Source organism: Lissotriton vulgaris, chromosome 3_1, assembly GCF_964263255.1.
Source record: "Lissotriton vulgaris chromosome 3_1, aLisVul1.2, whole genome shotgun sequence".
Taxonomy (NCBI): Eukaryota; Metazoa; Chordata; class Amphibia; order Caudata; family Salamandridae; genus Lissotriton; species Lissotriton vulgaris.
The window spans coordinates 1,638,846,136-1,639,422,851 of record NC_141689.1 but is presented as its reverse complement, the minus strand read 5'-3'; the positions used below and the strand labels follow the sequence as shown (position 1 = coordinate 1,639,422,851).

The following is a 576,716-nucleotide window of genomic DNA, read 5'->3' as shown; positions in this document are numbered from 1 at the left end:
TGCGCTGGATTTTCAAAAATCGCGGGTTACGTGACAAAGTCAGCTCGTCATGCGCGTAGCGCAGGTAACACCCATGACGAGCTGGCTTTGTCACCTGCGCTGAAGGGGTTAAAGAATATCCAGGCTGTGTACTAGCCAGAGGTCTGGTGGGAGTCTTTTCCAGAAGAGTGGTCCCAGATAGGAAAAGGATCTCCCACCTATTCTGAGGCGATTAATGCAGGGCACTCTTGCCAGGGACGTCGAGGAAGAGCAAAGTGTGCGTGCAGTGGTGTAGGCACTGATCCTCTTGTTGAGATAGGTACGCGACTGTCCCGTGCAAGGCCTTGTGCATGAGAACCATGGCCTTCAACACCGCTCTCTTTTTTACCAGGAGCCAATGGAGGGCCTTCAAATGGGGAGTCATATGGGACCTAGGTGGGAGTCTGAGAAGCAGTCTGCTGGCGAGTTCTGAACCACCTGCACTCTATTATGGCGATAGTCAGGGAGACCAAGGGATAGAGCGTTTCCATAGTCAAGTATCAACGTAATCAGGGCCTGCACTACCTTTCTGCCAGCAGACCCTGATAACAGAGGTAGACATTTTTTAGCATGCAAAGCATGTTGAAATATGACCAAACTAGGGCTTGAATCCGTGGCTGGTAGGAGAGGGAGCTGTCTATTTTGATCCCTAGATTTATATGCAGTTTTGTGGGAGGCAAGGGTGCTGCAGGTTGCTTGGCCAGCAGGCTTCCACAAAGTTGTGGGGGACATCTCTGAAGGTCACAATCGGTCTTCTCTGGGTTGCATCTGAGATGGTGCAAATTCAACCAATGAAACACCTTGGTGAGACAACATAAGATCAGCTTCCCATCTAAGTCTTGCCCTTCTCGCAAGCAAACAGAAGCTGCATGTCATCTGCATAATAGATTACTTTTGTGCCAAGGGACTCCACGAGGATTGCAGGATCATCAGATATACATTGAACATTGTAACATAACATAACATAACATGGGTATTTGTAAAGCGCACGTTCACCACTACGGGCCTCTTGGCGCTGAAATAACAGATGTTTGTTGTTACCCAACTCAATGGTACTCATTTTATCGACCCAAATGGATGAAAGGCTGAGTGGACCCGCCGGGATTTGAACCTGTGACCATGAGGTCGAACACAGGCCCCTGCAGTAGACGCATTAGTCCACTGAGCCACCAGACCCGGCTTTTGGGGGACTGAGAGGTGAGCCATGCGGAACGCCCACCATCAGGGGTCTGGCTTGGGCGGTGTAAGGTGGGAGCCAGCCTTCTTGAGTCCTTCTGTCCTAATATGAAGATAGCGACCCTTGACCCTGACGCTAGCAGGTCGCTCCCCACGCCGCACAGCCCCACCTGTTTTGCCTGTGTACCTTGCTCCCTCGCTGTTGCTGCGAGTTCAAGACCCTCCTCCACCCGCAGGCTACCACCTGCACCTCATCCCTGGTGGCCAGTGGGGAACCTTAAGTCTCTGTGTGCTCCCTATGCCTCCTTATGATTAACTGTCTGCCTTCTGCTTTTTCTTCTGAACCTTCGATGCCAGTGTCATTTTGTTTTGTCCCCTGTGCCCCTTTTTAGGTCGAAGCCTGGCGTTCACTGCGCAAGCAGTGTCGCGCAGGCGAGAAATTTTGATCTCCAGTATGGGGCTTTAACCCGACTCTCTCTACCATTGGCTAGCTCAATAAATGGAGGCTAGCCATTGGAAGAGAGATGTGGCAATCATTCTCGGAGCAGATTTGTGGGCGTTCCTGTGTTTTTTTAAGCTCCGCCCCCTTTGCCGTCTTTGTTAGGTCGAAGCCTGGCGTTCAGTACGCAAGCAGTGTCGCGCAGGCGAGAAATTTTGATCTCCAGTATGGGGCTTTAACCCGCCTCTCTTTTCCATTGGCTAGCTCCATAAATGGAGGCTAGCCATTAGAAGAGAGATGTGGCAATCATTCTCGGAGCAGATTCGTGGGCGTTCCTGTGTTTTTTTTAAGTTCCGCCCCCTTTGCCGTCTTTGTTTCGTCATGAAGAGATAGGTGTTTCCTTTTTTTTTCTTTTCCATGATGTTTGCGGATGGCATTTTTTTCATGGAGCTGGGGCGGGCGGGTCGCGAGTTGGAAGCTCGCCGCGGCATCAGTAGGTAAAGTCACCCGTGTTTTGAAAACAGCCTTGCGCTACCCTCAGACAAGCTCAGCAAGATCCAGACCCTCAAGCTGGCTGCGCGCTACATCGACTTCCTCTACCAGGTGCTGCAGAGCGACGAGCTCGACTCCAAGATGGCCAGCTGCAGCTATGTGGCACATGAGCGGCTCAGCTATGCCTTCTCGGTCTGGAGGATGGAGGGTGCCTGGTCCCTCTCCATGCTCGTAAACTGTGTATCTTTTTCAACTTTAGATTTCTTTGTTTTGGTTTTATGTTATGTAATAATTTACTTTGGTTTCTAAAATACGTGACATTTCCATAGTTACACTGTCTACTCGGGCGTGACATTCTACAGCCAAATGTGTGACACTTCGAGTTTATGGTGACAGAGAGTGGCACATGGTGTGCGTGCTCAGGCTGGCATATGGGTAATTAATATGAGTCCTTTACCGTGTGGCACCAGAGTTCGTTTGATCATTTTATGAGACTGTGAAGACCCCTGCACAGTGCAACTACACACAGTGCTATTGAAACTAAAGAGTACTTAGTAACCGCAAACAACCAAATCGCTTCACACATTATTAAACAATGGTCTCTGTAGTTCTGCACGAATGATGCAGTGAAGTGAAGTGAAGTGCTCTGGTGTCAATGGCTGAACGTGCTGTACAAATACCAGTAATATAAAGTGACGTCAAACAATTGAAACACAATCTTCATAGCTTCCACGTTTCCCAGCTCCATATGTGATGTGCTATCCCAATCTAAGGCTTTTGTTAGAATTCTGGGACTTGTAGTCCTGTTTTATAAGGGAGGGAGTAAGACTACAAGCCCCAGAATTTAAAGAAAAAACGCAGATTTTAGCACCACATCACACGTGGATTCATAGTCATTCAGCACCCTATTAATTATTTGCTCCTTTGCTGTACATGACTTTTCATTCCTCTGCATTTGTCAATGTGAATTAATACTGTAATTTTCAAAAATTTAGGGGTTTCTGACTTGATTCTTCCTGAAACATTGCTTAATATTCATGAGTGTGTGAATGTAGCTGTTGCGCATTTGGAAACGGTAATTAGACGGTCCCGCCTGTCACTGCAGAGTCGGCATTGGATGGAGTAGACCTATGAACAGCAGCTTTCAAAAATAGAGGTGGGCAGATGGGCAAATTCATAGAGAACCAAGCCAGTATGGAGCCAGAGCTGTGTGTGTGGGGGGCTCTGCGTGTGTGTGGGGGGGGGGAAGGGGGGGCTCTGTGTGTGTATGTGTGGGGCTCTGTGTGTGTGTGGCTCTGTGTGTGTGTGTGAGTCTGTGTGTTTGTGTGTGACATTTGCGAGAGATTAAGTTATTGATATTGTAAATGACAATGCCATTTATTTATCTGTTTTCAAAACCAACACATAAATAAACATTTTGTAATTTACAATGCCAATAGCTCTAACTTTTGCGAAGGTGAGACCGTTGCATTGTAAATGCTTGTTACTGTCTGCCTTCTGGTTTTCTTCTGTACCTTCGTTGCCAGTGTAACTTTGTTTTGCCCCAGGGGTGTGGCTTCAATGTGCAGAGATTGGCCGCTCCTTAGAGCGGCTCCGCCGGCCGAGTGTAATTAATCCATAATAATCCCCTAATACTAGTATAGGAGACTGTGGTCCATTAATAGAGGAACGACTTTGTAAAGTGCCAGCAATACTGGGAATTGCATATTGGCTGCGGCGGAGCAACTGGCTAGCAGACAAAACGAAACTGAAGAAGGCCTGCCCACCCAGCCGCCAAGCAAAGCCGGGGCCTCGAGTTGGCGCCACCCCTGAACAAGGAGTGTGGACGCTGAGGAGCCGGAGTCGGAGTTAGCTGTATCTGCGACGTGATTACGAGGCAAGTTGGTGAACAGTCCCCGACCGCAACATCATGTGAAAGTAGATGGGGTTGAAGTGCCCTGGGCTTGTGCGACGTGGGTGTTTTTGCCGATGGTGAAAGGTGCCTGCGAGCGTGGAGAGTGGCCAAGCGCCATCGGACGCAAAGTGAGGAGGCGAGGCTCTGATTTCTGACTGGGGCTGATAGAGCGAGGGTTTGCCTGCCCAGAATTTTTCACCAAACTCACCTGGGCCCATAAACACTTACACACTTTGAACAGGTAAACCTACACTTAAAACCAGTAAATATTACTTTTTTAGGACCTATACCTTGTCTTACCAATCCTTGTCACTGGTACCTAGAGTCCTAAGGGATCAAGGGAGTTACAATAATAGGCAGAATGTAATCATTTTCACTCATAAAATAACCACAGGCTCAGGAAAGATTTAAATGCTTTATCTAAATAATGTTTTAAATGTCAATGTCCATACTAAATTTGTTAAGGCTTGATCAATCAAAAATAATATCAAAGCAAGATGATCTGACATTATCATGAAACGTTCTTTAAGCATTGAAATATAGGAAGGGTAAGAAAAGGGAAACCGCACAATGACATACCCTTACGACTTTTATATTTACCTAGAATGGTGTGAAGACCAACCCTGGCCACGGGCTGGGATAAAGGATAGGACCCCCGATAATGCAGGTGCCAACAGGATCGAACAGGTGCAGACCAGAATCAGGATAAGTACTGACCAAGTTGGATCAGGACAGGGCCACTGCAGGTCAGGACTGGCACCCACAGCTAAAGTGCAACGCCTGCATCACACCCCTCTCTGCAGCTAACAGTCGGACCCGATTGGGTTAGCGAATCTTCTCCCTCAGGAACCCCGGTTGGGTTATCGAATTCCTTCCCAGAACCCCGATTGGGTTATTGAATCTTCTGAGTGAGTGCTCTGCCAGCACCTCTGCTCTCGATCGCCTTTTGAGTGCGTTGGGTCAGTGAGAGGTCAGCTATTTGTACAAGTCGGACAATCTAACTAGCTAAGCCTACCTTAGATATACCATTTTCCAGGGCAGTGTACCACCCCCCAATGTTGCAAATGTGTGAATTCCCTTAATTTGATTGGTCAAAAGACGAGGAGAGGTCATCACACCATACCAGTTATGAGGTCATGCTCTTCAATATTCAGATGTATGTATGTTCCCGCCCAATATTTTATTTTCCCATGCACTTTTATTGCACCCGGCAGTGAATGTATGAATAAGAACTACAATGTAATATAACATTTTGATTCAGCTTCCTCTCCAAGGGTCAAGAGGTAAGGCCGGGTTTCAATGTCAGTGCTTCAGGAATTCGAGCTTCTCCAAAGATGGAGTTCAGAAGTACAGGACAGGCCAAAAATACAATACATGCAAAAGTAGAAGAGAAACAGTTTTAGAAGAAGAAATAAATGAATGCACTGTATACCACTTATCTCTACTCTATTCCCATTACTTTATTTTAACTACAGCATTAAGAATTAAGCAGAACGAACAACTTAGTAAAAGCAATAGTGCAAGCGTTACCACGTTAACAGACAGAGCAGCCATCTTAGTTCTAGTGCACAGAAGCAAGAAATTCCCACCAAGCAGAGAGAATACGTCATGTTATGTGAGTGTGACAGACGCATGCGCAGAAAAGTCCCCACGTTGCGGCGGCAATTTTGGGTTAATTGAGTTACGGTTAGTAAAACCACATAGAAAAGCTTTAGCATTGTTAATAAGACGAAACATGTTTATTAGTTTATTAGTATATTACAGTTTATTTTATTTTGAGAAGGCTTAGTCCATGCAAGGCGCTTTAAGTGCAAAACCTTGCTCCATCAGGGTGCAGCGCAGGACAAGGAAGGTGCTGTGTAGGAAGATGAGCGCTGCCCCGCGACCTTAGATGGAAGAATACTGCTGGCTGCCACCTGGCTGTATCCCGGCACGGAGAATAGAGCGCCAGCGGGGCCGCCATTTTGTGGGACGCTTTTGAGAATTGCACGGACGGTCAGTGTGGGACCTAGGCCCACTGCTACCCCTACGGGAGGGCACTCTCTGCGAGAGTTAGACCCACACAACTGGTAATAACGGCTGGGGCAAACAATACATGGTCGGCATTGGACTGCTGCAAAGTAGAGGCGACCGCTTCAAAGACTCAGAAGGGCTCCGGACTAATGCAGAGCAAATGGCTTGCAGGTACAGATGTGATTGACGCTCCGAAATACGGATTATTGTGAAAGTTGTCAGCATTTTAGAGCGCACTGGCGTAATCCTGGCTTTGGCGATTGAGTCCCGTTCAGGCCCTAACAGATGGGGAAAGAGGCGGTCAAAATGCGCTTGGGGGCTCCGGCCTAATTGCGCATGCCGACACGGACACAGGGGATCGAAGTTGATGCATTACTCTGGGGTTCGGATGTTGGGCTAACATTAGGAGCAGTGGACGGCAGACAGCCCTGTGTGTGAGGTGTTGCTGCTCTCTGGCTTCCTGAGCTATAGAGATAAGGTGGGTATGGTGCTCTTGTATAGAAGGAAGGGAGGATACACCAGGATGTTCAAAAGGCAGGAAATTGGGATGATAGCCATGAAGACAATAAAAGGGCGAACATCCCAGGGATGAATGGGTAGCGCTATTGTAGGCCAATTCGGCCATCCACAACAACGTTCTCCATTCCTCACTGTGTTGCAGTGTAAAACACCGTAGGTACTGTTCCAGTGTTTGGTTAAGCCTTTCTGTTTTCCCGTCTGTCTGAGGATGATAACTCGTCGACAGACGGGCATCAATATCCAGGATGTCACACAATGCCTTCCAAAACTTAGAGGTGAACTGTGTTCCTCTATCTGTGATGAGAACAGAAGGCACCCCATGTAATCTAACCACGTTCTGTAGGAAGACTAGGGCCAACTCCCCAGAGGTAGGCAATTTGGTTAGAGCTATGAAATGACCCATTTTAGTTAAATGGTCAATAACCACTAAGATGGTGTTGTTGCCGTGACTGAGAGGCATTTCCACTATAAAATCCATAGAAACAGTGTGCCATGGCGCAGGGGGTATTGGTATAGGACTTAACAAACCACTGCTTCGTTGATGTAGAGCCTTCGCTTGAGTACATACAGGACACTTAGCCACATAGTCCACAATGTCCTTTTTCATGGATTCCCACCAAAAATACCTGACGACAGTTTGCATGGTTTTCTGAACGCCCATATGACCTCCTAGTGTAGAATTATGAGTCCATCTCAAAACCTGCTCTTGTAGTTCCGTCGTAAGGACATACAGCTGTTTGTCCCTGAAAAGAAATCCTTTTCGCATTGTTCTCTTCTGTGGTTCTACAGCGATCCAAGTTTGAGCATCCATCGATTTGACTTCCTCTTCCACTTGTTTCAAGAAGTCAAGGGAACCTGATATAGCGGAAGCCAACGGAGAGAAGGAAGCCTCCGAGATAATGGCTGGAGGATTCTCAGAATCAGGGGAAAGGTCTCTCCCAGCTGCTTCAGGTCTTGACAGCGCATCTGCCTTGCCATTCTGGGGACCCGGACGATATTTGATTACAAAATCGAAATCCGAGAAGAACAACGACCACCGTAATTGGCGTGGTGTTAATGCTCGTGCGCTTTTCAAAAAGAGGAGGTTCCGATGATCGGTGAAAATTTCCACAGTATGTCTAGCCCCCATGAGATGATGTCTCCATTCCTCACAAGCCCTCTTGATGGCTAGCAATTCCTTGTCGGTAATACTGTAGTTGACTTCACAGGAGGACAACTTACGAGAGTAATATGCCACCGGATGCAGTTGTCCAGTATCCGGATTTCTCTGGGAAAGAATACCTCCTATGGCGTAGTATGATGCATCCGTCTCCATGATATAAGGTTGACTCGCATCTGGATGACGGAGAATGGGCGCAGTCACAAAGCATGTCTTTAGAGTTCGAAAAGCATCTTCCGCTGGATCAGTCCACTTGAAGGTAGCTCCTTTCTTCAGCAAAAAGGTCAAAGGTTGTATGATCCTAGAGAAGTCTTTTATAAACCTCCTGTAAAAGTTCGCAAAACCTAAAAAGCTCTGCAAAGCTTTTACAGTTGAAGGTGATTCCAACTGGATAATAGCTTGTGTTTTCTTTTTATCCATTTGAATACCATTAGGGCCGATGACGTAACCCAGGAACTCCACTTCTCTGGTATGGAACAAGCACTTCTCCAGCTTAGCATACAACTCATGTTGTTGTAATCGTTCTAAAACTTCCATCACATGCTGGACATGTTCTTCTCCCGTAGATGAATATATCAATATATCGTCTATGTAGACTATACAGGACACATCCAATAAACCTCGCAAAACTTCATCCATGAAGAATTGAAACGCCGCAGGGGCATTGCAGAGGCCAAACGGCATCACTTGGTATTCATACAACCCGTAACGGGTGCGGAAAGCTGTCTTCCACTCGTCTCCACTGCGGACACGCACCAAATGATAGGCTCCCCGCAGATCCAACTTGGTGAAGATTCTAGCATCTTTTAACTGGTCCAACAAGACTGGAATCCAAGGCAACGGGTACCTGTTCTTTCTGGTAACTCTGTTAATTGCTCTATAGTCGATACAGGTTCTTAGGCCCCCTTCCTTTTTAGGAATAAAAAACAGAGGTGACGATGCTGGAGACGTAGATGGACGGATAAATCCGGATTCCAACATTTTCTTCAGGTATTGCTGTAAATAAACGTTTTCAGCTTCAGTAAGAGCATATACTCTACTACACGGGATATTAGCTCCGGGTTCCAATTCGATGACACAGTCATAATCCCGGTGTATGGGTAGTTTACTAGCTTCTCTTTCACTGAAGACTTCTTGGTATTTCTGATAGACCTCCGGAAGAGTGGTAATTGCGTTGACTCCCAACTCTCTACTTCCAGAAGCCAACGCACTAGCAGGTGTTTCCAGTTTGATTTCCTCTCAAGGATGCGTTGGTATACAATGTTCAGCGCAATATGCTGAGCTCAAGGTAATGGAACGAGCAGCCCACTTGACCAGTGGGTCATGTTGTGTTAACCAAGGCATACCCAAGATCAATCTAAACTGAGGAGCGTCAATCAAATCAAAGAATATGCGTTCATAATGTTCATGTCCTACTTGCATCACCAATGGACAGGTATGATAACACACTGGTCCTGATGTCAAATCTGATCCATCTACAGCTTTCACCGCTTCCGGTACTTCTTTTTCAATGCAAGGGATTCTCAACCTCTTGGCATATTGTACATCAATGAAGTTACCCGTTGCTCCGGAATCAAGCATGCCATGCACCATTACCGGTATTTCTCCAAGCCAGGTAAGGGTAACACATAAATTCATGTGGGGCACAGAAGGTTGCATAGTGTTAGCTATTGCATGAGAGACCTCTTTTACTCCATCATAGCTCAAACCAAGGGCCTCTGATTTGTTTGAGCTTTCTCGTTTCCCGAATCCGAAGAAGGGTATTCAACCGCAGGTATATTTCGTATACTCTTTGTTTTAGCCTTACAGTCTCTGATGAAGTGTCCAGGTTTTCCACAATACATGCAAAGCTTTTGGTTGCGTCGACGCATTCTTTCTTCTGTACTCAATGGACCTCTGACTCCCCCTATTTGCATAGGTTCCAAGGTATCAGCAGTGGATGCCCCCTCCGTAGTCACTCTCGGTTTAGACACTGGAAAACGCCAGTCATAGCGATGTTTATCGCCCTTTTGTTCTTGTAACCGGTGATCCAGTTGTATAGTGAGGTCTATCAGTTCTTCACAACAAGTGGGCATGTTCACCACCTGGGCAAGTACATCCTTAAATTCCCCTCTCAGTCCTTGATAAAACAAGGGTACACGTTTAGCAGGAGGCCAATCAGTCTCGACAACAAGGCGGTTGAAATGGGTAATGTATGTTAACAAATCTAAAGACCCTTGTTTGAGAGTTATAAGTTCCCGATCCAAAGATAACATATGGGCCTTGCGATCAAACAACTTGCGCATTTCATCGCAAAAATCGTCAAATCTAGCTAGCACAGGATCGTTTTTCTCAATCAAGGGAAAAGACCAACTTGCAGCGTTGCCCCCCAAGTAAGACAGCATGAAGGCGGTCTTCGAATGATCATCAGGAAAAACAGAGGGCTTGCACATAAAGTGCAACTTACACTGCCCTAAAAAGGTACTAAATTTCCGGGGATCTCCCAAAAACCTTTCAGGCGGTGCCAATGGTAATCAAACAGGTTGTATAACCTGTATGGTAGACGGAGCCTGTGCTCCTGGAGCTAAATGAGAAGATGCTTGGACAGGGGGGGGTAATGTGGCCTCTCTAATGTACTGTTTTCCTGCAGTTCTAACTTGGGCCAATCCTTCCACATCACGTCTAAGAGCCCCCATCTTGTTCCGCATATCATGATTCTCCCTTCTCACTGCGTCTACCTCTACACGTAAGGCAGTTAAAGACTCCAACACAGTCTGCAATACAGTGTTGGTATCCATCGCTCGGGAAGCTAGAGAACCTGGGCTTGTCACTCTGTCACAAGTAAGGCAGGATGACTAACCTTGATAGTCAGATGCAGCAGGAGCGATGTCGTAGCCTGTTTCCTTCCTCCCTAGGAACGGTCCCCCAGACGAGCCATAAATATAACTCTCTTCTAGGACAATCCCTCCCAGGGAAGGGGAAAAAAGGGAGAAAATAAATAAAACAGGCGGGCAGCCTGAAACCATCTACAGCTGGTGAGGACAGGATAGTTGTTCCTTCTTCCTTCGTTTGCTGCAGTAGTGGTCTGCAGGGATACACAAGAAGACACATATAAATGCACACCCCCTCTCTATACAAACTACTAGACTGAGAGTACAAAGATACACACAGATACTCACTAGTCTAAACTGCCACACCAATCCAAGATATGTAAATAATGAATCAGAATTAGAAAAAGAAATGAAAACAATTCCAAAGGGAGTTGTGCTCCAGAGAGAAAGCAGTATCCTTAGTCCCCAATGCACATCCAAGAAACTAATGTGCTCTTCTCTTCTGAAGTCTGTATTTCTTTAGCCTGTAATTATTTCTCTGTGCACTGAAAGTTATTTTATGTCTTAAATCCACAGGCACAAACTTCCAACTCAATTACTGATTACTCGTTGCAAGGATTCAGCCAGAGTTCGAGTAACCTCAAAGAAAGGGCTCCGAACAGGAAATGAAGCAGAAGCAGCCGCTTCTACTTCTACACGATTTAGTTCTGAACCCTCAGCGTTCCTAACGCTATTCAAGGTCAAAAAGGCTCCGTGTTCACATACCCGATAAAACAGCAGCCGCCGTCTCGGGTTAGTTACACGGCTTCAGGAAACTCCAGAGCGGCTCCTTCTGAATCACCAGCGCGGCTCCGGGTCAAAGGGTAAACAAAGCGCCGTGCAGCGGAGCAGGTTTCCGCACGGCTTCTCTCAGTCTCCACCGCTCCGACAATTACAAATCCATAGCAATGACACGGGGCACCGAAGATGAACACTGGTTTCAAGTACGAGTAATCACTGGTCAGGCTCCACAAGTGACAAGCACCGGCAAAAGGGAAAGGAAGAAAAGATATAGACACAAGGTACAACAAACACAAACAACAGACTAGACTGCAGGCATTCTGGGAGATGCAGTCCAGTCCTCGCTCGCCTAAAACGTGACATGAACTAAGGATACAAGGACATGGTAAGCCCACCTTTTTCACGGACGCGAAAGCTGCCCTGGCATATGCGAAACAAATAGCAAAGGAGCAAAAACAACGGGCAACGACTAGTAACTCACAGATTGAGGACAATCTGAGCGAAAACGATTGATGGAACTGGGCCCGGACGCTGGATGCACAGATAAGTGTTATATATGGATAGTTGTAGTAATGTAAATCGATGGTCAGTTGTTGAAGTTGATATATTGGGCCAGCATGTGTGAGCATGTAGCTCAGTTGATTGTAACTTACAGTATCATGTCTGGCACATGTGGCTGTGCAAAAAAGGCTGGTTCCATGGTTCCAGGTAGTGTGTTGTGTGCTCGGCCACCCTGCCATAAGGGCAGGGGTGTCTTTCCAGTGGCCCCACGAACCCCCATGAGATGATTCCCTTGTGTTCACTACTGTGTACAGTTTGTTTCCAGTTAACTTGGAAGGGGGAGGGAATGTCACAACCTGATTGGGGGTTGATGTGGGTGGGAGGGGGGACAGGTTTTGTTTTATAGACCTGCTGTATCATGTACTCAGACGCACGAAACACAAGAGATTGATAAGCACCTGTTTATTTCCACCGGGCTACCTTATCACAGGGGTCGGTGCTCTGTACACAACCATCACTTTGCAAACTTTCACCCTCACCTCGGGCGAATGTAGTCGACCAGTGGACCACACATACATACATCACATGCACTGCTCATGAAAGCCCTCACATGTATCTCATGGAATGTTAGAGGCTTAAATGATCGTGGAAAGACCAGGCTGATCCACTCTTATCTCTTGAGGCATGGAGTAGATATCTGTTTGCTACAAGAGACACATCTAACGACCACAACAACGGGTACTCTCAGGCATACCAGATGGGGGGAGGTGCTGGAGGCAGGCTACTCAAACTATTCCAGGGGCCTAGCAATTCTAACACGTAAAGGACTACAGTGGAAAACATGTCACACGATAACAGACAGGGAAGAACGGTATATTTTGCTACAAGGCACACTGTACAATACCCCCATGATGATATTCAATACTTATGGTCCGAACACGGATAGCCCAGAATTCTTTCAGCACATATGGCAGAACATTCAGGCACTGGGTAACGTGTCAATACTGTGGAGGTGGGGGTGACCTTAATGTTGTTCTCTCTGCCACGGTGGACAGACAGGGAAAGTCTTGTGAACACCACCCGAAAGCAGCCGAGATGTTGTCAGGCATTATAGAGGATCTTCAGTTGGTAAACTCCTGGAGAGAGCGACATCCGAAAGTCAGGGAAGGAACGTGTGTGACACATCACCGTAACATATGATCCAGGCTGGATGGCTGGATTACTGGCTGGTCTCCAGGGACATACACACCTGGATCATAGAAGCCACACACTATCCACGCACAATTTGTGATCATGCGCCCACTCATAAAATTGCAAATACCAGCACCATACATACAACCATTTACTTGGAGATTCCCATCACATGCGTTATTAGATCAGGTCTTTCGAGAAGAACTATGTGAAAAAATTGTTGTATACTTTGCGTTGAATGAGGGAACAGTGAATTCACCGGGAACGCTGTGGAAAGCATTCAAAGTGGTCACTAGGGGCAACTGCATAGCACTCAAAATAGGGGTTCTCAAGGACATACACAATACACTAGTCAAATTAGAGCGCTAAATTAGAGAGCTAGCACAATCGTTTCTACTACATCCCTCCCCTGCAACAACAGCCCAAATTGGAACAAAATTATTGGCAGAATTCCAGAAGGAGGCCGAAAGGGAAACGACATACATGCATAAATACACACAGGCTAGAGGCTATGGTGAGGGCAATCGTACTGGGAAAACGCTGGCGGGTCTGCTCAGGTCTCCCGGGGGATCTGGTTACGTCACCGAATTGCAAACAGCTAGTGGAGAGGCAGCAAGAATGCCACAGGACATTCTGCACACAATGGCCTAATTCTACCAACACTTATATACCTCCCAAACCAACCCATCTCAGTCAGACATAACCGAATACCTAGATACAGTGTCTTTGGCATGGTTTAACAGGGGTGCCCGAGAATATATGGAACTGCCAATTACAGTGGACGATGTTAGGCAAGTGATAAACAGTATGCTGGCCGACAAGGCCCCTGGGGCAGACGGGCTCACAGCTGCCTTTTATAAGGAATATGCAGATATCCTGGCTCCCCGTTTGTTGCAGATATATCTGGTGGCGATGGACACTGGTGTCCCCCCCACTTTAAGAGAGGACATTATAATCACCTTACTGAAGCCTGATAAAGACCCCACTAAACCAGATTCTTATAGGTTGCTGTCGCTAATTAATCTGGATGCTAAGATTTACGCCAAACTACTTGCAAATAGATTGCAGCCGAAGCTCCCGCAGACAGCATTGCCAGATCAATCCGGGTTTATACCAGGTCAATCGACCACGCATAATTTTAGGACAATATATGGACTACTGCATTACCTGGCCCCTCATGTCCAAGCAGTGGCTGAATTACTGGACGCCACAGAAGCGTTTGATTCTTTGGAATGGAAATTCCTTTTCAGCCTACTGACCCGAATGGGACTCAGCCCCATATTCATTAAACAAATACAAATCATTTATACGAACCCGATGGCGAGAGTAAGGGTGAACGGGCAGGTATCGTAACCATTTATCATCACAAGAGGGACAAGACAGAACTGCCCTTTATCCCCATCACTGTTCTCCATCGCCACCGAACCCTTGGCAGCCAGGCTCTGCCAACATCACACGCAAAGAAGTATAGGTTTTACATCTAGAGGCCTACTGATATCCATGTATGCAGATGATATGACAATATACTTAGTGAATCCTAGAGATAACTTTGACGTAGTTATGAGGGAATTAATTCGATATGGAGGTCTAACAGGAATACAGATTAACTGGGCAAAATCCATGATGTTACCACTCATGGATAACACTGTACCATGCGACACGGAATTTCCAATACAGTGGGCGGTTGGTGAAACACGCTATCTGGGTATCTGGATCAGCAGGTCCATAAAAGAAATATGGTTAGCCAATTATGGGAAAGATGGAAGCAGCTGCCGCTATCCCTAACAGGGCGTATAGAAATCACAAAAATGGTGCTTTTACCCAAACTCCTTTACTTATTTGTAAACAAACCTATGCCATTGAACACCCACTTTTTCAAACGACTAAGCACTACCATTCTTGAGTTGGTCTGGACGGGCAGACTGCCTCGGGTCTCATGGAACTTATTGACTCTACCATTTTCTCAGGGAGGTCTGGGAGCGCCAGACTTTGAGCTCTAAGCATATAGTGCACAGGCGCAATATCTTCACTTCTGGCAGCACCCAACACCTTTCCAACCTTATGTGGTGATAGAAATAGATAGAGTTGCACCTATCCCACTTAATGCAGTGGTATATCAACCCTATAAGCGACCTCACAACAACATGGTGGGCATGGAGAGGAATAGCAAAGAGGGCAGGGCATAAGGTACTATATGCACCATCTATGCCAATAGGGGGAAATCCGCTTCTAGCTCCACTAACTGATAAGGCTATCGCAATGAGGGCTCTATGAGTGGCTACAGGAAGCTTTTGATATCCTGATACCACTCAAAACCACACAATAGAACAAAAGAAAAAAGGCCTTGGAGAAGCATAGAAATAAAAGACATAAAACAACAAATTAGAAAGCTGCAACGTACCTGGCTCAAAACAAACGCCAAACAAGACAAACTTCACCTACAGAAAATTAACAGATTATATAAATCGGCTCTGGGCCATGTGCCAACTTTTCTGTTTCGCTAGTGGAAGCGCTGGCCCCCATATCAATGCAGACAATGATTTCCTACTTCTGGGGGATTTCAATGTTCATAGTGAACTAAAGGAGTGTAAAGAGGTACAGTCCTTATTGACTGATCTGTCTTTACTGGACCTAACACAAGCGAATAGTGGTCCAACACATCAGGCAGGGCATACCTTGGACTTGATCTTGTCCAATTCCCCCATGATTAACTGTCTACCTACAACACAGGTAAACTGGACGGACCATTTTATTGTGGAATTTTATACTCCTGATATCAGCACACTACCTTCACGACCAGTGGCCCTGCCTATTAAACGGAGACAATGGCATAAAATAACCCAAGAAGCCTTCAATGAGAGGTTCGTTGAACCCATCATCACTCCTACAGAGGGCATTGAGGTCGCTCTAACTCAATTTGAAGGGGTAATTACGACTGCGGTGGATATTATTGCCCCTTTGAAATTGTTCAAACCACGTCCGGCCCACAAGCAGGAAGTTTGGTTTTCAGAACATTTAAGGTCCTTGAAACAAGTCGTCAGAAAACTTGAAAAGATATGGAGATCTTCCCATTTGGCTGAGGACAAGAACCATTATTGGAAGGCTCTCACTACATATCATAAAGCTATTCGCGTGGCGCGCAAGAATCATATTGCGTCCCAACTCACAGTTGCTGGTAATGCTCTGAGAGTCTTATACCAAATTCTACAGTCCTTTGTTAAGCCTGTGGCTTGTGAGAGCTCTGAGTTAGCATCACAGCAATTGTGTGATGAAATCTCTCAGTTCTTTACTAATAAAATAGATGGGATATATGAAAAAATCATTAGCGCGAACCGGTCCTTTAGTGGTGATACAATACGACCACAAATCATGGAAGAATCCTATCCCACCACTCATACCCTCGACATATTCCCTCCCATTTCTCTAGAAGAGGTAAAATCTTTAATGATTCAGATCAAGAGTGGCTGTCCAGCTGATATCATCCCAGCTAGAATAATGCCTGTGGTTGGCAATGAGCTGGGTCCTGGGATCCAGCGACTTGTGAATCTTTCTTTGGCTGAAGGCGAGGTTCCCAGGGGGTGGAAAAAGGCTCTGGTAAGACTCATTAGGAAAAACTCTACAACCCCGTGGACTGACCTGTCAAATCTCAGACCAATATCGCTGCTTCCGTTCCTGAGCAAACTCACAGAAAAACATGTTCTCTTTAGGCCGAAGCACAGTACAGAGTCAGCTTTACTGTCAGTTATGGACGATCTGCATATGTATCAGGACAAGGGCTACTCCATTATCCTGATAATGTTAGACCTATCTGCAGCGTTTGATACTGTGTCCCATAACATCTTGATTGAACGGCTCGCAAACATCGGTCTTGAGAATAAGGCACTAGCCAGGTTAAGGAGCTTTTTATCCAACCGCACCCAATGCGTTACCATGGGCGCGTATCGCTCGGTGGAGGTAGAGATTACCAAGGGGTTGCCACAGGGCTCCTGTTTGAGCCCAACTCTTTTTAACATCTATGTGGCCCCCCTGGCTGGAATTATGAGAGCTTTCGGTTTCATCCCAGTGTCATACGCGGATGACACACAGCTCCTTTTCCCTTTTAAATCTCTCACCACCGAGGTTAAAACCTCCTTCTCTCGGGGCATGAAGGCTGTGGCCCAGTGGATGTCATCTAATTGCCTACAGTGTAATGTAGGGAAGACCGAAGTCATGCTCTTCGGGGAGGCTAAAATCCTATGGACTCCAGACTGGTGGCCACAAGATCTCGGGCAGTCCCTGACCCTAAACAAGTCGTAAAGAACTTAGGAGTACGATTAGACCAGGAGCTCTCGCTGAAGCAACATGGTAACAACATTGTGGGCTCATGTTTCCACGTGATAGGCCTTCTACGTAAAGTGTTTCATAGATCTGTTGAGAGGGTTTGAGGTATTCCAGATTAAAGAAGGCGCACAGCCGAGTAACCGGAGGGTATTGTGGTGTAGTAGGGTATTATTTTCCAGGCAATGGGGCGGGCGGTAATCCCTCGTAACCGCTCAAGGGTGGATCAGAAATCACACACATTGCACAAAAACAACAGAAGCCCCTGCTCTAGGATATAGGACCGTCTTCGACAAACGGCGCCGGGAACCACAAGAGGGAGAACGAGCTTAACCAGGTGCACCCGCCTGATTTTCGTTTCTGAGCGTAACAGCTGTAATCCAATTCTCCTCCCGGTTATGGCCCCCTTATGAGCCCAATAAGGTATGAACTAAACCACGCGCCTAAAGCGCTTTCTCCATACTCTCGCCCTCCTGGGCGTTTGGCCACAACACTTAAATCCCGTCTTTTCTCGCAAAAGGCCCTGAAGATTCGCAGTTTGTTTCCCTGCGATGAAACACGTGTTGGCCACAACAAGAGGAACAATAAAGTGTTTTCATTAAGAAGAATTCTACTCCATTGCAAATTTCTTTCTGGGCACATCGTATTGACTTTGTAACATGGTTAATGTGCTTTAGTCACTATTGATACACCAAACAGAAACCATTGAGTTCTAATTACTTATATCCTAGAGCAGGGGCTTCTGTTGTTTTTGTACGTAAAGTGTTTCCCCTGCTCCCTGACTCCATCAGGAAAACATTGGTACAGGCTCTCGTCCTTAGTCGTATCGACTACTGTAATGGGCTGTTGTTATCGGCAAATGAGAGAGTAATAGCTAAACTCCAAGTTGTGCAGAATACTGCTGCCCGGTTGGTCCTGAACGCTTCTCCTAGATCTGCGTCCAGGCCTCTTTTGGACAAACTACATTGGCTGTCGGTCCGCCAAAGGATTAAGTTTAAGACATGTTGCCTAATTCACAAGAGCCTAAACGGACTAGGTCCCTCATATCTAACAGACAAATTTGTACCCTATACTCCTGCTCGTTCCCTTAGGTCTAGCAACCAGCTTCTATTGTGTGTGCCCCGTGCAAAAAAGGCCAGACACGGAGGCAAAGCTCTGTCAGTAGTCGGGCCCACACTATGGAATAAACTCCCCTTAGCTCTCAGACAATGTCCGGAACATCTGTTGTTTAGGAAGCGGCTTAAAACATTCCTGTTTCAAAACCAAATCTTGTAAGTGTCCTCTCTGATTGTGCTTGTGGGGTTCTCAGGGCGCAGAGATACTCCTCCGGGAGTCGATTCAAGCACGATATAAACCCGCAAATAAATAAATAAATATCAAAAAATCTAAGAAAAGGTACTAATCAGACAGAATTCAAAACGCTAAATGTGCAAACAAAGAATTCTATAAAATACTCAATGAATTTCGCAAACCAAATTGCCTAGAAGGTACTCATCCTGTTACTCAAGATTTCACAGACAAACTGGCAAATCATTACACGGACAAAGCAGACATGTTGGACTCGTACTTAAAACAGAAACAAAGCACCAGCACTAACCCTTGTACAAAACAACTATCCAAGAATGCTCTAATCAAGCCTCTCCGTTCCTTCCAACACATCTCACACAATGAATTTATGGACCTGGCCAAAGCAAGCAGGCCAGCCGGCAGACCTTCTGACCCCTGTCCGCCACAAACTTTCAAGACAATTCTTTTAACAACTTCTGCTGCCATTCCAGTAAGAAGAATCATCAACAATTCCTTAACTACTGGAATATTTCCAGAAGAATTCAAAAATTCATACATACGCCCTTTACTGAAGAAAACAAACTTGGACCCGCTGAACCCTGACAACTACAGACCCATTACAAATGGACCTTTCCTGGGCAAACTGATAGAAAGAGCAGCGTTCGCCCAGATGTCACAATTCATTGAAGAGAATGACATACTTTCAGATTTCCAAACAGGATTCCTTCCGGGAAGAGGCAATGAATCTGCCCTCCTTGCCATCTGGGATGACCTGAAGAATACAGTTGACCACACCGGGGTTGCTGTGCTACTCCTCTTGGACCTCTCAGCTGCCTTTGACACGGTTGACCATGACACTCTGAAACAAAGACTTTATGAAGCCGGCAAAGAGGGAACTGCTCTAGACTGGATCTCATCCCACCTTCGAAGCAGAACTAATGTCATCCATACCCCACCTTTCGCGTCCAAACCGTACTCCACAAAGCAGGGTTCCCTCAAGGTTCTATCACCTCGCCCATGCTTTTCAACATCTACATGAAGTCTTTACCAGTACTGGTCAATAAATTTCACCTCACGTGCTATAACTATGCAGATGACACGCACATACTACTTCGAATGGAATGCCCCAAAGACATTGAAAATCAACATTTTCCGCTGTCTCAGAGCCGGAGATCAGTGGATGACTTGGAGCCATCTCAAAATGAATGCTTCAAAATCTGAAATACTCATGTGTGCCAATTGGAAAAATTACAACCTGCTTGCCACATGGCCTGATGAACTGGGATCACTGCCTAAAGTATCGAAGGATGTAAGAAACCTCGGAATGACCATGGACTCCAAGCTGTCGATGAATTCCCAAGTGGATAAACTAGCAAGATCAAGATTTGCTATCTATAAAAACGCTGCAACAAATTTTCTCTCATTTAGGATTTCTACACAAGGTCCAAGCTACCATCTCCCTTGTTCTATCCAAAATCAATTACGGCAATAGCCTCTACCTCGGATCACCTTTAATGACCATGAAAAGACTACAACGATTCAGAACTCGGCTGCCAGACTACTCTTGCATATCAAACCGCGAGACCACATCTCCCCTGCCTTGAAAGCCCTGCATTGGTTATCGGTTGCCAGAAGATCCACGTTCAAGCTGCTTTGTATTACCCACAAAGCAATACATGGAATAGGACCACTCTTCATCAGGAATAAAATCACCAAACACATTCAACAAAGGAACGCCGCTCTAAAGGAGCATCTTACCTCAAAATCCCACCATACAAGAAAAAAACCATGGGTGGCACATCCTTCCCTGTTCAAACAGCCAAACTATGGAACTCTTTACCCCCAACATAAGATCCACCAACAACCACCTTATCTTCAGAAAACTACTCAAGATGTGGCTCTTCCCCACATAAGCACCATACGGAAACAGAAATTTACAGCATATCCCTCTGTATATAAGCATTTGTTTTCACTATAGATATGTACCTATCTTTGTGTATTACTTTATAAAACATGTAAAAGAATTATGTTGTTAAGAGAAAAGAAAAAAAAGAAAATAATAATAATAATAATATTAATCAATAAATAAAAATCATCTTTGGTCTACATGTACATACTTCCATTGTGCATCTATGTACCTTCCATGTACTTGGATCTGTGTGTCTGTTACTTTCCTCCTGAAAAAACATATCCAGTGCACTACTCTATTTCTCATCCTGTGCCTCTATCAATATATTTAATGTAAATATACTTACTTCCTTTATGTATCTATATACTTTCATTGTACTTATGGATCTATACATTTAGCACTTTCTTCTAATTTAGCATTTCCAATGCACTAGCTTATTTCTCAGCCTATACTTCGCTCAATATATCTTCTAGCCCAACCTTCTGACTCATCTCAAACTTCTTTCTACTACTCCTTCCAATGCACTACCCTATCTCTTATCCTATACATCTATCAATATATCCTCTACATCCACTCTCTCATTTATCCCAAACCCCATACCACTACTATGATCGCCACAATAACCTTTTCTAGACTCTCTCCTTCTCTACCCCTCCTTTTATCATCTGACACCTCTTATTACTACACCGCTCCCCTAAAACAAACCTTTCTAAACTCTCCCCTCTGACTCCTCCCCTCCAAAACTCCTTTTTACTCATCCAAAAGCCTCTTCCTACTGCTAAGACCTAAAAAAAATAATAATTAAATCCTTCACTCTTTTTATCCCTCCACTATCCTTTTCAACCAAAATTAACAGACTAACATGTTCACTTCTCAAATTCCATATTCAACTATACTAATATACTGCCCAAATAACTGAATAACATATCTACTACTCAAATTACTTCATATTTATACTATACGAATTTTCAACAATAATCCGTTATGGGTTCCGGAGTGGTGTGCTACTCACCAGAAAAGCACTTCAACACCCATCAGGGGTAACAAGTGCTATATGAATGCTAATCTTTCTTACCCTTTTATCCCTGCGCTATCCTTCTCACTCCAAGTAACAGACTAATATCCACCAATGAAATAACCTCATATTTCACAATATTAATTCACCACTAATCCATTATAGTCTTCCTGAATATCGTGCGTCAACAAGCACTAAATAAATATAAACCTTTGTCGTCCTCTATCCTTCTGCTACCATTCCATATCCAAATAACTGACTAACCTATCCACCACTTAAAAAGTACTTGCATGTTTCACTATACTAATTAAACATTAATCCTCTATGGGTCCCGGAGTAACGTGCAACCCGCTGAAAAAGCCCTTCAACGCCTCATCAGGGGTAGTAAGCGCTATATAAATGCAATTGCAATACAATACAACACATGCACCTTCAGCTTCAGACACGCTATTGTATTATCAACTTAGGGCGGCATGTAAGGCATATTATCAAGGAACAGCGTTAAAAATTATCGCCGCTTTAGCAGCAGAAAACTGCTGCTAAAGCGGCGATAATGGGCTTGATAATATGGCCTTGTGAATTCCAATAGAAACCCATGTTCTGGTGTGAACTGCGATAATTTTAACGCCCTGCTTGATAATATGCCCATAGGTTTCTAAAAAAAAGCATGTAGCTGTTTTAGACTTTCTCAGAATTGTATTTTAATTGCGTGAATCGTCCGTGCTTTCTTCATTTATATCTGCAAGCTCCCCATCAAAAAGAGGCATATTTTCAGGTTCTCCGTATTTTCTTTTCAAAGGCGTATCGGAAATCTAATTTCATGTTTTAAAAAAAACTATTTTGGTTTTACTCAGTAGGTGGCAGTGTAGGCCTAAACTTTACAGAGCCAATACACCGCTATGGTCATTTTATGATATAGATATATTTTAAATGATGTGTATAAGAACTAATTTTTCACAACTTTTCCCTCACATTTGTTACCAAATATGTTTCTATATAAACTTTATAGCTGTATTTGATTTATGCCCTACTACTTGAGCGTCGGTAATTTACCAAATTTATGTATGTTTTTCAAATTATATATTTTCTCGGCAACCAATCTTAGTCAAATAAAATTAATAACTACAGTGTTTCATGTTTATTGCCTCTTCAATTATGCGGCAATGGAATATACATTTTTGCAGCAGGGTTAACTTCATTATATAGCAAATAAAGGCAACTAACGCAGCTTAGAATCAATAAGAGAACATTGTAGGCCTGCGATGAGTCCTAAATTACGAGCGTTCTGGCTCACAATTCACCAGTAATAAGAAAATAGAGTCATTAATCACTTGTTAACAACTCATTAAAAGCAACTCATTAAATGCTACGAGTGGAGTTCATCCAACGGAATTTCCTCTTGTGTCCTGAAAGTGGCGGTAGCCACCAATTTATATCAGAGGTTTGAACAGCATACGGTTTGAAGTAATAATAAAATCAGGTACAACATGTTTGGATACTTCCAGCAATAGACGATGCAACGTATCTGAAATTCTTCTAAACCCACAGTTCCCATTTGAAATGATTGCTGCTTTCAGAATAATGTTTATAGTATAACTATTACTGCATTTGTATGAATAGTGAAACAAACCCAATAATTCGTTCTACCCAATTTGAATTACATGTAAGAATGTAAGTTTTGTATTTCCGCCTCCAGACGATAAAAAAGCTTTTTGCTCAGTCCGTCCATTAACTAGTGAAGTTGGCACTATGGGGCATATTTACAAGCCCCTATCTCCACAGAAACGTCACTTTTAGTGATATGGGCTTTACCTTATTTACAAAGCAGTGTTAAGCCACTTAACATGGCCTAACTCCGCCTTGTGAATAAGGCCCTCCTTCACTCTATACTTAGCGTGAAAGGGGCAGGCATTGGGTGTTCCACCGCAACACCCATTGATTTTTGACGGTGCCCCCCATTTACAAGGCTGGCATAAATATGGGGTAGCGCCAAAATTAAGACCAGGGTAAACCTGGTCTCACCCTGGCGAAACAGGATAAATGCTTTATTTCTCCCTGTTTTTGCTGTTTCTGTGTGCTGCATTATGCAGCACACATAGAAACAGCAAAACACCATTGATTTTTTATTTGTAGGAAGGTGTCCCTTCCTGCACATAAACAATCATTAAAAAAAATGACGAGTTGCAACTTCTATGTGTGTTACACAAAGCAGCATACATAGAAGTTACAAATCGCCATTTCAGATGGTTAATGTGCAGGAAGGGATGCCTTCCTGCACATACCCAATCCTTCCCCTCAACGGAGGCACCCGCAAGGGTGCCTGTGTTGGCGCTATGCAGTTGTAATTCGCACCAGTGCAGGGGGAAATGCGGGGCTGCACTATATTCTTGTGAATGCGGTAAAACCCTGCGTTTCAGAAGTGGTGGAGCGCAGCATTAAGCCAACAAGGCTAACACCGCGCTCCGCCATTTCACTCGTAAATATACCCTTAAGTATGAAGCCGCGCAAGGAGACGTCATGAATTGTCAATCTCAAAAATGAGAAACGTTACATCATAATGAAGGGACACTGAAACCTTGTAATGCACTGAGATTTTATTATGGCACAAGCCGTATCCCTGCAGATTGATTAACAGCTTTTGCCCATTACTGGCCCTCATAGACCAGGCACAAGCAAATCAGCCTTGATCCTGCTCTAATACCAAGGGTCCAGCTTGACCTACCAGGCCATGGACCATCTAAGCAGGAACATAAGCAACCAGCTACAGTAATTACCAGACCCTAAGATTAATTCAAGCATTTCACTCATTGACTTTTTTTTGTTTTTCTGGGAATGCAAAAGTGGGCATCCGAAAGGTGACCTGTTAAGTTTTGATATGTCCCAGATGCCGGAAGTGCAGCATTTTTAAACACTTTTTATTTCTTTGAGCTAGTAGCCATTTCCTTTTAGATTAAATGTGAAAATTAAGAAGCAGATAGTGGATTGTGTTATAAGTGCGACAAATCCACACTTATGTGGAAATGGCCACCAAATTGTAATTCAAGTGGCCCTCCCTGTATTTTAAGCTGCTGTTTTCTATTCTGTATTTATTTATTTCTGAGGCTTTATGTGGGAGATTCTCATTCTTCACCTTGCATTCACTGGTCTTGGCTTCTTTCCAATATATGTTCGTGCTAATATGCATTAATAGAGACATACAATAGTGATCATAGAGACTTGTTGTGTACATGTGGATAAATGTTTTCACACATTTCTTATTTGATTAAGCGCTGATGAATATTACAGTTAATGTGATAATTTCTAATCAGTGCCGGCTTTAGCGATGGTGGCACCTAGGGTCACAATCTTTTGTGACACCACCAATGACCTCCTCTTCGGATTCTCTCACTATCACTGGTCAAAAGTACCCCTCATCACTCCATAGCCCCTCTCTCACATACATTTCATTTGTTTGAAAGCCCTGGTAAAGGCTGGCTTTACTAATCCACCCAGCTATCTACATAAAATACAGATATGTTCTTTGCAGCAGGTATATTAACCCTCGGAGCTACTTTATGGCGTGTTACAACTGCAACTAGGCAAAACTCTGATCCCTCTGACGTACAACCCTTATGAGAGGTGGGGGCCGCTGTTAAAGTGAAGAGGCAGCAGTTAAATGAGATAAAATAACATTTTTAAATATAACAAACAGAGAAAATAAATTGGAGTTGTTGTGAGCAGCTTGTGTAATCAGAAGCCAAATGTTGTTTGTCAGAATACCGAGCACAGAAATATTGTGCTGCAAAAATAGGCAGAACAAAGCAAAACCAAAAGGGATGATGGACGGAGTGTTGAACATTGTTCAACATCCCCCAGTTCAGATATGCAAATCAGTCTGACCCTGTGCCTCCTGGGAACAGTCCAGCCTGAACTGCCAAGCCATGTCTTCCCTGGACCGGGCCGGAAACAAGCATCCTGGGACTGGTTTCTGTCTAATCAGCCGTCATCAGCCAGGCTAGCTTGAATCCAGCGGCAAAGTGAGAAATGGACCCACTTCTGGGCATACCCTCCAACTTAGGGCGAACAAAGCAAAACCAAAAGGGATGATGGACGGAGTGTTGAACATTGCAAGCACTCACCCCCAGTAAACAGATCTGGTTTTAATCCATCATCATTCTTTTGCTCACTCCGCCGCCCCAGTTCAGACATGGCCATATGCAAATCAGTCAGACCCTGTGTCTCATGGGAAAAGTCCAGCCTGAACTGCCAAGCCATGTCTTCCCTGGACCAGAAACAAGTTTCCTAGGACCGTTTTCTGGCTAATCACCCGTCATCCACCAGGCTAGCTTGAATCCAGTGGCAAAGTGAGCAAGGGACCCACGTCTGGGCATACCCTGCCAACTTAGGGCGAACAAAGCAAAACCAAAAGGGATGATGGATGGAGTGTTGAACATTGCAAGCACTCAACCCCAGTCAACAGATCTGGGTTTAATCCATCATCATTCTTATGCTCACTCCACCACCCCAGTTCAGACATGGCCATATGCTAATCAGTCTGACCCTGTGTCTCATGGGAACAGTCCAGCCCGAACTGCCGAGCCATGTTTTCCCTGGACCGGAAACAAGCATCCTGGGACCGGTTTCTGGCTAATCAGCTGTCATCAGCCAGGCTAGCTTGAATCCAGTGGCAAAGTGAGCAAAAGACCCACGTCTGGGCCTACCCTGCCAACTTAGGGTAAACAAAGCAAAACCAAAAGGGATGATGGACGGAGTGTTGAACATTGCAAGCGCTCACCCCCAGTCAACAGATCTGGGTTTAATCCATCATCATTCTTTTGCTCACTCCGCCACCCCAGTTCAGACATGGCCATATGCAAATCAGTCTGACCCTGTGTCTCATGAGAACAGTCCATCCTGAACTGCCAAGCCATGTCTTCCCTGGACCGGAAACTAGCATCCTGGGACCGGTTTCTGGCTAATCAGCCGTCATCAGCCAAGCTAGCTTGAATCCAGTGGCAAAGTGTGCAAGGGACCCATGTCTGGGCATACCCTGCCAACTTAGGGCGAACAAAGTAAAACCAAAAGGTATGACGGATGGAGTGTTGAACATTGCAAGCACTCAACAGGCAGATTAACTACAAAACATCTTAAATGAAAGTGGGTACAGGTAGGTAGGAATAGGTAAGTATAGATTCACTAATATTAATTCTACATGTATGTACCTTAAGGAAACATGTAGCATCAAAGCAGGGGTTTGAGTAGGTTGCAAAGAAGTGAAAAGTGTCTAAAAGAGGTGTGGCCTATGTAATTAAGGGCACGCCTTAAACATGTAAACTACAAGTCCATGATTTCCTTAGTCTGCCATTTGACTGGTATTTTGATTCCTCCCTGAACTTTCTGTTATTGCATCTTGGTGTATATTACAACAACTAATATACACCTAAGCCACGACTATTGGCTTTGTTAGTGGTTGTTAGCTATTTATGATAAATGAGTAAGAATGATTTTTTGCAAATAATACAAATTAAAAATGCTGCTATTATGAAATTTATTGAGGCTCTGAATTAAACACTTCTGATGCCTGTGCACAGCGTAAAGGCCTGCAGAGTGTCTCAAATACTCCAATTATTTTCACTCTATGTTAGAGTGAAAATAATTGGAGTATTTGAGACACTCTGCAGGCCTTTACGCTGTGCACAGGCATCAGAAGTGTTTAATTCACAGCCTCAATAAATTTCATAATAGCAGCATTTTTAATTTGTATTATCCATGTTTCTCTCCTCTTCTGGTCTATCTGCATATCTTACACCTCATCTCTTACCTCTTAAGCGACCTCATTTCACTCTCTCCTGAATGCACTTCTTTGCATCCGCTTCACAACGACCACTACCCAAAACACACAACGCAACCACTCACCTGTAGGAATTGTATTTTCTTTAAATTCTGCTTTGTCTGGGCATACCCTGCCAACTTAGGGTGAACAAAGCAAAACCAAAAGGGATGATGGACAGAGTGTTGAACATTGCAAGCGCTCACCCCCAGTCAACAGATCTGGGTTTAATCCATCACCATTCTTTTGCTCACTCCGCCACCCCAGTTCAGACATGGCCATATGCAAATCAGTCTGACCCTGTGCCTCATGGGAACAGTCCAGCCTGAACTACCAAGCCATGTCTTCCCTGGACCGGAAACGAGCATCCTGGGACCGGTTTCTGGCTAATCAGCCGTCATCAGCCAAGCTAGCTTGAATCCAGTGGCAAAGTGTGCAATGTCTGGGCATACCCTGCCAATTTAGGGCGAACAAAGTAAAACCAAAAGGGATGACGGATGGAGTGTTGAACATTGCAAGCACTCAACAGGCAGAACATTAACTACAAAACATCTTAAATTAAAGTGTGGTACAGGTAGGTAGGAATAGGTAAGTATAGATTCACTAATATTAATTCTACATGTATGTACCTTAAGGAAACATGTAGCATCAAAGCAGGGGTTTGAGTAGGTTGCAAAGAAGTGAAAAGTGTCTAAAAGAGGTGTGGCCTATGTAATTAAGGGCACACCTTAAACATGTAAACTACAAGTCCATGATTTCCTTAGTCTGCCATTTGACTGGTATTTTGATTCCTCCCTGAACTTTCTGTTATTGCATCTTGGTGTATAATACAACAACTAATATACACTTAAAACTAGCCACGACTATTGGCTTTGTTACTGGTTGTTAGCTATTTATGATAAATGAATAAGAATTATATTTTGTAAATAATACAAATTAAAAATGCTGCTATTATGAAATTTATTGAGGCTGTGAATTAAACACTTCTGATGCCTGTGCACAGCGTAAAGGCCTGAAGAGTGTCTCAAATACTCCAATTATTTTCACTCTATGTTAGACATGGATACCATGTTTCTCTCCTCATCTGGTCTATCTGCATATCTAACACCTCATCTCTTACCTCTTCAGCGACCTCATTTCACTCTCTCCTGAATGCACTTCTTTGCATCCGCTTCACTACCACCACTCCTACCACCACTCCCCAAAACACACAACGCAACCACTCACCTGTAGGAACGATATTTTCTTTAAATTCTGCTTTTTCAATATTTTGACAACTGTGTACCTCCTACTTCACACATTTATACAGAATTGCAACTGTAAGTGCAATGGGTGAACATTTCTCAGTGCACTCTGCAGAGGTGCCAAGGATCGGATGGCAGGCACTGTGAGAAACTCACAGTCTTTAGCCTCAACTCCAGAGCTCTCAATCGCGCCCCGTTATACCTGGAGAAGACTCAGTTCAAATGATGCACTACAAAAGAGTAATATATTACACAGACAAAAATAAAGAAACACAACATCTTGAGAATAACAAAAACCCTTAGAGAATGCAAGGTTAACTAAAACATGTGCAATGTCAAACAGGAATTAAATTGCTGGAACAGATTGATCATCCTAACGCTTCGTTGTTCGGAAATCGATGATCGTTTTTGCCAGTACGGTTAAGGAAATGAATATAGGGCCCGATAGGGACCAATTTCAATGTCCGTTTTAAATTTCTACTGGTTCTGGTTACCATCAAGCATGGTCTGAATGCAGACAGTGGCGTATCAAGGGCAGGTGGTACTCGGTGCGGAAAATGATGTGGCAAAAATATGTGTTTAAAACACATATTTTTTTCCATTTTGTCACCCCCCTCAGTGATGACACCCGGGGTGGCCTCCACCCACCACACCCCCCTTCCTACACCACTGAATGCAGAGCTGCAACCAGGGCCGGACCGGGAACGAAAACCGGCCCTGGCAAAGTGCTCGGCCGCCCCCTCACCACCCTCCCCCGGGGGTGGGGGCCGTTGGGGGTGCGACCGAGCTCTTTGCCGGGGCCGGTTTTCGGCCGATTTTGTTACAGGGCCGATTTTGCAGCTATGCTGGAAAAACAGTCCTGTAACAAAAAAACAGCCCCCACCCTTGCGGCGCACCAGGGGATTGCCCGGTGCCCGCAACAGCCAGTCCCGCCCTGGCTGCAACACCTTGACGCCATCTTTGCTGAGTGCTTTTCTCTGAAGTTAAGGCCAGCAGTGCTGAGAGTTACAGAGTGGGGTGCTGACTGGATTCAGGTTGCGCATGTGCAGAGAATGAATACTTCAGAAGCTTTCAGGAGCCATTACATTGGAGCAAGTACACCACAAGTACCTTTATATCATGATATTTTACTTCAGGAGTGCCTTTATTTCACAAGTAAGTTGGTAAGTAGCATCTCACGCACAACACATGCAAACACTCTCGCTAACTTTTTATTGTATTGTATTGTAATTGTGTTGGTGTCATGTGTACCTTCTTCAAACTTAGCATATCATTCATATTCCGCAGATTTCACCTCACTTTTGAGAGGTTCAGGAGAGGAAAGAATTACAAGTATACTTTGACTTGGACATGCTTGTTAAGTGGGTTAGGGGGGAGCACAGGGTGGTGAACATTGGCCGTGTGTCTGAGCAGTAAAATTCCATGCATGGGTGAAATGGCAGGAGGCCTAGTAGCCAAAGCAGCAAAATATGGGGACTACACGCTAAATGTGATCACCACGTATATGCCACAGATTCCTCCATAATCCATTAATTTAGACATGAAGCAGCAAGATAATCAATCAATATATCTGGAATGGGTGCCTGGATAGGCAAGTTCATTTTTGTTAGGGAAACACTTTGGCTTCCCTGACAAATAACATTGCATAACCTCCGTGTTCGTGAAGAGGATGGTTCTAAAACGAAGAGTGATCCCAGAGCACCTGGAGGTAGGGATATACAACCCGCGGATGAGACCTCTATGGCAGTGTGTTTCTAAACAAAGATGATGGGTTCCTATCAGTGTAGCAACGATAGGCCAGATTCCAGCTGCTGAGCAGCAAAAGGCATGGACTGGGTGGGCATATTCAACCTCTCAGATGGCTGCTCAGTGACTCCTGTGATGAGTGGGAGAAGCACTTCATACTTCAAGGAGGAATATAGGCGTTTATATCGCTTGCGTTTACAACGCATGCGATTACATCGCAGTCATTACAACAACTGAGTTGTTACATTGCAGTACCATTACAACGAAAGTCGTTACAACGACTTGCTGTAGGGGGCACGCTGGATTTAAGAATAGTATAATTTACTCTTCCAACTCCAGTGTGTGCAACAGTATGGAAGGTGTAGGAATAGTAAATTATTCTATACCTTAGTTTAGAGCACCCCCTACAGCAAGTTGTTGTAACAACTTGCGTTGTAATGGTACTGCACTGTAACAATGCGGTCAATGTAACGACTGCGTTGTAATCACATGCGTTGTAGCGCATGCGATGTGATGGCTGTTTCCCTCCAAGGAATGGCAATAGGTGGGGAAAAGCAACCAGCTTCTGGGGAGGATGTGTGTGTGTGAGCTGCATATGGGAGTGTGGGGGTGCTTCTATTGGGGTTCACTTATGTGCTAGCCTCTGAAAGGTGGAAACTAACAGATGCTACAGGAAAGTGAGTGAAAAATGGCTCAGCTTTATTTTTTTAAATATATTTTTATTATTTTTAATGTTTCAAGAGATACAGTAACATTAAAATCACAATAAACACCCTCCATCCTCTCATTCCAGGCAGGGGCGTAACACAGGCCCCCGCAGCCCCTGCGTTGCGGGGGGGGCCGCCCCCCTCCAGGGGCCCCCTCCCTTTATTTATTATCATGATACGATTTTAATGGCGCGCAGTTCAGACGGCACAGCACACCCGGCCTGAAATTAAAGGGTGCACACGCCTCGGCAAGGGCAGCGCATAACACAGGGTTGCGGGGTGGGGGGGGAGGGAGGTTGCGCTCTTGGGGCCCCCTCACTCCTAACTCTGGGCCCCAGCCGGGCCTCAGAGGTTCAATGGTGTGCAACTACTGAACTGCTGTGAAGTGCGCACGCGCGGGCCCCGGGCTAGCCTCTTCAATTAAAAGTGCGCATTTGCCGAGATCCGATCCCAGGTCAGAGTCGACCCAGCTGCTACGCTTAGAAGAACCATCCGAGGTTCGTCGCCTGCCATAATTTACATTATTACCAGCCCTGGGCCCTGCCTGACTAGCCATGCCCAGTTGCCCTGCCAGTGTGCTAAGGTAGGAAAGAAAGAAGGCAAGTTTCTTGCTGTACGTAAGCCCACCCACAGAGGGAAACCCCTTTTAAAAGAGGCTGATGTAAATAAATACAGCAAAGTCGATGCTGTGTCCCTCGGTTTCAGCCATTTGTGCCATCAGATAGGAACGTCATTCGTCGCAGTGTACGTGTTAGAAATATATCTGAATTCTTGAGGCTGGTGCAGTGAGAACATTCCATGCATGTTACCAGGAATCGTTTTTATTGTCGAGTGCTATGTGCTGGTTTATTTTCCACCTTTCTATGATTTTTCGCTTCTTGAACCCAAGTTTACACTGTTACCCCCTCACCCTTACACGCATACACTTGTTTAGAGTATATTTATTGGTATTTCATATTTTGTTTGCACGCCCCCAGTTCCCCGCATTTGTTTATAGGGAAAGCTTTGTATATTTTGGAGTCCCTTTTATGTATTAAGATCTGGCTTATCTGTGCACATGTTCGTGCGTTGTAACTTTGACACCCTTGCAAACGCCTATCCTTGGGAATGCAGCAGTGGCGTGGGTGAGTGTTTTAACTTAAGCGTTGTTCGCCAACTTGTGACCAAGCTTAGGGAACAGGAGCAAAAACCGTCCAAAGAATACATACGCACGTTTTGAGACACATACTTGCTCCTTTCCAGGTTGATTTTTTAGTAACGAGGGTGTGTTTGTGTGCCTTGTTCAAGGCCTTCTATTGTAAGTCGCATTTGTGTGTCTAGCTGCATTAAACGATGCATACATCTCATATTTTGCTTACTGAGTGTAAGGGGAGCGTGGAGTAAGGCAAGTAATGCACCTGCAAACGTTGATTAAGACAGGTGGCAAGGAAAAACTTTGAAAAGAGCCCCTTGGATTTCAAAGCTCTTCGAAAAGGCGGCCTCTTTTCTGATTGGCTGGGCGGGCGCTATTTTGTGGGATTTCCCGTGCTAATGATGAGCTGTCTTTGATGTCAAGAATGTACAATGTGCGTGACTCTTCACTCTGTGTCTGATGGCACTTTGAGAATTACATTTACTCATATTATCAAAAATTAAACAATCAATGTACACAAAGTGTCACCACAGATGAATAGTACTGCGTTTCTATTTTTAACAATTGCTTAAGCCTTTATTAGGCTAATGTCTGATTTAAATGTGAAAGCCACACACAAAAATAAAGAAACTAGTATACAAAAATACAGAGACCAGTGCAAGAAACACAAAATGTGAAATATTTTGTTTTATTCACAAAATATATAAAAAACAAATTACAAAAGTCAATTTTATAGTCAAGTTTGAGCTTTTCAAAATGGATTTTATTTGCAAAAGGAGAAGTGGTATGCTAGACTGTAGAATATCACCTTGTTGTTTTTGCTCCTTGTGCATAGTCTCTTTTTTTGTCGTCGCATACCAGTGCTTCCATCAGGCCACCAATCACCCATACTAGATTCTCCTTCCTGTACTCGCTGTGCTCCCATGAATCAAGTTGAGGATATAAACTTCAAATTTAGCCTCCTGTTTTAAATTCCCTCACATTTACAGACTCTTACATTTTTAATTTTGCTTGTTAGAGCATAAATGATTCATTAATTTGTCTAATAATACTTAATTTTCTAAACAGTTGTTGGCCTCCTGCATAGTTGTGTCAGGCTCCCAGGAATTGTCAGGCTTCAGGATATCTGCAGTAGTGTAAATGCTGTTCCAAAGAGTAGGTAGTGGTGGGAGAACAGACTGCCTGAGCAAGAAGAGACTCTCCTGAAGGCCTTATGTGAAAGTGAGTGGGTTCTACAGGGGGTGGGTGGGTCCTATGTAGATGTGACCGGGCCTGATGGAGGAAACATAGATCCTGCTGGAGGACTAAGGCACCCTGCAGGAGAGTAAAATGACCTCACCGTGGGGTGGCTGCCACCTACTATAGCAAGAAGTGATTGCAGACAAAATGAGACATTGTGGGGAGAATATCTCCTGAAGAAGGGGATACGTGTGAGGTATGGACGAAATAGAATGCATTTTAATGGCAAGTGATTGAGCCGGTGAGACAAGTGACATTTTGCAGGAATATGACTCATACAGGGCGATATATAAAGAACCCTTACAGAGAAATCAGTAACAGGGGGCTATTGTACAGAATAAAGTCCCTCCTACCTGAATCTAAAGAGTAAACTGTAGATTTCATATCTAATTTTGCATGCGTCAGCTTATAAATCGTGGAATGACTTAGCTAATTTTTAGTGCCTGACATTTCGTAATTTTATTTCCGTTTTAGCTTTACATATAAAGCTCACTGTCTCATAATAGTTCTTTCAGACACTTCATATTTGATTGACTGACTGTCTAATATGATATATGGGATGCATTATGTTATGTAACACAGTATTGTTGTATCCGGATACATCGGCATTCCTTTTTATATTCCAATATTTTATAGTTTTCAATCACACAAATAGAAATTCATTTAAGTTCCCATCTGGCCATTTTCTTCTCATCCTTGCAAACATAAGTTCAAATCCTGACATTATATGAAAGCTGGGTTTTTGACTTTTTTGGATCAACATTTTTCCATGTAGCGTCTTGTAGGATATATGCACTGACACCCCTTTTAGCCCTTCTCTTTCTGAAAGCCTTTTACTTGTAGAGTGGCAGAGACGGGGTGGGGGAGTAAAGGTCAGTGCAAACTGTTGTGTGCAAGAGAGAGGAACAACCTGCTGGGGAGACCTGCCTCTCACTGAACCCACCCAAGTCCTGCTCCCAGGTCCTCCATGAGTTTATCTTCTTCACCGTCATACAAAGGCATTACAGCCCATGGTCTTGTATGGAAGAAAATGTATGCAGAAGCAAAGAACGGTTGTACTAGCAGAAGAGTGCCCCCATTACTCAAATAGTTTTACTGAACATGGTGTCTGGTAAGGCACTGTGACTGAAATAGAGTAAGGGGTCTATGTGCAGCATTATTCTAGGGGCTAGTTGTGGTGCATCCTTGGTAACTTAAGGAGAGCTTTAGGTTTCAGTGCTTCACAATGAATAATGTTTGTCTAACACAAAGTTGCCAGACATGTTACATATCTATCAAGTGCAAAGAAAAGGTAAAACCAAAGGGGATGATGGACAGAGAGTTTGAGCATTGCAAACACTCACCCCCAGTCAACTGATCTGGGTTTATTCCATCACCATTCTTTAGCTCACTCCGCCACCCCAGTTCAGACATGGCCATATGTAAATCAGTCTGACCCTGTGCCTCATGAGAACAGTCCAGCCCGAATTGCCAAGCCATGCCTTCCCTGGACCGGAAACAAGCAACCTTGGACCAGTTTCGGGTTCATAACCCTCTTCAGCCAGGCTATCTTGAATCCAGTGGCAAAGTGAGCAAGGGACCCACGTCTGGGCATACCCTGCCAACTTAGGGCGAACAAAGAAAAACCAAAGGGGATGATGGACGAGCGTTTGAGCAATGCAAACACTCAACCCCAGTCAACTGATCTGGGTTTAATCCATCATCGTTCTTTAGCTCACTCCGCCACCCCAGTTCAGACATGGCCATATGTAAATCAGTCTGACCCTGTGCCTCATGAGAACAGTCCAGCCCGAATTGCCAAGCCATGCCTTCCCTGGACCGGAAACAAGCTTCCTAGGACCGGTTTCGGGTTCATAACCCTCCTCAGCCAGGCTATCAAGTGCACCATGGTATGTCATCCCTTTGTTGGAGTTTCCCAGTTTTCTTGCTGTTCAAGTGCCACAAGTCAGAGTATGTAAAAAAACTCAGACTCAAGAGGCCACCACCCAAATGTAAGCTGGCATGCCCAGCCCACAAGTGAGGTTTCAGTACAGAAAAAGAAAGGGGTCCCAAAGTCAGACTTCCAGTGGTGCTTGCCAGATGACAGGAGCACTTGACACTTTTCAGATAGATCAGTTACAATTCTATCCAATCCAAAAAGTCAGTGTGCCACTGATGCTGGGAATAGATTGGCATCAAAAGTAGCTCATCGAAGTACCACATTTTAAGGATTGCACCCCTTAAGTGGCTGGTCAGTATTTTTCTTAAAAAGACAGACATCCCATGGAATCCCCTGAAACTGGAAGAACACAGTTTCAGTTTCGATTGCACCTTTGTACTATAACATCTCCGTCCCGCTACATTTTAGACGGCTTGCTCCAGCGGTTCTGGAATCAGGGAGATCAACTTCAGCCAACAAGACCCACTCCATGGACCTAACAGGAAAAGTAAAACACCAGGGAGAAGGGTAACCAATAGTTCAACTTGGTAAGATGGGTCAAGGGTGTAGAGCAGGCTCTCCAACAGGCATTCTCCTTTGATGATTGAAGCATGTCCTCGACCATCAGGTGGTGGCAGGGGCGTAACAAAGGCCCCCATAGTCCCCGCGGGGGGGAAGAGGGGGGCGAGCTCCAGGGGGCTTCTTCAGCCAGTACCCTGTCAGAAGAGTTCCTGAGTGTGGTCGGAGGGGGCCCCCTTTGTGCACTTTGCAGGGGGGCCCCCTCAAGTTTTGTTACGCCACTGATTCCAGGTCCAGGCTCCGTGACCCATAGAGGTAGAGTCAATCGAAATGTACCCAATACCTGCAACCACAACAACCTTTCCGATTCCCTGAAGCCTATGTGTGACAACCATTAGTTACGGTTGATTCCTCATTCTACTTGTGTTACAATTATGTATCGTCCGCATCTTCGCTCTTAGCCTACATTCGTGTCCCAACCTCCCCATATCTATCTTTATCTATACTACTATTATAAAGAGAGAATGGAAGCCTTTGAGGAGGGTGAACTGAAGAACTACAGCACCAATCACAACACCCAATACACCATTGGAAAGGGTAGTTTCAGCAGAAGGATAGGCTATACAGCACCATACCATATACATTAGGGGGGGGAAAGAACGTTAGGGGAAAAGTAGTCCGTTGGGGCAAGGGCGTATGCATACAGTGATATGAACGCGGCGTTCGGCGTCATGGGCTCATACAACGCTTGCGAGAGGCGCAATGGCGTGTGGGTGTGGCGTTAGGTAAACACAGCGTTCGGCATCATGGGTGTCTGTATACAATGCTTGCGAGAGGCAAGATGGCGTGTGGGCTATGGCGTCAGGGCGTCTACATACAAGGAGAGGCAACATGGCGTGTGGGCGATGGCGTCAGGTGCGGGTGATGAGGCGTGTGGCCGATGGCATCAGGGCGTCTGCATACAATGCTTGCGAGAGGCTACATGGGACCTTCCCAGAGGTAAGAGCGGCCAGGAGCGCGGGGAGGAGCGGACAGGAGAGCGGAACCGACACCCGACATCAACATGCCCAGGGGTGCAAGAATGCTGCTGGAGTGCCCGTGTCCAGGGTGCGCGATGCTGGTGAGTACCTTTCCCCTCGCAAAGCCTACCCAGACAACGTCGGGAAGGGCTGCTAGTCTTATCATATTTCCTTGGGCATCCTCTCCCTTTGTAAACTTCCTTTTCCATGATTCTACAATTTTCCATGCCAAGTTCCCAATCACGATGTGTAAGGGGAAATCTTGAGCCCCACTTTTGAGCAATGTCCCGCTGGGCCACCATGCAGCCCAAATTCACGATTTTGGTACCAGGAGTGATCCGACGGGCCCCATATACCCAGTAATGCCTGTTTTGGTTGTAGCTCCAGGGGCAGCCCTGTTGCCTCTGCCAAGGGATTTTCAACAGCTGCCCAGAAGGCCCGCATCGGGGGCAGCCCCAGGGCATGTGTAAGAATGTACCTTCCAGTGCCAACCCCTAATGCAGTCTGCACTCCCTAAGGTACTGATATAGTGTGTCTGGTGTATTATGTTCAGCTGAATCAGTCAGAAACTCGCCTTTATTGCCACTGTCACAGGGAATTTCAGGGCCTCCCTCCAGTCATCCTCATCTAGTCCCCCCAGGCCCCACGCCCATGTACCCTGGACTTCCAATAAAGGGGGATGTGTATTTCTCATCACCGTCCCCTATGTCAATGAGATCAATTTCTTTTCAACACACTCAGCCAGTAGTCTACTTTACAATGAGGAATCCTCTTGTGTCTCTACATCTAGAGACACGCATTCCCTGAGGGCATGTCTCAGTTGACCATATCCTAGCCATTGCATCTCCGACATCTTGTTTTCCCGTGGCTCAGCTTTCTTAATGGCACCTTGGCAATTGGTTAGCCCACCTTGACTTGCTCTCTGAACTGGATATTAAACCAAGGGAACACTTTCTAATTACCACGTAGAGAACACCACAGAATAGACCAGTAGAGGGTACCACCAAGTGTGGACTGCGATGGGGGATGCTGACTGTTGGAGAGAGAGAGAAATATGTACTGAGAACTAGGAACTTTTGTCAAGAGGCCCATATGGCACCAGTTGTGGTATCATCAGGAGTGCAGGCCAAAATTGCAAAGTGATGGGAGCCTGCATACATGATTAAACTCAACTTGCAAAATCACCCTGCATGAAACACAAGCAAAACACCCCCAAAAAAGTGGAAGATGATGAAATATGTGACAGTGGCTTGACGAAGACAGCAACAACTGAACCCTGTACTCCTGAATAGAGTAGATGACATTGCTGGGAAATAACTTGCCATTCGCCTCACCAGTAAGGACCCAACACATTTCCTGACCACATTTTGAAGAATGGAGAAAGAACTTTGAAGTTGAGTTGATGGTGGAGAGGAAATGTCTATTAGGAGCATTCACCGACTTGAGGAATGTCCTCAGCCACCTGGGGTGATGTGTAATATGACGAGTCTCTGGTATACTTTGGCTCGTGCTATGAAGGAGAGTTGACTTCAATAGAATTACAAGTCAGTAGAGATGTATGCTGTAATTTCGGAATTGATGCATGCCCAGATTTTAGGTCTTAAAGAAGCCGAACTGGTGGAAATTGAGAGGGCTCAAGAAGAAAATGGAGAAATCACACACCAAGAGACGTTCGTGTGAAAATACAATTTTCCCTGTACACAGGGACTAGAGGCAAGGCAACTGTCTCCATTGAAATATTCAAATCATCTTCCTTCAGGATGTAGCCCAATCAAAATTAATCAATATTAAGGTCTTGAGGAACACTACATAGGTCTTGAAGAAAAAGAATATAAAGTAAAAATGGCTGTGGGTGAATTTTTTCTATACATAATGTCCATAATATAAGAGGCACATTGATGGAACCCATTCTCCCTCTTCTACCTACGGAGGAGCTGTGCCAGAAGGGAACCACCTGGACCCATCACAGACCCCCAGCAGTCTAGTCCAGGGATCCAATCCAGGTTGGTCCCAGGGCCCTCTTGAACCGAGAGTGACAGAGTGCAGTAGCAGAAGTGGCCGAAGAATGACAGCCACAAAGGCAAGTTGAGGTGCGCCAAAGACTTACCTTGAGGGGAAGAAAGTGGTATGAAGGTGAATGTCTTGGATGCCAGTCCTTGGGTCAGGAACAAGGATGAACCCAGACCAGTACTGACTTGAGAGGACTGGGAGAGGTGGCTGGAAGAATTATCACAGCTAATTTAAGGTAACCTCTACAGCCAGAGGGCTCCACCGTGCTCGTGGCGAGTACCTGTCTGATGAACTGGGACTGCTGTGCCACATGGTATGCAGTGACAAGAACATCAGACTGGTAAAGGTCAGTATCTCTTACTCGCCACAGAACAGTATTATTGAAGAGCTGGCCAGAGAAACAGGGGGTAAAGGTCCCAGGATGTAGGATATGGATTCCTTTGCTGCTGTTGCTTTCTTCAAATATCCTGATGCTGGTTGCAGCAGCGGGGGACTGAAAGAATAGAGAGCATGGATAGATGGAAGGTCGCACTTCCCAATAAACTGAGTAGGAGTTGACAAAGCTGGAGGCAAAGGCAGAAGTACACATGGTTCTGAGTGAGGTACATTTGACTGGGGAGTAGTTGATAGCTAGCAGAGCCTAGCCTGTACTTGGAAGGATGCAAAAGATTCATTGGATGGTCGGGGTCCCAGATGAAAGGTGAGAGGCGTGGCAAGTTTTGCTTGTCAATATGTACCCATGTCTGGAAACAGAAACTACTGGGGGCTACAAAAAAATGATATGTCCATTAAAGATATATTTCTTCAGCCCATCCTCAGACAGAGGGGTCTGGTTTTCCCACCATAGAGTCTGGAAGTATGTCTTCAATGCCATGCCTAATAAAAATATAGGCGCATATTTACAAGGGCTTTATCTCCGCTTTTTTGGATTTGTAAATCAAAAAAGCAGAGATAAAACCAGCGCCCTATTCACAAGAGGGTGGTAACATGTATAATCGCATGTTAGCTCCCTTTCTCCCAACGCCTAACTTTGCATCTCCAATGAGATGCAAATTGGGCGTTACTGGGCGTACCCAAGATGGACTACCTTGCAAATTTTGCTGATGTTTACATCGTAATATTTACAAGGCAGCCTACTTAATTTTAGCACACATTAGATTTTGGCAAAAACTGCCATTTTCGCCAAAATCTAACATCTGCTAACGCCATCCCTAACATAGGGGGTGGATTATGCTGACACGACCCTGTGGGTCATATCAGCAAGGTTATCGCCCTTTTGCAGGGAACATCGCTGGAAAACAAGCGATACCAGGGCGATAAATACCAGAGATAACCTGCGATAATATAGTTATCGCTAAGCACGGCCAGCGATAATTATCGCTGGCCGTTGTTAATATGCCCCATAGCCACTAACAGCTCTTCATTAACTTCATAACCACTGGAGGTTAACTTAGTTTGCTTTCTTCTTTTTGCAGTAAAATGTGTGCACTATCTTTATACTTGGTTTAAATGCTCCCTGAACTGATGTATTGTGAATGCAATGTCCAACAAAAAGAGAGAAAGGGTTATAACAACAAGGGATACTTCCATTCCCCTTGAGAAAGACTGCATAAACACTAGAAGGAGTATTACCCCGAAGAGATCAGCGATGAAATCCGCGAGATACGAGAGTGAAAAAAAAGGAAAACATTCCTTTTTTAAAAAGACCCCTCACTCACCAAACTAGTTGAGGACATGCTTCATCATAGGGGTCCCACCCGAGTAACCGAATGTTACCCGGGTGTGCTTCAACACCTGATTTACAGTGGAGCTGGTTCTTCGCAAAGGTAGTGCAGGTGAGTGAAAAAGTGAGTTTAAAAATTTCTTTATTGTACTCCTAAAATGTAATATGGAGCAATAAGACAAGATTAAAACTAGTGTGTGATACCTAAGTAGGCTTCAATGGCCTGCGGTATCTACATAGAAAAGAGATCATGATGGTCTACGTGTTTCAACCTGTAGGTGGTAGTACTAGGTTTTCTTCAGGACCTTTGTAGTGACCCGAGCGGTATGCACACACTAAGGTGCACCATGTCTCTGAGTCACTTGTGAACCATGCCGTGTACTCACAGTATGGTAAACTCTCAGCCTTCTGTGAAGGGGAACAATCTGAAAAATAAACAAACAGTCACACATAGCTCAAGTTCATACTGTTTGATGATCAGGACAACTCTTTCGTATCATATTCGTGAACCTCTCCAACGTGGTACATGCAGTGTCACACACATGCCATCCACGACAGACAGTTAGTGTATTTTCGAGTCCACGTGCTATTGGTGAGTGGTATACCATTATTAAATAGGAGTGAGAACACCCCTATTAGTGCAAACATACCCACAGTTTACATTCTTAAGTGGGTGTCTTCATGCTCAACCTGAAGTGAGCGTGTTTTAAATTTAGGAGCTATTTGAAAACTTGTATGCACTGCTAGTGCAAAACGAGAATAGAGTATGTGACACATGGGGAAAGAACGAGAATCAAGGCTAAGGCTTACTGAGGACTAGTAACTGCCTCGCCTCATGGAGACCGCGGTGGAGGGCGTAATGCAAGGGCCTAATAAATCTGGGCCCCAGTGTCTGTTTCAAAGATCTATAGAAAGAGCTTATATTACCCAGAAAGAATGCCAGTGAGAAAAAAGAAAAAATATGCTAGAGTTAAAATAAAGTTTACAAATAGCGCAGTTTCAAAAAACTTGGTAGAATGTGATGGTAGGGTATATTATTGTTATTGAAGTTTTATAGAGCACATAGCTACCCAAACGGGGTTTCCCAGTGCTTGACATGAGTGATAAGATGAGAAAATGGAGCCAGAGAGAAAATTTTGAAAAGCCAAGGAGCATATTATCAAGAACGGCGTTAAAAATGATTGCCGCTTTAGCGGCAGAAAACTGCAGCTAAAGCGACGATAATGGGCTTGATAATATGCCCTTGAAAATTCCAATAGAAGTCCATGTTCCTGGGGAGAACATGGGCTTCTATTTGAATTCTCCAGGACATATTATCAAGCCCATTATCACCACTTTAGCAGCAGTTTTCTGCTGCGAAAGGGGCAATAATTTTATCGCCATTCTCGATAATATGCCCCCAAGTTTTATGAGATTTTCGAAAAACCCTAAGAGATGGTATATCAAATAACTGCTATTGGATAAGGCGGAATTCACACTTGTGTCTTAAAGAGAAGCACGTTCAGGGGGTGTGGAGACTTCTAGATAGCAGGATGTCTTCCCAGAAACACAAAATAGTGTCACAAAATGACATTGACGTATGTGAACGTGTAGGTTTCTCTTACCTTCGTGAAATTGGCACTGAGTGGTAAACTTGCACTATGCCAAGAAGCGGCCAGGTTAAATGTCAATTTATCTAAGCTGGAGGGCTGGTCCTCACCTTCCCAGTCCTCCAGAAAAAGCCTCCATTTTTAATGTTTTATTTATTTTTACTCACAGTCAAATAACAGAAACCAGATACAGTTAGAATGCATACCGATTACATGGCAGTCTCATTGGCAGTGTCTCATGCTACCAGTCATCCCAGCTTAGCTTTTATGTATTACGAGAATATATTGAGTTGCATCTCTCATGACATCTACATGCACTACCCATTTGTATCCTTCCCTCATCCTACTGTACCAGCACGGAGGGTATGCAGTATCCATTTACATGTTTCATATCACATGAATACAGATCAATAAACTATTAGTATATGTTATTGCTCAGACATTATTGTCTCTGAAAAGTCCGACGAGAAAAATGGCAACTGACCTCAAATATCTTTGGGTCTTGCTGAGTGAGGGAGATATCAGCATATCATTCCAGCAGTTTATTGCAGTATGTAAAGTCTGACAGTAATTCCTTAGGGGTAGGAGCTTTCCCTTTGTCCCAGTGTCTGGCCACTCTTGTCTTATGCATAAGCAGCACCAAAGCTGCACACATTCTATTTATGCAAGGAATTATTTTAAACCAGCTTAGCAATACTACTTATGGCGTCTTGTTGACATATTCATTAATTATATTGGATATGGACTTGGTCACCTCCTGACAAAATGCATATATCCTGGCACAAGAACCCGGTACAGTTAAGAAATCGGAGTCCAATTTGCTGCATCTCTCACATCGCGAATCCGGACGCGCGCCACATTTCCACATGTACAGCGATGTGTGATATTGTCTGTGGCGTAGCGGAAGGGTCTTAGGCACAGTCTACTGAGCGAAGAAAGGACTCCAGTTTGTGAACAACTGAGCAAGCAAGGAGGCTCCTAGGGAAATTCAGTAGTGACTGTTCTCTCTAGTTTATAGTACAGAAATAGATCTAGGGAAGTGTGGTTGTCAAGAGATGTGATGAGGTCCAATGTGATAACCGAATCCTTCCTAAAAATATCTCCGTATTTATTGATTCCCATTTTGTGCAGGTGGGATATCACTTTCTCTTTGCTGGAAATGGTGAACTTTAGACTGCATATTAGCGGAAATTTGGTGAGTACAGTATTTCCAATTTTGCGCAGGCACTGCGTTAATCTCTACTGTTTGTCTAGTAGAGTGTTTACATAGCAGCATCAGCAGCGAGATAGGGTCCATAATGCAGCTCTCCAGCACCAAATGAACCATGTGATATTGTGGAGAGAACCAAAAAATGGACAAAGTGGGTTTATGCACACAAAAAATTTAGCTCCACTCCAGGAGCATCAAATCCACCCTGATGATAGGGTGAGGTAAGTGTTTCCCAAGCTAATCTGGGTTGTTTACCCATCCAAGTCAAATTCACTAGTGATAGCGCAAGGTTTTCGCGAAATAAAAACTGCTCGTATTGAGCCCTCAGTAACATACATTAAGAGTGTGCGGTGAAAACTTATACGGAAAAGAGAGTCTAACATGAGGGAAAATGCTACTGCACAAGCGCGTACTAAAAGCACTGGAGTAGGCCGCAAATGATTCTTGACTAACGAAAATAAAAGGACATATTCTGATATTGTGCATTCTATTAACGTGTGCTAGGAAAATAATATTACTTCAGATTGTGCATGGATAAATGCAGCACTGGGTGGGTGCGTAATGGAATGGATTATAAGTGATTAATAATGCCTGTGTTTCTTTTCTGTAGAAGCATGGTTTTCTGCTTTGCAGGAAACTTTTGGGTTAATGAAATGAAAATAAATTGTGAAAATAATGTTGATAGAGATGCGGAAGGTGGAAGACGAGTGTCCTTCACAAGTGCCTGCCAAAAGTTAGCATGAACAAACAATTATTCGTCGAGTGGAGGAACATTTCTTCTGAATGCGGCACAAGCGGACAAATGTGACACATACTTTGCTACATGACTGGTATGGAGGAGATGGATATTATGACAGTGGCTCGAATTTGTATTTCCTGGGATGGAAGTAGATATACAGAATAAATGGACAATAAGACACTGAGTGTAATGAGTATGACGAGAGTGGTGTGACGGTACACCCCCTTCCTTAACCAATCATTTGTAGATACATTTTCCATTCTGATACAAGTGTGGTTTGGACTTTTGGGTTATTAGGGTATAATTGAGGTTCCTAGTGGGAGTGGTTTAGGTTAGTCGGTGGGTTTGCTTTCCTGTGTGAGGAGAGGCCTCGTTTTGCTGTCTCCTATTCTTGAGCTGGTTGTTCCTGTCTGCTGATTCCTGACTTAGTCTTTTCCTCTTTAACTCTTCTTGAGGGACCTTTCTGCTTTCATGGCCAGAGAGTAGTTTACCTAATTCAATTGGGTTATCATAGATAGAGAACTGAATTTGCATAATCATTTTCAAATGTACTTTGTCTCTGAACCTTTGGTCTTTTTGCCTTTCCACTCCTTTATGCACTGTCAATGAGAAAAGAGTTTGTCATTATCTTTACTGATATTGTTGCCTTGTGATGATTTATGATTCGTACTGTATGTTGGTATTGATCAGCATTTATTTCACATTATTTAGATAAACATTATAAATATACAAATTAGTCTTTATTAGAGGTGTTTATTTTGGGTTTATGAGTATCTTAGAATCAAGTATTAGTTTGCCAAATCCTGTTAACTATATAAAGATTGCATCGCCATATTTTTTATACTAGAAATGAAGATACAATTTGGACTTTGGTAAATTTGGCATTTAGTTTGGTAATTCACTAACCCAGCGTGAAGGGGCTTATTGGGTAATGAAATTGGGCCTTGACTGTGGAAATGTATTAGTCCCAGATTGCTGGATCACTGGCAAGGATTGCAGTGTGTGAAAAAACAATTTGGTGAGCGGGAATAGATATATTGGCAAGGTAGTATAAGAGTTTCGAATGTTTCACTATTTTCAGCAGCATTATGCTGCTCGCCATCTATATTTGCAGCCTGATCCATCTTCGTATCTGATCTTCCAGTTGATGGAGGTGTGACAAAGACTTGCCTGATTCCTTCACCGTCGGCATCCCATCCTCTCTTCCATGTCGTTACCTGGTGGGAAAAAAGAAGACAGACTATTACAAAGGGAGTAAAAACTATTGATAGGAAAAGATTGAGAAAGTGTGTGATCCAGCGCAGGGCCGACCCTCTTATCACTTGCTATAAGGTAGACATTTTTGCCGACTGAGAGGTAAAGGATGTTAGCATTTAATCAAACAATCTCACTGATAGTGCAGCCCATTTGGCCACACAATAAGGACCAGGAATCACGGACTATAGTTAAGAAGGTTTATTGCAGGTTAACAGTCAAATTACGGTAAATGAATCTCAATGACATGCTGTAAAGATGTAGAATAACAACTGGATAACCCAACCTCCTAAAGACGTTCAGACATACCAGAATAAGGCACAATAGAAGTTCAGTTACCAGTAATACAGAAAATTAATAACAGAATCTGATGCTCAAAGAAGAATTTCTGAATCTCTCTTCTATGCATGAGTATAGTCTAAAATCATCTGATTTAAAGTCCAAACTAAGAGGACGGTCTAAACCTAAAAGGATCTAAAAAATCAGGGACATGCAGGAAATTAAGAAGATGCAGGGAAGTGTGGGAAGGTGTCAGCAGTTTAAAAGCTCAGCCAAGAATCTTCTTGGGATTGGAGTATAAGTGTTAGCCTTAGCCACACTTAGCATAGAGTCCAAGGGGTGGCATGGAGGTTTAACCGCATCGCTGCTGCGGTTATTTTTGCGCTGTGCGGCTGTTTTCGAATAACCGCGTTACATGACGAGCTCAGCTCGTCATCCGCACACGCCACCCGTGGCTGATGACGAGCTGAGCTCGTCATCAGCATCAAAGGGGTTAAACCTCCCAAAATCCAAAGGAAAAGTGGCCAACAACAACCGGTGAGAACACCAAGTATTACCACACAAATCTTCTGAGTAACAACCCTTATTCACGCCATCAGGAACTCCATTGTCCCATCCTTTCTCACATTATGAGCTGAAACATTAACACATTTTCCAAAGCCAGTCCTGAGACTGACATCATCCTTTTTTACCTGCAACTCCTTGCAACATTACTAAAAGGAAGCTGTCAGTTAACACTCTGGCTCTCCATGTTCTTTGTCAAGGTGTTCTTCTCAGGCTCTCTCTCTTCTATCATTAGTACAGTTTTGTATCTATTTTCAAACTAACAAGCCATGTGAATATACCTGTAAGGAAAAGACATGCAAGCAGAAAGTAGAAAACAGTATTTTTTTATGCAGAAATAAATAGGGGCAGAGTCATGGCAGTTTAATGTATTAAATGAATGGTGCACATTCAATACGTGTGTACATTCAACCACACATGAATGGAAAATGTAAGTACATTAGATTCATGTTACATGCTGCATACAGATAAAATATTGAGTACATGTGTATAAATGTGACTAAGAACTACATTATAAATGCTTATTTTAAACATTAGTGCACACATTACATAAGTCTCTCATTTCTAAAGTAAATACAATTCAATAGTGTGAGGGTGGTTTTCATAAGAGTGCTAAGCAATATATTATTTAAACCGGTTAAGGCAAAGAGTGTATATATGAGTCTCTCATCATACATTGAATGCACTTCAATAGTGTTGTCAAGTTCAACACTTTACATTAATATCATTAGGACACACAAAGTGCATGTGCTAAGTGCACGTATACATTGCATAATTTTGACGTGCAAGGATGGAGCCAAAATGACGCTGCTCCAAGTGAAAGGACAAAGGAGGGAGTACAGAAACACAAAGTTCTTGGCCGCACACAGGAGCAGGAACTGAGGAGACTGCCACCTGGACACTGGACATCAACCCCTACGCAACAACCCCAGAGAGGATGCTATCTGACATCCAAAGCAGACACAGACCAGAAGAAGGATCCAACTCCACAAGTAAGGATGAGCAGAAGGAATCCCGTGCCACAGATGAGCACTGGAGGAGGGAACCCAACAAAATAGATGTTCTTAACCAAAACGAGAGGGAAGAGGATGGAGCTGCAGACCATGAATTGTGGGAGAGTCATGGCTACCTAGGCTTCTACTGGGGGACCCTGGAGTCATAAATAGAAGAGGAGGTGGGTCTGGACTAAAAAGCTAAAGCAAAGAAGGGGGGGGGGGGTCCCTAAAATTAATTATGGGTGGGGGGCTAAGAAAACCCTACAGCACACTTAGAAAGAGGAAACCGTCTCTAAGGATTGTTTTGAGGAGTGAGGTGTCCTGCACTAAAGCAATCCTGCCTGCAATGTACGCTCCCTTGCACCATGATGCAAGCATGTCTGCATTGGCGACAGGCTGCACTGAGTGCGCCAGCACAAGCAGAGAGCAGGAATGTGCCATATATTGATAGATATTGGGCATTGCTGCCCTCTCTGTTTGACACAGTGCTGAAAATGGTCTTAGTGCTGCATCAAATTTAGATAAATGTGGGTCAGAGTACCAACAGTAGATGCTTGGGTGCACGAAGACCCGCTTCTACTTTCAATAAAGAAGTCTGCCATCCGGTGGGCACCTCTTTTGGCATTCATTGCTCAACATGACTCCCTCCCCATTGAAAGGCACACAAGGTTCTTTAAAATACATCACGCCCTTGTTTTTGTGCATTTTAAATATGATGGTGTACATTTTGTGAGGTTGTTGTTACTGGGTGAATGAATGTGAACCATAAAAATGTGTGACTGGCATTGCCTTTTGTAAGTGTCAAGTGGCCGCTACAAAAAGCCACGCTCGCCTTTAACTCGCAACTGAAAAGTCATTTTGCTCCCTTTCTTTCCAAAAGCAAAAGTGGGCAAGGATAACATGACGATCTTCAGAATCCGCAAAACCCCCTATCTTTCTGTGTTTGTAATCTCTAAAGATTCCTCTTAAGCCGTGATCCATCTGTGAAAACAACATCAAGAGCGGGTGCACAAGTTGTTCTTAGCAGCACGCTGCTGATGCTGCTGAGTGACAGGATTGCTGAGTACTAGTTTTGAGCACAATCCATGCCTCCTCCTTGCACTTCCTGGCTGTTCTTTTTTACTGATTTATCTCTTTATTGCCGTTTTCCTATTTTTCACCGCCTGAGCATTCTCGCGTTTCTGACTTTCTGTTTTATTTGCTCTGAATCAAAGTCTGGTGATAAAAATGCACCCGGTCCCCAAAAAGGAGTGCCAGGGCCCATCAACTATAAGCACCTGCACAAAATAAGTGCTCCCTATGTTCACCAGCTGTCCTGCTTCCTCCTTGTAGCAAAGACTCTAGCTAGACACCACAGGAGAACAAAATGTTCATCAGTATACACACTGTTCTGTGTTATGTTTCTAATAGTTCTCTCCAAATTGAAAACATGTTTCAAACTGTATGTGTGCCGCCTTCTCCCCCATGCATATTTGGTTGTTCTGAACTCTCTGCACTTCGGAAAAATTAACAGACAGTACCACACATTTTTGCAACAGCTTGATGTAACTGTGTACTCTCTCAGTAGCACGACGTGCCTCCTGTTCTTTGCTATTTCAAGCCCAGTACCACTCTTTTTAGGTCTTGGCTATTGACAGTTTTAGCTGCTTGTTGTCCGGGCCAGTTATTTCCAATACTTTGCATAAACATAGAGCAGGCTTTCAGTCAGGCCTTTGCTTATGACTAGATGGCTTTGTTGTCTATAACTCTTCCCTGATCCTGAATCAATGGCTTTACTCCCTATTCTTGTGTTTGTCCTCCCAGGAGCATTTCAGTCTCACAGTGTTTTGTTTGATTGATGTGTCCTTCCACTGCTGATGTCAGGCCTTGCAATACAGTGCATGTGTGGGACTATTCTGTATCATTTGCTCTTTCTCCCTGTCGTCCCTCTTTCATTGACTCATCTGCTTTTCCCACCTCAAGCAATCTCTTGCCCTGCAGTCCACCTGCCCCTAGTATCCTCGCTGACTTGTGTCTTCCTGCTGTGCAAATGACCACCGCTTGCAAAAAAGTGTGATTTACATTTTGCATCACGGCAGATGAGTTTTTCAGTCTCACCATTTAGCCACTGGCTACAAGGTGTGTTAGTCTATCTGCCTAAAGAGTGCATTGCACGAACAGTGACGCAAAGGAACCATATACTGTAATAGAGTTGTATTTTTGCTCCTAAAAGTGTTTCCACACTCCTCTTGATGTTGAACTACTTGTGATTTTGCACCAATGGAGTAGCCAGAAAAATAAAATATCCCCCACTTTGAATGTTATGACTCCCACTAAGTAAGCGAGTGAGCAAAGCGTTCGATTGATTCCCCAGCCTTGCAAGGAAGGTCTTCTGGAATCATTTCCCAAAAGAACGTTTCCTTCCTTCCTTCTTCCTTTCCTTCCTTTTTTTTCTCCTTTCCTTCTTTCCATGTTTGCTTCAGTGCTTACAACCTTCTTTTCCATCTGCTCTCTTTTTATCTTCTATCATTCTTTGCTTCTGTGCATTCTTTTTTCTCTCAGCTTTCCACACTCTGACCCAGTCTGCCTATCACTTGTGTTTTTCATCACTTCTCTCTCTGTAACCATATTTGGTTGTGTTCCCCTCCACACCTTTGAGATCTACTGTGACATCATAATACAACATGTTTCTCTATGGTGAGTTGTTTTGAACCTTAATGTGATAGCACACTCCTGCTCACTTTGTGATTTTGCACCTAAATGTGGTTTTTGCGCATCTATAATATTTTGGACTTTAAATGGTCTCCGCACACCTGTTAATGTTGCACTAAGGGTGATTTTGCACCTGAATGTGTTTTTGACTTAAATATTTGTTGTTCCAAAAAGTATGGTCACCCTCCTGTTGGTGCTGTAACAGTGGTGATTTTGCATATAAATTTATTTTTTTCCAATATGTAATTTATTGTCCTAAACGTGCTTCCCACATTGCTATTGATGTTGCAGCAAGGGCAATTATAGTAATTTAGTTTACATTTAAATGTGATATTGTTCCTGACACTGCAACCTGAAAGGGTATGATTTTTGTGGCATTGCCCATCTTGGAACAGTCTTACACAGTGAGCAATTATCGGGTCCTCGAGGGGTGATGGATCTGAATGATTGTCTACTGCCTCCGCGTCACCTATCAACAGGCTAATAGGGAGAAACTCTAGCTCTTGCTTCACCCACAACTAGTTCAGTAATTTCAGTGTTCCATGACTTCTGGACTCAGCTAACCACATCTGGATGTAATACTAGATATATGTTGTTGAATTCAAACATATTAGCAGATGATGATGTAAACAGAAAAAGGAGAAGCATCCACATATGGGAATAACACAAGGCACATATCTACTAATGCTTTGGGCTGAGTTTACGTTACTTTTGTAACACAAACCAAATGCAAAGTGTTATGCTGGGATTTACTATGCAATGCAAATCAGGTTTTATGTCGGATAGTTTCCCAAAGCAACACAAAGTGGTGCTATGTGCTGTTTTGCATTACTTTGTACCAAGGGGGTATGTCATGGGTAGTAGATGATAGATCCCAAGCAACCGCCCATGGGCTTTGATGCAAATCCCTGTCTAAAAAAGATGTGTTGACAGGGATTTACGTCAACATCTTATGCATCCTAGAGACTAGCTTTTTTTCCTACTTTGCATGCAAGCTGCATTGTACAGCACATTTTAAAGCAAGAAGAGTGTTAAATTATAGTTTTTGTACTGGAAGGTGCCCTTTCCAGTAAAAAAACGATTCCTTGTAGAACGCACGCACACTTGCACTATAGTGCAAAGGTGTTGGCGCATGGCAGCCTAAAGTGTGCCACTGCAGGGAAAGAGGAAAACAGGGCCATTTGTCATGATGCAGTTCTTCTCTCTCCATTTCACGCAACACAGTGCAGTAACTCTGTTGTGATTTTTTTTGTAAATCTGGCTTCAGGCTTCAGGCAGAGGATGCACAATATCTAGGCAGCAGACTGCAAGTGACTACATCTTGGAATGGGTTAAATGCCCAGACACTTCTATTGCTGCATTGTCTCTTTTGCCACACCGATTCAATGCTGCATCCTGTTGTTAATTGAGCTATGTACCTTCTCATAACCAGGATGCAAGCCTCTCTTTGCAGACCTTTGTGTGAGCCAATCCACCAGTCTACATGTGAGACAACCTGTATTCCACTAGATCTTATGGTTGGATAAGTCCTAAGAAAATTCAGACACACTCTACCAAAAAACATAATGATCCACCCACCTAGAATTCTGAAGAGCAAATCCGGACTGCAGTGGCCCTCAGACCACGACTCTGGCCAGCTTGTATATGCAGCATGCAAAATTGTATTTGCATCCCTTTGCTAACCACCTTATGTGCAAGACTTTTTATATGCCTCCGCAACACGTCTGTAACACTCTCTCCAGGCTTCAAGCTAGACATCAAACCCTAACACTAACAGATGACACTTCAACCAATACCCTTCCCCCATCAATTCACTACTGTTCACTTAACCTTCTGGAAAGTGCTTGGTATGTTGGAAGTAGTAGTAGAGTGCAACAGAAATGCTTCAATACAATGTAATACTAGCATCCTCTCTGCAGTTGATGTAGGGAATAGCACATTGGTTTCTGATGTATTCTGTAAGGTTCATAGGGACAGATGTACATACAATGCATTCAGTAAATGTGGTTGGAATTTGTGCACTGACTTTTACCAAATGCCTTGTTTTTTTGCGAACTGACATATGTACTAATAGATGGGTTCACAAAATACTTAATCGGAGTGGGTCTCAATTGACTTACCTCATTACTATTAATGAGGTAACTCACAAAATTGTAACCCAATACGATTCTTTGGCAACACAGAGATGGTAATCTACCGGGGTCAGCAGACCACTGTGCATGCCTGTGACTGCTTTTAATAAAGGCAATCATTTTTAAGTCTGCCGTTAGCCAAGACTTTTTGATGTTACTAAAATTATATATGTAATTTATGCATAATATACTTACTTAAAAGGATTTTCAGCCACCTCTCTTCATATATTGTTGCGTCATTCACATTTTGCTTCCTCCCATTACAGAATACAGCACAGACAATGGGTTAGCCTACTTCAGCGACTGGTTAACTTCACTTTGAGTGACTGCATTTTGCTCTCCACAATGACCATATCTGCCCACAAGGTTCCCGTCAGTGCCAGTGTTTTTTGTCTTTACTTCATAATTACTTTAGTGTTGCTCTTCTGTTTAGAGCCTGAGGTGATGGCTGGATGCTTTCTACCAGATTGGAGCACAGTCCGCATTCCAGGTTTATCAGTTCAGGTCTCTTGTTAATGCTGTTGTAAGTTCCTTTTGAAGTGTCCTTTGTTTATCTTACTCGCTAGTATTTCACAGCATAACAGATTGTGTCCATTTGAAGCTGTTCTGTATTAACTTCTTATTTGTTTACTATGCTTGCAGTACACAAACCAAAAGCTTCAGTATTATACGTGTGAATTAATAACACATTTATTCTGGAGTCAATTTCATCATTAGATATTTATTAAACTTTGCTCAGGAAAAAAATTAAGTTCAATTTGCAGCACTTGTTACACTTTTTTTTTTATATGTGTCCTTTGTTCTTTGTTTCTTTGTTTCTTTCCGTCTGCCTTTCTTCTTTGTTTCTTTCTATCTTTCTTGCTTTTTTCTCTCTTGCCGTCTTTTATTTCTTTATTTCTTTTCTTGCTTTAATTTCTTTGTTTCTTTCCATCTATTCTTGGTTCTCTCTTTCCATCTTTCTTTATTTTTTCTTTCCATCGTTCTTGCATTCTTTCCATCTCTCTTTCTCGCTTTCTTTCCCTCTTTCTCTACATGTTACCTGATTTCTTTCCTTTTTCTCTCTTCTATCCTTCCTTTCTTCTTTGTTTCCTTACTTTTTCTTTCTCTTTTCTTTCTTTCCTTTTTTCATTCCTTCCTTCCTTCTTTCCATCTTTCTTTTCATATTCCCTTCTTTTTTTCATTCTTTCCTTCCTTCTTTCTTTCTTTCCTTCTTCCCTTCTTTCCGCCTATCTTTTTGCCTGCCTTTCTTTCTTTTCACTTCTTCTTTCTTTCCCCCCTTCCTTCCATATTTCTATCCTTTCATTCTTTCTTGTTTTCCTTCTTTCTTTCTTTTCTTATTTCTTGCTTTCTTTCCTTCTTTCTTTCCTTGCACCATGTTTCTTTCATTTCTTTTTTCTTTCCGTCCTTTTTCTTTCTCTACTTCATTCCACTTCTCCAATTTCTTTCTTTACTTCCTAAATGTGGTTGGAATTTGTGCACTGACTTTTACCAAATGCCTTGTTTTTTTGCGAACTGACATATGTACTAATAGATGGGTTCACAAAATACTTTATCGGAGTGGGTCTCAATTGACTTACCTCATTACTATTAATGAGGTAACTCACAAAATTGTAACCCAATACGATTCTTTGGCAACACAGAGATGGTAATCTACCGGGGTCAGCAGACCACTGTGCATGCCTGTGACTGCTTTTAATAAAGGCAATCATTTTTAAGTCTGCCGTTAGCCAAGACTTTTTGATGTTACTAAAATTATATATGTAATTTATGCATAATATACTTACTTAAAAGGATTTTCAGCCACCTCTCTTCATATATTGTTGCGTCATTCACATTTTGCTTCCTCCCATTACAGAATACAGCACAGACAATGGGTTAGCCTACTTCAGCGACTGGTTAACTTCACTTTGAGTGACTGCATTTTGCTCTCCACAATGACCATATCTGCCCACAAGGTTCCCGTCAGTGCCAGTGTTTTTTGTCTTTACTTCATAATTACTTTAGTGTTGCTCTTCTGTTTAGAGCCTGAGGTGATGGCTGGATGCTTTCTACCAGATTGGAGCACAGTCCGCATTCCAGGTTTATCAGTTCAGGTCTCTTGTTAATGCTGTTGTAAGTTCCTTTTGAAGTGTCCTTTGTTTATCTTACTCGCTAGTATTTCACAGCATAACAGATTGTGTCCATTTGAAGCTGTTCTGTATTAACTTCTTATTTGTTTACTATGCTTGCAGTACACAAACCAAAAGCTTCAGTATTATACGTGTGAATTAATAACACATTTATTCTGGAGTCAATTTCATCATTAGATATTTATTAAACTTTGCTCAGGAAAAAAATTAAGTTCAATTTGCAGCACTTGTTACACTTTTTTTTTTATATGTGTCCTTTGTTCTTTGTTTCTTTGTTTCTTTCCGTCTGCCTTTCTTCTTTGTTTCTTTCTATCTTTCTTGCTTTTTTCTCTCTTGCCGTCTTTTATTTCTTTATTTCTTTTCTTGCTTTAATTTCTTTGTTTCTTTCCATCTATTCTTGGTTCTTTCTTTCCATCTTTCTTTATTTTTTCTTTCCATCGTTCTTGCATTCTTTCCATCTCTCTTTCTCGCTTTCTTTCCCTCTTTCTCTACATGTTACCTGATTTCTTTCCTTTTTCTCTCTTCTATCCTTCCTTTCTTCTTTGTTTCCTTACTTTTTCTTTCTCTTTTCTTTCTTTCCTTTTTTCATTCCTTCCTTCCTTCTTTCCATCTTTCTTTTCATATTCCCTTCTTTTTTTCATTCTTTCCTTCCTTCTTTCTTTCTTTCCTTCTTCCCTTCTTTCCGCCTATCTTTTTGCCTGCCTTTCTTTCTTTTCACTTCTTCTTTCTTTCCCCCCTTCCTTCCATATTTCTATCCTTTCATTCTTTCTTGTTTTCCTTCTTTCTTTCTTTTCTTATTTCTTGCTTTCTTTCCTTCTTTCTTTCCTTGCACCATGTTTCTTTCATTTCTTTTTTCTTTCCGTCCTTTTTCTTTCTCTACTTCATTCCACTTCTCCAATTTCTTTCTTTACTTCCTTCGCTTCATCCTTTACCCTTTCTATAATTTTTTCATTCTTTCTTACTTTACTTCTTTCTTTCTTTCTTTCTTTCTTTCTTTCTTTCTTTCTTTCTTTCTTTCTTTCTTTCTTTCTTTCTTTCTGTCTTTCTTTCTGTCTTTCTTTCTGTCTTGCTTTCTTTCCTTTTTTCTGCTTTCTTTCCTTTTTTCCTTCGTTCTTTCTTGCCTTCCTTCTTGCCTTCTTTGTCAAAGGCAAGAGGCTGGCTTCCAATGGCAGAATAATTGTCTTCTTTAGGTCTGTGTTAGCCAAGGCAGTTTGATTTTACTAAAAGTATGTTTATTACATAGTTACTTATGGTTTTCCAGCCACACTTCAGCCATTTGTCTGTGGTTGTGTCATTCACATTTGTCTCTAACCCACTGAAGCAGGCATGAAAGTGCAATGCATCAGCACTTCAGCCATTGACTGACTTGACTATGAGTTACAGCAAGCTGCCCTTTGACAATGAGCACATCCACACACAAAGCAGTTCACTTCTGTGCGAGGGAGTACTATATTAATGTGTGATTTCTGAGACCCAAAAACATGTTTCCCTTTAGTCAATGTTTTTTTTTAGATTGACAAACACGTGGCAGCTTCCCAAACAAGAACTTTTTGCAAAAAGTGTGACCAAACAAGAATTACTAAAAGGCTGAAGGACGACATCAGACATATTAGCTTTGCCAATAGGTGTTAAATTAAATGCAGCTCGTTTTCCTACAAGGAAAACAGGATGTATTTTTAAGAAAGTTTCACAAACTTTTTTTCAGAGTAAGCGGTCATCTGACGGGCAACTGCCTACTTTTAAAAAATGTGCTTTTCCAACATTCCTTAAGGGGTAGGGGTCCCTTGGTGACCCCTTCTTGTTTACCACAGGTTACCATCTCCTTTGAGGTGTTGGTGAAATATTAATGTTTTACAACCGGATTTCACTTGCAAAACATTAATAAATGCCATAGTGAATCTGTGTTTGGAAGCCATGTTCTAAACATGCCCCTTTCAGATACTGCTTTGGTATGGTTTCCTAAGCCCATTTATTGATCTATAAAACCTTTCCCGAATAGTTAAATGGGCTTAGTACAAATGAAAAACGATTTTAGTATTCACAAACCCTCTGTTTTACAGAATCTGAGGGTTTGCGGATGCTAAAACCCTTTGTACTTCCGGTCTAAAGTGGCTTTATGAACAGGTGATTTGTTGTTCACTGTTCATTTTGTGTACAACACAGTTTATAAAATATACAGGTTAGTTACATGCATAAGGATTTTGTTCTTCTGGACATCAAGAAAGGGTTTCAGACTATGAGTATGGATTATAGTTTGGTGCCACACTTCAAAATCTCTAAGGTAGTACATTAAGGTACCCATTTACTAAAATGACTGAGGGACAAGAAGTTCCCGTGGTATTCTTGTCCGGAACCCCGCCACAGGGCGAGGCGCTTACTGGCGGACTCGACCTCCCCCCCCCACGCTCGAGAGCTTCGGAGATGGCTCCTAAGACTGTTTCAATAAATATCTCAGTGCCCGCCTCTGAAAGGTGCACTCCATCCTCCGCATATAAGTCCGGCCTGGACGTTTGTATCAACTTGTGACGAATAGTTCTAATGCTGGATTTCTGCAGGATTTCTGCCACCGACTGATTTAACCTCTTTATCGATTTATTCACTGCTTTAATGGGTGCGCCCCGCGACCATACCAACCTCGGGATGACTTCAGACCATATTAATATAGCCTCAGGCAAAATATTTTTGACCGCTGCTAAAGTAGAAAACAAGAACTCTTTCACTCCTCTCCTTCCTGCCGGAATCATATCGTTGCCTCCACAGTGCAACACGAATACATCTGGATAAGGCATGCCCCTGGCCAAAGCCGCCTTTAAATCCTTCGGGACGTCAGCTAGGAGCTGCCCGCCTATCCCCAACCAATGCTGATCACATCCTTGCACCATGTGCACCCTTTTTTCGAGCGTCTCTTTGAAGATCACCCCCGCCCTGCGAATGAAGGAGTGGCCGCACCAACATATTTGGATTCTCTTAGGGGATGTACCTATAGTAAACATTAAGAGACACGGTAAGAACGGTCTTAGGCAGAAGGGGCGGAAAAAGTAATGATAAAACTGTTAAACTAATTGCGGGCGGACATAACGTTCGTAACATGCGGATTTCCAACGACCCAATCTCTTAATCGCCTGCTCGGGCAGCCCCAGGCCAGCAGCTGTTGTTGCTGCACCAATCCGAAAAGAATGGGATGTAAAGTCGGTCGGGTCAACCCCGATCTTTGCCAAGGTCATTTTTACCACCCTTGTAAACTGGAACCTGGTGAGGGGCAGACCATTCCTGTGAACCAGTACTCTATCATCAGCCCCTTGAGGCCTGGCTTGCATGAACTCTCTCATCAAGTTAACTGGACAGAAAGACTCCCCCTCTACCCTACCCAATTGTAACCAAGTCCCTCTACCTAAAGGGTCCGTTTTTGACCTTCGAACTCTGAGTCTCAGGACATCTACTGACTCTATTATGTCTGAACACCTTAGGCCTCCCTCCCTATCTGTTTTTGATGCCGGGAGTAATTCTGAGATTCGTAGAGCTCCGCAAAAGGCTAACACGTAGGCCACCCTAAATAATTGGGTCTCATATGAGGAAAAACAAACGAGCAGCAACGTGTCCAAGATTTTTACCAACTTCCCTACATCTATAGGCCTTCTGGAGTCCTTTGCCCCAGGCGTCAAGCGCTCCCAACCCTTCACCGCTCTTCTTACCCTCTGGTCCTTCGTTGGGTCTGTAACTCCCTGCAACCCTGCATATAATGCCAGTGCTGATAATTGCCTCTTCATAAATGCCACCGATTTCCCCTTCTCTTTCTGCTGTACTATGAATCCTAACACGCTCTGAGGCACAAAAGCATCCCCTAGGCCCGCTCCCTTTAAGTATGACATATAACATTCCCAAGACTTTGATACATACACTTAGTCTTGGGGGCCAAGGATGCTGCTATCAACTCGGAGGCAGTGGGGCACCAAACTTCCATAGCTCCGCTGGGAAAGCTGTCATTGTCGTCTCTGCTTGCGGCCAAAGTGCATGGAATTCTGTCAACTTAAAACGAGATAATGCATCAGCCGCTTTATTCTCAACACCAGGAACATGCCTAGCAGTGAAATGGACATTGTGGCTCAGGCATTGCAGTATTAAATCTTTTAAGAGACGGAGCACCCATGTGCAGGTTGCTCTCTGGTTATTGATCACCATCACTACTGACATGCTGTCTGACCAAAATACAATGTGCCTGTTTGAGAGCATATCCCCCCACAAGTGCAACGCCACCACTATGGGGAACAACTCTAGGAAAGAAACGTTACGGGTCAGACCTCGTTCTACCCATTCATCTGGCCAGTGCTGCATGCACCACTTAGGGCCCAAAATCGCTCCAAAACCAATACTTCCTGCAGCATCAGTGAACAGCTCAAGATCGGCATTTGAGGTGCTGGCGGACCGCCACAACACTGTGCCATTGAATTCCTGCAAGAAACACTTCCAAATCAATAAGTCCTCTCTCGCATCGGCTGATAACCTCACTCTGTGGTGCTTTGCACGCAGCCCAGACATTGCCCTTGCTATACTCCTGGAGAAAGCCCTGCCCATTGGTATGACCCGCAAGGCAAAGTTCAGTTGGCCCAAGAGGACTTGTAACTGGTGTAACGTTACTTTCTTTGCTCCCAGGCAGCTATCTATTGCGGCTTTGAAGGCATCTACTTTTGTCTTTGGCAACCTGCACACACCTGTTCTGGTATCAATTTCAATGCCCAAAAATGTCAGACATGTAGTTGGGCCTTCTGTTTTTTCCGCCGCCAATGGCACCCCCAGAGCTCCAGCCAGGTGCTGGAAGCCCAGCAGGGCCTTCCTGCATGACTGGGAACACTTAGGGCCCATGAATAAAAAATCATCCAAGTAGTGTACCACTGCATGGGATTTGTCTGAGGTCAGGAATTGCTCCAACGCCCATTCCAAGAACCTGGCAAAGGTCTCAAAAACTGCACAAGCAATAGAACATCCCATGGGCATGCACAAGTCTATGAAGTAGTTATCATCAAGAGTGAAACCCAACAACCTGGTATCTTCTGGGTGAACAGGAAGTAACCTAAATGCTGACTCAATATCGGCTTTGGCCATTAAGGCTCCCTCACCCAGCGCCTGCAATTTTTCAATGGCTGTGTCGAATGTTGTATAGCGCACCGTGCACAGTTCAGGGTCTAACTTATCATTGACAGATAACCCCGGGGGGCTTGATGGATTATGTATCAGGCGGAATTTACCCACCTCTTTTTTAGGAACTAATCCTAACGGTGAGCAGAGCAGATCAGGGTTCGGTAGATCTTTGAAAGGACCCGCGACCCGCCCCAAGGAGACTTCTTTCATGATCTTGTTCCGCGCTGCTTCCATGTTCTGAAGCACTGAGCTTTGATTGCGAGGCGGGGCATTAGTAGGGGATGCTGAAGACGGGATACGGAAACCAACTGTAAAGCCATGAAGCAGGAATTGAGCCTCCTCGAGTTTGTCATACTTACTAAGGAGGTGTGTCAGGACATGACGTTTAATGGGAGTTGGGAGCCTTGTCGGATGTTTTAGGTGGCTTTCCTTTTGGAGTAGTATGGGTGGACTGTTCTTTGGGATTTCCCGTTTTCTTGAAACATCTGATTTCTGGATGGGATGTACCCCCGCAGTACGAACAGCAGTGTTTGAACCTGCACGAGGTCCCCCTAGTACACTCATTTCTGTTAAACTGCCAGCAGGCCTGTTTTTTATCACCGACTCCTTTGTCACTCCGAAAAGACTGACTCTGAGCAGGAGAACTAGTCTTAGACGTTGAGGGTGAAGAATAAAAAACTGTGTGCCATAGATTGATCTCCCGTTGGTCCCATGATATACCTGGGTGGACTGCTTTCATTTGTCTGAACATTTTATCATATTTTAAACACCCCAGGCCTGGAAACTCAGCTGCAGCACCATGTATCAGGGATATATAACTCATCATTTGAGGACCCAACACGGGATATTTTTCAAGTATAACTGCGGCATAAATGGCAAATCCTGTGATCCAATTTTTCATGGACCACTCTACCCATGACTTCTTTTGATTATATTCGCCCTCTTTCCCACCTCTGGACTTCCCTGACGCCACCCCTGCATTAATGAGGTCAAACACGTCCACATATTCACCTCTGAGTATCTTTTCTTTTATATCTGCAGGCACGTGCCAGGTGATCCCCGTAGATGGCGATAGGGTCATTGAGGATGAACCAAACATTAACGGGCTGAATGCCAACATTGGGTGACCTGTTGGTTGCCCCCCAGCCCCCCCTTGCATCTGACTATTAGGAGACACAGACAAATCAGCAGCGGTGTTAGCTATCGGTGCCTGTGGTGGACACCCCAAATTCGAGTAAGCATTCATCATTACAGGTCTCCCACTTGTCGGGTATGTCATGGTGGGGATCATCGAGCTTATAGGGCCATTACCAATTGCTTGCCCATGAGAACCATATAATTGCATCCCTGGTAACTGTGCGACCCCTCCGGGTTGCACCCACACTTGCGACACTCCGCTACCTGGTTGCACCACTACTGGCGGTAACGTACCCTGTGAACAGGGCACCCCCACATGAGTGACAGGGATACCTCCTATTTCTGTAGACTTAGCAGTAACATGCTGTCCCTCCATGCCGTCCTTGTCCTTATCTGCGACTGGATTCAAATCAATTGTCTCTAGCACCTCCTCCTCACCTGGTGATGCTGGTTGGGGCTCTGTCGCCCTGGGCCGCTTGTCTTTTGTTGCCTCTTTAAATCTCTCTGGCGTACGCCTCACTCTCTTGCCTCTCCCCCTTTCTTCCTGAGGGTTCGCGTCTGCTCTAGCCCCCTCTCGCATGTTCTTTAGCACCCAATCCATGCCTTTTTCTCTCGTGAACTCCAGCAGCTCCGTAAAAGCGAGGTACTCATCATTTTTGGCTGAGGGCTCTTTGCCCTTCCGTGACCTTTTTGGCGGCATCCTGCACTTAAAGAAAACAAGCGTTAATTTCTTTAACTACCATTACAAACATTTGGATAAACCGTGCTCTCCTTTACCCGGACCCTATTCTCTCGGGCGTAGGCCACCGTGGCTTGAGCTTGCTCCAAATGAGTACGGTTGTGTTACATGCGCATGCGCTTGCCCCCTGGGTATGGTGACAAAAGAAACATGACTGCTCGTTTACTGCCCTTCTCTCCATAGCCCCATATGCTAAATGCAATCCTTCTTATAGATTCATTCCCCCAGCCTTACCATAAATAGAATGGGTTTGTGCCTGATATTTGATAACAGCCCATGCATAAATATAATGCCGTTATCCCCTACGAAAAAAGCCCCCCCAAGTAATAATTACCTAACATTATTATAAACATGACCTTCTTCAACAAGAGTGTCCCAATACCTCATTAAGGAGCCTCAACCTTTAAAGCCCATAAATATGCTGCAGGCCCACTTGCGATCGCCATCCCTGAAATTCTTTGAAGGTGGAGGGGGGGATGCATCTCATCCACTTCGTGCCGAAAACGCTTCACCCAGGGACCTCCGCTGATACTGATTACTAAGGCGGGTATTACCGGAGTCCTCATTGTATTTTTACCTATCACCGCGCCGGATCCCAGATCACAACGCTCCATTATTATTCATTCAATTCAAAAAGTTTTTCAGTAAGGAGCTGAGAGCGCTAAGGGAATCCTATTCGCCGCGTCAGCCACACACTCGTTCCGCTGCCTCCCCGTGTGCGCGCGACTCACAATGCTTACAACCCGCTCCTCTCGTCAGATTTCAACGCGCCCCCGAGCGATATGCTTCCCGCCTCCGTTCGCTCTCTCAAATAAAATCACTCGCACGCTTTAAAAATACGCATGCATGCCACTTCCAACAACCACGCAACACACTGCACGGCCCGCTAACCTGAAACACGAGTCGGATTGACCCTCGCTTGCTCACTTCCACGCGACGGTCCCGCGATGCCTTCTTCACGCGACGTCCGACTCCTGGGCGGTCAGCGAACAAAAGAGGGAGCCCTAAGATGGACGCAGGCTTTTAAGCCTCGCGCCCTATTACTACTTCCGGGGCGTCAATAATCCACGATTTCATTGGCCTTAGCCTACTTTTCACTTCCGGGTCAGCTGACCCGGAAGTGAACCTCTGCTGGGTCGGCCCTTTGGCTGCCACTAACGACGCTACTCCCCGAAGGGGGGTGGCGCCTTGCATTTGCCTTAACTGCATCGCTGCCCGCGAAATTTTGAAATGATCACCAAGTTGGTGGACATTTCTTAAAGTATTGACAGGAACAGCAGTAACAGCGGTTCCTTTTAATGCTTTTTGCCATGTGATGCATGGCTCCGTCAAGCATTCTGGAGCTGTAGGGCAAGCTGTTTTATTTTTTATTTTCAGATGAAAAGCAGGATTTTCTTTTTGAAAATAATAAACACAAAGCTCTCCTTGCCATGGGAGTCCTCTCCCATGGCAAAGGGAGCTTTTTGCAGTTTTCATTGCTCCTTACTGCCAGGGTTTTCCTGAAAGTTACTGGCAGCGAAAACTAACCTCTAATTATGCCCATCTAAATTAGGAGGGCGGAATTTGAGGTCAACTTCCAATGGGCCTACTCCGCTGGAAGATTTTGATCATGGTAGAGACAAAGTGGGCTCCACCGTGATTAAACCAAAGTTATGCCCACATTTAGATCAAGGGGGTTGACTACATTCTTGGCAGTATGGATGCTCTGTCGCCGTTGCGATGGATTATCCATACTGCCAAGATATAAATCAGGACCGAATATGGGCCCCAATAATCTAATATAGAGTATTAGATGGAAAGCCACCAACATGCTACTCCCATACCCGTAATATGACTTCAAACCAACCACTAAACTATGCATGAATCCTCAAATCTCATAATGGATTTGCCACAAGATCGCAAATCTGAGTGTGGTCTTCCACCATATCACTCAAAGTGACACTACACTGAGTACACTTAATTATCGAAGAGGCAGTGCTGTCAAGTTCTGACGTTAGAAACAATGCTAAAGGAAAGCTGGAAATGGAGTGATGTGAGCCTGTGAGTGAGCGAGTGGATGAGTGTTTGCTTATTCCCGTCTAAAGCACACTCTAAAAACTAACTGAAACCAAAAGATACTGGAGTGCCTGAATATCAGTGGACTGTGTCTAACATTGAGGTAATTGTTTGAACAATTAGTCAGGTGTTTTCCAACAATCCTGGCGTGACTTCTTAGCAGTGTTTATCACCTAACCTGCAGGTGACCCTCATGTGGTGACTCATACCTGCAGGCTGAAGGTTGTGTCACGGGGATAAGCTTAGTACACAGGCGGTGGGGCAGAGATAGAGCTGGTCATTCATTAACAGAGAGGAGGACCTGTTTCACTTAAAGTGTGCACTGGAAGTTTCCATTTAAGCCATGGTCTTTGCCACAGTTTTGGATTCACTTGCGTCTTTGATAGTTAAAGGGCTGGAGCAGTTCCAACACAGACAGCCCTAAATTGTTTTTGTTGGTGATAGATAATCTTCAAGGAATGTGCTGATTTTGCTGCAAATGTAGCAGCATTTGTTAACATCTGTTACAACAGTGCAAAAAGAACAAAAACATACAAAATAACAGGGAACACACACAACACAAAACATTCACATTAAAATGCAAGTCAGCAGCCATAGTAAAACACTACCGCAACACAACACAATAAAGCAATACAAAAATAAAAAAGTTGAAAAAACATAAATGCCACCAAAATGAAATACAATGCAGTAACACAGAACAACACACCAAAACACTTTGCCAGTTCCGGTTTTGGTTCCCAGTCTGGCCCTGAACACGGGACAACACAACAGAACCAAAAGACAGCACAACCCAACTCACCAAAACTGCTTATAAGTGCTGTTGTTTTGTATTGGTGTATTATTGAGTTGGTGTGTTATAAAGGTATAGGTTGCTACATTGGTGTGTTGTTGCATTGCTGACTAGCGTTGTTGTGTTGTCTTTGCATTGTCATTATCTTTTTGTTGCATAAGTAGATAGCTCGTACTGTGGTGTTGTGCTGTATATTTTTTGTTGTCTTCTTGTTGCCTCATTGTGTTTTATTGTGACGTTGTATTTCTGTGATTGTGGAGCGTTATTCTAATAAGGTGGAATGGTGTTGCTGTGCCTCAACTATATGCTTAAATATGCACAAATAATCTTGTCACACAATACCACCCCCACAAATTTGCTTTCATAATAATGTGTTTCAGCAACACTGACTTACTTAAGAGCGAAAATATATAACCATGCTAGTCAACAATGTTTGGTGGGGGGGGCGGAGCTAGCCAGCGTCGATGGCGGACGCGTAAGAGCGAGGCTCCTCAGCATCACCCCATAAGATCCTTAAATCTATCCTTCCTTCGACGTGGCCCTGACCCAAAACAGCGGGGATCCCCTCCGTTCCCCTCGCTTTAGCTCCGGTGTGATTTGCGGCGTGGGACGCACCCGGAGACTGCCGGAGACGGGCCTCTCCCGCGGACGCCGGACCAGGCCGAAACCACCGGTCTCCCCTGGTTGGGGACCCGCACTGCGTCACCCGACGTGCGGCTGCGGTCGGACCCGGCTCCCGGGGACTGCCGGAGGTCCGGAGAGTGACTTCTCGATTTGGCTCCTGGAGGCTGGAGCGGAGACCGGGGGCTTGGCGGAAGGGTCGGAAGCCGACGGAGACCCTGGCAGCGACGGTGAGCATTACCTGGGTGCCTGAGGGGAGGCCGTAGCTGGGGTGTCTCCATTCCCCTGGTGCTCTGTGGTGGCGGAGGCCTCCCCCCGCTGCGCGACAAGCTCCGACCGGGAAGACAGATCCCAGACGGTGAGGAGGGCAGTATTGAGCGGCAGGCAGGGGGGTGGAACCTGCTGTGCCCCCCGACTCGGAGGCACCACCCTGAACACGACAACTGCTGCAGCAGTACAACGAGCGGAGGACATCTTGGCCTGCCTGGCTGTAGGGCATGAAGCACTAGGTCCAGGAGTGGAACGGGCGCTTCGAAGTCACGGCCCCTTCCCGCCGATCCCCTGAGGTGCTGTCTTTGGGGGCAAGTAAGAGTGGCTACTGCACTGCGTGACCGGAGGGAGCATATTCACATAACACTGGGTCCCTGCCGAGCTTGTTGGGCAGCGCAACGCATTGAAGACTCACGAGGCAGGGGTGGCCTACATAACTGCAAGCCCTCCATAGGCAGCCATGGGGAAGGGGGATAGAACACAGACAAAACTATCCTTCGACCAGCGCCGACAGAAGGAGCCGGAGCCGCGAGCGGAACCCACGCCACCTCGTAGTGGGGAGCCGGGGGGCTCACTCTGCGCGGAGATCAAGGAGATGCTGACGACCATGGAAAAAGGCTTACAAGAAGGCATGTCGGCCATTGGCACCAAAATTGATGCGCTCTCCTACTGCATGGATCGCATGTCCGAGAGAATAGACAAACACGCGGAAAGGCTGGACATGACGGAGCGGCGCTTGACCGAGGCCGAGGAAGCGCAGACGGAATGGGACGGCGACCGCAAACAATTCAGTAGACTGCTACAGGTCATTCAGGACAAGTCCGAGGATTTGGAGGCGCGCTCTCGGTGCTCCAACATCCGCATCACAGGAGTGGCTGAAACGACCCAAACGGGTAGAATGGAGCTGTTCGTAGAAAAACTACTGGTGACGCTCCTGGGGGAAGGCGTCTTCTCGCCAATGTTTATCGTGGAACGCGCTCACCGCACACTTGGTCCGCGTCCCCCCCCCCGGGTGCCAATCCCAGGCCAATCATTGCGAAATTGCTTAATTATAGAGACAGAGACGCGGCACTCAGAACAGCCCGGGAGAAGGGAAAACTGAAGTACGAGGGAATGGACATATCACTGTATCCTAATTTCACGGCAAAAGTCCAAGAGGAGAGAAGACACTTTGCCCCGTACAAACAGCAGCTCCGAGAGCTTGGCCTGGATTATGCCATGTTATACCCGGCGAAGCTGCGTATCAACAGACAAGGGCGCTTGCATTTTTTTACTGACCCTAAAGAATTGCAGAAATCTCTGAAGGTATGGGCTAAGGAACGGCGAGGCAGCCCGGGGAGCCAGACGGCGGAGCCAGGTGGCAACAACGACCTTGAGGAGCAGGACTGAGTCTAGAGTGGAGATCGGAGGATCGATGACAACCGTCAAATTGTTGTGCTACACTGCAGGCCCTCCAGTGCGCTGGCGACACTTCCAGCGCCCTGTCGGAATTCGGTGGGGGACCTGACAGGACTCACTCTGGGTGAGAACTTTGCATGCTGGGGCTGCGCAGCTGTGTGGGCGCACTGTTTTGACACTTATGTTATAAGGGCCAACATGAGGTGTGGTGTCTTGGCGTTGGGGGGGACAACCGTGGGGCATTCTTGCGATGCGGGGGCGGGGGGAGATTCCGACACTTGGTTGCTAAAAGTACTTATTAGCCATTGTCGACACACATAAGGAGGGAGATGGTGGTGGGGCAGACTTGTGATTCTTGGCGACCTCTGCCCCCGCGCTGTCAGCAGTTCTGGCCCACAATGGGCCCAGTTTGGGGATTCAATGCTGGTATGTTACGGTGAGGGAGGGGGGGGGGAGGCAGGGGACTCGGTCAGACCAGGTTGGGGTCGGTTGGCTGTGGGAGGGGGGGTGGTACGGGAGTTATGTTGTGGTTCGTTCTTAGCGGGCGGGCTCCAGGTGGATTGCAAACTGTTACTTCAATGGTGGTTGTGTTGCTCTTGCTGCATGCTCTGAGTGTTTGGTGTACTACTGTGCAGCTCCCTGGCCACTGGGCCAGGTCCCTCATGTTTCCTGGTACACACATAGACAGATGCTATACAAATTTTCACGAGGTGCAAGTGTTATTATACGTCTATACCTCCTCTGTTAGAACTCCGTGTATGATGAGGGTTCAGAGTGTGATTCTTGGAGCCCATAAGAAGCATCACTACATTGATTATGGCTGACGTGCAACCTGGGAATTCGGTAGGGGAAACCGAGTCCCTCACAGCAATGACCTGGAATATTAGAGGGCTCAATGATTACCGCAAGCTGCGCAAAGTCCTACACTACCTGCAAAGGCACCAGATAGACCTGGCCTTATTGCAGGAGACGCACCTACCCAACACCAGTAAGATGCTCTATCATAGGGGGCTCCTAGGGAACACTGCACACGCGGGCTTCACCACTCACGCACGGGGGATCCTCACATGGGTGAACCCTAGGTCCAAATTGCACCTCACGCTACTAAGCGCTGACCCGCAGGAAAGGTTTGTGTTGTGCAGATGTGTGGGTAAAGGACACGATTTAGTGGTCATGAATGTGTACGGCCCCAACTATGACTCTCCCGACTTTTGTGCAGCAGTGGCCAAACATTGTGCAGAGTTGCACTCCTCTAGAATGCTGTGGGGGGGGGGGGTTTAACTTGATTTTCGACACCGAGCTGGATAGATCCGCAGGTCCCCCTAGACGTCCGGCTGCCGCAGCTTTGCAAATGCAGGCCGAGATGGTACGATTGGACCTAGTGGACGTGTGGAGGGAAAGACACCGGGACAGGAGGGGTTACACTCATTACTCTGCTTACCACGATATACACACCAGAATAGATTACTGGATGGCCACGCATTCCCTACTAGAGACAGTGCGGAACTGTAAGATATTGCCGCGCACGCTGTCAGACCACTCCCCTTTACTGTTGATTCTCAATTCCCCCAGTCGTAGAATCCCTCCATTCACATGGCGTTTCCCCCCGTACTCACTGCTGGACGAGGCGTTCAGGGGCGAGCTGGGTGAGGAGATAGACACGTTTTTTGCAATAAATATAGGGTCTGTAGACAGTTTTCGGACTGTATGGGAAACATTTAAAGTCTGCATTAGGGGAGTGGCGATGGCCAAGCACTCTAGTGTGTTGAAAGCTATCATACAGAGACTGACACACTTAGAGGGACAAATAGCAGAATTAGAGAGGCAACACATAGCGGGCATAGCAGCGGAAGGGACGGGGAAACTGCAGGAGCTCCTTAAAGAGTTTAATGAGGAGGCAGACAGGGAAGTCCGTCACCTGGGCAAATACGCGACGGCACGCGTGTATGGAGAGGGGGAGCGCCCTGGCTCTCTCCTGGCTAAGATAATGAAAGGCACCAGGAGACGGCAAGTAATCACAGAGCTGGAATCGGAAACGGGGGGACTGCTTACGGAGGAGAGAGAGATTCTGTCTGAGATTAGAAACTTCTACTCAGAGTTGTACACTACTAAGATATCCGGAGTTGAGGACCAAATAGATAACTACCTCAGTTACATCAAAATGCCGTTTCTCGAGAACTGGCAAAGAGACTTCCTGATCCAACAGGAGGAGAACTCTGACGCGCTGGATGGTATGAGGTCCGACAGTGCCCCCGGGGCAGATGAACTAACTGTCAGCTTTTACAAAGCATTTAAAGACAAGCTCCTCCCGCACCTACCATCCCTATTTGACGATATTTGCGAGGAAGGCACCATGCCGCCCTCCATGAGAGAGGCGATGATAGTTACGATCCTTAAACCGGGTAAGCCTCACACCCAGGCAGGTTCGTACCGCCCGCTGTCCCTATTGAATGTGGACGCCAAACTGTACGCTAAGGTGCTGGCAGCTCGGTTAGCGATGGTTGCCCCTGAACTAGTAGCCCCCGAACAGGCGGGATTTATTCCGTCACGCAACCTCACCTATAACATACGTACAGTGATGGGGACTATCCAGCACACGGGACAGGACACCGAAGCTATAGCGGTGTTCCTGGATATGGAGAAAGCGTTTGATTCCGTAGAGTGGCCATTCCTGAGTAGAGTTCTTAAGAAACTGGGACTGGGAGACCTGTTCCTCCAAATGCTGGGTGCGCTATACCACAGGCCCACGGCGCGTGTCCGGCTGGGCGATAACGTCTCGGAGCCGTTTGACCATAGCAGGGGCACTAGGCGGGGATGTCCCCTCTCGCCGCTACTCTACGCTCTGATGGCGGAACTTTTAGCCTATGCAATCAGAGAATACCACTCCTATGAGGCCATCAGCTATCCCACGTACAAGATAGGAATATCTACCTATGCCGATGATACCTTGCTTTACGTCAGAGACCCGGCTAATAACCTCTCCTCACTGCTGAGGGAAGTGGTGCACTTTGGGGCACTCTCAGGACTAAAGGTGAACTGGTCCAAGTCAGTTGCGTTCCCCCTTACTCCCGTAACTGAGCCCTTCGACATGGAATATCCGCTCCAATGGTCTACTGAGCCGATTCGATACTTAGGTATCATGTTACATACTGACCCCGAAGTCATGATTAGAGAGAACTACGGAGTGGCCTATAGCAAACTGGCGGACAACGTGGAGATCTGGTGCAAACTACCACTCTCCCTAATGGGCCGTATCGCCATAATGAAAATGGTGGTACTCCCGAGGTTCCTAGTCCTCTTCAACAACATCCCGATTGTGCTGTCAAAGGCCTTTTTTGCTACGCTAACCACACTCCTCATCCGCTTGGCCTGGGGTGGTAAACAACCTAGAGGGAAATGGGAGGTCCTTAAGCTACCGTACGAGCAGGGGGGTCTGGGTGCGCCGGATATGGAAAGGTATTACAGAATCGCGCAGGCTACCCATCTCCATACATGGATCCACCGCAATCGGGATATTCCACACGTGATTCTGGGAAAGCTGTTCGCGGACCCTATTCCCCTCCCGGCCACTATATGTGGCCCTATGGACCGCAGAGTAGGGACACTGGACTCCCTTATGACCACCAACCATGCATGGCACTCCATACTGCGGAGACAGGATAAAGTGTTGCTGTACGCGACGCACATGCCTATCCACTGGGCGCTATGGCTCCCCACTTTGGTAGAGACAGGAGTCTGCAGCGCGCTCCGTGGGCTGGGTGTCCAAACGATGGGGGACCTGTTTGAACAAGGAAAGGTTAAGACGTGGGAGCAGCTCTCGCGGGGAGGGACGCAGCCGTCGTTGCTGCAGCGTTTTCAATTCCATAGAGTAAGGAGTGCATTCCTGGAACTGCTGGGTCCCGACCTGGAGGAACCACCCGAAGTTCCGGAGCTGACGTACGTCATCGACTCGGCGGCGCCCCAAAAACTCATAACGAAGCTCTACAAAATAGGTCATGAACATACTGCGTTGCACTATACTAAGGCGCGTTTAGCCTGGCAAAACGACTTAAATGTCCAGATAGACGACAGCATGTGGACATACTGTTGCGCGACCTCTAGGAAAATATCACTGAATGGACGGCATCGCCTGGTCCACTTCAAATACTTGCAGCGTGTCTATTACACGCCGGAGAGGCTGCACAGATATGGGCTGCGCGATACTCCGGAGTGCGAGAGGTGTCACGCCCCAGTGGCTGACTTTCTACATATGGCCTGGGCTTGCCCGGGAGTGCAGAAATTCTGGCGCAGGGTGTTTGCTGAAATGGGCGCTATAGTTGAGCTGGAGTTGGCCATGGACCCTGCTCTTGCTCTGCTGGGATTTATCGAAAGGGGTTCCTGTGGCAGTGAGAAAATTGGTAGGCATGGGCATGCTAATCGCAAAAAGGGTGGTGGCAATGTGCTGGATGAGGGGCCCTCTGCCTACACTGAAAAGATGGTCCAGTGATATGTTGTTTTGTGACACGCAATCCGAGATACATGGCGAACTACTCCCACCCAGGAGCCGGCCCAAGAACTTCTGGGGCCTGTACCAGACCTACTTAAACGATAAAGACACAGACGGGGAGCCCACAGTACAGGAAAGGGAGGGGCGGTCGGTGCCGCTTGATACAGATCCGGACGTAGGGCAGGAGTAGTGGGGCGAGGCTGAGACACACCATAGTCCCCAAGTCCGGTGGAAGCAGACAGCGGAGCGGTTCATCCGCCTCTGGACACTAGCCGGGGAGGATAGGAAATGTTAGGCGGTGGTGGGCCACGGGGTGGGCCCCAAAGGCAACCTTGGGGCTTTTGCGGCAGGGGTCCGCACTACACTCACCATACCCACACAACTATACACATGGAGTCACAGCGGGGGAGTTGGGGGGTTGGGACAGGGTGTTCGGAGGGGGGGTGGGGGGCGAAAATGTTAAAATGTATTGTCATATGCTAGCATGCACAAAGCGGAGTTCTATTTGTCTACAGAGTCGACTTTTGAGTACATGTCTTGTATACTGTTCGCCCTTTTTGTTATTTGTTTTGTACACCAGTTTCAAGGAATGCCGGCCTGAGATGGGTTGTAGGCGGACACCTCTGTATGTATTGCATTCTGCTATTCAAAATAAATAAAATAAAAAAAACAATGTTTGGTGACCTAGCCTAAGGCCCTACAGAGTTAAACAGCCCCAGGAAAACTCTCCAGCGGCTTGAATAAAACAACCCTGCTAAAAAAGCCTGCTTGAAGTATGGTAGTTTGCAGTTTGGAACTATCTCCTTCTGACTTCGAGAGTACGCAGTATACACATTTTCCATGCCATCAAGTCTAAAGCCTTCTGACAATCGTAAATGAGCACTATTTCCTTCTCCAGGCTGTTATCTCCAAGACATACTCAGCATACCTGACCAGACTACACAAGCCCCTACGGCCGCACTCCTCGCGGTGATGTAAACGAGTATAGTTCATGCCTGCGGTTGTATGACGGTACAAAGCTAGTGAAAACATTGCATACCTTTAAAGCGCATTTGTTACCCCGCATTTGTTTAGCATGTAAATGCTTTTACCTCGCATGCCATTACCACGCATTACTAAGGTAAGTTTAAATATATATATATATATATGTGTGTATATATATTTATTTTTTATCTTTTTGGGGTGGGGAGACCCCTCCAACCCCCACATAGTTACTGTGAATGCGTGGCAAAGGCATGCGTGGAAAAAGGCCTACACGTGGTATACAATTGCGGGGCAACACGTGTGGTAAATGCACTGCAATATAAAAATCTCGCTGCAAAGACTGTTTCCCGTGCCTGCATGCTCCAGTAATTGTAGGAATGTAACTATTCTAGATGTGCCCATGTCTTAACCGGCACCATTAATCCGTACCTTATCTGTGGCTTTTCTGAGTTTATGTTAGCCACCTCGTTCTCACGGGTTCTATGTACCAAAAGTGTTAACAATATAAAAAGCTTCTGATAGAAATAGTACTGTTGCCCAATACATAAATGCTACTATAGAAAAAAAATCAACTCTGCAACATATACGGGGGCCAAGCGCCCAATATCAATTTATGAGAGCATGAAACTGTAGGTGAGGAAGATCTTTGTGGGTCAGTTTTGTGCATATGGATGTATGGATTATATGTTCAATCAGCTATGTTCACAGTTGTATACAGCGTGTACTCTGCCAGAGGGGATTGGGGCACTTTGCAAGAGAACTAGAAAGATGCACATTTTCTTTTGGGTAGACGCTCGGAGATTGGTGGGTAGATTTATAGTTTAGCAAACAGGGTACTCTGATGCAAATGAGAGAGAATGCACTGTCCAACAAAATGATGGTCTATCCACCCTATTTAGCGCTGGGAGGATATTCAGCTTTTTGTTGAGCGAGCCCCTGTTTGCGCCATCAATGGAAAGCTTCCTCCAACAGCCCAGCAGAGTAGAGTCCATCAAAGGAAAAGCATTAACAGTACAGTGGTTCAGCACCCCACACAATGTACAGTTGACAATGACAGTCAAAACAGTAATCCGGAAGAAAACAATTCAGTAGGACTTAAAATTTTCTTTCTTGCTTTTATTGAAAGTCTTCAAGTAAAAAACCGTAGCCAACGCGTTTCGTCCGTAGGACTTCTTCAGGGCTACAACAAACAGATATACAAAATACATATATTATACAAACCGATTATGAAATACCTTGTTTCATCTTTAGACCCTATTTAGAGATAACGCTGTATAACAGGGCGTTAGGGTCTCGTTTTTTAAAACTACGACCATGTTTATAATAAATGAGCTAATTAACTAAGTAACTAACAAGTAAATAAGCCAAAACCAGGATCATTTTTTATCTTAGAACTGATGGGTTGTGGACAGTGAAAAAACGTCTTTGATGGCCCTTTGATCATGATGCATAGAAGGATTTGACTGCTATCCTTCATAATAAGGTATGTGATATACATGCATGGTGTAAATATAAATTAACACACTCACATTGGTGTGATTGATAATGATACAATATTGTACCCCCCTTTTAAATTAGGCCATTTATGCCTTGCACATCTGAAGTTCTGACTACAAAGTTTTGAAAAAAATGATTTGACTACAGCTCTACGCAATAAGGTTTGTGGCATACATGCCCATTGTATTTGTGAAATACTCGTGCTTATGTGGTACATAATTATAAAATACTATATTTCTCTTAAAATAGGCCGTTAATGCCATTCACAGCTGAAACTTTGAAAATATATGATATAAAAAGTCCTGAGTGAAAACCTTTGAAAAAAACGTATGAATACCTTTCGGTAAGATCCAGTACTGGTTTGTTATTAGTTTACTCCAATCTGAAGTGAAGCTCAGACTTCATCTTAATGAATGAAATGATTCTCCCCTCTTTTCACCTTACCCTGCAGTGAAGTTGACACTGTATCTAAAAAACGAAATGATTCTTCCATCCTCCCTAGATGATCACAAACTGCTAACAGCCAATAAACTTTTGTGTAAAAAATTTAAAAAATTAAACATTTAGTTGTGTGTTTTAGAGTATGTTTCTCTCACTCCTCAATGAGCAATATATGTTTCAGAGTAAACCTTCTCAGTAGGACATCCATGTCAAATGATTTAGTGATATGTATTTGTTTCCTTATAATCAAGACGTATCACAAACTTGTGTTTTAATTGTAAATAGCTGTTTGTATAATATATGTATTTTGTATATCTGTTTGTTGTAGCCCTGAAGAAGTCCTACAGACTAAACGCGTTGGCTACGTTTTTTTACTTGAAGACTTTCAATAAAAGTAAGAAAGAAAATGTTAAGTCCTACTGAATTGTTTTCTTCCGGATTACTGTTTTGACTGTCATTGTCAACTGTACATTGTGTGGGGTGCTGAACCACTGTGCTGTTTTTGAATTATGTTGGGAGTCTAGGGGTATATGACTTCCGGTTCTTAGCACCCACAATAAATCTATCATACCATAATACATTGGATAAAGTGCAGCTTCCTTGACCCGATACCCCTGTTCTAGTGTCCTGTAAAGGAAAAGCATTACACTGCCGATCCTATTTAGAGTGGACAGTGTGATGTCTTCTCTTTCCGTCCCTCATAGCCAGGCAGAATCCGGCAGTGAGGGACAGACAAAATAAAAAGTATCAGCCTCCACATCTAGGGAAAATTTCCTCGGGCGTGGGTGTCATTAATTTTTGTTTTCTAACAAAAAAAATCCTGTTTGGGAGTTTGTTTTTGAGAAACAAACAGTTTGTTAAAGTTTGGTGGGCGGGCATCAAAACTGACAGCAGCCAACCACCATATTTTTTGTACCTTGACAGGAACCACCACAGCACCAGCTCTAAATGTGGCAGATATTAATTTGTCCTCTGCCACCATGACCAATAGAGTGCTGTCCATCTAACTCTAAATCTGGCCCTAAGTAATTTGGTCAGAATCAAAAGATGTTGAGTCGAGGTCGAGATTCTAACCTGGTTCTTCAGTACCAAGGTCAGTAGCAGTTGCAGCTAGGCCCCATCTCCTCCCTGGTTACCACATTTAGGCCTGAGAGTGCCAGCTCTGTGCCAGATGTTAAGGATATGCAGGGGCATATTTAACAAATATCATGCAACGCAGCACGCAACACGCCTTGCAGTGCTGCATTGCGTGACAGGGAGAGGGAAGTATTGCGTCATATTTAACATTCTATGGCACATTCCTGTTCTCTTCTTGCGCTGGCGCATTATGTGCTACATAGCACCAACCATGGTGCAAGGGTGCCTGAGTTGCAGGCAGGAGGCATTCCTGCACAAAAACAATCCTTTGAGGCTTTTTCCTTTTTCTATGTGTGCTACAGAAGGCAACACACATAGAAAGAGGAAAAAAACGAGAAGAAATAAATATATTTTTTCTCGTTATGCCTCACCTGGGTAGGCATAGCATTTTGACGCATTCCCAGGTGCACCAAAATCCATGGATAGATACATGAGAACACCCACACTCCACCCATGGCACATCTCCTTGGGACAGAGTAAAGCAAGGAAGTGACTTGCGCTTCCTTGCGTTACTCAAGATTTACCAAGCACCGCAGGGCCACTCAAGGTGGCCTTGCGTAGCTTGGTAAATCTGACTTTAGTGTTGCGTTGCCCTTGCTTTATCTTGTGTAACACAGAGGCAATGCAACACTTTCATAAATCTTCCACCAGTAAGTAAATGAGAAGCATTGGCATTAAATTTGTCTTATGTCAACATCTTCCAAATCTGTCATGAATCCAGCCTTCCTGGCCCTATTGTGGACACTCCTGATGTAGAAGGTAGTGTCATGTTGCACAGTATTCACAACCAAATAATCCATGAATACATCAATTAACAAATGCCTAGGTTGTATAATTATTGGAGCCGTTTAATTAATATAATGATTTCATGATCTGTAGCAATAAACATGGAGAGAGAGAAAGAGAGAGAGCGAGAGAGAGAGGAGTATGTATATTTACATACATAAATCGAAATGTATGTCCACAATGCATGAAATCAAAGGCAATTCATTGTGATAAATTAGAAGACATGTGACAAAGTGTATGGGTGTAGTTTAAAACCAAGGGGCATATTATCAAGGGGATTTATCTCCGTTTTTTTGGCTTTAAAAGCCAAGAAAGCTGAGATAAAATTATCTCCCTATTACCTAGCTGTCACTAACACCAGTTAGCGACAGCTAGTAGGAGATAGCGACCATCTTGGGCCCCACTTTGCATGTCAGTGATATTTATCACTAATGATATGCAAAGGGGGCGTGCCAAGATGTTGGCGACTGGAAACAGTCGCTAACATCGCTATCTCCTATTACCAACTTTTGGAGATATTCGCGCTAAGCGCGAATATCTCCAAAAGCTAACACCTGCCCTGAGCAGTTCTTAGCCATGTTATCCAATGGGAGGTGGATAACATGGCTAAGAGCATTAGCTCAGTAATGCATGAATATCGCTGACTTTTCAGCGATATTCATGCATTGCGGCCGATTTTTATCGCATTTGCGATAAACCTTGGTAATACCAAGGTTTATTTGCGATAAAAATCGCCGCAGCTCTGCGGTAAATTTTTGTCTCTAACCAAGCGATAGCGATAATTATCGCTATTGCTTGGTAATATGCCCCCAAGAGTTTTCAAGATTTGTCATTATAAACATACAACATGAAACGTGGAAAAAATATTTGGAAATAGAAATTAACTCAGGGAAATCACTGCTTAGAAATCCGACTAAATAGAGTTTATGGCTTGATCTAAAAGGGAGAGGACACATAATCAGTAGACCCCAATGATCTAATAAACATCCTACCCACACTTTAGCTTTTTTGCTTTTTTATTGATGGTGAAACAGAAAGAACTAGGGACCAATACTTTCTGGTAGCAAATACTAGTCCAATTTGCAAGCAGCATTTTTGCAACCAGAAAGTTATTTTGCAAACTGACCTTTGTATGAATACGTCAGTTCCCAAAAAAGGATTTGGAGTGTGTCACAATAAACTACCTCAGGAATATTATTTTGGTAGGTCTAAAACTGCTGCTCATGCCAATAGAAGAGCATCACAAGGATGATGGCGTTATATTGTAAGCAGGCCTCCATGCCTGTCATTGCCTCAAAATAAAAAAATGCTTTTTTTTTTTTTAAATAGCTGGTTTTACTTAAAGGAAACACAGCTTCAATAGGAAAAATATTTATCTACGTTTTTTAAGAACTGCTAGTGGTCCCCTGAACCACTGCCTACTCCCAAACAACCTTTAAGATTCACTTTTGCGAATGCATTACTGTAGTGAGCGGGTGGTCACTGTTCTAGTGTCCCGAATTGTATGGTTGTACCAGCCACTCCCCGAGGGCTGGCTTATACTATCACCCCACACCCATCCATCACAGGTATCACAAGACATGTGACCCTGCCAATAAAAGGGGCCGGGCGCCCGTGCCCTGGGCCAGTTCCAGATACTACACAACTGAGTCTGTGTCTTTACTTCAAGTGTATGGGGGCCTAGAGCTCCAACCCATTACAATTACCACTCCAACTCAGGAATCAATAATGGACAGCGATTGCAAAACATTGCTACATCACAGGCGCGCAAAGCCCATGGACTCAAAGGGCTTCAGCCCCACCCCCCCCCCCACCCCGTCGTGTGTGGCAGCCCAGGCTGAGGCAGCCTCCGGGCGCACACACAGCCGCACCCGAGAACTTCACAGGTCTTTTAACCACATGGCTGCTGGGCGTTTTCCCCCCCCTGTGCTGGAAAATGCCATTTTAGTGGCACTATGACGAGCTGAGCTCGTCATCAGCACACGACACCCGTGGGTGATGACGAGCTCAGCTCGTCATCAGCATCGAAAGGGTTAAAGACCTTTTGTTTGTAAATGAGGCGTTGAAGCCCCCCCTTAGAGCCCCTGCAGCTCCACTCTGCCTTTTGCCTGAAGAATCAGCCCCCCCCTGAAATTTTTTCCTAGCCCCTCCCCCGAAATTTGACTCTGGTTGCGCCTCTGCTGCATCACATACTTATTCACTATTTGGAAGGGATTCCCACAACACGCCCTTTCCCAATTGCAAATCGGAATCCAGTCGCAAAGCTGGTTTTAGGGTGTTTCTAAAAGTTTACAGACTCCTAAAATGGCTTTGGGGGCATATTTACATGTTCTGGCGCATCTCTGCAAATCAGCAGGGATGCGCCAGAACAGATGCGTCATACAATCCCCTCCTTGCGCCAACACAGATGCGCCGCATTTACAATGCGGCGCACCATGGTGCAAGGAAGGGAAGATGCGTGACGCATCTTGTGGCGTATGGGCGGCGCATTGCTGGAGTGGCGTCGCAAGCACAACGCAACTCCTGCAATGCACAGGGGCCACCCATACATAACATGGTGCGTCACTCCTTTACGCCTGCTTCAAGCAGGCGTAAGGATTTGACGCAGTAGCGTCGTAAAACTGGCTCAGTGAAATCTTGTAGATTTCACTGCGTCAGTTTTACGGAGCTTTGATACGAGGGAACGCCCACCCTGCGACAGAGCGCCCACATGAAACCTGACGCAGGTTTCATGTGGCGCAGGGCTTTACAACGTGACGCATCTGCCTAGATGCATCACGTTGTAAATAAGTCGCAACGTGGCGCGTTGTTTACGCCGCCGCTGCGTCACAAAAGTGACGCAACAGCGGCGTAAAAGTGTTGCAAGGGGCTTGTAAATCTGCCCCATAGTCTATTCATGAAAAACAATTTAACGGTCGCAAACATTATACTGAAATTTTGCAACTGTTAAGATGCAAAGCCCCTAATACCTGAAGTCAATCTGGACCCAGAACTTCCACTCCACTAAAATGTATAATTTTATGGCAGCACCTTTAGTTGCCTAAAAACATCGATGCTGTTAAGCACATAACAATACACAGACTTGCCTGCCTTATCGAAAAGCACACCAAAACGAGGCAGAGTTTAATGTAGAAGGTAGCACATGCCAATCCATCAGCCCTGATGGAGCTGAGCTGACCCAGAGGGTACCACTGCAATGAAAACAATAGTCAGTCGAGAACACTGCCCTTTCAAAATCACTGGACCAGAAAACAGGCTTTCTATCGGATAACGGCAGACAAAAACTGGGTCAACAATGGCAGATGCACAAGGGGAAAATCTCCAGTTTGTTGTCTGCTCCAGAATTTATATACTTAGTATGCTCTTTTGTCTCTTACTAAATCCCGGCTCTGCACCTATTTATCAACTTCTTTTGCAAAACGTTTTTTTTCCGCCTGTACTTAAGTTGCCTCTTTCTGAAACATGCATTCGCGCGATTATCTCTTTGAGTTTTAGGGGAAACGGTGGTGTCCTATTTGCTGTAGAATGTTTTCGCTCAGTAACCCTTCGTCAGCGCGAGATCCCCCGGGCACATCAATGGATGCCCTTGAATGCTTCTCAATGCAAGGGTTGCTGGTGGGTTAACAAGTTACATCAAGTTATATATCCCGGGCGGTCGCGTGTTACTTTCTGCCACTGGGGTGAGGCCGTAAAGGCGGGGGTGGGGGTTCCTTTGATTATAAACAGCATGGTATAGCGTAAAATCATTAAATCCGACGAAGAATGCGTTCCCTGAGACTCCCATATCCGACAAATATTCTCAGGACTTAAAATCAACGGGGGGGGGGGGGGGGGGGGAGGGGCTTAAAGGGTGCGATCCCTTGCACCGCAGGAGCTGCGCACGCCTGTTTTATTATGACCCTGTTACAGCGGACTCCCAAGCATTTTGAGCAGCACCTGCCACTGCGCATTCTTCCGGTTGAGCAGGCCCTTTCTACCGGATGTCTGGGTAGATTACCTGTCTCATTCAGCTGAATTAGACACAGTGGCCGGCAGTCCAAATGATATACCAAGTAAACAAACCGAGGAAAAACGACGCATTATGTAGAGTTAATCAGAACAAATGCTGACAATTGTTTTTATTTTTAGTATTAATGAAGACATTCAGTGGGGGGGAAAAGGACAACAGGCACTACTTTCAGATCATCATGTGTAACTGTTCGGCAGATAGGCGCAGCCTTTCTTTGACTCGGATTCCGTGACATGGGATCACCGGTCTACTGGGATGAAAATTATCAGGATCTTTAAACTTAACAAACACAAGGCCAAGCTCTCTCTCACCACTGCTTATCCCTTTACTGTTTAACTGGCGAACACAGCCAAAACCTGGGAGAACTGAGGAATTTAAACAGAGATTTACAAGGATCTTGGAAGCGCGGTAACAATCTTCTCTTCTTCTCAACATAATTGTTGATAAAAGAGAAGCAGCTCCGAGACACATTAAGGGGCCACTACTAGGGACCAATGGGTCATTTTAGCGCCACGGACTCCAAAGAGAAATGTAACACTTGTCTGTCTTTTTTGTTTATGATATTCGCACGTCACAGGGGCACCTAACCTCATGTTACTGAAACCCAAACAAGTAGATTAGGGTATCTTCAACCCGGCCCTGTAGAATTGCCGTAGACTCATTAACAGAACCAAGGGCCATCATTATGTACATTCAGTTCATCCATATTTTTAGGTCTTGCCTAACGAACGCAGCGCATGAGCTACTTCGCCTTGGCGAGACTATTGTTGTTGGTTTGGTGGCGAAGGGAGACAAAACATGTGCGCGCAAGAACAGCTGAAGTGCACCCGCATGGCGTCTCCTCTCTGCCTCACACGCTCCCACCGCGCGCTTGATTTAGCTTTTAGTATATGTGCGCGCCCGCATTGCGGCTCCTCTCTGGCTCTCACACTCCCACCGCGCGCTCACACGCTCCCATCCCGTGCTTGATTTAGCTTTTAGTTCCACTGTTTCTCTAGCTTTCTTTAACACATTCAGAGTTCTGTTCACCTGAGCCCAGTGCACAAAATACGCCTAAGGAACCTCTCAGAATCGCAGAGGGATGCAGACTTCAACAAACAGACTGGCACTCGGTCCCATTACTTAAGCATTGACATACTGCAAACACTCAGTGCAGGTTCATACTGAACTTTCGGTGCACGTGTGCCTTGCTAAACGGCAAGCTTCTTGTGCACTAAAGAATGCGTATAAACCTTTGCATAAGCATCAGCAAGTGTGTTATGTGCAAAGTGCAGCACTGTATGGTGTCACTCAATGTGCAGTGATTGCGTACAAGGTTCATTGCACTGTTGATTGCTACTCTGTGTACTGGGCAGACTATGGTCCTGTGCGCAAGGGCGCCAATGTATGAGAAGAGATGTGATGAACTTGGAGTGCATTACTGGTGCGTTAATATGCAGTTCTGGATGTGCAGTATTCTATTTCTTCATACAGGCTGGCTCTGTTCCTTTCTGTATAGGAAGAGATTAGTGTGTGCTTTTGAATGCACCACTTAAATACCTAATGTTACTATCAGATTCTAATTCTGATTCATGTTACTACAGATATGATGTGTATTGGGTTCCATTTTCCACTGCTGCATGGAAACGCAACGTGTGTGTATTCAGTACTCAAATGGACATTACCAATTTTGTTGCACGAAGTGTGCAGGGCTTAGCAAAAGATAGATGTGACAAAATCTGTGACGTGTTAACAGACTTCATTTTCCAAACATGGGCATTCTCTATTCTCATCTTAAAAAGCCCACAGCCACACATGCATTATATGTATTATTTTAAAGCCCCTCCACCCTGGGGTCTCTAGGGGAAGGAGCGTGGTGAGCCGCAAACGAGGAGGAAAGCAGCGTTTTTAGGTCACGCCTGGCGAATACTTTTCGAGTTTCTTTGTGGGTCTCTTCTCCCAGCTGACTGTTTCAATCTAGTTTTACCCCAATGACCTTAGTGTTCAGTAAGATGTGGCTGACTAAAGAGTTGCGGATCCCTGTTCAAGTCTCTGCGTGGGCGCGTCATCCTGTGATTGTGGGCAAATCACTTAATCACTCCGTGCCTACCAAAACAAGCATTTGCAATGCAATAGGTGTCTCATATACGCAAGCTTAAGCTATTGGCATTATAAATGGCAATGCCTTTTATTTATGTTTTAAAAACAAAAACAAAAAATAAAAGGCATTTTTATTTGCAATGTCAATAGCTCAAACTCACGTAAATGCGAGACCTATTGCATTGCAAATGCTTGTTTAATCTTGGCACAGACAAACGCACTTGGAGAATAAAGAATGCTTAACAGGATTGCCTGGCTGTATCCAATGTTACTGACTTTTCAATCTATCACCCCTTTTCAAATCTCAGGCAAGGGCCCAATCCCTTGTCGTAGCAAAAACCAGGCGGGTAGACCAATAAGAGCTCCAGGAAAGAGCCCACCTGTGGCGTCCGCCGGGAATTGCAGCACCTAACAAGCAAGGAGCATAGCCCAATGATGAAGCATGCCACCTTGGTGGGCGAGGGCTTTTGCAACCTAAAAAGAATAACCAAAATGACCATACAATATTGATTCCATTGTATAAAGTTAAGAGTCAGTGGTCCTGCGGAAAGCCACACCCATTTGAATTTTTGTATTTGATTATGTCGGGGAAGGACTGATGCTGGGCCCCGTAATAAAATTCCTCTCCATCCCCTCTGATTTTGATGAGGAATTATCAGGGGAATCAGACTAGGAATTACAGATTTGCCTAGTAGTTTCTCATTTCCTAGTGGACCATCTGGGTTCAACTTGTAATGAACTGGATTTTCTCCACTACCGAAGTTACCAGATACCACCAGTATCAGTAACTCCGGGAGCGGGCAAAATCCAACCCATTAACTTGGCCAGTCATATTGAAGGCTTCAGTGTGTTGATAGATTGAAGCGCTAACGTTGGCACTGGATTGTAATTATCTAAGTAATTATCTTTGTACACAAACAGAGACGCAACCTCTACACGAGAACCAACACAGTGCAGCTGAAGCAGGAATGTGATTATCCATCCGTAGCTTATAGCATAATTAACGACAATGTGGTAAAATTGGGCAACAATGCGAGATGAGTAAACATATATGCTGAAAATGTCGGGTGGAGCTCGGTGTGAGCAGGTTTCTTCTGAAATCACCTTATATGTCTTTAGATCCATGACTGTCAACTCACACAGTGTGTCCGTGTGACACACAGTTTTACACCTCAACACATGGCGTCCTGGTGAATAGGCAGAATCACAAGGTGCGCTAGAAACCCTTTCAAAGAATAGGTTTCCAGCTCGCATGTGAATGCCATGCACTGCAAGGATCTATTTAGATCATCACCAAGACATTGGTGGTGGTTCCAGATGAGTTCATTCTTGCTTGAGGGCAGTGGGAGAGGGAGATAGGACTGTTTAGGCAGAGCAGGGTGTCTAAATCCCCATTCACATTTTTCCATTCCCCTTAACAAGGCCAGCCCCCTTCTCTATACGATCACACAATGAAAATGATCTTTACATTGGAAGGTCTGTTAGGTCTACACCGAGGTCTATGCCAGTTGAGGTATTCATCAAACTTGGTTATATTTATTAAGTCTCTGAGTTCTATACCATGATCCGGGTCTGACACCCGTTAGCAGGTCAGCTGATCCACCAAATTTGATAAATACACACCTTTGATTGCAGAAACATAGAACCAGCATTCAAATTGTTACTTGATTAACCTGTATCCACTGCTACACATGATAGGCATTACCCTCTATAATACACAGCAATCCTTTAGGGAGTCACTTGAACCTAACATCAATGGGTTCCGGAGTAGTATGCTACTTGCCGGAAAGCTCTTCAACACCTCACCAAGGGTAGCAGGCGCTATATAAATGCAAACCCTTTCCTCTTTTATAACTCCACTATCTTTTCAATCTAAATAACAAACTAACATGTCCACTGCTCAAATTAATTTCATATTTCACTATACTAATTCACCACTAATCCTTTTTGGGTTCCGGAGTAGCATGCTGCTTGCTGAAAAAGCGATTTGACGCCTTGTCAGGGGGAGTAAGCTCTATATAAATGCAACTACAATACGATACAATTACAAAGCATGCTGCTGTTGCTTCAGTGATTCGATGCAACATCTCATACTAAAGTTGTATTCTAAATGTAAAGTCACTTTAACTGAGCCTTAATTTACCAATGTTGCATATCTCTCAAACATGTAATGCAAAGGCGGACACATTTCACTATCTCTGGGACTCATCAGTGTGGTGAAGTTGATATCAGAGGATGTGGCAGACACCAAACAAACTCAAAAAAATGAGAAAACATTTGGAAAAATCATCCATTTAAATTAGCGGCACAAAATATATATTCACTGTTATAACCTACTAATTAAGGGATTTTCATTTTCTACGTGCCAGTAGGTGCAATAAGAATGGACATTTTCACCAAGTTATACCAATTTATTGAAATGTTTTAGTATTTACAATCAAGGGTACCGTACGATACAATTGCAAAATGTAAAAATTCCTTTCAACATGCCAGTCAAAGACAGACATTCCTCAAATTGTTCAACAGTCCCTTTTGAATGCCCTATTGTTTGTGGATCCTTGGTGTGATACAATGGACTACACTGGGCGGAAAGTTCGAAAAACTAAGTGAAAATAAATTAAGGAAAAACTAATGTAAGTCACTTTGAGTAGGAAATATAAGCTCTAAATTGAAAATGCAAAAATGTTTAAAACTTTGTATGAATTGTTCTACTCATTTACACATTCGCAATATTTTCTTCATTAGATTGTAAAACAAAACACCTCCTTTCCTAACTGCAACTACACTGCTTTCCCAACCCCTAAATGTAAGCTCCTAGGGGTATATTCACAAAAACGTGTGCTAAACATCACCAAAAAATGCTAACGCACCTTTACACATCACAGCTGATCGTGGGAAAATAACCCTGTGTCAACGTGGAATTCACAACAAGGCGGTAGCTTGCGATAGTCTGCAGAAACCGTGGCCAATGTCCGCGATACAACCACCTCAACGGCGATATAAACACAAACCTAAACACGAAAAATCATGCTATGGGCCAAGGTGTGATGAGGAAATCAGCGATAAGCAGCGCCAGGCCTGCAACACACACATGGCAGGTGGGAAAAATCACTATAAAAGTAGAAAAAACACCCAAACACAAACTGACCAACACCCAATCATCATGGAGGCAGCCGGAGCAGGCGCAGAGGACGAGCACAACCCCACAAGCACCCCGGATGACCAGCCCGGGACTTCAGGGACAGGGAAGGGCAAGGACAAGAAGAAGACGAAGTTCAGTCCGCAGGAAAACAGGATCCTGATTAGGGAGATGATGGAACACCGTCAACAACTGTTTGTCACCTCCAACGTGTCATTGGGAACCAAAAATGGGATATGGCGGAACATCGTGGACAAGGTGAATGCCGTCGGAGAGCACAGGAGGTCAATGGACGAAGCCAAGCGGCGATGAATTGAATGTAAGGATGGAAGTGGGGAAAGTGATTTTCCTTACATCAATGATGCTTATGAAGTGGGATGCCAGTCACAGTGTGCTACATTGCCTATTGTGTCCCGGGTGCTGTGGACACTACAACAGGGACACATGCATTAGTCACGTCCTTATCCGAACATGGACTGAACCAGGCCCAGAGCCCCCGAGTCATTTGTGCAAGCCCTGCGCTGGTCTGGCGTATGTCAGGCCAGACCACTCCACTGACGCTCCGAGGGGGGCCCACATAGCTGCCTGGTGCAGGCGTACTCGCTGGTGGTGTGCAGGTCACTGGTCCAGTTGTTAGCATGTCACGGCCACTCCCTGAGGGCAGGTCTGCACACACACACTACACCCATCTGGCACAGGCATCACAGGCCATGTGACTCTGCAAATATAAGGAGCCGACTCTGGCTGGCACTCCACTGGCCCATATTGTGTGGTGTGCTTTGCATGGCCCTGTACCACTCCAGCTGCTAAACTCCACTGGATGTGCAATAAACATCCAGTAATGCACTGCTGTGTCATGTCTTTCATCATTCCTGCATGAATGTGTGGATGGAAGTGGGGATAGTGATTTTCCCTACGTCAATGATGCTCATGAAGTGGGATGCCAGTTACCGTGTGCTACATTGCCTATTGTGTCCCAGGTGCTGTGGGCACTACCACAGGGACACATGCATTAGTCACACACACACACTACACCCTTCGGGCACAGGCATCACAGGCCATGTGACTCTGAAAATATAAGAGCAGACAACGTCACATTCCCCTCTGCCGGTGGTGACTGGATGACGGACGCTCCACGGTGCTCAATCATAAAGGGTCCATGATTTGCTGCGCACAGGGTTAGTGGCACCCGAGGCCTTGAGACCGACACAGGCCTACCACTATGTGGCGCTGACTTTCATTGCACAGGGTTAGTGGCACCCGAGGCCTTGCGGCCAACACGGGCCTACCACCACGTGGCGCTGACTGGCGTTGCACAGGGTTAGTGACACCTGAGGGCTTGCGGCTGACAAGGGCCTACCACCACGTAGCTCTGACTGGCATTGCACAGGGTTGGTGGCACACGTAATTGCTGAGCGGGTGTGCAGCCTGCGATGATGATGTGTGCACTGATGTGGTCTCCGCCATTGACGACTCAGGACTCCGCGTCATGTGTGGGACCTGCTGGGCCACGGGGCTGGCCCGCATGATGTGGACCGTACCATGGTGGCATGACCGGGGCCTCTAGCTCGCAGGAGCATGCGGTGTGCCTGCTGATGGACACACCAGTGGCAGCAGGTGATCAGTGGGGCATGTGTGCGCAGGGGCAGTGGTGTCTCTCTCTCACTTCATTTCTTTCTCTCTCCCTTCCCTCTCTCTCTCACTCTCTCTCCCTTCCCTCTCTCTCTCCCTTCGTTTCCTTTCCTTTCTTTCTCTCTCTGGCTCACCTTCCTTCTCTGTTTCTCTGTGCCTCGCTCCTTTGATGTGTGCATGACACACGTCCTGATTTTGTGCTTTCTTTTCCAGGCTGTGACGTCGACATTGTCCCTGGCGGACCCAACAGAAGTCTTCCGTAATGCTGTTTTGTGTTGTGTTTCAATAATGTTTTTGGTTGTTACTTCAGTGCTTTGTGACTGTTTCTTGTTATTCTGGCCACACATGTGTGTATTTATTTTGGCACTGTGCGTCATTGTGCGTTTATTGTGGCTCTTGTGTCGTGCATGGTATTTGTATGTCCGGGGGAGGGGGGGTAAGGGGCTGGAGGTGGTGGCGGGGGATGTTGTGGCCCTCATGGGTATCGGAGCTGCATGATCATTGTCTCCATGGCATCTGTGGGCCTTCGGGTGTGGCTCTTGGCTGGGCTCACTTTCATGCTGTGGGTAGTCATCCTGCTTAGCACCAGCAAAAGGCAAATGTTAATTCCCTGCTGCTACCGCTGCTTATCGCCTGTTTTTGGTTTGCTTCGCAGATCTGGCAGTTCGTTGTGAAAGTGGTGTTGTGGTTTTTTCGTGTGTTTTTGCACGGAAACGCCCACTCTGCATCTCATTAGGGTTGGTTGGTGGTGTCCACCGTTGAGTTAAATTTTGGGGCACTTATCGCAGGAATTCAGGTGATGTCTGCAGTTTGCACCAGCTTGTGAATGGGGTGTTAAATCTATCTCCACATTTGTTGCCTTACGGTGGGGATAATTCAGAGTTGTGTCCTTGTGAATATCCCTCCTTGTCAGACCGACCCTGACTTTACCTCCAACCCAAATAGCCACCTTTGAATACGAGCACTCCTTTATCTTAACTTTTGTCCAGATTCAGTGTGAGTAACCCGACTGAATTCTAATATTTATCCCACATATTCCCTACAAAGATGATTCAGTAGTTGGGAGTTAATAAACTACTAGGAGGGGTATCATTCTGGGAAAAATGTGGGTAAAAAAAACAACAGAGAGAGAGACAGTTGTTTTTCTGTAGAGAGAAACAGGGTAAGGAGGACTTGTTCTAATCGCTTGAAATCTGGGAATAGCAAAGAAAGCACATAAGCATATGCAACAGGTCAGGAAATAATATACAAAGACAGATTAGCAACTCTTACCTGATTCCTGTAGTCTTCTGACAGCGATGAGCAACACAGCAAAAGCAAGAGAAAATACCAAAGCAACCAGGCAGGGGAAAGCCATTCCAAACAGATAAAATAATTAGGCTTTCAAGACTTGGTGCACCAAAGGAGAGAATAACTAATGAACTAAACCAGGAAGGGAGGGGGAGAGAAATGACTGTATAGAGTGAGAGGCTGGTGTTGGGCTAGACTCTGAAGCACATGTGCTCATGCTGCCTGTCCTAACCTAGAAGTGACTAATACTGCTTCCTAAGTTAGGAGTGCTCCATCCACCAAGAGCCCTTTTTAGGTTGAAGCCAGTCTTGTTAGATAAGGGGACAGTCAGAAAACTTCCATAGGAAGCCATTCCTCCTATAGCTTACCATTTGCTTTGTGATTTGTAAATCACATTTACTTGCTATCTATTTGCTGGCTTTATTTGTTTTAGGCTATCCAGCTTGAGTTCATACCTTCTCTTGCCCAAACCCTATTTATTGTATTCTTCCACTGTAATCGGTTGGACTGGTATAGGGAGGAGTCGAGTCTTAGTAGTTCTCAAACTAGGCTTTATTGAGTGATATAAACGGTCAGTACAAGTAGGGCGGGTGGTAGGTCGCCGCGGAGATCTACTTCTCTCTCTCCGGCTCTTCCCTATCACTCCTTCTTGCCGCTTTAGATTGATCCCTCGTCGTCCGCTTCTGTCGGTCTCCGTCGTCCCAGCCTCCACCGAAGGAGAGAAGCAAGACAGAGGAAAGTATCAGTACAGGGTTGTGCTTTTTAACCTAGCAGGGTAGGGGGGTGAGGAATCACACGGTGCAACTGTTTATCAAACTTGGCAGTGAGTGAAGTGCACAGGGGATTTACTCAAAGGGACCGGGGCTCCCACGGCGTCTATTCCACACCCACCCCGCAACCTTGTTACGCACCTCTGTGAGCCACGCCCCTCCGGGGGAGTGGCTGGGCGAAGCGTGGGGTCGTTGGCCTCCTGGCTCTGCTGATCCCGCCGGTCGCCTTCGGAACCACCGGTGTCTTGTTCCGTCCGTCGCCGGCCCTCTCGTTCTTGAAATCCCTGTCGAAGATACCTCGGGTCCTGTCTCGGCTCCCGCCTCTTTAGCTCCTCCCGTGCTGTCTCCGTCTTCGTCCTCGGATGCTGATTGACCTCGTCCTGAACCAGTCGCCTCAGCCGTCCTTGGCTCGTCTTCTCCTTGACCCCCGCTGTCCTCACGATACCTCGCCTTCTCTTCACGCTCGCCTCTCGATTCTCCACTGCTCCACGCCTCACCGCCTCTCCAATCCACTCTGACCGCTCCTCCGGTGTATAGACACACCTGGTCCTGGGGCAGGGAGTCTTTTATGTCCGGTATAGGCTCCTCCTTCTCCTTCAGCATACCTGTCCAGTTAAAGGGACCATGTTCCCATTCCTCCTCGTCGCAGCTGTATGTTTCCTCCACTCTGTGCCACGTAGGTTCGTTCGCTGCCTGGGGAGATAAGAGGGGGGGGTCACACGTTATGAGTTCACTCCCGCAGTCCGGGGTCAAGGGCCCCGTGTCCCTGCTACATCCACCAAAACTGGATTTCTGTAATGAGGCCTTTAAATCTTGTTCTTATCTTGTCACATCTGCTGTCCATTCAACTACAGAGATCAAATGTCAGGCTTTGTCTTCCAGGGAGATTGGTGTTTACTTTACTTTCTCTGACTTCAAAGTGAGAGGTTTATGTGACAATCATGATTGCTACTCAGGGCGTGCTGTACGGCGTCATTTTATTTTATTTTTTTTAATATATTTTTTTTATTTTTTCCTTACATTACACACATTGTATTACATATATTATACATTTGCCAAATAATTTTAAATTTATGATTCATCATATCTGGTTTGATGACACTACTCATACTATACATAGCCACAACAAATTGAGCCTAAGGACAAAGTACTAAAAAAAAAACAAAAAAAAAAAAAAAAGCACATTATAAAATACATTTTCACAATACATACCTAAACATATGGTTTACTGATATCTATAATTCCTATTACATTTCACATACACATATGTTCCTATATTGCCATAATCTCTTTCCATTTCGCAATTGGCTCCCATATTTTTAATCCTAACTTTCTTCCCCTTTTTCCCTTACGTGCGTAAATTGCCTTCTCAAGATTATACATGCCTAGTAAATTTGAGAGCCAAGTTTGCATAACCGGGGGGGTCTTGTCCAACCATGCTCTTGCTATTGTCAGCCTCAGTACTGCGGTGGCAATAAACATAAATTCCTTATAGATATGATCTCCCCCGTGTCCCTCCCCAACAAAATTAAGAGGTGTCAGTTGTACTCGTAATCTTAAAGTACTACCCATAAAATCTTCTACATTTTTGATCAAAGTGTGAAGCTGGGGACAGGTAGAAAACATATGTACGATATCTGCATCTACTGCATTACAACGAGGGCAGGTGGTACCGGTAGAACCTCCCCATTTAGCTATTCTGGCTGGAGTGTGGTACAATGAGAACAGAGTCTTATAATGCTGTGATTGCAGGGGACCCGAGCATAAGATGGTACGACCCAGGTCTGGTGATTCCTTGAAGGTTTCAGGCTCCCCCCCCCCCCAATTTTTTAGCCCATTTGTTAGTAAATTTATTCATATCATCAATATTCCCTTTTGCAAGACTTGCATAAAAGGATCTAATCGTACAATCCCCTCCTAATTTTATCTTCTCAAGTATTTCATTACGGCCGAAGCCCGCGGCTCCCCCAGCTTATTGCTGAGAAAGCTCCTTATCTGCAAAAATTTAAAGAAATCCCTTGTTTCAATGCCATATTTAAGGGTAAGATCTTCAAACTGGACAATCCCCTCATCATCCATCAGGTCCCCAATCTGTATTATCCCTTTTTGTGCCCACCCAGCCATTGTTAAATCAGCAAAGACTTCCGCCGGGAAGGATTTGTTCTTATAGAGCCGGATGTACCTATTGTATCTTCCTAGGTCTGCCTTTTTTTAAAAAGCATTCCATATCTTAACTGCTGCCTCTACAGTCTTGAATCTAGTCCTTTTGTAGTACCCAAAACAGTTTTCTGTCTCCACCCCCAGCACTGCAGAATAGACTTCCGTGGACATAGTCGTAACTCTTTGCTCGAGTCCCCCGCCCCCAATTAGTCCCTGCATATACTGTAGTGCTGCTGCCATTTGATACATCCTAAAATCAGGGGCCCCCCAACCCCCTCTCTCTCTCGGAAGAGACATATATCGATATGCTCGCAGGGTCTTCCTGTGTGCCCAAATAAATCTGTTCAATACATTCTCCAATAAATTAAACCATTTAACTTCAAAAACCAAGGGAATAGTTCTAAAATAATAAAGAAATTTGTCCAGAACCAGCATTTTTATCACCTTAGTGCAGCCCATCAGGGAGAGATGAAGATTGTTCATCCTCTCCAAATCGCTGTTTATCTTAGAAATTAATGGAGTCATATTGCTCTCAACCACTGCTCCCAGGTCCGCCGATAATAAGACCCCTAAGTATACTGCGGAGCTGACCACTCTGTTATCATCGCACCTAGCGTGTATGTTCTTTATGATCTGCGTTTTGGCTCTATTCAAACTATACCCGGATATCTGTCCAAACACCAGGGCCTCTGCTTCTACCTCTTTTATAGCTAAGGTAGGGTTCGAAGTTAAGATTGCTACGTCGTCTGCGTAAGCTAGGGTCTTCACAATACAGTTATTTACTCTCATTGGTGGTATGTCAACATTAGTTCCAAATCGCCGCAATAATGGCTCAAGATATAGCGCAAAAAGAAGGGGCACCCCTGCCTGGTCCCCCTAGCAATTTTTACTGCAGCTGACAGCCCTCCATTAACTCTAATTCTGGCAGTTGGGGTGTTATATAGGGCCTGTATAGCTTTTATAAACTTTTCCCCTATCCCACACCACCTCATAACATACCAGAGATAGCCCCAGGAGACCCTGTTATACGCATTCTCAGCGTCTAGGAAAACTGCTGCAACAGGGTCTCCTAAGACACCTGCAGAGTCAAAGATGGTAACTACAGTCCTAACATGTTGTGTTGTCCCTTTACCGGGTGTTGGACAGGCCACGTGAGGGGCTTGCCTCCTCCCCACATGACAGGACCCGGGCCCCGGTCCTCCAGTTGTTACCCACAAAGGCAACCCGCACCCCGTCCCATGCGGGACTCCTGCCGCGGACATCTCTGTATCATGGGGCCGAATTCCTTCCCGCTCCCTCGGCCGGCCCGGCCGCCATCTTGGACACTGCACCACGAGGCCGCGTGGCCTCAGATCGACCCTAACCCTGGGCCTAGCCAGGCCCCGACATCCCGGCACCACCATCCACCCAGGAGGTGAACGGCCCACTTGGCAGGTTGATGGGAGAAAGAAGTATCGATGGCTCTCCCCCGCCAGGTGCCGATCGCACCCAGCTCCCCCGGGCGCTGGCTCCACCCCCCTGCTGGGTGTCTGGACTCCCTCATCCCGGACCTCCCGACCTCCAAGTGCGAGGGTCCGGACATCAAAGGGCACCAGACCTATAACTGGGGCAGCTCCAGAGCAGGAAGGCAGTTGTATCCTGGAGTCGAGAGACGCAGTGAAGAACTCATCCTTGACGGACTACTGGCGCTGCCGTAGCCCTACCTTGCGAACTATTGTCCTACCTGCTGGCGCTGCCGCAACCTTCTGAAACCTTCATCGTCGTCGGGACCTGCTGGCGTGGCCGCGGACCGTTTGTAACCACCACCTTCATCGGGACCTGCTGGCTCCGCCGCGGACCGTCGCTACCTTCAACCATCCCAGGACCTGCTGGCTCCGCCGCGGCCCGATCATCTAGAACACCGAGCTCGAGGATTGTGAGCTATTTCATCTACCAGATTGGTAACAAGACTGTCCCACTACCCTTTTCCCAATCAAGAGACTAGAACCGAGGGGACCCCGGAGTCCAGACCTCCTTGTACCAATTCACCGTACTTAAAGAATTGCTTATAAAGAACGTTAAACCTTATCCTTGTGTGGTGTACATCTGTGGGGGGGAAGTTACTCGTCTGTACGATCGCTGGAGACGGCTCTCCCCGGAGACCTCTCCCCTTATTCTCGGCCGACCCTCCCGGTCCGTCTAACATTGGTGGCCAGCGGCGCGATCCGAATCAACGCGTAATCGTACAGAGAGTAGCTCACCCCACGACAAAACCACAATGACAACCAAAGAGAGCGGATCCACCGAGAAATTCCAGATGGAGAAATTGGAAGAGTACAGCCATCGTGAGTTGAAGCAATTCTGCATGGAACTAGGTATCGCTACCACCGGTCTGAGTACTAAGGACGATTTCAAGCACGCCATTGAGTCATGGGCAGAAACCGGGGCCGACAGAACCCCGGACCAAAATATCACAGCAGCCGAGAAAAACGCCACGGCTCCCGAGGAGCGAAGAACGGGTCTTTCGCAAAACGAAATCCAAGAGCGAGAGAAAAGCAGACTACATGAACTAGAAATGGCCCGGCTCAAAATGGAGGGCGAACTCAAATTAGCCGAACAAAAACTGAACCTAGAACATCTACGGCTCCGAGAAGAAAGGGAAGAAAAACAGAGACAAAGAGAGCTCGAAGAGAAGAGACTGGCGTATGAACACGAACGCAACCTAGCAGAGATCGAATTACGTAAGCAGAACAAAGAATTAGGAGTGCCCGAGCAACCGCGCACCCCGGGAGCAACAGAAAAGAAAGTACACATCCCCAAGGATGTCGTGCGAGAATATTTCCGAGAAGACGACATACAGCAGTGGTTCAAGGCCTACGAGATCGCTATGACCTCCCACCGGATCGACCGAAGCGACTGGGGAGCCGGCCTATGGGGGAGGTTCGTCAATGAGGGCCGCGATGCCCTGTTACAGCTCCCCGACCATCTAATGACCTCCTATGACCACATGAAAGCTACCCTCCTCACCCGCTATGGGCTCACACCCGAAATGTACCGCCAGAGGTTCCGAGACTGCACCCGGATCCCGGGTACAACTTGGGTGGAGTACGTGAACTATTTCAGCCGAGCCTTTGAGGGTTGGATCAAGGGGAGAAATGTAACGACCTATGAGCAACTCTTCAATCTCATGGTATGGGAGCATCTATCTAACAACTGCTTCGTCGAGCTCAGGCAGCACCTCCTCGACAGTAAATTAACTGATCCACGGCAGCTCGCCGCCGAGGCTGACCGGTGGGAAATCACCCGAGTGGGCCGAAATGGGTCACAGGAACAGCACCGGAACCACCCAGGTCAGCACCGTCCCCGAGGGGGAGGAGGAGGCCAGGGACGAGGAAGAGACAACGCCCCGGCCGCTCCCGCTGCCAACACTCCACCCCCGGCCAACCGGGGCAGCACCCCGGCGCGCCCGGGGTACAGAGCCAATGTCACGTGTCACCGATGCCAGCGAGTCAGCCACTACGCCAATGACCCGAACTGTCCACAGAACCAGAGCCCGAGACCCCGCCAGATGGCTGCCGCCGCCCTGGGGGAAGAACAAATCTCCGAAGAACACGAGGAACATGAGCAAAAACACCCAGAATGGGAACCGGCCGCCATGGTTCTAGCATGCCTAGGGGGAAAAGACATGGTCCCGCGGGCCCCCCTACCCGCCAACACCCGGAAGTACAGTCAGTGGGTGAGCATTAATGGGCGCCGGGCCGAAGCCCTACGTGACACCGGGGCCAGTGTGACAGCCGTCCGCTGTCACCTGGTGACCCCAGAACAGATCCTGCCGAACGTTCTCTGCCCTGTCCGCTCAGCCGACAACTCGAAGAGTCTCTGTCGAATGGCCTGCGTCCCCTTCGAGTGGGGAGGAGTCTCCGGCATGTTGAAGGTGACGGTCCGAGACGATGCCCCCGTAGACTGCCTCCTGGGAAATGATCTGGAGAGTTCCCCGTGGGCCGCCGTAGAGAGAAGAGAGCACCTGGGGATGTTGGGTCTCCCGGACTGGGCGTGCGTAACCACCCGGTCCATGGCCGCCCGTGCCATCCCCAGACCCGAAGAACCCGAATGGCCGGCACCTCCTCCTCCGGTCGCTCCAGTCGAAGACACCGTCCGGGCCGACCTTCCAGAGCAAACCCCCGAAGGGCTCGCCCAGCTCCAGGACCTTCCCGACCTGGCTCAGTGGCGTCAGGAAGGGGGGCCCACCCAAGAACAGTTTCGTCAAGAGCAGAAGACCTGTCCCTCCCTCGAGGGACTCCGCCAACAAGCCCTCGCCCAAAGCGCCGGGGATACCGCCGGAACCCATTGGGTCTATTGGGACAATGACCTGCTGTACAGTGAACAGAGAATCGCGGAGTTAGGGGCCAGTCGAGTACTAGTGGTGCCCCTCCGCTTTAGAGACTTTTTGCTAAACCTGGCCCACGATGTCCCCCTGGCTGGTCACCTGGGTCAGGACAAAACCTACAGTCGCCTGGTGACCCACTTTTTTTGGCCAAAGATGAGGAACGACGTACTCCAGCACTGCCGTTCTTGCCCCACGTGCCAGGCCAGCGGGAAGAGCGGCCGCAAGCTGAAAGCCCCTCTGCAACCTTTTCCAGTGGTCACCACCCCGTTCGAGAGGGTGGGAATAGACATTGTGGGGCCCCTGGACCCCCGTACAGCACAAGGACATCGGTTCATCCTGGTACTGGTGGACCACGCCACCCGCTACCCCGAGGCTGTTCCCCTGCGAACTGTGACAGCCCCGGTGGTTGGTCGGGCCTTGATGGGAATCTTCTCCCGGGTGGGCTTCCCCCGAGAAGTCGTCAGCGACAGAGGCACAAACTTTATCTCAAAATACATGAAATCCCTCTGGCAACAGTGTGGGGTCACCTACCGATTCACGACCCCCTATCACCCTCAAGGAAACGGCCTAGTTGAGCGGTTCAACCGCACGCTAAAAGGGATGATTGGGGGGTTGGAAGAGCCCCTCCATCGCCAGTGGGATGTGCTACTGCCGTGCCTCCTCTTTGCCTGTCGAGAAGTTCCCCAGAAGTCCCTCGGCTTCAGCCCGTTCGAACTCTTATATGGACACCCGGTGCGAGGGCCGCTCAGCCTAGTCAAAGAAGGTTGGGAAATGCCCCCTCTGAAGAACCCTCCAGATGTTTTCAAGTACCTCCTGACCCTACGCAACCAGACCAGAAGGTTCAGAGAAATGGCTAAAGCGAACTTGGAGGCCAGCCAGGAAGACATGAAAAGGTGGTACGATCAAAATGCCTCCTCCATCGAATTTGAACCCGGCCAACAGGTATGGGTGATGTCTCCCACCGAACCATGCGCCCTGCAAGACAAATGGACAGGGCCCTTCAAAGTGGTCGAGCGCAAGAGCCCTGTCACCTATCTCATCGATATGGAATCTTCACGGAACCCCCTCCGGGTCCTCCACGCCAATAGACTAAAACCCCACTTTGTGCGCTCGGAGCTCAGCCTCCTGATGGCAACAGACAGCGGAACCGAAGAGGATTCCGAGCCACTCCCTGATCTCCTACGGACTCGAGAGAAGGACGGCTCTGTGGATGGGGTCCGACTCTCGGAGGCCCTCACCCAGGAGCAACGTCAAGGCTGCCGAGACCTCCTACTGCAGTTTGCCGCTCTGTTCTCCCTCACCCCGGGGTCACCCCCTGGTGCTCCCACGATGTAGACACGGGAGACAGTCCCCCTGTCCGACATCGGGCCTACCGCGTACCAGATCGGGTACGGGCCTGCATCCAAGAGGAGGTATCCAAGATGCTCACGCTCAGGGTCATCGAGCCCTCAGACAGCCCTTGGGCCAGCCCAGTGGTACTGGTCCCCAAAGCCGCCGCCCCCGGCACCACTCCGGAGCTCCGGTTCTGCGTTGACTACCGGGGCCTCAATGCGGTCACCAGAACCGACGCACATCCCATTCCCCGAGCAGATGAACTCATCGACCGTATGGGAGCTGCCCGCTACCTCAGCATCTTCGACCTGACAGCGGGCTACTGGCAGATCGGTCTCACACCCGAGCCCAAGAACGATCTGCCTTCTCCACCCCTGATGGCCACTACCACTTCAAGGTCATGCCATTCGGCATGAAGAATGCTCCAGCAACATTCCAGCGGCTAGTAAATCAGGTCCTGGCGGGACTCGAAGAATTCAGCGCCGCATATCTGGACGATATCGCTGTGTACAGCCGCCACTGGTCCGACAACCTCAACCACCTCCGAGAGGTCCTGTAGGCCCTCCAACGCGCCGGCCTCACGATCAAGGCCAGCAAGTGTCAGATTGGCCAAGGGTCCGTGACCTACCTCGGGCACCAGGTGGGAAGCGGTCTGGTGGCCCCGCTGCAACTCAAAATCGCTGCCATCCAGTCTTGGCAGCCCCCCATCACCCAGACCGAGGTCCGCGCCTTCTTGGGGCTCACAGGCTACTACAGGCGGTTCGTGAGGGACTATGGCAGCATTGTGGGGCCCCTCACGGAGCTCACCTCCAAAAACCACCCAAAGAAGGTCAACTGGACCCCAGACTGTCAAGCGGCCTTCGAGAAACTGAAGGCCGCCATGTGCACTGCCCCTGTGCTCCAGGCCCCCGACTACAGTCGGGAATTCATCGTCCAAACGGATGCCTCAGACCATGGCATTGGGGCAGTCCTCTCCCAGTTGAACCCCGAAGGACTTGACCAACCAGTGGCCTTCATCAGCAGACGTCTCCTGGCCCGAGAACAACGCTGGAGCACCATCGAGAGGGAGGCCTTCGCAGTGGTGTGGGCTCTCAAAAAGCTCCGACCCTATCTCTTCGGCACCCACTTCCGGGTGCAAACAGATCATCGGCCCCTGCAGTGGCTAATGCAGATGCGGGGGGAAAACCCAAAACTGTTGCGTTGGTCCATCTCCCTGCAGGGGATGGACTTCACCTTGGAACATCGACCCGGCCAAGACCACGCCAACGCAGATGGCTTGTCAAGATTTTTCCGCCTCGACGAGGAGAGTCCCCAAGAGGATGGGTGACTCTCCCCGCCTTCAGCTGGGGGGGACGCATGTTGGACAGGCCACGTGAGGGGCTTGCCTCCTCCCCACATGACAGGACCCGGGCCCTGGTTCTCCAGTTGTTACCCACAAAGGCAACCCGCACCCCGTCCCATGCGGGACTCCTGCCGCGGACATCTCTGTATCATGGGGCCGAATTCCTTCCCGCTCCCTCGTCCGGCCCGGCCGCCATCTTGGACACTGCACCACGAGGCCGCGTGGCCTCAGATCGACCCTAACCCTGGGCCTAGCCAGGCCCCGACATCCCGGCACCACCATCCACCCAGGAGGTGAACGGCCCACTTGGCAGGTTGATGGGAGAAAGAAGTATCCCCCGCCAGGTGCCGATCGCACCCAGCTCCCCCGGGCGCTGGCTCCACCCCCCTGCTGGGTGTCTGGACTCCCTCATCCCGGACCTCCCGACCTCCAAGTGCGAGGGTCCGGACATCAAAGGGCACCAGACCTATAACTGGGGCAGCTCCAGAGCAGGAAGGCAGTTGTATCCTGGAGTCGAGAGACGCAGTGAAGAACTCATCCTTGACGGACTACTGGCGCTGCCGTAGCCCTACCTTGCGAACTATTGTCCTACCTGCTGGCGCTGCCGCAACCTTCTGAAACCTTCATCGTCGTCGGGACCTGCTGGCGTGGCCGCGGACCGTTTGTAACCACCACCTTCATCGGGACCTGCTGGCTCCGCCGCGGACCGTCGCTACCTTCAACCATCCCGGGACCTGCTGGCTCCGCCGCGGCCCGATCATCTAGAACACCGAGCTCGAGGATTGTGAGCTATTTCATCTACCAGATTGGTAACAAGACTGTCCCGCTACCCTTTTCCCAATCAAGAGACTAGAACCGAGGGGACCCCGGAGTCCAGACCTCCTTGTACCAATTCACCGTACTTAAAGAATTGCTTATAAAGAACGTTAAACCTTATCCTTGTGTGGTGTACATCTGTGGGGGGGAAGTTACTCGTCTGTATGATCGCTGGAGACGGCTCTCCCCGGAGACCTCTCCCCTTATTCTCGGCCGACCCTCCCGGTCCGTCTAACACCGGGTATAAACCCGTGCTGTGTGTGGGTTACCAATTGCTCAATGATTTTTGCCAGTCTATTTGCCAGAATTTTAGAGTATATTTTTACATCTAAGTTCATCAGTGTTATGGGTCTATAGGATCCTGGTACTTCTGGTGGTTTCCCTTTTTTTAAAATTACGATAATGTCAGCTTCGCCCCAGGAATCCGGAGTGGATTCCCCTAATTGCGCTTGCATCCTTGTGTAAAACATATCTGCAAGTAGCACATCCCTAAATACTTGGTAGAATTCGAGCGGTATTTGATCCGGTCCTGCTGCTTTCCCTGCTGGTAAGCTTCCAAGGGCATCCTTTAGTTCTTCCAACTGAAAAGGTCCCTCCATTATCTCCCTATCTTCTTCAGGCAGTGTCGGTGGTAAAATATTCATGAAATAGTTTTCAATATTTACCGGGCTTCCTATATCCTCCGGGGTGTATAAGTCTGAATAAAACCTCCTAAAGATTTCCCTTATTAAATTGGGATCTACAACCAAATTCCCTTGTCCATCCCTTATTTCTTTTATTGCCGCTGCAGCTGTTCTCTGCCTAGTTCTTATTGCTAGTACTTGCCCTACTCTCTCACTATATTCATATGTCCTTTCCTTTTTCGTTAAATAATTATCTGCTGCCTTCATGGCCAGATCTTCAACAGCTTCGGCTTTCAATGCTATCATTTTAAATAAATATTCTTCTAGGGGTAGATTCCGTACAATTGCCCTACTCAAATTATCTTCCTCTCTTAATAATTCTTGTGCTATCTGTTCTCTCTTATCCCTTTCCCTCTTCTGCCTTGCTAAAACAAAACTCAATGTTTCTCCCCTTACTCCGGCCTTAAAGGTGTCCCAGACCACCCCTGGAGATGCTGGTCCCTCTATTGATATCCCAAAAGTATTGGATCCATTGTGTCATATGCTCCCTATATGCAGCATCTTTTAACAATCCTCTTTCGAAAGACCATTGCGAGGGTGTTCTTTGTGCTTGAGTGATTTTAAACGTAAGAATGAGCGGGCTATGGTCTGAGATAACCCGCGGAAGTTTCTCCATATGTAAGCCAGGAAGCAAGGTGGTAGAGGTTAAAAAATAATCCAGTCTAACCATTACTTTGTGTGGGGCTGAGTAGAAAGTACTCCCATCCAGATATGGGTGTATCTTTATCCATGGATCAACCAAGGCATTGTGAGAGACCATAGCAGCTAATGCCTTGTACACCTTCTTCCTTCCCCGATATGTCCCCCCTGGCTGTGTGAATGAACTCTCTGGGTCATGTATATTAAAATCTCCACAGCACACTATAGGCTCGGGCCATTGAGCTAACTCAATATCAAGGAATTGGAACACGTCTGGGTCATCTTCTGTGGATCCATAGACTGTGGCAAGAGTTATTGTCTGGCCCCTAAAATTTATTTCCAATATCACCCACCTACCCCATTTATCTTCCTTCTTCCTCCCTATAGTCACGTCCCTACACTTTCCCAGTATTGCTACCCCTCTAGTCCTGGTACCCTGTTTAGTACTTGCTAGGACAGTAAACCCTAATTGCTCCAAGAGGTACACCTTGCTCCCTTCTATATGGGTCTCTTGGAGACAAATTAAATCCAAACGCAGGGTTTTTAGGTATGCCGCCACTTTCATCCTCTTGTTTATGTCATTGAGACTACATACATTAATTGTTGCTATCCTACACGCCAGCTGTTCTACGTGCCGAGCCACGTCGGTGTGTGGGATTAGGTGTAGAGAGGTAACGTCCTCGCGCTACTAAGATACTTACCTTACAGCGCAGGTCCCACGAGAACAGTCTGTGGGGACCAGCACCAGGTACTGAGGGGTGGATTCCTACGCAGGAACCCCTCCTGTTCCGGTCTCCGACCCCCCAGGTTGTATATTCCACACCCCTCAGCCCACATTGGGCTCACCATAAGTTTATGAGCACAACCTAGGTCCTGAAGAATTGCCGATAGGGCAAGAGACATGTTGACTTGATCACAGACGAGGGTTGAACGGGACCAATCCCTATAGCTTGTTTGAGTCCCGGTACCCCTCCCTTCACCTATTTTAACAAGGTGGTTAGCTACATAAATAAATTGATCGGAGTAGACTATACTGACCTTTTTTAACACGCATCCCCTCACGCTCACTACTTCACTACTTGGGCCCCTCACACGCACTCGATCAACGGCCAGGAACAAAAGAACTCCACAAAAGTGTAGCACTGTGTGCTACCCGTCAGGCATTGCAGCGCCGGCTTGACGTTGGAGCAGGAAGCCGATGATGAAACGAGACAACTAGCTGGCAAAATGACAACAGCCGTTAAGCCAGCAAGTTGTGTGAGGCATCCCTAGTTCCGATAAGGGATACCTTTCCCTGACCCTTGTATATACCTTTATTTAGAGAGAGGAAGAGAGACCACCCCATCATACTAACACTACCTCCTTGGGGAACTTTGTGCATCATTTTGGTTATAGATCCTACACGCCATAGCAATATTGTTGAAGAATGTGACAAATTAGACAAATGCTTTTTTAAAGTCATCAACCAGTATATAGCCATACCGTATATTCTAAATGAATGACAATGTGTTAAATCATATAGTGACAAAGAAAACATTAGTGCCGTTTTTCCCTTCCCCCCTCCCCTGAGCCCTTCCCCCCTCCCTATTTCTCCCCCCCCTCCCTCTTACAGGCAAATAGGTCAGAAGACCTATGTGTGCCCGCATCAGGTTGCGCTAGTCGCATCCCTCTCTCGCTTTTACTTTATATGTGTGTTATGCTGTCCAATTACCCTTTTAACCTTATACCTGAATTCTATTAATAGTGTCTAGTGTAAACACCCATGCCATTCACAATTAACAGACCTTCTGCTTTTTCATCTCTTCCAAGAAGAACAGTGCTTTAATTTCGGAAGAGAACATCCAGGGTTTTCCCCTCACGACCACTTTGAGCCTGGCAGGGAATAAAAGATATGCCTCCATGCCTAGGGCCTGGAAAGGAGAGATCATCTGCCTTAACTTCCATCTCCTCTCTATGGTGACGTGACAAAAGTCAGGCCTGGCAAAGAAAGTAACACCTTCAGATGTCCTCCTATTATCTGACCTTGCCTTGCTGATGATTTCTTCTCTAAGCAGAAAGTTCCCTACATTTACTAATATCGCCCTTGGGTGATTCCCCTGTCCATCACTCCCCGTACCCCCCGTGCCACGGGCTTTCTTCATTATGAATGGGAACCTATGTGCTCTCTGTATCTCCCTTTCCCACTGCCACTGAGACTCTGGGAAGGCCCCCTTCAATAAGTTAATCACGAATTGCCTGATGTCCTGCCCTTCTGTCCCTTCTGCCACACCCAGTAGCCTGACATTATTCCTCCTCTGTCTGTTTTCAAAATCCTCCATTTTCCAACACATCTCCTCCACCAGTTTCTCCTGCTCTGTTTTAAATGTTTGCCAGCTCCCGACGTCATCCTCCAGTCTTCCAGTACGCTCCTCCACCTCTGTACTCGGTCCACAATACCATCATATAGCTTATTAACTTGCCTCAAAGTGTTCTGTATTTTCTTTGTGGCCTGTCTTGCTCTTCGACTTTCTGCCCTGGCCTCCCCTTGCATCTGTTTGAGAGTGCTAAATAAAATTTCAAAGGGGTCCCGTTTTGAGGGTGGAGGTCCATCTATGGCGCCCCCACTACCCCCAGTTACACTAGAGTTATCATCCTCCTGGTATGCCTGTGAAGTTGCCGAATAATCCCATAGTAATCGATTCTCAGTGTGCTCGGGAAATCCAGATGACTGTCTCCTTGACTTCCTGGGTCTTTTCTTCATCGTAGATTCTTTCCCTGAAGTGCCGGAGCCTGACCCAGTTACTCCCTCGCCGTCCTCCTCTGAGCTGGCATCGGTAGATAATGCTGATTCTGAATCCTCATTTACCGAGTAGAATTCTGCTTCCACAGAGGCATAGTCTCCTCCACCAATGGTCTGTCTGCTCGTGCTTGCTTCCAGATTATCCTTATCAACTAGGCTGGCCCTACTACCCCAGGTACCGTCCAGCTGTCTTGAGGCATTCATTTCTTCCTCGACTACCAGTAAGGCCCCCAGCATGTCAGCTGTCGTATCTCCCATTCCTGTGCCTGTGGTTAGAGGCCTCCCGAGTCCCCCTCTGCTTCCCTCTTTAGCCCCATTCAATGGCTCACCTCCCTCGTGTGCTTCACCAGCTGCTTGAGCCTCCGTGGTGGTGCTTTGATCTTTGTTCCATGCCCGAGCCGGTCGTTGCTTAGCAACCAGGCTCTCAGCGTTTCCAGCGTCTATTGCATCCTCGAGGACGTTACCTGGAGTCGGAGCCGCTGGGTCGCTTGTTTCCTGTGGAGGATCGGGTTGCTCGGGGATTGTTGCTGCAAGTACCTCTACGAGGGTAGGTTGCCTCATAGCAGCGTCTCGATTCTTGTTGTTGCTCTCCCCTTTCCTGGGGTTAGTCCTGGTTAGATTACGATCCTCCGCTGATTGCCCATTCAAACTTTTTACCGCTGTGCTTGGTTTCCCCCGCGTCTCTCCTTTTTTCCCTCCTTTCTCCATCGGAGGGGGGGGGTGTTTTCCTTATCGCCCCGGTGCTCTTTCCAGCGGGGGTATCCACTTTAGCGCTCGCAGCCGGTACTGTTTTCGCTGCTGTGGAATCTGGCGCCTTTTTACCTTTCTCGCCCCCCTTCTCCTAGTTTGCGGTCCGGGAGGGTACCTTCGGTGCCATGTTCCGCCTGACAAATAATTTTGCGGCCCTGCCCTTGACCCAGACCCAGGCCAGTCCAATCCAATATATTTGTTTTTTAAGATATTTATAATCAGAGGTTCCTCTGAGCCACCAGCGCTCCAACTCCATCAAGGGTAGATTCTGGGCAGCACAACGTCCTTCTCATTCATCAAAGCATTTGTGCGGGAGAGGGATTGAATGCGACCTCTCAGCACAACGCTGCAGCGGCCATCTTGCCCCCACCGTCCACGTCATTTTATTTTATAGCACAAAACAAAATGTAAATGTCTGTAAATTAACTGTGTAGATATTTCTGAACATGGAAAGGACAAATGAAGCAACTTTTTTGTATTCTGAACTGGTGGAAAACAAATATTTTAATATGATCTAAACAAATTAATTCGCTAGTTGATGACATTTCCACACATTATCGTTTGTGCACTGCATACTTTTATCAGTAAAACTGTATGCCTGAGCAAATGTAATGGTGATTTCAATTGAAGATGTTTTGCTTGTAATGACTATGCGCTACCACACCATGCATACTCCACTTTGACCCATTCCACTGCACTCTGCGAAACTCCACATTAGCCACTGCACTCTAGCCCCATTATGTACCATAACATGTGCATTTGTAAAGTGCATGCTCACCCAAAGGTATCTCGGCAGTGAATAAGAGATGTTTATTGTTACCTAATTCAATGGTATCAACAAATTGGGGAACCCGATGGGGCTTTTTTAACAGGGTCCAGTGTACAAGCCCTGATAAACTATTAAACAAAGAGAGGTACAAAGTTCCCCAGCAAGATAGGAAGGGTAAGGAATAGGAATACCTAGCGTGAAAATAGAGGGGGAGGAGGAAGGGGAAAGGGGATTCCCCTTTTCGGAACTAAAACCCTCACACACCCAGCAAGCTAGGTGTCATGCTTCATCATATGGGTTTTGCTCCTCGTCAGACTGGCGCTGCAATGTCTGATGGGCACCCATGCAGAGGCTCTTTATCGGAGATCTTTTGTTCCTGCCATTTTTTGCATGTGGGTATGAGGGTTTTATTAAAATGTGGTGGTGTAGTCGTGATAAGTATGTGAAGATTAAAAAAAGAAGGTTAGGTAATCCACTGAGTACTTTAATAGAGTGGGAGGAGAAAGGGGAAAGGGGATTCCCCTTTTCGGAACTAAAACCCTCACACACCCAGCAAGCTAGGTGTCATGCTTCATAATATGGGTTTTGCTCCTCGTCAGACTGGCGCTGCAATGTCTGACGGGCACCCACGCAGAGGCTCTTTATCGAAGATCTTTTGTTCGTGCCATTTTTTGCATGTGGGTATGAGGGTTTTATTAAAATGTAGTGGTGTAGTCGTGATAAGTGTGTGAAGATTAAAAAAGGTTAGGTAATCCACTGAGTACTTTAATATTGTGGTTAACTAGAGCTCCGGTCGCTCTTCGTCCTCGACCCAACTACGTGTGGGTAGGTGTTGCAGGCTGAGTTCGCACATCGGACAGGTGCCTACGCCAAGGTGCAATTTACATGGGAGCAGACTCTCGAAAAACCCTAGAGACAACATTAGGGTCGAACCATAGAGGGCAGGACCGAGTGGTCTGCGCACGTACTTACTTCCAACATAAGGTTGTATAGCTCTATCCTCTGTGTGTAGTACAGTTTTTCACCTTCTAGGTCCGGACGAATTGTAACATATGCATGAAACATGTCGACCTCTGGGAGGACCTGGCCTAGCAGTACGGGCTGGACTGTTCCCACTGGGTGCAGGGTCAAAACTGATTTGCATATGGCTGGGTCCAAACTGAAATGGCATGGTGAGCAAAAAAACGATGGATTTAGGCCCAGATCTCTGTACTGGGGTGAATGTATGACAGTGTTCTGCATTCTGTCCATCAATTGTTGTTTTTGCATTTGTCACCCTGAGTGGGACAGGTATACTCAGACGTGGGTCCTGTGTTCTGAATGCCACTGAGTCAAGCTATCCTGGCTGATGAGGGCTGAAAGTCCAAAACCAGTCCTAGGATGCTTGTTTCCAGTCCAGGGAGGACCTGGCCTAGCAGTTCAGGCTAGGCTGTTCCCATTGGGTGCAGGGTCAAGACTGATTTGCATGTGGCTGGGTCCAAACTGGAACAGCATGGTGAGCAAAAAAACGATGGATTTAGGCCCAGATCTCTGTACTGGAGTGAATGTATGATATTGTTCTGCATTCTGTCCATCAACTGTTGTTTTTGCATCAGAAGAATGAAAGGCTGACTGGACCCACCAGGTTTTGAGCCTCTGACCACGAGGCCGAACACAGGCCCCTAGAGTGGATGCATTAGTCCACTAAGCCACCAGACCCACTGCACTCTTCACCAATCCACTCTAAGCCACTCTAATCTATTCTGCACCACTGCACTCTACAACACTGTACGTTATGCCACTGCACTCTACACTACTCTATTCCACTCTGCGCCATTCCACTCTATGCCACTCCACTCTATGACACTGCAATCTTCCCTGTGTTACTCCACTCCACTCTACGCTGCTGCACTCTACGCCAATGCACTCTATACCAATGCATTCTACACCAATGCACTCAACAACAATTTACTCAACCCAATACACTCCACGCTACTGCACTCAACGCTAATCTACTCTGCACGACTGCACTGTACGCCACTATACTCTACTCTGCAACACTCTATTCTACGCTATTGCACTCTTCTCTACACCATTGCACACTACTTCACTTTACTCTGCACGCTCTATGCCACTGCACTCTACACTAATCATTCTATGCCACTGGTCTCTACACCACTGCACTCTTTGACACTCTGCTCTACAAGACTGTACTCTCTGCAACTGAACTCTTCTCCACTCTACTCTGCGTCACTGCACTCTATGCCCCTTCACTCTACTCTATTCCACTCTACTCCACTCTATGCCAATGCACACTAGGCCACTACACTCCAGGCCACCACCCTCTACTCCAATACACTCTGCGCCACTATAATATCCTATGCACCACTGCACTCTTTGCAACTACATCACTGTGCAATACACCACTCTACTCTACACCAATACACTCTAAGACAATGTGCTGTATCCCGCTGCACTGTACGATACTGCACTCAATGACACTGTACTCTACTCTGCAAGACTGTACTCTCTGCCACTGAACTCAACACCACGCTACTCTGCACCATGACACTCTATGTCAGTGTTTCCCAAACTGTGGTCCGTGGACCCCCAGGGGTCCGTGACACATTCCCAGGGGGTCCATAGGCAACAGTTTTAAAAGCACAGAAACTTTCTTGTATAATTAGCAGCTTTCCAGCAACAATAAAAGTGTCAAGAGAATGCCAGTGATTAATGTACCTGCTGGAGAGGAGGAGAGTTTTGTTCAGTGGCAGCTTTGATTTAACTAATGTAGCACAGAGAGTTAATGTGCCTACTGCAAAGAACGTGTAAAATGCATCTTAAAAAGCAGTTTTGTATGTGCTTAGGTTTGTGGTTACTGCTTTTGTCACAGAGATTCTTTTGTCACTGTGCACTTCATAAGTGACAATCGTAATCTAGCAGAGGGACCTATAAACTGTCATCAAAGAGCTGCTTGCAAACTGCATGGTACCAGTTAGTAACTTATATTTTGTCCCAGTTATTAATTATCCTGATGCTGCTAAAAAGATATATTTGGGTGGAAATACATTTTTAATGTTAAAGTCAATGCTAGCCACTGTGTTATGTTCTGAATCCTGAGTGTGTGCTTTTCCAGACCAAGCACTCTTTAAACATTTTATATACACACTGATTTACATGTATGATTCAATGTCTCTATATGTGTGTGATGTAAAGTGCTCTGACATCCTACAATGGTATGAGAGAGGCTATAAGACAAATGGAATACATGTGACAGAGGGGCTATTACTTCAATATAAAATACTAAGGGCCAGATGTACGATCTGTTTTTATATGCGCGAACAGGTTCGCGAACCCGTTTGTGCATGCAAAAACCTATTGGGCCATGTACATAGCCTTTTTCGTGAGTCACAATTTGTTTGCGACTCTCTAAATAGGGTTTGCAACTTGCTATTTGGAAGGGGCATTCCCTTCCAAATAGCGAGTCTCAAAACCATGTACAAATGTTTGCGGTCGCAAAACAGTCACAATTACCACCTACTTCAAGTAGATGGTAATGCATTCGCAAATGGGAAGATGTCCCCAGGGGACCCCTTCCCCTTCGCAAATGCATGCAAAATTATTTTTTAAGGGCAGGCAGTGGTCTCAGGGGCCTCTGCCTGCCCTTAGAAAATGTAAAGAAAACGTTTCATTTTCTTTTTTTTTTTTTAAATGCATGGTAAACAGGCTGCATTTTTTTTAACTGCTTTATTTAAAAGCAGTCCGAGACATGGTGGCCTGCAGAGCCCAGCAGGCCACCATCGCTGGGAGGGCTGGCATTCCCAATGGACTTGCAAATTGCGAGAGGCTCAATAATATTAATGAACCTCACAATTTGCGACCCTATTGGGAATCCCAAACAGTGTTAAACACACTGTTGAACATTTCATTTAGCGACTCGCAATTTGCCACTCGCAATGTGTCGCCAATTGCGAGGCACTATATGAAATGGTCGTACATCTGGCCCCAAAATCCTTAGTACTTTGAGTATTTGTTTTGTGTGCACACGTGTGTATTTTTTTTCGAATGACTGTTTTAATGTTTGAAATTTAACTCATACAAATTGCTTGGGGGTCCCCGGCTTCCAGTGGTAACTCAATGGGGGTCCTCAGGAGTCAAAAGTTTGGGGACCACTGCTCTATGTCACTGGACTCTACACCACTGCAATCTAATCTGCACCACTCAATTCTACGCCACTCTACTACACTCTACGACAATGCACTCTACGCCACTACACTTTAGGCCACTCTAATCTGTTCTGTACCACTGCACTTCATTCCACTGCAATCAACACCACTCTACTCTATGCCACTGCACTCTACATCACTCTACTCTACAATAACCCCCTCTACACCACTCCACACTGATCAACCCCACTCCATGAAACTCTATGCCACTCCACTCTACAACACTCTACTCCACTCTGACATTGTACTCCACTCTACGCCACTCAACTCTATTACCCTCTGCACCTTCCACTCTAGGACACTCAATGAACTCCACACTATGCCACACCTCAACACTCCACTTCACTCGACTCCATGTCACTCAACTCTACTCTACACCACTCTAAGCCACTCCATACCACTCTACATCACTTCACGACTCTCTACGCCACTCCTGAAAACTTTACTCACTCTCCTTTACCCCACTAACTTTTAGCCATGCTGAACAGCAAGACACTTTTGTAAAACAGGGCTAAGCCTTATTGGTAAAGCCAATAGCTCTTGCATTGGTTAGACCTATTGGCTTTGCCAAAGCTTGTTTATTGTTGTCAGCCTGCTCTATCCACCTACTGCCTACATGAGCCTGAATGCTCTTTAAGATGTTAGGCCTGTTGTTTTCCTGTGTGCTTGATCCTGACAGCATTATCTTAAGGGGTTTCCTTTACCAATGACCAAAACTGGCCAATCTGTAACCCTAACCGGCTTCCGTACCGTCACACTATTACCCTCACTATATCATTATATCTAACTCTAATCATAATCTTAAACATGATCATAACCTTAACCGTTACCCTAACCCTACCCTTGCCTATAAACTAACTCTTAACCTATCCCTAACCCTAGCTCTTTCCCTAGCCCCATCCTTCTTTTCCGCGAATCATAATCCTTTACTCTTTCAAATTTTTTCAAACTTTTTTTACTTTGTTTTTCTCACTTTTTTCGTTACAAACTTTTGTCGCTTTTTGCTTTGATTCTCACATTTCACCTAAAAGGGAATGCTTTGAGAGTAACATGCTTTATTTAGTAATGTATTTATTTATTCATCGAGTTTCTGTACCATTCCTACAATAAAGCACTCAACAAAAAAGATGGCATCAAGAACTATGTATGGTTTACAAAAATTAAAACGTATAAGAATAGAGAGACATTAGAACCAGAATTAAAACCAAGGTGACAGAAGAAAAAGACAAATATTTACATATATCAGTGGCAAAATTATAATAAATGAATGAAACATTCCTGACTCGTTCAACTCTATATATAACAAAATGAAGGAAGGGTGAGAAATGCTGGAGATTAGGAAAGTCTGCATGGGAAAAACAGTCAGGATGTTTAAAGCAATTATATTGCAGTCACTGTCAAAATTTGCAAGAAAATAATCACGCTGCAACACTTCTGCTTGCAGCAGAAGACTAAACACAGGACGATTGAGGTTCCGTGACAATTGTAAGTGGTGCATTCGACTCGCACAAATATAGTCGAGTCTGGTATCTATGAACCGCAAGTGACGAGTTTAGTGAGTGTGCGCAGTTTCGCTGTGCTAACCTAAACCGTTCGTCTGTTACGTGGGTATTTTTATCTGTACCCACGGGTTCCATCTTAGATACGGCATCCATTTTGTCTCTTGCCCTCAAGTAGCCAGCGAACGGACGTTGTCCGCTTCGCGACCCTGGGACTCCCAAGATATTTACGGAAGACACATGTTCTTCGTAAGTGTCTTTATGATGAGGGAGATGCTACTGTAAAGCAGATGGCGCCGCTCAAGGCTCATCTTGCTGCACGGACTTATTGTCTTAGCCGTGCATCTCATTAAGCACGTCCCTTTGATGCCTGTATCTCGTGTTTCCCGATACCTCCCCTTTTTACACCCTTTCTGATTCCCCACTGTCTCCGTCTTCCTCTACACCTGTTCTTGTTCCTATTTCGTTCTGTTTATTACCGATTGGAATGCACTAATGTTGGGAAGATGGGTTTTTACAGTTGGGAACCGCCAAATGTTTCCGTACTTATGATCCGGACCTTGTGTGTTTCAAAGTGACCAAAACGACCCCTCTGGGGGATGATTGTGGGAACCGGGTCATAAACTTTTGTGTTCAATGTAACCCTATGGGGAAATTGTGTATAAAAGGAGCGATCTACAGAACCAATTTGAAGCAGTCTCCCCAAGTTGCACTAGTTGTACTTGTCGTGATATCTGTGTTCCCTGCAGCAAATAAACCTTGAATCTTTGACGCCGAAGGAAGTGTCCCGTGTCTCTGTCATTCGTACGCCGGAGCAGGTTACCCACGAAGGTTTCAGGTGTTGTGCCCTGGCACCGCTGGGTCCTACAGAACCCAGTCCTTCAGTTGGCGCCCAACGTGGGGCTGCATCAGTGGTACCGGTCCAAGCCCGACGATCGTGAGGAACTTCGTGTGAAATCTCCGAGGGAAGGTGCACCCCGCTTCATCGATCCTGTTGTCGAAATAAGTGGCCCGAAGATTTTTCCCGCGAAGATTCCCGCCTCCTGACGGCTGCGACGGACTGCTGCCCTGACTGTAGACCTGTTTTGGCGCCTGGCGTAGACCTTGGTAGAGCGAGACGATTGACGGGCCTTCCTGGTGACGCCATTGATCTTTGAGTTAAGTATTTGTGGGTCGCTCCCAGAGTCCTTGGTTGTTGACACTTTAGCGAGTGTTTTTGTTGTTGACGCTGTGAGAGTGTTTTTGTCGATGACACTTTGCTAAGCGTATTTTGTTGTGTTGTTTGACGACTGCAGCCGCCAAAAACCGAGGGTTTTGTTCTTTGCTGGGACTTGGCAAATCCCGTAACCCTTGAAGTCTGTGAAACTCGGCTAGTGTGCAAGATGCCTGGTCGTAGTACTTTGTTTAGTTGTTTCAGACCTTGTGGTACGGATTCCCGACTGGAGGACTCGTGTCCGATACCTCCGGTTGGAACTCCCACTTATGAACTATATAGTAAACATGGGCTAGGCCCCATTACTTTTAATGATTATTGGGTTAAATACACGAAGAAGGATGGTGACCTTCGTTGGCCACCTCATGGTAGCTTCGAGGCCCCGATCTTAGATAATTTAGAAATTAAATTGTTCGAAAGAAAGTCAAGGCCGGCCATGTTTGATGCCTTTCGGTTGTGGCGTAAAGAAGCCAAACAGAAAGAAATCAGACAGACTAAACGAAATCAGAGAGATAATGTTGCTACCATAGTGAAGAAAGCAGAGCAATTTCAGCGCGACAAGGAGGTTAAGGATAAGGAAGTGTTCGATAGACTACAGCGTATGACCGTTGATAAATGTTATCCCGCTTTGCCTACGGAGTCGGAAAAGAAGGAAGAGCCAGTTGAGGATCCTTTAATGTCTTATCTTCTGAAGTCGCCACCTCCGTACGTACAGGGTACCGCAACTCCTGTGGTTCCTGCCGTACCTATTCTCCCGCCTATTATTCCCCCGCCTGTTCCTCAACCTGCACCCGCTCTTCCGACTGTTCCTGCCCCTTTGCCTGTTGCTATCCCTACTGCTCCACCGCTTCCACATACTCCTGCTCCCGCTGCTGCTCCTGTTCTGTTAACTCCTGCTGTCGCTACTGTTTCTACCCCTTCACTTGTTAGTCCTGTGTCCTATACTTCTCCCTCGACTCGTTCTCGTACTACTCCTCTTGCGGCTAGTTTCTTTCATTCGCTCGGACCTGTTCATGGGTCCGCTGGTTCCGATGGTCCTCAGAGACGTAGTCAGCTTCCTGGAAACAGAGAACGCGTTGCGCTATATAATATGGCGATGGGTTGGATGGTGAACCCTCTTAGAAGTCCGCCCCGTGTTGTACTCGAAACGTTTTGTCAATTCAATATACCAACCCAGAGATACGTGTTCGATGAAATGTGTAAAATCCTTCGCGATCAGATATCGGCTGATGCGCCTGACGAGGTGCTGGCCGCTTTGTCTGATCTTCAGCTTCAGTTCTCAAATGGACTGATAGTGGATACCAATGTTCGACGTGCTGTTGAGCGGTTGCTATCTTTTCGTCCCACTCCGATACCTCATGCATTATTTGTTGAGGATATTGAAAGACAGCCAGATGAGTCTGGTCAGTTTCCCATGCGTGAAGTTCCACCAGTGTGGATGCCAGGTGATGCTACAGCTAATCCTATTATTCTGCCGCATTTCCAGAGAGTATGGATACATCTCCCATGGAAACGCTCAGAAGTGTTGCAGGTGAAGCAATCTTTCCCTGACCCTCGCAAAAATCCTACAGGGTATTACAAAGAACTATCGCAGCTTGTGGACGCTACAATAATGAATCTTGCCGATATTGATATGTTGTTCGGCAATGTCGTACCGCAACCTGTATGGGCTAAGATCCGGCAGGAAAATCATCCGAATGAATTAGGTGGTGATTGGGCTGCCATTGTGGCGGCGGATGGGTTACAAACTGGTGGGGCTAAACCTGAGCAGATGATTACTGCTCTTCCTCAACGAATAATAGCGTTAATGAAAACTCTTATGCCGGCTATGAGGGTGAACTGGGACAAATTGTCAGCTTGTAAGCAAAAGAAGGACGAGAGTGTTTCCGACTTCTTTACGAGGTTCGAGGAAGCATTCATTGACCACAGTGGACAGGATATGGGTACCGAGGGTGGTCAGCGATTGTTTGTGGATAAATTCGTTTCAAACTTATTGCCCGATTTGAGCAATAAATTAAAGAATTCGGAAAGTGCATGGGCCGTTTCTACCTCAGCTCAGATATTGGCTACAGCACAATATTATGAGAATAGAGAGAAAGAGGAGAACGACCGTGCTGATAAAAAGACGAAAGAACTAAAAACTAAAGTGTTGCTGCAACAAGCGTATCCTCCGCGTTCAAACCAGAATGCATCCCAACAGAATAGAACGCAGTCGCAATCGAATCGATCGCAGCCGCGTAATGATTCCTCCTCCCAAAGATCATCGTTAGGGTACAACCAATGTGCTTATTGTAGACAGGAGGGACACATTAAATTCAATTGCCCTGTTTTGAACGATCGAAATAGTGGTAATTCGTCCAAAGGAGGTCGTGGTGGTTCTCATCAGGTGTCACGCGGTAGGGGTCGTGGTGCTCAGAATGATCGTTCCGATAACCCCTCTAATTCTACTAATTGTTTCGATCAACGTGGATCATCGCAAGGACGATCTGCGCAGTACAATGTAGACGATTATTACGTCGATCAGGGTACTGACGACAGTAATTACTAGGACAGCCAAAGACAAGGAGAGGGAGTGGTATCAGTTCTGGTTGATCAGAGAGGGCCTTACGTCGCAGTTGCTACATCGGGCGTCGTTGAGCCTTTTCTGTTGGACACTGGTGCAGCGAAAAGTTCCATCAAGCATTCGAAACTCCCTGGCGCACCTTTGTCTGGCTTAACAAATGTTTCCGTTGGATTCTCTGGCGCCCCCGTTAGCAATCCAGTTTCGTGCCCATTGCCCCTTATAATAGGGCCACGTGAGCTTCAAGCTCCGTTAATGTTGACTACTGGCTGTGGTGAAAACCTTTTGGGCCTGGATTTGCTTAAACGTTTGTATGCAACTTTGTATTGTTCTCCTGCGGGTGTAAAGCTTACGTTAGGAGAGAGGGTTGTCTCTCCTATGTATTTGTCTCTCGATAAGCTTCCACCGGAATTGAGTTCTCTTCCTGTGTCTTTGTGGGCAACAGGTCCCAATGATGTGGGCCTGCTTGACATCTCCCCTTATGTTGTTCAGTTGAAATGTAATGTGCGATTGCCACGTATTCCCCAGTACCGTATCTCTCTTGATGGTGAACGAGCATTGTTAGCGATCATTTACGACCTGATCGAGAAGGACGTTATTGAAGAGACACGGGGAAACGTGTGCAACAGCCCTGTACTGCCTATTCTTAAACGTACTGATCCTTCAAAACCGCCTGTTTATCGCTTTGTTATCGATTTACGGGAGGTGAATAAAATTGTGGTTCCTCAATTCCCTGTTGTGCCTGACATCACGGCGCTACTGACTCTAATTCCAGCTTCTGCATCGTGGTTTTCGGTGATTGACTTAAAGAATGCGTTCTTCAGCATCCCGATTGCCGAGGAGAGCAGAGACCTTTTCGGTTTCTCTCTCGGTGGACGCAGCTTCCGGTTCAAACGCGCTCCTCAGGGCTACTGTGAAAGTCCATCGATTTACAGTCAAGCCTTGAAGGGTCAACTGGATGCGTTTAGGTTGCCGGTTGGTGCGGCTTTAATCCAATATGTCGACGACTTATTGGTGGCTGCTGATACTCAGGACATTTGCAAAATTGCTACGGTGTTATTGCTGCAACATCTCTGTGAGTTGAATCATAAGGTGTCCCCTTCTAAACTCCAATATTGTTGTCAAGAAGTCACCTACTTAGGTCACTTATTGTCAAAGGAGGGAAGGAGGCTGACCCCAGAGAGGATTGCAGCGATTGCGCGAATGGCTGTGCCAAAAACCCAAAGAGATGTGCGTGCCTTTCTAGGTATCACGTCGTACTGCAGGCAATGGATTCCTAATTTTTCCTTGCTAGCGAAACCATTGGTGGCTCTTACGTGCAAGGATGTTTCAACTCCTTTACCATGGACGGAAGAATGTCAGAAAAGTTTTTCTGAACTGCGTGATTCATTGTGTTCGGCTCCTGTGTTGGGTACTCCCGACTACAGTAAGCCGTTTACATTATATGTTCACGAGAGGGAAGGTTGTGCTTTAAGTGTCTTGACGCAACCTTTTGGTGGTAAACAGCGTCCATGTGCATATTTTTCCTCGACCTTGGACCCAGTAGCTAGAGCATTGCCGAGTTGTTTGAGAGCAACTGCGGCAGCTGCGGTCTCCATCCGACAATCAGCAGGACTGGTCATGGATAATATGCTTACGGTGATGGTTCTGCATGCAGTCGATACTCTTTTGAATCGTACGAAAACGCAGCACTTAACGAGTGCGAGGTTGTCTGGGTACGAGCTGACGTTGCTGGCAAGTCATATTCAGATAAAACGTTGTAATGTTCTGAACCCGGCAACTTTGTTACCAATTAGCGCAGAGGCAGATGAAGTAGCAGAACATGATTGCTACTTGAGGACAGAGGAAGAAACAAAAGGTCGAGTGGACCTTAAAAACACCCCATTGGAAGACCCGGACGGTACATTGTATGTGGATGGGTCATGTTTTAAGTTGCCGAATGGCGATGTGACTACTGCTTACGCTGTTGTAACGTTGAATACTGTTGTTGAGACTGCAAGGTTGAATCAGAATTCTGCCCAAGCTGCAGAGTTGATCGCTCTCACTAGAGCGTGCGTGTTAGCAAAAGGGAAACGTGTGAATGTGTTTACCGACAGCCAATATGCATTTGGCGTCGCACATAGTTTTGGACGATTGTGGAGAGAGAGAGGTTTCTTGACGTCGCACGGTATGAAGATTCAGCATGGCCAGCTTGTGAATGATCTTTTGGATGCACTGACGTTGCCTAAGCAAGTAGCGATTGTTAAATGTAGTGCGCATCGTAAGGTGACGGATGATGTTGGTCGTGGTAATGCGTTTGCAGACGAGATCGCTAAGGAGACTGCCCGGAACCTTAGCACTCGGATGTATGTGACGAGTTCGGTTAGGTGGCCTACAGAATCGAGCATGTGTGAGGACACTATCGAAAGTGTGAAAGAAATCCAGAATGAGGCCACCGAGACTGAAAAGATGAAGTGGAAAGAGAGCACGGGAAAATTGGATGCGAATGGTTGTTGGATTGATTTGTCAGATCAGAAAAGATGGTTGTTGCCCGATGCGTATGTGCTGGCCGTTGTGACAATGGCACATGGGTTAGCACATATTAGTGCGAAAGGTATTTGTAAGTTGTTGTCTCCTGTATGGAAGAATGATGGTATCACGAAATGTGCTGAACGTCTGGTGAAGAATTGTATGGTGTGTATGATGTACAATCCTGGCAAAGGAACCCCAACTCCTCCTGGCAGTTTTGCTCCCCCTTCATGTCCCTTTGAGGTGATCCAATTGGACTTCATCCATATGGAGCGATGCAATAACCTGAAATACGTTTTAGTTGTGGTTTGCGCATTCTCCCGATGGATCGAGGCCTATCCTCTCAAAGACAATACTGCTTTGTCTACTGCGAAAATCCTACTGAAGGAATATTTTCCTCGGTACGGAATGCCTAGAGTCGTGTGGTCAGATAACGGAAGTGAGTTTGTGGGTAGTGTGATGAAGAGTGTGTGTAAGGGCCTTGGAATTAATCAGAAATTCCACAGCGCCAATCATCCCCAGTCAGCTGGTTTGGTTGAAGGGTATAACGGCACCCTTAAATTAAAGCTAGCGAAGATTCAGGCTACGACTGGTCTTTCGTGGCCTGACGCTTTACCTTTAGCATTACTGTCAACTAGGGCGACTGTACACTCCCGAGTAGGGCTTAGTCCCTATGAAATAGTGTTCGGTCGTCCTGCGAATGTGTGGGGGGTTCCTAGGCCAGGTATTTTTTGTGATCTCGAGTACCCAATGTTGATCGATTACCTTCATGACTTGACTGCTAAACTGAGGTTAATTCACCAACAGGTTCACGAAGCATTGCCGACGCAGACGGAGGGTCCAGGTCACCAGCTCCAGCCCGGAGACTGGGTGGTGACGCGGAACTTTTCGCGCAAGAATAACTTGGACCCGAGGTTCACCGGACCCTACCAGGTCCTCCTTGCCACGAGAACTGCGGTTCGCCTTGAGGGGCGGAAGAATTGGGTGCACGCCACCCACACGAAGAAAGTCCCCATCCCGTTGCCAGCAGACTCGTGGGTGAGGAAAGGCATTGTATCAACTGAAACCGAAGGATTGCCGGCGTTTGTCCCTTTCAGCAACGCACAGCCTGTTGGAGAGTCCTCAGAGCAGCAGACAGACTCTGTTGAACAATTGTCATCAAAGGACTCGAGACCAGAACACTCAACTGATCAGCAGGACGCTGTCTCTTCAACGGATCCTTTGTTCGAAGAGCAGACACGTCCTGGGAAAATGCGATACTTTCTACGATCCCACACTAAAGACTAATAAAAGATCCTGTTCTGTTCTTCGATAATTGCATTATCCCGTTTTCCACGATCAGTTTGAACATTCATATTACTGTGATTATTCTTGTATATACACACTGAGCTTCATTCCTTATACTTTTTGCTTCCACAGCCGAGAGACTTTGTTTTTGTATATATATATATATATATATATATTGTGCATTAAAGGCCGTAGGGCCGCGCGCGTACTTCCTTCTGGATAGTAGGTCTTGACGCTAGGTTAAAGGCCGTCGGTTCCTGGGAATTCCCAGGGATTGACTATTGCTACACAGAACGAAGTGCGTCAAGAAACGTTGCGGACGGTCGTAGGGAATGGCATTCTCGAAGCTGAACGATTTGGAAGGAGCACAGGCTCATAGATTCAAGCTGCAGCAACTTAGTCGTACCAAATGTTTTATATTCCAAATATTTGTATTGTTTTTGACTGCTTCTGCATTATTGGCGGGTGGGGTGTATTACACGATGTCTTACTTCTTACCTTCTGCTACACCTACCCCTGACCCTAAACTTATCTCCACTGCATCCCCCCATTCTTTCCACATCCTACCTGAACACGAGCAGGCTAGACGTGCAGAATTCCGTAATAATTCCTTTATTCAGCTCCTTCATCAGCATCAGTTAGTGGTTAACACTACTAACTGTTGGGTGTGTGGGTTGATGCCGCATACTACGGATAAGGGAATTCCATATCTGGTGTTACCATATAGTTCCCAAGGGTCAGCTCGAGCATTTCAAACAATGTTTCGAAGCGCACTGGGTTTCCACCCCATTCGAGAACCACGTTCCCCCTACTCTGGTCCTACCTCGTATCAGAAACCTTTGTCAATAGCAATAGAGGACTTAGACAGCGATATCTATGATCCCTCGCTTATTCCCGAAGAAGAGGTACAAGCTTACAGGGTCCTGAGTAGAGGTGAGTATAGTGTGTTCATGAGTGAAAAGCAGCTTAAAAGCTCACCTCCGATATGGGTCATACCCCACATTGGTAGTTATTGTCTTATGGGTCGTGGCCGAAGATCGCAAGCCCGACTTGGAGCGAGTGCTTGCATTGAAAATTACATTCTGCCGATGTTCTCGTCCCCTGTGTTTCTGGCTGCCAAGGGTACATACTTCATCTGTCATGATCGTGCATATGCATGGTTGCCCGCTGACTTCATGGGCTCATGTTTTATTGCAAATCTGTTGCCTCCGACGTTCACTGTAGATGCCGATTATCACAAGACTAGAGTTGTGAGAGGCGTAATTAGCGAAGAGGACACTGCCGGTCAAGAGGCAGGAGACTTTTTCAAGGGTTTCCTCCCGTTTTGGGGACCTATGGTTAATAGTAGGAACCTGAGACAGTTGACTCGAGTGGTAGAATCGACAGCTAATATTACTGCCAGTGCCCTTGGTAATATCACCACAGAACTTCAGGCGGATAGACTTATGACGTTACAAAACCGTATGGTTTTAGATGTCATCTTAGCAGATCGAGGTGGGGTATGTAAGGTGATCCATTCGAGCTGCTGCATTTTCATTCCAGATAATGCTCCAACTGTCTATCAAGCCATCTCTAAGTTGCATAAGATCTCTGAATCCATACACGTGGATGTAGGGGATTGGACGCTACTTGGGTGGTTTTGGGGCCTAATGTCGACTTGGGGTTGGAAAATTCTGATGATCATCGGAGTCGTTGTGGTGTTCCTGTTCACGTGTTGCCTTTGCGTGCAGTGTGGTCCTGCCTTATGTGGCCTCTGTGCTACAACGTGTATGAGACAGCCGCCTGTTACCAATGGGACTCGATTGGACAGAGCTATGCTACAGCAACATCTAGATGGTCTGATGAATATTGAGTATGATTCCGACTAGTGCTTGCCTACATGAGGGCAAAAGGAGCGTCTGAGGTTCCGTGACAATTGTAAGTGGTGCATTCGACTCGCACAAATATAGTCGAGTCTGGTATCTATGAACCGCAAGTGACGAGTTTAGTGAGTGTGCGCAGTTTCGCTGTGCTAACCTAAACCGTTCGTCTGTTACGTGGGTATTTTTATCTGTACCCACGGGTTCCATCTTAGATACGGCATCCATTTTGTCTCTTGCCCTCAAGTAGCCAGCGAACGGACGTTGTCCGCTTCGCGACCCTGGGACTCCCAAGATATTTACGGAAGACACATGTTCTTCGTAAGTGTCTTTATGATGAGGGAGATGCTACTGTAAAGCAGATGGCGCCGCTCGAGGCTCATCTTGCTGCACGGACTTATTGTCTTAGCCGTGCATCTCATTAAGCACGTCCCTTTGATGCCTGTATCTCGTGTTTCCCGATACCTCCCCTTTTTACACCCTTTCCGATTCCCCACTGTCTCCGTCTTCCTCTACACCTGTTCTTGTTCCTATTTCGTTCTGTTTATTACCGATTGGAATGCACTAATGTTGGGAAGATGGGTTTTTACAGTTGGGAACCGCCAAATGTTTCCGTACTTATGATCCGGACCTTGTGTGTTTCAAAGTGACCAAAACAACCCCTCTGGGGGATGATTGTGGGAACCGGGTCATAAACTTTTGTGTTCAATGTAACCCTATGGGGAAATTGTGTATAAAAGGAGCGATCTACAGAACCAATTTGAAGCAGTCTCCCCAAGTTGCACTAGTTGTACTTGTCGTGATATCTGTGTTCCCTGCAGCAAATAAACCTTGAATCTTTGACGCCGAAGGAAGTGTCCCGTGTCTCTGTCATTCATACGCCAGAGCAGGTTACCCACGAAGGTTTCAGGTGTTGTGCCCTGGCACCGCTGGGTCCTACAGAACCCAGTCCTTCACAATGGTAAACTCAGAGGCATATTTACAACAAAATGTCAGTGTGGAGCTGAGCCAAATTTAGCAATGCCGAGCTCTAGTATTTCCACAACACAGGGATGTGCCTTATTTACAACAATACACTGCACCCCCATGTTTTCACTAGCACTGGTGCTAAAATTAGCTACCTATCGCCAACGCAGGCACCCTTCCAAAATAGTGCAAGGGTACCTGGGTTTTTAGGGAATGATTGTTTATGTGGAGGAAGGTGTCCCTTCCTGCACATATTCAAACCATAATGGTGATTAGTTACTTCTTATATGTGCTGCAGAATGCTGTACACATAGAAGTAGTAAATTGTCATTTTTAGGTTTCGGCTACCGTCCCACTGCGTAAGCAGTGGGTGGGCGGAGCCGAAATCTTTTGTTAGTAGTAAGGGGGCCTGAACACGCCCCCCTTCTCCATTGGCTGGCCTTGTAAATGCTGGCCAGCCATTGGAGGAGAGGAGCGTCACTGAGTTCAGGGCCCGCCTTGACGCGATTCGGGGGCGTTTCCGTGTCTTTTTTTAAGTCACGCCCTCTCCTCTTCCCATTGGCTGGAATTTTACCTTCCAGCCAATGGGAAGGGGAGAGCACGCAAACACGCCCCTGAATCGCGAAATGACCTGTTGCTCTGTTCCAGACTTGCCTCCCGCTGTCTGTGTCCGCCCCCCTCCCGCTGTTGAGGACTGTACCGTGAGTTATGTTGAATTTGGGTCTGAGCAAGTAACCAGTACACCAAGCTTATGCACAGTAATAGTGAAAATGGTTCTGGGTCCATTTTGAAAACAGTAGTAACGGTAACAAATTTCAGGCGTGCACAATGAAGTGGAGCAGGTGGGCGTGTTTTCTCGTAGTCGCCGTTCCATCAAATTGCCGTTGCTGTTATGTACTTTGGCTTGTGAGCTCTGTTTCCCGCCCCCCCGTCCCCTCCCGCTGTCCGTTCCGCCCCCCTCCCCGTGTGCCCGTTCCCACCCCCCCTCCCCTTTCACTCTCCGTTGCTTGTTTTTCTTCTTACTACTTTACTCTCTTAGTAGTAGGTGTGATTGTGTATTTACTTTTGTCACGAGTTGTTCATAAGACCGTATGTGTCAACGTCTGCGCTGTTGGGAAACATGGTGCAAGTACGGAGATACATTAATATGTATTTATTTATCTCTGTAGTACCTAATCTATGTGAAATAGGTGCGGCTTCTAAGCAGTTCAGAAGTTCGAATGGAAAGCGCGCAGATAGGTGCTTACCTAAAAGTAGGTTGAAAGCGATCGCGGGGAAACGCTGATCGTTTTTCCTATCTGGTGGATGGACGGAGAATAGGACTGTGGTTGTCAGACTGGGCACTGCATAGAAGACATGGTGCAAAAAACGGGGATAAATTAATATGTAATTAGTTATCTCCGTAATACCTAATCTATGTCAAATACGGGCGACTTCTAAGCAATTCAGAGAGTCGAATGGAAAGTGCGCAGATAGGTGCTTACCTAGAGATAGGTTGAAAGCGATGGCTGGAAAACGCTGGTCGGATAAATTTAACAGGCGGGAAGGAGCTCTGGGTGTACAAGTTTGCAGAGACGCATTATCTTTATAGTCTCAAACTATGGTTTATTTCCTCGTCCTGTGAGTGCTGGCCGTTCCCGCCCTCCCCCAGGTAGAACTTGTTTGTGTCACACTGGTCTCCTCAGCCTTTAGATTCACATTAAACATTCAGTTAAGATTCGCACATTTGTCTGATAAAAAAAATTTGTCATAAAGAATGGGATGAATTTGTTGCCCCTTGACGCAGGTTGAGTCAAAAACCGAGAGACCCTCGGTCTTTGTTCAATAATTACCAGACACCTTTGTTCCATTTGTTTACAGCTCGGACTTTCATCATCCTCAAAACAGCATTCTGGGAGTTGTAGTCTAGCCACGCTGAAAGAATCAAGTGGATTGACTGAAAGCAAGGATTTGTAAAAACACATGGCTTAAGTGGGTTTGGTTTAATGATATAGATTTTCCTTGTATCATTGAAGACTAACGAGTAGTTTTGAGTAGATTTTAGTTCCAGGGTTTTGCGCTGCAGAAAAATGTACAATGTACACCTCGAGTACTTTATTTGGGCATCAGCAGAAAATGTGAAGAAGTCTCTGGTGATTCTGAATATTTAAGGTCCGTGGCTTAAAACTTATGTATTCCATGTACATTTTTTTTGCTATCCTTAATAGTTAATAATCTGCTGAACGTAGAGCAGTCTTTGATTCAGCCCCTTGCTCCTGACTGAATATTTTTCTGGCCATATGCCACTTCACTGCTTCTGATTATTTGCATTTCCCCTCTATTGTGTTTGTCCTGCCCAAGGAGTATTTTAATGGGATGGCATGCACTTTCCCACTAATGATGTCAGTGACAGACTAATGATGTCAGAGCTTGCATTGCAGACCAGGTCCTACTTTCTAACCGACTCTCTGAACGGCACACACAGCTGCTTCTGCCAGACTAATTTTAAAAAGATTTGGTTTATTATTCCAAGATGGCTGCCTGCAAGTGTGCATGCATGGCAGCAGGCATTATTGCTTTTCACAGTACTTATGTTACGAGTACCATCATAAATATATAACAAAAAACGCCCGAACTTACAGTGAAAAAATAAGCTGAACTCAATAAGTTAATCACACTGGGTCCAATGTCTGTGGCAGCATGTCTATTTTTGTTCAGCTCGCTTTTTACTTGCCTCTGATAAATTGCTTTTGTGGATTTGTTTATCTGCGTGAGGTGTATTTTTTTCTTTCACAGATTATTTCCGAAGGGTCGGTGCACTTCTTTGCAGCATGGCATGTGTTTGAGATAATTACATTGGTGTCGCTATCACTAGTACACTAGTATGCAAATGCAGTGTAATAAGAATGAGGTCACAGGTGAGTGAGAGTTCCATTGCCCCCCCCCCACAATGGAGTCTTTTAAATACTCCACTGAGTCCTACTGGGTTACGTTACCTTGCTTAGGGCTCTTGCACTATTATTATGCCTCTGGATGGCTGTATGTGTGTGAATATGCATGGCTATGCATCCAGCAAGGAGACTAATCATGCTGGGAGCTCAGGCAGTATATAGGGTATTTCTCTGAATGCATGTGTGTGTTGTGCAAGATGAATGTGTGGCTGTTGTGGGTATGTTTGCGCCTGAAGAATTTGTGCAATAAACTCCAGAACACACCGGCACGGAAGGTTACACACCAGGAGGACACAGGGGAAACGCTGGAATCCAGACCACGGAGTAAACGCTAGAATCCATAATCCGGAACATACACCAGAGCACACTATATATATATATATATATATATATATATATATATATATATATATATATATATATATATATATATATATATATATATATATATATATATATACACACCTGAACAGAGAGGTGCAGACTCCGGAAGAAACTAAGCACTGAGTTTTTTTTATTTAGTGCATTTTTATATAGCGCGGACATTACCCAAAGGTGTCAGAGCGCTGTACTATAGGACCAGTTACTTTAAATGAGAAACGGGTTACTCAATAGAACGTTTCAAAAAATAAACAGGAGACTAAAAAAGGTAGGGTACTCGCAGTGTGTGGGGGGCTCGCAGTGTGTGGGGGAGGCTCGCAGTGTCTGGGGGGGCTCTGTGTGGGCGTGGAGGGGCTCTGTGTGGGTGTGTGTGTGGGGGGCTCTGTGTGTGTGTGGGGGGGCTCTGTGTGGGGGGCTCTCTGTGTGTGTGTGGCATTTGTGAGAGATTAAGCTATTGACATTGTAAATGACTGCCATTTATTTATCTGTTTTCAAAACCAACACATAAATAAAAATTTTGTCATTTACAATGCCAATAGCTCTAACTTTTGCAAAGTCGAAACCGTTGCATTGTAAATGCTTGTTTTTATTGATGGGACCCCTTCCTGCACGTAAACAATCATTAATTGCGTTTTGCTCTTTCTATGTGTGCTGAAGAATGCAGCACAAATAGAAAAGAGCAAAACGCCATTAATGATTGTTTATGTGCAGGAAGGTGTCCCTACCTGCACATTAGCAATCACTAAATAAAGCACATATAGAATTAACAAATAATGACGATTTGCTACTTTTACGTGTGCAGCAGAATGTAGCAAATCGCCATTATCGATTGTTTATGTACAGGAACGGGACACCTTCCTGCGCATAAACAATCATTCCCAGCAACAACTATTCCCTGCAACGCAGGCACCCTTGCACTAATGTGCAAGAGTGCCTGTGTTGGCGCTAGGAATCTAATTTCAGCACCAGCACTAGGGAAAACAAAGGGGCGCTCCGTATTGTAAACATGGTGCATCCTTACATTTTGGATATGTCGGAGCGCGGCTCTGCCTAATTTGGTGCAGCTCTGCGCTTCGACATTTCCTTGTAAATAAGCACCTAAGTCTTGCTTTCTGATGGCAGGCGGTATGGAGGATATGTTACAGCAGGTAAATGGGGTTGCACAGCAAAGCCTCGCCGAAGTGCGTTGGCCATCTTGACTGTGAAAGCAACGCTTCACTTTTTAACCACCCATCATCTCATTATGCCATATTTACCCATCAATGGGGAGGTCAATCTCTTTGCAAGGTTTGGACTTCACAGTGGAGAACAAGGCAGGATTACAGAACGAGAAGGCAGATTAACTTTCACTCCATTTTTGACAACCTCATGATCAGGTTTTAGCAATGGCGGATTAATGGGCATTCAGATTTGGGATGGGGAAGTGGGTGTGTCTCTTTGGACCAAACAGTTCCCTTTTATGGCCCAGAGGAGCATGCACCACTTCCTCAAGGTCCCTGTGTAGTGAGTCTTTGGATATTTTTCGAAGCTTGAGAGCGCACAATTATCACCTGTATGCTGAAGGCCCGCCCACTGTGCTACTGAATACACAAAGGTAGGCACTACAGTCTGGAGGGGTGCACCATGTACACACAGGCTTTCTGAGCAGGATTGCAGACAGCTCACAAGATTTTACAGGATCCATAGTGGTGGCAGTGAGTGATTATACAGGCAGGGCAGGCCATTGTGGACATGGGTGTTGCATGTATGTTAGCTCTTTTTAGGTGCAGTAGGATGGGTGTGATCATATCAGCAGTGGTTGGCTGTTGCAGCCCAGGAATCCATTTTGGGTCGGCAGTGTATGACTAGTACCTACGACAGAGATGGAGAGACAGCAATGTGAAATACAAAGCACCCCCAAAGCATTCCTGTGGTTCCTTTAAATGAATGAGGTGTGAGTAATAAGACAGATGACCACTTTAAAATGTAGGAGCAGACCTTGAACCCTTCCTGTGCCAGTCTTATGCAAGAGGTGGTATCCCCAACTGGTGAAAGGCAACTGGGTGAGGACGGTTCTGGCTCTTGTTTGCCTTTGTTTTGGGTTCATCAGTCAAACAGCGCCCATCACCACCATCCTGTACTGTTGACAGTGGAGGACTAAGACTGTGGCTTCGCCAATCCAGGAGGGACGTGCAAAAGTGAGGAATTGGCTGAAACCGGTCCCATAGCTAGACCTCTGGAAACCATCCTCTCTGTTGGCAGACTGTTATACGTATGTGGCAGGAACACCCCGTCTTTGTGCCAGACCTTCTTATCAACCAGTGCCAAGGGTGCTGCATGAGTAGAGACTAAGAAAGACATCTGAGCTGTGGGGTTGGGATCCATGACAGGCAACAGCCCTTTGCCAGGTTCAAGAATAGTTTCCTGGAAGTTCTACAACCTGCCAGGAAAGCTGCATTGAACAATCTTGAAGAAAGGAGCCTGCTGATCTCTTGCAATGGGCACATGAAGTATCTCTGCACAAAGAAGGCTGACCACTAGAGAGGGTCTTTGAAGGGCAATTCAGGAAGTACAGCCTGTTGTAACGCAAGGATGGATCTGCACCGCATGATCGTGTGGCGAGACCTTGTGATCCTGGATCTCCCTGAAGATGGCCCACTTGCTTCCCAGATCTACCCTTCAATCCCCATAGTTGGTCTGTGGAGAGTGGTGCAAGAGCCACCAGAGAAAGGGGAGTGACTCTGAAGGACACATCTCAAAATGTGAGCAGGATGCTAGAGAAGTTCTCAACCATGATGGACGGTTTCATCACTGAACGACAAAGCCCCTGTGATAACTTGCCGCTAAAGAAATTTGTAACTGCGATTGCCAGTTTTATCACCAGAACAGAAAGTGCCTTTAACCACATCCGCGCTAGTTGAATTCTCCTTCTGTGCTGAGATTTTTAAAAACCCATGCTCCATGACGAGCTGGGCTCGTCATCAGCGTGCGAGGAGGCTACACCATGACGAGCCCAGCTCGTCATGAGCCTGGAAGGGGTTAAATGCTTGGCTCTAACGAAGCATGGTGTCTGTGCTCCAGCAGTTCCAGCCTCAATACAATCATCAATGCTACCTGGAGTGAGCTCTACATTTGTTTGGGTGGCGAGTTTGTAAATGTGGGTGTACTTGTAAAGCGCACTGCAACTCCATGGAGTATCCTGGCGCTGAAGACCGCTGGGGAACCCGTCCTGGTTTTCCCTGTGAGATGGTCCCTTTCTGGGTGAAACCAGGCATCCCCGGCATCTGTGGGGGGCCATTGTAGAGATGAGGCAAGCTTAATGCCCAGAGTTGCCGAGTGTGTTCCATGGTTAGAGTAGGCACCGAGGCGAGAATTATCGAGTCCGTTTTGACCCTGATCCATGACCCTGCCGCATCGGGAATTGAACCCTGGTCCCGGGCCGTTCTCTGCTTACGGGTCTGCCGCCTCTAACCAGTGAGCCACACCACTCCACTTGTGACTGGGGCCTGAGGAAGACACAACAAGGGAGAAATCCTTGTCCACAACCAACTTGAGCAAGTGAGACTTCTGCCCACGGGTGTCCTATAGCCCATCCTGGATGTGCTTTGCGCACCTGCGCACAACCTCATTACTCAAGGAAAATGTTGAGAGACTAGCGGGCTGGGACATATCCAGGCGCTGCTACACCATAAGCAAGTGTAAGCATTCACAGCAGCCGTGTGGTGTCCCACCCAGCCAACAGCACAACCTTTGGGGCCACCGACTGTGCTCTTCCATCAATTATGTGATGATACCTGAAAGAACCTGGGAGTAAAATCAAATTAATACTGAATCTCCAGACAAACTATGTTTGTATTTTCTTGCCTTCCGCAATTTTGATATATGTAGTATTTTACTATTTGCTTGAATAAAGTATTTTTCTTTTTTTGGATAAAGATGCTGACTGGACAATGAATTATTACATGCTGTTGCTTGCTGAATTGAGCTCGGAGTCTGTGCCACACACCATTTCCCTGAGCAAGCCTCAGAGTTCTTGACCTCACATCACTGAAGGTCACAGCTAAAGGGGTGCACTTGGTAATTAGTTGTTGGTACAGCATTTAGGTAAACCCTGGGGCACGACAGAGAATATGTTCTGATTGTAACAACCTAAACTCAGTAATGCCTAATTTCCCTTGGGCTCTGGAAAGAGTTCCTATCCCATGCTGCCACCACCCAAGTGCTCTATTATTCAGGAGATTGTCAGATCTGATTGGGACAACATATTCCAGAATGGGAGGTAATGAGTTAGTGAAGCCAAGTCCAGTGATGCTGAGGTGGTGAGGGGAAAGGCCTCTCATAATTGCATGCATGTTAGTAGTATGATTGAGTGCTTGCCTGACCTTAAGGTATTTTCTCATGAAGGTGGTTGGCATTCAGTGCTTAATTTGAGCAGGTGGCTTGTGGCGATGGTTACTGCTACTCAGTTTTGGGGACCACAACTTATTTGTTAAGATCAGATTGTGATCCGTAGAGAAAGAAAGAAAAGACCAGAAAAGGAAGAAAGGAGAAAGAGTGAAATTGTGACAAAGGCAGAAAGCAGGAATAAAAAAAGAACATGCAAGAGTGGTGTAACACAACAAAAAAGAAGTAGGGTGTTGACCTACGAGGAATGATGTGAAAGAGCCAGGTGAGGGTCCTTTCACAATAAGTTATGATGTTGGGATGCTTGGGAGAGAGCTCACTCTCTCTGTCTCGCTATCTCTCACAAACACAGGCGCACACACACAAACATACACAACAATACCAGAATCAGGCACCTCTGCTGTTGTAGGATATATTGGTTAGCACCAATTAACACTACCATGTGTGAGGAACACTACATCAGAGTGGGCACTAGGCAAAGAGGGCTTGCTTATGAAGAGCGAACAAGTGACAACAGATAGACTACTGTGTTGCCAACATTTGTGTAGTGTGCTTCTGTTATATCTGTAGTTTTGTAGGACTTTCAAACTGTGTGCGCTCTTTCTGTATCAGTCTTGGATTTCTCAACAACAAAAGTTGTATTGGTGTTTTGCTCCTCCGTATTTTATAGTTAGTTATGGCCCCTTGAAGCTGACATACCTGCATTCACATACCAGCCTCTGACAAGGCTATGTTTGTAGATGGGGAGTTAGAGCGGCAGGTTCATGCAGCTGCAGTGTGAGCTTTCTATGTTTGCCTTTTGCTGTCCGATCCAGGCTGGGCTATAGGGCAATCTGGCAGTGCCATTTATTTATTTAGAAGCTTATAAAGCACAGCTACCCCCAAAGGGGGTGTCCCGGCGCTACATATTACAGATCAATCAATCAATCAATCAATCATCGCATTTATATAGCGCACTACTCACCCAGAGGGTCTCAAGGCGCTGGGGGAGGGGGGTCCGCTACTGCTCGAACAGCCAGGTCTTGAGTTGCTTCCTGAAGGCGAGGTGGTCCTGGGTCAGGCGGAGGTGGGTGGGGAGGGAGTTCCATGTCTTGGCGGCGAGGTAGGAGAAGGACCGTCCCCCTGTGGTGGCTCTTCGGATGCGGGGGACGGCGGCGAGGGCGTGGCTGGTCGATCGAAGCTGGCGTTTGGGAGCGTAGAAGTTGAGGCGGCTGTTGAGGTATCCTGGGCCTTGGTTGTGTAGGACTTTGTGTGTGTGGGTGAGGAGACGGAAGGTGATTCTCTTGTTGACCGGGAGCCAGTGCAGGTCTCTCAGGTGTCCGGAGATGTGGCTGCGACGGGGGATGTCCAGGATGAGTCGTGCTGAGGCGTTCTGGATCCGCTGGAGTCTCTTCTGGAGTTTGGCGGTGGTTCCTGCGTAGAGGGAGTTGCCGTAGTCCAGACGGCTGGTGACGAGGGCCTGGGTGACCGTCTTCCTGGTCTCGGTGGGGATCCACCGGAAGATCTTACGTAGCATGCGCAGGATGTTGCAGCACGACGAGGAGACGGCGTTGACTTGTGTGGTCATGGAGAGGGAGGAGTCCAGGATGAAGCCCAGGTTGCGTGCGTGGTCTGTTGGTTTGGGTGCGCTGCCTAGGGCGGGGGGCCACCAGTAGTCCTCCCAAGCGGCGAGTGAGGATCCCAGGATGACGACTTCCGTCTTGTCCGAGTTCAGTTTCAGGCGGCTGTTCTTCATCCATTCGGCTACCTCTTTCATCCCTTCATGAAGGTTGGCTCTGACGGTGGCGGGGTCGAGAGGATCAGCTGGGTGTCATCAGCGTAGGAGATGAGGTTGAGGTTGTGCTGCCGTGCGATGTCTGCGAGGGGGCTCATGTAGACGTTGAAGAGGGTTGGACTGAGCGAGGAGCCTTGAGGAACGCCGCAGATGACTTCGGTGGCTTCAGATCTGAACGGAGGGAGGCGGACTCTCTGTGTTCTTCCGGCGAGGAAGGAGATGATCCACTCCAGTGCCTTCTCCTGGAATCCGACGTTGCTGAGGCGTTGTACTAGGGTACGGTGGCAGACAGTGTCAAAGGCCGCGTAGAGGTCGAAGAGGATGAGGGCCGCTGCTTCTCCGTTGTCAAGCAGCGCTCGGATGTCATCGGTGGCTGCGATCAGGGCGGTCTCGGTGCTGTGGTTGGCCCGGAAGCCAGACTGCGAGGGGTCGAGGGATCTGTTCGTCTCGAGGAAGGCGGCCAGCTGCTTGTTGACGGTCTTCTCGATGACTTTTGGAGGAAACGGGAGCAGCGAGATGGGGCGGAGTTCTTGAGGTCGGTGGGGTCAGCCGATGGCTTCTTGAGTAGGGTGCTGAGTTCGGCGTGCTTCCAGCTCTCCGGGAAGGTAGCGGTGTCGAAGGAGGTGTTGATGATGTCCCGCAGGTGGGGTGCGATGACAGCGTCGGCCTTGTTGAAGACGTGGTGAGGGCAGGGGTCGGTCGGAGATCCGGAGTGGATGGAGTTCATCGTGCGGACGGTGTCTTCGGTGCTGATCGGAGTCCAGGCGCGGAGGGTGGTGGTGGGGGTCGGTGGTTCGGTCGTGGCGTTCGTCGGTTGAGTGCTGAAGCTGTTGTGTATGTCCGCGGTCTTGTTGTGGAAGTAGGAGGCGAGGGAGTTGCAGAGGTCTTGCGAAGGGGTGATGTTGTTGTTTCCGGCGTTGGGGTTGGAGAGCTCTTTGACGATGTTGAAGAGTTCCTTGCTGTTGTGTGCGTTGTTGTCCAGTCGTTCCTTGAATGCAGTTGCCTTGGTGGCGTGGATGAGTTGGTGGTGTTTTCGGGTGGCTAGCTTGAGGGCAGTCATGTTGTCCGGTGTTGGGTCTCTGCGCCAGGTTCTCTCGAGGGCTCGGCTGTTCTTCTTGGAGCTCTTGAGTTCGTCGGTGAACCATGGGGCTTTCTTGCTACCGGGTCTGCTAGGCGGGGTCCTCAGGGGGGCGAGCTCGCCTGCGCAGTCGCTGATCCACTTCGTGAGGTTGGTGGCCGCCTGGCTAGGGTTCGTTGTGCTGGTGGGGGGGTTCATGCTCAGGGAGGTCGCGAGCTGGTCGGCTGTGATCTTGTTCCAGCTCCTACGTGCAACCTGTTGCTGGTGGTGGTGGATCGTGGTCCTTCCGAAGCTGAAGTGGACGCAGCTGTGGTCCGTCCAGTGGAGTCCGGTGGCGTGGCTGAAGGCGATGTCCTTGCTGGATGAGAAGACGGGGTCGAGTGTGTGTCCGGCGTAGTGGGTGGGGGTGGTGACCAGCTGCTTGAGTCCCAGGTTGGCGAGGTTGGCCAGCAGGGTGGTGGTGTTGCGGTCGTTGCTGTTCTCCAGGTGGAAGTTGAGGTCCCCTAGGAGGATGTAGTCAGCGGAGCAGAGGGCGTGCGGGCTGATGAAGTCGGCGATGTCTTCCCTGAATTGTGTGCGTTGTCCCGGGGGTCTGTAGATGAGGGTGCCTCTGAGGGTGGTCTTGGGGTTGATGTGGACCTGAAAGTGCAGGTGCTCGGCGGTTGCGAGGGTGTCGTCGGTGTTGGTCGTGATGCGGATGGTGCTCCTGTGGACGATGGCGATGCCTCCTCCGGTGTGGTTGATGCGGTCCCTTCGGATGATCTTGTAGCCGTCTGGGATGGCGATGGCGATGTCGGGCGCTGAGGAGGCGTTCATCCAGGTTTCCGTGAAGAAGGCGACGTCTGGGGCTGTGGTGTCGAGTAGGTTCCAGATCTCGATGGCGTGCCTGTGGACGGAGCGGGTGTTGAGCAGGATGCATTTCAGGTGGCTGCTGTTGTTGCTTGTCTTGGTCTTGGTTGGTGCTGGAGTAGTGCAGGTCCAGATGCAGGTGAACTTGCAGGAGTTGCAGCAGAAGGGTCCGTGGGTGCGTCTCGGGGTGGCTCGGTAGCAGCCCGGGACTCGGCCGGCGTTGAGGGCGTTGAGGGTGGCGGCGTCGTATGTCCGGCGGGCGGGCTGGGGTCTGCGGGGGCCAGGGGTCCTGGCACTGGGCGCGGTCCATGCACGGACAGGCGCAGACGGGCTTACCTTTGGCGCACCTTCGGCGCTCAGTCGGCGCTCCCGCTGCGCGCGTCCGCTGCACGGTCGCTCTGGGGGCGTCATAAATCTGGAGCCGGGAGGGCGGGTCAGCTGGGAGGCGGGAGTGGGGCGGCCAATGGGCTGGTGGTGGGCGGGGCCACAGGGAGGCAGCGGCGGGAATCGGCGAAGACGGGCGGCTCAGCGGCGGCTGGGTCGCTCGGTACCGGCAGGCAGACAGGAAGGCGTTGGCAGCAGGAGGGATGACCCGGCCTAGTAAAAGGCACAGTGGTCACTCCTGAATCGCCAGCAGCACTTCCCTTAAATCTGGAGCCGGGAGGGCGGGTCAGCTGGGAGGCGGGAGCGGGCGGCCAATGGGCTGGTGGTGGGCGGGGCCGCAGGGAGGCAGCGGCGGTAATCGGCGAAGACGGGCGGCTCAGCGGCGGCTGGGTCGCTCGGTACAGGCAGGCAGACAGGAAGGCATTGGCAGCAGGAGGGGTGACCCGGCCTAGTAAAAGGCACAGTGATCACTCCTGAATCGCCAGCAGCACTTCCCTTAAATCTGGAGCCGGGAGGGCGGGTCAGCTGGGAGGCGGGAGCGAGGCGGCCAATGGGCTGGTGGTGGGCGGGGCCGCAGGGAGGCAGCGGCGGGAATCGGCGAAGACGGGCGGCTCAGCGGCGGCTGGGTCGCTCGGTACAGGCAGGCAGACAGGAAGGCGTTGGCAGCAGGAGGGGTGACCTGGCCTAGTAAAATGACAGATCGCTGTGTGGGTCGTTTATTTGGCTATTTTGGGGGCTGTTTATGGTCTGTTTATGGTCTGGGAGGACGGTTTTTATTCCTGATTTTCCTAATTTCACCACAAACATTGTCTGCAGCAAACACAAACGCTTGAAGTCTCCCATACTTTGCAGCAGGGGTGTAACACAGGCTCCTACAGCCCCAGACTCAGGGGCCCCTCTTCACATTCTGCAGTGGGACCCCATCATTATGTATGACGCCACTGCCTTGCAAAACACCTATACAGCATGTCTCTACTAGTTCAAACCTGCCACAGCTTGCAAATGTGGGACACCTTTTAAGCTATCTGATTTGCTAATTGGGACACTTTCATTATTAGTGCTGAAATGGAAATTCAAAAGTACAGGTATTCCTTTTACCATAGTACATGGTTGCTGCTGAGAAGTGCCAGTACCCTCCCATTAAAAGCATTGAGGAAATACCAAGAATGCAGTAACTGTCAGTTCCAAATTAAAGTAGTGCAAGAACTGGGGACCTGGCGCATCTGCCCATTTAAAGCACCTTTTCTGGCCCATTCCGACTCTGTTTGCCGTTTGTGTGCTGCTGGGGAGCACGAGTTTGCCACTTTTCAAACTTAAAGTATATCCGGTGGAAAATGAATATGTTAATGTAGCAGGCAAATGCGAACTTGGTCAATACATCTTAATGGATATCTCAAGTTTGCAGAGCATCAGTCATAGTCAGAAAGCCCCATCGCACCACTGACAGTCTCAGGTCCAAGAATGGAGGCGGAAATGGTACGGAATGGAGTCCTGCTAAACGTTTTTATTCAGAATGTCATCTCTCGTCTGAAATAGTAGAATGAGATCTTATAGAATACGCTGTTATCAAAGTGCAATGTTTTCTTGTGATGAAACATCTCCACTTCAGGTGAGCTGATCGCCCCCCCCCCCCCCCCCCCCCCTCTTAACATATAGATGGCTCGCTGTTGCTTGAGCCTGTAGGTGCTGTAGTACCACAGCCTGCCGCTGGGTGTCTCTTCCCACCCACTCGCTGGGCTGCGCTCTGTTTCCGAACGAAGTTAAGTGTCGCCGCCGAGGTTGGTCGCTGCTTTCCCTGCATGCGGCTGTCCGGGGAGCGGTGTCAGCCTCCGCCGGGATCTGTGCTGCAGCCAGGGACCCTGTGCCCTTTGTCCGCTTTGGATTCGCCGCGGGCTCGAGCTGCGTTCTTTTCTGGGCAGGAAGAGGGGACAGAGCCGCCCTGCCTGGGCAGGAGGAGCCGCTGCACAGCCAAGACCAGTAGCCAGGTAAGGAGGAGCACCTAGAGGGGCGTGAGGATTCCTTCTCACCGCAGAGTCTGGAAAGGGAGCAGGGACCAAGCACTGCTGCGCACGTGTGCAAGTGTCCAGCGCCTGGAGGCTATGTATGCACAGGGCGCCTCCCTCGTGATACTGCCGACAGTAGCGGGCGGAGCGTTTCACAACTCGCTTATTTACATTTGTATAGCGCTTCCTACCTCTGACGAGGCGCCGAAGAGCATTCCACTTCCTAGTGCCACTGACTCTTCCCTGTGGATCCTGCTTAGCAAGTTTCCCGATTTCAACAGCTAGAATGGCTTAAGTACTCTTTATTTTCTGTAGTTGCCCGAACGTCGCTTGTCCTGTTTCTCTCATATCTCCACTTTCCTTCTTCAGCAGCAGACGCGCCTGGTGCGTGTGGAGACTGCACGTGCAGGCGGGGCCGGCAGAGCTGTGGTCGGGACATGCCCGAGTGCCTTCTGATTGCAGGCTGTGCCCGGGTGCCGGGTCCGGTGCTGCTGTGGGGAGAGATGCTCTGCTCTCCTCCCCCACACCCCCTTGGGCGCGGGCTCTGCATTCCGCGGGTTTCCATCACAGCCAGGTGTTCCTAGGGCTGCCCCCACCCCACCCCTGCCACAGAACTGACATTTGCTGCTAACTAAAGTGCTATGGGGTTACCTTCGGACGGGGCGCATTACTGACAACCCCTTGTCATGTCCCGTAGCAAGGTCGCCATGGGCCCTGGTGTAAGCATGGAAAATTGATCCCTTGACAGCTCTTGGGGGCAGTAAGATACAGCAATTTTCAGGGTTCAATGGGCTCCCCATGGCTGTTTGCCCCGGTGCTGCTGCACCCGTTGCACCAATTGTGGCTACTGCCCTGCCCCTTCTGTCCCAATCCTCAACAATGACTTGTTTTCCCACTGTCCTTTCTCAGAGTTCCAGCATGGCACATCCTTTGTAAATAAGGGAGCAAAGATAAAGAATATTAGGTTGCAATAATTAAGTAAGTTTACTGAACTTTGCTGCATCGTCCCACGGTAACTTTACGGGGTTTCTAAAAAGTTCCTCGGACATAACGCTCTTGAAAGTGCCTTGAATGCGCCATCAGCGCTCACCGGGGCCTCTGAGCCCTGGGGGTTGGCTGGCAGCCAGGCACCCGCCCGTCCATGACACCTCAGCTGAGTTCTTCCACACCCTTCCACACTCTCCAGGCCCCTTCGCAAATGTGCCCCACTGCCGGGCCAGCGCTGTCACAAAAGCTGCTGCTCAGAAAAAAACACTTAAGTTGGGCTTTTTTAATTACAATATTATCATTTCTTTCAGTGGTTCACATATACCCCTATAATCTCTTGCTATATTTGGCATTCTTTCATGTTATGGACCAATAAAAAAGAAACAAACTGCTGCCACATTCAGCTGCCCCAGCTGGCATGGGCACCGGTTCTTTTAAAGACGGCCTAAGAAAAGTGCAGGCTGAACCCTGGGCAGATGGTGCGCGAAGCAGCGCCACAGATGCGACAGGGGCTCGAGATCAGGAAATACCCAATCGCAGCGAAGAATCACATTCGAGCAAGACACATGCTTGGGGTTGTTGTTTTCCTGAGCGACACTTAACTGGTGTCTTGTGCCAACTGTAACACACATGACTCCCTAGTGAAGCACCCAAAACAACTGCTAGTCAGGCCCTTACCTAATGCTCCTGAGCACAGCTAACGAACTGATAGGAAACCATTAAACATGTGGGGGTGGAAACACGAGGGTTATTGTTGTGTCTCGTGTCTGTGCAGGGATACATTGCTATAATGCGGGCTGTGTCCCATGCAGGGTTTTCATATCGAGTTTCGTTTTCATATTACTTACTCAGTCGCATTGACAGTGTCTCTAGCCCTTGTGCAAGGATGACAACGAGCCCCTCCCTGCTGATTGAATGATAAAATACAGCAACAATCAGGGCTCAGTGGCCGGAGAGATGCAAACAACAGTGACGAGGGACTGAGTGGGTTCCAGACAGGCGCATACAGCATTGGTGGAGAAATGAGTGGGGTTCAGAGGAAATTTAGAAGGACAGTGATGGGAGAGTGAACGAGGTTCATTAGAAGTCTATACACCAGTGATAGCTAATGTGGGGTCTCCTTTGAAGAGTAAATGGCCAGCGGTGGGGGAATGAATAGGGTTCAATAGAATTAGATGTGACCTCTGAGCCCCTGTGGCACTGCACCTGCTGCACCAATGGAAGCTATGCCCCTGAATTTACTGCGGGGTCATTAGAATTCTGTAATGCTGTGGTATTTTTCACACAATTTTGGATTTAAGCCATCATCTACTACAAAATGTGCAGATTCTAATAAAAAAATCTAGGTCAAACGGTTCAAAAGTTACCAAAACGCAGCGGCACATGTTGCTGTGCAATGGAAGACCCTTTACAAAGGTTGGCTGGTCACCTTTCTGATGCTTTTGCTACATTTGGGTGTTAAAGTGGTACTAAAGAGGTGCAACTGATGCCCAGACAGTGCCAACAAGTGTGCAAACGAGAAAATAATAGAGTAATTCTATCCCAAAATTTGACTCATGACACAGCATATTTTGCCTTTGCTTGCCACATAATTTAGTCAACCCTGCCGCATAATTGCAATGGCCCTGACTTGCTCGCAGTCTCTGGTGGGGTCCTGCATTGTGAGGCGGCATATCCATAAAGTGAAAATAACACACTTTCAGTGGTTCGTCACAAGTTAAAGGGGAACTTTCTAGGTTCAATGTTTTTGTCATGTTTTATATATTTCTCTTTTGTTTTTTCTACGTAATTTTTTTGGGTGGTGAGGGTGGGCGGGTCTTTGATGTCTTGTTTCTTCTCTTTCATATTGTATTTTGTCTTGTCCCAACTCAGGGATTTTGGGAGCTGTATTGCCTTTGTGGTGTGCATTTTGTGCAGTGTTTGTCTGTATTCCCTGAGTAACGGAGACGCCTTATACTCAGTGTCTGTGCAGCGAGGGGGTACTATGATGCGCGCCGTCTCCCGTTTGGAATGTGAATTTTTACTTTTCATATTACTGCCAGTTGCACGTGAAGTCCTGCGTTCTGAGCAGGTTCTTGCTGCACCTGCTGCGGCCTCGGTGTGCGTGAGACTATAAAGTGGATATAATCTTCCTCCAGCCCCCTTTGGGCACATAATAGGCACTGTGATGACAAGAAAATGCATACAAACCAGAAAAAACAGGCGTTGGAAGTGAAATACAGCTTAAATGGAATGTAACATTGCCAGAACGGCAACACTGCAGTAGCAAAATAGACACTCTTGTTTTTTCCTGCTTCCCAGTAGCTGAGCTCTGTTTTGTTACTGCTCTCTGTTGACTTCTGACAACTTAGTCGGTTTCGATTTGGCCCAGTTTTAAACTTCCCTTTACTGCTTCTGTTAAGTGCCACCTCCCAGTGTTTTTACATATGGTCCTGGTGAGTGCAAAAATAGGAGTATTACACACAGTACTGGTCAATAACACTAGTATCGGGCTACACCCCACTCATGGGCTCAGATCTTTATCAAGGGCTCATAAATTGGGTAAGGGACAATAAATAACGTTACTGACCAACTCAGAAGTCATTAATGCTATTGCAACATAAATGTGTTAACTGTGCCTGGCACACTGATTTCCTCTCCCCACGTCCAGGCTTTCCACCTCTGTTCTTTGACAGATCTTAAAATGAACAGTGGAAGGTGAGATCCCAAATCAGCCCAATGATAGCAGTTATTGACTGATTTCTGAAAAATCTAATTGGCTGGCTTGCTCTCAACATTTGAGTCCCGGTGCTAGCATGGGGTTTTCTAGTCGTGTGCGCCTTATGCTCATAACTGGGCTTCTCCCCACCGCTTCAGATTGCAACACTGTGGCTTCATGTTTCAGCAGCATACTGTGTCTGTTTTGTTTTATGGATGCCTGTGATGTTTTGTTTTTCCTGCAGCCTTTGCTTTCGCTCTTTGAAACTTGCTTGGCAGGTTGTGTTTGCTCGGATGTCATCACTGCTGGCTAGCTTTGAAGCTACCAAAGCTAAGGTCTTCCACTGAGCGGACATTCCAGACACTGATATTACAGCACTGATGGAATATTGATTTTGGACTGAATACTTTACTAAATAAATCGTAGGGGGCTGTTACACGGGGAAAGCAACCTGGAATCGAACCATAGTGTTTCGTATTTACAAGTCATCTTAAATTATCCATTCTCACTTTAATAGAATGAATGTATGGCTGTTTCTTCAATGTTTACATGCATCATAAGCATGACAGAAGCTGATAGAATTGAGTGCAGTCAATGCAATGTCTGCAAATGTTTTCCCCCACAGTGTTAATGTGCATCCACACCTCATTTGGGCCGGACTGGGAACAGAAACCGGCCCTGGCAAACTACTCAGCTGCCCCCCCACTGGGTTTGAGGGGGAGTGCAGCCGAGCAGTTTGCGAGGGCCGGTTTTGGCCGATTTTGTTACGGGGGCCGATATTGCCGACCCCCGGTAGCAAAACCGGCCCCACAGGGGCCCAAAAATGGCCCCCACCCTAGCGGCCTACCGGGGAAACGCCCGGTGCCCGCTATGGCCAGTCCGGCCCTGGATCAGCATCTTTTGATACACACCTGTATACATTTTCACAATGACATACAGCCATACCAGAAGCAAGCAGATGTGCACCTAAGGGTGATTCAGGCATACCCCTTTATTTATTTATTTATTTATTTATTGCTATTTGTAAAGCGCAGCATATACCCGTAGGCGTCTTGGCGCTGGTTGTTTGCAGAAGTCTAGATGATATTAAAGTTCTCTGAATTTACCCTTGTAAAGTTATTGAGTAAACAGCCACGTTTTGAGTCTCCTGCGAAATTGGAGCAGCGTTGGACAAGTTCTAATGTCCAACGGGAGAGTGTTCCACAGTTTTGGTGCAGCGACCGTAAAACGACGGTCGCCCCAAGATACTGTTTTGACACGGGGAATCACTAAGAGATTGCTGTTGGAGGACCTGAGTTGACGGGAAGGCTGATATGGTATCAGTTGCTCACTCAGTGAGTGTGGGCCCTGTCCGTTAAGTGTCTTATAGACAATGCATAGTGACTTGAATTTGATCCGGTTCTGGATCGTCAGCCAGTGAAGTCGCGAAATGGCATCTGAAGTGGACACATATTTAGGAATTCCGAAAACCAGGCGAGCCGCGGCATTTTGCACTGACTGTAATTTTCTCAAGACTCTGGTTTGTGTGTTCAGAAATAGGCCGTTACAGTAATCCAGTGACGATAAAACCAGGGAGCTAACTAGGGTTTTGATAGCCGTCACTGGAAGGTAGGGACTGATTTTTTTGATCATGCAAAGTTTATAGTGGGCTGTGGAAGCCACTTTGTTTGCATGGTCCATGAAATTGAGGCCATCATCAAAGATGACACCCAAATTTCTTACCTTGGGGACTGGTTTGGGGATAGCTCCAAAACTAGCTGGCCACCATTGGGCTGACCAGTTCGGCGAGAGAGGGCCAAATATCACAACTTCAGTTTTTTCTGAATTAAGTTTCAGGCAATTAGTTGCCATCCAATCTCCTATCTCCGTCATTCCCCTCTGAAAGCGTTGGGCCACTTCTAGTCCGTCTCCTTTTATGGCCAGAACCAATTGTGTGTTGTCCGCATATGAGGTAAGGCCCATCCCATGTGCTTTGATGACATTAGCAAGGTCCGACACATAAATGTTAAATAGTGTCGGACTCAGGGATGAGCCTTGAGGTACCCCACATGGCAGCGTCAGTCCCAAAGGCCGGTTTGACCCTAACAAAGTTCATTTTATGGCCCGCGACCACAAAGCGTCAAGACCGAAGTTTGAGGAAGTGGCTGGGCCTCTCCTTATAACAGGCATTGACAAAGCCAATAGGTCTCGCCTATGCAGGAGCTATTGCCTTTGCCAATGTGTTTTAGAGATTTAAACACCAGCGTGGCTGCTGTTCGGTTGGGCTAAAAGTTAGTGGGGTAGAGAAGAGTGGCATGGAATGTCATACAGTGGAGTGGCATAGAGTGCTGTGTATTGGAGTGTCATAGAGTATCGTGTATTGGAGTGACATAGAGTGTTGTGTATTGGAGTGGCATGGAGTGTCGTCTATTGGAGTGGCATGGAATGTCATGTATTGGAGTGGCATAGAGTGTTGTGTATTGGAGTGTCATAGAGTGTCGTGTATTGGAGTGGCATAGAGGTCGTGTATTTGAGTGACATAGAGTGTTGTGTATTGGAGTGTCATAGAGTGTCGTGTATTGGAGTGGCATAGAGGTCGTGTATTGGAGTGACATAGAGTGTGGTGTATTGGAGTGGCATGGAGTGGCATGTATTGGAGTGGCATAGAGTGTTGTGTATTGGAGTGTCATAGAGTGTCGTGTATTGGAGTGACATAGAGTGTTGTGTAATGGAGTGTCATAGAGTGTCGTGTATTGGAGTGTCATAGAGTGTCGTGTATTGGAGTGGCATGGAATGTCATGTATTGGAGTGGCATAGAGTGTTGTGTATTGGAGTGTCATAGAGTGTCGTGTATTGGAGTGACATAGAGTGTTGTGTATTGGAGTGTCATAGAGTGTCGTGTATTGGAGTGGCATAGAGGTCGTGTATTGGAGTGGCATAGAGTGTTGTGTATTGGAGTGGCATGGAGTGTCGTGTATTGGAGTGTCATAGAGTGTTGTGTATTGGAGTGCCATAGAGTGTAGTCACATAGAGTGGTGTACAGTGGATTGGAGCAGAGTAGAGTGGACTGGTGTAGAATGCATTGGCGTAGAGTGTTGCAGAGTATAGTGGCATAGAGTGCAGTGGGTTATAGAGCAGTGGCATATAATTCAGCAGTGTACAATGTAAAGTTGTGGAACAATGTGGCGTAGATTAGAATGGTGCATAGTAGAGTGCAGTGGCGTAGAGTACAGTGGCATAGAGCACAGTGGCGTAAAGTGCAGTGGTGCAGAGTGGAATAGAGTAGAGTGGTATAGAGTACAGTGGCATACATTGCAGTGGTACAAAGTGGAGTGGTGCAGAGTAGAGTGGTTTAGAGTGCAGTGGCGTAGAGTGGTGCAGAGTGGAGTGGTTTAGAGTGCAGTGGCGTAGAGTGGTGCAGAGTGGAGTGGTGTAGAGCAGGGTGCAGTGGCGTAGAGTAACAGTGGTGTAGAGTGCAGTAGTGCAGAGTGGAGTGGCATAGGGTGCAGTGGCCGAGAGCAGTTCAGATTAGAATGCAATGGCATAGACTAGGGAGCTGTAGAATGCAGTGGCACTGAGTGGAGTGATGCAGAGTAAAGTAATGCATAGTAGAGTGACGTGGTGTGCATTTGCATAGAATGCAGTGGTGTTGAATACAGTGGCATAGATTTTAGTGGCATAGAGTGCAGTGTTGCAGAGTAGAGTGTAAAAGAGTTCAGTGGTGTGTAGTGGCATAGAGTGCTTTTGACATAAAGTGCAGTGGCGTAGAGTAGAATGGATTAAAGTAGAGTGTTGTTGAGTAGAGTGCAGTGGGGTAGAGTGCAGTGGTGTAACGTGCAGTGGCATAGAGTAAAGTGGTGCAGAGTAGAGTGCTGTGGTGTACAGTGACACACAGTGGAGTGGTGTAGAGTAGAGTGGATTGGTGTAGAGTACACTGGCATAGAGTGTTGCAGAGTATAGTGGGGTAGAACACAGTGGCGTAGAGTGCAACAGCATAGAATCCAGTGGCATACAATTCAGCAGCATAGAATGCAGTGGCATAGATTAGAATGGTGCATAGTAGAGTGCAGAGGTGCAGAGGTGCAGAGTGCCGTGGCGTAGAATATATCGGCGTAGAATACAGTGGAGCAGAGTAGAGTGGCGTAAAGTGGTGAAACGTAGAGTGGCATAGTGTGCAGTGGCGTAGAGTGGTGCAGAGTAGAGTATAATGGCATAGAGTGCAGTGCTGTAGAGTGAAGTGGTGTAGAGTAGAGTGGCATAGAGAGCAGTGGTGTAGACTACAATGGAGTCTCTAGTTGGCAGTAGTTTGCACCCTGTGCAAGTAGGGACCCTCACTCTATTCAGGGTAAGGGAGTCACACAGATAAGATAACCCTGCTCACCTCTTTGGCAGCTTGGCACGAGCAGTCAGGCTTATCTCAGAGGCAATATGTAAAGGACTTGTACGCACGCACACAGTAACGCAGTGAAAACACTACAAAAGGAGTCCACACCAGTTTTGAAAAATAGCTAACATTTATCTGAATAAAACAAGCCAAAATGACAAAAATCCAACATACACACGTCAAAATATCACTTTTAAAAGAATAAGTAAGCTTAGGCCATTGAAATCATTGGATACGTTTGTTTAGCACAAAGTACGTGTGAGGGACAGGGGAGGTGAGGCACTGTAAATCCAAAATGGTGCGTCGTTTCCTTACTACACAGGGTAGGTGATGCATCAATTCCTTTCTGGCAGGGGTGGTGATGTGGCAGTTCCTTACTGCTAGGCAGGGGAGAGGATGCGTCCGTTCCTTACTGCTAGGGGAGGTGATGCCTCAGTTTCTGGACACGCTGCCTCGGTTCCTTACTGCGATACAGTGTCTGAAGAATCGGCACCCAGGGCGTTGAAAATCCAGACGTGCTGCGTCGATGTGACGGTGGCGAAACAGGAGCTGACTCAATTCCACAGACGCTGCATCGGAGTCGGCGTGGGTGTCACAGACGTCGGTGACATGGTGCTCAAAACTCACACTGCAGCAATTTTTCTGGTGCGCTGCGATGGCAAGCTGGGGCCTGCAGTGAAAGCCATGGATGATTCACTTCCAAGGCCCAGGACCGGGATTTAGCACTACTTGGCGAGTCAGAACTCTCAGCAGTGGAGCCCAGGCACTGGCAGTTGAAGTCTTTGATGGCCCTGGGACTACTTAGCAGGATTCAAGCTCAACTCAAGCCCTTATAGAACTTTGGAAGCAGGATTTAAAAAGCCAAGTCCAGTACTTTCACTCCCAGGACAGAAGCAGCAAAGCAGGAGGCCAACACAGTAAAGCAAGCAGCAAAGTGTCAGTCTCTTCTGACAGCTTCTCCAGCTCTTCTTCCTGGCAGAATTTTCTCCGTCCAAAAGTGTTCTGATTTTGAGGTATCAGAGGTCCAGTACAGATACCCCTTTCTGCCTTTGAAGTAGGCACATTTCAAAGGAAAGTCTTTGTAGTGCACAAGACCCTGCCTTTCCCTGACCTGCCTCCATTCACACTCCAGAGGGATGGAGACTGCTTTGTGTGAGGACGAGCACATCCCTATTCAGGTGTCAGTTACAACTCCTCCCACCACTCTCGCTCAGGAAAACCCAACAGCCTGGTGATGGGCCATCAGGATATGCAGGGCACACCTCAGCTCCCTTTGTGTGACTGTCTAGAGTGAATGCACAAACAGCCCAACTGTTATCCTGACCCAGACGTGTATTCTATAGACAGGGAAAGGCGTAGAATGTGTAAGCAAGAAAATGCCCACTTTCTAAAAGTGGCGTTTTCAAACCTACAATCCAAAAACCAACTTCACCATAAGATGTATTTTTAAATTTTGCGTTCAGAGACCCCAAACTCAAAATCTCTATCTTTTCCCAATGGGAGACGACACTTAAAATACTTTTTAAGGCAATTCTCATGTTATCCTATGGGAGAGATAGGCCCTGCAAATTGCAATAGTGAAAAACAGTATTTTACTATTAGGACATGTAAAACACACTAATGCATGGCCTACGTTTTAAATACACTGCACCCTGCACACAGGGCTGCCTTAGCTCTACCTTAGGGGTGACTTACATGTGGTAAAAGGGAAGGTATGGATTGCCAGGTCGAAATGGCAGTTTAAAACTGCACTTACAGACAACGCAGTGGCAGGCCTGAAACTTGGTTGCAGGGCTACTCATGTGGGTCGCACAATCAGTGCTGAAGTCCTACTAATAGCATTTGATTTACAGGCCACGGCCACACCTAATAAAGCTAGGGACTTACTAGTATATCAAATATGCCAATCATGGATAAATCAGTCAGCAAAACATTTTACCCAGGGAGCACAAGCACTTTAGCACTGGTCAGCAGTGGTAAAGTACCCAGAGTCTTAAAACCAGCAAAAATCAAATGCAGGACACAGTCAAAAACAGGAGGTCAGAAGCAAAAATACAGGAGAAATCACGTCAAAAGATGTCAGGTCTAACAGATTGGAAATGGCATCACCTAGTGTATTGATTTGTTTTGATCAAATTAAAGTATTTGTTTCCAACACACGTCAGAATTTAAAAAAATGTGCTTCATTTGTGCTTTGCTAATTCTAATCTATTCAGAAATACTTCCACAGTTCATTTAAATGTTGTTGTGTGCTAGAACAAAACCCTTTCTTAACCCTAGTATCCAGCGAGATTTTCACATAAATCCCCTCATTTTGAAATCAAAGAAAAGGAAACACCAAGCTCCCTGGAAGACAGAGTCTGACATTTGACCTCTGTCTTAGAATGCACCACAAATGCGGCAAGATAAGAACAAGATTTACAGGCCTGTTTACAAAAAGGAGCACTCGTGGAAGAATACAAGGAGAGGTAGTGTGAAAAGGCTTTGCTCCTTGGGAGGGACGAACTGAACCTGGACAGCCTAAAACAATTAAAGCCAGCAAATAGTAAGACAGAAAACGTTGAGTTACAAACCACAAAGCCAATGGAAAGCAACGGGGGTAAGGCATTTCCAGGGAGGCTTTCTGAATATTCCCAAGATGTTAGCAAATCAGACAACTGGTAGGCTTCGACATAGAATGGTGCTAGTGCCTTCTTGCAGATGTATCTGGGATTGGTCCATGGTCGCAGACGAATGTTGCCGGTGTGACCGGTGCTCCTACAGTGGCATCTGCTCTTAGTGGCCGAGGAGGGCCCAAGAAGTCACCAGTGGCCTGGTGACTTCCTGTAAACTGACCAGATAGATGTTTTGGGCCTTTCTGCAGCAGGATCAGAATCTTGAAGTATACCCTGTTTAGCAGTGGGTGCTAGTGCAGTGGGTTGTCATGTTCTCGTTTGCTGTACTATGAAGTGTATTCTGCTACACTTAAGGGTAATTGATGGTTTTGAAATGCAGAGCTTACTTGGTATCATTGACAGCATTAAGCCATCCTTGCAGACTGCCTCGTATTTTGTACTAACCCATTGGAAAAATGTATTGGCCTTTTCAGTCGAAGTCTATTAGATGCAGTTAATATTTTACTCGCTTTAGAAAAGTTTTACTAGCCTTGATCTAGTGGGTGAGACGATTTTTCAAAGGTTGTTGTAAGTACAGTTGTGCTAAGATCGAATGGTATGGAAGCAGCTCCTTGAGACTGATGTCTAAGGGGTGCAATGTGGGAAAGGTCACTTGTCTTCAGCTTTACTCTACGGCTCCACGTTTATGAGACTGATCCTACTCTGGTTTCTAGGTTCCAACAAGTAACATCTTGTCCCCCATGATGGAAATGTTGCCGCCCTGGGAGACCTCAAACAGCACTGTCTTTCAAAACAGTCTTTGAAAACCGACCCTCGACTAGAAAAAACGCTGATTTTGCAGAAGTGTGAAGGCACTCGACTAGAATTAGAGATTTTGTCAGATAAATTATGTCTTCTAAGTGTAAGACTTCACTAACTGTGGGGCGGTTGACACTGGCCAGGGCGAAGACTGTATACCAAAGTGTGAGATCTGCAGCAAATGAAGGAGTGTGGCCCTAGTGACTGTTAGAGCTGGATGGACTACTTGTTTGTGTTTTTATAGCACTTCATGCTGCAATTCTGTTTGTTCTATGTGATTTAACCCCTTCGCTGCAGATGACAAAGCCAGCTCGTCATGGGCGTTACCTGCGCTACGCGGATGACGAGCTGGCTTTGTCACAAACCGCGCGATTTTCAAATCTTAGCGCACAGCGGGAAAACCCGCTAGCGCGCATGCGGTTAAAGAACAGGTGTTACTATTATCCAGTTTCTGGGTTCTTAATTTACGGATCTAGGAGGGATGAAAAGCTAAGTTAGCCTGCGAATTCAAACTCATGATTTATAGATTAGTGCAGAAAGTGTGTAACTCACTGAGCCATCCTGCCAGATACTGGTAAGAAGGATCAACAAATATTCAGAGCTTTCTATACACGTGCTCTTCGAACTGGAAAATCTGATAGGCTCGGGGTCTGTTGTTAAGAAACTCTGCGGTGCGCTGTAAGATAATGAGTAGGGTTCCAGAGAGGTGTATACACTAGTGATGTGGGGGTCTTCCTTGAAGTGTATAGGACCAGTGATGGGGGAATTAGTTGGGTTCTATTGATTTGAATGAGGCCTGTGTGAGGGATGAGTGGGGTTCCATATATACGGCCACTGATAGGGGAATGAGTAGTCCTCCATAAAAGCGTATACGGTCACTGATGGGGGAATGAGTAGGCCTCCAAGAAAGCGTATACGGTCACTGATGGGGGAATGAGTAGATCTCCTTAGAAGTGTATACGGTCACTGATGGGAGAATGAGTGGGCCTCCATAGAAGTGTGTACGGCCACTCATGTGGGAATGAGCGGGCCTCTATAGGAGTGTGTACGGCCACTGATGGGGGAATGAATTAAACTCATTGAAGTGTGTGCGGCCACTGATGGGGGGGGGATGAGTGGGTCTCCATATAAGTGTGTACGACCACTGATGGGGGAATGAGTGGGCCTCGTTGAAGCGTTTACGGTCACTGATGAGGGAATGAGTGGGTCTCCATATAAGTGTATACGGTCACTGATGTGGGAATGAGTGGGTGTCCATAGAAGTGTGTACGGCCACTGATAGGGGAATGAGTGGGCCTCCATAGAAGTGTATACGGTCACTGATAGGGGAATGAGTGGGCCTCCATAAAAGTGTATATGTTCACTGATGGGGGAATTAGTGGATCTCTATAGAAGTGTATAAGGCCACTGATAGGGGAATGAGTGGGCCTCCATAGAAGTGTATACGGTCACTGATAGGGGAATGAGTGGGCCTCCATAAAAGTGTATACGGCCACTGATGGGGAAATGAGTGGGTCTCCATAGAAGTGTGTACGGCCACTCATTGGGGAATGAGTGGGCCTCTATAGGAGTGTGTACGACCACTGATGGCGGAATGAATGAACCTTGTTGAAGTGTATACGGTCAATGATGGGGGAATGAGTGGGCCTCCATAGAAGTGTGTACGGCCATTGATGGGGAATGAGTGGATCTCCATATAAGTGTGTACGACCACTGATGGGGGAATGAGTGGGCCTCGTTGAAGCGTATACGGTCACTAATGGGGGAATGAGTGGGCCTCCATAGAAGTGTATACAGCCACTGATAGGGGAATGAGTGGGACTCCATAGAAGTGTATACGGTCACTGATGGGGGAATTAGTGGGTCTCCATATAAGTGTGTACGGCCACTGATGGGGAATGAGTGGATCTCCATGTAAGTGTGTACGAACACTGATGGCGGAATGAGTGGGCCTCGTTGAAGCTTATACGGTCACTAATGGGGGAATGAGTGGGCCTCTATAGAAGTGTATAAAGCCACTGATAGGGGAATGAGTGGGCCTCAATAGAAGTTTATATGGTCACTGATGGGGGAATGAGTGGGTCTCCATATAAGTGTATACGGTTACTGATGTGGGAATGAGTGGGTGTCCATAGAAGTGTATATGGCCATTAATGGGTGACTGAGTGGGCCTCCATAGAAGAGTATAAGGCCACTGATGGGGGAATGAGCGGGCCTCTATAGGATTGTGTACGGCCACTGATGGGGGAATGAGCGGACCTCGTTGAAGTGTGTACGGTCACTGATGGGGGAAAGAGTGGGCCTCCATAGAAGTGTATACAGCCACTGATGGGGGAATGAGTGGGTCTCCATAGAAGTGTATACGGCCACTGATGGGGGGAATGAGTGAGTCTCATTGAATTGTATACGGTCACTGATGGAGGAATGAGTGAGTCTCCATAGAAGTGTATGCGGCCTCTGAAGGGGGAATGAGTGAGCCTCAATGAAGTGTGTAGGGCCACTGATGGGTGAATGAGTGTGCCTCTATAGAAGAGTATACGGTCTGTGATGGGGGAATGAGTAGGTCTCCACAGAAATGTATGTGGCCACTGATGGGTGAATGAGGAGGTCTTATAGAATTGTATACAGCCACTGGTGGGAGAATGAGTGGGCCTCGTTGAAGTGTGTACGGCCACTGATGGGGAATGAGTGGGTCTTATTGAATTGTATACGACCACTGATGGGGGTAATGAGTGGGCCTCTTTGAAGTGTGTACGGCGACTGATGGGGGAATGAGTGAGCCTCATTGAAGTGTGTATGGCCACTGATGGGTGAATGAGTGTGCCTCCATAGAAGAGTATACGGTCTGTGATGGGGGAATGAGTAGTTCTCCACAGAAATGTATGTGGCTACTGATGGGTGAATGAGGAGGTCTTATAGAATTGTATACGGCCACTGATGGGTGGAATGAGTGGTCTTCGTTGAAGTGTATACGGCCACTGATGGGGGAATGAGTGGGCCTTGTTGAAGTGTTTACAGCCTCCGATGGAGGAATTAGTGAGTCTCTATAGAAGTGCGTGCTCCATGTGAATTGAAATGAACAAGACGTGCTGTTGTGATAGGCACGATGGGGGGAATAGGTGCTATTCCTGAAGTGTACATCACCAGTGACGTCTGATTTGGGATGGGTTCCATTGAAGTGTTTGATATGTTTGTGAGGGGCATTGCGTGAGGCTTTTCAAGTGTAAGAAGCTAGCGACTTGTTGAATGAGTAATGAATTGGGGCCACTAGTTGCCCAAGGGGTGTGTTTCTGATATATAAATGTAAATGACACAATGTAAGTTTGTTACCACAAATGGGCGTTTAGAAAGTCGAATATTCTTCACTGGCTCAGAATGTACATTTCCATTTTGAACCCTTTAGCTCCCGGTTTCGCTTTTCCCCGACAGAGCCTGCATTCCCAGCCCTTCCCCTGCTCCAGCCTGAGGCCCTTTGACCTCTGACCCCTCCCCGGGCGTTGCCTCTTCTCAGCAGCCCAGACGCGGCAGCTCGTTATAACATGACAAATTACACAATAGTCCCCGGCAGGGGCTGGAGGCCTCGGCCTCTCGAGGCTTTACAGAAAGTGCATGGTGGCACTTCCGAGATTATTCTGATGGCAAAGGATTATGGGTGACCCAGTTCTCAATCCTTTCTCACGCATTTGTCCAATATTCAACAGAGGCATAATGGGGCAAAGCAATTTTGTGGAGCGATGATGATGTCACGCGGACAAGAAAGAACTGAGTGAGCGGGGGCCCTGGGAGGGGGTGGTGGGGACACAATGTTAGGAATGTGAAAACAGGGACTGCCTGTAAACAACAGTTCTCAGGGTAGGGAAAACACTAATGTATAGACAACCCTGAGCAACCATGAATACATGTACAGTAAATGTATACTATATATATGGGTCAATAGACTTAGGCATACAACTTCAATATATTTTACTATGGACTAAATATCCTATTTTAAATCCTAATATACAAAATACAATGATTAATTTACAATTGACAAAGCAGTGGATAAATATCCACACAGTCACCCATCCATACGTCTCTACATCAATAGTGTAGAGAGATTGTCGGCATTTTCATATACCTAATTGTTCCACATGGAGTTCAGTTCAATCCAAATACATAATTAATTATACATCTCTCAAATTCTAATAATGTAACAGAAACATGATCATTATAGGACTGAGATATGGGGCTTTAGGTTATTGATGAATCTTCTTGAGAGCTATGCGCGTTTCGGCACCAGGCGCCTTCATCTGGAAAGCCACAATTGGAACTGATGGACACCTTATTCCTAACTCGACATAAGGCTGCAATACGCTCAGAAAATGCTAATAAAATGAGGAATATCCTACGGTGAATGTCCAGGATAGCTGCACCAAATAATGCTAGCTCGCTACGCGCACTTATGGAAGCAAACGCATGCCTGAGGTACCACAAAAGTGTGGCATCGAGTGAAGCACGTGACGGGTTATATGTGGTAAGGTATCTAAATATTGAATTCCATCTTGTGTGTCCGTTACTCGGTCAGGTCATTGGACTAAAAGGCAGCCACTGTCTTTTCAATTGATATTACATTGTAAATTAATCTTTGTATTTTGTATATTAGGATTTAAAAAATATATTTAGTCTATGATCAAATATATTGAAATGTCATGCCTCAGTCTATCTATCCATATTTATAGTAAACATTTACTGTACATGGATTCATAGCTGCTTAGTGTTGTCTATACATGAGGGGACAGAATGTTATGTCACCTTGGGGTCTGTGAAGCAATGAGACACAGCCATCTTCGACCTCCATGAATGACGTCTGCCACTAAATGAGTCTTTTTCAAGCGCTTGAATAATGGTAACATCGTTTATTAGTTCCATAGTACGCATTTTCTTAAAATTTGGGGGGCAAATAGCAGACCATGCCGCGTTTTACCCCAGGACATGTAAGACGCCTCCTTTGTTCACCTCTGGTAGTGTGGGAGATAAGCCAGAAGCCAAGAACAAAAAGATAGATTTAACAATAGGGAGAGTAGCCCTTTTGGGACAGGATAGGATTTGAAGTGAAATGCTGAGATCAAATAAGGGTTTAGTATTAGTCCAGGGAACACATGTAAACTTCTGGGACTGAAATAAGTGTTCTAAAGGTTTTTGAAAGAAAGTTATAGGTTATGGCAAAGTTGGAAAACTCTTGGTAGACCCTACAAATAGCTTTAGCTGTACGTTGTCAATAAAGGTTTTGTGTACAATGGCAATAGTTGGAGTCAGCTTTGGGTCAGCCCATTGCTTATTATTGGTTGGCTTTCTTGTTAGTCTCATTTGCTTGCTTCTTATTAGATTACTTTCTCCAGTTTGTCCTTAGAGCATAGCTTCTATACCATCCTTTTGATTGGATGAGTTATATCCATTCACTGCTTATATTATGGTAACTACTTTTTAGGTCTCGCCTGAGCCAGCGTGTATGCGCTGCTCTGCAAGGCTTCTTGTAAGGACTTTCAACTCGGATCACACGCTCGTGTGTGTGCTTTTTTTTTGTTGCTCACGCGCTATTGGCCTTTGCGTGCGTCTTTCTAAGAAAGACAGCAAGCAATTGGCTGAAGGCTGGTGCATGTCCCACCTTCTCTCTCCCCATACCTAGAAAGATAGGGACCGAACATCAGTGCCATCTGTTTCCAATTATCGCGCCCACGTCTCGCGTTCGCGTTAATTGGAAACAGATGGCGCTCACGCTGGCCCTGGCTTTTTTCGCCGTTTAAGGCGGCTCGTGCTACACAAATACCATATACATACATTGACATGGCATGCGTTTGGAATTTTTTTATTTATGAACTCCCTGTCTTTCCAGCTCTTACCTCGGGCGAGCCGTCTGGGGTTGGACAATTGTAATGTTTCCTGATTCCTGATTCGTGTCTGACAGGTGCAGCGTCAGTAAGTGGGGGAGGCGGAGCGAGGACACTGTGCAAGTGTCAGAGCGCACACACACACACATTCACTAGAGACGGTGTGACAAGAGCCTGCTTTGTGGCAGTGCCCCAGCTGTGTGCGCAGATTGGTAAAAAGCCAACCCAAGTGCCGCTGTAAGAGGAAGGCTAAGAGCGCGACTGCTAATCAGTTCACAGAGGGCTCCCGGGGTCTCCGCCTCTAGGCAGCTAATCTAAAGCAGAGGGGCTGAAGAAGGAAGGAGCCCCCTCTCCCGCCCCATTGATTGGCCTCACAGTTCATTAGAGAAGCCTGAAGTGGATGTAAAAGCCACCAAGCCCCTGCAGTGGATACTGGGTCCTGTGTGCATTGAGCAGAAGGGCTAGCTTTTCATGTGGCTCTTTGGCCCCTGGGACTGTCGGTGCAACAGTACGACACGTGTTCCAGGGCCCAGCCTCGCTTTCGCTGCTCTTCGTCCATTCGATGAGACAGGATGCTGCTTTCTGCAATCAGCCGCAATGCATTGCTTTTCTTTATTGAAGTGGACTGTGATTATATTTTGGCGTCTACAGTTTATTAAAGTCTGCCATAAGTCTGCGTGGGCCGCACCGGGGTTCTGTAAGCTGTGTTGATTTATTGAGGTTTTTGTAGAGCCTTGTGTGTCATCTTTCGGTTACTTTGTAGCGCTATGAGAAGCTACACTCAGCTTAGCCCTCATTTGATAAGGTGACGTTTGGAGCAAGCAACAAGTCAGGATGTAAAATTAGGGCGAGGGCCTACACGGTTTGTGTGCCGATTCTCTGAGAAGTTTTGGAGACATTGGTCCATGAGCTGTCAAGCCAGACATACAAAGGGTGTCGTACTACTTGTCATAGTCCCATCTATGCACCACTTCCTTTTGAATAGCACCACCAGTCAATTAGTCATGGTTTACGACCAATGCAGCATTTCGACTTCAAAAACACAAAATAAAGTTCTGAGATCCTCATTATTTTTTTACAGATGAAAAAATACAGACCCTGCGCAGCAGACTTTTTTCTTTCTTTGCAACTGAAATCTTATCATCGAAATCGTAAGCAATGATCCTGCAACTGAGTTCTGTCACAAAGGTGATGTACCAGAAATGACAGGGCCAGTGCCGGCTAAGGCCGCACTAGGTCGCTGCTGGGAGTACCTAATACAAACAAGCATTTGCAATGCAATAGGTCTCACAATCACTCGAGTTTGAGCTATTAACATTGCAAATAACAATGCCTTTTATTTTTGTTTTTGAAAAATAAGTAAAAGGCAGTGTCATTTACAATGCTAATAGCTTAAACTTGCGTAAATGCGAGACCTATTGCATTGCAAATGCTTGTTTTCTTTTTCTATCAGCACACCATGGGAGTGCATGTGTTTTTTCGCTCTCTTTTTTGTGGGCTTTTTTCCCCTCAAATTCGTACCACCACACTTTCCATGTTGCTTTGTGGCTTCCTCAAATCCCCAGCACATTTGTTTTTTCCCCGCCTCTGCCTGCTCAGCTTTTTTTCTGTTATTTTTAAACCTCCCTAGCTCCACTGTTGCTTCCCTTCCCCTTGTTGTTTACCACCACTCGGGGGCACTGACTTGCTTCCTCAGACCACTTTTTCTTTCATTGCTCACTAACCCTCCCCATTCCGCTTGTTTTAAATTCAGTTTGGTTTTACATTTTTCAGAGGACGCGGCAGCTGCACTTCGATACCAAACTACTTGTTTTTCAGAGTAGCTCTTTTGCACACTTTCAATATTCTGCTTCTAGCTAGGTGGAACAATAAATTAAAGAAATAAAAGGCCATGGCAGCCCCATAACTCACAATTACACATGCATGGTGACTCATATGGGTATATTCAGTATCATAGGGGGGAGAGGGGGTCTGCGGCTCTAAAGTTCTCAAGCAAGAACTTTAGAACCGTTCTTTTTATAAATGATTGTGCTAAACTCAGGTTGTAAAGATACAGAGGGCCCTGCCCTGTCATTATTGTGTGTATATGCCATCACCCTGGAGCTAGCTATAAAGTAATCAAAAATAGTCACTACAGGGTCATGGCACATATGTGCGCATGCATGATGACATATGTATGTACACATCATGACAGTGGGGCAGCCATTCTCTTTTTGTGCTTTCGCTAATGCTGTACAACATTGACAGTAGCTTTGTGCTTTTTTGGAGTTTTTATTTGGCATTGGCAACAGGCCTCCATTGTTTCTTCCTCGGTGTAAAAATTACACCTAGGAAGATGTTTGAATTGTTGGATTTGCTTGTTTCATTTACGCCAATCAAAATGTTTAGATCTTATTCCAAAGTGGGCAGGTTAGGCTGAGAGGCCGGGGAGGCGGTAGGCTCTGGTGATCCGGTAGATCCTAAAGGGGAGTAGGAGGATCGGTAGGAAAGCAAAGGAGGACTGGTAGGTCAAACATGTGGAAGGACCGGCGGAGAGGACAATGAAGCGTGATTGCTCAGCCAAACGGTAAGAAAGGTTGAAAGTCAATTGGCCTTTGTGGCGAGGAACAATAAGCTTTAAGGCAGTGGAGGAACTGTGGGACTAGGAGGGTGGAGAATATAGGGTAAGTGGGAGGATAGGATAGATGTTTGAAATATTTACTCTGTGAGTGAGTTTGAACCTGCCTCACTTTGCCCTCATGTCTGTTGTCAACTGATAACTCATCCAAGGGTACCCAAGCAGAGAGAAAGCTGTTTCATCTTTCTCATGTGGGCGTTCGGGATATGGCAAGTGTTGACTGGTCCAGTTGGCTGCAAAAGTCGAGTTAATGTGGGGAACCGCAAGGGGAAGTTCATTCTTCTATTCTTGGAATGAACATGAAGACCATCCTCCCACACTGGTTTGCTGGGAGATGCATTTGGCGCATGTTCAAGCAAGAACGATTCCAAAGGTCTGCAGTGATGTAATGAGCTAGATCATAGCTAATGACCATATAACGTTGTTTTGCTGCTGGTGTGATGGGTCAACTGCGAATGCTGCCTAAAGAGGTGTTCAACATTTCATTGGTTAGTTCTGGTTATTTTAGCGAGAGAAGATACAGGAGGGTTGGCCTTGCACTAGACAGCCTGGGAGATGGTGAGCTAGTGCATAGGTAGGCGTTAGGTAACCAGTAGACTTGGATAGTGTCCAAAGTGGATGTTGCAAGCCCGATGGGTAGTTTCAAGAATTTTAACCAGTAGGGCCAAGGCAGATCGGTGGGGCTGTGGGCTAGGCTCAATATGGTGGAGATATAGGGGAGCCCAGTGAATAAAAAGCTTGGTATTTTTATTATAATTTTTGGTAGGCGATGCAACCAGGAGAACCTGTTTATGAGCTGAGTTTCAGCACATAAAAGCAAACTTCAACATGTTGTTCATATGCTCGTCATCAATTGTGCAGTCTGTATTGAAATCCTTCTTGCCCTTGGCATGAGAATTATACTAACTGGCAAACTCCTTTATGAAAATCAACCATCCCACCAGAAGATTGTGTCAATATTTGTCTTGCCAGGTTTCAGCATTAGTTTTGTAAAACAAGATGGCTTCTTATCTTAGTTTCGGGACAGTTTGTTATCTTGGACAACACATATTTCTGCTATTGTGTCTGATTTATTCAAGTTTGAGGAGTACAAAGGAGCGGTTTTTATTCAATTGTGGTGTTGTTCATGCCTAGAAACAGATAGAGGAATTTCTTCTAACTCAGAGAATGAGTTTGTGTGTGGTCGTGTGTTTATAAGCATGCAATTTCTTTAGCGAACCAAACAAAAGTTTAAAACTAGGTGTTAATGAGCCTTTTCGATGATAGCAGCGAAAGAAATCTAAAATAGAAACCCTTGTTTGAATTTTTACTCTTTCCCTGCGCGACAGGTAGAGAAGGTGTTGCGCCAGTCGTTCAAATGTGAAGACCTGCCCTGATTTAAGCATTTTTTGCTTTTGGATTAACAGTAAATGGTAACTGGGGAGTTGGTGGCTGACACAATGTAAGCTGTTATGAACATGCTTAGAATTATTCATTGAGCTATAGGCACTCCAACAGGTTTAATAAGTTTGGTGCGGGAGATGTGGTTACTTTAGTGCTGAAGTTATTGATAAAAAAAGAATCTGGACATGATTCTACACCAGGTTGTGTGATTGGGGAAATCACTTTACCCCATGTTTCTGTTGCTCGGATATGAATGTACCTTAAAATAATGAACAGACAAGAGGCGTTTGGAAAAAACAGGAACCAGTTGATTTAATTAAATGCAGCTGGCAGGAGAGTATTGACCGAGTAGCATCTAAACAAATTCTCTTGTTGTACAGAAGTTTTGTCCCACCATTTATACCGTTAGTGAGGTACAATAAATCGGTCTGACATTCTTGGCCCAGTCATAAATAACAAGAACCATTTAATAGGGGGACACAGGTGGCTCTCGACCTCAGGGAGAGCTAGTATGGGCCAGTGTTTGTGTGTCCAGATGTCCGTCGAGGGGGGCGCATGATCATTACGTGTGGTGTGTATGCTGTGTCCTGATTGGCTGAGTGTTCCTAACTGTTTGTGGTATCTATCTTTGTGGTATTTTGGGAATGTGCGCCTTTGGCCAAACGTGTTTTATTGGGGCCAATTTCCTTGGACCTGTTTGTGGTGGAACTACCTATCTGTGAGATCGATCAGGGTTTTGCCTGGGTGTGCGATTGTTTTTGGGCTAAGTGTAACTTCATCTGTGACCTGTCAGTCACAGGGTGTGTTTTACCACATATCTCTGACTCAGGGTTGAGGAGGAGGTCACCTTGGGTGAACCCAACAGCAATGAGATGATTTCGTTAACATGGGTACAATTAACATAATAATCCTTGATATCATTTTTACCGACATCCGCATTATTGTGCATACATTTGTCATAGGGTACATTAATATTGTTTTCTCCGATATTCACAATGGTATGCATGCATACATTTTTGCATCAATTGACATTATTTCTACTGGTATAGACATTGTTATACGTGCATAGATTATGGCATACATTGACAGTGTTTCTACTTGTATCAACATTGTTATGTGAGCACATTTTATGGCGTGCATCAGCATTGCATTTATTGGTATTGGCGTGGTCGACCTAAATATATCATATTGTGTAATGGCATTGTATTCACCGATATTAACATTTCTTATTGCCATCATCTGCCGAGCGATCACGAGTATTAAACAACAGGTTAATCAGTACAATGCAGATCTGTATAAAAACTGGACAGGTATGAAACTGCCAGACCAGTGTCTCCCATTAGGTGTTTAACTGTTTATCTCGAAGGCAACTTGATCACGTTAAACTGAATAAAAATATTGACATCATTAGGGATGTGCAAAATTCCCAGTTTTTTTCCTCAGTCTTTTCGAAGTTCTGTGGAAACTTTGCATTTTCAAGACGTTGCGGAAATGTATACTTTCCTCAGACTTGTGGGAAAGCAATGGTTTTGCCACATTTATGTAATGGCGAAAGATTCCTCATTGCGTTTTCCCCTGTGCACTGTTTAGTTTGAGGTAGCAGGTGGGCCCATGGGCACTGTTTTTTGGAGATATGGTGCTTATACTCCTTCAACAGACTTGATCCATAGCACTGAAGAGAGAAAACTATAAAAAAAAGGAAAGGGATGAAAAACGGCAAAAACATTGACAAAGGGAGAAAGCTGGGATGAAAAGGAACCTGCAAGAGAGATAAAGAGGTAGGGAGTGTGTGGTGGTGGGTTAAAGAGGCAAGAGGTTGAAATCAAGGCAACGCAGCTTTGGTATTCGGTGCCCCAACTGTCGATAGAACCCTCAGCGGGCTTCAGACTAATACTTTGGGGCCTTGGCACTTATTCTTTTACAAGCTAAGATCTTCCCTTGTTTCTGTACAGAAATACCCTACAAAAGGTAACCATGTGGATAAAATAGTTCAACAATTTTGCACTGGCATAGGCAACTTAACCCAGTATGCTACTCAACGTTTGTGAATGCAGAAAATGTATAACTTTGCAAAACTTTGCAGATGTAAAAAATAAACAATGCACAACCGCTTACCTTAATGGCCAATGAGCTTGTTTTACTTGTTTGAGCGCATGTGGTTACAGGCCAAGCTATTTTCATGTCTCCTAATGTTCTCAGCCCTGGGGGACTGAACACTTAGCCGCCGCAGAGAATTTGTTCCCATATCTGACTGCGGATCAGGGAAAAAGTGAACATCAGCTCCCGAGCTACCACTGAATCCCAAAGGGGAGGATTTGCTTCAGTTTATGAAAACTTTCCAGTATCCACACTTTTTTTTTGTTGTGCGATATTCCTGTTAGGCATGCATGGGAAAAGATTATATCTGACACAGTGTGTGAGAATTATGTTCCAGTTTTACAAAAGGATAAATAAAAACGCCATTTAAGTGCCACGTTCTACAGATACCTTATACAGTGGGATTTCTAATGTCTGGGAGCGAGGGTGAGCCCTTAGTGGGCCCATAATCTCAGTAGAAGCATATGCTGTGAAGCTGTTGAAGTGTATTTGTAAGAAGTAGCTGCCAGCAAACATTAGCCAGTGCAGAAAAGCCAGAAGAAATATGAATACTGCAGGTCTCACAGCACTGGTAAATATTACTAGGCACTTTCATCATGCAGCGTGGCTCCAGTCCAGATAGATTCCCCAAACAAAACTTTATTCAAACACTCATTATTCAAGTGTGGGAACTTTACATTTCGAGGGTGACATGTTATTTTTTAGTGACAAAAGTTTATTTTATACTTTTCCCGGAAATTCAATAGACTTCTTTCCCACTTTATGCAAAATGCAGCCCAATATGTTATCGTCCCCTTTCTAGTCTCAAAGTCTGCCTTCGGGAGTGCATACGTTTTGGATCTGTGGTACTCTTCGCTTCGAACGGGTGCACCTGAAGATAGGCTCGCCCTGAAAGAAACCTACCCAGGCTGCGGAAAGTCCACACAGGGACCAAGAGGGACAAGTCAGGCCTGTCTGACCACACAGTCAGTGTGTTGACCAAGAGCTGGACACATCACTGCCACTCCGCCACCCACCAGCTGCACAGGGGTTAGTTCCCGCAGGAGAGTGGTAAATTAACGAGGGCCATTAAAAAAATACATGAGCACTCCTGTGATTCATGAATGAGGCTACTGTACGACTTACTTTACCCTCTTCTGGTGAGCTAATGAATCCTCCAGTGATAAGGAATTTAATGCTTCCCTAAGTGAAATAGTCTTAAGGATGATGTTAGAAATTCGCCTGCCATGTGCTTTCATTTCTCTAAAACCTTTAATGTAAGTTTTGGACTCCAGAGAGGGCACCTCTGTTTGGACTGGGATGCAGAAATCCTTTTTTATTAGGTTAGGCTTGACTGCGTAGCGTCTGCCAGACATATTATTTAGTTTTTTATATATATTTAAAATAGAGTGGTCTTTGGATCCACCCAGAGGAGCATTACTGTCTCAGATTGTACTATTGGATATTTGGTTTATCATTTCACGGTGCAGGAAGTGCTTCCATTGGGAGGCAGGAAGGACTATTTAATATCTGTAAAGAACACTCACTGATCACACTGTTTGTCACATTCAGTTCTGTATCTCCTACATACTTCATATCAACTAAACAATCTTGTTTGCTACTTTTTACTCTTATTTGTGCAAAACCAAAAGAACAGACTTTGAAGTAATAAATTGTATTTCTGCTTGAAGCACATATAAACAGCATTTGTAAAGGCCTGTTGTTGGACAGGCCACATGAAGGACCACTCTCCCCCGGCTCAACCAGGCCCGAGCCCGGTCACGCAAGTACCACACACCACCATTGCACGTCCTCCGTCCCCTCAGGGACCCCTGCCCTCGAGCATGTTAACCTCGTGGGTCCGATCCACTGCCGGCCCACGCGCCCAGCCTGGGCCGCCATCTTGGACACTTCACCACGAGGCTGCCTGGCCCCCGATCGACCTCAACCCTGGGCCTAGCCCGGCCTCAGACATTCCGGCACCACCCTCCACCCAGGAGGTGAGCGGGCTACTTGGCAAGTCAATGGGAGAAAGAGGTGCCGATGGCTCTCCCCCGCCAAGTGCCGCTCGCCCATCGCCTCCCCGGGCGCTGGCTCCACCCCCCTGCTGGGTGTCTGGACTCCCTCATCCCGGACCTCCCGACCTCCAAGTGCGAGGGTCCGGACATCAAAGCACGCCAGCCCTATAACTGGGGCAGCTCCAGAGCAGGAAGGCAGTTGTATCTTGGAGTCGAGAGACGTAAAGAGGAACTCATCCTGGACAGACTACTGGCGCTGCCGTAGCTCTATCCTGTGCACCATCGTCCTGCCTGTTGGCGCTGCCACAGCCGTCGTAACCTTCATCCTTCATCGTCGTCCGGATCTGCTGGCGTGGCCGCGGACCGTTATAACCTTAACCTTCACCGGGACCTGCAGGCTCTGCCGTGGACCGTCGTCTTTCATCCGTCCATCTCGGGACCTGCTTGGCTCCTCCACGGCCCGACCATCTAAAAACACCGAGCTCGAGGATTGAGAGCTATTTTTTTACTCATTGGTAACTAAAGACTGTCCCGCTACCCCTTTCCTCAACCAAAGACTAAACTCGAGGGGACCCCTGAGTCCAGACCTCCTTGTATCATACCATCGTAATCTAAGAATTGCATATAAAGTCTCGTTAATCTTCCATCCTGTGTGGTGTCCGTCTGTGGGGGGGGAAGTTACCTGTCTGTACAGTCGTTGGAGACGGCTCTCCCTGGAGACCTCTCCCCGTGATCTCGGCCGACCCTCCCGGTCCGTCTAACATTGGTGGCCAGCGGCGCGATCCGAATCACCGCATAACGTACAGAGAGTAGCTCACCCCACAACGAACCACAATGACAACTAAAGAAAGCGGATCAACTGAGAAGTTCCAAATGGAAAAACTAGAGGAGTACAGCCATCGTGAACTAAAGCAGTTCTGCATCGAACTAGGTATCGCTACCACCGGACTAAGCACCAAGGACGATTTTAAGCATGCCCTAGAATCTTGGGCAGAAACCGGGGATACCGAAGCCCCTGAGCAAAGCACCGCGAAAAAAACCAACACGGTCCCTGAAGGGCAAAGAACCGGTCTCTCGCAAGACGAGATCCAAGAAAGAGAAAAAACCCGACTACACGAGCTAGAAATGGCCCGACTCAAGATGGACGTAGAACTCAAGTTGGCCGAACAAAAAATCAACTTAGAGCACCTACGTCTCCGAGAAGAAAGAGAGGAGAAACAGAGACAAAGGGAGCTCGAGGAAAAGAAACTGGCGTACGAGCACGAACGGAACCTAGCCGAGATCAACCTGCGCAAACAGAATAAAGAGTTAGGGGTGCCCGAGAGACCACACACCCCAGGAACCACGGAGAAAAAAGTACACATCCCCAAGGATGTGGTCCGAGAATATTTCCGAGAGGACGACATCCAGCAATGGTTTAAAGCCTATGAAATCGCTATGACTGCGCACCGGATCGATAGAAACGACTGGGGTGCCGGCCTATGGGGCAGATTCCTCAATGAAGGCCGCGATACCCTGTTACAGCTCCCAGACCACCAGATGACCTCCTACGACCATATGAAAGCGGCCCTCCTCACCCGCTATGGCCTCACGCCCGAGATGTACCGTCAGAGGTTCCGAGACTGCACACGCATCCCGGGTACAACTTGGGTGGACTATGTAACGTACTTTAGCCGAGCTTTCGAAGGCTGGATCAGAGGAAACAACGTCACGACCTACGAGCAGCTGTTCAATCTGATGGTATGGGAGCATCTGTCCAACAATTGCTTCATTGAACTACGCCAACACCTCCTCGACAGCAAGTTAACCGATCCCCGGCAGCTCGCAGCCGAAGCTGACCGGTGGGAGATCACCAGAGTGGGCCGGAATGGGTCCTACGAGCAGAACAGGAACAACAATGGTCACTACCGACCCAGAGGAGGAGGAGGGGGCCAAGGACGAGGAAGAGACAACACTCCGGCCGTCCCCGCTACCAGCACCACCCCCCCGGCCAACCGGGGCAGCACCCCGGCGCGACCGGGGTACAGAGCCAATGTCACATGTCACCGATGCCAACGAGTCGGCCACTATGCAAATGACCCAAGCTGCCCGCAGTATCAGAGTCCAAAACCCCGCCAAGTGGCCGCCGCGGCACTAGGGGAAGAACAGATCTCCGAGGAGCAAGAAACAAACGAGCAAGAGTATCAAGAGTGGGAGCCAGCCGCCATGACTCTCGCGTGCTTAGGGGGAAGAGACATGGTCCCGCGGGTCCCCCTACCCGCTAACACCCAGAAGTACAGCCAATGGGTGAGCATCAATGGACGACGGGCCGAAGCCCTTCGGGACACCGGGGCCAGTGTGACAGCCGTCCGCTGTCACCTGGTGACCCCAGAACAATATCTACCGAACATTCTCTGCCCTGTGCGATCAGCCGACAACTCGGAAAGTCTGTGTCGGATGGCCTGCGTCCCCTTTGAGTGGGGAGGGGTCTCCGGCATGTTGAAGGTGACGGTCCGGGACGACTCCCCCGTGGACTGCCTCCTCGGAAATGACCTAGAGAGCTCCCCGTGGGCAGCCGTGGAGCGAAAAGAACACTTGGGGATGTTAGGCGTCCCGGACTGGGCGTGCGTCACCACCCGGTCCATGGCCGCCCGTGCCAACCATCACCCGGAAGAACCAGAATGGCCGGCGCCACCGCCTCTGGTCGCCCCAGCCGAGACCACTGACCATGACACCCCCCTCGAACCTGCTCAACCTTCCGACCTCGCTAACCTTGACCAGTGGGCCCAAGAGGGGGGGCCCACACAAGAACAATTCCGCCAGGAACAAAAGACCTGTCCCTCCCTAGAGGGACTCCGCCAACAAGCGCTCGCCCAAAGCGCAGGGGATACGTCCGGAACTCATTGGGTCTACTGGGACAATGATCTGTTGTACAGCGAGCAAAGAATCGCCGAGCTGGGGGCCAACCGAGTACTAGTAGTGCCCCTCCGCTTTAGAACCTTCCTGCTAAACCTGGCCCACGATGTCCCCCTGGCAGGGCACCTGGGACAAGATAAAACCTACAGTCGCCTAGTGACCCACTTCTTCTGGCCCAAAATGAGAAACGATGTGCACCAGCATTGCCGATCTTGCCCCACATGCCAAGCCAGTGGGAAGAGCGGCCGCAAACTAAAGGCCCCCTTGCAACCTTTTCCAGTAGTCACGACCCCATTTGAGAGGGTCGGAATAGACATTGTGGGACCCCTGGACCCGCGTACAAAACAAGGCCATCGCTTTATTCTGGTGCTAGTGGACCACGCCACCCGCTACCCTGAGGCTGTTCCTCTCCGGACCGTGACAGCCCCAGTGGTCGGCCGGGCCCTGATGGGGATCTTCTCCCGTGTGGGGTTCCCCCGAGAAGTCGTCAGCGACAGAGGCACGAACTTTATCTCTAAATACATGAAGTCCCTCTGGCAACAGTGTGGGGTCACCTACCGATTCACGACTCCCTATCACCCCCAAGGGAACGGACTTGTTGAGCGGTTCAACCGCACGCTAAAAGGGATGATCGGGGGATTGTAAGAGCCCCTCCGTCGCCAGTGGGATGTGCTGCTGCCGTGCCTCCTCTTCGCCTACCGAGAGGTCCCACAAAAATCCCTAGGCTTCAGCCCATTTGAACTGCTATACGGGCACCCAGTGCGGGGGCCGCTCAGCCTGATCAAAGAAGGCTGGGAGATGCCTCCGGCCAAGAACCCTCCAGATGTCTTCCGGTACCTCCTCACCCTCCGCAACCAGTCCCAGCGGTTCAGAGACCTAGCAAAAGCCAACCTAGAGGCCAGTCAAGAGGATATGAAAAAATGGTATGACCAGAACGCCTCATCCATTGAATTCGAACCGGGGCAACAGGTATGGGTAATGTCCCCCACAGAGCCATGCGCTCTCCAAGACAAATGGACAGGGCCCTTCAAGGTAATCGAGCGCAAGGGTCCTGCCACCTATCTGATCGATATGGAGTCCTCCCGGAACCCACTCCGAGTCCTCCACACCAACAGGCTGAAACCCCACTTTGCACGAACAGAACTCAGCCTACTGATGGCCACAGACAATGGGGTTGAAGACGACTCCGAGCCTCTCCCTGACCTCCTACGGACCCAGGAGCAAGACGGCTCCGTAGATGGGGTCCGACTCTCGGAGACCCTCACCAGAGAACAACGCCAAGAGTGCCAAGCCCTCCTGTCCCAGTTCGCCAGCCTATTCTCCCTCACCCCAGGTGTCACTTCCTGGTGTGTACACGATGTGGACACCGGAGATAGCCCTCCTATCCGCCACCGGGCCTACCGCGTACCTGATCGGGTACGGGCCTGCATCCAGGCGGAAGTGGCCAAGATGCTCACGCTCGGGGTCATCGAGCCCTCAGACAGTCCATGGGCCAGCCCGGTCGTACTGGTCCCCAAAGCAGCCGCCCCCGGAACCACACCAGAACTCCGGTTCTGCGTCGACTACCGGGGCCTGAATGAAGTCACCAGAACAGACGCACATCCCATCCCCCGGGCAGATGAACTGGTCGACCGAATGGGAGCTGCCCGCTACCTCAGCATCTTCGACCTGACAGCAGGTTATTGGCAGATCGGCCTCACACCCCGAGCACAAGAACGTTCTGCCTTCTCCACCCCCGATGGCCACTACCATTTTACGGTCATGCCCTTCGGCATGAAGAATGCCCCAGCAACTTTCCAACGGCTCGTCAATCAGGTCCTGGCGGGGCTCGAAGGGTTCAGCGCCGCCTACCTGGACGACATCGCTGTGTACAGCCACCATTGGACCGAGCACCTCCACCACCTCCGAGCAGTGCTACAAGCCCTCCAGCGAGCTGGCCTCACGATCAAGGCCAGCAAGTGTCAAATTGGACAAGGGTCTGTGACCTACCTCGGGCACCAGGTGGGAAGCGGCCTAGTGGCCCCTCTACAGCTGAAAATTGCCGCCATCCAGGACTGGCAGCCCCCTATCACCCAAACTGAGGTACGAGCCTTCCTGGGCCTCACGGGCTATTACCGAAGGTTCGTGAAAGACTATGGTACCATAGTGGGGCCCCTCACAGAACTCACATCAAAAAATCAGCCCAAGAAAGTGAACTGGACCCCAGAGTGTCAAACGGCATTCGAACAGTTGAAGGCCGCCATGTGTTCCGCTCCTGTGCTCCAGGCCCCAGACTACAGCCGGGAGTTCGTCGTCCAGACGGACGCCTCCGACCAGGGCATTGGGGCGGTCCTGTCTCAAGTGAACACCGAAGGCCTTGATCACCCGGTGGCCTTCATCAGCCGGAGACTCCTACCCCGGGAGCAACGCTGGAGCACCATAGAGAGGGAAGCCTTCGCTGTGGTATGGGCCCTCAAGAAGCTCCGGCCCTACCTTTTTGGCACCCACTTTCGGGTGCAGACCGACCACCGACCCTTGCAGTGGCTGATGCATATGCGGGGGGAAAACCCAAAGTTGCTACGCTGGTCCATCTCCTTGCAAGGTATGGACTTCACAGTCGAACACCGGCCTGGGCCCGATCACGCCAACGCGGATGGCCTGTCCCGGTTTTTCCGCCTCGACGAAGAGAGTCCCCAAGGGAATGGGTAACTCTCCCCGCCTTCAGCTGGGGGGGACGCATGTTGGACAGGCCACATGAAGGACCACTCTCCCCCGGCTCAACCAGGCCCGAGCCCGGTCACGCAAGTACCACACACCACCATTGCACGTCCTCCGTCCCCTCAGGGACCCCTGCCCTCGAGCATGTTAACCTCGTGGGTCCGATCCACTGCCGGCCCACGCGCCCAGCCTGGGCCGCCATCTTGGACACTTCACCACGAGGCCGCCTGGCCCCCGATCGACCTCAACCCTGGGCCTAGCCCGGCCTCAGACATTCCGGCACCACCCTCCACCCAGGAGGTGAGCGGGCTACTTGGCAAGTCAATGGGAGAAAGAGGTGCCGATGGCTCTCCCCCGCCAAGTGCCGCTCGCCCATCGCCTCCCCGGGCGCTGGCTCCACCCCCCTGCTGGGTGTCTGGACTCCCTCATCCCGGACCTCCCGACCTCCAAGTGCGAGGGTCCGGACATCAAAGCACGCCAGCCCTATAACTGGGGCAGCTCCAGAGCAGGAAGGCAGTTGTATCTTGGAGTCGAGAGACGTAAAGAGGAACTCATCCTGGACAGACTACTGGCGCTGCCGTAGCTCTATCCTGTGCACCATCGTCCTGCCTGTTGGCGCTGCCACAGCCGTCGTAACCTTCATCCTTCATCGTCGTCCGGATCTGCTGGCGTGGCCGCGGACCGTTATAACCTTAACCTTCACCGGGACCTGCAGGCTCTGCCGCGGACCGTCGTCTTTCATCCGTCCATCTCGGGACCTGCTTGGCTCCTCCACGGCCCGACCATCTAAAAACACCGAGCTCGAGGATTGAGAGCTATTTTTTTACTCATTGGTAACTAAAGACTGTCCCGCTACCCCTTTCCTCAACCAAAGACTAAACTCGAGGGGACCCCTGAGTCCAGACCTCCTTGTATCATACCATCGTAATCTAAGAATTGCATATAAAGTCTCGTTAATCTTCCATCCTGTGTGGTGTCCGTCTGTGGGGGGGGAAGTTACCTGTCTGTACAGTCGTTGGAGACGGCTCTCCCTGGAGACCTCTCCCCGTGATCTCGGCCGACCCTCCCGGTCCGTCTAACACCTGTGTTTACATGCGTTGGCATAGTCCGGTTGGTTTTGCCAGTGCTTGTTTTAATTAGTGTCCTAGAGACTGACTGATTGACTGAGATGGTGATAGTTTACGAGTATTTGCATAATTTTGTACAGTCACCACAATCCCCATTGTGGCGCCCCCTCCTCTCTTTTGACCAGTGTATTTTGAATTGTTCCAAAGCCAGTTGCTCTGGGATAGGAGGTTTGTGGTCGCATTGCACCCAGTACCTTCCTAAAGTTGTCCCAGTTCACGAGTTCCATACGTGAAGGGCCAGTTGGTAGATTTTAAGATTAAGAAGATTGGGTTACACAGTATTTTAGCTGTCATGGAGAAAGAACTCTTTATTTTCATATCTACCTAAGATGCTTTTTACATGGAGAACAAGGGCTGCTTCCTCGGCTGGGTGGACTGAATGGTCTTTAACCCTTTCGCTGCGGTGGCTATTCCGCCGCAGCGCTAAGGGGGAGGCGGGGCCGCGTGGCGGTCCCGCGCTGGTGACGGAACCGCTCCGTCACGGCCCGCGGGTGAGCTGTGCTTGTGACGGAACGGTTCCGTCACGGCCCCGCCCGCTCTTTAGAACGTCAACGCAGGCGCGGAATTCGCACCGCACAGGCGCGGCGTGCGGGCCGTGACGGAACCGTTCCGTCACCAGCACAGCCCACCTGAGGCTCGTGACGGATCGGTTCCGTCACTAGCATGGGAGGGGTTAACCAAACGAGCCCTGAAAGCTTCACACAATTGTCAAAGAGGCACAAACATGAATTTTCTGTTGCACGAATTTGCTGTGTGCTGTTTTTGGTTTTGCCGCTTGACCTGAAAAAAAATGAAATATTTACTAAAACAATCTTTAGAACGGGCTCTAAAACGTAATGTGATTTGTTCAAAATATTTGGCAAATTGTGCGGTAAAAGAAAATATTTGATCTCATTTTGAAAACTAATATTGAAATAGTTCCTGAAGCATTTTTTAGTACTGGCTATAAAAAGTATGGGGACATATTAGCAAGAATTTGCGATATTTATCGCGAAACGTGCTTAGCGCGTTTATTTTTATCGCTGCCTATCGCTGGATATTTTAGCAGAGAAACCATGCTATTAGCAACATTTATCTCCACTGTGATAAAATATCCAGCGATAGCGGCGAAATGCCTGAATATCGCTGGAAATCCAGCGATATTCACGCATTAACGCCATGGTGGACTTAGCCTGAAAATCCACCTCCCATTGAGGAAAACAGGTAAGTCAGGTTTTCAGCAGGTGTTAAATACTAGCGATAATCGCGCTTAGCGTGACTTTTTTTATCGCTTCGCCTGCGTTGGTAATAGGGGGAAGTAGTGTTTGCGACTGTTTTCAGTCGCTTCTAGTTGGGAACGCCCACCTTGCATGTCATTAGCGATAATCATCACTGGCATGCAAGGCGATAGGAAAACCGCCTGCTATCTATCGCCAGAAAGCTGTCGCTAACGCCTGTTAGCGACAGCTTGCTGATAGGGCGATAAAAAAATTGCCACTTTAGCGGCAAAAAGTGCTGCTAAAGCGGCGATAAAGCCCTTGCTAATATGCCCCAGGGTGTTTTGTTCAATGTATTCGATAAACTGTGCTGCAAGAAAAAGTATTTGACCTAAAAAAAAAAAATCTTGTAAGGAGGACCACACAAAACCTTTTGGAAATACCCAGACTCACTATCAGTACCTGACCGGTGCAGTGTGAGACTGGTAAATAGCATTTTTAGGGTGCTTTCAGCCGCCTGTCTACCCATTGAGTACACCCCTGAATAGACCACGGTGAAGGGGAAACAGCAGTTACACCGCAAGCGGTACAACGCATGCCATTACCCTGCATGCTGTTGCAAAGCAAAAGGTGTGTAGCAGTGGGTAGAAGGTGTTTGATTTAACTCCAAACCCATTCCCTACTATTGCACACACTGGAGTTGGAATAGTAAATTTAACTGTTCCAACTTCCAGCGCCCCCCCCCCCCCCCGCCCCTCCGACAGAAAGTCGGGGTAAAGTTTTGCATTGCAACGGCATTCCGGTGAAGTTATTTAAGTGATACAGGCCTAGCTTTTCGTAGTCCATAAAACATTCTGGGAGTAAAAACTCTCTTATTTGGAACACCTTTAAGCCGCGTAAGACTTACAACACTTCCAGTCAAGATAATATGCCGGACAGGCCTGTTCCCAGGAGTACTGACTCAGACGTCCAGAGTCACTTGCAACATCTTTAAAAGTGGGGCAGCTGTTCACTTACTCCTAAACTCCACAGTTTTTGAAAAGGGGAGGTAGCTCGCTTAATTCCAGGACGACCATCTCTATAAGAGATCCCCACAGATCTGGAAGAAGGTTGAAGGGTGGCTGCCAGATCAAAGACACACACCATGGGATGTGACCTTTCCTGATGTTGCCAAGCTCTTGGCAACAGCAGACATGCAGAATCCAGGTGTGATGAGAATGTCCCTCAACAAATTCAGCTTTGTTCAAGGCAGCTCTAGTGGTGTAGAGAAGGTAGCCCAAAAAGAGACTGTTACGGAATCTGTGCAGAAGGCTGCACGGGCTGGATAGAGCTGCTTCCCCAGCGAGGTGTTCTTGCCATAGGTAACTACTTCTAATAATGTCGACTTTATGTCCAAAACCCTTAGAAAAATGATGACCGCTTCTATGTCTGCAAAACTTAAAAATGAATTGGAAAAAAGCAAACGTAATGCTAAGTATGACAGAGTCTTCAAGTGCCCAGCAATTTAGGATCATCTTAGTTGCTATATTTTGGAGGCACTGCTCCGTTCTGGTGACATCACCCCATTAGCAGTAACGACCAATAGTATCTTATGTGAGATAGGGCAACACTGTGTTAAGGTGCCGCATAAGGAGATTCCAGCGTCGATGTGTGGGTGAATTAGCAGTCTTATATTCAAAATCCGTTCCAGACAGATGAACTTTCAGCATGGGTTATTATGGGTGATTATGTTATCATTCTAACAGTAGATGGAATTTCATCTGCCTAAAAGATAACGAGAGGCTGTACTAGTTCCAGTCAAGTATCATTCTCAGTAAATACTGCATTCCAGAGTTTGGAATTTTTTGTGTTTATTCAAGTCCGTTTTTAATCATATCACAATGTATCATTCTCTCTTCTATTAGTACGTTTTTCTAACATGTGGGGTAATTGACAAAACATCAGCAACGGTTGTGCGTCATTATGTCTTACAAAGCTTGGGTTAACCATATGAGTTCACCAGCTCACAAAACGTCCATTCTTCATCCCAAGATGGCATTACCAAAATTCCCTGGTGAAAGAAAGTTTTTACCACTTTATAGTCACATGCTCATTCAGCAACAGGACCCATGATACATGAGAACTGGAGGCACCTGTGGCGAATGGATCACTGAAATAATATCTACTACCAAAATATCGAGTTCCCAAAATATCGATGACAAAATATCGAGGGACATAATATCGACTTTCTATCTTCACTAAGGTAAGTACAAAAATATCGACTTTAAAATATCGAGTGTTAAAAATATAGACTGTCAAAATATCGATTTTTTTATGTCTTTAAAATAAGTTTAAACTATTATAATATTACATATATTTAATATAAACATTGTTAAAATTATTAAATAAATGTAACATTATTACATAATTAATGTAAATTTAAAAATTAATAATAATAATACATATATATATATAAATACATGTTATTAATAAAACATATAGAATATATTTACCGTGGCATAGCAAAAGGTTTACATTTAATGTAACCACTCCAGTGGATGCTACATTACAGAGATCGTTGGATAGCGTAGGGGTAAAAATTACTATTCCCATTTCAGTGGGTGCTACAGTAGAGAAAGCGTACGCCTGTACCCCAAAAACCCAAAACTGACCCTGAACCCTAAAAATATCCCTGTACCCCAAAAACCCAAAACTGACCCTGAACCCTAAAAATACCCCTTTACCAAAAAACCCAAAACTGACCCTGAACCCTAAAAATACCCCTTTACCCAAAAACACAAAACTGACCCTGAACCCTAAAAATACCCCTTTACCCAAAAATTGAAAACTGACCCTGAACCCAAAAAATACCCCTTTACCCAAGAACTGAAACTGACCCTGAACCCTAAAAATACCCCTTTACCCAAAAACTGAAAACTGACCCTGAACCATAAAAATACCCCTTTACCCAAAAACTGAAAACTGACCCTGAACCCTAAAAATACCCCTTTACCCAAAAACTGAAAACTGACTCTGAACCCTAAAAATACCCCTTTACCCAAGAACTGAAAACTGACCCTGAACCCTAAATATACCCCTTTACCCAAAAACTGAAAACTGACCCTGAACCCTATAAACACACAACCCGCTACAGAAAATAAATTTAAAAAATGTTATTATTTATCAATTATTTATTTTAAATTAATTACCAATTATATTTTAATTATTTACCAATTATTATTTAATTAACAATTAGATTAAATTTACATAATTAATTAATTATAATTAAATTACTTCCCACCCTATTCCCCTATAAACACACAACCCGCTACAGAAAATAAATTACTAAAAATTAATTATTTATCAATTAATCATTTTTAATTAATTAACTATTATATTTTAATTAATTACCAATTATTATTTAATTAACAATTAGATTAAATTTACATAATTAATTATTTATAATTAAATTACTTCCCACCCTATTCCCCTATAAACCCACAACCTGCTACAGATTTATATTACTCAAATATTATTAAATATTAATAACTTACCTTATTTTCGATATTTTTGTTGTCTATATTTTTTCTAGTCTATATTATGTCTAGTCTATATTTTTTATTCGATATTTTGGCTATTCTAGTCGATATTAGTCGATATTTTTGTTGTCTATATTTTGTCTAGTCTATATTTTGTCCAGTCTATATTTTTTACTCGATATTTTGTCCAATCGATATTTTGGACTCGATATTATGTCTGTTTACCGTGGCGAATCAGTGATAATGCCGAATTTTCAGTGAGAACAGAGGAGTGATACATTCCCCACCAGGGAATCCTTAACATTGCCTACAACTATAAGGCATGGGAGAATTGATGATCTTGTTCCCTCCATGACCAGCTTGGTCATGTTTATTGTTGAAGTCCTTTTCTTTCCCTTATTACAGGCGTATCCTCTTATCCATCTTATCTGGCTTTGTCTGATTTGATGTCGGGTCTGGTGGCTCAGTGGACTAATGGACTTGTGGACTAATGCATCCACTGCAGGGGCTTGTGTTCGACCTCATGGTCACAGGTTCAAATCCCGGCGGGTCCACTCTGCCTATCATCCATCTGAGGTCGATAAAATAAGTACCATTGAGTTGGGTAACAATAAACATCTGCTATTCAGAGCCAAGATGCCCCGTTCGGGGTGAACATGTGCTTTACAAATACATATGTTATGTACGAACCTGCCAGCAGCTCCTCTCAGTACCTTGACGCCTCTCAACATTAGCTCCCACGAAAGACAGACAGACAAACACACACACCAACACACTTATCTGCCTTTCTTTGCAGTCAACTCACTAAACTAATCAGAAGTGGTATCAGAACAGTCATACTGTAGACAATCTGCAGGCCACTTACACAGCCTTTTGGAAAGTGCTATGGTAATGCGTGGCCAACAATTTCAACACCAGGACCTCTAGCTTTATAGTGAGCCATACTTGTTTGCAGGAATAACTTTTCTCACAGCGTTTTCTTGTGATGCTTTAAGGTGATAACAATCATGTTGAGGTCAATTTTACAGAAAATACGTTTGTGGCCCTCTTATTTTTACCATTAGTTTATACTTCAGTGTATACTTCTGCTTGTGATTGTAGCAGTGTATACATCTGCTTGTGATTGTAGCAGTGTATACGTCTGCTTGTGATTGTAGCAGTGTATACTTCTGCTTGTGATTGTAGCAGTGTATACTTCTGCTTGTGATTGTAGCAGTGTATACGTCTGCTTGTGATTGTAGCAGTGTATACTTCTGCTTGTGATTGTAGCAGTGTATACGTCTGCTTGTGATTGTAGCAGTGTATACTTCTGCTTGTGATTGTAGCAGTGTATACGTCTGCTTGTGATTGTAGCAGTGTATACTTCTGCTTGTGATTGTAGCAGTGTATACGTCTGCTTGTGATTGTAGCAGTGTATACTTCTGCTTGTGATTGTAGCAGTGTATACTTCTGCTTGTGATTGTAGCAGTGTATACTTCTGCTTGTGATTGTAGCACTGTATACTTCTGCCTGTGATTGTAGCAGTGTATACGTCTGCTTGTGTTTGTAGCAGTGTATACTTCTGCTTGTGATTGTTACAGTGTATACTTCTGCTTGTGATTGTAGCAGTGTATACTTCTGCTTGTGATTGTAGCAGTGTATACTTCTGCTTGTGATTGTTACAGTGTATACTTCTGCTTAGGCTATGTTTGGTCCTTAGTAGGCAGAATAACCTGGGAAGCAACAGATAGCACTAATAGTCTCAGAACACATATCTTAATTGTAAAGTAATATGATTGTAGTACAGATGAGCAGGAGTCGAAGTCTAAATTTCAATTATAATTTTTACTCCTCACTGGAGTAATTTCATTTTTGTATACAGCATTGCAGTTTGTTTCGACCCCGATATGTGTTTCACTGTCTGGGGCATTTCATGCTATGGGCTTTCTCAAGGCTGGCATATCACTTTGTACTGTTCTGTATGGTCAACTTTGTAAAACACGTGTTATAGAGCTGGTCTGTGCTGTGGTCTGTGCACATCGTCCATATTTGTCAGAAGTGATCTTGTATTATAATTGTTGATTTAACCCTGTCCTTACCCTATTCCTAACACTATCCCTATACATCACCAGAAACATTAATGTTGCTCCCACAACACCCTGCAGCAAAACAACAGGAGTATTACAATATTATACTTGGCGCTGGGTGGATTTCCACAGATCTCTTTTGTGCCTATCACTGGAGGTTTATTTTTCAGAATTTAGCTTCTTTGCTGCCACACACTTCATTAAAAAAATGCATTTTCACATCAAACATCTGTATTTCTCCTATTATACCTTGCTTTAAATGGGCAACTCCAAGCATGGATTTCCACGTCATATATGTTTCAAAAGTGTTTTATATAGAATGAATGAATAGGGGGATTTATATAGCATGTAGCTACTCCGAGGAGTATCCTGGCTCTAACGGAAGGAGCCCATAGTACATGACCAGAAAACAAGACCTTCATGTCCCACAGAGAAGAGTCACGTTTTCCATGGAAAGTAGTCTCAAGAGGGATCTCAAGGGGGATCAGACACAATTTACGTGGGAGCTTTGGCAGCAGGAAAAGAGAAAAGATGACCACCCTTTTGGACCCGCTTGAAGCGAGGGATCGACAGAAAAGTGGCAGAGGCAGAACGCAGCACACTGCAGGGAGGGTACAGGACACATCTTTCCGCCAGATAACCAGGACTAGAGAGATACACTGCCCTGTGAACCAAAACCAAAGCTTTAAGTAGGATCTGTTTCCTAACGGGCAGCCAGTGGACAGCTTTCAGCGCCAACTAGATCGAAGAACGCCTGGGTAAATGCAACAAAACCCAGCCGCCGCATTTTGGACCACCTGCAGGTGATTCACCAGGTCCTCCGCAACTCTAGATAGATGGTGTTAGCGTAGTCCAAGTGCGAGGTGATCAGCGTATGGATCACCGCTCTCCTAGCCTCCATATGTCTAGATGAGGAGGCTCATCTATAGATGAGCTCTCACTTGCGTTATCCCTATGACGCTGTCTGGCTGGTTTCCAATGAGATGCCAAGCTGATAAACAGGCTCAGCCAACCCATTTCCGACGTTTGTATGTACTGTTATTTCTTAGAGCTCTTTGCATACCCCTTGCAAGGCTTACAGCGCTGTCTCCGTTGCTGAGTGTCTATCTGCTCAGTATGGGTAATTTATATAGTGTCTCTACACTCTTGGCAAAGGCATGGGACATTTTATATTTCACCGGGACACTCTGTGTCCCTCGAGTGCGTGATTGATTTAACAGTAGAGCTGATTTTTGCACAGCACCTTAGTTCATTTTAGCGAGAGAGAAAATCAAATACTGGAAAGATGCAGTCTAAGGTGGCCGCAAGTGTCTCATACTTTTTATAGAAGTCCTTTTTGATGTCTACTCGCAGCCGTACAGTGAGATCCATATTTTCTAAGTGTCAACTGAACTGATTGCTAGTAAATTGCATTCAGAGCAGTTGTGCGATTTAAACTTCACTTAAAAGTTTTGGTTTACAAGTCGACATCTGCCTGTGACCCTGTCTCTGCCTTTTAGGAAGAGGAATTTCAGCTCACAGTGAAGGGTCCCTGACTGTACTGAAGAGTTTCAGTTTGGGGATATAACATGTTACCCTCCCTCAGCTGAAACGTATGCGTCTGTTTTTGGAGCTGTTTGGACGGTGTTAGCGGTGTTCCTATGTGCACAGACTGAATCAACACTGTGTTCACAGTTTGGTAAGAAGTTAAACAGTATCTCCACTCTTGCTAGGCCAGCACTTCTCTCTCAGTTGTTAAGTCATGATGTCATGGCAAGCTACTATAGATGTTCATGCGAAGAAGTTTCTTTGTGCATTTATGTTTTGTGAATCATTGTGCAGAATGTAGTATTACTTGCTATCTTTTTTAAATAAATTTCCTATGACATGTAGAAGTGTGTTTTCCTGACCCTTGTTTCATGTTTTTTTTCAAAATGGATATGTTCCCCTGCACATTTTACTATTTGTTATTTCTGCAGTATACATTTATATTCTGTTAGCCAAATCTTTTGTATTGGATCCAGTATTTTGTCTTAGAGACTTTCATGATTCGCTTTTATGTAAAATTGGTCCTCTGGCAGACTGAGCGTTGGAAAATTGAATTTGTTCCCATGTGCTGTAAACTGCAGTTTGGCTCACATCTACCTCCGTGGGGAGGGGGGATATAGGGAGACCACTCACATCCCCATACACTCATCCTATAAGTTAGTAGAGGTTCTAGAAGCAAAGTGGCGCTGCTATAAACATTCCAAGTCTGGTCCTGATGCGGAGAGGAAGAAGCAGTGCTTAATTTGAGCCGGTGGTTTCAGCATTGTGAATCGGGACAGGCTGTCACAGGTTGGCGCTGCCTGGCTAATTTAGAGAGGACCAAAACAACAATTAATTATTAACTCAATATACATTAAAAATTATTATTACCTTCCTCCCAAGCCATTCTAATAGCTTTGGGGGCCTGAAATAGTCTGAATTGTCACACTTGTAGGAGTGTGAATGTTAGTACTTGTGTTGTTACTATCATTGGCAGCATGGCAGGGGCAAATGTGGTACAAGCTGCTGTGGCCTACTGACGAGAGCCCTGGTGCTTATGTTTTTGGCAAATTAAGCACTGGAAGGAAGGGCATAAGGAGAGCTGAGAGGAAGCAGGAAGAGGTTCAAGAAGATATGGGGAGTGGAGAACTGCAGGTGGAGAAGTGAGAGGGGCAGAAAGTTGGAAGATCAGAGTTGAGGTGGAAGTGAGAGAAGTAAAATGAGAGGTGATGGGGGTAAAGAGAAGCTAATGGGGAGGAGTCTTGGAAGGGAAAGCTGTACAATGGGAGTACGAGCAGCAGCAGGAGAGGCGGCTGGGAAGGAGAACTGTTGGAAGAGAGGGAAGGAAGAGGAGACAACTGCAGGATCACAGAAGGCAAGATCTGTCGAAGGAGTGGTGACAAGGATCTGCAGGAGGAAAGATGAGAAACATACAATCCTTCAAACCATTGGAGAAGGAAGAGCTGTAGGTTGGATAGGAACAAGAGAAATGGGAACCTAGTAAGATGAGATGGGGAAGGAAAGCTGCAGGAAGAGCGGTGAGAAGAGAGCGGCAAGACGGAAAGTGCAAGCGAAAAAGTTAAACGAGAGGGAGAGCTGCAGGATGAGAGGTGAGCGGCTGAGAGGATGGAAGGGGGAAGTAAAAGATGCAGGTGGAGAGGTGGGTAGGACAGAAAATCTGCTTGTGTTTAAGTTGATAATTGTGTCCATACTGAAGTACAAGGTAAATATAATGGAAACAGAGGGGGACAGAGTAATAGGATGGGGGAGGAAAGCATACATAACAGACAACGTGTTGCATTTAAAAATAATTAAAGATATTGCTGTGCCATATATGGAGGTGTTTCTGTGAGGTCTATGGAGGAACTTATTACTGTGAGGGGTGTTGTCGCTCTGTTATTGTAAATGGGAGATGCATTCTTGCATGACCACGTCTATTCTCACACACTTCTTAAAAGGTGCGCGCGCACAGCCTCATGCTGAGCTTTCTTGGCCATCATGCACGACATGATAACATTTCCAACATAGGCCACAATGCACTTGTGCACCCTTCCCCCACACACTCACTAGCTTTAATGCTTAAGTGTCCTGTTCTTCACTCTCTATCGCTCCAGTCTTATGTCCAATGGCAGCAACAAATCAGGATAAAGGCCCAGCTCTCGTCCTCACGCACAATACCTGACTGACTGACTGAAATGTTTATAAAGCGCTCGAATGCCGCGGCGTCTTGGCGCTATTGTACAGAAGAGCAGATGGGAGCAAGTTAGGGCAGGGTAAACACCAAAACACTAGCCGTATAGCATACAAGACAAACACTCACAAAAGGCTCCACCCTCGTGGCAGTCATTGCGGAGATTCTACTTCGAGTGCAGAGACACCCCCACGACTGTGGGACCTCTGCCACGAGAAGGGAGGCCCTTTGTGAATCAGGCCCTCTGTCTTCCAACCAGAGCGACAGACACAGTAGTGTGCTACATGTCTGTTAATACACTTTTGCACCTGTAGGAATCACTATACAAGTGCAGCTACTCTACAATGCCATCACCGTCTTTCCACTATACCTCAAAAGCCCCTGGCAGTGTGTAATTCAGTGTCGACTGGCAAATATGGAGAGTTGTGTGGTGGGCAAATGGGTGCATGCACGCGTGCTAAATCTAAGGCTTCTATGTTAAAAATAAATAAAATTAAAATTCACCTTGCTCTTACTTGCTGCCCGACACGTCCTCCTCGCTCCTCACTCCAGTGTTCTTCTTCTCTCTTCTCCAGGCTCCAGCAGGGGGACCCAGTCAAGTCAACCAATCCGAGTACTGTTTTCATGCTGTTAACCAGCATGAGAGAAGCGCCAGGATTGGAGGGAGCGTCCTCCCTCAGCGCTCTCAAGGGCACTGAGGCCTGGGCTTGCTCTCAACCCAGCTGTCTAAGACAGCTGAGTTGAGAGGGTTAGAGTGTGCATGTCTGGCTGGCCTTCGCAAGACAGCTGGCCAAAGTGAAAGTACACAGGCAGCTCACCACTCCTCCCTGCTGCTGCCGCCACTCAGCTGGCCCCGCCCCGTTCGGGATGGATTGATGAAAATTAAAATGGTAATAAATTAACTTAATTAGCATTTTATTTTTCATCTCTCTCCTGCCAGGCGCATGGAAAAAAGAGCCCGAGAGGTCACAAGCATCCGGGGTGTTAAAGCCCCCACGCTAATCCCAGCCCAGGAGAGGCCTGTCAGGCTATCAAGGCATGTTGTCAGACCTTAGCATGCTGCTTATTAAATCATTATATTTGGGTGTTTCATTGGAAAAACGCAGTCTCCAGAAGTGTTTGAAGATAGTGATTTGTAGGCGACGCTATTTATTGGCAGTACCGGGGCCAGGGCCGGACCGGAAACGAAAACCGGTCATGGCAAAGTGCTCCCCACCCCCCGGGGTTTTGGAGTGCGACTGCGCTCTTTGCCGGGGCCGGTTTTCGGCTCTGTAACAAAAACGGTTCCCAGGGGCCCAAAACCGGCCCCCCACCCATGCGGCGCACCGGGGGATTGCCCGGTGCCCGCAACGGCCAGTCCGGGCCTGACCGGGGCTCTCAGATGCGCAATGGTCCTTACGTGCGGCGCCATATGCATACACAAAAAATGCTGGGCTCTCCCTTTGGGCCAAGGCTTCTGCTATTTCTCTGCTGGTTTTGTTTGAGTTGCAGAAAGATGATGTTGAGTGTTTGCTGGAAGGGAAATTGGTAAAAAAGTTAGATGGTGTGTGAAAAATACATGTGTGTAATATCAGAACCATATTCGTTGAGTGCTAGTTGCAGACGCCCCTCTTACTCGGCGTATTTTAGTTTTTGTGACGCTAAGATTGTTTTGCTTTGTCTTCCACATGACATTCGCTGGAAGCTGTCCCAGGCACCGAGCTTGTTCACAGATGTTAACACTCTTTACATATGTCTGATGGGACTGTGTCTTTGTGGAGAACCCTCGGAACTATTTTATATGTTAAATGCTCTTCATATGGGGACTAATGTCGAAATGTTTGGAGGTTTTCAAACCAAACTGGATATTTTAACAGCTAAATAATGTTAAGCTATAAATTAGGCTACGTTATGTTGTACTATGGTAAGCTGTTCTTTTAAGAGCTTTCTTAGGATATATATATATATATATATATGTATATATATATATATATATTTATATATATATACATACATATGTGTGTATGCCCTAAGAAAGTTTAAAATATATGCAGATAGATAGATGTAGAGCAAGAAGGAGAAATATGATATAAATATAATTTCATATACATATACACACACAAATGGAAAGGGAAATGTATGAGTCCAGTTATCAAAATAAAAATAAAAGTGAATGTATTAATCACTGCTGATATAGGATAGCATGATGCAGTTCAGTCTAATGGGGTGCACACTCAGACAACCCTAAGAGAGACGCATGTGAAAACTACTCACAGTGAGTGAAACTGAATGACTGGTGTAGTAATGCAGAGAGTTAAGCCTTTGCGTCATTAACACACAAAAAGTCAAGGGGGGTGGAAATAATAATAATAAACATCAAGTCTTAGCCAGGAAGGAGGTAAAGTAGGCTGAGCAACCCCACCGAACCTTGCAGATCAATGGTTTGAAAACAGGTTGGCTAACTCATGTTCATCTGGGGCCATGTTACATATACAACACACTTTCCCTGTTTGCGTCACAGCGCACCTTTAAATAGGTGCGCCAAACGCAAACAGGTAAAGTGCTCCATATCACTGGGAATGCACTGCCCCCAGGGCAGCCAGGATCTCACGCTGCCCAGGGGGCAGCCCATTCAAGTAAAATACGAAGCAGCTGCTTCAAAAACACTTCATGTTTCACTGTGCAGGTGCCAACCCGGCTGCACTTTCAAGGGGGATTAGAGATCTCCTTGCAGGTGAGTGCAGTGAATGACTGCCCCTGCCGCCAAGGGGATGTCTGGGTAGTCCATGGAACCCCCTTTCACACCTCCAGGCGGCTCCCTTTAGGGGGTGCACTGAAAGTGCCCCACCTTTTTGTGGCGCACTTTCAGTGTGCTTCTTAAAGGCTTGTTTGCCTTTGTTCTTGCAGCCATAATACGGGGTAGGGCGCAGAGGCGAAGTGATGCCCTCATTTGCATGGACCTTCTAATATACCAAAGTGCCCCGGGGGCACACAACGTAGGCACACATGCTTATTGGAACCCTGGCACACTTTCTATAGTACAGTCCCAGGTGATCCAAAGTTGTTCTTGGAAGCTCCCGCTGGCTTTGTTTCTTCCACATGGCAGCACGTCCTACCGCTCTCACAGGTTCTTTTTCATCCCTGATTTCTCCCTCTGTCACTGCTTTGTGGTTATCTTCCTCCTTCTTTTTCCCTTTTCTGATGAAAAATAAGTATCAGTGCTCAAAAAGCACTGGCAAAGCCAATACAGTCAGTATTTTAATGGCATTAGCCAAACATTGGCTTTCCCAGTGTTCTTTGGTGATGCTCTTTGGCAATGGCACAAAGAAAAAAATCTTATCTCCTGATGTAGAACAGCATCAGCAAAAAAACAAAAAGCAGCCAAAAAATAATTGCTTAGGTATGCACATGCGTCTTGGCAAAGCAGCCATTTTTTAAAGCTTTTAATTTACAATTCCAAGACAGCAGGCACCAAACTTGGAGCAGTGAATTAAACAAAATGGACAAAAATACATCAGAGATAAAGCTGGCTCCGTTTGGGATATTGTGGTATGTTAACTAAATGCATGAGTTCATGCTGTGTTTACTGGGCATGTTGTGTGCCTATCAAATATCTGAGGTTGGCCATATCCTCTGATGTTTACGGCTAGAATGACACCAGTCATCCTTTAATATTTGTATCAGTGGCAATCCGATTTGTAAAAGAAATTCTAGATGTATAGAGCCTGTCATTAATAAGTCAATAACCCTAAAATAAGATATTGAAAGAGGTTACACCTTCTTGTGGTCCCTCCACAGAAATGCTAACATCCAATTGCATTGAAGGGGTCTTTTGGTCTTCTGGGTCTGACAATACTGCCTCTCTTCTCCTGTGTTTTTACAGGCCTTCATCTAGTGTGTTTTTAGTGTATATACAGAGCATTGTGAAGTGATCCCACTTTCAGATGTGTTGAGCAGGTCCGGACTGGGAACCACAACCGGCCCTGGCAAAGTGCTCGGCCGGCCCCCCCTCCCCACTCGGGAGTTGGAGGTGCCGCTGAGCTCTTTGCCGGGGCCGGTTTTCAGCCGATTTTGGTACAGGGCCGATTTTGCAGCTCTGCTGCAAAAACAGCCCTATAACAAAAACTGCCCCCACGGGCCCAAAACCGGCCCCCACCCGTGAGGCGCACCGGGGGATTGCCCGGTGCCCGCTATGGCCAGTCCGGGTCTGGTGTTGAGTTGTTCTGAGAAATGGTGACCCTAAAGCAGATGCCTCCTCTATTGTCCAATGTCCCATGAACTCCATTTCCTGAGTTCTCTTGCTCACTTATTCGTGTAGAACACATTGCCTGTAGAATTGCCTATAGCAAATCACAGTTTTAAGTCACAATCTCCACCATGGTGCCTTGCATACAAATCTGTAAGAGTACTCACATTTATACTTGAAAATAAAAGGCAGAAATGTAAAAGCATAGAAGTTCAAACATTTGCAAAGCAAGTGGGTCTCGCCTTTGGGACCTATTGGCTGTCCCAATTGTTTTAAGCATGCTGCAAAGCATTCACAATGCTGCAATGCTGTACATTATGGCTAAAGAATAAAAAAAAAAACCTTTGCACAGCTGCCTGTGTGACTTTGTAAGCATGTGCACCACATATGCGCACCTGCAAAATGAGGCAAGTGTTTTTTTCTGTTTAAGTACCGGCCCAAGTTGGATCGGGAACTAAATAGGTAAAAAGCACTTGAAAGTGTTTTCTTTTTTTTAAGTGGGATAAGCAACAGGGGGGGTGAAACCAACAAGGGTGAGGGAAGCAACACAGGGAGCCAGGGGAAAGGGGGTAGAAGCAAAAGGGGGAGAGCAGCGTGGAGCTGGCGAGGGAGAAGCACACAAGCGTGCAGACAACAGGGGAGTACGGCAGTGGGGAGGAGAAGCAACAGGTGAAAGAGCAACATGGAGCTAAGCATGAGCGTGAAATCCGTTACGCTCGCGGATTTTGCGGATTTTCGGGAAATCCGCAATCCGCGAATTTTGCGGATTTTCCGCAAAATCCGCAAAAAAAAATCCGCGAACGTAACGGGTTCAAAAGTTGAACCCACACTCATTTAACTATTTTACAATGGCGCCAGCAAGCTGCCAGCGCCGTTGTAAAATAGTTACAAAGTTAGCTTGCACAGGAACCACTAGATAAAACGAAGGAGGTGCTTCCTGTGCAAGCTAACTTTGTAACTATTTTACAACGGCGCTGGCAGCTTGCTGGCGCCATTGTAAAATAGTTACAGGGCAGCACAGCCTTACAGGTCACTCAAGGGACCCCTGCGCCCTTCAGGGCGATTGCATAGTAACACACACATGGTCGCTCGAACTAGTTAATGCTCAAATTCAGTGACTCATTCATTAGCCCAAAAACAATCATGTGCCTCTTCCCAAATGTACCGCGGAAAATCAGCTGTGATGCTGGATAGAGGCCTTTGCATCCTTGACTTTCACGAGCGCAATACCCGTGCTGTTCCTGTGACCAGGAGCTTCTTTTTCTTCATCTGCTGAACCGATCTTTCTCTGACCTTTTATACATACAAGAGGCATGTGAACTCGCATGGAAGCACACCCCCCCCCACCACAAAATCCGCAAATCATGGTCGCTCGAACTAGTTAATGCTCAAATTCAGTGACTCATTCATTAGCCCAAAAACAATCATGAGCGTCTTCGAGGCTGGACAGGTGTGCCTCTTCCCAAATCTACCGTGGAAAATCAGCTGTGATGCTGGGTAGAGGCCTTTGCATCCTTGACTTTCATGAGTGCAATCCCCGTGCTGTTCCTGTGACCAGGAGCTTCTTTCTCTTCGTGTTCGCACGGGTTGCTGCAAGTTCGCACGCGTTTTGTACAATTTCGCAATTTGCGAAATTGTACAAAACCCTCGCGAACTTGCAGAAACCCGTGCGAACATAAAAAAAAAATCCGCAAATTTGCGAGAATTCGCGGATTTTGCGGATTGCGAGTTCGCAAATCCGCAAAATCCGCGAACGCGAGATCCGCAAAATTCGCCCATGCTTACATGGAGCAGATGAGGGAAAGGCACATGGGCAAGAAAGCAATGGGGGGTGTACACGAGGGCACTAGGCAGGGGTGTGGGAAGAAGCACATGGACTACAGAGTGCAATGCAAATTGCAAAGGGAGAGAAGTACCCTAAGTAGACAGCTTGAAAAAATGTGCTACCTTATGGAGTGCTTAACCTAAAAGCAAAAAAGAAGTGCTTGGAAAACAAGCAGCGGGAGCATAGAAGCCAGACAGTCAAATATTATGTAAATGTGCACTACAAACACAAGATTTGCATGCTAGGCCACAAATAAGAAGCAGGCAAACGAGAGTGACAGGAATACTAATCAATGGTAAGCAATGGGCGGGCTGCAATCTGCTGTACATAGTTATTAAGCCCACAATATTTCTCACAAGAGACAGCGCATGCACTGCCAAGTAGGTGAGACCTAAAAAAGCCAACATACTAAAGGACTGAGCAAAATCAGACTAAGAGAGTAGTGAAGGTATTGGGGCCTGGGTGCAGCAGCCGGAGGTGTGAAGTTAAGGACCATTGTGGCTAGGGGCGTAGCTCTGGGGGTTGTTTGGGATGTTACACCCCCCAAATAAATTATTTATTTGATAGTTGGGCACAGGAGTTTCATTTGGGTATTATAAGGTGTCTTTTGGATTTCACTGAGAGAGAGGTGTCGCGCAGCGACCAAAGCAGCTGACTCCAGAGCACAGGGCTCACTGTTTGATCCCCGGCGCTGGCGGCAGCTCAGCTCATAATAAAAACAAAGAATATCCCAACTGGTATGATTCATAGGCAATTAATAAGGATATGTATGCAACATTATCCACAAGGAAGAACAAGGAGACTCTATTTGGTTATAGTATGTGCTCTTGGCATCATTTATATAAACAACATTGGTAAAGAAACAGGATGGCTAATACAGTTGTAACAGCACAGTCTGAACCCCCCATAGCCACCGCGCCAACTTCCCCTGAAGGCCCAGGATCACTACCACAAGATCCAGGGTTGAGAATTCTCTCCTGGAATGTGGCAGGGATCGCAAATAAGGAAGGCACACCGGAGTGGGATCTCCTGTTAAGTGCTAGCGATATCCTCCTTTTTCAGGAGACATGGGCGAGGGAACCACAAACTAGGAGAGGGTTCGAAATTTTTGAAATCCCAGCAAAATGGAGCGGGAGGGGGAGGCCGTCGGGAGGCCTGGCAATCTGGATAGCGAGTCACATTGGGTGCCAGGCGGAAAAGATGCACACGTTTTCGCAGGACATCCAGTGCGTGCTGCTTACATGGCCTGGCAAATCATCTTGGGCCATTGTTAACGTTTACTCGCGACCAGTTGCCGCGCCAAACGAATCCCCCACCCTAAACGAGCTGTCCTCCTTCCTAGGCCAACTGTCAGGTGACCATAAGATAGTGTTGGGAGGGGACTTTAATTGCCACTTCGAACCCCTAGAAGGTCTAAAGGAGGGTGCCCTCACTGCTGAGGATGATTACTGGGGGGTCCCACCCTCGTCTTCGCCCCACCCTAAAGCCTGGTCCCCACTAGCAGTGCAACTCACGTCCCTTACCTTGAACTTTGCACTGAGGGCATGTAATGGTCGTACTCCTTCCGATACCCCCTCAGTGTGTACTTTCAACAGAAAGGGCCATGAGTCGAGGCTGGATTATATAATGTTAGACATCACATTGTGGCCAAAAGTCCTTAACTTTAGGGTGTTACCAAGGTCGGATAGCGACCACAATGCTCTCCGTTTAGAGATCCAGCATCCTCTGCCCCCAGCAGGCTCGCCCGCCAACACCGGCGGAGAGGATCAGGGGGATATGCTCCTCACCACAAACAGGCGTCGGGTTAAATGGGGAAAGCTTCTAAGCTCAGAAGATGCCATAAATAAGCTATACGGCCTAGCACTCCCCAGGTTCAAGGAGGTGGATGCGCTCATAAACGAACCAAGATCCCCGGACTATAACGAGAAATTAGCTAACATTCACCAGGAACTAGTGAGGGATCTTGCAGAGGTGTTCCATGCGGTGGTACCAACCCGAAGGAAAAAGACTCGTGCCCCCACCTGGTACACCTCCTCCTGCAGGGCAATCAAATCTGAGCTTATTGCCACAATCAAGGAGGGGTCAAATAAGGGTAAGGTTCGAGACCTTAGGAGGGAGTACAAAGCTGCAATGGCCAATGCAAGGGCAGAGTGGGACTGGAATTACTGGCATGACCTGTCTGAAGCCCTAAAAGCTAGAGATTCTAGGAAATTCTGGGCCCTGGTAAATAATGGGATGGGGGAACTTAAAACAGCAATCGAACCTAACATCGCCCCCTCGCTTTGGGAGGCTCACTTCGGGGCACTTTACCAAGACACTACTTCTTGGCCAGACGGAGTGCTGGCAGTGTCCACAAGTACCCCGGACACGGCCCTGGAATTTTCTCTAGGGGAGGTGGTGTCTGCTCTGGAGCGCCTAACGCTGGGGAAGGCGCCGGGGCTGGATAAGCTACCGGGGGATCTTTTTAGGCATCACCCAGACATCTGGGGTCCGTACCTCCTCATTCTTTTTAATGCCATCTTAGGAGGTATGGCGGGCCCCGGCTCTTGGCTGGGGGCAGAGATTGTACCGATTCATAAGAAGGGGTCTCCTCTGCTCCCGGCCAATTACAGGCCGATTAGCCTGATAGATGTACCCCAAAAGCTCTTTGCGCGCCTCATTCTCAACCATCTGCTGGATTGGGTGGAGGACAACGACATTATGAGCCCCCTCCAGGCTGGCTTTAGGAAGAACACGTCGACCATGGACCAGATTTTCCGCCTCCTCCTCCTCTATTGGAAGACGGTGACGTTAGAGGGGGGAAGGCTGTACATGGTCTTCGTGGATCTGAGGTCAGCCTTTGACCTAGTCCCGCGTAGGAAATTGTGGGAGGCCTTGGAAAAGTTAGGAGTACCCCCTCAACTACTCAGCATTATAACCAGGCTGCATGAGAACAACTATGCACAGGTGAGGTGTGGGAGGGATGGCAAGCTTTCGTCCAGGTTTCCAGTCCACCGAGGAGTCAGGCAGGGCTGTGTCCTGGCACCGACCCTGTTTTGTCTTTTCATTAACAGCGTTATATTGCACCTAGATAACGTCAAGGACAATGATGCCCCACTTCTGGCAGGCAGGAGGGTCCCGGCAATAATGTTTGCTGATGATACCCTCCTGCTTTCCAAATCCCCCATGGGGATCCAGAGGATCGTGAACGGATTTGGTCTTTTCTGTCGCCAACACGGGTTGGAGGTGAACACAGAAAAGACCAAGTTTATGATTTTCAATCCTCCCAACAAAGCCAGACCCAACCCCACCTTGGGAACCGTTAGCCTTGAGAGGGTTTCTACCTTCATATATTTGGGGGGAACACTCCAGGAAAACCTCTCATGGGACTGCCAGATAGCCAGATCAAGGGTAAAACTGTCCCAGCTATCGGGTGCAATTCTGAAGGTGGCAAATACTTCCACTTTTAAGCCTTTAAGCCCGGCCCTGGAAACATATAGGACTCAAGCTAAGGCAGCAGCCATGTACGGCAGTGAGTTATGGGGCTATAAAGCAGGGAAAGTCTTGGCAGGAGTAGAAAACAGCTTCCTAAGACGCCTACTTGGTCTCCCGCAAGGCACGCCACTTTTGCCCCTAAGACTAGACATGGGTCTTCCCTCCATTGCTGAAGAGCTTGTGTCAAAGCCCGTGAAGTTCTGGCACCGGCTATGGTCCACTGACGAACTACACCATTACAGACAGGACCTTATCCATGTCATGAGCCTGAACCGCAACAGCAAAATCCCCTGGCTCGCTTTCGTCAAGAACGAACTGCTCAGTATGAACTTGTCAGAGCTATGGGACGATCCTGCTCGAGGTTGCCAAAGGATTTCCCGCAAAGCCCTGACCCAAATGTACAAGGACAAGAGCCTTTCACTTATGGTAAATGCTCATAATAGCGGCACCCTGACTGCGCGTTTTATGGAATCCAAAAATTCATATGTTTTTGAACCCTTCATGGATTTTATTTTTCCTGTACTGGCGAGGAAATTGTTTGTGCAATGGAGGTTCGGCACACTCCCTACTAAAACCTTCACTTGCAAATGGACTAAAGGGGGTGACAAACTGTGCCCATGCTGCAACACCCATGAGGAAGATGACCTTCATATAATGTTTGTATGCCCTGCCTATCACAGACCCAGGAAATACTGGATAGCACCGCTCTGCAGAAACCTGGGGTTCAGGAAGTATTTACAGGCATACAGGGTTATGAAAACTAGCACTCTGGGCCACATTGTGTTTGCCATATCTAAATTTCTAATGGCAGCATGGATAATCAGAAAGAAAATAGCCCTCTGAACCATGGAACTGTCTTGCATCCTCTATTCCTCGCTGGTCGAGAAGAGACTCTTCTATATGTATTTAATATTGTATTTTAAATGTATGTATTGTATTTTTATTGCATCTTTTATGGTCTATATGGCCGAAATAAAGAATTTTTGGATTGGATTGGATTGGCACTGTAATACATAAATGAACAAAATGGTTTTACCCAATTGGCACAGGGTGCTCGTGGTATGTGGGTGAAAACCAAGGTAGCAGCTCAAGTGACAGTGTGAGCAGCGTGGACGGCGCAAGGTGACTTAGTGTAGAGAAATATACAGTAAATAGTAATCACTGTGTGGTTCCGAGTGACTGAGCGAGTCCGTTTCAACTTCAATTCTATTTCATTGTTCGTGAACCACTTTGTGAAGAAGCGCCTATGGTTGCGCTGTTGTGTCGACGGCGTTTCGATCCACAAAATTCGGGATCATCTTCAGGACAAGGATGGGTTGAAGACAGTGCTGTGCATGGGAGTAAAAGTAAAGGGGTGAGGCTGGGGCGAATGGGTCAAGAGAACGCACGTGCTACTAAATGGGAGCTGGCGGAGGGGGAAAGGGGCGCAATGACCGGGGGAGTGGGGAGGGAAAGTAGACAATTGGCTAGGTTGCTGGCTGGAAGAATGGTTGGGTGCTGCCAATAGCCGTGTGACCCGTGTTGTCAGACAGATACGGTGTCTGGAGTAGGACGGAGAAGGTCCGAGAAAAGAAGCACACGGTGTCGTTAAGAGGAGCGGAGGGGGAGTGGGGGGGAAATCAGCAACATGTGACTCTAGCCAATCTTAATCTCCTTGACAGCCCCCTAGCGTCTTGATAACTTTAGGGGTGATAAGTTTGCGCTTTACAAATGTGGAATTATTATTATCAAATACTCACTCAGAAAAAAAAACACACACACACCTTAACACTCTCGTCTCTATTTGGAAGGTCTTAAAACATTGTTATTTTCCCAAATACAGTGTTTAAAGTATGCTTTGCAATATACACTCTTTTCCCTTTCAACAGGTCCTTAAGCCCCCTCATGCGCAGCTTCTCATATAATGATTAACATGATATGCCAGCGTGATTGTCTGAAAATCTGAAGCTCCCCTCCCCCACCCCAGTCTTGCCAAACAAGCTACGCCCCTGATTGTGGCTGGTAAAGGAAGCGAAAGTTACTCAGCAGAGGCAACAGGATGGCAGCCATGACAGCTAGCTCGACTGGCACATGACAACCAACCCTGTGAAAGGAAGGGTATGCATTGACCATCAGAGAGCGCACTGGCTTTGAGAAGTAGGAAGTATAAAACATTTCTGAAATGATTTGTAATAGTTTAGCAAGTTGCACTGTCCACATTTCAAGTCAGTCATAATGTGAGACTTGATTAGTACAATTACTACAATTGATAATAGTGGTTATTCACGTGTCAGCCTTTGTCACATACTTTTTACCCAAGTAAAAAAGGTAAATTATTTTAGTTTATGACAGTTAGTAAACTGTTGTTCTCTTGAAATTCAGTTTGTTTTTTTGTGCCAAGCCATTTTGCCGGCTTTTAAAAATAATTTAGTAACTTGGTAGCAGAAAAAAATACACTGGACGAGACATTACCTCCTACTGCAGAATAAACCATTCTGAGGACAAGCTGAGCAGAAAGAATAAAGCTACTTTCTTATCAGCAGAGTAAGGCGCCTGATTGTGGAAGCCTTCCATAAAAGTTTACAGTCTTCGTGTGTCTAATAAGTAAGAACCTATAGAGCCTCCAACCTAAGGGGCTGAGCACTGCTCGTGTTTATTGCTTCCTGGTTCCTGCACTTAGATGGATCCTAACATGGAGTTCACTCTGAGGTCATAACCCTCCCTTCAGCCACTTTCTTGTACTTCCTGGTGCAGATATACACACCCACGTGCTATTCCAATCATCGCCGAACAATGCACAGGTGTATCAAATAAATCCAAACTGTGGATCTAATAACTGGTTATACGGTGGGTGGTGACATTATCTACTGTTGCATGAACAATTGGAATTATTTTTTTAATGAAAACACAATCTTTTTATTGTTGGATCTGAACGTCAGCAAGACTCCTTCTGCACTTAGGTGATGTACAGTTGTGCTAAGGGCGGCCTACAGCTGGCTCAAAGGAAGTCTTTGTTAAGCTAGAATAATGACTGACCGCATGGTGTACCCTTTTGGCGTAAGAGCAGTTGAAGATGTCTCACCAGCCTCAAGTAATAAAAAACAAGCATTTGCAATGCAATAGGTCAAGCATTTGTGAGAGTTTGAGGTGTTGGCATTGTAAATGACAATGCCTTTAATTTACGTGTTGGTTTTCAAAACATAAATAAAAAGCATTGTCGTTTACAATGCCAATAGCTTAAACTCTCGCCAATGCGAGACTTATTGCATTGCAAATGCTTGTTGTATAAGTGCATTGAGTTATCTTCTACGGATGTTCACAGCATTAAAACTTGGCAGGCATTCAAGCATAAGTGCATATTTATCGGTTAAATAAATGTGGAAATATACTAATTTCAGCTTCATTTCTTCAGAAAACCCAAATAAATATGGATAAATAGAGGTAAAATAAGGGCTAAAAAAATATGGATAAATACAGACGGAAATGTAAATAAAAAAAATACCATAAAACCGGAAGCCCTAGTCATAATGATGTTCAGACAACATGTTCATCCAGTCCTTGGCCTCTCTGCAGAGAGCACCGGGTACGGGTAATTAAGATTCTGTCCAGAAGTGTATGAAGGAGGAAAACAGCTCACAAAATATTAACAGGGCCAAAGGAAAAGACTGTGCAGCTTTTGTGGATATGTGTGAGAAGGAATGAGAGCGGATGGTGAAGTGGAGTAGATAAAAGAAAGTATATCCAGAAAAGTGAGCGAAAATACTGTGATAGAGGAAGAGGTGAAGGATGAGCCGTGTAGATAGGAGAAATGCAGGAAAAGATTTGTAAAACAGTAGCATAATAGATGCCCTTGCATATGGGGGTGGGGTGCCTTGGAGTACGCGCCCAGGGCCCTCATTCAGGCCATGGCCAATGGATATCTGTGAGGTAAGGAAAACTCGGGGATCCCATCACATTCTACGGGGTCTGGGGGCGCAACTGTTTGTTTTACACCATTGTGGTGGACAAAAAAGGGCGTAGGTGACAAACATAGAGAGACTAGCAGAAGGAAATGAAGGGAAAGACCACGATATTGAACACAATTCAGTGCTAACAAGAATTGGTAAAGCCAACAGTGGCATGATATCCTTGTGTGCTATATATTTGGAAGGATTAACGAAAACACATATGCATCAAACGTGTTTTTAGTTCATATTTTACACCTACTTGTAAAAGACACGCTTTTTGGCCACAGCTCTCTAGAGAACCCTAACACCCACATTTTCATTGTACGTAAAACCCTGCCCTCTGTATTACTTTTTCTGTCATTGTTACTTTGTGACACTCCCTGCACGAAATTCTTATTGGAAAAAATAACCATTCAGAGTAGTTCTTTGTTACATATGTCCAAAGTTAAAGGTACTGGTGGGTGTGGTGAAGGGGCAGTTAATCTGATCTTTGTACATGTAGTTCCGAAACTGTCTGGGTGCCCTATACTATTGCAGAGGCGATGGAGGGTTGCGGGGCTCAGGCCACTAACATGTTACAATTTGTGACAGATTAGGTGCACGACAGTAATGTTCAATGGACAGCAGGTGGGGTGTAGGGACGTCTGGGTACAAAAGGCTTGGGTGCAGGGATAACGCTTGTGAAGGGGAACGGTTGCTTGGGCTGCTGGATGCTCGGTTTGGCAGATTAGTAAATGGGGGTTAGGAGCACAAGGTTATTAAGGGAGTCAACAGTAGGCAATATTGAGCACCAAGGGGGACGGAACAGGGCCTTGTGCTCAAAGTTGCCGATTTTGAAGCGGGGGAGGGGGGTATGAATAAGGGTCGGATTTCGCCATGATCAACCTTCTGTGATCTAGGGCAGATTGTTTAAACTTCTCGGAGTACCAAAGAAAAATGTAAAAAATTGACTTTGTCCTGGTGTGAAGCAATGGGGCTCATGTAAAAACCCACAATGCCAGAGTCGGGTTAGAGTGAGACAAAAGTGGGGGCAAGAGGGTGGGAGCCAGGGGGTGGGGGGAGGGTAGGGGCAAGGGGCCCTCCTTTCAGAAACTTAAAGAAGAGACAGTAAAGTGTCTAATTACAAGGTTAAGGGGGGAGCGAGGCTGCCCAGGAGGAGGATTTTAAGATAAGGAGAAAGGGGTGGGGCCTTCTATGCTGAGTGGGCTCCCTCACATCTGGTGGGGTAGGGGGGAGTTGTGACGCCAGGCGCTACAGGGTGCGGCACCCAGTAATTATGGATTAGCACCATCTCTACAATAGCAGGAGTGTAACACACAAGGGTGGCACGCCGGAGATAGATGTACCAGTCTGGCGGTGTGGAACGAACAGTGGGTGACCCGCTTGTGGGCACACACGGCTGGTGGAGTGTGAATAGATGTGAGTGTCTGGCAGTGCAGCAAGGAGAAGTTTACAGGAGGCTAATTGCACCGTGAATAGTGGAAAGGAGGCTATCCCCTTCCCCCCATTCATGGCAGGGAGCAAAGAAGATTGCATGTAGGGTGCCTGGCACCTGGCAGTGCTACAATGGGGTGGGAGGGGGAGTAATGTTGGGCCGCAGGAGAGCCTACTTTGGCTAATGACTGCACCATTCGTTGGGGGGTACTCTTACGAGGAGAGGAGACAGGCAGTTAGGTCAGGGTCCGTAATAATGTAGTCAGTTCTCCTCCTCAAAGCAGTCACAGGTTGCAAGCGCGGAGCTGCTTTTGCCAGTTGTTCTGGCAATATTAAATATACAACCATATGGCTCTGGGTCACACGCAGAACAGAGAGACACGGTTATTGTGGAAGAAACAGTAATAAACGGATGGATTGGTCATGCAAAAATCTCTCTTCTAAAAGAACAGCTATTTCAAGATGATTTGAGTTTTACTAATTGAAGGGCAATCGCCCACATCAGAAAAGGAGCCGCGGTAGGCCCCTTGGCCTATTCCCCACACCGCCTGGCTTCCCAAGTCTTTGGGGCCGCTCCACGTACTCACTAGCTGCCCCGCACCCCCTACCTGGGCCTTGTCAGAGCCCGCACTGCGCACTCAGTGCGGGAAGCACGGAAATATGGCAGCGCCTTGTCAGCCGAACATCACAGGCACTGATATACCTGATACTTCGCAGCATCACCCCAAATATTAAAAAAAACAAGCATGTTCATGTTTACCTGCTTATGCATCATGATCCTGGAGACCACAACGTGATGTGTATGCGGACATGCATCAACACACATGCATATTTATCATCCCATGATGATGCACACACATATTGGAGTGGTAACGTAAAAAAACAAAAATTACAGATCGGAGTGGCCAAAAGTAAATTACAACAGCTGAGACCTCCTAAAAAAAAGTGAGGAAAAAATGAAATAATAAAAAAATGCGACAGGCAGAGGATGAAAGGGAGTATTGGGAGGCTGCAAAGGGGAAATAAAGTGTCAGCGGTCAGCTAGCGTCCGCGGCGAGAAGGAAGGGCCGGATAATCAATAGGGGAGGAGGCGATATGGGAAGGGGTGGGGGAAAGCTGCGGGTGAGATAGAAATGCACAGTACGTACGGTGTGGAAAAGTCCAGGAAAAACAGCATACAGGGGATATAGCAAGGATGCATGTCATTCCATGGAGTACTAAAAGAAACAAGTGGCGCGCACGTCACGCCTGTGTGGGCACGCGCATAGCTCCTCCCACAGCCTAGTGGTGTCTATTACGCGCTTGGTGCGCGTAATAGACACCAATAGGCCATGGGACGAGCTTTGCGCGTGCTTCAGGCCAATTGTGTGCAGTCTTTTACAATAAGAGGCAAGCAAAGGCCAATGAGGGAGCTGAAAAGGAAACGCACACGCACAAGCGTGTGCGATTCCTAGCTCAGTTTGGATTTCCCCGTTTTTAACTACAATAGCTCACGCGACTTGCGTGAGCACTGCTTCGCAGTGCACCGCAGATCGCGAGATCTACAAATGATTAAAAATACATGCATACCTATCGAGAAAGGCTTTGGGTCATCCCTCTTCCTTCATTGTTCTGTTCAGCTTTCATTCACATCCCGCTTCGGTCCATCACGGCTTACGGCATGGGGCAAGAGTCCAATCCACCTGATTCTCTTTCGCTATCAGTGATGGAATATTACAGTTCACATGTGTGCATCTGCCTAAAAAGAAGTGCTATTCAGTTCCAGGTTTGCTAGACCATTATATTACTTTACAAATGCTTTTCTATTTATCATTATCTTTCCTTTTGTATCTTTTATTTATCCTTGTATGTTTTCCAAACGTCCTCAGGTTACAATAATTGAATGCCAATAATAATTTTTCATGGTGCCAATATGATTCACATTTTCTCGTGATGTGCATTAAACTAGAAAAAATACTTTCTACATAAGTTCTAAGTACACCGTACTATGATCTGATAAAATAATGAGTGGGTTCCATATTTAAATATTATTGTGTTATAGTTCCAGTGTAGTCAGCTGACTACGGGCAGTCACTAATTGTCCAACTCACGGATGTGACATAGATAGGGTGTGATTGAGTAGAGGAGCTCTCTCGGAGCTAAAATCTGGACATCACCACTTTCACCATGGCCACTAACCTAGGATTGGCTTTTGACGAGGATGAAATTCAGACCTTACTTGCAGATAATCCAAGCATGCTTGACATGCTTACTTCAACACCCACTACCTCAACTAGTTCTGAAGATGGCTGGGCAAAGGTCTTGACTTTAAAAAAGAATCACGCTAGAGTATGTGTACACGGGATCATTATGGCAGATTACCTAAGGAACAACTGTGCACCCATCGGCCTCATAGTAGGTAACGTTCCTCGTCTGTTTTTAGACGATAAAACCTTCCTCCATGATTGGTACCTCATAGCGTGGAAATGCACGCGCGATTGGTTGTGCCTAATCATAAAAACGGCCAAAAAAACTGCCGACAGAATATTGATAGAGATCCAGACCTTGGAAGGCCATATAAAGACAACAATCTCTTCAAGTAAAATATTCACTAAACACCAGGAGGACGGCAATAAGTCCAGCAAAGAATTTAGAGACACGATATTGTTTACTAAATTAGAAAAATTCAAAAAGGATCTGGCTAAGTTTTCTGTTGAAAAGATATACCCATATACAAGTGACAATTTTTGCTCCACCAACCAGAAATCTGGAAACAAGAGCGGTTCCAGTTATGGGAGCTCCAGCTCGGACGGAGCCTCAAGTGATTCCGACACCAGTCAATCCTCCTTTAGACAACAAAGGGGTAGAGGAGGTAACAGGAGAGGGTGGAGAGGATTTAATCCCGCTTTCCCACAACCACAATTTCCACCTTGGTGGCAACCGTCGCCATGGGGACAAGCCCCTTTCCAACCCATGATGAATCCATACGGCCCACCTCCATTCTATGGTGATCAAAATCAACAACCTTTTTTAGGAGGGGGCCGGAGGAGCCGGGGTCATCAAAGAACCCCCAGAGTAGGACAGGTCCGCTGGAATATACCACCCCAGACCATGGATCTGAGGAGTGGGAAGAAGATCCCCCAGGAACAAATGACAACCGCAGCGGAACAAGTCTAGTGATCAATCTTAGCTCCCAACAACTCTCTGTAACCCAAGAGCAAGTGCTAAACAAAGGTCTGGGCTTTGTGGCAACAAACCACACGGATCCCTTTCAGGCCCAAATCGAACTCAGCAAACTTTATCGTAAGATCAGGCTGCACTTTTTGTTTGCGAATAAAAATAGTGGAATTTCCCAAGAACCCACTAATAGCAATACCGGTCTGAAGAAACCCTCGTCATTCAATCCTACAACGCTGGGCCAACCACCCAAGGTGTTAACGTTTGAGGAAGCGGTTAACCATGATGTCAAAGAACTCTTCTCTCACAAACAGAAGATTTTCTCTAATTTGTCCAAAGTGGAAAAACTTGCAATTAAAGAACTCACTGAGAACCCCCTTATTGTAATCAAACCAGCAGATAAGGGGGGTGGAGTGGTCATTCTGGATGCAGATGCATATCGGAATGAGTGCCTTCGCCAACTTAATGATGTACGTTCCTACAAAAAACTCAAGGAGGACCCTACGGCTAGATTAACTAACATTATAGCTAACATTGTAGAAGAAGCATTAGCCGAAGGTTGGCTAACCCCCAAAGAGGGTCAATATCTGCAGGTATTACACCCGGTTATTCCATACTTCTATCAGCTGCCTAAAATACATAAGGCCCAACGTCCACCTCCTGGCCGACCCATAATTTCTGGGATAGGTTCGATATTAGAACCGTTATCAACCTTTGTAGATGTATTTTTACAGCCAATGGTACGGGAGATGCCATCATATTTAAAAGACACCAAAGACGTATTAAGACTGTTGCCCGAGATGGAGTATGACATCAAAACAGATCTATTGGTGTCATTTGATGTGGAAAGCCTATACACCTCTATACCGCAGACTGAGACACTCCAAGTAATAGAAGATCTGTTACTGTCTCGAGAACTCGACTCCATCACCCCTGCCAGACTCATCATGAATCTTGCTACCGTGGCCATGACGGAGAACTTCTTCGCCTTCGAAGACTCCTTGTATTTACAGATTAGCGGGACCAGCATGGGCAGCGTTTTTGCCCCGAGTCTCGCTAATCTGTATGTGCATCATTTTGAGCAACAGCATATTCTTGTAGACACCAACCCCTATCTTCAGTGTCTGCGTGCGTGGAAACGCTACATAGATGATATTTTGGTGGTGTGGCGAGGCACAGAAATTGAATTAAAAGAGTTTCATGAGTGGCTGAACCTCAGAAACCAGTTCTTGAAATTCACCATGGAATTTGACAAAGAAAGACTGGCATTTCTGGATCTGATGTTAATGGGCACTGCGGAGGGTTTGAAGTCCGAACTGTATCAAAAACCCATGGCCCGCAATTCCCTTTTGAACTATCATAGCTGTCACCCGAAGGCCCTTCGAGACAATCTGCCATATGGGCAGTTTCTCCGCATACACAGAAATTGCTCAGACAAAGGTTCTTTCGAAAACCATGCTAACAATTTAAAAAAAGACCTCCTCGAGAAAGACTACCCCAAACAATTAATAAATCGCTCCAAGAAAAGAGCACAAAATAACAATCGAGCGAGCCTCCTTGAGAACTCAACACCAAAAGGCAAAACCGAAAGAATGACGTGTGTAACAACATTTGGCACCATGTCCAATCAAATAACTAGCGTCATTAAAAAACACTGGGGCATTTTGAACACGGGGAATGACACAATACCAGTTCCCCTGTTTGCCTTTAAACGGGGACCCAGCCTTAGGGACAAATTGGTCCATACAAGACCCAAAACTGAAATCCCCAGAAACACAGGCACCCTATGGGATATGCCAGCTGTGACTGGACACCACCCTTGTGGACAATGTGCAGCGTGTCCTCAAACCCGCAAATCCACAACACTCGATATTGGCACAGAACATCCCTGGGAACAGCGGAGGTTTACGAACTGTAACAGTTCGAACCTCATCTATTTAATAAACTGTCCCTGTGGAAAAAAGTACGTGGGGATGACCACGAGAAAGGTAAAGATAAGGATCTCTGAGCACAAGAGCTCAATACGGTGTAACAAACAAGCAACCCGTATGACTAAACACTTTTTGGAGGCACATCATGCACCAACAGACCTCCAATGGACTGTGCTTGAACAGCCGATGATCCCTAAACATGTTACTGATGTCAGCACATTTTTACACCGCAAAGAACAGAGGTGGGTGTACAAACTCCAAACGGACATCACGGGTTTAAATGAAGATATCCCGTGGATGTCCCTATAAATTATGACACCGAGAGTATAGTGCCTACTGATTTCAGTCCTAAAATACCAGGTTGTCACTAGCCATCATCCTGATTCCAGTCAGAATATAAGGATAAAATATTGGTCTGACAAAAAACCACACTATGGACAGGTTAAATCAAGATACAGAGCTGTAAAGTTACAGTCTAAATCCTTGACCGTTTTTAATTAAAATCATTCTAAAAATCAATACCACTTCCAGCAAACTAGACATCCTTTGGGTCAATTAAATTACATAGTGATCGAACACCATAATTGAACTACATATCCCATCAGCTTTGTAGTCCCAGCACTGATTATGCTTTGTTCAAATACACGAAGGATGCCAGAACTACAATTCCCAGCAAATTTGTAGTCCTAGCGCTAAGTACATATTACGTGACTCACACAGTGACAAGGAACGGAGCTTGCGTGTTACCGCGAGGTTCCGTGTAGCCAATCAGCGGATAGTCAATACTTAGATCACCTCGCCGGTAGACGCGCCAGATGACGCGGAGCACACGTGCAGTGCACCGGACCAACCAGCGCACAGATAAGTAGTCCGCTTCCTGTCCTGTCGGTACCTCCCACAAGTCAGCCTAGAGGAAGGCGAGGAGTACCGACGGACAGGTAAGCGCTATGGGGTGCAAGGGAGGAATCTTTTGTTTAGTCCAGTCTTCCCTGGGTGGAACCGCCTTTAGGCGATTGATTTCTAATGCGCGTTAATTAGAACGAGGAGCACGCCAAGGCACGGGGGCAGATATTAAAGAGCGCACATAGAGCGAATTGCTGTCTCTCGGTTTCTGAAGTGTCGGCAACAAAGACACAGAAGCCGTTTGCTTGGGCAAATAGAATTTATTCTTTCTGAACACAACATAAATAGTTCAATACAGAACTGTGGCGATAGTATGGCATTCCAGGAAACACATGGTACACCATGTCAGGGCTGGGTTGCTCGTTGCATATATAGAGCTAGATGTTGTTCTGAGTCACGCTTTTTCAGCAGCATTAAACGGGCAGCTCTAGACTCAACAGAGCAAACAGTGCAAAACCGAAATGTGAGTTTGTTTCTACTTAAATTACCAAGTGGAAATTCTCAGGGTGGTGTAAATACCAACAATAAATCACGTCTACTTGTGTAAAGAAATACCCAATAATGGAGTGAATGGGGTGTCGGATGGAGTTCTGGCGATCTCTTCCTCTTTCATGTTTTCCTCTTTCTGTCTCACATCTAATAGAGCGGTGCTCCATTTGTACCTGAGCTGTTGCCGGGTGAGGTGGAGAACGCATTCCCCAGAACTTGGGTGAGTGAAATAATTAGATTCAAGCCCAGGATGTATGCACCTGGCCCATACATTTGATTGATATTACAAATACTGACCATGAATTGCTTGGCATACAAATACTTCACAAGCATATCTTTGTGTTTTGCAGCAACCGTTAATAACTGTGTGTGTTTTTTTCTATGTGTGTTTTTCTATTGCCTATTTGTTTGGACCATATCCAATGGCGCTTGCAGGTGATATGATTCTTTTTACACACTTATAATTTTTGATAAATAGCAGTTGCACTTTAACAACAAGAAGGTCCTGATGAAGCAGACTGGTATCTCTTGAACCTACTCACTGCAGAAACATGTCGACCTAGTTACAATCTGAGTAGTTATTTGTTACCACTACTTGCACTGTTTTTTAACCTTGGGTGTGGGTAGGACTCTATTAAACTCTACTTTCCACTCCCACAACCCAATATTAACTTTTTCACTCCTAGTTGCCACTTTGAGCACTTTATGCACTGCTTTATGTTAATTCTTTGTACCCCCTGATACCTACACTAAGTTCAAACCCACACACTTCACATTCCTTCAAACTCTGATTAGGCTACACTCTACCTAATCCCAAGTGGTTCTTTCCACTTCCTTCGGGTGAAGGATCCCAAGTGATGTAGGGCGGTACAGGACGGGTATCTGATGGGAACACTTTTTCACCAAGGATACTTGGGATCCGGGAATTGTGCCCCCTTTTCCACACATAGTTACATAGTTTGCTGCACTCTTGCGTTGACCCATTGTTGCACATTGTTTGTAATGTATATATATAACCATGGTGGTCATATGCTTGATATATATATATATTATATGTAATTAATTAATTAATAATTAATTAATTAATGAAATTAATTAATTAATTGCAGGTTTATATAGCGCTAGGATCGACTCCCGGAGGAGTATCTCCGCGCTTCGACCGCTGCGAAACTCTTCCTGGCTTCCCTGAGAGATGGTCCCTTAATGGGTATCTCCAGGGTGAGACCAGGCATCCCCGGCGGTCTGGTGGGGCCGTTAGTGAAGATGAGGCAAGCTAGTGCCCAGAGTTGCCGAGTGTGATCGCTGATCAGAGTGGGCACCGAGGCGAGAGAATTATCGAGTCCGCTGACCCTGGTCCAGAAACCTGCCGCGTCGGGAATCGAACCCTGGTCCCGGGCCGTCCTCTGCTCTCGGGTCTGCCGCCTCTTGGTCATGTGATCAAGCCTCCCTGGAGGCGAAACGCGTCATGGCGGCAGCGCTGGCTTCCACGAAATAAAACACCGTTCACCAGCACCTTTTGGATCGGCTCTTTGTTGCAAAGTATTCGGACATCTGTTGTTCTGTGTGACAAGATTTGCCATATATATATATATATATATATATATATATATATATATATATATATATATATATATATATATATAACAAGCATATGACCACCACGGTTAAGTGGTGGTATATTTTGTTTTTCTTAATTTTGTGGCATACACTAGCAGTAAATAAAAAAAGAAATGTAACTACAACAGCTTGCCAAGGCAAGATCTATTGACTTTTCCAATGCTTGCTGTTTGTGGGGTGTTTTCCACAGTGCCAAACACTCCAATTGTCAGGTTTCTGCATATTCAGAATAACTGGCATTAACTTTTTCATCTTTGAAGTCAATCGGAATAGCTGACCTTTGCCATTTTGCCGATTTTGGCTTAAGAATTGGGCAGCTTGGTTGAATTTTCACGCACGAATAACACGAGGGTATGGACACGCTGCCCAATTTGAGTTCCTTTTTAGTGTACCACTAAAAAGCAATAAACTGCTCGTAGATTCCAGGCACACTGGTAAAATGGAAATGAACGAAAAGAAAGACTAGAATTTCAGGTGTACATGGCCGACAGCAGTTATCCTTTCCCTATAGAAAACATGTTTAAGGAGCCTTTGAGAAAAGCAGGCTCATCTGGACATTCAAAGTTTGGGCCCCCTCTATGGAACCAAGGCTTGCAAGAAAATGGGTGCACTACCAGAGGCTTAGCACAGGTGCTGTGGTATCTTATGCAGGCAGTGAAATGAATGTGTTCTCTCTAACTGGATCAAAACAATCACAACATGGATATCCCTGGGGCGAGTGTTTTAGCTGACCCGAACAAATCAGCCCAACTCAGCATAATCCTGGACAAGTTGGTGTCTTCCAGCCCAATGTCACCCTGTTTTTTCAGCCAACAGTGCTAAGCATGCTGGGACTTGCAGACCTATCTGTTCAATGGGAGGCGTGAAAGTACACAGTGATAACCGCAGCAAATTTTCTGATCCTAGCTAAAAATTCCAACACTGTATCTGTTCCCTCATGACATGGAGACATTTGACCACTATGTGGGTAGGAGAAAACTGTATATTTCTCAGTTGCTTTCATCTTACGCATGGGCTTGGGAGCTCCTGTCCCTGCCTGTCCGCATTGTCTGCGCCATCTCACTAACCATCACAACATTTGCTTATCCGATTACTTATTTATTGTTCAGCCCTGACGTTCTTCGCTTTCACATTTGTTTTTTAAGCTTTATCCCTCTTTTTGAGAGGACATCTTTCTCTTCTACCTCCTTTGATTTCAACTGAGGGACTTTAACAGATGGCCGAGCATGAACCCAAAGCCCCTTGGAGTTCAAAAAGCTATTTGAAGGGAGGATTGTGCTCCGGATACTGCTAATCCTCCACTATCGCCTTAATTGAGCACGCAGTCCTGCAGAGTGCCGTGGTACGTACAGTGCGTGCTACGGAAGACGCTGAGCATGACGTGGAGCTGTTATTAGCATCTCGAACTAAACGGTCTTGACTAGAGAGGATTGTGAAGCCCAACTTGAGAGCCATACATACAATAAAGAAGCAGCAGTCGTTTTGCTTGGTAATCCTGTTTTTTAATCGGTTTAAGAAAAAAACACACCAAAGCAGTTCCATATTACGACTCGAAAACACAGAAAGCTATAAAAGAATGTAAATATGAACGTAAAGGTTCCTAAACTGTTGCACTTCCAAGAATATGTTGTAGTGTGTTATAAGGAGACTTTTCACAGCTGTTTATCTGTGCCAGATTGTAGCAAACCTATTTGCTTGGTTGAGTTCTAAGGGCCAGATCCATCAAAGGATTTGCCCATTCTGTGTCTAGGAGAAAATGTGTTCATGCATATGGCCCTATGGTAGCACAATCTACAGAAGTAATCGCCTCTATGTGCTTTCCAAGCTATTAAGAGACATTCCGGGGTAGTTGTGTCCCAGCCGTGGTCGGTAATGGGTGTACCTGCAGGGCGGTGACGGGGGAGGGGCAGGGTGAGGGGTAGTAATCTATAGATGGAGCTTTACAGGTAAGTAAACATAAAAATAAATAAAACAAATTTCGTTGCGTGCACTGCATTTCTAAATGCGATGCAGTGCGCGCAACAAAATTCGTTTTATTTATTTATATGTTTACTTACCTGTAAAGCTCTGTAATCCATAGATTACTACCCCCCACCCTGCCCCTCCCCATCCCCACGTCACCGCCCTGCAGGTACAACCATTACCGACCGCAGCTGCTGTGTCCCCAGGGGTTCAGGTGTAGTAGTAAGGATCTCTTGTGTATAGATTCAGGTGCTCCAGTCCAAACTGAAACGTCCAGGTGGACAGGCGGGATCGACATCGGCGGCAAGAAACTGAAATATTACTGTAATAAAGGTTCACGATTGTGCGCAGCGCGAAATGCCTGGCTTGTATTATGTGTCCTGATTTTGTGAATACATTGGTGCACCGACAAGAAAAGTTGTAAAACAAAGCTGTGCACCACAGGGAGCCAATAAAATGTTATGAGTGATAGCTCAAATTAAATTGCAAGGTTTTTCTGCTTAGACTAGAGTGAGGCTGAATGTTCTGAACGCTTTGCATGTGTAAACAGAAGGCCGGCTAGATTTGCAGTCCAGGGCAGCCATCCATTCCTGTTGGGCAACCAAGCATTTTCAAGGGCCTTCCTTGAGATATTCTGCAGTGCTACTGTGGGGTGTGCAGGGAAGAGCAGTGAGTCCGACTGATTACCATAGACCGCATTTAGAAAACTAGGAATTTTAAAGTCACAAATCTGCACACGTCAGGGTATTTCTACGTTTGGACCATATTCACAACTTTTTAGAAAATCGTAAAGTATCCCAGCAGTACTCCAGGAACACTACAACAGTCATACCTATCCCGTAGAAAGTACTCTTGTGCTAAAAATGTAAGCATGCAGAATTTCCACCATTTGGAACATTCCAAATTAAAAAATGATGCTCATATGTATATTAGTACATGTAACTTTTCTTCACTGGGGAAACGTTTCTCCCCCATGAAAAGTTCTTCCCAGGCAGCTCCATTAAATATGAGGTTGTGCCTTTGCCATTCTCCCCAGAATAGGACTTACTCTTGCTTTTGACAGGAGCAAATGTAGGTGCATTTCCAGAAGGGGAAGCTTACTGCATGAGGTATGCGAAGGCCCACCTATATAGAACATTGTGGGTGTTCACTGTTGCAGGATGCTCCACCCAGAATTGGCCACTTTCCTTCCCTTTCTCCTGCATTTACAAAACCAGAAAATCTACACCACTGGCAGATATCCAGCAGCATTAGATGCAGTTAGCCGCTTTACATTTCCATCTATGCTGATTATGTGATCCATCATGTGGAATTTACTCCTGCAAATTGCCGAAGAGTGCACAAATCTTTGTGAATTGGGCCCAAAAGGAGCAAACATTTTGTCCACTCTCCCCTTTACACTGTCATGAATAGAGGATTAATAGTGATGCTGGCTTGATAGAGAGTTCTCCAAGCAAGGATTTGGATTATTCAGGCAGGTGCCTCTAAGGAGACAGAGCCAAACTGATGAGTGTGAGACTTAAACCCTCTTCATCAACCTACAGCCCTAAATAAACTGTTGGCTGGATAGGTACCTAGAAAAGGGTGAACAAAGCAAATAACTGACATTATTGGTACAAGATGAAAAAGCTTAGGTGTGAGTGGATGCAAAATGTTTGCAAACAGAGTGGGTGGTGGTGGATCCAAAGAGATGCACATTCCATGCCATGAAGCAGCCCTTCGATGCTGGGCATGCTGCTTTTAGTGCCAGTTACCAAGGAGTCAGAGACACTCATTGAATCTTGTTGTAAAAGATTTAGGAGTTTGTCCTCACTCCCAAGTCAAACCAGGCCAGTGGCAGAAGGTGTTCTTGGAGGACTAACAGCCACATGCATCAAGCTAAAAACCGGTCGCAAACGGGCAGATTCTCAGAATCTTCCCCTTTGCGACCGGTATTTTTGTATTTGGGATGCATCATCCCAAATGCAAAAATCTCAATTTAAGGAATCTCTAAATTGAGATTCCTCAAATTGCGATTGCATTTAAGGAATCCCAAATTGAGATTCCTTAAATGCAATGCATCAAAGTAAAAAAATTAGCGATTTCGCTAATAGGAGTAGCAAATTACCATTAAGTTGAACTTCATGGTAATTTGCAAAAACTTTGAAAAATACACTTTTGTGCATTTTTCAAAGTTTTATGTTGCGCACACACATGCCCTTAGGGCATGTGTGTGCGCAACATATGTGCACAGATCAATTTCAGGGGTGCAACAGGGTGTCCTTTTGACACCCTGGCACCCTTGAAATTGCATTCTCAATTTGCGATTCGCTAATTGAGAATTGCAAATTGAGAATGTCTTCCCATTCATTCCTTTGGGCCTCTAGGCCCATAGGAATGAATGGGGAGGTATTCCTTAATTGCGATTCGCAATTTGCGAGTCGCAATTAAGGAATGTTTAGAAATCACAATTTTTAAAGCGATTTCTACATGCATAGGCTTATGCGATTCCTTAATTGCGATTCCTTAAATATCGCAATTAAGGAATCGCAAAAGCCAACATTGATGCATGTGCCTTTAAGTTATTTGGATTCCTGTGATAAGACAAGAAGGCAACAGATGCGGAGAGGACCTCATGCTCAGAGGGTGGTTTAAGAAGACTGTGAGGTCTATGAGTGTATAACTAGGACCAGGTGAATCAGACCATGTCAAATGTGAGCCATGACTCATTGGAAGAGTTTCCCATCTGAGAAAAATGCATGTGTTTCCTGGGTTTCGTGGTCTAGGCACTAGCTCTAAAAATAGGGAAGCTAATGCTGTAGACATGAGGCACTTCTATGGGACCTTGGAGGCAGATAATCACCTGTAAGTCTCAAGGATGTAGCATGAAGTCCCTGGGGTCCCTGGAATGTCTAGAGCACAAGTGTAGGAGAGACCTGGAAGGATCTGTGTTTGAACAGTGAAGTGGGTCGCAGACAGTAAGTCCAAAGATCCTTTGATAGAGCTGCTAGGTTCTTTGAGCCGCTGCTACCTAGCTTGTGGATGTACAGAGCTGTGAGTTGTCCTCCAGCCAAAAAAATAATGGTGCAGTTGGAGCAGTTTCGGACTAATTTCTATATAGAGAAGAAGCTGGTTACAAGCTCTGGGTAACTGATGTGAAGGGAAAACTCTTTAGGTTCACCCAGATGTGAAACACTTAAGGTTGGCATCGAAGCATAGCGTCTTAATCCGGGGCTACATCTGGACGAGGCCTCAAATTGACTTCTCCATTCCAAGCTTCTCATTGGTCAACCCCCAGCATAACTCCGTCGTGCATTTATGGGCTAGAGGGATTACATCCAAATAAAGGAAGCTCTTTCTCAACTGAAAGATCTTCCACCACTTGGAAGGTCCTGTAGTGAAGGAGCCACTGAAATATCACTTGGATGGATGACATGAGACTTATGACTCGCACAAGGTACCTTAAAGATAGCTGTTTCCAGTCTAACTCCAGACGAAGATCCCTTTTCAGGCAAACACGTTTCTCTCTGGGATATTTCAGCAGACAAACCGTGATATCCACGATGAAGCTGAGGAACTATGTTTACTAGGAAGTAGCACTGGCTGACTTCTCGAAGTTTACCAGAAATTCTAGAGTGCACAGAACACTTATAGTGCATATAATCTGTTATTGACGCAGGAGATGGCACTGAGCTGTAAGGAGTATGTCATCTTCTAGGTAGTTCATGTTCGAAGGACCACCGGTGCAGAGGTAGCCTACAATGACGAGTGAGTTGGTGAAGCACCAAGGGGCTCAAGACATTCTGAAGGTACTTGATGAACATCTGGTGGTGTGTGTGATCAGCCTAAAAAATTAAGCATCCTTTAACCCATTAGCTGCGGCCGCCGCCAACACTACCTCGGTAGTGCTGCGCACGTCCGTTGGCTGGCGCGGCCCCGCCCCCGCGCAATAGAACGCCCGCAGCGCGGCGGATTTTGCGTTGCGCTACACAGGTTAAATATAGATGGACTATCCAATTCTTGAGACAGTGAGTGCCCTCCTGCATGAATTTTTTACAGAAGACCCTTCTATTTTCTAAATGTTAGATTTATCATGGGGTGCAAGTCTTTGAGTGTCTGGCACACCAACAGATCTGAACTGATAAAACCCAATAAGGTAAAAGCAGAAATAATCTCTCCTGGTTTTTTTTACCAGTTCTGCCATCTCCTCTTTGACTGATTAGTTTTGTTTGGAATAAAAAAGATAGCATAGGAGCGTCTTGATGAACAGGAAGATGTAAAGAAATCTATTTGATAACCCCTTACAGTATGAAGGACATTGCGGTTCACAACTTTATAAGCCTGCCAAATGTTACTTGCGGTAAGGCGAACATGAGTGAGTTCCTTAGGATTCAGGAATATTGGCACCTCTGTTACTTCCACCTTTGCTTCTGCCGAAGAACCTCTTTTTAGGTTGGCGGCTAAAAATGCCACCACTGCCAGGAGGACATCAGAAGAAGTGAACATGGCCGGAAAGCCCTCTTCTGAAAGCAAAGCACCCACATCTGTTGCCAGCAGAACCAAAGCCACATCTCTTCTAAAAGTTGTGGTAACTGGAGGATTGAGCCTTGAGGAATTTGTCCCCAGCAATGAGGGGTCCAGGTGAGTCAAGTTGTATTGGTGATCCTTATTTGCAATTTCACTATACATACCTTGAACTATGGCTTTATGATGTTTAGCGGTAATTGTGACATCATTATCACTCAAAAAACACTACTCTCTTCACCCAGCCCCTAACTGCAGAGGTACCAAGAGTGTCAGAGAGGAAAGGAGGTCACACCAACTCATCCAGGAGCTTTATGAGAGGCTCAAGGACAAACTACAGTTATTCTGGCAGCACTTTCAGACTAAATACGTGTTCTGCCTAGGGTCTCTACCAAACCTCAGGAGAAAGAAGACCACATTGAGGTTAATTTTTGGGGTAAGGCAAGGTTTATCTTCAATTACGGGTTTAAGCACTCAACCTGGACAGCAGAACTTGGGACCATATTATCAAGGAAGAGCGATACATTATCGCCGCTTTTATCGGCAGGAAACTGCCGATAAAGCGGCGATAATGGGCTTGATAATATGCCTTTGTGAATTCCTATAGAAGCCCAGGTTATGGTGTTAACCTGGGCCTCTATGGGAATTCACAAGGGCATATTATCAAGTCCAGTATCGCCGCTTTATCGGCAGTTTCCTGCCGATAAAAGCGGCAATAATGTATCTCCCTTTCTTGATAATATGGCCCCTGGAACCTTGGCTAGAGGGTGAGCTAACTATCAGTTAGTAAACTGGGCACATGTTGTAAAGGGGATCACTTCCTAGACTTAAGAGTGTCATAGTTTATCTGGTCAGAGAGGCATTTGGCACAGAGTTCCAGAAAGGCAGGGGATGAAAGAGTGAGTGAACTTCATTGGAGCTGGAGCCTGATCATACCATGAGTGGTTTCTCATCAGATCTAAACTTGTATTCCGCCTCCTGGCTGGTTGAGCTGAGGAGGTTACGCCTTTGTATGTATCGTCTGAGGTCCTCACAGAGGAGGTAGTATGCCTTCACCTATCTTGCTAGGGGGCAAGTTCCAAAGCCCTTTAGCTACAGAAAATAAGGATTTATTCATCGATGCTGGCTTAAAGTACAGCACAGTTGTAACCTCTGAATGCCAACTTTGTAAAATATTTGTTCTATTATAAACAGATAAGCTTAGCAATATTTCTGAAGGCCTCAATGAGGAGAAGGCATTCTCATTGTCCATTTGAGAAACAGCAAATGTACATCTTTCATTATTGCAACAAATGGCATTTCATATCTATTCAAAATGTAAAAAATTAGGCTAACAAAAAATATAATTAAAAAGTGGTTTAAGAAGTTGCCAAAAAACTTACTTTTTATAAAAATACATCTGAGCTATACCACAAAGTCGGGCATCCTGTACTTTGGCAACAAGTTTGAGCACTGCAGATATGTGGTGCAACACAATGCACGGTCAGAGATTGAGTACTGGGGAGGCAGGGCTAGCGCTAAGAGCTGAAGATTTACTTCGGGAAAAGTCGTAAGCAGTGGAGGAGTTGCCAGCCATTTTTTTTAAAGTTTAAATACACTTTACATAAAAATAAAAATCCATTCAAAACAGGTTTGAAGACTTGTATTATAAGCTATAAACCCCATGATGCAGTTGTGCATGATGAAGCATGGTGAAAAATGTAGCCTAATAAGGCCTAAAATAACACCGACTAAAAAGAAGGTAATAACACTTTATATCACGGCAATCGCAGGTTTACTGACCACCCAGTGAGAAAATATCAAAAAGTTAGTAAGAAGTGTGCACTGAGCTCATGGGTAGCAGGGATAGGGCGAGGCTCTAAAGTGGGAGGGGCACACATGCCTGGTGCATTTTCATTACCCAATTTATGAGCAATAGCTTCTGCCTCTTCCTCAAGGTCATTAACACAGCAAAAATTGTTCCTTAAAGAATTACTTCACGAAATTTTAAATTTCAAATTTGTCACAACAGTGAACAAAATTCCAAGACGCTCAAGAGATTATTATCAAAAAACCCAATTTTTTTTATAGTTTTTTCTCATAAGATACATAAAAACATATCCTATTCATATTGCATAGGTATAAATCCATATATCCATTCATGTATGGCAACTCAAATACCCACTGCTACCCGGTTTTTTGACATGTGCAGTGGTTTCTGACACTTTTTCACACAGTATATGGACAATATTTTCAAATTTGCCATATATACATTATTCAACACTTATATACATAATTACAATACAATGATATTATACATAAAAAAGTGTCATATCGTCAAGGTGGCAGCAATTTCCACATGTTGAGAGTAGGATGGTGCCGCTAGATGGATATTATAGGAGTTACTATGCAAGTAACTATCCATATCTGGAAAATCATTGGCTATCATTGTCGCTTTAGTTGTGGGCAGTACTGGAAAATAGCAAAATATAAGAAACATCCATGGAGGCTGGAACCCTTGTTACAAAGAGTAAACACTGATGACGAATGTAGCTTAAGAGAGATTTTTTCAGAGAGTTGTGGTCTGTGTTTGAACTAGGTTTGAGGCTTGACTGTTTTAAATATAAATATAGGTTTGGGTTGAAAAATTACTCTGTAATTATAATATTTTTTCTTTCTATTTTTTCAAAAGAAAGTGAAATTAGAGGGCTTGAAATGAAAAACTCTGAATAAACAATTCTTGGTTAAGGACGCCATGCGTAGCACCATCAAAGGACAGTAACTGAATGTTGTGCACAATGCGAACCGTTCGTTATAGAAAGAGGCATATTTTGTACTCCCCACTTGTCCTTCTGGGTTGCCGTATCGTCAGAAAATTGCATCAGATTAATCAAGAATAATTGTTTGCAGAAAGATGTAACAACACAGGTGTTTTCTGGTTTTTCTGCTTCCTTTAAAGACTAAACGCACACTAGTACAGTGCTTAATTTGTGCCGGTGGATGCAGGGGTTGGGCACCAGCACTCAACTTTGGGGACCGGTACTTATTTTTTATCATTAGGTCACATCATTAGGTCAGGACCTAGAGCAAGGAGGTGGGGGTTTTCCAGGAAAGAACTGGGGGGCATATTAACAAGCTGAAGTATCGCCGCTTTCTTGGCACAATTCGCCGAGGAAGCGGCGATTCTTCCAGCGCCCTATTAATAAGGGCATTGCAAAGCCTGCCTCAAGCCCACTTTGCATGTCAGCGAGAAACATCGCTAACGACATGCAAAGTGGGCGTTCCCATGTCCAACCACATGTAAAATGTGGTTGGAGGTGAGAACATCCTATCACCAAGGCAGGCGTTGGGAGGAAAAAACCTGCGATAAACTTGTTTATCGTAGGTCTCCCAACGCATGCTCTGACCAGGCGTTAGGCATTGATAACATGGGGGTGTGTATCATAAAGCTGAATCCACCCCCCATATTATCAAGGCGCACACTAGCGCATGAAAACAACGCTTGTTTACACGCGCTAATGTTCACTATCGCCGGCTATCGCAGTAATTACTATCGCCTATGTGTTGCACGTTGATAATAACGTGCTAACACGGCAAAAAAATCCAGCGATAGCCGGCGATAGTGAAATGTGCGATGTGCGTTTTTTAACGCACATCTTGTTAATATGCCCCTGTGTGCCTTGCTGCCCCTCAGAGACAGCCTTAGTTCTACAGCATGCAGAAGCAGAGCTGAACTTGTAAAAAAATGAGCAAAATACAATAAAATAAATACGTTCCTGGGCTCAAAGTTTTAGTAGCCTGCCATTGACGATGACTAGATCACGTGGTTGAAGAATCCAATAACTGCCTACACCTCGTGCCTCTTTCTTCTGCCACCACACACTTCTGGTCTCTTATTCTCACTCTCACAGTTACCATTCTCTTCCTTTTTCTTTCTTGTCTTTTTTCTTGCCCCAATGAGGAAAAATATGCCCGGTCTCGAGAAATGGCCTCCTCCTGAATGCACCAAAACAGGACAAGGCCTAGAGGTTTGTGAAGAGCTTGTGGTATAAAGAAGGGGGTTCCTTCCATGAATGTTGTCACGTCACTTCCTGTATAAAAACATTTCAGGTCTCAAGAGAAGTGTTTCTCAAGATATTTCCCTATCAGCCTTCTTGCACTATCCAGTTCACACCAGGCCATACCATGGAGGTGAGGGTACACGAGGCAGCTATAATATTATTATTGACCCCCCGAAATGCAACGGTGAGCAGGCGCGGCAGGGGGTACAAATATTGCTTGCAAAATAAAGGATTAGCTATTGTTAACACTTCCTTCACCTTGAAAAATTTCAGCTTCCAAAGTAAAATTAACGATCTGCACTAGATGGTGAAACCAACTTAATTTTTTATTAAATTCCAAATGATCAGTGAACCTGCTCCTACATGGCCATCTACAAAAAATACTCTGATATAATATATGTTTCATAAATCCCTGTAATATATGCATTAGTGAAAAGCATGTTTTACTCGTCAACTCTCCTTTATTTGAATAATATTGAGTTGTTTTTATGTAGTGCTTTCTACCATGATTCTGAGCACTGTAAATTACAGACACTATTATTACTCATATTATGGGACTCAGTTTGCCAATTTTCAAGAGGTTGGATGCTTAGTCAGCCTTGCTGGGATTTGAAACGGTAATCTGAGGATCACTGTTTGGTTCAAACAGCAAACATTCAGCTCACTGAGCTATCTTTCTGACTAATAAAAATGTTATGTCTAAACTTTTTAAAGTTATCCTTCCTAAAAAAAAGTAGGATTGCATAGGTAGTTTATAGGTATGGCCACTGGAATTACCAGTGCTTCATTTGACCTGGAGGTTTACGGCGCTCGGCACCTGCTACTTAATTGGCGGAACCTGCACTTATGACAGCTGCCCAATGGTGGCTCTGTTTGTGTAATTTAAAGATGAGGAGATAAACAGTTGTTTGTTAATTCAATATACACGAAAAACAATCAATAACTGCAAGTCACATGTGCATCACCACCACGGGCACCGTACTGGACTAGGTTGTATTTTACGAACCCTGGCTGTAAAACTAGAGCCAGCTTCTCCTTTAGGTTCTTTGAACGCTGGTAAGCAAGCAAAGATTTTTCAGCAAAAAAGTCCATTTGTAATATCTCCCAACACTTGTTGGTGCTTTTTTGATAGCTGTACTCGTTATAGAATATCTAGACAAAAACATTCAGGCTCTGTGTTTTTTCTTTTTTTTTACTGTTTTACCAAAACACTTTTTCCAAATGATTCTCTGATTTTTCCAATTTAGCTTCTTGATGTTCTTGAAGCCGAAATCTCTCCTTTTGATCTTGTAAGGTCTCTTCTTACAGTTCATTGCTTGAGGGAACTCTTTTTAACCTCATGAATTGTGAGTAAGAAGTGATTTTTTAGAGACTCTGGATGGAAGCTGCAGAAATGAAGCCCATTATTTCTTACAGATGTAAGTGTGCTACACGGCGTAGGGTGGGGTAGTGTCCCCAATCCTTAATATAGTCGCAGGAAGTGCAAAATATCAATGGAAACTACAGTATCTTCATAAGTAACCCTGCCTTCAAATTTTAAAAATGTCCACAAGTTCCTGTCACTCACTGGACGTTTGCACCACAAAAAGAGATGCAACACAAAAAAATGATGGACGGAATGTTGAACATTGTCAAACATTCACCCCCAGTCACAGATCTGGGTTTAATCCATCGTTATTTTGCTCACCATGCCACCCCAGTTCAGACATAGCCATATGCAAATCAGTCTTAACCCTGTGCCTCATGGGAATAGTCCAGACCAAACTGCCAAGCCATGTCTTCCTTGGACAGGAATCAAGCATTCTAGGATCTGGTTTCGGGCTTTCAGCCCTCATCAGCCAAGATAGCTTGACTCCAGTGGCGTAGTGAGCACGGGACCCACGTCTGGGCTTACCCTTCCCACTTAGGGTGAAAATGCAACGCAAAAAGATTATGGACGGAATGTTGGAACATTGTCAAACATTCACCCCAGTCACAGATCTGGGTTTAATCCATTGTTATTTTGCTCACCACGCCACCCCAGTTCAGACATAGCCATATGCAAATCAGTCTTAACCCTGTGCCTCATGGGAACAGTCCAGTCCAAGCTGCCAGGCCATGTCTTCCCTGGACAGGAATCAGGCATCCTAGGACCGGTTTCGGGCTTTCAGCCTTCATCAGCCAAGATAGCTTGACTCCAGTGGTGTAGTGAGCACGGGACCCACGTCTGGGCTTACCCTTCCCACTTAGGGTGAAAATGCAACACAAAAAGATGATGACGGAATATTGGAACATTGTCAAACATTCACCCCCAGTCACGGATCTGGGTTTAATCCATCGCCACCCCAGTTCAGACATAGCCATATGCAAATCAGTCTTCACCCTGTGCCTCTTGGGAACAGTCCAGTCCAAACTGCCAGGCCATGTCTTCCCTGGACAGGAATCAGGCATCCTAGGACCGGTTTCGGGCTTTTAGCCTTTATCAGTCAGAATAGCTTGACTCCAGTGGCGTAGTGAGCACGGGACCCATGTCTGGGCATACCCTTCCCACTTAGGGTGAAAATGCAACACAAAAAGATGATGGACGTTTCACTGCCCTTTGAACATCATTAGCTTTATATTGTTCAACACATGCCAGAAAATATTTGATGAATGGAAAGTGAATATGGCAACTCCATGCTTTAAGGTTCAGTTTGCCTATCTGATCCAGGGCCAATAGGAAGATGCCGTACTCTGTACTCGCCACCAGAGAGGGAAAGAGATACAACTTATTATCCTAATGGTGGGAAATGGGTCTATTGTTTTTTATGGATGCCTCCACCAGCGTCGAATGTACTGCCTTATTGTGTCTTGAATTGTTCTATCTTAAAAAAAAACATATTTAAAAAAAGGAAGATGCTTCAAATCACATGTAGAGTGACCTCATGTAAATTCTGCACTACAGCCCTTATAACCAGTGGTCTGCTAACCCATATTGGTTGAAAGAGCCAATAAGGTATTATAGTTGATGCTGGGTACCGGGTGCAGTAAACCTGCATTCCCACCATGGACAAACGCTGTAGGTCACACCTTTAGGACCTCCATGCTAAAAAGCCAGGATTACGGATTATGTTGGAATGGGTGATCAATTGGTATTGTACCTGAATATTATGGACAACATATCATCTGACAAAAATATTGTGTCTTAAATAATGTTTACAGAAATATCACCCCACTGGAATTAATATTAGAACATTTAGAACCAATGGAATATTTTATAAAAATTATATTTGAGCGACATACAGACTCTAAAACAAAGATTCCCACACGTTAATTACACAAGGGACAGGGGACTGTATTGGTTCATGATTCCCCAATAAAGTTGAGGAAACGGTTTTAAAGGTGCCATTGGTATCGGTAATACCAGGTGTGGTTCTCCCCCCATGTAGCACTGGCCCTCTCATTATGAGCAGGGCCACTGGAATTGTGCAGCAGGGTAGCACCGAATTATGTTACAGGGTTGACTAATATATGTGTCAAGAAAAGGCAAATTATGTGGCATAATGCAACACATTTTGTGATAGTATTATTTGAAAAGTTTGTCATTTTTATACTTCTTAATGCTGTTAGGGCATAGGTTTAGCCTCATTAGTACCAGTTTAACACCCAAATATAGCAATGTGTAGCAGAAAGGTGACACATCAACCGTTGCAAAGAATTCTACTAAGCAGCAGGATGTGTTGCTGCATTTTTAGTAACTTTTGATCCATTTGCCCTAGAAACAATTTTTTTGCTTAGAATCCGCACATTAAGCAGAAAATGATGGCTCATGTGTCAAATGCAGCAAATCCTTAATTATACATATTTCTGGATGGTGGATTTTCCCAACTGTTCAATCATTAATTGTTTCATCTCAATGAATTCCATAGATAAGAGTACTGATACAATGAGCAAGATGAGCAAATAGCAAGATCCCCAACTTTATTGAACAATATTGCGTTATTTTGAAGCTCACTGCAGCATAAGTGAAGAACGTCATGTTTTATTCGGGTTCATTTGGTACTGGTCCTTGCCCCCGCATTCCGTGGGCCCTCATTGCTTTCCCCTCTCTTCCCCCCCTTGGGGCCCCCGACCCGATAGAAGAACCAGTGGAGCTGCTTCAGACATACCTATTGACAAAGGACCCATGGTAAAGTTAAATAAATTTTAGGTGAGTTCCTAAATTTTGTTTTGGATGAACTGAGTTGGTTTTTTCTTTCTCTTTCTTTTTTGAGCTATTGTAAGGCAGATATACAAGCATTTTTAAGAGCATGTAAATACGTGAAAATCAATGCTGACAATGGACCCCATTACTCCATACAAGGCAACCCTCTGCAGCAGGAAATTATTAAGCATTATTGTAACCTGAAGGATGACTGGCACCATAGGAGAGAGAATCACAGGGAAGCATGATGTTGAAATAAGTCTAGTGTTTAATTTGTACATATACAATGTGTCACTGAGATTGATGTCTGACATTGCCCCTTCCTTGCATCGGACAGCCCCCTACCGCCCGACGTCACAGTGGGCGTGTGCGGAGGACGGCCGGGGGCCGTCCGAACCCCGCCCACTCATTATTTCGCCCGCACCGCGGCGGAATTCGCACCGCAGTCAATGGGTTAAGGATTGTACTCCTATTGTGGTTTTCAAACTGCACTGATTATATCAAAGTTAATTTCATAAATACCAATAAAACAAATATATATATGTTCGAGGCATGTGGGCTGCTGAATTCATATCTGTGCATAGATCGCCGCCTAGTGTTGGGTCCGGATGATTGCACATTGTTGTCCTGGAAGAGTCTTCGAAGTATCACGAGATAGGTGGCTCCTCCCCTGGACTACAGTGCGCATGGGCATCGACTCCATCCCCAGATTGTTTTTTTCCGCCATTGGGTTCGGATGTGTTTCGGTTCCCTCTGTCGGAATCGATAGTTGTTTAACTTTCTTTACTTGAGACCAAAAGGTCTTTAGGACTCGCGTCGGTATTGTCTATCATTCAGGTTTGTTTTGTTCATCGGCTCCGAACCATTGCTGCCTTTCCGCGTGCTTTCGGCGCGGACGGGCCTACACGACGCTCCAGACTACTTCATCATGGAACGAAGTCCATTTAAGAGGTGCCCAGTGTGTGCCTCAAAGTACCCGCACATCGACGTGCACCCAGTGTGCAATAAGTGCTTGTCACCGGACCAAGACGAGGCCAAGTGTATGGCCTGCTCCAAGTTCCGGTCGAAGAAGACTCTCAAGCTACGCCGGGCCGCAAGACTGCAGGCCCAGAGTTCGGCACCCCCTCCGGCGAACATCTTCGAGGAGGATGTTGACGACGACACCATCCAAAATGTCTCGGACTCTAACCCGGCGTCGGAGGGCGAGGAACACTACGACGCGGAAGACGAGAAGTTCGAAGAAGTCGTCGAGGAGGTAGGGGACGACGACGGGACCATTGCCACCGTAGAGGATAGCTCGGAGGAGGAGCTTCCTCATACTGACTCCGGGGCCATCGGCCATTATGAGGCCCAGGTCGAGGGATCGTCTTCGGGCCTTACCCAAGACCTCGATACCCGTCCCACGGCTCCGCCTTCCGGCCCGGCCACGGACATTGGTGGGGCACCACTCCCGGTGCAGAAACCGAAAGTGAAACCATCGGTGTCGACGACACCCGTATCAAAACCGAAAGCGCAAGTCTCACTGGTTGGATCGAAGACTTCGGAGGCCTCGGCGCCGAAGAAATCCAAGATGGCCGTCGAGCTCAAGAGTCACGCCAAAATGGCCGATCCGAAGACTACGGTGTCGAAGCCGAAGGCGAAGACGCCCGACGCGGCTGCGTCGGCACCGAAGTTGGTCGACGCTCTGAAGAGTCGCGTCGACACCAAGAAGGTCGATGACCATAAGAAGGCCCCAAAGAAGCGGCAGGACGACCCCAAGTCTCTGGCTGCACTGCTTCCACTTGACAAGGCAAAGGGGGGAGCTGCGTCGGCTCCGAAGACTGCGGCCTTGGTTGCCGACCCGAACCCGGCTTCGGAAGACTCTCTCGAGCCGGTCCGTCCCTCCGCCTCGTTCACCAAGAAGGTCACGGAGTCCCTTCAGCGTATTCGGGAGGGGGCCGCGGCGGTCGAGCCAAAGAACACTGTGCCGCCCAAGCCTATACAGAAACCGGCGAAGGCGCAGACGCCGATTCTCTTCACGTTGCCGCCGAAGACGGTGCCGAAGGCTTTCGCTGCGAAACACGGGGACGGAGTGCCCTTAAAGTTGACTTCGACGCCGAAAGCATCGTTGGTGGTTCCAAGCCCGCGCCACCAACCACTGGCGGAGGAGGAGCGTTGAGAGGTGGTCATCAACGCCAACACAGGCAAGCTCTCTCTCCTTAAACGGAAGATCACCCCGGAGCCGGCGTTGGAGCATTTCCACATCCCACTTAAAAAGAAGTTGGACTCTGCGGGTGCATCTGCCCCTATGGAGCCTGCTTCTCCACAAAGTCAGGAACTCTCACCCACTCATTCTAATGTTGGGGAGGGTGATGGAGACGATGAGGATGAGTATGCTTATCCAGTTTACTCAGACCCGGAGGATGTCACTGAGCCATGGTCTGCCGGGGGCGACCCTGGGGACCCTCATTCGGGACAGGAGCCGCAGCTTTTTGCTGCAAAGACTTCCCCAACAGAGGACTCTGCGGCCTTCAACGCTCTAATTGAAAGAGCTGCAGCCAATCATGACGTCGACCTCCATGCAGACCCAGTGGACGTCGATTTTCTTTTTGATACCTTTTCAGTGGCTGAAAAGACTGTTAAGACATTGCCAATGCTCAAAGGAGTGTTAAAACATGCGCCAGAGGTTTTCAAGGAGCCCACCCGGGCAAGAGTCATTAATCCTCGTATTGACAAGAAATACAAGGCAGCGCCCACTGATCCAACGTATATCAAAGGACAGTTGCCACTAGACTCTTTGGTTGTCTCCAACGCACGCAAACGTGCCAACTCACAGACTACGGGTGATGCTCCTCCCCCAGACAAGGAATCAAAAGTGTTTGAGGCTTCTGGGAAACGTATTGCTGCGCAGGCAGCCAATATATGGCGCATATCCAATACGCAGGCGCTACTTGCACGCTACGACAGGGCACACTATGACACTCTAGAAACCCTTCTACAGCACTTACCAGATCAGTATAAGGAGGCAGCTGAAATGTTGATTCAGGAGGGGAAACTTATCACCAATGCCTCAATTAAGTGTGCTCTAGATGTGGCTGATACCGCCTCACGAGCAATAAACACTAGCGTTCTACTGCGCCGACATGCATGGCTCAGAATATCGGGCTTTAAACATTCAAACTACCATCCTAAACCAAACTGTCAATCCAGACCACCTGTTTGGCCCAGAAGTGGATGCCACCCTCGAAAAAATGAAAAAAGACACTGACACTGCTAAATCTATGGGTGCCCTGCAGTCCCAGCAGTTTCGGGGTGGTTCCTTTCGCCGCTCCAATAACAGAGGCACCTCAAGGGGTCAAGCGTCACAATCCACGCAATTCTATAAAAGTAACACCCAATCCTCATATACCAACAAGGGTCAGGGTGGATACCGTGGCAACAACGTCAAAGGCAGAGGACGTGGAAATAACAGCTCCAGGTCCTCCACCGCCAGCAAACAGTGACGCCTTGTCACTGCCCCCTGACCACGCAACACCGGTCGGGGGGAGACTCCAGCAGTTCCTGCCCGTGTGGAAGTCCATCACCACGGACAGGTGGGTCATATCTCTTATCCAATACGGTTATTGTCTGGAGCTCACATCCACTCCACCCAACATACCACCAAAAAGCCGTCCTATGTCCGGCGAGCACTTGCACTTGTTGCAGCAGGAAGTCAACGTCATGCTGCAAAAAGGGGCAATAGAGCTCGTTCCACTGCAAGAAAGGGGTACAGGGGTTTACTCCCTGTACTTTCTAATTCCAAAGAAGGACGGATCCCTCAGGCCCATCCTAGACCTCAGACCTCTCAACTCGTACATTCTGTCAGAACATTTCCATATGCTCACACTGCAGCAGGTTCTCCCACTGCTTCAGCAAGGGGATTTCCTGGCAACTCTGGATCTCAAGGATGCATACTTTCACATTCCCCTGCATCCTTCACACAGAAAATACCTAAGGTTCACCATTCAAAACCAGCACTACCAGTTCAAGGTTCTGCCTTTTGGGGTCACCACAGCGCCCAGGGTCTTCACGAAGTGCTTAGCGACGGTGGCGGCGCATCTAAGACGTCAGAGGATCCACGTCTACCCCTATCTGGACGACTGGCTCATTCAAGCAAAGTCGGACCAGCAGTGCGCCGACCACGTGTCCCACACCATTCACCTTCTGCACGATCTGGGGTTCTCACTGAATTACCCAAAATCCCATCTCCAGCCCGCCCACATACGGCAGTATCTGGGTGCGACCTTAAACACTCTGGCGGCCACTGCGCAGCCAAATTCAGTGAGAGTCGCCAGCATTCAGTCGCTGATCCAAAGATTCAGACCTCAGCACTCGCTTCAAGCAAGAGTGTTCATGCAGTTGATAGGCATGATGGCCTCCTGCATCTCCATTGTCCCGCACGCGAGACTACATATGCGTCCGCTTCAGGAGTGCTTAGCACGTCAGTGGACTCAGGCTCACGGGCATTTGAAAGACCTAGTGTTGGTGAGCGGTCGGGCATACAACTCTCTGCATTGGTGGAATCCACAAAACCTTTGCAAGGGCCGACCGTTCCAGGAGCCTGTGCCACAGATTATCCTGACGACGGACGCTTCTCTCCAGGGGTGGGGAGCGCATGTACTCCATTACACAGTGCAGGGACTATGGACACTACAGCAGAGGAAGATGCACATCAATGTGCTAGAACTGATGGCGATCTTCATGGCCTTAAAGGCGTTCAAAGTACATCTGTGTAACAAGGTCGTGTTGATCCGGACGGACAACATGACGGCCATGTACTACATTCAGAAACAGGGAGGAACACACTCTCCGCAGCTGTCTCATCTGGCTCAGAGCATGTGGAAGTGGGCCATTCAGAGGAACATCTTCCTCATGGCAGAACACCTCCCAGGCAAAGACAATCAGATGGCGGACCTGCTCAGCAGGCACAGCCACCAAATGCACGAGTGGGAGATACATCCATCAGTACTCCAGCCGTACTTTCAAAGATGGGGTCATCCAGAGATAGACCTGTTCGCCACAAGGGAGAACGCAAAATGCCAAAGCTTCGCCGCCAGGTTCCCACACCCGCAATCGCAGGGCAATGCGATTTGGATGAACTGGTCAGGCAAATTTGCGTACGCTTTTCCCCCAGTACCCCTGATACCGCTGGTGGCACGCAAGCTCAGGCAACACTCGATGACTCTCATCCTGGTTGCTCCGACGTGGGCTCGCTAACCATGGTACACCACGTTTCTGGAACTGTCCGTGGTACCGCATCAAAGGCTTCATCTCACACCCAGTCTTCTGACGCAGAGCCATGGCGACATTCAGCACCCGGATCTGCAACAGCTCAACCTGGCGATCTGGCTCCTGAAGTCCTAGAGTTTGGCTACCTTAACCTTCCTCCCAATTGCATGGGCATCATTCGGGAGGCAAGAAAGCCCACTACTAGAGCATGTTATGCGGCCAAATGGAAGCGGTTTGTCATTTATTGCGCAAACCACAACATTAATCCACTAGATGCTTCCATTCAGAACATCATTTGTTACCTGTTCCACCTGTACCAGTGTAATTTGGCATATACTTCCATCCGCATTCACCTGTCTGCGATGGCCGCATACCTCCAGAATAGACAGCACCTTTCACTTTTCAAAGTGCCTGCTATCAAAGCTTTTCTGGAAGGACTCAAAAGGGTCATTCCACCACGGACCCCACCAGCTCCAGAATGGAACCTCAATGTGGTTCTTACAAGACTGATGGGTCCTCCCTTTGAGCCACTACATTCTTGCGAACTTCAGTTCTTGACTTGGAAAGTGGCTTTCTTAGTAGCACTTACATCGCTGCGGAGGGTTAGTGAGCTGCAGGCCCTCACAATCCAAGAGCCATTCTTCCAGGTTCATGCTAACAGGGTAGTGCTCCGCACTAACCCTACATTTCTACCCAAGGTTGTGTCTCAGTTCCACATGAACCAAACTATTGAGTTGCCAGTGTTTTTTCAAAATCCTGAGTCACTGGCGGAGCGGATGCTCCACACCCTTGACGTTAAAAGGGCCCTAATGTATTACATTGATAGGACCAAGGATTTTAGAAAGACTAAGCAGCTTTTCGTTGTCTTTGCGTCACACCACAAAGGTAACGCTATTTCCAAGGCAGGTATTGCTAGGTGGATCGTGAAATGTATTCAGATCTGTTATGTGAAAGCTAAACGCACTCTTACAATTCCACCAAAAGCCCACTCCACCAGAAAGTTGGGGGCCTCTATGGCCTTCCTTGGAAACATTCCCTTAGAGGACATATGTAGAGCCACATGGTCTACCACACATACATTTACTAAACATTACTGTGTAGACGTGCATTCCAAACAGCAGGCAGCTGTAGGGCAGGCTGTTCTCAAGACACTTTTCCAAACTGCTGCAGCTGGCACGGGCGGCCGTCGTTAATGGAGGGACTGCTATGTATTCTATGCACAGATATGAATTCAGCAGCCCACATGCCTCGAACTGCAAATGCTACTTACCAGTATGCATCTGTTCTTGGCATGTAGGGCTGCTGACATTCATATCGCCCACCCTCCTCCCCGGCGCCTATAGCAGCTGCAGTGTTTACATATTATTTGATAGCATGGTCATCATTCACAAAGTTCACTCCATCTCGGCCACAATGGCTAAAAACAATCTGGGGATGGAGTCGATGCCCATGCGTAATGTAGTCCAGGGGAGGAGCCACCTATCTCGTGATACTTCGAAGACTCTTCCAGGACAACAATGTGCAATCATTCGGACCCAACACTAGGCGGCGATCTATGCACAGATATGAATGTCAGCAGCCCTACATGCCAAGAACAGATGCATACTGGTAAGTAGCATTTGCATTTTTTAAAGTGAAGCACTTCATATAGGTAACAAGTTCCAAAAGCGTTTCAGTTTGCATCAGTTTCCTGCCCCTTCAAAGTTTGTAGTTGGAAGACAGTTGGATGGATAATGCTCTAACAGGCACCTGCATCAAAGGAAATACCGGTCGCAAACGGGCAGATTCTCAGAATCTGCCCCTTTGCGACCGGTATTTTTGTATTTGGGATGCATCATCGCAAAGGCAAAAATCGCAATTTAAGGAATCTCTAAATTGTGATTCCTTGAATTGCAATTGCATTTAAGGAATCCCAAATTGAGATTCCTTAAATGCAAAGCATTAAAGTAAAAAAATTAGCGGTTTTGTTGATAGGAGTAGCAAATTACCATGAAGTTGAACTTCATGTTAATTTGCAAAAACTTTGACAAATGCACTTTTGTGCATGTTTCAAAGTTTCATGTTGCGCGCAAACATGCCCTTAGGGCATGTGTGTGCAACATATGTACACAGATCAATTTTCAGGGGTGCAACAGGGTGTCATTTTGACACCCTTGTACCCCATGCAATCTCCAATTCATTCCTATGGGCCTGGAGGCCCATAGGAATGAATGGGACAGCATTCCTTAATTAATTAATTAATTAATTAATTGCGACTAGCAATTTGCGAGTAGCAATTAAGGAATGTGTAGAAATCGCTATTTATATAGCGATTCCTACATGCATAGGCTTTTGCGATTCCTAAATAGGGATTTCTTAAAAATCGCTATTTAGGAATCACAATTCCTATGTATAATGTCCTACATGGGTGAGGTCCAAGGACATGCTTCAAACACAGTGCAGTGTATGTCACTGTGCATAAGCAAGAAATGGTGCAGAGAGTGTGAGAAAAGAGTAATTTCTTTGCATACCTATTTTCAAATTTGATAAATCATTCTTGCATTTTATATAGATGGGAGGGCCGGTTTTTATTGCTCTCTGGAATTCTATGTGATTGTCAATTCTTGTTTGCTGTGAAAAGTTCCAATGTTTTTCTGTCTGCACGGAGAAGGAACTAAGGCCGAGGAAGTCCATTATGTACTGCTCTTCCAGCCATGGGTTGTGGTCTACTGTGACGCAATACCAAAAGAAGATTTAAGTGCCTGCTGATTCTATTGCACTTACACAAGTCAGTTGATGAAAATGATGCTTTAACCAGAGTCCATGCTGGATTTATAGTGCATGCTTTGGGTCGTTGGCGGGCTTTTATACAGTTCAGTTCAGCCGCCATTTTTGTGACTTTTGTAGCTGTGAAAACTGAAATTGATTAAATATCTGGGTAGCTGTTATGGAGCAAGCTCCATAGAATAAGAATCCCTAAGGGCCTTCAAAGGTTACTTAATATCATGATATGTAGGTACCTGGAGCCATTTGGAGGTCACGCTGGACTGTTTACGGATTCAGCTTTGACCAGATTGGGCCAGCGCTTATGCTATTTCATATGCAGCCTCTCTTAAATCGAGATGCGGGGGAGCTTCATCAAATGTTTGTAAAAATGCTTCGCACAGCCTCCAAGACCAACTGCTTGGAGATATAGTTGCGGGAACAGTATATCTGCTGACACTTTGGTCAGCGCTGAATTTAGACATTTCTGGAGAGCAGTAGTATCAACTTTTTATTAGGATGAGGACGAAGCTGAACTGCAGAAGTTAGGTTTGCTCCTCTCAGCTAGTTTTACCCCTCGGAAATTCCTTTAAAATCGTAAAAAAGAAGGTGCAATGTGTTTAGAGTGTATAACTGTCATTTGCTTTAAATTTAATAATGATTTTAGGATCGATGTTGCTTTAAGTGCTTTAATCACAGTCCAATATTCTGTTACATATCTGAAGCTTCTCAGTTGGCCTTGATACAGGCGTCCTGTAATGGAGTCACAGACCCAGGGGGTTTGCAGCAGAGTGCGGCCACCCGATACACTACTCGCGTAACATCCCATAAATCAAACTTATAATAAGCCCAAATATAACAGCTAACATCCTATAGCTCAAGCGCATAAGAAGCCCAAATAGAACAGCTCGTAATGAGGAATCAAGGTTTGGTTGGAAGGCAGACCATAGCAAAGTGTCAGACAGCAGTCAATTTGTTTTTGTTATTTGATTTTTTGAAAGTCGCCATAGGTTTCTATGAATATATAGGTTCCTCCCTCCTGGTTATGCGATAGTTCAGGTTCAAGGTTTATTATAACACCTTTTGGCAACGATTTTCAGTGCATCAGGAGTAAAAAGCTAAATTCAAACAAATGATATGAGTATTTTTTTTTTTTAATCTGTCACAAAACATCAAAAATAAACGACTATAAAAGTCAAAAGCAAAGTTCTTTTTCCCCACATTTGAGTTCAGCTTTGATTGAAGGTACTGATTCTTGTGGTGCGGTAACGGGCCACATGTCATAACATAAAATCATCTAAGGAATTCAGGGGGAAATTTCTAAATCCAGTAGGCTGAACATGTTTATGAAAGGCATTCCTGCTTCCCACCTGATAGATGGAGCTGTTCTTGGAAAAATGACATGCCCTGGGGTGACAGCATGTGGGGCAGACGTTTTTTGGGATTAATTCCCGGGGTCCGGTAAAATGACAATGTGATCCCTTTGGATAGAGAATTGTTTAAAGAGATCTGTAGTTAGGTATTTTTCTATTTTATTGCTGTGTCAACAAATATATAAAGTCTTTTCTGCCTGCCCATTCCTTGATCGGCATTCCTCATGCCACACATTGGTATGTCCGCAAATGTTGAGGACTTATATTACCTGAAGCTTTTTTCCCCGGCAGCCATGCCACAAATGTCTTCTGGTTTTCTTCTGCGTGGCTGGTCCACATAGGCAATATTTCCTTTTCTATTATCCTCATGTGGGCTTTGTCTTGGCATCTTTAACGTGCAGCATCGACTTTGTGGTCTTCTACTCATCTTCGATTCAATAGCTCCTGTGGCCTTTGCTATTGATGTATCAGAGTTTCAGATGGCAGTCAAAGACTCACTAACTGAAGGTTGAAATGTTTTCCTCAGATGCAACCTTAACCTTTTGATTTGTTTCTGTTCTAGCACTGCACAGGTACTGTTTGAGTACATTTTGAATCTTTTATGGACGTGGACCGGTCTTTCCCCTCAGATCATGGTGTAATCTTCATTAAGGGAGAAATATGGAAAGGGGCGACCAATCGGTCCCCCCGAACGTATGGCAGAGTACCACGATCCCCCCGGGAAGCCATCTTGGGCGGGAGGCGAGTCTCGGCTGGTATGCCCGAAGCGGCGTAGCCGGGGCGCGCCTTTTCCCGCCCTCGAGTGGGTTGGCCTAGACACTAACGCGGCTGGCCACGCCCTTGGGGCAGGCAGGGGCGGGTTTACGCCCGCCCTGAAGACGGATAAAAGGAGAAACAAGACCAGAAGGCATCCTCTTGTTCCTGTGCTCTGAAGCTGCACCTCCTCGCTGCACGTGAGCTCGAGACGGAACGAAGAGCCAATTTTGAGCGTTGTAATCCTCTTGTTTGTTTTCTAGATACTCTGCTGGAGAATGCCGGAGAAGGCGGGAAAGCGGATGACTACCGACCAGATGCTCCGTGTTCTCATGAAAGAGGTGACCGACCAAAAGAGGCGAATGGATAAAGGCGAGGAAGGGGGGCCGAAACGTCCTTTGGAGGGAACAGCCCCGGGAGGAAAAGGCAAGAGGCCCAGGAGGGGAGCAGCTGGGGGAGATATCCCGGGTCCCAGTATCCCGCTCGAAGCACCCACTCCCGTGCCGGAGGAAGGGAATCCGATTCCCGTTGTGGTCACCCCCGTGTCCGGGGAAGATATGCCGCCCGAGCTGGCAGCCCAATTAGCAGCGTGGTTGGGTAAAGGTAGCGAGGGCGCCACGGCTGTCGACACGCAGGTGTTGATGAAGCAACTGCGTGAAACTCGGGAAGCAGCGAGGGTATCCACGCCGGCTGCGGCCGTAGAGAAGCCACAGGGGACGGTTGTAGTCGCTGAGACGGCGTCCAGTTCAGGTAAGCGGCCATTGCCGATTGCGAGGGAAGAATCGGCACCCTCTCGAAGGGAGAAGTTGGGTCAGCATGTCCCTTTAGCGATTAAAGAAAAGATATGGGCAGGGGAATATGTAAACATCTTCTCGTTGCTTACTGATCATTATGAGATGGAGCATGTTAAAAGTCAGAAGGACCTCATGCACCCGAGTGTTTGGCGCGCAAAGATGGCCGCCTTTAAGGTAAATGAAAACATTGGCAATTGGGGCAAGGCGTGGGGGGTTTTCACATCGATCTTGGGAGAACGAAGGCCCGAATTGCTACCCGAATTGCCGATTTATCAGTCACGGATCATGGGGTACTCGGTATCACACGAGGGTAATCATTGGTTCTGCTATGATAACCTGTTCAGAAAAGCAAAAGAGCATGATAAAAACTTAACTTGGGATTGTTATGATTCTGTGTCCTGGTCCAAAATGAAGGATACTGGTATGTTGAAATTGCCATTAGTAGGGAGTAACGTGGGCGAGCCCTCCCGTCAGTATGCGGGGACGCCCTTTCGATCAGGTACGGGTACCGACAATCACTCGAGGCCTGCCGGTAATGCAGGTAAAAAGGGGGTTTGTTGGAACTTTAACAGGGGTAAATGTACTAGGCCCCAGGGGTCGTGCAAATTTAGACACGAATGTAGTGGGTGTGGGCAATCATCCCATCCTGAGTCCACGTGCAGAGCCAAAACGGGTGATAACGGGGGTAAAGGAGGTGCCAAACAGGTCTAACATAGTCCGAGGGGCGCCTTTACCTACCCCGATTGATACCTTGGCAATGATTCCCTGGCTCAGTGAATACCCGGATCGTGCTTCCGCTGGGGTGCTGCGGAACGGGTTTTCGTATGGTTTCCGCATCCCAGTGGGGGACTTTCAGGGTGTGGAAAAATGCAAAAATCAGATATCGGTCTTGCAGCATACGGCCGTGGTACAGGAAAAGATCCGGAAGGAGGTTACTCGAGGTCGAGTCGCCGGTCCGTTTAGTGTGCCCCCGGTTGCTAACTTTGTTTGTTCGCCTTTAGGAGTGGTCCCCAAGAAGGACCCGGGTGAGTTTCGGCTGATACATAATTTGTCAGCCCCACGTGGTCTTTCCGTAAACGAAGCGATAGACCCGGAAATGTGTTCGGTGCGGTACGCATCCTTCGATGAGGCCGTAGCCATTTTGAATCGCCTGGGGCCCGGTGCGCTGATGGCAAAATCTGATATCGAGTCAGCGTTCCGGTTGCTCCCGGTACATCCAGACGATCAGCGTCTCCTGGGTTTCATGTTTCAGGGTCAGTACTACATGGATAGGTGTATGCCGATGGGATGCTCTATTTCTTGTGCCTATTTTGAGAAATTCAGTAGTTTCCTACAATGGGTCTTCACTAAGAAGACGGGTTTCCAACATGTGATGCATTATCTCGATGATTTTTTGTTCCTGGGGGTAGCCGGGGATCCGGAATGTGGGCAAGCTTTGGCTGCATTTTGTGTTTTAATGAATCAGTTTGGCGTGCCATTGGCACCAGGTAAGACGGTGGGTCCCTCGACTTGCCTCGAGTTTCTGGGGATCGAGTTAGACTCCGGAGAAGGTTGTTTCCGTTTACCAAGTGGTAAAGTGTTAAAGTTCAGGGCATGCCTGCAAATGTGTATGAGTGAATCTAAGGTTAAGCTGCATCAATTACAGCAGTTAGTGGGACAGTTGAATTTTGCCCTAAGAGTTATACCAATGGCCCGCCCTTTTTCCCGTTCGATCGCTCAAGCCATGGTCGGACTGAAGGAAGGCCATCATCGCACAAGGCTCTCGGCAGAGGTCCGCCAGGACATGCGCATTTGGTTGGCATTTCTGGCGGAAATGTATCAATAGCCAGGCAGCACGATGCAAATGGATTTTGAGACTGCTCAAAGAAATCGTATTACTGTGTGTGCAATTGAATGTGCTATTCAAAGCAAGACATGTCCCGGGGATACTGAACCAGGCGGCTGATGCCCTTTCTCGTTTCCGTATGCAGGCCTTCTGGGGTTTTCTTCCCACAGCGGACCCGGAGCCAGCACCCTTTCCCGAAGCTCTCTGGTCTCTCGGTGCCCCGAACTTCGTAACCTCGTGGGAGAGAGTTTAGCACCCAGGACGAGGAAGGCATACGAAGGGGCGTTCCAGTCCTATTTAACCTTTTTGGGGGCTGCTAGAGAGGAGCTTTGGGGTCAGGAGGAATGGGTGGTGAACTTTCTGATGTCTTTACATCTGGCAGGGAAATCGGTGGCCACGGCCCAGAGGCATCGGGCTGCCATTTCCTTCGTTGCTAGGGCTCATGGGATCCAGGACCCGACAGCGTCTTTCGTTGTGCAGAAAGCGCTACGTGGGTGGCAACGCCTTGAGGGTCGCAGAGTAGATGACAGGCGCCCGATAGGTTTGGATAGGTTGGCCCAGTTATTATCCAGACTCCCTACAACATGTTCATCTCAGTTTGAGACAGTGCTGTTCCGAGCCGCTTTTACGCTGGCATTTCACGGGGCTATGCGGGTAAGCGAATTAGTGGCGAGGAACAAGCAGGATGTGACGGGAGGGCTGTGCGCAGAGCACGTTCAGATCAGAGGGGAGACAATGACTGTCTCGTTTGTGAGGTCCAAGACCGATCAATGTGGGATGGGTGACTGCATAATTATACGCAGGATTCCCGGGTCATCCATGTGCCCAGTGAAGTGTTTAGAGGATTATTTAACACGAAGGATGGCATCATGGGGGGGGACCTTGTTGAGACACGCTGACGCCACCCCACTGACAAGGTTTCAGTTTCAGCGGGTGCTTGCGATGTCAATTACAGCTGCGGGCTTGAACCCGGGCGAGTTCGGGACCCATTCCTTTCGGATAGGGGCTGCTACAGAGGCTACAGCCAGGGGTCTGAATGTAGAACAGGTTAAACGTGTGGGGCGTTGGTCCTCCAATTGTTATAAAAGGTATGTGCGTTTGCACATGTTGTGAAGCTGTAATGATGTACTCACGCTTCTTGTTTTGTTTGGTTTTCAGTTACGCAAGCCTACGAGGCGGGGCGGACTATGCAGTCGATCCAACACCGGGACAGCGGTCAGACATCACCGGCTGTGAAAAAGGAGGTGTGGGTCGTGGGCCACTCATACGTGAGGCGTGCGCGGACGTATTCAAGGCAGGTGACATGGTGCACGTGGCTGGGGAATACGGGTACAGTGTGTCCTTCTACGGAATGGGCGGTCTCTGTATTGACCAGTTTCGATCATTTTTCGAGGGTTTGCTAGGGCGGACGAGGTCACCGCCGTCTGTAGTCATAGTACATCTTGGGGGCAATGATTTGGTCACCACTGGTAGACGACTTCTCCTGGAGGCGATGCTTTCCACTGTAAGTTGGTTAGCGAGGAGAGTTCCAGGGTGCACAATTGCGTGGTCCCATATGATCCCACGAAAAGTGTGGCGGGGGGCTATTTCTGTTTCTGCTTTAAATCACTCTGTGAGAAAAATTAATAACAAAGTGAGTAGGTTGTTCCGTTCCAATGCACTGCATTCTATCTCGCATGGGTGTATTAATGATGACAGTATGTACTTGGGGGATGGTGTTCATTTGTCTCGGATGGGGAATGAGTTACTCATAGGAGACTTCGTAGCTTGGCTGAAGACGTTAAAACATGACCTTTAGGTAGGAGTGTGGTGGGGGGGTCCGGATAGCCGGTCAACTATCCGGACCTGTGGCGGTAAGGTCATGATCGGTGAGCACTAATTGGAAGATCCCTATGAGTGGGCGTTACCCATTACGGATGGGGGCGCTCGGGGGAGGTGGCCATTGGCCCCTCAACGGGGAGGCGGTCCCTTCTAAGGATGGGTCGCCGAAAGGAAAGGGAAGGCGGTCAAGGCCCCTTCATGGGTAGGAGGGGTTACAGCCCCCTCCTGGTGAATTTCCCGGGGCCAGGACGTCTGCGACGGCAGATGTGGTAAGTTGTGTGGGGTGTGGGGGGGGGTCTACGCTACCTTCTAGATACCTCACACGAGCCTCGTACGACCTTTAAGTGGCGTCGAGTTTTACTGGGGCCCCCGTCAAGTCAAGGGAAATTGGTAGTTGCACTTGAGTATGCCTCCGTGCCGCCCCTCACAAGGGAGGGGGATATGTCTGGGTTAGGGATCTTGACACCGGTTACGACCTTGCCGTTGGCCCTTAAACGTTAGGATGTACAATTTCAAAATTTAAAGTAAATGTTTTGTAGGATGTTAGTTCGGCTAGGAGAACCTTTGTATTAGAGGATATGTTAAGGTTAGCCAAACATCGCAATGTGGTAATGAAATTGTACATAATATGAAACTGTTAATTTTAATGTTTTAATTTTGTTTCATATTTTAATAAATACGGCCGGGAAGGGTAACTCCCTTCCCGACTTCCAAAAGTTCAAGAACGGTTTCCGGTTTCCCATCCTTGGGGAGTGTGTTGAGAGGGGGTGGCGGGTATCTCAGCCATATGGAAAGGGGCGACCAATCGGTCCCCCCGAACGTATGGCAGAGTACCACGATCCCCCCGGGAAGCCATCTTGGGCGGGAGGCGAGTCTCGGCTGGTATGCCCGAAGCGGCGTAGCCGGAGCGCGCCTTTTCCCGCCCTCGAGTGGGTTGGCCTAGACACTAACGCGGCTGGCCACGCCCTTGGGGCAGGCAGGGGCGGGTTTACGCCCGCCCTGAAGACGGATAAAAGGAGAAACAAGACCAGAAGGCATCCTCTTGTTCCTGTGCTCTGAAGCTGCACCTCCTCGCTGCACGTGAGCTCGAGACGGAACGAAGAGCCAATTTTGACCCACCCACCAGCCCCTGAAGACAGCGAGTGGTTTTAATAAAGTTTGATGGATAACTGTGATTTTCGTTTACAGGTTGTGGTATTATCGTGAAGATTTTGAGTATGCAATAAAGAATGGTCGATTTGTGTTATGTTTTGCAAATAAAGTAATTCTGTTTTAGTGTTCATCAGTACGCATGCGTTTGAATAAAGTTGTTGTTGCTACTGTTGGTTAGATGTAGTCATTTAGTATTTAGTTAGCATTGTCGTATTTATTTTGGTCGGGCGGTAAGGTCATGATCGGTGAGCACTAATTGGAAGATCCCTATGAGTGGGCGTTACCCATTACGGATGGGGGCGCTCGGGGGAGGTGGCCATTGGCCCCTCAACGGGGAGGCGGTCCCTTCTAAGGATGGGTCGCCGAAAGGAAAGGGAAGGCGGTCAAGGCCCCTTCATGGGTAGGAGGGGTTACAGCCCCCTCCTGGTGAATTTCCCGGGGCCAGGACGTCTGCGACGGCAGATGTGGTAAGTTGTGTGGGGTGTGGGGGGGGGTCTACGCTACCTTCTAGATACCTCACACGAGCCTCGTACGACCTTTAAGTGGCGTCGAGTTTTACTGGGGCCCCCGTCAAGTCAAGGGAAATTGGTAGTTGCACTTGAGGTATGCCTCCGTGCCGCTCCTCACAAGGGAGGGGGATATGTCTGGGTTAGGGATCTTGACACCGGTTACGACCTTGTCGTTGGCCCTTAAACGTTAGGATGTACAATTTCAAAATTTCAAGTAAATGTTTTGTAGGATGTTAGTTCGGCTAGGAGAACCTTTGTATTAGAGGATATGTTAAGGTTAGCCAAACATCGCAATGTGGTAATGAAATTGTACATAATATGAAACTGTTAATTTTAATGTTTTAATTTTGTTTCATATTTTAATAAATACGGCCGGGAAGGGTAACTCCCTTCCCGACTTCCAAAAGTTCAAGAACGGTTTCCGGTTTCCCATCCTTGGGGAGTGTGTTGAGAGGGGGTGGCGGGTATCTCAGACATTTTAGTGATTTGCTAAGTTTTAGTTCTTTCATTATAACTTCTTTCTGAGTTGGCCATTCATTTGGGACATTTTCTAGATTATCTGTCAGTTATCTTGTAGGAAAATTAATTTCCTTAACCCCTTGATTGCCAGCTCGAAACTCTTTCTACTTTATAAAGCTTCTAGATTTTCTTTGGTTCTCTGGTTTTATACCCCCTCCCTTTCCTACAGCTTATGTTGTAAGGGGAATCTCTTATCACCAGTTTTGTCTTAAACATATCGCTTACCTGCAGAGGGGGCCTGGATAACTCCGCTAGTGGTGTCCTCTGTGAATGGGCAGGGGTCTAAAATAGAAATGAACCATTATACATCTAGGTAACAGCATCTCCCCTGATCCATCCAGATTCCGCATGAGCCCGGTGAAAGATGTGGTGGAGGAATGACACTTTCACCCGCTGCACATAGGAGGTATGGCAGTGGTCTATCTCAAAGAAATTGGCAAAGATAATTTCAACAGTGTGCTCCGATGGGTGTCAATCAGTTACAAAGGCCTGCATGCCTCCCTTGCAGAGGATCTATTGACCATGGCAGTGCAAAGTTCTTTACCCTTTACTATTGACTGACCCAATAAACCCATCAGCGGTGGCCTGCCTGTGCCAGACTGCTGATGGGACCCTTAGCACTGCAGCTGGAGCTTTGCAGTGACGCCAAGAAATCCTGCACTTCACTCTTCGGCTATACTGACTTTAGGGTGTGTGAGACATCCCTCTTGGCAAAGCCCTAATGCGAAATCTGGCAAAGCACAAAAAGGCTACCTCTAGCGGAGCATATGGTTAATTCACAACATTGCATTTAGCCCTTGTTCCCCAAAATAAATTTAAAAAAACAGAAACCCCAGTTCAGCGTAAATCAGCGAAAGCTCTCAAGCGGGTGCCTTTAATTTGACTTTGAAGCAACAGATGGCTCTGTGGCTCTGTCTCTCTGTCGTGGGATGGAAACATTGACCTATGGACTCAGCCTACATGTATATGGGCAGTAAGGGGACCCGTGGAGCTGAGCAGGTCAATAAGAGCATGTTTCGCCTCATAAACCGATGCTCGTAGTGTTATTTAGCCCGTTTTTTGCTTGAAATGTGTTGCCTTCAACTTGGGTGCTACCATTTTCCTAGGGATGCATTTCTTCTGGTTGGTTAAATGTGTTTCCAGCTTTACCTGTTATAATCCGCTGTTGTTTGCTCTTCTTTTTCTGTTGCACAAGTTGGACCCGGTTCACTTAGTTGTGGCTGTCACAGTCTAATGTTTTAGAAAGAAAAGACATCCACATTATGGTCAGCATTTGTCCAGTCTGCTCCTTAACTTCTGGTCAGCAGGTACAGGGTGGTGTGTATGTTTACGTCTAACAATGGCTGGACAGTATACCCTGCTGCAGGGCATACTCTGCCACTGGATAGTGCAGTCACTGAGTGACAATCACTGTAAAGGGACCTTGAGCCCTCAGCTCTTGCATCAGTTGTAAACCCAAGACTGGGGGGAATCACAGCATGATTGTATGATGGAACAACGCATGCCTGAACGATTCAGTCTTAACCATGAGAGCGCCTTTATCACGCAATTTCATGGTAAAAACATGATTAGTAAGGGGACATGCGTTCTAAAGGTCATACCCTTGCCCTCAGCCCTGAAAACTGTCCCTTTTCCCTCAACCCTCCCTGACCCCTAAAATGTAACACCACGCCCTAAAAAGGACCCTGACCCCAACACCCCCACCCTGAGCCCTAAAAACTGTCCCCTGCATCCGAAAAGTACCCCGACCTGGCGCCCGCACTGAGGTGTAAAACTGCCCCCAGCCCTTATAACTGCTCTTTTTCCCTCGCCCTGCCCTGAGCCCTAAAAACTGTCCCCATGCACTAAAAACGACCCCGACCTCAGCCCCTTTGCCCTGACCCCTAAAAACGGACCCCTACCCTTATAAACTAACCCCACCCAGCCTCCCTGCCCTGAGGCTTAAAACTGCCCACCTCTGAAAACTGTTCCTTTCCCCCACCCCGCCCTGATCCCTACAAACTGACCCCAAGCCCTAAAAAATACCCTAACCCCAGGCCCCCCCACCCTGAGCCCTGAAAACTGTCCCCTACACCTGTAAAGTAGCCCAGCACCCTGCCCTGAGTCTTGAAACTGTTCCCTGCCCTGTAAACAACCCTGATCCCTAAAAACTACCCACACCCTGAAAACTACCCCACCACTCCTAAAGACCTGGCCCCTTCCCCTCTTACCTCACCGCATACTCTCCGAATCCTTCCTCTTCCTTTAACCGCCCATACGCTCTGTATCTAGACCTCGCATTGCCTTAACCAGGCATATACGTTGTAAAGCCATATGCGTGGTTAAGGCAAGCGTGGTTCAGCTTGCGAGGAAGCGGCACATGTGGCTAAACCCGCGTTGTTAAGGCCATTTCCCTCATAGCACAGAATAGGCCTGATGAACAATCACCAGCCTCAGGCTTGGGAAAGAATAGTTCCACTTTCCATGAGTTTCAGGTCCATTAACTCCTGGCTACGGTTCTTGTCGCCCTCTATATATCATCAAGCGGCAACAAGAAAAACTTTGAGATCAGAAAGCACATGGCTCATGTATATATTACGCGGTTATCCATCAACAGAGGCTTCTGATGGACACATCAACATACCTTTAGGAGGCTGGAGGCATGAGCAACAAAAACACCTGAGCCATAGCAGCAGAGGTACTGTGAAATGCTGGCTACAGGGGAGCTCAGTGGGGATCTGTTGCATTCTCCTGCAGCCTAGTTCTAAGAGGCACTCGAGTCACTGGTGGGGACGACCTTCGAGTTGCTCTTCAGCATTTTAAAGATCTGCCGAAATACTTGCAGGTAATCTTCGTAACTCCAGTTCTCCCCTCCTTGTGCCAGCGCACTATAATACGAATGACAGACCTTCTCCTAAGGTCTATGACCCTTACTAAACTTGCATCAGTTAAAAGTATAAGAGAAAACACACAATATCTGTGGTTTGCTTCAAGGAAATTACATTATCATGCCAGATTTACTCAAAAGCTCACACTATTGTCCATAATTCACTCCAAAAGAAAATAAGTATTTTCAGTTACAAAATTCCTCATATTTGCTATAAACTTCTTAAAATCCCAAAATAGAAACATGGCATTCTTCCTCAGGCTGTAGAAACCATAAAGCCTGGTTCATTTAGAACACATTTTACTTCTTTCTCCAAGGTTTAAAAGTATGCCTAATTTTTCTCATCCCGCCACTGGCCCCATTTCCAGGGACACTCATGTAAAGGGCGTTCCTGCCTGTTGTTCTTTGGTGCACTGTCTGTTTTTTTGGGGGGGTAATGACACTTGGAGTCCCCAAAAGTCTTTCTTCATAGTCTAACAACTGACCATCTGATGATGAGATCAGTGACCAATCTAGTTAAGCGGAACACGGAGCAGCAGTCACTGCCCGCATGATAGCCTAATTAAACAACCAAATTGTACTGAATGTTCCCATCCGATTCCTTAAGGAAGTCTTAAGACTAACAATAAAGAAGCAACGGTCTGTCAGCAAATAGTAGAAAGACTCAGTCAGGCCACATGTCAACAAACTAGTCACATGTGATTGCCTCAGCAACTGAGTAGCTTAAAATGACTTCTATACACTCCTTGTCAGGGAGCCATGTGCTAAAATGGTGGCAGTGGGCAGGGCCGGACTGGCTACCGGGCGTTTTGGCATGCTGCCGAGCTGGGGGCTAATTTCGTTGATGGGAGACCTGCGTGTGCTGAACGAAATTCGTTTTGCTTTGTTTATTTCGAAGCACATGCAGGTCTCCCATCAACGAAATTAGCCCCCACCGCGGTGACATCAGCCCCCAGCTCGGCAGCATGCCAGAACGCCCAGTAGCCAGTCTAGTCCGGCAGTGGGACAAAGAGAGTTTAGGTTATATCACTCCAGAGCTCTCCAGGGACAACTGCTCACACTAGCTTCGTGTCACGGTGGCAGTGCTGTGGGGAGCAATGTAGTATGGTTGTGGGCTTATTGGCCGTGTATACGAATCACCCGAACAAGAATTAAGGATTGATAATGACCATGCAAGACACCTAGAAATGTATAATGTATATACGATTTGGTCCTGCAATAAAAACGGTTTTACAAAAAAAAAAAATGTAGTATGCTCAAGGTGGAGTCTGGGCCACCATATGCAGATACCTTAAGTCTCACTCATTGAGAGTGGGCCTCACACAATTAGCGGTAAGGTTGAGGTATCTACTACAACAAGTTACATTGTTACAGAAGGCTAAGGGCCTAATTATGACTACGGCGGTCCGATGGAAAGTCGACCAGACTGGCGGTAGGGACACCAGTGGTCCAACTGCCCTATTACAAGTTAGGCGGTCGTACCGCCATGGGACCGCCACAACCACCAGGCATCAGACTTTGGCTGTGTTGCGGCGGTCTTGAGGCCGTTATGTGCCCGTCTTGCCTGAGGGCCATTGGGTGCATGCAGGGTGGGGGGCACATTTGTGCCCCCATCTGTGCATGCACCCCAATTCCTGCATGGCATGGACTGCATCAGTCCATGCCGTGCAGGAACTTTCTTTGATGCTCCCAAGGTGGTGCCTTTTTCATAGGCACCGCCATGAAACCCCGAAGAACTGTCTGCCAGAGACAAAAAAAGTTGTAATCTGGCGGGTGGTGTCAGTACAGCTTTGGCGGTCTTGGAGCGTGGCGGCAGCGTGCCGGCTCCTCTCCAAGACCGCCAAAGTTGTAATTAGGCCCATAATCTGAATTCTAAATGCACACCCCTGTTCAGAACTTTGCATTATACAGGGTAGTTAATGAGAGTTGTAGAATATTTTTAGTGATATTACCACAGGGGTTCCTCCTGTATGTGCCTTCAGTTGAAGATGCTGCTTGACTAATTTTTTAAGTCTTGACCCTACTTTAGCGAGATTTTAGTATCATTCTATTAGTGTTACCTGCATTTTGATTCTTTTCAACATTTCACTAACTTTGGCATCATTGATGTTAAAGGATGTGTGACGTCACTTCCTCTGATGTTGTCGAACATGCTAATTCGTTCTCAATCATGAGAATTTTGAGAACTGGAGAGCTGTGCAGAGTTACACTTCAGACACATGTCATTAAGGTACCTAACCTCATAGGAGCGTCGAACGTTCCGCGCCCAGTGCTGAACGTTCGAATAACGAATGCTGGCCCCTCGGCCAACGGTCGTGCGCAGTACTGGCAAGGTAGTGCTCGCGACGACCGTTGGCCGACTGCAGCACTTAAGGGGCTAATGTATGTGCTTTCCACCCTGCAGAGTAGGGGGAGGATTCTTTCAGAAAACTGCCATTGCAACTCTCACCTGCAGGAGGCTATCGGTCCGAGGCAGCTATAGGTCAAGAAGATTGGGGTGTGGTCGAAGTTTCAATTATTGTCAGACCTTCAAATTCTGTCGCTACTTTGAAACAGAAGGGCATGAGGTTCTTAGCGAAGCTGTGACCAATGATCCTACAAGAGTTTTTAAAGACCCACTTTACCAGCACATTCAGTTTCCAGATGTTAACCAGGTGCAACTGATTTAGACGCTGTACCAAGAGAAACAGCAATGTGTGCCTTATCACAAGGAGTGTCAGTGGTGAAAGGGTAGAGTAATGTGGTGTACAGACAAAATATCGACTCCAAAATATCGACTGGACATAATATCGAGTTTTAAATATAGACTGGACAAAATATCGACTGGACATAATATCGACTACAAAAATATCGTTTTTCAGGTAAGTGAAGTAATATCGACTGTATAAAATATAGATAGCAAAAATATCGAATTTTTAATAATATATAATATTTTATAGTGTATTTTTATGTAATATTATGTGTGAAAAGTGTGTATTAATGTTATAAAATATTTTATTAAATGAATTTTGTTTTTATAATAATTGCGTAATGTAATTCTGTAGCGGGTTGTGGGTTTATAGGGGAATAGGGTGGGAAGTAATTTAATAATAATTAATTAATTAATATATGTTTGTTAATATTTTTAATTAATAATTATTTGATAATTAATTAATATTAATTAGTTAATTAATTAATATAATTTTGTACATATTTTGTATTAGTAATTAATTGGTAATTAATTAATTGTAATTAGTTAATTACATTAATTAGAGTACATTTTTAATATATATAATTTTGTGTTATTTTTAAGTAATTAATTGGGAAAAAATAATATTAATTATTAAAATAATTACAGCTAATGTGCTAATATATTAACTTTATTTTTATTGTTAATTAATAATTAATTGGTAATTAAATAATATTGATAAATTTTGGGTAAAGGAGCATTTTTAGGGTTCAGGGTCAGTTTTCAGTTTTTGGGTAAAGGGGCATTTTTAGGGTTTTGGGTCAGTTTTCAGTTTTAGGGTAAAGGGGTATTTTTAGGGTTCAGGGTCAGTTTTCAGTTTTTGGGTAAAGGGGCATTTTTAGGGTTCAGGGTCAGTTTTCAGTTTTAGGGTAAAGGGGTATTTTTAGGGTTCAGGGTCAGATTTCAGTTCATGGGTAAAGGGGCATTTTTAGGGTTCAGGGTCAGTTTTCAGTTTTTGGGTAAATGGGTATTTTTAGGGTTCAGGGTCAGTTTTGGGTTTTTGGGTAAAGGGGTATTTTTAGGGTTCAGGGTCAGTTTTCAGTTTTAGGGTAAAGGGGCATTTTTAGGGTTCAGGGTCAGTTTTCAGTTTTTGGGTAAAGGGGTATTTTTAGGGTTCAGGGTCAGTTTTGGGTTTTTGGGTAAAGGGGTATTTTTAGGGTTCAGGGTCAGTTTTCAGTTTTTAAACAATATTTTTGCAAGTCGATAATTTGACCGTCGTTACTCTTTGGAGTGGGAATAGTATTTTTTACACTTCTGGTATTGTACGCTAATATAATAGTATCCTATTTAATTATAGTATGTTATTATATATATATGTTTTTCCAAATATGATTATAAAAAATTATTTTTATTAAGTTTATTTATTATTTAATTATTATAATTTAATTTAAGTATTTTTAAGTATATTTTAGTAATTACATTTTAATATTAATTTAATTAAACACTGTTTTTAACAAAGTCGATATTTTTTATAACTATATTATTGTAAACGATATTTTGTACTCGATATTTTTGTACTTACCTGTTTGTAGATACAAACTCGATATTTTGACTGTCGATATTTTGTCCACGATATTTTTGCCAGTCGATATTTTGACCCTCGATATTTTTTCAGTGATCCGAGTAATGTATCTCCATTCCTCTGTTGTGTAGCTCCAGTTCCTAACATGGACTATACCATCCCATCCACCCCCCTTCCACCTGTCTCCCTCCCCCCAAGATCAACGTCTCAGAATAATTTCACATGGCCAGTTCTGATTTGCATACAAACTATAGATGCTGAGAGAGCATGGGGGCGGAAATGCCTACTTGCTCTTTGGCTGAAAGTACTTTGTGGAAGCCCTGAAGCAGGCTGGTCACCATCTTTAACCAAGTGCAGGTTGGCTGTAAGGTGAGACCATACTGGGGGGAGCAAGTGATTGCTAGCACATCAGTGTTATATCTATGCTCTATGGGGAGAGGATGTCTCCTAGCGGCTAGGGCGGTCGACCTCGAAGCTGGGGAACCGCGTTCGAGTCTCGGCAGGGGCGCTCAACATCCTGTGATTCAGGGCAAATCACTTACTCTCCCCGTGCCTAACAAAAAATGGATGTGTTGGTTTGTAAAGCAACCGGTGCTCATGTAAAGCGCCCTTATGCCTTCAGGTCTAGTTTGCGCTATATAAAGACCCTCCCCCCAATATATATATATATATATATATATATATATATATATATATATATATATATATATATATATATATATATATATCCATGTATCTTCTCTTTAGCTTGGCCTCATGAGGGATCTGATATGTTAATGTGATGCTTCTGAAAACAAATGTTGGACTTGTTTTTGTGCAGGGGAATATGTGGATGGGGTCCCAGGCAGTGCTTCAAATAGAACTATAGAAGTGCAGGTACTCACTATATAAAGTACCAGTTTGCCCCTGAGAAGGGCCAGTAATCTCCTAATAAATGTATGTATTGCAGGAGTGCAGAAAGGTGCAGGTACTCCGACTTTCGAATTAAAGATGGGCAGGGTCTCAGTACCGGACAGTACCTGCCCTTTTAAAGCACTGGTCCCAAGTGCTTTCCTCCCCAGGAGACAGACTCCAGCTGGGCGTGCAATCTCTTGGGAAGGAGATTGTTGGCGGCTGAAGCAAAGGGGTGAAAACATGGGCTAGAGTGTGTCTGATTATGTGGAATCCTCCCAGACTCTGGGCTTGGAACTTCTTGCACCTGCACAAAGAAAGCAAACGCTGAAAAAAACGGTCTAATAAAGGTAGCGTTATGGAATGCATTTTAAAATAAGTCATGAATGTGGTTTACTAAGGAATATAGCCAAGACCAGAGGAAGCATGCAGTTTTATAGGTGTGTATGTGGAACATTGATAATTGTGTAAATGAAAAACCAGTGTTCAGTACGAAAAGGCTTGGTGGATGAAAATGGTTCAGGTTAGGCCACGAAAGCTATATGGTGGTGTAAGAAATATTTTTCACTGAAGAGATATACATTCGAGTAAGAAGCAAAAGGTGGAGCTGTTCCAAATGCAACGTAGTAAGGAAGACATACACTAAGAAACATATTGGAGGTTGTGGAACTAAATGGGGCCGTAGAAATCATTGGTTTTAAATAAGGCACACATTCAAAGAATAACAAAAATAGGTACTAACAAGGTCAATAATGTAAGGAAAATCATCCTTTTGCCTCATGCCCTCCACGTTCCTGCACAGGACATGTGGTATTTGTGGCCTATTACGCAGACACGTAGTCTATTTAACTAGATATGCATATTTATTTCCAAATTTCCATGAATGGCACACCGGGAAGGCAACTTCTGTGTGCAGTAGGCCTGACCAGTTGGGCAAAGTTCATGTATGGGAAGGAAGAGCAAAGGATTTATGTTTTCTTGCTCCCACTAAAACAAAACCCGGTTTTAGCAGTCCCTGTTGCCAGACCGATTATTGCTATATAAAATGTGATAGTTATATACATATTAGTCCTGTTATTTTTGATAGGAACGTGCTATAAAAATTATATATCCAACATATAGTTAACGAGGGCTGAAAATACAAGTGGTAAAGTTACAGACGTTGCGTTTAAAGCAGTTGTAGACTATAAAATATAATCTGCATAAGTGCAGCTACAATTCATTCCAAAAGGCGAACCTCTGTTATGTTATGTTATATTAAAATTAATTTATCAAGCGCACTTACACCATAGGTTTCTTGGCGCTGTTCATACACTAGCAGCTACGGGGATCCAAATTAACTGGATAGCACAAAAAGCCAGGTTTTCCAGGCCTTTCTGATTCCCAGGAGGCTGTCGCAGTTTCTGACTGAGAGTGGAAATGAATTCCAAAGCCTAGGGGCCAAGTAGGAAAACCTACTCCCGCCTTGTCGTTTTAGTTTGATTGATGGAGTAGACAAAAGGTGAAGATGGGCAGAACGGAGATAACGTGTGGGGCGTGTCTTGTGATTAAGCTTTTGAGAAATTTGGGACTAGTGCAGTGCAAAGCCTTAAAGATTATACATCCCGACTTGAAAGCGGTACGCTATAGGTAACCAATGTAGGGTGCGCAATAACAGCCTGCCAGACTGGCATCTCGGCTGCCTGTGAATCAATCTCGCCGCCTGGTTTTGAATTCTTTGAAGACAATTGACCAGGCCCAGAGGGAGGCCGGTATACAAGGAGTTGGAAAAATCAAGACGGGAAAGCACTAGCGCTATCACCACCTGGATCAAAGCTTGATGAGACAGCAGGTAAGCGATCTTTCTTATTTTACGTAATTGGAACAGAGAAGAGGAGACCACGGTGCCCACATGGCCCCTCAGAGAAAGATCAGAATCTATGGTCACTCCAAGACTTTTCACCGATGAGGACGGGACGGGAGGAGGGCCTAAATCGCCCACCTGTGAGTGCTAGTTGTCACTTCAATGGACTGGTCGTGCACTGGCCAGGATGGCAGGCGTGAACACTTGAGGTACTCTGAGGGCATCTTTGTTTGAATAGATGTTGGTTGTACCTTGTCCACGCAGAGAAGGGGTCCTAGCAGACTCAGTGAGTCTAGGCTTTGCGGGAGGGCACGACCAGGTGTTAACTCGAGGAAGGAGATTTGCTTATAGTTCAGTAGTCTGAGCTGGGAGGATTAAGGGGATAATTTCGGGGAATATGAGACAGAGGCTCGCCATTTTTGATTTTAGTTGCATAGAACCCTGGTATTGTTTTGCTGGCATTAGGCAAGTTCCAAAGAAAATAAGTGCATAATTTTACTACAAAATTCAGAGAGGAAAACTTGGGAATTCTAACAGACTAGACAAGGACTTCTCGACATTGACCGGCTGCTTCATCCACAATAAAAAGAAAATATGCTTGGAACTGACGTGAAGAGAAAGCCTCTCTGGTTGCCAGCCTGAAGATTTCCTCCCATTTGCCTGAGTGTTGGAAACAATTGTTTCCTGTCCTGTCTTGAATCTCTGGTCCAGCATTTTGCTCCAGAATTGACAGCATCAGTTTTCTGTTGACCCATAGAGCTAAAGGACCATGTTTATGTTTCTGGAACTCTCCTTTTGTTACAGAAGGGTGCAGGAGGTCCCAAGGAAAGGAAAACTGTGGAGAGGATTTAGCCTAACGGCTAGGGCGGTGGTCCTCAAATCTGGGGAACCGGGTTCGAGTCTCTGCAACGATGCTCGACATCACTTTTGAATTGAACAAGCATTTACAATGCAATAGGTCTCCCATTTAGAGAGTTTGAGCCATTAGCATTGTAAATGACAATGCCTTTTATTTATGTGCTGTTTTTAAAACTAATAAATAAAAGGCATTGTCCTTTACAATGCCAATAGCTTAAACTCTTGCAAATGCAAGACCTATTACATTGCAAATACATGCTATAAAAAATTTTTTAAACGTTAGAGAGTGTGTCCTGCAGCAGGACAAAGCTATTTGAGAAAATAGTGTTCGGAGGATGTAATTAAAGCCTACCAAGCACCAACACACAGAACAGGGGGTGCACCATGGAAGGTTACAAAATGAGACAAGGCGGTACTAAGAAGGAACTATAAGCCTTCTGACCAATGAACAGCCACAGCTTACAGTGGACAATGACACAAGCCAATGAAAAATATGGGCAGAGAGTGGTTGGAAGTTTCAAGTTCCTACCTAAATACAGCATGCCTTGCAGAGCAGCGCATGCACTGCCCAGGCTCGACCTAAACAGGGCATACCAAGGAGGTCGAGAGGAAGCACAGACTTTCTTCCATCTTTACAGCAGCGTACAAATCATTTGGCACCCGAGTCGTTCCTTCCTGGATAGCTCCTGGTGTTCTAGGATTGTGCAATTCTCACCTGCTTCAGCCAAGGCCTAAATACCTGTCTGCGGGAGGGTTAGAAGAAGAAGAGGGCAGATGGAGACCGGGAGGCAGGGTTGGTTACGGTAGTATGTCGGTGATAGTGCTTGTAATTATAAGACAGTTTCACTACAGTCAGTCGGCTCATACTTGCGCAGTGTGGACTCTGGCCTAACAGTGATGTAGATCATACTTGGGTAATACAGAAACTGGCATCATTGGCAATCATGCTTTACAAACCATGAAGGTGCTATAGTGTCACTGGCGTTTTAAATACAATGGCAATTTAGATGCTGACTTCATGGAGGTGTTGTAAATACCTGGGCAATGTGGTCTCAGGAATGTCAATAGTGCGCTTTACAACCTAGCAGTGTGCTTCATGGCACGAAAGTAGGATTATCATGCAAACACAATGGGGCAGTCATGTTTTAAAGTCTGTAGAATGTAAAAATGTTCATGCCAATGGGTGTTGTTCTTATTGAGTCAATTTAGGGACAGACGTCAGGGCAACTCTGAAAGCTACTAGATGAATCTAATGTCTGAGGCCTACGCATGTGCAATAACTAACGGGCCCAGTCCAAGCACACTGAAGAACAGCCGCAGCAGCTGTCTGATAGACTGAGCTTTCTCCTTTCATATTGAACACCACTGACCTTGTTCTCCATCCACGATCCCTTATGACCCGCTGCTGTATTGAGACATACTCTGGAATATCTGAGCATCAACCCCAGCAGGTTGGCATACAGTGCTTAATTTGAGCCGGAGGTTTCTCTGCTCAGCACCGCACTTAATTCTCACACTGGGGCTTGCACCAGTCTGTCACATGGTGGCACTGTTAAAAAATTAATATGGCAGCTTATAGCTTTGGGGGCCTGGAGCAGGCTGAATTGTCACACTTTTAAGAGTGTGATGATCAGTAATTGTGTTGGTACTGCCACTGGCAGAGCTGGCAGGGCCTATGTGTGGTGCAAGCTGCAGGGACCTCCTAACGAGGGCTCTGGCTCTTCCTTTTTTTTTTTTTACAAATCAAGCACTGTATATTAAGCGTCATATTAGCAGTGCACAAAGTTTTAATGGACTCTTAACTAACACAGGATCGGTGATAGGAATTATGTGCTGGCACAGGGTTTAAAACTGGTATGGGTTTTATAACAGTATTTTTTTTAGTGTGCCACACTGAATCAAGTAGGCACTGTATCTACTGCGGCAGAAACATGTGTCCACTGTGTGTTCTGTCTGTGGTGGATGGAGTTGCTTCATAAGCACGAACAACCAATGGTTTCTTCTTTGGGGAAATATTGCTCCTACTAAGAAATATTTGGATATTTCATTAGTTCCTCTTCATAACTGACTTGGTTGGATCCTTGTTTTTTTAAGCAAGAATTTGAAACAGGGCTCGAAAATTAAGGAGATAATTTAAAAGAGGTATTTTGGGGAAAGAACTTTCACCCTGAAACAAGTGGAGTTTGAGCCATTTACTCACTCCTCACTGTGCAGTCTGGCGCTGGGTTGACACCATTTTACTAGGGCCGATTATTGTTTGCAGGCGTATAAAGCCATGAAGCCAGGTTGTTTAAGGATTGTCAACCTATGCCCCTCTATTAATATATGATTTTGAGTTGGTTGCACCCTCTAGGCCTAGGGTGTGCTTAACTTGTGCAGGTGGTGGCAATTGGCCATTATTCTGGGGGGGCAAGAGGTTTTTTTGTTCTCAGACTTTGCTGCAGACAGAGCACAATCGAAAGAAATGCAGAACAGGTAGATAGAAGTAGGAATAGAGACATATTAGAACAGTGACCAAGGGAGAAAGTAGAGATAAAACAAGCATTGGCAAGCCAAAAAGTATATCCTATTTAACGTGAGTGCCTAGGTGTTGGCTTTGCCAATGTTTGTCTGTGAAGTAGTGATTAACAAAGAAAAATAAAAGAATTCTAAATACTGGAGGAAAAGTAAACAAGTATCATATTTGTCTCAAAACTGAACATTAAATTCAATGTTTTCAATCCTTATAAATGATTCGGTTTACATTTCAAATACTGCTCACTCAGGGAACAGAACTTGATAGGAATAAGGTAGAGTCCGAATGTAAAGAGAACCCCTTGCCAAGGATTCAGCCATTGCTCTTCAGCAGTAGCCTAGGGAGCAGATTTATGAGTTTCCGTGAGAAGTGTCATGCGAAATACAATTTCTGCTGTATAGTACCACTGAATGCATGCAGGAGAGGGCTTCTCCCAGTGCCATAAAAGCTTTCGTGTGCCAAAGGGTGTGCTTTCATGCAATATTTGGAATACAGGAGGGGATCTGATGTTTGAGGGGGAAGTCGCACAAGAGGGAGACAGCTACGAAGCATGTGTGCTCTTATAGCAAGCTAAATTAAACAGAAAAAAGTAGTCCTGTAAATGTGAGCGCTGGAAAAATACAAGTCAGACAGTCAAAAGTATCTTAAAGAGGCTATGCTGCAGGAGAGGGACAAACGCAGAAAGAGGAAGGCAAGCCATCCAATAAGACACAAGCAAATGAGAATGACAATCAAGCCAACCAATGGTAAACAATCGACAGGCTCTAAGCCCATGGTAAGTTCACAATAGGTATTTGCATACCAGACAGATTGGTTTGTCTGGTAAGCTAGAGCTAAAAAGATCCTGCAAGAGTGAGATAAAGAGACAGGAAGCGTTGGGTGGCATAAGAAAGGGACAAGAGATGTATTCACTTCTACAAGCCTTATTAGGCAAGCTCAGCACTGTGCACTAGCAGAAGAGGGATTCTAAGAAAAACCCTGGCCCCTACAGTTCATTCAGGTTTTTTTTTTTTTTACAAATTAGGCCCTACAGCCACTTTCCCTCATGCTGCCAAAGGGAACAATTTCCAAAGTTATTTTAACTTCGATTATTGCTACTACCACACTCACAATTGAACTTTATTTTTACTCGAACTTCCATGATTGTTTAAAAGAGCTGTTTCTATTCAGGATCTCCCACCTCGAACATTTGGATGTTATTAAATGTTTCTTTCTGTCATGGGAAGATGAAGGAAACTGCTGGAAGAGGGATAAGGGCACTGCGCGTGAGTTACTGTAATCCTGCGATGAAAAAAGGGACTTTTCCCCCCTGCAGCAATTATGTGGCTTTTTAAATTAGAGTTATTGTTTCAATGTTTCACTGCCTCTCTGCAGGTCCTTTCATGCCTTTTAATTTAATGCTAAAAAGTGGTTTAAGAGGAGGCCGCGTTTAACACCCATCTATTTAAAGGCATTCACTGAGTCGTGGAAACGTATAATTTTGTGTGCTCCATGACATAAGCACTGCAGTGCTGGAGCGTATATTTCTGCCAAAATAATTTAATAGCAACCAGAATTTAACGCTCATTTGTAGTCAAAACATGATCATGTGAGTTAAAAAAGTATTCCTGCAGTCTGACGTTTTGAATGGAAGCTTCAAGGTGGACCAGCAATTTAAACCATCAATGGACCATAATTGAAAATGTGAAAGTTTGGTAACTTTGTCGTACCAGATCCTGTCACAGCAATGCTGGGTGTAGCCTTGTGCAGTTGCATTGACTTTCTTCCGGATTGTGCCACCTCAGTGTGTTGATCCTGACCTCACGTGCGGTCATGATTTGCCCCAACCACCTGAGCAGTGCTTGAACAGGGGCCGGTCTGTGCAAAACAGACACATAGGTGAATCATATTTGGTGCCCCCCCTTCTCATGTCATCCACAACTCCAACTTTGAGGACCTCAGTGAATGTCAACCAGTGAATGTGAGCTTGCTCTGTCTGGTAAGCTGGGCCTAATAAAAAAAGACAAAGAATTGAAAGAAAAAAAAATGGGCAAAGTGCAGTATTGTCCTACTAGCCATAGCACTGAGTGGACTCCTTCTCATGTAATCATGCAAAACACAGTAATTCATAGTGCAAAAGGGCCTGCAGCTGAAGTGGGCTGACACGCTTCCCATTGCTGTAGGCAGAAGCAAAATGTGAATAACAGTTGACCAGAGTAATGGCTGAGGTGGGCTAGGCCTTTGCCCCTCTGCATATGTATTTATTTTTATTTATGTATTTTTAGTTACATAAGGTATGTGATACAGCTAAAGCTGCCCCTAGGCCAAACCTACAAAGCTGAGCCTGGTTTATGAAACCTCCAGGCTCTGACCAGCCCCTGCTTGCTGGCTGCTACGTAACTGGTTCCACATACAATTATTAATCACGGCAAACGAATCACATTTTTACAGCTCATGGGCCTGCTCTTTTCTTACTACAAATGTTACAAAAATTAACTTTGAATTAATGTAATTGCGTAGGATCACACAGTTCGGTCGAGCTAGGAATCAGGGTTTGCTCTCAGCCTTCCTGGTTTCTCGTGCGTTTTAGCCTCCATTTGGGTACCCGTGTCTCTCTCTGGTTTTACATCAAATGTTTATGTTGCTTGAGTAATTCTTTCAGAAACTAACAGCCTGATTCATGAAAGACCCGTTTTGCGAGTCTGTAATAGCGATTCATAAGGAATCGCTATTACAGGCTCGCAAAACGGGATTCATGTAGGAATCGCAAAAAAAGAATGCGATTCCTACATATTCCTTATTTGCGATTAGCAAATTGCTAATCGCAAATAAGGAATAACTCCCCATTCATTCCTATGGGCCAAAAGGCCCATAGGAATGAATGGGGAGTATTCCTTATTTGCGATTAGCAATTAGCTAATCGCAAATAAGATAGCGATTTAAAGGGTGCCATGGGTGTCCAAAGGACACCCTGTAGCACCCCTTAAAAGAAAATTTGAACAGGTGTTGCGCACACACATGTTTGACCTCGCGGTAAATAGCGGCCCGAAATTGCGAATTTGCAATTTTAAAATGGATGATGAATTGCATTTAAGGAATCTCAAATAGAGGTTCCTTAAATGTAATTCCTCGCAAATTTGCAAAATCGCTATTAGCGATTTTTGCATTTGGGATGATGAATCCCAAATGCAAAAATCGCACTTGCAAAGGGCCAGATTCTCAGAATCTGGCCCTTTGCGAGCGCAAATCAGCTTGATGAATCAGGCTGTAAATCTGTTCTCTGTGTTAAGTAAATACACTGAATAACATGTTAAATCAAGATGACCCAAGAAGCCTTTCTGGAAAAGTCTGGGGAGGAAGGGTTCTCCATTTTTAGGTTTTGACTAGCCAATGCGTACGAAGTACGCATGTGCTAGAAAAAACCTAATGAGTATAGTATATGTGGCTTGGAATCCGCCCCGTCTTCCATTGGCTAGCTCCATAAATGGAGGCTAGCCATTGGAAGACGGGCCTGTCCGTCAATGCCGGATCAGATTCGGAGGCGTTCCCGAGAATTTTTGGCTTTTGGCGACGTCACGCTACGTCAGCCAAAAGCCCTCAGGAACGCCCCCGAATCTGGTCCGGCATTGACGGCACCCGGAAGAAGTCCAGGTGAGTGCTTGCTTTTATTTTTTGGCTGTTCCCACCCCCTCTCCTGCTCGCAGCGTCTCTGGCCCCCGTTCCCACCCCCCTCCCGCTGGTGCCCGTGCTTTGCCCTACAATGCCCGTTCCCGCCCCCCTCCCGCCCCCCTCCCGCTCTCCGTGTCTCCGGCCCCCGTTCCCGCTCTACAATGCCCGTTCCCGCCCCCCTCCCGCTCTCCGTGTCTCCGGCCCCCGTTCCCGCCCCCCTCCCGCTGGTGCCCGTGCTTTGCTCAACAATGTCCTTGTTGCACCATTTACAAATCCAATATTTTCATGCCACAGCTCGTGCTCCTTCAGCCAGCCCGGATACTTTGCTCGGCCCCTCCATATCCGTGGATTGCTCAATAAACTGACTGCCAGCATGTCTGCAGTCAGCAACTTCTGTCCAACTGCAGGCTCCTCTGTTCTGACGGAGTCGCTCACTCACACCCGTTGGCGCCTGCACACAAGACATTCATTCACACAGACTCTCATGCACAGATCTCTCCTAGTCAACCCACAGCAATCCGTCCTGGCCGGCCTGTATTTTAGGGATCCCCTCTAGACAACGAAAGACCTAATGTGGGTTTACCTAACACATGGTGCGCTCACTGCTTGCCACTGGTAGGCATGACTGTCACTCGTTTAATTGCTTCTTATTCTTGGCTTCCTCTTGTGCTTGTCCCTCCCCTGGAGCACATCCCAGCACAGCACTCAAGCCTACAGTGTGATTGACTGCGCGGGCGGGGCGGCTACATTGCCAAACACTGGTGCTTAGTTTTATTAATCTGAGGCCCGACCCCTGCTGTTGAGCACAGCGCTTGTGTGAGGACAGGGTTGGTTTCGAGGGCATCCGCACGATTGTGGATGGCTCCCTTTTGTTTAAATAAAACAGTGACACATACATGGATCTCAGCAGGGTGTCCACGGTCAGGCGTGGGGACGCACCAGGACTGCAGATTTAAGCCAGCGGGGGCCCAATGACCCCTCTTCCACGGTCCACCCCAGACACTCGGATATTCGGACCCCGGAGACCCACAGCCTGCAGCCCGATGGACCAGTGACGGATTGTCCCCTGCTTCGACCCGCCGTGGATTGGTCTGGGTAATGGGGTTATAAAAATGCAAACCTTTCCCTCTTCTATCCCTGACAGCAGGGACGTCAGAGGAAGAGAAGCGGCCCGTAACACAGCTGCGAGAAGAGGGAAGAAAAGAGAGAAGTGTCGGCACTTGCACCTCTCACCATGAAGTGCATCCTGGGGCGTGCCCTGGCCTTCCAGCTGGCCCTCTGCGTGTGCCTGGCCCAACAACAGCGTGAGTTTGTCTACTGTGTGCTCTCACTCCGGGGGGGGGGGGGCACTCATTCAGGGGCGCACCTAGGGTGCCAGGGGCCCTAAAGCAAGTAAGGGGGATGGGGTCCTGTCCTCTGGTTCGGTAGTTAAAAAAAAACCTTTAATTGGGATTAAGTGGGGCAGTCACGCCCATGGGCCTCGGTGTCACTGCACCTGCTGCTCTCAGTGATAGCAACGCCAGTTTGGCGACCCCCTGCTCACTTAATATCGTCTCTGCTGCCCGGATGCCCACCGGAAGGAACAGGAGACCCTGCTGTTTGGGTAGTAAAATATAAATAATCAGGGTTCAGTGGCCCCTCGCGACTCTGGCCCTGGTGTCACTGCACCTGCTGCACCATCAATATCTTCGCCTCTGTCTGTCCAGCCCCGGGGCTGTCGCTCCTCTGCTCAGTCACTGTAGGCGCTATTGTCATAGGGTGTCCGCCTCATTCCATGTCATGGCAGTCACTGTTTACATTCATCTGCTGTCATGACATCGTAATGTATTCTGGGAGTTACAGTCCGGATTTGCTTCAATTGAAGAAATGAGTTGTTCAGAACTGATGCCTGGTATTTGAGGGTGAAAAGTTCATGACTGGAAACCGTGTCCGTGATGACGTAGAGTGAGGTGGTCTCCCTGACGGTCATATCACAGGGGTCGTCACAACTCTGTCAATCAGGGATGTCACTGCTTGAGCTGGCACCAGTCTCTGCTGTCACTAGAGCGTGTGTGTTTTCTCTATGCTGAATCTTGGTACTTGACGTGCGCACCCGTGGGCCGTCACTGCTGTTTGTCTGCCCACAGGTGCCATCACTGCTTGGTGCCGTCTCAGTTCTTTCAAGGGTGTCTACTCTGACTCGGCTCTCACCACAGTCACTGTTCTGCCCACACAAAGGAAATTGCCTTCTTTCTACTTGCACCCATGACCTCTTTTTACTTCCTTTCCACCCCAGGGCTGTCACCGGCTGCCTCTACGGTCCCCTCACACTCAGGGTTGTCACTGCTGTTCGTTCACACCCAAAGCTGCGTGTGTTTTCCACTGACACTCACTGTTAAGTTCAGTCACTGCACTGTGCTCACTGCGGGGTTCTGCCGGTCTTGTTCGTGTGGTTGACTCTGCTTTCCTTATCTCGGCGTTGTCACTAGTGTCCGTTCACACGTGGGCAGTGGCTGCTGTGTTTCATACTCAGGTCAGGTGGTTGACTAATATTGTATTGCAGCATTTATATAGCGCTTATATGGGGCACTGAAACGCTTCCCTCATGGGTCGCATGCTACACGGTGCAGGTTGTGTGGTTGGGAGGATTTTGTCCAACTCATAACTTTGCCCCCTTTAACCCTGTTTATTTTCTCTTTTCCTTCCTTCCTTCATTGACCCCCCCCCTCCCATTTTTGTCCGTCCCATGGTTCGGCCCAATGCGTTCCTGAGGTGCTTTGACTTGAAATAATGAAGATTGATTTACTTTATTTAAAATTTCAGAGGCTGCTTTACAACAGTTGTGATCCGCTGTGGTTAGTGTTTCCAATGTCCATGTTGTGTATGGAGACCACCGAGCTGCAGTTAAAGTGGGAGAGGATGTGGCGTAACTGCCAGAGCTGCTGACTTTGGAGCCAGAGAACCAGGTTCGAGTCTCAGCGCTGGCTCAACATCCTGTGATTCGGGGCAAATCACTTATTCTCCCCGTGCCTAACAAAAATGAATGTGTCCTTGTGTAACATAACTGGTGCTCGTGTAAAGCCTCGAATACCCTCAGGTGGAGTTCGTGCTATATAAAACGGCCCCCTCAAAAAACGTGTTATGGAATGCAGCGCCTAGCAGTGTGTTGGAAGATGAGGCATGCAGGCTGTATTCTCATTTTTGTTGTTATTTTCCTTGTTATGGACCCTAGTGGTGTGCTCATTTTCGTATGAATTACTGTATTACTCGAAGGAGTGTATTTTATTCTATTGTAGATAATGAATTCTGAGAGGAGCGGGACTACGAAGATTAATAATTGTTTTATATTTTTTTACTTTCTATGTCTGTCTGTTACATGGTTACAAGACGGGGGATCTTAAATGATTTTATATCTATGTATTTTATGGTCCCTGCCCTTTCCCAGCCTGTCCTCTCCCAGCCTGTCCACTTCCAGCCTGCCCTTTCCCAGCCTGTCCTTTCCCAGCCTGTCCTCTCCCAGCCTTTAAACTTCCAGCCTGTCCACTTCCAGCCTGTCCACTTCCAGCCTGCCCTCTCCCAACCTGCCCTCTCCCAACCTGCCCTCTCCCAGACTGTCCCCTCCCTCCCCTCTCCCAGCCTGCCCTCTCCCAGCCTGTCCCCTCCCTGCCCTCTCCCAGCCTGTCCCCTCCCTGCTCTCTCCTAGCCTGTCCTCTCCCTGCCTGTTGTCGTGTCCCGGCGGCAGTAGGCAGCAGCGTGCATTGCGTCCCCGAAGTAACAGCCCTAATGCAAGCAAGAAGTACGCCCCCCTCCCCCAATCCCTGTTAGGTAGTGGAAACTGTCCAAACTGGGGTGCAGACAGCCCCTCTCACCTTTCGGCCTGGTACTACTGCACCAGCCGCACTACTTCCCGAACTGACCGTTCTCCACTTCAGCCCCGTCTAAATTACAATTCATGCTTGTGACCCTTTTGCCTGCTTGTGCTTGTTTTCATGACCCTGTTGCCTGCTTGTGCCTCCGTGTGCCCCTGTTGCCTGCTTGTGCCTCTGTGTGCCCCTGTTGCCTGCTTGTGCCTCAGTGTGCCCCTATTGCCTGCTTGTGCCTCCGTGTGCCCCTGTCGCCTGCTTGTGCCTCAGTTTTCGTGCCCCTGTTGCCTGCTTGTGCCTCCGTTTTCGTGCCCCTGTTGCCTGCTTGTGCCTCTGTGTGCCCCTGTTGCCTGCTTGTGCCTCCGTGTGCCCCTGTTGCCTGCTTGTGCCTCCGTGTGCCCCTGTTGCCTGCTTGTGCCTCTGTGTACCCCTGTTGCCTGCTTGTGCCTCTGTGTGCGCCTGTTGCCTGCTTGTGCCTCCGTGTGCCCCTGTTGCCTGCTTGTGCCTCCGTTTTCGTGCCCCTGTTGCCTGCTTGTGCCTCCGTTTTCGTGCCCCTGTTGCCTGCTTGTGCCTCCGTGTGCCCCTGTTGCCTGCTTGTGCCTCCGTGTGCCCCTGTTGCCTGCTTGTGCCTCCGTGTGCCCCTGTTGCCTGTTTCTGCCTCCGTGTGCCCCCGTTGCCTGCTTGTGCCTCCATGTGCCCCCGTTGCCTGCTTGTGCCTCCGTGTGCCCCTGTTGCCTGCTTGTGCCTCCGTATGCCCCTGTTGCCTGCTTGTACCTCCGTGTGCACCTGTTGCCTGCTTGTGCCTCCGTGTGCCCCTGTTGCCTGCTTGTGCCTCCGTGTGCCCCTGTTGCCTGCTTGTGCCTCCGTGTGCCCCTGTTGCCTGCTTGTGCCTCCGTGTGCCCCTGTTGCCTGCTTGTGCTGTGTGGGTGTGTGTGGAGGGCTCTGTGTGGCTGTGTGTGTAGGAAGCTTTGTGTGGCTTTGTGTGTGGGGGGCTTTGTGTGGCTGTGTGTGTGGGGGGCTCTGTGTGGCTGTGTGTGTGGGGGGCTCTGTGTGGGTGTGTGTGTTGGGGGGGATCTGTGTGTGTTTGTGTGTGTCATTTGCGAGAGATAAAGCTAGTGGCATTGTAAATGACAATGCCATTTATTTATGTTAAAAAAAAACATAAATAAAAATAATGTCAAGAGCAATGCCAATAGCTCTAACTTTAACAAAGGCAAAACCATTGCATTGTAAATGCTTGTTTTATATCATTGGCTCAGGTAACAATGAGGCTGCTTTTAGGAGAGGCTGAACACCACAGTAAAGAGAAAGCAATTACACCTATTAGCGAACCAAAAGGTCAGGGCCTTTGTCTTCGCACACACAAGTGAAGAGCAGCATTTTTCTATACCCCCTTGGGTGTGTGCGGTGCCCGGAGAGGAAGTATTTAAAAAATCATTAGTCTCATGTCACTCTTCCATCAGTTTCACAGCATTCCATTAGTCCGTTTCATTCTCAGATCATCTACAAAAAAAGCAAGCATCTGCAATGCGATAGGTCTCGCATTTACGTGAGTTTGAGCTATTGGCATTGTAAATGACAATGCGTTTTATTTATATTTAGTATTTTAAAACATAAATAAAAGGCATTGTCATTTACAATGCCAATAGCCTAAACTCTTACAAATGCGAGACCTTTTGCTTTCCAAATGCTTGAAGGCATCACTGAGTTGCGCGCTCCTGTCTTCCATGGCCCTTGAAGAGCTCCCTGAGTTAAATAAACAAGACGGTGGTCACAACTGCGCACGAGAGACCCTCCTACCCTCCTGCAGTAAGAAAAACTAATTAAATAAAATAGTGCTTACAGACTAAAGAAGATGTGCTGTGTAACAACCGAAGAAAAAGGGCCAGTCTTCATGGGAGGTTGCAAATGAATAGAAGGCGGTACTGAGGAGGGACTTACAAGCCTATTAACCCTTTCGCTGTGGCGGCTATTCCGCCGCAGCGCTAACGGGGCGGGCCGGCCGCGCGGCGGCCGCATGCTGGTGACAGAACCTCTCCGTCACCAGCCGCGGTTGAGCTGTGCTGGTGACGGAGCGGTTCCGTCATGACCCGCCTCGCTCAATACAACTGCCGCGCAGGCGCAAAATCAGCGCCACGCAGGCGCGGCGGCCGGGCCATGACGGAACCGCTCCGTCATCAGCACAGCCCAACCGTAGCTGATGACGGAGCGGTTCCGTCATCAGCAGGGGAGAAGTTAACGAATCAGAAGCCAGCATTTAAGATGGACAATGACACAAGCCAATGACAAATATGGGCGGAGAGTGGGAGGGGCTACAAGTACATACTACAATACAGCATGGCTCGGAGAGCAGTGCATGCGCTGCCCAGTGTCGACCCAAAATAAAACAGCGCAGCCCAGGGCAACCTACTGTCTGCTGTCCTGTGGTAGATGTTAGAGTGCCAAACAGAAGTCACATAAATACTCTGCTTTTATTTGGCTTGATGTTCCAAGACGACCTCGGGATGAACCAAAGCCAGACGTTTGGCTTGAGCCAGACTCGAGACCTCAGCGACTCTCCCACCTCGAGTTCATTCTGTGTGTATACATTTCATATATCTCTTTTGTATCAGTTATCTTGTATCTGGTTTCCATTGCGAAGCATGCTGTCACCCATGGGGTTTTTGAAGAAATGAAAATAGCAGGCTGGTTTTTATGGCAAAACTCTACCTCTACAGCAAATATAAGAAGCGATAGTATTATCCTTTTCTACTTCCAACACTCGCTCTCTGTTTCCAATATGCACTTTAGCATTTGCAAATAAAACAAATACCACTTTCTACAACACTGTGGTTAATTCATATTTGTTCTTTCTGTTACAAATAGTCACAAGCAGACCAACATTAAATCATATCTTGTTGTTTATTTATCTTTCTGAGGATGCATAACCTAACTTCCTATTACACTCCCAACCTATAGGGTTGGTTTATCCAGAAATAATAATTCCACCCAAAAAAGTACAACTATCCTACCTAAAACCTGTGGAATATTGACAATTGCTTTAAAAAACCTTCTGATATTTTACCCTACAATGGCCACTAAACGGCAATTAGGCCACGCTAAGGAAATATGAAAGACATGTCTTTTGCTTCGCTCTCATGTAAGATACAATATATTAAGGACATTGTTGATACTTTCCTTTTTGTAAATATTGCGTACCTAGTTCACACCTCCAGCCAAGTTTTGCAGTCTTTTTTCTTTTTCTTTCTTTATCAGACGAACGCCGACCCGTTCGGCGTCGTTCTGGCCATTGAGGCTGTTTTCGACATTGTAAAGGCCACTCACTTATGGACTTCACCACCGTCAAACGCTCAGCTAAAGCCTGTTGAAACAGGCATTTATATATATTTTTTGGCACATATAGTCCCACTGCCCCGCTTGTTCTTCTCATTCAAAGTGGGAGCGACCAGGACAATCACCCAGAACGGCCGGTATACAAGTAAGTGTTTTGCCCTCCAGCTCAGAGATCTGTTCCTCGCTTTACCCTGGCTATTATACTGCACTTATTCCTCTCCTGTATTTAAGATGTAAACTGACTCGTGGGTGGTGGGTACTCCCTAACCCTATGAGGCTGTACTCTAAAGCTGTCAAAGTAATTAACGTGGTTTTTAGATTTTCTTTCCTGGCATTTCTACCTGTGTACAAATATTTTTCTAAAAAACACAGTACTTACCACTTTAATGTGTTAGCTTTAGTTCTTTCCATCATCATTGACTTTCAAGAACATTTATTAACATATAAACACTAGAGGACTAGTTTGTCCCATATGTGTGCACCTAACTAAGGCATACTTCAGCATTATGTCACTGTGTTATGCTAAGATGAGCACACCACTTAGGAGTATTGGGAATTGATATTTCTCGTATAACATATTTCAAGTTCAAGTTTAAATACTTTATTCGACAACATTGTCATAAAAGCTTTCTTCCCTAACCTAAACAGAATAAATACTAATCTAATAATAAAAACGTATTAAATACCATGCATTTATACATAGTTGACGAATAACGATCTTTAAAATTACACATTCTTTTTTTAAAAAGAGAATCATCACAGACCAAAGGAAGCTCATGTAGTTCATGGGGGTTTTAAAGTGCGCGTGCGGATTATCCAGGCCCAACCTAGGAATTTAGCATATTTCTAATTTTGAATGCTGTGCTCTCCTTGTTCTGTTTGTGTTTTGTCTCTGCAGGCCACTTTCTGGGTCTATACATTTTGAAGTGTCTTCTGGATAAGGTATATGCAAGTTAATCTACTTACGTAGGTTTCCTCATATTCTGAGTGCTACCATTCCAACCTTCCTGACGAAAGCCACAGATCCGTTTGAGCTACTAACGGCTGAAACATGTCGACCTGGCCTTATAAGTAGTAGGATAAGTAATTCTTCCTAACAATGTCGCCCTTTTTAACCTTATCCATATCCCTTTTTATCCTCTTTAAATAAAATTTCTAGGGATTAGGAGATAATTTTAAGCTCACCTTATACTTCACCACTGTCTCCATACAGGCAGGTGAACTCCAGGAAGGAGGATGGCTTTTCATTTGGAGAACGGGACATTCAAGTGAAGGAGACCCTATGATGATACTGTCCACAAAATCAACCCTAGCGGATATATACATTCCTGCTTTGAGGTCAAACAAGTGAATGAGGGTCTTGTATGGAGTTCTCACTATACTTCCTAAGTATCTTTAATTATTTTTCTCTGTGCCAAGATTCACCTTCCCTGATTATTGTTACTGACTTTGGGAGGCGAAGTGAGCTTACTGTCCTTACCTTTTCCTACCTCTTTTGATTTTTTTGTACTTATGAGAATAGCAAGAAGACTTTGAAGGGAGAAGCACACACTATGTGAGAACATCAAGAATTCAACCCATTATCGATTAAAAGAGTCAAAATATATCCATGCATCGCTCCATATATATGGTATTGAAATTTGGTAATCTGTCGGCGAGAGGTGTAGTGCTCTTTGATTACATTGAAGGTCCCTAAATTTGGAGCGCAGGATGGATATTTTTGACTTACTACTTCTGTGGAACCTGATTTCATTAGATCAAAGTCGAAGAAAGATAACATAGAATAGTACTAACTGACTAATTAATGCAAGTAATTGATTATAGAGACTACTACTAACTTGATGCTTAGATAAATCGTTACATGACCTACGAAGTGAAGATTGAGTCATAGTTTGAATTCTGGTGATCTTTCTCCATAAACATTGCTTTAAACTAGAATTGAGCCCTGATGAAGTTCTGCACAGGAATGAAACGTGTTAGCTGGCTGGGCTGGGATGGTTTACAATTCGTTTTCTGATATATGAAAACAAGAAATTGGTTTTATGACAGAAGATTTGTGACTGATCTCTTTCTATGACCTTGAAGACATGAAGCTGGATTTTGCATCTCTACTGGACAATAGTTTAAATACTTAACGTTATGATAAACAGAGTGCTTCACCCCTCAACTTATTTTGTTATATAATTGCTGAGTTTTTGGTAGCTAAACCTCAGGGTATTAAGCAACAGTGGGTAAAAAGCCAGAATTTAAGCATTTGAACTGTGGTGATGCCATAACTGCTAGTCTTACTCATTAGATTGGCATTAAATAGATTAGTCACAAAGAAAGCGTAAACCTGTTTCTCCAACTTCTATTTTCGTGAATTGTTCATCCTGTGCATATGTATTTTATGTACAAATGGGCTTCAAACGTGTTGCCTGTTTAAAGCCCTATCATCCTGTTGTCTAGCCCCGCCCCTATAAAACTGCAAATAAATAAAGCTATTTGTAGGATGACTACCATACCATGATTTGATGATTGTACAATGCTTTTAAACTGTTCACTATTTATCACTGGTTTCTACACTATGCACTTCTGCAAAAGAGGACAGTGCATTTTGTTTATGAATGTGACACCTTCGAGGAGAGAAAGTTCTGATTGGATAGTGAGACTGTCCACTGTACACAGCTGGCGGGCAGATTTACTAGCATTTAATGCAGCCCAGCGCAGCACGACAAATTGCTGCACTGCATCAAGTGGAGAGGGCAGGACAGCGCCATATCTACGTAGATATGGCGCAGTCCTGCTCTCTTTCATGCTAATGCACTAGAGGCAGCCAAGTACCAAGGTCGTCACCCTTGCACCATGCTGCAACAGTGCCTGTGTTACTGGCAAGACTGTTTTTGTGCAGGAAGGTAAGCCTTCCTCTGAGGCTTTTTCCTCTTCCTACATATGCGGCAGAATGAATAACACATAGAAAGAGGAAAATCGAGGAGAAATAACCCTATTCTCGTTACGGGTACCCTGAGAAGGCGTAGCATTTTGACGCATTCTCAGGTTTACTATTGTTAGGAAATCTGGGAATTCACCCAAAACAATGGGTGGATGCATGGGAACATCTATGCTCCACACATTGAACACCTTCCCATGGCAAAGTAACACAAGGCAGCAACAAGGCAACAACTTGCGCTGCCTTGCATTACTCCAGATTTACTGTGCCACGCAGATCCATACAAGGTGGCTCTGCGTGGCATAGTAAGTCTTACTTAAGGGCTTGCGTTACCCTTGTGTCACCTTGTGTGACGGCAGGGTATGCAAACCCTTAGTAAATCTGGCCCTGATGGAGGTTCAGGGGAATTCTCATGTACAGTCGGTGGTCCGCTGGTAGGAGGGGCAGTGTAGGGCTGGAGGGGACCGCTCGCACACTGCCGCACCACTTAGCCGCAGTCTTCAACCCCCGTGTTAACCCAATGTTTTTCCCCAGTCAGATGAATTGAAAGCTGGGTGAGGCTTATACTGCTGAGATCTAGAGAGTGATAGTAATTTTGCTGCTCTGCGTATTATTATTAGTGATGGAGATGGACTCGATAGAAATAGAATGAATGATAAATTAGACAAGCACAAGAGGATAACTGGACCTCCCTTTGGGATGTACTCTGATCATCCACACGTAGAGCTCACTCTAAAGAGTAATCTATGTTGGTGACTTATAATACATGTTAAATATTTTTCATCCATTGAAGCATCTGACTGCCAAGAAGACAAACATTGGCAGTGCCAAAAGATTTGACATTCGCACTTGAGTGCTCACAATTTTTTCTAAATGCCTGCTGGAGAGACAAGCAATTTAAATGCATTGATTTGAGGAGGAATTAACTGTGTGATGACAGAATGTAATTTTCTGAGGTTTAGTAGTTCCTAATGCATTCCAGTAGGGGCAACAGGATACACCCAAACTGCCAATAGAAAACACGTAAGATACCTAAAAAAAAAACTGTGAACTGATACAATATGTGATTGAAAATGTCCCAAGCCAATGTCTGTAGGTTCTTAAGCCAAGCAAGCCAGTGTCTGAAGGTGACAGAACCAAAGCTCAGTAGAGCATGAATATAATACAATATATTCGGCATGAATGGTGCAAGCTGCATATAACTCAAACTTAAAAAAGGAAAGGAGCTGAGTCACGGGTGGATGGGCACAGATTTGTGTTCATCCCTAAGAAGCAGGATAGCAGAGGCACTTGTAATGTAAATACTGTGTGAACGAGAGCATCAAAAAGGACTAAGCACTTACTAATGGACCGGTCCACCAAAACTCTCAAAGAGCCTCCATCTCTGAACCAAATGAGATCTCAGTCCCAACCACAGCATACATATGCATGCAGGCGCGCAACACTCATTGGGCTCACCGGGCTTCAGCCCCCACCTCCCCTCGTGTGTGTCAGCCAGGGCGCACCCGAGTACTTCACAGGTGTTTAGCCCCTTGGCCTCGGCGCGAATTCCGCCACGGCGCTGGGGGCGTGGAGGATGAGTGCGGTGCCGCTGTGCTCGTGACGGAACCACGCCGGCATGAGCCACGGGCCGGCGTGTGCTAATGACGGCATGGTTCCGTCACGGCCCGCCCGCTCATTAAGTCGCCCGCACAGGCGGGGAATTAATGCCGTGTAGGAGGAGGAACGGCCGCAGCATGACGGAACCACCCTGTCATGAGCACACGCCACCCGTGACTCATGACGGTGTGGTTCCGTCATAAGTAGGCAAGGGGTTAAAAGACCAGTTACTTGTTGATGAGGCTTTTGTTGTGTTTTCACCCCTTCTTAGAGCCACTCTGCCTATGGCTGGAAGAATTAGCCCCCCCCCCCCGAAAGCTTTTTCAGCCCCCAGCCCCTGAAATTTGGCTCTAGTTGCCCGCCTGTATGCATGTACTTTAAGTCCTTATCATGGCCTCGTTCAGTAATGAATCAGTAAAGGTAATTAACATTATCACTATTGAGAAGAAGGCTTTAGACCTTTGTTACGGATGGGGTAAGTGAGGCCGCTGCCATGGTTAGGATGGCGAAGAGGAGCATTGCATGGCAGGAATACGCTTCTCATTAAGGCACAAACTGTTGATCTGAGAAATCTCAGGCTGGCATGGATTGCAGCCACCACTTAGTGCCATGATGAATGCCAGCTGCTACCAGCTGCCTGCGCTGCCAGGACCTCACATTAAATTACCACAACTTCCTGTTGAGTAATGTGCTCTACGCAGGGGAGTGACGCAGTACAGTTTGTTTATGTTACTGTTTGTGGTAAGTGCTAAGTCACGAGGCACAAAACATGGGTAGGGAGGATGGAAAGGGGGGCGGTCGCCAGCAATGAACCTGAGGGAAGCGTTGAGAGTGCGGAAGCTGAATTATTGAACAGTTATGATTTTGGGGCAAATGGGAAATACAGGATTTTGAGAAATTGTATTGTATTGTAATTGCATTTATATAGCGCTTACTACCCATGACGAGGTGTCGAAGCGCTTTTTCGGCGAGTAGCACGCTACTCTGGGACCCATAGAGGATTAGTGTTGAATTAGTATAGTGAAACATGCAAGTACATTTTAAGTGGTGTATAGGTTAGTCAGTTATTTGGATTTGGAATGATAGCAGAAGGATAGAGGAGGAAAAAAGGTTTGTATTTATATAGCGCTTGTTACCCCTGATGGGATGTTGAAGCACGCTACTCCGAAAGCCCATAAAGGATTAGTGGTGAATTAGTATGGTGAAATATGAAAGTAATTTCAGTGGTGGATATTAGTCAGTTATTTGGAGTGAGAAGGATAGCGGAGGGATAAAAGGGGAAGAAAGGTTTGCGTTCATATAGCACTAGTTACCCCTGATGGATGTTGAAGCGCTTTTCTGGTGAGTAGCACGCCGCTCCGGAACCCATAAAGAATTTGTGCTGAAAATTAATATAGTAAAAATTAAGTAATTTGAGTGGTGGATATGTTATTCCGTTATTTGGGTAGAGAAGGGTAGGTGGCGGGATAGTGAAGGGAAAGAGGTGTGTATTTATATAGCGCTTGCTACCCCTGATGGGAGTTTGAAGCGCAAGTAGCACGCTACTCTGGAACCCATCAGGATTAGTGTTGAATTAGTATGATGAAACATGAAAGTAATTTTAGTGGCGGATATGTTAGTCAGTTATTTGGATTGAGAAGGGTTGGGGAGGAGTAGAAAAGAGGGAAGAGTTTAGGAAGGTTTGTTTTGGGGAGTCGGTTTAGCAAAAGAGGTGTCAGATGATGCAAGGAGGGGTAGTGTAGGGGAGAGTTTAGAAAGGGTTATTTTGGGGATCATAGTAGTGGTATGGGGTTTGGGATAATTGAGAGAGTGCATGTAGAGGATATATTGATAGATGTATAGGAAGAGAGATAGGGTAGTGCACTGGAAAGAATAGTAGAAAGAAGTTTGAGATGAGTCAGAAGGTTGGGCTAGAAGATATATTGCGCGAAGTATAGGCTGAGAAATACGGAAGTGCATTGGAAATGCTAAATTAGTAGAAAGTGATAAATATATTGATCCATGAGTATGTTGAAAGTATATAGATACATAAGGAGTTATGTATATTGGGCAGCATTTCTGGCCCTAGTCCCGACCAGGCTCAAACAGGAAACTGCCCTTGTCCTCTCTGCCCTTAACAGGCTCAAACAGGAAACTGCCCTTGTCCTCTCTGCCCTTAACAGGCTCAAACAGAAAACTGCCCTTGTCCTCTCTGCCCTTCACAGGCTCAAACAGAAAACTGCCCTTGTCCTCTCAGCCCTTAGCCTCAACGCCCGGGCTGAGACGCCCTAAGCCTGGCCTTTTTTATAGCCCTAGTAATCAGGTGACCCCTTCAGCCAATGGGACCCCTAGCCCTAACACTATCCAATCACAACACTAGCCCTAAAATCTAGAACCAATAGGAGACCAGGACCTTACAGCCAATCTTAGTCCTAGTCCAAGCACCCATTCAGTTCAAAAACCCTGACCTCTACGTCCAATAAAGGCCCTAGCCCTACTAGTAGTCCCAAAACAAGTTCATGCAACCGATGGCACAGGTAGCCCTAGTCCCTACTTCCAATATAAAGCCTAACCCTACTCTAAGTCCCACACCTAGTCCAGCAACCAATCACACCAGAAGCCCTAATCGCTACTGCCAATTAAAGGTCTAACCCTAGCCCTAGTCCCACCCTACTCCTAACAACCAATAACATAGGAAGCCCTAGTCCCTACTTCCAATAGAAATCCTAACCCTAGCCCTAGTCCCAACCCTACAATGATTGAATCACAGACCCAGAAACCAATCAGAACCCTCAAATACCCAAACCGATGAGGACATTAACCCTAATCCAATAGATACAACCACCAATCAGTGTAGACATGTACGAACCACTAGCAGACCATATAAGATCCCAGCGACCTCAGACAAGGTTTGCTGGCCAGGGAGTTGGAAGCTGCTTCTCCTGTTCAGAATCTCCTAGGAGACAGACAGGCTCAATCCACACTTTGGACTTCAGCAGGTAAAGGGCCTCACTAACTTGAAATCTAACAATACTGTTTGAATAAAGTTTTACTCCCCCTGCTGGCCAAAAAACGAAGTGCACAGGACCTAGTAAAACACAGTTTAAACATCTCACAGAAGCACCCTCTGATGTAGAAAAATCCCTGTTGCTGGGGGGCAGGCAGGGGGGCTGGTTTCACTGGCTTGTGAACACAAAATGGTGGCTGGGAGTGCACTGTTTCAACATACAGGTCTTAGCACAGAGAAAAGGAGAAATTTGGAGGGAAAACAGATTTGTCACCAAGGAATGAGAGGGGCAAACTACATTGGTTGGACTGCAAATGCCACAATTCAACACACTAAATGGAGGCAATCATGGGCAGGGAAAACCACATGATTAGTTCCTGCCTTTAAAGGATAATCCCCGGAAGAAGTGAGATTGGAAACGTATTTTCTCATGCAACAACTCTTAATTGCCTGTCTCAGTCTTAAACAGATGCTACATTTATGAAAGGGCAGAGCGCAGACAGGGGCACCGGGACCTTCTTTGCGCTGGCAAAGACAAGGGCACCAAGGTGGTATAATTTGCCTATTCTTGCTGCTGTATTTATCAACTCTGACGAACTCTTGGCTTCCATTGCCACAAGAAACGCATCAGCACTGTATATAAAGCAGCTGCAGAAAGTGCAGGTGTCGAGCAGTGCAGTGACGTAACGAGCTAGAGGGGGCCCTCTGCAAAGTACATGGCGGGGCCCCCTCCCGACTCACTCAGGAGCTCTCAGGCCAGGGTACTGTGCTGAGGATGCCCCTGGAGCTCAGGAGCTCACCCCCCTGCATGGCTGCGGGGGCTTTGTTACGCCACTGGAGCAGTGCTCTCTGGAGGCAGGTGGGTATGTACTCTACGAGGCGAGAGCACAGAGCGGATGTATAGTCCATTTCAGAACTCACTACTAACCAAATGCCCCCGGGTGCGAGGACGGCGCGCCATGTTCTATTGTAAACATCTACAGCAAGATTATACCGAGAGCAGAGAGCGCATGTATAGTCCAGTTCAGAACTCACTACGAACCAAATGCCCCCGGGTGCGAGGACGGCGCGCCATGTTCTATTGTAATCATATGAAAGAGGGGCAACGTAAAAATAAGGGGCACTGTTGGAGGGTGGCCGTGAGGGAATCCAAGGAGGAGGTAGTGGGAGGGGCTACGGAGAGATGAGGGGCACTGTTGGGGGGTGGCAGTGAGGGATTCCGAGGAGGAGGTAGTAGGAGGGGCTATGGAGCAACGAGGGGCACTGGTAGAGGGTGGTAGTGAGAGAATCAGAGGAAGAGGTAATGGTGTGGAGGGGGAGTTAGGGAGAGATGAGAGGCACTGGTTGTGGGTGGCAGTGAGGGAATCGAGGAGGAGATCAATAGGGGGAGGGGCTATGGGGTGATGAGGGGCACTTGTGTCGTGTGGCTGTGAGGGAATCGGAGGAGGAGGTCAATAGAGGGGGTCATTGAGAGATGAGGGGCACTGTTGGAAGGTGGGGGTTAAGGTATTTACAGAGAAAGAGGTTATTGGTGCGGCGCCAAAAAGACTTTCACATCAGCGCTGAAGCCAGGCTTTCTGTTTTTGTTTATTTAAGATACTTTAAAGTGTGTGCTAATTATATTTACTACTATATTCAATGTTTTAAGTTTGAAGGTGATTTTACTAATGTTTTTACTCGGAAATATGGAAGTAGAGCCCGATGGTGCCTGATATGGGGCTGGGGCCCAAGGTCATCTGTGAGACAAGGTGCACTGGAGAGGAGTAGTGGATAATCAAGCCTGTAAGGGAGTGCGCTGCATAGTCCGTGGTCAGGTGGCGGTAGTAATGAAGAGGGATTCTCCCTGAAGGCTCGCACAGAAGGAGCCTGAGAAGTGTCACTTGCCTGATACTCCCACCCCAGAAACCTCCTCTTTCCACCAAAGGGACATTACATGGAAAAAAAACTTTTTGAGAGTGATCACATTTAGAAAGAGATTTGGGAAAGAGTGTGTTTTACTGGGCCTTGTAAGACTAAGAAGAGATAAAGGAGGGCCCTGAAACAGGCCTGCCTAGACTTATATGCGACAAATTGAGCCCGCAGCGGCCCACCCGAATGCATCCTTGGCCCACCCAAATAAAAATTCCTGGAACCGGGCCTGGTGGTTCTTAACCTATGGTCTGGGGACTCCTGAGGGGTCCGCAAAGGCTACTCGGGGCCCGACACTGCTTAGAAGATGAAATAATATTCACAGGTCAATAAAGCACTATGCACTAATGAATTTTGCAAATACATTTCACTATACAAAAGAAAACATGAGTCTTTCTCAAAGCAAGTTTATACCCCGAACTAGCTAAACAGCTTTGCAGTGTCGTAATACTATAAATAACCGTGGTTACTGATACCTACGTTAACGGTAGTAGCTGCATCGACATATGCTTTGAAAGGGTGAAAAGACGTAAGCATGTTACCGTCAACTTGACCACAGTTATGAAACGTGAATTAGTAACAGCAATTAATGTTTCTCCTCTGTGTAAATAGTAAAATTTCTCCTATTTAATGACTTGTGTATGGTTAAAAATGGCTTAGTCATAAGACTTTTCTATGCATTGCCAAGGAACATAAACCATTTCCGGTGTCAGCGAGATGTTGTTCCAGTGTGTTATGTAAATGGCTACAACGAGCAGCTCGTTTATTTTTGTCCTTTTCTGGTTTACCACAGGAAACCCCACAGCGCCTTAGCAATTACAAAAGGCTGAGCCCGATGGGTTTAGCGCCTTCTGCCAACAATACTAAGTGCAACCTGTGATCTTTTATCCCCATTCACCGCAGCAAAACAGTATGTGGCAGATTTACAAGCTTCTTGCACCACTGTTGCGTCACTTTTCCCATGTTAAAAATGACGCAAAGTGGTGCAAGGGCCTTGTAAATAAGCCCCTACATCTTTAGGCACTTCCTCTGAGGGAGCCACACCCCTTCGGAGGCCCGTCGGCACCATATCTGATCATGGAATGGGGAACAGAAATCTCTACTCCTGCAAAAGAGAGTGAAAAGGCTGAAATGACACGTTACCTATTTTTACTTGAAGCAATGGTTCACAGACCCGTTTTGGCTTTTTTCTGTTCAAGAGCTTTGTGTACTATTGTGCAGTTTTGGAGAAAAAAAACATGCTAGTAGTGAAGATGCCTCTGTGGAACACACACTTTTTTGTGTGTGATTAGATGAGGGCAGGTTACATTTATAAAGGCGTGCACCCTGAATATCGACCCCAGACTATCGATGGGACACAATATTGAGAGCAAAAGATCGAAAAAAAGATTGAAAGGAAAGTAGGTTTTGATTTTCTACCCCGCATTCACATATACATTCATACTCAATACATATATCTTCGAGGCACGTAGATGTGGAGTTAGGAATAGTAAATTTGTACTTCCTTATATGCACTTACCTTTCAATATTTTGTCCCCCGATATTTTTGTACCACACCATAATATTCTGCGGGTTGATATTCGGTAGAACAATTCTTTATAAATATACATTTCGGCCAATTACCCCCCTCATCTTTGTACTCCTCATCCCAGACCTAAACAGTGAGAATGTACCAAGGTTACAAAACATGCACTGACAACAAACGATGCTCAGACCAAATGTTATTTGAACAACAATTGCATCATTTCTGTTTTCAAAACTGATGAACCAGAAGAACTCACTGAATCAGTCAGATCCAACCTGTAGTGCAGAGGTCTTCAAACTGGAGGACAGCACCCCTGGGGGAGCCTTAAGTGATTCCGGGGGTGGGAGGCACCAGGTTCTGGGCAAAAGAAGCATCATGCTTTGTTTTAAGTGATACAAAATGAGGCGGCAGTAAGCCACTTTGTAATGGGCCATCACTAACATCTTTTGTGATTTATATCCTGACTGGGAGTATGTGTAAAGGGGGTGACAGAACTTACCGGACATGTTTAAATATGTTTAGACATATTTAAACATTGCCAGTTTAGCAGAATAATTGAGAAACATTGAGGGGTACGACTCAATGGGTTTTCTTTGTACACGGGGCGCACCATTAAGAAGTTAGAAAACCACTGCTGTAGTGTTCAACAAATGTTTGATGGGACGACCAAGTGGCAGCATGGCATATCTCATGTTCAGACTCACTGGAAATTTGAAGACCCGCTTCATCTTAGCAATTTTTCCACCTCCTGCTCAACAAAATGCTCCCTACGAGCCACCTTTTTGTCCTGTATATCAAAAACAGGTAAGTGACGTGCTAGGACGCGTCCTTCCTGTTTATATACTGTTGCCAAGTGACCAAATCTAATTCTTGTGGTACCCAACAAATGCGTAGTCTTCCGGATCCAGCTAGGGTCCCAAGGCGCACTGACGGCGGTCATGAATACCGCACAACCATAGTTGCCAACTGTCTCGTTTCTGCAGCGACAGTCCCAGCAAGTTGGAGACTGTCCCGGTAATATTGTTGCAGAAACTGATCCTCTTTATTACACACAAGTACTCGAACAAGAACTTTCTATCCTGCAGCATCCCTGTCCTGCAAAGTGTCCCATATTTTTTTTTCATATGTTGGAAACTATGCACTACACGGATCGCCATTGGCCTGACCTCCAATGTGAGCATCGGTCCCCAGCCCAACCCATGGACGGGAAGCGTGCCATAAGAACAGTGCAAACGAGTTCCTCACGTCCGTGTAAAAGAACAAAATAAGTAAGAATCATAACATTGTGCATACAAAAACTAACAATGCTTACATCTTTTCCAGAGGACAGAGAAAACACTGTACAGGTAGAAGGGGGAGGGAGCTATTTATACTAGTAATAGTAATAGAAATGGAAGAAGTCGGCATGGCCCAGGGCATGGTATACCTCTGTCGGAGGCGAAGTCAACCTACTGTTTAGGTTTAGGTCTGGGACCAGCAGGTCGAACGACGATGAGGGGGTAATGTAGCTCTTTCTCCACCATGCAGAAATTGCCACTTATGTCAATTTAGAATTCTGGCTGGGCAACCCTACAGAATAAACATCCACATACTTACCCCTTTGTGAGTGTGCACACCCAGTTTGTAGATTGTTTACGAAGATAGATATCCATTTTCTGTGCGAGTCTGAGGTTGATCACCCCCATATTTACAGAGGAACTTGGGGTAAGAGTTTATCCGCGGGGAAAATGCTTGCACCGTAGCGAAAGAGCAAATGCACATTAGCATTCAATTTACGCACACCTGTTTATAGTTCTGCAGCAACAAAGTTTATAAAGTTATAGGTATTAGCCCCTTGGCTGCGGCGGTAATTCCGCCGCAGCGCTAGGGGGGAGGGGGGCCGCGCGGCGCCGCCATCACGAGCCGCGGTGGCGCTGTGCTTGTGACGGAATCCGTCACGGTCCCACCTGCCTAATAGAATGCTCAGCGCAGGCACGTAATCAGCACCGCCCAGGCGCGGCGGCCGGGCCGGGACGGGACCATTCCGTCACCAGCACAGCACCACCGTGGCTCGTGACGGAATGGTTCCGTCACGAGCATGCAAGGCGTTAAACGTCATCATTTAGCTCCAAATTGAGGGGTTGTTTTATTCCCCGCCCTTTTGTAATGGATACGAATGTTTTTTGCCACACACAGACTTGTTCCTGTTTGAGCGAGCACATTTCCACTCTCCAAAACCCGTTGTAATGCGGCTTCTCTTTCACTGCCAATTACAGACACTGACCAGCTTCATTAAGGCTTAAAACCACAGCTGGGTGAAGCCGACCTTTGTAAATTGTACCCAACTGCTTGACTCTTATTTCTTAAAGAAGATGGGTTGATTGTTTAATTGTTCAGCTTTCTGCTTTGTTGAGCTTTTGACCTTATTAACATTTTCCCATTTCCAGAGAATGTTTACGACTTCCCGAGTTAATCAGCACCAGAATCTAAAAGAGTTATTCAGGACTTGTCTTTCTTCGCCATGTTTAAGGCATCTTTTTTTCATGCAGAGTGGCAACGTGGGTATATTACATTTTTCCACCATTGTTTTCTTTCTTGTAACTTATGATTTGAAACATTTATACCTGGCATTTCTCCATTGGCTTGTACTGACTCCAGTGGTCGCTGAGTAGTCACTTTCCTCATTTGACAAATTCATTTTCGACCTTGGCTATTATATGCTGAGTGCTGTCAAATGAAAGTGTTTCTAGTGGGGAGGAGAGAATGTAGTGTAAGTCTGCAGAGAAATGAACCATAATCCTTTTGAGCAATGTATTTTTTCATTTTAAAGAGAGAGCATATATGTGGCTATGTACAGTTAATACCATATTAAATGATGCATGAAAAAAACCTCTACCCACAATGCTTGATCATCCACAATGCAAATATGTTAGGATGGTGGTTTGCTAGGCTGGCAGCATTACTGTTAACAACAGCACTTGCTTCAAGTAAAGACTCAGCTCAGTGTTTGATTCTAATGACAACGAAAGTATGAGTGGAATATTCCACTTAAGCGCATAATCATCAGTGGAAAGGACAATCTGATATTGCTGTGTTTTTGTGGTTTGTGAACTAATTAGGATGAAAGACCTTTTTGAGCCTTCTGCACTAGGATGGATGGAAGATGTTTCGGTCAATTTAATTTGAGTGAAACGCAGACTGTACCTGGGACAGTGGGTCCCACCAAATTGGACCGCACATTCCGTGCTTCTTCCAGGAATTTAACAAAGCAGACGAAATCGTCATTTGAGGTTAAGCCCTGTTTCCTTTCCTTCCAGATAGTCCACCTGCGTTCAACATTCCCCAGGAGGGGTTTAACATCCCCTCCCTCCACTGCTTCAGTCCATTGGGGTGGGACATGAACATTTCACACCCCTAGCAAGCAATTCCATCAAAACTTTTATATACATTTTATAACCTCTGGATGCAACAATGTAAATTACAGACTTTTCACAGATTAGGACATGCTTACCAGAAACTGTACAAAACCCACAAGTATACCACTGTTGATACCGCATTACAAACCAAATCATAAAACGTGTTTTATGGAGTACATGAAACCAAGATTGGAAGATACCCAATTCTGTTAGCGCTCAGAGGCGATCAGTGGCGGCTGGCAACTATGGCAGTGGAGGGCCGGGTGCATAAAATAATTAGTCTAAAAAAAGAAAAGCAAACAAATAGTCACTTACCTGCTTGCACAGACATGTCCTTCTTGCTCCGGTCCTCTTCTTTTCCTGTTGTCGCGTCCAGGACCCCAGCTAACCTACTTGACCAGTCCTTGTGCTGCTCTCATGCTGTTAACCAGCTTGAGATAAGAGGCAGAATTGGAGGGAGCGGCCTCTCTAAGCACTCCCAAGGATACTGTAGGCTTCTGCAGGCACTAACCCCACTCTCAACTCAGCCGTCAAAGACAGCTGGGTTGAGAGGTTTATAGTGCATATGTCAGGCTGACCTTTGCAAGACGGTCGGACAAAGAAATAGTGCACTATAAACTAGTGCATAGGCAGCCCACCACTGCTGCCACTCAGCAGGTCCCGCCCCCGTCCTGACACTCGGTTCAGGACGGGTTGGCTAAAAATAAAATGGTAATTAATTAACTTCATGACCATTTTATTTTTCGACTCTGGGGCATTTATGGGGGCATTTTAGTAGGGCGACGCTCCTCCACTCAAAAGAAGGAAGCAACCCTGGAGGCTATGCTAATTGTTGAGTGTGCACTGGCCAAATGACTCCAACATAACTTAACATAGATCTATCTCCTGGTTTTCTTTCTAGGCATCAGGCTTACTGGGCAGAGGGAACATTCCGTTCTTTGGTGCCAGGCATGCTGTAGAGGTTTCAGTTGGCTATACGAAGAAGTTTATTCTTATGCTGGTTCTGTATTACTGTATTATTAAAACCGTTTATTAGGACATGGTTAAGTCCATCTAAACAAGAGTTTACTTTCTAAACATGTATAATAATCTTCAAATAATATGACCGTAATAAATCATATTTTCCAATAAAAGTGTGTCAGTTAGTATCAGTTATAGAAACACTCATATAAAAAGCAGTCACATCAACATACACAAAAGAAAATTTAAAGTAAACGGCAAGATTATCGGCCATTAACCCCTCATCACATCAACATTTAAAAAAAAATGTATTTAATATTACAGGCGAGGGCAAAACAATCATAAAATTTTTCTAGTTTAATTAGGAGGGGGGAAATTTATGGTTTAAAAATAATTGTCTTAATAAGAACCGCCTTGCATCTTTGATGAGAGGCAGATCAGTTACTAATGCTCAGCGTTATATTTACGAGTCAATGAGCAAAGGCATTAACCGTCTTTGAGTTTAAGTCGCAATCCTGAGGAACGCCCAAGGGGATCTCTACCAATCGCACTCTGAGCAATTCTGAATGTGCCAAAGTGTCTGTAATTTTGTATATATAAGGGCTGCAGCCCTCATCACTGTAGAATGCATTTAACGTTCCCAAGGCACTTTTCATACTTGTATTGGATAAGTCACCTTGAGCGGTGACCTGCATGTGGACGGATCTTAAAATATTTTTTAATCTCTCTTGGGAAAAAAAGTAGCGAATTGCCAAAAATTGTACTTAACACATGAAGAATTATCTTTTTAATATTTTTGTGCTGCTTCACGTGTCTTATTCGTGGCAGGCTTCTTCCTATATTCAATCACAGTGGAGATTGTAGAGATGCACTCTAACTGAGAGTTTAAGAGTGTGCAAAAGCCCAATTTATTGCTAATATTTGTATTGCTGAATCATAGGGGGTGCTAAATCTTGCTTAAAACACCTCCTGCCAACTAAAGGACTACTTTGTAGTGTGTGGTCCACCATGCTCATTTGGCAGGCATCTCTTGTTGACTGAAGATACGCGAGGATGGTGTATGAATACCACTGTTTGATAAAGAAAGTATTGCTGATGGCAGTTCCAAGAACCTCTTGCATGTTTAAGATAGATGTTATATCTCCACCTCTGGGGTTATAAATTACCTTCTCCAGGACCCACCACCCTAGGTTGTCTATTGTGTGCTGCATTCTTTGGAAATGTTCAACCAATGGCGCCCTTTCTGTCTTACACCGAATCCTTGAACCATGTTGTAGGATTCTGGTTTTGAACTTTTGCCTCGCCTGTCCCACATACATCCTGTGACATTTGCATGTGATTACATAAATCACATCCACATTTTTTTACTCATCAGGTAAGAGAGGTATAATGTCTCTCTGTTTTTTTCAAATGTATGTCAACTAGTGGTATTTATACTCTGCATTTTGATGATTTAGGTCCATAGAGAGGACCCAGCTTATCAGAGGATACATATGATCCTTCATTTTCTACGATACCTCAAGGAGGATTGTGGTTGTACCTGTCTAGTATGACCAGGTGAAATTTTTACGGTTACAACACCCTCCTTTCTTCAATTAAGTAGTTTCATACCTAACTGACACATATTATCTTTCATCACACTGGCTGATTTTTTCTCTAGTCCTGAGGAAGACCCAAGGTGCTGATTGTATGAATACACTTGTTGGATAGGGTTGAAACATCGACGATAAGAATAGGTGTTTCGTATCAATATTTCACATATCTATCAACAAGAAATTATGAAAAATGTTTGAGTATATTTGAATTGTAAACAGACACCAAATTGAGTTTTTCTGTGTTTCTTTGTATATTGTCATGAGTCTTGTATTATGTTACATGTTAAGGCACACTCTTGTATGGCACTTATATGTGTTATTCATGTCAAATACCAGCCCTGTGTTCTCTTCTTTGATGTTGGACATTTGTGTCTCTTTAAGATATATGAAGAATTTAGATATCTTATTAAGTACTTTTATTTGTTTATGTCAGTATCAAGTTCTTTGTATCTGTCAAGATATATGTCACGCCATACATTGATATTTCCCAGGGTATCACTAAAAAATTGATATAAAAAAATTTACACTTCCCTACAGTACCAATTGTTCTTATATACCAGTAGTTCCCCAGGTTCTGGGGGTCAATGGGTCACCCCATTGATTTTGATGATATAAGATAGGTATAGTCCACTGTTTCTCGCTGGATTGTGTCATGCATTTCACATTAAAAGGATAGCTCCTGCCGACTCCAAAACATATTATATAACATATGGTATATGTAAGGCGTCAAATGAGCTACCACTTGTATTTTGTAAACGTTTGTAAAGCAGATACTCCATGGATGTGAATACAGAATATGCTGGGTGTAATTCCCATTGGAAGCATGATCATGTAAGTGATGGCATTTATTGTCTTGTCTATAAAACAACGGTTCTCAAAAAATGAATCACACGTAATGTATAATTGCTGAAAAGTATTTATGGCAAACATGGCTGAAATATAAAATTCCCATGAACTCTTTGAAAGTAATTCTGGGAATCAAGCATGGCAGAAATGTTTTTCCAAGAGATTGTTATGAAATGGAATTGTGGAAAACTGAAGATTGAACCCCTGTCAGTGCAGAACAAGACTGAACCAGAATGTATTTTCACAGTGTTCTGGTACAATTACAAATAACATATCTTCATGAAACGTATTAGTAGTTTATTTATTACAGTTTTTTTATTGCACGTAGCATCTCATCCCCAGGTCACTCCTGAGTGCACCAAGCGAGTTGGGTAATTTGGTCTCGTCAGCTCTTGAATGAGGTCAATGTCTTTGCATCGAAGTTAGACCAGGACTGGCTCCATTCAGATGGGTGCTTTGTTAGAGAAGTCCTGCACCGTGTCTCCAGATCACTTTATTCGATCATGAGCCTTTGCTGTATGTTATACCTGACAACCTCAGGGTGGTCTTCCCCCAACTTTTTGCGTGGCTCCCTCGATTTTTTTGTACACATTTTTGCTGGCTTTAGGACTCTGCACACTTTACCACTGCTAAGCAGTGCTAAAGAGTTTGTGCTCTCTCCCCTCAACATGGTAACATTGGCTCATACCCAATTGGCATATTAAATTTGCGTATAAGTCCATAGTGAAGTGCACTACATGTGCCCAGGGCATGTAAATTAAATGTTACCAGGGGGCATTCAGCACTGATTGTACACCCACATATGAAGCCCCTTAACCATGTCTCAGGCATGCCACTGCTGTGCCTGTGTGTGTGCAAGTTACTGCCACTTTGACTTGGCATTTAAACCTAATTGCCAAGCCTTAAACTCTCCATTTATTACATATAAGTCACCCCTAAGAAAGGCCCTTGATAACCCAAAGGGCAGGGCGCTAGTAAGTAAAAGGCAGGACATGTACTTCTGTGTTTTACATGTCCTGGTAGTGACAAACAGCTACATTAATTTAGGCTGTAATTCTAGAGCAGAAAGGAGTAGCTTTTTCATGTTTCATATCTTTGGAATGGTAATGATAACTCCTCTTTAGTGGTAAGGTCTGATTTAACATTGCTATTTTAGAATGCCACTTTTAGAAAGTGTACATTTCTCTGCTTGTACTGCTTTGTGTGCCTTATAGCCTGTTTCTAATACATGGCTGGGCTAGGTGACAGATCTCTTTGTGCATTCCTGCTAGACATCCACAGGACAGGGCTGGGTGTGATTTAGCACCTATCTGCATTCCAATGGGTCTCCCCTGGCAGATTGAGGGAAGGGGCTCACCCTTACCCTTCAAAGGGTAGTGGCCTGACACCATACAAAGGCCTGATAACCCCCCACTGGTAGTCTGGAGTGAGGGCTGGGATTGAAATGTATACTGGTGCACTTCAAAACCACTCTTCGAAGTTTCCCTGACATCAAAGGCCCATTTTGGGTATAATTTCCAGGTCTCTGGCACTATCAAATCAGACACTTCTGGGCTTACATCAAATCTCTGTCAGAAGAACAGCAGTGCTGCGCAAAGGACTCAACTGGACTGTTTTTCTGGAAGGACTGCATTTCCGTTTGTTTCCCTGGGGCCTCTCTGACTCTACTGGAAGGAGAGCTGGACTCTGCCTTCCCTCGAAAGTGATCTCCAAGGACTTGTTAGCTTTCCTCCCGTTTCTGAAGTCTCAGGGACACAAAAGACTTCCCACAGTTCTGCTGGTGCTGCCGGACTCTGCCTCCTGTGAGTCCTGCCCTTGCCTGAGGTGCTTACTCCTAGTTCTGACCCTCAGTAGTGGGTTTTGTAGCTGAGTTTTTGCCAAATCCGATGCCAAGCAGCATGAGCCTTGTCACATAGGTGACAGCTCTCAGAACTAACGCCAGACGACACAAAGCCTCACCTCACTGCACACATTGTTCTCCAGGATTCAAGGTACTGTGTTCAACATGCCCAGGTAGGTCTCTGTAGCTGGCCCACACTCCATCGCAATCAGCCTGAATCTTGGAATTGCTCTGGCCCCTCACGACCTGAAGTAACCTTTTTAGCGCTACCTGCTTCCATGCACTTTATTGGATTTATTTTTTCAACATTCAATAACTCAAAGTCTACTTGATGGATTTTGTTAGTTTTGGACTGGTTTTTTACCCAGATAAATATTCTCTATTTTTCTAAACTGCTGTGGAGTCTTTTTGTGGAGTAGTTACTGTGTTACTCAATGGGTTATTGCACAAATATATTACACATTGCCTTCTAAGTTAAGCCTGCCTGTTCTGTGCCAAGCTACCAGGTGCTGGCCACAGGATAAGTTAGGATTGTGTTGTGACTTAACCCGACTGGAATTGTGGTCCCTACTGGGACATTGTGCATACCTCTGCCAACTAGAGACACGATTTCTAATACTGTACAATGTCCAATCTAAAGCAGTGCAACAATTTCCCCACCACGCCAAAGTGTACGGAGAAGAAGTCAATCCCTTTCTAGAATGTTAGAGGTGGTTGTCTTGCTTGTCTGAAAAAAGGGTTGGTTGAAAAACATAGTCATGGGTCATTCCTGAAGCTTTATGTTTAAGTTTGGCTAGTCCAGGTTGGTTGAAGGTTGTAGGGCGTAGGCCCATATAGTCCTTCTTTCTTCCAACTCACTGTCTGTTGTCTGGATCACTATAAATCATTTTGCTAAAAGTCCTGTCTGAGTAGTGTGGAGTGCCATTTTTTAAATTCCTTAAAAGCTCATAGTTTGAGTGGGGAAAAAGCATATTAGAGTATTAATCGGACCATAATAACATATATTGTAAGCTAATGCTATTTTCATAGCACTTATTTATAAAGCTCACAGGCATTAATCACTCACCATTCTTTAAACTTTAGTCCCCTCTTTCAGATTCAGATTCAGTTGCAAAATAAATGACCAGAAGGTTTGTGTAGTCTGTACTACACATTAAATGGTGCAAGAAATCGCACATCAAGTTCGAAATATGGCTTTCCGAAGCATCACAAAAACAATACGACTTGTGTGGGCACAGTGGCGGTTAGTGACAGCGATTAATTGTAAATGAGACTGAATCTCTCTTAGAGGTAGGACAATACAACACTGAGAAACCACCCTGCCACAGAAGAGGATGGCACGAAGCATGAATGCAGACACAAGTACCATTGTTTCACTTGCTGTCAATGGATTGCTGTATTGTTATGGGGTCACATTCTTCCCTGTTGCTAACAAGCAGTGTATCTTGGCTACAATGGAAAGAAACAACATGACATATAATATAGCGGCTACTGTACAGAAAACCAGTCCGGCAGCAGCTGATCTGTAGGTTTTGCAGTGATGACTTGAACTCCTTGCAATGTCTTAGTTGTAACTAGTGACGCAGGTGCTGTGGCACCACGGCCCAGGTGTATGAGGGTCCCACTTGGCCCCCATTATAGTTCTCATTTTGCCGCAAAACATGGGTCGGGATCCATTTCCCTTGCTTGCATGAGAAAACCTGGTGCCCTTGCTGCAACACTGACTCCATGGAAAACTGATCAAGGCTTTTCAACCGGAAGACAAAGGTCTGGAACTTCAAGTATGGCGGAAGTCACGAGAGTGGTTCACAAAGGGATGAATAATTTAACCGAGTGTGGTTTGGGCACGAGCATTGTGAAATGTACACTTTCTGCTACTGCTCAAAGTTAGGTGATTTGAGTTTTCAGAGAACATATATGTTATGAAGTCAACGAGTCAGTGAATGAATAAGCACAGTGCGTCTGTAGGGGGAGGGGTGCGGTAGAGTGTCTATAAGTGGGTGCACAGGAGCAGAGCTTGGCCTCCCTGTTCACATACAAAGATTTAAAAAAGCAAAAGATGTTTTAAGCGTTTTAAATTTAACGGGAAATCTATTGCTGGCACGTCACAGTGACGTACAAAAAAATATGTTTAAATACTTTTTGCTTGTTTGCAATCTAGTTCCCTTAAACATTTTAAACCTGTCTCATATTCTAATAATATAACAAAGGCATGTATACCGTTCTGCCCAACATAAAACTGGCTTATCACCCTAGAAGGTATCCAGGTCCTGTGCTGTAGGGATCCGGGTAGGGGTCCAGCTGGATGTACGGTTATGGATGAAGGATCATGTCATGACCACTGCCGGGACCTGCTATCATACCTTGAGCTTTTTGCACAGAGTGTTCATGTGGCTGTCCCTCACTGTACGTAGAACCCTAATTCAGGCTTTGATCATTGGTCGCCTGAACTATTGTAATGCTTTATTGGCATCTGCGTACAACTCTCTTAGCAGATTGTAGACAGTCCAGAATGTGGCCGCACGCCTAGCTCTTAATAAACCACCCCACACCTCCCCTGGGCCATTACTGAAATTGCTCCATTGGTTTACAATCCACCAGAGAATAAAGTTTAAGCCCTGTTGTTTCGCTCACAGAGCTCTTTATGGTACAAGCCTGAGCTATATGGCGGATAAGTTCAAAGTGTACTGTCTGAACCAGTGTCTCAGATCGGAAGGCAAAGGTTTGCTGGTGGTTCCTCGTTTTAAGAAAATACGAACTTGAGGCAAAACTGTTGCCTATTTGGCTCCAAAATACTGGAATTCTATGCCAGATGATTTACGTAAATGTCCTAGTCTCGCTCGCTTCAGAAAACTCCTAAAGACGGAATTATTCAAGCCTTGAGTTATGAGAGTCTGTGCCCATCTGACTTGTTTTCTATGTTAGCGTGGAGATACCCCTTCGGGGGTGATTCCTGCACTCTATAAATTCCCTACATGCAGACATATATACATCAGTCATAAAGCCAGGTCTTCAGTCCCTCCCTGAATAGGATCATCGAGGTTGCGGTGTGGAGGTGAAGGGGGAAGGCATTTCAGGATATGGCAGCGAGGTGGGAAAAGGAGCATCCTCCGAAGCAGCAGCGGTGAATAAGCGGTATCTGTGCGAGGGCGCGGTGTGGAGAGTGGAGATTCCTGGTAGGTTGGTGGAAATGCTGGCAGTGGTTCATGTAGGAGGGTCCTTGGTCATGGGTCAGAAGCTTGAAATGACATTTCTTCTGGACGGGGAGCCAGTGGAGGTCCTTCAGGTGCTGGGTGATGTGATGTGTGTCCTCTTGGGCATGTTGAGCTCTGGCAGCTGCGTTCTGGATCGTCTGGAGTCTTTGCATGAATTTGGTGGTGGTGCCTGCATAGAGTGCACTGCCGTAGTCTAGTCGGCTGGTGATGAGGACCTGCTTCAGCGTTTTCCTGGTGCTGAAGGGGTTACAACTTTTTTATAACGTGCTTCATATCACACTTTTTTAGTGGCTGCTATTATCATCCAGTTTAGTGATTTTCATTTTAACCATCCTGGAAAGATAGAAGACCAAAAAAAAAATCGCATACATTTATATATATATATATCAGATGCTAGCCACCAGTGTTAGATTACCGAGCTATCTTCAGGCTGGTAGATCTTCTTCGTCAAAATGCAGTAATTTGCAAAATGGCGCAATATTTCCAAAGAAATAAGACTCAAACAAGATGAAACTGAGAACAGACATGTTTTGCAGTTTGAGTTTTATGTCTTGAATTAATCTCACAGGGATTGGATGTCTCCGTTCTTCAACCTGGGGCTAGAAGGAACATCGCAGTGTTTACACACAAAGCATGTCATTGTTGGATCTACTTTCGTTTACAGTTGTAATGCTTCTGTAACTTGTCAGGCTGGGATTGTTACGCGTGCCACAAAAAATCTTTTTGGAATTTATTTTTCTTTTATGCACCGTGAAATAAAAACAAAGGCCTTTTAAAATAAATTGTCAACACTTTGTAAGTTAGTTAGAACAATTGGCCGCCTGTTTTAAAATGATAGACAGACATGAATGTGTGGCCCACCAGCGGCAAATATTGCCCACCGACAGCAAATATTTGTGATTTTTTTATGATGAATAGGGAGTGGCAAAAAACAAGTGCAGCATTGTTTGTTTGGCCAGAATGGACTTCACAAAGTATAACTGGGCTCTTTGTTGTCTTATGCACATACAGCACATCCAGTCAGTTGATCAACAATGGTCTTGAGAAATCAACTACTGCAGTACAGTATGGTTGTAGTAGAAAGCTAAAGCAAAATTAAGATATTCCTACACGACCTGACAGAAAATAAGTGTTTTTTTTAATACTGCAAAGTAAAGATGTAACCAAGTTCCTCTTCACTTCCAAAGAAGAAAATATGGAATGGAAACAAAAAGCCAAATCACAAATCCTTTAAATGAGCACCCCTACTTCCGTGGCACCATCCAGGCCCTGTACCCTTCTCCTTTATGTCCAAAATTACTTTATTGATTGATGTTGTCTATAGAAATGTGATATCACCAATCAATGCCATTGATGATGTCACTTTAGGGGTATCCATGACATCGTGATGTCATGGCACACCTGCGTAGCTTTTAGGTTTTTTAAGATGTAAGATCCATCAAACTGAAGTTTTATTAGTGGAATTTCTATGTTATGTTAATAATCTGCATTGATTTTAGGCTTACATAAATGTTCAACTTTAACAAAGTTTTGTTGGTAAAGCTTTGGTTTTGTTATGATACACTTTAGTAAGAACCCCGGCAACTTGTGATCTTTGCTATGCATATCTGGTATTAAGGAGATAGTGGGACTGCAGAAGCCTCTGTGCATGGTTAAGGCATTTGTAATGGCTGTGGGTGTGGGGAATGCCCTTCAGCTTTTTCCAATGCCCATTTTCTGTGTCTTCAGAATCACTGAACAAGGCGTCGTGCAACAACATTGTGTTCAGTTCTCATGCTCACCAGAACTCGAATTACAAGGCCTTTGGTTGTGTTCAGTGGGCTTTCGGTCACATCATACACATAGCCTCTTTACTTCCGGAACACACAGTGCAAGGCCTTTGGCTGTGTCGGGTGGGTGCTGGATGTGGCCAAGCCCTGACCCGTGATACTGGAACTGACTGTGCAGACCTTCAGGCTGGTGCTCCTAGAATCTGCTGTGCATGGCCTGTGGGTTGTGCGCAGCCTAAACGGGACACAAGCCATGGCCTTCAGCTGAAGAAGCACTAATACTTTGACTGCCTAACACAGGAGATGAGAAAATCAACCCAGGTCCAGTAGATGAATGAACCCATCTGTGGAATTTAGATAATGGGGAATGGGAGAAATATGGCCTACTAAATAGAAGAAAGTGACAAAGGAAACTGACAAAATGCAGACAATGTGTGCATACTTTCAAGTGGCCACCATAGGCAAGAAATCAAAGGGGCAGCAGTTTTTCGAGAAGGACTGCTGGAGGGGTCATGGCAAAGAGAAACATTGCCAAAACTTGGGAAGTTGAAAGGAGATCAGACCTCTCGAGCTCGAAGGAGGATATGGACTGGTGTATGTTGGTGGAAAAACAAATATACAACAGCAGAGGCTGTGGCAGTTCCTCCATAGGAGCAGGAAAGTGTTGCCCCCCCTCCACACTGCTGCAGAAAGAGTGAAAAATAAATTGTGATAATTGATTTTATTGCCATTTTATTTTTTACTCTCTGCTGAATGGATATGGGGGTGAGGGTGGAACCAGTGTGTTATTGCTGCTTATTGGCAGCAATGAGGAGTGGCCCCTTCGGTTTGAAGTGCACATGTAGGTTTGGCCGGCTATCTTAATACGGCCAGCCCGACATGCACAATTAAAACTTCTCCAACTCAGCTGTTTTAGACAGCTGGGTTTGAGAACAGGCACTGGGATCCAGTTTCTTTTTGAAGCACTCAGGCAGCCTGCTCCAGCCAATCCAGATGCTTCACTCATGCTGCTTAACAGCATGAGAGCAGCGTCTGGATTGGACAAAGTAGTTGGCTGTGTGATATCACCTCGAGCTCAGAGGAATCTGGAGCCAGTGCTGGAGTGCACCGAGGACGTGCTTGAGGATAAGGCAAGTCTTTCTTTTTTTCCTTTCTTAGATGTTTAATGTATGTTTGAATGTCCTTTTTTCATATGTATGTTTTACAGTATATTGCGCCGCACCATGTTCATATGGTACCAACCGCCACTGAACAGAGGTGTCCCCAAGAAATGGAATAAGATCTGAGAGTTGTGGCAAACTCATCGTGGGTTACATAAAAGGCTGTAACAGGAGAGACAGATTGCCGAAGAGCTTGGGAAATGTAAAATGGCGGCTACCCTATATATGTATCAGATTGCTTCGCTTGAGTGCCGCTCAACAGGAGGAAAACAATGCTGGAATACCTTGAGTGTTATAAATATTTTTACGTATTGATGTACTCAATATAAATATATATGTTTTTTTTTAAGAAAAAGAGAATGACTGGTTTGGGTTATAGAATTTATTGGTAATCTATTGCTGTTACAATCCCAAAGCATTACATCTATGTGGTAATGCATCTAAAGCGTTCCCTTTTCACACAGAACTCCCTGTTGTCCTGGGGAGGTAGCATTTGTTCCAGAGGTCGAGGAGACCTTGCCGGCTATTTAAGTCATTTACAGGCCTCACTTTTCTTATGTACCAACAATATCCATTTTCTTCATTTTCCTATGGGAAATGCCCTTTTCGACATGGTGAGAGGGAGCATGGCTCTTCACACAGAAGTACATTCCATTCATGTTCCAGCACAAACCACATCCAGTCAATTTATAAGTAAGACTAAAAGTAGCTGGCATGAGAAGGGAGGGCCTCTAGAAAGTAAAGGCAGCTGATGTAAAACTTCTTATGTTTTCATTAAAGGTTCTGGAAAGTATTCTGCGCTTGGATTTTGAATTAAAAGATTCCTGGTGATTTGGAACTCGACCTGCACTTTAATACTCTTTTTGGTGTTTTTTTAACATCACCCATCAGGCCCTCTGCAGAGACATTTTGAAGGCAAGGGCAAAGTGGGCTCTGGCCCAGGGCTCCAGCCTTTCAGGGGGATCTGATAGAGCCAGCTCTGTTCTGCAGAGAGTCTTGCACTGATGACCTTGAATAATTCTTAAACAGCTGGTTTTAAATATGTTTTCCTATAATTTATTTTTAATGTAGGATAGTGTGACAGTCTCTTATAGTCATTGTGCATGTGTTTATGTTTCATGCAACACCCATAAATCAATTCTTTAAATAAAAATAGGACCTCACTCAAATATGAGAAATGGGGGGGGTGTTTCAAAGACTATTTGCAGTAATATTAGTGAGCTGCTGCTGTTTTACAATATTGAAAACACGCCACTATCCCTGAATATTAGATGTAAAAACATTTAGATTTGGACCAGTGAGCCTGTGCACTGTCAGTGGCCTGGGAAAAGAGGGCATGAAATAGGTGAAATTGGATCATAAAATCAAAGATTTTCTGAACTGGGGCCCACAAAATATATTAGGCACAGAGCCCTCAAAATCCTTAAGGTGTCCATGGCTCTCTGTACCAAGCAGGGTTTGGTACAATTGAAGATTGAAGCTAGGCATGGGCGAATTTTGCGAATCTCGCGTTCGCGAATTTTGCGGATTTGCGAACTCGCAATCCGCAAAATCCGCGAATTCTCGCGAATTTGCGGATTTTTTTTGTGTGTTCGCGCGGGTTTCTGCCAGTTCGCGAGGGTTTTGTACAATTTCGCAAACGCGAACTTACCTGTCGGGTCGCAAGTTTTGCGAACTTGTTGTTTCTACGTGTCCAGCCTGTTTGGGACACTCTTCTTCATCACTGCCACCCTCTGTCACCACTGCCACTCTCTTACTACTCATGCCACCCTCTGGCCCACCCATGCCACCCTCTGTTTCATCACAGCACCCTCTGGTTGTCCAGTGTACATTATTGTGGCAAAGCAAAGCACACCTTCCCTGCCTCAAGTGACCTGAATTAATTTGGGGCTGATTAATGTGTCACAGAATATTTTTTTAGCTGGCACCTGCTTCCTTAGTGCTTCCTGATTAGTGATCTTTTGCACTTGCTAAGTGCTTTCATTGTTGCAAAATTAGTTACAACACCTGCCCTGCCCCAACTGACAATAATGAATTAGGGGCTGATTAATGTGTCACTGGATTTGAACTTCCAGCCTGGCTTCTGCTTGTCTCCCTTAGCTGTAATTCAGGACCTTTGTGGCATATGTGTAACTATTCTGAGGGTCAGAGCAGGGTCACATAATAGTTGCAAGTAGGCAACTGAACTCTGGAGGGGCCCCTCAGGAAGCACTACAGGAAATGGCTACTAATGATGAGCTTGAACTTTTGAACCTGGTAAGTAGTTTCAGTTTTGCTAAGATCGTATTTCTGCAATTTAGCGCTTATTCGCGGGGCGCGAAGTTGAACTGGGAAGCCGCGAACTCACGCGAACAGTGCGAGCAAGCCATAAAATCCGCTGCTCGCGGATTTGCGGACTTTGCGGGAAATTCGCGAATCTCGCGGATTGCGAATTTACCGAAAATCCGCAAAATCCACGAGCGGAACGGATTTTCCGCCCATACTTAATTGAAGCCCATCAGCTGGGACACGCCCACTGTACTTCCCATGAATGATGTCAATAGCGGAATCTCTAAAAGAAGCAGCCCCCTATAGTGTTTGCAATGCAGGTAAAAATCAAAGACCACAGCAAGGCGGAGGTTCCTGGTGCACTTTTAAGAGCATATTTTTGCAAAACATTTACATTGGGTTTACAAATTCATGCTTTTTTAACTTCTCTGGGAAGCTTTTTCTCTGTTGCAGCCTGTTGCTGTTACAGAAATTGCAACAGATACATTCCTTATTGCTAGACATCATGAAAGTGTGGCAGAGAGTTTTCAGTCTGTGTTTTCACCAGGTAGGGCGTTTCTGGTTGAAAAAAAGAAAGAAAAGAGAGTTCAGACTTGTTCTATAACTGCCACTTGAAGTCACGGTATCCTTAACTCTTATGTGACTAAAAAGCTATGTGAGATGTCAGCGTTCGAAGAGCAACATGGAACCAATTTCTCACTCACTTGCATTCTCGTCTTGAAGTGATTATTTGCCTGCTCAGTTTACCTGCCAGAAGCAGCCGCAAGACTAGTGCTCCTCTCTGCACCCACGCTGTCGTACACGTGGAGAGCGGTTTGTAGGGTGCGATATTGAGGAGGGGATATTGAGGTCACACACTATCGTCACCAGACTATCAAGGACTAAAACATCCTGAAAGTAACTGCAGAGAGGGAGGTAGAGGTTTACTCTTCTTAACCCCACATCTATGTACCTTGAAGATACATACATCATCGAGGTACGCATATGTGAAGTTAGGTGTAGAAAATACACCAGCATGGGCAGGACAACAGGGGTGGTTGCCCCGGGTGCAAAATTCATAGAGATGCAAATTTTAAACATTTGGGCATAAGGGTCTCAATATGGAAGGGACTTAGAAAGTGCTAACGATCTGCCCCGGGCACTGGCCTCCCACGCTACTCTGCAGATAAAATATATACATGCTTATATGTCAATGTTTTGGTCCTTGATGTTGTGGTCACGTATTGAGTGATGTCAATATTCCCTCAAAGATATGCCAAAGATAAACATGTAAAGAGTGTCATGAGACATCACTTGGCTGCAGCAGTTCTTGCCCTTGTGTCATGGTGCTGCAGTCACCAGGTCTGGAGATTATCGCTGCTCTAGAAGAAAGGAGAAGCTGGGTGAATTTGATGTACCCTCTATTTTTTGTTTGAATGCAGTACGAGCCCAATACATTCTCAAATTCCTTTTTGGGGGAGTAGTAATTGGTTAACGTGATTCTTGACATTGACCGCACTGTAACTATTTGGATGGAAATTGTAGTTTGTTTTTTAACATAGAACAGTCTTTTATAATGCATGGTTTACTGTATGATGCCTGACTTACTGCTTTCTTCTTTATTCAGCTGTCATCACGAATATGACTTCATCTAAGAGACTGGTGAAAAGAAGGAACCGGTGAACTATTTATGAAGTTACTCAGACAGTTGGCACAGGAGCGGTGCCAGGACCTGCAAGGAAACAGTCTAACAAGCCAGAACTCAGGGGTGCCTCATTTAAAGGCATTACAAATCTGTAAAACAATAAAATGTCAATAGGATTGAAGCAAGTTTTTAACAAGGACAAAACCTTTCGACCCAAACGCAAGTTTGAGCCTGGAACCCAAAGGTTTGAACTTCACAAGCGGGCTCAAGCGTCGTTGACGTGTGGTGTGGATCTGAAGGCCTCTGTGCAGCTCCCAAATGGAGAAGATCTTAATGACTGGGTGGCTGTACATGTGGTCGACTTTTTCAACAGAATCAACCTCATCTATGGAACCATCTGTGAATTTTGCACAGAAAGGACCTGCCCGATGATGTCTGGTGGTCCTAAATACGAGTACAGGTGGCAGGATGACTTGAAGTACAAGAAGCCTACAGCCTTGCCCGCGCCTCAGTATATGAGCCTTCTCATGGACTGGATTGAGGTACAAATCAACAATGAAGACATATTTCCTACAAGTGTTGGTAAGTGGTAGAGAGGCTCCGGCCATATCTCCTTTAATGGTTTATGTATAATGATTGACAACTATTTTCCCTAGTGGACCTTATGTCACCGCTGGTTAGGGTCAAAGAGCAGTTTAGGCTACCTCTGCAGCCTCCTTCGTGGTGGTGAATCCTCATCCTTAAATGCAGTTTTCATTATTGTAAGAAAACAAGTTAGTGTAATTAATTGGATCTTATGCCGTATTCTTTTTCACTTTTTTTAACTTGTTCAATTGATTTTCAAAAAAGAAACATTAAACAAACAACTGTTTTGCATTTATGTTGTACAAAGGTCCATAGTTGAAAGTCTTCGGCAGTAAGAGGTCGAGTCCTCCGTCAGCCATATTAATGCCGGTGAACATGAACTTTGTTACATACATCATATCCTACTCTCGAGTCTCCAAGGCTTTAACTTTCATTCTGTGCTGGTGGTGCGAGTAGTGATGCTCAGCAGACTATTACAGTTCCGACCCTCTTCTCATCGACTTCAAATCTTAGCAAACTTTTTTCGGACAGACCGCACTGTCATACACCACCTTATTGGCCATTATGCACCAACCCATATCACAAAATCTGATGTTAGTCATGAAGCCCGTAATCCACCAGCCCAAGGTAGTATGGTATTTGACATATTTCGGTAGGGTGTTTTCATTCCACGGCCCAATATTGCTAGTTTAGATGTTAGATTGACAATAAATCGTCTTACCTTCATTAGCCAGGTCCAAATCCTGCCCTAAACAGCATTCCTATAGTGTGTGCAAAAAGGTTCCTCACCTCAAGTCCCCTCAAGCACTCACTATATCTGATATCCTGATTCTTCCAAACTGGGCCACTTCTGAAAGTTGTAGGATGTTCAGTTGGACCAATCGGAATGTCGGGAGTATTGCCACCTCCTGAGGAATCGTGCATGCCTCTTTCCAGTCTGTACCTTCTATTGAGGCTATCCAACTTTCCAATTTATTTCTTAGGTTCCCCAATCCAATCGGGGTTGATGTTAATTAAGGTCTTTTAAATTTTGTGCACTACCTATAGGAAAAATGGTATAAATTGAATCTATATTCAAACAATAAACTGTCTTGGAGGTCTGTCAGGCCATTCATCTATGCTAAATGGTGTGCTTCAACCAGGTACGCATAGGAATGTGAGTCATGTAAAGAGAGTTCAATTCCAAACTGTTTCAACTCCTCTGTGTCCTAAACATTGCCAACTTAAGTTATCCATATTATGTCCCATTTCTTAAAGCTATCCAATGCCCCAATGTCCTTGAACATAGCACTATTCAATAGTGGGTTTCTGCAGGAATCTTGCCCTCCAATCTAATACTTTTAGTGGGTTAGTGAGTATTCTTGCTGTATACATTCAAGGTGCTTATGGGCAAAAAGAATTGTGAAAACAAACGAAGTGTTGTTTGACAAAACACATAGCTATGCTCAAGAAGAAACGTAGAATATGTTACATGGTGTTTTTATTGCCAGAAGGGTCTCTACCATATGTACTAAATTTTTAGACTCTAGAATTCAATGTGTTTGCAAACATGCCTTTGAACATGAATCCAAGGGAATCTCGGTCATGACTGCTGCCTTATACGTTACTTGTGTTGCAAAGCTGCAGAAAGGCTTCATAGCTTACTGATGTCTTGAAAGGGGAAGCAAGAGAACAGTGAAGCACTTTTCTGGTTCATGGGATTTTTTTGGTCTGGGTGACAGCACAGCTGTCGCCAAAGCTTTTTTGATCAATAGAAAAAGAGTTTTAAGAAGTACAGCTAAGAAAGGGCTTTGGCTAAACTCACATGTTGATTCCCTTGAGTAAGCATTTGAATGGCCATATGTTTGTGCTTCCACTGAAAAAGAGTGCTTGTATTGCAGTTTGTGTCCTGTGGAAAGCTCATACCCAGTACATGAGGCCAAGTTGATTATGACGACAAAGCAATGATCAAGGCTAAAGGTCTGATCTGTCTATTATGAAAAGTTATGACAAATGCAGTCAGTAGGACAGACATCTTTATTGCAAAAAGCATATATTAAAGCCATTAGGGATTTAATGGTGGATTGTAAGTATGCTGTGTTAAAGCCAATAGAAATTGTAGTAGGCAAGGGGTTTGGTGCTAGACTCTCTAACAAAACATGTGGATGCACTTTGACAAACCTTGTTAATTCCTCTTTGGTGAGGTTGTATATTGTTTTACCAGGTCACATTTTATACATATTTGCATTTTATGGCTATATGCTTGATGGTTGCCTTATGAGGAAGCATGAACGCGTACCAGTAGGCCTGACTTTGATATGGTGACAAGCCAATGAAAAAGGCAATAGGCCTGATTGATTCACCAGGGTACGTTACCTCAGATGCCATTGGTCTGATCTGTTTATTGTCAAAAATCACAACAAAAGCAGTAACCCTTACTTACTTATTGTGTAAAGCATGTGTTAAAGCCACAGATATTTTGGGATATTTAATAAATTGTATTAAAGCCTGTAGACAGGTATTGTGTTAGATGAAATCTTACAGATTACTAAAGTAGGTGCAGCATTTGGTTTTGGAAACCCCAGTGTGACAACATCCTAATGGCAGATGTTTTGTAGTTTGATAATCCCTGTCAGGATGAGTTGCATATTGTTTTGCCAACTGTAAGTTTGCATTTATATGCATTTTGATAGCTGTGTGCCGGGTGGTTTCTTTGTGGGAAAATGTACACTCAATTCAGTAGGCCTGAGTTGGTTATGGTGACAAGCTAGTGATAGAGGCTGTAGGCCTCGTTGTTTTACTGGGAGTGATGTTTTAGAGTATTAAAGTGTGTTAAAGATATTTTCTCACATGGAATGTCAGAGATTACCATAGTGGGCAAGGATTCTGTTATCCCATCAGGCAAACCTTGGGGGTACAAGATTTACAGCCTGCTAATACTTAATAGGGTTAATATATTGTTTTCTCAACTTTCAGTTTGTATATTTGCTACGATATTACTGTATGTCTAGTGGTTGCTTTGTGAAAAACCTGTGCTCAGTTCAGTTGGTTATAATGACAAACCAAAGAGAAGACTATATATAGGCCTGGTTAGTTCACTGGGAAATGTTCTGCCAGGTGGCATAGTTCTGAACTGTGTATATTTAAAAAGTATAAAAACAGTAGGTCTTATTTATTGGGAAAAGCATATGTTAAAGACAGTATGTTTTTACACCGTGTTAAAGCCTGTTGACAGGTATTGGTACATGAAGTATCAGAGATTTATGTAATAGGCACGATTTTTCTAGTTGGTCACCCAGCTGACAAACCCCTAGGGGTTTGTGATTTGCCTTTTGATAATCCTTATTAACCCCTCCAAGGAGAGATGTTGTGCTAAGTCTAATTTTGTACAAATTTACAATTTTATGACTGTATTCATAATGGTCATCTTATGGAAAAACTTAAACACAAGACAGTAGACCTGAGTTTGTCATAGTGACAAGTCACATATAAAGGATGCAGGCCTAATTGGTTCATTGTGAAAAGTTATGTCTGATGCTATAGATCTGATTTGTTTGTTATGAAAAGTTCTGACAAAGATAGTAGGCCTGACGCATTTATGTGAAAACCTTATGTTAAAGCCAATAGGCCTTTTAAGAGTGAATTGTTATATATCGTGTTAAAGCCTCAAGAAAGATATTTTGTTGCATAGAATTTCCCTTTTCCTTTGTAGGCAAGGGTTTTTGAGTTGGTTACCTCTATCACAGAACCAGATGGCAGACAATGTGCACTGTTAGCATGCATATTCTTGTACACAGTTTTTTTTTTTGTAAAAGTAGGTTTTATTGTATTTGCACGAAGATAAGACATACAGAACGAAAATGCGGCAGCAGTATACAGCTATACAACACAGGTCCCACAAGAGCATCAAGGAGAACCCCCAGGTGCAACATGATTGGCAAGGCACAAATAACAAGGCCCGTGGGAACGGGCGGATGAGGCTGTACTTGGCGGCTACCATACCCAGCTCTGCCGAGAGCACCCAAGGGGGAAGAACGCTGGTAGGTGAAATGTCACAGAAGAGTCCAAGCGGGCAAAGTCCTTCCTCAGTGCCATAAAGCCGCAACATAAAAATCAACAATCCCTCAACGTGAACTCCCCCCTCCCCCCCTAGAATCCCCCTCCCCCCCCCCCCCCCCAGGTGGTGGTGCCAACATACATTCAGAATCCTCACTACGCCTGCAACAGTTATTCAATCAGATTTGGAAGAGGTGTAGCGCTCTCAGTGCCGATGGACAGACGGCAGATGGCAGACCTTTCGACAGAAACCGCACTAGGGGTCCCCAACGGAACATAAAGTTCTTAAAGTTGCCCAGAAAGATATCCGCCATTCTCTCCATGCTTAGCAGGTTCCACAACTTTGCATGCCATAATGATATTGCAGGAGCCGTCTGCTTCTTCCAGGCCGCAGCGAGCGTCAATTTGGCTGCCCCTAGGCAGAGCCACATAATGTGTTTATCTGCCTTCGTCTGGTGTTCCAGAAGCGGGTCTCGAAGGCCCAAGATCACAAAGGCTAATGAGTCAGGAATTGGGTAACCCAGCACCTCCTTGACGTGGGATAGGATTTCCGACCAAAAAGGTCTAATGACGGGGCAGTCCCACCAGATGTGGCGAAAGTCGCCCAGTAGGCCACAGCCCCTCCAGCAGCGATCCGAGGTCGCCGGGAATATGCGGTGAAGTTTCGAGGGGTAGAGGTACCAATCAAACATGGTCTTGTAGTGAGCGTCCCTCAAGCCCGACGAATGGTTGTGACTCTTAATGTCTCGCCAGAGACCCCTCCATTCAGCCTCCGGTATATCCCTACCCAGCAGGCCCTCCCAATGGTCCATGTAGCGGGGGCGGGGAGAGATCGTCGTGTCAAGCAAAAGTTTATATAAAAAGGAGATCGTACCCTTCATCGTGGCAGTGCGCAGTAAAAAAGCCTCAAACCTCGTGGGCGGTCTTGTGGCAGCGTCTCTGAGCCCAGGCGAGGTTGCCCAGTGCATCAGTTGGACGTACCGGAAGCGCTCCGTAGGAGGCAGGCCGTAATCACGCATGCAGTTAGCGAAGGTGAGGGGCTCCGTGCCATGGAAGAGATGCGTAAGGGCCCTACAGCCGCCTTCTCTCCATGGTCTAAACGGTCCATCTCGCTGAGCCGGTGGGAAGGCAGGGTTAAAATGCAAAGGGGTGAAGGGGGAAGGGAACGACGTCCAGCGTTCGTCACCTGATACCGTGTCCCAAACCTTAAGGACCGTGCTGGTGGGAGTGCTGATGTACGCATTTTTAGGTCTATCGGGCTTGGGCTTCCACGCCAGATCCCAGACTGACCGTCCCGCCACACTCCTATCCATGTGTAGCCAGTGCTTTTCAGACTCCTGCTGCGACCACTCCACCAAGACCCTCAGCTGTGCGGCCTTATAGTACAGGTGCAGGTCCGGGAGGCCCACTCCTCCCTCCTCCCTGGGGCGTCTAAGAGTCGCAAAGGAAATGCGCGCTCGACCCCCCTGCCAGACGAATTTCAGGAGGAGTGTCTTCACACGTCGGAAGAAGTCCACTTCCATTGGGATGGGGAGGGCCTGGAAAAGGTACAAAAATTTCGGAAGGAGGACCATTTTGATGGCGTGGACCCGGCCCAGCCAGGTTATATATTTCGGCTTCCATTTATCCAATTCCCCTCGCACAGCCCGCAGCATAGGCGGGAAATTCGCCGCGAAGAGGGAGCCTACAGAGGAGGTGAGGTGGACCCCCAGGTAGAGCAGAGAGGACGACGCCCACGCCAACGGTGTAAGTGACCGTAGGCGCTCAGCCTCGGCCGGCGGGAGTGTCAGATTCAGGATGTAAGATTTATCAAAATTGACCTTGAAGCCGGCCACTGCTTCATAAGCAGACAATAACGATTGTATGTGAGGTAACGAATGGGCCGGGTCCCCTACGGAGAGGAGCACATCGTCCGCAAAAAGAGATATCTTGTGTTGTTCTCCCGAAAATGGGAGTCCCTTAATCTGCTCACAGTTCCTCAGCGCAATAGCTAGGGGTTCAATGCTTAAAGCAAAGAGCAGGGGGGAAAGCGGGCAGCCCTGTCTCGTACCCCTGGTGTGGCCAAACCCAGCGGAACGGTGTCCATTCACCATCACCCCGGAGCAGGGATTGTTATAGTTCGCGCGGACCATGGTAATGAAGCGGTGCGAGAAACCAAAGGCCTCCAGGGTGCGGAACAGAAAGGTCCAGTCCACCCGATCGAAGGCCTTCTCCGCATCCAATCCCACCAACACCGCCGGGAGGCGAAATCTCGTAGCCTTCTCGATGAGATGGATCACCCTCCTCAGGTTATCATGCGTCTGGCGCCCCTTGATAAACCCCGACTGATCCGGGTGGATGATGGCCGGCATCAAATCCCGAAGTCTGCTGGCAAGGATGGCGGAGTATAATTTGGCATCTATGTTTAGGAGCGCTATTGGGCGGTAGGATGCACACCGAGACGGGTCCTTCCCAGGTTTAGGGATCACCGAGATTCTAGCCTCTGCCATGGAGCCCGTGGTACTCCCCTTGTCCGCCATCTCGTTAAAGAGAGGCACTAGGAACTCGCAGAGCTCAGTAGCAAAAGATTTATAGAAGAGCGCCGTGTAACCGTCCGGTCCTGGGGCTTTGTGCAGCTTAAGGTCTCGAATCGCCTCCAGCACGTCGTCTCTAGAGATAGGAGCCGACAGACGCTCGTTCCACTCATTCGACACCCTCGGGATGGAGAGGTCAGCCAAAAAGCGATCCTGGGCCTCGCGGTCAAGAGAGTCGCCTCTATATAGCGTCTCATAGAACAGGCCAAAGAGGCGCGCCTTGTCAGCATCATTGTGGTGGAGCGTTCCGGAGGGGTCCAGGATGCCACCCACATATTCCCTTTCTCGCTTATCACGTAGTTGGCGTGCCAGATGTCTACCAATCTTATTTCCCTCAGAGTAGGAGGTGCGGCGAAGCCGAAGTAGAGTAAGCTCCGCGCGGTTAGCGTAGTGTGCCTTCAGCTTACCCCTCACTGCGGTCAACGGTCTCAGAGTAAGCCTAGACGGGTTGGCTTTGTGGGCTTGCTCCAACGTGGCTAGCTCCGTTTCCAGGCCCTCCCGTTCCTTCCTACGCAGCCGATTAAGGTTGGCATTTAGCTGAAGGCACGTGCCCCTAATGGATGCCTTACACGCATCCCAGGTATTAAAGAGGGAAGTATCCGAGGGCGGATTGAGAGACCCAAACTCCCCAATGGCCTTGCGCAAAGCCTTACAGGAGGTGTCGTCCCTGACCAGTGCTGGCGGAAAATACCAGGGTCTCACGCCGTCCCCCCCGGAAGGCCAGTGCAGCCCAAGTACCAGTAGGCTATGATCCGATATGGATAGGGGGAAAACACTAGCTGTTCGGACATCACCGCGGAGTGCCTGGCTCGCAAAGATATGGTCAAGCCTGGAGTAGGTGTGGTGAACATGGGAGAAGAACGTGTAGTCGCGTGAATGGGGATGCAAGAACCGCCAGCAATCAACCAATCCAAGGTCACCAATCAGTCCCTGCGTCTCCTTTGAAAACACCCCAGCTCCCGCCCTTTGCGATCTTGAACTGTCCATGTCACCATCCCAGACCATATTAAAATCACCCATCAGTATCACAAGACCCTCAGCAAAGACCCCCGCCCTGTCCAGCAGGTCCCGGAGAAAAGCATTCTGGCCCGAGTTAGGAACATACACCACCACAAACGTACAGGACACTCCGCCAAGCATTCCCTTGACCATAAGCCATCTTCCTTCTTTGTCACAGCTAATCCCCAGGGGCTGAAAGTGCAGAGATGCTCGGAAGAGAAGCGCCACCCCTCTATGTTTGGTGGAGGCAGAAGCCCTATAGATCAGGGGGAAGTGCCTATGGCGCAACCGAAGCTCATCCTTACGCGCCAGGTGGGTCTCCTGGAGCCCCACAATATCCAGGTGATGGTCAGTGATATACTTCCAAAGTTTTTGGCGCTTCTGAGGGGAATTGAGACCTTTGACGTTCCACGTCCCAATACTAAGCGGCATTAGAGGATCCCAACACCCCCCCCCAGCCCCACATCGTCATTACCACCACGCCCCAGCGTCCTCCAGACATCCCTAGGAACGCAAACACCACAAGAGACCAACACACCATACAATCGCACCAGGCACCACCACCCCCCTCCCCACCCCATCCCCTTCCCAGGAGGCCCCCCCAACAGTCCCCAGAACCCACCCCCCAAACAAACCCCCAGAACAAAAACAAGCAAAGATACTTAACAGTCTCAGCGAAGAGTCCCAGAACAGTGCAGCGCACCATAAAGTCACTGGGACGGGGGTGGAAGACCTCAGGCGGGTCTCCCAGGGCCTTCGCCTGGGGTGTCTTCTCACAAAGTTCAGGCATACCCACAGACTCAGGAACGTGTGCCCCTCCGGCACCTCACCGGCCAGCAGCTTTTCATTTAGGCCGCCCCGGAGCTCTGCTGTGAAGTCGGCACCGTCGCCGAAGCTACGGAGGCCACAGCTTCTCCCATCTCCAGTAAGCTGGTCGCTCTGTCTGGCCGTCTCCGATCCGTGTCTGATCCCACTCTGTGCCAAGAGGAGGATCGATGCCGCCGTCGCGGGGAAGGGCTGCCGGTCCTCGATGTCGGCGAGTCATCCACGATGCCCAGCAAGTCTTTAGCCACTTGTAGCGAACGAATCTGCTCCAGTTTGTTCTGCCAGCGGAAAACTATGCGGAAGGGGTGGCCCCACGAGTAGGGGATGCTATGGAGCCTCAAGAACGCCGTCACCGGGCGAAACTCCCGCCTCTTCCGAAGGGTCGTAGCTGCCAAGTCCTGGTAGAGCTGCGGACGGTGCCCACGAAACTGCACATCAGGAGAGTCCCGAGCCTTCCGGAGGAGCCGCTCTTTGAGTTGAAAATCGTGGACGCACACTAGGATATCCGGGGGCGGTCCTCCCCTCCTCGGTAGACCTACTCGGTGCACTCGGTCCATGCGGATCTCGCGGATATCCTCATCGCCCAGAACCTGGAGGAAGAGTTCTTGCACGTAGCCACGGAGGTCACCCGCTTCGCCGTCCCATGGCACCGCTCGAATGCGAACGTTGTTCCTCCGGGAGCGGTTCTCCAAGTCTTCCGCATGGGACTGCAAGTCCAAGTTCTGTTCAGTGAGCCTCAGAACATCCTGCTGCAGCTGGTGAACGTCGTTCGCCATGCTGAGGTCGTGATCCTCCAACGTGGCTACTCTCTCCCCCACCGCATCCACATCCCTGCGTACCTCCCGCAGATCAGACGTTAGCTGCGCACGAAGGTCCGAGATATCTTCCTTGATCGATTTGAAAAGGTCGGTCATGAAGGCTTTAGTGGCCGGCGCGTCGTCATCAGAGGCCTTTGGGGAAGAGCTCGTGCCAGGAGACGCCGGCTGCTGGGAACCCTTCGGCTGGCCATCCTTCAGGGTCTTCCCCTTGCGCACACCGCCAGACATTGCGGCCCCTTCGCTGCTTCGCGGGAGGCACCACGATCGGAGCTCACCTAGCAAAGTCGTCACAGGGACTCAGCCGTGCACCCCCCACTCCGGGTCCGAATCGCCAAGTACAATCCACCGGCGGAGGCAGCCAAGTTTCCAGGCCGAATTACCAACCACCAGGTTGTGGCTACAGGACAGCCTCCACACAGGTAGGAAACAGGGGGGCCAATGAAGAGTGCAGTCCGACCCTGCCTGCACCTCCGGTAAGCGTCTCAGCGCTCGCCCCGGGGTGAGGAGCGGGGCCCAGCTAAGATGGAAGGCGTCCACGCGGTGCTGGAGAGCGCCCCAGCAGATCACCCCACTCGCAGGAGCTCCAGGCCTCACAAGCAGCCTCTGCCACAGCCCGTCGCAAAGCACCCCCTCAGCTCTGCTCACCCCAGGGGTCTGGCCCCCCGGGTCGCCTTCAGCCCCAGCCGCCGGTCTCAGGCAGGGCCCGGCCGGTCACGTGCACGGGTCCGGCCGTCAGCCTCCTCACTCACCGCCACAGTCCGGGCAGAAGCAGTCCATTGGGGGCCGGTCCGTTCCTCCTCGGAGCCCGTGCCCCTGCCGTGCGTCAATCCAGGGCCCCTCGCCAGCACAGAAGCCCAGGGGGTCGCGCCGGGAGCACCCCCGACTAGGCCCCAGACCACGGCCTCGAGTAGGGAGCCAGCCGCCTCCGACCCCGGGCGCTCCCCGCCGGGAGGCTCCGCCCCTCTCCGGGGGTCCGGAGGGATGGTGCCCGTTCTGCTCTCTCCTCCCGCTGCACGGCCTCCGCGGGACCACACAGCACTGCCAGGAGGATACACGGGGTCCCGCTCCTCACATTAAGGGTCCCCTGGGCTGCCGCTACACTGTGCCACGCTCCGTGCCGCTCCGGGCCTCGCCACTGCACCCGATGCGGGAGCCGTGAAGCAAGCCTCCGTCTCACCAGGCGCACCTCCCAGCTGTCCACTGCTCCGCTGCGATGTCCGGTCAGCAAACTGCCCGCAAAGGAGCTCCGGGGACCGTGCTAAACAATGCAATTCAGGGCCTGGGGCCGGAGGGGACTCGAAGCACGTCCTACTCCGCCGCCATCAGGCCACGCCCCCCTTGTACACAGTTTTTACAACTGTAAATTTGCACATATTCAGAATTTGATGGTTGACTATGGGAAGGTTTATACACAATTTAGAAGGCCTAGGTTACTTTTGGAGACAAGCCAATTTAAAGTCTTTAGGCCTTATTGGTTTAGAAGAGTTACTACAAAAGGTAGCACGCCTAACCTGCTTAGTATAAAAAGCATATGCTAAAACTAATAGGCCTTTAAGAGTGGATTATTATTGGGGCTCTCGGATTTATGGTATTTCTTTTTTTTACATTTCCATCTGTACTAATATATTTACTTTTTACAAATTTTATGTGTCATCCATATTGGGTTGTGTGAAAAAATGAAACTTAAACTAGTATGTTTCCACATTTATTTAATGAATAAATGTATACTTCTACTTGGATGCACAACACATTTCAATAATAAGAACACCCATTGATGATAGATCAATTCACTGGTATGAAAACATGCACATTTTAGTATCGGCCTCGTGCAGAACCTAGTTTAAGTTTCATTACTAAAATGTCTTTCTTTTTTAACTCCTTGCCTGTTGATCTACACAGCTATTGAAATGGTAGACATGACTGACAGTATTTAGAATCATTCCAAATGGTTATATGAGTTGCACTATGATAATCCTTGCAAGACCATCATAGAAGGACCTAGCATGTTTAGCTGTCTACCAGGTCCTGTAATAAAGTCACAGAAGTACATACATGTATATGCATAAATTCATGCACATACATAAAGTGGCTTTGGATCAGCATTCTTCTACCAGTGGTTGTTTCTACCGTCATTCACAGTATGCATGGGGTACTGAGTCAGCCCACTTTAGTGATTGGCTTTATTAAGTTGAAAGGGATGGCATCTTGCCCCATCAGATGTGCATATCCCCTGGATAGTAAGTGCACTTGAATCACAAGATGGTAGACCAGTCTTTAGTTTCCATTTGTCCTTTTATAAACCACTTTTCATTTATCTCCATTTGCTTTTTACTTTGAGCTTTTTGTAGGTTTGTAGAACATCGTACAGCTCCCTAGACAGAAATACTTGGCTGCTCGATTACTATTTCAGCTACAGTGTGTCGAAGCCTTTTTGGTCACTGCTTCTGAAACGAACAACTATCTTGAAATATATTGTCTACAGTGTATCATTGTTTTACTTTGACAATTTTGTTAAAATGCTTAGAAGCATTGTGTCAGCTATCTTGGAATCACACAGCAATGACACACAATACAGTATGCTATTCCAAGATGGCCGCATAGTATGGTGTTTACTTGGTGGTTATCTTGGATTAGGATTCTGCATAATGTGTCATTGTTTTACTGCTCCAAGGTAAAGTTGGGAGCTATGCTGGAAGTGTAACACAGCAATACACTATGTACAGTACCAATAGACAGCCACCTACTGCTATAATTGTTTTTTTATTTTATTGCAAGCAAGTGCCCCCTGCTTTCAGACATCTTGTTTTCTTCTTTCTACTTTTTGTCTTATAATGTATCTTGCATATGCTTGTTGAGTTTCTGTGTCTTATATTGTAGGCGGGTAAGTTGATAAATGTAAGAATGAGTCTGTAAGTGAATATTTGCTTATTTGACAATGACTTACTGAGTTTCTAAACTCACCAGTTTCTATTGTAAACCAGACCTTTTGGCATTTACGATGCTTGTTTTATATTACAGTTCAGGCTGAGCGTTCTAGCACCAATGCATCTCCCACCTCAAGCATATGTAAAGGAAAGAAAATGTATTAAATGCCTATTAAATTGTACATTGTTCATTGTATATAATATATGTTTTTCCCATGTGTGGGTTGATTAAATATTATCCAAGTCCTTGATGGCAAGTTCTTCCATGTAAATGTTGTTGGCATTTATTGAGCTATTTCCATGTGTTGGTCTGTGGTAGTGAATTAATGGTTTTAATTGTGGAGTTGGTAGCATTCACGAACACTAAAGAGCTGTCTTTTTATAGCAATTTCTGCATTTTGTTTTTCCTAGATATTGTAGTAGTCAACACAATAGGGTCGATTCCGATTCGGTAAAAACCGCTCCGAATAGCCGTTCGGAGCGTTTTTCCCATATGAATCGTACCCTGCAACGTCCCCCATATGTATGTCGAAGTAAGATTCGTACCAGGAGCTGTACTCCGTACGAATCGTACGGAGACCGTGCGAAGCAAATCCCTGTACGATTCTCCCTCGGAACCCGCTGTACGCAACATCCATATGGTTCGCGGCTGGTTTTTCCGACCCAGCAAGTACGATTCGTGTCGGGTACGCACCGTACGACCCTTTTTCTACGGGAGCTGAAAACAGCCGTAAAAGCAGAGTTCACCTCGAAACAGGTATGGAACGCCCCCCCCCGGGTACGGTGTGTACCCCCAATGATTGCAAGGGTACGGTGCGTACCCCTGCAATCATGGGGTGTACGCACCGTACCCAGCGATCATGGGGTGTACGGACCATACCCCATATTCGCAGGGTGTACGGTGCGTACACACTGCGATCGCAGGGGTACGGTGCGTACACCCCATGATCGCAGGGGTACGCACCGTACCCCGCGATCATGGGGTGTACGGACCGAACGGCGTGTATGTGATTGTGTGCTTTTCCGTACGAATCGCCCTTACCTGACGTGGACCGTACGAATCGCATCCTCATACCCCGTTCCGGATCGTACTTGTCGTGTCGTACTGCATGTTTACGATTCGTACGGAGAGGGCTCTGGATATGAATCGTACGGACGGTTTTTTTCCAGGATCGGAATCGACCCCAATATGTTCTGGCTGTTTATTTGTATTATTCAGTTTATTTAACGTTGTTTTTTGTCTCATGTTTAGAAATTGGAGATAGTGTATTAATTATTTTAATTGAATTTTTAAATGTTGTCCTTCACCTGTGCACAGATAAAAGCCCAGACTCGCCACTACTCTCGAATCTTGACACATGCAAACAGCAAGCTCATCAGTGATATTTCACAGGTTTCCTCACCAAGTCAGAATGTTTATGGGCCCTTTAATTTGTCATACTTGAGACAAAATGCTAATTGTTAGTGAATTCAGCAACTGCAATGACTTAGTAGGTTACATGAAATGGTTTTATTGAACAGGGGTGTCTCCCTTAATAGAAGTGCACTGGAAATGTAACTCGGTGTAAACTCCAGTTGAAACCACTTTGCATCCACCAGGTGGTTGTATGACAGAACCACGCATGCAATAATAATGCATGCCTGAACAATGTGGTGTTAACCATTACAGAGTCTTTACCACGCATGCCTTTTCAACTAATTTTGCTTTAAAGGCATCATTGGTAAGGGCATATGTGTGGTAAGGATCACACCCCAGCCACTGCCACCCTAAAACACGCCCCCCAGCCCTGCAATCCTCCCCGCCGCCAGCCCTAAACACTACCCAACCCTCCACCCTGAGCCCTAAAACCTGTTCCCCAGTTTTAAAATCGACCCTGACCTCTGCCCCCCAGGACCGACCCCTAAAACTGGACCACAGCCATGAAAACTGCCACTTCACCCCCCGCCTAGAGCCCTAATGCCTAGCCCCCTTCCCTAAAAATGACCCCAACCACAGCCCCCGTCTTGAGCCCTAAAACTGGCCCCAGCCCTAATAACTACCCCAACCGACCCTCCCCTTCGGCCCTGAACCTAAAACCCAGCCCCAGCCCAATTTACCAAGCCGCGTCCTGGTCCTTCCTGCCCCAATCCTTCCTGTTCCTCTACCTGCCCATCAGCTCTGCATCTAGAGCATTGACTGCCTTAACCCCGCATATTTATAGTTAAGGCAAGCATTGATCCGCTTGCGTTGTAATCCCACGCGTGTTTTAGCATGCGTTGTTAATGCAACTTCCCCCACCAGGTACACCGTGGTATCACAGAAGAGCCCAGCCCTTGTTTAAGGGTACTTGGATGACCAGTAAAGTGCCCCTGGAAACTGAGTACGCAAGTCCTCCTCGCCCGGTCAAAACACACATAGACCGCGTCACTCTAAGGCTATGAGAGCTCTTTCGTTAACTCCCTCACCGGAAATCACACTGCAGCGTGAGAAACTGCCCTTGCATGAGGTCATGAGCGTCATGGTACATGCAACTGACACAGTAGCAGGCCTTCACATGGTTTTGCTGAATGTGAGCTGTGGTAAAGCAGTAATAATGTTAAATTGTACTCGCAGGTTTGTTTTCAAGCAAATTAAAATGACAATGAAACAACAGGAAACGTTCACAGTATGAATTAATGATTAAACAGTCATTGCATATTCCCCCGCAGGGAATGAAGGTCAGTCTCATCCACATATGGTGCTAACAAGTGATATTCACGACAATGGATTTCTGGCTGAATAAGCAATTTCATCCATAATAGATTTTCTCAATGGATTTATTGCTCCAGCATAGGGTGAGTGTGAAAGGAGGTTCAGCAGGCATATCAGCCGGCTGCCACTAATTAAGTAAACAGAATATAGTGGGCTGTGAGGAGCAGACATTCCACGTGTTATTTTTTTTAGCAATGCTTGTTCTGTCTTGGCTAACAGTCTGCGTTCACAACTGGAGGATAAAGTGAGTCTGATTACCCAAGTATCCGAAACCAACACCAGTTCTGAAATGCATTAGAGGAGTCCAGAATAATAAGAATAGAGAAATGAAACAGGAACTAACAAAGAAACTAAACATGTTTGAAGGTCATGTTTCTTACTTAATGTTCCTATTCTGTACAACTCATCAAATGATAGCAGGCCTTGACGTCAGAGAATGACTTGATTTATTGCAGGATATCAGTGCTGTTAGTCACAGAGCAAAGAGAGCCGTGTTTCAGAGATAACAGTAATAAGACACCCCTTACTCAACAAGCATTGGCAAAACCAAGTGGTCTGACCTTGGGAAGCATGCATCCTGGTTTGTTTTTATTTTTAATAAAAGAAAAGCGCATTAGCGCCGGCTGTGTCATAACGTTTAAAACAATTTATTTTTAGCCACATTGCTCTTTAGCTGCACCGCTGTGCAGCATGGCTAAAAATCTTTGCAAAGCCAATAGATCTAATAAGTGAAACCTATTGGATGTGCCAAGGCTTGCTTGTTGATTGGCTTCTTCAGTGAGTATTGGAACATTCTACAGACAAAGTCATTGTCATGTTAGCACAAATGGGTGTCTCAGTTGTGGCCCATGATTTAAATTTTTTGACTTGCCATGTACGTTTCTATTGGCTGATTCACTGTCTGTTCTGTGGCATAGGAAAATAATTTTTTCCTGCACCTCCAACCCCCTAAAGCCAAGTTCGTCATTGGGGAGAGGAGTTGGTCTAACGGCTAGGGCAGTCGTCCTCAAATCTGGGGAACTGGGTTTGAGTCTCGGCAACAACGCTGAACATCCTGTGATTCTGGGCAAATCACTTAGGGCCAGATGTAGGTAATCCCAGATTACCGATTCTTAAATACCGAATCATACCGGTATTTAAGAACAGGCAAATGGCATGTAGGTAATTTTACCGAAAAAATTACCGAATTGGTAAATTTCGGTAATTACCGAATCGGTATTTACCGATTCGGTAATTGCCATTCATTCCAATGGGCCTGGAGGCCCATAGGAATGAATGGCAATTACTGAATCGGTAAATACCGATTCGGTAATTGTGGGAAACATTGAAGGGTGGCAGGGTGTCACTTTGACACCCTGTTGCACCCCTCAATTGTGTATGGGTGCACATGTTGCAGACATACATGTCTGCAACATGGCACTGTTGGAAAAGCAAAAAAAAATGCTTTTTCAGGGTTTTCATTATTTACCACCAACTTCTAGTTGGTGGTAAATAACGAATCCTTAACTGAGGAATGCACTAACTTGAGTGCTTCCTACATCCTGGATTCGGTATTTTTTCGAATCGGTATGTTAAGAATTCGGTATTTTACCGAATCCTTAAATTACCGATTCGGTAAAATACCGAATCCTTAAAAAATGCCACCTACATCTGGAAAGCCCAATACTGGCCTAAATTCGGTAATTTTGGCTGTTACCGACCGGTATTGGGCGACCTACATCTGGCCCTTGATCTCCCGTGCCTAACAAAAAAAAAAAACCAATGTGTCCTCATCTAACACGACTGGTGCTATGTAAAGGGGTCTGATACCTAATACCTTCGGGTCACGTTTGCGCTATATAAAACTCTGTTAAAAAAAATTGCTCGACTGCCTCACTACCCAGGGCTATTAGGATATTTCACTAGCTGGTGATGACACTTGTTTTTTTCATCCTTTATTATTGTGGAATAGAAAACCTTCAGTATTTATAAGTGGAGAAAAGGCTTTCTGTGGTCATGAAAATGTCTGCTGGGGTCCCTAATGTCTGTAAGTGCATCCTGTGTTTACAGTGCTTTTATTCACAATGCTTGTTACTATTGTCCCACATAAAGACTTGGGTATGGCTCATGATCTGCAAAGCACGAACCGGTCCCAAGGATCTTGCTGGGTTGACAGTTTCTAGGGACAATCAATCTTTCTCAGGATTCCCTCACTGCATACTGTCTCGAATCCCTGCTTGTTTGTTGTTGTGTTAAAGCCTCCACTGCTGTTGCTTTAGTTCTGCTGGGTCTGAACTTGAAAGAGACTTGTTCTGCTGCTGCCATTTTATACTTGTTCTGTGTTTGAGCAATGCTTCCACTGGATCTGCCCTATATGTTTCAGGAAAGTATCACCCGTGCTCAATGTGTGGTTCCTCTTCTTTGGAGGAAGGACTCCCATCATGTTGTCTCTCTTTTCATTGTGTGAGTGATGCTTGTCCGGCTCTTAGCTTTGGGTGTTTTTTTTGTGTGAAGGATGCTGCATGGCTGCTGCCTCTATACTTCTGGTGAAGGAGGTTGCACTGCTGATGCCAAACTATAGCTCATCTGTGTGTCTAGTGAGATTGCACTCCAGGTGTCTAGTTTGTTTTTGTTCTCTGTGTGCGGGAATCTTCCATGTCTACTGCCCTTGTTGTACCACACCCATTGTTTACGAGAAACACCTACACTGCTGCTGTTGGAGCAGTGCTTAATTTGAGCTGGTGGTTTCTGGTGCTCAGCACCGGCACTGTAATCATCAACACTGGCACTTTTCATGAGCTCCAGTTAAGTATACATTCATTTATGGTAGGCAAGGGGAGATTTGCCGAGAATCATAGGATGCTGAGAGGACACCAGGGATCAAGCCTGGTTCCTCAGCTCCGTAGTCACCAGCTCTGGCTATTATGCCACACCCACTCCCCACTTTCATGGTTAGTAGTTTGTTTAGGCAGGCTAACAGGAGAAATGGCCAGGTGCAAGCTGCCTCCTGGCGAGAGGCCCAGCACTTATTTTTTTACAAATTAACCGCTGCGTATGAGCCATACCTATTGCGTCTGAAAAAACCTTTTACTGTATATGCCTGTGATATACATTGCATCTAGTGTGGGAGCCTTGCACAGCTGTAACCTAGTTTGTGCCTGCTCTGTGTGTGAGGGGACTGCTTGTTAGGGTGCCTATAGGGGAAGGCTGCTCTCGTGCTACCCATATTCTGTTGCCACTTTGCACGAGGGAAGCGCTCACTGCTGCTAGCCCTACTGTTCTCTGGGATTAACCTAACTATGTAATTGTAAAAGTAATTGGCTTTTCTGGTGCTTAATACTGGAGTTACACTGTTTTGTAAGAACTTCCAGTTGTATTATAGTAATGAACTGAGTCAGACAGAGCAAACTAACATTTAGTCTATTGGAGCGGTGTTGACAACTCCTCCTGCTCCTGTCACTGTCACTCAGCTCTTGCTAACTGAGAGAGCCTTTTTTCTGTCATCTCCTGCTCCAGACCCCTTACCTGAAGCCATCCACTTCTTCCACCACCAAGGATCAACCCCAAAACCGCTGTGTGCTCTTTAAAGCTCTTGAATCTTTCACATGAACGGCAGTTACTAAAACATCATCTCCCAGGTTCAATTTCACCCTTCAAGAGACTTTTTTCAATAGTTCAGACATGAGCTGAATTTTAACTACTCCAAAATGCTACTAATTTGCCTGCCTCGCTATTCTATAGTTTCCCTTGATAAATATGGTTTAGTTATTTCACAAAAAACTCCTCGCTGGCTGTGGAAGAAGCACTTACCCCTCTCCAAAAATAAAATCTGGGTATTTAATGCAGTCCAGTAGGTGCTTCAGCTTACCTCCTACATCTGCTAAACGGACTTGCAATCTGCCTTTGAACAGATAAGGCATTCTTGCCACAACGAAATCACCCTGCGCCTTATCCACATTTCGATCCTTTAGTTCGTTATGGTCCTTTCGTTGGAAGTCCCATCATTTCTCCTGTGGGCCATAATCTTTCTACCATCACTGAAATCATATCTGATGATAGAACTACCAATCATCTAACTACCCCATCCTGGGTCTCTCTCTCTCGTGGACCTCTACTCTGTCTTCCCTTCACACTTGTATCTCACCAGGAAAGTTGCATTCTGCTCAATCATCACTCCTCATGTCCCTCCCCACCTCTAAATCTGCTTTCCAAAACTCTTGCATCCCACAAGCAGGCGCACTCGCTGAGATACTGCGGTCACAGCTAACCTCACACTGTGATCTCCCGCCATGCCAATGATCTTCATGAGCATGGCTCTTACCATGATGCATGGCTGGTGTTCTCTCCTCAACTGGAAACGGCCAACTCACTCTACGGCTTCATTCCCTTGAGCTCCTTAAGCTGTAGTCCTGGGAGTGAGAGCCCAGAAAGACTATCTCTACGGTGAAACCAGTCTACACAATAGCATCAATCAATATTAGCTAAACGTAGACCGCTACGAACCCATGATTCCAGTTTCCCAACGCTACCTGTGCAGGGAGCAAAATGTCAACATCCAATCATCATTTCATGGCAGATTTTACCACCCAACCTTGTTGGTGAAGGTTGCATTGGGTTCAATGACATCACCCTGAATTACATCTAAGGAAAAACATCCTGCCGCTGGATAACAACCTGCATTTCACAGTACAGCGTGAAATTAGCTCCATATGCAGAGGGCTAAAATTAATAAGAAATAACAAATTGTTCTTCAATGTGCAGAGAATGTCTCTCTCTCCCTTCTCATGTTTACACTGAATTAGCATTTTTTCACATTTTTTACTCTGTTGGCCTGGGTTATTTATACAGTAATGTTCTCACACTTTGTGCCTATCATCACGATTTGTTACACCAAACATACCCCACTGATACCTTGAAAAAGCCTACTGTGATGCAGAAATGATTGAATCAACAACAGTAAAAACAATAAAACATAACGATAGTGTAAAGTGCCACAAAAAAATTCTACATTAGATTAAACCTGAACCTCTCAGATTCTGACATGAACCAGAAGGGTGAGTATAATATGCAGAACAATGAATGAATGATGTTTATCGTGTGGAGTAACATGACTAAAAGATTTATTCGACTGTGACCCACTACCATTTATCAATGATCTAGTGCAAATCGCAGGTCTTTGGCAGCTTCCTACTTTGCTACAGCTAAAATTGGGGCCACGTGGTCTCGCCTGCAACAATACACAAGGAAGTGAACAGTTTTCACTCACCTTCCTCCTATTTCTCATTGACTATAATTCTCAGGTAAAAAGTAAAAACACAGAGATAGGACTGCAGTCCCCATTTGGACTTGAATCCAGACTGAATGAAAGTCACGTTTGTCTTTTACTAGGTGCCAGCTCGTCTCTCTCTAGCCATGGTTTCCCAAATCATAAGGTACATGACAGTCAATGTTGGTACTTTTGGCTATTTCCTCTAACGTGCTTTCATAATTCTGATTGAGACAGGGATTTCAAAGTCAAGGAAGCAGTAGTGGAGCAAGGCTGCAAGGCAGTATCCCCTCCACGGTTGTGCCCTGAGATTTGAGAGTCGGCTTAACATGGCTAGGAGGAGTGCAGCACCTTCAACGGATACAGCTCAGCCTCACCACATGGTCGGTTGGCCAATATTGCAAAATATATCGTACTTGCGACAGCTTCCATTGCACCATCTTGGTCATTCATCAATTTCTTCCTCCTTGCCCATACATAACCTTTCCAATGCTAGCCTACGCTTAGAGGATTTTGCCTCTAGGTTGTTGGACTAGCAACCTTAAATGATAAAAGTTTGGATTTTGCTGTCTATGTCAGGAAAGTCACATGCTTTGGCTAAGTTTCCAAAATTGCAATGAGAAGTGTCACTCTCATTCTTTTTGGTACTTTTTAGATTGAACCTCTTGCAATTATTGTTCGCCTGGGACCTAAATAGGTAATTTATGTGCACATGGAATTATACACGGCTCCATATCTGCAGCTGACTACAAAGACTGAATACTGAACTATCAAGCAAGGTGGGACTGATGCTAGTGGCCTTTGCATGGCCAGATTTAGATTCTGAACCCCAGTTAAAACAAACAGGATCTCTCAAGTTGATCTGTGGCGGGCAAGTACTTATTGAACCATTGATTCCTAATGATTTCCAATATTAACACTAAGTTTTTAATTAAAACTGCCATTGCAAATATCAGGCTGCAAAGGAAAAATAACTTTGGTCAAGCTATTCACACCACACATGGAATAACTGAAGACCAGTCCGTCTTTGATTTAGTGCGGAACCTGACATATGTGAAACAAATGGAAAACTACATTGTATGTATTTCTGTTTCTGTAATGCTGCGGAAATCTAGTTGACAACTAATAGAACTAGGAACATTGTGCTGTATTTTTATTTATATAGCGCTTACTACCCCTGACAGTGAGTAGCACGCTTCTGTGGAACCCAAAATGGATTAGTGGTGAATTAGCATAGGGAAATATGAATTAATTTGAGTGGTGGACATGTGACTTTGTTAGTTGGATTGAAAAGGATAATGGAGGGATCTAGAAAGTGTTTATTGGGAGATTTGGGATGAGTAAAGGAGAGATAGAGGGGGGAGGTCCTAGGGGTGAAATGAGGTTTCATATGAGTCTAAGGAGGGATACATGAGGGAAGAATTTAGAAAGGGTTGTTTGGGCGATCTAGTAGTAAAATATGGTTTGGGGGGATGCAAGAAGGGACAGAGGAGGGAAGAGTCCAGAAAGGGTTATTTTGAGGATCATAGTAGTAGAATGAGGCTCGGGATGAATCAGAGAGTGGAGGTGGAGGATATATTGAGAGAGGTATAGGGTGAAACATAGGGTAGGACATTGGAGAGATGCAAATGTGTTTTCTTCAACATTAGAACTAAAAAAATATAGAGAAACATAAGTACATGGAAGTTATACATGTATAAGGAAGGTAATATATCAAGATTTGAGTCGTATTTAATAAAGTCAGACTTGTATGCGTTGCTGTACTCTAAGCTAATTTATTTGTGTTTTTTTCTTTTCAATAATTCAAAAGTGAAGCAATTGTAGATAGTTACAATAGAATTTACATATTGTGATTGATGGATAAATGGGGAACCATAAGTATCTAATTAAATAACTTTTATGAAAACTATGCAGTGACCCACATACACGTTAAGCATAGAATAATATAACCATAAGTAATACGTTCATTTGTTAAGCAAATCTAAAGAATATCTATATATGTATAAACATAGTTATTATACATATTTATTGAAAGCAATACACATATCTAGATATGTACATATAATCAGATTACATTTTTATATACACAGGGATATGATGTACATTTGTGTTAGAGTAAGTTGGTTATGTAGGGAAGAGCCAGTAGTCTACTTACAATAAGATAGTTATCCATAGATATTATGTTTGGGGGTAAACAGTTCCATAGTTTGGCTGCTTGAATGGACAAGGTCATGCCACTTATGTTTTTTGTTGTTGTTGTATGGTGGGATTTTGAGATGAGGTGCCAATCTGGAGCGAAGGTTCCTGTGTAAAAAGTTTTTTGAAAATGTTATTCCTGATGAAAAGCTTACCTCGTCCATGTACTTCTTTGTGAGTGATTCAAAGCAGCTTGAAAGTGGATCTTCTGGCAACTGATAACCAATGCAGGGCTCTCAAGGCAGGGAAGATGTGAGCTTGTGGGTTTACATGTAGGAGTAGTCTGGAAACAGAGTTCTGAAGCTGTTGTAGTCTTTTCATAATTGATAAAGATGATCCGTGGTTGAGGCCATTGGCGTAATCAAGTTTAAACAGTAAAGTAGAGATAGTAGCTTGGACCTTTTGTGGAAATCTCATGTGGGGGAAGATGCGGCGCAGTTTTAATAGTAATGATGCTTGATCTTGCTAATGTGTCCACTTGGGCATTCATTTATAGCTTGGAGTCCATGGTAATTCCAAAGTTTCTTACTTTTTAGATACTTTAGGAGGTTTTCCCAGATCGCCAGCCCAGGCAGCGAGTGGGTCGTAATTTTTCCGATCGCTACATGTGAGTATTTCCATTTTGAAAGCATTCAATTTGAGATGACTTCATGTCATCCACTGATAAACAGCTTTGAAGCAAGTGAAAATTTGTGGGTTTCCAATTTCTTTGGGATTTTCTAGCTTAAGGAGTATTTGTGTGTTTTCCGCATAGTTATAGCATGTGAGGTGAAATTCATTGATCATTTCCAGTAAATACTTCATGTAAATGTTGAAAAGCATCGGTGAGATGATAGAGCCTTCAGTGACCCCTGCTTTTGTAAAGTACGGTTTTGATGAGAGAGGGGATGAGTGGATGACATTTGTTCTGTTGTGAACATAGGATGTGATCCATGCGAGAGCAGTCCCTTCTATGCCAGGTTCGTAGAATCTTTGTATTAGAGTGTCATGGTCAACCGTGTCAAAGGCAGCTGAGAGGTCCAAGAGACGAAGTGCAGGAACTCCATTAAGGTCTACGGTGTTCTTGAGGTCATCCCAGATGGTGGTGATGGAAGATTCTGTCTCTCTTCCTGGACAGAATCCTGTTTGGAAGTCAGAATATATAGAGTTATCTTCAATGAATTGAGACATCTGGGCGAATGCTGCTCTTCCCATCAGTGTGCCCAGGGAGGGTCCATTTGTATTTGGTCTGCAGTTGTTGGGTTCAAGTGAGTCAAGGTTAGTTTTCTTTAATAATGGTGGTATGTATGCCTTTTTTAAGTCTTCTGGAAAGATTCCTATAGTTAAGGAAGTATTGAGGATTCTTCTTACTGGTGTCGTTAGAATAATGTTCTTGAAGATTTGTGGTGGACAAGGCTCAGAAGGGCTGCCGGTAGGCCAGCTTGCTTTGACCAGATCCATAAATTCACTTTGTGATATTTGTTTGAAAGAATGCAGAGGCTGGGTTAGCTTACTCTAGGAGGGGTTTTTGGAAAGGGGTTGGTGCTGGTGGCTTTCCTTTGTTTTAAGTGTCCAGTGTGTCTGATTTGGTTGTGTAATTATTTGCCAGTTTTTCTGTGATTTCTTAAGTAATGATATGAGTTCCTTCTGTGCATTTAGGTTAATGAAATTCAGTGAGAATTTTATAAAATTCTTTATTTGCACATTCTGTCTGAATAGTACATTTTTGTAGCTTTGGCATGATTGCTGACATATCAGAGAAAGAGTCAGAACAGTGGGCATCGCCAGCCATCATCAGTGCCATTAGTGACCTCGTAGGAAAACCTTTGGAGTCAAATAGCTGTTTTATTGCAAATTGAGTGAATGACAAAATTTATACTTATAGAGTGCAGCAGAGACCTCATCGAGATATACGTGTGCTGAAATGACAAATATATGGTGCAACTTGGCCACTGATTTCATTGTGCCAAGTCTCAAGGCTTTCTTAAAAGCAAGTTAATTAGAGAGTGATCCGATGAAAGTGGAGAGTTCGCTCCATACTTTTGCTGCCATGAAAGAAATAGATCTGCCGCCCCCCCGTTCTGATGCACCTATACTGCAGGAAGGCATCAAAAGCTTGGCCAAAAATTAGCGTGGGAAAGTGCGGGATCTTACCTCTTAAAGCGAGAAGTGATAAATGCTGGACGAGTACTGGTTAAAGCCTTATGGCAGATGCTATGAGATTTTTAAAAAATACACACTCTTGAATAGGAAGCCAATTTAATGCTTCTCAATAATCATAAATATGGACTCGCCTAAGCAAGACTAAAGAAAGGCGAGCAACTGTGTTTTGAAGTACTTGGAGAAGCATGCAGTTAGGCAGGCCAAGATAGACCATGTTAGCATATTTCAGTTTAGATAGATTTAGGGGCATATATATCATCTCATGCAGCACAGCAAGCCACCTTGCTGTACTGCGCTGCATGAAAGGGCTGGCACACAATGTTCTGCCTAGCGCCAATGCCAACACCTTTGCCCCGTGGTGCAAGGGTATCTGCGTTGCAGACAGGATTGTTTTTATGCGGTAAGGACTCTAGTGCGCACAACGATTATTTATTTGTACAAATGAAACCATTAGTCAATGTTTTTCTTTGTTCTTAAATCATCACAAGTTTAGTCAATGAAAATCATTCATGTCATTTCATAAACATTGCATCGAAAATCAAAAATTCATATACAATTGTCGAACACAATTTTAGTACAACACAATTACACTTGTAACCCAATGCATTTCGGGGTCTACACCCCTTCGTCAGGGGTCTAAAGAAAAAGAAAAAGGAAAAAAAAGAGTAGGAAGCTCAATTAGTATTGGTGTTTTAAAAGAAATCTGCTGTTCAAGTTTTGAATGGTATATCAATCACCTTACCCTGGTAACTGGTTGCCTTTGGTGTATGCGTGTTGTAAAATGAAAATAGAATCTATAAGATCAGGGAAATGGAAAGGAATGGCAAGTAAGTCTCATGGTTCAGTATAGGCAATTAATATTATGTGATGATGATACTCGCAATAAATACCTGAGTTTCAGGAATGAACCAGATTATCTGTAAATAATCGGAGACATATATGTCAGAAAGCGCTACTCTTAATGCCTATTTAGTGCGTTTGGGTTTAAAGCACATAGCTCACCTGTTCGGTCTTATACACGTAATCAAGATTGTGGATTCTATTGGGGTTTAAACAAATAAGGAAAGTGTCATAAAATAATTGACACACAGTTTGTTTGTGGAAAATTGTATTCTGCGAAATGGTGATTTACCTGCGAGTATAGGAATTTGGGTTTAGGGACTCGCTTACGTCTTTTTCTTCTCGCGCTAGAAAAAGTGAAACAATGTTCGTTTTAGCGGATTGTTGATCCAACAAAACAATACCCTTGCTACCGCATTACGTCGGGTTGGTTTTTTAAGCTTACCGGGAGGCGATGTGATCGGCTCCGTGTTAGCGTTCTTCCTGGTATGTTGTGGTTAGTAGCGCAATAGCGTCCATAGTCCTTTTACCATGTTGAGTTAAATCACTCAACAATGAAGAGGGACTAAGGGCGAGAATTTTGGCGGCCATAGTGGAACAGGGTCACTCCTAACTATTGTGTAAATTATTCAAATGGTTATCGACAGCGCGTTTGTGCCTTATTAATAATATTGCGACTTATTATCATGCTGAAAGCAGAAAAAAACATAACTAAATAAAATATAGTAGGCCAATGTGTTCCTTATTGGAATCCTTTGTTTTTAGTGCTCCTATTGTATATTTATGCAGGAACAGCGAAGCTGTGATTTAGAGGAAAAAAGGAAAATAAGGAAAATAAAATTAGAGGAAAGTGAAAAAATTGGAAAAAATGAGGAAAATTCTTATCCCTGCCTTCATCTTAAACACATTTGAAACGCAGGTTTCCTATCAAAATAAGATGCTTGTAACAACTCATATGATCTTTGCACATAATGACATTTTCAGTGCTTAGTTATGTTTTTTTCTGCTTTCAGCATGATAATAAGGATCAACAATCCGCTAAAACGAACATTGTTTCACTTTTTCTAGCGCGAGAAGAAAAAGACGTAAGCGAGTCCCTAAACCCAAATTCCTATACTCGCAGGTAAATCACCATTTCGCAGAATACAATTTTCCACAAACAAACTGTGTGTCAATTATTTTATGACACTTTCCTTATTTGTTTAAACCCCAATAGAATCCACAATCTTGACTACGTGTATAAGACCGAACAGGTGAGCTATGTGCTTTAAACCCAAATGCACTAAATAGGCATTAAGAGTAGCGCTTTCTGACATATATGTCTCCGATTATTTACAGATAATCTGGTTCATTCCTGAAACTCAGGTATTTATTGCGAGTATCATCATCACATAATATTAATTGCCTATACTGAACCATGAGACTTACTTGCCATTCCTTTCCATTTCCCTGATCTTATAGATTCTATTTTCATTTTACAACACGCATACACCAAAGGCAACCAGTTACCAGGGTAAGGTGATTGATATACCATTCAAAACTTGAACAGCAGATTTCTTTTAAAACACCAATACTAATTGAGCTTCCTACTCTTTTGTTTCCTTTTTCTTTTTCTTTAGACCCCTGACGAAGGGGTGTAGACCCCGAAATGCATTGGGTTACAAGTGTAATTGTGTTGTACTAAAATTGTGTTCGACAATTGTATATGAATTTTTGATTTTCGATGCAATGTTTATGAAATGACATGAATGATTTTTATTGACTAAACTTGTGATGATTTAAGAACAAAGAAAAACATTGACTAATGGTTTCATTTGTACATATAAATAATCGTTGTGCGCACTCGAGTCCTGGAGATCTAGCGATCCCAGGCCATATTCACAGATTACTAAGGGTTCAGCAGGCACTAATCTGGTGCTGCACACATATCGAATTAATGTAAAAGAGATTGTAAAATTTGAGTGCATTACCCTCACCTCCATACATATTTATGCAGTAAGGGACATCTTCCTGCACAAAAACATTCACCTGAGGCATTTTTTCTCTTTCCATGTGTGCTGCAAAATGCAGCACACATAAACAAGGAAAAAACAAGAAGAAATTTCTACTTGTTATGCCTCGTCTGTGAAGGTGTAGCATTTTGACGCATTCCCAGGTCTACCAGTAATGGTAAATCTGGAAGTGTGCCAAAATCCATGGGTGGATGTGTGGGAACACTCACTCTCCAACCATGGAACGCCTCCCTGGTGCAAAGTATTTGTACTACATTTTGTTACTCCAGTTTTATCAAGCCATGCAGGGCCACGCAAGGTGTCCTTTCTGACTAATAAGACGCGCACAGGCATCTGGGTTTGCATGGCACTTCAGTGGCAGGTCAGATTCATTACCTAGGCAACTAGACTCATTACATCAATGTATGTTTACCAAAAACCAGGTTCGGATTGGAATCGGAGTTAGGCCCGGGACCATCCAAAAAAGTGGCTGCATTAACGTATTGTCCCTTTCATGGATCACCATCTGGTTTATCTCAGAATCTGGCAGGTTATTTTTTGCTAACGTCATTTTGTAGTTTTATATAGTGGGAACTTAGCCCAAAGGCATTGGACCAGCACCAGTTACATTAAATTAAATTAAATTCATTTTTATCTCAGATATTGAGATTAAGTAATTTGCCCAGAATCACAGGATGTTGAGCTGATGCCGGGACTCAAACCTAGCCTCAATGTCAGCAGCTCTAACCATAATGCTGTATCCATTTTTGTTCCCTCTGGGAAACGTGGCCTAACAGTGAGACTTATGCAAACACCATCCCCCATTTGCGCCCCCACACTGGGCTTAAAAGACACTGTGGTTGAGGAGACAACACCTGGCTCCTAGGGAGGCCACTTCTCCTGCTCACCCCCTCCACAGCCCACTATAGCCTCAGGGCGATTACCTGGCAGGGAGGGGTCAAGAAAAGCACACAGCTGCTCCCACCCTCCATGGCCTAAAGGTGATGGCCCGGCGGGAGGATGGGCAGGGGATGACACTGCTTCTGACAGGGCAGGCCACATGTGACAAGACGCGCAGGTGAGAATGCCACAAAGGCCAAAACAACACCTGGCCGGCCAATTTACAGCATGACAGGTGAGTCCCCATGATACTGGCGCCACATGAAAGTGGCCTGGGGGGGACTGAGGAAGAAAGTTAAGTCTCTCTGGCGGATTCACAGAGGCCCTAAAAAACCAGCCCACAGGTGACCCTGAGTACTAGACCATCGACCAATGCCCGGCTACCACCTTCTCAATCAGACCCTACCAGAAATCCGGGGCCGTAAGATTGAGCCACCCAGTTTGCAGACTGAATTTTGGGATAGCAGAGAGAATATGCGTGTTTTCTGCACTTTTTAAAGTTGTCTTATACAGTGGGAGGCTTGGAAATGTAACTCGGACAAAAATGTGCTTCAAGTAAAAACACGTCCCGCACAAAGCACACAGGCTGCATTCCTCCCGGGCGCGAGGCATGCCAAGCGTGGGCCGCGACGTTAATAAAATGCAAAGCTGAAGTCAGTCATTTCTAGAAATCACTCCGAAGTTGGATCACAATTTCACGATTACCAATGCTGGCAGTCTAGGGGTGCACTTGCAAACTGTTTGCTTCCTTTAACACAAGGGCGTAGTTCTCATTTGTGCAGCAGGTGCAGTGGCACCGGGTTCAGAGCCCCGAAGGGCGCATTTAACCCTGCTGGATTTTACTACCACAAAAACACCCCAAGGAGCAATTTATTACTTGCACCTGGGCCCGTGGCATCCTTGTTTTGCTACTAAGTGAACGCACATGTTTATAACTTCAAACACATTGTAGCTAGTTTCAGTGTGTTACTTTTCATTACGTTATGGAAGGAGTCGGAGAAAGAAAGGTTCATTACACATGTACACTTTTAGTTGCAAAATAAAGCGACGGTGGCAATCCAAGGAAAAGAGTACAAGGGCATAATATCACCTAAATAAAATTACAATTTGGATTCAGCACTTAGCAGTGCCCATTGCCTAGCACAACTATTCAGTTTATTGGTCTGGTTAGGAGGAGCGCCTGTGGTTAAGACTTATTGGACTGATGCCATTTTGGCATTTAACTTCAATGTGACACCATTTGAGTTTGTTATGATGGCGGACAATATTGTCAAATTCTTTACTTCATGATAAAGCTGCTGGCAGATCTATAATGATGATGCTTTATCCCACCCACAGAAGACAGGATGCTCAGAAGTGAGGGGGGAACTGTTATTTATTAATGTACACTCGCAGGAGAGCACCGGGACGTCCGGTGCTCTCGGGGGTATTGTGCCGACTCGCGCTGTTCGGCGCGATCCAAGATGGCCGCCTCGCACGCTACATCATTACGTAGCGCGCAACCACTAGAGCGCGACTCTACATATCTCCCTCTTTTTATACCACACCATAAAACACACAGTCTCTACGTATGTCGGCTATTTTTCTTCTCCCAGTTCATAGTCTCGAAACCTTGCAGGTCTCACTATCGCTCTGCCCCCTCGCGTTCGCCTTACCGGGGTGGAGGTCACTTCCCTGGGACTGTTCTCTGCTGGGCTCACAGCTTTATCCTCCTGAGTACCCGGTCTTTCTCTCCGTGGGGTCTCTCTCTCTTCTCCTAGATGTTCCTCTGCTATCAGGACCTCACTGTCCCCTTGCTCTTCACTCTGTCCTCCTTCTTCCATGCTTCTTTCTCCTTTCGGGCTGACAATTTCATTCTCCGGTGACCTCTGGTCCATCGTTGTTCTCTCTCTTTCTTCAGGGGACCATTGTAGGATCTTACTACACCGAGACATTCGATCTTGGGACCACACGTTCCCGTTGCTGAGCAATGCTGCCCTGTCATACACTTCCTTTACCTGTAGGGGTTGACTGTATTTGCTGTCCCCTTTTTGCCGAAGTACCGCCAGTTTGACTCTGACCCATTCTCCTTTCTCCAGGGATGTTTCCTTCACATTCCTTCTCCTATTATAATGTTCAGTATAGATCATTTGGGCTTTTTCTAGATTGTGCTGTACCACGGCAGGGGACCATTTGCTTGTCACTGTCTTTTCCTTCAACGCCAGGTTGTCTTTGGTGAAAGGATCCCTGCCCCTCAAAATCTGGAAAGGGCTGTACCCCTTGCTCGTGGGGGTGATGCGGTAGGCCCATATCATATTTTGTACTTCTTTTTCCCAGTACTTGCCCATTATGATGGCCGCTTGTATGGAACCCATTAGGACCCTGTTAAAACGATCCACTTGTCCGTTTCCGGCAGGGTGGTATATTGAGGTGTGCTTGGTTTTGATGCCGTTCCTCTCCATATACTTGTACCATTTCTCCGAGGTAAACTGGGGACCATTGTCACTTAGGATCGATCTCGGTATGCCTTCTCTGAGGAAGATTGAAGTGAGGAATCGAAGTACAGTATCGGTGTCCATTTCTTCTTGCACGTGCACTTCTGGTCACTTCGAGTATCTGTCCACAATGACACATAGATATTTCGGGGTGCCCAGGGTGTCTAGTATGGGCCCCAGGATGTCTATGGATTACTCCTTCCAGGGGTTTCTCGGATTGGGGAACTTCCCTTAGGCTGGTCTCAGGGGTGTCATGGTCTTGTCAGCTCGCTGGCACTGGTCACACTTTCTCATGTGTCTCTCTGTTTGTATGTCCATGCCAGGCCACCAGTACATCTGCTTTGTCCTCATTTTGGTTTTTACAATCCCTAGGTGTCCTTCATGTAGTATCGCTAACAGGCGTGGTACCAACGATGTCGGGGGAACGACTTTGTCTCCTCGCTACATGAAGGTACCTTTGTCATCCAGGGAAAATACTTCTCGCACTTCATAAAACTTCTTGAGTGGTGTCCGCAAATGTCTCTTTTCTGGCCATCCTCGGATGATATATTCCTTTACTTCTTGAATGTCTAGGTCTTCTCTGTATGCCTCGGTCCACCTTTGGTTGCTAATCACCTTCTCAGGGCCTTCCATCAAAGCCACCATTTCATTACTCTCTTCTGTTCCGTCTAGTGCTCTTTCCATAGCAGCAGCCCTACTAAGGTAATCTGCTACCTTGTTCTTATTTCCCGGGATGTATTCCACATCGTATCTGTACTCAAGTAGTTTCAGTGACACTCTGTGTAGAATTGAGAGAGTTAAACAAGTGCATTGTGGTGGAGAAATTCCTGCTACCCCGCATCGAAGAAATGTTGGCAAGGACCGGTCCTTGGGTGGATGGATCAAGGAGACCTAGGCATACAGCTGGACCCAGGAGGAGACACTGATGATATATTCCTTTACTTCTTGAATGTCTAGGTCTTCTCTGTATGCCTCGGTCCACCTTTGGTTGCTAATCACCTTCTCAGGGCCTTCCATCAAAGCCACCATTTCATTACTCTCTTCTGTTCCGTCTAGTGCTCTTTCCATAGCAGCAGCCCTACTAAGGTAATCTGCTACCTTGTTCTTATTTCCCGGGATGTATTCCACATCGTATCTGTACTCAAGTAGTTTCAGTGACACTCTGTGTAGAATTGAGAGAGTTAAACAAGTGCATTGTGGTGGAGAAATTCCTGCTACCCCGCATCGAAGAAATGTTGGCAAGGACCGGTCCTTGGGTGGATGGATCAAGGAGACCTAGGCATACAGCTGGACCCAGGAGGAGACACGCAAGTACTGATGGCAGCACCCGAGCGCTGGCTGGACTTCGAGAAAATGAAGAGAGACTTCCCCAAGGTGTTTGGAGGAAAGGTTGGCAAATTGGAGAAATTCACACACAGGATAGAACTCAAAGAGAGTTCCAAGCCGGTTTCTCACAAGGTGCGGAATGTTCCCATCGCGGTGAGAGAGGCGGTACAGCAGGAGCTATGCAGGTTGGAAGAAAATTGAATCATCGAACCTATAAACTGTGCGGAGTGGTTGGCGCCCCTAGTGGTAGCGATGAAACCCAACTGTCCCTTCTCTGCCACATACAACGTGCACTCCGCACTCCGTCCGTTGAATTTGAAGGTTAGTGCTCTGTAGCCCACCATGGGGATCGGTTCTCCTGTGTACGTGACTTGTCTTATGTCCGGAGGCTCTAACCGAGGTCCTAGGTTGGGCCTAAACTTCTTATTCCACACTGCTCTTTGGACGATGGTGTACGGAGAACCAGAGTCCACTACTATTCTGATCTGTACTCCTCCGATCGTCATGTCGCATTGTGGTTTGCGGGGCCGTTGGCCGTCTATGCCTAGCACTTGGTCTTCCTCGCACTGTACTGTGTCCTCTTCTTCTTGCTCTCTACCTTCTGCTTCTTCTTGTTCCACATATTTCACGGTGTTGCGGCCTGCCTTCAGGCGACATAATTTTTCGTAATGTACTATTATGCCGCAGAACATGCACTTCGCCCGGAACGCCGGGCATCTTTTGTCGTAGGCCTCGTGGGCCTGGCTACCGCATCAGTAGCACGTGTTCCTGCCTCCTCTGTTCTGCTTTCCTTGCTGTGCCGGTGTTCCGGACCATCTGTTGGGTCCTCTACTGCTTGCCGTCGAAACTTTGCTCCTTCCCGCTGGTTCTTTGTCGTCTACCTTGTTCACCATGGGCCTCGGGACAGTTTCCATCTTTGCTGCATCTGCGCACCGTTTTGTCAATTCAGCCTTTTTCACCATGGTGATCACCTCCTTTAGCGTGGCTTCTCCACTCGCCCACAATTTATCCTGCACGGTTTTGTTGGTGGTGTGCATGACTATCTGGTCTTTTATTAACTCATCCTGTAGTGTGCCGAACTTGCACGTCGTCGCCAACTTCTTCAACGTGGCTACATATTCATCGATTGACTCGCCCATTTCTTGCTTCCTCTGCTGGAAATTGTACCGTCAATAGACGTGCACACCGATGGTCGGTAGTGATTGTTCAGCTCTTCTATGGCATGTGCGAACACGGCATCGTCTGCGGCTTGCCTGGGCATGGGTACTAGGTTTTGAAATACTCTAATCCATTCCGGGCCTAAGTTGTGTAATAGTAATCTCTTCTTTCTTTTGCGAGGAAAAGCTTCTCCCTGCTCATCTTCTAGGGCTTCAATGTAGTTCAGGATGTACTCTATCCAGTCCTCCCACTTCATCAGGGGCTCTCCCGGTTTAGGTAGGAAAGGAATCGGCGTTGTCAGTGATGATGCTTGCGCACTCATTTCTGCGCGTCTCGCTGGTTCTACCTCCTGGCTTCTCGGGCTGCCTGGCGCACTTGTTTCCTCGCCCTGCGCTGGTTGCAATTGGGGACTCTCTGCGCCCCTTGCTCCATCTCTCGCTGACTCCGCCAGGGCCACTACCTGGTTCGGTGTCTTCCCAGCCTGGCTTCTTCCCTGGTGTATCTACCCAATCTTCTTCCTCCTTCGTGTTGCCGGGGTCACAGTGGGGACTGTTCTAGTCTCCCTCTCCTGTGTCTCTGTCTCCTGTAGTAGGGATCACTGTGGGGCCTGTACCTGCCTCCCTTTTCCTGTGTCTCTGCTCCTTTTGTACCTGGTTGATGTGAGCATTAGCAGCTCTTGTATGTCCTCCTGAGACACTGCCACGCCCTCCTGCAGTGCCTGTATGCTGTTCCCTCGTGTCTCTGCCTGTACTTCCTAGGCAGTGTCTGACCTCGTGGTGCTGGATTCTTCCTCCTTCCTCGTTTTTTCGAATACCGGCCTCGTCGCCACTATAATGATGATGCTTTATCCCACCCACAGAAGACAGGATGCTCAGAAGTGAGGGGGGAACTGTTATTTATTAATGTACACTCGCAGGAGAGCGCCGGGACGTCCGGTGCTCTCGGGGGTATTGTGCGGACTCGCTCTATTCGGCGCGATCCAAGATGGCTGCCTCGCGCGCTATGTCATTATGTAGCGCGCAACCACTAGAGCGCGACTCTACAAGATCTGCCCTCAGCAGTGCAAGGTGCACTTTTGTGAGGCCAATTAATGGGATGTTGCCATAATCAAGTCTTGACAGAATGAGGCTTGAACTATGATCTTCAGATACTGCTCAGATCCATTCCCACGCTGTAGTTGTAAACACACACTTTAAGCCCTTCTAAAATGAGTCGTTCCTTAAGAGTAAAGCCAAGGCGTTTAGAGCTGTAGCTGATCATACAATAATAATCAGGGATTTTGGATAGGGTGACCAGATTTTGAAAATCAAAAACTGGGATATTTACCAAACATAGAAGAAATACTACAAGTTTAAATCAGCACAGAATTACTTAAATTACAGCGCTCATCAACACAGTAAAACAGACAAGGCATTAAGGGTAGGGTGACCAGATTTTCAGATGGAAAAGCCGGGACGGGCATTGACATAGAAATAGGACTAAATGTCCTATTACATCTCAGATCTAGATAGATAGATTTATTTCACATTTCCTCCCCTGCCTGTGAAGAGGTACGGGTTCTGGGGGCCGGGCTCTGCAGGCCTGAAGTACACCTCATTATCTCATACTGTGCTGCTTGAATGAAGGGTGGCAGCACAGCAAGATAGTCTAAACAAATGAACTTCTTACCCCAGTTTCTAAAAGCATACATCCCAACATTTTAGGACAGGGACTCGGGAGATTTAAAATAAAAAATCGGGAGAATGAAAATTCCCCGTTGACTTCTATTGTAGAAAATGCAATTTCAGGCGGGAGACAGCTAAAATAAAGCCATTTTTGGCTTGAAAAATCGGTAGTCTCCCGCCTCAATCGGGTCTATTGGCATGTATGCTAAAAGGGTGGTGGAAACGTGAACCTGCACAACACTGTGATTAATGTGCAGGTTTCCTGACCCTCCCTCAAAAACGGGGGCATTTTTGTGTTTTAGGAGAAAGTATCGGGACTTCGGGACAGTCCTTCAAACCCCGGGACTGTTCAGGCAAATCCGGGACGTTTAGTTACCCTAATTAAGGGTGTAAATTAAATACAACTTTTCCCCCAGCCTCATGTGTGTTAATTCAATTGCTGTCTTTTAAGAGCCACTAGCTCGCCCCACCTTGGAATACATAAAAAGGCGCCTTCCCCTATTTACAGTCAAACCTTTCTAAAAACAGGGACGTGTGCAATATTTGCTGAAATCTTCTGGTACAGCTGGTGAAAACCCAGGAGCATCACGGGAAATTCGGGTCGCTTGGTCACCCTAATTTTGGAGTATTTGAGCCGAACTGCACACTTATTTTGAAAGGCAAAGGAGAGAAAATGAGAAACAGTGTTTTTTATGAGTTTCACTCAGTGGAATATCACCCAATCTTGAGCCCATATGTAGGGTTATTGTTACTTATGAAATACCTGGTGACAGGAGCTTGAGATAAAGCTGTGTGTCATCAGCAAATTGTTGCTACCAGATCCCTAAATTCATGAGAATGACTTTAAGCTTTTTTAAGGTAAAGATTAAAGAGGGTTGGAGTCAGGATGGAACCTTGCTTACAGAACTGCATATGTAATATGAACAAGTTCAGAGCCACTCCACCAATGCTCATATGCTGTTAGAGGGTACTGATAATGGGGAGATTAACTATGCAGATGAACATTTCTAGCTAGAAGAATGTGCAATGCTAAAGTATAAAAAAGTGATGTAGGGAATGCTTGAATTAATCTCTGCCACTGGTATTTACTCAGGCTATATCTCAGTCCATCGTTATTTTGCACACCATGCCACCTCAGTTTGGGCCCAGCCATATGCACCTCAGTCTTGATAATGATTCCGTGGCAACAGTCCAGCCTGAACTGCCAGGCCAGGTCCTCCCTTAAATTTGAACACAAGCAACCACCACCTTCGTCCTAGTTAGGGTTCATCAACCAACCATAGCTTGGGTCCAGTGATAGTGTGCATGTAACCCACGTCTGGGCATACTCATGCCATGGGGGTGACACACTAAAGTATACAAAAAGTGATGGATGGAATGCTTGAATTAATCTCAGCCGCTGGTAATTACTTGAGATTAATCCCAATCCATTGTTTAAATCACCCACCAATGCTAAATTTACCCCTGGAGGCTAGACCATCCTTCCATTCTCCTAGTCCAGTTCCCTTCAACTCCACATTTCCAGATAATCAAGTACCCGCTGACTTCCTCATAATCAAATCTCCAGTACTCCAACTCCTTCTATAGTTCAACCTGTCTCCAACACACCAAGCTCCTTCCCATACTGTAAGTCTCAGTCCCCTTCCACAGCTCATTTTATGTTCAAACTCTCCTCGCTCTTTCATAGCCACCACCCTCCATACTCAGATCCACCACTTATAAATACTTCAGGTACCCTTCCATACTACATCCACACCACCTATTCTTCTATCAGTTCCCAATCGTCAGTTGCCCATCCTCCATAATCACACTCACACTCCAATTCCCCTCTTCTCCTTTATTCTCCCTCCCATCCCTTATTTCAACCTCCATGAATGCTCCCCTTATGCCAACCCACCATCATTTATCTTTTCCCATTCTGGAGGCCACCTCACATAATCCAGTAATTTATTCTTGAACCCAGCTCTCCAATCTCCCTTACTATGAACCATCCCCATACTGCTTTGCTCCCATACTTGACTCTGTACCTTATTTACTTGCCAACCAGTGCAATCTCATTACGTTACATTTTTTCCTCATGCAATACTCCAACCGACCCCTAACCCTCACTCTTATTTTGTCTCCCATGTTCCACTTCTATCCCCCTCCCATAATTAACTTGCCCTCAATTACTTCAAATTCCTACCCACCCTCTTGCCCTTCTTCAACAGTCTCCATTCTCCAAACCACCCTAACAATTCAGTCCTCCATTACATTCACACACCATTATTAGTTCACCATAGATCCAATCCGTCTTTATTACTTTTTTTTTTTAAACATTTTTATTTTTATTTTATTATATGGCAACAAAACAGTCATGTCATCACAGGTCAATGTATCACCCCTTCCAACCCTCCACCCCCCTAGCCAAGCCAATACATACAGTATTCCCCTAATCATCTCCCTCCAATCCGTCTTTATTACTTTTTGCCCTTCTCTTGTCCCAATTACCATCTTTTGCCATACTCCTAGTCCAATTAACGTACTATATGTTTTGTTATGCTATTTATATTTAATATAGTTCACAACTCATACGGGGGCATCTCGACGCTGTTGCGGGAACAAGAATCAGTGGAGGGAGAAAAGAGTTCAGAATAGGTGGGATTTTAATAGTTTGCTAAATTTAAAGTAGTTTGGACTTATGCGAACATGAAGTGGAAGCTTGTTCCAGTAGCAGGAAGTGAGATAGGAAAAGGCCTTTCCTCCACTGCGAGGTAGGCGAATGAGAGGAACACACATTTAACGTTTTATCACAAGATCTTAGGCAATGGTCAGGTGTGTATGCCTGAATTTCTTTTTTTGCAGATTTACTGGGCCTTTCCCTTTTAGGGCATTATAAGTAAGGCAGCAGATCTTAAAACAAGATCTTTTCTTCACTGGCAGCCAATGCAGTTCCCTCAGCAATGGAGCTGAAGCCGTGCTGGAAGGGCAATTGAGAACGAGCCAGGCTGCAGTATTTTGAACTACCTGGAGTTTGGCAACGAAGGTCTCATTAGCATCCGCTAAAAGGGTGTTGTCGTAGTCTAGCCTGCTTATTACTAAGGGTTGGACTACAGTCTTTTAGGCAGAGGTTGGAAGGTAGGGGAATATTCTGCACAGAAGGCTCATGTTATGATAGCATACTCCAGAGGTGGCCAAGATGTGCACTTTCATCGTTAGAGCTTGGTCTATTTTCATACCAAGATTTTTTACTGCTTTTTTGGGCACAGGAGTGGAGTCCAGTTAGTGAGGCCACCAATTGTCTGTACAAATAGAGGAAGCTTTCCCAAACAGCATGATCTCTGTCGTGTCTGCATTTAATTGGAGATAGTTCATGTTCATCCAATTGGAGATGGCTAGCTTGCCCAGGGTGAGACGTTTTTTTGTCGCTGTCAGATCAGGGTCAAATGTAAACATCAACTGGGTGTCATCCGTTTATGAGATTATTTAAAAGCCAAAGGACTCGGCAATCCTTGCAAGGGGAGCCATGTAGACCTTGAAGAAAGTAGAGCTCAGGCCCGAACCTCGCGGAATACCCTTGTCATGGATTGTCTTGCAAGAGGAATATGGGCCCAGGATGACAGTTTGATGTCTATCTTTCAGAAAATGATGGAGCTATTTGAGTGCAAGGCTTTGTATGCCGATCTCTTGCAGCCTTTCCAGCAACCTCATGTGAGAGACTGTATCAAACGCTGCGGAGAGATCTAATAGCACGAGCATTATTGGGTTACCTGCATCCAGCTCCAGGCACAGGGAGTCAGTCACGGCCAAGAATGCAGTTTCCATGCTATGGCCTAGTGAAAAGCCAGATTGGGAGGACTGAAGGATTTGGTTGGTTTCTAGGTAGGCAACTAGTTGCTTATTGATTAGACTTAGGAGCTGATTGCCCAGGAGAGGTAGCAAAGATATGGACCAGTAATTGACCAGGGATTTTTGGTCCAAGTGATTTTTTTTTTAAGATAGGACATACCATGCCGCCTTCCACTAAGGCAGGATGGTTCCTGTTTTCACTGAGCAGTTGAAAATCTCTAGGTTCGCCTGGGCAAGGCAATTGGACAGCAGAGACATTATTTTGGGGGTGGGCAGATGTCCAAAGCGGAGCCTGACTAGACTGTCGCCAGAGAACTACAGATTTCCACCAGGTGAAGGGCGTAAAACTGTTTGAGATGTAAGGTATATTCTTTAACTGATCGACATTGGAACACGTGATCCCTACCCCAGGAGATGGAGTAGATAACATTTTGCATGAATGTGGGAGATTGTCTGCTGAAATAAATTGGCCAGTGAGTCATAGAGCTTCTGGGATTCTGAGGAAGGCTGAGTACAGGCCTGAGGGGTGGTAAAGTTATGAGCTATATTAAAAAGAACTTATGGGGAGTTGCCAGCCTGTTCAATTTGATTGATAATAGAATTTCGCCTTGTGATTTTTATTATTGAAAGGGTAACACGATATGGCTTGTTTATAAAGATCCTTTTTTTGAGTCTTTTTGCTTCTGCGCCAGTGCCTCTCTATGTTCTTATACCTTGATTTTCCTAGTTTTAGCTTGGAGAGAACCAGAGGGGCGAAGGTCGGTGTTTAGAGGGGCATTGGTTTTTATAGGTGACTGTGCGTCCAGGGCTTTGGTTAAGGCAGTGTTGAAGGACTCCAGTAAGTCGGGTACCTCAGAATTACTCTGCGGTAGGCTGAAGTTAGAGACTTCCCTAAAAGCCTTCTATACATATACAATTCTACCCTCTTTCATCAGGTTTACCCTCCTCAGCTGTAACTGGACCGCATATGTGCCCTTCTCTCATACTCTACCCCCTATATAAGTATCACTCTTAATTCTCTTTCTTATGTAAGCTGTTCAATATCCCCTCATCCACTTCAACTCCCTGCCCAAGGCCGGGAAACAAACTCTCTCATCCGTACTCGAACACCCTTTCATATTTCATCACTTTGATGATCCTATGGTCTCTCATATTACAGACAGTCTCTTCCTATTTTAGACTCCTCCCATTTTCTAGTTCCCCTACTGTACTCCAGCCCCTGCCATACTTCAATCCACTTTCCTCCTGACCCAAGACCCCCTGTTCCTTCATATATTCCAACTTTTCCTCCTGTACTGCAGACGCTCACATACTCTGAATCCCTTTAGGTCCAAAACACTTTTTGCACCTCCTTTGTACTCTGTTCGACCCATACTCCAACACTCACTCTATCCTCTAATACAACTTCTGTTGGTACCCTTTACTTTCCGCGTCCCCAGCATCTCTTCCCTTTTCTATACTTTCTTTCCATCTTTGACATAAACCACATATTGTATCTTACCTCTTGCCTTTTCAATTGCCCCATATTTTAACTATTATCGCTTTACTTACCTTTGTTAGTCCCATAATACCAATTTCTAAGAATCCACCTCCACCATCTGATTCTCACCCACTCTCAAATTAACTAATGTCGCACTCTTCAGATATTCCACAGCCTGTTACAGGCGCCACTAAGTAGCCCTCAGAATTTGAGGACAAACCTGGAAGTTATAAAATGTTAATAGTGCACAAAATGACCACTGACTTATTAAACGACCATTTCTCCAAGTGTGCTGTGGTCGAAATACAGAGTTAAAACTAGCACCTAAATTGGTGGATTGTTTGTGGCCACTGCATTATTGAGATTTGCTGTCATCTTCTGGAGTCAGCTTTTTGTTAATCCAGCATTATGGACTGCCTGAATTAATTTAGCCGTCAGCGTAAATATATAACTCAGTGCATCAGCATATGATTAGTATTTAAGGCTGATGGAGGAAACTAAAATGATGTAAGGTAAGGAAGATAAGTTAAATATTATTAGCGAAAAAAATATATCTTTGTTGTTCGCAAATCAATCTACTTAGTTTTGTTGTATATTGGCACAGGTCAACCTTTAGAGTCTTGTCATCGTGATACCACGGGGAGTCTTCCAAACCTACTTAAACATTATTCAAATTCTTGGACCCACAGTGAGTCATTAATGGTAGCCAGGGACCACGGTTTAAGCAGTTTCATTGATTTGAACTCAAAACAATAGGTAAAAATACAGAAAAAAGTATTTGCCAAACAAAATACACAAATTTATTTATTTATAAAGTTTTATATAGCTCAAACTTAATCCCGAAGGATATCAGAGCGCTTTACAATTTGAGGCAAAGGTAACAAATCAGAACATTAGTCTAACGTTGGGAATCTAATGAGCATCAACTAGAACAAACATAATGCAGTGAAAACGCACATGGGTATTCTTCACTACCTGGGAAGGGAAAACACATGTGTACATTCCCTGCCTTTTACCTACCACTGGCTTCACCCCTTACTACTTGCCCCAGGGGTGCCCTTGTGGTAGGGAAACGTCCCCTCAGGATTGGCCAGTGGTTTAGAAAGGCCTAAGCATAAGAGCAATTGCGTACCCACACGCCTGAAATGGCAGGCTTGATATGTTTAAAAATATCAGGTAAGCACAGCTTCCTAACATGTGTAGGAAGGACGCGGGCACTTTCTCACTGTATATACAGTGGGAAAGTGCCCAGAGCCCCACGGCCACTAAAAGAAATGTTTTTAAAAACATGAGAAAAAAACAAAAGGTTTAGGGAAACACTACCCCTAACATGTCAGGTCTAACACCTGTGAATAGTGATCACCCTCCTTCTGTTTATGATTTCACAAGATCCATTTTGTTGGAATAAAGTCAAATGTTGCATGATGTCTATTCTTCTGCCCTTGGCATTTTGGTGAATCAACATTCATGCATGTAAACTGTCTCATAGATCTGTGACGTGTCAGTGTAGTTCTCCTAGTTCCTAGTCTGTAGCAACACGTAGTCCTACTTCTATTGCCTTTCCCAGGATTTTGCTTTGGAATTCTGATCACCCAACTCCACCCACATCCTATTAAACATACAGACTGCAATCATACCTGCACCATCCATGCCCTGTACAGATGGAACAAAGATCAACCAGTTGTGTTGGACTGACACACCAATTTAAAATAGAGTCTATTAAGCAAGTCTCCTGGCAGACTACAGAGAACAAGCAATGGCAAAGCAAATAGGTCCCGCCTTTGTGAGTGCTGTTGACTTTGCCAATGTCTTTTAGCCATGTTGTAGAGCAGTGTGGGTACTGTGTAGCATGGCTAAACGTTATTAAAAAGTGCTTCGAAGTGGCCAGCGCCGGCTTCGTCATTGTGCTTTTTTTAATCTTATGGCAGGAGGACAGGTGGATGGGAGGGAATGGGCAACCTCAAGTTTCTATTTCTTCGACCTTCTAAAACAAAATATCATGTGATTAAAATTCTCATTTAATGCACAAACAAATATATAAAAAAATCTAAATTTTCAATTTAATAGGAAGTTTGGGGCTTTTCTAAATTTAACTAACGCCACCTATCCATACCATATTCGGTATTTGATGCATTTGCACTGCTCCCACAAATCAATCTGAGGACACCAGCTTAATTTTTAGCCTCTAGTTTCAAATTCCTTCACAATTATGAAATGTTCTAAAATGTTAAATTATACATTTTGCTTCATTATTAATATATACTTTATTAATCTGCTGATATTATTTAATTTGCTAAGCAGTTGTGCACCCCCTGAGCAGTCGTCACAGACCCGTAATGGCCCTTGGACCACAGGTTAAAATCTACTGCTCTAGATTTCTGGAAAAAAGCAGCCTGCGGCCTAGTCACGGCCAAGGGTTTCAACAAGGGTGTCATGGGCCCTAATGCAAGGAACGAAAATAAAACCGCTAACCACGGAGTAGTAGTAAAAGCCAGTCCTAACTAGAGCGCTTTGGCCCCTCTGACCCCTAGGCGTTGGTCTTTTTGCACTTCCTGCTCTAAAGATATCTAGAACCCTGGTTACGCCGTTCATCAAGGGTGTGGCCAGGGCCAGGTCATTCTCGGGTGCGAATTCAGACCCAGGGCCAGCACCCTCAACGGGAGCTGTGCACAACCCTCAGAACCCATCCGCTGGTACTCTAAAGTGTTAAATGTAAAGATGCATAAATATGATTTTTCTGTTGAGCTGGTGTTTTCCTTTAAGAAGGTAACTGTCAGGTAATTATACCTTGGCCAATTTAAAGGATTAGCCCACTATAATTCCAAAAACAATAGTGTGCATTGCTTGCCCCAGCATGTCTACTGAGCAACAGCCCATAGATGGTGCAGCTGCAGTGCACGTGAACATCAATTATAAACTGGGATGATGCGCAGCTGCGTCACTGGGGCAGCTGACTGCTTTGTTTTCATGTGACATAAAGTGGCAACGCATCCAAACGCTTCATAGTCAAAAAGACACGTTCAAGTCTGTCTCGACTTGTTGAGTCTCTTTTAGCTGGGCTGTGTTTTGTTAGCTTGTGGTGGTTGCTGGTTGCTGTCCTCTTCTTGCCAAGTCTCCTCGTTTGGAAGGGAGGGATGTTAAGAGTCTCTTGTAGAAACTAATACGAGAAGTGATCTTTCTAGCAGTCTTGCTTTTCTATGCTGTTCAGTTATTTTTATGTAGCAAGTGAAGCTACACAGTGGTAAACTTAAGTTCCTTGATATGATAAGCAGGGAATAACAAAGCAGTCGATACAACGACTGCGTTGTGATTTCGCATACCATTACTCCGCAAGTCGGAACATCGACTTGCGAAGGGGGGGGAGGTGTTGGATTTAAAATCCAACACCTTCCCTAGTGTCCGCAATGACTAGAGTTGGAATAGTAAATTATACTATTCCTACTTTCAGCCCCCCCCCCCCCCAGCAAGTCGTTGCTCCGACTTGCGGAGTAAAGGTATGCGGAATCACAACGCGGTCGTTGTGACGACCGCGTTGTGATTCCCTGCGGGGAAAATGAATGCAGGAAAGGAACATATATTAGTGTTAGCATGATTCACAAAGCATTTTGCCCCCTAATAAATAACACAATAACACAACAGTGCACAATGTACAAGATTACCTATAGGAGAGCAGAGTTTTGCAGGTGCACACCTGATGTCTTTGTCCACACAACTTCTCAAATAACACTTAAATCAGAACAATAGGAAGCTATCCAAAACATCTCAGATATTCCATATAGCTGGGCATGAAAGATCACTCCATGGTACACAGGATGTTAAACAACAGATTATGGTACGCACTTCCTGGAGTTGCACTTAGGATGGTAGAGCGGCACAAATATGAATGGTAGCAGATGTCTGTGTGCACACAACAGTACATTCTACTAGACACCAGACAACATCCGATAGAGCACGTTAGGCAGAACACCACACACATCCAACACAGCTCAGGTGCTGTAATATATAGTTTGGTAACAGAGGGTTAAAAAAGAGTCCTATTGGTAATAATACATAAGCACGACTTTGACCAGAACAAATTACAAATAACAATGCACACACATCCAGTAAAGCTCAAAGGTATCATATGGTTGGGCTCTCTGAACTGACAAAAGCACTCCACTCTTCATAAATCAATCAAACACTCCATGACAACACATCACAGAATAAACCAACTACCACCAAGCACCCTTGAGACCAGGACGTGAGAGTATCCAAACTCCAGTTCACTACGAGGCCACACTAATGGCAATACAGCACTATATAACAATTATTTGAGACCTTTACAGGTAATTAGTCACGCTTTACAAGAACCCTGATTGATTCATTAACATCACATAAACCCTAATGTGGACTTACTTTTGCAAAATGTCCTCTTTGCTCAAATAAATTGACTAGCCTGTTCCACTGAATCAACACTGGTGGAAATTTACACTCTCGAAGTTCATTTAGGAATTTGTGTATTCTGCCATTATTTCCATGCTAGTTAACGTAGTTGTAAGTGGCTGGTTGAGGGCAATTTATAGTGAGCATGGGGCAGATGTATCAAGATACCATTTTGCACTTCTCAAATAGCGATTGTTAAGGAATCGCTATTTGAGAAGTGCAAAATGGTATGTATGTAGAATTTCGCTATTAATTAGTGATTCCTTAGAATTCCTTAATTGCGATTAGCAAATTGCTAATCGCAATTAAGGAATAATTTCCCATTCATTTCTATGGGCCAGGAGGCCCATAGGAATGAATGTAAAATTATACTCAATTTGCGATTAGCAATTAGCTAATCGCAAATTGAGAATAATTTCAAGGGTGCAAGGGTGTCTTAAGGACACCCTGCTGCACCCCTGAATTTGATATGTGTACGCATATGGCGCACATACATGCCCTAAGGGCATGTATGAGCGTCATATGGCATGGTAGAGAGGTGTGGCTCACTGGTTAGAGGCGGCAGACCCGGAGGCTGAGAACGGCCCGGGACCAGGGTTCGATTCCCGACGCGGCAGGGTCGAGGACCAGGGTCAGCGGACTGATAATTCTCGCCTCGGTGCCCACTTTGGGGCAGTGATCACACTCGGTAACTCTGGGCATTAAGCTTGCCTCATCTCTACAACGGCCCCCCACAGACGCCGGGGATGCCTGGCTTCACCTTGGAGATACCCAGCATGGGACCATCTCACAGGGAAAGCCAGGACGGGTTCCCCAGCGGTCATTCGCGCCAGGATACTCCGGTAGTAATTGAGCGCGCTATAAAACCATTTACATTTACATTTACATTTACCTTTAGAATTTAAAAAAAGTGCTTTTTGAAAAGAATTCGCAAGTTACCACCAACTACAAGCTGATGTTAATTTGCGAATTCTTAGTCAAAAATCGCAACTCTGAAATGCTTGATACATTTCAAATCTAAAATCGCAATTTGCTATTTCTTAAAAGCCTCGCAATATTAAGGAATCGCTAAATTAGCGATTCCTTAATATTGCGAGGCTTTTTGAATGATACATTCCGATTCCCGTTTTTTTTGTCGCAAACGCTGCTATTTTCCGAATCGCAGCGTTTGCGACAAAAAAAAAGGATGATACATCTGCCCCATATCTCCAAAAATAGGTGCATAGCCACAACATTGTGTATTTGAGGATAGTCACGTACCATTTGTGGGTAATGTCCCACGCTGAAAAGACATTCACATTTGCTCCTGTAAAATCAGGAGTAATTGTATTTGAGGTTTGGAAAGGGGAGGGGACCAAGAACCTCCTACAATTAAAAGAGAAAATGTACATTTATGTCATATTTCCTCATGTGGATTTTTCACGAGAAGAAAAAGTCCATATTCATAAATGAATACATTTGAGACTATTCAGGGAAATCTACGACTGACGTAGATTTCCTGGAGTTCTCTTGGGATTCTTTGTCTAGCTTATGAAAGTCAGAAATGTGCTCCTATCGTGGAAATAGTCGTACAGGAGTAAATTCCTAGTTTTCAATGTCAGGGTTTTCTGAATCAATACCTGTATGTATAATTTGTAACAGGCAATTGGGAGGTTCAGTAGGCTTGTTGTATCACTTTTACACACCCGGACAACTCTCAATGTACTAATTCCCATAGAGCAGGGTTTAAGATGTATATAATTGGGTTCTGCTAGCGCCAGGATGCCTGCAATGGTGACAGCCGCGCTTTACAAATTCTTAAAACAAAATAAATAAATAAAACATTGATGCTTGCCTCAGGTCCTTGCATGCGTAGGCTTTATCAAATGGTATCTCCTCTTTCCTGTCTTCCTCCTGAACATAATGTTAGAGGTTCAGTATCCTTCCCAGTCCTGCTTACTTTTATTCATTTTTGGCTAAGCAGTGTTGAGTGCGAAAATCAAAACGACATGTCCCGGAATGCAAAGAACAAAGGCAGAAGTGGAGTTTGAGAACCCTTCTGATGCTAGCATCCCCACTTTACTACCTTGTGTTGTTGTGCGTAAAACGCTTTTGTGTGTCCCCTTTCCCACCGTTTAACAATGTTGGCAATTAAAAAGTTGCTGACACAGTAGAAAGGAAACTATTGTATAGCAGGACATGGACATTAACTAAAAGTTTATACCATACCCCTCACTCTAGCTAGAGGTGGAAAAGCACAGGCTGGTAGTGCTCAGTGTTTAACATCAGGTCACGCACAGGTATTGATGATTTTGTATTGTATTGTTACTTGTATAGCGCATGGCTACCCGGAGGCATCCCAGCGCTGTGAGGAGCTGAAGAGAGGAAAAGATCTCTTATATGAACAGCCATATCTTCAGCTGTTTATGGAATTTCAGATGATTAGGTTCGCTCCGTAGATGCAGCGGGAGGGCATTCCATAGTCTGGAGGCATTGAGTTAGAAGAGCCTACCACCACTTCTGGCCTTCTTGGTCCTGGGAATCGCCGCAAGATGGAGTTCATTTGAACGCAGTGCCCTACTTGCCCTGTACGGACTAATCTTGGTGATTAGTGGTCCGTGATCGTTCAGGGACTTGTGTGCTATGCAGAGAGCCTTGAAGTTTATTGTCTGCTGTACAGGGAGCCAGTGAAGAGAGCGGAGGGTTTGTCTTGCTGAGCAACGGTTTGGGGTGTCAGTGAGCAACCTTGCTGCACAATTCTGTATGACCTGTAGCTTTGAAATGACCTCCTGAGGGGTACCTAGGTAAAGGGCATTGCCATAATCCAATCTGGACAGAATCAGGGCCTGGGTCACTAGTCTTTTTGCAAGTGGGGGTAGGAGAGGGAGGATTTTGCAAATAATTCTTAGAAGGCCACAGCATGAGGTGGCCATCTTTCTCGCCTGGGTTTTAAAGATGAGGTTCTGGTCCAACCAAATTCCCAGGCTTTTTATCTCTGTTTTGGGGGTCGGCAATGATCCCATAGAAGACGGCCATAAAGTTTTTGGAAGGGGACTCAATGTGTCGCCCAGTATCATGAGTATCATGAGTTCTGTCTTATCCCCATTGAGGTTTAGGTGGTAGCGACTCATCCATTTTACTACTTCTTCCAGGCAAGGGAGGAGACCCTTAGCTTGTTGGCTTGGGTGGCTCAGTGCTACGACCAGTTGAGTGTCGTCAGCATGGGTCACCATGTGTATCCCAAATGGAGACACTATTTCTGCGAGGGGGGCCATATGAGCATTAAAAAGGGTGGGGCTCAGTGTGAAGCCCTGTGGGACTCTGCACCCTAATGGCATGGGCTGTGAGATGTAATTGTCCTCGAAGACCTAGAAAGATCTCCCTTCTAAGAAGGAATTCAGCCATGCTAGAGCTGTTACCGTCACTCCTGCCCTCCTAAGACAGTGGTTAACCGTGTCAAATGCTGCGCTTAGGTCGAGGAGGTGAGGATGTGCGAAATGACTATACACAGGTGTAATGCAGCGTTGTGATTGGTCTGAGCATTGTGGATCGGCGCACAGACAGAGAATGGGAGCCTGGGCATGTTCCTCGCCAGGCTGTGTAATTCAGCCTGGTGGGGAACATCGAAAGTGTGCATGACTGTTTGGTCGGCAAAAGACGGCAGGCCAAACAGTCATGCACACTTTAGAATGTGCTCTCCATTCCTCCCGCTGCTCTGCAGCCGGTACAGCCTCTTCCACACATTTTACAGCGCCAGACAGTGAAAAATAAAATGATTATAACATTGTTATTATCATTTTATGTTTCTTGTTGGGTGACGCTCCTCCGCCTTGGTGGAGGAGCCGCCACTGGAACGAGTTACAATGTGTGCAAATCAATCCACATTTTTTAATTGGACTCTTTTTCCTCAACATTTGTTTTCTGAAGTACAGAAAACGCATGAAAGAGGTGAGTTAGGCAGGACTGTGGATGAGGTAGAAGGAAATATATGGCTGGGGTCATGAAAGTGACAGGTTCATTTTGGCAAACGTGTCAGAAACAGTGAGTCTCTCAAATGACCCATTAAACACAGGAATATCTACCCCAACTTAGCTTAATGTTTTTCAGTCTTTGTTTCTAACATGATGTTTATTTTTTGGTACTCCACTAAAACAAGTATTGACAAAGACAAGAGGTCTGATGATAATGTGGTATCACATGCATTTACAAGCAAGCACAAACAGTTTGCATGAATCTACCACCTTGAAACTGATGACTATTGAAATTCTTACAAGTGAAGGTTATTCTAAGCAGGAAAAAGTTGAAATAAATCAATTTGTGGCTTTTAATAAATAATTAATCTTCCACTTAAATTGCATAACAGTGTAAATCCCTGATTTGCACTCCGCTTTAATTGAGGGCTCTGTGAAACCTGTCCTGGGGTCTGGCACTGTACTATGTACACAATGAAATATTGCACAGTACCAGTATTTTAATTTCATCTTTAAAAAGACTATTTGTCGGCCCATCTTTACTTTGTGAACACAAACAATGTAAATTCAACTACATGTTGCATATCAGCAAAGTAAAACAAGTGAATTTGCAGTGGTTGTTAGTGACTAGCACTGTATCTTTATGTGAGTCTAAGACATCCAACCAGCATGTACTTTGTAAACAACATAAACCAGCTACTAAAACGTTGTCATGCTAAAAAAGTAAAGAAATCAGAGAACACATACTGGCTTTGAAACGCAAGCTACTTGTCATGTCGTACAGGTACCTCATCCATGTAGCCAGGGCTAAAAATAATACTCGGATTTGGGACGGATAAGTCCCTCGCATGGTGACCGACATGTATCCTGCCCTGAGTGCCCCGGGCATGTTGATATCTGGATGCTTGGTAATGATCTTTTTTTCTAACATTTTTTATTTTCAACAACATTGCATCGGTACATAGCATGTTTCATAGTCATATTAGTGCACCGCACACAGGATTCTTGCATCTTTACATCCACATACAATTGAGCAAAGGTTGCATCATTTTGCTGCTTCTGGTCAATATCTAACCAACTGTGAGATACATTACTGAGAAACTACATATTGTGGTACAATGAAATGATGGAGGCCAGGCGGCCATATTCCTTCTAGCTTGGCAGTGGAGAGGACTCAACTTCTTCTGTTAACTGGGCCATCAGTGTTTGCCTTTCTCGCCGCCGCTTTGTACTAGGGAAGATGCAGATGTCCCCTCTGTACTTATTCCACTTTCCCCATTTATGATCACATTTCTTGGGCATCCTCGTCCCTTGAACACCGCCTTCTCTGCGATAATTGCACTATCCATGTCCTTTGCCCAATAACTTAAATCTGGACCGTGTCCACCCCCCATTTCTGTGCGATGTTGCGCTTCACGATGATAAAGCCCATCGAGGCCCACGCCTGTTCAGCCTGGGAGAGGTCAGTCGCCTCCCAAATATTAAGAAAGCAATTGGTAATGATTTTTGGTCATGAGGAAACACGGACCATGCATGTGCACTATGACCTAGGCCCGTCTCATGCACTGCGGTCTACTTAGTCCGGGAGGGGCACCCAAAGAGTTACCCTCAGGGGGGTGTGTAAGGCTACAGCCATCACCTGGAGTAAAGTAGCACGAGCGCTGTGGTAGCAGTATATTGTGTTTTTAGTGATCAGAAGAGTGAACAGGTCTGTTGTGCCTGTGTCACTAGTGTGCTGTGTTCCAGTCCCCCGCATGAAAAGTTCAGCTACTGTGTACTTAACTCAACCCTTGGCCTGCATTAGGTTGTGTGCACCATGGAGATGTACGTGTGCCTGAGAGATGGTATCCTGCAGGAAAAATAGTGCGAGAATTGCATGTACCAGCAAGGAAGTACATGTTCCTGAGAGATGACACAATGCAGGATGAATAGCGAGAGCAGTTGCATGTGTGCCCAAGGAAGTATGTCTGCCTGAGAGATGGTACGGTGCAGGAGAAACAGTATGTGCAGTTGTGTTTGCACACTAGGTTGGGCGTGTGCCTGCAGGGAGGTACATCTCATAGGATGAGTGTGCTAGGATGTATATGTGTCTGGGAAGAGGCACAGCACATTGGAGACTGCATGAGGTTAAACGCATCTGTGTGCAGGAGTATGTGTGTGTTTTTGTAGAGAGCAATAGACAGATTCCATTTTGGAAGACCCAGGCCTTGCTGCAGGAGCAGGGAGAGGTGGAGGTTTCCCCAAGATTTGTGGATTACTAGTTTCTGAGAGCTGCGTGGGGCACGCATGGAAGGTAGGAATAGCCAGAAACTTCAGTGCGCTTCAATAGGAGCTCTTTGATTATGAAAGTAGGTCACTGGTCAAAGGGACCTGGGCACTGGAAGGAGATGGGGCTGATAAGAGAATCATAAAGAGTAGGGCTCACACCATGGGGCCAGCAGTGCTGCTGCGGAGTCGGGCGCCACTGACTTTGGTGACGTAGTGCTTGAGACCCATGCTGTGGCAGATCTTCAGAGACGTTGCTGCGACGTTGGGGCCTGCGTTGCAAGTCGTTGCGTTGAGCGGGGACCACAGCTTCAGTGCAAAATAGATTCTGTTTGATGCTGGTGGGAACACCAGGACATAATCGAGAACTGATCGAGAACTGCAGCTGACTGCAGTTGTATCTTGAAACTGGCTACAGATGTCTAACGTTTATTGGTGAGTTTATATTTTATTTAAAGGCCATTGCAGGTTTTCTGCTTGTCCCAGGTAGGTGCATGAACTCATATGACCTATTTATTCCCAAAAAATGATCGTTCTACAGTTTGAGTCAAGCTCACATTTATGCTCACTAAATATAGTCTGGGAACAAGATTTTTTTTTAAAACCTTGAACCCACAGCAATACTAGGATCTAAACGAGAAAAAAGTTACTGCCAAAAAGGCCACCGCTCCTCTCAGTGCTGCCTCGTTAGAGGACAGAATCTTAAAATATCGCCATATAAGAGGAATTAGAAAGTAGAATAGGGCATCAAGTATGTAAGAAAGAAAAACATAACCGTCTAAAATATAAAAGTGTTCCTCAATATTTAGTTTGTTGACAAAATGCTTGGCCACGCATAGTTTTCACGTTATTTGCACACGCCTGGCAGGTCCCTGAGAACGAAAGAGCAGGAATTGTGAAATTTGGAGACAGTGAATGGGAGAAAAATCCCGGAGAAGAGATCTTGATGGAAATGACGACTAAACTTGCATCGCGCATTATTGTCCTTTTGCCCTTTAAATCTGAATGTTTGCTTTGTATGCATGTCTCCGAAGGTCTCCTGCCAAGTGTTCTTTAGAAATGATGGGCCTGCAGGAAGCATTCCATTACTGCTGGTTTCCCTACGCCCTGCTCTTTCCTGCCTTAAGTGTGTTCTTTAATGAGAAAAGGCTGGCAGCAGGCCCAACAACCAATAAAACGATAATTTAAACATCTAATGGCCCATAACAGAGATGGATATGAACTCTGCTGCATTTAATAAGGTTATTGCTGGCAGGCAATTGTTCCGTGTGGCCACCAGAGACTGTTTAAGAGATGAAGGCAGGTATCAGGCATTCCTTAGTCTTCCACACTCCTGAGGTGTGATTATACGGGGTCATCTTTCATTTAAGGTCGCTCATGGCTCCAGGCCAGGCTGCATTCCCCACCTGGGCTTTACCGCTGATAAGCACTTCGCTGGGCTCTGCCTGATAAGCAATTTCTTGAAAACCTGCTGCGTTGGTACACTGTTTTGCAGCAGTGCATTGGAAGAACTACCAAGCGAACAGCTTCAATCAAGCTTTGGCAGTGTGTTGAATGGCGTCTAATGTAAAAGAATGTTCGAGTATTGACAACATCCAAACATGCATACCTAGGTGGGCATATTAAAACTGAAGTTACAATATCGAGAGTACAAAAATATCAAGGACAGAATAGCGAGGAAAAAAATATCGACATGTAGGTAAGTCTTCTATACCTTACACCACATATATGTACCTACGCGGCAGTGGTTAATTTGTAAAAAAAAAAATATATAATGCCTGGGCTCTCGTCAGGAAGAAGCTTGCAGAAAACCAATCTCTCCAGTTAGTGCTGCCTAAAACAGAACCAACTACTAGGGAGAGGATGTGACGTAATGGCCAGAGCTGCCGACTTCAGACCTGGAGAACCAGGTTTGAGTCTCTGCGTCGGCTCAACATCCTGTGATTCTGGGCAAATTATTTAATTTCCCTGTAAATAAATTTGTCCTTAACTGGTGCTTATGAAAAGCACCAGTGTTGATGATTAAGTGCCGGTGCTGAGCGCCGGTAACTACCAGCTCAAATTAAGCACTACTACGCGGTACATATATCTTCAAAGTATGTAGATGTGCAGTTCGGAAAAGTCAATCTATACTTCCCTGTATGCACTTAGCTTTTGATATTCTGTACTCCATAATCTTGCATGTCAATATTTATCATGTCGATATTCAATAGTACAGTGGCCCTCTCAGGGCTCTGAATGCCTTCCTGTCCCTGGTCACAGTACCTACGTAAACGTAAACACACATGTAAAGGGAGAGGTGTGAAAGTTCATGGCAAGACCATATTTTCTAAATTGTGAGTACCTTTGTCTCTGAAGAAAAAGGCGGGTTTCACATAAGAAGGGAAACAGCCACTACAACGCGGCCGTTTCCACGCATACCCTCAACCATGCATGCTTTACAACGCATGCGTGGTTACCACGCATAGCCTTTACCACCCATTCCTTTAATATGATATACGTAGTAAAGGCATGTGTGTTAAAGGTACAATTAAAAAAGTGGTTTTGATTGGGTCTCCCCCTCGCCCCAAAAAAAGAAACCTGTTTCAAAAAGGGGGCTTGGGGGGGTCCCCCCCCCAAAAAACACCTGTTTTCGTTGTTTTCTTTTTCCGTCATTTACAGATGCTGCTGTTGAAAGATGAGGAGGCAATCGGCGTTGTTAGAGGAAACGGAAAGACACTTCCGCTTCCTCTTTACGACATACAACAAACCTCAGAAGAACATGGAGAGGAGAGGACGTGGAGAGGTAACGGGGATTTTAGTAAAAAAAGAAAATAATTTAAGGGATGAGGGGGTGGTGTCGTGCAGGGGTAACATTTTAGGGTCCATGGTAGGGGTATTTTATTGAAGGGTTTGTGGGTGGGGGAATCGCGCAGGGGAAGATTTTTAGTGTTCAGGGCAGGGCGCAGGGGAGCAGTTAAAGGAATTGGGGCCGGGATCGGAGATAACCTTTACCCTGAAAATGCCATTAACATGCATGATTTGACAACGAAAATTGTTGCAAAGGTATGCGTTGTAAAGGCATTTTCGTGGTAAAGGTTATGCTTGGTAATGGCATTCACGTTCTAGCGCATGCGTGCTAAAGGCATGCGTTGCAACGGAATGCGTTGTAACGTCATACAACCACATAAGAATCCTGTGTATAGCCTATCGACAGGCTGAGCCAGCGCTACAAAATATCCAGGGCCAGTCTGTTAGTGAGGAATTCTCATTTCTCATGTCAAAAACACATGGTCACACACGTGCACTGATTAATCTGGCTGCAGGTTGTGGTTACATACATTCCTTTTTGGGGACTGGGTCGTATTTTTCATCATCAGACTTCTACCCCGAGCTGGAGATTGAAAGGCAGAAACATAAGAAAGATATAGGAAGATAAATATATAAAACTGTGAAAAGGGAGAAGGCAAGTATAAACAAGAACATTAACATGATATAAAGAGAAATTAAGTGTAGGGTGGTGGAAGAAAAGGGCATACAGTCAGCAACCTTTGTATTCAGCAAGCCCAGCATCTTGCAGCAGGGACAGCGGATTCCTAAGTTAAACTGTGGGTCCCTGCACTTATTTTATTTTATTCTTTTTTTATTTTGTTAAAATTAAGAACTGCATGCGTGATTCTGTGTGACAACTACTTGTGTCCTTCCGAGGCATCAGGTTAATTTCACCCCATGCAGCAATAATCCATTTCCCCAGTATGGCACATCCAGTTATGGCTTTTCATCACATGATTTCAGTAGTTCTTTAGTTTCCTCAATGTCAAATAAGTCCAGAGTGACCCTGGAACATTGGATTGATGACTCCATCCAAACCAAAATCCCATAGTCCGGAAGAGGACTATAATGACTGCACTCCCCATCGCATTAAGGAACATGGCTCAGTACATATTACATTGAGCGCCTGATCCTTGGGCTGTTGTTTCTACTCCTTCAGTGAATGATCACATGAAAGAAGTGACCAAAGAAAATGTCCCTCGCTGAGGAATCATTGGGTATGGTCATCTATACAGGGTTACAAACTACTGGGGGTACACATTGCTCTCAATGTACCCCAATTCAATGATATCATCACTTCAAAGTAACGGTGGCTTCATTTTTTTAAATTATCTTATGAGCAGCAGCAGTGACATCAGAAAATGTTTACCCCTATGAGAAGCTATTGTAATGTTTGTAAAGAAACTTAATTACAAACCTGAGGCTGCAGCATGTTTCTACGATGTGAATATTAACGGGTACAAAAGTCAGAGAAAACAAGCAAAATATAGGCCCAAATTAATTATGGGTTTGCGCCACCCTTGCGCCACGCAAGGGGGCACAACAACCACACAAAACCTTGAGTGATATTTATCAAGCCACGCAAGGCCACCTTACGTGGCCCTCCGTGGCTTGGTAAATATGGAGTAATGCAAGGCACTGCCAGTCGCTGCCTCGCGTTACTGTACCCAGGGAACCGTTCCATGGTTGGAGCGTGGGCGTTCCCATCCATGCATCCACCTATGGATGTTGGCCCATTCCTAGGTTTACCATTAGTGGTAAACCTGGGATTGCATCAAAATGCGGCGCTCCCCAGGGAAGGTGAAATGAGGAGAAATATCTTTATTTGTCCTTGTTTTTTCCCTCTTTCTACTTGTGTTGCATTCCTCAGCACGTAGAGCAAGAGGAAAATGCCTCTGAGGATTGTGTTTTTGTGCAGGAATGTGCCACATTGAGAGCCATTGCAGGCAGCGAGCAGGAATGCAATGTACAATGTTAACTACGGCGAATTCCTGCCCTCTCCCCTTCACACAGCACAGTAAGGTGGCTTGCTGCATTGCATGAAAAATTGGTAAACATGCCCCATAATATGTTACTTACATAACAAAGCTCTCTATTAACCCCTTCCTTGCTGCCGTCGGCCATTGGCCGATGGCAGCACTACCTCCCCAGTGCTGCCGTCGGCCAATGGCCAACACGGCCCGCCCGTTTTGCGGAAGTGCTGCACTGCGGGACAATCGGGGCCGCAGTAAACGGGTTAAGATTGAAGAAAATCAAAAAGGTGTAACGAGGCCCTTGTTTGGTGATATGTCAACAAGAGTTGGAAGTACGATGGAGACAAACAGTCTGGCCAGAAGTCCCAGTCAATATACTCTTTTATGTCACCATTGCGTGCCCTTCTTCCTGGTCCCTTTTTCATCAGTGGGCTGTTTCTGTTACTGGACAATTGTAAATGCTTCAAGGGCGATGAATGGAGCACAATGGAAGACAATGTCTGTGTTTCTTCTCCTATAAAAACTTAGTGACAGTTCCAGCCCATGTGACCAGTTGGATCTATAATGCTCGTCACATGAATAATTTCTAACATTATATTGCATATTGAACACTCCGGGGAGAAGCCGCGCGCTCTATAAGTACCCAGTAACATAGTAACATAGAGAACTGGTGTCCATGCAGTGGTAGCCGCCACTTACAAAAAGTGGTGAGGCACGGGGGCACAGGGAGATGGGTTGTAGGGGTAGTGTAATAATTTTTTTCAAATTGCCGGGAAGGAGGAGCTTGGGGGTAGTTTAATAATTTAAGAAAATATGCAGGGGTGGAGGAGCGGGGGGTAGTTTAATAATAATGTTTTAAAAAGGAAAGCGTACCTTAAGATACCGCCCGCCTCTCATGTGGTGCCAGGTCGTGTTCTTCCTTGTCCCAACAGGCACTGGGGCTGCATCAGACTTCCTGTCAAATACCCACGCTGCTGTCGTGTTATGAGAGCAATTAAATATAATGGGAAACCCAATCTACCCTTGAGGGCCTGGGCAAAACCAAATGAACAGGTAAGCATGCCTTCAAGGGATTTATTTAAAAAATTTGATTATATTGCTTTAGTATATTTATTCAGTGCAAGCGTTTTGCATCAATTTGCCAGTTCATTACTTTTCAAAACCTTTTGTAAAGTATAATTCTAGAATTCCCAGTTCCTTATGCTCAATAGGAACCCATGATCAAATCACAACAAGGAAAGATATACAAAAACACAGATGTATATAGAAAAGAAGAATTTTATCTTTTAAAATTCATGAAGGGTACTTAGCCAGTGGTGACGCTCCTCCACCATTGCCGAGGGCCACTCCTGTGTCCATGATTCCTCATCAATCTTGTTCTTATATCCATCTCTTGGGAGCAGAAAAAGCAGAAAGGACTTAGCCCATATGTATCATCAACCTGATTTGCGATTCCCAAATAGCGATTTTTAAGAAATCGCTATTTGAGAATCGCAAATAGGTATGTATGTACAAAATCGCATTTTTTTTGTGATTTCTTAAAATTCCTTAATTGCGATTAGCAAATTGTGAATCGCAATTAAGGAATTCCCATTCATTTCTATGGGCCAGGAGGCCCATAGGAATGAATGGGAAGTTATTCTCAATTTGCGATTCGCAATTTGCTAATCGCAAATTGAGAATAATTTCAAGGGTGCAGGGGTGTCCAAAGGACACCCTGTTGCACCCCTGAAAAATGCATGGGTGCACATGTGGCGCACATACATGCCATAAGGGCATGTATGTGCACCACATAGCACTTTGAAAAATGCAAAAATGTGCATTTTTCAAGGAAATCGCAACTTACCAGTAATTTGCGATTCCTTAAGGACATTGTTGTATCCTGTTTTACACTTATATTACCTTGCTCTGTTCCCTTTGCTTTTCCCTGTCTGGATCTGCTGCCTGGAATGTATGATGCGTGCCTGCATCTTGCATCCTGGGTTCCAGATTCCAGACCAACTGTATTATAGTATCTGTATCCTGAACTGATGTGCTGTGCTTCAACTCCTGTTCAAGAATTAAATTCATACATTTAATTCATCTATATGCCTCTGTGGATTTTTATATTGGCGACGAGGTAAATCTTGCGATTTCTGCCACTACCCTTGAAGCACAGGAGCAGAAATTCGAAGATTTTAATTTTTGAACCCGACGGAGAAAAGAAGAAAACTTGAAACTACCCATTTATCCACTCTCCCTTCAAGAAAACACTGACTGAATCCACTACGTCGTAATTGCGAAGATTTACGACATACCAGTGTTCTACTACAAATTTTCACAGCTTTTTCTGTTTACCAACGGAAAAAAAGAAAACGACAAGCATCACGTGAAAATCACCGCTTCTACCTTCATCTGTTGCGCGCATTCTGGCGGTCCCAGTACACCTACTCCCGCGGATTGGTGATGTAGAAATCCATTTTTATTGATTTTTGTGCCTTTTTCAATGTTGGTACTATATGCACGTATAGTGCGCGAGGCTGTCTGCAAACTCGAGGCATCTCCTGACGTACGTCTCTCCAACACGCGCTGTGTCATCATCACGTTGTACGTCTCAGCCGTCATCACGTTGCACGTCCCAGCGCCATTTTGTGTATCCATAGTAACAAGATACACAGTTTTATCGGAGACGCCGATAAGTTTATGACAATTTCTACTGGACCGCACTACATTTATTTACACGCCGGAAGGTAAAATAGACAATAATTTTCCGTTTTCTTCATTCTTCGAGTATTTTGATCAAACTTACGTTTATTTAAAAAAAAAAAGAGATTTCGCTTTCTATTTCCAATACTTGACTATTACCCTACTACCACCTCGTGGTCTTAAAAAAACAATATATATTTTTATCTCGCTTCATTCAAGTTGTTGTAGACTATTACTCTTGAAGAACTGCATTTTTTTTTAAAAGTGTGTACCTGCACCTCTACTCTACTCTAGCCAAAATGCAATTTGACCCACCTTCAAAATTTTTACAAACTAAAGGAGATCCGCCCATCCCTTGGACTAGATGGAAGGAAGAATTTTTTACTTACCTCAAGGCTATGGATGGTGAGAGGATGTCGGCGGAAAGGAAAAAAAACATTTTTCTACATTTAAATGGTGTGGGAGTCCAGATCATATAGCTTCTTTCCCACAGTGTCCTGCTTTAAATAGACAATGTAATAAATGTGGTCGTACTGGACATTTTTCCAAATATTGTAAAACTTCTGTTAAATCCTTTAACGATTACAAGAAGCCTTTTTCTAATACTCCCAGACGTCCTAATAGTAATGTATCTTATGTTGCGGAAATAGAGAGTAATGATTCTTCTGTTAAAGAATCTGGTATTGTAGTCTCTGTACAAACCACGTTTGATATGACACTAGCAGATAGTTTGCCATCTCCTAAGAGTCTAGTGAGTATTTTAGGTAAAACTCTCGAACTCATGGTGGACTCCTGTTCTCCATGGACCATAATTACTCGTGATTATTGTGTGGAGTCATTTGGAAATCTGGTTGATGTAAATTCCTTATGTAAACCTGACATTGATGCCTATAATTTTGATACATCCAAAATCAGTTTTATAGGTTTTAAAGAAGTCCCTATTATTGTTAAAAATAATTCTGCAATTATTAAGATGTATGTGGCATCTAAAGGTGTAAATGTCTTAGGTTGGAGGGACCAAGCTAAGTTGGGAATCTCTTTGAATCCTAGGTTGAAAGATCCTGTGTGTGTACTAGCTATATCTGATGGGGACTATGACATAGCATCTATGTCTAAGGAGATATCTGACTCCTTTCCTAATGTCTTTTCTGAAAAACTCGGGATGTTGAATGGTTTTACACACAAAATTAAAGTCAAACCCAATACTGTTCCTCTTAAACAAAAGCTAAGGGGTGTTCCCATTAGTGTCAGAGAGGAGCTCAGAGTCATGCTTGACACCATGGTCAAGGATGGTGTCATCGAGGAGGTAGAATCCTCTGAATGGGTTTCGCCTATTGTTTTGGCGATTAAACCCGACAAAACTATTAGGTTATGTGTAGACCTGAGAGCGTTAAACAGATGTTTGGTCATAGACTGTCACCCGTTGCCGAACATAAATGAAATGTTGTGCATGTTAGATGGAGCCTGTGTGTTTTCCACATTAGATCTTAGGTCTGCATATCACCAGATAGAGCTCACAGAAGACTCAAAGCACTTCACCGCTTTCATCACTCCCCATGGATTGTTTCAATTTAAAAGGATGCCTTTCGGCCTGGCGTCGGCCGCTTCAGTTTTCCAGAGGGCAATGTATCATATTTTTAAGGATCTGAGTGTCTACGTCAAATGCTTTCAGGATGATATCCTTGTGTTTTCAAAGAATTTCTCTGAGCATGATAGTCACCTTAAGGAAGTTTGTTCCAGGTTGGAGAGATTTGGTCTGACTATCAAAGCTAGTAAGTGCAAGTTTTTTTGCAAGACAGTAGATTATTTAGGTCATTCTCTTTCAGGTGATGGAGTTGTACCAAAAAAAAATCTTGTGGATGCTATTGTTAAGGCTCCTTCCCCAGACAATAAGGAAAAATTGCTTTCATTTGCAGGGCTTTGCGAATACTATAGCAAGTTTATCCAAAATTTTGCAAGCAAAATGGAGCCCCTTAGGGAACTAACAAGGAATTCAGCCAAATTTATTTGGTCTGAGAAGCAGGAACAAGCTTTTAAGCAAATCAAAGAGGAAATTGTTAATGCTCCTACTTTAAAGTCCTTTTGTGTTAACAAGAAATGCATTATTACAGTCGATGCTAGTCTTTACGGCATCGGTAGTGTGTTAAGTCAATCATCTGGTAAGGATGAGTGGTGCGTTGCCTTTTCCTCAAGGACTTTGTCTCCTACAGAGAGAAGGTACTCCGTTATTGAAAGGGAGCTTCTTGCCTGCATTTGGGCTGTCGAACACTTCAGGAATTATGTGTGGGGTAATCGATTTGTACTACGGACAGATCATAAACCCTTGGTTGGGATTTTGTCTCCTGGAGGCGGATGGAATTCCACAGCGCGCATAGCTCGTTTGTCTTCGCGCCTTCAGGAGTATGATTTCGAGATTGTGTATGTTCCCGGTAAGTGTAATGTTACTGCAGATTTTCTTTCAAGGTTTCCTTGTGAGGATGCTCCCAAGGTGGATAATGACATTGACGTTGTTGCTTCTGTTGGGGATTGTGTTTCCAAGGAGTTTATTTCTTTGTCTGAAGATGAATGGATTGTTGAGCTTGGCAAGGACGTGGTTTGTCAACAACTGCTTGATTTTGTAAGGAATGGTTGGCCACCCTGTAGGGGTGTTTCACCGGATATAGCTCCCTTTTGCCAAGTTTCGTCTGAAATCGAAGAATTTTCTGGTCTACTTTTCAAGGCTGGTAAATTAATCCCGCCCCAATCCTTACAAGGGAAGATTTTGCTTCTCGCTCATCAGAGTCACATTGGCATGTCATCAATGAAACGTCTGATTAGAGAGAGTTTTTGGTGGCCGGGAGTTGATAGAATGGTGGATAGGCTAGTAAGGGATTGTTCGCATTGTGTTAACAGTGACAAAATGCTTCATTTGACTTCAGCTCCCCTTAAGCCTGTATCTTGGCCCAACTTTCCCTGGCAGAAGGTGGGATTTGATATATCTGGCCCCTTTAAACAGTTACCCCACAATGCTCGTTATGCTTTGGTCCTGGTGGACTGCCACTCCAAGTGGCCTGAAGTAAAGTTTGTCAGCACCGTTTCTTCTCACTCTGTTATTCTTTTCCTCAAAGAGGTTTTTGCAAGAGAGGGATTTCCTGAAACTTGTGTCACCGACAATGGTGTTCAGCTTGTTTCGGCTGATTTTGAGAAATTCCTTAGTACTTGTGGTATCAAGCATTACACCACCTCTTTGTATGAACCTAGGGAAAACGGTCAAGTTGAACGCTTTAATCGTGTTCTTAAGGATTGTTTAAATGGTGTGCAGATTTCTGATGATTGTTGGTTGGATGTTGTGAGGAAAAGGTTATGGACGTATCGCATCACTCCTCATTCTGTTACTGGGGTCAGTCCCTTCAGACTCCTTAAAGGAAGGGAGCCTCCTTCTGATATATGTCCCTGGTGGATTAAGAAACTTGATGTAGGGGAGGAGCCAAGATGGCCGCGGAGACAGACGTTTGATCTCCCGGCTCCTCGAGCCTTTGTTTCCCGCACAATAATCCTGCTTACTATCCTGCTCCTGTGTACCGGAGGGATGATTGGGGAAGTTTCCTGATTCCGGTGGTGTCCCTCCGGTGTTCCTACCTGCCCGGCAACCTGAGAAACGTCGAGATACACGCAGGTGACGACCCTAGCCCTGGACCCGGGACCTGCGATACACAGAGCCGCCTGTGACTGCCGTGGCTGCAGGGGCCGATTACCTCGGAGCGGCGCCGTCATCCTGGCCTGGCCGAATGGATATCTGGCTTTTACGTTGGGCGCTCAGGTGACTGGGACTGCTGGCCATTGAATGCCTGAATTGCTCCTTCCCACTGTGAAACGCTGCAGGATAACCGCTCTTTGCTTCTCTTATGTCGGGGGCGCCTCGGCAGCCGTGACTCCCTCACTGCCTCGCCTCTCCTGTGCCGATCGGAGAAGAGCCCCCCCACTGTATGCAGCCTGTGACTGCGGACCTGTCCTGTCCCAAAGGAACTGCCCGTTTCCTCCTGACGCCGGCTCTGCCTGAAATCACTGTTTGCCCCGACGGCGGGACCATGACGGCCGGCTCATCTGTGGCAATGGCGGATGGCGCCCTGGCTCCTGCTCGAAAGATCCGGCTTGCACCTAGTTGGGGAGCTGACTTGACTGCAGCGTCTCGTACCTCGGAGGTAATGGAGGGGCAATCTCCAGCTACCCTCGCCTCTGTTTTCCTGGCTCTAACTCGACTGCGGGGGGAGTGGTGTACGAGCTTGCGACTGCTGGAGGAGAAGCTTGATGGCTGTCTTTCTGGTTCGGACTATACTCTGCCCGTCCTCTCTCCCGGCTCTACTAAACAGCCCCCGCTGATCCCGGTCTATGAAACATTGTTGCCGGTGAAGTGTGGAATTGATCAGCAGCTTCGCGAAGCCATGGAGAGCGAGCTACATTATACCCGCCTGTGCACTGCTACAATGTCTCTCTCCCCAACACGGAGCGCAACCTCGCCCACGGAGTTCCAGGGGACGCTGCTGCAACATTTGCCTATCCTGTCTGACTGTGCCTACTTCTTGGGGACATCGTTATTTCCCGCACTGTGTGGTGGTATGGCTTTCGTCATGCAGCTTCATTTATGTGTTGACTCTGTTTGGGACTGGCGACTTTTATTCAGTCCTCGGACCTTTCTTAACTGCCGAGTGTGGCCATTTTGCTTCTTTGTTCTTGTGGGGGCGGGCTCTCCCTTTCTCCTTCATGGTAAAGTTGGATGTTAAATTACAATTCGAGAAATGTAAAGTTGGCATTTTCTTACTTTAGCCATTTTGCACCTATTTGCTGTCTCTGATCAGTCTGGGTGGATGACAGCTGGGCTTTGTGTATTCCCCCTAGGCAGCATCACATAAAGGGAGCCTAGGTATGACTTGATGGGCCTTCCTGGGAGGATGGGAGGGAGGAGCTGGACCCAGCCAAGCTTACACTTGAATAGGCTGTGCCCTGCCCCCACAAGAAGAGCTGCATACCCCCCTGTAGTGAGTCTGGAGCCAGGGCAGGAAGGGAGGACCACTGTGCACTTCAAAGACCTGTCTTTGAAGTCTCCCTCACTTCAAAAACTGGGCCCAGGACTGAACATCTGACACCATCACTTCAGTACCCTTCTGGACCGGTGATGACTCTGCTGGGTAGAAGGACGGCTGTGCTGTTAAAAAAGGATGTCATTCTGCTAGGTTGCTGCTTTGCTGGGGTCCTGCCTTGCTGCCTGCTGATCCCCTGCCTGAATGAAAAAGACTGGACATGCATCACTTGAACCCAGAGTGTCTCCAAGGGCTAGCTGGTTGGCCTCCTGATCTGAACTCTCAGGGACATAAAAGGCTTCCAACATACCCACTTTTGCACCTGGACTAAGGTGCTTTGACAAAACCCACACATCCCCTGTCGGACCATCGCATCTGCACCGTTGCGTGGTCAGAACCAGCGCAGTGGCCCTTGTTGCATGGATCAGAACCGGGGCATCGCTGCTCGTTGTATGGTACCAGCGCATTACTCCTGTTGCGTGACCAGAACCGGCGCATCAACCTCACTGTGTGGATCGTCTGACACATCACCTTCGGAACCAACACTACACAAGGTCACCGGACCTCCATCGACTGCATCCTCGACGATGAGGACGAATATCCGCATTGCAGCTCTTCACTCATCGTAGTCAATGCATAGTCACTGCTGCGCGGATCAGGACTGGCTCATTGCCCTCACTTTGTGGATTGACCCCGACGCATCGCTTCGGCTGCGACACACATCTGTGACTTCGATGCAGTCAAGATCAAGGTACTTTTGTTCAGCGGGACTCACTTGGTCCCTGTATCTGGTCCTTTGCACCATTGCGGTCAGCCTGAACTTTTGACTTTGCCCCGGTCTTTTCCGACTAGATATCCCAAACAAGCCCATATTGCTTCTAAGTGCTATTTTACAGTTTATTCATAAAAAATTCATACCTCTTCTGATTTTTTTTGTGCAGGAAGGTGTTCCTTCCTGCACAAAAACAATCATCCCCGCAACGCGCTGTGGTACAAGGACGCCTGCGCTGACGCATGGCAGCCACTTGTGCACTAGCGCTGGGGAGAGTACAGGGATCCATCATATTGTTGTAAATATGACACATTTCTGTGCTCTGAAAGTAACACAGCACAGCGAGGCTAACTGGCTTGTGGCACCGCTCTGCATTACTTTACTGTAAATAAGGCCCCGGGTTTGTTAGCAATAAAACTAGTGGTTCAGGGTTTCATACGGCCAACCATACGCTGTGTAATGCACTAAACATTGAGCACTGTGCCAAAAAACATGAAGGTGAATTGAGTTCAGAAAAGGATTGTGAAATGGGAAATCCTATGTTTAGTATAGATGATGTCGATGGAATGATTGGGATAATGAGGAGCACAACTCTCGATGCGTTTTGAGAATCCAGATCAACATGTATGAGGCAGTGGTGGCTCCTTCGCTAAGGTAGAAATGCATCGCCCCACTGAGCAATTAAAAACGTAAAAATAAAAATGATAACTTTATTATTATCGTTTTATTTAAGCTTACTGGCTCAGTTGGTTAGGGGTTGGGGTGGGATGGGCTGTTTCAAAGCTGGGGGAGGAGTCGTAGGCACTTTCTAAGTGCGCATGACATTTTGACTGGCCGTCTTGGGTTGGCCAAAATGTCATGCACACTTTGCATGTTCTCCACCCAGGCTGCATTACAGCCTGGGTGGAGAACATGCCCAGCCCCCCAGCCCCTGTCTGAGTGCTGAACCATGGCGCTCGGACCAATTACAACGCTGCTGTAAGGCTGTGTTGTGATTGATCAGGGGAGTCTGGGAGGCTGCCTGCTTCCTGCTGCCACGGGAGAAGAGAAGAGGATGGAGGAGAGGTGCCGGCTGGCCGACTGGCTGACTGCATCCAGGTAAGTGGGATTTTTTTTTTAATTCCCTCTTCCCTCCCCCCTCCACTCCCCCCCCCCCCTTCCCCCCCACACTCCTGTTCGTAGCAGCCGCTACTGGTATGAGAATATGACAGATTTTGGGTTCTCAAGTGTTTCTGGTATCAATTATTTATAATATTTAACCAGGCCATTAGTAAAGCAAATCATCTTAATGTGTAGATAATAACATAGATGTTCTGTGTTACTTTATTGGTGAAACTGTATTCGAGAATTGTATTATTAGTTTGGTATTCATGGGCTGGAAGGATCAACAACATGTTTTGGGTTGGTATTAACAGAGCAATCAAGCTTATTCCATGTGCTCAGCAATAGATTTCTCTCCTTTCTGGCAACAGTACCAAGGCCATACTAAAGGGTGTTAAGGGTGTTTTCCATAATACGAAAAGGAAGTTGACATACAACATTAGTTGGAAAAGTCATGCAGCGCAGTAGTAATTACATTCAGAGCCATGTACTGTGCCCTTGGCTGTCAGGGATGATTTATTTGCAGTGTCAAACCAAAGATTCTAGAACAGGTGGATTCCTCATGTTTGGGTTGTCGCTGCCAAAACCTGGACCACCTTCCCCTCCAGCTCTGTAAAGCCCACTCGCTGGCAGACTTTAGAAAGAGACTCGAGACCTGGCTCTTCGACCAAGACACAGCTCCCAGATACCCCTAGGGGTGACCGTGTTGTGCTTTACAAATGCGGTTTGAAAGATTTTTTATTGCTATAGCTAAAACAGAAAAATTACATTTATGTGCGGATGTAAGGTCCCTTCATAAAAACATTAGGGATCTTTGCCACTGATAACGCTGTTATCAGATAATCTAAAGATAAAGTACCTATGCATAATCGAGGGCAGTGTTGTCCTCAAAAAATTATAAATAGGGTTGTAAATAAATCAAATAGCATAATCAGAATTAGCCTACTTGAGACAGGATAAAGTTGTTAAACATGAAGGTTTACCGAATGTATAAAGGTTCTTTACGGGAGTTAAATATATGGCTAATCAGCTAAAAATGATCTCATATACAGGCTAAAAATGATCTCATATACAGGTATTTGCATGATGCAAAAATAAATAGCCAGATTAAGCAATAAATTGGCTCTCTAAGAATAAGACAATGTACTCTGGCTCATCTCCAAAACGAGCCCCCTTTCATAGCAAAGTACAGAGTCATATCAGACAGTCAACATGGGGTGAGCAAAAAGATGCATAGGACCAGCAAAATACAGAATAAAATGCAACAGTACTTAATACGACCTCAATTGATAATAATTAGAAACCATTTGGCTTAATGACATTGGGTGTGACAGTACAAATCTTGTTACATGTAAAGCAATGACAGGCTTATGCAGGGAATAGGCTAACTAAGCTTCAAGCAGGAAGTACAGGAAGATCCTTGAACAGCAACATTCTGGGAGGAAAGCATTCTCTAGAGTTTTCAAAGAACAACATCTTATTTTGGAAGGTAATGACACATTCATAATACATATTGCATACTATAATGTTTCAGTACACATTTTGCTGCTTGTGGAGACATTAGGAATACAAATATGGTCACATTTTTAATTGCAAGATGGAGCTATGGCCTATTCTAGCCAATTTAAGGTAACCCTGTTCTGTTGAGTGCAGCAAACTCATTTCAAGTGAAAATTATTCATGGCACTAAATAGTTAATAATTATTAATTGGGATTTTGCCGAACTATTGAGTAGGAAACGAGAAGCTCGACGTCCCATGTTCTTCTGTATGAGTTGTTTCGCCGATTATTTCTGGATCCTCGGATCGGAGGGCTTCAACTATTTTTGCCTAGGATAACCCCCGTCTCCAGATTGAGAACCCGCTTGCTGTTGGCTCTCGTATCTTAACTATCTACACCTGGATTTTGCCGCTTTTAAGAGTTGTTCTGACATTTGCGCATTGCCCAGAATAGAGGGTCGTTTTTGGCTTCCAGTAAGGCCATTTGCCTGGTACATTCGACGCCGAGTTCTACAGGCTGGTGGATATTAATCCTTCTGCCCCCTGCATTACTGTTGTCCCTCTCTCCCTTTATTCGTTGTATTGTTTTTTCGCCCTGAAGAAGGTGTAGCCCCGGCTGGGGCCACACACCGAAATGCGCGTTGGCGTTTTCTGCGAAGGGGAAGCTGATGATATTTACCCCTATCCCCCTTTTACTATGGTGACCCATTTTATTCAGTCTCAGGACCATCTTGTGGCGTTGATTCAAATTTTGTGATTGTGTGAATGTGATTTTACTGTGTGATTGAGATATTGAGTGGTATGTTGAATGGGGTTAAATGTTGGAGTAATGAATGTGCAATATGAAAGAGGAGTTTGGGATGACACTTTTTGTCCTTAAAGTTTTTTGTATGTATTATATGCATTTTGTGAAAAAGATACCTTTTAGAAATATGTGTTAAAAACGAAATAAATCTTCTATTTTTGTACTTGTTGTAGTGACTGATCTTTTCTGTTATCTCCTTGCTCAGGTGACAGCAGGTTTAATTGAGGATCCCCTTCTGGGACCTTGTGCAAAGTAAGTTGGCTAGTAGTTTTTGTTGATGGTAATTTTGCCAAACACCACCCTCTTCCCACAATCCAGCTAATGATATCTAGATTTGAGAGGATAGAGGTAAAGTATTTTTCAGCACTTGATTTAAGAGCTACTGATTAACACAGTAAGCTTGCCTCAGAGTCTATGCCATTATTCACATGTGTGACTCTTGACAGAGTTTATCTGCATTTTAGGTTATAATTTGGGTTGGCCTCAGTTGCCTCAGTCTTCCAAAAATGTATTTCTGTTTTGTTCCACGATGAAAAGTTTAATTTTTACTAAATTTGTGGCGGATCATGTCATCATTATCAACAAAAAGTCATATGATATTAAGGCAAGACAAGTCAAATTATTTAACGGAAGGAGCTCAGAATTTTACAGCCAATCTGATTTTAAACTTATTTCGTGTCCGATAAAACCTGTTACAGAAATGCCTCACATTAAGGATCATTTCCTTTGCAAGTATACCAGATGGTTTGCTCTAGGCTTTTTAACTATTACTGAACCATTAAATGTTTTGTTAATAAAGGAAGGCAATTTTGTGGTGGGTTCTGAGCAACAACAGTCAGAAGGGCTGTTCGAGGATCCATCAAGGTGCGGCATTGTTGTGTTTAATAGGTGCTATGGATTGTAACCCACAACATAGAGGTTGAAAGGGCAAAGTATATGCCATGTCTTTGGTAACCAAAACACACTGAGATAGCCATGAATGTTAGGCAACTGCATAGGGGGTGCAAGTACAAGTGAAGTTCCGCCCTGGTCTGCTGTATAAAAATATATAAAATATCACTTACCTGGCTACAGGCCACCATCGCTTCTCTGTCCTCTTCTGTTCCTCCCAGACCAGATACACACAGGCTTCCCTAAGCCAATCACGATGCTGCTATCACCAACATGACAGCAGCATCGTGATTGGTCAGAGCACCATGGTTCGGCGCTCAGAGAGGGAGTGAGAGCCGGTGTATGTTCTCGACCCAGGCTGTGCATTAAAGCCCGGTAGAGAACATGCTAAGTGCGCATGACTGTTTGGCCGGCCCAAGACAGCAAGCCAAACCATCATGCGCACTAAGAGTCCCTTCCCCGATGAGATAGTCCGCCCGCCATCCCATCGGGGGAAGGGACCGCCCACCATAAGGGCGGGGGTCCCGTGGAGGGTATTAGGATGCGCCCGCCACAGTGGCGGGCGCATCATGCATGTTTAACATTGGGGCGGGCGGTGTTTACACCAGCACCCGCCACAATGGTAGAAATGCTTGTCTTGCATTTGCATACACAAAGGGGCAGGCACCGCACGGTGCCTGCCGCATTGTGTAGGCAAATGCAGGGGGGTACCACAGGTACCCCCCATGTGCACCCCCCACCTCGCCTTCACCATAGGGGCCTGTAACGGGCCCCCAAAGTGAAGACCACATGCTTGCCGCCACGGAAAAGCATCTGACAAAGCCCATCCTGATATGGCTGACGGTGTCTGATAGACACCGCCACCATATAAACCCTTTTCCACCCCGGTCGCAAGGTGACCAGGGCGGAAAAGCGGCGGACGGTCATTCCGTCCTCCGCGGACCCCCCAGCCATGTTAATATGGCGGGGGTCATTGCAGCAAGGATGGCGGGCAGATCGCCCCCGTCAGGCTGGCGGTGGCTACCGCCAGCCTGGCGGGGCGATCCGCCCGCCATCCTAATTGGGCCCAAAGTTCCTCAACCACTCTTCCCCCTGGCTGTGACGACAGCCCAGCTCCGCCCACCCTGCCCTGTAAAACTGCCTTGGAAAAATAAAATGATAATAACATTGTGTTATTATCATTTCATTTTTCCTTTTTCCATTGCTCAAAGAGAAATGGGGCGGCACTCCTCCTCCGTAGGGTGGGGCCGCCGATGTTGTCTGGATGCAACCACATCAGTAAAAGCAGCCACATTTTATATGCCAACATTGCAATACCATAAAAATTAATGGGAACAGTACCAATAAACAATGCATGTTATAACCCACCATTGAAGTCAATGGGGCTGATGCCCACATTCCATACCATTCATTCGATTACATTAACCATTAACATTGTTAATAAAGCATTCAAATTGAAAAACATAAGTCATCAAGCCTTTCTTTTACATTTATTAAACTGCTAGTGCATTCCCAGAAAATACCACTAGAGTTCCCTGCCCCACCTCCCCCCTCCCCCAAGACTGTATGCACAAGCAGGGGCTCATGAAGAGCTGGGATGTAGGCAAAACTTCTCCCAAGGTCAGGGATTTAGGATCTTGAGAGGTAGGGTGACTTTAGGAAAATTCTTTGAGGTGTGCTGTACTTCCTGCAGCCCCCCAATCAGCCTTTGAGAGCAATGTTAGTGGTGCTCCTGCCCCTCCTGGGGCACCACCGCTAAAGAATGTGCACATAGCCAGCCCTCCCTTCAGCTTATGGGGAGCTTATCCCCAGCAGCTTGCATTTTTATGGTTATTTCTGGGAGCCCCTGTCCCACCTGGTTTTTCATTGGGGGCTGTGAGGGAAGACTGAAGGCCCCGGCAATCCCAACTACTGTTTCTCTTCCACTGCTCCCGTGGACAGGATTTTGCACTTCCACTGCTCGTGAGGAGCACATGCAGGGGAACAAGAGGACAGAACACTCGTGAGGAGCATAGGTAGGGGAACTAGAAGACGGAACGCTCTGCCCCCCTCAGACAAGGAGGTGAACGGGCTGGCAACTCAACCACCAATTGCTTTGGTACCTTGAGATGGGGCCCCTGGAACCCTTTTATAGTGCACCAGGCCCCAGGGAGATTGGGACAAAACTGTGCTCAGGGATGGGGTCCCATGGAAGCCCTCTCTATAATACATATAGCAATGGATGTTGCATCAAGCCCCTGGGCCCGCACCTACACTGGGGAAATTTTCAGGAAATCGCAGTAAAGTGCCACGTGCTTCATTCAGTGCCCGGTCCTCCCGGAGGGACCAGGCAGTTTCTCAGGCTTCGTAGGACTTCTTTCCATGGTCTTGGGCTCATTTTGCTCCTGAGGGCCAACCCCAACTATCAGGAACATTTCTGGCTCTCTGAACCAGACCTGTCCTCCGCCTGCATGCTTGAGGCTCTCTTCTGAAGGGGGACGGGCATCTTCCACAGTCCCTCCAGAGCCAGCAAGCTGAATGTTTAGTGCCACACTCCCAAGGTCTCCTGACCATTGTGCCAGGCACCTGCGTGTCAGCAGCAGAGTCAGGGGTCCGTCCACAGACGATCTAGGGGTACCATACACGGTCCCCCAGCCTGCACATGTGAGCACACACTTGTCACGCACATGTTCAGATATAACCAGTCCACTGCCTCTTACCCTAGCTTCTCAGCAATGGTCTTAAAAGGTGGACATTGGCAGTTAGCACTCTCAATCCAATTATTGTGAATTTACCATGAATGAGACTCGAGTAGTGAGGCTCACTCACAGTAAAAGTGGCCCATTTTTCCCACAGTGCCTACGGCTTTAGAACTATCTTTGAAATTGGCCCAGCGTCCATTAATGCTATTTGGTCGTTAGTGCTTAACCCCTTCGATGCTCATGACGAGCTCAGCTCGTCATGAGGCACGGTTGAGCTGTGCTGATGACGAGCTGAGCTCGTCATGAACAATGAGACATTCCATCAATCAGCACAGGAGGAAAATACCTTTAGCATTGAAGGTGTTAAAAATGCACCATTCATCCCAACAATTACTTAGGTAACAGACTCCAATCACCCAACACAAATTAGCTATTATTAAATTATTTTCATTTGTAACTAAGATCCATGGCCCTATTCGATATAAAACGAAGCATTTTCTACACATTTTCCCCAAAATTCCTGAAATGGTGAACCTCAAACCCACCTGTAGAATTATCTTTACATTTTGTATACTTTTCACCACAGTAACTAGCCTCATGTGGTTTAAAAGACACAAATTCTACCTCGTTTTCACAAAAACATATTGTTAGGGATGCATTTGATTCCAGCTAGATTGATTTTGAATTCTAACACCTTTTAACTAAACTATTGGGCTTCGAAACATATCAACTGTCCCACAGTTTGCAGAAATTCCATTGCGGAAAGCCCAAGCACCTTAAACAAATCTATCCATGTTCCTTTCCTGGCACTAAGTACTTCAAAGGCACCACTTCCTTAGTGTTTTTTTTAACATTCCTCAGAGTAGAATAATACCAAAATCAAAATAAAGGGCATTATATGCTCTTTTAATCATATCATATAAACAACAAGCATTTGCATTGCAATAAGTCTCACATTTAGGAGAGTTTGAGCTATTGGCATTGTAAATGACAATGCCTTTTATTTATTTGTTGTTTTCAAAACAGATAAATAAAAGGTATTGTCATTTACAAAACCAATCGCTTAAACTCTCGCAAATGCAAGACCTATTGCATTGCAAATGCGTTTGGCACCCATGCTATAAGTTTTTTTATTTTAAAGAGTTAAGAAAGCGTGTCCTGCCTGCAATAGCAGGCATGACAGCTATTTGAGACAATAGTGCTTGTAGGCTGCAATTAAAGCTTACCGAGTAACAACACACGTAACAGGGGGTGTCGCCATTGGAAGTTACACAATGAGACAAGACGGTACGAAGGAGGGACTACTAAGCCTATTGACCAATGAACAGCCCCAGTTTACAGTGGACAATGACACATGCCAATGAAAAATATAGGAGGAGAGTGGGCGGAGCATCAAGTCCCTACCTGAATACAGCATGCCTCACAGAGCAGCGCATGCACTGCCCAGGCTCGACCTAAAAAACAAATTTCAGTTACTGGAAGACTTGTCACCCACCCCTCCCACATAAATCCTGGTCTGGTGACTTAGTGGACTAATGCTCCAATGTAAGGATCTGTCTTTGAACCCATTATCACAGGTTTGAATCCCAGTGGGTCCACTCAGCCTTTCATCCTTCTGAGGTGGGGAAAATGAGTACAATTGAGCTGGGTAACAATAAACATCTGTTATTCAGTGCCAAGATGCACACAGATTCACGTTATGTACTGCTGTGCCTGTTTGGCACGTTTTCCTGTTTGGCACGTTTTATATTTAGGTTTCCCTGTATACGATATACCTAGTGTGCGTAACTGCCTGAATAAAATCTATTGCCATGTTCCCGCTGGAAGTCAGCTTCGACCTTGCCTGTGTGAACCCGTTCGTGTACAGCTCTGTACATTCCTGCCTGCTGGAGCACGTCTTAAGCAGCAAATCTCTCTCGCTCAATCTCCCCCCGTAATGAATACATTCAGCAAAGAGCTGGGAAGACGGGTTGGATGTGAACCCGATTAACATTCTTCTGTTTTATCCTTCTAGTGGTTAATTATTTACGTAATGGCTTTTGGCATCAGGTCGGACACATAAGTGGCTTTATTGCTGCCAAAGGCAGCTTTCAGTTTCAAATGAACATGGCACCCTTTTAAGACTCGTGCAAGGTACAGAACATCTGGAGAGGCATGGCGGCGGCAGGGCCTCCTCCCGCCAGAGGTCAGCTTTCCTTCTCAGAGGGACGTGCTGTACAGCGATCGTTGGGAAAACTGGAAAGGCAGGCATGTGAGCTGAGATAAAAGGAACCTATTTATTAAAAGACTTGGCCCAATGTCTTTTTTTTTCTTTGAAATATTTTACTAATTTTTATTAAAAACTTAAAGAAGTCAGAGTTAAAGCACAAGCATACATCAAAAGCCCAGTCTAATATGAATGTGCTACACATACTAAGTGATATCATCTATATAATATGAATACCTTAGTTTTGCATAACACCTGCTTCTGCAGTTTCCTGACACCCTGACAGATACCCAGGGCCTTATTTATGAGAAGTGTCCCATCGCTGCATGAAAACAGTGATGAGACACTTTTCAGTGCGCCCTCCTTGCGACACAATGGATGCGCCGTATTAACTGTACAGTGCTCCATGTCACAAGGATTTACAGATATATCAGTATTCCTGACTTATCTGTAGGCACAAACGTGTCGCATTTCTGGGATGTGTCTGAAAACAAACGCAACTCCAGCAATTAGGTGTCCTTTCACATGGGGCAAGCCTCATGTGAAGGGACCTGCGTCAGTCTTACGCCTGCTGTGAGGCAGGCGTAAGGATTTCACGCAGTGGCGTCCTAACAGTGTCACAGTGAAATCTCATAGATCTCACTGCAACATTTCTACAAGCCTTTTTTGCAGGGGAACGACAACCCTGCATACATTATACCTGCTCTGCATGCATTATACCTGCCACAGGTATAATGTAGCGCAGGGGTTTACAAAGTAATGCAACTGCTTAGATGCATCACTTTGTAACTATGTCACAGTGTGGTGCATATTTTACACCGCCGCAGCGTCACAAAAAGTGATGCAACAGCGGCGTAAAGGGCTCATAAATAAGGCCCCCAGTATTTAATTTGTAATACAAAAAGTGCCAGGGCTCTCGTCAGGAGGGCACTGCAGTTTCCACCATGCATTGCTCCTGCCATGCTGCCACTGATAGTAACCACACAGCTTCTAACCATCACACTCCTACGACTGTGACATTTCGGATTATTTCAGGCCTCCACAGCTTTAAGAATGGCTTGGGCAGCAGGTACCTGTTGTTGTGGTCTACTCAAAATTAACCAGACAGTGCCACCTTGTGGCACACTGTCACAAGTGCCAGTGTTGACAATTAAGTGCGGGTGCCTAGCACCGGAAACCACAGCCTCAAATTAAAGCACTGCAGATACCACTGTTCAATTTAGTGAAATGCCATACATCAACCTCGGAAACGTGAAGTGAGAGTCATCGCTGCCAGGATTCGGGCCTGTGACTTGTAAGGCACACAGGCACCAGCACAGCTGACTAATTTCTCTGAGCCTTCTTCGTGGCTCCTATAAAGAACACATGTTTATAGACTTGTAAATGTGATCACATCCATACGTTATTCATAGGCGGCAATCCCATTAGGCTGATGGGAATCTTCTTCCACTCGCTTAATTTTCCCTTATTTAGATAACTTGCTGTTTTTTGCTTCTTCTTTTTCTAAGGCGGAACAGCATGCCACGAAGGTGTGCACTGTGTTACAGAATCATGGATTTTTGGCGAATCACATGAAGTTGTGTCTGACCCTGATGCAAGATCTGGCTTACAGTGTCAGTGGGGCCCAGTTTAGGACTTTGGTGGGGAAGGTCTTCCTGCCAATGGAAAGGAAAATTACTGTGGTAACAGAAATTCAGGGGTTGCTGTCACAACTATGTCTCCCAGTAAGACATTGGTTGAGACTTCAGGGGCTCATGTCTTTTCCCCCTGATATTGCTGCCTTGGACTCGCCTGCATATGCACCCATTGATCAATCACGTCTAGTCCCATTGGTTGCCAAATTTCCAGGATTACCAGCAGGGTGGAACCCCACATGTAAAAGATATTTTAAGCTTGTGGATGAATTATATGAATCTGTCCCAGGGACATTGTTTCCATGTAGATACTTCCAACATTGTGACCACAGATGACAGCATGTTAGTCTGTGGTGCAACCCTGGGAGATTTTCTGTTCAGGGGAGGTGGTTAAGGATGCAGGTCGCTTGTTTTTCCAACTACCGTGAGCTGAAAGCTGTTCATTTGAGTCTCTTGGCGTTTGTCCCTCATTTGTCGAATCATCATGTGCAGGTCCGGACTGACAACAGGGTGGTCATCAGGTATCTGAATTATTATAGTGCTGCAGGATGAGGACCCTCAACCGACTGACTCAGGATATTTGTAGCTGAGTGGAACAGGAGCCGGAGTTTCTGTCTGTGATTAAAGAGAACGGGATGGCGGACAAGCTCAGCTGGGCGTTTCCTTCCATGAGCTCTCTGTCTTTGACAAGGGATGGCTTCCTAAAATTGCAGAAAAGGTTTGTGTCTCAGAGGATCGATGTTTTCAATTCTCTGGGAAATGCCAGGCTTCCTTGCTTTTGCATGATTATTCCTTGTCAGGCCGCATGGAGGGTGGACGTGATGTCCTTCGCGTGGCCTCAGGGGTTGTTGTATGCGTTTCCGCCAGTTCCATTGATTCCCATTGTATTAAGGAAGATCAGGTTGGACAAGACCCTTGTGATCCTCAGGACTCCAGGGTGGTGAAGGCGCCTGTGGTTTTCCCCTCTTGTTGGAATTGGCTGTTCAGCTGTATTGAGAGATTCCTTGTCATCCATATCCATTGAGAGATCCCCAGCTCCCCGTCAATGTATTGCATTCAATGCGCCTTCAGGCCTTGTTATTGAACAGAGGAGTCTCATGGCCAGGGGGTGATCTCCGGTGGTGGCAGATTTGATTCAGCAGTCTCGATGTCCGTCTACTTTACAGTGTGATGGCAAGCACTGGTCTACGTTTTGTACTTGGTGTTTAAAGATGAGTTTGGTTGCTGATGACATAGAACCCATGAGGGTGCTGGATTTTTTGTCCGATGGTTTTGGGTTGGGTTTGGCCCATTCTAATCTGCGGGATGAATGGGAAGCTTTTGGTGCATTTAAGAGTCCTCTTTTTTATCTTGTGGAACCTCTGGTGTCAAGGTTTTTGAAATCCTTAGCGTTGAAGAGGCCAAAGCCGATGGTGGCTGCTCCTTCGTGTAATTTGCCTTTGGTTCTGCTTGCCCTGCAAGGGGTTCCATTAGAAAATATTGAGTCAGTGGATTTGAAGTTCCTGACTTTTAACGTTGTGTTCTTGGTGGCCATTGCATCAGCCAGGCGGATTGGTGAGTTGGGATCTTTTCTGAGATCTGCACCGTTTTTGAGATTCTTGGATGATAGGGTGGTTTTGAGGGGCTCACCCCACCTTTGTTCCTAAAGTAGTATCGTATTTTCACAGGTCGGCGGAAGTGGTGCTCCTCGTGTTTTTTCCCTCATCCTCCTTCTGAGAAGGAGTCCCGGTTACATGTTTTGGATGTGAAGCAGGCTTTATTAGTTTACATAGTTAGGACAGAACTATTCAGAAAGGTGGATCGTCTCTTTGTAATATTTGGGCCAGTGAGGACTGGTTTGAAGCCCTCGACTTCTACCCTTATTCTCTGGATTCAAACAGACGATTATGTTGACTTATGAATCTCAGGACCAGATCATGGAGAACTGGGTTCAGGGACGATCTATTAGATCCGTGTCTGCCTCTTGGGCTGCTTTCAAAGGTGTATCCATGGAGGATATCTGAAAGGCAGCCACATGGGCTTCTCCTCATACCTTTATTGAACATTACAGGGTGGAGGTTGGTGGGAGTGTGTCTGCATCTTTTTCTTCTTCTGTAGTGCATTTGAGTATGGGTTAATGACCATGTATGGGAACATATGGACTTGTGGATTAAACTGTGTGTTGCAATTTCAACCATTGGTATATGTTTATTTGCATATTTTTATGAAGCCAATTCTAGCTTTGGTATCAACTTATTGTGCCATTACTGTGGTGAGGAAGCCAGACGAGGAGGTAATGCCCTGGTTACTTACCAGTAATCTTCATGATTCTGTCTTGGTCTTCCTCGTCACAGTATAGTTTCCCATCCCTCCCTACCCTATTCCGTATGGCTACATTTCTGTTGTTTGCTTTTGGTTACAGGAGTAGCTCTGGTTGGGCTTCTTATTCATGACAAAGGAGGGGAAGAGGAAGTCGTCCATATTGGAGGGTTGGGAGACTAGTGCCCTAACTTTTAACTTGGAAGTTTCTGTAGGGAGACTTAAGCTTATTGTGTCATTCCTTTGGCGAGGAAGACCAGGACTTTGAGTAATAAAGATTACCGGTATGTAACCGGGGCATCACTGGCAGTGGTTCCAGTAAAAAAGTATGCACATCTTCCTAAAATTTAACAATTTGAGGCAACTTATAATGCTCTCAGATTGTCTCATGATTACACGCAAATACATGCAGGAGCATAAAAGCAAGATTGGAGATTGCTTTAGAAAAATGTGCAACTTGAAAAAAAATGTTTTGCGAAACTATTACGCAACTTTAAATGACGTTTCTCTAAGGCATCATTTAGCAATGTCTTTTTGACTCATAGCAATATTTGAAAAAAGATACATAATGGAGGATCTGTGTAAAACCAATATAGGCAACACAATAGGCAACAAGGACATACACTGGGTCCGAATTCTAAAGGAAAGTCACAAAACTGCACACACAAGTGTATGTCCTAGCATTGGTGCAGTTATCACTTGCAGGAATTCACAAGATTCTATAGAAGGAGGCTTGGGAATGTTTGTGATTTAAATTTTCCAGAAATAGCAGTTTTCTGTGGTTTCCATCTTGACGTGAAAGAATATATACCTGGATATTTGCTCATACGAAAATGTATTGTATAGTTGCAAATTCACTTTTGCTACTCTCCCTTATTTACCACCATGAAAAACATTTTACTCATGCCTTTGTCAGGAACACATTTTCAACTTTGTCCAACGTGAGAAGAGATTGGAGAGGACCTGGTGAATCCCCTTAAACATGCAAGCTTTCGGGTATGCTCAGACACACAGAGCATTCCAACCTTGGAACTACCGCTTCCTGTCTACTTCCAACCCCTGTTTGTAGATTTGCATAAAGGTGGCAAAAAAGAAGCCTTGACAGAATCCCTGATATAATGTGAACCCTGATATAATCAGAGATGCTTTCATATAATGTGAAGGCTATCATAATTTTTCACCTTAGTTCTTGACACAAAAAGGGGACAGGTGGGCGTTTTTGTTAGGACAAGTATTTTTCTAGAGCATCTCAACTCTTGGGTGAGTAGATGTTTTATAAATGTCCATACCTCTGGTGTTTCTTGGCATATGCTGGAAACCATGGGGCATATGAAAGTGATCCATTGGCATGTGGTGGGTATCTCTATACTTCTGGTGGCCATCATTAGGCATACAATATCAAGCCATATGGTGGTGTTCCTGGGCAGATGGTGCCAATTTCTGCATTCTATATATTGTGATCATCCACAACATTTGCTGCCATTGGTGGGCTTCCCTGGCATTTGATTCCATTATCTGTCATGCTGTGGCCTTCCCCGACATCTAGTGGGCATTGCTGGTACCCAGAGTCCATCCCTTGCCTGCATTTGCCATATGGTGGCCATCACTGGCCTATATGAACTCTCCCTAGCATATGATGGCCATACATAGCATCTGGTGGCCCGTCCTGTTGTTTCTCTGATTTAGTTGCCTGAAAAATCGATGGCTTTTTGCCCATTTCTTACTGAAATTGTGCTGTAAAATGCAACGCTTTATCTTATTTCAATAGTTTAAAAAGAAAATATATTTGAGAGTGAAGCCTTCCAAATACCTTAAGATGGTTGAGGAGTCATCAAACCATGACATATTGAAGTATTTCATGAGTGCCACAGGATAAAGTTAAAAAAACAGTGTGTCTCAGAAAAGACATTAAAAGAAGTAAGATACACTATTTTGCTTCTTTTTCTCATACTCATCTGGTGTGGGGCGAATCCCTACCCCATCCCTTGGTAACGTTTTGGCGACGGCCAGGAGGGATTTTGTTACTCACTGCAATTTGGAGAGAGGATTTACACCCCACTGATTTGAAGGTTCACCTACTTACAACATAGCTTTTTAGGTCGAGCAGACCTAAAAAGCAGGCGAAGCCTGCTTTGTCTGCGAAGACATCTTTTGCTGGCGTGTCTGGGGGAATGTGAGACGGTGTCCATGCACGTGCCTATGCCGTCTCCGATTTTCCCTCGAGGGCACGCACGTCGCCGTGCACGTCCCCTGCCTGCCATTCACATGCTCTCGCAATCACACACAGGCAAAGTGACGCATGCGCACACACATTCCCACGCGCACACACTCACCCCCCTCCCCCCCCAGGCATACACACAGGCAGGCAGGCAGCGCACACATTCCCACGCGCACACACTCCCCCACCCTCCCCCCCCCCCAGGCATACACACAGGCAGGCAGGCACACACACGCATGCACGCACCCCCCTCCCCCACCACTCACGGGGCTCACACGCACACACACACGCGCACACACAGATCCCCCCCTCCACTCACCGTGCTCTTTTCCGGCGCATCTCCACACGCGGAGCACTTCTCTGGACGCGGGGCTCTCCCTCCATGATGGGAGCCACACAACAACGAGCGTCACCGGCCTCTTCCGGCCGCGTCACAGGCCCCGCCCATGTCACGGGCAAGGATGCCTGACTTCCTGGTTCAGCGTAGCATGCAGGTGTAGGAATAGTGAAGCGGGTGACACCCGAAGACTACGTGTGATCCTCGCCACCGAGTGCCAAACTCTATAGCTGTGTACAAGGGCTGGTGACCACTGGAAGAGCTGTCGATCTATCACTGGCAGCGTTGTCATGATAAAAACAGAAGCCCGGCTTTGCTTTAAACAGGGTTGCTTTTTAAATGGCAAGTGGGCCGCGTCTGCTCTCCGCCTATGAGTAATGCGGCCACGTGACCCGAGCAGCTGCTTCATTTGCATTTCAAAGAGCTTGTATTTACATTGCATACTCTCGCCTAAATCAATGCACGGGGCTTTCAGTTTTGTCTGATAAGCAATGCACAGTAATGCAAATTGATTCGCCCAAAGTTACACAACGTGCCAAAGTGGGAGAGCTGGGATTTTTGGTTGGTTTTTCCGTCCCACAATCTGCAGCTTAAATTCAGTAAGGTATTTTCCTTCTTTCTTTAGTTCTGGAACAGAGGATAATGCTTTCTGCTTAGTTTGTTTCTGGAGCCGAATTCATACTTTGGTTTCAATGACGCTGTGTAGCAGAGTACCTACTTACAGCAGCCGCCCTCACACTGTGTAAGTAACCTCTCTAGAAACTTGTATTAACACTGTTAGCTGTGTTAGCTCAAAAAACAGTCACACATGTTTCACAACTCAAATATTATTACTGGAGCAGTGGTGCCGTTTTATTAACACTGGTGAATAATTAGTTCACAGCAATAGTTTAATTAGGGTAATAAATACTGATTTGTATACAGCGAATGCAGGCTTCCCTTTAATCCAGAGCATGGGAGAGGTGTGTGGGGGGAGCGGTGAGAGGGGGCGTTCACTAATCTGCGTTCTATGCCATAAAATATGCAGCCAGATGAAGCAACTCATCTACAGCTGTCGATAGGAAGATTCACGGGGAAGAGAGGCCAATGTAATGGGAGCTTTGTGTTTCATTAACAGGGTGCTCGCTTACAAGGAGCCCCCACATTGCAATCGAAGTAAGCTGTTTGCTCATGATTTGCAAGCCAAACATCAATTGAGTGCCTAACATGAGGTTCCGACTCAGCAGCATGACAAGCTGAATGTGGGGGTCCATGATGTTGGAAAGCTGCATACAATTCTCTAAATGGGGCCGCAAAATGTAGGGGTGCATTATTAATGGGGTACTAAATCAGATGTTGTAGTAACAGGCTCAGTGCGTAAGGGCATATCCCTAGTGATCAGTACTCTGTCCAGATGGGCATGGGAGTCCAGCATGTGGGTATGCCGTAGTTTGGAAGAGATAAACAAATTAGAAGACACATCATTAGGAGCCTTGGCTGAGAGGCTACAAAACCAGAGTTTGTGAGCGCTAATTCGTTGTAAGTTATTGTATTTCTAATTAAGCATACTAGCTATTAACATTAAAATGATCTACAACTCGCAATAACTTTCAAAATTACCCTTGCCTGTAGTTATTCACAACCCAGGTGTGAAATACAAGTAGGATGAAGGGCGGCAGACACAAACCAGTGCATGAGAAGATTCGGCTCTGTGGACGCGCTTCCACGAGCAGATTCTAGAATAGCTTTAGCGCGTTCCTTAGCATTTGAGTGGTCCTCGCCGGAAGACCTGCGGGCGTTAATTGTAAGTGAGTGCTCCTGTCTGGAAGACTCTTGAGCAGGTGTCTTACATTTATTTACTTAGTATAGCAACCTCTCTAGGAGACGTGCTTCTGGGTCTGGCGGCATGCTGTGATAATTACTATGCTAATTACTTGCATTGTTGTGATCGTGAGCAGGCTGGGAGGAGGCTCTTACTGGCGTCCACGCATTCATTAGGAATTCAAGTTGCTCAGCAGGCGATAATTAGGGCGGCATATTTTTAGACTTTATTTGCACTTAGTTTTGTTTACTCAGTATTTTAAATTTTTCTAATGCTCTATATAAACGTGCTGCTAACATTTTTAAACACGGGGATTCTGCGCAATACATTGGAGCCACTCCCTACTTGAAGGCGCATACTGCTGTAAGTTCTGTGAACTGTTTACTTTGTTCTTACTATATTATATTTACTTTTATATTTACTGTATTGTTGATTAACTGTTTAGTTTGTTATTTACTGTCTAATATTTATTTTGATATTTACCCTACTTTATTAAGCTGTTGTGTTTCAGCGCTGTGACCTGAGGCAGCCTGTCCTCTCTGTGACAGCTGTGTGCTGGTATTCTAAGAAGCGCTGTCCCCCCATCGAACTCTGTACCCCCTACGTCACGGGGGTGCAGATTTCGATAGGTTCGGACTATCTGCAGTTGTTTCTCCATCGAACTTTTTGTACCACCTGTTCAGCTATGTTTGCACTGTCGTTTCCATTACTTTCAATGGTTGAAATGTTCTGCATTTTAATGCAGCCTTAAAATTGAAAGTACAGCACCCCCACATTATCACTCTGTACCACCACATTATCACTCTGCACCACCACATCGTCACTCATTACTACGCCAGCATCACTCACCACCACCACATTATCACTCAGCGCTACCCCAGCATCACTCAGTACCACCACATTTTCACTCAGCACCACCACATAATCACTCTGCACCACCACATTATCACTCTGCACCACCACATTATCAGAACAACGACAGCACCACTCAGCACCACCACAGCATCACTCAGCACCAACACAGCCTCACTCAGCACCACCACAGCACCACTCAGCACCACCACATTATCACTCAGCACCACCACATTATCACTCAGCACCACTCTGCACCACCACACCACTACAGCACTACAGCACCACCACAGCACCACTCAGCACCACCGCAGCATCACTCAGCACCACCACAGCATCACTTAGCATCACCACTCAGCACTACCACAGCATTACTCAGGGGCCCACAACATCACCATGTGCTACCACAGCTTCACTGAACGCCACAGCATCAATCGTCGCCACCACAACATCACTCCGCGCCATCACAGCATCAATCTGTGCAACCATTCAACAACAACTGATTCAAATATGTTCTCTCTATGTTTCAAGCTTTATTACAAATACCACTGAAATATGTTCTAATGTGACTTCTGTTCTTCAATTTTCGTCTCAATAAAATACACTGAACCCAATCTTCACAAAAGTTATTTACAAAAGTTTAAGCTATTGCTATTATAAATTACAATAACTTTTATTTAAGTATTAATTATTTAAAAAAACAGTATAAGCCATTGTTATTTGTAATTGCAATACATCTAAGTCACATAAATACAACACATATTGCATTACAAATGCTATAGGTGTCATATTTGCGAAAGTTTAAACTCTTGGCATTGTAAATGACAAAGCTATTAATTTAGCTATTTTCAAAACCAGCACAGATATTTAAAAATTTGCCATTTACAATACCAATTGCTCAAAATTTCGTAATGCGAGACCTATTGCATTGCAAATGCTTGTTTCTTCTGGTTTGTATTTCAACAGACAGCGGTGTGTTCAGTGTACAGCTGAAACTTAAAAGGCCTTCCTGGGTTTTACTACCAGTAAAGCGCTACTGGAACATCCCACGTGTATGAAGTGTTGGCAACACCATCCCATCGTGGTTAGCATCAATCCCCAAACATCAGAGGCGGAAGCATAACTAAACCGCAGCAGTAGTGATGTGAGGGGGTTAAGAGGAGTAGCTACGAAGCAATGTGATTTGTGGGAAGCGTGGGTAGTAAGCCAAAGTGGGAAGACAAATGTATAAATAAATTGAAAGGCTTTAACTGCAAAAAGAAAAGTACCAGAACAGTCACAATTATAGTTAAAAATAGAAATGGAAAGTAGGACTGGGTCGCGTCCTCTCACTTTTCCACCGTCAGTCACGGGGTTTGTCAGATGTGGGGCCGAACACATATCCCATAATTGCTGCCTGATGTGCATCTGAAGAAAGAGGCAGCTGCAAAGCAGACACGCAGACTTCCGCTATCTGAGGGAGCCGGACTTCCCTCACTTTTATCAGTCTGACACAAAGACACCTCAGCAGTTGAAAACACAGATTGGAGATTATTATGACGACTGCTGGTTTTAAAAATCGGGGCGAAACTCAGCAGTCAATTCAAGCTCCATTTGAAGCCTCACTGCTGCATGGATTCTGTAAAATGGGCGACCTTCATAAAAATCGCAGATTCTCAGTACTAAGCCAATGAAGTGATACAACATTGTCCCCAACCAATCACTTGGAATGTTAGAGTCCCTGCATTTGAAACAGGAAATCCGAATGCTGACTACGTGAGAAGCTCCAGAGCAAATCAGAACTTGTCTCTGTGATATTGGGGTTGGCTGGGTGCTGGGACATAAACACAAATAACAAGAGCACAATAAATACCGAGTAAAAACAAGGCACTAAAGAGATACCACACTACAACAGTCTCACATAGCACAGTGCCAAACAACTAAACAACTTATTGTATACTTTTATTATTAAATGTTTCTCTTCTTTTAGGGTAGTAGTCAGAATATTGTATGCATACATATATAGCCTGACATAAATATCATGCTCTAAAAAATGTTTATAAAAATATTGTCCCTTGGGGCTTAGATCTTCTAGTATTATAATGTGTTGCCATTTTTGTAGATGATATTTAGGACACAATATGTCAGACGATATTCTTACTACATATTCAAATCAGGGACTACACCTCTCTGGGATCGGGTGCTGATGCAGGTTGTAACTAGTTGGAGAGTTAATCTGTCAGCGTGTTTTTACACGACTTGGATACAATTATGCATCAAAAGCCTGAACAACAGGTTTTTCACATACAAACGAAATTTACATGTGCAAAAAAAACACGTGGGGTAGGAAAATCCCTTATTCACAGAATCGGGAATTTCCGTGGGCAATCTACCAGTTATATCTTGCATTGAAGTCATTTTCTAAATGACGGTAGAAAAGGTGTGTTCATGGCAGTTGTGAGGAATTTGCCACCTTCTTCCACACCAAGAAAAGAAAGATCGAACTGGAACTACTAGCAGCTGTGGAGAATCTATCTGTCTCCTATCCTCCCTTTGGGTCTGGGGTGCCCCCACCCATTCTGGTTCGCCCCCCCCCCCAAAAAAAATAATGTTTCTTGGAGCACATTCAAAACTTTGGACAAAAGCACAATTCACAAAACTCTGGCCACTCTGAAACCATCCAACCACTTCACCTATTCCTTGCTATCAAACCTCCTCAATGCGATCAGATCATCTATACTCCCTCTTTGGACGCAGATAGTTAATACCTGTCTGCTTCAAGGTACGATTCCTGATTGCTTTAAATCAGGGCAGGTCACCCCATCCTTAAACAAACTGTTGGCAGACCGTACTAACCGTCACAATTGTAGTGCAATTTCCCACATTCACTCTCTGGCAAAGCTCCTAGAGAAATGCGCACACAACCAGCAATGTAGCCACATTGAACAATTCCAATTGCTGGACCGATTCCAATCCGGCTTCCGTCCAGGTCATAGCAGGTTATCCGCTTTTACCCACATTGTTGATGATGCTCTATGAATCCTAGACATAAATTAATCATGCCTTTTGATACTCCTTGACCTATCATCAGCTTTTGATACGGTCAAACATAATACCCTTATCGATCTACTGTAGCATAGGATTGGGCTATCAGGGAATCTGCTATACTGGTTCTCCTCATTCCTACACAATATTACACAAAGACTCAAGGTGAATCAGGCTTTGTCAAAACCAGCTCCGCTCATTCTGGGGGTGCCACAGGGGTCCACGATTTCACCCACCCTGTTCATACTGTTCATGGAGCCTCTAACAGAAATCCTAAAATTTTCCAACATCCATTATCACTTGTATGCCGAAGACACTCAACTGTACCTAAAAGTCTCCTCCGCTGAGGACATCAGGTCCCTCAACTCAACACTTCAGGAAACGTAAAGTTTGTTGACTCTCAATCACCTGAAATTAAATGCTCTCAAAACACAATTGCTCCCTATCGCCCCAGCCAAACAGTCTCCAGACACTGAAGAATAAATGCATCAACTAACAGCTCTCAACTGCACTCCAAACAGCATTGATTCAGCGAGCTCTCTGGGAATAATGCTAGATAAGCATCTGAACATGCAAAGGCACATTAGTGCTGTCACCAAAGGAGCGAACTTCCAATTGAGCGTCCTAAGGAAAATAAAAACGTTCCTATCCCACAACGACTTCAAGATTGCGGTTCAAGCCCTAGTGATCTCTAAACTGGATTATGGTAGCGTAGCCCTCTGCTGCCTTCCTAGATCCAAGACGGCGCCACTTAGGGCCTCTCTCAACTCCGCTGGAAGGCTCATTACAGGCTCAAAACATTATCATCACATCACGTCTGAGTTAAGTCACTAAAATGGCTCCCGTATGAAGCAGGGATACATCTAAAAATTGCTTGTATGACTCACAAAGCTTTACTTTTCAACACCCCAGTATATCTTGTCGAAAACCTTGAGCTCCCTGTGGGCTGCAGATCCTCTAGGGGCTCTAGCACTTTACTGCTCAAGTCACCGAAATTCCATAAAAACAAAGACTACAATCGAACATTCTCGGATATTGCACCAAGAATTTGGAACTCCTTGCCACCTGAAGTAAGACTGAATAATTTCACGGCCTCCTTCAAAAGGGAAGTTAAAGTGCTACTGCTGAAGAAATTTCTGGGCTAGATCCCAATCACCCTAGGACTTGCTAATTTACACTTGTCTTCATCAATATGTTATGTTTGTTATGATCTGTTATGTTCGTTTCTTGTACTCGTTGTGCTATGGTTTCACCTGCCTGTACCTTCTTAACTGCCAATATGTAAAGCGATCTGATACCCATATGTCGTCTTGTTCGCGCTACATAAAACTTTAAAAATAAAATAACTGAATGGCAGTTTGCCCAGTAAAATACTGCTGAACAACTACGATTTGTGTGGGAATTCAAAAATGTTTTGCAGGTCATTTACCACCCCAAGAATGTTACTTCTCTGGAGAACAGGAGTAACTTCCTTTCCAGGTTGGTAAAGAAATGGCTGCTCCCACCGTCTCTAAAAAAGTAAAATAAAATTGCTTTTGCACATTTCTGTGACACTGACAACGCTCTATTGCACAGACAGCAGACTAGGAGTACACCTTTGCCCCTTTGATGCTTGTGACGGAACCATTCCGTCATCAGTCACGGTTGAGCTGTGCTGATGACGGAATGGTTCCGTCACGACCACACCCAGTTATGGAATGTCCAGTACCGGGGGGAAATCGGGGCAGCACGCAAGGTGTTAAAATCTGTGCTTTGGCTACATTTCTATGATCTACCCACTCAGATTCGGAGGATTGGGGTTAAACATTCCAGAGAATGTGTAATTCTATGCATATTGTAGAATTAAGAACACTTTGCCGTTATTTACACACTTTCTATGAACCAGGGCTAACGCATTTTCATCTGAGGGACTCTTGGACCAACTCTTTCAGAAGTGACATGCAAGGTAGAGGGAATCGTGTACACACAGCCTTGCATTTATGAAACCCTTTGACCACAGCATAATCTTCTCAGTAAATAAATTTCCATGGGGTGCGCCCCTTCTTGCAGATTGCCCATAGAACCCTTACTCCCCGAAAATCACCTACTAGCCACTGGGCCGTAGACACACTTTTTGACTAACTCCTCTAATTTGAGTGCTTTTAAGTACCCCGCATTTGAAGTGGCTGAACAGTGTAAAGTACAATATGTATTTGCTACAGAATACGAAGTGAACTCTTGACTAGGCAGTCATGAAGTAATTATCTTGTAACATGGTCTCTGGAATGAGTTTCACTTCTTCAGAAAACAGGCATCGCCCACCAAACACACTTTAATTTATTGTTACAAAAGTGGGGGATCCCCATTTGGTAATAGCAAAAGCAAATTATGACACATAGGTGTCACGAAAGGAAATTGTACCACCATTTATGCCTCTATAAGTTGTTTACATAATCCATCCAACGTCTTCATGTGTGGAGAACATCTTCTGAAGCTACTTTTCTCTGGGACAAACCACGGTTTCCTATTTTATATACTTCAGAGACAAGGTTCGGAGGCACTGTCGTCTGTTAGGCAAGGTGCCAATGTAAATCAGGTACAATTTAAAGAGTTTTCAGCCATGGCCAGCTATTGTTCAGTGAGCCTTTTCATTCAGTATTGTGTCCCAGTGTGATATATTGTATTTGCTCTCTTCTTCTCTGCCTATCATTTCATTTAAAATAAACTGGGTCCCAAGAGTTAATGGGTATATAGTATCTGAATGACAAAATTAAAGCAGGCTAGGATGTATATTGTATATTTTGTATATTTTGTATATTTTGTATATTTTGTATATTTATAAAGCGCAAACAATCGCTCCGAAAGGAGCATACTGGCGCCAGCCACAAAATGTGCAAAAGATCGGAAACAGAGAAGAAGCTATATGAAGGACATTACATATATGTATTGTATATTTCCAGAAACAGAACTCTGAACCATTCCTCACTGAGTGTGCCTTTTGCTATGCTGTGGTAAGGCGGCAGAAAGTAAATGTATGGAAACCTTATAAGGGCCTATAGCTAGCCTTGATTACAAAGAGAGTTGACTTGCATTGGTTCGAAGGAAATTATGACTGCCTTCCTTCGCGACTCTGGTTGCTGAAGTTGAATGTAACAATAATTTGATCCTGACCAAGTTGGCTTTGTTCGAAACAGACAGAGAGCAGATAATATCTGATGCATCGTTAACTTGGTCGAAAAAGCCCAGAGACGCAACATCACAGCTCTAATACCCTGTCTTGATGTAGAGAAGGCTTTCGACTGAATGAGCTGGGTTTTTTAATGGTAGTGTTAAAGAAACTTCACATTAGGCTCAATATGATGGACAAAATTATGGCAGCATATGATTCGCCTACTGTGGCTATCCAGATAAGTGGGCAGTGCACAAATTCCATTACTCTAGCCAGAGGCAATAGGCAGGAGTGTTTGCTTTCCCCACTCCTCTTCACCATAGTGGTAGAGCCTCAAGCTATAAGAAGTAGACAAACACATTCAGTAACAGCCATCTCATTCAGGGGACGAGCATATAAAGTGCATCTATTCACAGATGATGTCCTCCTCACATTCACTAATCCTTCCAACTCCCTCTCATCCTCAATAAGGGCCATAGAAGAGTTTGAACAATTGTCGGACTTCAAAATCAATAAAAGAAGATCTTAAATCCTCAATGTATCTAGCCCCCTGACTGACTGACCACGCTCCAAACAGTAACATCCTTTCAATAGGCTACCACTTCAGTCAGGTATATGGGCTTTAATATCACAAACCACCTCGAGGGAAGGACTAGGGCCAATTGGTTAGAGGTCCACAAAAACATCTCGGAAGGCCTTAGGAGATGCCAGCAACTATACCTGTCACAGCTGGGATATATCGATGCCCTCAAAATGAATGCCCTTCCCAGAGTTCTATATCTCTTTCAGGTGCTCCCAACTCCAATATTGTCATAGGATGTTACCTAACTACAGTCCAAAATACACTCATTTATATAGGGTGGCAACAAGCCTTGTATTTCTAACAAGATTCTGATGCTCCCTAAAGATCACAGTGGTCTGGTTGTGAGAAAGAGCATAAACTTTTGTTCCATGTGGACCGAGCAGTATCCCACTATGGGACCTGTCGTAGCTTTCTTGATATACTTGACCAAAAAGCACAAATACTGCTACGCTGACCAAAACTATTCTTGACACATGGGACCAAATAGTAGTTAGAAAAAGGCCTAGGGACCTTTCCTTTCCCAAACACACCTATTCCTTGGAACCCCGACTTCACACCTTCTATGGACCCAATCTCATATCCTGATTGACTGGGGGTGACTGCAGCGCTTAGTGGGATCTTTTCTCCAGAGAAACTATTACATATTTTGTCCAATGAAAGCAACAATTAAAAATTTCGGAAAAGTCTCATCTTCAAAACTGAAAGCTTAGATTTTGGGCTCTCCACCCACTAAATGTCATAGCTGCCACAAGGCATCTTACACGCTTTGAAAAACTGGTTCATACAGTCATGGGTATGAAGAGTCTGGTTTCTAAGAACTATAGTGCCATACAAGACTGCAAACATATTGTCACTCACCTTTATCGGTCCTGATAAGGGGAAGATTTGCGAGGGAAACTATCAAGGATATACCTAAAATTCTTAGAAGATTTCTCCAGAGATAATCAGCATATACAGTAATGTACCAATGGTATGTAACCCTGGTTAGATTACATTATATGTACCCCTCTGTTTCGGTGCTATGTTGGCGCTGCAACCGGGAGATGGGCACCTTTCTACATGTATAGTGGCCCTGCGCCTTATTAAAACGTTTTGGAATGAAATACTGGGTCCCAATAAAGGGACGTTAGGTTACCACTTCCAGCTGAATCTGAAGATCTGATCCCTGGACAGAGACCAACAGATATGGATGGTATGACGCGATCTGACTGGAAGCTTATTCAACATTTGTCACAGCCATCTAAGCAGCTTGTCGCCCTTTTCTGGCAGAAACAGGCACCCTTCACCCAGCTCACTCTGACTCCATATGTTAAAGCATGCAATAGCCATGGAGCAAATAACATATAAGATGGACAATATTGAAAGTAAATGTACTTACAAATGGCATCTCCTCATAGCTATTTTGTCCTGGCTTAAACATCGGTGTTTCACACCACAGAAGCTCAGGACATTACAACTCTTTAATCTAAATAAACCAAACCCAACAACGCCCCCCCTTACCCAGTAAGGGGTTGGTTCATACCCCTTCGCCCTTCTTACCTAGCATCAATTGAGAGAACAGCCGCTAAGGATGGCCAACTAAATCCATTGGGACACTGGTATTGCCAGACTGATCCTCCTAAATAATATTGCAATTGTGCCCGACATCCCTTCTCAAGGGAATTTTCAGCGATGGAGAAGTCCTTAACGATATCCACATTTACCTTCTTTTCAGTTCTTTAATTTATAAGGTATTTGAAATGGAGGTGGGTGAGTGAGTGTCATAGTAATTTTCTCTTGAGTATTGTAAATGTTTCTTTCAATTGAGACTAATGCAAAATTGTAAATGCCATAAGGGCATTTGATCATGTCTTTTGCTTGTTTCCCGAGTCTCTGTGCAATGCCTTAGTTTATATCGTATGTTACGTTATGTTATGTTATGGTATGTTATGTGGGAGTTTATGAGGTGTTTTGGGAGATTGTTCCAGGTCTCGGCTGTGAGGTATGAGAAGAAGCTTCCTCTGCTTCTGGTCTTCTGGATGCAAAGGAGGTGTGCTTTTTCCTGGGACGCAGATCAAAGGTGTCTACTGCGTTGCTAGAAGTTGAGGAGGTGGTTGAGGTAATCTGGAACAGTGTTGTGGAGAGCTTTGTAGGTGTGGGTGAGTAATTTGATATGACATCTTTCCTGGATTGGGAGCCAGTGGAGATTCTTGAGGTGTGGAGAGATGTGGTTATTTCACTGGATGTTCAGGATGAGGCTAACTGCTACAATCTGGGTGGTTTGGAGTCAGCGTAGGACATGGGCTGGGATTCTGATGTAGAGGGCTTTCTATACTCAAGCCTACTTGTTATAAGAGCGTAGGTGACCGTTTGTCTGGTGTTCAGTAGGATCCACTTCAAAATCTTGAGTAGCATTCACAGCATGTGGAACCATAATGAGGAGACAGCATTTATCGTTCTACTCATGGAGAGATTGGTTTCCAGGATTATCCTGAGGTTCTGTCAGCAGAGCAGCCCCGCCCTCATGCTGCCGCTGCAGGGAGGAATAAAATGATAATAACATTGCGTTGTTATCATTTTATTTTTTCTTTCTTTTAGTGCTGCACAGTAGCAGTGGAGCGATGCTCCTCTGCCGTAGCGGAGGAGCCGCCACTGGAGGAGTCCCAGGGGGACTGGTTGTTGTTGAATAATTGGACCTCGGTTTTGTCTGTGTTGAGCTGGAGGCAGGTGTTTTTCATCCAAGCAGCGACGTTGCTTGAATGCATCTCAGCCACTGATAATTATTCAAGGTTGCATCCCAATCCATTGTTATTTTGAGCACCATGCCATCACAGTTTGGGCCCAGCCATATGCAAATCAGTTTTCCCCCTGCTCCAATCGGAACAGTCCAACACGAAATGCCAGGCCAGGTCCTTCCTGAAACGGAACACAAGCAACCCAAGAATGGTTTTGCCCTTGATATGTCTCATCAGTCAGGTATAGCTTGGTTCCAGTGACACAGTGTGCCTGGGACGCACGTCTGTGTCCTAATCAGGACGTTACACTGAAGTATACAACAAAGTGATAGACTGAATGCCTGAATTATTCTCAGCTGCTGGGAATTACTCAGAGCTTCATCCCAATTCATCATTACTTTTAATACCATGCCATCTCAGTTTTGACCCAGTAATATGCAAGTCTGTCTTGACCCCACTCAACTGTGAACAGTCCAGCCCAAACTGTCGGGCTTTTCCAATTTCGGGATAAAAAGCATGGCCCACATAGAAACAGGAAATGTGGAACAAAAATGCAAAGGGCAGGAATTTGGAAGGAGTCAGAAACATTTCAATCAGTAGCACTTGGGGTGAGGGAGAATCAAGATGGCAGGAATGCTAACTGCACAGTTCTAGTTAGACGTATCATGAACAAGTGAGAAGCTATGAGCAACTGAACCGATCAGCTCTCATTGTCTATGATGCCACTTTTGACTTTAAAGTGAAAACAGACATCTTGTTTTGGGAACCTTTCCTTACTTTTTAGGTCTCGCCTGTCGATGCGCATGCGCATCGAGCTTGCGAGACTATGGGGGCTTAACCACTCTTTAACTAACTTGCAAGGAATCGTGGCGATTCCTTGCAGTGCCCGTGACTTTTAAGCTCAATGCGCATGCGCATCGAGCTTAAAAGCGCGTGCACATGCCCCCAGCCGCCTGCCTTGCCCACTCTCTCTCTCACTTCCTCCCCCAGCTCCGCCCCCTCACTTCTTGGTTGCACGGCCGCTAGGCCGTGCCTCCCCTACTCTCCTCCCCCCTCCTCCTCCTACTCTCCTCCCCCCTCCTCCTCCTACTCTCCTCCCCTGCCTGCCGTGTCGCACCTCTCCCCGCTCCGCCCCCTCCCCTGCAGAACAGTCCAGAGACACCAAACAGATTTTTCAATCAGACTTTGAAATTAAATCACAGCAGCAATTTACTATTAAAACAATCTTAGAGCCTGCATTTCTGACTTTTTTTGGGCGCGCTGAAAGGCTGCATTTTCAGTTATTGCGAACATCACATTCAGAATGATGTTTAACTCCGTGCCTCCCCTACTCTCCTCCCCCCTCCTCCTCCTACTCTCCTCCCCTGCCTGCCGTGTCGCACCTCTCCCCGCTCCGCTCCCTCCCCTGCAGAACAGTCCAGAGACACCAAACAGATTTTTCAATCAGACTTTGAAATTAAATCACAGCAGCAATTTACTATTAAAACAATCTAAGAGCCTGCATTTCTGACTTCTTTTGGGCGCGCTGAAAGGCTGCATTTTCAGTTATTGCGAACATCACATTCAGAATGATGCTTAACTTATGCAGCGCTCTGACACCCTTGAGGTGCTAGCCTTTACACATGCATGCATACACACAGCCCTCACACATACAAGCATACACGCGCCCCTCCCCGCCGCACATACGAGTACACTGAACACACATCTTATGGTGCACACACTACCACAGAACTGAAGGCGCTAGCCTTCACGTGCACATGCATATACACCGCCTCAAGCATTCAGGCATACAGGCGCCCCTCCCCTTCGCACATACGAACGCACATAACACAGTTCCTACGTCTCAGATACTAGCGCATAAAGATACAAACATCCGCCTTCCCTTCAAGCCATACTAACCTCATCAATGGAACTTAAAACTGCAGGTGACACCGCAGGGCTCCCCCTTCAGCATAGAAACGCCGCGCCATTGCTGCTCCTTTAGCCCGGCACTACGTGGGCGCTTGCTTCCATTAGAAAATGGAAGTCCCGCCCTACTAGTTTCCGGCAAAAGCACGCGCACGTCTTGATATAAAACTGGTTTCTATGCTTTTTTTCGAGACTTGCAATTCCCAAAACACTTTTACAGCAGCATTACTCATCAAGTGTTTGGCACAGTATCAGTGCAGCTTATACTGTATGCCTCTAACATTCATGACCAGGCAAACGCGTTTGAAGAAAAAGCTTTTATAAATGCTCCTTGCACATCTATGCTCCTGCCTGCCACATTTGCATTGAATAATGATGAGATGTTATACATAAACTAATCATCTATAAAACTTGTCTGCTGGCATAACTTCAGTAGCGATAGTTCTGCCAGTATGTTAATTAACTATACAAATGCCAGTAATAATCGTGAACAGCCTTTAGACCGCAGCTTTCGTGCTGGATGTACCGGGAACCAAACAAAACAAACTTGTTTTAATTGCCAGCCTAATTACCAGCATATATTCATCATGCTTCTTTAGTTGATGAAAAAACATGTAGAACGGTTAATTATGCAGACTCCACAGTATGAGTCTATATCACAAACACTTATTCAGCTTTCAACACTTTTACAGCAGCCTTACTCATTTAGTGTTTGCCAAAGTGTCACTGCAACTACTATTTTGTGCTTTTTACATTTATAAGCATGCATATGTATTTCAACATTAAGCTTTTACCTACCACACTTTCATTGAATAATGACAAAATGTCACATAAACAGACTAACCATCTATACAGAGGTTAGATAAAATTGACTTTTTAATGACCATGCTGTTTTAAAGCATTACAAGTATTAGTAGCTTGTGCATCCTCATATATTCGCTCAAAAAATTTCTTTTTTATGACAATGCTGATTTAAAGCATTATAAGTTGTAGTCATTTGTGCATCCTCTTCATATATTCAATCACTATAACATCTTTCTACCCTCACCCCTGTCACATTCTCACCTCCGTAAAAAAAGTGTCACCGTACCTTACACAATCCCAACAGTAACAGCTCATACTCTCGCAATACATGAACTCACCCTCATTCCTTCACTCTCCCTTACAAACACACCCTTTACTTTCACACCTCTCTTCCACATACAGCTTCACACGTCTGTCATCACACACCCTTACATATTCATAGAATGATTTTTAATGTAGAAGCTCCCAACCCACGACACATATCTCCCAATATGCACAGAACTAGCGCTTTGCGAATGCACACAATAGGGCTGAGAATGCTAGTCTGCAATTTTTAGACCACCCTTAACTTATGAATACCACACACATATATAACACCACACACATAAGACCACACACCACACACATAAACCACGCACACATAAACCACGCGCACATACACCACGCACATACCACACGCACATACACCACACACATACACCACACACATACACCACGCACATACCACACGCACATACACCACGCACATACACCACGCACATACACCACGCACATACACCACGCACATACACCACGCACATCCACCACCACATCCACCACATCATCCACCACCTCATCCACCACCTCATCCACCACCACCTCATCCACCACCACCTCATCCACCACCACCACATCCACCACCTCATCCACCACCGCATCCACCACACCCACCACCATCACTTCCACCACCACTTTCACCACATCCACAACCACCACATCCACCACCACCACATCCACCACCACCACATCCACCAACACCACATCCACCCCCTCATCCACCACCACCACATCCACCATCACCACCACCACCACACCCACCACCACCATATCCCCCAGATCCACCACTACCACATCTATATGTGTGTGTGTGTGTGTGGCTCTGTGTGTGTGTAGGTGCAAATGCAATGTTCTTGGATTTTTGACACAATAAAATACACTGAACATAATCTTCACAAAAGTTATTTACAAACGTTTAAGCTATTGCCATTATAAATTACAATAACTTTTATTTAAGTATTAATTATTTACAAAATTAAAAGCCATTGTTATGTGTAATATCAAGACATCCAAGTCACGTAAATACAACACACATTGCATTACAAATGCTATAGGTGTCACATTTGCAAAAGTTAACACTATTGACATTGTAACTGACAAAGCTATTAATTTTGCTACTTTCAAAACCAACACATAAATAAAAAGTGTCATTTACAATACCAATAGCTCAAACTTTCCTAATGCGAGACCTATTGCATTTCCAATGCTTGTTTGTAAACCGACCATCTTGGATTGATAAGAACCCCCATTCATTCCCTCCTCTATTTAAAACATTCAAAAATCAAATCAGAGACACAAGACTTGCTGATTAGAGGGGTGACCCTGCGATGGACAGAACAGCCTACAGCTCCCATATGAAGGAAATCTATTAAAGGATCCTCAGTGCACACAAGGAAAGCCAAGTGGAATGTGAAAGGGCTGCAGTACTTGATGTGAGTGAGGGGCGAGACATGAATGGTGGTCAGTGGGTGAACATGGCCAGGAAGGTGGCATCGAGGTCACATCACGCAGAGCAGGCGGAATAATCAGGGGTCACATCATTTCGAGTGGGAGGCCAGGTATGAGGTGGTGGGGCCATAGCTCATGGAGAGGGAAGGTAAGCAAACTGATCGAGTTTGAAGAAAAAAAACATTGATTTTTTTTGTTGAATGCTCTAAAGCAACACCAGAAAAATATGTATCTTGTGGGAATATTTAAGTGGAGTCTACTAAAGGAATTCCAATTCGAAGTGGCAAAATGTCACAAGCCAGTGCGTTACAAAATAAATAAATAAATAGCAGAGTGAAAGTCTGACTCATATTTGATTAGGAAATGTCACTGGATAAACAAGTTAGCTCCATTATTACATCTTTCCATGATTAGATTAAGCTCTGTACCATTTTTTCCAAAACCACATAAAACCGAGATTGCTGTAATATTCATATCCTCTAAATTAAATTATTACTTCTCTCTCTCGCTGGAAATAACTTCAACAAGTGATACAAACATTGCTGAGCAAAGAGTTTCATATGTTTCGAAGACCATTCAACACCAATTCTAAGAAGGTTTCATGGACCACCCATCCAGACTCATATAAAATTCTAGGCTTTGACTCTTACACATAGATTTGTTTATGGAATGCAACTCTTTATTTGAAGCAGAGACAGAGTCCTTTGTTCAGATTGGAAATTGTGTTGGAAGAGCCTGAAGTAAATGAGCGTGTGCTGTTAGTACTCTTTTATACTGCTCCCTTGCAAGTTATCAACTTATTTCTCCTACGTTTGCCTTTAATTGTATATACTTACATTTTACTGCCTATTTTATTTTATATATAGAGCATCATGGCCAATGTGAGACCTGATCAGAGCATTAGTGAAGAAGGAAATACAGTTAAGAGTACAGATGGACAACCACAGGGTGGAATCGTTACACATCACTGGGATCTGTTGTAAGGATTTTCTCCATGCCTGAGCTGCCATGGCCGTGACAGCTGCAATGTTTCTTGCCATGTGGGCCGTGGTGGCCCCTCTTTTCTGTGCCACATGGCCCCAGTAAACGTTCCCGCACGGCCCTCTCCACCTTTGCATTCTTTGCAGCATGGCCACTGCGTCTCCTGCCTTCCTTGCCGCATGGCCTGCGGCAACCTCTTGGCCACGATGCCCTTGGCGACCCCATGTGGTCCTTCCCTGGCGGTGGTGGGGGCGCAGTAGCATCTTCTACTGTCGCCATCTGTGCCCAAGGATCATTCCTGCATAGGAGCTCCGGACATACGCCACATGCAGGTTTTATTTTTCGATTTAAAGGCTTACACAACAGCTCTTGAGCTGCAGCCTGGCCTGCTTACACAACAGTTCTTGAGCTGCAGCCTGGCCTGCTTACACAACAGCTCTTGAGCTGCAGCCTGGCCTGCTTACACAACAGTTCTTGAGCTTGAGCTGCAGCCTGGCCTGCTTGCACAACAGCTCTTGAGCTGCAGCCTGGCCTGCTTACACAACAGTTCTTGAGCTGCAGCCTGGCATGCTTACACAACAGCTCTAGAGCTGCAGCATGGCCTGCTTACAAAACTGCTCTAAAGCTGCAGCCTGGCCTGCTTATACAACAGCTCTAGATCTGCGGCCTGGCCTGCTTGCACAACAGCTCTAGAGCTGCAGCCTGGCCTGCTTGCACAACAGCTCTAGAGCTGCAGCCTGGCCTGCTTGCACAACAGTTCTTGAGCTGCAGCCTGGCCTGCTTAACAACAGCTCTAGAGCTGCAGCCTGGCCTTCCTGCACAACAGCTCTTGAGCTGCAGCCTGGCCTGCTTACACAACAGCTCTAGAGCTGCAGCCTGGCCTGCCTGCACAACAGCTCTTTAGCTGCATCCTGGCCTGCTTGCACAACAGCTCTTAAGCTGCAGCCTGGCCTGCTTACACTACAGCTCTAGAGCTGCAGCCTGGCCTGCTTGTACAACAGCTCTTAAGCTGCAGCCTGGCCTGTTTACACTACAGCTCTAGAGCTGCAGCCTGGCCTGCTTGCACAACAGCTCTTGAGCTGCAGCCTGGCCTGCTTACACAACAGGTCTTGAGCTGCAGCCTGGCCTGCTTGCACAACAGCTCTTGAGCTGCAGCCTGGCCTGCTTACACAACAGTTCTTGAGCTGCAGCCTGGCCTGCTTACACAACAGCTCTTCAGCTGCAGCCTCGCCTGCTTACACAACAGTTCTTGAGCTTGAGCTGCAGCCTGGCCTGCTTACACAACAGCTCTTGAGCTGCAGCCTGGCCTGCTTACACAACAGCTCTTGGGCTGCAGCCTGGGTTGCTTACACAACAGTTCTTGAGCTGCAGCCTGGCCTGCTTACACAACAGCTCTAGAGCTGCAGCATGGCCTGCTTACAAAACTGCTCTAAAGCTGCAGCCTGGCCTGCTTGCACAACAGCTCTTGAGCTGCAACCTGGCCTGCTTACACAACAGATATTGAGCTGCAGCCTGGCCTGCTTATACAACAGCTCTAGATCTGTGGCCTGGCCTGCTTGCACAACAGCTCAAGAGCTGCAGCCTGGCCTGCTTACACAACAGGTCTTGCGCTGCAGCCTGGCCTGCTTGCACAACAGTTCTTGAGCTGCAGCCTGGCCTGCTTAACAACAGCTCTAGAGCTGCAGCCTGACCTTCCTGCACAACAGCTCTTGAGCTGCAGCGTGGCCTGCTTACACAACAGCTCTAGAGCTGCTGCCTGGCCTGCCTGCACAACAGCTCTTTAGCTGCATCCTGGCCTGCTTGCACAACAGCTCTTAAGCTGCAGCCTGGCCTGCTTACACTACAGCTCTAGAGCTGCAGCCTGGCCTGCTTGTACAACAGCTCTTAAGCTGCAGCCTGGCCTGCGTACACTACAGCTCTAGAGTTGCAGCCTGGCCTGCTTGCACAACAGCTCTTGAGCTGCAGCCTGGCCTGCTTACACAACAGGTCTTGAGCTGCAGCCTGGCCTGCTTGCACAACAGCTCTTGAGCTGCAGCCTGGCCTGCCTGCACAACAGCTCTTGAGCTGCAGCCTGGCCTGCTTACACAACAGTTCTTGAGCTTGAGCTGCAGCCTGGCCTGCTTTTACAACAGCTCTTGAGCTGCAGCCTGGCCTGCTTACACAACAGTTCTTGAGCTTGAGCTGCAGCCTGGCCTGCTTACACAACAGCTCTTGAGCTGCAGCCTGGCCTGCTTACACAACAGTTCGTGGGCTTGAGCTGCAGCCTGGCCTGCTTACACAACAGTTCTTGAGCTGCAGCCTGGCCTGCTTACACAACAGCTCTTGGGCTGCAGCCTGGCCTGCTTACACAACAGCTCTTGAGCTGCAGCCTGGCCTGCTTACACAACAGCTTTAGAGCTGCAGCATGGCCTGCTTACAAAACTGCTCTAGAGCTGCAGCCTGGCCTGCTTGCACAACAGCTCTTGAGCTGCAACCTGGCCTGCTTACACAACAGTGGAACAATGGAACCATAATGAGGAGACAGCATTTATCTTTCTGCTCATGGAGAGACTGGTTTCCAGGATTATCCTGAGGTTATGTCAGCAGAGCAGCCCCGCCCTCATGCTGCCGCTGCAGGGAGCAATAAAATGATAATAACATTGCGTTATCATTTTATTTTTTCTTTCTTTTAGTGCTGCACAGTAGCAGTGGAGCGATGCTCCTCTCCCGTAGCGGAGGAGCCGCCACTGGAGGAGTCCCAGGGGGACTGGTTGTTGTCGAAAATTTGGATCTCGGTTTTGTCTGTGTTGAGCTGGAGGCAGGTGTTTTTCATCCAAGCAGCGACGTTGCTCGTATGCATCTCAGCCACTGATAATTATTCGAGGTTGCATCCCAATCCATTGTTATTTTGCTCACCATGCCATCGCAGTTTGGGCCCAGCCATATGCAAATCAGTTTTACCCTGCTCCAATGGGAACAGCCCAACACGAAATGCCAGGCCAGGTCCTTCCTGAACCGGAACACAAGCAACCCAAGAATGGTTTTGCCCTTGATATGGCTCATCAGTCAGGTATAGCTTGGTTCCAGTGACACAGTGTGCCTGGGACGCACGTCTGTGTCCTAATCAGGACGTTACACTGAAGTATACAACAAAGTGATAGACTGAATGCCTGAATTATTCTCAGCTGCTGGGAACTACTCAGAGCTTCATCCCAACTCATCATTATTTTTAATACCATGCCATCTCAGTTTTGACCCCGTAATATGCAAGTCTGTCTTGAACCCACTCAACTGTGAACAGTCCAGCTCAAACTGTCGGGCTTTTCCAATTTTGGGATAAAAAAGCATGGCCCACCTAGAATCAGGAAATGTGGAACAAAAATGCAAAGGGCAGGAATTTAGAAGGAGTCAGCAACATTTCAAGCAGTAGCACTTGGGGTGAGGGAGAATCAAGATGGCAGGAATGCTAACTGCACAGTTCTAGATAGATGTATCTTGAACAAATGAGAAGCTATAAGCAACTGAACCGATCAGCTCTTATTGTCTATGATGCCACTTTTGACTTTAAAGTGAAAACAGACATCTTGTTTTGGGAAGCTTTACTTACTTTTCTGTAAACCGACCATCTTGGATTGGTAAGAAACCCCATTCATTCCCTCCTCTTTTTAAAACATTCAAAAATCAAATCAGAGACACAAGACTTGCTGATTAGAGGGGTGATGGACAGAACAGCCTACAGCTCCCATATGAAGGAAATCTATTAAAGGATCCTCAGTGCACACAGGGAAAGCCAAATAAAATGTGAAATGGCTGCAGTACTTGATGTGGGTGAAGGGCGAGACATGAATGGTGGTCAGTGGGTGAAGAATATGGCCAGGAAGGTGGCTTCGAGGTCACATTACGCAGAGCAGGCGGAATAATCGGGGCTCACATTATTTCGCGCGGGAGGCCAGGTATGAGGTGGTGGGGCTGTAGCTCGTGGAGAGGTAAAGTGAGCAAACTGGTCGAGTTTGAAGAAGGAAACAATGATTTTTTTTGTTGAATGCTCTAAAGCAACACCAGAAAAATATGTATCTTGTGGGAATATTTAAGTGGAGTCTACTAAAGGAATTCCAATTCGAAGTGGCAAAATGTCACCAGCCAGTGCGTTACTAAATAAATAAATAAATAAATAGCAGAGTGAAAGTCTGATTCATATTTGATTAGGAAATGTCACTGGATAAACAAGTTAGCTCCATTATTACATCTTTCCATGATTAGATTAAGCTCCGTACCATTTTTCCAAAACCACATAAAACCGAGATTGCTGTAATATTCATAGCCTCTGAATTAAATTATTACTTCTCTCTCTCGCTGGAAATAACTTCAAAAAGTGATACAAATATTGCTGAGCAAAGAGTTTCATATGTTTCGAAGACCATTCAGCACCAATTCTAAGAAGGTTTCATGGACCACCCGTTCAGGCTCATATAAAATTCTAGGCTATGACTCTTACACATAGATTTGTTTATGGAATGCAACTCTTTATTTGAAGCAGAGACAGGTGCTGTTCTCTTCAGCCAGAGTCCTTTGTTCAGATTGGAAATTGTGTTGGAAGAGCCTGAAGTAAATGAGCGTGTGCTGTTAGTACTCTTTTATACTGCTCCCTTGCAAGTTATCAACCTATTTCTCCTACGTTTGCCTTTAATTGTATATACTTACATTTTACTGCCTATTTTATTTTATATATAGAGCATCATGGCCAATGTGAGACCTGATCAGAGCATTAGTGAAGAAGGAAATACAGTTAAGAGTACAGATGGACAACCACAGGGTGGAATCGTTACACATCACTGGGATCTGTTGTAAGGATTTTCTCCATGCCTGAGCTGCCATGGCCGTGACAGCTGCAATGTTTCTTGCCATGTGGGCCGTGGTGGCCCCTCTTTTCTGTGCCACATGGCCCCAGTAAACGTTACCGCACGGCCCTCTCCACCTTTGCATTCTTTGCAGCATGGCCACTGCGTCTCCTGCCTTCCTTGCCGCATGGCCTGCGGCAACCTCTTGGCCACGATGCCCTTGGCGACCCCATGTGGTCCTTCCCTGGCGGTGGTGGGGGCGCAGTAGCATCTTCTACTGTCGCCATCTGTGCCCAAGGATCATTCCTGCATAGGAGCTCCGGACATACGCCACATGCAGGTTTTATTTTTCGATTTAAAGGCTTACACAACAGCTCTTGAGCTGCAGCCTGGCCTGCTTACACAACAGTTCTTGAGCTGCAGCCTGGCCTGCTTACACAACAGCTCTTGAGCTGCAGCCTGGCCTGCTTACACAACAGTTCTTGAGCTTGAGCTGCAGCCTGGCCTGCTTACACAACAGCTCTTGAGCTGCAGCCTGGCCTGCTTACACAACAGTTCTTGAGCTGCAGCCTGGCATGCTTACACAACAGCTCTAGAGCTGCAGCATGGCCTGCTTACAAAACTGCTCTAAAGCTGCAGCCTGGCCTGCTTGCACAACAGCTCTTGAGCTGCAACCTGGCCTGCTAACACAACAGATATTGAGCTGCAGCCTGGCCTGCTTATACAACAGCTCTAGATCTGCGGCCTGGCCTGCTTGCACAACAGCTCTAGAGCTGCAGCCTGGCCTGCTTGCACAACTGCTCTAAAGCTGCAGCCTGGCCTGCTTGCACAACAGCTCTTGAGCTGCAACCTGGCCTGCTAACACAACAGATATTGAGCTGCAGCCTGGCCTGCTTATACAACAGCTCTAGATCTGCGGCCTGGCCTGCTTGCACAACAGCTCTAGAGCTGCAGCCTGGCCTGCTTGCACAACAGTTCTTGAGCTGCAGCCTGGCCTGCTTAACAACAGCTCTAGAGCTGCAGCCTGGCCTTCTTGCACAACAGCTCTTGAGCTGCAGCCTGGCCTGCTTACACAACAGCTCTAGAGCTGCAGCCTGGCCTGCCTGCACAACAGCTCTTTAGCTGCATCCTGGCCTGCTTGCACAACAGCTCTTAAGCTGCAGCCTGGCCTGCTTACACTACAGCTCTAGAGCTGCAGCCTGGCCTGCTTGTACAACAGCTCTTAAGCTGCAGCCTGGCCTGCTTACACTACAGCTCTAGAGCTGCAGCCTGGCCTGCTTGCACAACAGCTCTTGAGCTGCAGCCTGGCCTGCTTAAACAACAGGTCTTGAGCTGCAGCCTGGCCTGCTTGCACAACAGCTCTTGAGCTGCAGCCTGGCCTGCTTACACAACAGTTCTTGAGCTGCAGCCTGGCCTGCTTACACAACAGCTCTTCAGCTGCAGCCTCGCCTGCTTACACAACAGTTCTTGAGCTTGAGCTGCAGCCTGGCCTGCTTACACAACAGCTCTTGAGCTGCAGCCTGGCCTGCTTACACAACAGCTCTTGGGCTGCAGCCTGGGTTGCTTACACAACAGTTCTTGAGCTGCAGCCTGGCCTGCTTACACAACAGCTCTAGAGCTGCAGCATGGCCTGCTTACAAAACTGCTCTAAAGCTGCAGCCTGGCCTGCTTGCACAACAGCTCTTGAGCTGCAACCTGGCCTGCTTACACAACAGATATTGAGCTGCAGCCTGGCCTGCTTATACAACAGCTCTAGATCTGCGGCCTGGCCTGCTTGCACAACAGCTCTTGAGCTGCAGCCTGGCCTGCTTACACAACAGGTCTTGCGCTGCAGCCTGGATTGCTTACACAACAGCTCTTGAGCTGCAGCCTGGCCTGCCTGCACAACAGGTCTTGAACTGCAGCCTGGATTGCCTACACAGCAGCTCTTGAGCTGCAGCCTGGCCTGCCTACACAATAGCGCTTGAGCTGCAGCATGGCCTACTTACACAACAGCTCTAGAGCTGCAGCCTGGCCTGCTTACACAACAGGTCTTGAGCTGCAGCATGGCCTGCTTACACAACAGTTCTTGAGCTGCAGCCTGGCCTGCTTGCACAACAGGCCTCGAGCTGCAGCCTGCCCTGATTGTACAACCGCTCTAGAGCTGCAGCCTGGCCTGCCTGCACAACAGCTCTTGCGCTGCAGCCTGGCCTGCATGCTCAACAGCTGTTGAGCTGCGGCCTGGCCTGCTAACACAACAGCTCTTGGGCTGCAGCCTGGCCTGCTTGCACAACAGCTGTTGAGCTGCAGCCTGGCCTGCTCACACAACAGCTCTGGAGCTGCAGCCTGGCCTGCTTACACAACAGCTCTTGTGGGTGCGATAAGGAGGTCCTACCACAGGCAGGGGAAAGAGAAGAAGTTGAGTGATTTCTACAAGGCAACCTTGCAGTTTAGTGACGTCAAGGTTGCAGGCAGGGTGTGGTAGCAGAGCAAGGACAGTTGAAGCTGTTTAGCCTATTCATGTTTAGAGGTGTGTCCCTTCTCCTCACGGCTATTTGTGAAAGGTGCAGTTACGCATCCTTCAATCAAGTATTACATCAAAAATAATTACTTAACGTGTTTCCGGTTGCGTGGGTATGTTGCGTACACTTTGAGGTTTGAGGAAAACCCATTTAGGGCACAGACTGTACACAAGGAGAAATGCATAATCCAATTGTAAAGATATGATTTGGGACACAAAAGGGAACCAGTGTACTTGGAGGGCTCGAGAGACATAGCCAGGTTAACCCTGATCTTCATGTGTGAAACCTCTGGAATCATGAGAAAGGAGAAGTAGCAACGAATCGGCAACTCTGTTGGTAACACCATGTAAGAGAAACTAGGATTCAAGTCTGAATTATGCAATGCTGCTTGCTGTGCACACTTAAGCTGCCTCAAATATACCTCACAGGCACAACAGAGGCACATGGGTCACAGTCAGCCATGAACCCTGATTACCAGCATGGGGTGTTTTCTTGTATACAGAGTAAGCGGGTTTAAATATGGTCAGAAGCTGACACTATAGCTAGCTTTGAGCCCAGACCTTCCTTCATAAACACCTGTCTGAGGAAAATCAGCCTGGCCTGCTTAAACAACAGGTCTTGAGCTGCAGCCTGGCCTGCTTGCACAACAGCTCTTGAGCTGCAACCTGGCCTGCTTACACAACAGATATTGAGCTGCAGCCTGGCCTGCTTATACAACAGCTCTAGATCTGCGGCCTGGCCTGCTTGCACAACAGCTCTAGAGCTGCAGCCTGGCCTGCTTACACAACAGGTCTTGCGCTGCAGCCTGGCCTGCTTGCACAACAGTTCTTGAGCTGCAGCCTGGCCTGCTTAACAACAGCTCTAGAGCTGCAGCCTGACCTTCCTGCACAACAGCTCTTGAGCTGCAGCCTGGCCTGCTTACACAACAGCTCTAGAGCTGCTGCCTGGCCTGCCTGCCTGCACAACAGCTCTTTAGCTGCATCCTGGCCTGCTTGCACAACAGCTCTTAAGCTGCAGCCTGGCCTGCTTACACTACAGCTCTAGAGCTGCAGCCTGGCCTGCTTGTACAACAGCTCTTAAGCTGCAGCCTGGCCTGCGTACACTACAGCTCTAGAGTTGCAGCCTGGCCTGCTTGCACAACAGCTCTTGAGCTGCAGCCTGGCCTGCTTACACAACAGGTCTTGAGCTGCAGCCTGGCCTGCTTGCACAACAGCTCTTGAGCTGCAGCCTGGCCTGCCTGCACAACAGCTCTTGAGCTGCAGCCTGGCCTGCTTACACAACAGTTCTTGTGCTTGAGCTGCAGCCTGGCCTGCTTTTACAACAGCTCTTGAGCTGCAGCCTGGCCTGCTTACACAACAGTTCTTGAGCTTGAGCTGCAGCCTGGCCTGCTTACACAACAGCTCTTGAGCTGCAGCCTGGCCTGCTTACACAACAGTTCTTGGGCTTGAGCTGCAGCCTGGCCTGCTTACACAACAGTTCTTGAGCTGCAGCCTGGCCTGCTTACACAACAGCTCTTGGGCTGCAGCCTGGCCTGCTTACACAACAGCTCTTGAGCTGCAGCCTAGCCTGCTTACACAACAGCTTTAGAGCTGCAGCATGGCCTGCTTACAAAACTGCTCTAGAGCTGCAGCCTGGCCTGCTTGCACAACAGCTCTTGAGCTGCAACCTGGCCTGCTTACACAACAGATATTGAGCCGCAGCCTGGCCTGCTTATACAACAGCTCTAGATCTGCGGCCTGGCCTGCTTGCAAAACAGCTCTAGAGCTGCAGCCTGGCCTGCTTACACAACAGGTCTTGCGCTGCAGCCTGGCCTGCTTGCACAGCAGTTCTTGAGCTGCAGCCTGGCCTGCTTAACAACAGCTCTGGAGCTGCAGCCTGGCCTTCCTGCACAACAGCTCTTGAGCTGCAGCCTGGCCTGCTTACACAACAGCTCTTGAGCTGCAGCCTGGCCTGCCTGCACAACAGCTCTTTAGCTGCATCCTGGCCTGCTTGCACAACCGCTCTTAAGCTGCAGCCTGGCCTGCTTACACTACAGCTCTAGAGCTGCAGCCTGGCCTGCTTGTACAACAGCTCTTAAGCTGCAGCCTGGCCTGCTTACACTACAGCTCTAGAGCTGCTGCCTGGCCTGCTTGCACAACAGCTCTTGAGCTGCAGCCTGGCCTGCTTACACAACAGGTCTTGAGCTGCAGCCTGGCCTGCTTGCACAACAGCTCTTGAGCTGCAGCCTGGATTGCTTACACAACAGCTCTTGAGCTGCAGCCTGGCCTGCCTGCACAACAGGTCTTGAACTGCAGCCTGGATTGCCTACACAGCAGCTCTTGAGCTGCAGCCTGGCCTGCCTACACAATAGCGCTTGAGCTGCAGCATGGCCTACTTACACAACAGCTCTAGAGCTGCAGCCTGGCCTGCTTACACAACAGGTCTTGAGCTGCAGCATGGCCTGCTTACACAACAGTTCTTGAGCTGCAGCCTGGCCTGCTTGCACAACAGGCCTCGAGCTGCAGCCTGCCCTGATTGTACAACCGCTCTAGAGCTGCAGCCTGGCCTGCCTGCACAACAGCTCTTGCGCTGCAGCCTGGCCTGCATGCTCAACAGCTGTTGAGCTGCGGCCTGGCCTGCTAACACAACAGCTCTTGGGCTGCAGCCTGGCCTGCTTGCACAACAGCTGTTGAGCTGCAGCCTGGCCTGCTTACACAACAGCTCTGGAGCTGCAGCCTGGCCTGCTTACACAACAGCTCTTGTGGGTGTGATAAGGAGGTCCTACCACAGGCAGGGGAAAGAGAAGAAGTTGAGTGATTTCTACAAGGCAACCTTGCAGTTTAGTGACGTCAAGGTTGCAGGCAGGGTGTGGTAGCAGAGCAAGGACAGTTGAAGCTGTTTAGCCTATTCATGTTTAGAGGTGTGTCCCTTCTCCTCACGGCTATTTGTGAAAGGTGTAGTTACGCATCCTTCAATCAAGTATTACATCAAAAATAATTACTTAACGTGTTTCCGGTTGCGTGGGTATGTTGCGTACACTTTGAGGTTTGAGGAAAACCCATTTAGGGCACAGACTGTACACAAGGAGAAATGCATAATCCAATTGTAAAGATATGATTTGGGACACAAAAGGGAACCAGTGTACTTGGAGGGCTCGAGAGACATAGCCAGGTTAACCCTGATCTTCATGTGTGAAACCTCTGGAATCATGAGAAAGGAGAAGTAGCAACGAATCGGCAACTCTGTTGGTAACACCATGTAAGAGAAACTAGGATTCAACTCTGAATTATGCAATGCTGCTTGCTGGGCACACTTAAGCTGCCTCAAATATACCTCACAGGCACAACAGAGGCACATGGGTCACAGTCAGCCATGAACCCTGATTACCAGCATGGGGTGTTTTCTTGTATACAGAGTAAGCGGGTTTAAATATGGTCAGAAGCTGACACTATAGCTAGCTTTGAGCCCAGACCTTCCTTCATAAACACCTGTCTGAGGAAAATCCTCCAAATCCACTCACCAAACAGCATCAGCGACAACAACCTATGGCAGCAGACTTCCCAACCCCCTGCCCATGAAGAAATCATGAAAAGATGCTGGGGCTGGATAGGTCACACCTTTCGGAAGCCAGCATCAACCCCCACCAGATAAGCCCTGACCTGGAACCCTCAAAGAAAAAAGAAAAGTGGAACGACAAGAAACACCTGGCGCAGAAGCTTCGAGGTGGACTGCGAGGAGATGGGCTACACCTGGAGTCAGATCGAAAGAAAGGTCCACGACAGATGACTGGAGAGCCCTCCTGACAGCCTATGCCCCAGGAGGGGTTGTAGGCATAAGTAACTAAGTAAGTGAGCTGAAAGTTATACAGGCGTCCCTAGTGCACAGATTACCACACAGGCATCTTATATTGGCATCCTTATAGTACAGATTACCATACAGATTATTTTAGCAAGTACAACATTGTAAATTGTTTGTAAAAGTCAAAACAACGATAAAGTGGAAGATCATCAATAAAATCGTGTCCACAAAACAGACCAATAAAGTTAAATTACATGTTATATCTGGTGCAATATTTGTAAAAACAAAGGCATGTTCTTATCAGAATATGTAGGTGGGGGTCTATGTGTTTCCGTGATAAGGACAATGTGCAGCAGCTTCATCGGGATAGAAACGTGTTTACAAAAGTGCCCTTTGGACTAGTGACAGTGCCTTGAATTGTATGGTGCCACCGAACGTTTTACTTTGTTGGTTACAAAAGAAGTGGAAAAATGTACTTTGAGGCCGAAGAGATAAAGAGAGAGTGAGGAAACTGCTTACTAGTTGACTGATTCTTCCTGCTCCCCAGTGAGGGGTGAAGACAGTTCAATTAGTGTATTTTCTCTGCTCGATTGGTGGGAGAATTGCATGTTCCAGAGAGATTCTGAAGCATGTGCCATCTTACACTGTTGCAAAGAAAAGGAAGTGAGTGGGGGTGACATTTTGATATCAGCCGATAATCATGGGGTATTTGGTGGGATACAGTTGGGGGAGGAGCATGGTGGGGGCGCGACTCATTGAACAGCTCACCTGAACCCTTTCCTTCAAGAAGGTTGTCCCTTGTTACTAGTGATTTTCTGCATCTCTTACTCCCTATCACACAATGGACTTTGGTGTCCTAGACTTGTATCCGGTGCCATGGGATAGATCACAGCAGTAGCTAGAGGTGGGTTGGGGAGCAACCTGCCCTCTGCACCCCAAGTTACTGAAGGCCAGGCCATTTTTGGCCAGATGACTGCATCTCTGACATTGTATAGGGACTGGCTGAACTTGTGTTTATAGACCAAATGTGCTATCAGAGAGCAGGTTGGTGCTCTTGGAAGTATAGGTCTTCGTGTCTGGAGGTGAGCTGTAAAGTCTTGTTGAGAGCCTCTGAATGTGGAACAAGGATGATTGGAGGCCTGCTGGAGGCATTTGAGAGCACATCTTTAAGGGATGGCTGGAGGAGTGTTAGCACCAGCTACGGATGTGTGAGGTCAGGATTAGTGTCTCTTGAGCACATGGTGGAGGTAAAAAATGTGGTCAATTTATATTTCCAATGTCACGTATTGCTAAATTTTAACTAACTCCTTGGTTTTCTTCACCAACCACCTGAACCACCTACATGCCCAACGGCACCAGTACATTTTATACAACTTGCTCGTCAGTCCTCTACTCTGACAATGCTTCATACATCCCCTATTCTAGATGTTCATATAACATTGCTTTTCCCAAGTGCTTAATTTGTAAAAGAATATGTGCTTGGGGCCCAAAGTTTTGCTCAGAAGCCCATGGCCGGAGCTGTTGAATGTTGGCATGGTGAATGCCAAGGCTAAATAGTATTGATTCTGCCTCATGCCTCTTGAAGGCACGAGGAAGAGCCGGAGAGCAGGAGCAGAGACGAGGGACCCGGCGGCAAGGTAAGTTTATTTTATTTTTAAATTAATTTTATTGTACGACCCGCTTGCCCCGTAACCCATATCCATGCCGGCCGCCACTGTGGTAAAGGAAAATCCTCTTAATTTGTGGTCGGGGTGATAAATACAGAGGTAGCTCTACTAGTGGAATTCCAGCCGTCTGTGGGGAAGTATGGAGGAGGAAATTCCACAAGTGGATTCTCTGGGGGATTCAGTACTTCTACCAGAAATATTAGGCTGCTCAGTGGCTTCCTTATAATCCATTAGCTATCAAAGGCACATAAGTAGGAGAGATCAGGTTAAAAATCCTACTGAGCTGTGCTGTTATGACAAATTTAGCATTTCATCTTTCACAAACCGAAAGATGAGCATTTTCTCAGCTGAGTGATAGTAACACCATTTATTTACAGTGGTCGAAAACTGAATAACAACTACTGAAAAACATGAGCATAGACTGGTTGATATTTGTAGTGTATGTGAAGATTTCACTGCTAACGGAGCGTTGCATATTAAAGTCCAGGGCACAAGTCAGGGGTACATGCGGGTGGACTGCGTCCACCCACTATTTTCACAGGGTGAACGCCGTCCACCCTGCCAAGAAGTTGGGCCCCGCTGAATAAAGTGCTGAAGTCGTCCCGGAGTAATTTCCAAACACCGGGGAAGGCACACACCTTGTTAGCACTTCCCACATACTTGAGAAAGGCAGCTTTTCACTTTGTTCAGTCTCTATTTAGGAGATATGTATGTACTGTAAGAATGCCAGATATGTTCGTCTTTCCCAGTATTTACACAAAACAATTGCATTTAAATAGAGCTTACTTCCCCTCAGGAGGTGTTGAAATAATTTAAGAACCACTATTTTTTTCTTGTATAGCCCTACTCATCACAATGTCGGTGTGAGAGCGCTTTACATCAGACATGCATATTACATTTACAAAAAGTTATATACGTTTGTAAATTAATGTACAGGATGTGTTACATAAATCTGGGGAATTACAAGGTGTATAAGTCACATATCTTCTTGCATAAATCACTGTGCTATTATCCTCGCAATGCGCTCAAACGTACACATGATAGACCTGCTAAACATATTTGTGAGGGCATAAGATCTGATGCCTCTTCTTGTGATGCCACTTCCTGTAAACTCGTGGCTTGTGATGTCACTTCTGGTGATGTCAATTCCTATGACGCCAAGTGTGATGTCATGCGCCGTTATGTTACGTGCTGTGATGTCACGCACCGTGATGTCACGGACGTACTGTCACTTGCAAACTGCCTATCTAGGTGAGCCACCCCACTTCTGTTTTTTAGGATTTGTCCAGGTATTTCTGCTGAGTCATTGTAACACACAGAGGTGCGCCCAGTTTACCTCAGCGTGCTTTCGCGCGCTCTAGACACACTCTGACGCGTGACGCTAACAAGCCGCTCGATGAGCCGTGGCCCGGGGGGTAAAGGCAGTCAGGAGCAGGAGCCGCCTGTGAACTCGGCAGGTCACTCCTGTCAGCGCTCCCCAGGCACTTTGTAGTTCAGGCACTGGCGTGGCTTTCATTTATTTCCGATGCTTCCTGAGAGGAAGGAAGTGAAAGTGCAGCTAACTATAAACGTCTACCCATCATATCCCTGCAGAAAGAGATTCCTTCACTCCTCCCTCCAGGGATTGATCGGGGCAGCCGTGAAACAGCTGGCGAATTTACAGGAATTGTAAAGCTATGGCCACTTCACAGAACAGCTCCTCGACCATGTTGGGCGCAGCAGCTTCCTATCTTTATAGTTAGTGATTTGGCAGTTTACTGTGGATGAATAACGCTATCTCACGGCCTTGGGTTGTAAACCATGAAAGCCTCAAATATTTCCAGAAAACAACATGTATTTATGGACATGTGGGTCAGACGGTGGCCAGATTAGTATTGCTACCATTTATGAATACTTAGTGAGTGTGCTCAAGCCGATTGCCAGTTTTCGGTCACACTATGAAAGCATTTTCATCCTAAAAAGCAGTGTTTCCTAAATATGTTTTAGTATTTAGTGTATCTAGTGGTTTACATAGATTTGCAGAGAGGAGGTGTCCAAGCCTGATGTCCACTGGAGGGCCTGACCTCATTTAGTGACAGAGGGCATAGACAGACTCTGCAGTACACAGCTAGATCCCAACCAGGCCAAGGGTGGTAGGCATTCACAAATACTTGGGGGACCCCACACAAGTACCACAGGAGTGTTGTGCGTTTGCACTGGGCTTGCCTTAGCAGTGTCTTTGCCCCCCGCATTACTGTCTGCACCCTAAAGAAATTGGAACAATGCTGGAATCCTATGGTCCTGGGCAACTGTCTCAGCCGTGGAGCCTGTTTTTGCAGAGTATGAACTATATATATGATATACAGTATATTTCTCATTCCGACGAGCTTTGCTTGTACCACTGGCTGAACGATGCCAAGAATTTCCTGCTCTGTAAATATGTAATCTATAATTGTCCAAGCCTATTCGCTGTTAAAATGTAATCCTGAGTGAATTTGCTATTTGTATATTTATATATATATATATAACCACTAGTATATGTAGTAGACCTTTGTACTTACTACCATTCCTATGTAATTTTAGAGTTTATTGTTTGTATCTCTTCCTTGAGTGACTTTACAACTTGTACATTTGCAATTTCCTCCCTCCTTTTGCTCCACTTGTACATTTGCAATTCTTTTCCTGTTTATATCTATTATGTAACTCAAGCAATCCAAAGTCCTTATTTAACGCAACTGGTTCTTTTGTAAAGCGCTCTGACACCTTCGGGTAATGTTCGTGCTATATAAAATTGCAATAAATAAATAAATAAAACAAGATCACTTGGATTTTGAGTGGAAGAGGAGAGGTGTCTAGTCCTGAGTCTGAAAATTCACCACACCAAGCCATAGAGCCTCTTGGACTGTGTGGTAGAGTTGCTAGGGTTGCATAATGAAAGCTCAGATGTGTGTTTCGCCTGAGGAAATGAGACTCGTACTAGGTGACCTAGCTATCTGGATAGCTGGTGGATATAAATTGTATTACAATTTTGGGATTACATTTATCCCTCTAGGCAACAGGATGAACTGTTTGGCACCCTTCAGTATTAGGGAGTGCATTAAAGAAAGATATGTGCCTGGCATCAAGGCAGTAGTGTGGAAAGCCTTATTACAAACCAATTCAAGGTACCCAGAGTTGTAAAACCAGGTGAAGAATGATCCGTGAATTAAAATGAAGTGAACTGGGATCAGTAGCTACTCATTCATACATTGTCTATACGTGCCACACACAAGGATGTAAGCCCTCTACTAGAAAGCGCCGCACCTTCTGACATCACAGTTAGATACCTGTTGAATAAGCCTGTGAGAAATGATACAGAACCCATGAGGAAATAGACACCCCATGCAGAAGCCACACTTTGTCCTGGCAGTAACAATGATTACAGAAGTATGCCCCCTTCAAAGAGTGTCAAAAAGCAGAATCTCAGCGCCTTTATACCCTCACAGGTGATTATCCACGGTCTACAAAATCACATAACATGTGAAGTTGCGAGTAAGGCATAAAAACCTTCCTGGTGCAAGTCAGTTTCGCTGGACCGGTTCTCTACGTACTATCTTTCACATCTGTAGATAGTAGACTAGATTGGCAAAGTCAAAATTGAACCCTGAAGCTTGAGTTTGCACAACTTTAACAGCTGAGTAATGGTTAGTGTCTCTCAAGCTTTCAGGACTCAGAAAGTCAGCATGAACCAGGCAGAAGGTAGAGGAACAGCGGAGTGCTAGATGTAAGACTCAATGTGCAAACATTGTTATGCTTAAAAAGCTTGCGATCCACAAAAACAGAGGGTTTACAACAGCAAACACCTTTTTACAAAGTATGAAGCACTTTTTACAAGTTGAAAAAGTCTTTCTGATTCGCAGAAGAACTTTCATGACCCTTTCTGAATTTCAAATAAGAGGGGGCAGGGAATGTATCTATGGTTTGTAACTGTAATTGCATTCACAAGCTACTGATCAGCTGGCAACAAGGATGTAGTAGTAGTAGTAGTAGTAACTGAGCTTATAAAGCGCCTGGTTACACTAGCCAGTGTGTCCCCGTGCTATACCGCTGAGGAACCCATCTTGGCCTGTTCCTGTGAGGCGCTCACGCCTGGGCACCCCAAGGTGAAGCCAGGCATCCTTAGCGATTAGGGCCGGTGTGGAGATTAAGCAAGCTATTGCCCAGAGTTACAGAGTGGGACCCATGATTAGAGTAGGCACCGTGGCGAGAATTATCGGGTCCGCGGACATTGGGCCCAAGACCCTGCCGCGACGGGAATTGAACCCTGGTCCCAAGTCAGATCTCTGAATCAGGGTCTGCCGCTCTAACCAGTGAGCCACACTTCTCCCAATGACTTCTCTGTATGCCTGCCCTGTTGCCAAACTTGTAGAACATGCACTGTCACATTCCCAGTATATTTGCCCATATTCACAAGTGTAACATATTGCATATATTCTAATATGTTTGCAAGTTTCCTAAAAAAATAATATATTGGTTCCAAAGACCTGCTCATTCAAAGTGCTAAACCATGTACACAAACATCTGATATTGTATCACGGAGAAGGATTTGCAATGTTATATTAGCAGAATCTTTTATATCAAAGTCAGCAACGGATGAAGTTACAGTATGCAAGGCACTGGTAATCATTATAATTTATTGTGAGCCCTGGATTAGGAAATTATTGAGAAGTAAGGGGTTTCCTGGACAATACTTGTTAGCTATAGGTAGAATGTGTAATTATCTGTTAATATTCAAGTAATAATGTGATTAAGAATTATCATAATCATTATCAATTATGTAGTGAACAAAACGGTTATTAGATTGAACGTGACACACTCAATTGATATTTCAGGTCGCATCCCTATACAATTAGTTTAAAATCCTACCTAATTTACCAATAGTTGACTACAGCTTATTACATTTCTACAGTTATACAGTCCTCAAATTCCTTATGCCATTAGTCGTGAAGGTTGAGAATTCCCTTTTAGCACACATCGCTGGCAACTGGACATCTGCCTTGCCCTGTCCTAAACGCTGGTACATTTTATACTTTTTAGGTCTCGCCTCTGACAGCGCATGCACAGTTTGTTGCGAAACATGTTGTTAGCTTACAGTTGCCATGGAGCTGGACCATTGCTTACAATTTGCTTGCTTCTTATATTATTAGATTCCATGGCTTTCCTTCCTCTTCTTGTGTTTGTCCTTCGCCTGGACAATAGATACATTTTGTTTAAGCACTCTTTGAGAGTGAGCGTGTTTCTTTGCTGTCTCCCTTGTGTACTTCACCCCTCTGTGTTCTTCTATCTTCCTCCTTCGATTGCCATTCTTCCTTCCTCCCCACCCAACTTCCCTTGCTGTTCTTGCTCCCCCACCTCCCCTTGTTCATGTGCCCCCCCAGCTTTACCTGTCCACCTTGCATTGTCCGTTTGCTCCCCTATCCCTGCCGGCCTACCCTCCGTTGTCCATGTGCTTCCCCAGCCTCTTTCGCCCACCCTCTGTTGCCCATGTGCATCCCCATCCCGTCCCGTCGGCCGACAGCAGTGCTTCTCGCAGGCACCTCCCTAGTCGCCCCCCAGTGGTCTGGTCCAAGGCTGGTTTGTGTGTTCCGAGTCCGCTAGTTATAGCTGATTTTTGTTTCCAGAAGACTGCAGAGCTGGATAGGACACTGGAGAGACAATCGTTATTCACAATGGAGAACTGTTTGGCAGACATACTGAAAAGAGGCCCGGAGAAGGTTTCTAGACTTAGCCCTGGACTTGGCCCGTAGGGACATTGCATTGCACTGAGAATCCCCAGACGGCCACCCAAACAGTAGGTGGAAGGCCGAGGTGGAAAGTTGGGAGCTGGCTGAGAGAGCAGCGCTGCGCGTAGAGGAAGGAACACAGAGACCTTCACACAAAACCACCTGCGTAGCAATGCATGGATGGAGGTGGACGCCAGCTTTACTGAATCTGATCATGATGTACAGGGACCTGACAGTCAGGGCTGCGACACTGGTGGAGGAAGCCCACCACCGACCCCTTTAACATTCCCTCGCAGCTGACGAACCTCCTCTCCTCCCCCCACCAGCCAATTGATAAACAGACAGCATTACTGAGCCCTAGCTTTGGCACTCCTGTCACCCCGACTACTGGACTGTCACGGAGACGGAACTGGGAACTTTACTACACTTTTATAACATAACGTGTATGAAACGCACGTTCACCCATGGGCATCTTGGCGCTGAATAACAGATATTTATTGTAATGCACGATTTGCCATGTTAAGTTACCTATGGTTTAGATTATATGTCACTGGGTTGCCTAAACAGGCAGTATCCATAATTATGTGTATCTTCGTGAACTTGGATGTGTCATAACTAAACATGTGAACGGAAACATTGTTAAATGAATGAATATCATGCACGTTGCGATGAATGGTCCTGTACTTACATTAGAAATAGCATTAGTTATAAAAAATACACACACACACACATAGCATTAGTTATAAAAAAATACACACACACACACACACACACCTACATTTATATATACATATATACAATCGGCTCCCCTGTTTGACGAGCACTCTTAGTACAGGTCCGTAAAGGTATTCTTTATTCAATTAAATATGCAAAGCCTTACGCATTTCAGAGACATTTCTCCTTGTTCACAGGCATCTCAGTGGGTTGTGCAGATTTAAAAAGGCATTATCCCAGCATGCTCTCTTCACAGGTGAGTATGCATACTGCCTGCTGGGAGACGTAGTACTTTTAATTTTATGAATGTCCCTTTAAAATAATACTTTTTCCTTTCGTAGGTACTACACGTCCCAGCAGGCAGTATGCATATTCAAAAATTCACGCACTTTACCTTTTACTCCCTTTCCTTACTTCTGGGCACAATGTCAATACAAGCCTAAAGCTTGTTCATATATTTGCAAAGATGAGGGTGTGATTAAATAACATCTCTCAGCTATTAATTGTGTGGATTTCTTTTAATGTATTGTGAATACTTGTGTAACGTCTTTTGTTCACGGTATTGTTCACTGGGACCAACCTTTTCTGTATTGCTGAATTCTCACGTCCCAGTACCATTGGGTTTACCCTATATGTAACTACTTGCCCATTACAAGTCTCACGCCTGAAGGCGCTGGTCTCAGTGACTGCCGCCTCATCATGTAGTCATTTCCAACTTCTTTTTGGCAGGCAAAGTTTCTTTGTTGGGTTGGGGCGGTTCTGGCAGAATTATTAATTATAGTCCATCAAGTGCCAACAGACTGCTGAACTCCTTGTCGACGGGTGCCTCCGGCGTGCGTGTGTCTTGCATGCTACATATTCTGTAGCTTTTAGAAAGGGCCTTAAAACTTGGCTTTTTGCTCTCTAGATTTGTTCTCTCTTTTTATTTCTGGTCTCTTTTCATTTGCCCTGTTGTGTTCTCTGTTACAGGTTAAAAATAAAAGCGCCGGGACACTCCTCGGAGTAGCCGAGCGCTATAAAAGACACAGATAACATAACATAACATATTCTTCACCAACGTCCCATCACAGTAGAACCAAAATTTGAGCACTCTTTGGGTTGCCAACATGCATTTATTCTGCTTCGTGCCCGTCTTAAAAATGCATCACTATCTCACAGCATGACGCGTTTCGGACATATCACCTTTTTCAAATGATGAATGTGAGACTTCATTTATTGCCAGTGGTTATGTGGTCCTCATTACTCCCCCTTCAGAGTAGCCAACAAAAAAAGACTATGATTTCTTTGTAGTTACTTCCGTTCCCAGCTTCACCATCTTTGCATGTATTGGGTGTAATCTTAGTGAAATTGATCTCAGTGATCACATCTTTATTTTAGTAATAATTGCGACAGCTTCGTGCCACTCTGCGCTGTAATTTTTTGGGTTGACTACATTGCACATTATCCCCCTCGCCCAGCTCTTACTTGCCCATTACAAGTCTCACGCCTGAAGGCGCTGGTCTCAGTGACTGCTGCCTCATTATGTAGTCATGTCCACCTTCTTTTTGGCAGGCAAAGCTTCTTTGTTGGGCTGTGGCGGTTCTGGCAGAATTATTAATTATATTCCATCAAGTGCCAACAGACTGCCTGCATTACGTCTGTTGGTTCCCTCATTATCAGTTATCTTATCTGTCACTGTAGTGAACGCAGTGCTTGACGTATTCAACCCCAATCCTTGCTATCTTTTCCTCAACTCCATGACACCCTCTGGAATTTGGAAGGGGACTGAAGAAACGCCTCTTCAGAGAACACTACCCCATGACACAGTAAGACCCTTACGCATTTTGTAAACAATCATGAATCATGACTCAGGGCTCTGTATTTTCAGTGCTCTGTTGCTCTCTGGCTCTATGGCTAAATTTGCAATCCACAATATCAGCACATATATAGATCTTGTAAATATTGTTGATGCCACCAATATTATCCAGATACTGAACTCCTGCGACAGACGTTTACTTACAACTGCAGCACGAGTACAAATACTCTTCCAGGTTCTGAAAGCACTGGCTGCTCCTCCGGTAAGGCGGAGGAGCGCCACCCCACTGACTCAAAAAGAAAAATACAATGATAACGGATCGTATTTTTCAGTGGCTCGTGGGGCTGGGCGGGGCTGGGCTGGGCAGCGCAGGGTGAGGAGTGGTTTGCATTCCTCAAGTGCGCATGACTGCTTGGCCCGCCTTCTTGGGCCGGCCAAACAGTCCTGCACACTTTGCATCTTCCCCACCAGGCTTGCTTTACAGAGCCTGGTGAGGAACACTCAAAGCCTCCCAGTCCCCCTCTGAGCGCCCTGGTTCGGCGCTCAGAGGGGGACTGACCAATCACAAACACAAACACATTGCAGCAGTGTGAATGGCCTTGGGGAGCCTGGGAGCCGGGTGGTTCCTGCTTCCGGCAGAGACAGGAAGAAGAGGACGGAGGAGAGGTGACGGCTGGCCGGCCAGCCGAGGTAAGTGTACTTTTTTTTTCATTTCCTTTCCACCCCTCAACCCCCCTCCCTTCCTCTCCTCCCCCCCCCCACCCCGCCCCACCATTCCCGATCGGTAGCAGCCGCCTCTGTCTGGAAGTAGTTTGTCAAGAGGTAGTTATTTAAAGATATCGTTAGCTCAGAGAGAATGATGGTGGGTTGATTGTCTTTTGCACGATACCTGAAGGATCCACAGTATCATACAAATTACCATCCTGTGATCGTTGACAAGACATCATACTGAGCGGCATATCTCTAGCTCCAGAAGCTCTAAAAGACTGCAAAGTGGCTGTTACTCAGGTAGTGAATATGAAACTGGGTTTCATTTTAAAGATATTAGCTGGGGTGGTCCCTGAATGCAATCTGGCAATCTTTGATCTCACAGCTTGTTGTATAACAGGAGTCCAACATATTTCTTAAATATATGATTTATTCAATTTATATGAGATGTTGGAAAATGTCATTACAAGGTTTATTGAGCAATGGTATTAATTTGACTCATTTCTTTATTCCACATCAGTTAACTTTCTGTGAATATTCTAAAAAGGATTTAAGTTTAGTAGATGATTATTCATTTTAACAGGTCTTGCTTTAATGATTGCAGAAGCAGGTGTAATGTCCTTAAAGGAATTTACTAGATAAATGGATCTGTGGTGAGCGTTGTATGTAAATTTAACAAGTCAAACTAGATTTGAAGTTGGCATACTTTCATATCTATACATGTGCAGGCACCAGAATGTAGTCTGGTCGCTTGGTGTGAAGGGCCTTATTTATGAGGCCCTTATGCCGCTGTTGCGTCACTTTTTGTGATACTGCAGCTGCGTAAAAAATGTGCTACATTGCACCATATTTTCAGTGTTGCAGTGAAATCTATGAGATTTCACTGCAACAGTTCTAAAGCCTCACTGCGTCAAATCCTTACCCCTGCTTGAAGCAGGCGAAAGGGGTGATGCAGGCCTTTTCACACATTGCTGGAGTTGCGTCTGTTTTCAGTCACACTCAAGCAATACGTCATTTTTGCACCGACAGATACATCAGGATTCCTGACGTATCTGTCAATCCTTGAACATGGAGTGCCGTGCAGTAAATACTGTGCATCTATGGTGTCACAAAGAGGGCACACTGAAAAGTGTTGCAACGCTGTTTTACCGCAGCGATGAGACAATTTTCATAAAGGAGGCCCAACGTTTCTGTTGATTTCAGATGCCTGTAATCCCGATGTGCATAAGCAGTGCACTCCCCAAGACCGACCCACATATTGTATGAAGAAACAACATTTAAAATCCTTGCCAGCAGACCACCTCCAGTGGCCTGACCAAGGTAGGATGTGTCAACAGGATACTGACATTAAAATGGGCATTCCGTCTCCGACACACAAGCGGTTGCCCCCAGTGGGTTCATGAGCTCAACACTTGCTACTCTGCTGGGCCTCTATTGGCATAAGTTGTAAGTAACAATGGGGTCTTTTTCAAGGAAGCCTTAATGACTCTTATACCTGGACATAAATACCTGGACAGCCAACATCAAACAAAAACAAGTGGACAGACTGGGTCTTTCTGTTTTAAAAGCCAGGTAGGAAAGGGGTTAATTATGCCCTACAGCTCTATCTCTAGATCTTCTGTAGGTTTCTTTGCACAAGGGGGCCTCCATCTATAATGCAGCTTTATGAATCTCAAGAAGAGGGATCTGCATCAGGTATGGCTTATATCTCAAGGGATTGATGCAATCTGGGATCTTGCACCCCTTAATGGAAAACTGAAATGTTGAATACTCAACTGCGGACAGTAGAGCGGCAGGGGGTGACTGGCTGTTATAGGCCCTCTGCTCCGGCATTCCTGTTTCTCTTTCCGGCTGTACCTACTTCAGGTAGAACATATTGGGCTAGAAGTTGAGTTACACTCACACAAGTAAGTTTCAGGTTTATACATTTTAGTTTTATTTTAAAGCGCTGCTTACCACCAGATGGTGGGCTCAGAGCGCTTTGATAGGGGAACAGATACCAGGGCCAGGCACTGGAACCAAAGGTCTAGAATCAACCAATCAAGGAGTCACACAAGCACGGTGTCAAGAGAGCCATTGTCAGATACCAAAAAAAGGTGGCAAGGCCTTAAGGAGGAGCAGGAGGAGGCGGGCCTTCTTAGGTGTTTGAATGAGTATGCTGGTCTTTTTCTGCAGTCAGAACCAACTATATTCTGGTGCGTGCAGTCTTTCACACTTCACTCATTCATATTTTCTAACCTTAATTTAGAACATTAGGCCCTCAATGGGTGGTATACCCCTTGTGTCAAGGGGTATATTAGTCACAAGGTGCTCTCTAGCTCACGTTTCAGGTCAGAGGCAGTGCCGTCTTCACGCATGGGCACGCTGGGCTGTTACCCAGGGCCCCACGAGCATAGGGGCCCCATGCAGACTCGAGTTTAACATTAACTTTCCATTAAACATTGTTATTCCTGTGAGTGGTTGTGTAGGCAGGGCCCAGTACACTGCTTTGCCCGGGAGCCTACGATGCTGTTAAGACGGCACTGGTTAGAGTACATTAAACAACTGTAAAAACCCTCAGAAGTAGGCTATGATTCTATAGTATTGAACACAGAGATGTAGATTTCGTTATTTGTGCAATCATTGTCCTAGACGGGCCTCATTTAGAGCATAAGCAATTTTGGGGCATATTATCAATGCTGGCGATATGCTATTTTCGCAGCTTTAGTTTTCGGCCGCTAAGCGGCGATAATGCTATCACCCAATTAGCAAGCTGTCGCTAACTGATGTTAGCGACAGCTTTGAGGCCATAGCGAGCGGTTTGGGTCCTGCTTTGCATGTTAGCGATAATTATCGCTAATGACATGCAAAGTAGACGTTGCCAACCCGTTAGCGACTGAAAGCAGTCGCTAACGTCGCTAACGCCTATTAGCAAGGCAGGCTTAGCGATGGCAATATTCGTGGTAAGCGCCAAAAACTAACACCTGCCTAGACCAGTTCTTAGCCATGTTATCCAATGGGAGGTGGAATTCCATGGCTAAGAACATTTAGTCGCTAATGCGTGAATATCGCTGTATTCTCAGCGATAATCACGCTATCGCCGGAAAAATTATCGCTTTGAAGATAAACGTAGCTAATAGCACGTTATCTCTGCGATAATTTCCAGCGATGCTTAGCAATAAAAAAATCGTTGTTAAGCCTAGTTAGCGATAAATATCGCTAATCGTTGGTAATACGCTCCAAAGTTACTGGGAGCTGTACACTCCTACTTCAAGAAAGCTTTTTTATTACGAAAATAAACACAAAGCTCCTGAATGATTGAAACAGAAGTCTGATACCAATCACCTTGGTTAGAAGGAACAGCAGTGTCCTCAACACAACTCTGTCTCCAGGGCAGACAATAAAAGGCTTCGATGCAAACAGAACAGTTGCCCTTTCAGCTAAGGAAACTGGATTCTTTTAAGATGATGCCATAAATCAGATTTCCAGATGTGTATCCCGGCACCAGACAGAAGCAACCCTCTTATTCTGTGCAGAGAAGGAGCGTCAGGAAGATCCTATGCTCCGACTTAGTGAAGGGACTGAGCTATCCTAACATATGGAGCCCGCCATCGCACAGAATTATCTTCCCCAGTAGTGACCAGGTCGTAAATCTTTGTAGGCTTTAAAGTTGGATGCCTGAACGATTTAAAAGGTTAAGCAGGTGTTGCTGCAGCTGTTTCCTGATGCCTGTGTTTTTAACAGCCCAATAACCTTCCATCCCACTGCAGCTCCCTTTACCACTTTCATAGTCGAGCTGCATCACTCAGTGTCTCAGCGGGGACACCCTTTTGCATATATTTGGTAAAGCAGCTGCATTTTCTTGCACGCTTTCCCTAACTAGTCTCCATTTATTGTGAATAATTTGGTGTTCTTACCACTTCAATGTCGTGTCTGGATTCTGCAAAGTAATACAAATTGCAATATGGAATTCCCTTTTTTAGGCAGCTCTGACCATGAAATTCACGACATAAGAAAACCTTGTGCTTGGTCAGCAGGGGTGTATTTACCATTTACATGAGTCCCTTAACACAGGCAACTTAAAGTGACCTCATTCTGAAATCCGCCTTCTCATACATATAATAATTGTGTTTGGACATATTCATTCTGAAGCTTTTGCTTCTTATCACAAACTATCCAATTTCTGCCAAGAGCCCAGTTGCAGCGGGGCTATTAACCTGTGCTTTTTCCATTGACTGAGTAACAATCTCATCAGGTGGGCAAATGTTTAGGATTGGCGTTAACCACAATCTTTGAATATATTTAAATATAACGGCGGTCCCGCCATCTCAGTGGGACCTCTGGCGTTTAGGTTACAGGCTGCCAACCACTCTTGTTTTCTGATATATATATATATATATATATATATATATATATATATATATATATATATATATATATACTCACTGAAAAAACCATAGGTTTCACACCAGTTATAGTTAGCTGAACAGTTTACTCATACAAAACCATTGAAATTCCCACGTTATAGTTAGTTGGACTCACTATAACTCGTGCGCCCGCAATCCACTGCTGATGATGTCACATATTACATCATTCATGACATGGTCAGTGACATCACTGATGACATCTCAAATGACATCACTGATAACATCACTGATTACATCATCCAGTGTCTGTGTGTTTCTGTAAAGTTAAAATACAATTAAGTTATCAAGACTGATGCAAGCTCTTTCACATAAGGCTAGCCCCATGTGAAAGGATGCATTGCTGGAGTTGCGACACTTTTGTGACACACTCCAGCAATGCATCACTTTTGCGCTTACAGATATGTCAGAAATACTGACGTATCTGTAACTCCTTGCGACATAATGCGTCATACATTAAATATGACGCATGAGTAGAAGACTGAAGGCATCATTTATGAGGCCATCCGTCACTTTCATGCCACCGGTGCGTCAGTTTTTGTGATGCACCAGTGGTGTATAAAATGCACCTTGTTGAGTCATATTTACAAAGTGATGCATCTAGGTAAATGCGTCACTTTGTAAACCCCTGCGCCACATTATACCTGCGCCAGGTGTAATGTATGCAAAGGGGGCGTATTGACGCAAGAAAGGGTCGTAGAAGTGACGCAGTGAAATCTATGAGATTTCACTGCGTCACTTTTAGGACACCGTTGCCTCAAAATCTTGCGCGTGCCTCACAGCAGGCGTAAGACTGACGCAAGCCCTTTCACATGAGGCTGGCCCCATGTGAAAGGATGCATTGCTGGAGTTGCGTATATGGACAGTCACACACCTCTCAGCCACCCCCACACACACTCACCCTCACATATAAATACTTGAACAACAAATCAATAACCCATATAGCCACTCATATAGCTACTGATCAAAACATGCAGCAGCTTACACAGCAACAGACATACTGAAGCACATATTCAAACAGTTTAGTCAATAACCAATGCATTCAGTAAGACACATTTAATCACTCACTTATACAGTCAGTCACGCACCTACTAAATCCTTCATCCAGACACTCATACATCCACTCATTCTTCAATATGTAAATTATTAACTTTAACTTAATTGTATTTTAACTTTACAGAAACACACAGACACTGGATGATGTCATCAGTGATGTCATTTGAGATGTCATCAGTGATGTCACTGACCCTGTCATGAATGATGTAATATGTGACATCATCAGCAGTGGATTGCGGGCGCGCGAGTTATAGTGAGTCCAACTAACTATAACGTGGGAATTTCAATGGTTTTGTATGAGTAAACTGTTCAGCTAACTATAACTGGTGTGAAACCTATGTTTTTTTCAGTGAATTTCAATGGTTTTTTAAATGCTAATTCCTAACTATAACGATTGTGAAACCTCTGTTTTTTTCACAGAATTTCAAAGGTTTTTTAAAAGCGAATTCCTTTCTATATCAAGTTTGTAACCTACGATTTTTTTTATTAGCGGTTTTGTGTAAGTATTAATTATATTTTTTTTTTACAATAATATTTTTCAAATGTTTTTTTTTAATCATTTTTTCCTGGGGCGCTCTGGGTGCGCGCACCGGTAAGCTCTCGGGAGAGCGCACCCAGAGCGCTACTTCTGGGTTTGTGTAAAGAAATATGAATGAAAAGTAAATAATAATGCAAGACATTTAGTACCTTATATATAAAAGCAGTATTTTTGATTTACGAAATGAAAATAATTTTGCATTTCCATGAAACTATTGAAACGTCACTTAGGCGCGCCGGGGAAGCGCCCCCGGAAGCGCCTACGTTCGCGCCACGTATGCGCCCCCGGAAGCACCTACGTTCGCGCCGCGTAAGCGCCCCCGGAAGCGCTTCGGTGCGCGCAGCGTAAGCGCGTCAAGTCATGTAACCTTAAAATAACACTTTTCATTGGTTGCTAAAAGTTTTTTTTTACAAAGAATGAAATCCCCACCCATTTCCTTCACTTCTTCTTACACTTTTGTGACTGCAAGACCTGCCTTTTTGCTCTTGGTTCTTTGTTGGATATCTTGGATTATCATGGCTGCCAGACCATCCAGCAGTGAAGATGACACCAATGAATTCATAGATGAAGAGCTTCCTCAGCGGAAGGTGAAAGAACATTTCATGTTGAAGTTTTTTTCAATTCCTGAGGACCAGAAGAAAGTAAATGCTCCAAAAGTGGAGTGCAGGATCTGTCACACAGTCCTGTCACGGGGTGACCCCACTAAAAAATATTCTTTTGGGAACTCCACAATGATACGTCATGTGGAGAGGAGGCACCCCCAGAATTTTTCCCGGGAAAGTGTCAGGGCTCTGGCACAAGAGGTTCCCAGTGATGGGGCCTCTACATCAACTGGAGGACCAACAACATCGGTGAGGGGGAGATCGCAAGAGCTGGTTCCGAACATTCAGCCTGCATTTAACAAAGGCGTCCTTAAATGCAGAGACTGTGATCAGCTACTTTGCTATGGGAGCAAAGTGTTCTGCTAATGGTTCGAGCATTGGAGAACCATCGCTGCCGTTCCCAGTCCTAATTTTTTTTTTTTGCTCCTGTTGAGCAGTTTCCATTCCCTGTTTTTGTTTTTGTTCTAAAAAAAGAAAAAAGAAGAAAAAAAAGTTCTTTTCAGAACTACCTCCAATTCTCATCAAAGAGCTATATTCTTAAAAAAATGAAAAAAAGTAAGTGAAGTGGAGTGCATTGATAAAGGAGAGGAAAATGAGTAAGAAAGAACAGAAAGCTATGAGAGGAGAAAGGAAGTGAAGTAGGGGGACTGAAAGAAGATGAATGTGGGGAAGGAAATTAAGGAGAAGGAGAGTGAACATGGGGAATGTGGATATTAAAAGAAAATGTAGAAAAGGAACAGGGGTGTGGAAGGGTAAGAAAAGATGCATTGCTGGAGTTGTATCATTTTTGTGACACACTCTAGCAATGCATCACTTTTGCGCTTACAGATATACTGACGTATCTGTAAGTACTTGCGACATAATGCGTCATATATTTAATATGACGCATGAGTAGAAGACTGAAGGCCTCATTTATGAGGCCATGCGTCACTTTTACGCCACCGGTACTTCACTTTTTGTGACGCACCAGTGCTGTTAAAAATGCACCTTATTGAGTCATATTTACAAAGTGATGCATCTAGGTAGATGCGTCACTTTGTAAACCCCTGCGCCACATTATACCTACGTCAGGTGTAATGTATGCAAAGGGGGTGTATTGACGCAAGAAAGGGTCGTAGAGGTAAAGCAGTGAAATCTAAGACATATCACTGCGTCACTTTTATGATGCTGTTGCGTCCAAATCTTGCGCCTGTTTCACAGCAGGCGTAAGATTGATGCAGGCCCTTTCACATAGGCCCGGCCCCATTTGAAAGGATGCATTGCTGGAGTTGCATCATTTTTTTGTCACACTCCAGCAATGCATCACTTTCCTCTAAACACTCAACATTTATTTTCTCTATTTTTTCACACTCTTTTTCCCCGTGGTACACTCAGGGTCCGCATACCGGAGAGCGTACCAGGGAGCGCCGCCAGCGCTCACCCCGTGAAAATGTTTTTAAAAAAAGAAAAGTTTTTAGCCCTTCATGGTCCTTCGAGGTCCCCCTCCGAAAACCTAGGGGGTCAGGGGGTGTCTACTCTGCCCCCTTTTAATTATATCCCCCTTTCTTTTTTCACTTCTTGTGTCTCGATTCTACCGAGACACAAGATGGCGGACTCTCCGGACTGTTTAGAAATGTAACCTTAATAAAGCATTCAGCCCATAAGTCATTAACATGAAGAAAGGACAAATTGACCTTGTTGAACATGGGCACCATTTTAACACGATGTTATTAGTTCATTATCTATGGCAAAACATACACTTATGCATGACAATTCAACATAAGAATGAGCCCAATGTTATCCTAAGGTCTTAGTTCATTGTGCAGTGTATCGGCTTAGCTCCCTACAAACTTTCTCAGTAGGAAACAACGAAACTCAGCCATATCCGGTGATCTCAATACAATTTTTCTGTTGTTGGATTGTATCATCAGAGACCACTCCTGTATGGGGTACTAGATTCTTATTTCGCTGTATATCGGCAACTGTCCCTTCCACAATAGAGGCTGGTGCTTACACGGTCAATTTTTCAATAAAGAATAAACATTATTTCATAGCTTTGCATCTTTTAACGTCTTCTTCACTCTCATTTTAAAACAATCCCCAGCAGTGAGTAAATTCTTAACTGCAAGTCCCGAAAACACTGCCCATGTAATCAAACAACAAGGGAACCTCACCTCTCTAATGGCAACCTCATTACAAAGTCGCCATAGATTCACATTTCCCTCGCGGCAGTGCGGTCTCGCGGCTGAGCCCAGCCGCTATATGTGAGAAGAAAGGGTTGCCCTGCATGAGACCTCACACACAGTGAGTAGACAACTTTAGTGAGGACTTGGCAGGTTACACAGGCTCACAGCGCGAATCCTCTCTGGGAAGCCTGGCGCGTTTCGAACATCTTTGTTCTTACTCATAGGCACATCACAAGCGGAGCAGCCAGCATTGCAGAGCAGTTATTCAGATTCACCAACATCCTGCCCCCATGGGCGTGAACCAAAGTGCCTTCTGGAAGTTGAAGTTCTGCAATGAAAATAAAACCCCAGTGGGTGTTGCTGTCATCCAAGAATTTTAAAACAATTCCGAGCAGTGAGTAAATTCTTAACTGCAAGTCCCGAAAACACTGCCCATGTAATCAAACAAACAGGGAACCTCACGGCTCTATCAGCAACCTCATTACAAACTTGCCATAGATCCACATTTCCCTCACGGCAGTGTGGTGTCGCGGCTGAGCCCAGCCGCTATATGTGAGAAGAAAGAGTTGCCCTGCATGAGACCGCACACACGGTGAGTAGACCACTTTATTCAGGACTTGGCATGTTACACAGGCTCACAGCGCGAATCCTCCCTGGGAAGCCTGACACGTTTCGAACATCTATTTTCTTATTCATAGGCACATCACAAGCGGAGCAGCCAGCATTGCAGAGCAGTTATTCAGATTCACCAACATCCCGCCTCAATGGGCGTGTACCAAAGTGCCTTCTGGAAGTTGAAGTTCTGCAATGAAAATAAAACTTCAGTGGGTGTTGCTGTCATCCAAGAATTTTAAAACAATCCCCAGCAGTGAGTAAATTCTTAACTGAAAGTCCCGAAAACACTGCCCATGTAATCCAACAACCAGGGAACCTCACCGCTCTATCGGCAACCTCATTGCAAAGTCGCCATAGATTCACATTTCCCTCGCGGCAGTGCGGTCTCGCTGCTGAGCCCGGCCGCTTTATGTGAGAAGACAAAGGATAAGACCTGAGAAATTGTTTAAAGATCTACTAGAGATGGTGATACAAACATGTAGTACATGGGACTTATAAGTAAATTAAAGGTGCCAATCAGGTGTAAGCATATTTTACGATGTTTTAGGCAGAAACCACAAGCACTTTAGCAGTGGCAAAGTGTACAGAGACCCAATGCCGATGAAAACAAATTTCAGAAAACAAAAGGGGTGAAGGCCCTGCAGAGTGGGCCAAGTCCAGCAGACTGATTTTTAAGGCCTTGCACAAGGTCCTGAGGGATGCTGAAAGCCTGATGTATTTAGAAAGAGAGTTCAGGGTTTTGGTGCCTAGTTGGACAATACTTGGTCATAGTTCTTCTGGTTTAGTTTGGACAGTCGAGGATCACGTGGGCTTCGCCTTTCATTGTTGATGATTATAAATGAATGTCGAAATGGCAATCTGAAGTAGTTGTGATAGATGTTTTACACTCAGTGTTTGATAAATTTCAGGGAAAAATACTCAGACCGTCAATTAAGTGTAAGTGTTCAATCTGTGGTTAATATCCTGACATAGAGGTAAAGGTAGAATATGGTATTATACCAACATTTATGTTTCAGTCGGAGGAAACTGGAGATGAGATGTAGAAATTAGGTTACCACACATTTTTCAAGGTGTTTCCTCACGTTTTCACCAGCAGAAATATGTAGTAATCAATGTATCCGATGTGTTGCATAAATTAAATTAACATAAACTCATTCCAACCGCCTTCAGTACCACATAGATTCCCAACTAACCAGAGAATATTGAAGAAGCTAATTGTCTAGATCAGTGGACAAGGTCATGCCTCTATCAAATGTCTAATTGTTGAGGATACAGCGGAAACATTGCAGCTTAGAAGCTACTAGCTACATCTGCTGCCTTAGAAACTGCAGTTCCATGCTTTGCCAGAATTTTAATATGGTACCCAGAAACTGTATGCTAACTGGTTGAATGACAAGGAAGTGGGGCTTTTTATATATCAATACCAGCAAAACTAGAAATGTCAACAAACAATGGGGAAGATATCATAACAGTTTTTACTGGTGCTGTTACATGTCCTTGGTGGAAGGTATGGCTTTGCTTTGTGCAAACTTTTTTACCCCTGTAATTTGAAAGCAGATTTTTGGAGGCCGGAATCTGTGTTAAAAATATTTGTCCATATTTGGTGTGTTGGTAATAAGTTGTATTGTTTTTTATGCTGCTGTGTTTTGCCCTGCTCAGAGGGGGCATATCCGCAGGGCCTGGCCTATGCGTAGGCCCTGTGGGTAACCCCCATTGCATATGGCTTTCAGACGTGCAAACGGCATTGGCCGCAGGGACTGCACTCCACCTATTCAACCAAAGACAGTTACATATGACAGTATGAGATTTTATTTGTTTTTACGTTTTTAAGGTTCTAATGTCAACAGCACTAGTATAATGTCATCAGTGATTAATCTATGATGTATTTTAAAATGTCATGGGTAATGGTATATGTAAGGTTATATGCAATGCATGATTGGATCGTGAGTTATGGTTAATTTACCTGTTTTTCTCAGGGATATTTTTGGTGTACACAGGTGGTTTTCTCAGGGATAATTTGCAGGAGCATGGGTGTTGATTATTCCACCTGGAAAATACCCCATAGTAATGATATGACCCAGAATTCTGATCTCCCTGCAAACTCCTATTTAAGTAGGGAACATCATTTATCCTTAAGGCCATAGTCTCTACATAATGTAGGGACGTACCACATACCCGAAGAGTAGGTGAAGAACAGAATCAGTGGTATGCTACAACTTTAGAAATTGGTACATTTTGTTTGTCACTGGAATTTTTGAAAAATGTGCTGCTTGTGGCTGAAAATGTAAGAGCATATGGTGGCATTTCTGAAGTAATTACATTGCACAACAGAACACAACACAATAGCAAAAAATAAAACAAGATAATACAGCATGAAAAGGTCACTATGCGTTGGGTGCTGGCAGCTCATGCACGTTTGGATGGAGGTCCTGGCTGAAGGCCACACATCTAAAAATTGTGTGCAGTGAGGATTGGTAACCCATGGTGGGTTGAGTGCAAGGCCTATAGCGATAGGTTAGGCCCTGCAACAAACCTCCGCTGTGCAAGGCTGAAGGCTAGGAGTAGTGGGTGTTGATAGCCTGCTGCGGGTTAGGCAACGAGTTTAGCTCCCTGCAGCCAACAATTGTTGCTCTTGGCAAAAGGCCATGTACAGTAGGCTACCCATGGAGGGGTGGGCTCAAGGTTCTTTGCCAGCACTTATGTGCATAGCTGAAGGTCATGTGCAGCAGAGGTTTACCGTCTCTGGTATATTAATTGTAATCGTATTTATATACGCTTACTACCCCTGACGAGGTGTTGAAGAGATTTTCAGCGAGTAGCACGCTACTCCAGAACCCAAAGGAATAGTGGTGGATTAGTATAGGGAAATATAACTTATTAATTTGAGCGGTGGACATGTGAGTTTGTTAGTTTGATTGAATAGGATGAAGGAGGGATAGAGGAGAGAAGAGTTGAGATAGAGTTATTTGGTAGATCATATTAGTTAGATGAGGTTTGAGATGAGTCAAAGGCGGTATAGAGGAGGAAAGAGTCTAGAAAGGGTTATATGGAAGATCATAGTAGTAGAATGAGGTTCGGGATCAGTCAGAGAGTGGAGGTAGAGGATATATTGAGAGAGGTATAGGATGAGATATAGAGTAGTGCATTGGAGGGAGTTGAAGGCTTTTTTTTCTTTCTTTCTGTTCACTGTAGGAAAGTAATAAATATATCAAACTACATAGAAAGGGTATGCATGTACAGGGAAAATAATAAAGAAACATAAAATTATATTGCATGTGTGGTTGTGTGTATGTATATATATCCTCCGTGCAGTCCCGCCACTGCGCCAACCGACCGAGTGGCCTTGGGAAGGTGACGGCTTTTGAAGGATGTAAGCAGCGCTTCTGGCAGCAAATGTGTGTTCCCAAGCCCACTGGGAAAAGATTGAATTATGTGGACTGAATGGCGGCTCACTGGAGCTTATTGCGGCACTACAAGGACCAATAGGTCACGGGTGGCCACGCCCACATGGGCGGACGATCAAATAGTTCAAAGGTGCTGCTTTCGCCAGTTTCACTGAAGCCCTGAACCCATCATTAAGTGTCAGAAGACACAAAACGCGTCAGGAGGGAAGGATTTTGTTTGTGTGAAGCACCGAGCTGCCAAAATGAGCTTTCCTTTAATAAATGATGGCAAGATATACGCACCTTGTTTGGCTCCTTCATAGCAGGCAACTGTTTCGATGGATATATATATATATGTACATATATATATTCACTGAAAAAAACATAGGTTTCACACCAGTTATAGTTAGCTGAACATTTTACTCACACAAAACCATTGAAATTCCCACGTTATAGTTAGTTGGACTCACTATAACTCACGCTCCCGCAATCCACTGCTGATGATGTCACATATTACATCATTCATGACATGGTCAGTGACATCACTGATGACAGCACTGATGACATCTCAAATGACATCACTGATGACATCTCAAATTACATCACTGATGACATCATACAGTGTCTGTGTGTTTCTGTAAAGTTTAAATATGTTTTACATATTGAAGAATGAGTGGATGTATAAGTGTCTGGATGAAGGATTTAGAAGGTGCGTGACTGACTGTATGAGTGAGCGATTAAATGTGTCTTACTGAATGCATGGGTTAGTGACTAAACTGTCTGAATGTGTGCATCATTATGTCTGTTGTTGTGTAAGCTGCTGCGTGTGTTGATGAGTGGCTATATGGGTTATTGATTGGTTGCCTAAGTATTTGTATGTGAGGCTGAGTGTGTGTGTGAGTGCCTGGGAGGCGTGTGACTCTGTGCATAGATGTGTGAGCAGTTGATTCACTTGGTGTATGGGTTAAAGAGTGCATGTGGAAACGGCTGTATGGGCGGTTGACTATGTGCATGGGTGTGTTGGTGAGTGAATGGATATCTCAGTGCTACATGTCCAAATAAGTACATATGTAAAATATAGTGCTTGGGAGAGTTGGCAAATGTAAATGACTATACATGGGAGCCTGTGATTGCGTAAGTGGCTGTATGGATCAATGTATACTTGTATCAGTGATTGTAAAAGAGAGTAAGTATGTGTTAGTATATGTTTGAATAAGTAAGATTTAGTGTGTATAACTGTGTAGATGAGGAAATGGGAGTGTGATTGATTCTTTGCATAACTCACTAGGTGTGTGAGTAACTCCGTGGATGAGTGTCAATGTGTGAGTGTCTGTATAGGTGTATGAGTGGATATGATAGTGTTCTATTGATGAGTGACTGTATGTATGAGTGATTGTATGGGTGAATGAGTGGATGTGTGTGTAGACCTCGAAATCAGTGAGTGCGTATGTAGTTACTGGTATTGGTGTGTCAATAATTTCAGGAATGGCAGTTTGTATTTATCACTGGGTGTATCAAAGGTTAGATTAGAGTGTGAGGAGGTGCATCGTATTATCACATGGATGATGTCATCAGTGATGGCATCAGTGATGTCATTTGAGATGTCATCAGTGATGTCATTTGAGATGTCATCAGTGATGTCACTGACCATGTCATGAATAATGTAATATGTGACATCATCAGCAGTGGATTGTGGGCGCGCGAGTTATAGTGAGTCCAACTAACTATAACGTGGGAATTTCAATGGTTTTGTGTGAGTAAAATGTTCAGCTAACTATAACTGGTGTGAAACCTATGGTTTTTTCAGTGAATATATATATATACATATATATATATATATATCCATCGAAACAGTTGCCTGCTATGAAGGAGCCAAACAAGGTGCGTATATCTTGCCATCATTTATTAAAGGAAAGCTCATTTTGGCAGCTCGGTGCTATATAAGGCCTGAAACCTATGGTTTTTTAAGTGAATATATATATATACATACACATATATTTGTGTGTGACCTCATCTAGGTCTTGCTTGAGACCCCACCCCTCAGTTGCCACTCTGCTACATGGAAATGTCTCCAGATATATCACTAAATGTCCTTGATTTCAATCCAACACCCCCTCCGCCCTCGTCTATTTATCTAGTACAACTCCTCCTGCCCTCAAGCAATAGAATACACTTGTTCTTCAGTGGTGCTTTCCAATAATACCCACAGCGACTTAAAACTACCCTCAAAACTACCCCTCTTTTCATACTCTCACTCTCCTCTTCATCTCTGGCACTCACCATTGTCTACTGTGAGCTGCTGTACCATTAACCTAATACCCCTTATACCTGCACCTGCCTCTCCCTCCCACACAATAAAATGATAAGAGCCCAAATTATTGGCTTTGTCGTGATATTCCCTTGGCTCTAGGTCTGTTATGAGAGGAAGCAAAAGAGCAAGGCGGAAAGGACAGGACTGCAAAGCTACTTGGTTTATTTGTAATTCTTTGCAGCTGCTACATTGTTAGGATGTACAAAGTGGGGAATAATATTTCTGACACCCTGGGACAGCCACTTCCTTAAGTAGCACACTGAGATAACAAGAAACATCTGTGGGCACACATTTGCTGTGCAGATGAGGTTACCTATACACTGGCTAGAGGACATCAGGCCTCAGAAGATTGGCTGGTGCTTGCTTTAAACTAATACAAAGAGATTTCTATTTTTGGAACAAGGCTGGTATTAGTGACTGAACTTTGATATTCGGTTGTTATTTAATTTGTAGTGAATTTGATATTACTGTAACTACTACTGTGTCATTGTAAAGCGCTCTGATACCCGAAAGAGTCATGTTTGTGCTATAAAAAAACGTAAAATAAACGAGTTACGAAGAACAGATAAATCTTATGTTTTAGGGTAGAGGGTCCATAATGACATAAACTGACGTCGTTATGGGGAATCGCATATACATGTCTTTATCCTACGTTACATCCTGCTGAGCACAGGTGGGGTTTCATTAAACCTTATTTTAAAAGTTTCGGGCCTGAGGATGTTTTTGGTGGTACGTTTGGGTGTTTTAATTCCAGTGCTTAAAGTGACACTAACAACTTAAATTGCAGGCTAACATGACACCAGACTTTTCAACTCTACTGTTAATTAATACCAGTGATTCTGGGCCTGATTTAGAGAAGAGAGGATGCATAAATCAATTTTTGATTTGACACTGCGACAGCTTCATGGGGCTAAATCATCTTTTATCTTGTCTACTTTTCACGACGGTGCTTCCTCAAGCATCCCTTCCATCTACATATACAGATCGAGGAAACCACTGACTGGGGGTCTGGGGACAACTGCACTTGGTGCCTCTATCTATTCATGATATGTTTTGGCATGATCCCACACACTTGTTGCCACTTGGCTGTTACCCCCCTGGTGAGAGTAACCAGACGGGCTTACTTCTGCTTATCCTTTCCCCCTCTCTCCAGCCCCCACCTACCCTCCCCTTCAAGCAACTACTTGCATCAATCCTAGGCTCTTCTTTGGCGCGCAGTGCTACCACAAAGACAGTACAAAGACTCCCTAACACCAATCTCCTGTACAGTGTTAGGTAGAATCTCTATTCTAGGCTTTTTGGTAACTCACTTTTTTAGACTCTCTACACTCCTTGCTCCCTGATTCTCGCCTCCTCCTCAATCTCCCCCGCCTCTCATTCTTCCTCTCCCCTTTTCTACACTCCCTTCTCCCTCTGAACTTCGACACTCCCTCCCCCTATTGATCTCCATCCCCCTACACCCCCAGCACATTCAATTACCCTGTTTTATGTAACTCATGTTTTAATGCACATTGTTTTACTTTGTTGTAATTGTTTACCTATCATGTTAAGCGCTCTGATACCCCCGGGTCCAGTAGCGCTATATAAAACCTTGGAAATAAATAAATAATTTGATATTAGGGGGCATATTTACAAGCCCCATGTACCACCTGAGGGTCACTTCTTTTGACGCTCCGGTGGCAAAGCACATACGGCCAGATTCATAAAGGTATGGAATTGCGAGTCCTTAATAGCGATTTTAAGGATTCGCTATTAAGGACTCGCAAAACGGGATTCATGTAGGAATCGCAATTGAATTTGCGATTCCCACTGATTCCTTATTTGCGATTAGCTAATTGCTAATCGCAAATAAGGAATAACTCCCCATTCATTCCTATGGGCCTAAAGGCCCATAGGAATGAATGGTGAGTCATTCCTTATTTGCGATTAGCAATTAGCTAATCGCAAATAAGGAAGCGATTTCAAGGGTGCTAGGGCTGTCCAAAGGACACCCTGTAGCACCCCTGAAATGTAATCTACATTGGTGTTGCGCACACACATGTCCAAAGGACATGTGTGTGTGTAACATGCAACTTAGAAAAATGCATTTAAATGCATTTTTCCAAGTTTTCGCTATTTACCACGAGGTTTGACCTCGCGGTAAATAGCGGCCAAAAATTGCGATTTCGCAATTTTAAAATGGTTCATGATTTGCATTTAAGGAATCTCAAATAGAGATTCCTTAAATGCAATTCCTCGCAAATGTGCGAATTCTTTAATAGCGAATTTTGCATTTGGGATGATGAATCCCAAATGCAAAAATTGCACTCGCAAGGGGCCAGATTCTCAGAATCTGGCCCTTTGCGAGCGCAATTAAGCTTGATTAATCTGGCCGTAAGCTACTTAACTTGGCTTAACGCCACCTTGTAAATATGCCCCTTTCCACCGCAGTCCTCTACGGCAAAGGGGCATGCAATGGGTGTTGCAGTTGCCGTTCCACCACAGCACCCAATGCTTTTTGACACTGCCCCACATTTACGAGGCTGAGGCAGCGCCAAAAATGCCAGTGAATACTTGGTTTTAGCATGGCAATATGAGGAGAAATTATTCATTTCTCTTTAATTATTATTGATTGTTTATGTGCAGGAAGGTGTCCCTTCCTGCACATAAACAATCGCCCCTGCAGCACAGGCACTCTTGCAACATGGAGGCAGGGGGCCTGCGCTGGCGCTAGACAGCTTTTTTTCCGCTAGAGGAAACACATGGGTGTGCCGTGTTCTTGTGACTACGACACAACCCTGTGTTTAAAAAAATGTTGGTGTGGCATTGCCAAATTTAGCGTAGCACCGCTCTCTGACAATTTTTGTAAATAGGCCCCTAAATCTATAAAATCGAAAAACAATTACAGTGATAAAATAGACCAAGTGTGAACCCCGAAGTGATTTCCCAAAGCAAAAAGATTACCCAACTAAAAAAACATTACCGATCTCTACAACACTCTAACTCAGAAGTACTTTTTGAAATCGAAGAAGCTTGAACGAGTCCCAGCTCACACAACATGAAATTCCATAGTATCTCCCAGTGCCAAAAAAGTACTCTAACACTTTCTAATATTAGCATACGCAGTGCAGACTGGGGAATGTGTTGCTTCCTGAATCTTTCAGTGTTGAGGTTACATAGGATGGCTGGGCCAGATTGATGTTTTTATTTGCCAGATATCACATCTTTCCTACAGGCCCAGCTCCCAGCCAGAGCACGTGGCTGCGTGCAGGAACCTACAAGCAGATGGGCAGCACTGCAGTTGTTGCAGTGGCTGCATTGCAGATGTATTGAGCTACTTTCGGTTTTGTGTTTTGGCCAGGGAGTGTCAGGGAAAGAATAGGTGGAATTTGTTGCATGTGAAGAGCAGGGCCGGCTCTAGGCATGTGCAAGCTGTGCACCTGCACAGGGCCACCAAACCCCAGGGGCCACCACGCCAATACATATCCTTAATATATTAATCCTCTGAGGATGGATACATATTTGCGTGGTGGCCCCTGGCAGGGATTTGGCGGCCTCCAGCTCTGTTCCACTTCCAAACACCCTGACCCCCTCCACTCTTTACTGGCCTGCTCGCTCCGCCCCGCCCGGACCCCCCCTTCGGGCCCCCTACCTATGCGCCTTGCCCAGGGCCACCATGAGCCTAGAGCCGGCCCTGTGAAGAGAAGCTCCACAGTTAAACACGATGGTAAAGATTCCTGGATTCGAACTATGCTGCACCCTTTATTTTATATATACCATTGACTTTTGGCCGTGAAATGATACTAATAATTAATTCTATTGCAAAGCAAAAATGCAAGTCACTATTTCATAACTTATTAGTCTTGGCGGGTCAGTTTGGTGAGTCATTTAAATATAACGGTTACAAATGAGTGTCCCAGCTGTGCCCAATCACTTGCAGAATGCAGTAATTTCACTCTCATTGGAAGTGAGTGCACCACACAAATTTCTACACTATTCCATTCCCTTCTGGAAATCGTAGTGCTTGTTAAAGTGTGTCATCAGCGTTCCCGTTTACTTAAAATGGTGCCGATGCTCTCACCTAGGGTCGCGGTATCGTTTCGTTGCTGTTACTCGAAGTGCGGCCTTTGTCCTCTTGACTGCGTTTTTAATAAAAATTATACACTGTCCATTCAAAATCAAGTATTTGCACTTACCCTTATTTATTGCCCCTCAGTGGGCTTTCAAGATTGTAGCACATGGTTGCCATTTAATAGTGACTTTTTCTATTATTAATGGCTTGAAGCAAAAAGATGTACATATCAAGGAATTAAAGTATTCTGCGTTGGCACTGCCTTTCCCAAATACTGCAACCCCTTTTCATCCCCCTTTATCTGACAGCGTCCACCTGGACCCCGAATCACACTTGAAGTCGTTAAAAGAATATTTATTTCTTTCTAACGAAATCAGTGTGGTGTGGGACCAGAACACCATCTGACATACATATTCTGTCCAAAGTATCGTACAGTAATACCGCTCCCATTCGAGTTAATATTAGGAAATGACAAAAAACTGGGCGATAGTTCTGTAAATAATATTTGGCTCAATGTAATGTCAAACGATATGTCTGTCTATGATATTTAGTCTAACAGCCATCAGTGCAGTGACGTGTGAAGAAAAAATCAACATCCTTTATTGAATTTGCTTCATTCCAAAAAACTAACCAGTGCTGGTGTTGTTCGTTAGTTTACTCTATGCAATCCTTACTGCATAATAATCTCAAACACCAATCAGTAGATTACTAACAACCCATTTGGTTTAGTATAAGGTATGGATAAACAATAGGCCTGGAGGAAATGTTTTAAACCAGTTTAATCTTGCTTTACTACTAATAGGTTATATGTACTTGGCATAGTTTTTGTTTACTCCAGCTTTATTTTTGCTAGCAGGACACTCGTTTGTGCAGCGAACATGTAGAACAGGCAGCATGCTCCGAGTTAGAAACATTCACCATGTGATTTTGTAATTTGTGTGGTGTGCATAATCTGCGGGAAAATTACCCATATAAGCTATGGAAAAAGTATGCAATTTAACCCACACGTGATAATAGAACTAAAATAACCAATGCCACGAGAAAAACAAGCCATTACAAGTCTAGAAAATAATTAGGTATGTATAGATGCTTACATGATAAAGATATTGTAAGCACAAAATGAAATAAACTTGCTATGCATTCTTTCTAAAAATGTATAAAGTGCATACTTCTATGTCTTTAACACAATACTAGCAGCCCGCCCCAGCGTTGCCTGGGCCAGAAAGGGGCTGGGGGCAGCATTTGATGCTTGCATGCACTAAGGGCTCCTGCCCGTCCCTCTGCACACCCGCTCCGACCCCCTCCCGCCCGACTCCTCCCGCCCGTCCCTCTGTGCACACCCGCTCCCGCCCCCCCTCCTGCCCCGACCCCGTGCACACCCGCTCCCGCCCCCTCCCGCCTGACTCCCTCCCGCCGTGACTCCCTCCCGCCGTGACTCCAGTGTGCCTTTAACTCACCTGAGCTGCCGCTCCTTCCCGCGCTTCTCACTTTACCGCCGCTCCATGTCCGCCGCTTCATGACGCACCTGAGCCGCTGCTTCTCCCCGCGCTCCTCACTTCACCGCCGCTCCATGTCCGCCGCTCCTCCTCGTCGTCATCACGAACGTCACGGCCAGCGCTACGTGGTGGCCAGCGCAGCGTCGCGGCCGGCGCTACTTTCAGGGCACTACTTTTTTTAAAGTTATATTTTTAAATTTACGTTTTTCTTTTATTTTTTTATAGCCTATGTCCATCTGCACACCCTGACAATTTCTACAATGTATCGGGTGTGTGGATTGGCACTGTGGTTCCCGAGTTTACCTGGCTCAAAGGTGTGTGTTCTCTCTTTACAATAGTAGTGTAGATGATTCTCCTGCTAGTAGAGAGACCAGCTCTGGCAACGCAACTGGACAGAACAAAAGCTATTTAAGTACATTTAAAAACCTAAGATGCGGTTCAAATGAAGGAATGTGAGCTCCACACTCCCTTCCTTGTTCCACCTACCAGTATCACTGTTCATGGTGTGTGTAGCAGCCATGATGAGTGTATGTGGTGTGTGCCTTAAACAGCCATTCTTAACATGTGGTTCGGGAAACCCTGGGGTCCGTAACGCCTGCTCAGGCAGTCCACGGCTGCTTAGGAAATTAAATAATATTAACAGATTTATAATGTGCATATAAATAAAGAAGCAACATGTAACATTTTAAAAGTTCCATAAATTTGAAGGAATTTGAAATTCGCTGAAAATTTAGTTTGCATCCTCATATTGATTTGTGGGAGGAGCGCAAGTGCATTATACAGAATATAGTATGGATGAGGGGTAGCCTCAATTGAATTTAGAAAATCATCACCCTTCCCATTAAAATTAAAATGCTGTTTTTTGTTTGTGAATTAAATAAAACATTTCACCATTTGTATATTTATTTGATGAGTGCTTGTTCCTGTATTTGTGTGTATTTTTCGCAGTTCAAATGATGGAAATTGCTTAAGGCTTGTTCCCCATCCCAGTAATGACTTAAGTGGGGTCCTAGAATTCCAATAATGATAGAGAGGGGGGTCCCCAGATTGCAGTAATGATTAAGTGGTCGCTCCAGAAGTTGAAACATTAAAACCACTGGTGTGAAATATACATTTCATAGTGCTGAACTGAACAACACAAAGTCCTATATCAACAAAATTAAACCTGGCAAAAAAGAAACAAGAAACACTATTCCTGACGCAAGACAGAGGAACAAGCTATTTGCATTGTTCAGAATTCTGCTCGCGATATTGATAGTTTAGTTTCATTAAATCTGCAGGAATAAAAGGTAACACTTTTTTTCTTTCAATATTACAATTGTAAGGAGGAGTGGGAAAGTAGAGACAACAGGAGAATGCAGGGAGTGAGAGTGGATGCCAAGGGTGAAAGTCAGTGGCGGTTATGAGAATGGATACTTAGGGCATCATTAGGATGGCGGGCGGACAAAGTCCGCCCGCCATCTTCACGGTAAAAGTGACTGCCCGCCATAAGGGCTGGGGTCGCGTAGGGGCAATTAGGATGCGCCCGCCACAGTGGCGGGCGCATCCTGCATTCCTGGCATTGTTGCGGGCGGTGCACTCAGCACTGCCCGCCACAATGGCAGGAAGGTATGTCGTGCACTTCCATGCACAACATGGCAGGCACTGCGCGCCTGCATCCTGATATGGATGGCGGTGTCTAGCAGACACCGCCACCACATGAAACCCTTTTCCGGCCGGTCAAGTCGATGACCGGGTGAAAAAGCGGCGGATGGTCTTCCCATCAGCCACGGTCCCCCCGCCATACTAATATGGCGGGGGGAAATGGGTGGGGGGCGGGCTAGGATGTAGGGCGGATCACCACTGCCATGCGGGCGGTGGCGATCCGCCCTACATCCTAATGGCCACCTTAGTGTGAAATTGGCTGCCATGTGTTAAAGTCATTGGCAAGAGTAGATGCTGAGTGTGAAAGTGTAGGCCGGATTTGCCAGGAGGGATACTGGTTGCACAGTGAGACAGTGGATCAAAGTTGAGAGAATGGCTGGTAGGGTGGAGAGAGTGGCTGTGTGTTGACTAGATTTGGAATGAGAGTGGGTAAAGGATACAACTGTGACTATATGGTATTAAAACTACTGAGGCGGTGTGTTTGGATAGGGTGACTATGCGGATAATGATTGAGGCTGGTGATAAGCATCAATAGTGTGGGTGCGTTTGTAACTCTGGAGAAATGGCGCATGTGGAGAGAGAACAGGAGGATTGGAGTGCAGATTTAGGGCACTTTGAAGGAGTAGCCGAGAGGTGGTGGAAAGAGTGAGAAGTGGTTTCGGATGACTTATAGTCCACAAAACTCAACTGAAAACATTTTCACGATCTGAAATTGGGGACTCCTAAAAATGTGGATTGGCCCCTGATTTGATTGACTTCTGAGTCATTGACTCCTTTGATAAAAAGTTGGCCAAGTAGATACTGTATACTAATCATGTTTTGATTGCAGGCTGCACTACATATTGACTATACAGCACAATTAAGATGAGCAAATTGATTGTACACTGTGTTCTCTGGTCATATAATAGAGAATTTAGCTAAATGATTATGTTCCAAAAACTGTCCCTTTCCTGCTCCTGGTCATGTTAGCAGCAAAAATTGTGTAAAATAATGTTGGCGAATTCCTTTGCCCCAAGTACTGCTTGGGTGCTTACGTTTAGTGAAGCATCGACATAGGCATAAGAATTAGCCAATCATAGTTGCAATTTAAACAAAACAAAACACGCTTGCTCTATTTTTAATTGCACAAACAGCAACCCATGAGGTTAATAAGATCCAATTTTTCACAGGGGCAAATCTTAAATAATAAGTTCCAAAATGTTTGCTGGCTTTTTTGAAGCCTACAAGTCCACTGAGAAGGTGTCTGCGAAGCATTTAGGAAGCCTGACTATATTTTTTCCCCTCCTATTTGCAGGTGTTCCCTTTCCAAAGAACTTCCTTCAGATCTGCAAGAAGATCCTCTGCAGACTCTTCAGGGTCTTCGTCCATGTTTATATACACCACTTTGACCGCATCATTGTCATGGGAGCAGAGGCGCATGTCAACACCTGTTACAAGCACTTTTACTACTTTGTGACGGAGCTCAACCTTGTGGACCGCAAGGAATTGGAGCCTTTGGTAAGTCGAAAATAACAAACATTGCAATTTAGAATTTCAATTGAGGTTTTAGAGGCCAAATTCTTTTAAATGTGTGCGTTTATATGTGTGTGTGTGTGTGTGGGTGTGGGTGTGTGTGTGTGTGTGTATATATATATATATATATATATATATATATACTGAAAATCCAAAGTTTAAAGTAACATTTTAGATGGGTGAATATGTCAGTGACAACATTAACGTTTTGAGCTACAAAAGAACACAAAAAATCACCAGTTATAGTTTGCAGAGCTAACTATAACTTGCGCCCCTGCCATGCACTGCTTATGACATCATTCATGACGTGTTCAATGACCTCATTGATAACATCACTGATGACATATCAAATGACATCATTGATAACATCACTGATGACATTATCCAATCTTTTTTTATACACATTGCTCTATAAATGGGTATAGCATTAGTGCTATGAAAGTAAGTGCAAAATAGCTCAGAATATTATTAAGCACAATTACTGCTATCATACACATATCCCACAGTAAAGCAAGCTTATGTTTTTCTTTAAACTTATTTTTATTGGTATTTGGTCAATAATCTTAAAAATCATCATATTATTATGCAATACATTGGTAGTTCATACTCCACCCATTTGATTGGCAGCATATCTGTTGCCTCTCCACACCCAAGGCCTGAGTGTGTGTATTACTATGTTAACGTTTGTATCACAGTTCTTAACCGTTCATCCTAAGAGGACTTGGAGGGTTGCCTTCCCGCTCAGTGATTGTGTGATGGGAGAGATTCACAGAATATGCATTATATTAGTAACTTAACCAAAACAATAACCTACTAACTACCATCTGGGGGAGATACATGTCTCCTATGTTTTTAGTGTTGCTGGGGGACACTGGGGTCTATCCTGCCAGGAAGCGGGGGTCTTCCAGGTCCGCCCAACCACCCCACACCTGGCCGTCCCTGGCACCCCTCCCAACATCAGGTAGGTCAGGGGGGTCACTCATGTGGTGTCTTCTCCAGCAGCCTTCAGACCAGTTATCAGCTTCCACAATGTCACTCCGGTGCTATGTCCCACTCAGCCAGTCAGGGCCAGGTCTGTGTCTTTGCTCTCTGTTCAGGGTTCATCAGTCTGTGTGTCGGTATTCAAGGGGGCTCCCATTCATCCACCACCTCCGACCATAGGTCCGCTATGAGTTGTCTGCGGACTTGCCGGGCCTCTTCCCTCTGCAATGCTTTCTCCTCTCCTTTTGTGGGTATGCCAACAGTTGCCCCAATTGTGTGTTTGGGATATTTTGGCTGAACTCGCTAGTCCAGTGTCCCCTAAGGGCTTCCAGGGGTTTCCCAACCATTGCGTTCAGTGCCCTGTATAACCATGTAATCAAGTGCCTCCCTGTCTCCATCATCAGTAGCAGCTGTTGAACTAAGTGAGTTGTGGGTTCTGCGTCTCTCTGCCCCCATAGTTCGCAAAACATGAGTGAAAGTGCCTCCTTCATAAGGAATTTGCTCCACCAGATCTGGCAGTGGGATGAGGGTGTCTATTTGATAACAGTCACTCACAGTTACTATTCCCGCCACTGTGCAAGAGCACATCTGCCTTGAAGTATGTGAGCGATTCCCCATGTGGGAACCTTACCAGCGGTAGCTCTGGAGCATAAAGCACAGCACCGTCCACTCGCTGAAGACAGCGACACCAACAGCTCATGGCTGTTGCCAAGAGGAGTCCCCGTCTTGGGATCCTCAGTGCAGGATGGATCAATTTTACCACCACCACCTGGTTTGTTTTGGAGCCAATTGGTCCTAGCTCCTGTAGCTCAGCCCCATCTAGACATCTAGTGACCTACTGAAGTTGTGCCACCATGTGGTACAGTTCAAAATTAGCAACACAGAGTTACTTTTCCAGAGATGGATGGTGAAGTGTGGCAAGTGAGACCCACTGACGGCCTCCGTCTCAGATCAACTCTCGTAGGAGTGAATTCAGCTGATGAAATCACGGTACCAGAACCCTGACTGGCATGTTTGCCAAGAAACAGTGAGAGCATAACCATCTTGGAGAGTGCTATGCATGCCATTATGGGCAGTGAGAGCAATCGCCAGAAGGGAATGCAGGATCAAAGGGAGCTCATTGTCCTACCCAGATTGTCAGCTTTGTGAAAGATTTGAATACCTAGGTATATAAAGGTATGTCGTACCCAGAGGATATCATATGGACAGCCAGTGGGCCACAGAGCATCCCAGGCCACCAGGAAGGCACGTGTCTTGGCCCGGTTAACCTAGAGGCCCGAGAACGGTCCGTACTCCTCAAGGAGTAGCAAAGCGTAGGCTATGTCCTCATCCCCATTCTGCAGGTAGATCAGCAGGTCAGCTGCATAGAGAGGGTGACATGTTCTCCCCATCCACTGTGAATCCTTTTCCTCTGCACGCGGTTCAGAAGCTCTCTGCCAGTGGTTCAATAGCTGGGGCAAAGAGGAGTGGTGACAATGGGCACCGCTGCCTTGTTCCTCTGAACATTTCTTACGTGACAATGTGCACCGCTGCCTCGTGCCTCTAAAGATTTCTTACGAATCCGAGATGGTGCGTCCCATTTTTAGGTCGAGCCTACAGCAGCGCATGCTCTGTTGCTCAACTTTTAGTAAGGGGTTTTTCAAAGTCCTACCCACAAGCTTTTCCTGGCCTAAATCTTGCGTGCTTGTGCGCATGAACGTGCACAGCCGCCATCTGCCATTCTTATCTCATTAAGCCTTGCTCTGCTTGCACTACCCCCTCACTCCCCCCTCCTTTCTCCCCCCGCCCTTCTCGTCAGTTGTGACTCATGCTGCTCCACTCGCACTCCCCCCTCCCAATTCTGAGATGGCTCTCTCTGATGAGGGTGGTTTACAGACTTCTCATAGGAGGCGAGGGCTGATTGAATAATGACTAACAAAGGCTCATTAAGTCTCAATACTTTCGAATCCACTTCAGGCCATTAGTTTAGGGTCACAACATCCTAGATGTCTTTAAAATAAACCGTCCAGATACTTAAAAAAAAATGTTATGCGCTTGGAGAAGTTAGAAGAGAAACGCTTATGGGCTTCACACGTGTGAATCGTGGTTTCAAAAGCTAATTGTCTGAGTAATGTCCCGCCTCTGGAGTGACTGTTGCATCTTGCAGCACAGCCTCACTCATTGTTTGTAACTCTCACTTCGTGGAGCACAGTCTGACCCCTTAAACATTTCCAGTTTCCTGCAACCACTATTCACCCAGCAGAAACTTCATTGCTCAGTAACCACCTCAGCAGCAGCCAGAATCTCGCACCGCCAGCCAGTACTGCAGGTAACCACCCACCACCAACCTGCACCGTGCAGTACGCACATGACAGCAACATCTGGTATGTAGGTGCAGTTATAACCTTATATCGGAAAGGCGTCAGCAGTCCCTGTCATACAATAACTCGCACATAACCAGGGGGATTTTGCAGAAGTCCAGACAATCATCATTATGGCTCTACAGAAATCACCTCAGCAGCAAAGGGTGAAGTACATGAAGGTAGGTATCCAGCCTCGGATTGGTAACGCGGGCACTCGGGCAATGCCCAAGGGGCCGGTGTCTGAGTTCCTGCTGTAGGCAGCTTTTTTGAGCAGACTGGGGCCGATTTGGGTAGTGTCTCTATTTTCGGAAATGCAGCCAGCAGCCCAGTGGGTGGCTGAGTGGCCTTTCTGCAGGCAGAGGGCGCTCATTACCACCCCCCGCCACCAACACCGCCAGTCCCCCAACCCTGGTTTAGCAACAGGCAGAGGTATCACTCCCTTTGTCTCGCTGGCCGGCCCATTAATGTATGCACATACTGAGCTTAACAGGGGGCCTCAGTAGAAGTGGCCTCACTTGTTTTCAGGTGTGTTTCACTAATGTAAACTAATGCGTGAATTTTTTTAAGCCCCCCCCTTCTTCTTTTTATTGCAATTTTGCTGAAGCAGTGATTTGAGAAAAGGCATTATGCAAATGAGGGCCGAGTTTTTTGTGTGTGCCCGGGCCAATTTTCAATCCCAATCCGACCCTGTAGGTATCTTGTTGCCGGTCACCAGGTGAGCGGTCAGTGCTGCACCTCAGGCATCAAGTGCCCGGATCGGTTGGTGTTGTGCAGATGTCGTGCCCCATCGCCCAGTGGTTTCATACACAAATAACCTGGGGTCACAGTCCCCTGGAAATAAAGGCATGCCTTCTGTGTCAACTCTCTTAAAAGTGGTAATAAAAGCATGCCTTCTGTGACAACACTCTTAAAAGCAGTTCAAGGCAAGTTCAATTTTAAGATGAGGATAGGTTATAGGACGTTTGCCAAGTGTGATAAGAGTAGACGGACACCAGAGCCCTATTCAGAACAATGGATTGGCAACAGAAGGAAAATGGTGGTCCCCGTAAAAAGAACGAGGAGTAAGCACATTTAAATACAACAAAAGGGGTGGGATGTGCCTTCAACAAATGCGAAAGTAAAATGTGTTTTATCGTACAAAGCAGTGTCATCTTCATATAAAAAGGTTTCTGCATCTTTAGCACCCGCCACGCACACACACAATTTATTGCCTTAAACAAATGTTAATCTGCATTTGCTGAGGCCGCAGAGCCATACTGCTTCAGGCCTCTGGTTATTTTCAGACATCCTGTTATGATGGCCGGTCTATCTTCAGATCAATTCTGCACCAAATGCTCCCACTCCACCAACAACCTGCTATGTTACGTTGTCGCCCACCCTTCTCTCACCTCCTTTACATGCACTTCATCTGTCATCAAAGTTCCAAAAGTCTATTAACATGCATACTGGCATCCTGTCTGACCCCCAACCTGCTGGCTTTTCACGGTGCCTTAACCCCTTCACTGCGGCGGCTATTCCGCCGCAGTGCTAAGGGGGCGGGGGGTAGAGCGGCGGGCGCATGCTGGTGACGGAACCGCTCCGTCACCAGCATCGGTTGCGCTGTGCTTATGACGGAGAGGTTCCGTCATGGCCCCGCCCGCTCAATAGAACGCTCAGCACAGGCGCGGAATTCGCGCCGCGCATGATCGGCGGGCAGGTCATGACGGAACCGCTCCGTCATCAGCACAGCGCCACCGCAGCTGATGACGGAGCGGTTCCGTCATCAGCATACAAGGGGTTAAAGATTTACACTAAACAGCAGTCAAGCAAGCATACGAGTCTCCAGAGCTACACAGAATAACAATGGAAGCAACTAAACCATGTAAAATAGCAAAGTTAAGCAACCCAACAAAAAACTTTAACTGACTTATCATTACAACCTACTCAATCTTCACCGTCTCACCCCACTTGACTAACCTACTGCTTGTGGAGCAGCTGTAATCTACCCAGGATTGAGAGCGAGGTGGGAAGGCAGATAGGAGGGAAGCCTGCAAGAACTAGACAAGGAAGCGCAGATAAGGATTTCAAGGCAACAGGAACAGAGAAAGTATTTTTATCGTCCAGTTCTCACTTGTTTGAATTTAAACAATGCTGAATCTGCTTCCCTCAGGCACCAGCCCTCTTGGGATGATTCCTACTGCAACTTAGCAAACAATGGCCTTTAATTTAGAGCCCCTTTGCAAGAAGTATTTTGAAGGCATCCCACTTTGGCCAGGGTCACACAGATCAGTAAACCATCAACAAACCTAGCGCGTACAACTCAAAAAACAATTGTGGAAAGGCCACCACAGCATCACTCAGCACCACCACAGAATCACTCAACGTCACCACAGCATCACTCTGCACCACCACAGCATCACTCAGCGCAACCACAGCAACACTCAGCAATGCCACAGCATCACTCAGCGGTGCACCCACAGCAACACTCAGCAACACCACAGAATCACTCTACACCACCACAGCATCACTCAGCACAACCACAGCATCACTCAGGGCCACAACAATATCACTCAGCGCAACATGAGCAGCAGTCAGCACCACCACAGCATCACTCAGCACCACCACAGCATCACTGGAGGGCACCACAGCATCAGTCAGCACCACCACAGCATCAGTCAGCACCACCACAGCATCAGGCAGCACCATCACAGCATCTGTCAGCATCACCACAGCATCACTCAGGGCCACAACAACATCACTCAGCGCAACCACAGCATCAGTCAGCACCACCACAGCATCACTCGAGGCCACCACAGCATCAGTCAGCACCACCATAGCATCACTCAGCACCATCACAGCATCACTCAGCAACACCACAGCAGCAGTCAGCACTACCACAGCATCACTCAGCACCACCACAGCATCACTCAGGGCCAACACAGCATCACTCTACACCACCACAGCATCACTCAGCACAACCACAGCATCATTCACGGCCACAACAATATCACTCAGCGCAACCACAGCATCAGTCAGCACCATCACAGCATCACTCAGCACAACCACAGCATCACTGGAGGCCACCACAGCATCAGTCAGCACCACCACAGCATCAGTCAGCACCACCACAGCATCAGTCAGCACCACCACAACATCAGTCAGGGCCACAACAATATCATTCAGCGCAACCACAGCATCAGTCAGCACCACCACAGCATTACTCGAGGCCACCACAGCATCAGTCAGCACCACCATAGCATCACTCAGCACCATCACAACATCACACAGCAACACGACAGCATCAGTCAACATTACCACAACATCAGTCAGCACCACCACAGTATCACTAAGGGCCACCACAGCATCACTCAGCACCACCACAGCACCACCACAGCATCAGCTAGAGGAGATTCAGTATGTGGTGTTGTACTTTAAGATTTTGTGTCGCAAAATACTGTAACTTCCCCAGATTTTACGGATCAAAATCTAAGGGAAACAGGCGTTGGCATAGCCAATAGATCTCGCCTTTGGGACATTATAAATGTTTAGCCATGCAACGGTTGATGGTGTTGCACAAGGGACATTGTGCTGCATAAATAAATACTTATAAGATTCCAAATGCGAGACCTATTGGCTATGCCAATGCTTGTTACCCTTGCTGTGGACCTTATGTACAGCTGCCAGACCCATTTGACCCATCCCTTGCCAGGTCCCATATGGAGCATGACTGCCTCAAGGAAGTCCCATTGCACGCTGTCAAAGGCCCTCTCTAGGGCCACAGACATGATCATGGCATGTGGGGAGTCTGACCTGTTATGGCTATAGATAATGTTGTACAGCCTGCAGAGGTTGAGGGAGATGTTGTGAGTAGGGATGAACCCATGCTGATCAGTGTCTATCAGTTCTGGCATGTACGGCCACAGTCGGGAAGATAGCACCTTGGTCAGAACCTTAAAGTCATTGTTAAGCATTGAGAGGGATTGGAAATCCGATGTTCCGGCTTCCGACAAGCTGGATTTGGGTACCGGTACAACCAGAGTCTCCCTGGTTGAGTCTGGCCGTCTCCCCAGCGCTAGGTAGTTCAAAAGTGTCCGAACACCCGCCGGGGCTACCAAAGTCATGATGGCCCCCGGGGGTAATTGATTTTTGTGTAGGATAAGCTTGGGCCAGTGCTGAGCTACAGCATTAAGCATCCACCAGCTTGGCTCACTTAGTCATGTTCTCAAGCAAAATTGGATTATGTACTGCAACATTGACCCTATACCATACACTTCATGGGTAGCCATGCTCATGTTCATTATGAACCACAGATGGAAGAGCCATTCCTACACACGGTGTTCAATCTGTATACAATTGTTGAGGGAAAACCAAGCTCCTCCAGATACTGAAGCCCGGGTACCCAGCTAATGCCTTACTACGGATAGTCTTTACGTGTTTCAAACCCATGACTGTCATCAAACCTACATTGAGAAAAAACAAGTTGATATGAGTAGAAAAAAGGGTACTGTAAACAGTGTTTAGGCTATGGAGAGAGTTTGCTTTGTACAACACTGTTTGTAGACAGTGTCACTCTAATGAGAAATATACCACAGAGTATTAAAAAAACGTGTCTCTTTAGAACAGTGTACACTCATAAAAGACGCTATTCACTTAAATTTTACCATGTTCTGAAAGTGCTAAATATCATACTACCTGTAGCCTTCATATTGTGATGAAAACTTTACAGATAGCCTATCTTCTGAAGCAAAGCAAGCACAAGCACATCAGTTAGTACCTGGTGCACACAGTCTTCTATGTTAAGAAGAATCTGTCATGCTGAGACGAGTCTGTCTAATAACTCAAAGCTGCTTACAATACTTAGGGCCTCATTTATGGACTTTTGCCATATGGCAATGCCGCAGGCCTCCCTGCTGCCCTGCCCTACAGCAAAAGAAAAGGGCGGGAATGCGCTGTATCAATGTGATACAGCGCATTCTTGAACCTTTTCCCCTGTGCTGGCGCACAATGGGCTGCTGTGCGCCAATGCTGGCACCTTTGCACCATGTTGCAAGGGTGCCTGCGTTGCAAGCTGATTGATTTAGTGTAGAATGGGACACCTTTCTGCACATAATCAATTTAGGCGACTTTCCGTTTTTCTATGTGTGCTGCAGAATGCACCACACAGAGAACAAGCATTAGAAATTGGCATAGCTCAACGGGTAACAGACAGAAATTGCCACTTTGCAGGTCCCGAACAGAGCATTGCTTCGTGAAATGACCTGAAAGACTAAAACGATGTTGATAGCCTACAAAAAAAGGCAGATCAGGAGCGACCAGGAGGAACTGCGGACGTAGTGGGATGGCCAAAGCAAGCAAGCAATGAGTGAAATTGCCTGGGCGTGACCCAAGCATGCAAAGGCGGGAGAATCCGATCCAATGCACCAATAAAAACCCTGTATTGCTAAATGGCACAACAATGAACAAATGGCAATTCATGGGCATGCCAAAAGCTGATAGAGGTGATAACAGGTCTTGCAGACAGGGCATGCATGATGCCTAGGCTGGATCTAAAAAGGAAAACACGAGGAGAAATGTTTTAATTTCTCTTTGTTGCCCCTTCCTAAAGACACCCATGGGGTTGCATTAGGTTCTGATGCATTCCCAGGTTTACAATTGCTCATAAATCTGGGAATGTGTCAGGTTCCATGGGTGTTGCGTGGGAACACCCACGGCAACACCTATGAAACTCCACTTTCACACAGTTTTGTGCGTGAATGGGGAACATATTTACATGGCCATGAAAAGCCACGTAAAGTGGCCTTACTTGGCCTTATGAATATGCGGTGGCACATTGCACCACCGGAACGTCAAAAAAGAGATGTTCTGAAGATGCAAAAGTGCTGGTAAGGCCTCATAAATGAGGCCCTTGGTATGTAGGACGTAGAGTCTTTGCCTTGCTGGAACCTTTTTTCAGCAGTATCAAAAATGGTGCTTTGAAAATATAAACACAGATCATCAACTGTCACCTGCACACAGGGTCACTTTTCAATGCAAAGATTTCTAACATGCTTAATACTTCTGCACAGCTATAATGTATTAGGAGCGCAGACGGTTTGAAAACACTTACACTCATTCGCTGGAAACAGGCTGTAACAAATTAGGTAGAGAAGTACCATCGTAGTTACCCGCCACTTCGTAATCTATAAAGCAAACGAACATACTCATTGGATGATGTCATCAGTGATGCCATCAATGATGTAATTTGAGAAGGCATCAATGATGTTATAGAACATGTCATGAGTGATGTAATATGAGAGGCCTTAAACAGTGCATGACAGGGGCACACAATATAGTTAGCTCTGCTAATTATCACTGCTGAATTTCTGTGTTTATTTTTTATTTTAAAACATTAATGTTGTCACTGACATATTCATCTAACTATAGTGTTACTTTAACCTTTGGTTTTTCCATGAATTTCTAAAGTTTTTTAAAGAAAAAACCCAGATCTTTTTATCACACCACACCATAATGTTACTTTAACCTTTGTTTCTTTCTGTGAATTTTAGGCTTTTTTTAATGTAAAGTAATATTTTATTACCATACGTAAAGCCAACCCCCCCCCCCCGCCGTGCAGAGGGTTGGCGACAGGACTTTATGCTTTTTAACGGGGAGGAGTCCATGTGCCCCCCTCTCTGAGCCTTAATAGGCCATGGGGACCCCATCCCTCAGGCCCTTTGGTTTTTTTTAAAGGGAGAGTGGAGGCAAGTGGCCACCCTCGCTGAGCCTTATTAGGCCCTGGGGGCACCATCCACCAGAGTTTTTTTTATATGAAAGGGGAGGGGCCCCCGTGCTCCCCTCCTCAAGCCTTATTAGGCCCCGAGGAACCCATACCCCTGGCTGTCTTTTTAAATTAAAGGGGCTGGCCACATGTCCCTCCTCCCTGTGCCTTTTTAGACCCTGGGAACCCCATACCCCAGTGCCTTTTTTTAAATGAAAGGGGAGGGGGCGCATGGCCTAATGACCTGGGGACCCCATATACCAGTGTCACTAGTTAGAATAAAGGGGTGGGGGGCTGTCTTTTTTAATTAAAGGGGAGGGAGGGTCACATGGTCCTCGTCCACGAGCCTTCTTAGGCCCTGGGAACCCCATACTCCATTGCCTTAGTTTAATGAAAGGGGAACGGGCCGCGTGACCCCCACTCAGGCCTTGTTAGGCCCTGGGGACCCCATCCCCCAGGGACCTTTTTTTTTATTTTTACAATTAAAGGGGAGGGGGCCTGTGTGGCCCCGCTAACCGGGGCTTGTTAGGCCCTGGGGACCCCATCACCAGGGGCCGCTTATTTTAATTAAAGGAGAGGGGGTCCGTGTGCCCCCTGTCTTCGAGCCTTGCTAGGCCATGGGGATCCTATGGCACTTTTTTTCAATTAAAGGAGAGGAGAGGCAGGGCTGTTTATTTAAATTACAGGAGAGGTGACTCACGTTGCCCTCCTCCCCGAGCTTAGTGATATTATGTGGACCCCATAACCCAGGGCCATTATTTGAATTAAAGGATAGGGAAGCTGTGTGACCCCCACACCAGTTTTTTCCAGCCCCGGGGACCCCATCTCCGTGGGGGCTGCACTGTCAAAGGTGGGAGCCCAACCACGGCACCTACCATATACTTGTGGGGGAGCTACAAGGTCCCACACGACTACCGGCATGAAGCAAGAGCCAGCATTGCTCCCACCCGGGGTAGAAGCTGCTAATGCTGCTCCCTCCAGAAGGGGGCAATATATTGATGGGTGTGTGTGTGTGTGCGCATTAGCAAGGGACTCACAACTGGGCATACTTTGGGACATTTAGAACTTTACAAACTTTACACAAGATGTGATGGAAGATATGCTTGCTAATAGTCTAACCACTAGTAATTGCTGTGGCTAGGATTCCAACCCATCATTTCTTGCCCACTGTGCCAGTTGAGAGAAAGGTCTGCGTTATGCAATTAAGAGCTGACCCTGTCAAAACCAGTTTGGATTTGTATGTGTTTTGCTGTGAAGTGACCTGGCCTGACAATTGGGGTTGGACTGTTTCCATTGGAACAAGGCAAACCCTGATTTGCCTACAGCGGGTCTCTGTCCAGAATGGCACAGTATGTGAAAAATCATGGTCTGGAATGAGGTTCAGAGCAATTGCCAGTGGCTAAGATGAATTAAAGCATTCCTTCCATCACCCTGTTGTTTTTTAAGTATATTTCCTTTGTCATAGCCTTTAATAATAAACAGACTGGACCTGTAGCATCAGACATAACTTTTCCAGGGCACCAATTAGGCATATAGCTTGTTACCATAAATAACTTAGCCCTCCTTGTTTGAATGTAAGCTTTCCAGCAAGGCAACCATCAGGCACACAGTCATAACATTCCAAAGGAATACAAAATTACAGCTGGCTAAGCAAAATACTATATTTCCTAAGACGGCCTAACAATGAATCTCAAACAGCAAATTTTCTGCATCCCTGGTGGTTTGTGATGGGGTAGACACAACCAAAACCTGTGCCTCCTGCAGTAATCTGTGAGACTCCATGTAACAAAATCCTTCTTTTCAGGTTTTCATAACAATCTACCCTTATATGGATTGCTGTTAACATACATGTTTCACAGTAACTACTGCCTTTATTGTGATATTTCATAGTCGACACATCACACCTATAGCCACGATCATTTGCATACCACCATAACCAACTCAGTCCTGCTATAATGAGTGCCACAAGACAAAAAGTGCAATATAAGTACCTTTTTTTCAGTGGAGGCACACAACTTCATCCCAATCAAATCTGGCACTCAAGGGAACCAAGAAGTGAGTGGAGTGTAAGCTCCCCTCTCAGTAGTACTCTGAAAGCACATTTTTGATGCCTCTTCACCTCATGAACAATTCCTAGTTGCCTTTCATCACTAGCAGTCAGGTCTTCCTGCAGTGATCTAAACTCTCCCGCAAAGGGAAGAGCTCAAACCTCAACTTTACCACAGATTATGACCTGCGGCTTCTGGCATCTGTTTCTACCTGAGATTACTGCTGCTCACTCTCCCTTTGTTCTGGGCTCTGCACTGCAATCTCTAGGTACTCCTCTAATCCATAAAAGGGTAATCAGCTTTTTATCTCGTGTGCAATAACAGACTTGCATCCTCATTTCAATGATGTTCTCCACAAACACTGTCCAGCAGCCCACATTAAGCTTTTACAGAGATTCCAGTTGCTGTACAACAAAACCCCTCTTGAAATAGATATAATGGTGGTGTTCTCTTCTGACCTGAATTTTACAAGGTAGGGTACTTTGTAGTCACACAACTACTTTAGCAACGGTTGTCTTTTTGTCCCAAAAGCATGTTAAGAAATCTCTCTCTGGACAACTTTTTGCTAGAGCTGAGGCAAAGGAAACCCGGAGAAGCAGTTGGGTTGGGTACATCTTTCTGCCCTTACCTTTATGACACATCTACAGTGGTACAGGCCACTCAGTGAAATTAGGTCCCTTTTAAAGTGATTGGTGGTGCCATCAGTACATCAAAAAGTATTATTTTTGGTCACTATCTAGCATTTTGTAGGGCTTGCAATAAATGATATAAAAATAGAAGCCCGCCATAGATGTCTTGTATTGCATATTTGAGTGGACTTCAGTGTTAAGAATGGAACATCAGTCTCTTGTATTTGTATAGGCATTGGCCAAATAAGTACGCTTCATTTTCTTTGTTTTTGCCACATGAGGAATTATGGCAGTTCTGCAATTTAGTTTGTTGGGTAACTGCCTCTTCTTTATTGCTGTCAGGCTCTCGAATGGCTATCACACAACTCAGTCTAGGTGGGTGGGTGTGTGCCAGCCATACACTAATTTTTCTTGCCCCCATTGCATGGTACTTTTATTGTTATAGCTCAAGTAAGTTAATGTCTATTTTATGAGCCAGTTTTGTTTTCAGTTGTATGGTGGCCGACGTTCTTGTCTTTCTGTTATTTTGATTCCGCTTGTCTTCTGGCTGGCGCCGTACCGACTATCTCTTAAGCACACTTGGCCTATTTTTGTTTCTCAAACCGGATTATCAGTTATGCCGCACTAATACTTCTTGTGGATCTGAGTCCATCTTACATAGGTGGTTGTCACATTAGTTCCTATGATTATTTTTGCAGTGGCGTAGGAAGGGGGGTGCTGTGGGTGCAGGCCGCCCTGGGTGTCATCACTGAGTGGGGTGAAAAAATGGCAAAAATATGTGTTTTAAGCCTATATTTTTGCCATATTGTCAAGCCGGGGGTGACAAGTGTCATCACTGAGGGGGGAGCCAAAATGGCCAAAATATGTGTTTTAAGCACATATTTTGGCATTTTGTCAAGCAGCGGGTGACAAGAAATTTTCCGCACCGGGTACCACGCACCCGACCTTGCTACACCACTGTATTTTTGTGCTGCTGAATGACTGTTGACCGAGTTTTGTCTTTTTTCGACTGTGCCTCAGGCTGATGAGTGGGTGCCTGCCACACAAATACTTACTGCTATATTTCACAGCATGGAATGTGAGTGAAATATGAATCCTATTTGTCTTGGGCTGTTAGGATGATTGATGCCTGAGCCTACCTTGCCGTAAGGAATTGGGTGACAACTACACATCTTTATTCACAGATGTCAAATTGGTGAACACCTGTCTAAACTAGTCTCTTTTCTATGTTAGTTATCTTTGTAGGTTACTGCTGTATTATTTATCTGTTTCAGTGCCCTGTGCTGTTGAGTATCTACCTCATCCTTGTCAGAGATTTATGAGCGTTCATGCCTTTGCTGGGCAGTTAAAGCGTTAATGAAGCTGGGATGTGGGCGGATGGGAAGAGGCAACCTATGAAATCTGTGGTAAAGGAGGAAACATAAGTAGAGACAGCGCCATATTGGAAAAGAGGCCACCCTAAAGAGAGGGTCAAACGTGTGTAGAGCAGTGGATTAAAGTGAAATCAGTCACCAACACGGACAACGGAAACGCACTCAAGAGTGGTCTTTTGTTGAAGTTAGAAGGGGCAGTACACAGCAGCCTGTGGGGGAGTAAATGCTGTGCTCCCAAGAAGAAAGCCAGTATAACACAATGTTTATGTGGGGGGTTTCACACATTCTTTCTTACTGTCCGCATACTTACATATATTCTGAGGGCTGCATCAAAGACTGCAGTCATTCATGACAGTGGCACGCGCTTAGAAGTGATAACATCCAACTGCGCAAGCACAAGCACGTTCTTGTCGGACAAAAACAACGTATTTGCTTGACAAGGCAGGGTGGCTACAAACTCGACACTTCAGTGACAAGCAGCTGCATACAATCAAAGCGTTGCCCTCTCTGACTAAAATAGTCAACACTATTGCACAGAAAATTACATTCTGTGCTGTAGCTGAATAAATGAATACAGCATGTGTATTACATTTTGTGCTGTAGTTGAATAAATGAATACAGCACATGTATTCGTGCATACAGCACATATATTCGTGCATACAGCACATATACTGTAGTTACAATGTTCCAAGGGACTTCTGGGCACCTGGGACGTACAAGAAACAAGCATTTGCAGTGCAATAGGTCTGGAGTTTGCGAGAGTTAGATCTATTGGCGCTGTAAATGACAATGTCTTTTACCTGTGTGTTTTGGTTTCGAGTGCAGTGGCCTTTGGGACCTTATACGTGATTACCGATGCAGTATATTATCCTGGGAGCTGTGCTGCCAGGTATAGAATAGCTATGCAATTACTATACAATGGGTCAGGCAGTCTGATTCTGCCCCTGGAAACATTTACCATCATGTCAGCATGACATTCTTGCCATGAGTCTTTATTCACTGAGCTGTTCGAACATCGGAGTGGACATATTGGAAAGCATAATCTAAATGTGTGATGTTAGCATAAAAGGGCCATCACCTAGACATTAAGCTGCTCCATTATCGCAAGTGCTTGCTTTAACGCAAGCCGTAAACAGCCATTACAGTTGCCTCAAACAAGCCATTTAATTATCCCACACTTGCAATAATATTTCAACACAAAAGCCATAGATGTATCCCACACAGGCCATACATATGCCCTACATGATACAAATGACAGATATGTTGTGAAATTAAACCAAATGAGCCACAAAATTGCCATAAACTAGCTAAGAAATTGTTCAACACTAGAACTGAAACTGTTCCCTTCCAGGATATGGACGCATTCCCTTCAAAGTCATTGTTTCATATGAGTCACGAAATAGACCCCTCGGAAACGATGGAATTTGTATATGTACTGCCCATAACATTTCAACCATCCTCTGTTTCCTCGTGTGAAAGGGTGTGTAGCAGGCCATAACTTAAATAACAACTAATGCACTTGTCTTTTGATCCTAAGTAATGTATTCTTTTTGAATAGTGCACCTATAATTGTATAGCGTATGCTGACTCTCTATGCTTTCTTCCACAAGATAACTAACCGGGATCTACTTGGCGGATGTACACCGACCACTCGCCTCTAAAAACCTGCATTCATTTTTCACATTTTGTAGACTATGCATTGATGACTATAAAAATTGCACTGGCCTGTGCTGCTTTTTTCCTGTTTGATTTTCACCCATAAGACAGCCAATGATCTTACGTGGCGTTATACCACCCGGCTCTCAATGCGCACAGGTTGGGAATAGACAGCTATCGCTAATAATTCATACAGTCAACACCCAAACTTACCACACATCCCACAATAATGGGTGAGTAGTGCGCTATACAAATTTTAAACTTGAACTTGAACTAGAGCTAGCCACACACACCCCAGCACGCCTCCCCAATGCTGTAGCTGGCTATTATCTATCGTACACCCAACAGCACTTTCCACCCACAGTACCCTTTTTCAAACTGATCACGCCAGACGGAAATCCTTACACCCTCATGCACACAACAACGGCACCAAAATCAAACAGCAGGCTAACCACTAGAGCTCAACAAACAGTACCTGTCCTTGACCAAACCACCTTAAACAGGTAGCAAGGACATGTCATCCACTCAGTGGCACAATACTGCATCACTGCTAGAGAGACATGGCAAGAGTGCTGTGGTGAAAGTACCTGCAAAGGCCGGAACTGGACAACAGATCACCCAGGTCAAGGACATCAGCACAGTCCTATGGAGCGCTCATCCTTATACATTACAAAGACCTTTATCTGAGACGGCCCCCTCTCAATTTAACATCAAAGATCATCATGATCCATTAGTGTAATAGGTCAACAAACAAATCTCTACTAACCAAACATGCCCAAACAGCAGTACCCAGATCAAGATAGCGCTACTATGTCATACTGATGTCAGATGGCGCTATGCAAGCGCTCTTAATATTGCTGTCAGATTAATGGAACGCCACTGTTTGAGGCGGCCATTCAACTGAATGAAACAAGCATTTCTACTTACCCATAGTAGTGAAATCTGACTCCAGGCATGACTGCTCGCAGCTGCTGGTTGCCACGGAGAGGCCTTCTTCAGGTTCCGACGGCTATTGAGGGTGTTCAAAAAAGGCATGGGGCCACCATTTGCTGCTTCTCCAGGGGAAAATAAGGTGCACAGCCGCTATAATAAAAGTGTGCTGTGCTTGCAAAATAAATAAGTAAATAATACATATAAAAAAGGGCAAGTTCAGAAGAAAATAAAGGCGCGTGACCGCTTGAAAGCATATGCGCCGTTAATTAAATAAATTAGCGCGGTCGCTATAGTTGAAGCTGACTGCGCTGTAAAGTAAATAAAAACATGAATATGATAAAAGCGGGCCGAAGCTGCAATAGCGGAAGAGCATTAAAGAAGTGATGTAATCGGTGGAATAGGGAAGAGCATTTAAGAAAATAATGCTCACCAACTTATAAAGCAGACCATGTAACACCACAAGTAACAGGTCCAGTCGCTATGGGAGGTAACAAATGCAGACAAGGCTGCCACTAGGCTCGACCTTAAAACAGAGATGCTTACAGGGGTGGAAGAGGTGCATGTAGAGTGCAATTGGCTTTCTCATGTATCACAGATGGAAAACTGTTCTCAACGCTAAGGAGTCCCTTCCAGCCCTTTCCAAACTGGCAAGGTGAGCGATTCAAACAGTGGCAGCTGCCATTTACTAAGCGCAGTGGGGAGGGGGGAGGGCAAGGGAGACGCAAATAAATAAATAAATAGCAATAAAGCACTTACCTTGAGGCGTGACCCAATGTCCTCTTTCACCGGTCCTCTCTTCTTCCACGGGGCCCAGCCAACTCCCCATACCAATCCAGGCACTGCTCTCACCAGCATGAGTACAGCACCAGGATTGGTTGGAGGGGCCTCACTCAGCGCTCTCAAGAGCATTGGAGACCTGTGCTTTCTCTAACCCAGCTGTCTAAGACAGCTGGGTTATAGAAGTTTAAAATGTGCATGTCTGTCTGGCCATCGCAAGACAGTTGCCAAAGAGACATGCACATTTTAAAGCGAACAGCTCCCTGCCGCCATTTGGCAGCAATGGCCCCGCCCCGTCCTGTCACTCAGTTCAGTACGGGTCGGATGCTGAATAATAAATAAACCTTATTACCATTTTATTTTTCAACATGGTCTTTGGGGCAACGCTCCTCTGCTCAAACGGAGAAGCCACCCCTGAATTCAAAATGTAATAGTTTGAGCGGACGAAGACATTTTCAGGGGTTGTAGTAATATAACTTCTTTTGCTCACCACCCCCTGAAAGTTTGTGTTACGTTTAAAGTCTGTTCTGAATTTTGCTGGTTATGACTGGTGGGCTAAGCCACATTGAGAACCAGACACTGGCAGTTTTTTCATTGTTAAAAGGTCCTTTTCCTGAGAGATAGAACAAAGTTTGCAACAGGGTTGATTTGAAAACTGAAAGCAGCCTTCCAAAAAATTCTAAAAGCACCCCGCACCTACACACCCTCCATTACATGGGTCCAAGTCTTTCAGGTTAGATCGGTGATCGTAATAATTGGCAAGGGTGATGTGTACCTGCAATGGGTCAATTAAACACACTAGGCTGAAAGTTATTTATTTTGTTGACAGAGATTTGGCAATCAACCACATTGCCTTGAAGATGCTGTAATGTGATGTAATGCAATGTAATGTAAGGTGGATTTGTAGAGCGCTGTAGGTCACCCGTGAGGGTATCTAGGTGCAGAAGAACGGCAATAGGGCAAAGATGAACTCTTGGGGGGGGGGGAGAGGTGAAGAAGGGGTGGAGCATGTCAGGGGCACACAGGGAGGGCCTGGCATAAGATGTAAAAGGATACAGGGCAAAGGGAGAACGAAGAGGATCACAAAGGGGGAGAAGGGCAGACAGTAGCAGCTCCTCCACTAAGGCGGAGGAGCATCGCCCCACTGCTTTTCACAGTGTAAAAAAGGAAAAATAAAATGATAACTAGATGTTATTATCATTTTATTTTTTCCTGCTGCTGCAGCATTGCGGGCGGGTGGGGCTGCTCTGCTCTCAGACCAGGGGGCGGAGTGGTGGGCACAGTCTGTAGGTGCGCATGAATGTTTGGCCGGCCGTCTCAAGCTGGCCAACCATGCATGTGCACTTTGCATGTTTTCCGCCCAGGCTGCATTACAGCCTGGGTGAAGAACATGCCCAGGCTCCCATTCCCTGGCTGAGCGCCAAGCCACGGCACTCAGACCAATAACAACACTGCATTGCAACGCTATGATTGGCTTGGGGGAGCCTGGGTGCTCCATTTCCGGCCCGTTGCGAGAGATGGCAGAGGAGAGACGTGGCAATAAGGTAAGTCGATTTTGTTTTTATACCCCCTCCCACACCTCCTACAGCGCCACCCCTGATCCCTGCCAGCCGCTACTGAGGGCAGGAACAGGAGAGGATATATTCAGTGGCAAAGTATGGTTGACAGACAAGGGGAGAGTGGTGAAGAGACATTAATTGAAACCAGGTGGTATGGAACACAGAGTGGAGGAGTTTGCCAGGGATACACACAGAAACAGGCATTGGAATAGGAAGGGCTTGGGGAACCTAGGCAGGGCTTAGGGCATGAAGTAAAATAAAGGGGCATCACGGAGGTCTCTTCTATCCATCTAAACTAGTAGGCCACAACGTATCAACAATATGAAAGAAAAACAATGAGACACATTCAATATGTCGTCTTTGGGTGTCTGCATTTATTCCTGGGTAACTCGGACAAACGCCTTAAAAAGTAGACTGCACAAACAAATGATCAAAGACAGCACAAACAAACAAATGATCCCACTCACGTTTATTTTTAACACATATAAGTTTGACGTAAATTACATGGCTGTGACTGCAAAAAGCTGAGACATTCAACTAGTCATCATGTCTAAAATCAATTTGGGCTTTCTTGATAACTATACACCCTTCTTTTGTCTCCACAGCAATCTTAAATAACTGTTTAGTATCTAGACAGGTCCGCAGTCACTGCTAAAAATGCAGAGCTTCTTGCACACCTTGGGGAACACCTCTGGATCTTCCTAATATGAGTGAATATAGCACCATTTCAGACTGCCCCTTTTTTCTAACCTCCTTAGACAACAAAGAACTTCCTTTTTTTTAAAAATGTTTTTATTGATTTTAACATATTTATTCCCCCCCCCCCCGGACAGGTGTACATTCTGTACATTAACATCATGAATTTTACGTTGTGTTTTGTAATATTTAAATATACATTATAGAGAATTTACAAAATATATTCCAAGCATCACGAAAAACCAATTAAAGCAATAACATAAATACATTGCAGCATTGATAATAAATCAGTTTTGTAGATTTCGCCAGTGTGTGAGAGGAGTTCAGATTCTCATGCCCCTATCGCGTCGCAGTCTGCCTTTCCGCTTATATATAGCTATCTCGATATTATGCACAGATAAAATCCTGGCTAGCCACTGTTGAAAAGTGGGTGGTAGCGGGTCTAGCCAAGCAGAGGCTAGACATAGCCTCCAAACAGCCATAGCAACAAATATAAAATCGTGACCGCTCTCAAGATTATCTGAATCTTCCACCCCAAGTACCATTACCTCTGGTGACAAGGCGACCTTTCTGTGAAGAACAAAAGTTAAGAACCTCTCTCAACAAAGAACTTCCTAATACATGATCAGCAAAGATGGCTTTCTCCATTTTGCGGAGTATTACAACCAGAGCTCGAGTCTTCTGGCCAGTTAATGCATTATGAGCTTCTTTACAAGGAGCATTATGAAGTAGCCAAAATGGGGATATTCGTACTGGTTATAAATCCAAAATATATACTGTGTGAGCATTGATTGAGGGTTAATTTGTGAAACAAACATTGGCAATGCCAATTGGCCTTGCTCATAAGATCTTTTGATTTTGCTAATGTTTTTTATCCATTATGTACAGCATCACAGCTGCTGGGCAACATGTATAAAAAAGAAAAGAAAAATGTGCTACGACCACGGTATCAGTTTAGACGCTCACAAATGCGTTCAACATTCAGGCACACACCTACAAGAGTACACATTTTTTATGTTGTTCTATTGATTCTAGTTTGATAGGTACATTTTACAAAATGTTGCTTGAAGGAGCCAATTTAAAATGTAGCGGCAAAAACGCTTTGAAAAAAAAAATGTAATGGATGAGCGGGTTGGGGAGAAAGAAGGTGAAGCAACAAGGTATGCAGGCTGGGATGATTCAACAAGACGGAGAGAATAAGGGCAAAACAGAGCAACGTGGAACGCCAGCAGGTAGAAGCACGTGAGCGAGAGAGAGCAACACAAGGGGGGTTTCAGGAGAAGTGACGGGCAGAGAGAACAGAGGCAGGGCAGAAAAGCATATGACTAAGACAGCTGTAAAATAAATGCAATTCATGGATTGCTTACACAGAAATAAAAAAGGTGAGCAGAGGAATTATAGAAACATGTCAGTCAGAGAGATGTTAAAGAGGCTATGCTCCATGGGAGGGACAAATACAAGATTGATAAAAAAAAACATCAAATAAGAAGAGGAAATTGAGAATGACAGGAAAGCAAACCAATAGCGAGCACAGGGCAGCTCCAAACCGCTGTATGTTCTTGGTAAGCCATCAATATGTTTTTCGCAACCCAGGGTCGATAGGCTCAACCTAAAAATGGTACCTCCCACTTTTTAACTAAATATTGCCCAGGTCTTCTTTTCTCATTTTCTTTGCTTGATAACGCCCCAGGTAAATTACGTTTGATTTTTGGAGTTTTAGACTCTTATTATTTTACCACTTTATACATGTGGGTTTTTTTTTGTCTTTTAAACTGTTCTAACCATGTTGTGTTTTTAGCCTGTTTCCCGATCCTTTTTGAAGGGAAATCTTTTGTTGAGTGAGGTAATGAGATAGTAAGTCTCCTACCGTAACCAATGTTACCTATTTTTGCATGTCCTTTGACACTGTTGTTTTCACAGATAACTGGTTTAAGGCCCATTATGCATCCTTCATGTCCTTTCTGTCTGACGGATGAGAAAAATAACTTTACTATTTCACCACCTCAAAATCTCTAGCACAAGACCAATGATTTTAATTCCAAATAGTGTACAAATTGGACGGAACCATTCACAAGCAAAGCTGTTTCACTCACCAGACTCTTCTTAAAGGGCCTATTTATGAATGGCGTGTCTCTGAGACTGTCCTCTTTAGGACTCAGTGCCATGAACTTCTGCACAGGAAATGGTGAGAATTGTCCTTGTCAATTATGTCATTCTTGAGTCCTGAAGAAAGTGCAACTACCACATTTGGACACTCCTCACATGGGTGGATGGCACTGACACGCTGACTGTTGTCACCCAGGCAACCCGGCTGGGCTTCACAGCAAATCCTTCTCTCTTTCCTGCGGCGTTGGGGGTAACAGATCCTGTAATTGTTACAGTGGCGATGCACTCGATCTTTCAGTCACGCTGGGTCAGAGCATAGTGGATGCTCGATCCCAGTGAAACCCTCGGAGATTAGCTGTGCAAGCTGGCAAACCAGCTCAGGAGAGTTGTAGATGAAGGATTAATGCCGGACTCCTCGTAGAGCAGAGTCCCACAGCAGGAATTCAAAGTCGAGGAACAGGGGGCAAGCCAACAAGCCCTTGGAGAGCACTTTGGAAGAAGGCTGCAGGCCAACACGGGAAGGCAGGTCACAAAGTGGCAGACCCTCCTGCATCTCAGCAAGCAGCAGGCCAACTCAGCAGAGCAGTTTGCCGAGCGACAGTCCCTCCTGGCAGCACAACAGTCCCTCTGGCAAGGTGCAGATGGAGAGCCAGCGATGTCTGGATACAAGTCCAGAAATGTCTGATTAGATGGGTTCAGAGACCCCCGAAAGTGCCTTTGATGTAGAGGGTGACTTCAAAAGAACTCTATGAAGTGCACAGGTCCCCTTTTAGCCCTGTCTTGTCTGCCAGACTAGCTGGGGACATAAATCAGCCAGGATACTACCTATTCAAGTGAAGTTTTCTCTACTCCCTTCCCTCCCCCCAGAATGACTCATCAGTATGCTGATGAATGCAGTCTTGTGTTGTGGCTGTCTAGAGGGAATGCACAAATGTAGCTGTCACTCAGCCCAGAGGTGTATTGGGGGCAGGCTGTTAGGCACACAGAGCAGTAAGTGCAGAGAAATGTCCACTTGCTAAAAGTGGCATTTCTAAAATAGTTAAGTTAAATCCAACCTATCCCGTAAGTATGATTTATCAATACCATTCCAAACATATGAAACATCAAAAAGCTACTTGTCTCTGATCAGTACATACAGCTTAAAATATTATTTACGAGTTCCCAATGATACCCTATGAGAGGGATAGGTCTCACAGGAGTTAAAAAAAATAAATAGGCTGTTTGTCACTTCCAGGACATGCAAAACATAAAGGTGCATGTGCTACCTTTTACATACATAGCACTCTGCCCTTAGGGCTACCCAGTCCTACCTTGGGGGGTGATTTACATGTACTAAAAGGGGAGTTTAAGGCTGGGCATGTAGGTTTTAAATGCCAAGTCGAACTGGCAGTAAACTTCACACACAGATCCTGCCTTGGCAGGCCTGAGACATGTTTGAAAGACTACTTTTGTGGGTGGCACAATCAGTGCTGCAAACTCAATAGTAACATTTAACCTACAAACCCTGGGTGCATGGGGTATCATTTTACAAGAGACTTACAAGTAATGTTTAGGAAAGAATCACATGCACTTTAGCACTGGTTAGCAGTGGTAAAGTGCTGAGTCCTAAGGCCAACATAAAGATACAGCAAAAATATGAAGGTACAAAGCAAAATGTTTGGGGGAAAGTCACCCTAAGGCTGACAGGTCTAACATCATTTGAACATTCAGAGGCAGCATTGTAACAATTAAGTGCGTTATTTAGGACTTTCAGGCAACCTGAAGGGGAAGAGGTCCTCATGTCTTCTGCTAATTATAGACCCGGCTAGGCCCTGACTGTGCAGGAGGATGTCCAATCAGATATTTTTTGTTGCTACGATATCCAAAGAGAAACGAAACACAAAATGCCTGCCCCCACCTTATTCTTTACACACTTATTCAAAAGGGGCAAACAAGAATTATTTTATGTTTGACCTGGTATTTTTATTTTTACCAATCTACTTCATTATTTTTTACGTATATTTTTACACAGATTATACAGAAAAAGAAAACAATGCATTTACTATACTTCGCTTGAACCTGTACACAACTATTTACAAAGACGACAATATATACATTTCAAATATACAATTATCTATACATAATCCACAATACACACATAAGACATATAATACAGCAATTATTTTTCAATTGAGCAAATCTCTATTCAAGAAGAAAGACAAAGTCAGAAGGAAAGAGCAAGATGTTAATTAGAAGACGACTTAACAACTGACGCAGCCAGTTGGAGCGCTTGATGTTGTGAATTGCTCCTTCAGATGTGCCGACGCGTTTCTAGTCCAAGGAAACCTGTTCCTGGACTTTCATCAGGGCTTTGTCAATTGTCTGTAAATCTTCTAGAAACCTGGCCTCTATCGATATCTTCAGGCACAGGAAAAATCTGTATGGTGTTGTACTGTTTAGAGAGAAAGAAGGGAATTCTACCTCTCATGAAGAGAGTCGAATCGCAATTAAAGTTGTTCGCTCCTGGTCCAATAGTAGTAGCGGAATCTTCTTTTTGAAAATATGCGAGGAACAGTCTCCTTTCTTTCGCGTGCTCTCTCGCGGCGCGCTCAAAGGCGCGAAGGCTCAAACGGTGTCTCTATCCTTTTTGCTTTTCTTTCAAAATGCGTGTGTCCTCAATCTGTAAACAACAGCTATCCGGAACGATGCGACTCGATTCTGGTATAAAAAAATAAAAAAACGATATCCAAAGAGGCTTGAAGGTAATCCTCTACACAAAGATGTAGATATGCTTTAATAGTTTAACAGTAAAATAAACGCTAAAACAGGAACGAATAGACAGCATTTCAAAGGCCAACACAGATGTAGAATTCCTACGAAATCCTGTGAAACCCTTGAAGAAGCACTTGGAGATGGGATACAGAGACTGCAAAATTAGATATTGCAACCGAAAGTACAATCTTGTGGATAAGCCTTGGTGGGGAAAAATATTAAGAGTTCGAAGAAGAACCAAAGGCTCAAACATCACAAAAGACCTGTATGTGGCTTAATTTGATGACATCAAGCCAAATCAAATGAGGATTCACCAAGTGAATAAAATGGTCATGGTAAAATTAGATCAAGACACTAAACCCACAGATATACCTTTCACATTTCACTTTTCCAGACAATAAACCCACAGACATACTTCACTTTTATGAAAAGAAGGAAAAGATTTACAACAAAATCAGAAATTCATCACCTACAACTTTTTAAAGCTACACATTCAAGATATTTCAAGACGAGTCCCTCAATCATCAGGATAATCAGGATCAGGATCCTTATTTCTGCTGTGAGTGGGAAAAAGGCACCAGCATCAACAAGAAGTGTATACTGGCCTCTGAAACTGTCAAACATGCTGTCTCTAGAAGAAAGTCATGTAGGATCCACAGCCCAAGAACTGGATATGAGCTTTCCACTATTAAGAGTTTTTAAAGTCCCTATATGAGAGTGATATTATTAGTGATTGACTATGACAAATCTATCTCACACAGTAATTTAGGTTTCTCTATGAAGCATTGATTTCTTGTGCAGGTTCTAAAGATAATCTTAACTAAGCTGCATAGGTTTACTGATTTTTTTCAACAATTTTAATTGAAGATTTTCTTTATCCTGTAAATGTGTTAGTTACATCATGCCAAGTGCAATAAATGAAAAAAATACCCAATAATCACGTGTCAAAAGGAGTAAAAAAGAAAAGTGGGCAAAATATGTCTACTGACGATGCTAAAGGTGCAAGTTTCAGAGCAGAAGGCTCTCTTATAAGTTTGGGAGGGTACAGTATGCCCCTCAGATGAAGAATCAAAACGGACCCTGCACTTCGCTGAAGCATGGAGTCATCCCACCACTGCTGTCTATACCACTCGATGGGGGTGAACGTGAAGCCCCAATAAGAAGTTACCAAGATTTACTCTTTGAATAGTAATGCTTTTTATGGTGAATCATAGAGAAAGGGATGTAAGGTTCATAGGAGAGTGGGTAACAGTACTCTCTGGCATATTAAAATACATAAACCGTATTGCAGAATCCTTAAAATGAACAGTAGGGTTACCTCCAAGTACTAAAGAGATTTAACTGTAGCTGTTTATAGCTTATTATCCCAAATGACCAGAGCCATTTAGCCAGGTTTGGAGCAAATGCCTTCCTCTTGAAACAGGAAATACCTAGCAAAGGCCCACTACTTCTTTTGTACTCACTCCAGCTTGCCTATGGGATGGAGTCCTTTGACGAAAAGGGCAAGGTAAATGATTGTATAAGATGCATCTGGTTTGGTGATTTTCTATGTAAAATAAAGAGTTTTCCTGGCAATGTCCTGGTTTCCTTGCTAGAGACAACATCATCTTTATCAGGCCTCTTTCCGACATTTGGGAAGGCTGAACAGGTAGTGCAGTTCAAAGTACATCTGTACATAAGATGCATTGAACAAGGCAAGCTCTCAACTGTGAATTTGGAAACATAAGAATCATCTCAGGAAATTAATTATTAATTTTGTATTTTATGATTGTGACATTAGGGCCCTAATTCCGAGTTTAGGTGTTATTTATTGTACCTGATAAATAACGATACCACGAGGTACGTTATTTTATCGGGTACGATAAATAGCATCTATTACGAGTTGGTGCAGGATAACATGCACATTTTGGTGTTTAACACACCAATGAGGCATATATACATGGAAGTGGCGGTATTAGGCTCCTTGAGTTAGTGCTGCGCTCCGCCACTTCTGAAATAAAGGGATGCACCATATTTACAAGAATACGGTGCAGCCTTGCGTTTCCCCCTGCGCTGGATCTAATTTAGTTGCCTAGCGCCAACGCAGGTGCCCTTGCACGATGGTCTAAGGGGGGCTGCGTTGAGGGAATGATTGTATATGCGCATGAAGGCACCCCTTCCTGCACATAAACAATCTTAAATGATGATTTGTAACCTCTACGTGTGCTACTTTGTGCAGCACACATAGAACCAGTATTAGGGTATCTTTCATAGATTCACATGCCTGAATCAATCCCCGTCGTCGGGATGGGTGTCCCCGGTACATAAATAAAGTAATCTCTCATTAGACACATAGAGTAATAGGCCAAGGGCCTTACATTACTAACATATCCATGTCCTTTTGTAAAAAGGACCAAACTCTAGAGAAGAGTCAATCAGCTATCACCACCCTCTGGAACCTTCCTGGAAGGAGCTCTAGTCCCTCAGATTTTCTACTGCACGTCGTGCTAAGGGAGTCTCCACTGAGCTCTGCTCAGTTTTCCCTTGTTTCTGGATATCCAGTGATTTTTCTCCACCATTCCTTCTTCTGTGTGAAGTTCTCGATATCTTCATGGCAGATACTCCTAAGAAAGGCCTTTTTAGGTCCTGTGCTTCCTGTGGTAAAAAGAGGCTTCATGTTGATAACCAATATAAACACTGCCTCTACTGCCTTTACCCGGATCATTCCGCAAAGGACTGTAAGGTATGCTGTACCTTTTCTTCAAAGACCCTCAAAGACAGGGAGGGACGCCTTTTAATTTGGCTGCAGAGGCGTAAGGACAAAGACCAAGCTTTGTCTTCTGAAGAGAGTGAGGGTTCCTCCAAATCTTCAAGATCCTCTCAAAAAAGCCAAGAGTTGCTTCTCCGGGACCTTCCTCGCAGCCCCCTCAAAAGAAGACGCACAAAAAGTTTTCAGAGGCACATCTTAAGGATTTACCACCAAAGGTTTCTCCTCAGGACGTTCTACACACCTTTATGAAGCCTACTTCCACCTCGTCGACGACTACCCCGTCGATGGTGGCTTCGACGACGAGAAAATCTCCATCTACAGCTGTGAGTGTGACTTCGTCGACGATGACTGTCTCTACATCTTTGGCATCCTCAGCATCATCTACATCGACGACGATGACTTTATCGTCCCCGGCTGTTAAACCGGTATTGTCGACGATAAAAATTAAGAAAACATCGTCAACATCCAAGCCAGCGTCAACGCTGCAATCACCGATGACCACGTCGACGTCTGTGTCGACCAAGAATGTTCGTCGACGTCTACCCCATCGAACCGTCGACGAAGATGACACCGCTGACGAGGTCTCTGTCGGCCACAGCCACACCGTCGACGACGACGCCATCGACGGGAGCTTCGTCGACGTTACCTTCAATTATGCCTGTCGGTGCTTCACCATCGACAACTACACCGACGACGGGTTAACAAACACCACCAGAGTCCAAACTAGAAAGTGCGTACGTCCATCTTAAAATAACTAAAGGCACGTTGACACCTGCCCTGACTTCTCCTAGCAGGGTCCAGCCATTTACTCCGACTCACCTTTTGGAAAAGGAGGAAGATTCAGACGATAGCAGTATGTTCGGAGCTGCGACAAGTCCTTCTGAACTTCATGTCAAATACCAAGAGAGTTCAGATTATGATGAACAAGAACCAGAAGACCAGACGTACTATCCTGACGACAGCCATCCTCCCCAACCTCCCATGGTTTGTCTACCTACGTCTTTGGTTTCTGACCTCCAATTTCTGATTACTGACTGCAAGCAGAGATTTCCTACTTCTGCTATGTCTTCTACTCCAGTTGTCTCTCCGCCGCCTAGGCCACAGCCTCCACCTCTACCTCCACAGTCTGTGCCGTCACGCTACCACCTCCAACTTCCATGGATGATGAGGAGGATGAACAACAGGAGGAAGGAGAACTCCATGTTTCGCAATCGACTCATGATGAGTGGGATGATTCTTATCCTGTGTCCAGCATCCCCGGTGCCTACTCAAGCTGATTCACCTCTTGAGGATATCTGGGGTTTTCATAATATCTTGGAAAGGGCTGCACAACGTTTCCAGATCCCTATGCCTTCTCACCAGCAGGATTGTTTCCTTTATGACTTTAAGAAACCTTTTAAAAAGTCTGTAAGATCTGTGCCCATTATAGACTACATCTAGGAAGAGGGGGTTAAAATAATGCACAATCCATCTTCGGTTCCCTAGTGTTACCTCAGCTGGACAAAAAATACAGGGCTTCGGACACTGCTCCAGCCTGCCTTACCGGACATCCCAAGCCTGATTCCGTTATCACTCAGGCTGCTCAGCTGAAATCTAAAAACCATTTTGCTCCGCTGTCCGCTCCTCCAAACAAGGAAGGCAGAAAACTTGACAATATTGGGAAAAGTTTCTCTTCCATGTCTGCATTAACAGTGCATGCGTCTAATTCCTTATCGTTATTAGGGCGCTATAACAGGCCGATGTGGGCGGACATTGCTCCTTACTTAGGGGCCTTGCCAGGCGATTTAAAGGAGGAAGCAAAAAAGATCTTGCTGGAGGGCGAACGTTCGGCTACCGAGATAATCGATTGTGTGATGGATATCGCCTCTACTGGTTTCCGCCAACTAGCTGGCGCTGCTGTATTACGACGCCAAGGATTGCTGAAGGCAACATCTTTCCGGCTGAAAGTCCAGACCAAAGTCCTGGACATGCCCTTCGATGGTCAGCTTCTCTTTGGCACGCATATTGATGAAGCTCTTCAGGGCATAAAAAAGGATACCAACACGGCTAGGGCTCTGGGTACCCTTCAATTTAAAAACCCTCCTTTTCGTGGCTCAAGGGTAGAGGCCAATCTTCCACCAGAGGAGACTACCAACACTATTTGTCTTCCTATTCCTCCTGCAAGCAACAATATCGGCCACAATACCAACAAAGTCAACAACAGCAATCCTCTTACAATAAGACCTTCTTTCGAGGAAAGGGGGGACGACAGAAGGACGCTCGCTACTCGGCGGCAATGACTTTCCTCTACTGCCGGTCTCCATTTCCTCTCCACCCTCCAAAATAGGAGGAAGAATTGCCCATTTCTTAAACAATTGGAAACAAATTACAACGGATCGTTGGGTTCTTCAACTGGTACAATTTGGACATTTGCTGGAGTTCATTCAAATTCCTCCCCAAACCCCCCCTCGACCGATGGTCCACAAAAATCTACTCCTTTTACTCCTGGAACTTTCACTCATGCTCCAGAAGGGAGTTATAGAAAAGGTCCCTCTTGGTCAATGGGGGAAGGGGTTTTACTCCAGTTTTTTCCTGGTGCGCAAAAAGGAGAAGAAATGGAGACCAATCCTAGACTTCAGAAGTCTCAACAAATTCTTAAAATAATAGTTGTTTCGCATGGTTACCATCCAAGAGGTGCTGCAACTTCTCAACGCAGACGACTACATGGTGTCCTTGGATCTTCAAGATGCCCATTTCCCTATCCCTATCCAGAGAAATCACAAAAAGTTTTTAAGGTCCACTGTGGCGGGCAGACAATACCAATTCCGAGTCCTGCCTTTCCGGCTCAAGTCGGCTCCACGCATTTTTACGAGATGCCTTTCTCCAGTGGCTTCATACCTCAGGCAACAACACCATCAGGTCTTTCCCTACCTCGACGACTGGCTCATCAAGGCACCTTCTCTAGACGGCGCAAACAGGTCTTCCAACGCCTGTCTACGGCTTTTCAGTCGCCTGGGACTCACTCTCAATCAGGACAAGTCTGTCCTCCATCCTTCTCAGCAGATATCCTTTCAGGGTGCTACTCTCGACACAACCCAAAAGAAAGCTTTCCCGTCACAAGAGCGGCAAAACAAACTACTTCATTTGGCAAACCGCATAAAATCCAAGAAGTCTTTGTCAGTACGCCTCTTCAAATCTCTTCTCGGGATGATGTTGTCCTGTATTCTGCTAGTTCCTGAGTGTCGTCTCCACATGTGCCCTCTCCAGGAATAACTGTCGGCTCTATGGATTCAATCCGAAGAAACTTTCGAAGATGTCATTCAGGTGACCCCTCAGATGGTCACTGCTCTGCAGTGGTGGACTCGTCCACTGAATCTTTCTCAAGGCCTGCCCTTCTTGTTCCAAGCTTCTCCACACATCATCACTACGGATGCGTCCCTGAGGGTTGGGGAGCTTTCCTCTAAGAACTCCGAATCAGCGGAAAGTGGTCTCCTTCCGAACGGAAACTTCACATAAACATCCTTGAGCTGCGAGCTGTCTATCTGGCTCTCCTGGCATACCTTCCCATGATCAAAGGTTCTCTAGTGCTTATCCGGACGGACAATACTACGACAATGCACTACCTGAACAAGCAGGGTGGTACTCGTTCACTGCTACTCCCTCACGAATCTCAAAAGATCTGGAACTGGCTACTTCACCACAACATTTCTCTTCGAGCGGAGTACGTTCCAGAAACAGACAATGTACTGGCTGATTCACTAAGCAGGCAACAAACAACATGTCACGAATGGGAATTGAACCAGCGGATTCTCGACTGCTTATTCTCCCAATGGGGCTCTCTTCCCTTGGACCTATTTGCTACCAAGCAGAACGCCAAATGCCAAAACTTCGCAAGCTGGCAACCCCAGAGAGGGACTCTAGGGAATGCATTTTCAGTCGCATGGTTCAACGTCTTTGCATACGCCTTTCCACCGATTCCCCTGATTCCCAGGGTCCTCAGGAAGCTGAAGGCAGAACCCTGCACGCTAATCCTGATAGCTCCATCGTGGCCTCGCCAACATTGGTTCACTGAGCTCCATCTTCTCTCCTTGGAACCACCGATCCATTTGAAACCATTTCCCTCTCCTCACAATGAACAGGGAACAAGTCCAGCATCCGGATCAAGCATCTCTCAAATTATCGGCTTGGCTCCTGAGCTCTGAGAGCTCCATGGCCTAGACATTCCTCCGGACTGCAGGGCAGTTCTGGTTCGGGCTCGAGCTGACAGTACTAACAAGACATATTCCTTAAAATGGAAGAGGTTCTGCATCTGGTGTAAGTCAGCAAGGATACACCCTTTTTCGTCATCTCCAGAACAGATATTGCCTTACCTTCTCCATCTGGCGACTTCAGGTCTTTCTCACGCCTCTATTAAAGTTCACCTGGCAGCAATATCCAGTATTAGGAGGTCTTCTGCAGGTCCTTCCCTTTGGTCTAACAGATTGATTAAACAATTCCTCAAAGGCCAATTCAGGACTTTTCCTCCCGTAAAATTTCTGCCTACCACTTGGCAGCTTAAGACAGTTCGTGCTCAGCTTATGAAATACCCGTTTGAGCCGATACACAGAGCTGATATTAAATATCTTTCTTGGAAGACAGCACTCCTTCTTGCCCTTACCTCTGCAAGGCGAGTAAGTGAGCTTCATGCATTTTCAGTTCAAGACCCTTTTCTTCAGTTCAAACATGACGGGGTTATACTGCGAACTAATCCTAAGTTTGTGTCCAAAGTCCCGTCAGACTTTCACCTCAATGAGCCTATAGTCTTACGGGCCTTTTTTCCAAATCCTCAAACGCCGGCAGAAAGAGCTCTACACTCTCTAGACCTTAAACGCTGCCTTAAATTCTACCTTGACAGGACAAAGTCGTTCCGCAAATCCAACCAACTCTTTGTGGCTTTCAGTCAACCTAGGAAAGGTCTTCCATTGACTAAACAAAGTATCTCTCGGTGGATCTCTGCAGCTATTAATTTCTGTCACCAGCAAGCGGGTCAACCATTGCATTCTAAGGTTCTAGCCCATTCCACTAGGGCGATTTCTACCACCATGGCACTCTTTGCAGGTGTGCCTATCACAGACATTTGCAGAGCGGCAACATGAAAGACGCTGCATACATTTTCCAAGCATTACTGTTTGGATACGGAACTCATGAAGGATGGGGCAGTGGGACAGGCGGAACTACGTCATCTATTCCAATAGAGGTGAGCCTTCTTTTCATCCCACCATCCTTGCTTTTATATGCACATTTCTTTATTGTGTTCTTTAACCCCTTGCATGCTGATGACGAACCCCAGCCGTCATGCACTACGGTGCTCGTGTGCTGATGACGGCTGGGGTTCATCATGGCCCGCCCCTGTTCATTTGTTTACAGCACAGGGGCGGAAACGGGCCAGCAGTCCAGGGGTTAATGCTTTATTTGATGATAATTTGGTACTTTCCGTTTTTCACATTGATATGTTATTATCTGGTGAATTTGTATATGCTGTACCAATCGAAATGTGCTTGTCATGGCTTACTACTCTGTTTCAGGCATGTGAATCCATGAAAGATACCCTAATACTGGATAAGAAATTCATTACTTACCTGTAACTGCAGTTATCCAGTATTGGTATCATTCATAGATTCACATGCAACCCACCCACCTCCCCTGGAAGGGTACACCTAGTTCTCTCAGTGACACACCTACTTAGCACTGTGCTTACGAAAATCCGAGGGACTAGAGCTCCTCCCAGGAAGGTTCCAGAGGGTGGTGATAGCTGATTGGCTTTTCTCTAGAGTTTGGTCCTTTTTACAAAAGGACATGGATATGTTCCTAATGTAAGGCCCTGGGCCTATTACTCTATGTGTGTAATGAGACATTACTTTATTTATGTACCGGGGACTCCCATCTCGATGACGGGGAATGATTCAGGCATGTGAATCTATGAAAGATACCCTAATACTGGATAACTGCAGTTACAGGTAAGTAACGCATTTCTTTTTAATGATTGTTCATGTGCAGCAAGGAACACCTTCCTGCACATAAACAGTCAATGGCGTTTCGCTGTTTCTGTGTGTGATGCACAATGCAGCACATGTGCAAACAGCAAAAATGAGGAGAAATTACACATTTCTCCTCATTGCGCCCTGTTCAGACCAGCTTTTCCCTAGTCTTGATTTTGCCACTGCCCCATATTTATGTCACCCCTGTAAATATATGGAAGCGTCAAAATCTATGGGTGTTGCGGTGGAACCCATTGCCCTTTACTTTCACTCTAAGCATAGCATGAAAGGATGCCGTATTTTACTGCATCTTGCTAGAACAAGCCTTCTTCCTTAGACATTGGGATGTTTTGGTCTGTCCCAGTTTCACCATATTTCTCATCAAACTAGTGGGGCTCTGCATAGGGCATAAGCTGTGGACCGCAGGGCCAGGCTACCTGATTTTAGATATTGTTCTGCAGTGCTTAAATTATTGTTTCTAGGAGACACTCATCCATTTGGAAGGTCTCTGACCACAATAACTATGTAAATAGTATTCAATCCACAGATTCCAAGGCATCCAGTAAAACCTGCATCTGAAGCTCCTGACCTCAAAAGTTAGGGAGTGCAACAGCTTTGCCTCCGACCTAGGATAAATTGTTTAGTAACCAGTCGTAGCATCTGGGTCATCACCAGCTTCTTTGGCCAGCTCACAGTGCAAACCATTCGAGGGATGCCCCTCTTTTGAACCTAAAGAATCCGATAGAGCCTAAAGACAGAAAGGACATTCTGTCCAAAAGAAGAATTTCTGGCAGATTGCATTGTCTACTTATGATAGTCAGTGAGACCTTCATTGGTACCATTATGTCGGAATATCATTTAACATAAATATTGTCTATAACACTTTTGTCTTTACAAATATTGCCTCATTGGATTTAAAAACAAAAATTCTACAACTAATGGGACAATAATTTTATATGCAATATTTAGGATAGAAAATTTATGTCAGCCAATACTTCTGTATGAAATAGTCTGACATGCACCTGACGCGGCAGAAGGCAAGTTTCATTGAATTTTTTCACTGTTTACTGCTTTGCTGCACCACCGCATACACGTTCACCAACCCACCAGACACCTACGCTCTGCCTCAGTCTCATTCACACACATTCCCATCATTGGCTACAGCATCACTGGAGGACGCTCATTCTCCTACATCGCACCCAAGACATAGAACGACCTTCCGCAACACATCACAGCCTCCTCCTCACCTTTTGAGTTTCGCAAGAAGCTGAAGACCTGGCTCTTTGTATAAGCTCCTTGGGGACCACAAACCTACACACCTGCCCAAGCGCCCGTATACTATCTCGGGTAATTAGTGCGCTATACAAATCAATATAACATAACACCTGGGTCTCTAGGCAGGCTGTCCATATAGGCAATTAATCAATGGAACACTAAGGTCTTCCACAGCTGGTTGCCATCAATGCATGGTAATTGCCATGTGTTCAGTTGTTCTGCATCATATGTTCAGCAGTATGATTAGGAGGCAGAGTTCTGCTGCTTCTACTATCCCAGTCACTGTGGTCCTCAGTAGGTGGACGTCTTTCAGTACCTATGAAACAATTGGTTATTCCAGTGCTTGTTATTATTATTATCTGTAGTCTGCCGTTTTGCATACAAGCTTGGGTTGTGATCTTTAAATACCAATAAATGTATGGATATAATTGTGCACTGTTCTCTTGCTTGTTATATCATTTCAAATATGAGCTCTGGTATTTATTTCTCCTTAAACTTCAATTATTGTCCTCAAAGCGTTATGCCTTTGGACAATAATAGCCAGATAGTAGGAAGAGATACACTGCCACCCAGTGACCTATAGAAGAAACCACATATATCCTATAGTCACCTTTCTTTTTCTTGTTTTCCAAGTATTTTTCACCTTTTAAATTAGATTGTAAATGCACATTACAGATCGTACGAGTATGCTCATAGATGAAAAGCAGCAAAGTAATAATTTTTACACCAGATGTCTGCCTATGATGCTTGATGTTAGGCATCCGTGTTGCTGTCATCACCCACTGACGTGGCAGGTCTCAGAAGCGCGGGCTAAATAAAAGGGTTGTTGGCGTGCACAGGCGCCAGTCGGCACAAAGTACCAGCATGTGCAATAGTCATTTGGCGATCACGTGATGCACAGCTTATGACCTCACATACTACATCGTTGATGACAGCTGAAATATATGGCTGTGAAAGTTATACGTATGTCAGTTACGTTACTAGCATATTTCCCTACTTTTTTGTTTTTTAAACCAAAACCATACTGCTTTTTCAGTGAATTTCCAAGGGGTTTTTGCGTAAATTATACTATTACTAATTACCTCACCAGCTGTGGCCTGTGTAGGTAAGATCGGTGGGGCCGGGTTGAGGGAATTTCGATGGAGGATGACGAGGGAAAATAAAATAAAATATAAATTTTCCCTCATCATCATCCGTCAAAATCCATCCCCACCTGGCCCCACCGCCCTTACCTGCACGGGCCATGACTGTACCTCACGTATAGCTCCACTTTATCCTTTTTTTTATATATGTATATATATACACACACACACATATATATATATATTTATTTTTTTAATAGCAGCTTTGTGGGATATAGGACGTATTAAGGGTGTGGATAGTACATAAAAATGGACGTGGAGTTCACTTGAACCTCTGCGTTGCGATTAGAATTTGAAATAATGTTTTTTTTTACTGAGGTTTTGTGCTGGCACTTGCATGGTGCAAATTCGATGGAACACATTGCGTAGATTTACTTACCATTTTAAAAGCCTGTGGGTTCAGCATAAAACTGGACAGCAGCACACGAACACCTGCACAATTCCTAGTAAACAGCTACCATGTAACTCACAGGTTTTTAGGGCTCGGGCCTACATCACACAATGCGAAGCAGTACGGGCGAAGCCAAGAGTCCTATAATCATGGTCTCCGAAAAGCTACCTAAACATTCCTTAATGCTCGTGATTTTTCGTGTTCATTTTTTGCCATGTGTATGGCAATTGGGCCTCGCATGCCTGTCTTTTTAGAAGACAGCACGCAATAGGCCATAGGCTGTAGAGTTGCTCCACTTCCTGCATATTCCGTGCGGACACGAGCAGCAGAAGGGCATATATCATCAATTACCAGCTGTCAGGGGCCGCGGTAATTGAAGCCAGATGCTGGGCGCGCATTCAGCACTCTCTAGTTACTTTTTTTTTCAGCTGTGTGTGCGCGTATGCTGGCTCCCTGCCAAAGCTTGTGTGTCTAGTTTATGTTAACTCAGATCGGCACTGCTTCAGGCAAGTCAAATTCCGTTAAATGTCCGAGTTCTCAACCCATCAGAACGATGACTTATTCCCACCTTATAGTTAGTATTTATTCTGCTTGTTCGTACATTGTAGATGTCCGTCTATTTACAACCACAAGCATTATTTTTATGTTGGCGCAGAACGATACTGCTCCCGGTAAGTCACATTCCGTTAATACACAATATTAAGACCTGCATACGTGATTACAGTAAATGCCGTTAACGCTCTTAAGCACTTTTTTAGCTGGTGTTTTCAGCGATCGCAGTTGTTTAATAGTAACAACTACCACGCCCACAAGGCACAGTAGTTTTTAGTCACGTGACTAATAGGAACTCTATGAACCTTTGAATGGTATCATTACGCGGTAAATACAACGGGCGAATATAGCGGTTTTTGGCAAGACGCAATCACCGCTTTAATACAGATTCGCTGAGGTACGTTCATGAGGAATTTATAAGGTATTGGCAAAACTAATGGTCCAGGCTTACGAATTATTCACGGCAATTCATGAATATATGTTGTCGTTTTTTAAAGGCACGATTACTCACGAGCGTGTGAAGGACCGTTTATTTTCCAGACCATTGGATTATTTTTTTTTCGCTATCACGAGGTATGTCAATTAAGACACGTTTTTTTTAAGACACACACTAATGTGGATGTAAGTTTGGAAATGACAGGAGCACCATATTTCTTACAGATGATTATGAAATCGGATGATTCGGCAATTGCATAGAAAAAACTTCCCTGGAATTCCTTTGGTCAGCACCTGGTCCTGCTTTAATCAGGTCAGCTACATTCAATACTTATTTGAGGGTGTTATCGGAGAGAGTAAGCAGCACAGCACTTTTGAACTCAGGTGGCAATAGTACATTTGTTGATGTATGTACAACCATGTAACATTTGTATCAGTGCTCCCTTCACACCTCGCCATAGCCTTGTGCCCCAAAACGCTTGTATTGATCATCACAGGTTCAAACTGTGTGATCCTGGACACATCGCCCACCCCTCCTTTGTCCCCGATCCCCGATCCCCTCCAACACCCCCACAGCGCTCCCCCATCCCTGATGTAAGTCTCCAGCACCCAGTATTGGCTACTTTACATCTCTCTGCCTGGGAGTTCATTCTGTAGGGGCCCGGGCTCACTTAGTTGACGTCTCAGGGCAGGGAAGGATGTGCGCTGCCACGGTGACACCCCCCCGCTCTCATATAACACATGTAAGTACGTGCCTGAGGTGGACCTGTCTTTGCATTCCTATTTGCATTCAGTGCTCTTGTAAGGACATTTCATACTCCCACAATTTAAATCATCCCTCAAGGTAGAGCTTTGTGAGTTTATCAGGAGCCCGGGAAAGGGTACCAGCATGCTACAATAGAAGTCGGACAACTCGGTAGGTCGAGTGCCTGCTACAGAGATCTGAGTTACCTGCAGGGGCAATATTCGAATATAGACAGGGCCAACTTAGATTTTCCTCCTTTGGAAGTTGATGATATAAGAGTCGTTAGATTTTACAATGGAAAAAACCTTTGTTAGCAGGACTACAACAATGGCAGGTTGTGCGGCAGCAGGGGCTCTATGAACGCACTGAACGCACACTTTGTTGCTGTTACAACCACAGGAAGCCTGCGGGGGTTCTCGCAGAGTGAACGCCGACATGGCCATGTTTAACTGTGTATTTCGCAGCACATTTCACTGTTGTAACCCATGTGTGCAGCACCAGTACTATGAGCCTCTGGTGCTCAGTGCCACAAAGGCTGCAGCACAGTAACTTTCTACAGTACAGAAATCCAAGCATGTGAGCACGATGCTGCGGTCCAGTCCTAGATATTCTTACCAGCCTGCCAGTCCTCTTCAGACTGCAGCTCCTTTCCTCCCCCACTGGAGATCTAATGTAAGTATCGCGCCTGCCGCTGTCCATGGCAGAGTGCAGTAGAGTGAAGCGTGCAGTAGAGTGCAGCGTGCAGTAGAGTGCGGCGTGCAGTAGATTGCAGCGTGCAGTAGAGTGCAGCGTGCAGTAGAGTGCAGCGTGCAGTAGAGTGCAGCGTGCAGTAGAGTGCAGCGTGCAGAGTGCAGTTGAGTGCAGTAGAGTGCAGTTGAGTGCAGTAGAGTGCAGAATAGTGCAGAGTGCAGAATAGTGCAGAGTGCAGTAGAGTGTAGTAGAGTGCAGAGTGCAGTAGAGTGCAGAGTGCAGTAGAGTGCAGAATAGTGCAGAGTGCAGTAGAGTGCAGAAGAGTGCAGTAGAGTGCAGTTGAGTGCAGAATGTAGAATAGTGCAGAGTGCAGTAAAGTGCAGCAGAGTGCTGCAGTGTGCAGCAGTGTGCAGCAGAGTGCAGCAGAGTGCAGTAGAGTGCAGTGTGCAGTAGAGTGCAGTAGAGTTCAGTGTGCAGTAGAGTGCAGTAGAGTGCAGAGTGAGTGCAGAATGACTGCAGAGTGAGAGTGAGTGAGTTCAGAGTGTGAGTGAGTGCAGAGTGCGTGCAAAATGAGTGCAGAGTGACAGTGAGTGCAGAGTGAGTGCTGAGTGCATAGTGAGTGCAGAGTGAGTGCAGGGGCAGAGTGAGTGCAGTTGCAGAGTGAGTGCAGGGTGAGTGCAGGTGCACAGTCATACAGTTGCAATATTTCATATAGATACATTTAATAATGTCTGATCTTACCTACAACTGTGTAAATGAAAACGTTTTCCTTTTCGAATATCAATAAACAACTTTTACTTACTTTTTTCACAGACTGTAAATCAAAGTTACAAACACATATTTTACGTATAGTGTGTGAGTGTGCAGAGTAAGCAGTATGTGGGATTATTGTACAGTGAGAGTGAGTGCAGAGTGAGTAAGTGTAGAGTGAGTGCAGAAAGAGTGCGTGCAGAGTACAGAGTGAGTGCAGATGCAGAGTCAGTACACAGTGAGTGCAGGTGCAGAGTTAGTGCAGTGTGAGTGCAGAAAGAGTGAGTGCAGAGTACAGAGTGAGTGCAGAGTGAGTGCAGATGCAGAGTCAGTACACAGTGAGTGCAGGTGCAGAGTGAGTGCAGTGTGAGTGCAGAAAGAGTGAGTGCAGAGTACAGAGTGAATGCAGAGTGAGTGCAGAGTCATTGCAGATGCAGAGTCAGTGCACAGTGAGTGCAGGTGCAGAGTGCAGACTGAATGTGAGTGCAGAGTGAGTGCAGAATAAGTGTGAGTGCAGAGTGCGTGTAGAGTGAGTGCAGGTGCAGAGTGAGTGCAGAGTTAGTGCAAGTGCAGAGTGACTGCAGTGAGTGTGACTGCATAGTGACTGCAGAGTGAGTGTGATTGGAGAGTGAGTGTAGAGTGAGTGCAGGTGCAAAGTGAGTGCAGAGTGAGTGCAGGTACAGAGTGAGTGCAGAGTGAGTGGGAGTGCAGAATGACTGCAGAGTGAGTGTGACTGCAGAGTGACTGCAGCGTGAGTGTGACTGCAGAGTGACTGCCGAGTGAGTGTGACTGCAGAGTAACAGTGACTGCAGAGTGACAGTGACTGCAGTCTGTGAGTGTGCAAGGTAAAGAGTGTGTGAGTATGTGAGTATGCAGGGTGAACAGTGTGTAAGTGTGCAGGGTGCAAAGTGTGTGAGTGTCCAGGATGAACAGTGTGTGACTATGCAGGATGAACAGTGTGGATGTGCAGAGTGAGCAGTGTATGTGTGTAGGGACACTGTGTGAGTGTGCAGGAGACAAACACTAAAACTAAGTTCACCACACACATACATAGGACCACACACATAAAAACCACACCACACACACCACACACACATACACCACACACACATACCACTCTCACACACCACACACACACCAGCCTCTCACCACCACACACTCATCACCACTCACCACCACACACTCACCACCACACACTCACCACCACACACTCACCCCCACAGACTCACCACCGCACACACAACCACACACCACCAGCCGTCAGTGCACGCTTTCACCAAGCACAAACCACACCATGCGTCAGTGCAGACTTCCACCACGCACACACCAAATGTCAGTGCATGCTTTCACCAAACACACACACACACACACACCACCAGCTGTCAGTGCACACTTTCACCAGTCACACACAACACCAGCTGTCAGTTCACCCTTTCACCAAGCACACACATTACCAACTATCTCTGTACACTTAACAGGCACACACACTACCAGCCGTCAGTGCACGCTTCCACCAGGCACACACACCTCCACCCGGCACTGCATGCTTCCACCAAGCACACATACCACCGGCCATCAGTGCACACATCAATTGTTAACGCATCTACAATTAACTATTGTAGCAATCACACTATGCTGCACTTACTTTTAAACATATTCATCTAAAGCGCAGCATGCACCATTGCTACTAGTCCAATCCAACACACATATTTCCACTACACACCACATGAATACACTCCATAACACATGGCTACAAGACATTGCCATTTACAATGCCATTACCTCCAACTCAAACAAATCCGAGACCTATTGCATTTCTAATGCTTGTTACATTTGAGCTCAGCAGTGGGTACTGGGTAGTGCAACAATGTGAATTCTAAATCACCAGGCAGGTAAGACAAACACAACCTCCACACACAAAATACATTTATTCTGAAATCAGCAAGTACAGAATTGCGAAAGAATTTGTGCCAGCTCGGAATGCTGAGCCCTTCATGGCACTGCGTCAGCACAGAGATTTTCAGAGGCTAACGAGGTTCTCAAAGACCGCTGCCAGCCAATCAGAAACGATCTGCAAGAATCCGTGACGTGGTGTTATATAAAAGTCTTAGCCGAAGATTGAAAAGAGTAAACTATGACCATCGCACCGATTGTTGCAAGCATTTAAAGTCATGGAAAGGTTGTCTTTAATCAGGGCCACACGTAGATTGTGGAAATAAAAAAACGACTACTATGTAGAAACACCGCCCCCAGCTCTGATACTTTAGGGAGGGGGAGGCTTTTGGAATGAATGTGATTTAGCAAAACTTTTTTAAAATGTGCCTTCTGGCACAAATTTCTATTTTTACCATTTCAAGTTACTCGGTTGCTCAATCGCACAAGTGTGCGTGTCCCACACAGAGCTTCTTTTTGTTCATCCCGGCATGGAATTCATCCCATGAAAGCTTATGTTTTAGAAATGTTGCTTTTATTTAACTTTTATAAATGCGCACTGTCAGCTGACACTGCTCATGCCCGCCTCTTGCAAGGTTGCTGGGCGTCTATAGTTGATGTGAAGGTTTTTCTCTTCAAATCCGACTGGAAATTAGAAACGTCGTCACTGTGTCGGGTTAACCAAAGAGCGTGCTCTTAGTAAAAACATTGGGGCATATTACCAAGGGGTGGCGATAGGCAATTATCGTCGATTTAGCGGCCGTTTTCGGCCGCTAAGCGGCGATAATTCTATTGCCCTATTAGCAAGATGTTAGCAACAGCTTTTAGGCGATAGCGAGCGGTTTGGGGCCCGCTTTGCATGTCAGTGATGTTTATCGCTAATGATATGCAAAGTGGGCGTGCCCAACCAGTTAGCGACTGAAAGCAGTCACTAACGTCGCTATCGCCTAGGCAGGCGCAAGGCAGGCGTAACATTGGAAATATTCGCGCAAATACTAACACCTGCCCAGACCAGTTCTTAGCCATGTTATCCAATGGGAGGTGGATGCCATGGCTAAGCGCATTTCGTCGCTAATGCGTGAATATCTCTGTATTCTTAGCGATATTCACGCATTTCGCCGCTATCGCTGGATATTTTAGCACAATGGAGAAAAACGTTGCTAATAGCATGTTTTCTCTGCTAACATATCCAGCGATAGGCAGCGATAAAAAAATAGTCGCTAAGCCTATTTAGCAATAAATATCGCTACTTGTTGGTAATATGCCCCATAGTTCTGGTGTCCTGTGGAAACTGCGAACATCACAGACTGAGAGTGGTTGGGTGTGGCCCCGCAGCATATCCATTGCTTAAAATGGGCACAACAGAAAAAGTAGGTTTTCTAGCTTGTGTTTGTTGGGGGTTCGGAGTGGGGGGCTCAGTGGGCAGGTGTTTGGAATGCTGTTAAGAGGTGGGACCAAATGCAGGTATTTAATGGAGTTCCAAGAGTTTTGAGCACTCTATGCAGCACTTAAAGTGGGCCCGGGAGCCCCAGGTCTCAAATGCAGTAATAAATAAAAACTGAGACGGAAACGGGTCCATATCGGGGCCTACATTCATTCCCTTATCTTTAATGGAAAAACACTGATTGCTATTTGAAAAATTAATGTTAAAAAAATGCTAAGGTAATCTATGTCAGTGATTTGATTTCTTTTTTTAATTTACGTTTTACCTAATCTTGAATTCCCTAAGAGTGTTAGCTATTTCCAGTATGTCGTGTGCCTGTATTTTCTTTCGTGTTGCATATTACTCTTTTATAATGCATACTTTGTACTGAGTCACCTCCCAGTTTATAACAAGCCACAATTGCGAACTCTGGAGTTGAGGCTGAAGGCAGTGTGAGTTTCTCACAGTCAGTGGCGTAGCAAGGGGGGTGGGGGAAGCGATCCGCTCCCGGCAACGCAAGTTTACTAATGGCCATCGTGGTGTGGCAAAGGCCGGAATTTCCTCCACCTCCCCCCGCTGTTACCGACAGCCATCGCTGCTGGGCGGTAACACAGTCTAGCTACGCCACTGCTTACAGTACCTGCAAGTGGGTCAAAATGGTGTTTAGAATGCATGTTAATATAATCCATGGCCACTCTGTGCACAGAGCAATTGGTCCCCTATTCCAACTGCAATGGCGATTCTGTGCAAATTTGTGTGAAGTAGGCACACAAGTTCAAAATATGAACAAAGAGAAAGTAAAAGAAAATGCAGTGCTTAATGGATACTAGGTACATAGTTTGTGGGTTGTGAAGTCCACTACACCTTCCGCAGGCCCCATAATGTTTAATTCACACTCTCATAATTTCAGAATAGAAATATTTTTAATAATATTTATTTACAAAAAAAATCGTTGTTACTCAACAGAAAGCAACCAGTGACAAATCCAATAGTCCTTCTAGTTTTAGGTGTATGCCAGGTCTGTGTTATATATTTGGATTCCATAACAGAAAGCTTAGAGAAAGACCAACGCTTTTTTCACTGGAGAAACATTTTCTAGGATGAAAGGGATGGGAATTTTCAGGCATCCATAGTTAGTGTTTTCGGTTCGAAACCTTTGCTGTGGCCCTGGCCTATTTGTCCTGATTCCGCAGTCTTCCGCAGAGTGTTTGCTTATTTCTGGCACAGCCCTGAATCAGTCATATTGGAGACAGGGTCGCTGTAGTCCAAAAACAGTGCCAGTATTCTCGTATTTCAACATAAAGTGATTAATTAAATTTAAAAACAGAGGGGCAGATTTACAAACCTCTTGTGCCGCCATAGCATCACTTTTTTGACGCAACGGCGGCGCACACAATGCAGCATAGTTACAACGTGGCGCATCTAGGGAGATGCGTCACATTGTAAACCCCTGTGTCACATTATACTTGTGTCAGGTATAATGTATGCAGGGCGGGTGTTCCTCCTCAGAGTACAGTCACAGACAACGGCGGATGCAGTGACCGCACTCCCCTGCTGTGTTCCCTTTGTGTTTGATTCAACAATAAAATCCGGTTGGGTGTGCACAAGCTACTCCAGCACCTGCCGTTGTTGGGTGCCAGCTGCGAAGCAGAGAATGGATGAACCCAAGATATGGAGTAGTGCACCACCCGTTATGTGAAGATAGTTTTTCAATCAGTCATATAGTCTTGATTAGGTTGTCTTAATGAATCCTTTATTTTCATAGGAATCCAAATACAGAAAATGGCTAATGCTGTCTCCCTCGTGCACTTCTCTCACGATGCATTCCTCGTTGGTCTTTCTCCCCCTTGCTCTCTCCATGTTCCTCTGGCCCTGCCTTTGTGCTTTCCCTCATGCCCTCTAGTTTGCCTCTTGACTCTCTATCCTTCCTACCCTTTCCCATGTTGTTTCTTTGTCTATCCTGCCTGTGCGTCGACACCGCCCTGTTTCTTCTTACTTTCTCTCATCATGTACTTGGTATTATGTAAATCAGAGTGCTGCTTAGCCACAAGTTTGCAACTGGTAGATGACCCTGTAGCAGATGTGCTTTCCAGGGGCTGTTATTTGTTATAGTGGGGTAGTGGTGAATAATCCCAGACTGCCTGCAATTTTTCTACTTTTCATTTCTGTGGGCACGGTTGGCCATTTTGTTACCCTTAGAAGTGCATCTCCGTGCGGCATTTCAGGATGTGTGAGCAAAATTCCGGATGTCCTGTATTCTGGTCTAATGAGCTTGCGTCCAACGCAGCCCCCGTCCTGCTTCTGGTGAAGCTTTGCTTGGCCAAAACTACCCCATTCATTGGTGTCCTCATGTACACTTTTCTGGGTTTGAATTCGAGGAGTCCTGCAACACTGTCTGCTTCCATAGTCTACCTCTCCCCTGAATGCTAGGAGCAGGGAAGACTGATGCCCAAGTGTGAGAGAATCTGATCTTTCCCTGAAACGTAAGTTTCATATGGTCGCCCCATCTACTGAACTCCATGCTGTTTTAGCAAATGCTAACTGTTAAATGCGATTTTTCTTAAGTGACCCGCCCACTGAGATCTGGTAGCCCCGCCTCCACCTGCACTCCACTTGAACTCGTAGAAGTGATCAGTGTTTGGAACGGGCAGCCACTTACCAGGTTCTTTTCTTACATGTTAGTCACCGCTAAGGTAGGCCCAATGTACCCCTGTGGTCAGGGTGCAGTCTATGTGAAAGGGAGGACATGCCCTGATTTTGTTTTTCACTTTTGCAAGGCTATCTGTTCCCATAGGATAGAATGGGAAGTTTGCTTATAACCTCTTATAAGCATAACTATCCCTGGGAAGAAGGTCGGAAAATAAAATTTAGTATGCCTGAACTCAGAATGTTAAAATGCATCTTTTAGTGAAGGTGATTTTTACGTTTCGCCTTCGCAGCCCGCATGCGCTACATAGGAGAGAGACCTAATGCCATTGGCACAGCTTTGGGTGCAAAAACGTGCATGCGTTGCATAGCTTGCAATGCAACGCGTGCACATCTTGGCGATTTCCTTTCGGGAGCGCGTGGCGCCATATGGTGGTGCCATATCTTCGCACGCTCCTGCAAGGGAATCGCGCAGGCCCCCTCCCCCTGCTGCCGATCGCTTGTTTGTTGTGGTTACTTCTCCCTGCGCAAGGTATGTCGGTCGGGCAATTTTAATTCAATGAGCGAGACAAGGCCATCAGCACCAGCGATGGGGGGGATACTTCATGTGATCTTCTCGTATGATCGTGAATGGTGCGAGTAAGTCCAGTGTATCTCGTATGTGGAAGGATATTTGGTGCTCCCCTCGCTCAAGGAAGCCCAAACACATACCTTCACCCAAGATGACGGAAGTGGTGTTGATTGTGCGCAGTCTAGTGTTTGAAAGCGCTGGAGATGCGCTTCGGTTGAAGGGACACTGTACGCGCAAGCTGAAGAGTTCCTGTGGAATTGTGCTCATCTTGATTACTAAAGCGCATGCTCGGAGCCTCCACCATGGGGTCAAGACTTGCGCATGCCCGATACCCGTGGCAGGTGACCTGATGTTCTAGCCATCATCTGATCCGCACAGGTGAGTGACGTCATCTTTATTGCTGGAATGATGTCACCGGTGGGTAAACACCTGACTGCATTGGACGGTCTGTTCACAAAGCCGAATCTCTGCAGTTTGTAAACTCCCTCTGCTTGTTTAAAACTATAAATAAAGTAAACATTGAAGATGACCAAAGTAGTCTGCCCCTCGGAGGTTATTTCTAGAATTATCACGGTGCAACTTTACCATTCTTAATTTGTCAACGGATGCAATTATTACCATAACTCTTGCCGACTAAGTTTAATCATTGAGGTTACGTGTAACAATGTCTACTTGCTTCAACCCCGTTGAATAACCAAACGTAACTTTCTTACTGGATTTGTATGCATAAGTATGTCAGATGTACTGCCTTCTTGACTTTTCACAATAAATAGATTGGATCTAAAGTTTTGAACACTGGCTTGGCACCATAACCAACTCGATTGTGCTCACCATTTGATTTACCACAAGGGAAAAATTACAATGTTAGTCTTTCAATCGAAGCACAGAACTTGTAACAAAAATGAATATGCTCTCATGTAACGCAACTGGTGCTGATATAAAGCGCTCTTATACCCATTTTTGGGTCAAAATCGCGCTATATAAAGCTTTGGGAAAAAGAAAAGGTAAAATCAACATCTCGGTGAAGCAGGCGCATTTCTGTCAGTGTTTCTAGGATCACCTCTTATTTTTAAATGTGGTTTTACGACGGTTCCCCTATCTAGCCAGACCTTTAAAACAAGCATGTGCAATGCAATTGGTCTCGCATTTACGTGAGTTTGAGCTATTGACATTGCAGATAATAATGCCTTTTATTTTTGTTTTAAAAACATAAATAAAAGGAATTGTTATTTACAATGCCAATAGCTCAAACTGCCGTAACTGCAAGACCTATTGCTTGCAAATGCTTGTTACATTCTGTGTTTGAAAATACCAATTTAGAAAGTAGGTATTTCTTGCTTAGCCATCTAGTGTGCCTCTGCTAGGATGTGTATTGACTGTCTGGCTTTGGAGTGACAGGGGCTGGAGAGGTGCAGTGGCTCCAGAGAGTCTGCATTGGATGAGTCAGGGCTGGGCTGAATAGACCTGGGCTGCATTTAGAGTAGGGGGAGGAAATTTCCTTTCACCTGATTGGGCCTGGTCTGCCTTCCATAATGCTGTCTCCACCTCCTTCCAGGAAGCTGCACCAGAGAGGACAGAACTGGTTTTGACAGAGTACAGGGCTTCTCTGCCACCAGAGAACAAAGGATTTTTCTGGATAAATATTGAGGCCCAGACCTCAGAACTTGAGGGCACCTTCTGGTTCCAGTCACCACAGAAGAAAAGAGAAGCCGACTCTGTCACCGAGTCCTTCGCACTATGTGTCCTGAAGGCAACACAGAGAGCACCGTCTCGCTTCACAACGCAACCCTGGTCTCACCGGTTCCGTCAACGAGCCACTGCTTGCACCGCATCCTGTGGGCACCGCACTCCGCATGGCTACATGCTGCACAGACTCACCAACTCCGTCTCTGCACGACTCAAACGTCAACTGGCTCCGTCGCCCCACCGTGACCTGCCAGCACTGCAACGGAAGACTTGGTCTCACCGACTGCGTCAATGAGCCACTGCCTGCACCGAGCCGTGAGGACATCGCATGCTGCAACGCTTCCATCTCCTATCGCAACCGCAACGATTGCCCCTGAGCGGCCTATGCCATTGTGTGGGTCACAACAAGAAAGGTACTGTCTCCGAGTTTGTCGATGCTTTAGCTAACCCGTACTGACGCAGATGGCTGGAACTGTTAGACTCTGTCGTGATCAGTATTGCGGTAGCCCCAAAAGGAGCTGCTGAGTTGGAGGAACTGTGTTTTCAGGTTATTCCTGCAATTTAAAGGTTATTTTGAGGAGTAACTATTTTACAAGTATTGTATGTTGGATTTTTTGGGTGTTTTTGGTCTTGTTGGGTTAGATAAAGTTTTGCTTATTTTTCTAAACTGGTGTGGTGTCTAGTTGTAGCGTTTTCACTCTATTGCTGTATGCATGCACAAATGCTTTACATACTTCCTCTGAGATAAGCCTGTCTGCTCGTGCCAAGCTACCAATGGGGTGAACAGGAGTTATTTTAGAAGTGTATCCCCCTTACCCTAACTCGGAAGAAAGGTCCCTACTTGGACAAAGATACCTACCTACCTCTGCCATCTAGAGACCCCCTTTTCTAACAAAATGCAACCACATTTTCAAATTGCCACTCCGATGGCGCATTATGGGAATCGCAGAAATGTATTTTGTGTATGTTAGCCACGCCCTTGATTACATAGCCCATGTTGTGTATGGTCATATATTCCTGCAGCTTGTGTAAGTGGAGTTATCAACTAATTCAGTTTGCTCTTCTATTTCCATGCTTCTGTGCTCAACAGTAGTGTAGCAAGGGTGCCATAGGCTCTAACGCAAGCTAACCTGCTCCCAGTTAAGTAGTACAGAATAGCTATAATTGGGATGCAGTGGGCCTCTTACATCCCTGTTCCAATACAACTGAACCTACTGCATGAATGACAGTTGGCACAGAAATTCCGTTGCCTGCTATCTCACAAGCCTTTTCATTCTGTGTTTTCCCCTCCTTACCTTGGAGGCTCCACTGCCAACCATTCCTCTACCTGCACTCAGGCCCACCTCTGAATAGAGGCTCCTCTATCTAGCATGGCTGCCTGCTGCCATTAGCGTCAAAACCACTTTTTAATTCAATTTATGAGCACTACTCATGAACACAATTTTACAACTATTTCTGAAGGAACTACTTTCTGTTACATTATCTGTTACTCAGGTTCCTGGGGTTACCGAGCTCCTCCATATTTGTTTTACCTTGATGTACATTCCCACTACACATTTTTCCTGTACCCTACTAAATTCTCCCATGGCAGATGTTTGTAATGCAGCCTATATCTAATTTTTCTTTGCATTGTGGTACCAGTTGTCTCACAATAAGCAATGCTGGGTAGGAGTTAGTTCTTTGCATGTTGGATCCCACTGGCCATTCATATATTTGGAAAATGTAATCTCAAGTCTACAAGACAGCCTTAGCTGTGTCACCAGACTTGTAAAAAAAAAAAACACAAGTGAGCTTCAATTATTGATCTGTGAAATGTAAAAAGAAATTCTTCCGCCTACCACAGCATACGGCCTGGGGCAATGTGCAGCCCTCTTTACCCATCAATCAATCAGTCAGTCAAGGGCTTGCAAAGCGTGGCAACTCCCCATGAGGTTCTCAGGGCACGGGGGAGGTTGCTGGTCCGCCATAAGCTCTATTCACTTTGAGTGACTGCAGAAAGGCTATGGACATTGTTCCCAGCCTAAAATAGTTCCTTTCTCTTCAGTGATAAAGGTGTATCTGAATACGCTTTTTATTTTCGTTTTTTTATATTAACTTTTTAAATGCTTACATCCTGGGTGACGAGTTACATGGTGGTTTATTTTAGGTCTCTTTTTCAAAGTTATAAAGTGGTTCGATGATTGTAATATTGCAAATGACTAAGGGATGACTGGTTGGTTAGATGGTGATTTATCCTTAGCTCCTTCACAAATAATAATAACAACATGCAAAGCACAACGGCAAGGCTTGTTATTTAAATAAAAAAAAGCATCAATAGTAAAACAGCCACTCAATCATTGTTTATTAAATATAACATTTTTAAGACATGCATATTGTGGCCATATTTATGTGAACCAATTTGTGTGGCATTTGCTTGCAGTAAATAATAAAAAATAAATTATTTGCACCAGCTTGCCAAGGCCAGATCTACTGGCTTTTACCTATGCTTGTTTATTTTTCTTTAAGACTTCCATGAGATTGCAAGTGTTTTCTTGCTGTCTGTCTTGTGTAGGACCTTCCTACTTAAATATGCACCCGCCTCCCTGCATACTCCATGTTTCCTCGTGACCCCCAGTGTGAGAAGTTGGCCTGGTATATGATGTCCACAATTCTGTGGGCACCTTGTATCAGTCCAAACAATCCCTTATGGTGGTGGTTGTAAGTCAACCTTAAAAAGACAAGCTATCCTAGGGGTAGCATGGACTAAGCCGCCTTCAGGCTAAACTCAAGAGGGCTTGTGAAGCCAGCTGTTTTACCAAATGCAATCCTGTAATATCAAATGAAAGGACACCACACAAGATATGTATTATAAAAATATATGTATTTATTTTCAGAATAATCCTCTATACTCTTTATGAGTCTAGAAGCACAAGCGTTTAAACAAAAGCACAGTAAAACATATGAAAGTTGCACAATTATGGATGAGGCCGGGGGGCCACTCAAACCATATACAAAAAAAGTGGTATAAGTATCTCTAATCGAACAGTGGTAAGGCCTAGGGCCTTGGGAACCGTTGGGGCGACTCAGGACTAGCAATGACGAAGTCGGGAGAAGCCCGCGGGACTCGGGTGCAGCGCTAAAAGCACATGCATGCACCAATGCAAAGTCAATGGTGCGTAAAAGTTACAAAGTTACTGTTTTAGGAGTCTTCCGACTGGACTAGAATTACCAAACTTTAGACTTAGACACTAGAGGTGTATACCAATGCAGGAGCACCGGCGTTCATGAGTTACCTCACCCACTGGAAGCGGGTGCATAGGTGCCAAAGTGTGACAGGTTTCGTCACGCACTCTGATGGTGCCTGGAGATGATGATGCTGCAGGCGTCCAGAAAAGGAGAGTCCGGTTGGATCCAAGGGTGGATCGAAGATGTAGAGTACCTGAAAGCAGAGGGGATAGAGTCTGGGTCACTCAGCAGTGACCAGGGTGGAACCAGGAAGGAACCAGGCAATGTCATGCGCAATCAGGTGTTTGTCGAGAAGCTTGTCTCCGCTGCCACGTGGACTCTGGGGCACCGAGGATGTCCAGGAGTGGATCACGAGCTGTCCCACAAAGGCTCTCGCTGTCGGCGGTGTCTGCTTCCGGATTGGAGCTAACAAGCTTTGGCAAAGGCAACCCACGCAGGATTCAAAAATCGCTTCTTACTTGGACCAGCAAGGTCAGAGCGGGTGCTCCTTTTCAGGGGAGCGAGGACCAGTCTGGAGCGCCCAGACTAGCAGTGTAAATTCAAAGGTTCATCGGTACTGGGGCCGCTAGCCAACGGGCAAGCGACCAGACCAATGCGTCAAGCAGAAAGATGCAGAAGGGCCCCACGCAGCACTCGGTGAGTGTGGAGGGGTGAGCTTTGGTGCAAAAGCTGCTTGGGGCTGGGACTTCTCAAACCCCAATGCACAGCATTAAGGGAGCCTCGGGAGCTGCACGGTCAGCACTTTGTGGTTTTTCCAAGATGGCCGGCCCCACGCTTCAGGTCACCTCCACGGGTCTCAGATTCACTGGGACTGTGGATCGGGCTGTTGGAAGGCAGGAAAGCTGGGTCTTGTTGATCTCTGTTGCTCGAGTTCTAGCGGGAACTGCAACAAAGCAAATGGTGAGGCGCTGGATGGTGCCTGTTTGCACAGGGTGGTCCCTCCTTGACCACAAGGGAGATTCTTCAGTCTTCCACGTCGAGTGGGATGTCAAAGGGTCCAGAGTTTTGTTTCATAAGTTTCAGTCAGGATAATCTGATGTGCGTTTGCGCTGCTCCCACCTTTATTCCAAATCTGTGGGCTGGATCACCTGCTAGGTCCCTCCTATGGGTGAGACCCAGGAAGGGGGTGGTTACACCCCTTTCCCTCTGTCCAGTTTCGCGCCAGGACTGGGGCTGGTGTGCCCCAGAACCGGTTTGACTGGATTATGCATGGGAAGCCTTGTGCTCCCCAGGCAGTGTCTAGTTTCTTTCAGCCCACCCTGCCCCAATCCACTATCTCCTGTCTGGGGAGTGTGACAGGAAACCTTTTGTCCAGGCCTCCTCTGCCAAGTTTCGGTCAGCAGCAGGAGGTCAGACTTGTGTCGGTGGCAGCAGCATCCATTTTGTGATGCTGAGGCTCTGGTTAGAATTAACCGCGTTTTAGCAAAGTAACATGTCATCTCCCTCTAGAAGGGTGGAATGCTACCCCCATCACCAGGACTGGCGAGGGGGTAGTATTCCAAATCGTATGACACCTTACATGACATGTTTTGATAAAGCCAAACCAAAGTTAGCAAGTAACCGCAAGGATTATAATGCACTTAAGAGTATATGGTATGGCAATATCCCGGAACAGCTAAGGGGGTTGGTCCCGACAGCTGCAGACAGGCTCAGCTCATGCTAGAGCACCATCTCACATAAAACCAAGCACTCTGCCTCCAGGATTGTTAAATTGTTAAGGCCTGCCATAGGAGTGACTTATAGGTACATATATGTCCAGATATAGGTTTAGATATAGGTATACTATATCTAAGCAAGAGGTGATTACACCACCTTGCCCCAGCTGAGTGATCAGCCAGTTGTGTCAATTTAAGTACCAGCCAGGGGTGGCAAAAGATATGCTGCAGCCCCTGGTAGGCCTTAGATGCACCTATGCCCTGGGCACCTATAGTGCACTGTACAGGGGCTGATAAGGTGTCCAGTACCAAATTGGTTATGCACCTAGGGTGCATGGAGTCCATTTTACAGAGGGAACAGATAGCCTGGGACCCTGATTAGCAGGATCCCAGGCCAACTAAGTCGAAAACCAGCTAAACTCTAGGCAAAAAATCTGGGATAACCATAGTCAGGTATCCACCCTCCTACACCCAGCTAATACATAAATGTGTCCATAGGGGCTTTTTGTTTCTCGATGCCCCCATACCTCAAGCTCCTCTGTTGCTCCCCTGCCCACTTCCCACTGTTCCCATCCACATGTGTTGACTTCTCCTTTACTTCACTCGCTCCTCCATTGCCTACTCTAGTCCCCCAGTTGCAATTTCCTTTGTTACATGTATTATTTTTCGGCGGGGGGGGGGGGGTGGCAGCTACATTTGCTTTTGAGCTGCTCCGTTTACAAAAAAACTCACACAAGGGACTTTTTTTTTTTATTTACCTCTCTGAATACCGTCCGCCTTCTTTGAACAGTAAGTAAAAAAAATAAAAATTCATTTGTGTTGACCGCATTAACACAGAATAACTCGCTCATCAGCAACATCATAAAGTATATCACTGGCGTAACGAAACTTGAGGGGGCCTCCCTGCAAGGTACACGGAGGGGCCCCCTCCGGGCTCAATCAGGAGCTCTCCGGCCAGAGTGCTGTGCTGAGGGAGCCCCCTGGAGCTTGGGTCCCCCCTGAACTGCTGGGGCCTGTGTTACTCCTCTGAAGTAATGTGTGTATCCTTGTGTTTGCGTCATTAGGACTTTTTCAGAGTGGAGTGTATTTACACTACTCTTTCTCAAGGGGCGGTTTCCGAGTTTCGAGTGTGTCAGAGTCCACTGACCGGGTAGTGCATTGCTTCGGATTGCAGTAGCTCCATTTACTCTTTCAGGACATTGTGGTAACAATTGGTCCAACCGGTAGAGCTACTTCCTAATACCACTCCTTGCTGTCCATTCTCAGGGATAGATGCAGTTGATGTCTCAGTTGGGGCCACAGTAAGACCACCAAGTGCACCCACGCTGTGCAGTCTCAGGTAAAGGGACTACAGCTCTAGAAAGTCAACTGGTGCATAGAGGTGTCCACGGCGCCATCACTGCTGTTGGGCCTGTGAGACCATGAGCTAGACCACAAGGATGAGGATTCTACTAGCATCATTGTTGCCCTGAAGTCAGCCGTAGATGTGTCAAACATCTGTCTGGAACCATGAATTCAATGGCTTTGGTGATCAAGAGAATGCTTTTGATGGACCTTTAGTTTAAAGGGTCATCAGTACCTCCACAAGACTTTTTTTAGAAGGTAGCAATGGCTTACTTTGAGCTGCAGGCAGCAATAGCGTTCTGAAAAACCAGCTAGTTACCACAGCAAGAGAGAGAGTCCTATGTTGAAGGGGAATTCTTACATTAGCTAGATGCCACAAGGGCCAGTCAACACTTTGGTAGTGACTAAAGCATTTGGAGATGGTAGATATTTTAAATGTATCTGGAAAACCCAATGACACATTGTAACATTGTGGGGAAATTGTTGTGAAATTCTGTTACTGTTAAGAGTTGTATGAGAATAGTTTTTGGGAGTTTTAAATAGCTTGCAAACTCGACCGGAGGTATCAGAATGCTTCACATGAGCACCTGTTAGGTAACTGACGAACACATTCATTTTTTGTTAATTAATTTGCACAGAATCCTCCCATGAATTGGGTGGCATGCAGAAATCACTTTCCCTCTTCAATAGTGTATGTAGTATTTAGCAGCAAACACGAGTCTTTCTTTTCCCTTATCTTCCTACCAGTCCTGTACTTTGACTCATGTTTCATTTTCAGAAAATACGGAAAAATGAAGCAAAAAATACAAAGAAGTGGGCCAAATGACAGCAAAATCGATTTTTGTCTAATTTGATGTTTTGAATTCATCTGTATCTGTTAGGCTGCAGATAGGCGGCTTAGTTTTCTGACTAAAGAACCCTATTCAAACATAAATAGGGCTTTAGAACAGTAATGGCCATGGCGGTAAGTAACACTTCAATTATAAGGCTATAAAGAGACTTTTAGTCCGTTTCATCTAATGCAGAGATGCTTGGTGCAGTGAAGTGTATTGCAAGGGTTTATTTCCCTCTGAATGAAATGTAAATAGGCCAAAGCTAAGGGTTCGCCCAGCAGCGTGAGGCCAAAACCACATTACAGCCTATTTTAAAAACCCTAGCAGACGTGGCTGTTTGGTCTGCCCTGCTTCTCTGAGCTCTTGATGAAGCAAACCATATCAGATCCCTCCTTTGTGGAGCAGAAGTGGCCAGGCCGCTTTCTAGTATGTGTATGAACATTACACTCTATTCAATGGACATTATTTAATTAAAAGGAAATATTTTAAATCCTAATAGTGAATCAATAATACAGCGAGCCTTACGTTTGTGCTTATAAATTGAGTTTATTACTTGATAGTCAACCGTAGGAAACCGGTCACCTAGACATATTCTTGTGACATTACTTTTTTCAAAAAAGTATCCTTAACTTGGTGACTTGGAATACATAGTACAACTACTGCTACCAGTGATGTATGGTAATCACTTGGTAGTAGAGCCCTCTATAAAACCCTTTCAATTTCAATTTCCCCCCTCTTCTGGAATGCACTCCCTTTTGCGATTAGATCCACTCCTTGCTATTTGGACTTTCGCTTAGCTCTAAAAACCCACCTCTTCTCCCTAGCATATTCCTCTTAATCCCACCCTCCTCCTCCCTCAGTTCCAGTGTCTCTCTGCAGCGCCAAGAAACCGCTTGGTACTAGAGCGCTCTATAAAACCCTTTCAATTTCAATTTCAATTTCAAAGAAAAAAAATATCGTCTCTGGTTTTTCAAAACCCCCCAGAGTAAAGTGTAAGATTGTGGCATTTGTATGAATCGCACACAGTGAATTTGATAAGGGGTGTAGCATAGACAGGCACGCAGATAGAAACTTAAAAGGGATATGTTTGTTGAAATTAGTAAGTGAAATGCCAGACTATTGGCTGTTAGCAGTAAAAAGAAGAGCATAGTACTTTATTATTCAGATAAGAATGCAGAGTTTTAAATTTACAAAAAGGCAGAGTTTTTGTTGTTAAAACACAAGGGAAAAATTGTTGATACTGTTCTCTTCAAGGTGCATCTAACGAGGGACATTGATTAATGTTAAGGTTTTGTTTACCTTCCATGAATATATTTGTGATAAAAGAATAAAAGGTCAAGGCCAGTGCAATTATGTAATATTGTGTCTGTCCGGTTTCCGTCATAGTTATGGATTGACTATACTTGGCACATAATTTACAGATTTCAACAAAAAAATGTGTTTCTACCTCAAATGGAGGAAATAATAATGCAAGGGATTATGCCCTAATGCTACATAATTTGCAATCTCTTGGCTCCTAGTTTCTTTTTTTTGATAAACATATTTCATTGGTTTTCTGAACGCACTTAAAGGCACAGCCCCAACACAAGGCATTAATGACCAGGTGCCTCATTTATGAGGCTGTGCATCACTTTTACGCCGCCGGTGCGTCACTTTTTGTGACGCACCAGTGCCGTAAAAAATGCGCCGTGTTGCGCCATTTTTACAAAGTGACGCATCTAGGTAGATGCGTCACTTTGTAAACCCCTGCGCCACATTATACCTGCGCCAGGTATAATGTATGCAAGGGGGGCGTATTGACGCAAGGAAGGGTCGTAGAAGTGACGCAGTGAAATCTATCAGATTTCACTGCTTCACTTTAAGGACACCGTTCCGTCAAAATCTTGCGCCTGCCTCACAGCAGGCATAAGACTGACGCAGGCCCTTTCACATGGGGCTTGCCCCATGTGAAAGGACGCATTGCTAGAGTTGCGTCACTTTTGTGACACACTCCAGCAATGCGTCACTTTTGCGCTTACAGATACGTCAGAAATACGGACGTATCTGAAACTCCTTGCGACATGATGCGTCATACATTAAATATGACGCATCAGGAATGTCGCAAGGCGTGCGCACTGAGAAGTGACGCATCGCTGTTTTCACGCAGCGATGCGTCCTTTCTCATAAATGAGGCCCCAGGAGAGGACCCGCAGCTGAACATTTCAAAGACCATAATACCCCTACCATTTCCCCATACCTTGGCATGCTTCAGAGGCTGTTGGCTCCTAGTTTAGTTAACCCTTCAGGCAGCGGCGGCTGGTATTTAGGGAGCGTGGGGTGGGCATATGTGGTGTTGGTGCGTGCAGGCATGCAAGGTGAGTGGTGTGTGTAAATATAAAGAAAAAAACACCTTGCTTGCTGCACGACCTCCGACGCCCTCTTCACTCTGGTCTCCTTGGGCTCCAGTGAATTCCCTTAAGGAGTACTGGTGCTGCTCTAATGCTTTGTACCAGCATGAGAGCAGCGCCAGTATTGGAGGGAGCAGCCTCACTCAGCGCTCTCAAGAGCGCTAGAGGCCTATGCTTACATTAACCCAGTTGTATTAAGACAGCTAGGTTAGAGAAGTTTAAAAGCGCATTTCTGGATGGCTGGCGCACGAAAGGCAGCCAAAAAGACGTGTACTTTAAACTGAACTGCACAGCTCACTGCTGCCACTCAGCAACAATGGCCACGGCCCTTCCTGACGCGCGGTTCAGGACGAGAGGATGGAAAATAAAATGGTAATCAATTTACTTTATTACTATTTTATTTGTCATTCCTGGGGGCATTTTGGGCAGTGGGACGATGCTCCTCTGTCATAATGGACGCTCCTGCCTGCCAGATAATTGGTACTCTGTTGCTGCATAATCCTAGTAACCTGACAATGGTAAAGAGCAGTTTGGGGGATGTCATTAAGCTGAAACCAATAAATGACAGGGATCTGTGAAATAATTTCTAGGGTGGGCAGAATGTGCGTAGTCGCGCTACGTAAAGCTCCGTAAAATGGTAAAATATCTCTGTGAGAACGCAGAGTTCCTGCAAAAACGCGGAATTGCTTGTTCCGCTCGTTCGAGATGCTTTTTTCCTGTTTTGCGAACGCTGTTTGCTTTCTCGGGAGAAATATCTTGCGAACACGCATTTTGAAAGCGCGAACAAGCAAAAAATTCCTCAAAGTTGCAGATCCTGGAATTTTTGACAATTCCGCGGTCTCTGCGGAACGCAAAATTACCCAAATTCCGCAAATTCTGCGAGCGGAACAGAATTTACCACCCAGGCCAAATAATTTCCACATTTCATAGGTCCCTCTGAAATATGGGGTTTTATTTGGGTCTCTGGGTAATAAAGCATGCATTTGCTATTGATGATATTTCCTTGTGTTAGAGGAAATATACACTGCTCGACTCCACTCAGAGCCTCTGGCTGACCCTAGCCCTTGGGCATGCAAGTGCGTGCTGCTCCTCTATGGGCTGCACACTTTGACTCAGCGAAGCTGGGCTGGAGCCTCTGTCCTTCCCCCATACCTCTAACTTCAGCAACATTCTGCCCAGTACTAGCCTCTGGTCCCGGCTCCCTGGCACGGTCCATATGGCTTAGCACAGAGGCTTTATGAAAACCCTTCATTCCTTTTAAAGTACAATGCAACGTTTGTTATTGAAAATATATCCTGCCTGATCTGCTGCTATTTGAAGAAGTAAAACGCTCCCAAAAACATTCTTTGTTCTTCCATAGCTTAGTCATGCATGTTGTTTTAGTTTGTTCAGTGAAACCTGTGCTGTTGCTGTCTGTGCTGTACATGCCCACTGTGTGTGAAAAAAGCATACATTGCAGCTTGAGTGTGCTGTACATGTCATGTAGGTGTAAAGAAATCTACACAATGTCTGCTCATCTTATACATTGTGTATGAGTGTGTCCGTAAACGAGCACTGCAGCTGCCACTTTAATGCATATTCCGTATCTGTGCTGCAGCCTGTTCTATATATGTTTTGAGGGGGTGAATAAAGCCAGCAATGCTGCTATATGGACTATAGCTGTTGAGTGTGTGTGTGTGTGTGTTGCTTTGCATGTTCCAAGCTCACTTTGCTGCTGCCAATGCTCACCCTGTTTTGTGTATCAGAGAAGCTTGCCCTGCTGCTGACGCTGCTATACCTGTTCCAACTGGGCAAGGAACACACAAATTGCTGCATCTGCCCTTTGTGTGTTTATTGAAGCATTCACTGCAGTTGCTGATCTGATGCCACACTGGAGGGAAAGGAGGGGGCGGTGATGTGTGTGTTTTTTTAACCTGGGCTACTGATGTTCTACCTTTTCTGGGTGTTCGGGAATCTTACATTCCTGAACTTGCTGTGCCTGACTTGTGTGCCAGATGGAAGGGTGCGCTGCCTATGTTTTGCCTGTGTTGTGTGTGCATAAAATGATGCTTGCACGGCTGCTGCATGTGCACGGAACGGCAATTGTTGCTGAATCTGTTCTTTGTGTTGTTTTCTTATCAATGCTTTATCTGTGGCATGTGTTACTGGGTTGAGTGAAACTCTTCTCACAAAAAAAGCCAAAATGAAAGGCTTTTCCAACAGTTTATTTCGTTTGCTTGCTACAGCCAGCTAGTTCAAAATGTAAAGCTTTTCACATTCACTGGGATTATGTAGACAGCAGTCGTGCAGCAATGTCAGTCTATAGTCGTGAATGCTCCCACTAGGCAGCGCCTCCCATGTCCTCTCTTTGTTGGCCATTCCATCAACATTTTTAATGACTGGTGTGTGTGGGGTGAGCAAGCTCTGCCAGCTTCTCACTGTTCAGTAACCCTTCTGTGAGAGAAGTCTGGGCTGCTGCTACCTGACCATAGCCATCCTTTGGACAAATGTATGTATGAGTGTGAGGTTTGCTGTAACTCTTGAAGTGTCTTGGATAACTCAAATAGCAGTTTGCTGCAGCAGGGTCTAAATCACAAATGGTTGTCATGTATACGGTTCTTCTTTTTGATCTTTAATTCAGCTGAAACTTCTTTCTCTATGAATTTAAAAGTGAAAGGGAGATGGTGACAGTAGTTGGTGACGTTTTCCGGGTCCACTGTGTTTCTTTTCAGCAGGGAGAGGATCTCTCCTATTTTCCCTTCAACGAAATCTTTAAAATTGTCAAAAACTTCTCATCAACCAGCACAATGGGAATTCCATTTTCTCCCACGCATGACTGGGTCAACCATCTTGCCGGTTATTTCCATGATAAAATCTGTACTATTCAAAATTCTTTTTTGTCTTTAACCCCAGTAAAATAAGTAATAGCGAGGTTCTCATGCCCTGCCTACTCTGGGGCTGGGCCTTCCCTTACCCTATTTCCTCCCATTCCTCTAGAAAAATCACTTGAGATAATGCATGCTTTGAAGTCAGTCTCTCCCTCGGATCCTTGACCGGCCAAAATACTGTCCTCTTTTGCGGAGACTGTTAATCCAGCTGTCACTCTGATTCTGAATACCTCGCTGCAAAAGGGGCTGGTACCAGACAGCTGGAAAAAGGCTAAAGTTCTCCACCTATTGAAGAAACCTTTGGCAGATCCTGTGGTAGCCTCCAATTATAGGACTATATCGTTACGGCCTTTCTTCTCTAAAGTCTTAGAAAAATATGTGAATCTATTCCTGACGGACTATGTGGAAGCTAACCATGTACTCCACGACAGTCAGTCTGGTTTCAGAACTAACCTTAGTACTGAAACAGCTCTATTGGAAGTCTCGGAAACTATCAAAGAGCAACTAGACAAATGGGGGCACAGTACTTAAGTGGTTTGCCTCTTTTCTGAGTGATTGTCAACAAACAATTTGGTCCCCTCCCTATGCGGCGCCCATTCCTCCTTTGAAGGTGGTAGTCCCGCAGGGATCTATCTTGGGCCCGTCACTTTTTAATATTTATATGGCCCCCCATTGCGCTTTTAGCTGAGGCACACAGTGCTAAAATAGTATCATATGCAGATGATACTCAACTGCTGTTCACTTATGACAAAGGCGCCGATTTTAAAGGTGATGAAATTAACACTTGTCTGACAGACGTCTTCTCCTGGTTACGGCATAACCAATTAAAGTGTAACCCAGTAAAGTCTGAGATAATCTTTTTTGGTCTGGATATGTCCCCTCCTACAGCCCCAGTTAGTATTGTAAAGAACCTAGGGGTCAAGTTAGATGGCACCTTATCCATGAAGGCTCAAATCCAAACAGTCACCGGCACCTGTTTCAGCATGTTAAAAATGTTTTAAAACTTTCTTCCCCTACTACCGGTCGAGTATCGGAAGACTGTAGTCCAAGCCCTAATTGTATCTATGCTGGTTTACATCAACATCTTGTACCTGGGTTTACCTGAGTACCTACTTAATCACCTGCAGGTGGTTCAGAATGCGGCGGCCAGAGCTATTCTCATGGTGGGCCCCAGAGCACTTATGACTCTTCATCTGAAGGCCTTGCACTAGTAACCGGTCCAGAAGAGGATCCAATTCAAAGCTCTGGTTCTGCTTTCAGGGCTTTTCATGGTGCGGGCGCCATATATCTTACGAGGAGGGTACAGCATTATGCGCCGCAAAGAGCCTTGAGGTCCTCATTGCAGTCTCTGTTGTCCATCCCTAGGTTTGCCCGCTCTCGTGTGGGTGGTGGCTCCTTTCAAGTGCTGGCTGCCCGCTCATGGAACTGCGTGCCTCTACCCCTTAGGCAGGCCCAGGATCTGTTTACTTTCAGGAGACATCTAAAACCTGGCTTTTACAGCAATAGTTTTTCTCTTTTCTTTCTGGCTTCGGGCTCTGGTGCCTGCCTTTGGTGGTCCTTTCAGCGCTGGGAGACACTGTGGAGTAGCCGTGCACTTTATAAGTACCAATTTTCATTTGATTTAATTTCATCTAACAAAAATTCTAGGCTTCAGGAGGGACTCATCGTGTAGAGAAGAGGAGGGAGGGTAACTCCACGAAGTGATTTCAAGATGAATGATGATAGAATGTTGTTTTTAAAGAAAGTGATCTTAAGGAAGTTGAGATTGATAGTGAATTCAACATGCAAGATGGAGTTACATGTTCTTCTCTGATAAGCGTGGCTCAAATCCACCCGAGTGACTTACCGCACTCACCTATAATCGCTATATAGGAAGTCAGCCGGACAGTGGAGAAGAATAAACAAAAGTCTTTATTAGGCCAAACAACACTCATATGAGAGGGCCCTGTCCGACCTCACTCCTAGGAGTGCGAACGAGAGGACTGACTCTCTGCATCTCAGCAATACATTATAATGCAATACAGTAAAAAAAGGGTACGCCCCTTGTGGAAAGCTACCGAGCCTCGGACCAGTGGACAATGCTCTCATACAGCAGGCATCTGCACCTGCAAGGGATACATCATTATCTCTACTCAAGGCCATGGAGCTAGGCTTCGGCGTCTCTGGGCATGAGAACATTACTGATAAAGAGACTTGTTAGTTTCGGCCACAGTAAGCCGAGAAACGAAAACTGCTGTCTTAGTGAATTTCTGTATTCCTGCGGGAGGGGCATATGAGCGAGCAGGGCCCGCAGGCACAGAGGGGTACACAAAATGGTGGCACACAGGCTAAGCTAAGGAACTATAAAGTCACACATGTATTTGAATATATGAAAGGAGCAAGTAAAATAATTCAGCATAGGTGCATATGCGAACTTCATCAGTTAGCCATATGATGCTAACTCACACATCATCAATGGGTAATTGGGTATCGAAAAGTGAGTTCTATCAGTCCCTCCTTTTAGCATCATTGGCTAACTATGGCCTCATTTATTTGCCAAAAGGTAGTGTCGACATCCATTCTAGGGGCAAGACATTTCTACACCTCTATTTTCATGTCTCTAATCTAGAACATCCTCTGCAATAAACATCAACCAACTTGCATCAGCAGGAATTTCAGTAATCATAGAAGTAGTGTATTGACCAGGTAATTTCCTTGTCGGGCGTAAATTCGTAGCACACATAGAGCAACATGGAGGGAGGCAATATACACAAAGGCAACAAGTCAGTATTACACTCGCCACACCAACCAAACCCATCAATATTTTCCAACCCCAGGAAGAAAAGGCACCCCAGAGCCACCCCTGTAAGGACCATGTTCCATTATCCTGATGTAGTTCATTCGCTAATCTATGTAATTTCTGTACCGCTAAGTTAACAGTCGGTGCTGAGTCAGGAATGTAAACGCAGCAAGACGTCCCGATGACGCGGCAAGCCCCGCCCCTATCTGCTAGGATGACGTCAAGCACCATCCTGTTCTGGATCGTAAATAATCTCATGGCCTGAACCTCAACAGATATGTTAGTCGTAATGTCTATCTCTGTTAGAACTACCTTTTCCATCACTCTGGACAGTCGCCGAATAGCCCTGCTGTTAAATATCGGACCCCAGAAAGGTAGCAAACCCTTAGAAAAATCAGTCCATTGTTGGTATGAGGTGTCCGTCTGATCAAAGTCATCTACCTGAAGCTCCCTCCTTTTACGCTGTTCTTGCGGACTGGGGAATCGACGATGAGTTTTGTGGTAATCAGAAGGAGCCACATATACAGGAGGAATCATGTAAGCTAAATAACACACCCCACCCCAACCCTCGGGCAACCATAAGTATCCATTATCTCCACACACAAAATAGATACTAGGTGGGGCAATGAAAGAGGGGCTGAGAGGCAAACGTATCGATGCAGTCACATTACAGGAGCTATTACCAACCTTGATGGGACCCCTTCCCTCTATACAGAAAAATGGGGATGGACCTACCACAGCCAGGGGTATCAAAGACTTGGCACTGTTATTACCCTTAGGGGGGTGTCTATAAGACAAGGATGAATTTAATTTCAGAAAACTATCCCTTACTTTGTCAGTATCATTTGGTATCAAGAACCGGCCCAACTTCTTCTCACACGTCTCTATAAATGTCTGATCAAAACGTCCGTCAGTGTATATTCGTCCAAGTTATGTTATGTTATGTTATGTTAAATTTAACTTATAAAGCGCACGTACGCCCGTAGGCTTCATGGCGCTGTAGGAAGTTTTCAGAAGCACAACACAACAACAGGAGGACAACTTAGAACATCTAAGGATAGGCTTCCCTAAAAAGCCAGGTCTTAAAGGCAAGTCTAAAGGCTAGAATATCCTCGTGTGACCTTAAAGAAGCTGGCAAGGAGTTCCAGAGGGAGGCAGCAAGAAAATGAAAGGAGCTGCCGCCCTGACGTTGTTTCCTAACAACCGGCACCGTGAGCAAGCTTTTGTGACCAGAACGGAGGTTGCGAGAGGGGACGTATCTGGCAAGCAAGTTGATGATAAATTTGGGGCCCTTGCCTTGTAATGCCCTAAAGATAATGCAGCCGGTTTTAAAAGCCGCCCTCTGGGCTACCGGCAGCCAATGCAGATCTGCCAGGCCTGGCCTGATGGACTGCCATTTAGGAAGCCCACAGATCAGCCTGGCCGCCTGATTTTGAACCAGCTGCAGCCTCTTGAGCTGCCCGGCTGGAAGGCCCAAATATAAACTATTTGAGTAGTCCAGCCTAGACAGCACAAGGGCGATGGTCACCTGTATCAGGGCAGAATGGGTTAGGAAATGGGCAATCTTTCTAATCTTGCGCAGCTGAAAGAAGCATGCGGAAACAACTGACCCTACCTGACTTTTCAAGGAGAGGTCTTCACTAAAGGTGACTCCAAGGCTCTTGACCGTGCGGGATTTAGAGGGGGGGTTTCCCATCTCCGGAGGCCAAAATTGAGGTCCCCAGCTGAGTTCGCTCTTCCCAGCCAAGATCAGTTCAGTCTTGCCTGGGTTAAGTTTTAGGTGGTTAAGGCCCATCCATCTCTGGATATGAGCCATGACCTCCCTAAACTCAGAGACAGCGTCCGTCGAGCCTAGGGGGAAAATCAATTGCAGATCATCTGCGTAGTTAAAGATCCACACTTTGAATTTCCTCAAGGAGTACAAGAGGGGACGCAAGTATAAATTAAATAAAAGGGGAGACAGGGAAGAGCCCTGAGGGACACCACAGTCGTTCTTAATTCTAGGGGCTGTGAAGGTGCCCAGTCTCACTGCTTGAGTTCGGTCAGACAAAAATGATTCCACCCAGCTCAGGGCAGTACCTCTGAGGCCTGCCTGCTCGACACGGCCGACCAAAATAGTGTGGTCGACCGTGTCGAATGCAGCAGACAGGTCAAGGAGCACCAGTGCCTGGTGGACGTCCCTGTCTGCGTTACACCGAAGTGTATTCTGGACTGCCAGGGTTACCGTCTCGGTCGAATGGCCTGGACGGAACCCAGCTTGATTTGGCTCCAGAAACCCAGTGGTTTCCACAAAGTTGGAAAGGCAATTGGAGACGTGAGCCTCCAATATCTTGGATAAGAACGGCAACAGGGATATGGGACGATAATTTGATGAGTCCCGGGGGTCCAGACCTGGTTTTTTTATTAGAGGGATTAGCAGGGCGTGTTTAAAGCCAGTAGGTACCCTGCCCTGGGTCAGTGATTTGTTTAGTAGGGGTAGGATACCCTGAGGGATAGTCTGACCGATTTCCGAGAAGATGTGGGGGGGGGCAGATGTCATTAGGGGATCCGGACTTTACCCTCATCAAAAGTGAAGAAAAAGTTTTACCATCGATGGCCGGGAAGGCATCTAGTACAGAGGGATTATAAAAGACGTCATCCAAAGGAAGTGACGTTGGGGAACTGGCGATGCTCGATTTAATAGTGACAATTTTTTCTCTGAAAAAGTTATTCAGGGAATCACATAGCTTCTGCGTAGGAGCTATTGAAGGGGCTTTCCTGTCGTTGTCACAGAGTTCATTAACTATATTAAAAATGTCTTTGGACTTGTTAGATGAAGATAGAATTTTTGTGGAAAAGTAGTTGAGTTTGTGTTGACTTTAAATTTTTTGATATTTTTTCCTAGTGACGCAGAAAGTTTCCCTATCCTGTGAGGAGTAGGTGGCTCTCCACTGTCTTTCTTTCTGTCGTACCCCTAGTTTAAGTGCTCTAAGTTCCTGGGTGAACCATTTGTGGACATCATTGCCTCTAATGTTAGATAAGTATACAGAGGGGGCGAACAGATCTGCTGCGTGGAGGAGCCAGGAGGACAGTGCCCTCTCGTCAACCTCCAGGTCTTCGCCTAATGGGGGAAGGGTGTTGTTCAACGTGTCCATGAACCCAGAGCGGTCCATGGATTTCCATTTACGGAACTCTTTTCCCATAGGAGGTTTGGCCTTGTGCTGCCCTTGAATTTCTAGCGGGAACTGGATGAGATAATGGTCTGACCAAATACAAGGGCTTATAATAGGAGAGAATGGTGGTAAGTTATATGTCCAAATTTGGTCCAGGCTGTGACCCTTCTGGTGAGTGGGAAAGTGAATGTGTTGGACCAGGTTTAGATCTGTAAGCAGATCCCTCAGTTCTCCAGCTTGGGTGTCTGTGTCTGTTCTGTCAAACCAATAATTTAAATCCCCCACTAGGACAGTTTTAGAGTACTTTATTACATGGGAGGCCAGTAGTTCTGCCAAAAGTACTGGATAATTGGCCATATATTGGGGAGGGCGGTATAGCAGAATTAAAGTAAGAGCCCCACTCTCTGAGTCTAGTGTGATTACCAAGTGAAGATGGAGGTAGAGGGCGTACTCGCATTGTCATTGTCCACCCCCTATTCGGCAGTCGAGGAGTCAGGAAATCTGGCTGCTGGAAATATTTAACAAGACCTATGAGAGTATACCACCCCACACAGCTATTCACAGGAGTCAAGGGAAGTGCAAGGAATCTATCCTTTTTATAGGCAGCAGAAGGCAAAAGCCCACAGACCCAGCAGTCAGTTAAATTGGTGGTGGCATGTGCATGGTGCAAAGTCTTATTAAAAACATTTTCTTTGTAACCTTTTCTCAACATCCTTTCACCATAATCCACAGTAATCATGTTATGTTCAGGTACGGCAGTGGGTGTGGGTGCAAACACATGAACAGTGTAGGCTTTATCCAAGAAAAACAATATACCGAGAGTCACTATAAAGGCAATTAGGATGATGATGATAACTACAATTTTTCCTTTTCGAGGAAGGGCCAACCAGGGGGAATCAGGCACAGGTCTCAAAGGAGCCGCAAAAGGCGCCTCCTCATCAGGGATGGGCCGGCCAAAGGGATACATTCTCAAAAACGTCCAAAAATATGCCAAAAGAAAAGAAAACACACCAGAAGAAAAATTGCTATTACTAAAAAATAGTCCCAGACAATCCTCAACCGGCCAGAGGGGTTCTTCAACCCTTAAAAAGGGATCTTCTCCCTGTGTCCTTCAAAGCCTCACAGGCAGGCTTTTACCGTCCATACCTTACTCCAACGCCGCTTTTAACAAATAGAAACAGAGGAGCACTTAATCCAGGCCCCGCTCCACTCTATAGTCTCATAAAACGCAATCTTCGGCTAAACACCAGGGCTCTTACAAGTCCATCCCTACCACTAAATCTTCGTATTCTGAAAATGCACTAAGCCCTTCTTCCAGTGTTTAGTCCATCTTTTTTTTTGCACTGTTACTTATTTTCTTCGGGGCCGTAGATTGTAGCGAGTGCTCCCTGGCACTTCGGGGTCAGTGAACAAAGCAGGAGTATCTGTGGCAGATGCTGAACTCTCAGGTATCTCTTCACTAGTAGCAACAGGAGTAGTAGAGCTCACTGAATTCTCTGTTCCTCTTCGCTCTTCTCCAATCAGTGAAGCATCCGAGAAAGGAGCATACCTCGGAATATTTTCATGCTCTTCGTCAGCGATGCCGTCCTTTACCCACTGGTCATAGGGCAACGGGAGCGGGACCCTCTTCACATGTGAGGCGTGAGTCCACGCCTTTCTTCCGTCCACCCGAAGTGCAGTACGTGTGGTGAGGAGCACCTGGCGCGGCTCCGACCACCTTGGCTCCAGACAGGACTTCCGCTGATATCTTCTTACCACGACCCAGTCCCCTGGGTTGATGGAGTGTCCAGGCCCCTCCGGCAGCGGCTTCAGAGTGTCTGCTACCTGCTGATGAATAGAACGAAGATCTTTAGTCAAAGCATACAGATAATCTATCAACAAAGGATATGGTACTTCTGAGAAACATTTAGGCCTGGGCACTCCCCAGATATTGGCCGTGCGGCCGAATACCACTTCGTGGGGGGAGACGCCCGTTTTCGAGTTCACAGTTACTCTCGTGGAGAGCAAGGCTAAGGGAAGGGCATCTGGCCAACGGAGACCTGTACTCTCACATATTTTGGCCATTTTTAATTTGAGCGTGCCGTTAAACCGCTCGACAAGCCCTGCTGCCTGAGGGTGCAAGGCCGAATGAAACTTCTGGGAAATCTGTAGTCCTTTACATATTTGCTTGACTAACTCTGCATTAAAGGACGTGCCATTATCACTCCAGATCACCCTAGGTAATCCGAAGCGAGAAAAATACTCCTTTATCAACATTTTTGCAGTAGAAATGGCCGTGCAATCTTTTGTTGCATACGCCTCCACCCACCTACTAAAAGCGCATACGACTACAAGGACATACTTCAAGTTGTTGACCCTTTCCATTTCGATGTAATCCATCTGAATCACCTCAAAAGGAAAAGAAGGAGGTGCAAAGTTTCCAGTTGGGACAGGGGTACCCTTTCCAGGATTATGTCTCAAACACACCATACACTGTCGAACCAAGTGAGTGACCACTTTAGAGATATTCTTATTGCTCCACACTGGGTCTAACAATTTACAAATATCCTTGGCGCTGACATGGGCAGGCCCATGCGCCATCGTCACTACTGGAAGAACATATGCATTCGGAAGTAACCATCGTCTCTTGTCGGTCACATCTGTCCAACATTCATCCGCATCCAATCGTCCCTGCCCATCCTTCCATGCCCTCAATTCATCTTCTGTTGCTTTTCCCTGTATGTTCTTCACACTCTGTACAGTATCTGAGAACATATGAACATCTGGGACCCATCTAGCTGGCCCTGCCACAAACATTCGTGGTAATTTTTCCCGAGCAGTCTCTTTTGCTGTCTCGTCGGCGAAGGCATTGCCTCGTCCTACATCATCCACTATGGTCTTGTGTGCGCTACACTTGATCACAGCCAGTCTTTTGGGTAACGTCAGTGCCGCTAGCAGTCGTAATATCAGTGGGCCATGTTGTATGCGTTGTCCGTGAGAAGTCAGAAATCCCCGTTCTGCCCAAAGTCGCCCATAATTATGAGCCACGCCAAAGGCGTATTGGCTGTCAGTATAGATGTTGACGTCTAGCCCCTCACTCAATTCACATGCTCTCAGTAAGGCTATAATCTCAGCAGCTTGGGCCGAATTGTAAGGTATCCTAGAGGTCTCCACTACCGTCTGTAATGTTGTTATTGCATATGCTGCTGTTGATGTACCGTCTGTCAGTTTAAAACAGGACCCATCTACATACAACTCCCCGTCTGGTTCGTCCAAAGGCCTGTCTGTCAGATCCACCCTCCCCTTTGTCTCCTCTTCTGTCCTGTACAAACAGTCATGTATGTCATCGTTCTCGTCCTTTGTATCTGTGGGGATAGGTAACAATGTGGCAGGATTCAATGTAGCACACCTTTTGATCGTGACATGTGGTGCAAAAAGAGTCATCTCATACCCCGTAAGACGAGCACTAGTTAAATGCTGCGTCTGTGTTCTGTTCAACAAAATGTCCACAGCATGCGGTACCATGACTGTGAGATCTGATCCCAATACGAGCCCTGCCGATTGTCTTATGGAGACCGCAGCAGCCGCCGTGGCTCTCAGACAACTCGGCAGCGCTCTTGCCACATTGTCAAGCATTGCGGAGAAATAAGCGCAAGGTCTCTGTTTCCCCCCGTAACACTGAGTTAAAACAGACAACGCGCAACCTTCCGCCTCATGTACGTAAAGAACAAAAGGCTTCTGGTAATCAGGTGTTCCAAGAACAGGCGCAGAACATAAAGCCGTTTTTAGTGACTCAAACGCTTCTTGGCATGCGGGGGTCCAGGGTAGGGGTTCGCGCACTTCCTTAGTAGTCAGATACAATAGGGGTTTTGTTAGTAACGCATAGTTAGGTATCCACTGGCGACAATACGATGTTATGCCCAGAAATGCGCGCACCTCTCGCTGCGTATTAGGTACTTTCATATTAGTTATGGCTTTTATGCGCTCTGGCGTCAATCTCCTCCCCACTTTCGAAAGGAGGTGACCAAGGTATGTTACCTCCGTTCGACAATATTGGAACTTTGGAAGGGACACCTTATGCCCCCTTTTAGCCAAATGGTGCAGTAATTTCACAGTAGCATCCCGACAACCTTTTTCGTCGTCCGACGCTATCAGGATGTCATCCACATACTGCAACATAACGTTGCCTGGTGGAAGTTCCAGTTCATCCAATTGTGCCTTTAGAGCCTGACTATATATGCTCGGACTCTCCGTGTACCCCTGGGGAATTCTCTTAAAGCGGAAGCTTCGGCCAGCCAATGAGAATCCGAAGAGATAACGGCTTTCTTCATGTACTGGAATACTAAAGAAAGCATTTTTCAAATCCAGGACAGAGAAATATTTAGCAGAAGGGGGGGATCATGGTCAATATTGTAGTGATGTACGAGACCACCGGATACTGTGGCTCCACTACTCTATTTGCGTGCCGCAAATCAATCACAAACCTATAGACATCAGGAGTATTATCAGTAGCTTCAGGTGACCGTCTTTTAAGGATAGGTAAAATAGGGCTGTTACATATGTTCGAATCAGTCTCTTCCACTACACCAGACCGTATTAAATCTTGTATTATTTGTAACAGGGCCTTCTCTCCCTCCCTAGGAATCCTGTACTGTGGAACCCTGGGTAATTTCGCCCCCACCTTCACTCTTATGGTCACCGGGGCAATATCCATTTTACCTACATCCGTATCATTGACAGCCCACAAGCTGTCGGGTATGCCTTGAAACTCAGGTGGTAATTGTTCATCTTTTGAAAAACACTGTAATGGGCGGGCGACATTCGGGCCCAAAGTAAGGTACACGCCATCTGGGGAACAATAGATAGTGGCGTGCAATCTTTTCAATAAATCCAGACCTAACAAATTTTCCCCACAATTCGATGTCAACAGAAACGGTGAGTCAATAGTGAAAGGACCAATCGTCAACGTGAGAGGTTTAGAAATGGGGCTAACCACCGGGGTACCTGCGAAACCCACAGAAATATTATTTTTGCCAGACAGAGCCGCCCCTGGGACCCGAGAACGAGCCACTGAACTTTTCATCGCACCCGTATCCACTAGAAATTTTTGTTGAGACCCCAATAAATCTGCCTCGACATAGGGTCCCTTTTGATCAACTTCCACAAGTACTGGTCCCATGCTCTGTCCTACGCTGTCCTAGTTGTGGGAAAACCCGGTCAAATCGTCCACTGAGTAATCATCGTTATAGTACTGACCACCACCCCTCTGCAACTGTTGTCTATTTGTATTATTGTCAAAGTAATTTCCTCCCGGTCTCCCGCCTCCTTCTGACCGTGCTACCTGTCTCCCAGGATCACCACTACCTCTTCCTCGTCCACGCCCTACACCAGCACTCGACTGAAACAGCGGGCAATCCCTCCACCAATGCCCCTCCTGCTTGCACTTCGCGCACTGATTCGGTCCCAGCCTTTCCCTGCTCTCGCCTCTCCCAAAGCCGCCTCCGCGACTCGGCGCCGCACCCCTGCCTCTGCCTCTTGCCACCTGCTGCAACAAAACTCTTGTCTTTAAATCCTTAGCCTTCTTTTCCTGCTTGTCCTTGCTCTCATTTTCCCTGTGCTCATAGTACTGTGCCATACTGAGAATACCCGAAGGAGAGGACGTTGTCCACGTACTCTCCGATGCTTGCAATCTCGCTGAAATTTCAGGCAACAAATTCGTGACAAACTTATTAACAAAAAGCCGTAACCCTCCATCCTGTGCCACATCCTGTCCACTAAAATCCATGAACGTTTCCTCAAACCTCGTAAAGAAGTCCGAGACTGCCTCATCCTTCTTCTGCTTGCAAGCCGTCAACTTGTCCCAATCTACCTTTTTCGGGGGAATAAGGGAATGCATGTATTTTATTATACGCCCCGGTAAAGCTAGAATCCCAGCCTTCGGCTTCTCCCCTGGCTTACGCTCCTTATCCCAGTCCTGTAACTCCTGCCACGTACCTCCTAACTCTTCCGTGTGGTCAGTACCTTTCACTTGCCGCCACACATCAACCGGGACCAAAAGCCCGAAAAACAATTCAACATCAGCTAAAGTCATCACAGTGGAAGACGCAGCTTCAGTTAGCTCTTTGTAGTAGGCAGTCGGGTTCTTTCTAGAATCCGGTAGCTGAGCCTTCAATGATAATACCTCACTTCTCTTCCATGGCGTATACACCCATTGCTCCTGGAAATGTGCATCTATCCTGTTCCTGGTAACAGCCTTCGTTACCGGATCCAGCAACTCGGGGACCTCGGGATGAAAAATAGGGTGCACCTCACGCATTGGATGGAGACCTGGGAAAAGGGGTGTGCCCGCGGAGGGTAATTCGTTCCTGTATTGTAATAGAGCACGTAAACTACTCATCACCTCTTTCACCCCAGTGTTCGTTCTATAGGCTCCGGCCTGTATGTCTCGCAAAACCGCTGGAGCCACACCTCCATACCCCTGCTCCCATAGCGGTATCAATACATTTGACATATGCCACAAAGCGTGCTGTTGCATCAAAGGCTCAAAATCTTTCATAGTGGACCAAATATCCTCAAACGAATAAATATTATTCCTGGCCCACTGACATGCCTGATTAGCCACCATACTCTTTTCATCTAAACCAACTGTAGAACGCGTAAGCAACTTCCGTACCTGCGAGAGTAATCCGCTACCTGCGCCTCGAAGCGGCGTTAGCATCTCCTGACTGGGGGTGGTACTAGCTGAGACAGTAGGGAGTGCTAAAGAAAATTGTGAAGGTGCAGGAGAAGTGGTCTGGAGTAAGGAGACGAGGGGTGTCGAGGGCGAGGATTGTTGAGGGGCGCTTGCTGAAAGACCCGGAACTTCACTACTGGGGGCCGCAACTGGCAAGGAGGGGTACAAGGGCTGTGGGGCATAAGGGGGAGGGGGTCGGGTATTCAAAATGTCTTCCATCTCATCTGGGTCGTCCTCACGTACTACATAACTTTTATTCTCTTTCAACCTACAAAGTCTATCTGAGCGTTCCATACGCAGCGCATTCTCATTTCCAACCTGTTCTCTCGCCTTCTGCGCCATAGTCTGGGTGGACTTTTTATAGGCCTCTTTCTCGTCTCTCAACTTGCGTTTCCTGGCCTCTTTCTGCCACACTCGCAAAGAATCAAACATACTCTGACGGCTACGCCTAGCAAACAATTTGTCCTGCAAATAATCCAATTTAGCTTCATCGAAAGAACCCGTTAAAGGCCATTGTAAATCCACATTATCAGCAGTGTACCGGTGCCACAAAGTACCAAACAAAATCGGGACCAGTCCATGTTTGACATACATATCAAAGCTTGGAGTGCCCTCAGGGGGGGCAGGTTGGCTCTCGGCCAGTCTAGTATCTGAGGGTCTACAACAACATCCTAAACATCGTAACTTACTAAAACACGGCATCTCTACTTCGGTGTGAAAGAAACACTTCTCCACAGACTGCGTTACCTTGAATCGCTAGCTCGAGCTCGTTCACACACACATATAGACATGTATCAGGGAACCACACACACACGTATACAATACCTTCAAACACGTGTTACCAAATGGGACAAGGCCCGTCGACCGAGTCCTGGGGAACCTGGACTCTACCGCAGACCGAACAGTACACGAACTGTTCTGAGGGTGGGGAACAGATCCGCGACCCGTGCGGCACTATGGATCACTGCGCACTTTACCACGGGAGACCCAGACCTCACCTCCACTGAGCCACCACTCTAGGAGTTCAGGGTAAGCACCAGAGTCTGCCCGCAATGAGCCACGCCTTCACCACAGTACCACCCGGTCGGATCGCTACGAACAATACATCTAGATATTTCCCCAACCTCGTCAAGTCTGTCAGAGCACCTACTCGTACTCTGAGTTCCCCGGAGCACACTAGCCCCAGGAGCGCACCGGCTCCTCAAACCACTGGAGACACCCTAGTCTCCCGGAACACTTCTGTTCCTGAAACAATCACAGGTGGACCACTCACCTTCCGTAGGCGGCACCGACCTCTACCGTTCTCCACCTCCGACTGCCAGGACCAACACGGTCAGCTTCGAGTTCCGCCTTCTGGACCCCGGCGTAAGATCCGAACCGGGACCTCTCCCGATCAGCAGGGTGGGGCAGCGCTGCGAGAACCAAGCTCGGCATCAGATGGGTACCCGGGCCCACCGTGCCGACCAGCGGGTCCCCGGTCTTCTGCTACCCACTTACGGGTGAGAAAGATCCTTATCGCGGGGTCCCTATTCGGGCGCCATCTGATAAGCGTGGCTCAAATCCACCCGAGTGACTTACCGCACTCACCTATAATCGCTATATAGGAAGTCAGCCGGACAGTGGAGAAGAATAAACAAAAGTCTTTATTAGGCCAAACAACACTCATATGAGAGGGCCCTGTCCGACCTCACTCCTAGGAGTGCGAACGAGAGGACTGACTCTCTGCATCTCAGCAATACATTATAATGCAATACAGTAAAAAAAGGGTACGCCCCTTGTGGAAAGCTACCGAGCCTCGGACCAGTGGACAATGCTCTCATACAGCAGGCATCTGCACCTGCAAGGAATACATCATTATCTCTACTCAAGGCCATGGAGCTAGGCTTCGGCGTCTCTGGGCATGAGAACATTACTGATAAAGAGACTTGTTAGTTTCGGCCACAGTAAGCCGAGAAACGAAAACTGCTGTCTTAGTGAATTTCTGTATTCCTGCGGGAGGAGCATATGAGCGAACAGGGCCCGCAGGCACAGAGGGGTAGACAAAATGGTGGCACACAGGCTAAGCTAAGGAACTATAAAGTCACACATGTATTTGAATATATGAAAGGAGCAAGTAAAATAATTCAGCATAGGTGCATATGCGAACTTCATCAGTTAGCCATATGATGCTAACTCACACATCATCAATGGGTAATTGGGTATCGAAAAGTGAGTTCTATCATCACTGTGGGTGGAGCACTAAGGGATGTAAAGGAAAATGTCTGTATGTTTGGAGGTTTCACCCTTCAGAACCTGCTCTGTTTGTGAGGTAAGTTTGGGTGGGTGGGTGTGAGGTAAGGTGTGTGGGTGAAGTAAGTTGTGTGTATGTGTGTGTGAAGTAAGGCGTGTATGTGTGTGTGTGTCTGTGTCTGTCAGAAATGGTCTGGCAATCAACATTAGCAGCTCCTGCCAGGCCAGTGAACTGCATTACATGCATTGGGCACCGCTCGTGCAGGCTTAGAGCAGCTTCACCATATGTCGTCACATTTCAGATCATTAGTATGAATTAAAAAAAATACATTTTTAAAGCTGCCTTGTACAGTACATCATTTGTCTAACAGCTTCAGTCTCCAATGCTAAAAAAATTATTGCATAATCATGTGCACTTTGACGGACTAATTTTCAGTATTTATCAAGCCTCATCCTGCCCACGTCACACAAAACATTCTATTCTGCTCCTAGTGTGTAGGTTAGTCTGCATTGTTGCTATCCATGTAGTATGTGTACCTTCACATTCCTTGTTCCACTAGTGTGGAGTTATAAAACTGATGTTTTTAGTTGTGAGCAAAATTGATAAGCATGCAATGCTCACAATTAAATCTACAAACGGAGAAGTGAAATGCCTGTGTAGTTATTTACTTTGCTTCAATTATTTCTACACAAGCATTCACAAAGTAGATACAATTTAATTTTCAAAATCTGTACCATCAACAGCTTAGAGAGCCATAATCCCGTGAGACATCTCAAATGCCCAATCAGGTTGTGATCGTGGGATACATGTATGTCCAGTGGCCTTCGCACAATAAGTTACTTCGGTTTTTATTTCCATATGAAATAAACATACATTTCTATATTGTGTGTTACATTGCGTCTATTCAGCATTATTGTTGTCAAACAAAAAGGAGAACACAATTTCACTCTAGTTTTGGCAGGTAACAATCTGGGATGTGTTTTACTGCTTCACTATTTCATCCTGAAAAAAGGGAAATTAAAACTCTTTTGGAACAAAATAAAGAAGTGCTCACAACTTTTGAAGAAGGAGAGCCACACAGTGATGGGTGAGAAATGTTGGATGAGGAATCCGATGGAGGAAGACTGAGGAACAAGATATAAAAAGTGAGGGATGAGGAGAAGGGGTGATAGATAAACAACAAGAAGTGATTCATGATAAGCCAGGAATGCGGGATAAAGACTTAGGGAGGAGGAACGAAAAGAAAGGGTTGAGTGGTGGACGGGGAGTGGCGAATAGAGAGTGATTCATAAGGAGTGAGGGTTGAAGAGTGAGTTGAGTGGTAAGCAATGAGGAACAAGAAGTGAAGAGGTATGGAATAGGTAAGAGTTATTTTGCGTTGCAAGCTCTGTAGTTTTGGACTACTGAAGGACAGGACGCAGGATCTGATTTGGAGATTGATAGAAATGGAACATTTTCTAATTTCTGGAAGAAGTGCTAAGTCTGTAAGGGAATTCACTTGGGACATTTCCTCCTCTACTAGTTTAGTATTATGGCTGAAATACCACCATTGGATTCCCTTCCGGATTTATCTCTTCTTCAACAAATTTGGATAATTTTCCATGACCACCATCTCTAAATCAGACCCACAATATTTTGCAAGTCCCTGGAGCGGTCGTTACATAGTAGATTACTAGCCTGACGTGACAGTAGGTGTCATTGCCACTGAAGTCTAATCTTCTGGGATGAATGGAAAGAGCTGGCAAAAGATGTGGAGGTAGCAGTAGCGTTGCATTCACTCTTAAATTCTCTTTACATTAAAATCGCATTTAATATTTTTAATTTGAACTCTGTTCTTCTATTTATTTAGTAAATTAAGATGAAATTGTGTTAAATATGTTCGAGGTGCCACACTTCAATATTAAAAAAATTCTAAATATCTGCTTTTTAGTAAATGTTCCCTCAAAGCTGTGTAATTCGAGTTCAAGCAGGGGCGGCCTTAGGCATGTGCAAGCTGTGCACCTGCACAGGGCCACCAAACCCCAGGGGCCACCACGCCAATATATATCCTTAATATAATAATCCTCTGAGGATGTATGCATATTTGCATGGTGGCCCCTGGCAGGGATTTGGCGGCCGCCGGCTCTGTTCCACTTCCAAATACCCCTCCCCCCTTCCCCCCTCTTCACTGGCCTCCCGCTCCGCCCCGCCCGGACCCTCTCTTTCGGGGCCCCCTACCTATGCTCCCTGCCCAGGGCCGCCATGAGCCTAGAGCCGCCCCTGGTTCAAGTATATTGAGAAGAGCTACAAAATCTAGCCTGCGTCCAAGCAGCAGCTGAAACCTTACCTCTGAAGTAAATCATTGACTCAAAGGAGTTTTCAAACTACAAATTACCAGTGCAACCACCAATGTGTGTACCAACTAGTAAAGTGCCAGAGTGCCATCCAGTGAACTTGTGTCAGAATGCTGCTAGGCTATCTGAAACATATTTCTACTGACGTGCTGCATTTATCTCATGTTTTCACTTAAAAGTTCTGAGAAACAAGGGAGAGTGTTTAATAATGTAATGCAATCATGAAATTATAAAAGCCTATGCAGAAAATATATTATGTGGCCCAACCATTAGAATAAATGTACAAACTGAATTGTTCATTCGCTGGACACGCCTACCTTCTAATGTGTGTAGTTTTTTTTAGGGTTCAATACCTTTTTTATTCAGCTTTTTACATGCAGGGAGAAATTCGGACAAGGGAAAGCATAAACCGTGTTAGACACTCACTTCTGCACCCTCATTGCACCTCCCTCTCTTGGGACGACAATAAACAATGGTTTAATAATCTGTCATTAAACATCACCCCCTACATTGAGCCATAGAATAATTATTTTTCAACCTCATCACTTACATATTCACAGAGCTGGGACGTCATAGCACCATAAATATACATGTCACTAGTCCCCAGTGCACCAGCCAAGATTCGAATCAATGACCCTCCGGATAGACCCAAATTTAAGTGATCTCTTTAAGTGAGCTTTTCTACCAGAACAATGCATGTCACACTGATGAGTTCAACTTGCATTTCCTTTCATTTAAGATGCGTACATTATATTTAAGTGAAAGGCCAACAAAAAAATCAGTATGTTGTTCTTTTTAGCCACATCTCTGACCCCACCCCATTGTACTCAGGATCATAATTCTCATACTTTTTTTACCCACTTCAGCCGCTGTTAGCCATGGTATTTAGAAGATTGAAATTAGTGGCTAGTGGCAAAGATGGCAATTCCATTCGAAAAGCTGAGAATACATTACTTTGGAAATGTTCAGTGTTTGATCAAATGAATGTTCATTGCTTTGAATTAGTTATGTTGCTAGTTTAAACCTTTCAATTATGTTTCCAATCTCTGACATGAACTGGTATTCCTGAAGCTTCAATTTAGGATGGTCCTCATTTTCATAATCTTTGATCTTAGTGAGCTCCCCAAAACATTATATTAAGATTATGATAAATAGATAGATCAATCGATAGATAGATCAACAATAGCTCCCAATATAAAAGGAGAACTGCACTCAAGTACGGTGTCAAGTGATTTATTCATCAGAAAAGCAGCACTAACAGCATCTACGTGATTCGGCTGGAGACCAGCCTTGATCACAATGCTGGATGCAATCTTGTGTATAATTATTTTTACTGTCACATGTAAAAACAATGCTCAAAAACTAAAATACCTACGAAGTCAGTTACTGGGATTGTCATATGAATACACTATTACAATGGTATACATAATTTGCATTTTAAACAATATGTTGGAAGAAGTTGAAACACTGAAAAGAATTCATTAATAGAACAGAAGTCTAGAAGTGAATATACCCCCCTGCTGACCACATAGGGGAATGCAATCAACTCAAGCACAATTAAGCCCAAATGGGCAAAGTACCATCACATAACCATTTCAAATGTAGACCAGATATTTGTTAGTTTCCAAAGCACTCCAACACATATAATAAATGAATGAACAAATGTATACCTCTCTATCGAAACCAAAAAGACAGAGTTCAACAATGCAAAATACAAAATTGAGCACAAGTGGGTTACCACAAATATATTAGCTGTTCTTGTCCTCCTTTTGACAGAATCAGTCAAACTAAAAATTTCACAAGCAACTGATCTGTAAAAATATAAACAAAACTCATTAAAATGTCTGATACACAAAACAACTTAAAACAACGTGACAATACTATGATTCAAGAAGTTGTATCACAATGTACATAGTATAAAGCACAATATGTTTTAGATTAACTCAAAGGAGTAAGTCCTACTATATTACATATGAGCATACAATTTTTCATGGCAATTAAGGCATCTGGGTTCTTTGCTATTGAATGGCAGAATAAACCTCGACTCAATATTCTCAACCTGTTTTCTCTATTCCTCACACAAGCTTACTTTGTAATCCCATCAGTCACACTATATCTCTACCCTGTTTCATCACCTTTGTGTACTTCAAGAAAGTGTCTTGCTACGGGGTATGAAGTTTCCAGATTTTTTTTATAGCCCTAAGGTGTTGAAGGATTCTCTAATGGACAGGTAGAGTAGTACTTCCTAAGTAGATCTTTCGACATGGGCACTTTAGAATATAGAGTACATGATCACTTTCACAAGTTTAGTGCCCTTGAGTCATTATTTCTGTTTTATTTTCACCATTCCTTCAAGATTTGCCTTTACTACATTTCACATATCTATCCCTGGGTTTTAACCAGCATGGTCTCTCAGTTCTAACATCACTTCTAACCAAGGTATCCCTCATAGATCTTGCTCTTCTGAAAGTGATAAGTGGTCTTCTGGTCACTTCACTACCAAATATGAGGTCCCACCTCAGTAAGGGCCAATGTTTGTTAAGTATTGATCAAACAGTATCATGTCTAGTATGGAACGTGGTAATACATCTATACTTGTCACCACCCGGTTGTTTCTTTTGAGGATCCTTAAATAAGATGTCCTCCCTTTTGACCTTAAGAACTTTATATTTTGGCAGCCTCAAGAGTTTTACTGCTGCACCCCCTAGACTTGGCTCTCTTGATTATCTCCTCTTCAGTCTTCATGAATTCCTCATCAGTACTGAAGATACTTTTTGCCCTTAGGAGTTCCCCATAAGGTATACTTTCTTTGAGTGGGGTGGGATGGAAACTGTTTGCATGTTGAGTGCTGTTACCTGCACTCGGTTTCCTGAACAGTGTAGAAATCAACTTGTCCTGGTCAAAAAATACGTTTTACATTCAAAAACTAAACTTTCTGCTCACTCAAAGCACTTGTAAATTTCAAGTTTAAATCATTCTCATTGATCTCAGACACAAATCGATTAGCTAACATTAAGTCCCCCTTTCAAATAACAAATACATCATCTATGAAGCGGACCCACATTACAATATTGTCCATCCATTTTTCAAGAGGGGAGTTGCTGGGCCCCTGCTCCTCCCACCAGCCCATATGTAGATTAGCATAGCTGGGGGCTAAGCAGTTGTCCATCGCTGGACATGTAATCATTAATATTCTCAGGTCTTTTGAATAAGGCATTAGGCCCATGTGTCAGGGCATCCAGCACACAGCATTTGGCCTCAATGGAGGGGCTCATATGACATGGGGCTTTGCCCCACCAATAATTCTGAAATTGGTCCCTGTCCCCTGAGACTCAGCTTTAGAAAATAGGTTACATTGTGGTGGATCAAGTGTTTCATATAAAGGTGATATACATAAAAGAAATGTTTTTTAAATTTTTTTATGGCTCTTAGACAAGCATTGGTACTTTGTGGTATCGTTTATTTGGCAATACTTAGTTCACCTGTCTGGTATCTAACATGTATGATCTGTTTTATCTTGCAGAAAGAGATGACATCCAGGATGTGTCACTAAAGTGCAACTGGAAGAAAGAGGATAACCGTTTGCCTCAATATTGTGGAATGTAAGGCGGGCCTTATCAGCAGATGTATCCCATTTGTTCCCACAAACTAAAGAGAAAGTGAGGAGTCCTGTGTCCCTGCAATGCTGCTAGCAACTCCCTTTCGATTGGGTGGATTGCAGAACCACGCGGTTGTGCCATTGTAGCACATACTCTGAACTCTTTGGTCACAATGGACTAGATACCTGCTACTGTATGTTAGAGGCAAAAAAGTGTCATTGGTTGGACTAAATAACTTTTCATAATTTTTCAATAATCTTCTTAAATTAATTTTTTTATAGACTAAAAACTTAAGTACTTTTTTGTAAAGTACATTGCAACTGTGGAGCGTATGCAAAAACATTTGAAATATTTCTTTACTATTTGGTATATTCAAAGAGCTTCAAAACATGTTTTTGGTTAACAGACTTGCAGTGAGTGATGCCATGTACTGTACAACTAGATGAGAACTGCCCTTCAGACCTTCTGTTGTGCTGCCAGCGTGTGTGCATCTTTCCTCATGAAGTCACATTTCGGTTCCATATTACTATAAAAACGTACATTTGATTATGTATGGATGTGGGAGAAGTTGACAAATGTTCCTTCAGAATCTTTGAATGACCATCATATTTTTACATTGAATAGTCGCTCTCTAACATCATGATTCCTTCTTGAAATACCACCTCATACTGTTGTTCCAGATCCCTTATTTACAACCTCAACCATCTTTGGGTTTGTCAAAAACAGATGACATTCATTATTGATGACTCTTGCCTACTGAGCCACTCTCCAGTCTAATGCACATGCAATGCATATTTCCAAAAGGCAATAGTAGCATATTTATTCTCTTATTACATCATCACCTGTTACTCACTTAACATTACTGCCTGCAGTTGGATGAACTAAATGGCAGTATTGCACTGAAATATAATTATATAGTAAGGACTTAAAACAACTTAAATAAAAGAATAGGGTATTCTTGGATGTCACAGGGAGTATGCAGTTTTATAAGATGTAACAGATTTTCACAAGGGAGTCTGCTATGTGCCTCCAACCAACAAGCCCCAAAATTGGTGAGTACAATTCTTTTAATACAGTAATTTCCTATTGATACTGTCCTCTGATCAACCCAGTTGGATCCTTGTACTCAGCACAGGTTTAGAAATTTCGCATTGGAGGGTAGGGCACTTTTTTCAAGTACTGAATTCCTAAAGTTACATGCAGGGCTGAAATACACTATGATCTGTTTAGATACAAAGGAATCATGCACTTTCATTGCCAGCAATGGGTGTTTAGCTTTTGGCCCTTCATTTGTACACGCACAGTTAACTTAAGTCAATTCTGCTGATTGAACTAGGAATAACTTGCTTTTTTTGTAGGAAATAGAAGTTTAGGTGTGTAGTATGCATTTGCAAACTTTATAAATGAAATTCTCTAAAACATTAACTTATTTGTCAAGTATGGCGGAGCGAAGAGCACCTCATAAATCACGGCTGCCTAGGTTTATAGGGCTAAAAGTCTCACACATATGAAATAACTGCATCCACGTTTTCCAATCAAGGCCCCACTCTACCAATACTAGCTATTTCATGGTCTCTGATACAATCAGTACTTTACATCCAGGTCGCAAAAAAAAAGAAAAGTTGAATGGGATATGATTAGGAGAACTGGACAGGGCAAGACTAGGGTGAATTTGGGTCAAGAAGACTCCACAGATTTGCAAGAAATATGTATTTTGGGAGAAACCCCTAGGAGTGGTGATGCATTTAAGGAGACTGTTTTAGTAAGGCATGTCTATTTCTTCTCTCCCTGATAGCATTCCTATAACCCTGGTTGTACAAAGTAAACTTAGTTTCATACAAGTTATCATACGAAGAACTGAGGAACCGATTAGATAGTTATGGTTTTAAGATTTGTCACACCTGAAATAATTATAGTCTTATAGGATAACAGCAAGAATACAGAAAGCAGCAGTAACATTAATGTCAAATTATATTGTGTATTGGTACTCCATTACATTACTAGTTACAGAGCAACTTCATTATATTCAGTTTAAAAAGTTCCTATATTAATGGGCAATCCAGAAACATTCTTAAGAGGAGATCATCGTGCTTTGCCCGATTCAACGTTATTGTGGGTCTTTTAAGCACAATCACATTTTCCTTTGATGCCCTGCAACAACAAAAAAAGACATGCATTTTCATTGAAAAGGAAGAGGTGTTTGCATATGGATACACAAAAAATAACTAAACTTTTCCTTTTCAGCTTGGGGGTCCTCTTTATATTCTCAGGCCACATACATTGATTTAACTGTGTTACCCACCAGTAAAATAAATGCCAAAGGGTCTGATTAACATATTTTAATCTCCATAAATCCACCCTATGCCACTTAGAGAAAATGTAGGTTGACTTTAAGTGGCTGCATCATAAATTCTGATTAAAGCATTGTTGCATAAGAGAGTGCCTGCTGAAGCCTTTTGCCTTTCAAAGCAAGATAGGATAATTAGCTTTTTACATAGTAGAACTGGGATTCTCCAAAGAGTAGCTCAACAGCTACAGGTAGCTCTCCAGCTACCTGTATGCAGCTTTCCTGTGTGCTTTCCTACCCAGTAAATAAAAAGCATTTGCTTGTCTGAATTAAGTAGATTTCCAAAACTGAAAAGCATATATTAAAAATAAAATCTGTCAATTCTCATAATCAACAAGCTGATATTTGAAGAAAAAATATCTTAGAGGTAGATATATAAACAGTAATTTATGGTGTGTTAGGGACCCTTAATGATGTTCTTCCTTAGTTGGCAGGAGGCATTGTGTATATGACTGCTATGACATGAAGAAGCATTCAGCATTTAAACCGATGAAGCTTTTTTGGCATTATTAAGGGTGACCTTGCCTGATGCACTGAGGATGTCACTGCTAGTAATCCTGCTTGCAATGGCCAGGTATAGAATCTTGTTTTAATTGGTCACTATTGTAACACTGATAATTTGTGTTAGTAGTTCGGAATGATCTGTATTGACATAAGTAACTCTTAAAATAGAAAGGGTTGTAGATCCCTGGGCAACACCCTCCACTAGGGAAGGTAGCTGAGCAAGCAACAAGGGCCAAGGCGCCTTAACTGCAATTCAGCTCATTGCCCAAAGTTCAAATACGTTGTCCCTTGAAGTTGAAATGAAGAGACAGGGCACCATTCATGATAATAGCACAACTGCATTCACATGTATGGAACAATTTTTGAGGCAGACCTTTTATGGTGGCACGTGTCATCTGCCCACTGTTGCTAAAGATTCTGCAGCTTTTAGTCACATGCACGCACTGGGCGGGACTGAGTTCAGTCTCTTATGCATCCATCTCAGGAGCATGCGAGGCATGCCAAGTGCCTTGAAATCCAGCACTTGGATATAGTTGTAGTTATTTTTCTTCAGTCCAAGTACATAATGCTTCATCCTCATTTCATCAGCTCTGCTGCAGGCTGGTTACAGCATAGCTAAGGGGTTTTTACATAAAAGCCCTCCTTTGTATTAAGGTCAAAGCAAAGTTCTTTTGGTTAATTTCCAAATGCCCAAAATAAAACGGGCCATGAATTGCACATGATATAAATATTACTTCTTACAGAAACAGAGTTGAGTACATTTCTATAAACTTAGGGCATCACACCTGGCCAATTTGGTAATGTGATGTGAGCAGTGTGGAATAACTAGAGAGTTTTCAAATACTTTTTATTTCAAGTTGTTGTTATTGATTTTCCAAAAAGAATGATACAAAATGCAAACATAATAAAAATAACAAAAATACTGACATATGATGAAATAAAGGAAGAGAAAGAAAAAGAAAAGACAACAAGTTATCCAAGTGGGTTGCAGTAGGAAATGCCGTTATGTTGGATAGGAACTGGTGGACTATGAATGACACATTCTACATATGATCTATGATACATTACAGGTGTACAGTATAAGACTAGGTATATCGCGGTCTACATATGATCCATGTCGAACGGCAGGTCGCTCTTTCCGCTTCGTGGCAGCCAAACTGTGGAACTCGCTACCGGTTCACATACGAGAATTGGAAGGCCTGTTGGACTTCAGGAAGGCTGTTAGAACACACCGTTTCCCCCTAAAATAGTTTATTCTGGCCGTTGTTATGTCGGGTCTCCGCCGTAGCAAGCTATTCTTTTCTGCTACTGGAAGCACCGGGACGCCCCTTTGTCGCTATAACATAACATAACATGATACATTACAGGCGTGCCATAAAGGACATAGTAAAATCACAACGATACATTTTAGTAAGATCGAAGAACAATCTTGTAAGAAACGATCATTAGCAATGGGGGACAGGTGGGAGGACTCCTCTTAGAGTGCGAAGACACTGTGTTTGTGCGATGGGGTGCAGTGTGTTGAATTTCATGGTGGGTCAAATATAAAGGAAAATGCATCAAGGGACCTCCATAGTTTCCTATGCGGAGTACGCCAGGGAGAGAAGTGTAGGGAGATGTTATCAATAAGTGGAAGAACTCCAGAGAAGTCTCCTTCAGAACGTGGCAAGAACGGTTGTCCTTCCTCAGAGGGGCGGATAACATCGTCCTACCCTCCTCTCCCTGGAGCACTCCGCGTAGGAAACTATGGAGTTTTCAAATACTAACGCTGGCTCTGAAAAAGAGAAATCTATGTAAAAAATGTACACCATACAAAAATATTAAAAAACACAGACTAACGTACTATGCTTTACTTAAACTTAAGCCACCTGAAAGCTGTGTAACTGCTTACTTCAGTTCAGTTCAATAGTCTTTATTCGGTCATAACAGTGACCATAAAAACACAGAATTAAAATACATTGTACATCATTTCGTTTTTCAAATTCAGTGGTTATTAAATGACTTCACAGATCAATTTAAAACGGATTTAAAACATCATTAAATATAATTTATATATACATTTAGCCAATCATATAAAATTACTGTATTGGCACCCCTGGTAACTAGTACTCGTGTAAAACTATTGCAAATCTCATGAGAGCTAAAATAAGTATCCTTATGAAGCATAACTCCTCCTCAGTTTTATTGCAGACAAAATATAGTTGTCAATAGAATAACAAATCGTAGGAGTATTTAAACATCTTTCAAAAATCAATCCCTCTGGGTGTGATGTAAAGTGCTTGTGCCTTAAAAGTGGTCGTAGTAAGTGTTTTTCAAGCTACTACATAAAGTGCAAAAAAGTATAAAATGCACTGTCATTTTTGGTGAGAAGTTCTTGCATGGGCAACCCGGAAGAGATTCAAACCAAGAGCCAGAGTGAGGGAAAGCAACCAAATAATGAATTGTATGTAAACTAAACCTCAGGAGGTGAAATATATGTTCTGGTTTTTCCACCCATGTTAAATACTGCTCTATCCCAGGCATTGTGGAAATAGGCAAATAGTTAAGAACGGAGGTTAAATTACTTGACCGTGCGATTCTAATCTCTTTATCATGATACATTTTTCCCTTAACTATTGCTTGCTTCATCTATACCCCATTCTAGTTTAATGTTCATCCATTGCTTATTGAACTGACAGTGGTTCAAATGGTACCCTCTCTGATTGCTCGGGCAAAAGTACTATGGATCTTGCTTAATCCAATTGTCTGCTCAATTCTTGATAAATTTGGTATGGAAATTTAAATTCTAACTCCTTCATGTAACTTCAAAAAAGTCTCAAGAACTTTGTGAAGAGCAGTATTTTGGCATTTTCATAAAACTTCTAAAAGCTACTTGTTGCAATTATCTTATGCAAGGCAAAGTCTATTTCTACTCTGCTTTTTAATCCTTTGCCTGTGTTGGCTAAGTTAATGTTTAATAATACTGCAAAACAATGAGGCCAAACAGAGGCTAATTAAGTTGTAATGTAATGTGAGGTGGATTTGTAAAGCGCTGCTTGTCACCCGTGAGGGTATCCAGGGGCTTATTGAGGAGATTGTTTGATAATTACACCACAGGTTGTGCTTTAAACCAAACAAGACAGGGTACCTGGATAACTCTGCCCTTCCACAGGTATGCTATTGGTACTTATCTATTTAAATTAGCATTGTTCTGTACTTCGCATAAATACACTCTGTACATGAGTTATGGTACTGGAATATCATGGTCACAATATTATCTGATATAACTATCTTATTTTAAATATTGTTTACACAAATATTAGCCCCATTGTAGTTAATAATGGAAAGGCTACACAAAATGATACTATATTTTTGTAAACAATACTTAAGGCAGTGTATTTATGTGAGATATTTCCGTCTGTTATTCTGACTAACAACCTTTCATGATTAAGCGTATTTCCTTGATCAACCTTGCATCCTGATTAATATGTGTAGTATGATGAACACAGAAAGCAAGTATTGTATCTTCTCATTTTAATTACAAGATTTCGCTTTTTTAAAGTTTGGCCTTTAGTGTATTTTCAGTGAATTTTAATTAGATATATATTTTAGCCTAACAATTCCCTTTACAAATTTCAATGATTTAGCTTTAAAATTACAAGTGTGTGAAGTGAAGGCAGTAGGACTAGAACCCATATTTTCTGATTGCATATTACATTCTTCATCTGCATTTTAAAAGCATATTGTTGGAGAAAGATATTTTTAGCATCTGTTTATTATACATTTGCTGGCCTATTGTATAATAAATGTAATGAATTGCAAAAAGAAATCACACATTGCATATGGGAAATGAAAATTATATTTGCATTAATTGCGGAAACTGTTTAGAAGGCACTATTATGGTTTATTTTAATAGAAAAGAGCCAGAAGTAGACTTTGCGCACAAGTGAAATGACCGCCTCCATAAGTGGTAGACAAATCAAGCAACACCCACAGCATTCATAATTAAACTCATGCCCTCGTTAAAACGTTACCAGATTTCTCAGAAATGTCAGGTACAAGCTGATAATCCTACATCTTAATTTGGGGATTACAAGTTACCTCCCTCGAATGGGGAATAACATGCAGACCCAGGAATACAGTATATATCTCTGCATGATTTTCCCCTTTTAGGGGAAAATAAAGAGCTGACATCTGCACACATTTACCAGCTACACAAATACAGATGGTAAAGTGTTTGGGGCAACTCTTAGGCCAAGGAGCCAGGGATTAGGAGAGTTGGTAATGTTAGCTGGGGGTGGGGTCAGCACCCCATGCTGCAGGAAGTGGGAGGAAGGTGCTGGGGTTAACAGCAGATAGAGGATGTGGCATTATGGCAATAGCTGCCAACTTTGAAACAGGGGAACCAGGTTCAACTTCCGGCTCAAGCTCCTGTGACACTGGAAAATTACCTAATCTTCCCATGCCTTAAATAAAAACGCTACCCGCATTCCCTGGAGCTCTGCTTGATGTCCGGGCCCAGTGTCTGTGTGCCCCTAATCACCAGTTATGGAATTTGCCCACCCATCAATGTGACTCCCCATTTCCAACACAAAAACAGTATCATGAATATTCCAGGTATCTAAACCTAGAATCAGATCGGAGAGCACCCTGGTCTCCATTTCAGTCAAAACGGTCTACAGAACAGGGAAGATGACTTGTGGAGGCCAGGTTACCAATATTTAATAGATTGAACCTTGAGGAATGAAAGTGAGCAGGTCGCTTTCAAAACCGCAATGTATGGTGTGATAGAAATCACTGAAACATCATCTAGCGCCTGAAGAAGAGCACAGTGAGCTAAATGCATTCAGCAAATATCAAAGTGTTTATCATGTAGATAGGGGAAATGAAAATAAAAACTGAGAAGATTAAAGTGTGAAATTTGAAAAAAGGGTTAAAAAATTATAAATATGTGATTTAATTGAAAATTGAATTCTGAGTCATTGGAGAACGTTGGAAACTAGAAAGAAGGGAAAAGGAAGACAAATTGTCAATGTTTGTGCAATGTTAATTCCGGGCTGGTATACTAAAAAAAAATTGGATTTATCAAGCACTAGTAACTTCCCCTCTTGCTTTCCTCCACCAGCCCAATGTTCCAGTCAAAAAATAAGTCTAAGGTCGTTACCTAACTGCCACTGAGTAATAAATCTACTTCCTGAAACGGGCCCTTATGTCAATTATGTATTCTCAGATAACGCTCAATTTGATTCAGATAAATCACATCTTTTGCTAATTTGTAAATTGTTTGAGTGGATTTACGTTTGAATTTAAATAGGAATCGTTCTCTGATCAGATGCAATAAAAACACTTAAGGAAATTCCAAAACAAAAATAATCTGGTTACCACCTTGAGGGTTCTAAACGAAACTAAACAAATAGCATTTTTTCATGGTGCATATAACAAAAACTGACCTATAAGTCATTAGGTTCCCACATTTCCCATAAAGGGACGTCTAGTGAATATAATGACATTTATTGTGGCTCACTGGTGGCATGTTTCTGGTTCAGGTTTAGGTTACTAATCACATAAAACGTGTGGAACTGTGCCAAAAAACACTGAATTTGAAAATTTCAGTTACTGGCACAAAGCGCCTGTGGTTTCAATTAGAACTGGTGTGTTTGTGTTCAAGTTATAGGCAGATTTAAATATTGTGTTGCTAATCAGAAGCAACATGACCTATGTGCAGTCCAGGGATATCCAACCGCAATTACTTCTAACATTTTATGTGGCTGCTTAAGTCCACGTTCAACTGATCCAATGGAGGGCCAGGTTCCTGGAAAGTTTGGTAACCTCTGTCACATCAGTAGGGTTGTATCTTGGGAAGTTTGCAGGTGGCTTAAGCACCCAGCTGGTACCACTTCCAGGGAGAGGCGAACCGAGACAAGGGGCATGTGGCTAAGTGGAGCAATCAGAAGTATGGTTTTCCCATCTTTCACAAAACATTTGTTGACCATTCAGTACAAGTCCACAGTGATACACCATCAGAGGTTTTCCAGTCTGTTACACAGTACTCCAGGCTCAGTGTAAGATGTGTCAGGTAGTGTCATAAGAGGAGCTTCTATTAATGTAAATTTGGGCTCCTGCAAGCTAAAAACATCTTCTGCGAAATCCAACAGACAGCGGTAATCCAGCTAAAAATATGGAAGTGGAATTGATCTTTAATACTTTCATTACTGGCTTGTGCTCCATTAATGCTCAACCTTTATCCAAAGGGCTTAAACATTGTGTTGTGCTTAATTGATGGTGTATATGTTTCCATTGCACTATTTGTCACACAAGGTAGTGCTGGTATTTTCTTTTGAGATCAGACCATAAAATGCGGAGGTTGTGATGCTGCGTAAAAAGAAGAACTTTACAATATGCCAATTTTTGTAGTCACAGTACCCTGGGAAAGCCAGAAGAAACTTTCAATCGCCTGAAATGAACTGCAATTGTTCTATGCAACTGGGCACAGACACATTGGTCTGGTGCTATTTCTTTTGACGTCATCGTGTACGCAAAATGTTTACATTTGTGACACATAAATGAATGAGGATTTTGCTTACTAAATTCACTGTTTTTGTACCTTCCAAAGTGCTTTAGACATTGAATAATCGTTATTTCTAAATAACTGATTTTGAGTATGATGTAAAATACCTGAAAATAAATGTAAAGAGACAACTTTTCAAGCATCTGTTACACCTTGAAGAAGACGCCCGGCCATTCTTTTTTAATGTAGAAGTATTGCTGGACTATGCTATTTCTTGTTAATCTCGGTGGCTTAATAAGCCTATTCTTTTGAGTAACCGCCATTTTTATTGTGTATGATTACCCACCCTATCAGCAATAATGGAATGACCTTAGGGCACGACCAAATTTGACTTATGAGTTATGGAGAATTACAGGGCTTCAGAGCTGGCTCAAAATCATGCAGGAAGCCTTTCTTGATAAAGATGGCTGTCATCATGAATAAGGGTCACACTTTTTTCAATTCTTCTTTTACCCTTCTTGACACTGGAGCCCCACATAGGCGGAACGTGATCAGGAGAGAGGTTCTGCATTCAATAAATGGGTTAGGGTTTTTTTTAAACAACTAGTCGTCCGGTTATTGATTTTTGTATTTTTGAAAGATTTTAAGAAAAAAGTGAACCTGTGGGGCATTCTAGATTTGCCTGCTAGGCAAGGCAAATCCAGGTATGCTTTCCAAATTGCTTGACAGTTTCTAATACGCTTTAGTTCTTATGGCGTGGAAATGCAGTATGTTCACAACATCAGGTCATTTTGGGTGGGTACCAGGTGCATTGGGAGCCAGGCCACGCATTGTGTGGTCTTGAACCCACCACCTTCTCCTTTTCTCTATTGCACTGTAATTTGGGAGAGCTAGAAGCAGTCTCCGGACTGTTCTCACACAATAAAGTGATATCAGAGAAGTTCAGAACTGACCAACTATGTGCATTTTAAGCCATAAAAACATAATGCTTGTAAAATATTCTCTGAAGCTGATGATTGGAACATTGATATTTTCTTTTTATTATATTAGAGTTTTGAGATGAAATTCAGTGATCCCCTTCATAAAGGGTGTGAGATGATATATGGATGTAACCGTCTCAATAAATGAAATGAAATGTTACTTTACTCTTAAAGTCACCATTCAGTAATCCCTTCTCCAAAGTTCTGTGACATGTTCATTCTGGTAGATTTGAAGGCAATAACCTGTTTAAAACAACAAATGGGCTTTCATTGTCAGCCTTGTGACCTTCTAATGTTTTTACCTAAATTGCCACAGCTGCTTGCAAACTTTTTTTCTCCTGCAGCGTGAGTGAATAATTTGAAGTTCAAAAGTGTTCAATTTTTAACTAAAAGGTTATAGACTACAGCTAATGTTTTTGAAGATGTTATGAAAATAGAGCTTTTTACCACAAATATTCTGGTTTATTTATATGCAAACAGATAAGACACACTTTTGTTTGAAAAAAGGTGTTGTGTGTTCATCTTCAGGTCATTTATAACAATATTTGATTAAAAGAAATTCTGATACATTACACTGCCTAAGTCATTTATTATTCTGATTTCATGCAAACTATTTCCTAAGGTATTTTATCTACTGCCTGTATCTAACTTATGTTATAACCTGAGAGCCTCTCTTTAAACAAGCCCAATTGGCCAACAGATCTATACAAAATATCCCCATATTTGTAAGTCTGGCTGCTCAAAATTGTGCAGATCTGGGCATGTCACTATGTCTGTACTGTATTTGAACCAATGCACTCTCTTATATATAAAACAGTTAAAAAAAAAAAGATTGGGCAGATGTTCGCGGAAAGACATCTTTGTAGATTAGATAAAGATCGAATGTTTTGAACAAAAGCACTGCTGCAGTAAATACTATCAACCATGTTAGCGATGTGCGTCTTTTCACACCTGCGCCCTTTCCAGCTGACCCAGATATACAAAGACTTTGCGTCAGGTTTGTGTTACCTTTTTATTGCAGACCCAACGCTAAGTGTTGGGTTGGTATTTAGAATCCTTTGCAATTCACGATTTTCGTTTGATTGTAATCCAAAGCAGCACAATGTGCTGCCTTGCGTTACTTGGCTGGTGAATGGGAGTGCCCACGCAACCACCCATGGGTTTTGATGCAAACCCCTACATACAAGGAACTGCAGAGATGGATTTGCTCAAAATCTGGGCATCCCTGAGGCAGGCTTAATGAGGAGAAATATTTTTATTTCTCCTCATTTTTAAAAGAAGAAAATGCCTTAAAACATAGTTTTTATACAGGGAGGAACCCCTTGCTGCCCTAAAACTATGCTTACAAAAAGAGAATTGATGGTAGGAATGCTGAACAATGTCAAACGTTTACTTACAGTACGGAGATCTGGGTTTAAATCCATTGTTTTTTGGCCACCATGCCCCCCCAGTTTGGACCTAGCCATATGCAAATGAGCCTTGACCCTGCTCCTCATGGGAACAGTCTAGCCTGAACGCCAAGACAGGTCCTCTCTGGACCGAAAACAAGCATCCTAGAAACGGTTTTTGGGTATCACCCTTCATCAGCCAAGATAGCTTGAATGCAGTGGCATGGGGAGCATGGGACTTACATCTGGGCATACTCGTTCCACTCGGTGACAAATGCAAAAAGTATAATTGATGGACGGAATGCTGAACACTGTCAAACATTCACCCCAGTACAGAGATCTAGGCTTAAATTCATCGTTTTCTGCTCACCACGCCACCTCAGTTTGGACCTAGCCATATGCGTACCAGTCTTGACCCTGGGAACAGGCCAGTCCAAACTGCCAAGCCAGGTCTTCCCTGGAATTAAATTTTACTTGATCTTAGTGCCATATTTGACACTCTATTGCACCCGCTACTTCTGCAAACACTGGAGGCAATGGGTGTTCGAGGCTTGGCCTGACCTGGGTAGATTCATTTTTAGAAGACCAGACTTTTCAGTTCTTCGCCACAAACCATTCCTCCAGTTCCCATCCTCAACCCTTAGGTGTACCCCAGTGGTCGGCTCTCAGCCCTGTGCAGTTTAACATTTATGTACACACCTGAAGTTGTGGTTGCTCTCTTTTTTCTTATGTAGATGATACTCAGATTATCTTTTCCCTTTCACCTAAGGAGGATTGCAGCTTTAACATGTTGAACATTTATCTTTTGAAAGTGGCTGCCTGGATGAGCAACACTTCCTTTAATTTAAATGAAGATAAGACAAACGTTTTGTTAGTGGACAACAACCCTCATCTTTCAAGACCGCATTACTACCCGGATGTCCTTGGTACTCCTCCAGTCCCTGTTTCTGTGGTGAAGAACCTGGGTTTTTGGCTTGATTATAAGCACTTGATGAATCATTATATTTTGAAGGTAGCCTTCACCTGTTTTGGTGTTTTAAGATTGTAGGAGAGTAGGATTGCTGTTGCCAGGCATGTTGGGTCCAATCCGAATACCGACCCAGCAGCACTCGACATCCCATGTGGGACAGCTCGAATCCAGCTCCTGGTTGTCGTCGATGCCTCCTGGACCTCGTGGCTGAAGAGTCAAGCTTCACCTACTTCACCTTAAAGCACCCAACATCGGCTGGCATCTTCCTGTCGCCATCCTGGTCACTGGCTAGTGACCCAGACTCTGTCCCCTCTGCTTTCAGGTTCTTCAGATCTCCGATCCACCCTTGGATCCATCCGGACACTTTTCTCCTGGACGCCTGCAGCAGTTCTTTGCAGCTCTCCATTGGAATCGATGACAAAACCCGACACGAAAGGACATCTTTGCACCCGGCTATTGACACGGTGGCCCATCTTTCTCTTATCTGGGTCCTAAAGTGTGAAACACACTACCTGCGTCTATGTGAACGAACCTTCTAAAGACTTGGCTCTTCTAAATATAATTCTTTTACACCGTTCTGATGCCTTCCATACACATGACTAGCCCTAGGAAACCATGTCAGTTAGCTATGCAGTATGTAAAACTATATAACAATTATAATAAGACAGCAGCAAGGTTGGAACATGGAGGAACAACACCGTTTGTGGGCAGAGGAAGGCTTAGAACAGAGTGGACACCAATGGGGATAAGGCGCAGGCAGATAATACAAAAGGTGACTTTCAGGCCCGATGAGTAGGGGGATGACAGAACTTCAGTCAGGTGCTGTTTTAGGTTTCAACTGTACAGCATTTGCACTGTATTTGTGAAAACTCTTATTTAAAAAAAAATCTCACAAGGGACTTGGAGCTCACCCATTACTTACCTTTACTTACCATTGGCTGGCTCACACGTAGCTCTCATGTCATCTTACTTACCATTGCCTGGCCCCACATGACTCTGTTTTTTTTGGCCAGCACCTCCTCCTGGGCTTCGAGGAGCTCCTGTCGTGGAGCCTGCACCAAGTATTGCTTCCGGTGGACAGTGTCCTTAAGCTGCACACTCCTGCAGTGCAAGCACTCTTTTTTTACTTTTCAACATGCACTCTGAGTGCATGCCTCTGCAGTGCCTCTCGTTCACCCCTGCTTCAAGTAAAACTGAAAAAGTGCTCTGCAAGGCTATTATTAATAATATTAATATTAATAATGTGGTGTATGTTAAATAAAAGGCTTTCTATTTAAACCGAGCAATCAGGGAGCGTACTTCATTGATGATACTTTGGAAAGTACAGGCCAACATTAGGTTTAAAGTATACCTACGGTGATGAATGTCTTCTACTTAATGCCGTTAAAAACATTGGCAGTTAAATATAGATACCGCCACTCTTTGTTTTGTATAATATTTCAGACTGAGGTGTGCATTTTATGTCAAAAGTAAGCCGTGAGTGCCACCTTGTGGTTCACTTATAAATTTAACACAAATGTTAAAAAACACGGATGTCTTTTGTTCTTCACTTTGGTTACAGTTGCATTACTTCATGATATATCACTTATTACCCCTGACGAGGCTTTAAAGCGCTTTACAACAGTAGCACGCTGCTCCAGTACCCAAGGTAAGTAGTTAATCAAGTGATAAGTAGTTAATCAAGTGATAATTGTTGCTTACTGGGATCAGTCACGTGCTCTCAGGAAAAACTAGTCTATACATCTACGCCTCTTTCTTTCTGCAACATTACATTAATAGGAGTGTGGTGGTGTCATCTTTCTGAGTGCTCACTAATTATATGAGGAACGTACAGAGAGCAGAAGCAGTAAAGATTTGGAGACACGAGTAAGACAAAGGATAGTAAAGACAATGTAAAATGTTGCTGTGCAAAGTTATTTGGCTTTGTTAATGTTTTTTTGATGATGTACAGGAGCGCGGACTGCTTTACAACATGGTTTAAAGAAAACAAAAGGTGATCAACACTGGCCATAGTTTCTTTTTTTGCTTACTTCGAGCAATAACTACACTCCACGCTGTTACTTGAAGCGTAAAAGGCCATTTTATTAGGACAAGGTTGCAATCATTTAACTTTATTAACAGTACATAACTGTAAGAAAATACTTTTCCCATCCCATGCCGACACATTCTCCGTTCAGCCTTCTCAAAACCATCTCACCTGTTTGACTCTTCCCCATTCACTCAGTGACCTCCTTTCTCTCCCCATTCTCACCTTCACTTGCCCTCCAAGCATCCTCTGACTTTCCTTCATTGCCTCCAGCGCCCCACTATCAGTCACCCGTGTACCGTTCTCCCTCCCTGAGGGGTGGATTTGCCCGTATGTGACTCACCACCCATCCAAAGTACCGCCAACCAGGGAACCCCCATAGGGCGGTGCCCTGCTCCCCCCCCGCCCCCTCCCGGTCCTGGGCACCTTTCTCAGCCGACCCCGCGGCACCCGGTGGACGACCAATCCACCTCCGAAAAGTATGTCCCATATAAATTAGTTTTGTTGGGACCGTCGTTGACCGCGTAAGGCGCCAAACCTCCGCATGACCACCTGCTCCTCCATGTCCTGTGCACCCTTTCTCTTCCAGTCAGCCGACCCTGCGGCACCTGGTGGACGACCAATCCACCACCGAAACGTGTGTCCCGTATAAATTCTTTTCAAAAGTGTGTTTATTAGCATTTTTAGAATTAAAAAAAAAACATGCGACAATCCTGCACAACTTCCCACGCAGGGGTCAGATGAGGAATACAAACAAAATATAGTTCATGACTTCTGGAGGTAACATAGGAGGAGGCGAGTGGCGGCCATGACGCAGAGGGAACCATGGAGCGTGGCACGGGCCCACCTCCGAATAGGCAATCAGTAGCGTTTAAGTCTTTATTAGAAACGCGGGTTGTCACTGAGCAATGGTCTCAAGGGGCCTGGTCTGTGCTGCCCCCCACGTTAACAATAGAACCACAGCGGCAGGGTGACGGGACGTCATTGAAACATAACTAGAAAAATCCTCCTCTCCCCGCATAACCCCCAATCTACCCCCGCCCCCCCCAGTGGTGGTAGCACTTTCTGTGTGTAGGATCCAGTCTGGATAGAGAATTAGTCACAATTGGAACAAATGGAGAGATCGAACATTGGGTGGGCACACCGCAGACGGTAGCCCGGAGGAAAGAAACCGAATCAGTGGGCCCCAGCGAAATTCAACATTTTTAAAATCATCTAGGAAGATGTCAGCCATTCTCTCCACACTCAACAAGCGCCAGAGTCTCGCATGCCAAGGGGAGATCGCTGGGGCCTCTTTCTGTTTCAAAGCCGCAGCCAGGGTTGTCTTGGCTGCCCCTATACAGAGCCACAGTATCTTCTTATCTGCTTTGGTCTGGAACTCAAGGGCCGGGTAACTAAGGCCCAGCAGGATATGAGCCAACAAATCCGCTATCGGGTAGCCCAAAATCTCTTTGATGTGAGATAATATCTCATCCCAGTATGGACGGATAACAGGGCAGTCCCACCAAATGTGACGGAAGTCCCCCAGCAGGCCCCACCCCCTCCAGCACCTGTCGGTAGAACCTGGGAAGATCCGCTGTAGCTTGGCTGGTTACATGTACCAGTCCATCATCGTTTTGAGATGGGCCTCCCGGAGTTCCACCGAGTGGTTGTGTTTTGCTATGTCAGACACTCAGAGTCACTGATATCTCTGCCCAGTAACCCCTCCCATAAGGACATGTAGCGAGGTCTAGGGGATATGGCAGTAGACAGGAGGAGACCATAGATAAAGGAAATGACTCCTGGCATCGCAGAGGTCTTTGACAAAAAGGATTCAAAAGGCGTGGGGGGCCTAGTAGCTAAGTCTCTCACCGAAGGGGACAGAGCCCAATGTAGGAGCTGGGTATGGTGGTATCGTTCAGTCCTCTGTACTCCATAGTCCCACATACAATTATCAAAAGTAAGCGGGGCAGAGCCATGAAATAGGTGCGTAAGCGCTAGGCAGCCCCCCTCTCTCCAAGCCTTGAAGGGGCCCTCGAGCGCCGCCGGTGTGAAAGCAGGGTTGAAATGTATAGGCGTAAAAGGGGAAGGGAATGTTGTCCATCGGTCATCCCCCAAAATCGAGTCCCAGACTCTCAGGGTAGTGCTAGTGGGGGTACTAATGTAGGCGTTCTTGGGCCTGTCCCCTTTGGGCTTCCATACTAAGTCCCAGATTGTCCTCCCTGCTACACTCCTGTCCATATGTAGCCAGTGCTTTTCCGAGGCGGGCTGGGTCCATTCTACTAAGACTCGGAGTTGAGCCGCCTTATAATATAGATGCATGTCGGGTAAGCCTACCCCGCCCTCTTTCCTCGGACGTCGTAATGTGGCAAAGGAGAACCGCGCTCGACCCCCTTGCCAAATGAAGCGGAGCATCATCGTTTTAACTCGCCGAAAAAACTCCCCTTCAAGGGTAATGGGTAAAGCCTGAAAGAGGTAGAGTAGCTTGGGGAGTAGAGTCATCTTGATTGCGTGGATCCGACCCCACCAAGAGATGAACATTGGCTTCCATCGGGCCAGGGATCGTTGAATTTCGGGGAAATTTGCAGAGTACAATTTACCCACCGTGGGAGTTAGCTGGATTCCTTGGTATTTTATAGAAGAGAGGGACCACGGTAAGGGCGTGAGCAGCTGGAGGCAGGCGACGTCAGCCAAGGGAAGACTAAGATTAAGGACAAAGGATTTCTCAGAATTGATCTTAAATCCCGCCACCCCTTCAAATCCTTGCAGAGTTGCCTGTATTCGAGGAAGAGGGCGAGCAGGATCCGCAAGCGAGAGTAGGACGTCGTCCGCAAACAAGGTGATTTTGTGCTCCTCTCCAGTGAAGGGGATCCCCCTAATATCCATGTCTTCCCTTATTGCCATAATGCTCATGGCGAAAAGCAAGGGGGAGAGGGGGAGGCCCTGTCGCGTGCCCCGGGAGTGTGGAAAGAAAGCCAAGAAATGCCCATTGACCGCTACTCTGGACCGGGATCATTTGCATTGAATCGTTGAGCCTGGTGGCAAGGATGGACGAGTAGAGTTTAGCGTTGAGATTGAGCAGGGCAATTGGCCTGTACGAGAAGCATTTAGATGGGCCTTTCCCGGGCTTAGGAATGACCGATATGGTAGCCTCTGCCATGGAAACCGAGGTCACTCCTTCCTCTGCCATGCTATTAAATAGTTGTGTCAGAAAGCCAACCAATTCAGAGGCGAAGGTCTTGTAAAATATGGCTGTATAAACATCCGCCCCGGGGGCCTTGTGGGGTTTCAGGGCCTTAATGGCAGCGAGGACCTCCTCTCTATTAAAGGGGGCAGTGAGTGTCTCGTTCCATTCTTTAGCTACCTGGGGTAGCGGTAACGTGGACAGGTAGTCCCCTTGCGCCTCGTTATTCAGGGCGTCCCCCGTGTATAGTGCCTCGTAGAAGTCTCCAAAGAGGCCCGCTTTGGCCTCATCATTGTGCGTTAGAACCCCAGCTGCGTTCTTTATCCCCCCGATATATTCCCTCCCTTCTATCCCGAAGTTGTCGGGCCAAATGTTTCCCTACCTTGTTCCCTTGGGAGTAAGAGAGGCACCGTAATTTCAGTAGTGTGTATTCTGCTCTATTGTTGTAGTGAGCCCTGAGTTTGCCCCGCACCGCCGTCAGTTGCCGCAAGATCAGCCTGGACGGGGTTTGCTTATGAGCCTGCTCAAGGGTAGAAAGCTCCTCTTCCAATCTCTCCCTTTCTTGTCTTCGTAGTTTGTTAAGGGCTGTATTAAGCGCTATACAGCTGCCGCGTATGGAAGCCTTGAAGGCGTCCCATGTGTTAAGGACTGAGGTATCGCCGGTGGGATTGAGGTCGAAGAATTCGCTGATGGTCTTTCGGAGTTCGATGCAAGAGGCCCTGTCTCGGACCAGGGGGGGACCGAAAGTAGCACCTATGGTGGATCGTGGTGGCTATCTCCCATCGTAGGCAGATAACGAGCAGACTATGGTCAGAGACCAATAAGGGAAAGATCTTGGCCTCACGTAGGTCACCCCTAAGAGATTGGCTCAGGAAAAAATGGTCTAGGCGAGAGTAAGAATGGTGGACATGGGAGAAAATGGTATAGTCCTGTGAATGTGGGTAGAGAGAGCGCCAACCATCTATTAGCCCCATATCTGCCATCATCTGCCATGTATTGGCAGAAAACAGGCCTGTGTCGGATCTCTGGCGAGGAGTACAGTCTATGTCCTTATTCCAAACCAGGTTGAAATCTCCCATCACTATCAGTGGCTCCTCAACAAAGTCTAACACTGTCCTCAACACTCCCTGGAGAAACCCGTTCTGACTCACATTGGGAGCATACAGAAACAGGAATGTGCACACCTTGCCCCTTAGCTTGCCTTTAACCATGAGCCAACGACCCTCTTTGTCACCCCGGACCTCTAGAGGCAGGAAATGTAGGGTTGAGAGGAACAGAAGGGCAACACCCTTGTGCTTTGTAGTGGCAGAGGACTTGTAAATAAGGGGAAATTGCTTATGTTTAAGGCAAGATTCTTCTGATCTTGTTAGGTGAGTCTCTTGCAGCCCCACTATGTCTAGGTGATGGTCGAGTATGTATTTCCAGACCTTCTGGCGCTTATGGCGGGGAGTTCAATCCTTTCACGTTCCAGGACCCCAGTGTGATTGACATCATAGACAGAACAACAGGTCTCGCTCAGCAGTGGGGCATTCTCCAGCTCCCCTCTCAATCGCCGACCACTCCCGCCCCCCTCTAGTCATGCCCCTCCCCAGTGTGTGTGCCCCATGTCGGCATACGTTCAGCCCCCCATCAGCCAAATCGAATTTCCTCCGTACGCATTCCCAACTCTCATACAAGGCCGCCTCCATTCATCAAGGAGTGTTTGTAAACAACCCTCCGCTACCACCACTGCGCCCCCTCCCCCTCCCTTCCCCCTAAACCGAACTCCCCACCCCCTCCCCCCCAACTCCCAGTAAACTCAGGCATAGCCAGAAAAAGCAAATGAAGACAACATATGGACCCCCAAAAGTGGAATCAGAGTGCGGCCATAAGGGTCGAAGTCTGTGGATGTGGTCAGTGTCCTCCCATATCCCGCCATGGGGTCTCTCCTCCGGGGAGGGCATAGAGTACCTGTGATATCTGGTGGGGTATCTCCTCCCAGGGACTCAATCAGCAGGAGGATCATCTTGCTTTGCCGCCTCTGTCACCAGTGCTACGGAGGCCACTGGTGCCCCCCTCTCATGAAGGCTAGTAGATGGGTCAGGCCTCTTCGTTGCCGTGGTCCGGCCCACCCTCTGCCAGGCCGGAGAGCGCTGTTGTCGCCTCTCAGGGGAGCGCTCGTCTTTAGGTGCTGTAGTAGACTCTTCTAGGCCGAGGATCTCCATGGCCGCAGCGAGGGATCTGACTTGGACCAGCTTGTTCTCCCAGCGAAAGATAATGCGAAAGGGGTGGCCTCAAGAGTAGGCCACATTCTGGTCATGCAGGAAATTGGTGACTGGCCGGAACTCTCTACGTTTTTGCAGAGTCGAAGCTGCTAGGTCATGGAATAACTGTGGACGATGGTCTCGAAACTGCAAGGGGCCAGCGTCACGCGCCTTCCTGAGTATTCGCTCTTTCAGTTGGAAGTCATGGACGCAGACCAATATATCGGGGGGAGGTGCCTTCGAGCCTCGCGGCAGACCAACTCGGTGGACCCTGTCCATGCGTATCGCTTGGAGTTCTTCCTCGCCCAAGACGTGTTTAAAGAGGGCTTCCACATATCCTCTCAGGTCTTTGCCCTCTTCGGCCCAAGGCACCGCCCGAATTCTAATGTTGTTGCGGCGCGACCGGTTTTCCAGGTCTTCGGCATGGGCCTGGAGGTCTAGGTTCTGCTCCGTGAGTCGGATGACATCCTGTTGCAGTTGATGAACGTCCTCTGCCATTCCCACGTTGTGTTCTTCTAGTGTCGCCACACGTTCTCCCACTTCGTCCATATCTCTCCTCACCTCGCGTAGATCTGACGTGAGCCGCTAGCGGAGCTCCGATATGTCCTCCTTAATTGCCTTGAACAGTTCTACCATGAAGGCCTTGGTGGCTGGTGCGTCATCATCTCCCGTGGAGGCGACTTGCTGGGCCCAGGTGGCGTAGTCGGTGGTACTCCTTTAGGCAGGCCCTCCTTGCCGAGTTTGTCCTTATGCAGTCTGCCCGCCATAATTTCAGCCCCAGAGCCCCTGGAATCCGGGCCAGGCAACGCAGTACCTTTCCTTCTGGCTTGGTCTCTCCGTGACTTAGACAAGATCTTCTCCGGCCCGGGGAAAACATGGCGGCCGCTAGTTAGAGCGGTGCGCTCGTCTTTGGCGGAGCTCCGAGCGTGATGTGTTAGTAGCATTGGTCATTTGCCTTCTGTGTGCGCAAGCAGAGGAAGCAGAGGAGGAAGATCTCGGAACCTTACCAGCACGGTTCGGTATCTGAGCGGTATCTGAGCGGGTGTTGTAGCAGGCTCCACTGCAGCAGGCTCCGTCGGCTCCGTAACAAGGGAAGTGAAAGGAGAAGGCGCAGCTGCGGGCGGCTGACCCGCGGTGATCGAGAGCGGCGCAGGGCGGGGAGCTTGGGAGCGGCGGATTACTGGCCTGACCTGCAGGAGATCGAGATCGAGAACGGTGCAGACGGATTTCACTAGGACTGCTCATCTAGAGGTTTGGAGCGGGCTCCGGGGGTTTTTTGACTGAGAGGTGAGAGGGAAAGGGGAGAAGCGAGTGGAGTTTTCCGGTCCCAAGTTCCAGGAAATCTGAGCTGTGCTTGGGGTGTGCTGCAGCCGGTTGAGCTGCAGGGGCGCTGACAGGGGAGATCTTGGCCCTTAGACCAGGTCAGCAGGGACAAGTCTGTTGAAAATCAAAAATCGAAAAAGGCGCAGACACTCCTATTGAGAGGGGAGAAAAAAAAAAAAGGAAAGGATAAAACAAAAAAAACAAAAAATCTAATAAATCTAATAAAATCTAATAAAGTTAGCCATACTGCCTGAGTTGAGACGCCTCATATATACGGAGAATAGTATCAGTGCTGTATTAAAAAACGAGACTGAATAGAACTGCCAATGTGTTGGGGGGAGCCCTTTCTTCCCGCACCTTACCGCTGGGGTGACGCAGCTGTGGAGCTCCGAAGAAGCAGAAGGGCAGCGGTGCGCAGCATATCAACAAAAAAAGCTGCAATAGCCACTTGGGGTGGTAAGGGGGACCAGCAGAGGGAGAGTGTGTTATCCGCCCTGGGAGGTGAGTTACAGCCTGTTTGCAGTCAGAACCTCGCAGACACACAGGGATATAATTCCTTGCAGAATCCAGGCCCTGCATCTGAATTCTTTAGATTCAACGCACAAAAAACCTCTACCTCTACCTCTAGCCAGTTTGTGAAGGAGAATACACATATAACTTCCGTTAGAACCCTGGGGAAGCGGAAAGCAAGGGGGAAGGGAAAGGGTAGCAATAAAAATAAGGAATTAGTGGTTGCTTCAGGTGCTAGTGAGACAGCCCAAGCACAGGGAACTGAAAAAAGCCCAGCGGGGGAGCCCCTCAAAGATTCTGAGTTTGAGTTTAGCTACGAGGCCGCAACTGATACGTTTAACCCCCCTGTCTTAAGGTCAGCGAAGAGGGGTAAGGAACATCAGCTGCGGTATATCGCCCCAAAAGAGCTGCCACATAAGGCCACTCTGATTAAGGGGGGCTCCAAAACAAAAACTAGTAAAAGTTCCCGAATCACACCCTCACTGAAGTCTTATTTTAAGGTCCTACCCCAGATCTTAAATATAAATCAGGAGGCTCAAAAACCTCCTTGTACCCAGACTGCACTCTCATTAGTGGAAGAGGCTACACATATAACCACTGTTATATCTCCTACACCTCCCATAGCTATACTTGCTAATCTGGGAGATAAGGAAGGGAAACTGGTAGGTGAAGAAGAGTTAGCTGGGGGCATAGAGATGGGGGATCCAGCAGAAGCAACCGCAACCTCTCCTCCAGATCAGCAAGCCCCCACTGTAGCAGCGGGAAGTAACACAAATGACTTGGATCAATGCAGCGGGGGTTGCGAAGATAACGGCAGTGACGATACCATTCAAGCGATACTTCTCAGTATGAGGAAAGAGATCAGAAACGGATTTGAGGAATCAAAGAGATGTTTTGAGGAGTCCAGACTCACTCAGTCAGAGATCCGGACAATGTGTGAAAATTTGGAGTCCAAGGTGGATGGTCTCTCGCTAAGAACTGGGGGATTAGAGAACAGTGTTGAAGAACTCAAGGCAAAACTGGAGCTTGCCGAGGGAAAGATTCAGTCACTAAGAAGAGAAGGCAATACAGTCAAAGAGAGGGTTGAGTCTCTAGAAAATTTCTCCAGAAGAAACAACTTAAGGCTTCTTAAAATACCGGAGGGAAAAGAAGGAGGAGATCTAAAGAACTTTGTCGCAACTATATTAAAGGACTCTCTAAATATGGATGAACCTTTGTCTGAGATAGAAACAGACATTCAAAGGGTACACCGAGATCCGTTCCGCCTTAAACAAGGTAGAGATAAACCAAGGAAGATACTGGTAAACTTCTTAACATACTCCCTGAAAGAAAGGATTTTGACTTTAGCCTTGAAAGCTAAGACCTTGAAAACCCTAGATTTCTCTTTTGAAGTGAGATCGGATTTGTCCAAAACTACACTGGATAGACAGTGGGAACTAGGTCAACGGATGGATAAATTCAGAAGCCTAGGAGCTACTGTCCAAATGAGATTCCCCGCCTTTCTAAGGGTAATGTACAATAATAAAATGTACAATGTCAAGTCTCCCTTTGAAGCTGATGAGTTACTTGTGACTATCAGCGAACACGCGAATCCTCCGGAACAGGGGTGAATAATAAATAATTAAATAAATAATAGAGCAATCTGTTCAAGGAGTTAAGAAAGGGGGGTAAAGGAAAAGGAAAAAAAAGAGTAATAAAGGGGAAAAAAAAAAAAAAAAAATAGATTAAAAATAGACTAAGAATAGGAAATAATAGGAAATGAATAAAAACTCATGAAGGGGAAATAGGGAAGGAAAAGGAAGGAAAAAGGAGGAATAAAAAAGTGGGAAGAAGAGAAATGAAAAGGTGAAGGATAAATGGGAAAAAAAAAAGAGGAAAAAATGATAGGATGGAAGGAGGAAAGAAAAGGGAAGGAAAAAAAAAAGGGAAAGACACAAAAGTATGTGTATACTTACGGGACGTTATATAGTTTCGTCATTAAAAACATAAGAAAACTAAACATTAGGACGATATAATTAAGTATTAGTTTATTAAACATGGAATCTCACACAGAACTTATACTCCTAACATACTTATCCTCAATAGTCTGGGGGTAAAAGCGTACTGGGTCTTACTTCTAGCTCCCACACTACAGCTCTAAATCACCCTTGGCCACCTAAGCATCTTTAATACTATAATCACCTTACAAAAGATCTAAAATAGGGCTTTATGAGTCATCACTGCCTTCATCTTAAATATAGTGACCAATAATATAGATAATAGGGCATGGAGCAGGAAAACGCCAGAGACGACAAGCTGGCAACACATCAAGCCAGAGTAAGTTGGGGGGGGTTTTCCAGGGGAGGGGGGGGTGGGAAGGCAAAATATAAAAGTCCTCATAAACCGAATTTTAAAATCATAAAGGATATAGATCCATCAGTATTTCAAAGCGGCTGCTTGGTCAAAATAGTAAGAGTTACAATTAACATCAGGCATTTTTGCAAAAAAAAGTATCAGAGGAGAGGGGAGGGCAACTCCCTTATATATTAATGTCAGACATCAAATTTTTATCCTGGAACGTAAATGGTCTGCGTGTCAGGGCTAGAAGAAATAGAATTTTACAGTACCTACGGGACTCACCCGCGCAGATCATTGCGATCCAGGAAACGCACTTGAACAAACAAGAGATCACAGACATACTTAAGAAGCTCAAATGGGTTGACATATTCATAACTACAGATCACAACACTAGCATTCGTGGTATAGCCATAATTTTTAAAAAAGCAGCAAGGGCCCAGATCACGAGCTGGGAAACAGATTTAAGTAGCAGGTGGCTGATAGTTAAAGCTCAATTGCATTCGAAGGATGTTACCATTGTTAGTTATTACGGACCTAACCAGGACGACCCTTCTTACTTAAATATCCTGCAGAACCACTTGATTACTTGTTCCGATCCCATAATATGGGTGGGAGACTTTAATCTTGTCCTAGATCCAAAGCTAGACAAATCTCCCACTTCTAGAGCGGTCGTTCATAGTAATATGAGGGATACATTGCTCAGATGTATGTCGAACCTTGGCCTAATAGATCTATGGAGACAAAGGTCCGGCATGGTTTTGGGAGTCTCTTACCACAACTATAAATACAGACATAAATCACGAATTGATTATGCTCTATTTAGTCGATCTATCAAAGACCTGGTTAAAAGTATAACATACCTCCCTCTTCACTTGTCAGACCACTCTGCCATCTTTTTCTCTGTAAAATTAGATCAGAAACCTACCCACCATTCCTGGTCTTTCGACCGTACAATTCTACTGGAGGAGGAGGAGAAAGAGTATCTGACGCAGGAAACAGCTTCCTTCCTAGACCAAAATTTAGGTTCTACCTCCGTGGTTATAGTATGGGAGGCTTGGAAGGCCTTCATCAGGGGGTGCATTACAGGGAGGGCCTCATACAGGAGAAAGAAATATGAAGAAGGAATAAGAAATATAGAGCAAGAATTAATTCTTTTAGAATCACTAGGACAGCTCCCCTCAGATAATCAAGAGGAGAAAGTCGAATTAAAAGCCAAGCTAGACACACTATTGCAGGAGAGAATTAATAAAAGATGGCAGGCAAGTAAACTTGCACACTTTGAATATGGGGAATCTGCAGGGAAACTGTTGGCCTGGAAAATTAAAGCGGACCAATCAAGAAATTGTATTAAAGAAGTGAGGGTCGCTGGGGAAGCTAATAGTAGGTCAACAACCACAGCCATAGGAGAAGCTTTTAGGGAGTTCTTCCAGAACATATACACAGAGGATTTGAATGTCAATGATGATGAAAGGAACGAATGGCTGAATAATATAATCCTCCCGGAACTGGAAAGTTCCCAAACAGAGAATATAGATAAGGAGATCACTGAATTAGAAGTCTATAACACCATTAAGCAACTATCACAGGGTAAAGCCGCGGGACCAGATGGCCTCCCTGGGGAATTATATAGGACACTCAATTCCACCCTTACCCCTGTCCTTACAAATCTTTTTAATGACATAATGATCAGAGGGCAGACACCACCAAGCTCCTGGGGGGAAGCCAATATAGCTCTAATATTAAAAACTGGCAAGGACCCAGCCGAATGTGGATCATACCACCCAATCTCGCTTCTCAATAATGATTACAAGATTTTTACTTCAATTTTGGCTGCGAGATTGGGAAGTGAGATTGGTTCGATCATCCACCCTGATCAAAAGGGGTTTATCAGAGGTCGGCAATTGGCTGATTTAACCTATGATTTGGTGGGAGCCTCTGATATTGCCTCAACCTTCGGCCTACCCCTGGCTATCATGACCCTCGACGCCACTAAAGCGTTCGATAGGGTAAATTGGGCATACTTAAATTTAATAATGACCAAATTTCACTTGGGACCCAAATTTTGTAGGACTATAGGCTTACTATATAGCAACCCCAGAGCATCGCTACTAATAAACGGTACACGAACAGTTCCTTTTAAAATTAGCCGAGGAACAAGACAGGGTTGCCCCCTGTCCCCCCTTCTCTTTAATTTATATGTAGAACCGTTTGCACAATCCATTAGGGAGGATACCAACATCCCACATTTTAATTTTTCGGGCTGGGAAAAGAAGATTGGCCTCTATGCCGATGACATTCTCATATACACAACTGATCCTACATTGGCATTTCCCATCATTATAAAGAAAGCGGAAAATTTTGGGAAATTCTCTGGTTACGAAATCAATGCAGGAAAAACCGAAATTATGGTCTGGAACATTCACAATCCTCAACTTCCGACAAAATCCTCAATGAGGTACCTTGGCATCACAATAACTAAAGATCTGGATCACTTGGCTCAAAACAACTTAGCCCGTATTTCCCGAGAATCCCAAATTCTTATGAAAGCCTGGTCTTTTCTCCAGCTCAACATTTATGGGAGAACTAGCCTGATAAAAATGAGTATTCTCCCGAAATTCACTTTTATTTTTAATTCCATTCCATTAATTTTTGACACCAAGCAGCTTGCAAAATGCCAGCAAAACATTAACTCATTCATTTGGGGATATAAATCCAGCAGATTAGCTTGGAAAAAGCTGAGAAGGAGAAGAGAAAAAGGGGGGCTCGCTTTGCCAGACCTAGAATATTATGCCTGGGCATTTCATCTGACCCACTCTAGGATGTTACTTAAGCTCCCCTGGGAAAATGCAAATGGGCTTATGTACAAGGCAATGTTATTGGGTTCGGACCTTCCAGTGAATGGTTTTCTCTTCAAGTTCGGCCACCAGAAGTTTTTAAAAAAAATTAGACTAAAGACACTATTGAGTAGCTTAAAAGAATGGTCCCAAATAAAATCTAAGATCGGGATAGGATATCTATCCGAACACGCCCCAATTTGGGACCTACCTGGACTAGCACCACAGGAAGTCAACACAGTCAAAAGAATCCTGCAGGACGCAGGGATCACAAAGTGGGGGGATCTGCTGATGGAAGGAACAATCTTGGGCTGGGATATCTTCAAGCTTAAAGTAACATCACCACTCTCCTGGATAGTATATCTACAAATAGGAAGTTGGATTCGAACTCAAATTAAGAAGAAAGGAATGATGGGACAGGAAAGCCCTCTCGAGAATATCCTAGTGGAAAGACCGGCGGGGAAAAAAGAAGTTGCGCTCTTCTATTGGCATATTATAGAGGATGGAGAGCGAGACTTTAACCTCCCGGAAAAACTTTGGGGTACTGAGGGAGAACCAGATAGGGGAGATATTTGGGAGGAATCTTTTATCCTCCTCTATAAAATCGTCAAGCCAGCATGGCTGAGGCGCAATCATTTCTTCACACTTCATAGAGCATATTACTCTCCTAAACGGTTGTCGAAATTCCAAACAGGGAAGTGCTGTAGTAAATGTTCCTTACCGGCAGCGTCAGACCTGCATATGTTCTGTGACTGTCCGAGTATCGCCACCTTTTGGCATGAAGTTAGAACAACACTCGAATCTATTCTTAGTGTCACCATCCCGTGGTCATGGTCTTTGGTCATCTTCGGATTAAATCATAACATCAAGGGATCAGAGAGAGATTTTCTGTTTTATGCCATCTTACTGGCTAGAAGAGAGATCTGTAAAAACAGGATTAACATAAATCCCCCAACGCATGCAGAGTGGCTGTCTTCATTATACGCAACCTCAAAGATGGACCTAATGAGAACATGCAGCCCTCGATCTCTTACATTTTGGCACCTTTTGATCGATTGGAGGAGGGATAGTTAGCCTACCCGGGGTTTTTTTTCTTTTTTTTTTTTTTTTCTCCCCGGGTCCGATGATTAGGCCTAAAATCTCTCTGTCCAAAAGGGTGGTATCGTACAGCAACTGGACATCTGGCCGAACTGGTCTGAAGGGAGTACGTCTATTCAAGCTCTGCTGGAAGCATGGGGGCCGGCTCTCTGGGCACCTGGGGCTCAGCATTGGGCTCCTTGGTGCTATGGGGGGGACGGTCCTCGTGTCTGAGAGGCTAAGAGCACAGTTGGATCGACTTTATGGCTAATGAGGACAAAAAAAAAAAAAAAAAAAAAGATCTTCTCCGGCCCACCACAGCTCCGCAGCCTCCTCCATGTCTACGCAGTTCAGGAGGTCTCCCGCCGGGTCGCTGCCCCGTCGCGCCGACTCCGCTCTCTGTCACTCCGTCTACAAATTGCCCGTCAGGGGGAGCTGTAGGTCGAGGCCCTGCCAGGCCCAGGAGCTCCGGGCTCGCTTCTGCGGGAGGCCAGGTGTCGCGGTGCACCCTGGGTGTCCGCTCCTCTCCACTGTAATCGGATCTCAGACCCGACCTGGGATCAGACCCCCATGTGGTAGTATTCTTGAGTCGAAGTCTATGGCTGCTCTCCGGCCTGGAGAAGGGCAATCCCAGCAAAATGAACCGCGTCGTAGAATCCGTTCTAAGTGGGCCGCCGCTGCCGCTCCGCTCCCCTCTAGGGCTCCTGGCTCCTCACCGCTTTTTACCGCCTCAGACACCCCTTCAGGCCAGCATAGGAGTCGGGGGAGGACGACGCCTCCTAGGTCCAAACCACGGGCACCACTTCGCTCCCCTCACCTCCGCGGAACTGGGCAGCTGCGTTGGCTCTGTGCAATGGCGCCTCTCCCGCTCGTTGCAAAGAGCCCCATTCCTCGGGTCAATGGGCTACTGCTGGGTCAGCGATGCCTCACCACGGCAGTGGGACTGCCTCTTGGTACATGCCCCCTCCACCCCCACGGCGGCTGCACTGTCGGGCGGGAGGGTGGCTCGTGCTGGGCCCGTCGGCTCGTCCGGGGGTGCAGAATCCCCGGCCTCGCGAGTCCGCTATTCTCTCCTGCCCCCGGAGTCGTCTCAGGCTCCTCGTCTGCTCTGAGCGGGGCCGGGGCTGGGGCCGGGGCCTGCCGTCACTACGGCTCGCGGGTCACTGTCCGCGGGCGAGGGCGGCCGTTCCCCTGCCGCCGTGCCCGGAGCCTCCAAGCTGTAGGGTCAGAGCTTCCACGCTGCGGCGTATGCTCACGTCAGTGGTCGCGGCCTCGGCGCTCACTTCAGCGCCCGGTTTCTTCAGACCTCTTTGCGCCACGGGCCCTCCAGTCACTAGGACCCTGTTCAGCGCTCCGGCAGGACAGCGAGAGCCCCCAAATGCCCCCACTCGCTTCAGGACACAATGTGACAGGGCTGGACGGGCAGTCAGGCGTCCTGGAAGGGTGCTAAACAACACTAAGCACTTGTGGCGCCGGAGGGACTCAGGAACCCGTCCTACTCCGTCGCCATCTTGGACACGCCCCCCATATAAATTCTTATTGTGGGGACCGTCCTTGACCGCGAAAGGCGCCAAACCTCTGCATGACCACCAGCTCCTCCTGGTCCTGTGCACCCAACTCTTCCCCAGTGTGACTCCCGGTGGACGACCACCCACCGCCACAACATGCGTCCTGTGTACCCTGTAATATTTTTGGCCAAACCTAGTCCGTAAATGCCCCCCACACCACGGTGAAGGACCATCCACCACCTGGACCTCCATCCTTTGTAACAATGAACATTGTCGGGCCAATCTTAAGGTGCCCCCCCATCGCAGTGAACGACCATCCACTACCTGGGCCTCCGACCCATGCAAACCTGCAACAACTTCGGGTTAGTCCTCATCCATGAAAGGTGCCCCCCCTCGCAGTGAATGACCATCCACCCCTGTACCTGCAACCCTTGTAACCCTGAACATTGCCGGGCCAATCATTGTCCCTGAAAGGTGCCCCCCCATCACAGTGAACAACCATCCACTACCTGGGCCTCCGTCCTATGCAAACCAGAATACACTTTCAGGTTCGTCCTAGTCCATGAAAGCTGCCCCCCTCTTTGCGGTGATCAACAATCCACCAACTGTACCTGCAACCCGTGTAACCATGAGAATTGCCGGTCCAATCATTTCCCGTGAAAGGTGCCCTCCACAGTGAACAACCATCCAATATCTGGGCCTCCGTCATATGCCAACCAGTAATACTTTCGGGTTAGTCCTCATCCATGAAAGTCCCCCCCCCGCCCCTTCACGGTGAACGACCGCCCACCACCTGTACCTGCAACCGGTGAAACCATGAACATTGCCAGGCCAATAATTGCCCGTGAAAGGTGCCCCCTCCTCCCCATCGCAGTGAACGATCATCCACTACTTGGGCCTCCTTCCTCCAATGCAAACCAGTAACACTTTCGGGTTAGTCCTTGACCATGAAAGGTGCCCCCCCTTGCGGTGAAAGACCATCCACCACCTGTACCTGCAACCTGTGTAACCATGAACCTTGCAGTGCCAATCTTTATCCGTGAAAAAAGCCCCCACCCATCATGGTGGACGAACATCCACAACCTAAAATCACATCCTGTGTAAATAAAGAACATCTGGGCCAGCCCTTGTCCTTAAGGCTGTCCCCTTTTAGACAAACCACCTGAGACTCCTTGCAAGTCTCATACCCAGCAGGCCACTGCCTGGCCTGACATTTCAATAGGACCTAGTTCCCAAGTCTGCAAGGCACCACTCATTCACGCAACCAACATTGCCCCACGGTCTAAGTCAGCAAACCATACCCTAGTCCATGTCTCAGAATGTAAAGCCAAACTTGACATAACCCAGAATACTCCATTGTCCCACAGGTATCCTTGTACCGTAGCCAATTCTGGTGTCCTGCGATACCATGACAGCCGTAAAGGCCAGAACTCCCCCCCCTTTACCATCCACTGTTTCACTCATCATTTCACAACCTAATGACGGCGGTTCCTGCCCGGTGATGTCTGTACACCTGGTAGTTCGCCTCCTTTGCTGTCCAAATGCCCAAGTGACTGGCCACCCAACCAGGCGACCGCCCTTGAGCCCCATCTATGCCAATTTCCTGTAGTAGAAAAGAATGATTAGTCCTGAAGAATTACATCCCCTTTCCCTTAGACCTTTCCTGGGAAACCCGCTGTCTATGAACCCCTGTTCCACAGCACCCATCCGCTGAGACCAAAGAACAACTCAACCACCCCCAAAACCACACTCGTCCCCACGCACAAACCCGACCCAACAAACTCTTCAGCTGTGCCGACCCTGGACCGCCCTGCCTAAGGAATCCTTGTCTGTGGGCCACCTCCAATAACCAGGCGCACCAAATAACCCCTTCAACCTAACCCTTGACCCCTGTCTACGTTCTGTTCCAACCTTATCGTCCCGTCACCCCACTGTCCCTCCCCAAAACACTCCAGCCCAACCTGACCTCCGGAAGAAATACCACTATCCTTGTTATTTGGATTCTCCTGTGTGCCGCCCCTCCCTGATATCCCCCAACCTTCCTCGTCCATGGCCTGCCTACTGATTCCTGTTGCCTATTCACGTAGCCTTTGACAAAACTACCTCCTCCCTTGCAACATTCCAAGCCGCCCTTGCTCTCCGTCACGCTGTCCCCACCTCAAACCTGGTCACACCCAGACCTATTTCCCCACTAACTAAACCCCAAACTGGGACAAATGAAATCTGAGAGCCCCAACCCGCTACTTCTCAACCCCCCTTCTGACACTGAAATTGAAAACTATCCAATGCTGATCCTCCTGATCATGTTACCCCGAACACGTAACGGACTCCCCATCAACCTCAGCTGCAACCACCCCTACCCCTGCTTCAAGACAGACCTGAACATCCCACTCCTCAACCAGTCCCACAGTGACCCAGGCAACCACCTAAGCGACAACAACCCAAACCCCCTTCTCTGGCATCCACTGGGACCTGAAACTTGTGCTCCTCAACCAATAAATGATCAACCAAATCAACCCACTGAGGAGTCAACCATCCCACTGGATTCCCCTGCGCTTTGGCCCACAAGGATGAAGGTCATTAGACTGTGTCAACCACCATTTATCCTTTCCCTGCACTGTATGCATAGGTCCAAAATGGTCGCATATTATCATGTGTCCCGCGCTGGAGGCAGTTGCTCCCTTCCTTGTGCACATGTACACCTCTGATACCCACGGGGCTCACAAGTGCTGACTATACAAACCTCATGAATAAAATTAAATAACCACATAACCACTATGATACCAGATAACGTCACTATTACACCCTTACTTTGCGGAGAGACTGAGCCTTGAATGCCCCTACTGGTTCAAGTAAGTCAGGTTGAAGTCTAGCCCACCTTAGTCCTGTGGCAAAACCCCATCGTTCTTGCTACGCAGATGCCTACCATGGCGTATCAGCCACGCAATCTACCGGATTGACACGTGACTCACTGGTCAATCCCTCTTACCATGATTGTATACCACTGTCCAACTGGACCCAGCCCCACCAACTCACCAGGCTCCCAATTCCCCCTGCAGGATGCCGCTGCTGCACCTGCCTCTGTGCCAAATCCCACACCACCCCACTGACAAGCTGAAGACCCCACATTCCCGTGCTCCCCTAACCCCTGCCCCGCGGCTTTAGTCCTTTACCTTAGAGTCCGTCCGGGACCTCCACGTCCTGACTGGCGCTGCTGCGCCCTACTGCACCACGTCCACTGGTCCATATGGAACTGTACCCTCGTCCTGGAAAACTAACAGATTCTGGTTACCAAAAATCCCCCCCTTAAAATTCCCCACTCAGCACATCCAACCTCACACTTTCTCCATCATACAACACTCCCATCCCTTCATACAACACCACGCTCCCCCAGTCCAAAACCGCTCAACATCCAACCTATGATAGACCATGTCACACGCTTAGATCTACCACCACCAGCCACACCGTATGTAGTGGTCCTAGTTAATGTCCCTACACTGACAGATGAGATAGAAGAAACATGGGAGAATCTAAGGAACAAGTCCTTACAATGGCTGGGTTCTAGGTCTGGCTTAACTGAAAAACTGAGTTTAAGATGGCAAGGAGAGTGGGATGGCTAGGAAGAGGGCCAAAAAATCATCAAGGGGACTGTGTTGTGCTGTCATTCAAAATGCCACATTTTGTGAGATTGATCTTGAGTGGGAGATAATTTCATAGGAAACTCACATATTAGTGTAGTTCCCTTAGGATATTTTTATCAGCCTTCATACTGGAATCCCTCTATGTCAAACTGAGAAAACCCTACTCCGCTTTATATAAGGTAGTTTAATATTCCTACCCAAAACCTCTTTGATAGACTTAATAATCTTGAAGAAGTCGACTTCACCCAAGCAGTTATAATTAGATGCTTGGATGATGCCCGCTACAAGGGCCACTTCTTGCCTAATCTCGGTTGTATTACAGTAGAACAATCCCTTCAAGAGATAGCAGCTAGCATAGATGCTAATTATGCAGAGAAGCTGGATGTCATTGCGTATACCCCCATGCCCCACAATGAAGTTATACCCGTGCTTGATGAGGGCTCTGGTGGTATTTCTGGTAGTAATGTGAAGGATACTAAATGTCAGATTATGTTTAGGAATGTGGCTTATTGAAAACAAAAGTTACTAATAAAGTGTGGGTGGATTATGTGAACAAATATGAGATATTTAGTTTACAAGAAACCTGTGTTGAGGAGCCAGTTCATATGTGCGGCTATAAAACATTCCATACCCCAGCAACGAGATCAACTCATGGTAGAGCAAAAGGGGGTCTTTGCACTTATATTTCCAATTACTTAAAAACCAGGAAAGTCAAGTTAGTTGTTAGTAATAGCTACTATCTTATTGTTACTATGCACATGGACCAGACATACTGTGTGATTATATTGAATTTTTATAATAATGCCTCTTCTGCAATGGTGGAGGAAGTGTTTGGATATTTAAGCAGAGATAGGAATAATTTGCATAATCGGATTACTAAAGATGCTCTTGTTATTTGGGGAGGGGATTTTAATTGTTTCCTATGTCATAAGAGGGATAAGGGGGTGTGTGGGAGATTAATTATGGAAAAGATACTCGTTTTCCGCATTTTTCTCATTCTCCGTATGGAGACCTCCTGAATGATATTGTATTCTCCTGTGACATGGGGTTTGCAAATAGTTTATGTTTACCCTAGGTCCCATTTAGTCCATCTTTTAATGGTCGAGGTGTTTTTTCAACAATTGACTATATTTTGATATCTAGCAGGCATTCCACCGTGTCAGGAGTTTTATTACGCATAATATTGCTTTGAGCGATCACTTTCCGTTAAGCATTGATATTATGGTGTTTAATCAAGACTTTAACGGAAAAGGTACATTACGCAGTTTCTAAATAATATCACGCTGAGTAAGCTAAACAGGCATACACTGAAGTGGATGAAGGTGATTTCAGAGGAATTTCTCACCAAATTTTTTTTTTTTTTAATTTTTAAAACCTTTATTATAAAAGAGCACACAGCTATTCAGCCTAACATCCCGGAGGCAAGGCAGCATAGAGAATCAGGAGGACAAAAGTGCAAGGCGATTAACATCAGAGCATTGAAGGTTGTTTTTTATTTTTTATGAAAGATAACTAGAACCAAGAAAAGAAACGCCAAGAGGCGCGAAAGAGTAGCAATGGAAGCAAAAGAGCTGTCAGGGTGTCGGCAGCGGGCAGAGGAGGACAGGGAGAGAATCAATAAGTAAGGATAAATGAGAGGATGGAAGGAGGGAGGAGGAAAGACAGGAGCAGTACAAACATCATAAAGCAGTTGGTGTCACAGGTTATGGTGATAGGTGTTCATCCAGAGAGACCGGTTCTGGCGGTAGGCACACATCGCCTTTTATGCATTCCATGCCCCCCACACTTTATTCCATGTCTGGGGTCTCCCCCTGGCTACATAGACCGTCTTTTCCCGGAACATACACCAATCCATGTTGGCTTTCCATTGTACCACCAGGGGGGCCGCAGCCGCACCCCACTTTTGAGCAATGTCCCGCTTGGCCACCATATTGCCCAGGGTCACCCAACGGGTTTGCGCCGTGTTGTGATCAGTCGGTTCCCAGACGTTGAGGAGACACCTTCGAGCCTCTGCAGCCAACACCACTGCAGTCACCTCTCCCATAATTCGGTGCACCCTCGCCCAGTAGGGGGAAATGACGGGGCACTCCCACAGAATGTGCAAAAAAGTAGCGAGGGCACCACAACCCCGACGGCAAAGTCCGTCGGGCGAGTATCCCATATGCAGGAGTCGAGGGCCGGTGACATATACCCAGTGCAGAATCTTGAATTGCACCAGGCGGAGACAGGAGGAGATAGCGACCTCTTTAGGGGAGGACACTGCACTCTGCCAATCCTCATCGTCAAGTTCCAGGCCGTCTGCCACCCACTGATCCCGCAAGCCAAGGAGGAGGTCAGTGTGAACGTTGATCAGTTTTTTATAAGACAGGGAAATAGCGCTGTCAGGCATATGGCCATCCAATATCCTGTCCTCCAAGGGGGAGCTTTCGGGGATCTCTCCCTCTGTTGGCCTGGCAGAAAGCAACGCATGTCTCAGCTGGGCGTAGCGGAAAAACTCCGATCCGCCCAGCTGATATTCGGCCCGCAACTGAGGGAAGGTCTTGACTTCACCCTTAGTAATCATATCGTCCACCCTGGAGATGCCTATGAGGTCCCATTTGTCGAAGCCCTTGGTGTGCCACAGCTTGCCCAAGATATCGGAATCATACAGTGGGGTAAACCTGGTCAGTCTGCCCTGCCAACCCTGCGCTTTAGTGATCGACCGCCAAATGTGGACCGCTGTCTTGGTTGGACCCGACATCCGCCGATCGAGGAATCTTGAGTATAGGGCCCGATAATAATTACCACCGCCTAGGAGCCACCTGTCCATAGCGTAGCCGGGACTATCCACAGGGCCATAGAAGCCGTGGTTAAGAGCAGTGAGCTGGGAGGACCAGTAGTACCGACGCACATCCGGTAGGGCTATGCCTCCGTCGTACCATGGTAACGTGAGCTTCTGGATGGCGACGCGAGGGCGACCATCCCAAAGCAAGGCCCGTTGTAGACTCTCAACCTCCCGAAAATAGCGGGCCGGAACCGGGTCCTGAGTGTTCTGTAAGGCATACAGGAACCTGGGCAAGGACATCATTTTGAACAATGCCGCTCGGCCAAGAAGGGAGAGCGGGAGTCTGCGCCAGCTGTCCACATCTCTCCGCAACCGCTGGAGAGGGAGGAGCAGGTTGTGGTCGTAGCGCGCTTTAGGACTCCCAGAAATGTATATCCCCAAGTACCGAAAGCCCTGTCCGGCCAACTGGATATTGCAGCCTCTAGGGAGGCGCGGTGTGTCCCCTTTTAGGACGTACAGGGAAGACTTGGCCCAGTTGATGACCAGGCCAGAGTGGCGGCCAAAAATCCTTAGTACGTCGCAGGCCACAATGAGCGACTTGCAGGGGGAAGTGAGATAGAGCAGAATATCATCTGCGTACAGGGAAACTCTGTCTTCAAAGCCGGGGGCCCAGGTAATGCCATGTAAGTCTGGGTGTGTACGCAGCATGGCCGCAAGCGGCTCAAGAGCCAGGGCAAACAGGAGAGGGGACAGGGGGCAACCCTGCCTGGTACCTCGGTGAAGGGCAAATGACGCCGATACGCGGCCATTGACTGTGACATTAGCCAACGGACAAGCGTAAAGAAGTTTCACCCAACCCACAAAGACCGGTCCAAACCCAAGCTTCGCAAGCACAGCCCAAAGGTAACTCCACTCAAGAGAGTCAAAGGCCATCGTGGCGTCGAGAGAAGCAAGGACTGCCGGTTCCTCGAGGGTGTGGGCCCTGGCCAGAACACCATGGAGCCGACGCAGATTAAGGGCAGTGTTACGACGGGGAATGAAGCCCGACTGGTCCGGATGCACCAAATCACTAATGACTCCAACCAGTCGATTAGCAAGTAGTTTGGCAAGGATCTTAGGCTCCACGTTAAGGAGAGAAATAGGGCGATAGGATCGACACACGTCTCTCGGTTTTCCCTCCTTGTGGATAACCACAATGGTGGCTAGCCTCTGGTCCGGGGGAAGCATGCCCTCTTCTAAGGCTTCCAAAAACATAGTCCGCAGGTACGGGGATACCACGTCCGGTCGAATTTTATATAACTCGACCGGGATGACATTGGGACCAGTAGTGAGGTTCCGTGACGATCGTAAGTGGTGTTTTGGACTCGTACGAATATGGTCGAGTCTGGTATCTATGAACCGCAAATGACGAGTTTAGTGGGTGTACGCGTTTTCGCTGTGCTAGCCTAAACCGTTTGTTTCGTGGGTTTCTACATCCGAGCCCACGGGTTCCATCTTAGATGCGGCATCCATTTTGTCTCTTGCCCTCAAGTAGTCAGCGAACGGACGCTGTCCCCTTCGCGACCCTGGGATTCCCAAGACTCTTGCGGAAGACACGTTTCCTTTGAAAGTGTCTTTATGATGAGGGGGATGACACTGTCAGGCAGATGGCCCCGCTCGAGGCACATCTTGCCGTGTCGCTCTATTGTCTCAGCCGTGCATCTCATTAGGCACGTCCCTTTGATGCCTGTAGCTCGTGTTTCCCGATACCACCCCTTTTACACCCTTCCCGATTTCCCCACTGTTTCTGTCTTCCTCTGCACCTGTTTCCGTTCCTTCTTCGATCTGTTTACTACTGATTGGAATGTACTAATGGTGGGAAGATGGGTTTTTACAGTTGGGAACCACCAAACGTTTCCGTACTTATGTTCCGGGCCTTGAATACATGAAAGCAACCCCTTATGGTTTTGATAATGGGAACCAAGTTGTAAACCTTTGTGTACCATGTTAACCTATGAGCCAAAACTGTATAAAAGGAGCGACCCACAGTAGCAATTCGAAGCAGGCTCCGTGAACTTACATGATTTGTACTTCTCGTGACTTCTGTGTTCCCTGCAGTAATAAACCTCAAATCTTTGACGCCGAAGGAAGTGTCCCGTGTCTCTGTCATTTGTACGCCGGAACAGGTTACCCACGAAGGTTTTAGGTGTTATCCCTGGCACCGCTGGGTCTTAGCAGAACCCAGTCCTTCAGTTGGCGCCACAGTGGGGCTGCATTAGTGGTACCGGTCCAAGCCCAACGATCGCGAGGAACTTCGTGTGAAATCTCCGAGGGAAGGTGCACCCCGCTTCATCGATCCTGTTGTCGAAACAAGTGGCCCGACGACTTTTCCCGCGAAGATTCCCGCCTCCTGACGGCTGCGACGGACTGCTGCCCTGACTGTAGACCTGTTTTGGCGCCTGGCGTAGACCTTGGTACAGCGAGACGATAGACGGGCCTTCCTGGTGACGCCATCGATCTTTGAGTTAAGTATTTGTGGGTCGCTCCCAGAGTCCTTAGCTTTGGGTGCTTAGTTGTTGCATGGTTCCATTGCATTTGTGGTTCTTAGTACTTGGTTCTTTGTTGTGATATTTGACGTCTGCAGTCGCCAAAAACCGAGGGTTTTTTCTCTTTGCAGGGACTTTGTTAATTCTATAACCCTTGAAGTTTGTGAAACTCGGTTAGTGTGCAAGATGCCTGGCCGTAGTACTTTGTTCAGTTGTTTTAGACGTTGTGGTGCGGATTCCCAATTGGAGGACTCGCGTCCGATACCTCCGATTGGAACTCCAAATTATGAGCTGTATAGCAAGCATGGGTTAGGTCCGATTACATTCAATGAGTGTTGGATGCGCTATACTAAAGATGATGGTGCCCTTAGTTGGCCACCTCATGGTAGTTTTGAGACCCCGATTCTAGATAATCTTGAAGCCAAATTGTTTAAAAGAAAATCAAGGCCGGCCATGTTTGATTCCTTTCGGTTATGGCTTAAAGAAGCCAAACAGAAAGAAATCAGACAGATTAAACGTAATCAGAGAGATGGAGTTGTTACCACGGTAAGAAAAGCAGAGCAGTTTCAGCGAGATAAGGAGGAAAAGGAAAAGGAAGTTTTCGATAGGTTGCAGCGTATGTCTATAGATAAGTGCTATCCCGCTTTACCGGCGGATACGGATAAAAAGGAGGAAGGTACCGAGGAGCCTTTAATGTCTTATCTCATGAAGTCACCACCTCCGTATGTACAGGGTACCACCGCTCCTGTGGTTACCCCTGTTCCTGTTCCCCAACCAGCTCCTGTCCCTGTACTTCCAGCTGTCCCTGCTCCTCTACCTGCTTCTGTCCCTACTGCTCCTCCGCTTGTACTTCCTCATACTCCTGCTCCCGCTGCCTCTACTGTTCTGGTTTCTCCTGCTGTTCCCTCTGTTCCTGGTACTTCTCTTGTTACCCCATTGGGTTATTCTACTACCCCGTCTACTGGACGACGTGTCCCTTCTGTAGCCGCTAACTTCTTCAATTCTCTTGGTCCGATTCTTGAGACCGCTGGTTCGGATGGTCCTCAGAGACGAAGTCAGCTTCCCGGTAGTCGGGAACGTGACTGTCTATATGATATGGTAATAGCTTGGATGAAATACCCTATTAGAAATCCACCTCGTGTGGTACTTGACACGTTTTCTCAGTTTAATATACCGACACAGAGGTTCGTATTTGAGGAAATGTGCAAGGCTTTGCGAGATCTAATATCAGTTGATGCATCTGAAGAAACGATGTCTGCTCTAACTAACCTTCAGCTTCAGTTTTCGAGCGGAATGGTAGTGGGCAGCAATGTTCGACGTGCTGTCGAGCAGTTGCTGTCTTTCCGTCCTTCTATAATGCCTCGAGCCTTGTTTGTAGAAGACATTGAGGGACCGCTAGGAGCGCCTGGTCAGTACCCCATGCGCGAAGTTCCACCGGTGTGGATGCCTGGTGATGCACAGGCTGTTCCTATTATTCCGCCACATTTTCAGAGGGTATGGATCCATCTTCCGTGGAAACGATCGGAAGTTTTGCAGGTGAAGCAATCTTTGCCTGATCCTCGCAAAAATCCAGCAGGATACTACAAAGAATTATCGCAGCTCGTAGATGCTACGATAATGAATCTTGCCAATATCGATATGCTGTTCGGTAATGTCGTACCGCAACCGGTGTGGGAAAAGATCCGGCAAGAAAACCATGCGGCAGAATTAGGTGGTGACTGGCCTGCTCTTGTGGCAGCAGACACCCGTCAAATTGGTGGGGCTAAGCCTGAACAGTTGATTACGGATCTTCCTCAGAGAATTATTACTCTTATGAAAACGCTTATGCCAGCCATGAAGGTGAATTGGGACAAACTGTCTGCTTGCAAACAAAAGAAGGACGAGAGTGTCTCTGATTTCTTTACGAGATTTGAGGAGGCATTCATTGATCATAGTGGTCAGGATATGGGTACTGAGGGTGGACAGCGATTGTTCGTGGATAAGTTTGTCTCAAATTTGCTGCCTGACTTAAGCAACAAATTGCGTAATTCAGAAAGTGCTTGGGCTGTTTCTACTTCTGCTCAAATATTGGCCACAGCACAATATTATGAGAACAGAGAGAAAGAAGAGAATGACCGTGCTGATAAGAAGACGAAAGAGCTCAAAACAAAAGTGTTGTTGCAGCAAGCGTATCCTCCACGGTCGAATCAGAACGATTCACAACAGCGGAATAGACCGCAATCTCAGTCGAACAGATCGCAATCTCGGAATGACTCCTCTTCTGACAGATCTTCGTTGGGGTACAATCAGTGTGCCTATTGTCGGAACGAGGGTCATCTGAAATTCGATTGTCCGGTTTTGCGTGATCGAAACAGCGGTAATTCTTCGAGAGGAGGTCGTAGCGGCCCCCAACAAGCATCACGTGGTAGAGGTCGTGGTGTTCAAACTGATCGTCCCAATAATTCTTCCGCTTCTAACAATTGCTTTGATCAGCGTGGATCATCACAAAGCAGATCTGCTCAGTACAATGTAGACGATTATTACGTTGATCACAATATTGACGATAGTAGTTACTAGGACAGCCATGAACAAAGGGAGGGAGTAGTGTCAGTTCCGGTTGATGAGAGAGGGCCTTACGTCGCAGTTGCCACCTCGGGCGTCGTTGAGCCTTTTCTGTTGGACACTGGTGCAGCGAAAAGTTCTATCATGCATTCGAAACTCCCTGGCGCACCTTTGTCTGGCTTAACAAATGTTTCCGTTGGATTCTCTGGCGCCCCTATTAGCAATCCGGTTTCGTGCCCTTTGCCCCTTACAATTGGGCCTCGTGAGCTGCAAGCTCCGTTGATTTTGACCACTGGTTGTGGTGAAAATCTTTTGGGCCTGGATTTGCTAAAACGTCTGTATGCGACTTTGTATTGTTCTCCTGCGGGAGTTAAGCTTACGTTGGGTGAGAGAGTTATCTCTCCTATGTACTTGTCTCTCGATAAGCTTCCACCGGAATTGAGTTCTCTTCCTGCATCTTTGTGGGCAACAGGTCCCAATGACGTGGGCCTGCTTGACATCTCCCCTTATGTTGTTCACTTGAAATCTAATGTGCGTTTGCCACGTATTCCCCAGTATCGTATCTCCCTTGATGGTGAACGGGCACTGTTAGCCATCATCTACGATTTGATTGAGAAAGACGTTATCGAGGAGACTCGGGGAAACGTGTGCAATAGCCCTGTACTTCCCATTTTGAAGCGCACTGATCCATCAAAACCCCCTGTTTATCGTTTTGTTATCGATTTACGGGAGGTAAATAAAATTGTGGTTCCTCAGTTCCCTGTGGTGCCCGACATCACGGCACTACTCACTCTGATTCCAGCCTCTGCATCTTGGTTCTCCGTGATCGATCTGAAAAATGCGTTTTTCAGCATACCGATTGCTGAGGAGAGTAGAGATCTTTTCGGTTCCTCTCTTGGTGGCCGCAGTTTCTGGTTTAAACTTGCTCCTCAGGGCTACTGTGAAAGTCCATCGATATACAGTCAAGCCTTGAAGGGTCAACTTGATGCGTTTGTGTTGCCGGCCGGTGCGGCCTTAATCCAATATGTCGATGACTTATTGGTGGCTGCAGACACTCAGGACATTTGCAAAATTGCCACGGTGTCGTTGTTGCAACATCTCTGTGATTTACATCACAAGGTGTCACCTTCTAAGCTACAATATTGTTGTCAAGAAGTAACCTATCTAGGTCACTTATTGTCAAAGGAGGGAAGAAGGTTGACCCCAGAGAGAATTGCAGCGATTGCCCGAATGACTGTGCCAACAACTCAGAGAGATGTGCGTGCCTTTTTAGGTATCACGTCATACTGCAGGCAATGGATTCCAAATTTTTCATTGCTAGCGAAACCATTGGTGGCTCTTACATGCAAGGATGTTCCAACTCCTTTGCCATGGACGGAAGAATGTCAGAAAAGTTTTTCTGAATTGCGTGACGCATTGTGTTCGGCTCCTGTGTTAGGTACCCCTGACTACAGTAAGCCGTTTACACTATACGTTCACGAGAGGGAAGGTTGTGCGTTGAGTGTTTTGACGCAACAATTCGGTGGTAAGCAGCGTCCATGTGCATATTTTTCCTCGACCTTGGACCCAGTAGCAAGAGCATTGCCGAGTTGTCTGAGGGCAACAGCGGCAGCTGCGGCGTCCATCCGACAATCTGCAGGATTGGTCATGGATAATATGCTTACGATGATGGTTCCGCATGCAGTTGACACTCTCTTGAATCGTACTAAAACCCAGCACTTGACGAGTGCAAGGTTGTCTGGGTATGAGTTGACGCTTTTGGCAAGTCACATTCAAATAAAACGCTGTAACGTCCTGAACCCTGCGACTTTGTTACCAATCAGTATGGAATCAGATGAAGTAGCAGCTCATGACTGCTACCTACGAACTGAGGAGGAAACCAAAGGTCGTGTGGACCTGAAAAATACTCCTTTGGATAATCCCGATGGGACTTTGTATGTGGATGGGTCGTGTTTTAAATTGCCGAATGGTGATGTAACGACCGCGTATGCTGTAGTGACATTGAGTACGGTTGTGGAAGCTGCAAGATTGAATCAGAATTCTGGCCAGGCTGCAGAGCTGATTGCTTTGACTAGAGCGTGTGTGTTGTCGAAAGGGAAACGGGTGAATGTGTTTACCGATAGCCAATACGCTTTTGGCGTAGCGCATAGCTTTGGACGATTGTGGCGAGAGAGAGGTTTCATGACGTCGCATGGCACTAAGATTCAGCATGGACAGCTTGTGAATGATCTTCTGGATGCACTTACATTGCCTGAGCAGGTGGCGATTGTTAAATGTAGTGCGCATCGTAAGGTGACGGATGATGTTGGCCGTGGGAATGCGTTTGCGGATGAGACTGCTAAGGAGACTGCCCGGAACCTTAGCACGAGGATGTATGTGACGAGTTCGGTAAGGTGGCCTACAGAGACTGGTATGTGTGAGGATACCATCGAGAGTGTGAAAGCGATACAGAATGAGGCCACCGAGACTGAAAAGACGAAGTGGAAAGAGAGTACGGGAAGGTTGGATGTGAATGGTTGTTGGATTGATTTGTCGGAGCATAAGAGATGGATGTTGCCAGATGCGTATGTACTAGCCGTTGTGACGATGGCACACGGGTTAGCACATATTAGTGCGAAAGGTATCTGCAAGTTGTTGTCTCCTGTATGGAAGAATGACAGTATCACCAAATGTGCTGAGAGACTGGTTAAGAAATGTATGATATGTATGATGTACAACCCTGGAAAAGGAACCCCTACACCTCCTGGCCATTTTGCACCCCCTTCATGTCCCTTTGAAGTAATTCAGCTAGACTTCATCCATATGGAGCGATGCAATAACCTGAAATACGTTTTAGTTGTGGTTTGCGCATTCTCCCGATGGATTGAAGCCTACCCTCTCAAAGACAACACTGCTTTGTCCACTGCGAAAATCCTACTGAAGGAATACTTTCCTCGGTACGGAATGCCACGAATTGTATGGTCTGATAACGGAAGTGAGTTTGTGGGGAGTGTGATGAAGAATGTGTGTAAGGGCCTTGGAATTACTCAAAAGTTCCATAGCGCCAATCATCCTCAGTCAGCGGGTCTGGTTGAGGGTTATAATGGCACGCTCAAATTAAAGCTGGCGAAGATTCAGGCTACAACTGGCCTTTCATGGCCTGACGCTTTGCCTCTAGCTCTGTTGTCAACAAGGGCGACTGTACACTCCCGAGTAGGGCTCAGCCCCTATGAAATAGTGTTCGGTCGTCCTGCAAATGTTTGGGGGGTCCCTAGACCGAGTGTGTTCTCTGACCTTGAGTACCCAATGTTGATCGATTATCTGCATGATCTGACTGCTAAACTGAGGTTAATTCACCAACAGGTCTTTGAAGCACTGCCGACGCAGACGGAGGGTCCAGGCCACCAGCTCCAGCCCGGAGACTGGGTGGTGATTCATAATTTTGGAAGAAAAAGAAATCTCGAACCAAGCTTTACTGGACCCTATCAAGTATTACTCGCCACGAGGACTGCAGTTCGTTTGGAAGGTCGTAAGCACTGGGTGCATGCCACCCACACCAAAAAGGTGCCTATACCTTTATCAGCAGACTCGTGGGTGAGGAAAGGCATTGCTTCATCGGAAACAGAAGTTGCACAGACTTTCGTCCTTTTCAGCGACGCTCAACTTGTTGGAGAGCCCTCAGTGCAGCAGAAAGACATTGTTGAACCCTTACCATCGACAAACTCAAGATCTGAACAATTGACTAATCAGCAGAACTCTGTCCCTCCATCGGATCAGTTGTTTGACGAACAGACACGTTCTGGGAAAACCCGATACTTTCTGCGATCCAATACCAAGGACAAATAAAAAAGCTTTTGCTTCCCCCTTTTTGACATTCACATTACCCCATTGATACCATTCAGTCTGAACACACTCGTATGATTTTGGTTTTTGTAAATATTGTGAGTTTGTTTCCATATGTGTTTTTGCTTCCACAGCTAGGAGATTTTGTATATACTTGTAAATAAAATACCTTGCATTCGGGTGAGCCGTAGGGCCGCGCGTGTACTTCCTTCTGGTTAGTAGGTCTTGACACTAGGTCGAAGGCCGTCGGTTCCTGGGAACTCCTGGGGATTGACTACTGCTACACAGAACGAAGTGCGTCAAGAAACGTTGCGGACGGTTTTAGAGGATGCCGTTCTCTAAGCTAGTGGATTTGGAAAAAGCTCAGGCGCAAAGATTCAAGTTGCAGCAAATCACTCGTACCAAATGCTTCATGCTTCAAGTGTTCCTTTTGTTTTTAACTGTTTCTTCGCTATTGGTGGGTGGGGTGTATTACCTGATATTGACGTTCTTGCCTTCTGCCTCACCTATTCCTTCTCCCGAGCCTAAACCTACCTCTACTGTTTCTCCTCATTCCTTCCATATCTTACCCCAACACGAACAGGCTAGACGTGCGGAGTTTATGAACAATTCCTTTATTCAGCTCCTTCATCAACATCAGTTGGTGGTTAACACTACCAATTGTTGGGTGTGTGGATTGATGCCACATTCCACCGATAAGGGAATTCCGTACCTGGTTCTTCCTTATAGTTGGTGATCAACGATCAACTACAAACTTAGGGGTCTACTAAGGGATCCAAAAGTGATCCTCTACTCAAAGTAACCTTATCAAAAGTACAAGGGTACGATGACAATGACACTCACAGACCAGATCACAAAATGTGAAGAACCCATAACGTGAGTCACCCCTGGTTTAGGATTCCCATCAACGGTCTTGTAATGATCAATATTATCATTTGGTGATCCTTATCGGGTATTGTGTCTCTAGATCATTGAGACCGGCATACCCAGATAACCAGATTCGGGGTAGCGACCCACAATCACTCGGTACTACCACATGATGTTGATGTGATGGGAAGTGCAGTGTAAAAATATATGTAAGTGGTGGTCTAAAAAAGGATAGGGAGCTCAACCAAGGTAAATTTTAATAATTGTTGGCCCCTTCCCTAATAAAAACAAGAACAGTATAGTATCATCATCGCAGTCCACACAAATAGCTGCGAGGAGACCAACATGTTTCAGCCACTAAAGGTTAACTCCTCTGGCTTTCGTCAGGGTCTCTGTTCAAATAATATACTACTGCTTACAAGTGAATTAGGTGTGAAAAAATATACAAAAAAACACACACAAGTGAAAACCAGTAAAGGATATAGTGTTCCATAAACTGTATCAACTCCTCTCTTCGGCACCTGGTTGCAATTATACTGTGTAAGGAGGACAAACGTACAGGAAGATCACAATCAGCTACAGTGGTCTGTGGTAAACATAATATTGTTTTAAAAAAAATTATAAATCTACTTGCTTACTCACCCAGGGTGTCCGGGGAGTGGACCTCACCTCTTCCTGGACCTGGCTCAGGATATGTGAGACCCCGCTCTACAATAACACAAACCGACTACGTAAATTACAAAGACCAGGAGGTCAAACATAAATTTACTCTTGCGGTGTAAATACTGTGTATGGAGCTTATTAACAACCATCCAGAGGTACTCCAAAGCAACCTCTCTCCACTCCACTATCAACTCAATGTCTGAACATACTGTTAAATTCAATCATCCTTTACTCCAGCAACTAACTGGCAATATGAAGGGCAGCCTGATGAAAATCAACTGCTAAGACAAGTGGACCAATTCTCCTACCTGTCCGTCGTTGTCTCAGGCCGTGACTGAGTCAGGGGGAGGCACAGTCTCTCCTGTGCACTGACTACTTCACTATGCCGGTGGGTGCCATTGGGTAGTTTGACTCGGACAAGTCTCGCGAGAATACGAGCGCGATGCCAGGAATGAGCTGGTGATTGAGGTAGTGCGAGTAATGAGCACTGGGCGGTTTAGGTAGCCCTGATTGTAGCTATGAGGACTTCTGCCAGTCTAAGCGCTAGATCTATCGCCCTGGTAGTGTTGGACAAGTGTTCCCTATGTAGGCGGCGACAGGGCAAGTTCCCTCCCCTGCAGGGTTTGATTGGTGGGATGACACCCACCGGCATAGTGAAGTAGTCAGTGCACAGGAGAGACTGTGCCTCCCCCTGACTCAGTCACGGCCTGAGACAACGACGGACAGGTAGGAGAATTGGTCCACTTGTCTTAGCAGTTGATTTTCATCAGGCTGCCCTTCATATTGCCAGTTAGTTGCTGGAGTAAAGGATGATTGAATTTAACAGTATGTTCAGACATTGAGTTGATAGTGGAGTGGAGAGAGGTTGCTTTGGAGTACCTCTGGATGGTTGTTAATAAGCTCCATACACAGTATTTACACCGCAAGAGTAAATTTATGTTTGACCTCCTGGTCTTTGTAATTTACGTAGTCGGTTTGTGTTATTGTAGAGCGGGGTCTCACATATCCTGAGCCAGGTCCAGGAAGAGGTGAGGTCCACTCCCCGGACACCCTGGGTGAGTAAGCAAGTAGATTTATAATTTTTTTTAAAACAATATTATGTTTACCACAGACCACTGTAGCTGATTGTGATCTTCCTGCACGTTTGTCCTCCTTACACAGTATAATTGCAACCAGGTGCCGAAGAGAGGAGTTGATACAGTTTATGGAACACTATATCCTTTACTGGTTTTCACTTGTGTGTGTTTTTTTGTATATTTTTTCACACCTTATTCACTTGTAAGCAGTAGTATATTATTTGAACAGAGACCCTGACGAAAGCCAGAGGAGTTAACCTTTAGTGGCTGAAACATGTTGGTCTCCTCGCAGCTATTTGTGTGGACTGCGATGATGATACTATACTGTTCTTGTTTTTATTAGGGAAGGGGCCAACAATTATTAAAATTTACCTTTGTTGAGCTCCCTATCCTTTTTTAGACCACCACTTACATATATTTTTACACTGCACTTCCCATCACATCAACATCATGTGGTAGTACCGAGTGATTGTGGGTCGCTACCCCGAATCTGGTTATCTGGGTATGCCGGTCTCAATGATCTAGAGACACAATACCCGATAAGGATCACCAAATGATAATATTGATCATTACAAGACCGTTGATGGGAATCCTAAACCAGGGGTGACTCACGTTATGGGTTCTTCACATTTTGTGATCTGGTCTGTGAGTGTCATTGTCATCGTACCCTTGTACTTTTGATAAGGTTACTTTGAGTAGAGGATCACTTTTGGATCCCTTAGTAGACCCCTAAGTTTGTAGTTGATCGTTGATTTCCACGGGGGATAATACTTAGGCTTGGTCTATAAACATCCCTCTAGCCCTGCAAGATAGTGTGTTTTTCCACTCTTCCTTATAGTTCCCAGGGTTCAGCTCGAGCATTCCAAACAATGTTTTGAAGTGCACTAGATTCCTACCCCAATCGAGAGCCACGTCCTCCGCACTTTGGTCCTGGTCCGTACCACAAGCCTTTGGCTATAGCGATCGCTGATTTAGATAGGGATATCTATGAGCCGTCGCTCATCCCAGAGGAAGAGGTGCGAGCCTATAGGGATCTGAGTGAGGCTGAGTATAGTGCGCTCGTGGGTGAAAGACAGCTTAGAAGCTCGTCTCCAATATGGATCGTACCCCACCTTGGTAATTTCTGTCTAAAAGGTCGTGGCCGAAGATCGAGAGCATATCTTGGAGAGAGTGCTTGCTCCGAGACGTATGTCTTACCGATGCTCTCTTCCCCTGTGTTTCTGACTGCCAAGGGTACGTACTTTGTTTGTCATGATCGTGCGTACACATGGTTGCCCTCCGACTTTGCGGGCACATGCTATATCGCAAATTTGTTGCCACCGACTTTTACAGTCGCCTCTGATTACCACAAGACTCGAATTGTGAGGGGAGTGATTAGCGAAGAGGACACTGCCGGTCAAGAGGCAGGAGACTTTTTCAAGGGTTTCTTTCCGTTTTGGGGACCTATGGTCAATAGTAGGAACCTGAGACAGTTGACCCGAGTGGTGGAATCGACAGCTAATATCACTGCCAGTGCCCTTGGCAACATTATGGCAGAACTTCAGGCGGATAGGCTCATGACGTTACAAAACCGAATGGTTTTAGACGTTGTTTTAGCAGATCGAGGTGGAGTATGTAAGGTGATACATTCGAGCTGCTGTATTTTCATTCCAGATAACGCTCCGACTGTCTATCAAGCCATTTCAAAGTTGCATAAGATCTCCGAGTCCATACACGTGGACGTAGGGGATTGGACGCAACTTGGGTGGTTTTGGGGCCTAATGTCGACCTGGGGTTGGAAGATTCTGATGATCATCGGGGTGGTTGCAGCATTTCTGTTCACGTGTTGCCTTTGTGTGCAGTGTGGTCCTGCCTTATGTGGCCTCTGTGCTACGACGTGTATAAGACAGCCGCCTGTTACCAAAGCAGCTCAGTTATATAGAATGATGTTGCAGCAGCATCTGGATGGTCTGATGAATATCGAGTATGATTCTGACTAGTGCTTGCCTACATGAGGGCAAAAGGAGCGTCTGAGGTTCCGTGACGATCGTAAGTGGTGTTTTGGACTCGTACGAATATGGTTGAGTCTGGTATCTATGAACCGCAAATGACGAGTTTAGTGGGTGTACGCGTTTTCGCTGTGCTAGTCTAAACTGTTTGTTTGTTTCGTGGGTTTCTACATCCGAGCCCACGGGTTCCATCTTAGATGCGGCATCCATTTTGTCTCTTGCCCTCAAGTAGTCAGCGAACGGACGCTGTCCGCTTCGCGACCCTGGGATTCCCAAGACTCTTGCGGAAGACACGTTTCCTTTGAAAGTGTCTTTATGATGAGGGGGATGACACTGTCAGGCAGATGGCCCCGCTCGAGGCACATCTTGCCGTGTCGCTCTATTGTCTCAGCCGTGCATCTCATTAGGCACGTCCCTTTGATGCCTGTAGCTCGTGTTTCCCGATACCACCCCTTTTACACCCTTCCCGATTTCCCCACTGTTTCTGTCTTCCTCTGCACCTGTTTCCGTTCCTTCTTCGATCTGTTTACTACTGATTGGAATGTACTAATGGTGGGAAGATGGGTTTTTACAGTTGGGAACCACCAAACGTTTCCGTACTTATGTTCCGGGCCTTGAATACATGAAAGCAACCCCTTATGGTTTTGATAATGGGAACCAAGTTGTAAACCTTTGTGTACCATGTTAACCTATGAGCCAAAACTGTATAAAAGGAGCGACCCACAGTAGCAATTCGAAGCAGGCTCCGTGAACTTACATGATTTGTACTTCTCGTGACTTCTGTGTTCCCTGCAGTAATAAACCTTGAATCTTTGACGCCGAACGAAGTGTCCCGTGTCTCTGTCATTTGTACGCCGGAACAGGTTACCCACGAAGGTTTTGGTGTTATCCCTGGCACCGCTGGGTCTTAGCAGAACCCAGTCCTTCAGTAGCCTTACCCGACCGTAGAGCGCGGATCGCTAGGGCGATCTCGTCAGCGGACACGTCTCGATCCAAGTCGGTACGATCCTCTTCGGAAAGACAGGGAAGGTCAATCGTCGAGAGGAACGCCGCCGAGTCAGCCTCGGAGCGGTCTGAGTTAGAAGTATAGACACCCTGGAAGTAATCAGCAAAGGACTCGGCAATGGCACTCGGGTCCGTGACGGTAACCCCGTCCTCGCCCAAGATCTCAGGCACAACGCGGCTGGCCATGTCGCGCCTGTCCAGCCAAGCCAGTAGCTTCCCTGCTTTGTCACCAACGTCGTAAATGCGACCTTGCTGCTCCTTGGCCAGGGTCAGGGCAGCATTCATGGCAAGATCATGGTATTACGCTTGTTTAAGGGAGAGGGCATGTAAAAGCGAGGGGTCGGGCTCCGGCCCCAGTCGGGACTCGAGGCGCAAGACCTCCTCTTCGATACATGTGAGGTCGGCATCTCTGACTCGTCTGGACTCCGCAATGAGAGCAAGAGCCTCCCCCCTCAGCACAGTCTTAAATGCCTCCCACAAGGTAACAGCTGAACCAACCGAGCCCATATTCTCAGAGAAGTAGAGGTCGATGGCCTTAGCAAGGAGGGTACGAGTTTTAAGATTGCGGAAATACCATGGGTTAACCGCCACTGGCCGGTCCGATAGGACGATGTTAAAATCAAACGAGACCCACAACGGGGAGTGATCGGAAATGCCCCGTGCCAAAAAACGGGCCTCAGACACGGCAGGCGCGTATGCAGCTAAGGTGAGGACGTAGTCTATACGAGAAAGGCTACCGTGAGCACTTGAAAGGAAGGAGAAATGATGGAGCGTGGGATGGAGAAGTCGCCAGCTATCCACTAAACCCATGGATTCAAGAAAGGAGGGCAGCCACAGTTGGGAACTGCGGAGATCCCTCGGCGGATGGCGGTCCAGGGAGCCAGAGCAGACTGAGTTAAAGTCACCCCCCATTATCAATAAACCAGCAGGCAAAGACAAAATGGCGCCACCAAGGTCCTGAAAAGCACCAGATTGTAGGCCTGGGGGAACGTAAACCGAAAGTAGCGTGAGGGAACGCCCCTCCCATCTCCCCGCCACTGCAGCAAAGCGTCCCCTCTCATCAATCACGGTGACGTCTATCTCAAAGGGAAGGGACGCACGCACTAGGATTCCCGCCCCCGGGGAGCCCGAGGAGAACCCAGAGTGGGCCACCATCTTGTAGCCCTTACGATTAAGAGCTTTGCACGAGTTACCAATCAAATGTGTCTCTTGTAGGAGCACAACATCAGGCATGTGCCTTTTAAGCAGTTGAATCACCACTCCTCTCTTGACACGGTCACCCAACCCATTAACATTCCAACTGATCACTTTCAGTTTCCTACCCCCCATCTTCCCGCAGTCCGCCCCATCCAGCCCCAACAAACCCAAACAGCAAGTAAAACTCAGCAGCAAACATGACCCATTGCCTAAAGGAAAGAAAAGAGAAAGAACGAACACACAAAGAAACTTGCATAATTGCACCCCCCACCCTGCACCCCTGCATCAGACTAAAAAGCCCCCCCAACCAGCAGTGTGCCTGTCGCCCCATTAACTAGTCTACAAAAAGTCCCCAGAGGAGTAAGGAATCTCCACGAACACTTCCCGCCACCCTCCATGGAACGACAGGAAAGTCGATAGATTCACTCAAGAACAATACCGACAGTCACTTGAAGCGGGGTCACCAAACGCCAAAGTCTTCCAACAGAGCCAAGTCTCATTGATCCGAGCCACCAGCCGCACCTCCATCTTGTCCATCTTGAGCGTCCTGACGTGGCGACAAAGTGTCCAACCATTCACTCACGTTCTCGGCAAAGTCAAAGAACAGGGCACGGCCCTTGTGTTCAATCCGGAGCTTGGCAGGGAACATCATAGAGTACTTATAGCCCATGTCTCGGAGTCGCCGTTTTACACCTGCGTAGCTCTGGCGCTGTCGCTGAACAGCCCTAGTGAAGTCAGGATAGAAATGAATATCAGCATTCTGGTACTTAAGCGGCCCATGCCGTCTGGAAGCCTGCAGGACCGCGTCCCGGTCTCGGAAGTTGAGAAGCCGTGCCACGATGGGTCTAGGCGCCAGGCCCGACTTCGGCGGGCCGCCCGGCACCCGGTGGGCACGCTCCACAGAGAAAAAGTTACTGAGACCGGAGGGCGCTAAGTGAGTCTTTTTGAGGTCCTCCACAAAGAGGTCTGTCGCAGCTTCCTCGGAGCCCTCCGGAACACCGACAATGCGGACGTTCTGCCGCCTGGCGTGTCCCTCAAAGTCCTCCAATCGCCTGGAGAAGTGTTCCGTAGTCATCCTCAGGTTCCGGACCTCAGTTTGTAGTTCCGAGACGTCGGCCGTTAGGCTGGAGGTCTTAATATCCAGTGTCTTTACACGATCATTGGTCTTGCCCAGATCGGCTCTAATAAGAGTGAGATCAACAGCCATAGTGTCCACCTTGTGTGTCAAGATCTCATGTTGTTGCTGCATGTCGGACCGAAAACTGGTAATGGCCCCCATAATGTCGCTAAGGGTAGGCTCGGAGCCGTCAGGCGAGCCCGTCGATGGAAGGCCTTTAGCAGGAGCCCCCGTGGCAGGCGGTGTCCTCGGCTGAACATACCGCTCAATCCTGTTCTGTTGCGTCTATGCTTTCCCGCGAACACCTTTGCTCGATGTCTTGTCGGGGTCCCCTCTGACCGCCATGATGGACCCGATGAGAACAAAGGGGCGCGCCAACCAAGCCCAAACCAGCGAGCCAGGGAGAGAGTCCGAGCCAGACAAGCAGTCCAGGCCGATGGAAGTGAGCACTGTGGACACTAGCACTCCGCCACCAGGGACATCAGGCAGTCACTACGCAGTCCAATCATGCGGAGTGGCGGAGACCGGAGAGATAATGGCACAGCCCTGGCATGGAGTTCAACTCGACGTAGCTCAGCGTAGGAACCACCGATTCGAGGGCAGAAGGCAGTTCCCGCCTCAGTAGACCACCAGCAGCAAGAATCCACCCTCGTGGATCAGGATTTCGAGCAGGATATATGAGGAGGATCGGAAGGTCCGCAGAGCTCCGAGCTTACGCGGCCATCTTGGTTGCCCGCGAAGCTCCTCCCCCCATTTCTCACCAAATTAATGAAGAAGTGTAAACATAGTTTTTATGCCTTCCTTGATGAAAATTCCTCTCACACAGTAATTGCAGAGAATTTTATAGCTATTTTAGCTCAAATTAAAGAAATTCTCTGGGTAAATGCTAAAAGGCGTGACAATCATAGCGAGGGGTGGTTTGACTCCACTAAGGCCTGCATTAGACTTAAACACACTCTAAAAGCCAAATTTAAGGAGCAGGACCTCATTAGGGAAGCCAGATGAAATTACAAGAAGGCATTAGCAGTAAGGAAGGACAAGCTAAAAGAGGAAGCTTGGAATGCCCTCCACAAAGCATCATCTAATCATGACCCTGCTACCTTCTGGAAGGCGGCAAATGCGCCCTTCTTCACTGATAAAACCAAAGCAACTATAGAGATTGCCATTACTGAGGACGAGTGGGTACTACACTATTCCAAGCTCTACCCTAATCAATTGAGAATGAGGTTGACTTGGAATCTCCACCCACCTTCCATAACTTAAGAATGGACTTCACTCTGAGCGAGGTGAGCTTGGCCATACAAGCTAGCACGGGTGGTAAGGCACAGGGTCAGGATGGTGTCCCGGTTGACCTGTTCAAAAATAATGTGGCACTATGGGGTCCTCTCCTAACTCAACTTTTTAACTCCTGCTGCTCTATGGGGCTCTTTACGTCATTGTATGAATCCATTATCGTCCCTATTTTTAAAAAGGGCGATAGGCTAAATCCAGCTTGCTATCGCCCGATTTCATTATTGGATTCTACAGTCAAGATAATAGGGCGTGTGGTTTTAGATAGACTTCAAATGTGGGCGGAGGAGCATTCTATTATAAGTAATCTCCATTACGGCTTTCGCAAGGACCTAGGCACTATAGATCAGGGCCTAAACCTTCACATTATTTTAGATAAATATTCAAAGGCCAAAAGGGAGAGGTTGTTTTTAACGTTTGTTGATTTAACATCAGCATTCAATTGTGTTGTTCATGAAAAGCTCTGGGTGATCCTGGAATGGCTGGGGGTGGATAACTCCATAGTCTCTTATTTAAGGCAGCTTTATTCTGGGGCAAGGGCGAGGGTCCGTTTTGGACATGATGGGAACTGCACTAGGAACTTTCGTATCTCCAGAGGAGAGCGTCAGGGCTGCGTCCTTGCCCCATTCCTATTTACGTTATATATTAATGATCTAGAAAGCACATTGATCAAGGACTGCAGGGACTTGCCAATGGCAGTTACTCGCCCTAACCCTGCACTCCTTTATGCTGATGATGCGGTCCTGGTGGCCCATACGCCCATTGGTCTGCAAAGAGTTGTATCCTCGTTTACACAATTTATAACAAATTTGGGCCTAACCATTAACTGCTCTAAAACATTCTCGATGAAATGTGGGCCTGGGGCAAATAAAAAGAAAAATTCTATTTTTATCAATTCCAAGGCCATAGAGAACACTAACACATTTTCCTACTTAGGGATCCTTTTTGACCAGTCATGTTCTTGATGTAGTGCAATTAAAGCTAGAAGGCTCCTATTTTGTAAATCAATATTGGCACTAACGAACTTCAGCAGGAAAATGGGTAGACGTTCCCCAGGAGAACTGTTGAATATCTAGAGGGCAAAATGTGTAGCGATTGCCACTTATGGGGCAGGTATTTGGGGGACGCCAATGTTAACTCACTCCAAGTGGCAGAAAACATCTTTCTCAGATATCTCTTGGCAGTACCGGACAGTACGTCCACACTGAAATAGGTTTGCCTTATCTAGAGGATGTGATCAAGATACAATCTGTTCTTTTGTGGCTCCGGGTTTGGACCACTGAAGAGTCTTTTTTTAATAGTCTTACTTTAAAGGATGCAAAGGTAATTGATGGGGCCAAAAAGATAAGATGGCTAGACTATGTTAAGACGTTTTTAACTCAATTAGGCCATAAAGAATATTTTTATGACCCTTCGTCCATGTGTCGGGTATCGAGAAAGGACCTTAACAATATATGTATGTCATATTTGAGCGAGTATAGAATTACTAATGAAATTACCGAAACCACGGTGATTGCACATCATCGTACTTTGATCACTGAAAAATACAGCCTTATATTTTGCTTATCACTAAGGATTTTGATAGATTTTTGTTAACGCGCCTCAGACTTAACATTTTGCATAGAACTTTAAGTTTTCCTGAGGTAAATGATTGGTCAAGATCACTTTGTAATTGTCCATGTGATGACATATCAGCTCTGTCGTCCATACATATCTTGTTTTTTGCACATTTTATTTGATACCCAGAAAAAGGTGGATTGTACCAGTGTTAAAGAGATTGGAACTGAGAAGATGTCGACCCGCATTTTTAGCGCTACAGAACCTAGATAATGTATTTACTATTGCCTCTGTTACTGCTTTTTTTAAAACCATTTTTAAATTTCGTAAATTAATTGTGATATGAACTTTTATATATATTCTGCAGTTTTATTTATTATCTCTATTTTTTATCATGGAATGTTAGTGTGTTTAATAAATTGCTTTTATGATTATTTTTTGTATAATAACCGAATAAAGTTCTTTGATTGATTGGGTCTGAGAAGATGAAAAAACATGATTGTACCTCTCTGTAAACATGTGGCTTCATGTACAGATGTGCACCTTTAGTTTAACAGTTTTTGTATGTTTAGTACCCGTCTCTGTACGTCTGGTTGACATGTAAGCATAGTTATGGTGCAGAAAGTTCTGATGGTCAGTCATACTTTGACTTATGAGAGACCCTTTCCTAGCTTGACAACAGTGATCTCTGGTACATTCCAGCCACGCAACTGGCATGGTTGAATGGTCTAAGGACTATGGGGCATTTCTCAAGGAGCCATAGCCAAGTTAACTGCACTTTATTGCAGCCAAAGTCGCGATAAAGTTATCACCCCATTAACAAGCTGGTTCTAACAGCCCATAGCACCAGTTTACCCGCGATAGCAGCCGCAAAAAACATCGCCACAGACGACCCCGGCAACTATCGCTAATGAGATGCAGAATAGCGTTCCTGTGCAAAAAGCCACGACAACACCACTCAGCCGCATTCTCAACGCCCAGCCAGATCGGCGATACAACCACAAAACATGCGATAAGGCGCGTTAGTAGTAGGAAAATAACACCTGCTCTGACCTGGTGCAAAGCCGAACTAAAGCCAGCACCACAAAAGGGAGCCCAGCCCACAGCCACACCTGAAGAACAACAGATGCCATGGAGCTACTCATCATGCAGCTTGGAGTCCCAACATGCCCACAACACCCACCACCGCCACCACCCCAAGACCCCACCCGCACCAACCCCCTCGGACCACCACAGAGGCAGGGCAGACACAGACCGTGGACCTTCAGAAAAAGCACCAGCCCCACAGACATGACACCAGAGTATGTCATTGCCCACTACAGGTTCAAAAGGACAACCATCCTCCGCATCCTGAACATCATTACCCACAGGCTGATTGTACCAACACAGCGGACAACCAACATCCCTCCGCAGACAAAGCTGCTGGCTGGGCTGCATCTGTTGGCATCTGGTACCTTCCAACCAACAACCGCCAGAGTCGAAGGAGTCTCACAGCCCCCTATCAAAGTTCCTCAAACCTGTCCTGGATGCCATCATCAGCTTGAACCCAGTACCTATACTTCCCCCACACCGTGCAGGAACAGCTGGAGACCAAGCAAGGCTTCTACGCCATAGCTGGATTCCTGGATGTTTTGGGGGCATTAGACTACACCCATGTCCTAATTGTGCCCCCTGCTGACACTGCACACTTACTGCAACAGAAAGCACAAAAATTCCATCAAAGTGCAGGCAATAGTGGACCACCGGGGACTCTTCACCAATGTCGTCGACAACTACCCAGGCAGTGTGCATGATTCCTTCATCTTCCGACAGTCCATCATCAACCAGCGCTTCCAGGATGGCACCTATGGAACAGCACTGCTCGTTGGTAAGTACCAAATGAACACACCTCAACTCCACAATCGCTCAACTCACAACTCTGGGAATGCACATGTTACAAATTCACATACAACATGCCAAACAACATGCTCACCCACCAGACACAACAGCACAACTTACTGTGGGAACCTGGGCCAACATAAGCCATCAACGGCATGGCATCTCAGCCACACAATAGCAGATTGTGGGGGGAGGTGGGAACCAGGCATGTGCGAAGGAGGCAAGTGACCTATGAATGAGAATGTACACAATGCCAAGCGTGGCGTGGATGTGCTGGCCAGACTGCAGTATGCAGACTGCACACATATCCATGTCGACACACGCCGCTGGTGTTTGGAGTGTAGTGGACAGTAGATGCAACCATGTCACCCCAGCCAGTGGGGAAGATTGCGGAAATGTAGCTTGTTATGTCCCCGCCTGTAAACATGAGTGGAGTGGGCTGGCCCAGTGTAAGCCAGGCCAGCGTAGGGGTGTGAATAAAAATCACGTAGATCTGTGCCTGGTTCTCTTCCGGAATGCCCAACGTCCCTGCCAGGGTGGCACCTCTCACTCCGCCACGAGGCCGACGCCATGAGCGGTGTTGCCTGCGATCCTGTGCGCCTGCTGCACCCCTGGCCGCTGGTCCTCGAACTCGTCTTGGCCACCCCTGCGCACCCAGGCCTCAATGCCTAACTGCCGACACTTGCATGTGTCCGAGAGGGCCCACCACGTGACCGTGCAAGATCCAGGCCCGGGGCCCATGACCATGGCAGCCTCCTCAGACCATCATGGCCTCAGCGACACAGGCCCGCAGAACTCCATTTTCGTTGACCTTCTCCACCTGCATACACAGCAGACAATTAGGACACACATTTGGAACTGAGTCTTGATTACACCATGGCAGAGAACTCTGTTTTAGGGCTGAACTTACGTCACTATACTCCCTTCAATGTTGTGCCACCAAGGCTGTGCATAGGACTCGCACCAAATGTGTCTGTGGGCACTTGCTGACAGTGGCTTTCGGCCTACACTGTGGTCCGGCAGGCCTCATACCAGTCCAATGCAGGCCATCACCGGCAGGACACGGCATCGTCGCTGGCTAGACACGCACTCTTGTCTAGTATCACTACCTATGTCACCCACAAATCTAATACAAACTAATACAAATGCCATTCCAACGTTGTGTGTTAGAGATCCAGGAGGAGATGGCTGGACAGCGGTTAACCCACACTGACCGCTGCCTCCGTCCGACACTGCAGCCAAGTAGGTCGCATTTTTGGAACTGAGTCTTGATATCTTCATAGCAGTGTACATGTCACAGTACGCAGGGAGAGGAGTAAGAGGAAGACACGCTTCAGTCTTGAGGAGAAAAGGCTCACCTTTATGGAGGTGATGGGACACTACCACCAACTGCACTGGTGCCACTGACTCTATTCAGCGCATGCCTACCACATGTGGCTATGGGCCCCTGATGAACGCTGGCTCCGGCACACACTGGGGTGTAGTAGGTCACACATTTTGAACAGAGTCTTGCCCTCTACATGGCAGAGCCAATGTCATTGTACAGGCCTCTTCGCAGACTGTATCCCCTTCTAGCTCTGGTATCCCTGAGTGTGTGCCCTGAAATCCATGGTCGATCTCTGTGTGTATGTCAGTGGCATCTGGGCCCATTGGCTGGATGTTGTCTTCATCTACATGTAGCTGATACTGACAAGGTGGAAAAGTGGAGTCTGTAGCATTCAACTCCGCCATTTGCCTGTTCCTGCTTGCTTCTGCCCCTGCATCATGCCCTGGAGGAACACCTTCCACTGTCCTCCGTAACCCTCCGCGACATTTCCCTTGGACATTGACGAGTACACGCTCAGCTCGCGTGGCTCTTCCTCAGTGCACAGCAGATCACCATCCTGTGGTGGTGTGCCTATGCCGCTGGGCATCCGGGGCCACAAACTCTGTGCTGCTCAAGTCAGGGACACATGTTGTCTGTACCTTGTACTGCTGATTGTGTGCTCACTGTTGTGGTTGTTGCGTGCACCACCCAACCCCTGAGTGGTGGCTTACACTACCCAACACCCATCCAGCACAGGCGTCACTGGAGATGCGACCTGGCAATAAAACGGGCCAGGCACACGTGCCCGTAGCCATTCCCACAAAGTCACTCAGTGTGTCCGTGTGGTCATTATGTATGCATGAGGGAATGGGGCCATTCCACATTACATTGTGCTGTGTACAGAGTGCACAGCCATGTCACCGTAGGCGGTGGTGTAGACCTGGGACATGTAACCATGTCGAATCTTCATGTGTGCGTAAGTGGGGTAGACAGGCGTACAACAGTACTGCATAGGGGTGTGGTTCCTCCACAAGTGGATCTGGTTGTGGTTCAGCGTGGGCCTTGCCAAGGATGTGGCTGATGCATGTGTCTCTGTTGTAGTGTCTGCGAAACCCGTTCCGCAATGGACAATGTTGCTATGTGGCATGCCCCTGGTGTGCGTGGTCGGCCGATGTGGTACATGGGGGAGGGCATGCCTGCTCGGGGTCAGGGATCACACATGCCAACTGTTGTGTGTGTCGCCATTTGCGCAGCATGAGCCAATGATGTACCCTCAACTGCATGTCGAGTGCAACCAGGCAGGTGCTCTACATCTGTGTCAGCCCTATCCTTGCAATGGGCCTACACACACGTGGAAGGACACATTCTGCAAAGCATCTTCACTGTGTCGTACTCAGTCTTGTAGACATGCGCAGACAGACATGTCAATGGTTTGCTATAGGGGTGCATGTGATGTAATCGCTCTGCTCAAACTGGTGAATGCACTCGGGGGGAGGAGCAGCAGTAAGGTTACGTAGTACACATTGATGTGCAACAGGCAGTACATTCCATTCACTAGGTCACACATATCACACACCAATAAACCAGTGAGCTTGCAAACACATCATGCAGTACGTAGTCGTGACTCATGTCTCTCTGCACTGTCACATGTGACCAAGGATATGCACTCTGTGCTTGGATGATGACACCCCTCCGAGCCACGAACACACAGGCCCAGAGGCAGTACAATGTGGTCCACAAACGCACCAGGGGCATCGTGGAGTGCACATTTGGCGTGTTGAAGTCACATTTCAGGTGCCTGACGTCACAGGTGGCAAGCTCCTGCACAGTTCCAAGTGTAGCAGGACTATTAATCCATAATCCTCTCACCCCGGGCACAAGTGGGCGCTGAACCTTCAGCAAACAATGTTCAAAAGTATATTGTAGTACATAAATTTCTGTTTAAATGATTTCAACTTTGGTTCCAAATTTTGGTTTTATTGCGCTTTTCCAAATATATTTCTCATGTTTTTTTCACATGTATATGTGCGAACATTTTCATCAAACTTAAAGCTTTCCAATGCATTTCGGTGCCCCATGCACCTTCATCAGGGAAACCTGAAACCATACAAATAAAGCATCTTTCATACTGTTCAATTCATATTAACTGTTGCTGCATATCTTTAATGTGTGAGTTAGTATCTAACACGTCGTGATGTCTAGCACGACCGTATCATGTGGGTTAAGTTTCACCTATTTCACACAATGTCTGCTCGTGATTTAAAATTGCTACTCACTTGTCATACCCTGCTGCTGTTTGGACCTGCGAGGGACTAGGAGTCCTGTTTTCACTGTTGCTGGGGCTGTAAGGATGCCAAAAGCGCTGTACCGGCTTCACCGGAGTGCCGCTGACTGCTCCTCTACCGCTGCAGGACTACGAGGCGATTGAAACAGCTGTAGCCTCTTCCCGCAGCGGCCACGCCCCCTTGCCTGCCGAAGCTACAACCATTCTCAGCACCAGCTTCGCAGGTGCTACTCACTTGTCATACCCTGCTGCTGTTTGGACCTGCGAGGGACTAGGAGTACTGTTTTCACTGTTGCTGGGGCTGTAAGGACGCCACAAGCGCCGTACCGTCTTCACCGGAGTGCCGCAGACTGCTCCTCTACCGCTGCGAGACTGTGAGGCGATTGAAACAGCTGTAGCCTCTTCCCGCAGCGGCCACGCCCCTTTGCCTGCTGAGGGCTACAAGAGCAGTCTAGGCTCTCCGCGAAGCGGGACGCGCGCGGGACAAAGCACAGGGCTAAGCCCGGGCAAAGGGCGGGCCCTCTAAGGCCCTCAGAGACCGAGTGAGGACGGGCAGGGTCTACCCTTTTCATCTATAGATTACTACAGATATTTGCTCCCTGATTGCTCAAAGTCCGGGCCATTTGCAGTCCGAGAAGGCTGGGTGTAGTTTCAATGGTCCTCTTGACAATTACTTTACAAAGTCTCCCATTGATCAAGATAGAGAGAAAACCTTGGCAGATCGTAGGGCGGAGCGTCGTCGCTCTGTCGAAAGTATAAAGAACAAGGCTTCTGCCGTTTCTCCACCCAAAGCCCTTACGCTTACACTTGGATGTACTTCCTCCAATGAAGATCCCTTAGGTCTGGTAAGTTTTCCACTTCTGCTACGAGACTGTACTCCTACACCATTGGGCTATACAGATCAGCCCGCAAATTCTATCCCTCCCCCTAGTTCGTCATTGCCTGAAGCTGACTTGTCTATTAGGTCTCTGGCCCAGCCTAAACATGTTCTAAACAAACAGAGAAAACCTGTGCAGGCTAAGAGTCATGGCCCACCACCTGCAAAAAGAAGACGGAAGGGGGGGTACAGCAAAAGCCAAAGACCAGTCACTCGGATTTTGGAAAACCTTCTAAAGCTAATATTAGAACTGCTAAGTACCCTATTGTTCCTCAAACTTACCAACTCTGGCTCCCTTGCTACCTTTGGCACCAGTTGTACAGCCTGTGAATACTATTGCTCCAATTGTTATTCCGGATGACCCATCCCATATGGATGTTTCCACTATCACCTCACTGGATAACATGGAACACCTAATTAGGTCTTTCATTTTACCCATTATAGAGAGGCTGAGGAGGGTGGAGAAAAAGCTTAAAGTGATTGAGGCTGCAGTTATTAGTCTCCAGGGTCCATCTAAGGTAGTGGTGAGTGGGGGTTCATTACCTCCAGCCGCGGTGCCTCAAAAGGTTCTGATCAACCAATTAAATCCACTAATCCCAAGCACCAGAAGGTTCCCTCCCCTAAACAGAATATTAGCTCGGTCCCTACAACAGTAAGTGTAGCGGAGAGCGGACCTAACAAACTCCATGTGGGGACTTCACAACAGCCTACAAGGGGTCCCATTAGTCATACCAGGCCTTCGTCTCGTAGAATTCCCCAAGCTGAACTGCCCCCGAAGCCCCCCCGTATGTGGTTGTTCTCACGGGGGTCCCTAGCTTGCCAACAAACAAGAGAGAGTGATACTTCCAGCTTAAAAATAAAATCATGCACTGGTTAGCTCAATTTAGACCCTTAACACATAACAACGATGGTGATATTGTGCACGTTAGACGTCTCCCCTGGTTGGGTAGTAGGGCTAAGGATATTGATGGTGATTTAGTGGTTATAAACTTTAGAGACCCTCGAGCAGTCACCCATATATTAAATTGGCCTCAGGGTGGAGGTAGTAACTCCATTGAACCGCGCCCTTTGACCTACTTTTATCCGAGATCCCTGGTGTTTCCTCCTAACCACATTGGTGCTCAGATACCCAACCAGATTGCTCCCCTAATGTCCTTTAACACTGGGTTCCCACTAGAACCTCCATATTATCATCATGTTGCTGACCCCTTTGGGTGGAATATGGCACCTCCCAGGTCTTCTATAAACCCCAATAGGAGAATGGAACACCTGAGACCTTTCACACCCCTGGAGACAGCAAACAGGTTTGATATTTTCTCTGGTTTGGATAACTGTGATTGAAGATCACAGAATGACCACTGTATGGTTGGTCACACAAAAGTAATTCAAATAGAGAAAACTGATGGTGGTTGTAAACCGGATGGAAATATACAACAACCAGTGTTGGGGAGTCTAGGACTAGTTACACCAAGTACCCTAGAATCTATTATACAGAGAGTTGAGCGTGATCCAACACTGAAGTTTACTCCTGTTGTAGAACAAGTGGTTCAAGATCTGACGCCATCCAGGTCCAACCAAGGGGGAGCCGATACTGATGTAGGAGGTGTTCTGATTACAAGGCAAGTGACTGTAGCCCCCGTTCCCCCAGTAGCAAGCCCTATACTAGGGGCTAGTAACAGCGTGGCCTTGAAAATGGGGGCAACACTAGTAGGGGAAAGTCCAACACTAGTTAGGGAAAGATTAACTACGCAACACAAAATTTCCTTGATATCTTGGAACATCACTGGTTTGATAAAAAATCTTTCTGACCCTGATTGGTCTAACTATATAGAATCCAGTGACTTCTGTCTGTTTCAAGAAACCTGGACCCTCGAAATACCACACAGGGTGGGATATAGGACCTTCAATATCGAGGTAGTTCCTTCAGTTAGAGGCAGACCATCGTGGGGGCTCACAGTATGGGTCAGTGTGTCATTAGAGGTAAAAATTACGCAATTAAAAACTGATTCCGCAGATATACTAGGACTTGTAGTTAATCTGAAGGATGGTAGGCGCATTGTTGTGTTTAATGTTTATAACCGACCCTGTGGGCTATCAAAAGAATCTGTAATTTTTGATAAACTGGACAAACTTCTCACAGATTATGTAGATATGACTAGCAGTATATTAGTATGCGGTGATTTCAACTGTAACTTTGAACCGATTATAGGGTTTGGAGATGTTTTTTCAGATGAGGATAGGGCCAATAACATCCCCTCCTTATCATACACGGAGGGTGTGAGCTGTATGACCCTAGCTACCCAGATTACGAGATTGGTATCTGTACATGGTTTGAGGGCCTGTAATGGCCGTTTTCCATCAGACTCTCCAAAAGCACCAACCTTTGTTAAAAACGATTTCCATAGTAGGATTGACTATATTTTGATATCTTCTTATCTGACTTTGTAATTGACCCTAGGTATGAAAGTGACCATCGGCCATTGCACCTGTCAATGGACCATAGATTAGTCCCTAGCACTAGGAGTCCGATGGATTATAATATGTTGGATATCCCAATTACCGATGGCCCTTTGATGAGCAACAATAGGCTTTCCATTAAATGGGCTAGCTTATTGAGTAATAAAGAGGCATTATCCAGCATTTATTTACTTCTTGCAGATACTTTTGCCAAACATCTGCTCCAACCAGTAGAGGGTAAGGTTTTTATTGATCTGCACATTGAATTTTTTAAAGCCTTAGTACCATTTGTGTCGAAAATGCCGAATAAAAAAAGGCTGCAAAAAACTAGCTCTATTGGCACTAAACCCTGGTAGAATAAGGAATGTCGAAACTGTAAGCGTTCACTCCTAGAGGCAATTAAGAGCAAAAAAACACATGTAATCAGGACCCTAAGGCAAGAATATAGGAGGGTGCAGAAAAAGGCTAGAATTAACTGGGATGAGGAATGTTGGGAGAACATACTAATAGCTGTCAAAGCGAAGGACAATGTGGGTTTCTGGAAACTAGTTGCTAACGAGAAAATTGGAGAAAGGTCACCGGATGATGTGTTTATTGATGAACAAACCTGGGTCAACCATTTTACTCACTTGTATGAAGCACCAGGTAGTGAGGTGATTGCTGATGGAAGCAGTCCATGGTTGGTCCCACCCGTAAACACTATAGAATTCAGTCTTGAGGAAACAGAGTTAGCAATAACTGTTGTGAAAAACGGTAAAGCCCCAGGACTAGATAAAATACCGGGGGACCTGTACAAGCATGAGATCAGTGTATGGGCGCCATACATAAATAAGCTTTTTAATATAATAGTTGCCGGAGGGAATTTACCAGATAGCTGGCGGGGAGCAGAAATTATCTTAGTTTTTAAGAAGGGAGATAGATATGATCCTTCTAACTATCGTCCCATTTGTCTTCTAGACATTTTACAAAAAATCTTTTCAAGGCATCTTTTAAAACGAATGGATTTGTGGATCGATGAGAATGAGATCTTTACAAAGTTCCAAGCAGGCTTTAGACGGAACACAAGTACGATAGACCAAGTATTTAGGTTTTGTTCCATTTGTTGGAAATATGTTTTTTTATTAAAAGGACATATTTATGTAGCTTTTGTTGACCTTAGGGCAGCTTTTGATTTAGTTTTGCGGGATCGTTTATGGGATTGTTTGCTTGCACTGGGTTTACCAACTTGTATACTCCAGCAAATTAGAAGATTACATGACAATAACTATGCAAGAGTACGTTGAGGCCCGAAAGGGGAACTAACAGAACCCATACCTATCAGACGGGGAGTCCGCCAAGGATGTATGCTGGCCCCTACACTCTTTTCCTTATTCGTCAACGACATCCCAGAATACTTAGATAAATGCAATAATGATTCCCCAAAACTGAATGGTGTGAGGGTTCCCTCACACCTATTTGCGGACGATACAATCCTGATTTCGCAAACACCCATGGGTCTACAAACACTTCTAAACTCCTTTAAAATGTATTGTGACTCAAAAGGATTGGAAATAAATACGAAAAAACCAAATGTATGTCCATAAATCCCCACAAATCATTTAAAGGGCAATTCTTTCTAAATAGCCAAAGGCTTGAACTGGTTTCAAACTTCTCGTATTTGGGTGTTTCCCTAGATTCAACAACCTCATGGAAAACGCAAATTGAAAAAAGTAAAACTATTTTCAATCACAGTACTTTACCTATTATAAAGCGTCATGGGGCAAGTTTAAGTAAGTCCATTTCACAAGCACTAGAAGTTTTTAAATTTAAGGCCCAATCTGGTGCTTTATATGGAGCAGAAATATGGGGTATAAATGCAGGTAACATCTTTACGATTAGCAAAAACACTTTTTATAGAAGGCTTTTGAGACTGCCCAAATGTACTCCACTTGTACCATTATTTATGGACTTAAACATGAAAAGAACAGACCACATTGCATTACTTAGGCCACTCTTGTTCTGGGTCAGACTCTGGAGTACTCTCGATCTTGTAGATTATAGACAAGGAATCTTAGAAGTTAAGAACCTTGATGTTTATACTACTAACCCTTGGCTTAAGTATGTTAAAAACTGGTTTTATCAGATAAGCCTTGCCCACTTCTGGGATGATCCAGCGTGTTTGAGACAAAGATGTAAGACTCTGGTCAAGGCAAGATTTTGGTTTTATATAACACACAATTACCAAAATGACTACTCATGTGGATCCATTACACGTAGCTTTCTTGATTTTAAGGACTCTCCACTTTTTGAAGACTTTTTAAATGAGATCCAACCACCCCTAGCAAAAAGCCTGTACTTAAAATTTAGATATGGTATACTTAAAACAAAATCAGTACTAGCGAGATGGGATAAGTCCACAGGGCAATCAAAAAGTGTAAATTGTACATGTTGTCAATTAAACCAAAGAGAGGATGACAGACAAATATTGTTCTTCTGTACTGTCTATGAACTAGCAAGGAGAAAATGGATTAAACCCTTGTGTAAAGCCTTAGGTATACAATCATACCTGGAAGCATATAGGATTGTTAAAACAGACACTGGACGCCTTACAGTGTTTTGTGTCAGCAGATTCCTATTGAGTGCTAGTTATACCCGTAAAATTTGGCTCTTGATCTGTAGACATAAATGGGTGTAAATTGCATGCAAGTTAGTTAGGTTGCCCTGATACTGGCTAGTGGTGGTTTTTGTAAAAACATCTGGTTTTTTTTTAGTTATTATGCCTATTTTAATCTGGATATTTATTGTATTAGTTGATGTATTGTATATTTTCTGCTTCTCCTCGGTATGTTGTATCCACTGTATGTTGTATCCACTGTGCAAAATGTATTGTTGTTGCTTATGCATCTTTTATGGCCGAACGAGCCGAAATAAAGATTAAATGAAATGAAATGAAATATAACCCCTCTCACAACATTCATGCTGTCAGTGACTTCCTACTACACCCAATGTTTCACTACTCCAGTGATGATTTATGTAGGTCATCAAGGAGTTCCCCATTGTGGGACAACGTTTACCAGAGTGTTTGCCTACAATGGTGTGAAGTTCCTCCATCTTCAGAGTGGTATGGTCTGCATCTTTACAGGGAATTAGGTACTGCGGCTCCAAGATAATGTGAGAAAGGGCAGGCTATAGAAGTTGCTTCCTTTTTTGTGTATTAACTGTTACTGCTTCCTGCTGTGTCTGGTTATTATTAGTTGTGGTTATTGTCCCAGCCCCCTCTTCTGAATCACTGTGCAATATTCCACCTATGTGGAGCAGTAAATGGTAGGTACAATGTGAAT

General features: G+C 45.7%; 1 protein-coding gene across 2 annotated transcripts; it reads left to right on the top strand.

Annotated features, from left to right (window-relative positions):
• Positions 1-133,820: 133,820 nt before the first annotated feature.
• Positions 133,821-510,465, top strand: MOB3B (MOB kinase activator 3B). 2 transcript variants are annotated; one of them, XM_086962130.1, is made up of 5 exons: positions 133,829-134,061; positions 198,215-198,280; positions 284,727-285,326; positions 427,941-428,143; positions 508,769-510,465. In XM_086962130.1, the coding sequence occupies exons 3-5, from the start codon at positions 284,909-284,911 to the stop codon at positions 508,796-508,798; spliced, it is 651 nt and encodes a 216-aa protein (XP_086818256.1). In that variant the 5' UTR covers positions 133,829-134,061; positions 198,215-198,280; positions 284,727-284,908; the 3' UTR covers positions 508,799-510,465. The 2 variants fall into 2 exon arrangements, with proteins under 2 accessions (XP_086818255.1, XP_086818256.1); XM_086962129.1 differs by lacking the exon at positions 198,215-198,280 and having other exon boundaries at positions 133,821-134,061.
• The last annotated feature ends 66,251 nt before the right edge of the window (positions 510,466-576,716 follow it).

Excerpts from the sequence above, each read along its gene's own strand:
- MOB3B (XM_086962129.1), top strand. The coding sequence starts at position 284,909 with ATGTCAATAGGATTGAAGCAAGTTTTTAACAAGGACAAAACCTTTCGA. Across the intron at positions 285,327-427,940 it reads CATATTTCCTACAAGTGTTG|GTGTTCCCTTTCCAAAGAAC; the intron begins GTAAGTGGTAGA and ends TCCTATTTGCAG. Across the intron at positions 428,144-508,768 it reads GCAAGGAATTGGAGCCTTTG|AAAGAGATGACATCCAGGAT; the intron begins GTAAGTCGAAAA and ends TTTATCTTGCAG.